General features: G+C 40.8%; 1 protein-coding gene and 1 long non-coding RNA gene across 2 annotated transcripts; one reads left to right on the forward strand and one right to left on the reverse strand.

The window, feature by feature from the left end:
- Positions 1–25,380: 25,380 nt before the first annotated feature.
- SPOCK1 (SPARC (osteonectin), cwcv and kazal like domains proteoglycan 1) lies at positions 25,381–350,112 on the reverse strand. Its single transcript, XM_026101957.2, has 11 exons — positions 349,934–350,112; positions 349,434–349,601; positions 240,728–240,773; positions 162,122–162,236; positions 131,801–131,933; positions 93,400–93,514; positions 43,375–43,491; positions 35,704–35,925; positions 34,795–34,857; positions 30,630–30,767; positions 25,381–29,574 (listed from the first exon to the last, which is right to left on the reverse strand). Exons 2-11 carry the CDS (start codon positions 349,599–349,601, stop codon positions 29,384–29,386), a joined length of 1,308 nt encoding a protein of 435 aa, XP_025957742.1. The 5' UTR covers positions 349,934–350,112; the 3' UTR covers positions 25,381–29,383.
- A 151,970-nt stretch (positions 350,113–502,082) lies between these two features.
- Positions 502,083–514,466, forward strand: LOC135329983 (uncharacterized). Its single transcript, XR_010391696.1, has 2 exons — positions 502,083–502,277; positions 512,231–514,466. It is a non-coding gene; the product is annotated as an uncharacterized LOC135329983 (long non-coding RNA).
- Positions 514,467–547,835: the final 33,369 nt, after the last annotated feature.

Below are 547,835 nucleotides of genomic sequence, written 5' to 3' on the forward strand. Positions count from 1 at the left end.
GTTCTCTAAAAAACTGTAATTAGGCAATAACAGTAGAAATGGAGAGGCGATTCTAGTAATCAGCAAGAGGGAATGAATTCTTAGGAAACCGTCAAGAGTCCTGGTCATGCAACAGCTTTATGCCTGTTAATAAAAACCAGGGAAGAAAAGCAAACTAGTCAGTAAGCACAGTATTCAAGGTTGTTTTCTAACCCTTATTCTGGGTTGTGCATTTTTATTCTTTTCTAAATAGTTTCATATTCACAGTTACTTGTTTCACATTTTTGGCAAGCTCCTTGCAGCTACGGTCCCTCTCCTAAAAGGCAATTACCTTATGAGATCTGAATAAAAATAATTCACGCGGGTGTTAATTGCATTCTGTGATTTGTCAGCCAATATTTTTCTCCTCAAATTTTCATGAAATACTCAGTTTTTAATTCTCAGTTTAATTCTTCAAAACCAAGCGCAGCTTGTAATTTAAAAATGCAGTTTATTAGCTTTATAATCCCTATTTTTGACCTTACTCTTTCTGCCATGGTCGACCCAGTGGTTGCAATTTCAGGCTCCTGCGCATGCGAAGTGGTGACCCGGTGGTGTGGTTCCCAGCGAAGCACGAGTGTCCTCTCCCAGGGTTTTCCCTCCAACACATGTGCTGCGAGGGCCAAGGCCAGGCTCTAAAAGAGTTCTTGCAAATGTCATGTAAGATGCCACTGTACCATTTACAAATTCAAAGGTTATAGATAGAAAAGAGCTGTCCAAGGAAAAACTACATCATATTTGAAATCTAGACTAAGTGGCTTAAGAGGGCGGAATTTAATTAAATGCCTGGAGTCAGCCTCAACTGTCAGGAATAAATCTAAATTAAATATGATTACAAAGTGATCTAATAGAATGAGATAGGTTATACATAAATTAGACATAGCTTGTGCGACAGAAACAAATCAACAGAGAGTCCTTGGATATATATCAGTCCCAGTACATTTTTATGACACAGATCAAAATAGGAGGAGAATTCCTGATGGTGCGGCAGAAAGGAGCCTATAAACATGATTGACAAATCTGCCAACAAAAGTTGAGTCTGTGCAGAGCGGAGATGGATCACGCAGTGGTTTCTGTATAACATGCTCTTAGCTCCTGAGAGGTTATAAATTATTATGAAAAGGCTGTATTGCTGCTCTGGTTCTTTTGATAGCAGAAAAGGTGATATATTTAAATGGAGAACATTTGATACAGAAATTAGATTTCAGTCCCAAACAGCGCGGAATGGTTATACCTTCCTTTCTGCCAGGAAATATGGCTCACAACCACAGAGACAAAAAGCTGGCCAGGTTGTCTATTAAGTTGCAATACTCCTCATGCTTAAGCCAGGTCACAATTAAACAAAGCAGTCCAAGGATTTGATCGCCGATTAAAAAAAATTTCTTTGCAGCATTTTTTTGTGTTACAGAAAGCAAACTGTAATTATTTCATAACCATTGCTTGAGTAGAGCCAATAAATGAATTAAGATGAAATTGGCCACTAAGCAAATTGTATCACCATAAAGACAAGCCTGATCCAAAGACACTTCTTTGATGACAACCATCAGTCCTGGTACAGCTGGCAATGGCCGGCTCATCTCCAATTAAAACGCCTTCAGAGAAGATCCCAAGACTTCTCCGAGAAGACCAGTACTCTTAGAAAAAAGAAACAGGTACAAATACGATTCTTTTTGTTCGGCCTGTGAAGACTTGTGAGCTAATTAGTACTTCTCTTAGCGCAGTGACATATGCTAGGCTTGGGGGAGAAAAGCATGTAAAGAACAGTTTCAGAGAAAAACACTCAGTGAAATGAAACCAGTTCTATGAAATTTCTCTATATCCCTACTTTTGTAAAAGGAAAACAGATGAACAGAGCAAATCGCAGGAGCATCAGGGAGAGCGTAAACATGCCGGCCGTGCCCGTACCTCGCATGTAGCTGCATCGGGGTGGTTTGCTCCGAGTGAGCTACCTGGGTCAGATATTCAGCAGCTCACTGCGATGGGCTGCAGTGGGGATGGGGATGACGAGAGCCCACATTTAGCTCTAACCCTCAGCACGACGGAGGTCAGGTTTCCCGCGAAAGCATGGCTCCTGCAACGTTCATCTCATCAGTTGGCCACACAAGCTATTACGGAGAGCGGCGATCAGCGGAGACAGACTATCGAACCTTTCCCGTGCCGTCCCTTCCGGGGAAAAGTGCAATGCCGCCTTGTATTTTCTAGTCCTTATCTTGCTTTTTTTAGCAGAGTGTGAAGCGGGGCTGGCGTGGAAATGCATGACAGCTCACTGAATCAGCAGTTCCCGGCTGCAGGATGAGTAGGTCTTCCGCGGGAAATTTATGAGGCTGAGGAGGAGAATTACAATGCTGGGGCATAAAATACAGAGGTACCTAACCTTGCACAGGCAATATGAAGCAGTCTTCTTCCCAGGCCCCTGACTAGCTTTTAAAGTTGACTCTGCAATTTCGAACAATTATTTCTTAGCTGTCTCCATAATTACTATTACTCTTATGGAAGACCTTTCTCTCTTTTGCTCTCTCCCATCCTCAGCAGCTCGGTGTGCTCGTGGCAATGTCACGGGAGTAATATCTGTAGCACCTTTGGGGGCAGAGGCAAGTGAGAGCCGAGTGTTTTTCATCACGGGTTGTAACACGGGGTCCTCCGCAGGACGAGCAGAGGAGACGGGGCGGTTGGCAAATGGCCATTGCGTTTTGATGCTCTTGGCTTTTGCACAAAATACTGAACTAGCCAATTCTGAGCAAAAAAAAAGTCATTTGTGCAATGGCTTCAAGGCAGCACTCACTGACGTTTTGGATGCACGGGCGTCAAACACATCTTCAGAAATAATCCTCTTCCTTCACACCTGCAAAGCACCGAGCAGAGATGAGCAAATGCTTTCTAATAGCTCATTTGTTTGATAAGTGCAGCCTGTTTGTCTATCTGCATGTCCCTAATTCAGCTGCAGTTTGTGTTTTCTCTGTGGTTGGCCATATCGTAGGTAAAATTGGAAACTGGCCCTGTGATTTTATGACTGCTCGCAGAAGCACCGCTCCTGCCCCTTGGCCAGCTCAGCACCTTCCCTGCTACGAGGCTGCGGTTTGGAGTCTGCTCTAGGGACCGGGTGAGTGCCTCTGCAGGAGTATTTCATTAAACCTCCGTTACACGAACATCAGAGGAGAGAAAGTACAAAATTGGTACAAATGCCGCCAATATGAGCTCATTCGAACAAACATTCACCAAGCCACCACAGGGACATTTTTTTATTGCTTTTGTATTGGAATCCCTTTACTTTTTGTGTTGAAGATATTTGCACGTAAAACACACAGCACAAATACTATGGGTCAGATTTCCACCTGGCTTTGCTGGCTTGCTTCACCCGAGGATTTGTCCTTCGATATTTAGGTAGAGGAGGAGCTGTTCCTGCTCAAAATGCAGCAAAATACATTCATAATTATATGTAAAATGAATTTGTTTATAGGCCATGAGTCATTTTCACCACTTCTAATAACTATTGTCACCAGCAAAGTTAACTATCCTTAATTCAAATCCAGAGAAAAGCCAGGATAAGTAGTTGTTTCTTGTTGGCATCTTAATTTTGCAGCTTGGCTCAATCTATCTAGTTGCCTGTCTCACGGATCTACTAATTACTTTATTTGATATCTCTACGTTAGTCTGCAACTGTTCTGCAGATTCATTAAGGAGAACAGGATATCAAGGTAAATCAATTAGCCTCCTCTCTCAATCGCGGGCTGAGGTTGTCCTGCTGCAGAGGAAGGAGCTCTGTGTTGCTCTGGCCTCCACCACTGCTGGTTTTGGTACGTTTTGGGTTGCTGCTCCACCAAAAAGCTTGTGAACTGTCACCTCCTGGCCTCTAGGTGCCCAGGTGCAGAAAAAGCTGGATCCAAAGGAAAAGAGAGGGGAGGCAAGAAACTGTGCTCGGCTCCCCTGGTCCTTCCCAAGCGTGGTGGGAGAGGCCAAGCTGGCCGCAGCCGCCCTGTGGGGCTCAATTTCCATTTTTATTGCTGCTGCGCTTGGAAAAAAAAAAAGAAAAAAGAAAAATTAGTTATCTCTGTGTTCACACTCTCATCTCCATTGTTAGCCATAACCTAACATGCCGTATTTTGCTGTTGCAGCACCCGGGTGAAATTGCATTTCTTAATAAGGAGCTCTGCGACATGGAGTTTGGAAGGTACCGTACAAAAATGTAATAACTATTTGCTCGCCTGTCAAAGTGGAAAGGAAGTTTGGTTGTAGCTTTGAGCAGAATTTTTTGCTGCTTCCGTGCCAGGTTAGACTCAGATTTAATATTAAATAAATCAGAATTCATGAAAAAGGCTGAGCTTTTTATAGCATTAAATGGATTTTGAATACTGCACTGAACTGACAAAACTGGCACTCAGGGCAATGATTGCACAGACTACAGACCTTTAGACTGCATTTGAAAAGGATTTAAATACATTCGAAAGTTGGATTTCAAATATTTGTATATTTTCTTTCCCCCTTCTTCGCTTACTCTTCTCTTCCCACCAAAAATCATGAATACAATTTCAAATACTTTGGAAGTCTTAGCATAAATATATGTAAATTTTCATGTTCTTTAAAGGGATATTGTCAAATATTTTCCTTTAAATAGCCCATAACATCTCAAATATTTTTCTTTAAATAGCCAGTGACATCTTTGTTTACCTCCCCTGTTTGCACAGTTCTTCTAGAAGTGCAAAAATATAATCCTCCCTGACCCATTAAAGCCTTTTTCCATTTATCAAACATTGATTTTTATGTGTTTCTAGTAGAGCTTGGAATTAGCAGGACTGTGCTGATCATTAAAATACAAGCAATCACAGCAATAGCCTTTTAATATGTAGGTCGCTTCATATAAGCACCTAGATAGCTATCTGCAGCCGTTATGTGTCGTTCTTCCTAGTTGCATGGCCAAAATGGAAGGAAACTTCCATTATTTAATTAATTCCATTAGTTTTTTTTTAATTGGATGAGGAAAAAGGCCACTATATAAAATGTATTCGTCAGAGGACTGAAACACTGGGGGCCTTCTTGCCATCGCCGTTGGCCTGCGCCTGGCAGGTTTTCCCTCCCTGGCATGGGCTGCCGCCGGCTCTCGCGCCCGGCCGAGGCCAGGAAACCTCTCGTGCACACGGTGCCAGAAATCAGAGGAACTGCACATTTTTTGAGAAAAGGCCCAGTGGAAGAATTGGGAATTCGGGGGCAATACAGGGGTGTGCAAGTTTGCAACCGTCTTATAAAGACTGCTCCGGGGCAAAGGTATATGTAAGTGTATAGATACTAGGAGTTATCAATACAAAAGGAAAACAATGTTCTTGTTCGATGCTTGGTTAACGGTCACTGTGTTTAAAGGAAATCCTTGTCAGGCTTGTGGAGAGGCGGGTTGTCCCTGGCCATGGCTTCCTGAGCTCTTGGCTTGTTGGCAAGAATGGGGGCATCGCCCTTAAGAGTAATACTTAAAGAGCAAAGACTCTCGCACTTGGGCAAGCATCAGTTTTGTCCGGGTTTGGGCCAGGGAGGTGTGTTTCCGAAGCTTGTTGAAGGTCGTTTGAAGCTTGTTGAAGGGGTGCATCGCTGGCCGGTCCTTGCGCCTTTATCCCGAGCCGTGGCAGAGGCAGGAGCCGGGGAAAGGTGCGGATGGCATTGCCGTGCCGCAGCCCTGCCGGCTGCACGCGGGTCAGCCTGCGAGCCGCATCCGCTCCGCTTTGGTGGTGGTGAGAAGCACTTAGGTTTTGTATGTACAAGCTTAAATCACTCAATGACCCATTAAAAAAAAAAAAAAAAAGAGGCATTTGTTCAGTCTAACAAAACAACCTGTGCTCAGAACAGGTGAGCTAAGGTGACCTTCTGTCCTGCTATTTCTCTTCATTCCTTCAGGAGGGAAGTACATCACTGCTACATGATGGTGGGAGATGACAACGCGTAAATCTTCCCCATGACTCTTTCTGAAACAGGAGGTTTGGGAGGAAACCCGGCGGCATTCCCAGCGCAGCAGCGGTGGGCAGCTGGGTGGGCTCTGCATGCACCCGCTGCCGTGCCCAGCGCGCCGGGGGACGGTCCCCAGCTGCAGCACTGAATTGATTACACTGCCGTACCTTGAATAAAGGTTAAAGAAAAAGTTTTGTACAATATGAAGTGAATATTGATTTCCTGAAGCCAGCCGGGAATTGCGCTAGGGCTGCGTTTCCCTTTCACTGAGACAGTATTACCTTTTTCCCCTCTTTTTTAAAGGGCCATGATGTTCCTTTAAGCACACACTCTGCCACCTGGAGCAGTTAAGCTGTGAGCTTTCTGGTTTGGGGAGTGATTGAAATGAGAGGATTATTTTAATGTTCTCTATTGCACCACCCACAGTTCTGTGTCTGTAAGATTTCATTAACTTTAATGATACAATAAAAAATACTAAGTGTAATAATCCAATAACAATAGAAAGGGAGTAACTCACGGTATTCCTGTTGTTAATGCACTCCATATGAAATCATGTCTTTAAGTAATTCAGGAAGCAAAATTACAAGATACAGGGTTTGATTCATTTTGACACATCAAAGACCTCTATTATAGGACTGTGCGTGCAAACCTCTCTGCATGTGGATAATTTTGGCATTTATTTGCTACACTTGTCTAAAGTGGCATGGTAGATAAGGATGTCAATAAGCTGGCAGATATCTGGCTGAGGAGATCAAATGACTGTGATTGTGCACTTGCAGAAAATGCCAGGGTAAATAACATGCCTACATATCTCAAAAAAGACATGGAAGGCACTGGAAATGTTCCAAATTGTATAGGGTAAGAGCTATAGAGCCACGAAACCCTGAAATCTGAAACTTTTAACAAGTAGTGATGCTTCTGATTCAACTGCTTGCAGCTTCCCAGGGCACAAATTCTGCCGTACGCGTTTTGACTGTGCAGCCTGTTCAGCAGTCCTGAGCAACCGCGAAGCTGCTGCACGCTCTTGACTGCTTCTTGCAGACGAAGATGTGTCATTATTCAGCTTTAACGCTTAATAAAGCCTTGGCCTGAAATTGCCTGCCCTATCACAAGATCATCACAGCTGCCCCTTTACAGTGATCATTCCTGTAAAAACAACAAGATTTTTAATGTAATTTTGCATCATAATTACTCAGTAGTGTGAGTGGGGAATAGAACTTTCAAGGCCGATTTAACTTGTTTTCTTGTTTCAAAGACAGAAATAATCCCCTATTTACAAAGCAATTACCGGGTCCTTCGTGTGTAATACTTAGGCTGTTTGTGGAAGGTACTCATTATAAAATTAAATGAATGGTTATCCTTTGCAACTTCTTATAACAGGTAAAGACTACTCCAGACTAAATACACTACTACTCCTAAATACACTACTAAATACAGCTTTACCCAAATTGCAAATGCTGGTCAAAGTGACCTGCAGTTTTGCTACATTATGATTATGTGTTCTTTCCATCTGCTTTTCTCTGAAATAAGTTCAGGCGCATGAGTATTTAACTAGACTTCGGTTTTTCCTCATTAACTGGTGTGCTGAGGATGGGTTATATCTGAAGCCGAGGACTGCAAAACAATAATATTGCAGCCTGCGAAAGTGTCCGCGTTACTCATATCTGCCGTGCAACACCCAAAGCCTTTGCCAACTGTTTGGAGCATTCAGAACAGCGATAACAATTTTTCACTCATTTAGGAAGAGAGAAGGAGAAAATGGAGGAGAGAAACTGAAGTGACCTTTCATGGCAAGCAGAAATGTGCCAATATTGAAACGCAATTATCTGGGGCGCTGGCGGGTCCTAGCTTCCTGGCGATAACCCGCGGTGCTAATTACCTGCACGAATTCAGGGCAGATGCTTGCGACTCGAATTAATTGGCACTCGGGAAAGAGAGCACTTGCTGAGGCCATCCGGAGACAGGAATGCAGAATAACAGGGTGGGAAAGCCTCGGAGCCGCTTGGGACGGCAACGGGCGCTTTGGGCTCTGCTTTCCACCGTCCTTGACCGCAGACGCTGCCGTGTTGCAACCTGAATGCCTCATCCGTGCTGTAAGATACCGTGTTTTATCGCAGTCCTTTACCCTGCCCAGTGATTAGAAATGGGATTGGATAGCTTTTCCACCTCTGTGTCTGTTTATAGCCTTGGAGACCTGTGGGGCAGAAGCGAGGTGGCCAGTTAATCAAAATACAATGTACTGAAAAGGTCAAAATAGTAGAGCAGACTCGATATATTTTTCTTGAATGGGATGCATTAATATTCTGTGTCTTCATAGACCAAACCGTAATGTCAAGGACTGTAACATCTGAATGGAAAACAGAAAAAAGGCAATAGATTCCCTTGACAAAGAAAGATTTTAATTAGAATGAATAATGGTACAAAACTAACTAGTTTTTCTTTTTTTTTTTGCTGGTCTCATTTTGGAAGATACATGGAGTTCTGATAAGTTGTTCAGAGGATACTTTGTTTTGCAAAAAAACAAATGTTTTTTGGGGAAAAAATGCCAAAATGCCTGTTGATTTTAGTAGAAATCAGATAGCATCACTTTTCTTGGACAAGAAGCCCGTGACAATTCTGCTCCTAAGCCTTCCTTGCCAGGCTGCTATAGCTGAGCCAATTTGCACGTATCCTGGTCAAGAAGTGAACTGGCATTGCATTTTAAAAGAGATTAGGTGGGATCAGATTTTTCCAAGAGTTTGGTGCCTACCAGGCTGTTAGAAAGTCAGCAGACTTTGTATCCTACAGCCTCTCAAAGTCTGGCCATGGAGAGCCCCAGAGGAGACTGTATAATCCAGCAAAGTTTTGCAAAGCTCATCTTTACTGCCATGCCTAAATGGCAGCATGATTGTGTCCACGTAGCGGTTGAGCCACTAAAGTGCTTTAAGCTGCAGAAGTGCTCGCTACCCACAGTTCGGCCCCGGCGAGAATAGGTAATATCCATGCAGAATGACAGCAAAATGAGGCCACCTAATTAGGAACCTCCATCTGCTTCGTTAATGCATCCTGAGCAGGCCCTGAGTGATATCCCCAAGGTCACACCGCTAGCCGGTCGGGACTGGCCTGAAGGTTTTCTGACTCAGTCTCTCTCATGCATAACTCCTCCAAAATGATATTTTTTGGCTCCCACTTGCTGTAGGTGAAATCCCCTTCCCCTCTCAGGGGAGCAGCCGGTGCAAGGCGCTCAGACGTGCAGACTGACCTTTTATTCCACCCTGTTGACAGATGTTCCTTGCGGCTGCGTCAAAATGTGTCCTTTTTACTCCTGCTCTCCTTTTCAGGGTGTCTCTTTATTGATTAGTCGAGGCAGGTAAATCTGAGGCTAAAGTAATTACTGTGCCTTTGTTTCATAAGGTCCCTGGGCCCAATATATTTTAATGACTTTCCTCCCCTTTAATGGATATCAAATGACTCCTCATGACGTCCATCATTTCTCCTAGGTGACACTGGTGGCTGGTTACAGCTGGTTCAGACAATTCTGGGCAAACAGGCCTTTTAAAGATAATTAACATTCAGAAAGGTCAGTTATCCTTGCAGGTCTGCATGCTGATGCTCAGCTCCAAGGAAGAGAATTGAACTACCCTCTGTTATAAACACAGCATTGGAAACCCTAAGCACAACCAAACGCATTTGTAATAATCCCACACGGGTACGGCTTTCGCTGTCTGGCATATGAATATTGAGTGCCTAAATTATTCCATTTCTCCTGCCAGCAAACTGCCGAATTATTTCAACTCCCATAAAATGTTTATAAATATCAGCTTTTGTTGCAGCCTCCTGTCTGCATATCCAAGCACTGATCTTGTGCGCGTTTGTGTAACGTTTCCGTTTATTTGCCCCCTGGCAACAGCAATGAGCATTTAATCAGGGTTTTGGAGGCCTAACGTTAATCTACTCCCTTGTCACCTTGGCCTACCTCCAGGGTCCTTTCCTGAAGAAGAGAGCCCACTCCGGTTATCAGCCCTGGCTCGGCTGTTCCAGTAGTGATTTATAGGAAATGTCTTTGTGGGTCAGACGAGAAGACCTTTTCCAGCTTGTCAATGTAAGATGTAGTTAATGCAATTCTTCCAGATGCTGCTTTTCTTGCATATAGGCACGAGACCAAACGTTAGTCAAGAAAACACTTTGTGGCATTTGTATGTACTTCCCTGAACTGGAGCTGGAGTTGCTCCTCTGGCAAGGAGAGTTGTGTGTCTTTTTGTGAAACAGTTTCTTTACTAGGATATATTTAAGGAATTGCAAAGCCTGAAGATGGTGATTAGATGGCAGAGTAGTTTTGCAGATAGAGTCTTTCTATTTTGGCAGAAGAAAATGGCTTGGTCTTTTTTATCACATTTTTAAATGAGATTGAGACAGATAGTGATTTAACCCAAACTGCTCAAGTGAAACAGTCCCAGGACTGACTGCATGGACAAGGCGGCTCTCCCCAGGGAACGGCTGCTGATAGAGTTATGCAGCTGACCCGAATAAGAGCACCCATTGTCAGACCCTGCAAAGGGAGGCAGCTTCTGAACCGAGCCTCGGCTGGGATTTTGTGGGTCTTGAGAAAGCTGTACTGAAAACAAAAGCTTCTTTTCTCTTGCTGCAAGGGTAGTTCATTAACGCTGCTCTTCTGTGTGCTTCGTTATTCCAGAGTTGCATGTTTATGAGCTGGATGTTTGTCTGTGCAAGCTTCTCGGAAAAGCATAAAACCCCTACGTGGTTTTTGTGGATTAAATGCCAGTTTGATGGTTTGTTGGCTAGAGCAAGGAAAACATGGGGAAAACGTAACTGTTCACAAGGTTCACTGATTCTGACTAGCAGTGAGGTATCTCCACGTCCACATCTTTCCTTTTCCTGATTTTCAGTCTGCACTCGTAGGCCTCTTCTCCACTTGCACAAGAATTTTGAAGTCTTGTGCGTATGCAGCCCATCCGTGACATGGCAAACGTGCAACTGCAGCGGCTTCAGCAGAGGCAGCTCAGGAACAAGCAGCCCTTGCAGAGGCAATGGGTGTGTAAGGCATAAGCAATTTGGTACTAGCCAGATGGTTGTTTTCAGGCTGGTTCATGTCTAAGCTCCTGAGTTTGACAGTCCATGTGAGAACTTGCTGATATATAAATGATAAAATGAGAGACAAAAAGAAAAAATGTCCAGAAATCCCTGGAGCGCAAGCCAAACTCTGCTGTGATGGGCAGAAATGGGCCAGAGCCTCTATGGAGCTCTGCTGCTGCTGCTGCTGCTGATTTTCTTTGGCAGATGAAGCCCAGGTCCCGGCCCTTCCTGGGCCCTCACAGAGCTTAACCCATCCTCTCCCGATGCTGGCAGCCTGGAGGTGGACACCCAGCCAAGTTGTCTACTTCTTCTAGTGGGACTGTGAAGGAATGAGGCCTTGGCAGGAGCTATGCACCCCGCCAGATCAGTTGTTGAGAGCCTGTTGAAAGAGCTCAAGAGGTTTTAATTTTTGGGTGCCTAGCTTGTCCCACCAGTGGTGAGAGAGCTGCAGGGGTGGATGGCTGTTTCAAAGACAAACAATATTAATTTTCCTTGTGCAAGACTGACCAAAGCCATGAAAATATAGACTCTCAGACCATTTATACATGCAGTCTTTATTTAAGCTACCACTAGAGGCAATCCTTCAAAGCTGCTCAACACACCCTGGTGACTTCAGGGAAGTCACGGATGGGCCAGCCTGGGCATTGCTGGACAACATGTCCTAGCAGGAATTGGGGCTGCGTCTCCAGCTTTGTTGCTGCTGATGGATATTACTGTCTCCTGAACAGTCCCCCTCCCCACGATGGCTGATCGATGGTCTTGGCCTCACTCCTAAAGGAGTTGTTGGCCAGTGGTGAAGCGGCAACGATTAGCAAGTTTACCTTTTGCTCCAAATATTGCGGCATATTTCCCCACCTCCTCCCCAAATAGTCTGCTTATTGAATTGTTACTTTTTTGACACTAACAGATGGTTCCTGGTGGCTGGCATCTGCAAAATTTGGGAACAGATTGATGAAATTGATAATGACCAGTTTCTGCAACAGATGGCTTATAGACAGATTTCTGTGTAAACTGACAATGTTGCGCTTAAAGAGAAGTTTCCAATGAACCCACACATTACAGCTATGATTACAACATTATTTAGACCCTGAAAAATGGATCTAAGCTTAGCATAAGCATTATGTAGTGTCGAAGACAAAGGTTAAGAAAGATTGATTAGGTAATTAGCATCACTTTATTAGCTTTCCACCACATCTGCACAACTTTCTTACATAAACATTCCCTGCCTAAAATTGCAATGATGATATTTTAATATTTATTATGGAGATAGGAGAGAGCTCCATTTATTTTATAAAATATAGTTCCTTCAGATTTAGAAATCCCACCTAATGGAAAATTATACACAGTAGAATCACGAAATAGTAGGATTGAGCCCCAAGCCACGCTGGGAAAGGAATTGTGCTGGCTCCAGCCATGGTTTTTCAAGCCTGCTCTGACTAACGTGAGCGGAGCAATATTTCATGTCCTGCTGCGGAAATGCCGTTTTTGTGCTCACCCAGGTTCACCACAGTGCCGCTGCATAGCTAAAATGTCTCTCTCCTATTTAGACAGCAAATTAAATAACGCCCTGCACAACGTGGTGTTGGTGAGTCCCTTTGACAGGGGCCTTGGGGGCTTCCCTGGCACGAGCCACCGGCCCGTGGATGGGTGCTGGCGCTGTCCTTGCCATCACCGTGCACGTGGCACTAGCTCCCACCGAGGTCCAACGGCACCGGTGCAAGTCCAGTGTCTTCTGCTCTGCTCCCCTGCCGCGGGGCTTGATGTGCCTCAGCCGTGTCCCTGGAGACGCTCGCTGGCTATGGACCGTCGTGTCACCGGTGATGGAAAACAGTTTTGGGCAATCTGTTGGCTGAACTTGCCTAAAGCTGATGGTTTGGTATCAACCCGAAATTGCAACAGTAAACTCAGAATTGAATCTGGCTGCCAACGGTGCAGCACAGATGAAATTCGGATGGCTTTTTCCCTTCAACCGTGCTGCTTTATCCCCACAGGCTGCCCAGGCTTTGGCTCTCCACTGCGGGACCAGCCGGCAGCCCCAAGCCGACGGCTGCCAGGACCACCGGAGCCACCCGCCGTGCATGCCACCTCCGCGAGGCCTTTTCCCACGCCGCTTCTGGACCCTTTGGGCCAGACCTTACGCCATGAGATGGCTAAAAAAAAATTTTCAGAGTAGCTGTTTGTTTCCTGCAGTGGTATTTTTAAATTTGATTGCTCATCCCGTAGGCAAAATTAAAATCGTTTAAGGAAAATGGATATAAAAAAACAATTAAAATTGGACCAAAATCCCTTTGGGGGTAGCAATTTAAGTTAATTCAGTTCCTCTGATTAAATTGGCCAAACAGGTTACCTAGACATTAAAAGTGACCTGCATTAATTAAACTAGACTTTCTGGAAAATACGTGGTTTGTCGATATCTTACAATGTAGAAATGCAGCTAATCAAAACCATTTGAGCACCTTGCCCCATGCAGAGGGCTGCACATCTATACTGATCCTCTGAAGCGGTGTTTCGTTTTGTTCCTTATTCTGTTTCCTTTTCCAAAGAAACATTTTTTTTGTTAACAGCCGCAGTGGTGCTGGAGGGGTGGGGGGGTGAGGATCTCACAGGAGTAAAAGCTTCAAAACTATCTTTTTCTGAGTGGCAATTTTTAAGAGCTTTCTCTATAATATTCTCAGCTCTTGTTCTGATAGAGACATTGTGATTGACGTGCAATTTTCATGGGATTTGAGTAAATCTGATGACTTGATATCAACCTGAAATTGCAATGGTAAACACAGAATTGAATCTGGCTGCAACTATTTGTGTCTAGTATCAGATTGTGGAAAAGAATTGTCCACCAAAGAAAATGGAATATTTGAATTCTTGATGCCCTTTAATCCTTATTGATTCTCTTTTGCTTATATGAGGTTCCCTCAGCGTACAGAAACAAACTTCTTGCGCATTAAAAATGTATAAAAATGCTAAGAGTAGTTTATTTACATAAGTGTTTCCTTCCCTGTCTACTCTAGATTATTTTTCAGTGCAAATCACTGTTGCTTGAATGTGTAGTGTTTATAATGATTCACTAGCTATTACTGCTTCTGCTCCAAGGGATGATCTACTTCTGTAGCAATGCCCAGAGAAACAGGCTGCTTCCTAATCGTTGCTCAAAGGCAGCTAATTTGCTCTTTTTTCTTGTGTCAAGAAAAATGAGGGATGCTTGCTCTTTTTTTTCTTTTTATTTATTGGGATTTTTTGGGGATGGACAGCCGGAACAGGGCACTGAATGGGGCTGCTGGTATGAATGGAAGGAAAAGCAGGTCCTTCTTGGTCGCCAGCGTCTTCCCTGCTGTCTCCCCAGCTTGGGGGCGTTTTGGATCTCTCTTCCAGGGAAAGAAACGGGCTGGGGGCATCTGGTATAACCCATGCTGCACTGGCCATGTTGCGTTCCCAGCACGAAAGACGAAATCTCTTCTCTATCCAGTCTATTATCTTTTTGATAAGGTGTTAAGGAAGCCTGGTTTTATCTCAGGTACTACAAATTGTCGCATCTCCCGGTCACTGATCAAACGAGTTGGCACTAGTGAGGGATCTGCACATGATCACCATGTAACGAGGAGATGTTTGTGCCGGCACGCACTTAATTCTCCAGCCGGAGAGAGGTAAAATAATTCCATATGAGGTAACTACTGAGCTGCTGAGATTTCTCTTTCCCTTTTTAAAATTGGGAAAGGATATATTGGATTTTGCATCGTTTATGAGCCAATGATCTGATGTCTTCTCTGCAATACACTGGCCTAAGTGTTTAATCTTCTTTTCTTATTCTAAGTGCCTTATTCTTTCTGTCCTCATCAGAGGACATTTTCAGGCCCTTGGGTTGGCAAACCCATGCCAGGGAGCAATGGGAAACTTGGGCTGATTTTCAGGGAGTGCAAAGAAAGAGGAAAAGCCTCCCAGTAATGACACTGTGCTGCAGAAATAGAGCAAAGAAAGGCTTTCCTGGGACATCAGTGATGGTTGCAGTGGTTTTGCACGCTGAGGTGTTTGAAAGGAAAATATCCAGAGCATAAAAAGGGATGGGTAGAACCATTTCAGGGAATTTTTACAAACAACATGCTTGCTTGAGCATTGTGGCTTATGCACAGCATTTTTGGATACTTCTTGTGTTGTCTGGTGACGGAATAGGTACAGGTACACAGCTATCACACGCTGGTACATCTCACACGCACACAGTCACTAGCATGCACAGGAGGCTTGTACTATAGTTAACTATCAACAAGAAAGCACATAAACTATCATATAAGAAATTTGGGTTGCAATGAAAAATTCAGGCAGACTGATGCAACGAATATTGAATTCTATTCTGGGCTCTTAATAGCTACCTTAAAGGGGGGCATATTAAAAGGGCAGCCAGTTCCTATGACTTTTAGCAGACTTCAAGGACTACTTTCCGGCTATTGCAATGAGTAACAAAAAGAAAATATTCATTCTATTTTCCTGTTTGCTTTTTCCAACCTGCTGAGTCCCTCGAGCACTATGGAACTGAAGTGCATCTCTGACTGACAGCAGCAAGGAGGCAGCTAAAAGTCCTTTTTAAGCTGCTGTAATTGGAAGCTTTACAATTTAAAAAAAGATCATAAGGAACATCATTGTTCCTTGTTAGTGAAGGAATTTATGGTTTTAACAAATAAATGTTAAGTAGCAGCCTGGCAAAACAGAATAGGTCTTAACAGGAGTGTTGCGCAGGTTGGGCTGCAGGCTGGAGTCCCAGGCAGGTCTTGCTCTTTATTTTCTCTCCAATGCTCAGTGACACAACATTTTGGGGACAAACCTCATTTTGGCAAACACCGACACTGTGTAGTAAATGTCAGTGGAACAGCAGTTCTGGCGACGGTTCAAGAGATGCTAAATGTGAGCTGGGTTTTCTGTGTCCGCTGCGGTGCAGATGCTAAAACCGCCTCTGCTCTGAGCCTTGGCAGTTTTGCAGGTTTTTTTCTTGTCTCTGTAATGGGCTGGGTATGTCCCAGGGTCAGAGGAATTTCAATAATAACAAATGAGTCTGGTAATCCTAATTCCTCCTCCGATACCGCTGGCATGCGACTTCTCAAACAGGCGCCTTCCACGGTCAGATGCTTGCGATACGCGTGATCAATAAATACGATTGGCTGCACTTTCAGAGCCCTGAAAAAGGGTTTAATTTAGATTTATTAGAGCAGGTGGTACTTAATTAGCAATTAAGTATTAAGGGAGTTTACTGATAAGTAACAGCTATTTTTAATATATAGAGATACAAACTCATATATCTAGAACATATATATAACAGCTTACAGCTATAACAGTTAGTCATATATATAACAGCTATTTTATATATATATTTATTTTATATATAATATATATATTTTTATATATAATATATATATTTACGTGTGTGTGTGTAATTCACAAGCCCTAAAAAGTTTTTTTAAAGCCCTTGCTGGAATATAACGTGTTTTGCCTCAAGCAGCCTTTGCACCTTTTGGGGTTGTGCCACAGTGGGGCCAGCTATGCACTTTACACGCGGAGCTTTGGCCGAGTTACTGGTATATAAAGTAAACTGTATATATATATGTAGTATATATGTATATAAAGTAGCTGGTATATTAAAAAAAAAAGAATGTCTTTGTCTTTGGCATCCACGGCCTCGCGCTGGGACTGTGCCCTCGCAGCGGAGACCTGCTCCTGCTGCAGCACCGGTCCATTTGTGTGTGTGTGTGTACATATATATATATATATATATACACACACACACACATATGCAAAACTGGACGTATATATACATGCATATACACACACACTTATATGTGTATGTGTGCATGTGCATGGCTTCTCTTCTGAGGGAGAAAAAAGGTTTTTTTGTTTTTTTTTTAACTTGCTATTTCTAGCTGATGGGGTGCAGGGTCAAAACCAAGCTTGACTTTATGATCCCATGACCTGAAGCGACCTGATAACGGTTGAGGGCGAAAATGACCTATTAGTCTTAAAAATGGGCGCAGATGTCATGGGGAGTAAACTGGGTGCAGAAATCGATTTCGTGGTATTTGCCTCCGACGTCGAGGCAGCGGGCTGAGGAGCTTGTTTAGCTCAGCAGCAGTTTGGGGCACCTCTTTCTCGCCCTGGACAGCCTGCAAAGCACCGAGAACATTTTCTATGCGACACGAAGAGCCTGACACATGCAGACGCTGGTACCTAATGCATCCCTGCTAGCAACAGCCGGAAGGATTATTAAACCAGCACAAAAATACGCACTTATCATTCACACCGATGAGGCACACCAAGGTGCCCGTTTCCAAAGAAACCAAAGAGCCACAGAAAAAATAAAAATTAAAAAAAATTCAGGTGTAAGCAGCAATTTTTACGTTGCAGCTTGATGGCTTGGCCGCGGCATCTCACGGCTAGCAAGGGGCCGTCGCGCCGGCAGCGCCGCCGTAATCCTCGTTACCCTTCTTGGCCGTGCGTCCAACGGTGGCATGCAGAAAATGGGAATGCTTAAGGGACATTTGAGCTTTGGGACCGGCGGGATGGCGATCCAGCTGTGCGGAGCAGGAGCGCCGGCTCCCACCGCTTTGCCAGCCAGACTCTGCCGGGTGCTATCAGTTGTTAAACAGCGGTTCCTGGTTTTGGTCATTTAAGGGGATTTTTCACCATACAAATGGGATCCTAAAAAAAAAAGAACAACAACAACAAAAAGAAACAAACAAAAAAACCCCATCTCCCACTATGTGTTTGTCATCGCAACCGTAATAAAGTCTTCATTTTTGGTCAGTTTAACATAGCAGGCTTAAGCAGCTATTTAGTGTGACAGTGCTACAGCTTTGTTCGCTTTACCCAAAATAGGTCAAACGTATTAAAAAAAAAAAAAAAAAAAAAGCCCTAATGTCACTTAACCATCAGATGGTGACGTTGTCGTGTTAAACACTGCAGGCGTCTCTGGGAAAACGGCCTTGGCGGCGATGCAGTGCCGGGGGAGCGGGGTTGCTGCCTCGCCACGGCTGCAGTGGCTTTGCGTCCCGCTTATTCGGTGCTGCTGCCGGGGACATGCAGCTCGCCCTTGGGTTGGTGGGACTTGGCCCTTTGGGATGCTCTGATGAAGGCTGGAGATGAGTGAGGCACTGCAGCAATTTGGTGTTTTTTTTGTTTTTTTAGGGTTTTTTTTGAATAGCTGCAATTTAAACTTGAGTTTTGTGGGTGCCGTGATGCTCCTGTTGACAACGCAGCCTTGCCATGGGGACCTGACGGTTATCGCGGCTCTAAGTACCGGCAGCTCCCTGGTTTCTGGGGGAAGCCGGGATGCCCCAACCCGCTGGGGGATGTGGGCTCAAAGGGCTCCAGGGGATGCATCAGGGATGGGTCTCTGCAGTCAAAAACCGCAAAGAAAGCCCTTTTCCACCCGTAATAACGTCATTCTTTGTCCAAGGCAGGACGGTGCTGCTTTGGACCGCTGGGTCTGCAGGATCTGCGTGGGCCTGGGCGGGAGCAGCAATGCACTGAGCTAAATAAACTTGAATTTGGCAATTAAATTTGCAGCACGCTTCGCAGTCATGAGCATGCACCAATGGAGCTCATGAAGGTTTTCTTTGCCTGCTATGGGAAGCATGAAACAAATCATTTTATGTCCAAAGTTTGTAGTAGAGCCTTAAGGGACTTCTAATTAGAGAGCTAATGTGCACTTTCCCAGTGATTAGGTAAACACATTTTTTTTTTTGTTATTTATAATAGCTTCTATCACATGGATGCAACTAATTACAAAAATGTCCCTTGCAGAAACCATTTACAATTTTAATTCCAATTATTTTTTGATAATTCAGAAACAGTTTTTCCTACTATTCTTCAGAAAGCAGAAAGTTAATCCATTCATTAGCACATTGAATGGCTGATTTGAAATCAGCCATGGATTACAAAGTTGGGCTGAAGGTGAAAAATAGGACTATGCTGTGCAGAAAGTTGGGGAGGAAATAGCTGTGGAAAAACCCCCCAATAACCCATTGCTAAAAAGGAAATACATCATCTGCAAAGCTGAGGAAGAAGTGCAGTGCTATGTTTGCAGCAGGAACACTTCCATAGGGAATGAAGCCTTTTGAAATGACATTGGCAGCAAAACAGGGACAAGCATTTGCCCAAAATATCCTCCCGGAAATTTCTGTTGCTCCAGGACCTCTTTTTTAGTGGGTGTGAATCGACTCCTATTAATGTCAGCTGAAAGATTCCCACTGACTTATGTGGGAGCTTGATGACTTTCAGGATGAATAAAAGCTGCAGTTTGCAAGTGAAAACACTCAGTGCAATGAACTATAAGATTTTGCCTCCCGGTTTGCACTTTCCCTGCTCTCCCATGGTGGATGCCAGGGTTTCGAGCTGGCTGGAGCACGCCCTGGTGATGCCCCAGGATGGGGCTCACTGCCGCTGTGTCCCAAAAACATCCCCAAACCCAACAGCCACTCCGGCAGGAAGGGTCAGCATCCCCTACATGATATGGTTACTGTTCAGAAATACTGGTTTTAATATAAAAGGGCTAAAGGTTAAAAGGGATAAAAGCTACTGGAAGACAGTGAAGCTCCTGTGATTCCTTCTGATGCAAAAATTACCAGTCAGGTCCTCCATGGTGTGCATTGCCTTTAGTTATGTGCTTCTAGTGGAGCTGCACTGATTTACAGCCCTGGCCAAGGAGTCAACACATTGTTTTATTTTAAACCTGAACGACCTTTTTTAATGGGCTCAAAGAAAATAAACTTCATAGCTGATTTCCCATTTATAATATGGTAATTTTTTATATATATTATATTCAGTTTTGTTATAGGAAGCCTCATCTCTAAGACATACACAGCTATTGCTCTGAAAAGCGATTATGATGTTTGTTATACAGATGCATATAAAATCATACCAAATTTGCTTCCAGCTCCCAATTTCATATACCAGACTCCAAATTTAGAGCCCTATCAAAGTCGTTTGTAGAGTTCAGTGTCAGAAAAGTTCTGATTTCTGTACCTAAATACTTTAAGAAATGCATTCTTATTATCTCTTAGCTTCCTCCAAATATTTATTTATTTATAGTTTTCCAAAGACATTTTTAACTCCTAGAAATGAACTGCCATGAGGTTCTTCAAGCCACAAATGCAGCATTTAGGAAAAAACACAGTTTTAGCACCTTCTCTGAGGGCACCAAGCTCATTTGGTGGCCTTGAACTTTCCTGGACATAACAACCGGTTCAATGAAGATTTATTGCCTCACCCACCTGGACGTGACCCCTTCCCTGAGCTTCTAACCAGCAATTTTTAAGGTTGCTCCGGAGCTAAGTGCCCCATCTCCTGTTACGACCAGGGCACGGCCCAGGTAACGGGGGCTTTTGCTTGCAGCCGTGCGCAGAGACAGAGTTGCATAGCCCTGGTTAAGGAAAACCCTCCTTTGCAGCCTCGCTGGGTGGAATAGCTCTGAGCATCAGGTGGGTTCGAGGCCGTGCGGGTTCAGTGGCAGGAACGACGTAGGAAGCGGCAGCAGCAGGGAGACCAGTGTTGAATCCCTGGTGGGTATCCGGCTTTGGGATGTGAGGCGAGATGCTTTTCTTTGGCCCAGAGGTCCTCCTGAGCCAGCACAACGCTGCAGGTGTCCCAGCAGCCCACGTTCTCCCTTGCTCATGTGCCGCACTTCTTGGAAGGTGAGTGTCTGACCCAAAACGGGCTTGGGAAAAATGTGTCCTGTTTCTTCTGTCCTTGCTTTGGTGGTGGGATGTGACTCAAACTGAGAAGTTGGAGAGCTCAGCCACAGCTTGGGGCTGCATCTGGCACCCGTAGGGTTGCATGTGGGGTGGGAGTCCTAGGGGGATGCTGGAGCCCAAGAGACCGTGATAGATGAACAAAGAGCAGCCTGGCCGGTCCCGCTCCCCACAGCTCCTGAGCATGATGAAGAGGCAACAACGATTGATGTGCACACTCATCCCGCCCTCCTCCCACATTCTGCTGTTTTGCAGACATTCATGAAGTGGTGGATGGGCTAAAGCCATGCAATGACTTTCATGGGCACCAGCAAGGGAAGAAATGCAGGTCCCAGAGTCCCGCAGCAAAGGTGGCTTTGCAGGTGGCTTTGCAGGAGGGCTGCGTCTCCCCACCCCGGGCTGGCGACACGGATATGGGGTGTGGGACGTGCAGCCGCAGCACAAGCCTCCAGAGCAAAAAGCTTCACAACTTTTCATGCTTTGCCCTAGCACTGCTGTCAACGTGGAAACAAATCATGCTGTCAAAAAAATCATGTATTAGAGACAAATCATGTGCTCTAAATGTGTCCTGGCAATATAATTGATAAACTATGACTGTGTGAAATAATTGAAAAAGCTGGGGGAGGGGGGGGAACCTGCGGGATAAATGACGAAAATAGGAAAATAATGAACACGTGTCAATAAGAACCACAAACAATAAATATGAATTTCTGTTTGACAAACTGTAAATAATCAGACCATTTCAGGCCTGAAATGTGATCTCTCTTCAGGGAGGACTTGTGTTGGCAAAGCTGGAAAAGGCTTAGGGAGGAAAGCGAGACGAGAGGAGGCTCTTTGAAATGGCAGGTACGATGGATTAGCCCTTAAATTCATTACTCAAAACCTTCATTTACACTGTAAAACGTGTTACCAACCCACTCCCTACCTTCGCCCCAGCATACCAATGATGCTCGCAGGAGAAATGCCAACAGCATTTCACATCCTGCTGTAGATAAAAGCAAGGATGGTGCTTATCTTCCCTAATTTAGCCGTTCAGCAGGGGCTTTTGGTGTCTCACTCCAGTCTCCTGGGTTGCTCTGCTCTCCCTTTCCTCCTGGATGCCTCAGGACACCATGAGATATTCAGGAATAAATGGTCACTGTCCCCAGCTGCTCCTGCAAAAACACGTATCAGGACAGCTATTTGTCCACTGCCTGGGATTTTAATCCATCCCTTCGTTTCCAGTGTCTAAATCCAAAATGAGTGGAATAAATTCTGCAGCGTTTTGTGGACTCGCGGTGGGTTGGCACTGGGGGTACATTCCCTTAGCAGGGGGATTAGATGGGAAATGCCGCGTGTTTTGCTGCCTGCCCCTTGGGAAGGTGCTGCCTGGTTTTGGCCAAGGCTGGTCCAGCGAGCACCCTCGAGAGCCGAGGTGGGAATCCCTCGCACCCCATGTGCCCGAGGCTGCAAACACCATGAGGACTTGGCTGTTGGGGAGAGGGGGGGAAACTTCTTGAAATTTAGGGGCTGCGGGTGAAAACAAGGTTCACCCTCTGAATCGTGCCCCGGGATGATAACAGTGTGTCCAGGACCCAGCAAAACGGCTTGATTTTAACATAACCCCACAAGGACTGGGTTGGGACATAGCCTTGCTCCAGTTTTAACAGAGGATTTCATCATACTCAATTAGCAAGGTTATTAATTAATCAATTATGTAAAATAGATGAGCAATCAGATATCCTGTTCAGAAGTGATACAACTCGTTGTTAAAACTTAATTAACTCCCAGGCTTGGGGACAAAAGAAAGAGAAGGGCAGAGGAGGGGGGAAGCAGTGAAGAACTGGGAGAGAAGGATTTCAAGTCAGGACGAAAACTTGCCTTGAGATCGGAAGGGACCCTCAGCCTTACTCTGAGAGGCCATAGATGTTCTTTTGGGTGGATTAACCAAATATCCTGACGTTACTCTCTAACGCTACAGCCAGCTGGCCCAACTGCTGCGCTTCTGCTTGCTCCCGGACTATTGATCTGCTCTAACAGCCCCCAGTAACTCCGTGTGTTTCAATAGCCTGCATTCATCTGCGAAACCCTACATCTTGTTACAGACTCGGTTATTTAGTTTTACTTTAGGCTAGTACTTATTTAGGTCAATTCCTTGCCAGTTCTGATGATCATATGTCATCTGTGACGGAGTGAATCTGTAGCTGTATGTTCCTGTCACTCGACTGTATTTGTGGCAGCTGAATTTGTGATATTTGGTATAGAAAGATCAGTATCAAAACCTGCAGGGCTCTGTGGAACAGGACGCACAATTTCAGCTTAGGTAATATGTTTCCAAAGCATAAAACCCACCTGCTTCTGGACCTTTCTTCTAACATTAGGCTCTGGGTTCACTTTCCCAATGTTTGGGGCCAGATTGCAAATGTATTGGCGGGGAATGGAAGTAGAGCCATGATCCAGCAATGATTTTTTTTTTGAGTAACTATAGGTGAGAAAAGGCAGTTATTACCTGGCACGGAAACCACATTTTAAGTTTTCTTTACATACTTTGTCTGCCCAACTCTTTAACAGGGAATTACAGGAATTTGTAGCGATTGCCTAAAGAAGTTGATGCTTGAACCCAGGAGCTGCCAAGCACCGTATTTCTTCCTAAATCCAGTGTCAGGAGGGGTTTTTTTTTGCACAGCCACATCTGGGAGGGTGGTTTCCCAGCCCTTTAATGCACACATTAGAGCGTTTCAGCGCTGGGGAAGTCTGGTGGCACGGCCGACTTGCTCTAGCCTCCCTCGCCTCACCCTTTAATTCCAGAAGTGCCAAAACTGCCAAAACCAGGAGCATCTAAAGCCACTTATTTTTCTGTACAGCAGCTCCTTCAAGCACAGAGAGGGTTTAAGGGCTTCATTCCCAAAGCGTATTGTGGACCGAGCACTCCCGGCTCCTCCAAAATACCGGGTTACATTTTGGCCTTGACCGACACTTCTCAGGGCAGATGACCTTAACAGTAAAAATATGTATAAATATATATATATAAATATGTACATAAAAATACATAAAAACATGTATGTGTGTGTGTGTGGCTATGTATGAATGAAGCATGTGTGACACAAAACCAAGCTTGCAAGCTGCCTGCAATTTTGACTCTAGAAGGGATTAAAAAAAAAAAAAAGCCAATCCTTAACCCTTCCCCACAAATAAAATCTCATTAGCAGCTCATGCACTCTTAATGCCAGGATTTTGTTTGGTGGTTTGCTCGCCTTGCAGCCTGCCGTGACACAGCGGCTGACATCTGGTGCAGCCGAGGCAGTTAAATATGAAAGCTCAGATGCTTCAAACCGTTTTGAAGGGTTCAGCAAAGGGAAAGGTCATTTGTCCTTGATGTCAGGTAAGGCGCCATGCTGCAAGGAATGATGTGTGTTGCCAATAATTGAAACAGACTAATGAATGTGATAAATTTAACATAAGTTTACGGCAGGTTCTGGACAGCTTTCGACCCTAGACAAGACATTTTTCCATGTGTCTTGGCAGCTCAGCCTCATGCTCGCTGCGTGGTGGCTTCTTGTCCCGGATCAAGCTGGTGGCGGTAAGCACTCAGCTTCTGCCCAAAATAATGCCTGCACAGTGGATGGTTGACCTGATAATAATAATAATAATAATAATAATAATAATAATAATAATGCACAAATTATAATGATGATAATAATGTCACAAGCCTCCGTGACCGCTCTAAGCCTGGAGCTATAAAGTGGTCTCAGCGGCCTTGCCTCTTCATGAGAGCATGGATTTGCCCTTTCTATTCCACCATCATATCCAACCTGGCAATGAAAACGTCTTCTTGGATTTTTTGGGTCTGGAAAAAAAACCTGTGGTGGACAAGGAGACTGATCCCTGGGTGGCTTCATCTGGTCCCGCTCAGCCAGCGGCATAAAGACAGACAAGTTATAAGCCTCTTACCTCAACAGATGATAATTGTACAGATCTTTGAAAATAAGTTGAACACTTTCATGTGGTACTTTAATATTGCCCAAAATATTTGGATGTATGGAGGAAAGGTGAACGAAGGATGCTTTTAACTCAGCAACTAGCACTGGAATAAAGTTGGTTGTTTAAAGTCCATTAATAATATTGAAGATGATTGATAGGCTACAATTTAATCACTCAGGCAGAGACACAAAACTAGATATTTATAAGGGACAATGGCTTTCCCCCTCACTTGTATTTAATTTAATTTTGTCTCTATTTATAGTGTAGATAATGTTAATGAGAGTGTATTTATAGAATTGCCCTGGATAACTTCAGGAGAGGCAGTACTAAGGAAAACCATCACGATTTGCAAACTGGGGAGGAAGTAAGACTGAAAGCTTCCTCCCCCTGCTTCAGCTAGTTTCCTTATAAAATTGTTCTTTTTTTTGTGATTTGAAAAGTTCTGATTTTTTCAGTCATTGCTTTTAGTTAGGTTTCATTTCTGCTTTTAAAGCACGATTTTCTACTGCCCGTCCATCAACTTCACAGCTGAGAGCTGACACTGAACAGAGCTAGAGGTATAACCCTGCCCTGGAAAAGGCCATCCAGTTCCGTGCGGGGCTGAAGTGCTGATTCAAGGTCCTGCAGTATTTTTGATCCCCAAAGTTTAATAAATTTCAAGACAGGCAGGCGGGAGTCGCAGACAAATTAAAATTTATTGAGACAGACAAAAATGCAACTATTTCAGACTACAATTAAGCCTTTACAGTTAACCGAAGATAGCAAAATGTTCACATTCCAGTTAACTCCTTATGGAAAAAGCATTCAGAATTTACTATGCAGGTCTACTCACTATGATAGTCTACATCCAGCTACAGTAGGGACATCAAACTGAAACACGGAATATCTGGATCTCTCCGTACAGCTCTACACATTTAACAGGACTGAACATCAACAGCATTGAGAAAAGTATAAAAAGACCAAAACCCACCTACTGTAGAAAGGACTTTTTTGGATGTATAGTAACTGTACAAAGCGGTCTGTGTCTTCAAGGAACTCGGGTGGCGTACAGAAGGGACTGCAATAAAAGCCAACAAACGTGGGGAGCGAAGCTTGCGTGATCCGGTGGTCCGTATCAAGTGGTGACCTTAGAGCTATGTCATTGGCTGCTGGAGGGGAAAAATGCTACAAAACCTCTAATATCAAAATATTCCCATGCCAGAAATGTACACTGAGACTACAGACTAGGCTGGCGAGGCAGAGAGAAGCATTCACTAACAAACAGTGTAGTTTTAAATATAAACTTTACATTTTCAATATAAACTGTAGAATAAATATTAAATAAACACTTCAAATGGCTTAAAATAATGGTCCAGAATAGCTTAAAAAAAGGCAAAGAAAAGAAGTATTCTTTGTATTCACAGCGAAGGCCATTAATGACCCCAAAAACCCAACTGTGCTGAAATCTGAACTCAAGGAGATTTTGATTTAACCACAGCAGTTAAAAGGACACCTTGAAACATAAAGCAATGCCTAACAGTATTTCATAGTCTCTCATATGAAAAGAAAATGCCATTAAAAATTGGTTTGTGTCTCTAAAAGAATGGGACAGCTCTGTTTCCATTTTTACACAATGAGAAAATGTTTGGCAGGTCAGTGATTTGATGTGGGTGGGAAGTCCTGTTTTTGCAAAAAAAAAGAAAAAAGGCATTAAATTAAGCAGAAAGCAAATTAAATGCTTTACAAAGCTCCCAGCAGAAGCGTGAGCAATGGAGGGGGATTGAGCTGGAGGAGCTCTGCATCCAGGCAGACCGACTCGTTTCTTGTCTCTTTAACCACTGATGGAGTTGAACCTAGCTGAGCTTGTCAAGCTGTGGTTTTGGGTGTGCGTGCATGTGTGTGTGTGTGCGCACACGCAGGGCTGTATCCTGCCCTGGACCACAGTGATAGACCTAGAGACTGAGGTTTTAATTAATAAAATGCCAGAATGAAACTAGCCACGACAGCGAGAAGCAAGCCACTGGTGCTGCTCGACATGTTCCCCCCCAGAAATGTCGTGTTTCGGGAAACTGAAATGCTGGTTGTGCCTGTTCCTTTTGCAAGTCAGCATAATTTTCTATGAAAAGCAAGCAGGAAGAGGGTGTGTGCGCCGCGTAGCTCACAGTGATTTTTAAAAAGCTTTTCAGAAGCTGGAGGGAAACCAAAGGGATTTGATCTGAAGCAGGGCGGATGGCCAGCCTTTCACAAGTGGCTGTGAGGGCAGCTTTTTGGGTGTGCACAGGGTGCAAAGCAGCACACAAAACAAATTCCTCACCATTTTACACGTCCTGCTGCGTTAACAATTACGCAGGCTTGGTTGTTGTTTTCAGGTTATTAATCCAGACAAATAGGAAATGAAAGAGGAGAAAGCAACTGAGCCCCTGCAACTTGTAGCACCCGAACCAACATCTCCCTTTCTGCATTGCTTTTCTGGTCGTGCCTGGAGGCCCAGGTCCGGCACGGCGGGCGAGACGGGCTGCAGAGCTCGGAGCGGCTCAGCCCTGACTGCGGACAGGGCAAGGACCATCCCCTGCGCCGGGGTCCCCGGAAAGTGGCTCCTCCAAGCGACATGGGATTTGCCTGCTCCCCCTTGCCGTGGACCAGGGGAGCCACCTGCTTCTTGCTCCGTGCCGCCTCCACCTCCGTAGCCAACACTGTAACCCAGAGGCAGAGCTTTTCCCCGCGGATGAGTTTGCTGTGTAATAAGCACTTTTTTCATTCTGCAAAAATAAAGCGCAGGCAAATCACAGGCACTGCTACGACACTCACATCTGCCTCCCAGGGCAATGGTGGAGTTCAGGTACCAGAAAAATCTCCAAAGCTACAGGAGCTCCTTTTGCTGCACTGGCAAGAGGGGTCCCACCTGCTTTCTGCTCCCGAAACCTTCACATTACAGCCTGGGAGCTCTTCCTCATGCAAGTGCCTGTACTGAAAAGTTTATGCATTTGGGCCTTTAGTCAAACGAGAGCGGTCAGCGTGGCCTCTCCTGCCACACCTAACATCAAGTCAAATGGGTGAATCTAGCTGCTCGGGGCTGCTGGGTGTGCTCGGCCACATCTACCCAACCCGACTGCTCAAGGCGAAGGATTAAATGCCAACCCGTAATCAGGAGACAGCCAGAGCTGCAGGGAGCAGAGCTGCCCACCTGCGCTGAACGTGCAAGTTCAGCAACCCCCAAAATTACCTATTAACCACCTATCACAGAAAGGCTTTTTTCCCTTTACAAAAGCAGATCAATCAAACACGTTTGTGGTGTAAGTCATGGACATCAATGGAAGTAATCTTTCTAGCTTGAGGGTAAATTTGTTCCTAAAAGTTTTTCTGTAGTAAAAACGAACAAACAACCCCTCTCTCCCCCAAAACATGCCTGTGTACATCCATTGGCCTTTCCTTGGCTCTTCCCACTTCTTCGTGTTACTGAAAACAGCAAAAATAACAAAAGGTCACCATGGTACATTCCTGCATCAGAGAACAGCAAGGGGAAAAGACATTACAAATAATTTAGTGTCAATGTGCTGTGATAGAGTTAGGAATACGTTAGAGTTAGGAGATGCTGAGGGAATCACAAATTGCATTTTAATATTATTCTCCTCTTTTACAGGTACGTATTAGAAGTGTGGCACTTGTCGTACTGAGCAGGGGGATTATTCTTTTGAAACATGACCACCTCGACTTGCTTTTTTAAACAGGCCAAATAAGTATTAGCTGTTTAAAATAAAGAAGCGACATCTTCATGGCTTTTGAAGGAAGGATGAGGGCCGGGCGGGTGCACCGGGGTGGGGGTCGGGAAGCAGGGGCAGCTCTGCACCACGTCAGTGCAACTCGCAGTGCAAATGAGTTGAGACCCAAGCTGAGGAACAGCTAGTTTAGAGGTGACCATGCTGTCAGAGGTTTGCAAATCGCTCTTTCCGCAAACACATTGGAAGGCAGATGAACTTTGTTCCCTGGCTGTGGGGCTGGAGCCACGGCAGCTGCAGGCTCTCAGCAGCTCTCCAGATCAAGCCTGCTATCGCCTAACAAACCGAGGCAGTGCCAGCGGCGTGCCCTGAACTCCGGCACCTAGCAGGAGTCTTGCCACCGCCTGCCAGGACGGCTGGACTAAGCCTGTTGGACTCATTTTCAGGGAATGCAAGGAAAAAAGCCCGTAAATGGGCTCCCTTCTGGTTTAAACTTCTGACTTTTTACTAATAGGTACAGATACAGACTATGAAATGAGGCACCTGCTTTTCCTTCTTCATGAAAGAAAAATAACTGCTTCTGATATGATCCAGGTAACCAATTATGATACAAGTTCTCTAAGGCTGATAACATGGGACGGGCTCCTAAGCCTCCCACCAGTTTGCTGAGCCCCTTCTGTGATTCTTCCTTTGCAGGGTATGAGCTGTGCAGGAGAGGATTAAGACATGAAATGTTTTTGAAACAAAACTCATTGCCCCTGTGGATAAAGCAAAAATCCCCCAAACCAACTGAACAAAACTGTATTCCAAACAGTCCTGGTTGGAAAGAAAAAAAAAAAAAGCTGTCTTCAAAATTAAATACACTATACAAAACCAAACTGAATAGAGAGGGAATATTTGTGCCAGGTACTCTCAGATACAATTGCAGAGATATGATGTGACTTGCAATATTGTGCAAAACGTGAGTCCTCAGAATGATGGGCACTACCATATATAACCAATTTCATCATCCTTATCATCATCTTCATCTTCATCATCTTCATTCGCTGCTCTTACATGAATCTTCAGTTTCCCTTCTTTGTCCTTTTTTGCTGCTTCAGGTTCCTCTTCCAAATCATCCAACAATACAACAGATCCACCACTGCCAAAATCCCCTGAGGTTTCTTGCTCTTCTTCTGAAACAGGTAAGAGGGAATGGTCATTCTCCCATGTGACACCAAACCCCTCTGGTCAACGTTCATCACTACCCTGGTAGTTTAAGCTACTGCCATTTGCACTTTTTGAATTCATTGGTCCAGCTGCTCATGAAACAACTTGCAAATTTCAATTTTCATCCTGAACTGGGATAAATATATATTGTTTCACGATAAGAAAATGAATTGCCTAAGAAACTATGCATCCCCTGCCTCCTAGAGACTCAACTGATTTTTTTTAGGAGAGTACCAACTCTGTTCACATGCATGCAGCCCACAAAATAATTGCCCATTCGCAAATACTTTCAGCCTATCATGACTAAGTAGACCAGGCTAAAAATATTCCACAGATTGATTTTATTTGAGTGCTTAAAGCACACTCCTGCAAATGCACCTATTGAGCCTAACACCTTTGATGCAATTCTGGGCACCTCTGACCTTCTAGACCTCGGCTTCTCCTACTCTTTCTGGAATAAGAAGAGCTGCATCCACAACCACCACTAAAACACGCTGGAGGAATACCATTCCACTTGAATCTCGTTTGTTTAGGTATAAGCACTAGGTGGTGATTGTACATATGAACATAATATCATATTGTCAGCATTTTCATCAGGCTTCGTTGTTAGTTTATAAAATTTTACACAGTTAAGCCTTCCTTGTCGGGAGAGACAATATTTATGAAGGCCCTGTAAATGCGTACTCCAGAATATACAGAATATATTTAATAACTCTGCATAACAATCCCATATCCTTTATTTTAATAGCAACTGCTAAATTTTCCAAGCCAGTAGCAAAACCATCTTCTTATCAGTGGTTATTGCCAATTTAATTCTGCCGCACAGCCACAGTCCAAAGGAACAGTGTGTATCAAGACCCCATTTGTATTATGAATAGGAAAATGCAGGAGCACTTTGAACACTGGTAATTATGTTTTCCCCGTTGTCACTTTTCGTTATCGTGCTTGATCTTACAGCAATGGCAGGGCTAACAACAGTGTTAATTCCTTTGCTATCTGAGGAAAGCACATCATTACTCACCGCAACTAACCGTCCCTTGTTTTCTGGAGCCGGCTATCTCATTCCCGTACTTATCAACGCACCAGCACTGCCCTGTGCTGCCATGGCACTGAGTTGCTTTGTAATAACCTTCTTCGTTGCAGCGTGGGATGAAAGCACCTGAATAAAACACAAGGTGTGATCAGGAACCCATGCCTCCGCAGCAGCATGCAGGTACACGGGGCAGTAAATTACTTACATAACAGACATAAAAATGGAAGTCAGTCAATCATTTATGTATCTCTCTAGCTATATCTCTCCCTACATTTCTCTCTCTATATATCAATGTATAAAAAATATATCCTTGAGTTTCCAACCTCATCCCGCTGCAGATCTCGTCCAATGCTAAAATGCCACTAATGTAGGTCTGGAAGATCAGAACAGAAATCTGTGTATATCTATCTGCAGAAAGCTTTGTGTAAATGATCAGCTTTACAGACCACTTTACATTTGTGGCTGCTAAAGACTCATTTTCACTATTTACCAAAAATAGTTCTAATAACAATGTGGAGGTACTCAGCTTTGCAGTTTTTGCAGGTTGATGCTCACCGTCCAGCTGCTGTCACTCAGCACAGCTGTGCCCGAGTCACCAGCAACCCAGGAGCTCCCAGGAGCAGCCAAGGAGTGAACCCAAGTGGTGTCACAGGGCAGGCAGAGAGCAGTTGCTCTATTTTAAACCATCTCATCCTTTCTCTTTCCCTTGAGCAATGCAATCTTTCCCTTTTTTGTAACAGGCCTTTTCGCATCACTTCACTGTGGTTCATGCAGGGTATTAAAACGCTCCACACTGGCTGTAAAAGCCATAGATTTAAAAAAAATATATGGGACAAGCTCGCTGCCAACAAAACCACGTGCGGCTCCGCTGGTTTGAAAGGATTCACGCTTTGGTGTGAGTAAAAGGTCCGTTCCTTCTGCAGGGGGGGGGTTTGTGCCAGCTCGCACATGCACACGCAGCACCGGAGCTTTAAATATTTAGCTGTGCACACTAATGTCACGATATGCACCAGCCAGCGCAGCGTGGAGAGCACAGCGTGTCCTCGCCGCGGTATCAGGTGCCGGTGGCAATCTGGGGAGGCTGGAGTATCTCTAGGAGCCAGCGCTGGACAGAGCGATGACTCACGCTGCGAGTCCCAGACAAATCGGTCCCTGCGTGCATGAGAAACAAGCGCTGGCTACAAGCTCTGGCATCTGGAGGGGGGCAATCAAACACCCCGCGGAGTGGGAATATTTCATGCCACAGTTTGGTTTGGCACCAGAGAACATCTGCAGAGCTTGGAAGAAAAAAGGGGTTTGTGCTTCCTTTCCAACGCTTATTGCATAGCTGGTGCTTTCCGTCGCTTTTCCACTAAGCTTTTCCACTAAGCGCTATGAGCTGGTCATCATTCCCCACTGGAACGCCACAGGCTGGTGCATCAGGCTTCCCCAGCTCCCTCTGTCCCAGGCAGTGTTTAATTATTCCACATAAGCTGGAACAGCACTGCTACACCTATACTTTCTTTAAAGATCCAGGTCCATATCTCTTTTCTGCATCATTTCCTTACATATATAACACCACCCTTCGTGAGAAACCATAGGGAGAATAATTATACGCTAAGGATTGCGAAGCACACAGGTAAAACCCGGATAGGATTAAGTGCTAGCCAGCCTGCAGCGTCCCGTATTAGCTATTATACCAGTTGAATTCACAGGGCTGATATAGAAGAAAATAGTGATGGGAGGGGAAATTTATTATCTTAGTGATGTGGGAGAAGCATTATCAGGCTGCACAGTTGTATGTCCTAAAAGTACGCTCACTGCAGTTAATTGTACTCTAGATAAATCTGGTAGGAAAAGATGAATAGTGCTGTTTACTTTTTAATTCAGTCCCCTGGGATGCTAGACTCTGTTTGAAAGTCTCCAAATTCAACATATCTAATGGCAACGGCTTTGAAGTACTTTGTTGCAACTGTCATGAGTTTTGAAAAATATATAGAAAAGAAAATATCAAAAGTCCTCATTTTTTATCAATGGATACGAGTTCACAGAAATCTTCTCCATGTGTACTGTCCGGAATGTAAATTCTGTGCTCTATATGTCAGGGACAGAGAAGGAAAGAGAATAATTAAGGACTAGTTTCTCAGAAAATATTCATCTATCTTCAATCTTTCTTGTTGCTACAAGCAGTGCTTTTGTCATGTGTGCGTTCTGTTTTCCATCTGCATGATTTTGCAACCCAGTGACCAGAAAAGACATTGTTTTCCTCTGTATAACTAGCAATGAAATCAGATTAAAATCTCACAGACAGGTGTCATTATGCAGGCAGACTTTCAAGTGAGTGAGTAAACCAAAATGTTCCTCTCTGTGTTATTTTCTAGCTTGTGGAACAACCTATGCCAGACACTGATTTGTTGAGCTTAGCCTGTTTTATGCTTTTTTTTTTTTTTAACAGTTGACTAGAAGTTATTTGTGGTAAGGGACTATTCTTGCTGCTTTTATGTTGTCATTTTAGTCCTGCTATTGCGATCAGATCCCAGTGCCATGTGGCAGAAGTGCTTGCATGTTGTACTACCTGCAATAGAGTCATTATTTTTCCCACGCACTAGAAAAAAGCACTTATGCTTCAACCTAGATGACATTTATGGCACACAGCACATAACAGCAGAGCGGATAATAAACATGGGATAGCCAGAGCTAGCTATGACGAGCTGGGCTTCTCCATCTTTGGGCTTTGAAAATCATATGAAACCCATGAGATAGAGAAAACAGTGACTTCCTCTGTAACAACACACATTTGAGCATAAATATGACTTGCTTACGAACGTGGCACACACACACAGCCGAGTGATCAGCCCTCCCTTCACTTCTGCAGCTATGAGCAGCAGGAGCAGCAGCTCTGAAACATCTTAGCCTTTATGCAAACATCCTAAGAATGGTGACAGAACTAAACCCTACCCGCTGTGACCTCTGGGCATGCTTATTCTGATTTTAAACAAAGTAATCCAGGCTGGAATGGTTTCTAAGGTAGCCTGAACCTGGAGGCCAAACAGCACTGGCTCCTGGGAATGTCAGGGTTTGGCAAAGACGAGCTTTGCAGAAGCTGTTTGCAGGGTCTGCTAATGGGTATCCAGAATATACAGATTAAATCTGAGAGCAACCTGAGAAGCAGACAAAACTCGGAGATGCATTTCGCCAGAGACTGTGGCATGCACGCTCTGCGCGGCAGCTAACGACGCTGTAAGAAGTGAAGATGAGCTGCTGCTGATGGGCCTGACAGCCTACTTCTGCGGTACACCGGGCTCCCCAAGGGCTAGATCCAGCGCCTTCTATAAACAAATAGACTTTACTGTGTGCTGATCTGCCTCGCATGATTTGGGGCTATGTACACGAACACACCGGGACAGAAACTTCACTAAGATAACACCACAGAAACTCTAGGTACATCATACCATGCGATTTTAGGGTGTAGAATAAGTTTCATTAAAATAACCCAGTTTAACAACCTGATTTTTCAGCAATTAAATGGAACAATGCCGTATGGGGGATTATTCCACCTAATTTTAGATATCCCGTGCATTATGAGATGAATCAGGTCAGGCTCCCAGCAGCGAAGGGAGAGAGGGGCAGGCACTATCACAGCTCCAGCGCACAAGACCATCCTGCAGAGATGCTAAAAATGAGGAGATGCAAATCCCTGTTTCCATGGCCTGGATCTGAGTGTCATACACCCGCAGTAGTACACCGAAAAATTTCTTCAGGGTGATTATACAAACCTGAACCGTGAGGAATGCGTGTATTGCACTGCAACTGGAAGATGACATGAACTCATCACCCATGCACTGTGCCGCCAAAAATAGGAGGTTTGAGCATCAAGCAGACTTTGTACTCAGTATTGACCTTCCAGGTGATGAAGGCAGCTTTAAGCTTGGTGCACACTAGGGTTTACATTTTTGGAGAGCTGTAAATCTGTCCCTAATCCGCTGCCACCTGCGCTGTACATCGCTCTCCCATCTTCCATTTCACTGCCCAGCGCCAGGCTGACGCTCTGCGGTGCACACTCCCGACTCAAAACATTAGTCCCTAATTGAAACACGGTTGCTGCACAGAAAGTTACAATAATCACAGAAGCTTTAATTAGTTGAGTAAATGAACAGCAAGTAATCGAACTTACCCAACAGACTCTTCCCTCTACTTAGCTTTTGAATTCTATTCATTTCATTCTGGCAAGGAAGACCTGAAATACAGAGTATGAGAATCAGCTTCCAGATGGTGCAGGACAGACTCTCTAATGACTGGTTTCACTATTGACATGAAATGTAGATGCCTGTACCCCTGGGAATGAAACAGGCCCATATGCTGATACTGTACTGCAAAACAAATTTGTGTCATTAGCTCTACTAATTAAAAAAAAATTTGCAACACACTGCAGTTGAAAATACTGTTTGGGGGCCGCTTTCATTGTTTCTCCTCTTTTCTGGCTCTGGAAAATATAGCCATGTGAAAATGCCAAACTGAAATACTTGAACTATTAAAATTTTGAAACATTAATGTTAAACCAGCAATAATTTTGAAGATGTGATGCATGAGAGACCAGTACTTCTGATTGGAGCAAAGCTCCAAGCTTATTACCAGTGTTACCAGTTTGGGCAAACATTGGAATTAGTTTTGCGGGCAAACAAGCTGAGTGATGTGTACATGTCTATATTGCTTTCACACAGGTAGAGGAGCTGAAGGTCCCTACTGCTTGCAGGGGGTCCTCAGCACTTTGACCAGCCCAGGCCCATCTCCTTTAGGGGTCTATACATTGCAGTTTGGCTGCTTCAAGTCTTCTCCTTGTTCAGTTGAGTGTCTCCTTAATTATATTTAAAAGGATTATTGTCATCCTTCCAGTGAGGATTGGCATGTCTGCCTGGCCTAAACACTGGTAACAAACAACAGCAATAATATAAAACCACTTAGCCTAAAACGCTGATTTTGCTTACACATTATTAAACGTGAATATTATAGAATTACAGCAACCTCAGCAATTCTCACCAACGCGGCATGAATCAGTTTGACTCTGTGAAGCAGAACAACTCACCGCCCGGCTTCTGAAAGCAGTAGCACCACTCGTTGTTGGAAAGCTTTCCATCTTTGAAGGAGTCGCAAGAGTTGAAGAGAGGCTTAACGCATGGCTCATACTTATCAAGATAAATGGCACTGATCTCCGAGGGATCCAGCAGCAGGTCGTAGTTCATGTCAAGCTTGTTGAACATCCAGCCTAAGGAATCCTTACAGATCGGTAGTATGCTGGTGTCAAATCCTGGAAGAAGATGGGCAAATATCCCCGTGTGAATCACTGCATGCACTGCACAGGCATCATCGCCAAGCTACAGCCTTCCTGACTTTTTTCAGCTGGACTCTGAACATTGACCTGATCTGCCCAATACAGAACAAATTCTAAGACAACTGCATGAATAAAGCTTAAAACCTGAACATGACTACAGACTACAACACTATTCACACTCTTTATAAACTGGCGGGCAGGGAGGGTTGAGGTTCGGAGCTGATTACTGTAATTCAAACTTATTTGTACTCAAAAGCAAACTCAATCGCATATATTTTCTTTTTTTTTCCATTCTCAGTCCCAAGTGGGTTGGCCTTATTCCAAGAAACTGAAACGTGATGAGAAAAGGCTGCATCCACTGTGTTTTCAAACTAGGCTGAGGCAAAATGCAGTTTAAATGCTGTTTCCCAGACCTCTTTCTAGTTCCCTGACCAAATTCTTTCCTAGCGTGCTCTCACCTCCCACCTCTCATCCAGGCTTCTCCCTCCTCCAGGCCATGCCTCCTGCGGTGAGCAACCAGTGCTGAGGTCTGGCCTGCAAACTCACTGGGGGAGTGAGGGGGGGACGCGAGGGAGCGTCCCTTTTGCTTGCACCGCTCCGAGGAGTCACAGTGCTCAGCTGGGAGATCCAGACCAGTGCAAATGCACAGGAGAGGCAGCTCCTGCTCTCGTACGCCACACCAGCACTGTTCCTTCTTGCCTGCTCCAGGATTCTGTGACAAAATGGGAATGTGTTCTTCTAGCACTTTGGAAACCATCACCATCACTCATTATAATGGCTCGAATCCTTAAAAGACTGCAGCAGCGGTGGTACCACGGCAAGACTAAGTCGTGCATATACCCACACGTATATGAGAAATGTGCAGAGACTCACATCGTATATGAGAAATGCACACTCCCCTATTCTGCCTCCTCTACAAAGAGAGTCACAGAATCACACAGAATCACAGAATGGTTGAGGTTGGAATGGACCTCTGGAGATCATCTAGTCCAACCCCCCTGCTCAAGCTGGGTCACCTAGAGCTCGTTGCACAGGATCGCGTCCAGGCAGATTTTGAATATCTCCAGAGAAGGAGACTCTACAACCTCTCTGGGCAACCTGTTGCAGTGCTCTGTCACTCTCACAGTAAAGAAGTTTTTCCTCATATTCAGATGGAACTTCCTGTGTTTCAGTTTGTGCCTGTTGCCTCTTGTCCTGTCACTGGGCACCACTGAAAAGCAGCGGGCCCACATTTTCCCTAGTCTTCCTTTTGCTATTGATACATTTGAAGAAGCCCTTCTTGTTGCCCTTGCCAGATTTAATTCCAAATGGGCCTTAGCCTTCCTCGTCGCATCCCTGCATACTCTGACAACATTCCTATATTCCTCCCAAGAGGCCTGTCCCTTTTTTCTACACGCTGTATACTTCCTTCTTCTGCTTGAGTTTTGCCAGGAGCTCCTTGCTCATCCATGCAGGTCTCCTGCCCCCTTTGCTTGACTTCTTACTCATAGTACTCATAGGGATGCACCGATCTTGAACTTGGAGGAAGTGATGCTTGAATATTAACCAGCTCTCTTGGACCCCCCTTCCTTCTAGGGCCCTAACCCATGGGATTCCTCCAAGCAGGTCCCTGAAGAGGCCAAAGTTTGCTCTCATGACGTCCAGGGTTGCGATCCTACTTATTGCCCTGCTTTCTCCTTGCAGGATCCTGAACTCTACCATCCCAAGGTCACTGCAGCCAAGGCTGCCCTCAGCCTTCCCATCTCCAACCAGTCCTTCTCTGTTAGTACAAGGTCCAGCAGCACGCCTCTCCTCGCTAGCTCCTCCACCAGCTGTGTCAAAAAGTTATCATCAGTGCTCTGCAGGAACCTCCCGGACTGTGTGTGCCTAGCTGTGCTGTCTTTCCAGCCGATATCAGGGTGGTTGAAGTCCTCCATGAGAACCAGGGCCTGTGATCATGAGGCTACTGGCAGCTGTCTGCAGAAGCCCTCATTGACTTCCTCTTCCTGATCAGGTGGCCTGTCGTGAACACCCACAACAGTGTCAGCCGTGACACCCATGGCTCCCATTGCCTTTTCTCACAAACAAGACAGGGCATTATAAGTCCGCACACTGACTGTATTTTGAAAGCCTGGTTCAAACATGGACTAATTTCCAAATTATCTACGATGCAAGAAAGTATATTTGTGGTCTAGAGCTAACAAATCTGAGAATAAGCATACTGGTTCCCATGAGGACTCAGAAACACGAATACCCTGGTTAGGGATTTACATGCCTGGAGGGCACCTGAACCCCGCGCCCTGGGCATGCTGCGTCGTGCTGCTTCGGCTGCGTGCAGCAAACCTGCCCATGCACTACTCAGCCTGCTTTGGGTGACCTGCAGAAGACTGACGGGCTTTTTCTCTTTGCTGCTTTCACGGAAAGAGGTCAAGCTTAGCCTCACTTGCTGTTAACTGTCAAGTCCCATTTCCAGATGCCACTTCGTTAAAGCCAAACCGAAGATGTTGCCAGAGTCCCACTGACAGTTTTCCCAAGCTCTGCAGCCTACCTGCTATTTTAAGTATTAATCCAAGGGAGGGCAGCGCTCTACGCTGGAAGCTGTGCTTTTTATTTGTCACTGCAGCTGAGGGTTGTCGGTGAGCACGGAGGCATGATCAGAAGGGTTAACTAACGGGAAGGCTTATGTCAGTCCTAGCACACGTTTCTCTAAGAAAGGAAGAGGGTGACGCCGTTTCCTCAGGGCTAGCGGCAGCTCAGGCAGGGAAGAGAGAGATCACGCTGAACTTTTTATCACATTTTTGTGCTGTTATCTCCTCTAACGTTATCTAATCAAATTTGAGCACAGTGAAAAAGGCCGTATGAATAGATGTAGGGAGTAATCCTGCTCACCTTGCTGAAGCAATTAGGACTATCGACTGCAATTATTTCATTCATATGAAGAAGGCAAGCAGGGTTTGGTCACTGTGCAATCTCTTGTCAAGTGAAAGATTTCAGAGCCCTTGACTTTGCCTTTCCACAGCGCAGAGGAGCAGGGCTGGTATGGTGGGTCCTGCTTTGTACGTGTGTCCACTGTGCCTGAGTCCCCTCCGTGGGGCAGATGTCCTCTCTGGGGATGGTCCTCATGCCACACTGTGGGATGTCCTGCTGCAAGGTCTCTCATGCAACCGGTTCTGCAGAGCACGTGTTGCTCAGCCCCTCGGCCATCCACCGGTCACCTCCCAGCCGGTGAGGGTCGATGCAGAGATCTGGCGGAGAACTTCCCCCGACAGTGTGTGTGGATTATTTCTGACTCTTGCTTTCCTCCCTGCTGGGCGCTCTTGCATGGACGACGGCACCCTGGGACACGACAGCAGCCTGGCTCCAGTGCCAGGCCATCTGCACAGGTCACCAGAGAGCCACCAACGCGCCTAAGAGGCTGCTCTGTGGTGTGCCATCCGTGCTTGTATGAAAGACACAGGCGCGCAAGGTCACTTATGAAGACACTTAATTACATCAGCTGAAGAGTTTTTGACAGCAATTTCTTATAAACAAGGGAGCTTTTTAGGAGGCTGTGCTATTAAGCAGTTCTGCGTATCAGACTGCATAGTCTGCAAGCCTTTAAACATTACAGAGCGAGGTGCTACAGAAAGCTCTTAGCTAGCTGGTTACTACCAGCGAAAAGGCTAACACTTTAATTGTCCTTCAGCACGTGGGTGAAGGTGCACAGCAGCATCTATCTCCACATCATCCTACCACCTGTAAATTGCCTTTGCTCTGCTGTGTCTGCAGCAGAGACCAAGGGTGCTGGCAGCTCTCTGCCACCCCAGCGCAGCGAGTGCCCTGAGCACGAGGCGGGCGCTGCTCCCGTGCGTGAGCGGGCGGCCGGCGGAAAACGCTCCGCAGCTACTTCATCTGGGAAGTCACCGTGCCAGGCGCTGACGCTTGGTGTGACAGAGTCAGGTTTGCCTCACACACGGCAGATGAGGGGAGGCCAAGCAGCGCTGAATGAATTAATGGCTCCTTCCTGCAGTCTTCTGATAAATTTTCTTACCCATATGGTGCAATATGCTGGATGAAATAAAGCGCATTCTGCAGTTCTGTGATGAACAATGTTCTTAGGTTAGTAAGCTGGATTTTGAGCCCAGAGGACCTGGTGCAACAGCAGCCTCAGTGAGATCTTTTCTGTGTCTTTCTCTGCCTCAACGCAGCCCTGCAGCAACTATGGTTAGAGGTCGGAGAGGAGAGCAGCCTTCATAACCCGGCTGCTCATGGGTCTCCGCAGAGACCGCCAATGAGGATGTCAATTAGTGTCAACGTGGTAGTGGCTGCTCCATGTCACACACCTGCTCGCAAGGACCTGGACTGAGACCATCATGTTTCTCCTTCCATCTGACAGCTGCTCAGTGGCCTAACAACTCTCATTCGCTGCAGATCGGGAAGGAATTCAAGCCAGCAACCTACGTGTGAAAGTCTTGATATCCCATTAATACCTAAAATGCTCCATCTCCACTGAATTAAAAGAAAATTAAATAAAAAAAATCTTTGAGTGAAATTCCTAATTAAAAATAAACAGACCTTCTCGCACATAGAATTATTTCTCTCCCTTCAAGAGTTGACTTACATGAGTCAGATTTATTTTATTAAAGTATACTACAATTTAATTAACAGGGGAATAATTAACCTAATTTCCTCCATCACTTAAAATAAAAGACGGAGGAGAAGAAATGTTCCGCAGAAAGGATCCTTTGTATTGTACAGATCTCTAATAAGAGAAAAACAACTCCCACTCCAACCAAAGAGACTATCTAGATACAACGAGGGAATGTTGTGAATTATCGACAGGCTCTGGAGCAATTTGAATTGGATCTTAGTACCTAATTAGTGTTATTATTTTCTTATTTCAAACATGTCCCTGAGTTGGTCATGTTTATATTATTTATTGAGGTAGCTTCAATTGTACAAAGACTGTGGAAGACAGAGTTCCTGGTCAATGGTGCTTCGTTAGGGTCTGGCAGATAGCAATATTGAGCGCAGGTCTGAGATCTGAAACACCAACGACTCGCCCTCATCCCTTTCCTTTCAAAAGAGTTTAAAAAAAAGAAAAAGTGAACTTTTTTCTTCAGCTGAGGGTGAACTTAATACATTCAAAAAGCTTATTTACACTCACAGTAGCATCTTGAAAATTTAATGTAGCATGGAGAAATCTCTGCTGGAACACCTTCTCCAGACAGCTGATGTGTCCGAGGCATCGTAGTCATCACTTCCCACCATCTGTTCCCTTTTACTGCCACGGGGGCATACCCAAAATGGATTACTTTGAGGATGCATATGCCTTTTAAGACACTACAGGCATAACCAAACCAGTTCAGTTTAATGAAGCCATCAGCCTGATAAGGAGGGGAATGCACGCAGAGCGATAAAAAAAGAGCGATGGGTACGTCAGAGCATACTTCTAGAGCTGCGTGTGTCCTGTTTGCCAGGATTCACACAAATATTTTTTTCAGTTTGGGTCTGTGAACTTTGTTTTGAATTTTGAGCCTCATTTAAGATGTCTTTTATTCTTACGAACGTTTGAAGTTAGAGGAAGCGAAATCCTGCTGTCCTTACTCAATGCGCATTTCCAGTACTACCGGAGAGAACTGAGGCTGTAGAATTTGGCACACGCAGATTAATTCATGAATAGTGATGCAATCTTCTTAAAAAGAAAAACAAGCCCAAGTTTTGTGGCGTTCAGTAAAGATTTAAGCATGTTTATTCATAAAGTTTCTTTTTTTTTTCCCACTGACACATAAGAAAACAAGAATATGTGCCAAACTAAGTCAACAGCCTAAAAATGAACATTGTTGAGATCAAGTGTTTAAGATCATCAAGGCAGCCTTTCATATAAAAGCTGCCAGGAATCAAACTAAACTAAAAAGAGATAACGGCTCCTCTGTGAATCAGAGCAAACACTGCAGAATTACCAGAATTGTTTTTCTCACTGAAATTGCTCCAACAAAAAAATCCTCGAGGAATCAATTTGGTCTTTGGCCTTTGGCTAAGCTTTTCATGAGAAGCCCCTGGGTCTTCTGCATAGGGAACATCATCTTTACACGTGGTTGTGGGCCCAAAGGACTTCAGACAAAGTTTCCTCTCTGTGGAGTTTTCTATGACGGGGCCTGAAATGAATTCACATCTTGAAGCCCTGATTAGCTGTATGCCCAACTGCCTTTTTGCACTACTGTTGAGCTTCTTTTGCATGGTAAGAATATTCTTTTCAGAGGACTGTTAAAAAGAAAAATAGGACATACTGCTTCAAAGATAGAGACTTTGTTGAAAATAAATGACTACTGAAAGTGACTAAATGACTAAAGAAACTAGCCACTGACATCAAAAGAGCAGGAAAAGAGAGCAGCTGTTTGAAGCCTTTAATGTATGGTTGTGTGGACCCAGGCTTGAATTAGGGCAGTGAAGTGAAGATGAGTCAGATACCTAGATAAAACTTGTGCATCTTACTTTGCAAGGCAGAGGCCCATGTATTTTGGGACACACTGTTTGAGAGAATTAATAAGTCCTTATAGAAAATAAGTTTGTATCTGCTTTCTGATGAGCATAACCTCCTTTGACGCCGTTATCTGAGTCCTTCCCCTTCTTGGTGGGTAAATGACATCAAAATCAGTCATAGTGGTTCAACCCACAGAGAGTAAATGTCCTCTAAACTATCTGTTTTCTTCTTTTTTTTCTTAAAGCATCAACAGAAGCTTAGAAGGTATTATTAAATACCTGGGACACAACAGATAAGCCCACCTTTTCTCTGTGCATGCAATTCCAGCTTTCCGCACCGTTTAACTATGCCAGCTCTGTGGCTGTGGCATGGATATTTTCATTATTCTTTTTCTTATATAACTTGTTAGCTGGAAATTGCAAAATAAAGTCTAAGTGAGTCTTTTTCAACAGTGGCATAGTTTCCTCTGTGCCTGTAAACCCCGGTCTTGGCTCGTGCCACTTACCCTGGGGCAGGCAGTGGGCACAGACTGGGGGTGAGCCCGGGCCATGGTCCATCCCCGATAGAGGACTGGGATGCAGCCACCCTGGTTTGGACCCTGGCCACGGAGTTTAGCTGTACGGACATGAACTGTGTCACACCACTTAACCTCAGGGCTTGAGAAAAGTCCCTGGGAAGTTTTATTTACAAGTCTAGATGTGGCCTCCGTGGCCTCCAGACTGAGCTATTTGCCTGCCTAACTTGTAAAGGTCTCACTGCTTCGCACTGCTGGTTTTAAAGCAGCTTGAGGCAGAGAGAGCACAGTGACTGCAGCTCCTTTAGAAACCGGTGGAGCTATTTGCAGGATCAGGTCCCCTGTGCAACCGCATACTTGCAGACACCTGCAACCTGGCAGCGTGAAGAGCTGAGCTCAGCCGCTTGCTCTGACGGTCCACGGAGCCGCCTGCAATGCCCGACACGCAACCCGGAGGGCATCTGCTTACTGCCTTGTGCTGTCTCCGAGCTGGTTGGCTTGATGACGCGATTTGCATCCTCGTGCAGAGCACCGAACCAGTCTTTTAGTCGCGAGGCGAGACTCCTCAATTCCTTGTCTGTGCAAGCTGGAGAGAGAACACAGAAACCCACTCAATCAAGAGCATCAGCAAAACACTTTCTCCAAATATTCTGTTAGAAAAATATTATTTATTCAGAGTTGCAAAGTCCTTGCTATAAGAGCTTCAAAGTAAAAGAGAAGGTTAGGGAAAAGTGTGCAAGTTAAAAAGAAAATGTAAGGAAGTCATAATGAATTTAAGTTGATGGAAGAAATGACTCCAATGATTGTTTGCAAGTTCTCAGGTGGGGCTATGTGACTGCTCAACTTAACTGCTCTCATCTCTTAGGATTTCAGATAAATATCCCAGTCAAATAGATGGGAGTGGGGAGGGAAGAGTTCTCTAGACATACTACTTGAACATGATACTATGAGTAATTTATAACCCACATTTCATTTATTGTTACAGTAATAGGAAATATATAAATAGCTATATGTATATATCTATCTATATTTCTTTATATACATATAAAAGAAAACTGTCATGTTGCTCTAGTTCTGCTGCAAATGAGACTTGCCACCTCTGAAGGTTGTCAGCTCTTGCTTGTTTGCTAGGTGAAGCATTCCCTGCTTCCATTCTTTATGAAATTTTACTGCCAAATATCTATTTTTTCCAGAAATCTCTGCCAAGAGGTTAATGTCCAGCTAAAACAAATATTTTTAAGTAAAAAAGCTACATTAGTCACCAGTTTCTGTAAGAAAAAAGTCTTCTTGTTTCTATATTGGTTACTGCTTGAAATTACCATGCTCAGGCCATTTTATTATTCCTGCTGTGTACTCGCTCTACATTTTAAATGCCGTTTCTGGGAACACAAAGCCAGATTTTATGCAATAGAGGCAGACATCCTTCACAGGGTAAAGCACAATAAGTCTTCTCCAATTCACTGCACATTATAATATTCCTCCCACCAACTTATTGAAGATCAAGTCCCACCGCTCGTCTTCCCAGGTTAAACTCACTTCGATGACTGCAATGAACTCATTGCTACTTAATAGCTGTGGCGAGTACAGCTTGGTTTCTAGTTTTTTCGGTCAGAAGTAATGCTGAAGTTAAAAATAAGATGCTACAGGGTTTTCTAAGTGGAAAGTCTTTTAGCATATTTGGGGTTGGGGGAGAAAAAGATAGGGAGAGATTTTCCCATTCTGCTGTAACGCTAAAAGAGCTTGATAGATTTTCTTATTAAAAATAAACATATAAGAATCACTGTCCCACTAAGGCTGTCCATGTAAGGAAAAACCAGGTCTTAAAGATTGGAGTTTTGGAAAAAAAACCAATCAAGGTAAAAAAAACCCGAAGACAATGCAATATTAACTCTAATGTGGCTTATATTACTGAAGAGGCTTATATTTTATCACTTTTTAAAATTCATACTTCCATTTTATGTAATAAGATATAATAAATATATTTATAAATAACATATATTATTTATAAACATATTTATAAATTAATATTGTTTTAAATATTATATATTTATAATATACTTATATTTTGCTCACTGTATACTATTTTATCTTTACAGCTTATAACACAAGTCATAGAAGGATAAGACTCTTGAGGCCCCCACGCCATCCTTCCCATAAGGAACTTGTCACGCCGTATCACCCCCATCCCATCCCTCCCAGCTGAGGTCCTCCGCCAGGGAGGAATCGCAACACCGGGACGGGCCCCACCATCCCAGCGCTAACGACCCCTAAGCAGGAGATGCTGCCTGCAGGGGTGAGAAGGTAGGAAGACAACTAATTTTACAGGTAATAAGCATTCAGGCACCAGCTAGCTTGAGGCAGGCATGAATGATATGATATTTTGTGAATTTAGGGCAGATTTGGAAAGATAATGAGGTTTCTATCCCGCATGACTTTCAACAGGAGTTGGGTAGCTAAATATAGGCTACAAGTGAGGGAGACGCTGCTTCTGCATGGGTTGGGAGATTTAACACCCCCCCCCCCCTTAAATTGCCATCAGACACTAATTTTGTCTAAATATTATCAGGCTTTGACAGGAACATGAGCGACCGCAACAGTCTCCTTTTTAATCCCCTGTCTTCACTAATATTTTCTGGGGAAGAATTTACCCTCGACTATATCATCTTTCAAAATTAGAAGTAGACAGCATCTTTTCTTTCCTTCTGACAAGTACCTGTCTTGCCCTTTGAAAGTCGCTTTTGGGAAGGAAGAAGGAGAAGCAGAGTGCATGCCAAGCAAGTGGTGCTTAGCCAGTTCCTCATACATGACAGGTTATCCATATGCTCGGAGTATTTCACAAACGCATCTCCAGGCAAAAATGCACTTATAAACACTGCTTTGACTACTGATTACATCAGCCGGGAGAAAACAAGCAGGTTCAGCAGGCTAAGGAAGGAGTCACGTGCAGAACTGAAGTTTATGAAATAGTTGTGCTGGCACACGACACCTTTGGGAAGCCAAGGCTGAAAATCCGTACCACGACCACCCGTTCCTGACGTCCTCACTGCCTTAACTACAGCTATGCTGAGCCTCGCACACGTTAATTCAGTAACTTCAGTGATTCGGGATGTTAATCCATTACAAAAAAAATCAAAGAAAATACCCCGTGGGGTTTTTCCTTATTCAGATGCACGTGCTTTCATGTACGGAGACAACCTTATGTGCCGCTGCAAGCTACGGTAAGTTGAAGAGGCCGCGGGATGCTGTTTGAGCTGTCAAACACGCACGAATCCCATCGCCTCTTGTCATTCGGAAACGGTATTTCCCTAGATTTGGACAGGGCGAGGACGGGCCACCAGTCTCGCCCACGCTGTGGCCTCCATGAAGGTCCCCTCCTTCATCACTCTGCGGGCGGTCCTGAACACCGGCGCACGGGCCGTGCTTGGTTTTCACCAACAAGTCTGCAAGACGCACCAGAGCTTGCAGATTCCTCCTGGAGCTCGGCGTTAGCGTGACTCGACAGGAAGCCCCAGCACAGGCGTTTTTTGCACACTGGAAGTTTTTTTGCAAATAACAGATATTTCTGGAGCGCGTTGCTTACGGGCGACCCAGCGGCAGATACTCCGTCAGGGTTCTCACTTAGGGCTGTGATCTTTCTTCAGACGAGTTACTGCTGTTTTACAAGTAAAACAAGAACGTACTGTTCTTTTAATATGTGGTGAATAATGAATTTCTTCACAAGACTACAAAAATTTAACACCTGGCTCTGATTAAATTTCAATTCAAGTAATTTAATCCCCTCAATCTTGCTTTCCCCTCAACATTAAAGTGGAGGAAATATTACTTTCCATTTCTTATATTAAATTCTATTTTAATACTACTGTGCAGGATTAAAAAGAGTCTGCCTTCCTACCTAATGGAGCTGCATTTTATTTGTTGATATAGGAGCCTATATCAACACTTTCAAACGTCTCTAATCACTCTCAGGTGGTTTATTTAGGGACACATTATTTGAGGCACTTCAAAGTGGCTTGATATTGAGGGCGTGTGTTTAACACACACAGAGTCAGGTCCAGCCTCCGGCTGGGTATCTGGGAATCACAGCACTTAATGATTTATTTCTGGTGGTACAGCCCACTAGTTACATATCAAACAATTAGGAAGGATAGCTCTGAGGAGTCTTACATCTAAGATCCTCATATATAAATTTGCATCAATTTAACTTGTACGGCATTTTAAGAACCTTCTGCATGAAAAATGCAGTGCAAATGTACCTTTTTAGCATTAATACAGGTTTCAAGTAACAGCTATCAGATGAGAAGAATAGGGTTGTAGGAGGAATAGATGGGATAATGGGTCTCTGTTGCTATTTGAAGATCTATAAGGAGAGAATACGTAGGTGGCAAACCATAGGGGTATTGACATGACTTGATGCACTGATTAAGAAAACCTGGGATGAAGAGAAACCCCAAGGGAGGGATCTTGCCATCGCCCTGCTCTAGCAGTCTCTCCAGTCAACTGTCACCACCCACTCTAGGAGCTCCTGCCGGGAGAAGGACGCTCATGCAAACATACGCAAGTATGCATTTTTCACTGAGGTGTATATTTTCTTCAAGATGAAAGGATTTGCCTTCAATTTGTTTCCTACACATTTTAAAAAGGGAAAAATAGAGGAGGAGGATATATCAAGGAGGAGGATATGTTTGCTCCCAAATCCAACTGCCATCCCCAGATCAGAAGCTGCAGAGGCTATGGCTGTCCTGCAGAGATGATTTAACAGCAAGCACTGAAAGTGCCAATTTATTCCCAAGGGTAAAGCAATTGGTCCAGCAGTTATTTATTCCTAACAAACTGAAAGCAATGTTGCTAAATACCTATTTCACCCAACAAAAAACATTAATCTGACCTAATGGAAAGCCATTAGCATGCTGCAAAGGTTCAAGTTTTTATAGGCCATGCTTCTGTTAAGGAGTTTTTCAACTCTGCAGATACTAATCTATATACATTGCTGAAAATTTACAGTATAATGTTTAATTTCATTCTTTAAGAGAGAGGCTTTCAAAGATGCCCAGTGCCAGAAATCAACATTGAAACTGAACTCAGTTGTAGAAGAATAAATCAATATTGAATGCTTTCTCACATCCCAGTTTTACTCCAGCCTAGCAAAACAATATTGCAAAATCTACCACTAACAAAACAAGGCTTATAATTCATACTGCAGTTAACTCTAAACAAACCAAACAAAACTAAACAAAGTACTAAGGAAGTACATCACTGTTTTAATGTCTAGCTTGCTGACGTAATGTTGTGGTACTACATGAGGAGCAAGTGGTCTGTACTGTCCAGGAAAGGGTTGCAGGGACACATTCAGTGCTGTATTTCCCAGAAAGCAAATTGTGTAGTAAGATGCAGAGAATGTGGGTGCAACCTGCTTTTTATTGTTTGACTTCTTTATTATCACTCATCTATCCAGCATGTATTTGTTGCATTATCATTACTATTGTTATTAGCATCATTCTTGAAGCAAATGTATTTTTTACCAAGTACATCTGGAAAGATAGGTCATCTGGATTCATATTATTGTTTTACAACACTAAATGAGCCTCACAGGTAAAGACTGAGGAGCAAATTTGCTGCTCCCCGACTGCCAAAGTTCAGCATGGGAACAGTCCCCGAGAGGCAGGCTGGCTTCAGCTGTCTCTGCACTGTAGAGGAAAGGGAACAGCAAATGCAGAGAAATGCAAAATAAAATAGCAAAGCTTTAAAAAATGTATATTCAGCTATTGCGAGGTTAGTGCTCATTCCATGCAAAGGAAGCCTGTCCTGATACAATTCAGCTGGAAACTCCTTAGGGATACACGTGTGCACAGGCACACACAGAGGATACTTCAGAGTAAAAACAATTATGGAAAGTACACAACAGAAACCAAGGTAATCTTTACAGTGCAATTAACTTTTCTGTATTCTGTGCATATGATCTAAACACCAGCTTTTACTTTTTCTGTCCCACAATGAAGTATTTTCAGCATCAATTATACCCCATTGCAGTAAAATCTAAACCTAAAAAGGTCTAGATGAAGGGAAAGCAATGGTCGTCTTTTGGCAGAGGGCTAGGCAAGGGGAGTCCGAAGGCCTTGCACCTGAAGTGAGATCTCTCTGCGGTTTCAAACTCATAAAAATGTATATCCCTGAAAACTCCCACCTGCCACATAGGACACAGTGCAATGGATGAACTGCATCAGTCAAACATTAGGCTGGGCAGATCAGGTGTTGAAGACACAGTGATGCAGGCTATAACCAGCGGCAGTGCGAATGCAGCCTAGTTCTGAAAGTGATTACTTCTCCCAAAACAGGTCACGAATTTTGAGTGTCCTGCTGAAAAAGATGCAAACACCCTGCCAAGAAGCAGCACCAATGTCTTCTGATCTAGGTGAGCAGCCAAGTACTATGGATAGGAAATGGAAAATATTGCAAGAGAAGCGCTCTGAACCCCTAGTCGGAAATTTCAGCCTTGGCGTTCCCACGCGGCCAGAGGGAGCGGGAGCATGGACGGAGATGAGCCTGGATTCCTGCTGGGCTCACAAGCAGCAAAAAAGGTGCTGCGTTTGCAAGACACATCAGTCACAACAAGCAGTTCAGTCATTTGCCCTGTAAGCCTGGAGGACAAGTCCATTTAGTTGTAGTTAAAATGTGACACAGCAGCAACCTACAGGACACTGGCCAATATTGATATTATATTCCTCCAGTTAGAAATCAGACATACATTGTTTCAACAATTCAAAAGAAAAAAAAAGTCTCTTTTTTGTATGCTTGAAGAATGACTAAAATGACAATCGGGGCAAAGTAACGCATGCAAATTGGTAAAATGCAAATATTTAAAAACATTGTAATAATACATTGTTTAAAAAAATTAATATGAACTTATCATAGTGTGCAAATTGACAAAAGATAATGCTTATCTTTTGTACTAAATAGGAATTTTTATATTCTTCTCCTAAGAAGAAAATGTGCCATTGTAATCATGCTTTCTCTGACAAACGTCACTACAATTTCTCTCTTCTAGGGAAGGTATAATTGCACCTGTATGTGTGTGCATTATCACAACAGGCTTTAAAACTAAAGTAAAAAAAATCAGCTTTCATGCTTTAGAGAGCAGGTCTGCTCTCAGAAATGCAAAATACAGAGCATATTCTAGAGACTGCCGCTGCAGGAGCTGATTTGAAAGTAAGCCTGAAGAGAAATTCAGCACTGTGCCAGCCCTTCACCTCCTGCAAGCACACGTGCATATGAGCCACTTGTAGACAATTCCAAGTGGTTTAGCTGCGATATTTTGGTGCGCCAACACTTGCCTTCACAAGTACTTCACCATTTTGGGTTGGAAGGGGTAACGTTAATTTGCTCATTTCTTTGAGGCCTCAGGCAACTTCTTATAACTAAAAAATGAAGTAAGAGGACAAGAATTTTTATGAAGAAGAAGTGAATGGATTGTCTAGGCAGCTATTTGCTGTGCCCCCTTCCTGGCATCCAGTGGCTGATCCTCCACCGGGATGGCACCTATGCCAATAGCCACCTTAGATCCTCCTGCCATGATTTTGCCCAGTCTCATAAGAAAAGTGGCAGATGCCAAGAGCCTGCAGTTCAGACTCTGAGATGATCACAGGAACAGCTGGGTTATGGTGAGGAAGAAACAGGCTTTGATCCGAAGCTCCCCTTAAAATGGTACATTTAAGGCACAAAATGCAGGGAGAACTGTATATACACAGATTGAGAGCTACATTTTTAAAGCTGTAGGCAAAGCATTCATCTGCTTTTATAGTACCCAATGCTAGATCCTTTTGTGCTCTTGTTAATTGTGAAAACCCTGGGAAGTCCATCTTTGCTAGGCACATAACGAATCCGGACGTTTATTTGAAATGCATCCCAGCTATGAAGATGCTGGAGGTCTTTGAGAACTGGGCAGGAAGACTTGGGGGAGCACCCTCCCTCATCAGATTTTGTCTATGATGTGTGGTACTAATCATGAAGATGCCACCTCCTGCATGGTTCCTATCCTCCCAAAATTCACTCACTGCCTCACCCTGATGTTTTCATTCAGATTCTACCATGCCACTTGAAACGAGCAATAGACACTATCATATCATTTAAAAAACGAAACAACAAACAAACAAGCCAAACTGAACGGACTATGCCCGAGAAAAAAAAGTCTCTGGATGAAACCAGATCTTTGCAGAGACCTCACCTCCCTTCCTTCCTCCCCCTTCTTAGTGGGGCTGTTCTCATCACACATCATTGCCATGAGGAGACACACACTTGCGCCCGATATTGGTGGTGTTGAGCCCTAGCGAAGCCACCCCACTACCTGTACGCCTGGCCTGGGAAATTCAGCACGGGATGGTCTTTGCAAGGGACAAAAATGGATGGTTGGTTTGATTTTAAAGCAGTGTTGCTCACCCCCAGCTAACAGTTGGCAGAAGGTTTTCACAGATACTTGACAGTACTGGTAAGTTCTTAGCAGATACCATGCTCTCAGGTGTTTCAGATAGTAAATAAGCAAAACCAGATTAATAATTACAGGTGGAAATGTAGTTGATGGGGGTTAAAATGAGATAATTGAGGGCTGGGTCTTTTATACAAACAGTATCTGCTGTCACACTGCCTACATTTGAATTTTCTGTGGAAGTGTTTCCAAAAGCACAGCCGAAAGAGTGACGCCAACCTGCTGAAGCTGTCTACATCCAGGAGGTTGTTTTGCTCCACTTTCCTGAGCTGAATAGGGAGAAATTTTAGATTCTGATCTTCCATAAAAATGTTCTGAATTACAATGGCTGGAAATAGCTTGAGCTGTTGATGATAAGGGCAGCTGCTCATTTCTGTGATGAAAATGGCCCTGAGCTTGAGAAAGCAGAACTCAGGTAGTGAAATTAGTGATTTGACAGTATTTGAGGAGAAATGGCCACATCTATTTATGTGCAGTTTGAGCAGGAAGGTAACAGCCAAGAACATAAATTAAAAGATTATATAGAGAGAAAGAAGTAAAAACAGAACGCCCATGTTAGAGCCTAAGCACATGCAACACTTCTGTAAAAAATGAAAAAAAAAAAGTGTCGGCAGTTCATTTTTGTCAAGTATCATGGTAAACAGTGATATTCATTATTATTTGATACTATTCCTTTAAAATGCATGAATTCTTGAGTGGTTCATAGGATAAAATTGCTTCTCCTACACACTTCTGTTCTTCTGACACTACTCCATCTTTGTAAGTTTGTTCAAATCCAAAATTAATGAGTTCCCAGATGGTTATTGTTTTTTTTTGTTTCACAAAAAGTGAATGTTTTCATAATTTGCTTCTTTTATTTTCTGCCCATGGGAAACTTGGGAAATAAAATGAAAACTATGATTTTCATGGATTTCCTTAGTGAATACCTAACTAAATACTAAAATATTAACTTTTCTGTTAAAGAACAGAAATTGTGCATTTTAGTGGAAGCTATTTGTTTTATGCAATGTATATAATTAGATTTATTTCACTTATAGTGTTTTTCCAGTGGATTACTCGCCTCATTTTGAAACCATTCAAACAACTCAGCACAACTTCCAGTTCTAGAAGCATGACTCAGTCCTTGAAGGTTTCAAAGAGGTAAAGAGAGGTGTGGCAGGAATCAGCTGGACAACAGCTACAGCTGAGACCGATTGAAATGTGACAACTAAGGAAGAGAAGAAATTAAAAGTGAAATAGAAAACATGAGTTTCTGAAAAAGAACAACTTCAAAAAACACCAGCATTAAATTTTGAAGCAATCTTTGGTTTTGTTTGCAATTATTTGGCTTCTTAGCTTATGTTGCAACTCAGTAACCCTCATCTCCACCCATCTCCAGCATGCATACTATTTTCCTAAGACATGTTTTAAGTGGGGCAATCATAAAGCAGAGAGCAATGCTCTTGTCTCTTAGTAGTCCTTAAAAGCAGAGGAAAAAATATTCACGGTACACTTTCTTTTTGCAATAGGAGCTGGACTGCAGGATTCATCTCCTCATGGCCTGTCCCTATCCACTCCGCCTTCCAGTCCAATTAGCTCCAAGCGAGTTTCCATTAGGGAATGCGTACTGATGGCAGGAAAGAACATACGACTATCTGAATTAGGATTATCACTGGATATATGTTAATAATTACTATTTTTGTTTGCTTTAGTAAGACAAGGTATTCTTTTTGTGGCTAGCAAGATCTGAATGCCAGCTTGTGCTGGACTGGAAGATGCCTGTTCTGGAGGTAAAGGTTTGGGCTATCCATCCTTATGGTAATGATCACTTCTGCTATATGAAGAAATTATGCTCAGAATACCGTTTCTATGACCAAAGCACAGAAATGCCAAAGAAACTCTCTTTTGTAGCCTATGTGTATCCTGCTACACGGCATTTCTGGGGAGCCAATAAACGCACTGACTACTACTTGAATGATCTGCTTTGCCATAGGAAAAGCTACCCTGTATCCTTCTCAGAGCCCCTGTCATCACTTAGGATATTGCCTGAAAGCTGCAATTTAGACCCAAGAATTTATCAGAAGGGCGCATTTTTGCCGGGTGGACCTAGCTAGTGCTCCATCATACACAGCAGCATGAGAAGCAATTGAGGAGATTCACTTCAGTTTTACTGGAGTCCACCATCTCTATCTGCTTCCTCAGGGACCCTTGCAAAGTGATAGATAAATCCAGTTTGTCCATGCTTGAGCAGGATGGAGCAAGAGATACTCATGAGTCAGCATATGCTAGCAGAAACTATTTTTCCCCCTCATTAACTTATTTTGCACATCAACTGATTTTTGTTTTATACTGTGTGTATCCCTGTATTTATTGTCTTATGTTCCCTACTGAACGTTATCACATTTGATACCACCAGGGCTTCATTAATGCAAAATGTTGTCATGTGGTGAATTATTCTAAATGAGAAAACACACACAACCCCAGTAGAGAAAATGAGGAGTTGTCGGACAGCATGGGGCTAGGAGCATTTGAAGATGTCTCACAGGAATTCTTCCAGCAAATTGTTGGGAAAATTAATTGAAATCCAATAAGAAAGTGCAAATGAGAGAACATAGCTCCCCAGTGGATTGCAAAGATCCCCTGGAAGGAAAGCAGACTCTCTCTGCAGAAATGCACCTTGCAAAACCAAGAAATACATAAATCCAGCCAGGAACTACATAGCAGAAACCCAATGTTCAAGGCAACGCGTTCCAATCAAGTGAAGGGTAATTTTAGCAAGAAAATACAAAATATTTTGAGAATCAAAATGGAATGAGTTTAAGATCTGAGTAGCATTTAATAACTACCAGTTTCACACCAATGAAGTACTATTAACTTCACAAGAGTGAACCTCAATCGATATAAGAGCAAATACACTTGTGTGGGTTGGTTCATACATGCTCAAAGGCATTAGATTAAGCAGGGCACTTAAAACCATAGCTCTCACTATGGAGTGACAAGTAGGCAAGCGTGGCAAGTAGGGGTTTGGGGTCCTGGTCAGACAACTTCCCAAGGAGGAAGGGTTTAAAAAGAGGAAAGCTAAGCTGAGCTTAGTGTCAGAGAAGGCTGTAGATAAAACAGGCTCAAAAAAGCTACTGTCCCTGATTTACCTACTGTGCCACGTACCTCCTGTAGCCACGTAACTTCATTCAAGAGTATAAAGAGAAGGGTGAGATGAGGCTACTAATGAGCACCTGGCCACCGAGATGCTGTGGGAATCAATAACTTCAAAAAAGTAAGGAACGGAGCTGCAAAAATCTCCTGTTAATGCTTATTTTGAAGAATCACTTAAAAAAGTCAATTCTTTTCTCAGCCCTTCGTATGCATTTGTGTATTTCTAAAGTCTTTTAGTGGGAGGATTGAGTTTTGTGTACTCAGGGCTACAACTTATTGAAAATGTCCTGATTTTCTTTTTTTTCTTTTCTTTTTTTTAATATTTGCACTGTTAAAATATTTAACAACCAAACAAAAGCAGTGAGTAAGATCAAAACCATCCTGTGGCATTACGAAAGCCATGAGCTGAGCAATTCCGAAAAGGATAAAAATGGCCTGTGTGAGCAGAATTTATTAAAAAAAAAAAAGACAGATTTGGAACTGTGGTTGAGGAAGCTTTGAAAGCAGCCAGGCTGACAGAGGGTATTGTAGGGTCATTGTAAGCCTTTGTAGAAGCAATTATTATCATCTCCCCAAAGCACAGACAAGACTGAGCGAAAAGAAAAGCAAAGCAAAGGGGAAAAGGCTGGCTGTGAAGTAGACCTCCTTTCTCAGGCCAAGATGCTTAATGCTGAGGGCTTAAACGAAAGTGAAAACAACCTGGATCTTTGAACTTGAGTCATTTGGAGGAGAATTAAATGGCAGGAACGGTAGGGGCTAAACGGAGGAGCAGGGGCGAGCTCTGCTCCAGGAGCGGACCAGCAGCCCGCGTGTCGACGGAGGGCCAGCACGGCTCCTGGGAACCCACCGCCACCGCCGCACGCAATAACGATTCAATCAGAGCGGCCACGGATCAACGCTCCCAAAGTGTTTGCTATTAATAAATGCTGTAAGAGGTCCAGCCCGGCACGCTCTATACGTGAGGATTCACAGCTCCTGACAAAGCCTATCCACTTCATACCCTACATTTTGGCACATTTTGACTGCATTATGCAAATCAGATGATGGGCCTTATTCTGCTTTTCCAACATTCTGGATTTACCGGGGTGTAACTGAGTCAGATTAGTACAGGCGCAGCAGACTGAAAGGCTATTTACATTTGTTATTCAGTCTGCTCCAAAAGCACTGCTTTGTAGATTTTAGCTTTCGATATTCCTGTGATGCTCCTCAAAGATCCTTTCCACATTCTGGCCCTTTTAGTGGTTTTCTCCTCCACTAAAGAGCAGGAACATGCTTTTCCAATACTGCCCCAGGTTCTTGGACATTAAAAGGAGGACATTAAAATACCTGTAAGTTTACAGACGTTTAGTATAGTATTTGCTATCCCTGTCGTTTTCAGCAAAAGCAGCCATCAGGTGAAAAGAGCAGAGTCCTATTATTTTATTGTAAGCTAATAACTAACCAGACTATGTTTGGTATGTGTTTCATTTCAAAAACTTAAAACACTCAAAGGATTACAAATAATTTCCTGATTACAAATAACAACACATGTTGTGGCTAATCATGCTTGGTATCCATAAAGCTATATGCTTATTCAATATAATTCTGTTTTTCTGACGTAAAGCGTCAGACAACACAGGCACAATTACCCTCTTGGATGACAATGTGCCAGATGTCAGTCCTCTGCTAGCCAACGTGGTCACAGGGGTAGCTGACAGCAGAGCTGAGCTGCTTGGGTTTTACGCGGCTAACAGTGAAGATTGCAGTCTGGATGATAAATCTGGTCCCCTAAGGATTCAGTAAGTTTGATAATCAAATCTTGTTTAAAATGTAGTCTCTGGAATGGCTTAAAATATTGATGTTAAACTTGGCTAGAGATGAGTAAAACTAATAAATGTTACATCCTACACGTGAAGATGGATAAATTTACCTATTAAGCCAATTAGAAATGTTCAGACTAACTTGAGCAGAAGCTTGAATGCTTCCCCTGATTCCAGTGATAGTCTTTCATCCAGAAAAGAAACACGTTAGTAGCTATACAATGCTTACAACGTGCATTAACCGAACAGGGTGGGTAGCAGGGTGACCTATGGGTGCTGGGGCCACTGGCTGGAATAAGCGTTTTAACGGTGGTGCCAAATTATCTGTCGCGTTTCTGAAAACTGCCCAGGTAGAACACAACAGTCATGTCTTGTACTGAGTAGCAAAGATTGCTTCATTCTTCGCTTATCATTTCCTTGCGTCTAATGCAAGCGGCGCTGCGCTGCTATCAAGCCTTGCTTTTAGCATGTACTTGCAAATGGCTTGGGATTGCAGATCTAGAACCAAGAAGTGCTTTTTATCTAGGAAGCTAAAGGTAATTTTACTCCTGGCTTCTAGTCAAGAGATGAAGACCAATAATGAGCATGAGAAAGATTCGTGCTAATATGTTAAGGAATGTTAAAATAAGTGTTTCTAATAATGGAGTTTGATGAGGTATTCTCTGTTCTTCTCCAATGCTTTTTTTTTGTGTTTTTAGTCTAGAAAAGCAGCTGAATTGAGAGCCTAATGGGCTAAATTTAAAAATTTCCCCAATTTACCCCAAGGGGGGTAAAAGGTCCTGAAGGAGCGTGGGGGCAGGATGGTGACTCATCGGTGACGAGGGAGGCTGGTTCCCTTCTGGGAAGGGAAAAAGTGGAAAAGGGGGGAATAGGTTGTAGACTGACTGTTATTATGGACATTGCGTCAAATGGGTAAGATTAAGCATTTCATGATTTCATTAAAAAACCCCACACTGCTGGCATGAAATTTCTAAGTTCTGCAGAACTTCCAGTACGCTGAAATGCTCCCCAGGCTTCCCAGCGCAACGGAGTTTATTCGCTCGTACGAAGAGAATTTAGGGACCTCATCCGTGACTGCTAGTGAGGATTTTTATAAAAGGATTCTGAGATAAACCGAAGCGTACTGAAAGCAGAATTTACTGCCCTGGATCCATGAGAAATGACACACTGTAGTAAGGTGGAGACAGCTGAAATTTGAAACTAAACACATACGTAACTGTCTTCAATGGGAAATTTTGGCTTTAGCTCATTCTGAGAAAAGAAATGGCCTGCCTTTAATATTCCTGGAAATAGCTTAAAAACACGTTTCTGTTTTCCTGAAAACTTTAAGCTGCATTGGAACTGGATTGTTGCCATTTTCAAAAGTAAATTTTCTCTTGCTCTTTGCCTTTGTCCTTATAGTCTCATGAAAATTTTCTATATTTCTAGTGTAGAAATGTGAATGCAGTGAAATATATATCTGTAAGCAGTCATATGGCAGGGCGGGTAGCTAAAATCATATTTTGACATTAACTTAATTTAGCACAAATACATGTATTTGCTTTCCCTCCCATTTCCAGCCACCTTTTTTTCCCGATCTTTTCCCCGTGTTTTCCTTTTTGGCAGCTCCCCTTTTTTTGAGAACAAACCAGGCAAGGGAACCTGCTGAAACACAATCCAGTTTTGGGGTCTGACTTACATCTGGTTGGGACTGGCCCCAGCTGAGCTCCCTGTGTGCTGCACAAGCGTAGTGAAGGTGGTGGTGCAAAGTGGAGAACAAACTGCGGAAAAATGGGCACAGGATCGCTGTTTCTTTTTTCCCTCCGAAGCAGAGTCAGGCTTTGTGCATCGGACTATGCCTTGATTTGTCTTTTAACCAGTCCCTTCCCTGGTTAACACTTTTATTCCAGGAGAATTATGTACCTCAAGTCATGGGGCAGAGGATTCATCACATACATTTTCAATAACATTTGCATGATCCCTTACAAACCTTTCACGTCCTTATCTACAGAATTTGTCCTTCTCCATGTGGAGCTTTTTCCTATTAACCCATTCTAATCTGTCACCTAAAATAAATTGTGAATAGAAGACATAATAAAAAGCTGGATACTTAGGGACATCCTTTCCATCGGGCTCTGTGGAAGTTGAATGAATAGAGTCTACCAAAGCAGGTAAAGTTAATTTTGCCTTCCAAGCTTATTCCAGTTCACAGGCCACAGTAAGGGGCTTATTTATGGGTAGTGTATTTAAATGGATCAGCCCGTTAGGCCAATAATTGCCTATTGTCACCCAGAACTGGTATTCTAGGTATTCTCCTTTAGCCAAACGCTGCTGGGCAGAGCGAACACAACAGAAGTCAATGGAGCATCTGAGAAAAACTCTGCTAATATACTTACAAATACTTCCAATAATACTGCTTAAGTATCAACATTATTTGTAAGCGAAAGTAATTGCCTTACCCTTGGCTAAAATATGGGGAAGAGAGTAGACATGATTAATCTGCTGATGCTGCCTATAGGCTGATAGTTTGATTAATGCTCTTATCGGAACTGCTCTGGAAAACACAACATTTCTTTTGTTCCTCAGGGAAACATAGAGAAAGAAGGAAAATGTCTAATATTATATCTGTAAGCATACATTATATATAGTTCAAAAGGACTAGCCGAGGTTTATACTCATGTAAATTGGAAAAGGGTCTAGATTTCAGCTTGTTGTTCAGTATTTTCTTTGTCTAACTGATCGTAACATAGTTTTGGAAGTCAACCCAACGTTTTCACACCAAGCTGCTGCAGTCTAGGCAATGGGAGCAAGCTCTATAACAGACATTTCCACATCCTTCCTCATCAGAACAGTACCAAAGCCTTTCCTTGGGAGAAATGCAAATGTACATGTTTTCAAGTGTAAAATATAGAATTAAACACATGAGAAATGCATTTATAATAAGTTAAGAAAATCACACAGGAGTCAGTGGGAAATTTTTTCTCTTCTTTCCCTTCCTGAAACCCTTCCTGACAACACCAGGATTCACAGATCAGGATCCGTCAGACTGTGCGAATTTGATCAAGACACAAACGTGAAGGAAAGGGAAATTCAGACTGGATGTAAGTACCTATTTAACAACAGGTGAGGGATCCACGCATTCACTCTCTTTTACATATTAGGCAGAATTACAGAGCTACTCCCATATAAGTAATAACATGAGAGAAGCCTCTTTCGATCACCTTAAAGGGAAGCAGTAAGAAGAAAAAAAAATCACCCTTGGATTCATATCCACCTGTCTGTTAAAAGCACTGCTGAAAGCCCAATTGTTTTGATGGATACAGAAGAGAGACAGAAAAAAATAGGGACTTATGTAAATTACCGTGAAAGAACTCAAAGTATTTCTAAAAATGTCTTAGGAATTTATGGTAAATAATACTTTCAAAGGAAATGGTAATCATTCTGCATTGAAAGCTTCTGATCTTAGCATCTTTACTTCAGATCGTATTAGTACAGCGCATCATTACAAGAATGTGTTCTTTGAAGCATGTGTACTCTATCTTCCCTCTATTCATCATAAATACCCTCTCTACGAAAGTACACTTTGCCACTGTACACACATTTTTCTTTCGAAGATTTAATTCATTTCCTAAAGAAATGTCACACAGAAATCAATCATGCCGGTACAAGTTTGCAAGGCCTGATTCGTTTAACAAATGATTTATTGACAACTCTGTGATAGAAAATAATGGAACGTTATTATTAAGACCAACAGTACACATTTCCAAAAGTGTATATAGAGGGGATATTAATATGCTTTCGTGAACAAGTGACACATTACAAGAGGAACGAGGAGTGCTGGCCATGGTTAATGGCAGGCTTCCATCTCCTCCTCCAGCTCCCTCTCCAGCTCCCTCCCGGCTAACGTCGTTGTTACAGAAATCCTGGCCTTTGCTGCTGGTGGTTTTGCTGAAAATCAATAGCTTGTAGAACAACAGATAAGGAAACAAGTGTCCCATTACAGCAAATCTAATTTTGATTGGTACCCAAACCATGAATTCTTTAGAGAAAACATGAAAGTTCAAACCAAAAGCAGACCACAACGGAGCTTTGTAGTTAATGGTTTGATAGTTAATCAGAGAAGTTTTTATCTAAGCAATGTCACACATGCAGATTAGATGCCTTCTCCTTTCTCTCTCTCTCTCTCTCTCTCTCCTTCTCGTCCCTTTTTCACCCAGTGCCGAAGACAGCAGCATCTGCGAGCTCTCCAGGCTAAATAACCCTTGCATTTCTTAATATTCTGCAGGTACAGATCCTTTTTCATTTCCTTCTAAAAAAGATGCATAGGTAAGTGCTGATTTCCTGCACTATACACTTCTCTATAAATTCCATAGGCTTTAAAAATATCGGAAGGTAAGCTGATATCTTGGAATATTAAAAGTATTACTTGTTATTAACACTCTCATTTTCCACTGGTATGAATGACAAGATAACATACTTGAAAACCTAAGTATCACTGAAGACTGCCCCTTTTGATAGGAGCAATGGTGTTTGCATCCACAGTTCCCTTTTTACCCAAAGCAAAAAGTTTTAGCTTGATGTCTTTATCTTTCAGTATGTAAATAAAGGTGTAACATTCACTCAATTAGAAGAAAAGTACCTAATCCAGCCAGGCAATTCAACCACTGTAAATGGAGGTGGGAAAACATATTTAGCACGTGAGTAGTGCCATAGAGAAACTGTAAATTCATTTACATTATAATTGATTAAATAGAGGAGGCTGATTCTTGTACTGTAATTATGCTCAATCATGGTCTGTCAATACAATTTTCTACCCGTTGTCATTTTGTATCAAGGAAATAGATTATACCATGTATGTGCTGTAAATGGACCGTCATTTGAGGTAGTATATGTAAAGCAATGGGGGAAAAAAGCTGCAAGACAGTGAAGATGGAGTAAGTCTGTGGAGAGAGCAGCCTTAGGGTGACAGCAGATCGCCTTGTTGGATGGATTTAGAGAAAAGGTACTGATGATTTAAGCTGTGCGCTTGTGATGAGCCCCATCTGGAAACCACTCTAGCCTATGAAGAAACAGGATGGAAAAATTCAAACTCAATACAAGTACAGTGGGATCCGTGGGTATCTCATAAAAACAGGAAAGATGTCCCCAGAGCTGTGTTCTGCTCTCATTTATATCATGACTGGAGTGATCGAATAGGACCTTCAGCGTGATAACTCCTTCGGTGTCCACAAGCCAGGCGTTAAACCATCCAAATTTGATTTGATGACTCCTGGAGCGGAGTCCAAACCCAAAGGCTCCCGCTCCCTGCGCAGGGGCCCGCTCCGGGCAGAGAGCTGCCTCCTGCCATTCGGAGCCGACCTGAAGCGCAGAAACCTGGTGTCCCCGTCGGCCAGGAGTGCCGGCTGCTGGAGCAGACAGCTCGGCACCTCCAGCTAACCCGACGGGGCCCCAGCACCCTAAATGATCTGCAAACATATAAGAAGAACAGCCCAGGCATCACACTCCGATCTTTCCAAAAAGTAAACCAAACCCACACTCCTCCTTTGCATTCCCGAAGAAACGATTTGACAAACAGCAGGAAAAGAGATTCTGCCTGCTGATTTATAAAGGGCAAAAAGTGAGGAATATCTGACATGCTTCATAAAACACAAATGAAAATATGTGCTGTTTTGAAAACATACAACCGAATAGGATACAATATTTCCACAGGACTACATACCCCCCCCCCCCCCAAAAAAAAAAAAAAAAAGATCAAAACCTGTTCTCAGCAAGATAATTTAAACCTAGAGTAATATATTCTCTTCCTAGGAATTAGTCTGCAAATAAGATGATTTAACTGAGACCCTCCGAACCTTTGTAACAGAAAAGCAGAAAAATTTGATGAATTCAACTGCACTATATTGCACTGTCAAAATAATAAAGTGAAAACGTTCCTTCAACCTACAAGGCCTTTTTACTGTTTAACAGCATCTCAGAGGTAATTTTTAAAAAAATCTCAGGTGCCCTTATTTCACCAAAACAAGTCTATATATTTTACCACTCCAGAGAAAACCCAGGAGATACGAACTTAGGCACCGCTGTATTTACCGCGACCAGTCACAAGGTAGCAGCATAAAGCATTAGTCTAATGAATTTCTTAAAGATACTACCGAGGTGCGGGTTATATGTCATCAGTCACTGGGAGAGACAGCTCTAAGTGTGGAGGCAGCATCACTGACTGCAATTAAGTATTTGATGGGAAGTAAGGTCACTTCTAGGGAAGGCTGTGTTAACCTTTGCAAGCCAGCAAGCAAAATTCCAATAAAAAGAAAGGTCTTTTTTTGGATTTACCGCAGCCAAGAGAGACATGTTATATGAGCTTCAGTACATGATGAGAACAGGGAACAGCGAAAGTCTGGCAGGGTCGTGTAGGGGAACCTTAAGTTGGTTATTCAGTTACGGACCCAACTGGCTCCCAGACATGAAATGGTTGTTTCCCTGCTTTAAGTACACTCTATATGCACTGTTTAAAAGAAACAAAAAGGAAAAGGCATCAACTCTCCACATATTACATCGTACGTACAGTGTGATGGAGCATGCACACATGTACAGTAATTTGGAACTCCTGAAAGTAGTTAAAAATCCCTATTCCAGAAAATAAATGTGTAGGTCATGAGGTCAAGAAAGGTGATAAAGATGATAAAGCCACTCTTGTGCTATTATGAGGGGAAAAAGAACTCAAAGGGATGAATTTTAAAAAGTTCTGTAGTATAGCTGTGGGTGAACATTCACAGATTTTCAAGAACTGAATTTATTCAGCAAACTATCTGTAATTGCTTTTTCTGTAAAAGGAAATTCAGTTAACCAGGTTCCAAGAAGCTTGCGTTTCACCTAGCTGCTTTTGTAGGAGCTGCATTTGCTGTATGTCCTCAAATTTTATGACACCTCAAAATAAGATATTCAAGTGCTGCTGCATTGAATTCAAAAGATCATTATTCTACTTGTTCAGAAAATAAAAATGACACCCACTTTTCTCTCCCTTTGCTCTCACCATCAGTTTACTTTCAAAGTTTGGCATATTTTACTGAATTAAAAAAACACGTATCTTCCGTTAGCTGGCACTGCTTGTGCAAATGCCAGATGTTCCCAATTATGTCCCTGTCCCTGTCATCAGAATAAATTTGTAAAAATGCAGTTGAATAAAGGCTCTTTACTACAGGAATTACTATGACTTTTCTCTTTCAAAATGTGAAACCATTTCTCATTACTTACGTGCTCTACCACAAACCCCAGCTACCGCCCACCGTGCGGAGCTCCCCGCGCTCCCTGCTCGCTGCCTGGGGCCCCCCTGCAGCAGTCTCCAGCTCAGCACATCCCTAAAGCCAACCTCGTTCGTGCCCAGCAGCCTGCTTCTGGCTGCGGTTGATGACTACCACTCCCTTTAGTTCCTCTGCTCTACGCTACCTCCAGGGTGGTTTTCTTGGACCTCTTGTTCTCCCATGGCTCTGCCTCCTCCGTGTTTTACTGCTCTCTGTTTTCTGCATGGCCCATCCATGCTCCTGCAGCCTCACGGGAGAGGTCCTCTGTGCTCTCCCATCTTCTGTCCTCCACAAACACAACGCGGTTTGCCTTCCAGCATGCACATGTGAAACATTGGTGATTCCACTTGGGATTCACTTCTTCCCTCCAAATTGAAATTTTTGCCTGTGTTTCATATGTCTCCTCATAAATGTCAACCTGTCAGCTTAACATCTCCACAGGCACGACAGATCTCCCTGTCTTTCCTTTCTAACCTTCAGACCCCTTCTTAGTGGTGGTTTGGGTACCATCCCTTTTCCAATCTCCTTCAGACAGGGCTGCAGTCTTTCCTGGGACACCCTCACACTTCAGCTCTGCTTAAATTTTCTGAAAAGCCTCAATAAAACACAGCTGAAAATATGACCTTTCCAACCAATTCATACATGTGAAAGGGTTTCATCAGCTTTCCTCCTAACTACTTTCGTGTCCTCTTCCCTGGCCTTGTTGAATCCCACCACGTCCTCTTCACATCCTCTCAAAAAGCTGCTCCAAAGCCGATTCTGCAGAAGCTAACGTGGTGCAGCTCCTCACACTGACCATGTTGTCACCCTGGGCTGCCTGCATCTTCTCCCAGCCTCCCAGCATCCCTTGCATCAAACACAAGCTGTGAGTCTCCGCTTCAGGGCCTTTTATGGTTTATCTCTACTTTACTTCTAATCATACCTCTCCTAAGCCATCACTGACTTTTGTCTGCTAATGATTATAGCCTTTATAGCTCAGTCATTAAACTCTGAAACTAGCATCTTCAGCTTTCCTTCTTGTGCCCGTTGAGTATTTCCCGTAAAGATCTGCAAAGTCATGTCACAGTCCTGTCTAAAACGCAGCTTTACCATGATGCCCACCCAAAACCAGACAAATGCATGACAGTGATTAGGCACTGATGTATTGACTATACGACTGCCCATACTGCTGACTAGTATTGTCTCCTTTTCATTTAGTTTTGTCAGTGTTGTTCCTTCTTTATATACCGAGGCTGTAGACTTTTTCCCAGAAACCATCTTTTTATTCTGCTTACATGAAATGGGCATAGCAAATATTTGCTTGATTTACCATCCTAAGCAAAAAAATTGTTAAAAGAAAACTATATCTTAAAATAGAGAGCTATGCAACCTCTTCCAGATGGCTAAAATATATTTTATAAGGGTAAGAAAACGAGTATAGCAAATTGGCAGAGTGACAGAAAGAAAACCCACTAATTGGGATGGATGATGAGGGGTTTAACGGGAAAATCCAAAATTCATGGCATTATTTACTTCACTATAAATCTGGAACAAATCTAATGGTATCAGTGAAATTATTCCATATTTGTCTAACTGAGAGACTGTACAGGACGCAATGCAGCCATCTGTGCTTGGCCCATCTGTACTTAGAAAAGCTCCCATACTGCTTCTGCTGTCAAACCTTGGTGCTGTTGCACGACGTGCCAAAGAGCGCGGACTGGTAGATGACAGCGCACCGAGATTGCTGTCTCGGACTGTCTTCTCTCCAGTCGCTTAGAGACGCACTTCGGATCAAAATCAAGATCAAAATCACCAGCTAGACCTTTCTAAGAAGCACCGCATATGACCTGCCCATTCCTGTTTCGCACATGTATTCCCACTCTTCTAGGGGAATGACAAATTACTACTATCAGTTACATATAACAATAATAAAATAAGCGGTGCTCTAAGCCATGGTACTAACAAAGCCGGCTTTGCTTAAGTTGACCCTGCAGCTTACGCCCATGTAACCCTCCACTGCAGTACATGCCAAAGCCATCCCCAAATTCCCCCCGAGATAGTTCCTTTCCCACCAAACTCCTACACCTCCAAGGAGCAGCTGTGGTGACTTCACTGTCATGTGTGCGACCAGCCAGCGGCCGGACAACTGCTGGGCCACAGCCTTTCCGCCGCGGGGCACCAAGTTGCGTCTCTCTTTCCAACCAGTCTGCCAATTTTGTCACCAAGCACACAGGAATGACAAGCCTCTAAGGCCTCTCCTCCTCTGACCAAGTTTGCTTTTTGCTCAACAGGTCTGCGAGGGAGGTTTTATCGCCTTTGGTGAAAATGCCTCCACTGTTTCTGGGCACAATGAAGAAAAACAGTTCTCGATACAGATAATGCCTCTCTGTGGGTCTGCTCATTTTGCAAGTGGGCAGCTATGTTTTGAAGCCCTGGAGCACAGGGACGTGGGAGCCCTTTTCCCCTCTGCGATTGCTGCACAGCACCAGCACTCCAGTATTTAACACAGCACGTGCAGCAGTGCGGTCAGGGCTTCGCCATCGGACGTGACCTCCTTCCATTTGTTTCCTTTGACACTTAGATGCATAAATAAAGGCAGCTGCAATGAATTCCTGGCTGCATATGCAGAAACCTCTGCAGCTAAGTAAGAGTGCTCTAATACAAAGCAGTATTACCAGAGAACAGTATCTGCACTGCAAAGGAAGTAGTAAAACCCACTTAGCCATGGACTGATACATAATGAACAATTGACAATAATTATTTCAACACAATGCTCCTGACCTGCTTCGACACTTCCTTTTTCTCTAATCACCCTTTTTAGAAAGTTTTGCAGTTGATTTCTTAACCATACTGGCACTTAGTAGATTGTATTTTCCATTAATTCTGTATATAATAATAAGCATCACTTCTCTCTGAAACAGAAGTGTAAATGATGGGCTCTCTTTTTTTTTTTTTTTAAATGGTGAGAATATAAACTTTGTGACTTTGGGCTCAGCAGAGCTCGACACATCTTGTGGACCTTGATTCTGATAAGGCTTTGCTACAGAATGAGAGAAGGCAGTGAAGTGTGGCAGGTGTAATTAAAATTGTGTTATGCTGCTGATCCACAGGCAGATAAATTCCATAAGCATTAAATTGCATCAGTTTGTTTTAAAAAAATTGGCTGTTCATTTCCTTGTAAAAACTACATCAATTTAAAGATGGTGAAACTATAAATCTGAAAAGAATTACAGTAGTTCACAAGTTCCTCAGAATAAACAGAGGTCTGTGTGCTTCCCTACCAAGAGACCTAGCGCTCTGTGCAGAGTGCAGTGAACCAGTTTAATAACAATTACAAGCAGAAGGGATCTACATGCACAGATTGCTGACTGGTGGCACATTAATCTATTTTCTTCCATCCAGAGTATAAACTTCTTAATGGAAAAATGCAGAGATTTTCTAGGAAGGAAGGTTACAGGTTCAAATCAAAATGTTATGTATGTCATTTTTTCATTTGCCATTCATTGAAATAAATTAGATTAGGTGAAAATAAGTCTTGCATCAAATGTCATGATGTGGGCAGGTCTTCTGTTTGCTCTGATTTTAAATAAAATTTCTGGCTATCTTCCTTGTGTATTAATGACAATATTTCATCATCATTAGGAGTCTAATCACAATATGTTCCACATGGAATATTCTAAATTAAGAACCCTGTTTACTTGTCAAATGGGCTTGCAGGTTCAAATAGACTGGCTTTTTTGGAAAAGTTACCCTTTTATCACATTTATCAGTCTGTGAAATTCAGAGTAAAAAGTCATCTGTTACAATCTTGTCTGACGAAATATTAACACAAACTCTTTCAGAGACAGCACAAATTACTCACAGGGCTGTACAGATAATGAGGAAAAACTCATTGAAACCACTTTACACATGCAAGCAAATTCTTGAATTAAAATCAGTAAAAGCCAGCTAAAATGGCACCAGGTTTTAAGCTGAAGCCATGCAAAGAGATTTTACTTCATTTGGGAAAAGAACATTAGCTCATACTGCTGAGCATCCTCCGCTCATGTGTGTGTGACTGCTTATAATAAAGTAAATGTTATTTATTATATGATCTAGTCCTTAAGTTAACATACTGTTAAGATGCAGAATAATATAGAACAAAGATTGTATAGATAGGATTAAAGATCAGGAAACTTTGTGTTTAGAACAATGGAAGTTTGGAAAACATTTGAAACGAGCCATAGAAACAGGGGCACAGATACTGCCAGGGACAGGGGAGGGGACCTGCGCTCCCTGCAGAAGCCCCCCCAGCTCTGCCAGCCCTGGGCAAGATCTGCTCCCTGCACCCTGAAGGAGACAAACAAAACTTGGGTGAAGAGAGGCAAAAAGAAGAGGCGGAGAGAGTGCTGACAGTTGGAGGGGCTCACAGATTGAGGAGGAGCAGACGGAGGTTTTCTAGAGAGAACCTGTGGATGAAGGCCTGTGCACGGGAGAAGAGAGCTGGGGTCAAACTGGATCCGAACGATGGGCAAATGGATCTGGGGAGAGGAAAGAGCCTCTCTACGTGTGCTCAGGTGGTTGGTCGGTTATGAATGGAGGCTGCAGTGGTGTATGACAGAGCCTGAGTGCGGGAAGGATGTCAAAAGAGCCTGAGCCTTGCTCAGAGCCTGGGTGGCTACGCAGTGATGTCGGGGAGAGAGGACGGAGCGGAGGCTGATGCGCAGAGTGCGTGCAAGTCAGAGTACCAAGGGCGGGTGGAGAAGCACCACAGCAAGGAGACTGAAGGACCAGAGCGCAGCTAAGGCACAGACTACGATGAGAAGGATGAGGAAATACACACTTTTCTTTCATTTTATTGCCATGCCATATATTGCCTCAAATCCGCTCATTTTTTCATTGACCTTCCAACTAAGATAGTCAGCTACGTCATGATGTATAATATCAACAGGTCCTGAGAAAGAAGATGAAAGTCCTCAATTTCCTCTTTTATTTAGACTTCCAAAGCTGCAGTAGTTAATACTAAGGCAAAAAAATGGAAAGGTGGAACTTTCTGTTTTGTTAATTTGCATGTAATTGCAACATTTTCCACTTCCAAAGTTATAACCCTGTTGACTTTTAATTTCCTTCATGAAAGTTAGATCAAAACCAGCTACTTAATGCTGGAGCCTGAATGCCCACTTTGCCCTTATTTGTATTGTGGTTTTTTTCACATAAGCAGCAAATCTCGGAAAAAGCTTCCTTTCACTGTTACCTTTTCACTCCCATTTATTTGTCTCCTGGCAGATATCTGTCATATCCTTAAGTATGTCATTTATTGTTGAGCTTTTAAAAACCATCTTTTCTTCAAATCTATGCTATTATTTTACTGCCTCTTTACAGAATCCTTGTAGAGTATCAGTAAGAGCTTGTCTACATATGAAGTTATTTATGGACAGGAGCAGACACATCTGCTTCCTTCAGGAATGATTCCGTGCACGGATAAACCCAAGGGTATGCTATATTCTCGCGCCATTCACAGCAAGTTAGCAGAATAAGTAGTTAGAAAGCGCTTTGGGAAAAATATCTTGATCTCTTGTTTAGAATTAGACTACACTGATATTCATCTTTCCCTTCTTATCTACATACCTATGAGACATCCAAAACACTAGCGTGCCATTCCTGGAAAACATGTTTCAATATCCTTCCGACAAGAGTATAAAAGGGCAAAATCCAGAGCACTAGCATTTTTAAGAGAGCCTTGAATTCCACTGTATTTTACCAACTTGCTTTCAAAATTGTTGACCATTAGGCATTACACGTATATCTTAAGGTCACTCATGCAAGTGAGGTAACCTACATTACCTACACTACTAGGTGCATTTTTATCCCCAGAATAATGTAAGAAGGGTGCCAACATTCAACACCTACTTCTCACAGAAGTTAACAAGGTCCAGAATAAAGAGTGCAGGCAACTTAATAACACTGTGCAGGCTTACTTTCTGCTCCAAAGCATGGCCTAAGCTCGACTCAGTTTTTGTGTTTTCTCCAACTAGAAGACTAGAGGAGGAGATGGAAATGAAAACAAAAGTGTTCTGGGAAGCACAAAATGGAGGGAAATTTGGTTTTGCTTCACTTGTTCTTCACATCAGAAGGAGATGTGCTGGTGGCAATGATCAGGCTCCGAGTGATGAAGCCATTGGTTTGGCTTCCTGAAATTTATGGGTTGGAGCTCTTTGTTCCTCCCAGCGGCTGTGAATGTGTCCAGGCCCCTGGTAAGAGGAGGGCCCGTTCCTACGGTGGGGTGTGCTCAGTCTTCAGCCTGCACGTAGGCCATGCCGTGAATGCTGAGAACGAAGCAGCGCAACGCGGAGAATGTCGCAACGGTCGGCTTCGCATACGAAGTAATATTTGAATCATTCCCTGTTCTTGCTACAATCATTAACATAAAATCAATTTATGTTGTGACATTTTCAGTTCTCATTATGATCTCTGTCACAAGAAGGAGGTTTTTAATCCCCCATAAACTCTGTAAGAGACAGCAGCATAATATGCACTAAATACGTTATACATTCTCTAATATGACCTTTTCATGGTTCTTCAGTCTGACTGTCTGGTCACTCCTGTTCTTTGGTTGCCTTGAAAATGGGAGAGGAACAGGTGGAATGGTAAATAATCAGAATACTGAATCTTTAAAAGGTTAACTTCATACTGCAAGTGACTCTCTTATGGGTTGTAGAAACCGTATGTTCATATTCTGCACTCTGAAAAAAAGCTAGGAAGAAAAGTAAATGGCACATTATGACTATGTTCTCATGACTGTGATAAAAATTACTGTAGAAAAGAGTAAGAAGGCTGTGTGATAGGCACTAATTTTATCCTGCCACTCGTTCATGTGTATCTATTGTGTGAAACAGTCTGCTCCCTACGGCGGTGTGGGGAGCTCTAGTCACCCTTCCCCCTTACAAGGTCTGAGAGCTTCAGATGTAGAATGATTTTGAAGTGCAAAGTGTATTATGACCCAATGCTAAACCCCTTCCTGCTGTTGTGGTATTTTTTTGTATGAAACTGAAAATTTAATCAAAAGTGAACCTAGTCCTGAGTACTTTTGTAAAGCAAATAGCAGGTAATCCTTTTCTCTTGTTATTGTTTTCAGCTGTTACATTAACTGCAAAGTGACCCAAGGTCCTGAGAAAAAGGAGGGGATTGCAAGTGCTGAGCGAAAATAGGGAGAAGCCAATACAGCCCCACAAGGAGAATACAGAGGATGTGACCAGTCATCTGAGTGGACTGCATTAAAAGGAGAGAATCTCCTTCTGTCTCTCTGATAGTGCCCTGACATTACTTTCTTGGTAACCGAGCAGTACAATTCTCCCAGGAAATGGATTCGGGGAGACAGGCTGAGAAATGAGGTCAGTTCCCCAAAGGATTTCTGTATCAGTATCAGAAAAAAACTTCTAAGGCTGCTTGGACAAGGAGGAAAAAAAATCACCAGGAGTGATTATGTACCCCCACAATGTACTTATAGGTATATAGAAATAGGGGACTCTCAGTATAGGTGTCAAACCAATTAATTCCGGATATGAGGGACTCTACATCACAAAGATGTGGAAGTTGACTATAGTGTGCCCCTCTTACAGGAAAATCCTTAGAAATGAACAAAGAAAAGGATAAAACTGTATAATGGGAATCTAGAAAGAATCCTATTAAACAGGAGGAGAACTGCAGCTGTGGATGGAAGGGTGTCTCTGAACACCGGAGAAAGCATCCTCTGTCCTAGTCCTGAGTTTGAAGGCGTTCAGACACCTCCATGGGTATCTGCCAACCATTCAGTGGAGACAGGCTGGCTCCCTTTTTCACTCATTTCCTCTCCTACTTCCAACACAAAAGTCTTAAGAGCTTAATTATATGTGGTCTAAGTGGAAGTATTTTGGGTGGGGGGGACAACAGTTCAAACATGATGATTGTCTCTCCTTTGTGCAGGCAGGGAAGAAGTCTTCTAACGAGGCACTGCAAAGTTTGCTGGAGAGCCTGGCTAGGAAGCTTCTACAAAGCCCTAGTATTACTTCCTAGTTATTCATCCTAAGGACGAGAGATAGGGTTTTAGGGTTAGTTGAAGCTCATAACCAAGTTAACTTTCTGCTCGTGTGCCTAGGAAAGCTTTCAGAAAGGGGAAAAAACCCATGACCAACATACAAAGAAGCTACTTTCTTGTTCCCTAAAATGGCAATAATCTTTATTGCTTTGTAGCCCAGGAAGCAATAAAGAGCTGCTAAGATTAATTAAACTCTAAAATGAGGCCGAAGTATTTAATCAATCACCAGTGTTGTTTGTTGCCACTATACCATGCATAGAGATTACTATACGGCAATCAGAGTTACAAAGCAAGGCATTTGTAATACAAGAAGGGCATTGCTTGCCTAGTTTTGGATGTCTAGTTTCAGGTGTTGAGGACCTACTTTTTCACAGTATTTGATAACTATTAACAGGCTCACTTCACACTGACCATTCCCTTTAGTTGTGGGTGCTCAGCACTTCTGCAAATGAGGCCTCAGTTTCAAATCAGGTAGTTGGAAAATTAAAAGATGCAGCTAGTGACCCTTTGTGAAAAATCTGGTTAAGCAAGATGAGCAGCATTTCAAAGGAACGCAGTGCCAGGAGCTGGGGGAGAATTCATTTCTCCAGGGCAGCACATATCAGCTGCTCTGCCTGTATGACTTTTTTTTTTTTCCTTAATTTTTCTCCCTGCTTCCTCCCCTTCCCCACAACTTGCTGCCTCATGTGCTTTGCAGCTTTGGGGAAACATGAGGCAACTGTTGCCTCCTCTACTATACAGCCTGACATATGGTCAGAACAGCTTTTGTACTGAATGAGCAAAGGATGCTTTGGACTGAATACTAAACCAGCATGTAATTAAAGACTATATCATAATGCATACCAAAAAGGGGCTGAATTCATCCTACCTGAAAGACTGACTCAGCAACCTCTCTCACTTTCAGTGTACTTTGAAAACCAAACAATGATCTGAGAATGAATTCAATTATCAAGAATTTTAAGAATGCGTTCAGGAAGCTCGATAAACTTCTGCGCCGAAAGGTTCTTTTCTTGAAAAATGTGAAAAATGTGGTCTTGCATAATCCCCAGGCTGGTGACATTCAGGTGATAAAAAGATAAAAAGAAAGACACGGCAATGAGGTCACGCACAAATCCTGAATTTGTTAATAGCCTGTTTACTTTTACCTTCCATAATCCACTTTGACAGTGCTTAACATGTACCTTTAGGTGAGCTAGGGGAATAAACCACACACGTTACAAGTCATTCTCATTTTCTAAGATAGCCATTTACAGAATCCTAAATCTATATTATAGCAATGGGAAGGGTCACTCACCCTGTGAATTGCTGTGAACTGAACTGCTTTAACCCCTTGTTCTTTCAGAGTTGACCTTATTTCTATTGAAAGGAGCAGGGCATCAGACTGTGAACACTCCAAGACAGGTCCTCAGCTGGTATAAATCAGTGCTGACTTTAATGGAGCGATGTGGATTTACAGCAGCTGGAAACCTGGCTTGCTGACCATTCACAGAGCACTAAAGCAACCAACTCTGTCGTTTGGGGAATTCCCCTGAAAATAGGGATTCCCTCCATCTTCCATCACGGTTTTGGCACTCGCCAGACCTATATGCATGGTACAAACCACTGCTAATGAAAAGCAATTAGAACGGTTTGGTGCTTTGTCAGTTAAACAGCCATGGTTGAGTTTGGAAGGATCACTGTACAGGTTGTTGAACTGTTTCTATAATCTGAGTGTAACTGAAAATATAATAAAGAAACGATTAAAATGGATCCACAGAGTTTTTAAAAGAGAATAGCCTGAAGTGACAGTGCATGAACAAGACTGCAAACAATCATGGTGTAAAACAACCCCAAACCCCACGTTATTAGATTTCTATGTGGTAGAACAGGAGGAGGAAATTTTACTTTTACAGACAGTACAAATACATCTGAAAACAGGTATTTTACTGCTTATAATCATCTCTGTTCAGCTGGCCAGTGAAAATAACACAATATTTTGGGACAAATTTCCCTGTTTTTTTGCCAGTACTGTGACTTACTTGACTTGCTCTGGACTGGTTTGAGGATTGAGTTCCCTGTGCATGAAGTATTCCTATTCACGGATTACCTAAGACTGTGTTTGACACAGTGAACAGCACTCTCAGATGGACAGACTGCCCACCAGCAAAGGCTGAAGACAGCCTAATCCTGAAGTGTCACGAAAGCCCAGTAACTGCCCGTCTTGATGAAAAATAAACCAGGCAACACGAAAAAGCACATCTGCGGGCACCGTTATAATGCACCAAAGACTCTGATAGGGGGTTTTTAATGGGAGATTTGAAGTCTATTCAAAGTAAAACAATCATGAAAAGACAGAAAAAATAGATGCTTTCTATGATGCTAATACCACTCATTGTATATTGTATGTTAAGTATTCAAAGCCCTATAGCAAAAACATCAACTTGCTTTCATACTAGGGCCAAAGTGTGATATCTAGGGCAGAGAAGTGAGAATCCTCACTGCAGCTTTTTGGAACTGATTGCCACGTACTTCAACAGCGAGGAGAAAATGCTCTTTCAGGAGTGATTTGAATCACTGCCGCGGTTGATGCAGGAGCTAGATACCTCTCTGTGACCCTGAAGGCTAATCCATCCCAACACTGACAACGCTCAGAGCATCTCTGAGCTCCCCTTAGACTAGTCCAGTGCAGAATAAGAGAAAAGGAGGTTTTCTTCCCTGCCCTCTCCCTGGAGCTGCCTCCTGATGCCTGTTTTGGCCAATGACACCAGCATCTGAGTGGCATAAGGGCAGGTTCACCCCCCAAAAAACAGAGAGGAATAATGGGCACCTTCCGCTACCTGGGGAGACAAACCGCTGCTGGGGGAAAGGATGCCAAAGAATAAGAGCATATGAGATGACCCTGTCGTATGCATTTAGTGCTTATTTGATGTGCTGTCTCTGCTGAGGGCTAATAACAGATGCCCAGCGCCGTTCAGGAGAACACGCAGTCGTACTTCTCCAGAGCATTTCTCCAGCTTCCCAGGATTTGTTGCTATTTAGGGCAGGTCAGATTAAAAATGTGAATAGGAGGCTAAAATACAGATGCAATGACCATTTCTGAAATATCGCAGGTACCAAGAAGCCTTCATGAGCAAGCGGAGTTACATATAAGCAAAATGATTACTAACAGAAAATTCCTAGTATCATGGGAAGTCATAGCCCTCCTGGGAAGAAGAGGATGACTACTATTATCATTGCTATTATTATTATTTGGCATACAGTTTGTGTATTGGAAAATGGAGTTTTGAGAAGATCAAAATCATTTACAAATTGTGAGCGACAAGCTGAAGCACCGAAATGTTGAAATTAAGCGTGCTCATTTCCAAGTGATGTCTCCGCTTCACAAAAGCTGTCAGCTTTAATTTTTGAAGAGCTGTTTTAAAAAGGTTTTTTGCTTTACCAAGAAGTATTATCCCCTCAGATCCTGAGTTTTCAGTCCAGTTGGTAAACTGAAAAATCAGTTATTCTCATAGTGCTGGTTTTGGGGGAAAAGGCCAAACGAGAAGCCAAGCACATATGAAAACAAGTGGGGAATTAAATGGAGAGTGGGACAGAATGAACAAGGCATTTATCCTTACAAAAGAGCTGATTGCTACTCGTGATTCATATTTAGCGGTGCAGAGGTGCCGAGTGCCCATGGGCTGCTGCACGGGGCGATGCTCCTCTCGGCACAAGACAGTTAAAATGCCCATGACGGGCATCTTGGTTAGTACTTGCAGGCAGCAAGGAGAGCTGGAAACATAAGCATTATACAAAACCCCTAGACTATGCTTGGTTATCCCAGGGTTATACAGGTTATCTGAGGAAAGAGTTACGCGAGGGAACAAGTGCCGCACGATAAATGGTATTTGTGAAGGACCTTCTGCAGCTAGGCCACACGGCATCTCTCCAACCAAATTTCTTTATGCAAAGTGAATCATTTTGTGCAGATTTGCACATTACTAATGTGAGAAGAGACTTATTAACAACACAGAGTACATCTCACTTAGATTTCATTTACTATCCTGAATTAGCTGGCGAGTGAGTATCCTTGTGCCTTATCGCTCTGCGTAAGCTCTAACAGAGCACTTTTACCATGGTGCTACAGACGCCACTCTCGGCATCCTGGCTATAACGCCTGGCATACGTATTCCAAATAGTCATCTCTGAAAGCAAGCAACTGAGTTTAACTTCAAATCTGGATGTTTTGAAGGAGAAAGAGAAGTCATTTGCAGAGCCCCAGGGTATTATGTCTTATTAAAATAAAATTTCCTAAAAGCATCAAATATTTTAACTGTTTTGCCCTGTGGCATTAAGACTAGTATTTTCAACAGAACGTGTACACCCAGCTCCTTTGTAAATGCCAGTCTAACTTCAAGCATGGCTCTTTATAGCCTGTCTAACAACCTAATCATAAAACCAGCTGGCTGCCTGGATCTCTTCTGGCTACTTTCTTCCCCTCTTATTCGTTGTGACCTACAGCTAAGGACATTTTTCATACTGCAGCCCCATGGAAGAGACTCTCACAATCTTTTTAAAGGCTGGTGTAATTGACTTGCAATCCAGAACCCTGCATTTGTCTCCTCAGGGAAATAAACACTTCTGAAGAGCCTTTGGACTTCTAAAACAACTTAAACAAATACACCGGCCTTGCTAGGAATAAGTGAATCCGTTCTCTACTTCTCCCAGAAATGTCTACAGTGAGGAGTTCGGATTTTATGTGCTCTTATACTAACTCATCTATAGCTTTATTGTTTTATTGCTCACGTGTTCTCAAGGGAAGCCAATTTCTCTTTCAAGCAGCAATGACTTTAGTAAGTTGAAGCATCCAATTGCTAGAGGAGGGTTTATTTTGCCTCTCATCACAGAAATCCTGCTGTGGAATACAATCTAGTTTCAGAAGAGCAGAGAGGTGAAGGACAAAACAAATGGCAATTACTCTAAGACTGTGAAGATCTTGGAGACTGGTATTTTATATAATCTGCATTACGGTAAGAAAATACACCGGGCAAAATACTGCCAAGGAAAACGCTCCATCATTAAGCATGCTGCAATTTGTCTTGACGTCATCTAATATATGAGGCTATAATAGAATAATGTATAATACTTATATTTATGCCTGTTGTTTAAGAAAGATTGCACCACTTTGTTAACTCTCCATTAGGACAGACACTGGGCAATGATGTGAGAATATATTTGCAATTTGCCCCAATAACAAGAACTCCATTTTTTCACAGCTAGAAATTTTGACAGTACTCTGGATCCTTTGCGTTCCTAGGAAATAAACTTCTGAACTCCCCCCTTGGCTACCTACTTGAAAAATAAGAGATAGTTCCATCTAACTGCTTTTTGATCTAAATTCATGCAATACCTTTGTTAGGGATTCCAACAGTCTGAAATATAACCCATTTTACACATATTTATTCCTTTGAAGGACCAGCAGAAATAAAACACAGTATTTTTCACTGCTGACATTGCTGTATTTAGCATTAGCAAAAGTATTTCTATATACATAACAGCTCTAAAACAGAAGAAATGGTCCCTTTTCCAGCCACATTTCAGGTTTTCCAGTGGGCATGCTGTAATACTTTCTCAGGTTACTAAACAAGCAGGTAAGGCTTGAAGATAAGACTTGAGAACATGTGCAGCAGACTACTGTGCAGACTATAGAGGGAAGAAAAAGCAAACCAACCCTCAGTCACTTCCAATCACCTCGGAAATATATATTACACCGAGCAACCTCAAACTCTTCACACATTTTTACAAAAATTTACAAAAGATTCCACATGAGGTCTTCAAATTTTTTGAAAAAACTACAATTACAGAAGGATTATTTACAATCTTAAGATGTAAGTGTTTAGAAATATAATGATTGCCCATGACATTGGTTGATAAAAAACACCCCAGCCAACCAATCAACCAACCAAATACAAATAACTTTGAAACCTGGAGCTGTCTGCCGTGAAAGAAAAAAATAATCTCTCTTAACAGTAAATTAAATGCAGGAGCCACTCTGGCCTTCACTAGCTCTTAGAGAATGACACGCAAATCCAGGCTGGCTTAAAACATAAGGGGTTTTAACGCAATTCAGGCTGCCAAGGTTGGAAGGAGGAGTCTATTGCTGAACCCTTGTTCTTAATAGCTGTGCCCTGTGACATGAAATAGTGCCGCCACATATCACCAGGGTCTGAGCTTCTTTTGAAATGCAAAGACCTCTTCTGCCAATGAATCTCCTCTCAGATGCTTAATATATTGCTTTCGCTTGCATCTTCTTTATTGTCACTCTTTTATACCTATACTTCAATGGCACCCAGCGTCTTTCCTTTATCGAGCACTGCAGTTTATCAGCTGGTTCCCTGAAGTACCGCATAAATTGCACTTTATGAATTCTGCATCACGAGACTGTAGCCAAGGGTCTTGTGCCCCAAGACTCGGCAGTACCACATCACCGCTGCACAGCCGTGCCAAACCGTCACGGAAATTACGGCAGCCCAAGAACGGGAACTCCTCAATCACCTTTACTATGGTAGTGTTGGCAATGAAAAAAATATGAAATAGTGCTGTTTTACAGACAGAGCTTAAAAAGGAGAGCTAAGCAGAGAAAGAGAGAAACAAGATCTGCCTGGGTACATGAGTGAACGGCATTTGCAAGAGAAGAACCCCAACAGTGGGAAATGCTGTCATGAGCTCCCATTTTCTAAATCTCTTAAAAGCAGCAGATGTCTTTCCCTTCCTCAGACTCCTCATTCATTTTACACCCTAAACTATATGACTTAAAAGCATCTACAAAATTATGTGCAAAACCATACTCTTTTTGATTTAGTGCATACTAAAAGAAATGCCTTAAAACTATTTTTATACAATCATTTAAATACCTAAGCCAGGCTAATATCTTCTCTAAAGCAGCCATAACACAGCTTTTTAAAAGTGCCTTTTGGCACTATAAAGCTTTTGGGAAATGGGACTTTTTACTTTGTCTCTGTACCAAGCACAGAGAAATCTGTGACAGGAGCTGCTTAGCTTTAGATGGAGGTAAAGAAAGAAAATTGGAAAAAAAAAAATCCTAAAATACAAAGTGTCAGGTGTTCCCAGACTGTCAAAAATATACATTTGATTTGTCAAATACTTTTGCCTGGAAAAAAGTTTGTAAGGATTAGATTTTAAAACCTGCTGGAGGATATGCAATCTCCACCCATGGCCATTAGCCCAGGGCTGCGGTTGGTACGCACGGGTCTGCACAGCAACATTAAATAGCCTGAACGGCAGCGCGTTATGTCCTCTCTCTGGCTTTCTCCTAGTTCAGCACGAAATCATCTCTGATGCACTTTGCTGATCCGAATTTACAAAAGACTCCAGATGAGGCCTTAGCAGTGCCCTGTAAAATATTACAAATATTTCTGGCAATTCCTCTCCCGACATATCTGAGGATTATATGAGCCTTTATCACAGCTATATCTTATTGCTCATAGCTTTTCTGTGATCAGCTAGTACACTGAGGTCATTTCCCCCCTTAGACATTTCTAACCAATGAGCTCTTAGATAACAGCAGATGTTCATATTATCAAACCCCAAGCGTATAATTATGCACTCTGTGCTAATGAACTTCTTCCCATTGCTGCTGCTCCAGTTCTCAAGGACATCCAACTGAAAATGCAAAAAGGAACTTTTTGAAGAAGTGTGAAACACTGTCCAGCATTTTTGCAGCCAACTTGACTCCTTTTCACAAAAACACAATCTGCACAGATACCACTTCCTCCCACTCGCCTCTTTATTGAAAAATCTATTTTAATTATTCTTTGCCTTCTGGTTAACAGTATTCTCAAATGCAGCTACTGTATACGCTATATAGCAGCCACCATATGTCTTTCCTCCTCATACATTCCAAAAAATCAAAACACTTAAAAATTATATTCTCTAATAAAAACAAACTGTGCTTTAAAAATTCGGATCTGTTTTTGGGGTGAGAATTTCTTTCTTGTTTATGTAATTTTACTAAGTCAGGGAAAGTAGCTGATATCTAAGCTTCATTTAACAGTCTCAAATATACAAGGTGAGGACAGGTATGAAAGATTAATTTTAAATGTCCAGAATGATGCTATTAATATGCAAAATGACAGGGAAGCTCCATGCATATTGCATAACACGGTACAGTTTTGTGCCTTGGTTTCTTTCCAGCCAAGCATTTCTTACTGAAGAAGGTATTTAAGCCTTTGGGGAAATCACATAACAGAATGAGGAACCTACCATATATAACTATTTTCCTAATCTCACCCCAGTATCATGCCATAACGCTAATGACGTGTGTGCTACGCCTGGGAAACACGGTGCATCCCTTTCTCGCCGTGAGGGTAATCAGCAGCCAGGCACCGCAATTGCTTAACAAATCTCATTCAGAGAGACACGCATGTTTTTTCTCACTTTGAAGCCTATTTTTGGTTGCCTCAACTCAAATGCTCAGCGGACGGTGTATTTTAAAAGACCATCTCCCTCCTACTTTTCCATATCGTGGATTCTCCAAGAATACCTTCAAGCCTTGCAGGAGCGGGAAGCCTGAGCTCGAGTTTCAGTTGCGAGGGATCAACAAGGCACCGCAACGTGCAATTCCCTACCTCAAACCACTGTGACACGACTTTGCTTTACCCAGTTTTCATTTTTCCTGTTGACAGGGATTGTCTGATAAGTGAATACTTGCTGTTATAGACCATCCTTACAATTTAGACAACAAGAGAATCTGCCTGTCGCCCGTGGCTGATAACACCGAGGCCCCTGCTACCATTGTAAACAAATTGAGAAAACAGTACGAGACAATACGAAAAATTACCTTCCGACAAGCAAGATGGAGCCAAGGCCGTAATTTATTAAATCCAAGAGTGTAGTGATTTTACTGTAAAGTGTAATTTTATAAACAAAACCAAACAGTTTTTCTATAAACACACTCTTCTACATGATTGGCCACTAAATTTTCTCCACTTAGTGGAACAGAATATTAGAAAATCATAATTAAACCTAAGTGGGAAAATTGCCATAAGGTTTGAAGAGGTGGCTCAGACATAAGCGTAGCCAATTTCTATGCTTATTAGAAATTTATTTAGAAACTATTTATTAGAAACCTTACAAAGGCGAGTTTGAACGTTTGCAGAGGATCTGACCGTCCACTCTAGTCCCACGGACTGACCTCCAGAGAGGCTGGACCCCTGCAGGCTCCAGGCAATGACCATTTTGAGAGATTAACTCCAGCCTTTGGAGCTTGAGCCCTTGTCTCAAACAGGGACCGAAGAGATACAAGTATGTTTTAACACATAAGACAGAAACAACCCCTGTTGGTGGCCTGGAAGCTTCTCTAATGTTAGCATTCATTCCTCGTGTTGCGGGATATTTTAATAAGTGTTTTCTCGGCGGATGATGGACTCCTGTCTAACAGAGATGGACTTGAGCCAAATCATTCAGATTTTAATAGCTCACAAATACAGATCTCGCTTCTCATTCTAGCCCAGCTCTAAAGAGAGGTGTCTGCATTAGCAGAAAACAGAAGACACTTGATCTTTTTGATTTACACACAGTCCATTAAACTGAATGACAAAACCCTGCAATTCTGAGGAGGAAAATGAAGGTACAGACCTCCCTACTGGGACACTGAAAGCTGTCAATATGGAAGCAAATACATTTGGAACGAGGTGACAGTATCTCACATACCATCTCCCTTCTTCTGCACTAACAAACAGGGAATCAGAAACAGAAGAACCCAGGACTAATTTGACCCAATGCTGAGAAGTAACAAAACTATCTGGAATGACCGCACAGGCTCTATCCTATATTAATTTATACCACCGTAGACTTGGAATATCTCTACCACAGGCAACTGGCTCAGTAGCGTTGATGGTACTTTTTCAGATTTATATCGGAGTAACCAAAGACAGAATTTAGGCCTTAAGATACTGAAAGAAAAAAATACTAAACCCAGAAAAACATGTATTTGAAATTTTAGAAGTCTTACTTTCTGCTGTATCCTACTGAAAAGGTTTGCTTTTCTTCTCGCACTAGGGAAGTTTCAGATTAACGCGGCAGTGATAAGCACTGTAATTTATTTCACTGTCAGGTTTCTGGAGATTTAGCAAAATTTTTCCTATATTAAATATTAGTGAAATACCCCCCAAACTGCAGAAATCAATATCTATGAGAAAAAAAGCTATACGAAACCAGTCTTATTTATTTATTTGTGTTTATGATGAGAGAGATTTTAGTGCTCTAATTATCATTATCAGCGCAAAAACACCTGCTGGTTCTAGCCGGTGTTTCTATTAACACAGTGTGCCACTTCAATAGCTTTCTGTTGGCAACCCAAAATCATATTACTTCTTGTCTGAAAATTATTGTTACTTGCTGCTGCTAAGTGTTTACTATGCCTGTCATTTTCTACCCTTTTCTTTATGGTTAAAAAAAATCAAGAGCCATTCTAATGTTTTGCTTAATAAGTGTTTATGAAACTCTGATTACTGTCGAGCTAAGTATGCTCTTATGGTGGTGAGTCTGTGTTTACAACACACGGTGGCTGCTGGTGACACCCGTGAGCCCTGCTAAGCCAAGTTGCTCACATCCATCCCATTTGAGGTGGTGATGGTGCCTGGGTCATCCATGCCCACGGCTTCCCTGGTGCTCCGGAGCATGCACCGAGGGGGAAAGTGCTCAACCAAGGGGATGGCGACAAGGTGTCCCCTGGAGATGCGGCCCTGCTCCCTCCTTCAGGGTTTTTGGAATTGCTTTTTCCTCTGTGCCCCAAAGGATCTTCTCCCAGAGCGTTGCTCTGCTCCAGCAGCGCAGCTATAAGTATTTCTAGTTATTAAGGACTTGTCTCAGTCACAGAGAGCTGCTAAAGATGTAGCACGGCCTTAAAAATTTTCTTTTAACAGACGTCAGGAGGCTTTTTAAACCCTACTGTTTGAAATATAATTACGCCGTGGCACGGTTATTTTTATGCTGTTCCTGTCTCCCGCTGCGGGCTGGGATTAGTCTTTATTTAGCGATGATGAAGAGCGTCGCGTCTCCTGTCCTGGTTCAACCTCAGAAGCCCGTGACGGGCGTCGCGGCTCACCGCTGCTCCGTCCGCATGTTACCTTGTTCTAGGGACGCGCTTTCTGCAAAACCCGTTGCCCGTGATGCTGCTACTGCGGTACCCGGTGTCTCACTGAGTCACTGAGAGCAGCAAAATAAACTCCATGCTGCTCTTAGCGCTCTCCTCTTCCCTCCTCGCTCGCTCCTCACTGCTCGGCCGACACTTTTGCTGATAACGTAGATCCAATCCAAGCAAGATTTTGCAAAGATCACGCCGCCGAAGTGACAGCTAGCCAATGAATGGTAATGTCCCTAACTTGTTATCGGTCTGGGCTCTGGTATGATCAACACTTCGGTGCTGAGCTTCCAAACCATGCAGCTGGACCAAAATGCAAAGCGACTCTTAGAGAAGACACTTCTGCCTCCATTTCAAGTTCATGGCAAAGCAGGCCTCATACATATACCCAAGAGCCTTCTAGAAGTAATGGTTAAAATCAAACAAAATATTTTAATTTGGTGACATTAAAATGGTAAAATTAATTAAAAACTTAATGTAGTACACTATTCATCACTTGGTGGGAAAAACCATTCAGGTGTCATAGGTTCACTTCTGAATTTATTCTTCAAGCCTAACAAAGCTTTTTGGGCTGGCAATTCTCCTGTACAATACAGCTCTGATGGAAAATGCAGCAGTCTGAAGAAAATGTGTTTGATTTCTGCTGTATTCTATAAATAGCTACTGGCCTTGTCTTACAAGCATTGATACCCTTAAAATTAGTCAGATGACCACATTCATCAAAGCCAACGGACCTCTTCACTCAAGCAGTAACTCTGAGTACAAGTTTTTGCAGGGATACGATTCAATTCATGGCACACGTTGGCTTTTGAATCGATAATTAAATCATTTGCTTTTTTCAAATTTCGGTTACTGAAAAGAGCAAAGAAAGGTACATATTCAGCTATCACTTCAGGGAGAAGTGCAACTTCTCAAAAAAATTATAGAGAATTATTTGCTAAGACCTAACAAAATGCATAGGTTCAAAATAATAGTTTTATTTCAACTTTAAATCTAACCACATCTAGTACATTTTTACCATTTTTCTTTTCCTGGCATGACTAATGCTCTTTGTTCATTGATGGCTATATTCTGCATTCTTTACCTTCTTTTTCCTTCAAAGGAGTTTATCTGCCTTTAGATTATAGATATCCAATTCTAATTTTTCTTCAAAAGAAGGAGTATCAAGAACTGCATGAACAGAGAGGGAAGACAATTAGATGAGGTCTTGGCAGTCGGTCCTATGCAAGACCTATGAGAGCTGGTGAACCTCTGTACCTCAAATTAAGTATATCAGATAACAGCAGGACAGAATGGACAATACTGCGTCTTTCCATTCTACATTCTTCTTGCTTTCCTGCAAATATTACAAGAAGCTTTATAAAGTAATCTGGCTTCTGAGTTTTTTTGACATTTTTAAGGTGCTAAAGCTATTTAAGATAAGGCCTCACAAGGTCTGTCCTAACTTGCTAATTTTAACTTAGAAGATTTGGCAAGTGTTTCTCTTTGCAAAGGGTTTTGACCACCTGCGACAGCTCTGCACGATGACTTGTTTGTACATCATGGAAATTCTTTCCATCTCACTTTTGAAGTACAGCAAAGTCATTAACAATATTTTGGATGTTCTCGGGGTTAAATTACACTGATTAAAGGTGTTTCACTGAGTTCGAAGGGGAACAGTAACTACTATTGATCACCTCATTACATGTAACTAGCCTAGAAATCAATGCAAAGATGCATGATTTGATGGGAATGTAAGTGATGTAATTTCAAAGTCACCTAAATAGCAGCAATTTTAAAGTTTCCCATTCATCAATATCTATTGCTTGGTTAAAAGTGCTTTTGGATGATCGCATTTTCAAAACGGACCAGAGAGACTCTCGCATGTACTTGGCAGGGGGCTTCCTTCCCAGCTGGTGAGCTACAAACCACGAACCCTTGCTAAGCAACTCTCCGTAGGCTGTGCACACCGTAGGAGTCGAACACAGAATCACACCAACGCTTCCTTCAGCAAAGAGCTGGGCCCAGTGGCCCCTCAGCCAAACCTTTGCGACACTTGAGGGCATCTTTCTGAGCTACTATAAGGGGTCTTGCATTTAATGGGTCCATCCAGAGCTATTCCAAGGTCAGATCTGCAGGTGCTTTCATGGCAACAGCAGCTTCAATATAATAGTGCCGTTGTGATCCTTTTGATAGAACATGTGCTCCTTAACATAGGGAGGAGCTGATATCAGAGCAAGGTGGTGCAGGAATATGAAAAACATATCAGGAAAAATTAGCATTCATATATCAGTCAATGAAAATGTTCTCATTCGCATTTTTAGCTGCTACACTGTTTTGCTCTACTTCTCCTTTTCAGTATAGCAACATCTTATTCATTTTGCTTTCAGGTTGTGCATTCTACCTAATATAACATTCCTAGAAAATATAAGTTTTCCTATGAAATATGCATATGCAGAATGTGCAGCCTTTCCCTCACAAGCTCTTGCTTTTCTCTGGTGCACATGAGGAAGTGTATGTCAGGTCAAGCAGCCAAACGAAATGTCCCAAGCCACCATTGCTTTGCACTTTCCTCTGACCCTAGCAAAAACTGGATTTTGCTGTCTCGATTTGAAGCTACCTGCTTTTGCTTCTGATAGGAGTGGGGGGATGGTCATACCCATCCATGAAGAGCAAAGGTATCAATTCTTGCCTGTTTCTCACTTTCTCTTAATCAAATATTAATTGGGTGCAGCCATTTCACTACTCTCAGACAACACTTAGCAGAAAAGAAAAAAGTTAATCTTCCATGCTTTCAGGAAGGGAATAATAAAGACTGATTTCCTTGTGTGAATTCTTGTAGGCAAAATAATAGTAATAATAATTTACAGATGCTACACAACTCAAATTTGCTTAGCTAAGGCCATTCCGTCATGTAACAAATTAAAGGAATGAATTGCAGTATTCATAGAGTGGACTTTCCTTCCCCCTGCTTTTCTTCAACTTGCTGACTTGGGCAAACCGCAATTAGGAAGGGTGAGGAGCTCTAAACACACAGACCACCTGCAAGACCTGATCAGAAGCACTGCAAAAATCTTTTCATTACTGCTGCTAGTTGGTGCAGCGAGCCCACAGAGCGCTTCTCAAATGAGTAGCTCGAGGCACGTTACAGGGTTACATAAGACTCGCAGGATCACATTTGTGACTTGCATAATGCTCATATCCAGAGATGTTAAGGCAAATGCTTACATGGGAGTAACTACATTTGAAGCAAAGTAAGTATTTGTTTGGGTCCTCACCAAGCTGTCTGTGCATTTAAGTTCCGTGATTTTGGTCTGGCTGATTTGACAAAAAGTGACAAAGCCCTTCAGAAACGATGGCCACGAATCCTGAGCATCCGAGGTCTCTTTTTCACTCTCAAGAAACGTAAGCTCTTTTGTTGTTGTAGCGTCCTTATGATTACCAGCAGTCTAAAGAGCTATTTCAGGATAGACATGCTACTAAAAATTATCAACAAAACTTTAAAATGCTTTGTTCTTGCAAACATGTCCTATAGTAAAGCATTTTCTGGCTGCTCATGCCTTCGAGTGATTTATGTGGGACTGCCAGCCCACCTTCTTGCTGCTCTGGGTTGTCCAAAGCTCAGTATGAGGGAAACAAAAATGAGTTCAAAGGATGTGTGCGTAAGTCAAAGATTTTGTATTTCAGTGCTGTTACAACTCCGGCGGCCTGCTGCTAGTTGTGTCCTCACTGGACGATACAATAGGTCAAAGACTCAATAAAATTTTCCTTGAAATTTGTAAGTTTTGATTTTTACAAATTGGAGTCTCTTTTCTTTTCCTCAAAGAAATATTTCCAATACACATCCGTTATAATATATAACATGAGAGTCAACAAAAGCATTCAGCTAGCTGAGATGGTGAAAATTTTGGAGTGAAAAATCAGACTGAGCAAAGTTCAGACTCAATAATCCTACTCTTTCCTGAAGGCCAGGGAAGGAGCACATCGGTGCTGGAGCACCCATCGCTGCCCGCTTGTGCTCTCAAATCCCTGGCTCTGCTCCGCACCGTGCATTACTCTTTGGGTTCAACAAAAAGAAATTCTCCTCTGCCAAACAGAGAAAACTACCTCCCAGGGTTAAGGGGATATTTTAAGGTTTTGAAATTCCCTGTAAACTAAAATTTAAAATCTTTTCGATTTACCATTCCCTGAGTTTGAGACTCAGATAGTTTATTTAAAAATCTACCCCAAAATTCACTGTTGGAAAAAGTCTTTTCTCAAAGCTAAAGCCACAAAGGGAAAAATTTCCTGGCGTTACTAAATCAAACTCAGGAACTAATTTCAATTCAGCCACGTTCATGACTCATACTTCATCTTCATAAACTTTAAAGTGATGTACTCCGCAGTCATGAAAACTTGTGGATAGCAATTTTAAGCTGAAATATTTGCTGAAAGTAGATTTCAAAGGAAAGAGTTCGTTCTAAGACCTGAAATTCTTTTAGTTGTCAGTCACTCAGCCACAAGAAGTATTTCAACTCATTTGGGAAAGACGACTATGATTTTCCTGAATAAACTTCCCACACTGAGTGCTCCTTTTAGAGGGGAATGGAACATTAGACCTTCTCTTCCATCACCCCCACGCCGTGGTAGGTCAGCGCTACAATTCAGATCCTAAACTACACCCTAAACGAGGTAGGTTCTTGATGAAGCTTGCCCAAAGCTATTCCTCTAACTTAAAAATGTTCTCTCTGTTCCCTTTAGAGATTTAAACAACAGTCAGTATAATTGAATATATTTTCTCCTGCCTTCTATCAACCTTACACTTGCCTTATCGAGATAATAGCATTCCCTTATAAGTTGCCTGGGGCATTTCTGCAAGGTCAAAAAGACACAACGCACAGCTAGGGACGAACCTAGTTTGAATCACTGCATCCGTTCATGCTTCGGTGAATCTGCAACGCTGAGGGAGACAAATCAAAACGGGTGTGTTGGGAATATTGCACTCAACTTCTTAGAAAACATGGGGAGCAGCATGGTCAGAAAGAGAAGCTGCGACGCCAATAAACACTGACCGTCCTGCTGGGGCGACGACACTGCTAACGCGTATAACAAACAGGGCTTAGCGTGCAGGTAGGACGCAGACAGAACCACACTGCTGCAACTAAGAATTCACATTTGCCAAGAGATGCCACAATTACTGCACGATGTTGACTTTTTAAAGGGACGCGCTGCACCCCCACCTGCAAATCTCTTCCCTTGCCAGGAGGTTCTCAGGAACTTGGACTTACAGAGGGGTCTGCTGACTTCAACTGGTGCCAACTGAAGTAACACTCGAGAAGGAATTTAAGATAATACTGCAGAATTTTGGGGAAGAAGTACATGAAAACCACCAACGGACAGCATTTTGCATCTTAGATAACTGCTGTCCACTTAGGTGCCACTGAAAAAGTTACCAGTCCTTTTCTTTTGCTGAAATTATATCTTTATTCACTTTATAGTATTGGTTAACAGGGTCCATGTGCTCTAGAAGGGCAGCTAACCTCAGTGCAGATTACAGCTCAGGCCTCATCTCTGGGTGGCTGAGCCAGAAATCAGCGGCTCTCGTGGAAGCATATTGTAAGGCTGTGATACTGCTGTGAATAATGAAGCGGATCTAGTGTTTTGATAAACCAAAGGAATCTAAATGGGCCTCAAAAAGAAAAGAGAGACAGTATTAGTGCTTGTCTTCCATTAGTACCGCTGCAGAATCCTGTTTTCTACTTCTCACACAACTGACTTAAATTCTATTTAAAAAAGTGAAGAATACAATCTTGCCATCTCTTCAAAGATTTACCTTTACAGTGCAAAGCTATGTCGCTGCCATTTGCCATTAAAGATAATCATTCTGGTGTGGTTTTCCCTCGCTAGCATTTGTATTATTTTACTAGCTCTTCCATAACACCAGTTACCACTATAAAAGGAATTCCAAATCTTAACATAGTTACTAGTCTTGATTTTCAGCCTCTCAGCAGAGTTGTTTTTGACGGAGCACAGGGGAGCAGGAAGGAATGCGACTCAGACACTGCAGTCGGTTGTTACCTCCGAGCACACACACATTGCTTTGATGCTGCTGCCAATTCCATTCACAAGTGCATAAAAAAAGGTCATGACATTTAGAATAACGGCACTCTGGAAATTAAATGTTCCTTTACATTTTTAATTTCTGAAAGTAATTTATTATGGAATAATATTTGAATATGATTGAATGAATGTGTAAAGATTAATGCAAACTGCTTTCAAATTGGAAGTTCACAGGCACATATATTTAACCTTGTTGTAAAATAGGCATAAAAAAGTTTATGCAGTAGCTCAAGGAGCTGCATTTCCATTTTGCTGGAAGCGTTTGCACCGTAATTCTCCTTAGTATTTTTCCACTGACATGTCTATATGAGGCACGAGGCTTAGCTCTCTATCATTTTCTACTTAAGATTTTGCTGTACTTGAATGGATTTCACAAACTTGGCATCTAAACAAGGAGTAGAAACAGTCTCTCTGCTGTCTACATTGTTCTATTATACCAATTTTTTGTATGAGAAATCAATCTACTGATTTTTATACCCATTCAGCAATATTAATGATACTACAGTACTATATGAGGAAAATAAAAGAATTTTAGGTGAAGACTAGAGAAAATACTAGGACACCAAGCAATCAAAATGCTAGTCAGAAGCTCCAGACTGAGAGGTCCAGAGCTTTGAAGAAGGGGGACCACCCTAGTGATGCTGTGACCAGGCAGGCTTCATGGTCGTGAAATGTTCTGCCATGCGATTGCCTTGTGCACCCTACACAGGTCAGCTTAGACAGTATCCAGGGCTTATTTCTCCAAAACCAGGTGACACTATTTGTTGAGCAAAAAGGGGAATCTTCACGAAAGGTGGTACTATTGAGAGTTTTTCTATGGTCAGCAACTAGAATTCACAATTCTCACAGAAACCTGGCTAGCATCCAGACCGCAAAGGGCAGACACACACGATACAAAATTCCTCTTCAGATAGTGCTAAAATTGCACCTGGTTATAATTTAGCTGGGTATATAGAATTTACTCGTGAGCTCTCAGGAAAACTTCTGGGAGCTCCTTGCTAAAAGATTGACAGCACAGAAATATTTGGTTTGAGACTCCCTTATGCTCCGCAGGCCAGCTGAAGAGGCAAAGTCTGAAGAGAGGAGTCAGAGTAAGTGAGTGAGTTAAAGGAAGTCTTAATTGGTGTTACTGGCATGTTCAAAGATCCAGAGGAAAATTTAAGAGAAATTGAGTTAGAATGCCCCTTCCTTATTGATTGTTTGAGTCTCAACACCAAATTCTTTCGTGGGCATTTCTCTAATGAAGTCCATGGAGGTTTGCCCACTAACACAGTGGTTTAAGTTGCTCCCTGGATTTTTATGGCCAGACCATGCTGCTGTTTTGCTTGCTAAATGCACAGTGAAGATCTATGAACTGCTTGGCTTCAGGTTAATGAAGCAAGTGTCTAAAGAGGAAACAGGGCTGGCAGCTGACATGGACCCTGAGCCACCTTCGGTGGACTCCCTTCTGGCTTATTTTTTGAGGTTATGAAAATTTTGGATGGAGCTTCTCTTTAACCTGTCACCCCAAAAATGCAGTGATATGGAAGCAGCTGTTAAAAAGCACAGTATAAGGTTTAATTCAAATGATGCTACCATTTACGAATCCCATGGATATGCTCATCTGTACCTATCTGATCGGGGAGCAGATCCTTTTTGTCTCCCAAGGATCTGGCTACTCCACAGAGAGGTATGGGACAAGCCTACAACAGCAGGAGCTGCTGCTCTGTGCTTCAGGAAACTGCGTCACACCATCGAGGAGATTTCAGCACCTATCCCAGAAAGCAACAGCCAATGATACAGCAGAAGATTATACTGCTATGCATCTTTTGTGCTTTGCGTTGTTACATGTGTACCAGTATGTTGCTTATAACGCTATAATCAGGCTCATGGGAAGTTTTTTTGCACACACTTGATGCAGAGATGCCTAGTGTAGTATTTTGAACATTTCTATACACACCTGATGAAAATTTTCCTTATTTCCTAGGTGCTTCTCCAAGAAGGCAGGAGGAAACCTGGAGAGCATCCTCTTCGTGCCACCCCGAAGATGGCAGAATTGAGGCTATCATTTAATAGCCTTGTTCTTGCTGCTGTCTCCAGGGCAGAGGCATGAGTACTGCTAACTCAAGCTTGGCCTCAGGAGAAAGCATTCAGGAAAGCTGCTCCACAGATCACCCCATCCATTAAATTAATGCTTTGTTGGCTAGAGTTTTGAGTCAAGCAAAATAAGAGCCTGGGCTGCAGAATACATATACCCTGTCAAATTGCATTTATCAAGATAAGAGTTATTAGAATCTTTTTTCTCTTGTGTGAATGAAATTGTAAGCTTAAAATGTCACTGAAGATTTATTAATCTGATACTCCTTCTGATAAGGGCAACAAAGAGGGCATATAGGGAGCAGCTTATAAGAAGAAAAGTATATGTTTGTGCCTGACTGCAAGAGAGAGAAAATATGAATAAGGCAATTTATCAGCAAGTATTCTGTAACCAAAAGATTCAAACCACATAAAGCAATATTAAAGTTATATATTGATTTCAGAACCTTGCCAACTAAAATGTTTCATCTAAGTTTGATAGCTACGCAGAAAAATGCCTGTGATTTGCAAAGGATGGAATAAACCTGCATTTTCGATATCTAGGCTGTAGAATCACTCTTTGTTCCAGAAAGTAGATGAATCATTATAGCTAATGCATGATACTAAGTTTATCGTAGTGTACTGTAGAAGTTTTGGTACATAACCCCCCCCAGCAATAATGTGAGTGTTGTTAAAGAATGAAGCTCCAGCTAAGTTCCTCTGGTTTTACGTGGCCAACCTCCCAGCCTCTAAAGGAGCAAAAACTTGATGACTTCAACTGGAGTTTTGTAGGTGCGTACATAACAAAGAAAGGCAGAAAGAAAGGCAGGCAGGCAGGCAGGAAAAGCACGGCAGAATTTGATCTCCTCGTAACATTGTTAAGGAAAGTCCAGCACCGTTTACTTATTTGCATGCAATTTATAGTCAACGATCTTCAGACTCTAATCATACAAGGGTTTAGGTATGCACTTAACCTCAGGAAGACCGATCGATCGTTTACTTAAAGTCAAGCACATACGAAGACCAATCGTTTGCTTAAAGTCAAGCACATACGTAAGGGTTTTGTAGGACCAAAGTGAAATTTGCCCTGAGCGCAAGGCTGCCTGTGAAGGCACTGCCCCGGGGAAGCTCCGACGGTAACCTCTGCCAGGCCATCCGTGCTGCCCCTCTGCCTGCTCTCCTGAAGCCTTCATCTGAAAGCTGGTGACACTGTGCTAGAGGCTAATGTGTGGGCATCACCACCAGCAGCTTCATCACCGTTGTTTAACTTTTTTTTTTTTTTTTTTTTTTTTGCTGTTTCTGTCTTTACTACTGTTAGGATGTGTCTGACGGGGAGGAGTAACATCAAAGAGAGGTTCTCAAATATTTTTGGGTCAAGCAGACCGCTGTCAAAGCTTCCTTCATTTTGCATTCCACACGTAAGTGCACAGGGCAAACAAACACATTTCACTGCTTAACAGGACACAGCAAACCCTGTGTAAATCACCGCTTTGGCCTTGTGAGCTATTAGTAGAGACAGGAGGCCAGCAGCTGACAGTGATTTAACTCTATTAGCACTGCTCCTGAGGGGGAGAAGACAACCCTGTATTTAGAAGGCTAATATTCGCGTTGCCACAGCTGCTCCCACCAGCACATCCGCACTATTTTTAAGAAACCACAGTCACAAGCAACATTTCTTCTCACTTCCAAAGGGCTTTGCCCATAGCAGGGCTGAAGTTCCTTACAAAACCTGGCTGTGGCACCTGTCCTGCTTTTGCTGGTGTTTTGCTCTTAGACAATCTATTTTGCCAGAACTAATTGACTCTGGATGCTGTCACTCCTAGACAGTTTGTGATTACTTCCTTGGGAAAGAGCTGAGGGAGTGAATCAGCTCCCTAGGTTTACAGACCTAAATACAGCAGCGCTAAAGAGCTGTAAGACAAAACAGTCATTGGTGATGATAATCTTCAGTTTTATATAGCATCATTTATGATGAGTTTGTTGTCACATGGTAATTCTTGCACCATCAACCAAACAATGTTATATATAGACAGAGATACATATATACAGTCAATGTTTACTCAATTTCTAGTATTAGTAATAGTAACAAGAATGATAGCACAGCTCCTAAGTAACGTGTTTGTGAATGTGTGCCCATGCAAATTTAAACATCTTTTTGGATGATATACAGAAAAACCCATTTGGCTACTGATATACGTTTTTTTCATTGAGAGGGATTGTCTTTACAGAGTAATGAAGTCTCAAGTAGTTTTTTTCTTTTCTATTTTCTTTTATAATGCTTCAATATTTTTATTCAAAATATTTGCACTCAAAAGAGATAAAATCATAAGCCAGAACTCAGTTTTCCTATGAGACCATCGAGTGGGTGCTAGTTTTGCTGCAGGAACAATGTCTGAAAGTACCATGTTTTGTCTCAAAAAGTGTTACAAAATCACCTAGAAAGGAAGCATCTTTCTTAAGGCTCTCTGAGAACAAAGCGGGAACCACTCAATCAGTTACAATTTCATTAACAGGTCAACTCACCAGCCTTCTCCGTCTTGTGTTTTGGATTTTCAGGTCCCGGAAGGCAGGGGCAGGGCCCTTCACATCGGGCTGTGATGGCTTTGCCAGAAGTACACGCATGAAACTCCAACTTGCACTGGAATCATAAAAAGGCAAGAATGTGTTTTGAATTAGGACAAGATAAAAAAGCCGCAGCTGTGGTTTAAATGAGAAATTGCATTTAGCAACAATGGCATTGGACAGATTGCAAAACCTCAGTCTCTATTGAAAATGCCATTGTTTTTATTATTACAGATAACAATAACAGCTACTTCCTCGGCAGCGTTTGGCACCGGCACTTTTAAATGTGCCTCATAAAGTGTTATTATTCCCTGCTTACAGATATGGAATTTGCAGCATAGAAAGTTGAACCAATTTCTTCCAGGTCACCTACGCAACCAGCGGCAAAGCTGGGAAGCCAGCACAGCCCTCCGCACGCCAGCACAGCGCGCTCCTCCCCGTGCTGCGGCACCGTGTTTCACCTGTGAACGCTGAAGAACCGTGCCATTTACGACCGGCTTCTTGGTTGATATCACTACGGGTTTATTCGCCTGGTTTTTGAGGAGCTGGGAGCTCTCAGCTTCCACTGAAAGCAATGGGCCTGGTCTGGCTCCTTTTGGAGGACACCAGCGACCAGACATCCATCATTGCAGCAGTGGGAAGTGAGGGAAATCAGCTCTTCTGCAGAGGAAATGCTCAGCGAAGAGACCCGGTCTCTGGCTGATGGGACTGGTTCTCGTCAATATGTTGACTTCTCTGGACAAGGAGGAAACTATAAATCATTCCTACAAATGACCATAAATTGCCTTAATAGTTAACAGTCCAATCCTAAAAGTTACCAACCAGCATGCAATCAAATCCAAAAATACAACAAGATAGTAAGGCAACTGAAGATTGAAGATTAAGCTACGAGCAGTACACTACACTCCTCTCTATCTATTTATTGTTTGTCCTTTTCTCTCCCTAAAACCTCAGCAGATGGGATTTACAGCACCTCCTGACAGTCACCGCATCCGAACCATGCAGGCCAGCAGGACATGTGCAGGATTGGACAAATGAGGCAATTCAGCAGAATTAATATTGCAAAAGTTTGCTAGTTAAAAAGCCCTGATTTATACCATACTGACTATTCATAGCCTTTGCTGTTTGCATTACGCGTATTTTATTGCTGACTTTCCTCTAAGAGCTCTGTGTCTGTGTAGTTGTTTTCTCCCTGCAGTCACTGCCTCAAAGATACTTTCCGCAGACCGCACGCAGCAGTACGATGGCTGCAGACTGGACCAATGTACTCAAAATATGGAGTAAAAGAAAATACCTCACAGGAGCAAAAATATGCAGGACATTCTCTTTGTTGACACCTAATGAAGTGCATTCAATCCCATTTTTTCTTTCTTTGAGCTGATTGAACTGATTTTACCAGAACAGGGTCTGAGGCTTTTAATACAAGGGCGAGTTTTGCCCGTAGCACGGAGGCTGGTGCTCTTCCCTGCAGAGGCTGCCTCCTGCCAGGCAAACCTGGAAACGCGGGGCTAAAAAATCCCTTTGATAGGGCTGGGTTTTATTATAGATTTTTTTTTTTCACTTAAAAGTAGGTCAGCGTGCATACACAGTGCGACACAGCGTGCTTTGAACTGTGCAGGCATCTTTAAAGGCCGAAGGACATGCAGCGTAAGACCAGAAGGTTACCCAATGCGGATGCAGTGGGCAGCCGTAGCTGGTATAGCAACCGCTGCTGAACAAAATCACAGCAGCATCTTCTGTTATTTTGGTACAGTGGAAGCCAAGAGAACAGAGCAGGATGTTGTTACAAGATAAATGCCTCCTGCTTTGAAAATACTGCAAATATCGTGGCTTTGCCTCTGTTTATTTTTGTTCAAAGGGTTCATCTTTGCCCAGGCTTTAATCTAGCAGCAGGAGACCATTATGCTGTGCCTACATCCTATTCCGTCAACGTTATCTCCCAGGCCATTTTGAACTTCAATGCACCCTGATGCCTGCATGCTCTGTGTGATGTCCTGCCTTTCTGATTTAGAAAATGCACGGACACACGCAAGCATGTGGTTTTGCTTAGCTTGTGCTTTGCTTATTTCTTGCAAGACTGTAGGGAATGTAAGTACTTATTTTTCATCTGTCTGCTCCACAAACACACTTGCTTAATCGGTGCTGTTTGCACAGAACACAAACACAACAGAAAACACATCAGAAGGAAAGGAGAAGGCTCTGAGTGCACTGTCCGGAAAAAGGAAACTCTTCTTCTGCAGCCTATTCGGATAGTCAAGATGCTGTTGAGAGCTCACTCATAAATCTTTTTCCTGCAGCTGGAGTTGACGATTTAATTCCTTACACAACATCAATTAGTTACATACTTTATTATGCATAATAAATGTAAATTATGGATCTAAGCGTTAGCAATTATACTTTCAAACCACCTTTAAGATGGTAAGGCCCATTTCAAGCCCATTATCGCGTGTAGCCAAGAAAGAAATTTTCTTTCTTGGGAAAAGCAAGTACATGGGAAGAGCAAGGCAAGTTTTTCCTCAGCTTTTTTAATGATTGATAAAAATGACTCCTAAAAAGCTAAAATAAACCAAAAAAGAAAATGATTTAAAAGGGCAATTTCTATGATCTGAACATGCAGGGTGAGAATGAGCGCTGCTTCTTTGCCACCTCCCCGGTGTTTGAATTATCTTTGTTTACCATGAACCCCAAGGACCACATAAACATCTTTAAACCATTTCACTGCAAATGGAAAATCAGCTCTGTTATTTGTTGCTAAATGTATACGGACATCAATAAAATATATGAGGGGAGAAATGGTTGAACATATTCATGGAAAATTCATAAATTAATTTATTCAACTAAGATGTGGGAAATTATTGCAGAGAGTGTTTTGGCTAAAGTGTTCCCCAGAGAATCCACTACTTGGATAATGATGCTCTCTTTATTGTCAGTGAATCTACAGCAATGTGTTTTGCATAAGTATTCACATTTGAGAGAGAAAGAAAATAGCTACATAAAATTTATTCCCAGCTATTTTATTCCTATCAGTCTCCAGCCTGTGGTCGCTGCTAGAGGAGAATCTAGATATTTCTTAATGATGGAATAAAACAGCATATCTTTCTGCCCCTCTTTACACCGGCTTTCCACTTTCAGCAGCCAGGTCTTGCTCTAACCTGCATGTTAGCAATACTGCTGAATTCACAAGTCACTGCGGTCTTTATGCAGGGGTGTGTTTGACTAAGGAAAGTCTGCGTGGACAGCTTAGTACGGCCTCAAGCCCATGGAGAGCCTTACAAAGAGCTCTGCATCCTGACACGAGAAACTTGAGTGTTTGCTTAAAACAATATCTGAGTAACGCAGCCACGGGGTGAAGTGGGCACCCTCGTCGCATCGACATAGACAGATGGAGGTAGACAGCTGGGATGAAGAACGACAGCTCACTCAGTGATGACCTAGGTGTGCATTTCTTCATCGTGATGCTTATTATGATACAGGTAGGATAAACAGAGAGAACCTAGCCCTGATGGCATGCTCCACCTCCAGCGCAGAAGGAGCTGAGCACTTCAGGGACGGTTCCTCTGCGGCTGGTGTTCTAGGTGGCCTGGGCTGTATCCTCACATGACTCTTGTGCTACTGTTCATGGGGCCGCGGAGAGGACAGACAACTGGAGCACTCCATGTCCCTGTGATCACACAACCAAGCTATTAGGCAGGGGCACGAGGAAAGGGCATGCCTGACCCAGGGCTCGGCACGGTGACGGCTCTCTGAGACTCATCTCAACTTGTAAAAGTTATAATACAAAACCTATCTTCTAAAATCTTTTGCAGCCATGATGCTAAAGGAGAAGATGATAACTTCCAGACTTTTACTTGCTCCTCTCGTTAATTGAAATGGGAGTTAGCAAGGAGGGAAGAGGTCTAAGCCTGGCTTTTTGGTGGAAGTGTAAAGGAATTACCAGACAATACATATGATGGAAGATAAACTACCATGAAATCTCTTTCTCAAAAGACTGGCTCAAGGTTACAATTGGAGGTTAAATTTTACAGTATACTGATTAAAATGTAGTTTAAAATACTGAAATATTACATCTTACTAATAGCAGTGGCCTTAAAACTCTAGTGCTCCACAGTGCTTTTGCCTGGAACAACTCTGGGCCTTCTTCAGCGCCCTGCTAAAGCTTCTTGCGTTGCCACAGGGAGTTATTTCAGTGCTGTTTGTTTTATGGTGCATCTTTTGTTCATTCACAATATGTCTCTTCTAAACTTCAGATACAAATAACAAAAGCTCATTATTTTCTGCCTTATCTTTTACTTACTACCTGCCACAGGCAGAAGCTAAAACTTCCTGAAATTACAGCATATATATTTTTAATCCAGAGCTTCTTTATATCAGTCTTTTTTCTTACCTATCTGTCTTAGTAGATAATTAGACTCCACTGGAGTTCAGACACCCATTTGAGAGGGAGTGTTTACATGCTTTAACGCAGTGTTTGCCATTACTTCCTTAGCTAGGACTCTTATCAGTATTTTCTTTATAAGCCTCTGCTTCCAGTTTTCATCAGATGGAAAAAATAAAAATTACTAGGTTTAGAAACACAGTGACTCAGCCCAAGAGACTTTTTTTTTCTTTTTTATAACTTGGTACAATAAAAACTGGTTCAGTGTCTTTTCTTTAACTCACAAGAAGAGAAATTTCATACTGAAAACTGCTGAACTGCCTGTTGAACAGGGGCCTGGAGAACAATGTGTTTCAATGGGAATTCTGCAAACTTTTCAGGCTCTGTAAAACCTGGCAACCTGCAAACACAGTCCAGCTGGGGCAGTTTGGAGACAGCAAAGTCAACCACATGCATTCAGAAGAGCAAGACCCTAATGCCTACCTGAAATCCTGATACGAGCCTTGAATTTTGGGCTGTGTGACAGGGCGGTGTTGTCCCCTAGCTCTCCTTCCCCACTGCCATGCACTTCTGCAGCCCTTTTTCCGCTCTGCAAGCTGGGGACTTGCGCCAGCCCCACTGCTGCGGGCTCCAGGGAACGAGAGTGCTGCAGACCTGGCACGCAGAAGACAGATCAAACTCTGGTGGCTTGGGTGGCCCTAATCCACCCTAAAGTGGTTACTCTACAGCCTGCCTGCCTTTTGGCTGACTAATATGTCATTTCTCTGGGCACACACTTGCTGTATTTCTTCTATTTGAATGGTTATCTCCTTACAGCAGGACTGTCTTTGTGCCCCCCGTTTGTCCAGGGCTTAGCGTGGCTCAGCTCTGCTCCAGGACGCGACTGACGGGTGTTATTGCAAAAAAAATAGCAGATGGGCTGAAAAAAGAGCCTTGTGTTTTCTATTAGAAGAGTTACCAAGCTAACACACAGCAATTTACCTTTGCAACAACAGCTGTACAAAGATGTCTTAAAAAGACTCTTAAAGTCTCTGGAGTTCTAATGAAGAGCTCTGTTCTCCTTACGAAAATATGTAGCTGCCACTAATATTAACAGGAGTTAAACACGCACGCCAAGGGTGGAATAAACTCTAATTAACACAAACAATCTATTGTGTAAATACATACAGAGCCAATTTTGAAGCATGTACTAGCCACAGCTTTGAAGATCTAACAGATAATTGGCTTGGAAATTCTCATTTTTGCTAGAAATGACACGAAGGACCTTATTATTTCAGGTATACAAAACACATTTGAGAAAGTCTCTCATTGCACGCTTTGACAACAGGCTCATGGTTCTTAATGTGGGAGATGAGAACAGTCTCCTGGTGTCAAGAAGAAAGAGACCTAGGTACCAAGACGCTGATATTAAGTAGGCTGAAGAGATTTATGCAGCTGGATGAAATAATGCCGAAAGGTCTCAGGCAGCAACGCTCTGAGCACCGCAGCTCTGCCTCTGCAGTCCTGCAGCTCTAATGAGGCAGAGCGGCAGGACTTCGCCCGCAGGGTAAAATTAACCACGGAGCAGTGGGAAAGCATGGGACACCGGCAGTCTTTAAATGTCACTCCTTAAGTCAGGAGGTCACGTCATTAATGCTGCCAACCACAAGTGCTCTGAGCACATGACTCAGGTCCCTAAAATCATGGTCAGCTGAGAAGACTTTAAAATGTAAGAATCCATGGAGGTTCACTTATTCAGCAGCTTTTTTTTTTTTAATTAGTCATATACTCAGTCATATGCAACCAGTAAGAGTTACACATTTTTCTCTCCTATAGCATAAGTATCAACAACTGACTACCAACTCCTTAAGCACTTGGAGAGAGAAAACGTTCATCTTCCAGGAAGAGACAGCTCATTGCAGGCCTGGGATCCAGAGAAGAGAGCGCTGAGCCATCAAAAGCAGCTATCATGCAATCCAAAATTTTTCTTCTCGTGTCATCTTGAGAGGTGAAGAGTGAAACCCTGAGGCCGACAGTCACTTGCTCAGAGCTGGACGTTGTCCTTACGGTGCACGCTGCTTGCATGGGAACAGCAACGTTTCACTGAAGAGTCTCACGCTACTTCTTTCTAAAGCGGCCACTGCGTGAAGCGCCCTATTCCACAGTAAGGTCAAGAAAACCTTATCTGTGCTTCGGAAGTTACAAATCTGTGGTGATGTCATGCTGAGAGCTGTTACAGCATTTAGTGTTGCGATAAAACTTTCTTCAGCTTAACTGCTCATGTCGTGGTCTCCCACTGCAACGAGAACGGCACACCTCTCCCCAAGAACGGCTTTCAACTTGCGTAGGCAGGGCAAGAGCAGAAGCCGTTCTTCGCCGTCTTCAGTTAATGTCGAGGTTGTTTGAGGAAACCAAGAGCCTGATTGTCTACAGGAGGAGAGCCAGGAGGGTCAGCCCTGCTCCTGGGGAGAGCTCTGGCTGTCCGCCGCCCCCAGCTTCTCCCGAATCCATGCCCGGGAGAGCCTTAAAAGTGGCTCTGTGGCTGCGGGCCCGGGCCCCGGGCTCCCCAAGGACACCATGTCTCAGCATGGGCACCCAGGAGGGGCCTGGCCAAAGTGGTGACCTGGTGCCAGGCGCCTGAGCGCGCTGCCTCAGCCCATGGCTTGGGAGGCGAACGCAGCTCTGTTCCTGCGCTTTCAGCCATTGATTCGTTTCCTAAAGATAACTTGGTTTATCTTTCATACTTGTAGCTGGATTGACAGCAGGCAAAAGCTTTGCAGTTAAATGATACCCTGGTGGTTAAAACTAACCAACAAAGAAGAAAATAGAGACTTAAAAGCATGCCGTTCCCCAAGCTGAACAATTTTGGGAGATTCAGTAGGGCTGGTGCTCGCAGGCATGGCGATCTGCTTCTGCGTTTGAGTGCCAGGGCTGCAAACCAAGGAGATAACCAGGTACTCCTGCAGACTGCCCTCACTAACAGAGTGAAATCAGCTGATTTGAGGTCTTCTGGACAGACCACTCGTGGACAAAATTCTGTTTAATACAAAATAAATTGCCCTGAGAAATAGCTGTCACTCAGCTCACTCAATGCGAAGCAGGGATTTTTAAAAATGCAGTTAATTGCATCAGCTAGACGACAGGGCATCTAAGGTCACAGCATCAAATACAAGGCTGAAGACGTGGCAATAAAAACACATTTGTTCACAAAATGACAGCAGCAAAATAGTTTCAAGCACCAAAATACAACATGCGGTACAGAAATGATGTCTGCTTTGTTTTCAGGCAACTCAAAAGTCCAATTCGGGGAACACCTAGGCCAAGTAGCTCGTGATTGTAACAGAAATTCAGGTGCTTGTTTGAGCACCTGGGGCCAAACAGGGCTGCAACCTGACCCAGGAGAAGAGTCGATTTGTAGATGGGAACATTCGGGAAATACTGATTCAGACTTTTCTTCCATTGCTGGGAGAGGCTAACACAAATTAAAATCCAAATGAAGACAAAGCAGTTCTGTAATCGTGAATGCCCAAGTCGAAATAAAGACATCCATCCCTCCTCCTCCTCCCTCCCTGAGACACACAGTGCCAGCCTCTGTTAAACCTGCAAACGACCCTCTTCTCATGTGTTTCTGCCTCCTGGCAGTTAACATGCAACAGCCTCTGCACAGTAAGAGCACACCAGCCTCCCCCGCCAGCAAAGTCTGGACGGAAAGCTGGGCTTCAGCCTGTGGCTGGATTTTGGTGGCGCTAGATATCATTTTTGAGTACCAGAGTCATGCTTACACTCTAGGCAACCTAAGCTGGTTCCTTGCACGTGAACTTGAGGACCGAAGTGCTGTGCTGATGCACAGACGCACGCTATGGGATGAGCTTGGGCCCAGCACAGGCCGGCGGCTGGGTACCGGGACTGGTCTGGGCATGCGGGCGCTCATTGCCATAGGCTGGCACCAGCTCGGCGATCCCTGCCGGATGCTTCATTGCACGGCGTAATCATGCGCTACGCATGGTAATCACTGCATGAACTGTCTTTGGAGATGCTAATCCTCCAGTCAGAAATATTTGCAAGATCAAAATCCAAATGCAACTGTAGCCAGCATTTGTTTTCAAAACAAGCGTATCTTATAGCTTGTATTTTATATCCACCTACGGAAAGAACACCTAAATGCATTTCCTGTTAGTAAATGTCTACTTTTCCTCCCGCTGGATTTGCGTGATAGCTAGCTGCACATGGGAGTTTTTGCCTTCCAACACACTAACCCACCATGTCCTCAAATGCGGACCTTAAATTCACCCTCCCACTGCATTTGTTTTTTTTCATTTCTGTATTTTTTATGTCGCTTTTGTGTCTATGCAATTATTCTTTATTCTAACTCTTCACAATCACAAGTTGGGAGTTCATGGCTAATATTGTTATTCAAAGTGGAAAGAAGCCACTTAAAACGTTTTAATAGAGCAAAGCCATCTTAGTGCAAATGTAAAGAAAACCACAGGAAAACAATTGGAGATTTGGAACGATCGATGCTGCTTGAAACGTACTGCCATGTAATTGAGATGCATTCGCATTCTGTAGCCATTTACTGATCACAAGAGAACGATGATTTGTCATTTTTACTTGCTTCAAATTACTGAAGGCAATTTAATTTCTCTCATGGAGACAACGCATCAGACAACGTGAACATAACCAAGAGGTAACGATCTGTGGCTCTATGCACATACAGATACTCCAGTTACCAGCTAAACAACACCCTACATATGGCAGAGGGGAGGCATTGCAAGACATTCAGATCCCCAAGCACGGGGTCTCTACCCCGGCAATGACACTTTAAACAGAGCAACGTAGCTGAGAGAGCAACTCTATCAATCTAGATGATCAGATGAGGCAATGCTCCATCTACTCAGTCAGTCTCAGATCCATCTGTCCATACCTGGGAAAAAAAGCAGCTTCTCCTGACTGATCTAAAGGGCAGGCATGTTCTCTTCAGGCTTTTATGCCATTAGTATGACAGTAATATTTTGGCATCTCAAAAATTTCACAGCCAACTCTGCCCATCAATCAGTAATTCCAATGTCGTATGTCATCGGCAGAGTTCCCCTGTGAGAACTGTAGCACAAGAGCTTGAAGCAAGGAATTAAGCACTGGCATTAGATGAGGGTCCTACACTTTTGTACTGTATTTGCAACTGTTTTAAGGTGTCTGATGCATCGCAGTGTGTCATTAAGGCTGAGATTCTGATATGTGCAGGTTGATAATAGTCCAGAAGCACATTTTAACCATCACTCTGAAATATATATTTTTACAAATCTAAGTTGAAGGAAAGTTGCTACTACGCCTGCATTGCTTCTCGAAACACTGATGAATGAGTCTACAGGGAGCTTTCTCCATTATCTATTCCTTCTCTAGCAACCTTGCCACAAATAACAGAGTAACAGTTAAAGAAGCAGGTAATATTCATATTTTCATGCTTCCTGGGCTTGTGTCCTAAAATCCTTGGGTAGACTGGAGAAGTACCTGGAATTGTCTCAGAGCCCACATGGACAAGGATCAGCAGAGATAATAGGAGAGACCAAGCAAAGAGTCGTGGGTCAGGCTAGGTGCTGCTCTTTCTGCTTCTGAGCTTGCACATCCTTCACTAGCAATGATAATTACAAAGACCCTCCTGTCCTTAACTCAGTGTATTTTTGCTTCTAGAATGAGTAAAAATGTTGATGATAAAGGATATAAATGCATGGGAAAGACCTTCCTGGCTTGTTTCACATCCTAAGTGGCTGTACTGTGAGCAGCTGAAGTGCATACATCTTTATTGCAAACCTCAGTAAATTACCTGTGCTACCACACAATGCTCATCATGGGACTTCATGTCCAGAAGTGCCTCTGTAAAAGTGGAAATGTGAGCTTTTACAGCCTGCGTGCTTGGTTTCCAAATGGCATGTCGTCCGCGCTTAACCAAACTTTCTATCTTTCCCTATGAGAGCTGAAGGTCAGTCTGAGTTTCTCTGTTTCCACATACTAAATTCCACTAGGCCAATCCTCCTCTCCACAATACTTGAGTTATCCTCTTGCTTTCCAGTAAAATCTGTTAGGTTAATTACTCCGCAAGAGGTTTGCTCTGGTTTCAATGATCGTGACGTGTCCCTAGCAGAGTCCATTCCTTGCTATTGACCTACGAAGAGTATGGTATCAAGTCAACTTTCAGATCTCACAGAGAGTTTTCAGGGCTGGACACATTTGCCTGTTGTTTATAAATGGAGCAAATCTGAGGTTTAAGTAGTAATATAAAATAAACAGCATTCCATGGTACCATTTCTCTGTCTGCTTTCAGAGCAGCAGCAAAATTTAAGTGCTAAAAATGCTGATCTATTTTTTAATTGATTCCTCGGAATTTGTATTTTGTAAAGAATAAAGAAAAACAAAAGCCAAACCAAAAGCCCCAATGGTAAAAAGCACAGAAATAAAAGCTTTGGCAAAGAAGCTTAGGGAAAGTATTTTGGAGCATAGCAACCAATGAAGAGTAAGCTGGCTTGAGCTTTGAAGTTAAAGCTTGCAGCAATGCTTCTGATTTCTAAAGGAGACAATAAAAACCACAAAAAAATTAAAAAAAAAAAATCAACAAACCCCAGGCCTAGTTCAATGCTTAGTGAAAGGACTCACTGTGAAAGACGCCCATACAAAGAAAGAAGAATTAGTCTGTTTGCTCAAAAATCAAGTAACCACAGCTAATCCTTTTGCAGTATTATCCTGTTTCGGCCTTTAATAAATCTGCTTCAAATTAAAGATGTGCCCAAGCCAAGAAACACCTCTTTTGATGTTTTAAATGGCTCATATAAGCTGTCTGCTGGTAAAAGCTCAAACTGTGAACTTTGAGACTAGAAAAATAGTCATTTTTCTGTGCGAGGAGGCTAGCAACTCTCAGAAAGTTCTGAGCATTTATGATCACAACTTTCAAGCATCTGAAGCATTAGTGCATCCTCCTCCCATGTGTGAGGGAAAAGATCCTGAATACAAGTGTCTTACAAGGCAGTTACGGAAAAGCAGCTAATTCCCTTGTCCAACAGTACCTGTATCACATCATCTGGAAAAAATTAAAAAAAAAAAAAAAATCAACAAACCCCAGGCCTAGTTCAATGCTTAGTGAAAGGACTCACTGTGAAAGACGCCCATACAAAGAAAGAAGAATTAGTCTGTTTGCTCAAAAATCAAGTAACCACAGCTAATCCTTTTGCAGTATTATCCTGTTTCGGCCTTTAATAAATCTGCTTCAAATTAAAGATGTGCCCAAGCCAAGAAACACCTCTTTTGATGTTTTAAATGGCTCATATAAGCTGTCTGCTGGTAAAAGCTCAAACTGTGAACTTTGAGACTAGAAAAATAGTCATTTTTCTGTGCGAGGAGGCTAGCAACTCTCAGAAAGTTCTGAGCATTTATGATCACAACTTTCAAGCATCTGAAGCATTAGTGCATCCTCCTCCCATGTGTGAGGGAAAAGATCCTGAATACAAGTGTCTTACAAGGCAGTTACGGAAAAGCAGCTAATTCCCTTGTCCAACAGTACCTGTATCACATCATCTGGAAAATGGAACAAGGAATAACAGCAGTTTTCCCTATTATGACTTTGCTTGCAGAAAGGACGTTTTTAAAAAACAGTAATGGCTTCACTTGTAAAACACATAACCTGCAAACTGAAAAAACAGCAAAAGTAATCAGGTCATCCCCAGAGCAAAGGCAGCTGATGCTGTCAAAGATAATATTTTAAGGAAATTACAGTCACTGTAGACAGAACAGCATATCTAATTGATGGGTTTTTTAAGCTCCATCACATTCCAATTTGCTTGATTTGGCAGTCACAACTGTGATTCTAATAAAGTTAGAAAAGGGACCCTATGATTACCAGCATCAAGATTGTTAGGCTGTCCAAAATGAACAAATGCTGTCCTTGCAATCCTTCCTTGTTGTAAAATGTGTTTTCTTACTTAATGCAAAAGTGCCCACTGCACAGTGCAAATCATCAACCAACCACAAAATTCTTAAAAGCAGAAAACTACTCAAGCTTCGTTGCTTTGTACTTTGATCTTCCCCTTCAATGGAAATTGCTGCAGTTCTAGGGGGAGGGCTGGGAACTTATTTCCTTGAAATTTTCCTGAAATTAGATTAATATGCAGACGTCATGATGAAGTGCAAGGAAGCCACATGCCTTTCTCTAGCGTGGGTTCTCTCTCCATCCTTTGGCCTCTTCTCAGTCCTCTTCCTGAGTCATTTTAACTACTCAACCATGATAATGATGGGAGCAAGCCATAAAGCCATAAAAGGTGGCACGTACTCTCAACAGGACATGACCATGACATGTTTGCTTTCATTTCTACTTTTTCTCTGCCTTCCTCAGCCACAAGACTTTGCTCCTAGAGTCTGAACAGAACCATGAATCTTCCTCACTTCAAAGTACGTGGGGCAGAAGACCCCTGTCTCAAACACATTTTTTGCAAAATAATTTAGCACAATGAGGACCTGCCTTCTGGGTCCTACTGCAGTTCAGTCGACAGACAGCAGTGAATAATGCTGAGAGGTGGCATTGTTTAGAACAGGTTCTCTTTTTAATTATGTTCACTGTGGAACAAATACATACCTACATTTAAGACAAGCTGAATTATGACTATTCTGGTTCCATGTAGTTTTCACCTGGAGCAGTACATACTATTTCCCTCCTTGCATTCTCCTGAATTCTCATTAACCTTTCTGTCAAGGTTGCGTTAAACATGCCTTGTTAATTCACCATGTTCTTTGAGAAATCTGACATGGAAATGACAAATGCTTATCTAAAAATCCCCTCTGGTTTAATGAAGTGCAGAACAAGAAACACAGAATTCTAGTTTACAACACAGGTTTCATTTGAGCTTCACTACTTCAATGAGTTCACTAGCCAGCCTATCTGAACTGCTCGAGCATACGTCCTTAGGGGAGCAGAAGAAAAGGTCATGGTTCCTGGAGGAATCTAAAGGCTTAAAGAACATCCCCCAAATGGGAGTGTTTTTACTATTCTAATATGGCATTCTACAGCATGCGTGCCTCCTAAATAAAAACCTTTTACAATTAATTTACACTGCTCTTACTCTCACAGTTACCATAGGTGAAGGCACTAAATTTCTCAAGAGAGTTTACAACTTTGAGGGCATTTCTAATGAGAAGTTCTTGCAATCTTGGTGCAACACAAGGTAATACTATATATGAATATTTATATTCAAGTTGGTTTTGTATGACACACGCTGTATGTTCAATAAACAACAGGCAGTTAACAGAGCATTTGTTAATCCTCAAAAGGATCCCAAACCAATTTGATTGACTGGTATTGATGTACTACATCTATCCTATTAAACCTATTTCGAAAATATTCAGCAAGACAATTGCACAATGAAATTTCCATTTACATGGCTCCTTTCATCTGCAAAGGAGTCAAAGTCTTCTTATGAATATACACTACCACTGAAGTGCAGCCAACTCTGCAGCAGGAAATATCAAACGCGCTGCACCAGTACACGACATTCTGGGTTATGCTAGGGGAGTGCTGATATTTAAAATGCCGAGAGATGACAAGACCCAATTATCCTGATTAGAATACTGAAATATATTCCAATACTGTGGTTTTCAGACTTTTTTTTTTTTTTTTAAATCTACTGGCTTCTAAAAATTCTGTCCACTACATCATGACTTTAAGCATACTGATAACCGCTTTGCTTTTTGTACACATCTTTCTTGGCCAAGCAAAGCAGTTTGTGGATCCCATGCCAGATGCCCACAGACCACCTGTCAGAATCCACTGCTCATTTAAAACCGTAAATCAACCAACGTGGTGATCCTCCTAGATAAAATCACTGGCTCAGATGACAAAACCGGGTCCTTAGTAGGTCTCCTGCATGTAGCTAGAGATTCAGACTTCTTTTGCCGACTTAGCTAGGTGCTGAAACAAAGTAACACTAGATCTAATCTAGAAGAGTAAAACAGTTGTCTCTTAGTAGAAAGAATGATGACTGGAGATAAAATGATTTCAAATCAGAAAAGTCCTACAAGCAACAAACTTTTTTTAAACTATAGCAAGATTTTTTGCAGAAAAGGAGAACAATTTTTCACTTATTTCTGCCCATAGTCGCACATAATAAGGTACACCAACCATCAAAACTCCTCAGTTTTTCTCTAGTTAACAGGAACACTTAAAATCCAACCAGTTTAAATAACAAAAATCATGAGTAAAACTGCAGAACCTCCTGTATAGTCTGGACACTAACACAGCAGTAGAATTACTAAATCTTGGGACTAATATATTCCCAGTCTCTAGAGGGCCACTGCGCATATGAGGTTTCTGGCATCTATCCTATTACTAAGATAAATCCATCCAGAATTAGTGAAAGTTATTAGTAAAACTTAGATGTTATCTCCCAGAGAACTCCAAGACTCTAAAGGTTAGAAGTATTTTCCTGCAATGAGATGTACAATGACCTCATAAATATTAATAGACCCTTTGAACCGGAAAATGCCAGCTATTCTAGCTTCAGTGTAATATTACAGTACTGAACAAAATGACATACAAGAACATTTTTACAGAAGTTTACCTCCACAGAAGCCTAAATAAAACAGCAGTTTGCAAGTCACATTGGCATGCTTCAAAAGTCCATGAAAAATGCTTGGAGAATGCATTTACACATTGAAGGCTGATTCAGCCCATTAGGCTGAGATTAATTTTTCCCTAAAAATTTATAAATAGCAACTTAATAGTCAAAAGATTTACCTAGATAATAAATCAGTATTTTCAAATAGTTATATACCAGTGATAGCCAAACCGTTTTAATCAGTAAGAGATTTATTTTGGTTTTTTTTTTTTTGCAGCTCCTTTCAAAAAAGCTACTTCAAAGAACCACAACACAGCAAAGCTCTCATGTTTAATACTGTACCTTTAGTTGACCGGTTAATTTTCCACTTACTGGTTTGTCTGCTTATTCCCCATTTACCGTTTATGTGACTGCTGCATTCGTTCCAAGCGGCTGAGCTCAAAGCCAGTCGCAGCCATTAGCTCAGCTACAATGCTCCAGACACACGACTCCCTTTCCCCACGCAGAGGTCTCAGGCACACCTGTACATCCTCCAAATATCCTCCTAAATACCCTCCTAAGTGCCAGCACATCACCCTTCACCCATCACCTATAACAACACTGTAAATTACTGCTGAAGCTTCACCAAATTAAAGCTCAAAGATAATGGCTTTTTTGGGAAGACTTTATAGACTAGCAATAGCAAGCCTTGAAAACATTTCTTTCAGCTGAATAAGGGCTGCATGTGGTTTCTGCCACAGTACCCAGATTGTCCAGACGATGTCACCTGTGAAATGCATGGAATTGAGGCACCTTCCCCGAGTCCTACTCTTCCAAATGAAACTCCAGGCACAGAGTCAACCACTGCTTGGGGGCCGGGGGGGGGGGGGGGCAGGAAAATTGGGTCCTCTGGGTATTATTGGCTGAATACAGCAACATGCCTCAGACAGACACTTCAACAGTGCCTTCTCGCATCTAAATCTGGAAAGTGTCTAATTCCCTGCAGAATCAATGAGAGTGATGACTACTTCAGTGAATTTGCCACATGATTAACGCACACAGTGACTGAAAAAAGAGGTCTCCATAGAGCTGACTCGCAGGTGGGATTTGATGTGCCCAACTTGTGGACATCTGATGCCTCAGACAGCTGCTAAGCTTCCCAGCCTGGCTAACTGCATGTTTGCCATACACGTTATGGACTAGCCCTCACCATCCTGCAAGCTCAACCTGCTCTCCTCTGAGCTGGTGCTGGGGGGATCTTCTCCAGTGTCTGGAGGTCCAAATCTCTCATTTAAGCAGTGTGATTTTTCTCTCTCATCTCTAAAGCTCTAAAGATGCTTTGAGATGGAGATGACAAACCTGGTCAGAGCTCACTGTTCACGCTCTAGGACCACCTGCAAGACAGCAAGTGGTACAAAAGAGATTCCTAGGGAACCAGCTGGAGGATTTATGGTGAGATCACCTGCTTCCTACTCCTTTTCCTCCACCCCACCTCCAACCTGCTCACCTACCCTTCCTTAGGAAGAGAAGAAGATAACATGGTAAGCACATCTGAGTCCTCACTTCTGTGGGGAAGCATTTAAAAAGTCAGTGAATCCTCAGCTTTGTCCCTCGATAACGATGTTAACTCCTCCTCGTTCTGCCCCAAAGCTGACTGGGCAGCCAGGTAACACCTAGCTGACTTTTTGCCTTCTCCGGAGTTCTCGTTTGTCTCATCTCGGCAGGGAGGGTCTCCTTGAGCAAGGTGCTTAGGAGGGGACATGATCTGGCTCATTCTGATTAAGAATGAAATGCAAATGGGTGAACTTTGCTGTCAGAGTGACGCTGACGGACAACGACGCTGGCCCCAAGAGCAGCACGCAGAGCTCAGCTGCAGTCCTGCGCTGGAGACCGCCGGGGAAAGCTATCGCCGAGCAGTGGATGGGCTGATGGGTGGAAACTGAGGGAACATGACAGATCTGCACAACTCCCTGGGAAGAGCAGCATTAATTTAAGGAAGATTAGATTGTCACAATTGCACCGACAAGAGTGCCTGTCTAGCAAGGCCTTGAGCCCGTATTTTGGGCCACCACTGTGCCCTAGCCAAGATCTTAAAAATATCCTCAATACAGGCTGTCACCAGTGCTATATTTCCTTGTCACTCTCTAAGTGTGACTGATTTGCCCAGATCAAGACTAAATTCGTGATCAGCAGCAAGGGCACCTAATATGAATTATACAACTGCCGTTCCTTCCTAGCCTCCTGGATACAGGGAAGAAAACGCTTTCCCTGCATACACTGTTGCTTTTTATATCCACACCATATTCGCTGTGTGACCATGCATGACTGCTCAGCTCATCCCACTGTCTCTTCCCTGCTCCCAAAACAAAGATGACGCTCAGTAACCGAGAGGCATTTGGCTATTAAATATCAAAGCCTGTGTTATAAAATGCACGGATATCATGAGAGTGTTTTGCCTCCGCAGATAAAAGGAAAAGGGAGGGGTAGAAGTGGTGGTGATTTTCTGAGGGGAATTTTGTGCAGAGGAAAGGGACTTTTTGCAGCTCTGGAGAGGCAGTGCCTGCACAGAGAGCTCCGGCTCAGGAGACAGAAGAGCTCTCCATCAACGATGAGGCGGGAAGAAAAGCACAAGAACAAGGCGATCAGATGATTAGAGGAAAGAAGGAATAGGAAAGGACCTTTCCCTCCTCCCCCAAAAGCATGGGTACAAAGATGAAACTAAGGGTAATAGACAGAAAGCCTTAAAGAAGTCCAGGAAGACCCCGTGAACTTGACGATTTGACTTTTTAAAATTCTGGCAGTGGTACCCCAGGTCTGGGCAGAAACACTGAAATGACTGTCAATACGGAGCAAGCACCAGGCCCAGAGAACACCGGATTCTGGGAGGCTGCACGTGAATGAAGTCCCCTCCTCCCAAACCCAGGACACAGCACGAAGCCCAGGGTTCAGAACGAGAGACCCAGAGATGAGTGATGAGCAGAGAAACCCAGACAGCACCCTCAGCTCTCACAGGAGTGAGAGATGATGTCTTGAGCATACCAAGAAAGCAATAAATCCCACAGAGTAATCTTCCATCCTGAAAGCATGGTGTATACTTAGTCTTGAGAGTTTTTGCCCAAGGGAAGAAGATACTGGAGTTTCAGTGTCAGCTCACATCTCAGATTCTCTTCTAAAAGTATCTTTAAATTGGTCACTCAATTCACTGGTAAGCTGAAAGACTTAATACTGGAGGGAAGCAACCCACATTTTCTCTGAACAAGAACTAAATGATAAAATTTTAGACACTGATGGACTGGGCTTGATTCAACATGTCAATGTAGATATAATCAGTCATAATGAAGAAAACTTTTTTCTGAAGCATTTCTGCAGAAGTTTATAAGCTTCGCTGCGGACAGTTATTTTGTTCATTCGAAGATTTGCAAATATATTCTGTGCCATGTGGGGTCTCATTCTTTCACTGATGGCACATAAATTTTATGATAGTGCATCAAAAGAAAAGCATATTAATTAAAAAGGGTTCCAATTGCTGAAAACCGAAATAATGACAAAACCTGGATTTTAAATCAATCTTTAGGATAAATATAAGGAGGAGAAAAAAATACCTATCCAATAACTGTCTACTTATGGAAAAGAACTGCTATACGTTATATTAATAGAAGACTAGAAAGAACGAGAAGATTTAAGTCTGAAATACCAGAAAAATATCTCTGGCTATCATCCAAATATTCAGTTGCATCTACCTGTGAGATTGCCACAGGGAGAAAAGTAAATAATTCTTCTCATTTGATTCATCCAACAAACATAATCACTGTTCTTTAGTCACAGATTAGCCAAGGTGTTGCTCAAAATGACCTCCCATTACTTTCCAGCTACGATTTAGGTCTGAAGACAGTTTTAATAAAAATAACGGAATCAACAAACAGAAAATAAGTGAGCTGTAATTTAGATAACAATAATGTCAAATTTATCATCGCAGTAGAAATATGATTCACTTTCACCTATGAATTTACAGAAGTGTTTTGTCCATTCATTCCTGAATTACAAATATCGCATCTCCGAAAAACATGTATTATTCATCCTCTTCTATTATTGCAGTAATCTGAGACAGTTGAGTTAAAAAAAAAAAACAACTAACAAACTTGTTAGCAGGCATTAGGCTATAATTCAACATCAGAGTGCAAATCTATGGAAAATACTCTTGGGACCATGGCATTACCCTCATATTGGTGTATTAAGCACATTTGGATCCTCAGTTTTTGAGGTCCGGCCAACGGTCTTTGTGCCCCCCCAAATCCTGACCATCTTTCCCGAGAGCTGCACAGAGAGTTGCTAGTAAAATGACGGTGAGGAAGATCTCTCGTTATTTTATTTTTTGACGCTATGAGCCTTTACATAGACAGAAGCTCTTTGTTTCAGGTCAAATCCTAACCTATAGTCACAACCGTAAGTTTATATATTAATGTTTATTAAATTAATATTTACCTAATATTTCACTGTATTTGACAGCAAAAGGTAGCCATGTGGCTATGTATGGCTATGTAAGCTCATAACACTTGCTTCATGAGGGCCTTATGAATTAATCTTCACACACACTATTTCCAACCTGCATTTCCCAAGATACAGCTCGTTTTTCTGTTTATTGATTCTGCTTATATATTTTGTATGGTCCTAAGAAAAATGTAAGTGAATACAGTAAGGTACATCAGCCTGTTTCTGGCAGTGTCAGCAGGAATACTTAGAGCTGCAATACTGCCTAGTAACTTCTATAAGCAAAACTACTGTTGAAAAGAAAGTAGACAACATATCTTCGAAAACTGAAGCATCCCCATCTAATCCTTGTGTTAAGCACCAGCATCTACAGGATAGCTTTATCAAAAGCACGGACCTCCTATCAAACCTGAACCATATTTGTGTATTACAATCCAACGGGTTGATTGCACCTTCCCCATGGAAGTGTGCAACAAGGAAAAGAGCACAGGGACTCACGCTGGTACACACGCGCTTACAGCAGATAAAACTGACTTTCCTTCGGTTGTACGCTGCCTGTAGATGTTAGTATTGGTGTATCCCTTTACCAGCACATACAACGTGGCAGTGCAAGCCTTCACCCTATTCTTTAATTAGCCCATATTCAGCTTTGGACTGACCACGTTTGTTGCCTCTTGATGTCTTCTTCTGGGCAAGCTGCCTTAAGGCAGGCAAAATGTATGTCAGAGAGCCTGCAGGTGATGTGACTCACATGGTTTGGAAATAAAGGATCAGGCATATCAGATAAGTGTTCAAACTAAATACAACAAGATTTAGAACGTGCTTTTAAATTTAAGGAAAAGTGTAATCTTTAAATTACAGCTCTGAAATTTACTGGCTTAAAATGAAAGACCTTATGGCAACCCATCAAAGAGTTATATAACTCAAAAGGGTTTTCTTTGCTCAGTGTTGTCTGTGCAAGATATATTTAAGTAATAAAACACACTTCCGATATTAACTCTGCTATACAGACTCTATGATGATAGATTTCAGGTTTGAAAATATAGAGAAGTCTTTGCACAGGCTAGCATTTCTCTTCCATTTTCATTACAAAGGCTTTTGTTGGTTGCTTTCTACATTCTTTTGTTCATTTGAACTGAAACGGGTTTTGAAACCAACTTCTGCAGAACTCGGGCATGATGTGCACGCTACCGTCACCAGGTCCGGTGTCCAGCACGAGCGGGCTGTATTCCAGCCTTGGGCAACGCATCAGCTGAAACGGCTTTTCATTTCAGTCTCCCTGCAATTTAAATTGGCTACATATGACCTGTAAATGTCTTCAAGCTTCACACTATCTTACAGCGTTTAGCCCCCTGGGAAGCAGGTGACTCTCTGACATAACTCTCTCTGGAGAATGTTAAACACAGAGACTTTAAAATTGGTATTTCTAGCAAGTAGTTTTCATTTGTGTGGAAGGCAAGACATTCCTGAAATAACTTGAAAATCTGAAGTTAAGAGGGAAAAGTCCATTTACAGGTTGAAGCCTTGATCTACAGGAGGTTTTTAGCACTCTATCTAATCTGATTTCTATTTCATAAGACAGGTTTTTTTCAAACGGTACATCCACAATCCCCGGTAAGAACCCCTGTGAATGAAATTAATTATTTTGTACTTTCTGCAGAGTGTAGCTTTATATCTTTCGGCATTCTGCTTGAAATTTTTATAAATAGCCCTAGCATTGCTCTTGCCTTGTAATGATGTCATTTCTACACATAATTAATCCTATCGATTAATTCTATTTGCTACTCTTAGAGGACATTATTTGTGAGGCAGCTGGAAGAAGTAATAGCAATAATCTATGCCATTTTTATTTGCAGTCTTCCGTTTACAACTGTGTTGCCCACAAAAACAAGGACACGCAGTTGGTTATTATCTGGGTCAAGAAGTCTTCCAGGGGGCCGAAGGAGAAGAACGGGGGCAGGCACTCGCAAAACACCCTGCGAGAAGCCACACAGCAGTGAGCCACAGCTCACCGGTCCTTGGTTCAACCACAGTTTGAAGAGACAGGCACGCGGCTCTACCTACGGCCAGTGCTGTGGTGCTGTCACCTGAGCTATGGTGCTTTTGAGGAGGTTTGCTGAACATCAGCATAGTCCAATGATACAGCAAAAAACCCCCAAAAAACAAAACAAAACTTCAATGAAACTGTATTTTTTCCATAGAAACTGGCTGCTAACAACATGGAAAGCACCAAGTGTGCCAAATTATGTTATATGACAAAGCTTATGGAACAGCCGGGACAAAGTCCCACCTTCTAGGGGGGGTTTGTGCTTTGAAATGGCCACTGCTTCAAAAAGATCATAATATACCTGACAACAGGGGAGTTCAACTTTTAGCTTAATTTTCAGCTTAAAAATGTAAATAATTCACTCTTTATCCAATTCATAACAATAACAGTCAGTGGATCTGGTAACTCCTGAGAAGTAATGACCGGACAGTTTAAGACCCTCTCGTTTGAGCCAAGATAGCCAGCTTCTCATCTGCCAGTCACTGCAAGGAAACGATTCATCGTTGTTCTCCAAGTTAGTGATGTGAACAAATCTCTTTTGGAACTAAACTGAGACCACCAGGCTCATTTCACCGCAGAACAAAAAGAAATAACAGTCCAAGTGACAGCCACAATTACTGCATTTCTTTTGAAAAAAGGCTGCATTTTCCCTAAGGTTTCATCCTCTCCAGTAAAGGTACAGGTATTATTTAAGTTTACTATGATAAACGCTGGCAATCTCTTTTGCTGCAGGATACAGCTGTTTGCATATACACTAGTGCTTGCTCTGCCTGTGTGCCAACTGTCTGAGGGCAAGCTCAGATGTAAAGGTCCTCTGCTCCTAAAAGCACATACGCATTGCTAAGAGCACAGCACTGGGCAACACGGATCTTAGCTCTCTGATCACTCAGCTGGCCGGAGAAACAAGGGCACTTCTCTTTGCAACATGCCCTGCAGATGTAGAAAGAGGCAAGAACTCTACTCCTGGGAACCCATAGGAGAAGCAACCCAAACCTGGCCTTCTTTTAAGTAAATGTGCAATACGTTGCACAGGTCTTGAGCTCACTCAGCAAGCAGTGTTTCACAGCAGCGTACTCAGTATCCACTTGAGTGTAGGGATCCGAGCGTTCCCCCTAACCTCCGGGGCACTGTCTTGCAGAGGGAGAGCATTTAGCACTCCGACAGCCAGCTGCTCTGATGATCTTGCATTTGGAGTTGCAATTGGTAACGCAATCAGGGAGTTAAACTGTTCTCTACTCTAAGCATGATGGAGGAAGAAGCTGCTTCAGCATTTATGACCATAACAGAAACGGGTTTTTACAAACATCATCCTGTGGCAGCCCGAGCCAGAAAAGTGTGAGGAAGCTGCGGAAATGATGAACTTTATCGCATATGAGAGGAGGACACAGCTACTGAGCAGTTCAAAATTCACAGGTTCCACCTCTCCAGGTAGCTGGGCCAGTCTAGCATGCCAGTTAGCCCCTAACTGGTACCAGCAATGACCCAAGCAAAATACAGAAAAAAAATCCCCAGAAAGATTCAACTAAAGGCAAAGCAGTACAAGGTTGCAGACAAAATGTATTGCATGATGTCATTACAGGTCTGTAAGAAATTCTATGTCTCAGTATAAAATATTAAGACCGCAGGACGACATTCAACAACCATGTGGTTGATGGCCACAGACAGACATGCAAGAAGAGGATAAAATACTCTCGTGCCGACCGAGTTCTGTCGGCATTTCCAGTCCAGCAGCCCGGCGCTTGCTCGGGGGCAGACGTGAGCTGCAGAAGATGTGCTGGCAGATGGGGCAACCTGCCTGATGCTGCCACGTATTGCCCCAGGACATGAGTTGTGTTTGCAGAGGTCCTGCGGGGTGAATGCTGGGAGCCTGGGCAGAACCCACATTAGGAGCACATCCTGCAAGGGTTTCCTGTCTTTTCCAGCATACACAGAAATTGGAAGAGACAGCTTGAATAACAGTGCCATCTCTCCCCTTGAAAGCTTCTGCTTTTCTATTAATAATTCCTTGCTTCTTAGAACTTCCCATCAATTAAATGCAAATGCACATAATGCGATGTCTAGGCCACTGACTGAAGAACACCATCCCCATTTAACTGCTGAAGTTTTTACAGGCTCTTTACACTGTCCATGCTACCCGAGGAAACTTTTCCTTTAAACACATTTCAGCACTTTCTCCCCCTCAAATCATTCATCTTTTAAAAATCTTTTTGACCTGACAATGCAGGTTACTAAAAGTCTTTTGAGATGTCTGCTCTGTCAATCTGCAGGAATTCATACTGAGATCTCACAACCAGCAGTACTGAAATCTAAACTAAGAAACTTCCCTCTCTCCTTTATTTCCCTGCCTTTTCATCAGCATCTCTTATAAGAAAAAGTGAGTACAGCTAGCAAGGCCTAAAATGACCCTCTTCACATTCTTTTCTCAATTTGCACAGGTAACAACAATAGGAGACAAAAACTTGCATTAAGAGGAAAATACCCTCCAATATCTCACATTTGGAACAAAATATATTATTGATTTTCTTTTAGGAAAAAAGATATGAAGGATGCATGTGGCAAAAACTACTTGGGATTACAGTACAGCAAACCGTATTGTGATTCTTTCTCCCCACATATTTATTTGTACATATAACACATTAAAACGGGTAAAAATGGGTAAAAAAAAGAAAAAGGAAGATACCATTGGTGAACTATCTGAATTATATGGAAACAAAAGATTAATAGGTATCGCTATAAGGAGTTTAAACTATCTTATCTGCTTTCCCCTATTAATTTTCTCACTCATGAACATATCACAAATGGGGAAATGCAACCGGCTGAGCTCTCTATTTCCGTTTTGTGTAGCATTACTTTTGGGAAAAAAATTGCCAGTGAATTTAAGTCCTTTTGTATAATCTCATTGTTAGTGACCTGGCACTGGCCCAGTATGTATACCGCAAACAGTGGAACTACAGAAGCCCAATTTTTTGACAGATTTATGTCCCCTCTATGACATCTTCCCATCTGCACTTTAATATCCTCCCTTTTTTTCTTCTCATGGCACTTTATGCCACGACCACCAGTTCCCCATCCAGCCCCCGTACCCTCTGTGGGATCACCGCAATGCTCCCAGGGCCTCTCCAAAGCCCCAAGCTCCCCCCACCATTTCCACTGGCTGGATGGAGTGAAGACCTCAGTGCAGAGTACCTGGATGTATACGGAGGGAGAAATGGAGAAGAGGATAGGAATAGCCCTTGAAAGGATGAGATGAAGGCATCCAATAGCGGCCTGATCCTTACACTGCCATCAGAGGGGATTAATCGGGATGCTTCCATGCTTTGGAGATTTGGAGGACTCTGTCTCACCTCCACCGCTTCCCCTACCTTGGGAGTGTCACTTCAATCCAGATCCAAGAAGGGACTTAGCTCCCTATGAAAGCACCCGAAGCGGGATTTAAGCACTCAGATCCCTTTGTGGACCTTGGCCTTGCCACAGCTCTCCAGCAGTACAGAGAGGACAAAAACAGCCCTTCACTTCACAGCCATGCCGGACCTGAGCGACCCTGCAAGGCACCGTCATGCAAGGGACCAAATCAGAGCCTGAGCTTCAGCTCTGGGCATCGCATCTTCCTCCCACGTCACTGCCTTCCTGCCCGCACCGGAGCAGGGCTTCTGGGCGGCTGGACATGTTTGGATATTTTACGTTTCATTTCTGCTCAGAGATATCAACCTGCAAGGTATCATCACACAGATTCTGGCATTTCTAATGAGGCTACGGATGTTTTGGGGGCCCAGCTAGGTTCCCCTCCAAATTTTGCCTTGGATTCTGTGAAAGTTCATCAAAGTACAAATTTTGAAGAAAGCATTTTGGGCTCAGACTGGCATTTTTCTATAAAACTCTCTCACTGAAAAATGTTCATATCATTCTACCTGTGACAACTGTTCCAGTTTCTCCTCATGAATTATGTAGATAATGTGAGTGAGATTTTTTTTTAACACCAGCTAAATACATTTAATTTGATGCAACTACTTTGTGCATTACTACTTCAAACCAAATTTATTTGTGCATCTATATGCACAGATTTTTCAAAGATGAGAAATGCATTCACTTGTGCACTTTGTGCCACATTTTGAAACTCATTGAGTAATGTCAACCTCGAGATGTGTTTTCTAGTCCGATTATACTATAGGGGCACATTTCAGCATGATGTATTATATAAAGAAAATACACACATAAATCCCATTACTGGTAATGGAAACTACGTGTGTTGCACCTCCCACACACTGTTTAAAAACTATGCCCCACAGAATCATTTTAAATAACCCATATATTCTACACGGTATGAACCTGTTATCTAAAACTATTCCTTTGCCTAGCTCCATTATAAAGGGACAAGAAACAGTGTGCAAAGAACAAGCCTTATGGCTTCAGCCCCTTTGAGTTTCAAGCCTTTTCTTTTGCAAACAAAAAATGTAAAGCAGCCTGTATCATTCTAATAATCTAATTTTCCAATCCACCTTCATTAACATTGCTAGCTGAAGCCAATTACAAATGCCTTAAGGCTCGTAGCCTCATAAGCATAGTGTGACAGGTCAAATTTTATTGTTTGCTCCATCCATCATTACTGACACACTAATTCAAAGTACACAAGGCACAGTCTACTCACTGCTGCTTCTCTCTCCCTGTGCACCTGCTGCAATTTTAATGCAGAGGTTTATTAAGAAGTACCTCGTCTTCTGTCGTTCAGGGCTTGCTTCTTCCACACATTTAAAGAAAAAGCCCCAAGTTATACTTTTCCTCTAACAGCAACAGTTTTCTCCCTTGGGATGAATATGCTTGGGTAAGTCACCCCAATGATGTGTTTGAGCAACAGAAACTTCTTCTGATAATCTACTGTGCTGTGGTAGTGAGATTTCCAAAAATTCATCCACTGAACAACGAGCACTGGGAAAAACTTTTCAGAATGACCTAGAGAGCTAACCAGCACATTCATTTATGTTGCAAAACATCAGTGATATCCCAGCATCTCCCAGCCTAAAGATGGGCACCTAACTTCATTTTTCAAGACGTTAGTGAGACTCTTAATGTCAGGCACAAAATAAAGGATTTTGCTGAACCACAGCCTGTGGAACCACTGTCAAACCGAGGCTCTAATCCACCCCTGCAGAAGAAGAGCATTTAATCAAGGAAATGCGCAGTCTTTTTTAATTCAGTAGGACTCCAGCACATACCACTTCAGCACAAAACCACTTCCTAAAAAAAGTTGTTTTTCTGAGTTTTTGGAAATACTGAGCATCCAATAGTGGGAATGATAGATATTCAGAACTCCAGTTTTTGGCAGTAGTTATCACAGTGCCTAAATATGAAACTTCCTCCAATGTTGCAGGAACTGGGAATTAGTGAGGACAAACTCAGTAACATCATAAACACTAAGATGTTTTTAAAAAAGCACCTGTGGGCAAATCAGAAAAGCATAGGGAGCAAAGATTTCCAGTAATGATTTGGCCTTTTTCAGCATTGTTTTTGCTATATAAAGATGTAAAGGAATTAGCTGAAAATAAATACTTAATTTTTGACAGAAAGAAAGCAGCAAGAATCTAGGTTAAAAACTATTTTAACATACTATGAATTCCTCCAATAAAATCCCAAAAGGCTCTTTAAAAATACACTTTCATAGCTTTTATTTTCTATTATCTGATAACAAGTGAAATGTAAATGTGGGAAGCTGCATTATCATATGGCAGGTCTAATTAGTAAAAGGTCTAGGAATAAAACTGAGAATTTGTAGGTAAGCATAAAATTAACACATCCAGTTTAAAGAAGCTCTATCTAAATGAATCCTATCAATTGAATTCTAATCAATTTAAACAAGTACAATAAAAAGAGGACCACGAATAGTGTGTACATGTTTGCTTGCAATATTTATCTAGAGATCATTATCCTGCAGGAGCACACATGAAACACAAGACAATAATAACAAAAACGTGTATTTTTTCAGCACCTAAACGATAAATTCTTTAAATTGGTTTACAGAGCTGTATGAGTACTATTAGAGCCATTTGGGGAAACTCGATTGTGAAGAATTTAAGTGAGTTGGAGAGAGGGGGAAAATGGACATTATGCTACCTAAATCTTCCTCTCTTCCCATCAGTCAGTGATGATGCTTGTTTACCAGAAACCTGAAGGTTATTCTGTTCTGCAGTTCCCACCACGGTCTTTATACATCGCTCCTGCAATTATATATTGGGGAGTTTTTAGGGAGTTTAGAGCACCATTTTTCATAAACTCCAGTTACTAAAATAACATGCAGAATGATTTACCATCTGCAGCAACAAGCATCATATTGAGAATTTTTATCACCATGTCCTCCACATTCTGCGGTCTTAACTTGATAATTAAAACACTCAACTCTGATGAGCCTTAGCTATGGTAAAATAACAGGTTCAGGAATAAAAAAAAAAAATTACAGACTCAGAAACTGACAAAACATGTTAATCACAAAGGACCCAGGCTGTGCAAAGCCAAATTGCTTTGGACTGAGCAGTGTTAGATTATGGAAAAACAAACTAAAAATACACTTTCCCTGCTAGACAAGGTTACAGGAAGGAGATAGACATTGCCATAGCCCAATTAGATTGACTGGCTTTAACAAACAGTTGATAAAACTTGGAGGTAAAACTTTGGGCACATGTTTTGCCATTTGTCAAAGCCATTGGCTTTTTGGTGCCAACCAAATCAAAGCAGCAGGGATTTTACTTTGACCAATGTCTCTTAAAAGAAATCATGCCAAGCGAGGACAAAACGAGGTGCGATCCACCCAGCTTGGGCCCCCGAATGCCACCAGCGTTTCTCTGTCCTGCCTTTTTGCCGAGTACGAGATCATCGACACTGACACCAACCCAAAGCAACCACCGTTGCCTTTCCAGCACCGAGCGGTGGCTTTATCACTCGAGCAGCCGCCTTCCCACAACAGCGGTTGGTACACTCGGCGTAGCAGAGAATTCTCCATGGGATTCAAAAGCTTTCTTACTTTTTTTGAGTTCGAAAGCATGCCACTTCTGCCAATCTGCATTTGCAGCAGTGTTGCGAAGACTCAGAGGCTCTTTCTCCAAAGGCTGGAAGGAGAGCAGCCAGCGCACCTTCTGCACGCGCACCAGCTCCCGCACCACGTTCAACCTTGTGAATTCACAGCACCTTGAAGCTTGTCCAAGGACAGAATAGGCCTTACACTGTAAAAACTGCCCAGAGCACGCAGTTTTTATTTGTTGATTCATTCCAGAAACCTCCTGGAAAAGGTAAGCAGATGTTTTGACTCTAAAACAGACAGCTTCTTTTTTTTCCCTTTCCAAAACCAGTCTAACATTGTGGTGTTTTGAGGCTACAGAGATGTCAGATGATACGGGAAATGAACACTCAAAAAGGACAACGGCTCTCTGGTGGAAATAACACTAACGGTCTTCTCAGCACTAGCAATCGGTGTGCTTTTCTCTTCTAGCTGCTCTCACAGTTCATATTCTGCTAGCTGAAAAATCTGGTGAACGTGTGTATTTTCGGGGTCAGGCTGGGAAGCTGCCGCAGAAGTTGCCACAATGCACAGATCACCGGTGGTGCAGGCCTAGTTTCTCACAGTTACAACATAAAATTGAGAGAGGATGCTTTGGGATTCTGAATTTATTTTTGGACACCACCAAATGCAAAGCAGGAGCTTCTCCACCTTAATATAAAAAAGTAACGGGATTTAAAAGGGAGCTCTGGAATTTGCTGGATTACATGAGTATTCAGAGAGTTCAAAAGTTATACTTCCCAGCTCCATTGGAGTTTCAGGGAGGTTATTCCTGCCCAGGAGAAAGCCCAGATTTGATAGTTTTAGATTGCTTGCTTGTAGCCAAAACACTCCTGAGAAGCTGCGCTGGAAAGAACACAGGAGACGGAAAGCCATTTTTTGAGTACATTAACTGACAAAAGATAAATGTACTGCTTTGAGTGTGCATGAAAACACCTTGTACATATCAACTGTCTTAAGATACTGACGTGGATTCCAAGGAAAACAACTTTTCCTTGATAAACAATAAAATATCTTCCAACCATCAGCTCATAACTTGTGATATTTGGCCCCAAGTATGAACGGCTAATCGTCAAAACTTGAAGAAAACTTGAAGATTTGGCCTGGAATACCTCTGCTACTTTATTTTCAGTCTCTAATTTTAATGAACAATTTCTAACCATTCACTGGATTTTTTCCTTATCTTAGTAGATGCAGTTAAAACTTCTTTCAGTCCCACTGATGTATGTTGCAGGAGCTCTAATAATGCGAAAGGGTTCCTTAATTCCCTACTAATGTCAGAAAGAGGAGAATCTGGCCCCTTAAACTCAGATAAACCCGACGTGCTCACAGATAGATGAGGCCAAAACAGGGAGAGAGCTGAGAGGAGACCCCGTGTGATCTGCAGGATTTATTTACTGGTGTAAGTGAAGCTATAGCGAAATACAGGGGTGGTGACAGCTGTTTATGGTGCAAGATGGAACAATGCATATTTTATTACCAAGTCAACAGTTTTCTAAAGCCTGTTTTTTGCTTTGCTTACACAGAAACGTCTTTGATCATAAACTGATGGCCAGCAGCGCTGCTGAAGGGATGCAGAGATCTGGTGCACAGAAATACATCAAACCCATCCAGGAACAAACAGATAAGACCGGAGGAAGGTAAGGTAACTTAAATTTCAGATAAGACATGAGGAAGGCTGCTTGGCTTACTTCTCAGAGCAGGGTTTTGGTTGCTTTATTTGTTTCAACAGATTTGAGCCTATGAGTCTCTAATCCTGGGCAGTTACAAGAATAATGATGGTGATTATACTGGTAACAGAAGTAACAATTAAATCAATTTGATCTCAACTGTATGTATTATCCAAAGTCCTTTCTAAAGCCCAGACATACATAACTACAATTTTTCCTGCAAAAATGTTAAGTCATCCAACACTGAACAGGTACAGAAATAAAGCCACTGAACTCATCATGACTGAAAAAGATCTTATTATCACAAACTATGGAAAATTAAGCATAAAATTCTCTTGTATTTCTAAAACTTGCTTAACCACAGGAACTGAACTGCACAGAAGTGATTTACATCCCCCTCTCACAAGTGCTTCGTGCTTGGAGACATGGATTTCCATGTCTGCTTCAGCAGCAGGGGAATTCAGACCAAGAGGTTAAGGGATAAGTTTTCAAAGTCACAGATGGTACTTAAATGCCATCTGGGCCTTTCAAAACCCACTCCTGAGTAGGCTGATGGAAGCTATCCCATCCTTTGCCAAGGAAAGAATTCAGCTCTACCTTATTCCCAATTCTCTGCTCATTCCTTGAGACCATGCTGAGAAAAAACATAGAAACAGAAGGGTGTTACGGGGATAAATAGCACTTCATCAAAGCTCAAAGACATAACATTGCTCTCATGCTCCAAGCCAAATAAAAACTATGCAGCTGCAGTAGGCATGGTACAGAGCCCTGTGTGCTTTGCCTTTTGAGGGACAAGTTTTATTATTTAGGACTTGACTATGCAATAACGGCATCACATTGCTTTTGGATTACAGGACTCAAGTCTCACTGGCCCAGACTAGAGGCAGAGTGCAGGTACGCCTGCTGGGAATACAGCGGCCAGATGTGCCCTAGACAAGTGTGTGATGTATAAATGCACTCAGCTTTAGACAAATTCTACTTCTTGCATGGTACCCTGGAGTTTCCCTGTTGTTTTCTGTGAGAATAAAGCCAGAGAGACCAAAAGCCTCACGCCAGATGTATTGCCACAGTTAGGAACTGCCCTGCAACATCTTAGCACAATGAATCAAATAAATGAAATGGAAATGAATGTTAAAAACCTACTGCTAAAATAAGGAGGTTGCAATGACTTGGTAAAATATTTTTCTTGTAGAAAATTCCAACAAAACAGTCACATTGCATGAAAGCTATTAATTTCCACCAGAATGCTTTTTTCCCCAGTATTTCAATAGTCCAATAAAAATCTTGACCAGTCAGATCAGAAGACTCCTAGAAACCTACAATTAGAGCTGTCATGTTTAACAGTGAGACATTTGATGTAAAAAAAGGGAAAAAATAGAACTCATTCAAAATTTTTCATGATGATTTCAAACCAACTCTCCCGGTATTTTGAGAGTCACATTCTTTCTGAATTATGAAAGCTGCAAACGACATGAACTGCCCAACATCACCAAAGGTGACAGCAGCAGAGTTGGGTAAGATACCAGATCTACCATGTCCCAGTCCACCCCACAACTGCCAAAGTCAGCCCAACTGACTGGCCTCCAAAGCCTCAACTCTCAACTCAGAACAAAGAATTGAATCCATAAATTAAAAGAAAGAAGAAGACAAAGAAAAAGAGGAAGAGAAGAGGAAGGGATCCTTCATTCTTACACCTCCTACCAACAGTATATCCCCTCTCAAAACATACAGGAAGCAAAAGCATAAGACTACCTTTATTTTCTTCTCCATGGATTTCTTCAACTGTTTCCTACCTTTTCTTAATCATCCTGTTTTTTCATGTTTCATGTTTTCATGTTGTCTTTCCATAATTTTCCTTACAAAACCCAACCAATCCAAAAAGTTAGCAAAAAATTTCATGCAATTCTTCATCTAACTGAGGACTTCTGGTCTTAACACTTGCTAGGGCTCTGCTGAGTATCTCGTTTTCCACCAGGAATGGTACCAGCTGTGTCTTCAGAAAGGCTGAGTCACCAGTTACCACAAACCACAGCTGCATAAGAGCACTGCACCTCTAGAGGACAGGTAACACAGCTAGATTATGAAAAACCCTAAACATGTTGCACAAAATACACAACACTTGGAGACTTTACAAACATTTAATTGTGTATGTGAATACCGAGTCTTCCTAATTAAATGCATCATCCCTCATGACACACACATTTAACTAATAGGGTCTGGTTATTTTAGTCATTATTTTTTCTCTAGTTTCAAGATTCTTGGAACATAATTTCTTTTGTACATCCCTTAATATCAATCTTTTTACCAAATGTTATGACAACAGGAGGTGATTTTTCCATTTTCAAACAAAAAGAGACATGATCATGGGCTTAATTAGTTTGCAATGATTTAATTAAAATTTGCAGAACAACAATGTACCTAATTACAAGCATAATAATTATACCAATGTACTTTTCAATCTTTGAAGGGACTATTAGTCATTTAGGTGGTATGTTTTGTAATTTAAGATCATCTTTATTTTCATTTTTTGATTAGTTAAGTGCAGTCATAGTCATGTTCAGGTAATTGCTTTATTAACTAGCTTAATTAAACTTCCTGTAAAACTGACAGCTACACAGCTATTCTTAATGTGTTGCTGCCAAAAACATTAACTAATTACATAGTGCTCTTTGCAGGGCTTACTTATATCACAAGCTTAATTCATGAGTACTTTAAAGAGCTTTGAAAACTCTGACTGCAATATACTATGGAAATGTTTTGCATTGTTAGAGTATTAAATGAAGCTGTTTATATCCAGGAAACAGCAATCTCTCTTCACAAGCTTTAGAGTAGGAGAGGGAGAAAGTGCATATTTGAGGACTCCTGCAACAACCAGATTCAGTGAAAATTGTCTCTCTGGGCTTTGGGCTTGTCAAACAAGGTATTAGGAGAGGGCAATAGAGAGTTTCTAAAGTTTCCAGAAGCATAAAATTATGCAAGTCCAAAAAACACTGGGAACCATTGCTGAACATAGCATGTGGGGACTTAGTAGCTATTGGGCACATTTTCCATCTGTGCTTGAATTTTATCATGTCCAAGCACAGAATTATCTGGCACAACTGAAGAATCCAACTGTCCAGGAGACGCAGCTCTTTCACGTTCCTTATCTGAAAAGGAAACTGAATGTCTTTACCGCCTTCAACTTCGGCACGCATATGAAGTGGCCACAATAACCCTGATCACCAGTGGGGACAAATTTGAGAACACCCCAGAAAAAAAACAGGAAAGGTTTAATGCCTGAAGGATTTGCAAACCAGTACAAACCCCACATAGCAAGCTAAGTCAACTCAGGAGACACAGAAGTGCTTAGCACCCTCTGCCTCCTGCTTTGATAGTTTGGGTGAGGTTTCTAAATGCCCTCGAGCATGAGATCTGTGTGTGGACTTCTTCACAGTTTTTAACATTTTCCTCTTCTCCCTTGTGTTGGAAACCAACACCTTTAAACATTTTCCACTAAGAGATGGAAGAGGGAGAGAGAAAAAAAAATTCCTTTGACTAGCCCTCAAAAAATTAGTCAAGAGGCTGAAGGCTTCTACATACATGGAAGAAGTCAGAGACCAAATTCAAAATCCTGCTGTATCTAAATCAAGCAGTGAGCTGAATGGGATACTTTATATCTATCTTACATGAGTTTTATGAGCCTTGTATTGAGTGCTTTGGGGTGGACCACTCCAATTTTTGCAAGAAATTCTGGTCTCTAGGTTTGCAATGTAATTTTTAATGATGAAATTTTCATGGAAAAAATGTTGGTTTTAACAAAAAGCCATTCACTAAGAAAATCCGAAGAAAACCTGCTATGCTGGTTCCTGAGGATGTCTGGACCTAACATTAACATGAGCTAGGATCCACGACTCTGTTTCAGTCTTTTTACCCACAGTATCAGGTGTCTCTAGAGACGTTTGGTCATAATATAGCAAATTCCAGTAGACTGCACACAAGAACATGCCCCATGGCCACACAGCTTTTTGTAGGACCAGTGACATTTCTTCTGCTGCTCTGCAAATGGTTTCCTTTTGAGAATCCTAATCCCTCATAATCAATGTGGATAGGCACAGTCAGTTCCCAGTGCTATAATTAACATAAGCAAAGTGTTTTCTTTGAAAATGCGCTCTCCACAGAAAGCAGTAGAATGACGAAGAATGTGAAATTCTGAGGATTATCAAGCAATGCAACACAGTAAGATGATAATGCTTTTGCTATCTTGCCATACAGCCTGCGTGAATGGAATATTTTATTATCCATTCAAGAATGACTAACACATCATTTAAAAGAACAACAATTAAAAACACATTTTAAGTTACTTTCTCGGAATTGAATCAGTAATGATTTCTTGAATTTTTCATGAAAAGACAACAAATCTAACAAAAAGCCCTCCACCTTCCATAAGCCATATCAAACATTATCCAAGGCTGTGAGGCTTCAGATCAAGTTCTGCAGCATTAATTTTGCTTTTAGGGCTGAAATCAAACTCTCAAAGAGTAGCAACTAAAAATGCCAAGCAGTGGTGTAAGGCATATTCAAGACCTGTATAAAAGGAAATTTCAACCTGAGCCAAAGTTGAAGTGGAAAATGAACATACTCCTTTCTTAAATAGCAGTACTTTAATGAAGATGAGTATGTTAGCCTCATTATCACCTTGTGTTACCTAAACAGACGGATGCAGACACTTTTACCTAAGAATCCCAGAACCCACCAGTTCAGCCTCGTATCCTGCCAAGCTGTGGCTGCTTAAGAGAGTGTAAAAAAAAAAAAAAAAAAACCACCTATAAAGGAGTAAAAGAAACAGAGTATATCAGAAACAGAACACATCAGTCCTCCCCAAACATATCAGTCATCCTGGCTTCTGGCATTTAGTGGCTTAGGGATTCACTGAGCTAGAGGTTTACCTGCCTGCAGCAGATCCATTCTCCACGGATTTATCTAATCCCATCTATATCTTTGGCCTCCACAATACTTTGCTGGGGTGAATTTCACAATTTTATTCTGAGCCAAAAGAAAAAATGCTTCCTTTATAGCTACTAACTCATAATTTCATTAGATCTTGTGTCATGGAGCACAACATTCCTTTTCTATATTAGTTGTGATTTAATATAAAATCATGCTGAAGAGTGGCTCTTGTTTTTTGTGTTTCCTTGCAGGTTCCCAACCCTGGATCATCACCGCTGCCCTTCTCTACTTGCTTGCTAATTCTACCACGTCATCTTTGAGATGCAGCAGTGGCAACTGAAGGCAATGAAAGGTCTGGGCATTTACAAAACAACATAATAATGCTTTGTGCTTGTTCTCAATTCCTTCCCTATTTCTGTATTTGCATTTTTGCCTGGTGGTGATCATTACACTGATATCTTCAGGGAAAGAGCCAGAATGATTCTAAGATTAAGGGGCTAAGCAAAAGCCTGTGATGCTATGTGTACATTTACAGTTATTTTATCCTCATGTGAATTATTTTGCATTTTTGACACCTGAATTTCATCTGCATTTTATCACTCAGTCACATACTTCTGCAGTATCATTTCCTTTTCATTCATTTTTACCTCAGCTAGCAGTTCAAAGGGAGGAAACAGCAATCCCCAGCACAGACTCCCCTGGTAGCGTCGAACGCTGGCCCCCAGTCAGCAGGGAAATGCTTTGATGTTGCTTCGACAGGCCACGAGATATGTGGCCAAAACCTGTTTCCTGCCTAAGCCCCCTGCTATATCGACAGGAAAAGGCAAGAATCTAACTGAGCCGGGATTGATCAAAACACTGGTGTATAGATAGAGCATAAATACAAATATTTAACTTGCATGAACTGCATCTTCTGTCTGCCTGTAGGAGTGTATGGCCAATATATAATTACTTTTTAAAGACTTTTTCCCTGAGATAGAGCAGCTCTGCTCGGTCTTTTGTTCACTTGCTTAAAAACAATCCTTTCCTTTGCCCAGCGTATCATTACATGTGTACAAAACTGCTGATAAATGCCAGCACAAACACATACATGTGAATCCCAAGCAGTGCATGGACACCCAGACATCCACCTTCTTGCATTTGCACAGTCCATGCTAGCATCGGTCAGCCCCGCAGTGCCCGAAACACAACTTGCCCCTGCACTGCATCTGAAGGGAAATTACCAAAGAAAAACTGTGATTTTAGTGACCCCAGGATCAAATGGATTTGGGGAAGAGAGGGACAGCATTCTCTGGTGAAAACTAGTGGAGAACTTGAGGAAAGCAGCTGTGATCTGTTCATAAAAGACATTAGAAAACCATGATCATTATTGGCAATAAAAATGTTATTTTTTAGGACATTAAAATACACAGTTTAGTTTTAATGCTCCGCCTAAATGTTTGTACTTCATTTACCAAAACTTGTCCTTGAAAGAAAGATCAGTGAAGCAAAGCTTTTAGGTGAAACTGTAGAGGGGCCATGATATTCTACTGATTACTGTAATACTATATTCCTAGATTCACAGTGTAGTGTACAGTATATGGGGTATACAGTATATTGCAAAGAACAACAGTGCTGCAATAGAGGATTTCTGTTATTTAGTAGCACAGGGGAAGCATACATGTTCTTAGGCCTGGATGCTTATAAATGAAGATGAGACAAATAATAAATCTTAAGTTTTCTGCAAGTCTCCTTGAAAAAACAAACCAAAAACACACAAAAACACATACCCCCTAAACAGAAAGGCCTTCTGGGAGGGATATCTTTGATAGTCAAGAATGTCAGCACTGGGAGTTGTTTGATGTGTTCATTATATCTCTTAGGCTTACATCTTAGTCTCAGTAGTTTGGTGAATTTATGACATTGGCAGAATTTGGAATGGAAAAATATTTGGATCTAATGGTAAAAAAAAATAGAAAGACGAAAAGGTTCAGAGCTCACACTGAATGACGCAGGTAAGATGCACAAAAATGAGTAACAGTGTGACTGAATACGCAATGAAAGCTATTTACTACGGACTAAAATTTACACTCTCCAGGGTTCAGAGGAAAAAACTTGTTTTCAAAATGAGCCCAATTTTAATCCTAAATAGCAGTGCTGCATTACTGTATTAAATATTCCTACTGAGTATTAGTAAGTGCAACCTGTTTAGCAGACAGCTCGGAGCCCTCTTTCTTTCCATAGTCCGTGCATGCAAGGAAGAGAGTGTTCCTGCTATTTGCTCCTTTGGCCACGCAAATCTTTCAGCCAGAACAGAAGAGCAGCTTAAATGAATTAGCCCTGGCAGCACTCTAATACCTGTATCTGTTAATGGATGAAGGATTTGAGCTGACCAGCCGAGAAGAGAAAGTAGCTGCAGCATCACCAGCGGTGTTATGCTATGTTACAGCGAGAGCTTTTTTTTTTTCTCCCCCCTCATGATCATTTTTTCCTTCGACTTTTTGGGGGCTATTTTGGATTTTTAAGGGTAGTTTTACTGGCTTGCAAGCCTTATTCTCGATGTAAGAAGAGAAGGAAATATTAGGGGCATTGCCCAACCGTGATTTCCAGTGCCTGGAGCCCCGTTTGTGGAACACATGTATTTGAGTCATGGAAGGCTTTATTTGATAACACGAGATCTGGGCTGCTGAATTAAACATGGCTGTGAAGCCAGTTTCTCTTATTGAATCAAGCCCTAAGGTAATCATATTTTCAGCATAACAATGAGCCAATTTAAGCCCACTGGGAATTTTTCATGGTATCATATGTGCTGCATCTGGCACGAGAAAGTATTAAAACTGCAATTTAAATGAATTGTAATATGTTACCCATGCAGCCTGAAAATCAATCACAGAATGATGCTACTGCCAAATTATCTTACCATTTGGAGACTAAATATAAAAACCAGAACTAGCCCAAACCCCTCTGGTCCAAACAAGCCAATTTGATAAAATGAATTCCTGTTGCATCATCAATATTGAAAGTGTTCTAGTTCATTAGCGAGAAAGAGCTATTTAGAGAAACATTTATCATGAAAGTCATAAAATGGCCATTTGCCATTCTGATTTGCTGTTTTTGTCAACTATGTAAAATGTAAATTAATCAGCACTTTTTAAAAACAGAAATATATGAAGAATTAAACAGTAGTGTCTAATTTAACACCATCCATTTGCTAAAGTTATTTCCTCTCCACATGACAGCCTGGATAACCACCGCTGGCAGTTTTGGGCAGAAAGCAGCAGTTACCTTGGCGGTGTACGTGTGTCCATCTGAACCGCAGACAGGGCTGGCGTGCGTCCCGGGGCACGGCTTGCACTTTACTATGTTAGCTGGTCCAGTCCAGTGCTTCTGAGCCACATTGCCTTTCTTTTGTCGAAGGCTGTAAGGTAAAGGACACCAGTTTTTTGGAACATGCTCGCATAAAACAGCGGAAAGAGAATTTCTGCAAAGAAAAGCTTGATTTTTAACGAAGTATTAATTTAAAGCAAGTACATTAAATATAGCTCCTAACGATGCTTCTATAACGTGGCACATTACAGCAGACAATCTAAAAGTTATAGATGGATATGCAGAACTAAATTAACAATACTTGGCAGCTTCATTTTGATTTATGAACTTATGAATTTATGAACTGCAAATGATTTCAGTTATAAATACAACCATTTATTCAACTGCACAGCAGTCCTGGTGAAGCAGGCAAACAATGTTAAATCCAGCTTGTATTTAAAGAGATTTTCATCCGGCCTTCTCCAAGTTACAATGTTCATGCCAGCAGAGCAACTACTTTGCAACTTATGCTCAGGTATCTCCACAGATGACTGTTCATACGTACCAGGCAAACAGACATTTGAAGTGAGCCATCTGCTGAAACCTTGTTTTCACAAAACATAGAGTGAATTTGCAGATTTACCTCAGACATGTTAAACTCCTTACACAAGACTATTAAACCAGTCAGCAGATGTAGTGACCTAGGCACTCCTGGCTTCCAGAAAACAGTAAGTCATTTCAAACATAAAAAATAAAAAAAAAATTACTCTTAAAATGCAGTTTGGGTTAAGAGTAGGTAGCAATAATTTTAAAGCTAAATCCTTTAAAAATACTGCAACTTATATTAAACTAAAAAAAAAAAAAAAACAACAGATAAAATCTCCAAACTTTGTCTTCATATGCACAGTAACTTTCTCGATATGTCAGCTCCAGAAGAGCCTCGATTCGTAGATCAGTCACATTCCCACCAGGAATGCCATAAACTGACAGCGAGCATCTCCAAGCCCACAGATGCATTTGCACCACAAGAGTGACTGTAGTTTTCCTTAAGCCATGGACCACTCACTTATTGCATCAAAAATGCCTGCAAAAGGACATCTGTTCCAAACACATACTGCCGAATATGTGCAATTGATCCTGATTAATAGCACATTTTCCCATCATAACGAATTCCTTGCCTGGTACAACATGAAGTAGCTATCAGTAGCCTGCTGTTGAAAGCTGATTAAAAGTTTGCTTTCTAAACCACAAGTCAGTGTTACAGTGCAGATTCATTTTGGCCATGTCTACTTGTCTTTCAGCATTTCCAAGGGAAGGGAAGGCATCAGCTTTGCTGCAGACTCTTAAGAAAAATAACTGCCAGCTGTCTTATAGCATAGTAAAAAAAAGATATCATATAACAGTTTGGCTAGAAATGCATTTCAATGCACTGCTGACTGACTTTATCACAGTTTTGGAAAAATATATACAGATATATTTTAAAACAATTTCACTGCAGCTTGCAATTTGCTACATAATACTGACTCCAATGTAATGACACATTCAGCTGCTAAAATAATAAAAATTCTCTTCTTTCATCTCAGTTCAAGTTTTCTTCGAGTTGAACCTTTGTCACAGTGATGAACAGTACTACTAAGAAGCTGGTGCCCGCAAAGGGAATCCAATCGCAGCATCATGAACTATGAAAAGAGAAGCCTAATATCAAAGACTAAATCCCCTTGTTATTCTGAAGTAGTTCTCTTAATGCTTGGAGCAGCTTCCCCCCTTTCGGATGCCTTCTGCCTTACGGAGCCGTCATTAGCACAGATGCCGAGTGCCACGGACACGGGGCTGCTCCGGTCTGGCCTGCGACACGAGGCCATGCCAATGGGCTGCCCGGCGCATTTGCACTGATGCACGTTTGCATCGGTTTTCCAGCAGTAACTTTGACTTTTCTATAAGCTCTTCTCCAAAAATGCCTCCTCAATAACACTTGCTGCAAAGCGTTGGAGGGGGATACGAGTGACTGAACCGACCAGCAACTCAAACCCAAATATGGACTCAAGCTCTTTGATAGACCGAGGCCTAACGAACCGCACGAGCCCGAAGCTTTGACTGGTAGGTGTTACATACATCGCTTTGGTCCCCAGAGAGCGTACCTTCAGGCACCTCACCCCAGCACCGCTGGAGAAAACGAAGCCACCGGAGCGGCTGCTTGCCCCATCCACGTACCTTGCGAGCCCGTCACCGTCGCCTCGCTCCCGCCTCGGCCCCCGCGAGGCTCCTGCCGCAAAGCCGCTACTGCAAGAGCCACCTGGAGCTAACGATATTTCCCTCACTCAGAAAAGGTTATTTAACGTGTCCATTTCAAGCCGTTTCGGCAGCTCATCGAGCGTGGAGGCCCTCTCCACCACCTTGCTGAGACTGAAAGGACCACGCGCAGCCGCGGGGCTGAGCTCGGCTCCCGCCACAGCTGCCCCAAAGCCCACGGCACGTCGCAGCCCCTGCCAGCGACTGAGAGGGCTTCACCTGAACTGGATTCGAAATATTTCACTCCTGTGTGCCGAAGGGAGCAGCGGCCTGTCCTCTCCTCCTCGGCCATGTCAGCTGCAGGACCTTCTTTTGGAGTTAGCAGGACATTTATTCTCTCAAGCAGAGCAATAGTTAATAATGCAGAAAATTTGCAGTGGAGTAAATCTTGGAGCGTTTTATTATTTCAAACAGAAAATGCAGGTTAGTAGTTTTAATAGTGCTTCCTACAACGCGCCTAACGAGGCAGGGGATTGCCGCAAGGAGCCTGCAGTGACTCTGGTTCCTGCACGTGTGGCTTAACCGGCGGTGTGTTACACCTGCCATCTTGGTTGTAAGAAAAAATTTGGGTTTGAGAAAGTGGAAATACTCTTTTCAAACTACAGTTGTGCCAGAAACAGAGCAAAATGGCACCGTACTTGGAGCAAGTGAAATGCACTTTTGTCAGCTTGGCCGAGTGAGCGGTAGCTGAAAAATTTAACTGGATATCCAGATTCCCCCTGCCCTGATACCAAAAATATTGGTAAGCGCCCACGTCCTAGAGATAACGTCCGTTTTCCAAAAGTAAACATGTATTGTCCTAGAGTGATATGTTGAGAGGGGGAAGCTTTTCAATCCTATAACCCCTAACAACACATCAAACATCCAAACAAACAAATTCAAACCTAGAAAGTATTTTGGCTGCAATGAGCAGCCAGCCTGCAAATCCCCCGCTCCGAGGGCAGGGCGCGTTCGCCGGCCCCGGGAACATGTTTTGCTAGGCTAATCACCCTGTTTTAGAAGAAATGTGGCAGGAGCAAGGCAGGCCAAAGCAAATTAGCCCTCTTTTTTTTTTCCTGACAACTTAACCAACTTTAATGCTGCTTTAAGATTCAGAGTTGAAAAGCTTTCCTACAAATCGTTAGAAAATAACAACTGCGCAGAGGGAACAAACCAGAAACTGCCCACGGGAGCAGAAGTCTGCCACGTCCCGGAGGACAGGAGGCCCAAGTACCCGCAGTATTCCAGGAGCAAATCGACATAAATTGTCTTACTCAAATATATGGACTCAGAGACGAATCCTGCCTGCCTTCAATTTCTTCAGACTGGTGAAAGGATGCACTGAAGGATGGGAGATTTAAGGAGCAGTTAAGTTTTACAGAATTTAGCCTCTTAACGTTTTAATGCGTAAAGAATTTTTAGTGGTTGACGATGTTCATGTTTCAACGTGGCGCGAACACACCTGACTCAGCTCTATTCCTCAGACACGGACACAGCACTGATGACATGCTCTGAAAACACAGGGAAACACCGTGGGTTGGTTTGTCCAGCCACGGAGAGACTTCGGCAGGGTTGCCAGTGGTCTCCGACCAGGCGCTGGGACTCCGCATGGCCCCACCACGCAGCCCGCCCTGAAGCCACCAACACTTGCAACCTACCCCAGGTCTCCCAAGCGCATGTTTTGGCTCTGGAAATGGCAGTGCTGAAGCTGTGGGAGACCTGGCTCCACCCAGGATTTCCAAGGCTCCCAGGTCCCCGGTGGAGAGCCAGAAGCTCAGCCCCGATCAGGGCTGATCTGTGCCACCCCAGAGCCATCACGGCTGGCAGCCCCGGGGACGCGGACCCTTGAGCGCCTGCCCTCCTTTCCTCCTTGCTGGCAGCACTGGCTCTTGGCACCGGGACAGCCTGCCAGAAGGGTCCAAACTCCATCTCTGATAAAGCAGAAGTTTATCAAACCCAATGCCTCAAGCAAAACATTTCACACTGAGTCATAGTTTTCCAAAAAAGCCTTAATTTCTGACCCACTGGATGATTTGGACCATACTGTTTAGTAATCTCTGCATCCTTGCCTATAACAATTCTCTCCAGGCTGGCACATATTTGACAATAACCTGTGGCCAGGGACCAAAATAAACTCCTTTGCAGAAAAATGATGTTTTGTATAGAACAGCTTTCCAAGACACAGTGTTTCAGGCAGGAAATATGTTTCCTGGCTCAGATTTGAGCTGCAGTACAGTGAAGGCCAGAAAAGAATTATTTTATCTGATCCACGTAACACAAGAAGTGCACCCGCTGAAACCCAGCAACTAGGAATAATTTCTTTTTCTTTTTTTTTTTTTTTGCCATGAAATATCCTTGGAAAAACTGTAAATTTTTAGATATTTTAAAGCAGAATTTTTAATAGGGAATATATTTTTTTAGGGTCATACACAGACTGGTCTTCATGGACATGTCTTGGAAGGAATCACCAAAGAGCATCACGGCCAGGATACCAGAGGTGAGAGTAAAGAACACAAAATGGATAAGCTGCATTTCAGCCGATACTTATTTGTAAAATGCTGCGCATAGTTCATTTTCTCACTGATTACTGAACTAATTGGTAGACTTTGATTCATTTATTTATTGAGACGACAGTGAACTTTCAGACCCTGCTTGTAATTTCTTCTTCCTGTCACTAGGTGAAGCTGCGGTGAATATTATATGACGTATGATTGGGTGGTCTATAAAGATATGTGAATACAAATGGGACCTTGTAAATTTGATATAGAACGTGTAAATACAGAATATCAATGTTTAATTTTGAGACAGCTTATCAGAAAGCATGGGTGTACTATGCCTTAAGTAGCTGTATAATTTTGCTACATAATACAATGACTCTAATTCAGAAGAACAATTGAGAAATTATAATATCATTTAAAATGGCAAATTCTATCAATGTTTTTTGTTGGAATTAATATTCATCGTATAATCACTGCCAGCAAAAACCAGTCAAAATATCAACAGCTTATATAAGCAACACCAAGCTTGGGCTTTTATACAATTACATTTGATTTTGCAAAAGCAAATTCAATTTCAGCTGTAAATGAACTTCAATATTCATAAGGAAATAAAATGCACTGAAATTCAGACTTTGCATCCAGAAGGCCTAACACCATTGCAGTAGTTATCCTTTGATATTTTTAAAACACATTTAAAGTTTAGAATGGAAACTTCTTACAAAAATTACAACATGGGGAGTGTGCCACTCAGGACGGGGTTATTCCCAAATGCACAGCCAGTGACCAGCAGATCAAGCCCCAATGGCTCTAGCGTAGTCAGAAGTAAGGCTTCTTCGAATATACGTTGGCAAACTATTATTTTGGTACTGCTGCCAAAGTTTTGAGAGGAAGGAGACAGAAAGTAAAAGTTCCTCCTTAGGGGTTTATAACATAGGTAGTAAATTTATTGGGCCAAAAAAAGCCACTTCTCTACTCAAAACAGTTTTTTTGCTAGATGGATTCTCAAAGGTCTGCTGCAAATAACAGCAGAAAGTTTCTCAAGAAAAAATAAACAACTTACATGGTTTCTTCTAACAGAAAGTGTCAGGTAAACAAAACAGAGAGATTGGTACTGTCTCTTCTTGTTGGGAAAGTCACTGTTTCAGAAATGTTTCACAAGCACAGAATTTGGCTCAATACACGCTGCAAATTACTTGCAACAACAACCTCTCCGTTTCTGCCGCTGAAGATAACACGGCTGCTCACTGAAGTTCCTGTCTAGCTGTGACACCAACACTACGGAGCTGGCCAGGCATTTTTTGATAAAAAAGCCTGAACTAGAAAACATCAACATGACAAAACCGAATTATTTCATGGGGATAAATGACTGCCACTTAACTTCGACTGCCATTGCCACTGGAGGGCTACACAGTGTGGTGCCGGCTTATCCCGGGCAGCATGGGAGCGTGAGAGCCCAAGGTGGGGGCTTTGCACCAGCCTGGACACATGGAGCATGCTGGGGCCGAGACTCGCGACCCCACTTCTGCTGCTACGAGGCCAGAAGAGCAAAAGCCTCCGCGCCCTGCGCCTGGCTGCGCCGGCCCCGTGGAAGAGCATCTCTTGCCAACGGGCTCTGCCCAGGACCCTTTCCTCCTCGCCAAGGCGATCTCACTGTCCCAGCTTTGCCGCTGCCCTCGAGCTGGTGGGAGGACACCGATGAGAAGAAGTTTCTTTGGAAAATGTAGTACTGCTAAAATAGAAGCACTTTGGGGAAATGTTTCATTTAGACATTTTCAGAACGGAGCATTTGAATTTTTCCTTCTGAAATGACTTTCTCAGCTTTTTCTTATTTTGTGTGAATTACATAATGTATATTATTAAAATATATACTCTCATTAACGTAATATAACACCACAGAACAGTTAAATCTGAACTGGCCTCGTGTTTTTGAAAATCCCCCTAGGAACAAATTATTTGAATAACCTTGTCTTCAGGTGACTGGGAGCTATGCCTATTGATTTTTCGACTGCAGCTCCCACGAAGACATTCTTCAAGATTACGATTAATTTCATCCATCTCTCTGCCTTCCCAGACTTCATCTCAGACCAAAATGCCGTATGTCCCGTGCAGCAGCACTTATCATTGAAATAAAAAGTTCAGTGCACCAAAACGGGTACCAAATATTTGGGCTCCCTGAAAAGCTGGAAAGACCTCTGGCAGTCAGAACAAATTTGAAGAGGTTTCCTGAAGCTGGAGTGATCCCCGCTAGAAGGGTTTGAAATGTGCTGCCCGTGCCTTGCGCCTGCCTCGCGCACAGCGAGCTCCCGTCTCCCCGAGGGGAGCTTATCGCGCTGCAGAGAAACCCAGCCGTGCGCTGCCGTTTCTAGCTTTCCTCTGCATAAGTTGTTTCTCTCGCTCTTGAGGAGGGGGATGACAGAGTCAAAATCTGCCAGGATAAATGCCAGTGCTCTCTTCTCCTTTTGTATCATTTTTGTGCTTTGTTTATTGGAGCTATGGTCTTGTTTCTACAACCTCTTGTACTTTTTACGAGAGCCATATATACCTTTAGCCACTATCGGAGTCATTTCCTCCTATTCCAGCTACGTGAAGAAAACAGTCTACGCATATTACAATGGAAACAAAAGGATACTATGCTTTGGAATTAGGTGCAATCTCTATTTTATACAAACACTGTAAAATGAGAACAGACATGAGCAGAGTTATTTTTCTACCCAGAATTGACACCTTCCTCTGCAAAGAATAACAACATGCAGAGCTGGCTTGGTATTTCAGCACCATCCCATACTACCACTTCCTTCAATTTCATTATTCACGGAAATAATTTCAATTATCTGATTGTGCTAAGGCTGCTGATTACATTCTCTGGCTGCCTTCAGATCTGTTCCCAGACAGGTCTGGTTAACAGAGCCACAAGAAACAAAACACCTCTGCTCCCTGTGCCTCCTGCATAAGCATTCGCTTGGCAGATGTGCGACGGTGCCTATGGTGCAGGGTGATGCCTGGAGACCTTCCTGGCAGGAGGAGGCAAGTTCACGTCTTCCTCCTGCAGTGAGCAGGAATGGAAAGAAAAACGGCTGTCTCGCTTGCTCCCCATCCTTTCAAACAACGGCATCGCTGGGGTTAAATCTGTCCATCGCTGGAGAGCTCCAGCAACCACAGGCCTACTTCCAGAGAGTGGGATGTACTTACAGCTGGAGATGAAAAATTTCAGGAAGAACAAAGAGAAAAATACTGAGTGGTGAGGTGAAAAGTGTATCTGTAGGCATCATTCCAATGCAACAAAAAACCAGGCATTTCCAAGGGAAGACAGAGAGTCAGACACTATTTCTTCTCAAGCATAAGAAGGAAGTATAACAATGAGCATAGGGGAAACAACATCCTGGGAGAAACATGGCAGCTAGAAGACTGAAAGTTTGGGTACAACAATGTATTTTGCAAGAAAAACAAGCCATATGTTGCAGGGAAAAAGCCCTATAGATCCTTGCATGGATCCTACTAAGTCCAGCTAGCAACAAGGTCTTGAAAGACAATAAAGGGTCTTGGGCCAAGGGTGCTCAGGGTTACTGGTTCTGCAGGATGAAGGAATCTTTTTCTTTTTTTATGGACATTAAAGGATCAGAGAATTGGGAAAGGCTGATGCAGTCTCAGGGGACCTGGAAGGCCGACTGCTTTGATATACCTTAAAGGAGGGCAGGATCAAGGCATATGGGGGATGTCCAAGCTCTCATACTTGAAAGTAATGAAGATTTACTGCTGCGTGTAATTTCTGAGATCCAGCAGCACTGTTCCTGCCTCAGAAAGTATCCCACTGAATTCATCTGCCTGAGCAAGGTCCCTCTCTCAACCCCAAGCTCTGTCTCTAAACATCTATAATACGGCATTAAATATGGATACTATTAAAATGCCAAGACAACTAGGTACACACAATATACAATATTGGATCTCTCAGTATAATTGAGCTCTTCCAAGATGTTTGTACCTGGCCTTACTTCTTTCTGGACTAAAACTGATGAGATTAAGAGCTGATTAAGATCATTAGGACGGTATGCGGATTTCTGCCTTTGGATACTTTGAAACATAAAAACGCTGTATAAAAGGCCCCATTACACTCTTAGCTAACAGATTATTGTGCTTACAGGCAATTTATTTTTCAATCTAAATTCTTAATGATTTGCAGAGTTCAGACCTGGTGCATATGCTCCACAGCTGCACAGATAGAAAAGCTGGCAAGGTACACAAAGGAGAGGAACCGAAACACAAACCCCACGCAAACAAACACTCCCGGTGTTTTTAAAAGTCGTTACGCTCTCCTGAATAAATAGCACAGCTTCTAAACTCTGCCGGTTCTCATGAATTTTCATAAGAGCCTTATTCTCCTTTTCGTTGTTATTTTTTTGCACTAACAGAAAAAGGAATCTCAGGCACCAAACTAGGTAGAAATAAAACGGAGGGACTGCAATTTTGCAGGAGGAGGTGAGCTAGCAGCAAGCGCATAATTAAAGCTGAAATCGGCTTGGTCACTTTGCCATTTGCAGTGTTCTTGAGCAGCCACCTCTGAACCCCGGCTCCCGCACGCTGGGCCGGACACTGCACTTGGCACAGCGTGCAGCCCAGTCAATACTTGCGTTGGCATCGGCTTTCTTTCCTCCTTTCTTATAGAAAATTGCAGCCCACGGGGTTTTTCCCTGCTACCAAAAAGCAAGCATTTTAAGAGGATGAAGGTAACTTTGCTGGGCCCAGGATCTGATGATCTTGACATTAAAATATTGCATCGGTCAGGTCTGCCTCCTGCAGCTGGCGGAGCTTGCCACGCTCTCCGAGGGACCCGGCCGCTGACGGCATGTGAGATTAATCTGGGCTGTCAGGTTTGGTTGGGAAGAAAAGCTGATCCTTACTCACTATGTACTGTTTCATGCGATTAGATAGCTTCAAAATTGTTTCCATTAAACCGGGAAGAACAGCCACTTTCCACCGTTTCCCTGCTACAGCTTATACTCGCAGTTACAAGTTGTTCTCCTCTGCCTATAATGGGGTAAATTTGGGCAGTTAATGTGTATTTCCAGTTCAGAAAAGCAGGGAAATTTGTGTGCCATCATTGTCCAGATTGTTGTTAAAGAGCGAATATCAGTGGAAGGAGAAGCGGAAAGGTCTCCCGAGCACGGCAGGAGTGAAAGTCCTTAGGGGTGCTCCCATGGGTGCCCGAGGCACCCCAGCCCTGTCCATACGGGTGCAAACAGAGCCGCGAGCCACCCTGGCACGCTACGTCACGGCAGCCATCTCGGCAGCCTTTGGGAACACCGGCATATGCCTGCCAAATCTTATCGTCACTTTGCAGCCACAGAGGAAAAACCAATGGCCTCCCCCCGAAAACCAAGCAGCCTCAGCTGCGTTCTGCTTCGTGATGGTGATTTTGCTCTTCCTAAGGCGAACCACATGCAATCCGCACACAAACCAATGTATTGCTGGCAGCGATGAGAAAGTAAATGCATTTTAAAAAATACAGTAATAATTCTTTGCCCTCAAGGCACTAAACCAAATGTTTCTTTCGAGAAATGACTGCAGAGTGCTTCTGGTGTGCGAATGCATGCTACTGCGGTACAAACAATCAGTTACAAGCTGTGCTAGCCAAATATTTGCCCCTTCTGACACATTTTATTAGGAGAGAGGCTTATTAAATTCTCAAGAAGGCTACACCGGATTAAACTGTTGAGGATTTTTACAATTAGCATTCATTATCTAAGAATTCATATATGATTTCTGAATAGAAGTGAGTGTTAGACTGGCTTGTCAAACAATAGATAATTAAAAATACCTACCCCAAAGCTACCTCCAGAGTGTATTTGAAAGGCAGTATTAAAGGTGGGTTTGGAAAAATAATCAGAATGTCATTTCTTGAGTCAGAATAACAGGCGAGTTTGTGAAATACATGCTAAACAAGCCCATTATAAATATTATAAGGAATGGGGTAAGTTTAAAATCACATCCTTTTTAGCATCTAAATAGGCTAATGCTCCTGTTGCTTATTCAGCAGCGCTGATTTACAGAGCTTGATACCATGAATGTCTATACATTCTGCTGAATTTCTCTACACATCCAGCACTGTCTGTCTGCTTATTTGATGCTAGAGTTTGAGATCATAATATCTTTACCATTCCCAACTTCTCAAATGAGGCCATCAAGAGCATTAACCATCTTATGTCAGGCTATGTCTTAATAAAAGGTGACTAGAGCCTCAGGAAAGTCCCAAACCAATAGGCAGAATTTACATAATCGCATTAATTTACGATACTAAGCACATACACACGATCTAGTCTAGAGATAGCACATGGTGAAACACACCTTTAGGTAAAATTTGAAGATGAATGCTATTGACACACTTGCAGAAACTGCAAGATATACATTTCATGAGTTACTTGCATTGAGCTATTAAAACTTCACTTTTCTATGACCTTGAATCATGGAGCCTAGCAACCATGCATTACACATCAACCTTCCCATATTCTTCAATATGTAGTTCCATATGTCCCTCTACTCACGGAGGCTCGGGCTGCCATTAAAATGCAATGTAGCCATATATTTATGCTTTTGAAAGTGTCAGCATTTTATAGCTGCTTCTTCAAAAGCATATTTTTATCATGTGAAAAAGTGAGACTCGACTGGTGATATATGTAGACATATAGCATTGTATTACCTGGGACTATTACAGATTTTGTATAAAAATAGATTTAAATACTTTGCTGTTAAATTATTAAACTGGAATCAGTTTAATGCGGAGGACATTACTGGCTGAATACATGGCACTCCACTTTCAAATGCTCATTCCCACCTGAATTTCACTGCAGCACATATTCCCCTTTGCTTCTTTATCTTACTGTGATCAGCTACAGCTCTATGTCGTCACCACTACAGTTTTGTCCCCATTTGTCCTTGACAAGTTAGCTTATGAGAGATGAAAGGACTGAATGAAGGTTGACACTTTTTCATGTTTGTCATCTCATTTGGTCTAATCCTGAATCGACTGTCTCTCACTCATGCAAAATTGCCACTTTTTGACCACACTGTTCTTGTGTCGTGCTCTGTTCCTGTGAGCTGCCAGTCCAGAATTTCTGCTTTCCGAACAGTATCTCCTCCAATCCCAGTCCTCATACCCTATTCTTATTATTCTTATTCTTTCTTCCTACGATTTTCTCTGCTGCCCTGGTGGACGTCTAGGGACTGCAAACATTTTTTTGCACTACAAATTCACTCTGTTGCTTTTCTCACCTGTGCTGTTGCATTTCTTCGTAAGACCCATCTTCCCTCACCAAATCTGCTCTCCATGGTCTACCATCTGCCTGGCATCTCTCATTCTCTCCTCCAGCCCTCCCTTCTCAAGATCTGGTTGACTTGTTTGAGGAGAATTTTGTAAAATTGTGAGCAACCTCAGTGCTCTTTCCTACTCACTCTTGCATTTAACCGTTTTGCTTTTAGTCCTTCAATCTGACCGTTCTGCTCTGATGTCCTTCCAGCTAATCTGCTTTTCTTTTCACTTCCCCCGTCCTACTTCTTAGGCTTTCTTCTGTCTCATTCAACCTCAAAAAATAAAGTCCCTTGTAGAAGCAGTTATTTCTCCACCTACTCTTAACTACTCTTTCCCTCTTTGCTAGGAGGTATCATAGTAAGTATTATACCATTTCTACATGGTCTCTCAGTATCATTTTGCTGCTTTACCTATCATGGTCTAGTCTTATCTTTCTACACTTGCATCCTGGGAAGTCTGAGAAGCTTTATATTTAGGTGTCCTCTCTGGTTTATCCTTCTATCTCTTTTTACTATTATGATTTCTTGTCAGGAACGTCTTGTCAACTCTAGAAATTCAGAATGGTCAAAACCAAGCATACACTATTTCCTCTCACACTGGCTTCTCTGTTTTTTGCCATCCACCCCCTACCATCACCCTCATCATCTGGACTTACTCTTTGAAGCTCTCATATCTTTCTTTTCCCACCTGCAAGCCATAGTATGTCATCCTGCTGCTTTCTGCTATGTCCAGGAGGAAAATACTGTGTCAAGGATTTAGTTATGTCCTACTTTTTCTTCTAAGGCCCTTTCAAATATCCTGAATAATCATTCTCACATTTTTCCTGTTTATAATCTATTCTTCTCTTATTTTAAGTCTATATTTTGGGGGATAAAAAATGTACTTTTACCATTAGACTTACCAGAGCTTTTGGTCTTTAGTAAGCAATACTATTGGTGGGGGAAGGAGGTATTTATAAAGGTAAAATACAGAATATTTCTTTCTTTCTTTCTGCAACCAGAAAGTCACGTACATGCTCTAAGCTACTTTCTGCAGAAGCCCATTTCTTTGCATGCAGAGGAAGCCAAAAGCTGCTAAATTTCCCTGTCTAAATTAGTCTTTGTGAAACCTCCTCCTAAGTCTGCTCTTGAGGTTGCAGTATAGTAGCTGTAAGGCTGCTCCATATATTTTTGTATTTTGGATTCACTCTCCAACGATCTTCATTTCTCTGCCACCTTACAGAATTTAGCAGAGAGCAGTACAAACAGACCAATTGGAGCAATCAGAGCACTGAATATCAGGAACATCAAAACTTCAACTTGTGTTTTCTGACATGCAGTCTACAGACAATTTACCTTGTCTTGATCGTGATGTGTAGGTGTCAGTGACAGAGCTCTTACCTACTAAACTAGGAGGAAGGCAGGATTTACATTTCAACACTCAACATACCGATGGCGTGCTCTCAAGGGCTGGGCAAAAGTCATTAGGAAATGAACAGCTCACACCGTGTTTCACCAAAACCTGGAATATGAGTTTCTGAAAGGACTATGAAATTCAGTTATTCTGGCAGCTGATTCAAAACGAAGCAAAAATTTGTGACCTAACAAAGGGTCTAATTAAAAAAACCCCTCAGACTTCTGAGCTGTTCCTTTAGTATGCTAAAATATTGTTTCAAATGAAAAATTTACACAAAGATAAAACACAGGAGCTCAAGAAATTAACTATGGATGAGTTGCTAAGTAGGAATGACCGCAGTGTAATTCAATTTAGCACTCTTGGGTTTCAGGTAAACTAGATTAGCTAAGACTAGAAAAAAATCTCTCAAAGGACTTGAAAGAGATTTAAAGCCAGATGACTGACCAGAATAATGGCAGACAACATTACGATGTATGGTCATGAAGAATGGATAGACTAATTTATACACCGAAACTGCAAAATGTCCTTTTTGTTCAACATGGATCATAAATTTAAATACCAATAAGTTATAAAGACAGAATTTCTAAAGAAGAGGAAAGAAAAAGCAGAGAACAGAGAAGCTTCCTGTATTCTCTCTGATGAGTTGTCTTCTGAGCAAGTCAAGAGACCGGATATTAGACTAGAGCAGTTTTGATTCTTTATTAGCATTTTCAGGTCTTTTTAACTAAGCCTACTCTCTTGACTTCTTAACTCATTAAACGAAGAAACTGACTTACATTGTGCATTACTACTAATTAGTCCTCCACAGTTGATGCTCATAGATGATAACAACCAACTAATTAGAATGCTTTGTTTTGTTTCATAAAAGAAGATGGGTTGAGCGGTGATCAAAGCTAGAGGTTAGGTAAATCAGGAAAGCAGACTTTCCAATTGTCAATCCCCACAGACATTAATTAACTTTATTTTTCTGGATACCATCATAAGAAAGCTGTGACAGAGCTAGAGGAGCAAAGCTGGCCAAGCAGAACTTACTGGTTCTTCTTAAACTTTATATAGTATGATTGTGGATGATAGAAAGTCAGTTCTCTTTAGTATCTGCATGAATACAGAGCAGCGTAGACATAAGTCGTAACAAAGTGAGCATTAACAGGATATTAGTGCACAGCATAGGGAGTCTGTGAGACATAAGGCATGTAGCCTTCCAAGAGGTCCGTGCTTTCTAGTGCATATTATAGCTAGCTAGGTATGATACTGCCAAATAATCACGTGTTGAAAAAGCTTTTCCTCTCCTTTTTTAGCAAATTCCAGACTTCAGCAATGTCGTTTTATAGAACAATTGGAAGGAAACAAAAAAACATCTCTCCTTCAACTATTTTGACTCTGTTTACTAGAATAATCATTTCCAACCTACTTATTTATTTCCTGTGTGTCAGTATGAGCAGTTAGTATGAGTAGTTGGTGGTTCAGTGGCTTCTGCTCTTAGTTTCTCTTGAAACTGGGAATATGGACAGTTAACCTCAATATTTCTCAAAGAAGCAAAATGTAGACAAAACAAAATCCTCCCTGGAAAAGTGAATTTCCATACCTGTAAAAATGCTGAAAGAGAAAAGTGCTGATCTTGTCAAAATGTTTTGCTTATCCAAACTCAGAATTATAGGCTAGTTTAGATTAGAAGCCTTTTCTTGTTAAGATGTAACTTACACTGGCAGATCTTAAAAATGGAAGGTTGAAATCAAACTAAAATGTTTCAAGATTATTTGAACAAATGCTTTGATTAATTTGACCCAATCTTTCATTTGTCAGAACATGAGTTTTTTTTCAAGATTTTGGGTTTTTGTCACAGTTAAGATGGGGAAAAGCTAAAAACGCTGAATTTGTGAAGAGACAGAAAAACAGTTCCCCACCAAGTTCAAGAAAGAATATTAATAAACTGATTTAAGGAGAGAGAGATTAGGTTACATTTCCCCCTTGTGTTTTATTGAGACTCATGCGGTTAATGCAGTTTGAGACTAAAATTGTGGCCGGGGAAAGAGGAGAAAGAAAAAAGGTGAACAGAAGAAGAACTAACACAATTGTCAGGTAATCTCAAGGCTGTGTTCTCTTTCAGTGGCAATTTAAATGTTACTTCAGAACAAAACTAGGAGACTCTAGTTTCATATCTTTAAGATATGAAGTTGCAAAGAACATGTTAACCTTGAACTTAGATAAAGGATAAGTTTGCAAAGACTTTTTTATCAAAGTGAAATAGCTTACATTTTTCAAATATCTTCTCAAAAACTTTTACAAAATCTATTCCTTTTTAGGAGAAAGCACTACACAAAAAATTTACAGATGATTGATTGATTCAGTGTGGGTCAAAACTGGGACTGCAATAAAAAGCTACTCTAAGCCATTTATAACTGGGAGGACATTACTGTCCCTCCAAAGTCCAGCGCTGAAAGAAAGAAGAGAGAAATCTAAAGAAAAGAATATAGTTTGGGCCAGAGGAGGAATAAAAATACATAAACAGGAGATAAAATATTTTACATGAGTGAAAATAATTGGGATTCCAATGAACTGCGCAGTAATGCTTTAGCCCTTGGATGTATTTTCCTTTCTGAAAAGTAACATGATGTTCAAATTGCACAAGGCTGTAATGGCCTTAAGGTACCACAATTGTTCTATATTTTAAAATTATGTTACATTGCATAGGAGTATGTTGATCTGGATGTGTGAGACAACACAAACCCTTATTATGAGACACAATCATTTCTTTTCAAAGTCTGCATCTTCTAGGCAGGAGACAAATACAGAGACTGTCAGAGAAGATTTATTTTAGGACAAGATTTTGCCGCTAGAGTTAAAATGTAATATAAGCAAACTACTGCAGCACTCAGAACGATCACATCACTAAGCGTTCACAAGCATTTGCGAGACTTTTGTCCGAATGCTGCAGGTCTAGTAGATACTTCTTTGAACACTGAAGCATTTGCTTTTTGTGGAAAAATATGAAGAGATGTAATGAAAGAAGTTACCTATTCTTCAGTATGCAAAGAGAGTTCTCAGAAAAAGGGCAAGTTGAGGGCTATTAGGAAGGCCTACTTTGCAATACCAGCTTATTTTAGAAACTATCCTGGAAAATGGAAGAGAAAGGTGACTGGGAATTCTTGTGCCTAGTTTGCATTAGACAGAAATCAAGTCAGACCCAAGCAGAGGACTTTGTTTTTCAGAACTCGTAATCCAGCGTGTTTCATCTCTAACACTGTAGAAATGAACTGCGAAAGCAGCAATGCCAGACTACTTCCAAATAATTAAAACGAGAGAGAGAATATCTCCGGACACTTCTCCAAGACCAAAGTCATAGCCTGCCTCTTTAGATAATCCTGAAAGAATAAAATGTCTCATTTTCTCTATTTACAAATGGTAACTAAACTGACCAAATCCCTTTTCCAATTAGTATGTCTTTCTGCAAAAGGGAAACACACTGAAAGAAAAGAATAAACCCCAAACTTTGAGGGAAAGCCGCAAAGCAAAAGCCAATAACCACTTGCCAGAAGACACAGGACACTCTTCTCCCTGAGTCAGAAGGCTTGAACCTCTATTTCTTACATCCTACTTTTGAGGTCTCTTCACCCATCTACTAGTATTCCCAAGGTGAGAGACTTGCTTGTCAAGAACTGTTCTGCACATTCTTGGAAAAAGTTTTGCTGAATTGATAGAAAAACCATTTTTCCAGAAAACTCCAGAACCTGGCTACTCGATACCTCAAGCTGAAAGGCTGTTTTCATTTTAAGCCCATTTCTGTTTCCCTTTTCTCAAAACACGCCAATGTAAAAAATCTCAGCAGGGAGCTCAGCTGAGTCTGCAACAAGACTGTCCAGATATTTCCACTACACTAAGCCACGAGCCGGGGGAGTCTATCCACCTCGTGACGCACCATGTTTATGAAAATCTGTTTTAAGCACTGCACCTAATTGCAATAGTGGATTTTATAAAGCTGGCAGTTGCACCCTGAGTGCAGTATAAATTAGCATTTTCCCCCCCTTATATAGTAATTGCAATATGAAATAACTCTGTGGAATCTGCCAGAAATTTTGAGTTTTTAAATCGCAACCGCTGAACATTCTCGTGTGTTTCCTTGCAATGAGTCTTTTAGGATTTCATTGTTAAAGTAGAGAATGTAAATCCAATAACTGATAGTGAAACGAAAACTTCATAATTCTCACTTAACTAATTCGCAAATTTGTTAATCTTCCTGCCCCTGCTATTCCGCAAGGACTTAATAGCATGGATCTGTAGAAATGTCCCTGGTGATTATGCTTCATTAATGTATCAGAATCTATCATGATATATTTGCTATTTATTTATTGATTAATTTATTTTAGACAGCTCTACACTGTAGCCAGTTAAGTGGCTTTCAATGAACATACAGTCCGTAATAAAAGACATACCACTGAATTTATATATGGAAAAGGAGAAAAGATTTCCTCCAAACATAAAATGAACCCATAGATTTCCAACTGCATAAGCCTGTGAGTATGAGAGTCTAATTTTAATTTTAATTTTGCAAGTATTAGGCTTTAATAGACCTAATCGTGCTTTGCTGGCCCAGTGAGCAAAGGGAATGCTGGAGTTCAGGGCCGTCCCGCAGCCTCTGCTCAGAGTCTCCTGGCCATCCCCAGGCCAAACCTGGGAGCTGTGGGGTCCTGCAGCAACCCCACCGCTTTGGGGAGCAACGGAGAGGCTTGGTACATGAGCAAACTTGGTCTTCTGACTACCAGCACTGAGAATTTAGCACTGACTTTCACAGAAAGAATGAGAAGAAGAGCTCAAACCACAGACGAGAACTTCTTTTTCACTCATTAGCTTTCAAAGTTTAAACATCTGATCGTCTGTTGTTGAAGAGATTACACAGGAATTGTGCATTGGTGATATGGACTGTAACCACAAGGCATATTGGCATAGTCTCTCCTTTCCTGAGCCTCTTAAAAAAAAAAAAAAAAAAAAGAAAAAGTTGTCTGAACATTAAGTAGAGTAAAATACTACATGAAAATGGCAAGATTTATTCCCTCTCCTCTCTTTTTAAGATACAGAAAGATATTGACAAGAATGAAATTACCATATATTATAAAACTGTTTTAAATCTAGAAATATAGACAAGATGTCTTTCAGAAGTGTGTTGACATATTACACTTTTTGCCTAAAAATTTAACAGCACGGCATTGCCTTTTTATAGTTAATTTGCAAGTGAAACAGTGACACCTGAGCAGACTTATTTAAAAAAGCAAAACATTTTGGGCTGATTTCCAACCAGTGTTAGTACTCCATATGTACAGAGCTTTAAAGAGACTGTAATTTGGTGGCTCATGTCCATAAATAATGTCATTCGTGGCTCATTGGTTGAATTAATCTGATATAAAATGACTAAATTGAAAATCTGTACGTTGAGCTCTTGATGATCTCTGGCAAAGCACTAAGCAGGGAATCACAAGCTTATTAATAAAAAAAGAGAATAATAAAAATTGAAATATTAAAGAAGTAGGAAGCAATAGGTTAAAAGTTAATTTTGATAGCATAACTTGCATCAAATAAGAAAATAACTGATACAGAAGCCCCTTTTTGTTGTATGTTCATAGCATATTGCAATTTTTTTCAAGAGTGCCATTGGATGGAACTGCATGATTCTGAATGGGATAAAACACTGAAGATTACCTACTCCAGCTTCTTATATGAGCTGTCACTCATGCCTTCATGGCTATAGGTTTGCCATTTCCACATACCTAGCTGGAAAAGGTCTGAACAGCTAAGTTTTCTGCAAACTCTTACTCAAAAATGGGAGCCCAGATACTTGCTGATGAATTCCCAGGGGTGGTCCTGGTCATCATTTTTCCTAGTGACTTTTTGTGACTGAAGTTACCAAGGACGTTGAACAAGATATGAAATCCTGCAGAATTCTGCAAAAAGCCGCTTCCACCTTTACAGGCGATATGCACAAGGTACGAAGCCAGGAACAGTGCACTGCAAGAGGTACAGAAGAAGACTTTTGCCCAGCTGACTAGAGATTTAGCCTATTGCTATCAACACCTTTCACTGCTATTGAAAGGCTTTAGGAGTAATAACAGAAAAATTTTGGAAATGTAAAGATAAAACATAGAACAGTGTTATGAACCATAAAGATCAGCCTTTGTGTGATAGGTTTGAAAGTAATACACATTGAGTCTGCATGATATTGAAGACACACAATTGTAAAAAACAGCAAACTGACCAGCATCAAATGAAATGCATTATTTTGGAAGGCCTAATTTGCAAATTTCATACAAAATATATTATTTGTAATATGCACTGCAACTGGAATGTATAATACCATTTATCAAAAGGCAGATTTTACAATGGTGCACATTTAATACTTTTCCCAATATAATGGGATGTTGGAAATTGAAGAAAGGCTTTAATAAAACTCCTTCCCTGTAAACATCAGTCCCAATCTTACAGAAACATGCCTTTTATTAGCACTAAAAAGACTTTTCCACTGAACACATTCATATCCTGGGGCTTCTAAAGCAAAAACCCAGCAATAAATTTAGAATCCCCAGTAAACAGATTATTGTATAAACAGAGAATAATTTACAGAGCATCAGCGGTCATTTGTAAACATTAAATAATAATTTCTGACTGACTGGATTCTGACTCAACAGATTTAAGATGGGGATAAACCGCAAAAATACAGACACGCATTAAATATTATTACAAAGTCGCTTCCAGCAACTTTATGGTTAAGATTTTAGTATATAGCAAACACAGAGAGCTTGAGTCCGCAAATCAATCCTTAACCTACTAGGCTATGGTAAGCCTAGAAAGACTGCAGATTCTTAGTCCTGTGAGGATTAACTTAGCCACAGAAGAAATGGGCCAGCAGCTCAAGGAGGTAACACATGCTCATCTACAAGGTCAACGGTCAAACGTGGTGCCACCGAGAGGGATGTGGAGAGCCTGTGCAGCTGTTCTTGCTGGTCCCCTCATGTGCAATTCTAACAATGTAGAAGCCCCACAGCTGAATATATTTACCTGTTTATATTTTAATAATTGTGATAATGATGCTGTGTCAAGGTTGTTTGATGAAGCATGGAAAATTCAAGAATTACTAAAGCTGCTCCATATACAAGCCTAACTCCTCAGACCACCAGGATACATGGGTAGTGAGTCCCCTCAAATGTTTTTCATTTGTTCCTGGGTTCTGTAAGTTCTTTTTTAATTTTTCTTAACTGGTTGCCAGATCTTCTCCTGACATTTGCCAAGCAGATGACATTTATACCAATTATTGTTTTCATTTTTTATTCACTTTAGATTGCACAAGGAGCTTTGCAAACAATAAAAAAGCCAACATCCTGTATGCTGTAAACAGCTCACAGTCCAAGTCTGGAACACACAAATGGCATGATATAGGTGAGTAACCTATAATTCAGCTTCCTTACAGGTATCTACAGACAGCTCAGATTCAACTTTCAAAAAAAAACTTCGTTGAAATCCTAAGATTTTCAGAAGCCTTCAAGGGAAATGGGAGGTGTTGGATGCTAACTTAACGCTCTTGACGAAGTGATGAGAGCTCTACCAAGACAATTATGTATGACCAATTCTGCTGATAACATATATGATGATGTAAATTATAGTTTATAACCATGTATAAATTATGGTAATCAGGTCTTTAGCCAACAAAAGAACCCAGTAAGATAGCAAAACTGTTGTAGAACAAATATTGATTTGCCAATATTTTGTCTTTCATATATTTAAGTTTTCCTACTGGCTTGTGTTCTCTCTGTATATCTTTTGCAAATACATACTCATGTGTTCACTTTCAGACATGCATTTTCCACCAACACACTTAAGTTTCACGGGTTAGATAGAGCTCTAAACATTGCATTTTGTATGTAATTCCTAAAGGTGTCTTAGAAAATGTTATTCAAGTACACTGTCCCATGAATAAGGCTACTCAGATGAGGAATTCTGCCAACTCTGACTTTATGCAGATTTCCATACAATGATGAAATCAAAGGGAAATCAGAGAATAAGGAAAAAAGGAGAGGAGAAAGCACTAAAAAGACTTTTGAACTGTTCAGAGAGTTGTCTTATCTCACCAAATCTCTTGAACAACGGAAAGATGTGGACTACAATCTTCATTCTCCAGCTCAGTCACACTCAGCCTCTATATACAGACTACCCACAAAAAGGCTGCAATTATACTGAGAGAGGCAATGTTGGCACCACTAGACTCTATATTCAGCTGAGGGACAGAAAAGACCTAGCCTTAATCTTGCAATATAAACAAAAGCTTTTCTCACCACAGTGGTGGAAATCTGGTAATGTAAAACTGAAATGATTATAATTACATTTTCCACAACGCTCTGCGAGGCTTGGCTTATTTCAGCCCTCCCCCCCGTTTTATTATCATAAAACATAAATAAGCTTGCTGTGGAGGAAAGTAATTTTGGCTACTGGATGTAGGAAAATCACCTTAACAAGAACATTTTTTTCAGACCTTGCAAGAAGTGATATCAAGAGCAATATATACCAAACAAGAAACCTTGAAACAGCAACCTGCACATGTATTTACACAATTCTGACCTATCCGGAGATACCCAGAATATCAACACCATGCCACACAACAGCAAAGCCCAAACTCTGCTCTAGAAAGCTCGGCGGAAAGCCCACCTGCACAACTGCAGGTTTGCTAATGGGGCTCAGGGAAGGACAGGTTTAAAGCAGGGGTGGATGAACAGGCACTTAAAGAGGGGATTAATTTAAGAAATAAAGATTAAAATATTAATGAGCAATGACTCAGAGGGACTATAATACCTGAAGATGTGCAAAGAGTTAAAATATCAAAAAGACAAAATGATAATTTGGGGTTTCTTTTCGAGCAGCCAAGCCCAGCAAGCTCTGCTACAAAGGAGAACGAGGACAGTCAGAGGAATGACTTTTTATGAGAGGCTTTTTATGAGAAAAGAATAAGAGCATTTGCCTAGTCTAGCAAAACAAGAGAAGGTCATTATTTCTAAATAAATATTGAGGAACCGTTTAGGAAAGCTTCAGGAATTTTAACTGGCTTTGAATAAATTTAGGTTGGAAATTAGCAGGTTTCTAACCAGAAAAGTAGAGATGTTAAGGATTTTTCCAGTCGGAGGAGTGGGGGCAATAAACCTTATTACCTTTAAGACGGGACTTGGTAGGTTAATGAACAAGTTTATATCATACTGTTGCAGGGGGATAGGACTTAATGATCCAGGAAGCCACTTTTGGTCCATTTTTATACACTGCTAAAAGGGTACAACTAGAAATAATAAGAGGAGGACTATACAAGGCAGCAATCAACCAATCCAAAAATATTGTCTTTAAACGCACAAACTAAAATATTTATAAATGTTAATTACAGTGCCAAAGATAATGAGCTATTTTCTTATCCTATTCAATATAATAACTTTCTGGTGTTAGCAGAGTAATCCAGAGGCGTTGATGTGGTTTTTAATGAGCCCTCTGATATTGGTCTAAGAGGAACTCTGCAGCGGGAGAACATCTCAATAACCATTGTGTGTCCCTTTGTGCCTGCAGCAGGCTCACGGTAAAGCAGAGCACAGTAAGATCGGAGCTGCAGAATCAAAGAGAACGACCTTAGCGGAAAGACATTCACCTTAGCAGCCAGGTGCTTGGTGACTGTTAATAAAACATAGTAAATCCCCTGTCGATAGCAGGAACAAGTTCATCTCCTGCTATTGCCAAAGCAGACAAAGCTGAAGACTACGCATTCTAAAATCCACTATAAAAAAAGCTGTGCGCTATCATATATTTCAACAATTTCCCATGTCCAATAGGAGACAGTCACCTTGTAATACTCTAATGAGCTCTAAGGCTGATGAAGCATGACTAGTGATGAGTTACCCGTTCTGGGGAGCGGAGTCTGTGGAGTGGCTAATTGGCCTGGGGATGCAGTGCGTTTCATACCCAGGCTCTTGGGGACAATCCCCTGTCAGATGCTGAGCAATTTCCCCAGCATGTATCTGTGCTCTGCTTGAACATCCTTCAGCACAGCTACATTAGGTAGCTGTTGTGTGTGTGTGTGTGTGTGTGTTAGAAAATGTGCCAAAATTCCTGGTGCAAAACATGGGCAATGCTTTGCCCCTTCAGCACTTTTGGCTTTTAGAGTCTGGAGCTATGAAGACAGGCCTTCTGAAGGACAACACGAATCTTATCAAACGCATAATGAAGTTTCACAGAATAAAAAAAGGCAATGATATAACCGGTTTATCCTCACAAACTAGCTATTTTAGAGATATGAATAGCTAGGGGACATGTGTTCAGCAACGGATCTTTCTATTGCTGGGGATTGTTTCTTCTCTGTGTTAAGTGCCATGCCTTGGACAAGGGACATGCCTTGGCTATACACACAGTGCATTTGAATTCAGTTTTAAAGATGATTTCCAGTACTTAAAGTCAAGGAAAATGGAGTTCTCTAGATGTAGCTGTTCCCTGCACATGTTGGCTAATATTCAGGGGTCTTATTTTTTACCTCTGACTTTTGAGATGCACCAAAGTTGACAGAGTATCTGGAGCCTGGGAAAAGCCAGAAGGTACATGAAATCTTATCTACTGAGAGGAGAGACTATAACCAGCTCCCTCCAGAAAATAATAACTTGGAGTTTTTTACAGAAACTCCTGGCAGCAAATAAGTCACTCTCATGGGTCAGACCAGAACTATCTCACACCCGCTAGACAGAGGAAAGCTTGTCTCTCCAGCAACTCTCCCTATGGCCTCTTCAGTTAACAGCAACTTACCTTAGACAGAGCTGAACCTGAGGAATGGACCAACTGGGGAATGAGACCTATAGTTTACACATCATCTGGTTCAGTAGAGTAATATCTGCTTTTAAAATCAGAGAGAGCTGCTCCAATATTTAAGCATCCCTGGACTTAATCCCAGACTGTTAAAGATGGAAACTGTTTTGGAGAAAAAGCTATTGGCCTTTGGGAGTTCACGCTTACATCGTAATTTTCATAATCAAAATTAAAAAAAATAGATGCAGCTGGGAAGAATGGATAGTGCCAGACTTGCAGGCAGGTCTTTCTGTTATTCAGTGCTCCCCTTGAACGCTTGTAGATTGATGGCACACCATACCATGCGCTCTCTGTCTTATTAGAAGGCAACTTAAGCCCATGCAAGAAAAACAAACCTTCCTGATTTCCATTTATTTGTCTGCTGCAGACTCCAAAGCTTCCACACTGTAGCAGAGGCGTGCCTTTGCTGTCAGGTAGTCTGGAGCTGAAATACTTTGAAAAGCTTTCAAGTTTCCTCTGAGACTTGCATGCCACACCACTTGCACACCACCTGCACATCACATTAGGTGATGTCCTTTTGCTCTGACCTCAAAGGCGCCTCTCACTGATCTGCCTGGATTCTTTTCCTGGACAAACATCATGAGCCACAGTTACACCCATCTACCATGAGTGATTAGATATTAGAAAGAACACTGGTCTTAACAGAGCAATGCACTATAGTTTATAAAATACACAAATACTGTTTACTCCATTCTGTTCGTGTCTAGAACTTCTATTCATAGCAGATTAAAACAATTCTCCAAGTTCCTGTAAGAGGGGCCCTTGCATATAATAAGCCTAAGTTTTGGCATTTCCCCCCAATACAGTATATTTGTTTAAAAAAAAATCCTACTGCAATCTGTCGGGTTTTCATGAGTGTATATTTAACCAAATAGTTCAACCCTCTTTCTTCTGAAGCAAAAATTTATGCCAGCAGATAAGGGAAATAAATCCTCACCATTAAGGGCGGATAAAATGTTTTGCATGAAACCATTTCTTTTAGGGAAAGAATGCAGCTGTAATGACTGCACAACAGTTCTAATAGAAAAATAAATGTTGTTGTATTGTTAATTGGAACCCCCCCCCCCCAACAAATTTGGAATGGAAAGTTGATTTTTTTCTAAAACAATGGTCAAAGGCTTTTATTTTCACTCTGAACTGGGCAGTTTTCTTCCCATAAGTCTGAAAATGTTAATCAACAAAAGAATCCATTTGGTGCTCATAAACAATGCTGCAGTAAAAATCAACGCTCAACTGTGACTTCCTCCCGGACCTTATAAACAGCTCTGCAGATATGAAAAATAACTTTGGATATTTATGTTTTCTATGTCCAGTGCAGACATTAACAATTTAACCTTCATAATGACCATAGAGAGGTTTTATCCTGAATTATTGTGCAGAGTCCTGGATTTCATAACTAAAGTTACGGAACAGCCACCAGGGAGTCCCGTTATCCTAGGAAAGACACAGTGTCCCAGGCCGCATCTTTTGGCATACCGCCCACAAAAGATGGATGAACGAGCTGTGGCCAACTGAAGCTCCAGCTGACACCGACTGCATTATTCATCAGCTAAGATTAAATAATAACTAAAAGAACAGGATTCTTATGGCAGATTTTCCAAATTTTCTGCCTACTTTTGCCTATATTTCTTATATGTGTAGCTTACAAGAAAGCTCTAGGACTTCCACAAAATGAGGGCAAATTCTCCCTGGTAGGGAGTCACCTCCCTTATGTGCCATTTTTAGCATAAACAGGAAGAAAAATGTGATTTTGTGGAGAAGTTAGAAACAATCCCACATTGCTTTGGAAACATTCTGGAGTAAATAAAGTGCTGGCTAGGTAGACAGTTTCCACAGAAAGGCAAAAAAGTCAAAAGAGAAAGTCAAAAAATGAATAAATTAGAGAATGGTCTTGCCCTATCACAGTCTGGTTTCTCTGATCGTGCCACTTGTGGTACCCCTGTCGAAAAGGCCCAGTGAAACACATACAACTAACACTGATAAACAGACCAACGGGAAGCTGCATAATGTTATTTTTTAGTGTTCCCTTTGGGATACACTTTTTTTTCTGAACTGTACTTAAAACACAAATGAACAACTATTTTCTGAATGGGACCGAAGACCAAAAAAAGAGAAAAGAAGCAAGCTACCAAGCCAGCAAGGCTAACTGGGGAACAAACTGCTGTTCTTACCAACTCCACAGCTTATGATCATCTCCCAGGTTTGATCCAGTTACGAGACATCAAAATACAGATTGCTCACGCATTCAGGTGTGGATAAACATTATCACATAATTCATTCCAAATTAAACACCAAAAGCTTGGGAACAAACACTCCCTTGCACTGGGCGGCTGCTAAAACAGGGGAGTCCGGGATTTGGCACGGGATCATATCACCCCTGAAGGAAGGCTGGGAGCAGCTCCAGCTTCCCATTAGCATTTAGCACGACTGCACGAAAGCAAGAGAAAACTGGCAGGCAAGAAGCGGGGAGGAGATCAAAACAACGGGTCAGGGTTTACGGACCCTGTATTTAATGCATTTTAAAAGGTAACTGTTGACCTAATACAGAGACATTGAGGAACAGCACTGCTTAAAATCCCTGCCTGTGTGTGTAACCCTTCCAATAAATCCCTAAAAAGCACATTTGCGGCGGTAAGAGATTTTTCTGGAATACGCCCAAGCAGTTCTTCAAAGCAGGTGGGTCACTGACATTTGTGCAATTATTTATTTCTCTCATTCCTCAACTCCCTTTTGGATTCAGCTTAAGCCACCCAATTAGCATGAACAACAGCAGTTGTACAGAAAACGCTCAGTTTCATACATCTGCTGGGGAGGTTTTACTGGGTTTGCTCTCCACGGAGTCCAAACTACCCAGAAATGGAGTATCAGCTCCAGATGTTCTATGGAAAGAGAGGGAGATTTGTCCACTTATTGCGGATAAGTGGAGTTGTCAACACCGCCTCCTTGGTCAGACCAGCCCTTTGATGTATAATTTAGAAGAGCAGATGTTTTATCTGGGAACTGGTCCAGATCTTAAAAAAAAAAAAAAAAAAAAAAAAAAAAAAAAAAAGAGAGAGAGAGAGAGAGAGAGAGAGAAAGAGAGAGAGAAACTCAGTAGTGGCTTCTATTGGCACCAGTAGCCCCAGAAGCACTGAGAAATGAGTAAAAGAGCTGGATTCCTCAATCACAGCAGAGAAACAGATGTTGCACGGGATCACCTTCGTGATGACATACACTGAGGTGATGAATCAGCTGGTGACACCAGTTAAATGGACTGAACAAAGCAGTAAATCCCAGACATGTTAATATGGCCATTACATTTTCAACAATCCTCTTTTCTCATTCTGTTCTTTTCAAAAAAGCTCCAGGAGTGACATCGTTCCCTTCCTTGAGCTGCACTAGCAATACCAGCAGGGACAAATGGCACCAAGTTTTAAAGGACTGCGAAGGTGTGAGAAATCTTTGTGAGATATTAACCACTGTGTCTCATGCAAGGTGAACTAATGAAGGCTCTTCCTCATAGATCATGTCCAAATTTAAGCAGGTTTTAATCCACGCAAAAGATGTCATAAGGTTCTATTATTAGTCCGAGGTCTATTAAACATATAAGAGATCTCTTCTGAATTTATCTTTTACCTGCTCTTCAATCAGTGCTCAGTCTTGCCTTTTCTCTTAATGCCCTGCCAAATTTGTACTGTAAACGCTTTAGAGGATGTGCTGGCAAAATGCTATGATCTGTGGCATTGGTGGTTTCAAAGTTAGCTACATTATGCCCGTAATAAATACACTTTCCTTGTGCTGCAGCCATTCAGCAGGCCAGATAATCAGGGGGTGCAAACTGGCGTAGCTCTGTCTGGAAGCCCCAGCACTAACATAAGATGTTGCTCTCCCGATTACTTTCTGCTGAGCCTACATGCTTTGCAAAGCCACTACAGCAAGCTGATAATGATGCATGAAATGGAAAATCCTTCTGAGCGCACCCAAAAGCACAGAGGATGCACAAAACAAGCATTATGGTGCTGTGGTATTTGATGCTTCTTCCTCCACATGCGCATGCACTAATGTATTCAGGCTTTCATTCATTTTAAATAGGTCCAACTCCACCTCCTGTAATGCATTTGCTCCTAATTCATGCAGTCTTAAATGAGACTGGAGTCACACATACAACAGTATTTGGGTCAGGCACAGAAAAGATAACACCACGTTTTGAGACTAAAGATGAAATTCTTTAGCAGTGTCACTTCACTGATTCAAATGAGCAAAAGATTTGTCCTGCTTACTCTCCTCACTGACGTGTTTACCCTCTGAGGCAATTAGGTAGCTGTGTATTTTGAGAATAAAAACACTTTGGGGACATATGTGGCACCATCCCACATCAACAGTAATTCTTGCAGCACTGCAAAACCTGATGGAAAATGTTTGGAGAATTTTCAAAGTAAGGGTTCAGTACTTTTCTATTCATCCCCACAGCCACAGTGCTACTCAAAGGTTATCCGAAATAGCTGCAGGCAGTGGAGGAATCACAGAGAGATCACACAGAACATAGCTTGGTTTCTGGAAAAAAAGCAATATCCAGCTCCCCCTCTCTGTCATTACTCTGTACCATTTTGACCACTTCTGGGACATCAAATACTGGAAATAGCTCAGAAAGCATTTGGCTCAACATTTATGTCTATATATCATAAGGACTATTATGTAATGCAAATGCTTTAAATCCATCCTAACTGGAAAATGTAGCTACAGAATGCCAAAAATGTCATTATATAGTAAGTACCGCATATAGCCATACTCCTAAAATCCTTGCAGGGTTCATTCCATGCTGAAAAATGAAGATTGAACATAGTGCTTCACCCACATCACAGCATTAACTTTGGATTATGAATCAAAGACCAGCAGGTTTTTACTGGGTTAGCTTCTGCAGCCAGGTCTCCGTGAGGTAAAACAAGACTTAGTACTGGCACAAGGGAATCTGATCATGCTTGATTTAGTCTGGCTTAAACTGTTGTGGAACTCCAGCCTCAGCTGGCAATGGCATTCAGGGACCAGAGTTGCTACAAGAAATTTTTTTGCCTCCCTACTAAATGGGGAAAGAAGGTGGAGATCAGTGCCCAAATTTATTATACGAATGTATTGAAAGCAACACAACACATTTTTCTTAAATTGCAGACACACTGATCAGTAAACTCAGTTTTCTACAAACGCCTTTGAGTAAACTTCAAAAGAAAGATGTAACATATAATGCTTTAAGTATTATTAAATGTCGTGCTAAAGCATTTAAAGTGAATGTTTAGCACTCAACCATTCAACAGTCCCTGACCGCAGCATATTTCAACCTATGCTGTGTGAGGAATGAGGTTTTAAGCTGAGAGTGCTCAGGAAGCTTTTCTTTGTTTTTTCACAGTTTCTCTCAGAGACGTTCTCTGGTCTAATTTGAACATCCTGGGCAAACTTCTTAACATTCTAGTTATTTAATTTTTTCCTAATTCGGTCACTCTGCAATCAAATCTGGAGCTTTCTGTAATTGCGTGACTCCCTAGGGAGATATTCTACCAAGTTCCACCAACTTTTTTCTCTTCTTTACCAAATTTAAGCAGAGGCTTGACATATATAAAAAGATCTGTTTTGATCTCTTTTTAATTGCTTCAAAATAAGTTATAGGAACTGTGGATGTGTCCAACACAATGTTTTCATGTACCAGGTTTTCAGACTTATAAATATGCCCAGTTTCTGCTCTCTGAGAGGAGAAAACCTCTCCCAGGGTTGGGAGGGTCTTCTGCTTTCCAGACTGGAGGGTGCATCATGTTCCTGTTCATTTTTCTGGAAGGGCCTGTTATAAATAATAAGACTTCTGTTTGGTTTCTGAAAAAATGCAAATTACACCTTAAAAGAATGCCTTAAAATTACTTTTTAATGTTCACCTTGGAGTTTTCTCATTCTGGTTGTTCTGACCTTACTGGAGTCCACGAAAAAGCCTCAAACAACCTAAAGTTCCCTTACCTGTGTACCAGCTGCTTGCGGCTTATACAAATCGCCGTTTCATAGTCATGAGTGACGCACACCTTATGTGGGCTGCACTTCACCTTCAGGCATGGATCTTTGGATGGATCAAGGGCTATAAAAAAACATACAAAAAAAGAAAGTTAGAAATGTATATGAAGTTCTCTCTTGGCTGCTTAATCCAGACAACTGGATGGGAATAACAACTGGTTGGAATGACTGCTTGGACACCTGATGGGACAAATACCCACCCACCGTGCAGCATGTGAGTTGTTCTCATGGACCAAAGTGGAAAGATAGACGCAGGGCTTAGAGCCTCTGATTACTGAGCGGTGCTCAGAGTCTAACTTGTTATTCAAATGAATATTAGACACGATACTTTATGAGGAAGTTCTGGTATAATAATCTATTTTATATTGCTTATCTCATACAAAAGTTACGGTGGAATAAAATACACTCGTAAGTAACAATAAGTAGTATTTTAGAAGCCATTTAATGATGGACATACTGCACAGGGCTACTACATTTCATTGCACAGATACACTATATTGTGTATATTACTTGTAGATATTATTTTAAATTTTTATGGATAAACTTCCCTTGTACTTAAAATGCTCGAGTAGAAGGGCAGTAATAACAACAAAATAATCCTGGGCTTTTATACAACAACTTTCATTTCTAACAGTGCCGTTGGAAGTGGGACTAGAGAGCACGGTGAAGTGCTAGCTCAGAGCAAATACACACAAGCTGTTGTCTCTGCTGATGCTCCGCAGGGAACATTTTTCCAGAGAGTCACCGCATACGCCCCTTCTTCTCCTTTCCACACTCTCCCCTGCTCCACCTTTTGGTGGTGGCACCCTGCTTTGGGTTGACACTCAGGTTCCCCAACGCACCATCACTGCTGTTTTGCCTTTTTCCCCCATGGCCTAAGGCAGCCTAACAGGGCTCGGGCCAGACTGCCCCCGAATGACCCTTTGGTACTTTTTGGTACAGGGCGAATAATGCAGTGGACAATCTTTATCTCAGCACTTCGTAAGGTGCTGGAGAAAAGGATAGGGTGGTGATTTGGACAGCGAAGGGAGCTTCTTACATCCAAGATGTGAGTGATGTGAGGGACTGCAGCTAGTCATGGGTCTGGAAAATGCGCAGAAGTGAGGCGCAGTTCTGCACGGGAAAGCGCAGAGTACTAGGGCTTACCCTCAGGTACCCTCTTTCCAGTGTTGATTAGGAAAGATCCTATGAACCTGCCACCTGAACATCTCCATTACCAATCAAACGTCGTCACCTCTGGTTAAAATTTGCCACTATTTAACAGCATTCTGCAAGGCAGCACCATAGGGGACTTGAAGGAGTGAATAATGTTGTACCCTAATGAAAATGCAAAGGGATTTTAGGGACTGTAGATAGCAAGTAATTACCAAAGTTTGCATTTGGCCAGGACAGAAGGATTAATGCCCCCCACTTATCTGGAAAAGGTATTTGGAGACCAAAAGGCAGAGATACACTGCCAATGTTCTAATGAGAGGCTCTATGAAAATCTCCATTTAGTTAGTGATGAACCTTTTTCCCAGGTGCAATGAACACACTCAGAAAAGGGCAGAGAGAGTCTGAGGAACCCCTTCATTTGTTTCTGTCTGCACAAAAACCTCTCCTAATGCTAACTGAAGAAAGTAACGGGAAGCATATTATACTGAGTTTTGCTAGAATGGCTCATATCTTCCCCCTGCCCAATAAACAAAGATACTAAGCAGGTACCAGAAGACCTAACGTGGTAAAAGCCTGTGGGCAGGTTTGTGTGACTGAGAGAAGAACATGCAACATATACATGGAGCCAGGAGCTGCTCCTTCAAAGAGAGGCAAGAAAATATTGACCCACTAGGCACCAGAGCAGGACTGCTCCACGGCCTGCGAGATGCTCAAGAGGAGCAGCCGGTGTTTGAGTCCTGCCTGCGTGCAAGCTAGCCTGCTCCTGCCGAGTTTCTACAGGCTGCTTCCTTAAATGAGGGGCGATTTGGTAGTCTTTGAAATAAAAAAAGAGGAGTAATACAGTGTGGTGCTGCATACCACTCCAATTAGAGCACTGAGCCCACGAGGGAAAACCTCTTACAAATACTTTTCTGCAATCAAGTCCCATTCCAAAGGCTATCTATCTAAATTTATTCTCTTACAAAAGGATGCTTCTAAAGATCAGGAATAAGACATATCTGCCAAGATAAATTACTTATATTCAAAAGATGGTTATGTGAATACTTCAGAAGAAGGGAAGTCACAAATTCACTTTCGTTTAAGAAGTGATTTTTAAATAAGTTTTTTTGGACATTAATTTTACCATGGATTTGACTTTTTGTTCCTCTTGAATGCGTCCTACAGTCTCCTGTTTTACCTCTCCCCTTCCTTCCCACATTTATGGGGCCACTCTTGGAATTCGGTCACTCAGTTTCATTTTTGGGACTGCATAAAGACCCTATGGCCAATTATGATAACTGAATTTTCCATTCGTACTGGATGATCAGAGAAAAGTTTAAAGGATACTATTTAATGAACAAGGAGTTTCAGCTTGCTATGCACCAAATTTCTTTATATAACAAATGTACTCCCAGCAAGCAGAGGATTCTTCTGTTTTCCTGCAGCGTTGCAGCTGTTCTGTGTTGGTTTAAATAGTCATAGCTACAAGCTCGTACCACATTAACACCCACTGCAGAGTTGTGATGGGCAATTCAGCACCACTAGTGCATTTGTATTTAGTGGAATGCCTTTGGTGCAAGACATGGGAAGGCTTATAAACAAAACAAAAGTGATAAAAGCTTTTTCTTTTAAAGCCATTAAACTGATAGAAAAGGTGAAGTGAGCAAGGAAGAGGAAGAGACCATATGTTTCCTGAACTGGAAACAGCAAGGCATCAACTTTCCAATGCGCTGCCATTAGGAAAACAAATAGATAGTGTTTGAAGGCTCAAGATAGGTCAAAATGAAACAATCAAGGGCTGAAAACAGCAGCTCCAGGTCCCTCGGGACAGCCAACAGAACCGAGATGGCTCTGGTGGCTCTTGGGCAGCTTCCTGCCCTCCTGGCCAGCACGCTCTTTCGGAGCCTTCTGCTCTTCCCTTCTTGTATCTTTGTAAGTCAGACTAACCCACACAGGAGAAGTGGCCATGATGCTGGTCCTTGCTCACCAGATGCTCTAGCAGATGCATCGCTTGTGCTTTACACAGCGAACACCGCAAGTGAGGCATACCGCCTTAATCCTCTTATTTCAGCTCTCACTGGAGACCCAGCTAAAGACTGAGGCAGATATTTGACAAGGATTGAAACGGCAGGCCACAGTTTCCTTACCTATCTGTCTGACTAGATATTCTTAAACTGCAAAGCAGAGTGACAGACCCTCCTTCTGCAAAGCCTTTAATCGGTGAGCTTTACTCGGAGCATGTAGGGTCAGCAGATGCTAGGTTCAGCGTGTTGATTATTCAGGGGTCATATCCACACGAGAAAATTTAATGATCAGAACTTTTGCTGGCTTCCAGCCGGTGCTGCTCTTTTACTGGAGCACATGCATGTCTTTCTGCTTTTCCTGGTGGCACATCCTTGATGCAAAACGCTGCATCAACAGAAACTCAGAAACTGTTGTGCAAGCTGGCGAGGAGCCCAGGGCTAATAGCTGCCAGCAGCACCGTGCTGCTGGAGAACATCCTCCCTGGCCTTGTGCTGGGAGCGGTGTGTCGGCCAGAGCCTCTGTTAGTGGAGTAGGTGGGTTTAGTCCCATGCCGGAAAGGCCAGGCTTTGCCAGCTCAACCAAGTTTGTGCCTGGACATTTGCACAGCAGTGGCAACTAAGGGCAACTTCTGCCAACAGAACTTTGCCAAGATCATCTCTGAACCTCCTCCAGGCAAGGACCATGGTGTAAGAACTGTGATAGGCTAGGTAGGGTTATGTTCATCTTCCCCTTGAAAACCAATACTACTTTGGTACAAATAAGAGAAGCATGACTTAGGCCAATACAGACTATGTGACACCACCCACGCAGTTTCAATGCTTAGCATCTTTTCATACTAATTTTACCCTCTAACTAAAGAATTATAGCCATTATATCCACTTAGCGAACTCCTTATGACTTCTAAGACAATAAGAACGCATGCAGTTCTGAAGTATATATTTTCTGAATTAGCATCACACAATCTATTATTAATAAAATAAACACAGCTCTGAAATATTTTTCAACAAGAAGACCATCAATTGCACATTGAAAAGGCAAGTACTGTTGAATGGTTATTAGTTTGAAGCACAGGAATGGGAAAAGATACAGTCAGAAATTTCTTTTTTAATCAGGCCTCACAACTGCTCTCTACCTCAGTGTCTTGTTTCTAAAATCTGCAAAGAATAATAATACTGACAATAATAATAAAAAAAGCTTTTCCTCACCTGTGTGTTGGAAGAATTAATTCATTAATGGTAGAAAAGCTCATGGAGATTCTTAGATGGAGCGCATTATATAAGTGTAATGTATTATCCATTACAAACATCCCTTTCATACAATTCAACAAAGTAGAAAGAGGTTTATTAAATTTAAGCAAAAATGTGGTCTTTGTGAGAAGACAGCAAAAAGAAAAAAAAACCCCTCCAATCTAGAGTATTATTTCTTTAGAATTTCATCACTTATGCAGAATGTGTGATCCAGACGAACATAAAAGGTCAAAAAAGGGCTTTATTTGTCTGTAGAGTTCCTCGACATGTTTAAGAAGTTTGGAAGGTTGTTCTACTGCTAAGCAGTACAAGCCCTAAGGAGAGAACTCATAATAAGAAACAATTTCTGAAATATGCTAATCAAAGATCATGCTTTGTTAATCAGATTTCTACATGACTAGGAGCAGATGCTCATCATCTACAGAAGAAAAGACCCTTGGGAATAAGATGAAACATAACAACCATGTTTGTCATCACAGTTCTTTGTGTCCTAAAGCAATGAGTATAAAGTCTTTGAAAATGAAGAGTCAAAGTACAAATAAATAAATGAAAGTGGGAAAAGGAGTGCGGAGGGGGAAAAAGGAGGTTTTTATTATTAAGATATTATTTTTTCAGCTCTAAAGGGAAACTACAGCCATCCCTTTTCTACCTTAAGGAGTACTGCACAGTTACTCAGGTCTGACTGCACAATACTATCACAAAGATCTGAAGCTGGCTGTACTTTACAGGAAAATATGCAAACATTTTTCCAGTTTTTCTTTAGACTGGGACTGACAGTGAAGCGAATTGGTATGGTTAACTGATCTAAGAGTGGCTAAGGTTTGGTCAAAATTTTTAGATGGGACATGTGTTTGATCACAATTGGAATTAAAGGCTGAACGTGAATCTCTCGATGGAAACCCAGCTCAGCCACCCTGCCTATCTTTTTGTGCGTCCAGGCTCCACGGTTCCCTGTCCTGAGCTTTCTTGTGTTGTTCAAATCCCTGCACAGTTGGTCTCTGGGGGAATGCATCCATCCCAGGAGACAGCTGGCTGAAATACAGTACGACATGTCTCTCGGCATCAACATTTTCAGAAGTTTTTCATCCTGTGTAAATTTAGAACTTCTACATTTTTGTCTTGGCTCCAAAGTTCTGCTTTTCCTCACTTCTAACACTGAGATGTTTCCATCACTGACATTCATTTTCTGTCCATCTGTCCCAGCAATCTGAACTCTGCAGTCTCTTCCAGGCAGAGCACAAATGAAGAAACCTTTAGACTGGCTACAGTTTCTGTTTCACGGGCTACCACATTTTTGTAGGAAAATTGTCCTCTCCTGGTCCACTAGCTCTACAGGTCAGCTGATTGCAGTGCAAAAGGGAAAGGCTACCATCCAAACATGGTGACCCAAAACCAGGCCCTTTCATGTAAGATGAGGGTGCAGAATCTGAATTCCTGTCACCGAGGGACCAGACTCACATTCCTTCTGGCAGTCAAACTTTTATGATTCACAGCAACCTAAGATCCCTACTAAATCTACAAATCCTCTGTGGTTCCCTCTTAGAGTTATCAGAATAATTGGGAAATAATAAACACTAGGGATTGCATCAGACCATTAACAACCTCCTAACGGTATGCTGACATCTTTTTTCAATACTAAAAGGATTACGAACAGCGATTGCATCCCAAATCCCTTCCCTTGACAGTGCCACAAAGCACGCTGGAGAACATTTGCTTATGAACTGTAGACGGTTAGTCTCCCCTGCCTGCTACCCATCACCAGAGGCTGCGAGCTAGCAATATAAATCATTGCTGGACAAAAACCCAACAACGGTGTTTGAGATACTTTTCTATTACATTTCATGTTTTTATATATTACCACTATAAGGGAAGACTTATGTCTTGGAGGAAACTCCGGAGCTCAGACAAAGCAGTACAGGGAGAAGTTGCTGTGTAACACGACGCTGTAGCTGTGGGTCATGTGCTAATCTCAACGGAGCAAATTTATTTTTTACACATTTGATTTTAAAAGGGTGATAACAAATAAATACTCTCAATGTCTCGCAGCAATGGATGTGCAATCCTGCAGAAACCGTACAACTAGTTCACAGCAAGATTTATGAGCTTGATTTTGTTTTTATGACCATTCGTTTGGGGGAAGAGAGTAATTTCAAACTCATAGCTGTTTAGCGGAGCTGAAACAAACTACACAATCCAAAAGAAAATGGCATTATGTAAATATTGTTTTTTTGTTTTCAAAATTGCCTGACAATAAGTACTATGATCACTCAATGACAAAAATAATTCGGCATAATGAAATGTCAAGAGCAGTTGCTTTTACGCAATCCCCTTGAAACTGCTCTGACTATAAAAGGAAAGAAGAACACCTGTTGAGAAAGGTATGATGAACTGGAAAATGTGACCTGCTGTCTACAACACAGAGATCCTAGTGCACTTTTTAAGACAAAAGAGAGAGACCATAAAACGAAGCCTCTCGATTAAATGATGCATTAAATTATAGGTGTGCATTTCAATATTTATTTGATTCCAGCAATAGTCCCCAGCCAGCCCCAGAAGCTCCTGGCTGTGCAAGCCGGCAGGTTGGGTCAGGGAGGGATGAACCCAAGAATGAGGCTGCTCTGGGCCTTCTTCGGGCCAAAAGCCTCCACTCAGCTTTGAAATAGGTTGTAAATTTGCGCTTTTTTTCCTGAGTGTGAACAAGGCCATGGGTATTGCCCTAGAGAGCACTCAGGTGAACGCTGCTCTGCTGCTCTGTGCAACGTCATGGCTTTCAGTGCCCGAGCTGGCCTTGGGCTGGCTGCGGGGCCGAAGGCAAGAGCGAGGGGTGACCCCAGCACCCCGCCGGGAGCAAGGCACCCAGGCAAGCTTGTGACGGACGTCCAGACTCTCACAGCCATTCAGAAGGTTTTTTCTTTATGCGTTTTTCCTATTTTTTCTTATTTTACAGCTTAGCAAGTGGCCACATTGACTGGCTAAGAATATGTTGTTTATTGGAGCTGAGTGTAGCATCTCTTCCCACAGCTGGTATTGTTAATAATTCTGCTCTTAAAAAATGTCCTTTAATAATAGATTAGACTGTCCCCCCCACAACCCGTATCAATTGCAAGTAATTACCAATGGTTTTTATTCTGCTTCTGCAAATCTTGGCATAAATCATTCTGCTTCATTAGAGAGAAAATTGGCGCTAGCCCTCCCCCAAGTCTAGGGGAGAACGTCTTCGATTAACAGGCTCAGATATTTAAGTCTCTCTCTCTCACATGCTCTCTCTTCACATAATTACTCAGAGCAATTTGCATACAGAAATCAATTCAGCTGAAAATTAATTACCACAGGCCTGAATGCTTCAAACATGTATGTGCATTATTTTCATTAAATGGAATTTCTCAAGGCGGTTAAACAGTAACATCTCAAACTGTCAGCATTTATTCCCTCACTGCACTGTATTTTTGTGTAGTTTTGTTTTAGAGTACCCAAACATTTGAGTGGCTGAAGATATTAGTATAGTGGAAAGACACATCTATTTTCATTTTTACAGGCACTTTCAAAAATCCTTTCTCATAACTGACATACGATTTCTTCTGACATTGCTGAGGGCCATCCAGGGCAAAAGATACTTTAAAGGACTCTACTGATTTGCTTTCTGAAGCAAAGATAAGACCCTGAGTAACAGGAATGTGCTTGACAAACATACAGAGATCTAAGGCAGTAAAAATAAGTGAAGTAAAAAAAAAAAAAGGCTAGGACCGTAAGTTAGGAAATGGGCTTCCAGTGGTGGGCCTGATGGTGAGCCACAACCACCAACAGAGGTATTTGGCTAGTGAGGAGCAAAGAGACACATACTAGACCAAAGCTGAGTCATAAAAGAGAGGTCCTGGCTTGACTTCTGACAGTGAACGGTCGTGATTTATATCTCCACATACTGTGGATGTAGCTGAAATACTTCCCCTTACACTGGGGCAAGTTTTTAGTTTTTCATACACTTGACTATGTTCTGCTAATACATTTATCTTTTTAGCACTTTCTTTTGCACTTGAAATAACAAACATCCCCAGGAAGGAAAAACCTGCCAAAGCCAGCGAGGGCTCTGCTTTGTTTTCCAGCTAGCACCAGGTGCGCCGCTCACAAACAACTCCCGCCCGCAAGGCAAAGCATCGCCCAACATGCGAGTACCAAGCGTGCGCATCAGTGCAGCGAAGCACGATGCGGCGTCGGTGCCGTCGTGTGCCCCTAAACTCGAAGCACTTGCGCTGCATGATACTTTGTGCTTGGACGTGTCAACACCTGAGGCTGTGTTTCTGCATATTCTGGTAGGATCACGGCAAGCCAGAGTTAGCACAGGGCATTGGTCAGATGGTCCCTTCGATTATTAATTCTGGAAGTAGGGAGAGTACAAAAATCCCCATTCTCAGGGACTGCCAGGGTTTTGGCGCATGTTTAACGACAGCAGCTTTACGGTTCTGGTCTTAGAGCCCCTAACCCCCTGCGATGATCCAGCTTCCTGGGGTGTAGGCAGCGAGATGCAAAAGACTGCTCTGATCTTGAGTTGGTACAACATGAGAAAACCCCGATTCCTCCATGTCCACCTTGCAAGAAGGGAGCCATCTGCGTTATTTGGATTAACGGATCTGCAGGATAGGAGCAGAGCTAAAAAGATGCCTGTTTCTTTTGGTCAGCCTCAGCTTTGTGCTTGCTTTGCAAAGGTGCCCTACAGGGAGGCAATCAAGGATCTCTAACCCCAGGCATCGGCTCCTCAGTCCGAATGATCTCCACCCCACCAGCTCCTCGCTGCTCTGCCAAAACTGCCACTGCTCTTTCCGTGGGAGAGCTGCTAACGATTGCACCCCTCCCGGCTGCCTCCAAGCCTGGCTGTACCCGTGCTGGACTTTAATATGCTCCCTCATACTTTCAAGCTCAGTTTTCTACATCTGGTGCACACAGATAGTGTGAGAAAGAGAGAAAGTGTTTGGATAGCTGCACCGCTAGAACTGGCCAGCTGATAACACCTTGTGAAAACGGTTAAAAGTCAGATTTTATTGGGGCTGCTTTACCCATTGCTGAGATTGCGCTCGGGGCCGGTGACACCAGGTATGATTTACACGTCACCCTGGGGCTCCTGGAAGGCATCGGGGAGCACACGCAAAGGGCCCCTGTGAATGACTCGGAACGGGACGATTTCAAAACAGCTAAAATCTGCAGAACTAAGAGCCGTTTCATGTTCATTTACGACAGAGTCTGATTGTCTCCATGGAAACATGGGCAAGCACTTTATTTTCTACATCAACAGCGGAAGATTTGTTTCCATATTACATTAGTTTTAGTGTGCACTGAGCAAAACAAACATAAAAATAAGAGACTTCTCAAAGACTGATTTCATTATTTATGGAAAGAGAGCAGTTTCAGTCCTCCTCAGCAATCCCTAGTGCAAAACCTAGCAAGACGGGCAGCATTCTGCACAACACCTCTGGACTGGGGATGAACATAGAAAACATAGGCTATTAAGTTTATGGGCAAGGAATTTATTGTGAGAAGAAATCACTAGAATTATAAAGTTATAGCAATTTTAACCATGGGACATGACAGCAAAAGAAAAGCACGAGTGCTGCTGCTACTGCATGCACTTGTACATAATTTAGAAATCTGTACAACACAAAATACATCAAAACTGTGAATGAGCTGGGGGTTGGCTAGTGTAATAGATTGTTGCCTAATGTAATTTTTGTTGCTTTTGAAAGGAATTACCTAAGTGGGAAAAGATAAAGCTCCTCTATGGATAAGCAACTAGTCATATAATTGATATCCCAGAGCGGTTAGCCTGGGAAATAAATGAAAGGAGAAACACCTATCCTGGATGGTTTTAAAATTTAGTAAATATAAATACAGCAAAGAAAATTCCTTCTTTAGGATAAGTTTTGCAGAAACGAGTGCTGTGGGAATCAGTGACTACCTAATATCACTCCTCACTCCACCTTCTGAGAGAGAATCTCTAATGTGAAACAAATGAAGATGAAAATGGATAATCTACACAACTAGTTTGTAAAAATTAACTTTGGAATTGTGCCAAAGGCAGAAACTTTGGGACCAGGAGTTTCTTAATAGTAGGAGACTGGTGACTTTAGCGTGCAGAGTGAATGGGTAAAATAAGCAGATAACCTCAGAAGGTTACAGCGGTCACAAGTAGCACTGCAGACTACAAGCGTCTAGTGGCAGGACAGGAATGAAAAGTATGAAGTTATAGGACTTGTACAGCCCTGCAGATATAAAGGGTGAAAAAAAGCATTGTGCTCTTTCTGCAGGGTTTTCCCAGCTGGAGTTATGCTTTAGTTGCTACACAAGTGGGAAAACTGATGGCCAGCTTCTATCTCACAGCCTGCAGTTCCTCTCTTGGCTTTGAGACCTCGACATTCATTTTCAAGATCCAAAGATCACCTCTACAGAGCTGACGCTAAACCTACACGCTTTGCAGCTGTCTTTTTATTGTTCCCTGGCAAATTGCATCGCAGGCTAAAATTCTAGTCTCATTAATGCAGCCCAGGGCATCTCGATATGTCTCTTGATAAGCAATTGATATCATTTTTTTTTAACAGGCACAAACATTTAGAAGGCTTTAGACTCAAAACATTCATAGTTTAAAATGTTTGTTTCTTAAGAATAGATACATTGATGAAGATATAAAGGAGAAATGTTATTTCTCTTGCTAAAAATACTTAGCTAAAAGAATTTTGAAGAAAGATTCTTTAGGAAAGAATTAAAGTTTGAACAGTTGCCTATGGACACGTCAGTAACTGTCTGGAATAACTAAAACATTATTCTGTCCTTTTCCCACAGAGAACGCGCCCACGATGCCTCAGGCAATACAACAGCAAATCCTGTAACTTTGCACTCAGCATGGTACCTAAAACACACTTCTACAACAGAAGAACAACTGTTCATAGCAGAATTGCTTGATTTCTGGTGCGCCTAGGCAAGAAATGTCATCAAAAAGAGTAAGCTTTCTGAGCAGCAAAGGAATGCTGAATTATTGAGGGTTTCTGATGTACATGTTCCTTTTTATTAGAACAAGGATAAAACATAGAGTTCTAATAAAAAGGAACCATATATATCAGGAACCCTGAATAATTCAAACATAAAGTAAATAACAATGGAAGTGGAAACTGGGTTTTACTTCCTCTCAGTGAATATATATTATGCTTCCAGAGTCAACTGGCCTGACCTATCTCAGACATATCTCCTCTGGAGGCATTGCCCCAAATTTGAGACAAGAACAATGTGAAGAGCCAGTAACAGTGTTGCACTGTTTGGGAAAAGAGACAGCAAAGAGTGAAGATGCTAGGAGGAACGATCGTTATAATTTGGAACAAATGAACTTTGTTCAGTTCTGATCCGAACAGATGCAAACGTTGTAGGCAACTGTTATCCCCTACTAGACTTCACTGTTCCCAGCGAATATGAAAAGCCTGAGAGGATAAGCAGTGGAGCTCAGATTGGAACAAAAACCAAATAAAACCAGATGCCTTTCCAAATTCAAGCAATATCCTTGCAGAAAAATGACAGTCAGAAGATAGCAAAAAAAACCCCATGACCTTCACATTCACGACAAAAACCAGATCCTTTCATATAAATATGCTGTGATGTTACAGGAACAGAAATTGTATTTCAGCCCAATTTATACATCCTACAGCTTCTTCTGCAGAATACATTCCTATTTTAATCAGTAAAGCGAGATTTTAATAAGGGTGCATCACTACAAAGAGGTCTTCTGCACTGCAAGAATAGGGCTGAAAAAGCTGCACAATTAGGTAGAAGAGCAGTGATGAGTACCTGCTCCTTGCTGACCCCTCTACCTCCCCTGGGAGGTCTTCAGTGCCCACTCTGTTACCTGGGCTGGTACTGGACTGAGAAATGACGTTAACTTGATTTCACAAGGGTCAAACACTAAAACCTCTACAGAGAAAAGGCTGGAAATGTGCGCATGTCTGACACGATGACTGAATTTGTGTTTATAATTTGGGCAAGAATATTTCTCCAGCTGATTTCATAGCATTTTCCAGGAGACAGTCGCTGCCAGAAAGCCTAACTCAAGTTTTCGATCCGCTCCAGCTCACACCACAGTGCAGAGCGTGGACATTCTGAACATGCTGGGTCTGCAGGAGGCAAAGACTAATGAAGACCTTCAGGTCCTGTGATCTGACCCTCCCTGAACATCTAGGGTATTACAGTAACTTTCTTTGCTGAGGAATGAAGGAGAGGGAAGCCTAAGTGGTAGTTAAGTTATAATCCAAATGACCGCATCACAAACCCTGGCAAGAAATGCTGCCACATTAGCTTCTACTATTGCCACAGAGGTCATTTTAGTGTTTAATACCATAAATTAGTCACCAACACAGCAAAAAAAGTAAATCTCCCATTAACGCTTGAGAGCCATCATGCTGCGGTTCACAGTTTGGAAGCAGGGAGCCGACACTCCAGTTCAGGCTATTTAATTCAGCTACTCAGCTGTCCTCCCTTGCTCTTTCACACACTCTATATATGTACACTGAAAATGTGAAGACGTTCAAAAAACACAGTTAAAAGAAATATCAATTTCTTTATGTATTAGTCCATGTACATGTGTTGTATGAATGTGCTACGAGGATATATCACAAGAACTCAGATTTGACCACAGCACTAGTCTTGGTAGTTACGCGCAAGACCTAAGGAGGGAATTCCTTTCTTTCGTCCTCATACAGTATTAATTTCATGCCCTGTAAGTTTTTAAATGGCCCACAAATCTTTTGGATTTGTTTTTTCTCTGAAGGAAGATTACAATATCTGGTGCTTTTAATTTGAGGCGAATAGTCAACAACTGTCAAGATACTTTTTAGGCAAAATAGGCCCCTTAAACATAGAAGACTCTATATCTGGGACATGATATGCTTAGTCTTAATATGCTAAGTCTATACTATGGGCACTCAGTACTTGCTGAATGAAGACAGTGGTGCACTGATTTTAATGCATAGATACGATTTTTTTTTAAGTTTGCCAAACGCATCAAAACAGTGGGGCATCAAAGTGTCAATGTCATTGTTTCAGGAGAAAGACCCTTATTTCTCCTTTTAGTGGATTGTCTCATTGGCTCCTCTTTGAAGTTTTGTATCGAGCTAATTAATTTAGCAGTCTCCCAGGTTGCAGGATGATTTGAAACTCAGCATGTTCTGCTACTGGTAATTTGTTAGCATGTCTAAATTTTACATCACTTAACTACTTTTTCAGGTGGATTTCCAGATCATTTGGTATTACAACGAAACAGGACAAAGCTGAAAGGCTGGGGCTAGAAGGGCTTTACTGTTCCTTGCTATCTACATGCAGCCTGAGAAAGCAAACAAATGAAGAAGAAGCTCTGCAGGCCCGTGGCTAGGAATACAGAAGACTGATGTGCATTTTTACTGGCTGTGGACTGTCAATCTTTTTGCATTGAAATAAAATAATCATGTAATTGCTTTCTTTTTTTGTGAGTAACCTCAAATAAGTTTTCATCATGTTTAAATTTCCAGAGAGTTACAGCCATAGTGCTGATCCTGTAAAATGCTGACTACCCACAACTCCCTCTGATGGCATTAACTGTCAGCCTTAAAAAATGCAATAGAAATGTTAACATCAATGAACAGCCATTATCTGCATGGGAAGTATTAAGTCCCTGTACCAGAGAACTCGCAGATTTTAAAATGGCCATATTCTTACAGACCCTTCTCTTTTAATAATGAGACACTGTATTGCTACAGACCAGTGGAAGCTTTGGTCTCCTTGGGATCACACCATTCCACTTTTAAATGGACTCTGTTAAATGATTCATGAGACAGGACCAGTTGGAAGGTAGAGAAACTCAAGGCTTACCTAAACTGCAGCGTTGGTCACTTGGAGGATTAAAATACTTCTACTCTACTGCTGATATATTTGGGAAAAACGGCACAACTAAAATGAAACAAATGGAAATACTGCAACAGTGACCAACAGTAGGCATAAGCATTCCTGCCACCATGGCAAAGCTGACAGCTCGGCAATGTACGTGGCAGCTCACACTATGTGCTAGAAGAGAATAGAGAAGCCAAACATTAGGAATGGTTTGGGCCAATGACCCTATCTCTGCCTGCTGCAAGTTTCCTGTATCTTCTTCACTCACACTTAATGGTGCTCACTATCAGCAAGAGGACACCTGACTAGCTGGACCTTGCCTTCTTATCCATTACAGCAGTTCTCATGGAATGAATAATTCATATCTACATTATTTTCTTTAACTGCTGAATGCTTGGACTCACAACCAGATAATCAATTAATACAGAAGAGCAAATTTGTTGCCTACGTTGCCTATCAGTTTCTGCAAATTGATGTAAAGATGACAGTGTGCAATACCGCACAGAATATACAGAACATATATACAAGCAACTTAGGAAGAAGAAAACTTAAAAGCATCACATAACTGCTAACATCTAGATAATGCACATGGCTTCGAAATGTTTCCCAAACTACATACAGATTTACCATGTAACAGGTACCATCATACTGTCTGAAAGTACACTATTGCTGCATATCACACGTCTGACACTTGTTATATACTGCACACGTCTGACACTTGTTATATACTGTTCATTTAGAAGAACAACCTTTGCAACCGGTAGTATCTCACATCTTTCTGCAGCTGTGATCAGAGAGGCATAAACCCACAAGTGATCATGCTGCTTTTCAGAATGGACGCTTTTGCCCTTCCCCTAGAAAAACACAAGTTTGAAACTAGCTGGAAGCCATTTCATTAGATTAGATTACACATTTAATTAGAGTTAGATTGTGCCTCAACACATAAAAGCTTCTAGGCTCCTTTTACTACTGCTTTGAGATTAAATGTGCCTATTTTCAAGCTGTCTTAGGTCAAAGGCATTATTCCTCATACCTTAAGAATGTGCAGGTGCAGAATAGAGCCCAGATTTAGTGGGAACAGAGAGCAAGTCCTAAGGGGACTATTACTGCTCATCGGCAATGTCTTATGTTGTGCCCTTGCTCATGTCTAGTTGCTTCCTCGCCAGCACCACAAATTTCCCAAATCCAGTGTAAAAAACCCCAAACCAACACCTTTTATTTGGGATTATTTTAGAAAGAGTGGAGTCAATATTTTGGTAACATTTGAAAGAAATGTTTAAGACATAATCTGTACATCAAGGGAATAGGACATGAGGCCATCTGTCTACTGACTGAAACAGATACAGGCTTTAATGGAGATACACCAGGGATCTGGCTGAAGCAGGTTGGCAAGAAAAGGAAGCAAATGTGGAAGAGTTAACGAAGCAGAATGTGAGTGAGCATCAACCGGTTGATAGCATGTGATGACTCTAAAATAAAGATATGCACTCCTCCTGGAGGAATAACACAGACTCCTGAGAGACATCTTCAGCAGATAGCACCTACTTGAAGAGCCTCCAAAGAACGCGTAGTGTTACATGAAGAACAGACAGCCCCACGCATTGGTTACTGTGGATCTCTCAGGAAAACAACCTTTACAGAAATACCAGTCCGCTACTGTCCTTGGAAACGCAGAGGGGTCAGCACACAGAGGCACTAGAGAGTCTCCCAAGTCCTCTGTCCTCGGAGGACCTGCTGACCCCATTGGCACCTCTAGCACATGCATTGCTTGAAAGCTTGCAAATGCAAGTGAAGTACTACAGAAATGCCATATTTCAGCTCGCCAGCACGTCTTGGTGCTTTAATCACAGGTTGTTTACTTGCTGACTCAAAATAATCCTGATCTTCCCCACTAAAGTTTTGTCCTGCTCTCATCTGCAAAATCAACTTGTAGTCAGCGTTTAACTCATCTCCAGGTTCTACCTGCGTCTTTGGGGAAAGGCTTACTGGTTTCTGGCCAGATGGAATGACCATGTGTTAAATTTGCTTACTGACATGATCTTCCTTTGTCATAACTTGACACTGTATTTCATCAGTACTGCCTTGAAGTACTGGCCTGGGAAATGATGCTAACAGTTAACTTGAGAAGGAGGGGCGATTTCATTAATTATCCACCTACTGGATACCCTGCCAAGAGGAAACAAGCATAACTGATATTTTATTTCCTTGATGAGTCTGCAAATAGCACAAAGGCAAGAACAAGCACCTATAACTCAACATGATCTTAACTCTGAGACTGCAGGATAACAATTTAAATTCTGGTATTACTAAATACTTCACTCTGGTAAAATCTATAATCCACAGTACTTCTCACAAATCACTTATAAATCAAAAGCCTCATCTGTCCACTACTCGGAAGAAAAAACTTATAAATTTTCCCTGGCAACTCTGCAATGGTAATTCTTTAACAGTACAAATATGTATTGTAATAAAAATTAATCTCTAGCAAAATGGCAGAATGAATTTAATTTCAAAACAAATAACAGAAGGAATGGTTCACTGATTACACTGGTTAATTCCCACAGTCCATTCAACCAGCCTTCCTTTTTATTTAAAATTTTGCCTGATTTCAGCAGAGAGTTTTCTTTAGGCCTTAGCAGATAAATCTCTCAGGGCCCTGAGCGTGCTCCCCTGGCCACCGTGTTTGCTGCCCGGACTTGGGGCCAGCTTTGATGGTACGCTTGTCCGGCACTGGAAAGAGCTGGGGTCACCATCACCGGAGCAGCTCTGCTCGCATTACTGGGGTCCTGTGGGACCTCGTCGGTGAGGCCCTACCTCTGTCTGCCTTGCCGTCAGCTCCCGGCTCAACTTCCCACCGGAGCAGCCTGTCCTTGCTGCGCCCTCACAGCGCAACGAGTCCATTTGATTTGCCCTTGTATTAGACCATAAGCAGCACGCTATCCTTTACCATGCCTCAGGTGAGGGCTGGTAAGTGTTAGCAGCAAATAGGAGCTTGACAGGGATTAACTAGGTATCTTAACGTCATGTGAACACATCCAGAGATTTCAATTTAGGTGAGAGGATCTTGAATTCACAGAAGATTCAGGGTTCTCTTTTGGTACCACATGTATAAAAATAGCCCTGATAAACCTGCCTTTGTTCTTAGCCTTGAATTCATTGTTCTGAAAGCTGATCTAATGTATGGAAAATAGTTGGTCAAGTGAATGAACCACAGAAAATGCATGTGACTCAGATCAATGGTTTGCCAAGAAAATTATGAGGAAAGGAAAGGACTAAGCTGTGTTTACTGGTGGGATGTCCATTACAGGACAATGTCCCCACAAAAGGGACATTGAAAAAGCAGCAGGGAGAAATGGTGGTGTCAAGCAGAAGACAGAACTTGGATGAAAGGATATGGTAACACCAGCGTCAGGGAGGGAACTTGGGTTTGGTGAGGCAGCAGAAAGTCGGATTTGCAAAGCAAGATCAAATCCAGAAGGCATGATCTTGTGGCACAGAAGTGCTCTACTTCAGCTGTGGCAGGTAGAGACTGCCATTTTGAGAGCCCTTAAATTCCTATGTTCCTACCTTTAGTCCAGTCAAGAAATATATGGCTTATTATCTTGATGTATTGCACAAAGAATTATTTCCCTCATTAATACAAATTGAACTTTCAGTTCCAAGCAACTCAAATTATAAGAGGTTATAAAAATCTGTAGGTAGTCCTGCCCAACTAACTGAGCTGCTATGCTCAGCACCTTTCAGGATCTGGCCCTAATTAACATTCTTGTGATCAGTTGCTTTATGCTACGTTTCAGAATTTTGCATTTCAAATGCAACGTGACTAGGTTTACAACATTCAGGGCAACTTAGCCTGAAATATAATTGCCCAGGTTGAGTTAAATAAAAAGCAAGCAAGCAAGCAAACAAACAAACCATGGGATTTATGAAGAATTAACTTGCACTTAAAATCCTATACAGGGTAAGAAATATACTTATCCGTGTCATAATTTTTTACTATTAGATTACCTTACATTAATGAGATTCATAGATTGCTCACATTTGCCATATGAAAATTTAATTAGACTGTAGAAGTTACTTTTGTGAAATATTGTGGACTCGATGGAATACGTTGCAATATTTTAATGGAGGTGGATTGCTATCTTCAATGAGAGACACAGACACCAGAGAACAGATACCAGTTCCAGATCATTTATACATCTTTTATATTACATGCCATGCTATCCTTAAAGCAGATGTTAGGGCTCCTGAATAAGACACTAGCATCTCTCTTTTCAGTTACTATACTAAGTGTTATCTTATTAGAAGAAAAGCCCCCCTCTCTCGATCTCTCTCCATTTTGTGTGACTGCGCACATATATACTTTAAATATTTTGACACTGACTAGCTAAAAAACTGGAAAAATAACATTAATCAGATGCTCTTATTTTAAGCATTAGCTTGTAAACAATAAGCTCTTATCGTGAGGTCCTGGTGAAATCCACAAACTACTTTAACTACTGTATATTCCTCTGTATAACTGAAGCATATATGTGTGTGTGTGTGTATACATATATATACACACATATATTTATAAAGGAAGCTTGGATTCTATAGCATTGCACCTGCCATAGGTCACCATGTCACCATGTGATGGTGACAGAAAAGGTCAGCAGTCTCCCTCACCTTTAGTTTCCCATTTTTGGTCCTCCATCACCTACTCCATAGCATGTAAGGTCTGTACATGAAAATATGGTACTGGGCAGAAATTGTAAGAATGCTAAGATTTGGTATTCAAGGCTTTAGACTGTTACAGTGATGATACACTTGATTAAAAGGTATCAAACACCGAGGACTGTATTCTGAGTGATGATGAACACATGCTGAATTTATCTCAAAACTGGGACCAGTTAACTAAATGTCCAATTCAAACTCTCCTTCAAGGTGGCTGGCTGAACACCCACTTCGGGAATCAGTATGTGATTAGATATTACATAGAGTTTTTCCGTGCAGGGGCTGCTAATGGTGACGAGAACTGTCATTTCAATAACACACTTTCAAACCGAAGCATCTTTGGTAATAGCTAAGACAATAAGTGCTTGGCATTTATTTCGCTTAGGGGAGTGCAATCCCCTTACCCACTCTGATCCACATTTTCTTCATGCTATGTAGTTCAAATGGATAAAAAAAATACAGAAGCACAAGATTCTCCATTTGAGAGAGACTACAACAAGAAATGGAAACATGTACAACACTTAAAATTGACTCACTCAGATTTCCATTTAAATTAAAAAAAATCTAAAATTTGCAAGTGTTTGACACCTACCTGTTGGGAAACGATATTGTTAAAGAAATGTCAAGACATAAATATACCAGGTGGGATTCATCTCGCTTAACATTAGGTAGCCACACCGCGGCTATCTAAAACCCAGCTAGTCTTCTGCCTTGCTCTTTGACGGCTAACTTAAGATGAGATGAACTGCACCCCGGAGGACCTATTTGCCTGTACCAGTGAGAACCAGAATCCAGACAATTAGATCCACAGTAACAGACACCTAAATGTAGATAGATGAATCCCCTCTGCTGTGACGATGTACCCTACTGATCAAGTAATAATCCATAGGGGAAAAAAATGAGACCACTTTCACTGGCTCCTATAGTACTGAGGCAACGTTATTAACAATATTTCATTGCTAACTATGCTGCTGTGAAAATCATCCAGCTAGAAGGCAGCTCACACAATTTACTTTTAAAGATTTCTGTCCTTCAGCCATTTAATTTGGGCCATTTTTAAAGTGCTTTCCTTAGATGAGGAGACGGAATTGTACATTAACTTCAAGTATTCATCAAAAAAGTTTCAAAGGCACTTATATTTTGAATTTAGTCAGCAAATACACAAGCAGGTACCATTATTGCTCAGCAAAGAAGCAGTATGCTCAGCCCTGTAGCTTAAACCTAAGGACCTGTCCCTGCATATCTTCTGAGTATGAAGGAAATCACAGAATCAGACTTAAAAGCCTGGTAAGCAGTATTACAGATTCCTGGTTTAGACTATATAAATTACAGTGACTTTCTTAACCTCAGCTTTTATACTTCACTTATCTATCAGAGCCGGTAGCTTGTTCTGATAGATACAGCCTAACATTATTAGCACCTTAGGAAGATTTTAAATTTCTTTAGTAATCCTTCAAGAACCTTATGAAATTGCAGTAGCTGCACTTTAGCTTGTGGAAAAATGAAAGCAAGAGGTTTTTATCAGGCTTAGGCAAGGAAATATGGAGAATAAAAGGCCAAGCTAGTCAGAGAATTCCAGTATCGCTGAATGACAGTTCTTTGCTAGTTCACTGAAACGTGCTTCTCTGTCATTATCAAGTAGCAAAATTGTATCCTGCACTCTATATTTGCAAAAGTTGGAAGCTTCTGGATGCAACTGCCTATGAGAAAGACCTCTGTCACTAGTAGAGTGGCCTCTACTGGCTTTTTGAAGGACTGGTCTTGACAGGATTAAAGAGAGGATTATTCTATTTGTGCTGTACACAAGAAAAATCCCTGTATATTCACAGAAATGCAAATAGAGCCCTGGAAGTGACATAGTAAATCTTAGAGGAGATGTGGGCTCTGCTCCTCACCCCAGAGCTCCCTGCTGACCTTTTGCAGAGATGGACTGTGAAGCAATTTCAGAGCATCCTATGTCTTGCGCTGCCAGCCAAGCGACGAGTGGTACGGTGCCTGCCAGAGAGCACTGGGGCTTGGGAGAAAAAAAGTCAGGGCATAAACGTTTCCTGCAACTGCAAAGTTTGGAGGATTTGGGGAGAATGTTGGTTGTAGGTAACAGTCCCTTCAAAATGTGCTAGACAGAGATATATGCATTGCAACAACCATTCTTGAAGTCAGAATTGAATTAGAAGATTTTAAGGCTGTTGCTGGCAGAAGAATCCCCACATCCCAATGCTCAATGACAGGCTTTATCCATAAGATCACTTTCTCAATACAGTAGCTCATTATTTGTTGGAAATTTTAATTTTACACAGAAAAAAATCCATAAGAAAGATTCCATGATACCCTGAATGCTGACAGGATAAATATGAACTCATTCTTTTTTCTATTTTCCTTTTATTTATGCATTTGATTTACAGACAAAGAGCTTTTAATCATATAAGCCCCCTTTGGGAAAACAAATGGTCTAAGCAAAATGCAGAATGATTTTCAGTTTGTTATACTGATAGCAACAAAAAATACGGTCACTGCTGAAGGAGATTTGTGTCCTCCCAAATCCTTGTGGTATTTAAGCAAATACTCTTGAGGGTTGTGTTTTCCCCTCCGTGGGGGAAATCTTTTGTACTGGCATGTAAAAACAGAATCTGCAAGTCCACTGAGCAGGTCAGAGAGCTTGTCAAGCACAGTGTGAAAGTGGCGGCATCTCAAAGAACTGGGTGTATCAAAAAGGCAGATGGAAGCAATCTGAAGGCCACTAGAAGCATCCCAAAGCAGCAAGTAGCACATATGTGTCCATTTCCCTAGACATAGGTTGGAATAGAACTATACCAGGGCTACCAATATGCCCATGGGGAATATCAGCACGAGGAGTATCAGGATTTTGCTAGGCAGAGATGTGGGGCCAGCCAGCGCGACATGGATTTGGGGAGATGCGCAGTATTTTTGGATCTCGTGCTGCCGCAACTCTTTTGCCAAATCTTCATGCGTGGAAGAAAGCACTGTAGCTTGCCATGAAGCAGTTTCACACTCACTGCGTGAAGTTCCCAGCTGCTGTGTGTGGCTTATCAAGCCCTGCTCTCCTGCCTCCCCTCCCGCCGCGGCTCCCGTATCGTTTGTCACTCCTCTGGGGTAATCTATAACAATTGGGTCTGAAGTGAGGCTATTAGGGAAAGCCAAAAGCATCTTGCTTCATAACTCTCCATAAATGAAAAACATATTCCTAATTTCAAATTGGTATTTCATTTATTTTAGGTTTAGGAAAGGCTCTTATTCTCTAATCATATAAATGGGTCATACGTTTCCATTTCCATTACACTTCTGATATCAACTTTTTCTTCGGTATCGGGATGGAATTTCTTGTTATTTTCTCATATGTTCCACTGAGGATATTTTGTCTTTATTTGTAAATAAATGCAACAATAAGTGAGGAAATAATAATAGCCTGTACAGTGAAAAAGTCTGACTGCAGGGCTGTCTCTCTAAGTATCCTGGATTGCACCAAAGTAAACCTTGCAAGGTTATAATTGAAAGCCACTACACCCCTGACAGGCTTTGCACTGATAAAAAGGGCTCGATAATTAATCACTTGCCTTATTAGAAAGATATGATTCTTCACAATGATTAAAAATGACTACAAGAGCTGATAACCTGCTACCGGCTTAGGAAGACAGCTTTGTGAATGCAAAAGACAATAACCACAAGTCATGCCAGCCACAGAATACAGATGAACTGCTGGGGAAATTGTAAGACCAGTGGTAGCATCAGGGTGAAGATTATTCAAATAAAACATACTTTAAAAATGCCTTCTGCAGAATTAAAGGAACACTTTAATAATGTATGCGATCAGCTGGAAAGAATGCCTTAACAAAACTCTAAGGCCAAACTCTCTTCTACTTCTGTCTTTCCAATATCACTTCATTTTTCTTTCCTTAAAGAATGCCCAGGGCTTTCTTCTGGGCTATTATCTGGTTCAATAATGTTGTCTATGGTTTCAATATAGAGCACAGTTTCCTCCTCATCAACTTGTACCATATCACTATGGATCAGGTTACGCAAAGGACCCAAGTGAAACAGTGACCTCCAAAAACTCCCAGCTGCCTTGAAACTCTATATAGAGCATTAACATCTTCAGCAGCAACTCCCCTGAAAGACTAGAAACTATTTCACTGCTTAAAACAAAAATAGCAGAGTTGTGCCATGCCCTGATGACACCCGTTCCGGTAGGTTATGACTGGTAAGGAAATGTGGAGTTGTTAAATAACTATTTTCAGGTGAGCCTTCCCTTCCCTTAAGAAAGCAGGAGATAAGGGGAAAAAGGCCGAAGAGACTAGGGTATTGAGTGAGTTCATTCGAGGGGCACAGGGACAGCACATATGTTTACATTTAAGGTGAAGCTTAATCCCATTCACAGCACAATCCCAAAGGCTGTGGGGCACCAGAAATCTGAGAAGACGCCCAAGTTGGTACCAACCCGAAGCGCAGGACCTTAACAAGGATAATTGCACCCTTGAACACCAACCCTTTTTGAAGGAGAAATGCAACCTTTGCTTCTCTTGGAATCAGCCTGATCTGCACAACCGCAGATTTTCAGACATCGAGGCACTGTGATTAAACCCTGACGCTGTGAACAGCTCGTCGGGTTGTGTCTGCGCTGTTTGACAGAGCACATAGGCAGTCCGCAATCAACTGCTGGCTCTGGGAACGTCCCCTCTCCCTGTCGTTCTCTCACACTTGGGAAAGAAAATGCAGTGGGAATATGCTTGTGATATTAGTGACAACAAAATACTTTTGTTCATGCTTTCATTTCTGCTGACTTGGCTGCCCCCTCCATGCTGCATCTCCTCAATTTCTGACTATGTATCTCCTGCATCAAAGCTTTTGGGTGGCTGCAAAATCATCTAATGCAGCATCATACTTCAAATTACATTTCGTATAACAGCAGGTTCACTGACGGATAAAAACATGGCAGGCAGAAGACTGCTTGTTCAACCACCAGAGCGGCTTGCGAGGCTCCAGACACCAGCAGCAATGACTCTGAAATAGGGAAGCACCCAACTGCCTGCATTTCCTACACACTGCTTGTGTGGAGGGTGGTGGATGGTACTTACTACAAATCAGAGGCCTGAGCTGTTATTCAGCAGAGTACGCAAACCAATAACACAGTTGAAAAGCTGTCCCTTAAATCCTCTTTGATTCCGTACCAAAAAGCTCTGGCATCTTTGTCAAAACAGTCTCACAACAAATGTGCTGAAATCATGAAAGTGATGGTTCACCAGAGCTGCTTATTCTCTGTAGCCTTTACTATCAGGCGTAGTAACCTCAACGGATCTGAAATAGGTGGGCATGTTGCTGCCTCTCCTGCTATTGAAGTTATTCCAGCATCAGTCGCACACCACCTGTCCGGACACGGGATCCCTGCTGCCTGACAACATGGCCGGGCTGGAGAGCCGGTTGGGCACAGGAAAAGACAGGGATGACATTAAACAGTGTCCCTGTTGTCTCTGAAAAACCTGGCCCCATTTGCTGCTTCCTCTATGAATAAATGAAGCTGGTAAACAAATGCTGCAGAGAGTTCTCTCAGCATGACGGGGTACTGCCACCACACCAGATTTGTGCCTTACCCTCTACAGTGGCTTTCAGGAGAAAAGTTTAGGATTAAGGCTGGTGTTGACATTTCTTGTTCTTAAGGCACGTGGAGCATGGGCAAGTCTTAGCAGCACAGAAAGTGGATTTTTCTTCTGGAAGCTCTCCAGGAATGAAGAAATATCAGACCGCTTCTTGCTCCAGGTGTGCAAGGCACTCTTCCCCAGCCATGACATTTGTGCACAGAAACACAAGCCCCCAAAGCAGAAAAACAGTAATTCTTCACTTGGTTTCTCAGTGTTCAAAACGTTGAACGCTCTACGGAAATCAACAGGGGAAAAGTATGAACATTTGTTTTCATGCTGACCCATGCTGAGCAGAACGGCAGAGACCACCGCCACAGGAAACCAACGGAGCTAACGACTTAACGAGCTCCCCAAAGGATCAGACATTTATGCAGACAGCAAAAATATCTCGAGCTATCATAATTAATTACATGAAGGATATTAAAGCTCAAATATTTCAAGGCTTAAATCTCTATCTGCTGAAGAACAGGAGACCTAATGGGAAGCTCTATGCAGCCGCGATGGGCAACGGGGAAAGCAGCCGGCGCACGGCAGCACTAGCCCTCTGCAGACACGGAGCCTAGCGGCTCCCCAAACCGCTTCATGGCACATTAAACGTCAGTGTGATGAGCTTTGGCTACAGAAGGTCCTGTTCTCGCTAGAGCATTCCTGCTGGCCCTGCCATTTGCAGATGTAGAGAATTTGTCTGGTTTTGAAGGTGGCTTTGAGGTGGCCTTCAAAGGACAATATTGTGTCTGTAGCAAATTCCTGCCTGTTTGCTTATTGAAGGGCTTTTACACAGTTTTCTGATGCATCTGGCTCAAGCCTCCGAGAGACAAGGGAGACTGGATTAGTTGGTGTCATTTAGAAAAGAAATCCCTATTTTCCTATGTTGTTTTTTCCTGCCAGATTTGATAGACCTCTGCCGGCTTAAAAACCCAATAATGTGCTGCGCCAGGTGGCTGATGTATTGAAAGGGTGAAAATGAACCTTGCAGAGACAGTAAAATAATAAAAGCTAACAAGTGTCACTAGGCCTATAATTACTTATAGGAACAGTTAGAGACCCCGATAAGAGATTATCACTCCTCTCAGACACCAAACATAGACAAAATGGGAAAAGGACCCGTACCTCTTGCAATGTTCAGCTAAGGCCAACAACTACTGCCTCCCATCTGTGCCTAAAACTGAATTATTACTACAGGTGCACTAGTGCACCAGCATCTCTTTATGTTTCTATGTTACGACTGTGAGCTGTTCCATTCCCACAAGCCAGTCATCCAGCAAGGAAAAATCCCAGCCATGTGCACTGGATATGTACAGCCATATGTGTGCTGCAGTCAATCCATCTGGAGCCTGCACCGTGCGCCAGTTATTTTCGAGACAGCGGACTGGAAGAGGGGCCCATTAGATATCCACAGTTAATTAATAACATTCTCTTTGCCTTTTATCTTCGCTGCCTTTCATCTGTGGATGTTATGCTGCGACAGATGCTGATCTACCTTTAGACACAAGCAGTGTTACAGCAGCTTAAATATAATCCCCAAATAGTTTTTTTTTTAAAATACTGACTTGTGGGGGGTTTTCGTGTATTGAGTGAAATTAATTTTGGTAGACAGAATATTTAAACAAAATAGTGTCTTTTGATGTGCAGATTGGCAGATCAAGGAAACGTAATCACTGAACTAAATCTCTCTGAGAAGTACTGCAGCATACATATGCTCATTAGAGTACGATATTGCTACTTATTTAGCCTCTGAGTAAAATTTGTAAAAGGAATAAATACAGTTAATGTGAACGGTTCAATGGCTTGACTGCTCGGGCAATGCATTTGATACATTTTGTCATGAACAAGATATGGCATAACTTAAATTTATCCCAAGATCTAAACTTAACTGAAACGTGAAAACCTCAGCAAACTACTACAGATTATGGTCAAAAACAGACTACTGCATTACTTGCTTGCATTTAGTGGTTTACAAGATATATCCAATATTTCCCAAGTTAAAAATTTTAATAGAATCTCAATGTGAAGACAGCCATGCTAAAAATACGCAGTTATGAGAAAGGTGTTTTAGTTAGTGTAGTGCTTGAGATAAACTAGAGCCCAATAACATGAATAAGCATGGAGTTTTCTGATTAGTAAGCCATGCCAAAAAAATCCAAAACAAGAAATAAAACTCTTCTGTAGGTTGCTATGATGTTTAATATAGGATACTGCTTTAACACTATCAGGCTGACAGCATTTTTTGTTTTAAATTGCTGTTTCTAGGTTATCTTGTTGGTGACATGATATGATGGTGACATGTCATGTTGGTGACATCTTTCAGTTCCATAAACTGTGCATACATTTGCCCATCTTATTTCCAAATCCTTACCGAATATCTGATTAAAAAAAATCAAGATAGTTAAAAATAGCAAAGAGAAAATGATTATAATCCCTGATAGAAGGGGAGCAGACAAACACTTAAAATATTATTCTAACCCTTCTCTTGAATAACTTTTCCTAAACGAAGTCACCGTGTCCTTAATAGAAAATGAAAAACTCAGGAGCATTCAACAGACCCCGCTACAAACCCAAGATTAAAAACTCGGCAGAACCCTAGTGCAAATGCAGAGCGTATGTGGGCTCTTGGCAACTGAACAAGTTCTCACAGCTCTAGATAATGTATGATAATATAAATCTATTATGGTTGGGTGGCTTCCTGGTTTGCTCCATGGAGTCTTATCGTGCCATTGTCCGTGAGCCTCCTCACCTCTCAACTCCCATTCTGCCTTAGGGTCGAGCGTAGACACATCCAGATACAGTGAAGAAGAGAGCTCAGAAGTTTTTGCAGCTGATGAGTCTAGCTGCAAGGTCATTTCTCCCATCTTTAAACATTGCAATAGAAGAGCAAATGGGATCTGTTGCACACATTTCTGAGCCACTCTGAAGAATTTGAAATGAGTCTATGCGTCAGCATTCATTTCAATACAAATACGATGAGTGTTGTCTAACCAGAATATCAAATGCTGTCTCTCACAAGCTGCTTGCAGACTTGTGCACCGATTCTACCACAATTTTAAAATTAAGGGCTTTGTTTTCTTAAATCTGCAATACACCTGGAAGACTGGTACCTGATGTATGTTCGGTATAAAGGAGAAAAAGAAGCTACTATTTAAATCTCAGGATTAAGCAAGAATCTCATGGCCCTAAACTATATCATGTCTGTTCTCACCACCTGACCTCTCCCCCCTATACTGTAGGTGTACACTGATGACTCTTCATCCAATACCAGCTATGGCAAGTCCCGTCAATTTATTGGATGCATGATTAACTCCCTTCCCAAATTGCTTTCTTGGTATAAGAAGCAATGACAGTAATTCTGCAGTGTTTTTAAAGCATTATGAAAGCCCAAAGCTGACAATTGGCATGTAGATAGGAAGCAGGGTTAAATTTCTTGACACGCAGAACAGCTTCATCAAGTACTGGTGAGAAATTCAGAGATAATTGGTGCCCAAAGATGACATCTTTTTGCCCACTTATGAAACTTCAAAAGCATAAAGATTAAAAGTACAAAGAAATTTTAAATGAAAAATGAATGTTAATACATATTTTTATACATTCACACACATGTATGGCACATGATAACCTTTTCTTCTTTGGCTGACTTACGGTTATCATCTTTTGCTTCCCATATCTTTCTGATTTAGAAAGAATTACAAACTTTGTTTCACTTCAGTCATTTTAAATGCTCTTGCTCTACATTGTTGGGCAATGCTCTCAAGGAAACCTTACGTGGTGAGACAAGCCAGCTCCAGAAGGATATAATGCTAGACAGTACCATACTCCCCAAGCACCTACAGCAAAGGACACAGTCTTCGTCCTACTGAAAGGTGATGAAAGGATGGTCTCAATTATTTTAATCAGTTAAGTCTTCATGTTTGATTCATGAAATTGGAGTAGGTTGATTAATGTCTTTCTGGAACAATGACCATTTCTTTGATGACAGTCTCCCTGTATAACTAACACCGCCATTCACCTCTGCAATATTGTTATGAGAAAATACCACATAGGTATGATGCAAAATGAAAATGAATACAGAAATGTTTGACACTCTTTTTACTTGTGTGATGGCCACATTTGCTCTTCAAAGTTCTCATGGTGAGAACAGAAGTTTGAGCGAGTCTCAGGAATGCAAAGGCTGAGGCTCAACCCTAGTTGTGCAACCTAGGGTGCAGCACCAAAACACTAGATTTCTTGGGGCAGTACACTGAGACAGGAGATAAAGCATGTCCACAACTCACCCTCTAGTGCAGATCTTGTTTATCAGGTGGGACCAGGAACATTACTGAAGTGAAGAACAAGTAATTCAGAATACTAATACCAAAAAAGCGTGTAAATTACGTCCCATGTGGAGCAAATAAAATGGAAATAAACAATATTCTGAGAACCATAATCTATACTTCTGCATCTACATAGGGTTAATACATACACAGGAAAAAAAAAACATTTTTTCAAGAGTGATATCTAGATAAACAAGCAGTCCTGAAAGCCAGAACCCAAATCTTTACCATAGGGAAACTCAGAAATAAACATACTTCAAGGTATGTTTAAGGTATCTACAAGCCAGGACTCCTACAGCATTTGGCACTTGCAAAAGCAGAGGCAGTGCTTGCAAACCTACTCTGTAATGCCAGCAGACACCTGGGGTTGATCATGTCGGTGAATATAAAAAGGCTCAGCTATATGCTTTGACAGATAGACCAGCAACAAAAGAGCTCTAAGGGCTCTCATGAAGGGAGAAGAGGAGGGTGAAACACTCTCAGTCCTTATCAGCTTCACTAGGAGTTACGGACACTTTGCATCCCAGAGGAGGTACACGCTGCTTTGCAGAATCAAAGCCTGCAAAAATGTATCAATTATTATAATCTACAATATTGGCTTAGCTTCTACTGCTGCAGCTGTAACCCTACTCTCTCTGCCCACTCCTGGAAATGACAATGTCTAAGAGTCTGCGAATGACCTGCGTATCCTGGACTGCTCCCAGAGGGGCTCGAGGACCTGCCCCAGCCCACCAGCCCCAGGATCTCCTGTCTCCATATCTACTGGGACTTGTTATATTCGCATGACTGTCCTAGGAAACTCACCCATCCACATTTCACAAATATCCAATGGCTGTGGCTTGTTTGCTGTCGTTTTTAAAAAGCTCACTGAATTCCCTTCGTTGTCTTTAGGAGGAGCTACTTCTGAGCGTAGCTGAGAAAAGAGATGTCTGGAGACTGGGGAGTTACAACCCCTGAATGAAATGACAAATCACTCTTTTTTACCGAGATTTCTGGGGATATAGAAAAGGTGACTCGGTGCCAGGACGGCGCGGAAGGCTGCCCAGGCGGGACGGAAAGAGGACACAGCAAATCTCTCGCTGCCTGGCCCGAGTGAATCACCCCTGCCCCTTCCCTCCACCGGAGAGGGGACCCGTGGCGGGAGAGCGGGTGCTGTTCCTCTGCCATGGCAGGAGGGGAAGATGGGAATGGGCTGCTCCGAGCGATGCTCTCTGCAAGGTCTTCAGCTCAGGGTCTTGCAGTGAGAGCAGGAGCAAGTGATGGCCTGGGAGCTGCACCCTTCCCTGCACCCGCCAAGCCTGCCTCCGAGCACGGAGGAGCTGGTGAAGAGGAGGATCCTCAGATTAGTAGTTATCAAGAGAAGTTATCATAATCACCAAGACGGTAAAGAATATAATTGCTTTCTGGCTTATGCGATCACATTCCCTGACAAATATTTATGTAATGCCATGTGGCTAGAAGGATTTCCTCCAGAGATCACCCAGATACATAACAGTTATTTGCAGTACGCACCTAATTAACGTGACATGCTTTAGACTGATTTTGTTCCACTTCAAACGCAGGCTTCAATCCTGCCACGAGGTTCTCTGTGTGCTTAACTCAACACGTGTACGCAGCCCCAACTGCAACAATGACCAATTATACCGGCATTTAAATTGGAGCAGAGTTTTTTGAAGATATAGTTGAAAATGTGCCTGGCCCTGCACTTTTTATTCATGCACTGCTTCCACTGAACTCAAAATGTCACACTGAGGCCTACTGTAAACTATCTGCTCACACCAGGGATGCACGCGGTAGGGAGAATTATGCTCATGAAAGGACTGCAAAATTGGCCCCAAAAGGATCTTGCCAACACAGCTGTTTAAGCAAGGAATGTAAATTCTGCTCATATTCAGCAGATAATGAAGGAAAATACAAATGGTAACTAGGAAACAATGACATTTGAGTAGGAGGTTCAATATGCAGAATCACAATGTCCTTCACCCATCTCCCCAATATATATATATATTTGCTTGCTTTGTTTATTGACAGTGCACATAGTATAGAATAGCAATATAACTCAAGTGGCGCTAAGAGGATGAAACAGCAATGAAGGGTAGCACAGAAATCTTTATGACCTGAAAAAACATTCAGCAAAAATACAAATTCACTTCCTTTTCTACAGTTTTATGGCTTTTGTTGTTGCTTAAAAACAGCAATAAACTGTTGTGGAAAAGCTGGCAAGGGAAAGCAGGATGACCTTGTATTTGAGGCACTGGACTGCGTGCCCTGAAATTTGGGTTCCAGCCAGAGGAAGCTTCAGATCTGTAGATAGGGGAAGTGCACCTCACTCCTACACGGGTACCATTAGCATGCTGGCCTACTTCACAAAATCCTGCACAGAAAAGGGTGATAAAGCTTGTGAGGCAGTCAGGTATCACAGTGCTGGACCCCACAACACCACCGCTTTCTAATGAGCTCCAAGAGTTAATAGCCAAAATTTGAGTTATTGCAGGCTTCTCTCTGTTAGGAGGCACAGTCAGACAGGACTTTGATGGAAACCTATTTATTTACAAAAAATGCAAATATAGTCTTATTTCCTTGAAAAACATCATGAATCAAACGTCGAGAGACAGCTTCCTTGCATACAGCTCTAAATCTTCTCCCGCAGCCAGCACTCTATTCCGAAAACTCCCAGCTACTTCTACTGGCCCTAGCATCAGCGTTTCCCGGCTGTTGATTGCCGTTGGCTGTATTCCCTGCTGCAGTTACAGTGTCCCAAATGTTCTTGCCCACACACGCACGTGTCCTTCCATCAAAGTCAGCACCAAGTCCCCACGCTTGCAGCCACCCTCAGTTGAGCAGGTAAGTTTGAGAGCGGGCTGCTCATAGTCTGTGTTTTACACAACGGTTTCCATCTTACTCCCAAAGTGCATTTCTTGTTTTAGGCACAAACGATAAATCTACTAGTTTCTGTTATATTTTAACCTCTTTTTTCCATTATAAATTGATTACTTGGTGATGGCATCTAGCTATTCCAATCACAGACTGGAACACAATTTCTCTGAGCTCTATAAAAAAACTACAAGGAGAAGGTTTTGCAATTAAAGCTAATTAAAAATTATTAAGAGAACTTTCAGCAGGGAATTTCGTTTCTTTGAAACAGGAACGTTCTGTGGAAACAAGGTTTCAAAAATTTTCAACAGGAATTAGTTTCAACATATAATAAAATTAAATTATTTGAAATAATTTTATTTAATTACAAATAAGAATGATTATATTTAATGTGGTTCTTATTTTACATTGTTTCATAATTTACTGTTTGCATTGTTATAGAATCAAATTAAAGGCTATCAAAACAATTACTTTTTTCCAAATAACTATCTTTGGGGAATTTCCATTATATAGGAGCATTGGCTTTTTTTCCCTCTTGGTTTGCATTGTTTTGTTTTAGAAATACCAAAAATTCCCACAGAATTCTATCTCCTGACTAATTTTACCTAAGACTCGCAGTTCTGATTACATAGGAGAAATAGCAAAAAAAGTTTGTAGAAAACACTCAATGACTTCTGCTTGCTGGGACAAATCTACCTCTGTTCTACGGGAACGAGATGGCCATGACATAAGTCTGGTGAGCGTTCAAATTCCCTGAAGATAACTTCATTTTATTACTAACACACTAGAAGGCCACAATTGCAAAGCGGCTCTCAGATGTATGTTTTCTCTCAACTCTTTCCAATGTTAATTTTTTATGCTAATTCAGCGCAAGGTGAACCATGAAGTTGACAACCTGATATGTCTGACAGCGGCCCATGGGCTGGGCTAAAATCCCATGGAAATTCATCTCCATCCATCTGCCAGCAAGGGCACTCGGCTGCCCAGATGCTGACCGAAGCAAATGAATTCTCCTATAGAAACGGATGGGTAGTTCTGCACCCAACAGAATAGCATGGAATACATTTAAAATAGAAAACTGATCTGTATGAGCTGCTTGAGAAGTTATATTGTTACCCAGTCAAGCCTGGACAATAGCGAATGGATAGATAAATATTTAAACTGGAACTTTACAGGGTCATCACAAAACACACATTTTTAAATGCTTAACCATTTGCCTCAGCACCTCAGTATCATTTTAGACAGACACAAAGCATTAGCTGGATGTGAGATCTTGCATTGCAATCCCTGCCTACTACGCAGCAAGATAAGCAATCTGGAGAAACCTCCTCTCTTTTCTACATATTACATGAACTTGGCATTCTTCCAACCTCAAAACAAAAAACAAATATGGAAAAGAACTGAATCTACTATAAAGTAGGAAAAATAACTGAGGAGCTCTTATGTCTGCCTTCCTCAGTGCAAGGATGTGTCCCAGGCTGGCTCATGCGCCGGAGACCTCCCGTGCGTCGGGGCGCCTGGAGAGAGCCACCACGGAGACTCTCCAAAGTGCTCTGCAAGCCATGAGCCTCCAAAGCCAATGTTTTGAAGAGTGATGACAAATACCATTTACTCATCACATGGATTAAAACCTATAAACATTCTACCAGCAAATGCCAAGATGTACATGACTATGTGGAGGAGTTATCTTCATGAATTTTCCTGGTTACAACTTGTTCATACTTAACCAATTCCATAAACTCAAAATTCTCAGTCAAAGCTGCTACTGCAATGAGTCACGCAGACTGCAACCTAGTGCTTTTCCAAAAGGAGCTGATTACAACTCCCCAATCCACCCTTGTGAGTAGTTACCACTAATTTAATTCTTTCAGAATAAAAAATGAGTGAATATTAAAATACACAACAAACCCAGACATTTTGTTTCCCCCCAAACAATATTCTGCTTCCAGGTTGCTGTTTTCATTGGTAGTTTTTATTAATTAATTGTTTATATATATGTATGTATAATATATAATTTTACTTGTTATCTTTATTTATGATATAAAAAGTTTGGTCCATAGCGGGAACAAAATGGTTCAAGTAAGCACATGAAACACTTCATTTAAAAAATGCCAAAACAAAGCATTCTGGCTTTTTAATGCTTCCCCTATATATAAGGTGGCAAGAACAACAACTTCAAAACATCGCTGTCAATCTTTGCCTGCCACCTTCTCAATGAAATTTTTTTTCCCTCCCTGGCAAATCTCACTGAGAAATGAGACTCTTGTCAAACTCGCCTCTCTGGCAAATCTCAAAGTCTTTGGAGCCTCATTGGACTTGTATCTATCACAATTGCTAACATCGGGATTGCTTTATAGCTTCTTCCTCTGGGGTTTTCTCACATTGCACTCAGGTTTTAAATCATAATGCAATGCCACTGTCAGCTAGTCACTTGGGTGTACAAGGCACCGATCTGCTTGACAAGTGTGTTATAGGTGTTCAAATATTTAATGAACAAGACAGCAAAATAGGAACAAATACAATACTGGTAATTCCAGGGAAGCTAATAATGTTAATGAACGTTTGCAGGCAAAAAACAGAAGCATCACTAACATTCTCATAAATGCACCCAAAAGAAAAGACATTTGCAGTTAAGTCAGACATACTTATCTGCATTATATAACATTAGTGAGGTCCCCTGTTGTTTCTGAATTAACTCCAAGTACTCTTGCTGTAAGGTTTGTTTATCAAATATGTAATGTTATTGTATTTCAATTTGTTTTTATGGGAATTTTAATATTCCCATTGCTAGCACACACGGCTTTATTGAAAAAAGTCCCAGACAGCTGTATCAGGATCATATCCAAAATCTGCTGCCAAATTCAAATTATATCATTTGAAATGACTCTGTGTTAAAATCTGAGTTGATTTTGTAATGTTATATATACTGTCCCCCCCAAAAAAGTAAGATTGATTGTGGTCGTATAAAGTCCCAGCTAGACTGGATAACTGAAAGGGGTAACAGCAAGGTTAATTCATTGAGAAGCAGTTAGAGTCCGTGAGACGGAAGCCCGGGTTTACCACGACACAGGAATAGAGCTTGCACACACAGAATAGCTCACGTTTTGGAAGTGCGGCAGACCACATTAAAACCTAACACTGTTGCACACTAGACACAATCAACCCCGTTTTACAGATGAAGAAATTGCACCACAAGGAAGTTGCTTGGTAAGTACCAGACAGCTCTTCCACTCAACACTACACAAGCAATCACTAAGGTCAACTCTTTCCAAAGGCTGGGCCGGCCCGACTAGGCTGCTTAGGGCTTGCACTGCACTGCAGCGTGTTTGCTGGTGCCGGGAGGTTTCAGAAGAGTTAAGGTGCTTTTGTGGAGTGCAAACACTCTGGGTGAGAGGGAGCTTTTCCAAAATCTGAGCTCCTGTTTAGGCATAGCTCCATTAAAAATCGGACTGTAAAAACCTCACAGATTGAAATGGTTTTATTTGGAACAATTTGGAGACAAAAAAGGTCAAAAAATCACAAACTATTTATTCTTACAAACTGATTACCTGGTCACCAACAACCACCTTGCAGTTGGGCACCAAGGAGCAGAAGCAGAGATTTTGCTTATAAATGCCTCAAAGAATGAATAATCATGAACCGTAAACCTTTCGAACCTCCTGAACAAGTAATTTCATGAAAAAAATCATCTGCTGAGCTGGGGATGTTGTTTTAGGAGTCTCCTACATATGCAGTACCTGGCTGTTCCTTAATCAACTAATCAAAGCACTCAACTAATTGAATGTTGATTGCTTTCTGCAGTAGGGTGAAAGTCAGCTCTCCCAGACGTGGTTGGTGTTGCTACTCCACGAACTGATGATAGCTAGTTTTATAGCCATCTCATTCTTAATAACTGCATTATCTCTAATGAAATTTCCTTCCACTCTACTTATTATCTAAGTTTGACAAGTAGCTGACTGTTACTATCAGATTTCTTTCCAGTTGTCTTAGCAATGCTGGATAAACTTCACGCACATCTATGTACGTTTAACAGCCACCAGACAGACTACTGCTCGGGCTCCAGCTGGAACACACTGCTGAAACCTTGATGGATGACCAACTGAAATAAAAGCTCTGGGACCTGATAATACAATCCATTTTCAGACAAAAGTGCTACTGATGTCAGGCCAAGCTTTCAGTTTAAGTAGTGTTTGAGATGAAGAGAAAAAAGGTCCTACTCTGTCTTTTACTCTTGCAACAAAAAAAGTTTTTCCTAACTCTAGAATTTGTCTTGGTTGTTTGTTTTTCCAAACTTCTTTTGCATTTCATTTTTTTTCCTATTATAGCAGAAATAGTTTTGAAACAGTGCTTAAAAAGTAAATGGCAAAACAGTTTTTTCATTTTAACGCACAAAACCTTTCTATCTGAAAGCATTTGAATTAACATTATTATTTTTGACCAACCTTTTATGCCAACAGATTCAGTGGAAAACTCCAACTTTGGCACAGGGAAGGCTGTTACCTGTTGCCTTTAAATGCTGTTCTTGGTGCATTGCTGTCAGATTTTGGAAGGGAATTAAAGGCTACTGTCACTTGGCAACAAATGAACTTCCTCTTGGAACTTGCTTTTATTGTTCTGGCTAAATTTAAGACCTATAAAGATGATGAACTGGTCTGACAGGCATGGAAATGGAAGTATTTTGTGGATCCACACAACTGAATTTATACTTCTAAAGCAAAGATGCTTCATGTTTCCTGACATTACTGTAAGTCAATCTCTGTAAGCTAAAGGGCGATATAGTACCCATATCCATTAGATACGGATTCCAGAGACCTCCAGAAGTGAAAAGCAAGGAAGGAAATTCCTGTAATAGGGATATTCATACGCTGAAAGCAGCGTATTTATACTCCTTAATATACAGCTTAAGTTTTAAAAGGGGCATATGGGAAGAAAAGCAAGATTTGGTTTAGCTGTTGAACCACAAGGTTTTTACTTGTTCAAATTGAACACCAAAACCTTCTGTCATATTTGTACTTCCTCAACTGTGTACACCAAGATTTTGGGAAGAGGCTGTTCTCACAGATCTAAACCATCATTACAGCATGAGTGCTACCTTTCCCAGTGTCAGAATTAAAAAAAACAAAAACAAAAAAGCTTACACCTGATAAAAGCAGTGCATTTACATTTCCTATCTTCTCATGCAGAACTAGCATATCATGCAGTCATTTTGGTACAGTAATAATTGTACTAGACAGAGAACTTCCGAGTTCACAAGAAATCAGTATGATTTCTTAATTGGAATAAAAAAGAGAAATTTTAATTCTTTCAACAAGATAAAGAAAGCCTTGTAAATCTGGAGAACACTTTCTTTTAAGAAAGACCTTTGCACTGCAAGGATATGGTTACATACCCCTATCTCTAGCTAAAACTGCAAAGCTGGAAACATAATTTGCAGCTACCCTGGGATTGTGGTTTTACTGTCATATAAAAATTCCAAGGACAGCTTTTTTATTTTTCCTTTACATTTACTCTAAGAGCCAGAACTCCTTCTCATTCTCAGTTATTCCAGTGTAAATCGAAAGCAAAGCCTTGAAAGTCTGTAGCATTACTGTGGATTTACAGTTTTATAACTGAGAGCAGAAAAGTGGCCCTAAATATTCTAGGCTATTGTGGAACAGTTTTGTAGGAGGGAAAGATATTACTTTAAGGATAGAATAGGGAAATTAATCAAAAAGGATTAAAGTCAGAAAAATCTGACACTTCCAATCACTTAAACAGAACAAGCAGGAAATCAAATTGTCTTACCGTAGCTACATACACTAATCCATTTTTTTCCAGAAAGAAGAGATGTAAAGTAATTGCAGAACTGGCTAGATCCCAAGAGTATATTGCTGTATGAGAAAAATAATCCGCTGAGAATTTTCCAAAGATTTTTAGAACAAACCTTAATGCTACACTAAAATTACTCTTTCACAACAAACCTTGCTGTGCTTTTTGTACGGAACATGCAGTTAGTGAAGTATAAAGATATTCTGGTGAGGACACGATTGTTCCTCAAACTCTGCAATGATGGCCAAGAAGAATGACGATCACTCCGAGTGAGGATGGGAACAAGCAGTATGAAGGACATCACAGAGACCTCCAGGCATGTACCGTAAAGCGAAGGAGCGTAGCCAGCATTGGACATGAGGGTTAAGTAACTATCAGAATTGTTGCTGGTGGGAGAAGGAAGTGGAAAGTCACAAAGTCTCCCAAACTTCCTTCTCTCTTCTGCTCCCAGGAAACCCTCAGTTGACTAACCAAACACAGAGCAAAGCAAGGCCACTACACGGCTGAAGACCAACATGGAGATTAAGACAGACTTCCCAAAATTTTCCAATCCATGATTAGCAAAAAACAACATGCTCTGCCAGCGATAAGTCACATATTTCACAGTGATTTATGTAACATTCACACTAACTGGCAGTTAAACCACTGACCTCAGTATTTATAGGTTTTAGGTCTGAAAGAAAAAAAAAGTTGAAAGAACCTAGTTTTAGAAAAGAGCAAGAACACAGCATTTGGTATTTCTAAATCTCTTTCTACATGTTGTTAGTTAAATGGATTTATCGCTGATAGACGTGGCAGTACTCAAACTGCTTTATAATCTATTTACGGTATGTTTCATCCTTTTAAATCAACATTACCAAAAAAGTCAAAGTTTCTGGGAAAAAAAAATTAAGTAGTATTATGAAACTTGAGATCAAGTACCACAGATACGATACTTTGAAGTATAAGAATACGCCTTCTCTTTTTGGTTTACTCAAACTGATAGGGGCATTCTAAATTTACTTAACAGAAGTAGGAAATGAAGAATGTAACCACAGGCAGGGAAAACAAAACTATTTTCATAACAATTTGTTCAGCTAAGTATCAAGAGACTCTTTGTTCCTACCCCGTGAAACAGATTATAAAATGCTCAGTTTGACTGAACCTGGCTAAATGTATATTAGCTTATACAACATATAACGTGCCTTTAGAGGACTCGAGGCTGAAATCAGTCAAAACAGATGCAAAAACATCAATATTTTGAGAGATCAGCATAACCACAGAAGTGACAAAGAACAAACGGGACTTCAATTTCCATTAATCAGTGTATTTGTCACTTTGTCTTTGCTGCTAGAGAACAGGAAAACCATAACATCATCTTTTTGCAACTGTCTTTGATTTTCAGACCAATAAGTATTTTCCGGTTGGGGAGCAGAGCAAATTTAAGCCTGCTGGCAGCAGGTTTCCTTTTCCTGATTACCTTTTCAGGCTCTTTTAAAATAGTCCAAAGGATTTTGAGGGACACTGTGGACCACCTAGCCTAAACCCACTGCATTAGAGAAACACATCCTGCAAGTAGATAAGGACAGAATAAAACATTCTAAAAGAACTAAAAATACAGAAACACTAATTGCAGAAAAGCAAACCGAAATGCTATATCCTTGATTTAGTGCTAACTTATTACAGTTTCTGATTTCCTGTTACTGAGATGTTTGACTTTCATCTGCTCCTCCCTGCAATTTGCCAGCAAAACTTCCATGTGAAAATTGATTTGATTCTTATTTTTCATTTTAGAACTCATACTTGTGGTATCATCAGACTAAACGTATTATTACCTACAGCGACACAATTCTGATGGTTCATTTTCCCCCTTCAATATGTATTTAGGGTAAAACTGGTGTATACAGATATGTGGCAGGGCAAGGAGAAAGGTTTCATTTTCCTTTTTCCCTATAGTGGGAAGTTGAGGTACAAACTAATCAACCATCAACTATTTTACAAGCTGGTTTTTACTAGTAGATCCTTCAATGTTGATAATGAGTAACTCCAAGCACCTCTCAGAATTCTTTGAAGCTAGGTATTTTCCTGGTAGTCATGTATAAAAGACACATCATAACCAGCTTACTTAATTATATTCCCTTAAAATTTTACTGCCACAAATAGATGAAAATAATCTGATTATGATAAAGGTCCTCTTACGATTAAGTTCCTCATTCTTATTTCAGACTAAGGTCTTTTTCTTCTGGGTTTGTCTGGGTCCTACTTTCAGGCCTTCACGTTACAGAAAGCCTGTAGGCAATTTTATGTGATAATCTGGGCAAATCTTTCCTGTGATGACAAGAAAATGTGCTACAGTTGGCACTGGGGTGAGCCTGGTACCTTCGGCTTAGCTTCCTTTTGTGTCCTGCTAATTAAATCTCACTAGAGTGCCATTTTCAGCAGACAACTTTGGCTTCTGTTTGTAGTCACTGAATGTATTCGTGCTTTTATGAAAAATGTACCCTCTGGTTGCCACGTTCCTCTTCAACTACTGTTGCTTGCAGTGATGCCGAAGGTAGAGGTTTCCCCACTACCTTGACAAGACATGCTGTCACTGCATCGCAACTGAGGCTTTCGGTGCAGTTTTCACCCATTCAGTAATTGCATGCCTGGAAATTTCTTTGCTTCTTATAGTTTGTTTTAATCAGGTCTTGACAATTAAGTTCTGACTTGGCCTCCCCATTTGCCTGGCTGTGACATGCTCAAACTCACTGCAAGGAAACTTGGACCCCACTGTCCTTCCACATCTCTGCAAGACTATGTCATGAACTCCACACAGATCCTTGCACCCTATTAGCATATTTTGCTTACAGCATTGACATTTGTCCCCTGTCAGATTGATCCCAAGTGACATTCTCTAGGAGCTGTATCTGTTTGCTCATGTCCAGGATGTGGTAAAGTAACTTGCTACTGTGCATTTACCCTTCGCTTTTCCTGCCTTTAATTTCTCTTGTTACCATCACAACAACAGAGTCCCTCTGCAGGCTATCTTCCATTATCATAGTATTTTCCACACTACTCACAGGTATTCTATTGTCTTTTATTTCTAACTGTATTTTTCATTGTTTACATTAGTTTTGTTTCAGTTTTTCTGTTTTCATGAATTCCCCATCTAACTTCATTCGCTCTGTCTGCTCCTCTTATACTCTGCCTTTAGCTGTGAACCTGCTCACCAGCTCTGTAAACGCCTAGTGCTCTTGGTAGACTTAGTACAGCCTCTCCGAACACTCGTTTGATCTCCCTCATCTTTGGTTCTTATTACTAATCTCTCAGGAATTATCTCAACTTTTAAGATTTGATAATTGCATGAGCCAATTATTTGGCACAGCTTAACCGCAGAGTCCTTTATTGTTTATGCAGAGCTTTGATTGCACATGTTGAGTATTTTTCCTGTGACATTTCTGTGATTTGCAAATATTCCTGCAGTGCTCCTAGCGCTTTGTGTGCATCCCTTTGTTTGCTGCTAACTAATTGCTGGTGGACTGTGTAATAGTATATCTGGTCACATCTTGTTTGCCTTTTCATACAGCCCCCAGTGTGAGCAGAAGACTATTCAATGGTAAACACATCCCGTTTTATGTCCATGTGCTCAAACACTGCAGCTTGGTATTTTTCCATGAATACTATTTGATTTTTATGTTTTCTTTGCTTTACACTGTTGTTCCTTCTTTTTATATATATATATATACACACCTGTAGGAGTAGACTCACTTCTAACATCACGTTCTCTCCTCAAGCATGAGATGAGATAAGGATCAAAACAGGGTGACATTTAAGCTTTATTCTTTTCTCCCCATATAGGTGCTCTCAACATTAGCAGGCATGTTATCATACTCGCTATTGATTACTGCCTAAGTATCACCATTCTCTCTGTTAAAAGAAATAAATTGTTGCTAGAGGAAACCTTTTTCCAACATCCTACAAGTACTCTAGGGCCAGAACCCAGATATTATGCTGTGTTTTTAACCACCATCTGCTGGGTCTTTATCTGGTAATTAACTATTTACCTCCTTGCAGCTCTCATTTAACACTTTCAATGCACGTTTCTCTAACTGTGGGGTTTACACATACTGACAGAACATATACTATATCCAAAACAAATCCACAGCCTTCATCTGTCATTGTTAAGAAAGCAGCCAATTACAAATGATCTGGCAAAACTAGTTCAATCTAACCCTTTTTTTATTTTGCTTGTCATTAATTTGTTAAACCAAAACCATACGGTTACCAAAAAGAGTTAGTTCACTTCCAAAGTAAAATGAGAAAAAAGAGGTAGCTAACAAAACCTTCCAAAAATCTGCAACAGCTACTAATGCATATTTATACCGCCATCTCTGAAGATGCTACAGCTTAACATGAGCCTGTCTGTCAGCTTTCACTGGACTTGCTGATTGCTCATCTCGCTCTGTATAACAAAGGAAAATCTTCACTTCAGGACATAAAGGCTGTCAAGTAAGTTGATTGCATTAACTGGAAATCAATGCTAGAAATAGGGAAATGATTACAAAGGCATATGGCACCTTCCAAGGAGAATCAAAGCAACCTATTCCCACTTCAAAATTCAAAAATATTCTAAATGGGCTGAAAGACGGCTTGCAGATTCTTGGATTCAGTACAATCGGGAACAAGCACTCCCAGGAGTTACTGATAAGTGTGTGTATAATCTAAACAGATCATTAGAAGTGCAGACAATGTTTCAGATCTTTCCAAAATAGAGGTTCAGTGCTGTATCAAAGGCAGAACAAGCCCGTTAAAAGAGGAATTGCAGCAAAACCTGAAGTTAAAATTTTAGCTGGTCTACATTAACAACTTTCAGAAAGATTTCCTTCTTCCCCTTTGCTCCTCAGGCTCTTCCACCCACCGGCTCCAGGCCAGGCAGGGTTCTCAAGCCCGCACGCCCAGGCACTGCCAGGGTCTCACCTGCTGGCAGAGGACTTCATATCTCCCTTCGCCCACTTGAGTTTTGACCTGCAGTTTGCCCCCAAAGTCCTATTTCCATAAGCAGCTCCATCTCAGGGCTGACTGTTATCAGTGTGGCTGGAAATGTCTCATGCTAACTGTTCACAGTCTTTTTCCTTTTCCCCTTGAAATTCTGTCAAATTCTTGTCACATGGATCCATTAACAGAAAACTGAATTTGGTAGTGGCACCGATTTAGCCCTCACAAAATGAAAGAGTCAAACTCAGCTAATCATCGTAATTCTTCTAATAACTCTGAACTATGAGGAACTTTTTCAAATGTGTGTTTACTCATTTCCAAAATTCATCTCAAGGTCCCCTGGAAGTCAGGAGGCAGCACTTTAAAAATATTTCAGTATCAAGATCCAGCGTGAGATGGATCTTTAGATGCTTGTGTCTACAAGAATCTTACTAAAAGTCTATTTTAACTTGTATTTAAATCACTCAAAACCGTTTGCCTGAGCTCTTCTAGAGATGATATCAGTCTGCCTGTCTTTCTTTAGGAGCATAAGTTAGTTTCTAAACTTTCAAGTTGCTAGATCACTTTTGGTTACTGGACACAGTGTCCCAAGTCACTCCTTTCACAGAGTTTTTTGTAGCATTGGCTGGAGTGTAATGCCCACAACCTCTTCTCTGTTCCTGGGGCAGTCATTAGACATAAACTCAGAGAGTTAAGCCTGTTTGATGCAAAGCTTTCTGCTGCTTTACATTACCAAATCCTTAAAAATTTAAGATAAGCAACAACATGCCTACAGGAAAGAATTCCATCATCCAAACAATTTGTCCAACAATCTGCTTACATAAAACATGTTTTTTTAATAGGAATAGGCTAGTAATGTTGAGGTTGGAAAATCGTTCATTCCAAATGATGTGCACAGTGGTAGGTATCAAGATTTTTTGCAATACAAAGCTGCAAAGCATGTTTCACGCACATTAATGAGAAGCTGCAAGAGCAGATTTGATGATGTATGATCTTGGAAGGAAAGATGTCTCCAAAATTTCCTCACTGATAGGTGTGAGAAGGGGCTAGAGCTGATACCACTGGCCCAGAAGGCTAATGGATTTACAGTTAATAGGAAAGCTGCATTTTAAAAGACGTTTCCTTTTCAGTGGAAGTTCTTGCTGTTAAGGATAGCTTTATTTGATCGTGTTAGTTAAATGACTGTAGTCACCTGACAGCCCAACAAATGCTGCCTTTAGCAAAGAACAACCATAAGCAAAATTTGTGTATTATGGAAACCAGGTATGAACAGGAGAGTGTCTTTCTCTAAAAACATGCAAAGGTATTTGCACTTACGCAATACAGTCAGAGCAAAATAAGTAAAACCCTGTTGCTATCAAAGCAGAATATCTGACACCCTTTTTGCACAAATGCAGGGAACAGCATCACGTGCCAAGGAAATGGAAATAAGGCCCGTGGTTTGTTGTTTTATCTCCACCTCAAAGACAGAAAAAGGTACCCAGAAACAGTAAAATCACTGTCACCCTATGTCTAGGGCCTGACACATGAGAGCACTAAGCAACTCTTATAGAATATTGCATCTATCCCTATCGATATTCCTGTTGATTTCAATGAGAGCGAGCAGCATGCAAATCCACCGACCACAGCGTTCATCAGAACCAAGCACTTGTCTAATCATCTCCCCCCATGAAGAGGTTCATGCTCTCAGGGCTCTAGTGATGAGGCAGAAAGAGTAAAAGCCCTGTCCTTTTTAGCTTGGCTAATCTAGTTGTATACACACATGCTGAAACCTTTTATTACATACCAAAGACATTTACTACTTTGTATAAGACTTGAAAGAACAGTATGAGGTTATAGCTTTTAAAGAAGGGTTTATATGAAAACCAGCAGGAATTATGGGTTTTCAGAACTGTTCAGCATATAAGCCTGCAGATGTTCATGGAAGGACACATCAGCACTTCCTGAGAACAGGCACACAGTTGAAGCATCGTTTTCCATGAAAAATGTTATTTAAGAGATAGGAAGAGGAAAATATTGTTGCCTTGTAAACAATCCAGTTCTAATATAACTCATCCTTAATTTGGGAGAACTCCTGGGAAAAAAATCCAATGTCTACAAAAAATGAGTAGGATCATATATGTGCCTAAACTTCACTAATGAGCATGATAAAGGAAAATCTGAACAGCGTTTGCAACAGCTTGCCTTTCACCTGTCCAGACACCTGACCTTAGGATCCTAAAAGCATTGCTGGGCAAACTTTTGCTGCTAAGGAGGTGTACACGCTTGGTTCTAGACCTGTAAGCACAGATGCAATTTTTGGCTTGAGGAGCTCAAACGCTATAGTAGGTTGATCTCTATGGCAGGTACAGTATTTGGTCCTTCTCTGATTTAGCAAAGTTAAAATGCCCAAGTATGCTGAGGGATATCAAAACAACCCCCCTATCTGCTCCCTCAGGTACTGGCAATTTATGGCAGTGGTCCTAAACTGTCCTGTGATACTTGTTTACCCTGTAGACTTTACTGGCTGGTAGAAAGGTCACATTAGTTAAGTAAAATAAATTAATTTCTCTGTTCATAATTCAAGTATCTCCAAGCTGTTTCAAAATCACTAATGGCAGCTGAAGAAAATTGAGTAAATCAATTTTGAGGTTTGTACTACTCTGTTGCAAAAAAAATTGTACCTGTTCCTGCAGTGACATTTTGTACCTGTGTCCATTCCTGATTTTACAATCCGTTAACAACTAGTTTAATGATCCTCAAGCTTCCATAGCATTTTATCTCTGCCAAAACCCAATCATTAGAGAACAGTTTTGCTCCATGGAACAGTTTTAGATTGAGAGCAGTCAAAAAGCAAATGACGTAAAACTGATGTAGCCCTGTTTTTCAAAGTTACTGCTGGGGTTCCATAATTATACTACCTCCCTGCTGAAATATTTGGTGTGCACTTTTTAATCCTTCATGCACCTGAGCAAAGAGTTCCAGCAAGAGAGCAGAATCATAAAATTCTGAACAGAGTAAAATGGGTTATATTATATCTCCATTCTGAAGATAACTGTTCATGCTATCATCTTAAATCATTGACTATGTATTTACAAACAACTTAAAGGTATCCATAATGCTTCTTCACCTTCTCGAAATTCATTTCATTTATGTTCTATATATTTTTCATTTATTTAATCAAACCTGGTGAGACCCAAATGAACAGGAACTTGATGCATCTTGTCACTTAAGCAACGTTTTTATGGCAGGTTTGGAGCTGATCTTCCACAAACTCAGTGCCACTATGTAAAATGTATTAGGAGCATTACAGTTTTCGTTCAGTAAAAGCCTGCTGCCAGAACTCAAATTCAAATAAAACGTTTTAAAATCACGGGCCTCATTATATCACTCATTTTGCTGGCTGCTCTCCAGGCCAACAGACGTTATTTGAGAATAATATAAACTTTTTTCACTATATCATACAGTCTTAATAGAGTTGTTAACATCTATGGAATAAGCAACAGACACAAAGAAAGCCAAACCACTTCATTTCAATTGCAAGCTTCAGACTTTTGAAGAAATGTAAAATAATGATGTGCCTGTCTTGCAACAAAAGTCAGTAAAACGTGAACAGCTCTTTTCTGTGGGGAACCCCAGAATAAATTCCGGACTAAATCAGCAGCAACAGATCATTTTCCTGCTATGAGAATATAATCCGTCTATAATTGCCAAAGTTAATTGGGAATAGTTTTCTTTCCAGCCCTCAACACTATGCTTAACAGATCCTTAAAAGACAAATGAATGCCTCCCTATTTGGCAAATCAGGGAAACATTTCTGAAACAGTCAAAAGCAGGTAAATTTGAAGGAAGAGTGAATGTGAAGGAAGAGTGACTGAATACAATAATAAAGCCATTGTTCTCCAACTTGCTGATACCATTCAACCATTTAAATGGACTGCCACTGAATCTGAAGTGTTCATCACTTCAGCTACCCACCTGCAATTTCTGTCCTAGCTCAGCCTCTGTCTGAAGGCAAATTCCAAGACCTGAGTTTCAACAGAAACAAGTATTTGATGTTCTCATGTATTCAGTTCAAGTCCTGCAGGTACATCAGTTCTGGAGATTCCAGCAAAGGGAAGCACCAATTCACACTGAAAAAGTACTTTGTTTTTCTCTGTTCCTTCCATCTCCTCCTATCTCTCCGGGAAGTTCAGGAACGCAACATACATCCTCACAAAATGTTTATAAGTGAAAAAGCTCAAAAAGCCAGTGGTTTGTGCTGTTTGTGGATAAAAGCATATAAGAGGAATAGGTATCATGCATAGTTTTATATTCTTTTCTGTGATATTTGCCAGTAAATTCAGCACAAGGTATGAAGGCAAAGCAAAAACAGGTTTTACAGGCTTAACATAGATGCCCAGACCCTACATACTATTGCACCTCTATGCTTTTTGGTTTTGTTTTCTGTTTTCTGACAGCTTGCCTAAGAAGTTTTAATTCTTCCAGTTTTGCCTTGAGTGCTAGTACACAGAAAAGTGTTTAAATTTGAAAATTGGGTCCCTAGATAGAAAAGATGCAATTACAAAGAGGAATCCCTATTTCCTTGAGTGTATTTTTTTTTAATTTTGTCTGAAATTTTAACAACAATGAAAAATTGCAAGCTTTGATTTTTTCCCCACATTCTGGCTATCCTTGCTATACAGCAAAAAAATGATGTGACATTGAAGAATTAAAGGCTTATCTCCCCATAGCCCATTTCTAAAGTTCTAGTTGCTGCAGTACACCGGGAAATACCCTTGGAGATGTGAATCTTCGTTGCACGGACTTATGCAGCAGAATATATTATTTACATATCTGTCACTCAGTGATTTTCAACTTGACACTGTATCCGTTGCCATAACTAAAAGAGCCTGCCCGACCACAACTGTATCGCTAGCAAAAATCCCTAGTTCCCAGGTTTCTATTATGAAAAAATTCACAGCTCTGATTGTAAACCCCAGAAATGCAGAATACGTTGTTTTAGCAGAGCAGTACCACTTGGGGTGTGTATGAATTATCTGGCATCTGAGCGGACAGAAACCTCTAAAGTTATATTTGAGGTGATTAAAAGGTATCTGAGTTCACAATCATGCTTTTTATATAATTTTAACCTGTAGTTAACCTCCAGAGTGATTTAGTTCCAAAAAAAAAAAAAAAACAACAAAAACAAAACAAACAAACAAAAAAACCCACAGTATTTCTAGATTATAGAAAAACTATTGTTTATTGAAGTTAAGAGAACAGCTTTTAACTCAAGAAATGCCAAAAAGACAACTTATATAGAAGAATTTGGGGAATCTGCATGGAAAACTAGAGCAGAATGGCTAAGAACTGCTCCTCCTGATGTCGTGCCCATTATAAATGAGTCAAATCTCTTGTTCAGTTACCTTGTAGTACCTTCACACATCACTCACTACATAGCCCCTAATGTTAAAGTGCATGTGAAGCTCCTCAAAAAAATATTCAGCAGCTGTTCCTACAAAATCTAGTCTCCAACCCTGGGCAAAAATGTATCTATGTCAATACTGCCTATCTCCATCAATGTTTCCACAAAATCACTCCACTTCTAACAAAATCTTTCCATCTTCCTCTCCATCTCTCCCTTTACCATTTCCTGCTGTTCGGTGGATCCAATTTTGAGGTTGTGTGCAAGATTATTTGAACAGAGATCACAGTTTTCTACTTCCACTCAACACACACAGTATTAGCTTGCGAGAGCAACCTCCCTGGGTTTCCGAATGGAAAACATAACCAGACAGAGGTTGTAGATTCACTGGAAAATTAAGAAAAAAAAAAAAGAAAAAAGAAATTAAGAAATGCTGGAGATGATCCAAGGGTGGGATTACATAAACCAGTAATTAGATAGGGTTAAACTGCTGTACATCCAAATTCTGAGCTACACACTCAGTTCTGGACAACCTAACTTAAAGCAAACTAAGTGAAGACACGGGTGAGCTGCAATGAACCAACAAGATCTTCTCCTACCTAGCTTCGAATGAGTATTATCATGAACTCTTTAAGAAACCCAGTTCAATACCAACATGAAAATTCTACCTCTATGCAATTAGATTAATCAATGTCAGAAGATGTATTTTTAAACATAAAAAGAAATCTGAAATTACTTTTTAATCTATAGAGAAGTCGAATGAACTCATTTTCCAAAAGATAGCTCTTCACTTTTATCATGCCCAGAACAAAACAATAACGGCTTAAGAAAGCAATAATGAGGATTTGGAAGGAACAACACTGAGACACACAAACAACACTGACGAAGGCAGAAGCATTTAGCAGGCTTAAAAATATTGGTGTACTGAGACCAAACAAAGCAGAAACAGGCTCTACCTTTAATAAGAATGTACAACTTGATTCTGTCTCTTAAATAAAATTAATAAAAGAGAAAGATGTCTCTTTGATAATCTGGGGAATTCTCCTACGGGGATCTGAGATTTCAGATGTCTAGATGGTTACTTGCACATATCATCAGACCTGAAACATTTCAGAAAAGCAATTAGCAATCTTTTTACCATATTCTCTGTTGGGGTAACCCGCAGGAGTGAGGTGGTAACACCACTGCTTCCTCCAGGTCCCTGAGCCCAATAACTATGAATCCTTCTTAGTGCCTTAATAAAGCCAAGGGAGTGAACTGATGCAACAGATAATTTTCAAAAGTATTAATATCATATGTATCTGGCCTCTGGGGGTTCTTCATCAAAGGGCTGCAAGCAAAAAACATTGTGGATTTAATAATCAGCAGTTTCAATGCTGCATTGCTAATGATCTGAATGCAAAAATTTAATTCATTTTTGTTCATGTCTCCCCTTTTGTATCTCAGCTGCTTATACAGAAATCAATTGCAAGTTACTATAACATAGTACAAGGATATGGATAAACTCTGAATTGTAAGCATCCTTGGAACACTTCTCAACCAAAAATAGGTTTCCTCTGCATAGGACTTGGTTATACTAAATCATGCCCAGATGGTAGGCAGCAATGAATAAAAGTTAACACAACTCCTTCATTCTGTATTTAAAGATGCTGCCTCAGTATTTTTGAGACACAAGGGGAAGACTTCCAGAGCCCAAGGACAGTTATTTTATTGGAATGTATGCAGGACTGGATAGGCTTTTATTTAAACTAGGAGTGTTCATCTTGCTAAAAATTGTATCATGAAATCCTTGATCCACAACAATCAATAAAAAACCCATGATGATTTTAGCAAGTTGTGGATTTCAGCTAAAGGCCTATAGGTCTCTAGATCTTGAGAGAAGCTGGAATGAGGTAAAAACTGAATGACTACCCAAGTTTCTCAACATATGGTAATCTCATCAGCTTAGCTACAGATACACAATTAGTACAAAATTTTTGAGTCAAAAAATTTTGAGTCAAAAATCCTATAGGAAAGCTTGTAAAGTAACATGTTAGAAGCAACAGAAATACTTTATTCAATCTTATTTCATAGGAGTTGCAACTAATGACTGCAAAGTCACCAAGCTTGTGTAATAAACTCTCAGCAAAGAAGTCTCAGCAGATCATTTCTCATTTACTCCCCTTTTCAAGGCTGACCCTACTGTCTCTCCACGCATGAAACTCTACTGAAGTCAGCAAGAGCTTTGCATGCAAAGGAAGAGTGATGCTGAAACCTGAGGCGTTACTGAATCTAAACTAATGAGAAAACGTACAGCTTTAAAAGCTAAGCAACCGAGGGAGGATATGTGAATTTCCTTAAAACTTGAATGGGTCACAATGGGACATAATCATACACACACAGGATCTGAACCCACGACCGCGGAAATCAATAGAAGTCTTTTTTTCTTTCCATGCTTTTCTGATTAGACTCACAGCAGTTCATTTAATGCAAGATATGAAACCATTTACAAGGTTAATTTATGTTCATCTTTTCCAAAGTTTCTATGCTGTGCAGTATATAATACTATAAAATAGGATGTGTTCATAACAACCAGACCAATTTATAACAGATTCTCAGAAACCCTTTGTAGAGGTAATATCAATTCCAGTGATGCTCCTCATGCTTAAAATGTTGGCTATTTCAGCTACTAGTAATACTGCTAAAATTGGAATGAACTTTCTAAGCGTATCTACTGTGACATTTATCTTCCACTATCAATATAGAATGCTATGAACTATTTTGCCAGATAGGGCTAATAACAGGCAGCTGAAGTAGAAGTGACTTTGCAGCGTACAGGTGATAGGATGTACCTTCCTATGTGCATTTTATCTGATTTCAGATCAGTCAGTCACTTGCGATGGGTGAAAACATGGGTTATTCTGCCAAGCTTCTCAAAATATTTAGTATTGTCCACAGTCTGAGGAGTGATAACAGAAAAATGCACGCTAGAATTAAAGTTCTGCTCAAAAAGAGCTAAAACGAGAAATGCTGAGGATTTCTCAAGACAAACCTATCAGTTGCTGCACACATTTCTGTTCAATTATGCTGCCTTTACGTCAGAGTTAATAAAATTCTACTACATAATGCTTCTTTATGGAGATTGATCGACATGTTTCATGCTAATTCCTTCCTGAGTTAGTAAGCCTTTATTTGCCATGTCAAGGCAAAAATGATGGCAGGCAGCCTAGCAGAAATGCCAGCGCATACTTTAAAATGTCATTAAGTTGCAGACCAAATTAAGCTATTGACCAAATTAAACTGTTTACCACGCATACCACCTAGAGCTTGCTATCCTTTAGGGCTACAGTGACATCACATGGGTATCAATGCTAATTTTATATAAATGACACTCAGACTTCACAGCAAAGACCCCATGATAGCAATAAGCACTAAATAATGTGCATGAATGAGCGGCATTTCAGTCTTTTTCGCATGCACTGAACTGGCAAAAAGATAATAACTCGGAAATACAAAGAAAAGCATCTAATACTACTGTAAAGCTGATTCACTTCAGGATGTTTACATTTGATTTTATTTACCATACTGGCCTGACATGGAGAAGCTGTAGAGGGGGAAGGCTGAGCCATCAAGAATATCAGGTCCTGCTGATACAGAAGCTGCACCTCCACCAGACCCAGCAGCAAAGCACCTTGGCTCGTGGCACCTTACCCAGGTGGAAGGAGTAGTCAGTGGATCCAAGGGCTATGGGGACAACTGAACGCATCTAGAGAAGCTCTAAAGATTTTGGTGGGTTCTAGACCAGGTTTGATCATCATTTGAATCCAAAAATCTGCTCCATTTTGCTTAGTGGAACTGCACCAATGTCATGGCAAGGGGAATCTCGGGCCAACCTTTCATCCTGTTTTACCTCTAGAGGCAAAATGGTCTTATAGGCTGTTGCTTTCATCAGCTCCTACTCCTTGTTCCCACTCCCATATCACTGCACCAACAAAACTGTTTGCCCTCCTACATTGCATATGGGCTCAGAGAACTGATGTGTAACCCAGATCGGGCCCCCAGTCCAGGCCAAATTATAGCTCTGCAAAGAGTAATTCTGGCACAACTGCGAGCGCAGAAGCCCACAGAGATGTGGCGGTGGGGAGCAGCACCCAGCAGTGCAACCGTTTACTGCAGCAAAACCAGCTCCTGGCAATGACTCCAAAGAGCACTCACCGTGTGCCCAGAGCTCCAGCCACAGCAGCTCTCCAGCACTCAGCACAGACACGGGGGCTTTGCTCGTTGCACAAAGGACACACTACCAAATTGCTTTCATGTACTGAGATACGTGACTTGCATTTCTTGTTCTATGCCTGTTGCAGTTATCAGCCTCGGACAGCTGATTTCTCTTATACAAAATATCTTTCTTCTCATTAGGAAGTTTTCAGCAGCTCAGTTTCTGATTAGGGGGGAAAAAAAAAGAAAAAGAAAACCTTGATTTCTTGTTGCCATGTGCTAACACTTTGCTCCTCGTGGCTTTGATTCAGGTTCTGGCACTATCAGCAGGAAAGAGCTCAGTTCCCAACAGTGAGAACCAGGCTCCTGGGTTTTGACCAGTCTGATAGTCACCCTGGCAAAACAGAACAAGTATTACCCTGGATCAGCATCCTGTCCCCCAGGATCCGTGGAGCTGGTACATCTGTTCATTTCCTACGGACTGCTGGGCAGCCTTAGAGACTCCGGAGGTTCGATCCTCGGAGAATCAATAGAGATAATGCCAGGATAACGCAAAGTAACTGCTAAACAAACAAACAAAAAACCCCAAACCACCCACAACCAAAAACCACCTACCCAGGACAAAATGTCCTGAAATCAGCAGAGAGATCTGAGGAGCTTTATTACAGTTTTTACTTCAGTCCATTTTCACATCAGGGACTTTTTCCTAATTGGCATGATTCAGTTAAATGAGGACATATTTTGAGATTAAAAAGGATAGATTAACTGTTTGGATAACGGCATAGGAAGCAAGTTTAAAAACCCCAGAAACGAGGACAGGAGCTGTAATACTCTGGAGCGTTACAGTGAAGAATGATCTCGGCAAATGGAAGGAAAGACTAAGGCAACAGTCAGTACATGTAAATACAAAGCAGCATCATTACAAAGCAAAAATCAAAGAAATAAACATAAAATGAGGATTGACTAGGCAGAAATAATACCAAACAAGATCCCAGAGTGGCTGCGGACTGCAGGCTGAATAGGAATCAAAACTGTCCAGCTGTTGCAAAAGAGGAAAATCTTTCTACTAGAGTGTATGAACAGGAAAGTCTTAACTAAAACACAGAAGATAATTACTCTGCTCTATTAAGCATTGTTGATGCCCTGAGCTGGAATATGCTCCTGTCTGGGGATAAATATAAACAAGATATACAGGATAAGAGGACAAGATGAGGCTGAGAGTTCAGGGGGGAACAGTAAAATTGATAAGATTTGGAATATGACTTGTAAGGAAATGAAGAAAGGAAATAGGCTGAATCAGTCCAGAAAGGGAAGACTCAGCAGGGAGCCATGACACGGCTTCAAATGTGCAAATGCCTGTCATAAAGAAAGCAGTTATCCTTGACTATTGCTCTCCACGTCTACGAGGACAGAACAAGGAGTAGCAAACTTAAATGACAGCACGGAGGTTTTGGTGAAGTATTGGGGGAAACTAAGAAAAATCAGACTACTTTCTTCAGAAGTTTATGGTTAGCCTGAGCAAACAATCATTAGCTATAACCTAATCCATATGAACTCCTGAGACTATGTAACCTTGAGATCTCATAGAGTTATGTGCTTCTATTGCAGTTTGGCACAATGGACGGTAGAGGGAGAAGTCATTCCTTGTCCCCTTCCTGGTTCTAAACGATCACAGACTTTACCACTAAACTTTGGGTCTCGAGAGGGCAATGGGAAGGACTGTCCCCCACCAAAACACCAAAAGGGTGTTTTGCCAAGGCTCTGTTTCCAGTGTGCTGCTTTCATATGCTGCAAGTTCCCACTGTAGCAGGAAAGAAACAATGAATTACGGCGACCTTGAAATGTTAAAAGACAACTGGGTTACAAATTCCCAAAACACAAGCACAAGGAATACTTGGGCAATCAGGTTCTATCCAGTTCATGTGTGAGCATGACTCATTTGCATCTATTTCCCAGGCATCTTTAGACTTTTTTAATACTAAATGTGAGACATAGAGGCATCTGGGGAATGCATGAGGGATATTTTGGGATATTTACATGTAATTAGTGTATGATAGTCACATTAGGGATCAGTTTTCTTTGATGGACTCCAGCAGCAGTACTCAAGCCTTTTTAGCAATATCTTACTTCCCCAATTATCTGGTTTTGTTGAAACCAGCTATAATCCCATTGCAGGGGGTACATTAAAGTAAAAACATTAACACATCCTAATACGAGGAATTAATGAGAATGTGGCCAGTATCGCCATATTCATTTACAGAAAAAGGTACACTGTCACATCTAATGAAAACTAAAAGAAAAGTACATATATTTCATTCTATACAGTGTTTGGAGAGATGATAATAGTGTAGAAAAAGAAAGAAAACTTTGGAGAGAAACTGTAGATACTAGATTTTGCTACTGAAGGAACATATTAAAGTAACATATTCTTTTGCCACAGCTCTATTTCTGTTTGAGCAAATAAGGCAGATTGGAAAAAAAGATCATTCCCATCAGGAGGTTCTGAAAAGACATAAAATAGATTAAACTACTCTTGTCTTTGTGTTTGAATACAGAAGCAACAAAAAGTAATTTCAGTTCAGAAAAGCTGAAGGTAAACAACAGTAATCTTGAGTTTTATTTTCATTCTGGCAGGTCTCCTCACTGATGGTTTGCCCTTAATTGCTTTTCTAGTTACCTAGTTGAGCATAACTGTGTGTGATCATATTTAAACAAGTTCACTTTGTTTTCTTAACTCCTGCAGGACCAAACTTATTTTTGGCACTGGAATGTACTTTCCAGACTTCCTGGAGGAGAAGTAAAAGAGTTTAGCTCTTTTTCTGCTATCATATTAAAAGCATGCTTACTGTTGCATACACATTTTTTTAAACTTTACATTCTCGGTATTACTAATTACTGACTGCACGTAGACATGCAGGGTTCGACTGCTAAGTGTTTCATTCATGCTCCCCCGCTGCCCTACAGTCATGGAAGCATCTTACTGATCCACAGTCTTATTGCTCTGATGCCTTTAACTGCTAGTGGGAACATCATCCGTCATTCCTACAACGCGGGGGCTAAACTGATCTGCCTGATCACATACCTGCTCCTACCGAAAGATAGGGCAGCACATGCAAAACAAAACACGGGTTAATGGGAGCCTCAGCCCTTGCTGAGGTAGAACATATCAGCACTTGAACATGAGCGAGAGGGATACAGATTGAAGCAAAAAGAAAAGTAGTAGTAATAATTGGGATGGACAGAGCAAAAAAGTAGAATGAGAGGAAAGGCATAAAAGGCAGAGAGAACAGCAAAGTTCACAGCAGACAGAAGAGAAGGCATCAGAACAGGCAAGAGAAATCCTGAAAATAATGAAGTCAAAACCAAGACCCACTTCAAAAAGCAATGTGCTTAAAGAAGTATTATTCTGAGATGCAACAGGAGCTTTTGGTCTATAAAGTTGTTCAGACAAACTAGCCATTCTTCGCCATAACATTGAACAACAGCTGAACTTCAGGAATTTCCAGCGATATGAAAAATGTAGAGAAGAAACCCAAAAGACACCTCAAAAGACAGTATCTCCCTTCTTCTCCCCAAAATGTTTTGAGGAAAACTTTATAATCAGTCTAGTTATAGTTAGTTTTAACTAATGTATCCATCCTGGTACCATACTTGGGGGGGGGGGGGGGCAGGTGAAAGGGTATCAGCAGCCTTGTTTCAATTCATCATAAATAGACTCAAAGAGCAAGCAAGCATCTGGGTTGAAATTCTGCCTCCACAAAGACAAACAGCCAAATTCCCGTTGCCTACAATGGGGCTGATGTTCCACCCTTGGAGCACACTGGGCCTGTGAGCTTTAAATCCTGCAGGCTTACATAAAACAAACACCATCAAACAAATTTCATCACTTTTTTCTTATCAATTTAAAGAAATTAGTAGCTGAAGGGTATACAGAAATGTAATAGATCTTCATTTGAGTGAAACATTGGATACAATTTGCATGATCAGACTTGAAAGCTTTATAAAAGTTAGCTTGGCTGTAAGGGATGGTCAAATGGCATGAAGCTGAACTAGCCGAAGGCTTGCTCATGCAATTAATAATGAAGACACTAGATGTATGTGGGGCAAAGGGAGGGTTTTCATCCTCACTAGTAGCTTGTGGGTGCTGATCAGTAAAGGGCAGGGTGGGGAAAAAAGGGAAAAAAGTAGTTAGGCTGTTAAAAGGTAACTGGCTTCTTGCCCACTGGTCAGTCTGCTCTCTCATTATTCTCTCTGTGTTAGTTCATGATCAACCCAATGCTCAATGCCTGAACACTGAGCACTGAGTCCCTTGAACCCTGATTTAGACAGTCAAGGTGGCAGCACCTTGGAAAGATGATGGACCAGGGGAGGAAAGGAAGGACAAGAGTAATTTTTGTAACTATTTTTTCCTCTCAAAAGTGGTTCTGCCCAGATTAAAAGAACAGCCCTAGTAAAGAATTTGAGCACACATTTCATGGCGGTCACACACAGAGGGAGCTTAGAAATGAAACAGGGGAGTAGGGGAAAAATAAAATTTTATTATTCCAGTTACATGAACAAAGAACTTCAAACTCAGCTTATATGATCTGAACCCAGGTGTTCAGGAAGCCGATAGCAGAGCAGGAAAAAGAAACCTTATCTCATGAGGCTCAGCCTACCATTTCATGGAGTTACCTTATAGATACATTCCTGGATCTGAAGGCTGGAATTAACTACTAGATCTTCTGATGTCATGGTGTATGTACTGATACGAGGAAGTTTCACCCCACTACATTGCACCGATTCCAGGAATCTGGATTTTAATCAGTCATCTCTTATAGCTTCCCTTGGCCATTTGCGGTAACAGCAAAGGCAAGCAATTAAGTTGCTCTCTGTAAAAATGTATGCGTAATTTCCAGTTTGAATTAATCTGGGCTTACTTCTAGCAGTTGTTTTTACATATTTCCTCTGTGAGATTAAAGATCCCTTTAGCAATCAAAGTTTTCTTACCATGAAGGAACATACACTACCTCTTCCATCACCGCCCAATTTTTTTTTTTTTTTTTTTTTTAATAAACTAAACCTATCAAGCTGTTTAAATAAAATGGGGCTGGGATGGTACTTTTCCTAACAAGAGCACTACAAGGGAATCTGGCAGAAAGATGATGATCCCAAGGGACAGACTCCGACCATACATACGTTTTAGCGATGAAGCATGCTTGCTTCACTGTAACAGGCAGGGATCCCCAGCTCCCCACTTTGCTAACTGCTCAGTACTCCCACAGTGAGGCAAAAATGTTTCATATACAAGAGAACAAAAAAAGGAATAGACAGGCAAATCAGCTAGAAAACAAAATTCAGACACTTTATATTATATTTCCATGAATTGCATGCATGTGAAACATCACTTGCTATACAAGCAAAGAGATTACAATCAACAAACAAGAGTCATTAATGTTAGAAGACATACAGAAGTAGCAATAGAAAATTAATTAAACAGGAGCTTGTAATGGAGTAGGGATATGTGCTGTGCATTGGCAACACTGCTCCACAAAACCAGCAGTTTTGGGGCACCTGGGGGCACAGATTCACTCCTGCTAGATCCAGTGTACTGCTCTCTTTTGCCAACACCCTGTCTGTAAAACTTCTCTCGCAGGTTGCTGTTATTGGAGCCAGGACCTTCCCAGGCAGCCTGCACTTGTATCCGCTTCTGAGGCATCTCCATGAGCACAGGTGATGGAGAAGGAACAATATTTCTATCCACTTCCCAATATATCTACCCACTTCCTTGCCCCTTGCACATGGAAGGCTGCCCTTAGGAATAAAATTGGTGACAAAACTTGACTGGTTTTCCCATCAAGCATTGATGCCTTTAAGCCGAGAACAGGGAAACATTGTGCTCACTGTATGACATCTAGTTTCACAGACAGCTGGTGGTGCCAGGAGTGCCTAACTGGTGTGCAATTGTACCTTTGTGCAAATTATGAGGAGTGAATTGTATGGAAGAGAGTGGAAATACAGCACAGCCTGGCATTACCTGCACAGCCTGTCTTCTGCTGGAGCGTACTAACTCCATCAGTCACCAGCAGAATTGGGCTCTTCAGCCAAGAGTGGCTTGGCACAGAAATTGCAGCCATGGTATTACTGCTCAGAGTTAGCTTTAAGCAATGGAGTTATTCTTTTCCTATTGATGATTCATTTGGTTGCAATACAAAGAAAGTCACCCCTTCATACAGCAAAGAATTTTTGCATCCCTTTCTTTTATTTAATTTGAAGCAGGAGACTGTACTATCTCAAACTGCACAAATCAAAGCACGTACGCTAAATCATCACTAGCATCTAGAGATTCAGGGAGAGAGGTGTGCACAATGAACACAAGTAAATCATAGAGGAGTGATATCCTGGAGGCAAAAGGAATTATTTTGGGCATGCACAATACTTTAAAGTTCAAAATGTAATTTAAAGATGCTAAAGCCTTCCTGGTAATCCTCATGCCATTTTTTTCCTATCTATATCTACTGTTAGGTTCTAAAGGAATTCTTCTCTAATAAAATGCCATAATTTAATGCACTGATGGTAATACTGATTCAATTTTCTGCTTGCATAAATGTCTTCTAAATTCATATTAAAAAAAAAAAAAAAACAAACCACTGGCCCTAGGTATAAAAATCTGTACTTCTAATCATTGATGTAGCCAGAATTAATGGTCCAGTAAAAACTGTCATTTGATAAACTGCTCAGTCATAACTTACCTGCTCTACCATAAACATTGTATAGGCATCCACTAGTAAAAGCGTTAAAAAAGAAAAGATCTGTTGGTTCTGAGCATGGGGTAAAGGATTATTTAACCAGATGAAAGCAATGAAGGTGAAGTCATTTCAAACAATGTGGAAGTACTGCTTGCTTTAAACTGAAGGTAGAGATTGTGGTGAACAGCATGAGGAATGCAAACACTGGATTGTGTTATTTATAGAAGATACAATCCTAACAAAAATCCTAAGGGCAGGAAAGAAATGCCCATTTTTGTCTAATTTTGTATGCAGAACGTATGTATTGAAGGAAGACAAAACATGTTGTTCAAATTCATACTTTGAGACACGCACACAAATGCAGATGTCTAAAAGCAGTCAGATAAAATTTGCACAGTTGCACACAATGATAGGAAAGTACCACTGGCTGCTTCATTCCATTCTTAGTCTGATATTCTGTGTATTTGACTGATTACTAGACCAGGCCACTTTAGACCACTCTTCCCAGGGCTCAAGCCACGAGCTTTACAGCAGGCTGCACTCATGAAATGATGTCTCAGTCTTCTAGAAATCATATAAAACATTCAAACCACACAAAAGAAGGCAGAAATATTAAAGAGGAATGAAAAGTGGAAAGTATAGTCCCATGTGTGCAGTCTGAAGAGCCAGATTTGACATTTTAGACCTTTGGAGAGATGCTTAACGAGAATCTCAGGTGCACGACCCACCCATGGTTCTAACAAGACTGCTATCTCCATAATGCCAGCAGGCAGCAAGTGCAAGAGGATGGCATCGATCACAGCCCTCTTCAGACCCATGACACATTGAGTAATGCATGAGGTGGAAGAACTGGGAAGGAGAAATGTTATAGATATAGTTTATCAGTCCCCAACAATATTCTAAATTTGTTATTGTCCCATGGTTGCACGGGGATGTTTTATCACTGGACTGCACACTTAAGATCTTAACAGCACATATGTTCCTATGCCCAGACACACTGGTTGTAAGGATTTGGGAGCCATAAAGGACACGGTGTGATCCCTGAACAACATTTCTACACCACTTCATGATAGAAAACACGCTACCACTTCTATACCTTGGAGCATGGGACAGAAATCTCTTTCAAATTATCTAGCTTAACTGGAAAGCACAGGATGTAAAAGTGCTGTTTTAAATCCTACTGCGTGTCATTCTTGCTCCTCTCCTCCTGCTCTTTTTGACAAGAACAGCACCAAGTTGATTCCCCTCAAAGCCCCCCCTCCACACACACAGATGGTCCCAGGCACACGCAAACACAGAGGCATGCACACCGGAGTGCCAGATGGATATGCTTTGTATAAGGTGTGAATAAACTTCTGCACTTTACTGAGGGACCACCTCCCTCCACTGTGGACTGAGCCATAAAACTGGACCTTCTAATTCCTAAAATGTCAATGGTGACAAGACAAAAGCTTTCAAATTCAAGGATTTGAATTGCGAAAAGGGTAGGTTAAAAATTTCAGGTTAAAAGTTTCTCATGCTAAAGATAGGAGAGTGTCAGAATAAATTGCTGGGGAGATTGTGGAGTGTCTGGCATTAGAGGTCTTTAAGAAGGTGGTGGATAAATGTCCGCCAGGAACAACGCAGGTACGGCGGGGCTGCCTGGGGCATGGGGGATTAGCTACCTCCTTGAGAGTCTCTTGAGATGATGTCATCCAATCCCACTCCCAAAGCATCGCAAGTTTAGTGAATTGAGGAAGTAATGAACTAATTATCTATGTGAGCAAATTCTGACAGGATGATATACCTACTAAACTATGATTTTGCTGGATTTATCGTTTGTTCCCTGCCATTTCCATCTCTAGTAGATGAGGTGTGAAATTGCTTCACTAGAAGGACTCAGCACATAACAGCATTAGACAGCATTTAGAAAAATGGAAGTAGGGCTGTCAGCCTTTGGGATCATACTGAGCTCATCACTACTTCTGGATCTGTAGATTCTTTCTCTACAGCACATTGGTTAGAACGTGCGGCAGTCCTTTCAACCAGACATCAGGTCACACACTCGTTGCTTCATGGTTGGACCACTGATATTTTTCAGTCTCAGGTATGAAGCACTAAACAGCAAAATTACAAAATAGGATGTAAACACATCATTCTGCTTTGCGTGCTTTATTCACTTCAAAACTTCCTTCAGAGCCTTGGCTTCATAATTCATAAATATTTTAAGAGTGAGACCAGACACCTCAGACACCGTCTTATCCCCAGCTTCCCCCAGCTCTGCTAAAACAAACATACCCAAACACGTGTATGTGAGACAACAAGGCCACCAGAACACTGGTCGCTACCCAGAAGGACACCGCGAGCAGAATCAAGGAAGAGACCTAAGGCACTGTTGTGACTGTCGTGTTAAGGGAGGGCAAGAGATGAGAAGTTGGCTTCCTGATCCCTCAAAAGTTTTAGGTAATTCTACCAACACAGCCAATACTACTACGCTTCTACTTATCACTTCTCTTCACCTGCCAGAGGAGAAAGAGGCCAAAAGCACAAGCTAAGATGAGCAATTCACCCAAGCTTAAAAATGAAGAAGCTAGTTTGGCACAAAATTGTTCAGCTGTATTCTCAAAACATATGATGTATATAAGCGTATGAAAAAGTATGTGACAAATGCAGTTATTGGGAAATTGTATCAGAACAACTGAAAAAGGGAAATATACAGTGAGCATAAACTGACATTTTTCACCTAAGTAATGCAAGTCTAAGCTCAGTTTAATTCACTGTAACTTCACAAAGGAGCCCGTGTGTAAGTGAGGACAGAATTTGACCCCAAAGTAATTCTACCTTTGTGTTCTACCTCTTGGTAATCCGTTTTAAATCTATTCGTCATGCACTTCTTCTAGCTTTATAAGCTTAAAGGAATTGTTAGTACTTCCTTCTCTCTCCCCATCAAAATAGGATGCAAAGGAATTAAGGAATTAAGATTTAATGCCTAACTTTAATTGCAAGGACAGGGCAATTATATTATAATTCATTAAAATAAAATCCATTCACCACATACATCCACACCCTAGACTTTTTATATGGTTCAGACACATCACGTAAATTCACTCCACTCAATGGGAAATAAATGCCACTATTAATTTTTATTAAAATACTGGTTAATTCACATCTACCACAACTGATATACAAGACAAAATATTGTTATTAGCTCCCTACTATGTATCATACAAAGATTTTAATGAACTTTTTATTTAGTCAGCATGCTGAAAATTAATTTCTCAGAATAACTATTCTTATTGTTGAGGAAATTGCCTACATATAAATACATCCTCTTACAGCTATTCAATACCTTATAAAAGCATGCTTGTGAATATCTCAGCCTTTAATTTTTAGGAATTTTCTTTTAAAATATCTTATTGCACCAATATGCTGGACAAACACATGGAAGGAGAGACCAAAACAAAATCTAATATACACATGCCAAAAGCCCATCAGAAAGTTCTCAGAAGAAAAACCTTCCCTCCAGAGACATCTTTCCTTCTTGGCCTTTCCACCCAACACAAAGCAATGTCTCCATCAGGTACCGCCTTGCTCCAACAGCCTACGGAAGCCCCATACTTCTTTCACTGAATGATAACTACAAGTGAGCTAAAAACTTTACATCTTGAGGTCTGGACAGCTGGGATTCAGCATTTTAATCCAAAACAATAATTTTTTAACTTAAAAGCTGCATAGAAATCCTGTTTTTTTTCCCCTCTCTCTCAGAAAAATAAGCAAAAAGTAAGCAAAAGACTCTTTCCTCCCTGCTAGAATGACAAAACAGACAGCATAAAAACAGACAAGGAAAAATCAGCTATGCCAGAGGATTGTCACACAGAAAATCAATTACCTTCTCTGACTCTCTCCCAAAGTGTCCTTTTAGTTAAACATCATCTATTGAATACTTCATTTTCATGTCTCTCTGCTCCCTCTTCCCCATCTCTCCCCAGCTCAAAGGAAAGCAGGAAAAGTGATACTACCCTAAATTTCCTGCTCCTGCAGCCTTCCCCCCCAACACACGTATAAACACTTTTTTTTCACTGAATATCTGATGCCTTGCTAGGTTTTTAGCTAGGAAACCTTTAAATACTCCAGTGTCCGCTAAGATGATACAAATGCTTATAGGGGTAAACATGTTCAGGGAGACTCTTGCTTGTAAGCAACACCCGACATGGTTACTTAGTGACACACATTTCCCGTGAGCTATTTGGAATGAACCTTGAATAGTTTTCACATGATCAGGGAAACTGATAGCCAAACTATGCAAACAATCCGTTGATCATCAAGAAGCGTCCTGAAGAAGCAGACTGTGGGCACCGACAACAGCGACAGAAAACAACAACGCAATCTGAACGGAGCAGTCACCAAGGAGGTAATCTCTACCCAATCCTATAACTAAGGAAATGAAAGGATTTTTGGGAAATGCTAGGGGAAGAGACTCTGGAGAGAACCCCAAAAAAGGGAAGCCCAGGGAACCAGAAAGCCATCAGACCCCATGACCCTGCACCAGGACTACACATGGCACAGCTGGAACTGCTCCACCAACCTGGCCAGCTTCTCTCCTGGACTGCGCTACCTCTCCCACAGAACAGGGAAGCCATATAATCCATAAAATTGCATATAACTGTGATTAAAGGGTTTTGGCATGCATATTCATTTAGTCTCCACACTACCTTTTGGTCTTAAACTGCAACAGTGAGCAACACTATTAATAATACATTGCTCCGGACAGGCTCTCTTTATCCTTTTCCCTCTCTGAAAGCAGAACATGTACAATTTCTGGACAGTGTTTACCTCAAACTTCTCAGTGTCTGCCCTCAGCCTTCTCCTTTGACATCTACCCATGCCTAGAAACTGCAGTGACAGCAAATCATGCTCAGGAGGAGGACTGGGATGGAGGTACAGCTGTTATCTTTCATTTTCAAAGCATCTGTTGCTGAATTGGCTAGAATATTTCTGCTCTTACAGACACCAGAATCCCTCACAATCATCCAGATGACATTAACAGGACTTCAGCTCAGCAAAGTAAGACCTCTCCTCATGAAGGTGACTTTATGGGGAAGCAAGCATAGAGCCAGGCTGCATTACTTCTCCTGTGAGAGTTCTGCAGGACCAAACAGAGACAACGTGTTCCTTTTTTTTCCCATCCATTCTAATTCAGGCCCACTGAGTTTCAGCTTCAAAAACCCATAGGGGATCCTCACCAGTTTAAAGACATTGTGCTTTGGGTCTCGTCTTCTTCTGTGGCAAAGAGGAGATCACAGTATGCGGAAGAGCTCCCCACATGTTTCTTGATTTCCTGGGCAGGATCTATACAACGACTGATTCCATCTAACTTTAGCCTTATAAAAGTTAGTTAGTCTTAGCTAGTCCTCAAAAAAGTTCCCAGTATATTACCCAATCTGAGGCACTTAAATCAGTGTCTACTATAAAGAATAACTGGACATCTACTTCAGACTACTCAACTGGCTTTCAGATAGCTAGGTAGATTAGATGAAGTCCAGCAACCATGTTCTGTTTAAAAGAGTGGCCTGTTAAAATGAATATATTTGTTGTACCATAATAAAAGCAACGGATATAGCTCGCTAGTGCATTCCTCCTTTTGGCCTCTGGCTCTCTACTTCCACTAGATACACGGCCTCTCTTTCCTCTTTCATGTCAAACATTTATTTTTTTCTGTTTTGAAAGCTGGAGTTACCGCCTGACTGATACAAACAGGCCTATTTCCAAATCATGTCAACAGCTGCATCTGTCAAAACGTCCATCTTCAGTGCAATTTCGAAAGCTAAGCTATGCGCACTAGGTGTTTGCAACAGCTCCATACATCAAGCACGCGGCACACAAACGCACCACATGGTACTAACAGGGAATGCAGCTTCCTATACAAATTCAAGGGAGAGCACAGTAACAGAAACTGAAAGAAGTTGAAGTATTTTGCAGGTAGTGGGAACACCAACTGATAGCAATTTCTCTTTCAAGCAACAGTATACTTAATTTATTTATAGGCATTGGAAAAAATGTTATTGGCACAGTCCTGCGCATGAAAATACACGAAAAGTGCCACTTAAGGAAAAAGCAGCTGAGAAGGAGAAACAAAGAAAATGAGCAATGTTTGCCCAAACAACAGGCTGCTTTTCTTGCAATAAAATAATGATGAAGGCAGAAGAAAAGTTAGGTAATTAAGAGCTAGAACAACTAGGTGCAGCCCATACTCAGTACATCAGTAAGGGCATATTTAGGATTTATATCAAGGCAGGGTCTAAAAATGCAAGGGAATAACTCCTGATCAAAATGATCTAAACAATCATGACCATGATCTTTATGTTTCTGATTCCTGGAGGTATTGTTGTCCTTAATGGATGCTGGTGTTTTCCAGATAAACTGCTTTTCATGGCTTTACTTGAAACATGGCTTTTCATGGTTTTACTTAGTTCAAATTACTTCAGTGTGACCTGTGTAAAAGCTGTCAGCCCAAGCAGACATTCAGATAGGTAGGATGTTTTCTTACCAAGCTAGTAAGAAAACAGAAAAAAAGAGATGTGATTGCTGAAAAGTTTTCAGGTTCTATCATGAAAAAAAGATTTTAGCCAGCTCTCATGCAGATGTGCAATCAAATGGGTTAGAACAAGCAGTCTCCCCTTTGCTGCATAACGTATGCAGAGAGACAGAGAGTCTCCGTATCACTACTGATGTGCACCTTCTTTTAACTTTGCATTTTTTCTGTTAGCAACCTAAGAATTTCCAATGATTAAAAAAAAACCCCTTACATAATCAGGCACAGTGTTACACTTGAAACCATTGAAGTAACTTATTGAAGTAAGCATTTGTGGAAGATGGACACTTAACAAAGACTACCTGGAGGATGAATAAAAGCATTCAGCTTGTGCTTGTATGAATGGCTGTCAGCTGGATATTCAAACCAGAGAGCAGGCGCTGAGAAGGTTGAATTTAGAGAGAGCACTGTTACTTGGAATAGTAGGTAAAAAAAAGAATATCCTTCTATAGGCATACTGCAGACAGTCATCATGTGCTCTCTCCTACTACTTGTACTACCAGGCAAATTGGAGAAAAAACAGCAGAGAGAGGGAGAGACACATGCATTGGCACCCACAGGAGAATGGACACCTTACAGTGCTGCCATTAACATAACAGATGCAAAGTGGTGATGACTGATAACACCTAAGTTGGAAATGCTGCTTACAGAAGGCGTACACAATTATTGCACCATGAACTCCTATGAGATAGGTAACTATGATCCAGACTTTGAGGATAAATAGGTCCAGTGTGAATCTACCATAACTGTAAAAGCAATTAGTACTAATGTTCAGAATAGAACAAACAAATCATGGCAAGACTTTTTTTTTTTTTTTTTTTTTTTTTTTTTTTTAAAAAAAAAAGCTAACACTGCTTCCCTAGGTAGTTTTGTGGTCTACTGAAAGAGGAGCATATACATTTTTTCTGTGATCACTGTGGAAATCGGAGGTTTTCCCCTTTCTCATTTTTTAATATTTCTACAGCCCATCTCAACAACTCCCTACTGCTTGGTTTTAAATATCTACAGTCATTCCAAAGGCCTCCAATGAACAGAGAAACAGGCTTAGGGGCCAGAGTGCTCACCGCAAAGATACATTTGCTCGTATCAACTACTACAGACATTTACTGATTATCTTAACAAGCAGTTAAAGGGAAGGAGAAACTCCATGACACACTGCACTATCACATTAGAATAATTGCAATAGTGCTTACTTACATGCATTAAAGATTGTTCTAATACACAACGATCCCTAGGATTGCTTATTTAAACATCCATTTATCATGGAGTTCTGATTATCTGACATTAAGGATAAGATGGGAGGTGAGGGACTAAGTGAATTAACTCTTCAGCTCATAAACTAAAGCTGTCCCAGGAACATATTACAGATCTGATTCTACTGCCTCGCCTTGTGCTGAAAGTGGACATGAGAGTTCCTCATCTGGAGGCACCACTTCATGAAGTACTCATACAGCTACAGAGGCACTGCAAGAATGCACGGCCATGCTATGTAAGATAATAGCGCTATTTATTCATCTCCCTTAGATAAAATAGATTAAAACCTTGAACAGAGGACAGCTGAAGAGGAACCATCATCTTCATATGCAGTTTTCCAGCACCTACACTTTAAAGGCAATGTATGAAAAATGAAGACACTGAATGGAACGAGAGCTTTAAAGAAAGCTGTTAGACAATAACCGACAACATGAAGAGACGTATTAATGTCAAGATCCACAGATATATTACAACCAGAGGACACAAAAAGAAGAATCATGATTAAGCAACTGAAAATTGCCTACCAAACTGATATTTATTTTCGATGCACTGTATTTGGGAAGCTTTTGTGGAGAACAGCAGCAGAATGTATATGAAAACACTTTTTTTTTTTTTTTTTTAATCTTGCTGTGTACAATTGAGGCAACACTTTGTAGGTTAAAGTAACTTCTCAAATGACCAAAGACTGCAAAGCTGGTATGAAAGTATTCAGATTAGATGAGACAATGTATTTTATGCAAATATGTTTAATCTGAAGCAGGAATAACAGGAAGAAAAATAGCTGCGACTCAGTCGGTGTTTTGGTAACCTGGGCACTTAGGTTTACAGAAGGAGATATAATTGCTAAATACATGTGCATTGTCATATTTTATGTACTGAATTGAAAGGGAATAGGCAACTGATTTTCACCCAAATCTTTAATGTTAGGATAGAATAATACCTTTAATCCCACATGGCCAGACAAATAAAACATTCAAGTACAGAACCATCTACAGGATGTCCTACTGACACTAGATTACAAAGCAAGTGAGATAGGGAGAGGCAGTCAGAGAAAACAGGCTGCATTTTGCCAGTCCCTATTCACATTGATGAAGGTTTGCAAGCCCATGACAACCCTGGTTAGTAACAATCCCGAAGCTTATGCTCATTACTCCCATCAGATGAGAACCTGTATTTTTTCAGGCTGTGCCAAAATGTTTGTAAGGGACACTGATTCATCTTTTCTCCCTTCTGTGCTTTGACTGCAAATCTATTTGTACAAACTACCTCCTTCAGCATTTCTTCTGGGCTCTTTCAGTGGAATTAACTGGTTTCCATTAAGCAGAATACAATCCCAGTATAACAGTTCTGGAAGGGCTCTGGAAAGGTTGCTGGTTCCACTCCCCTGTGGCCAAGTTAGATCACTAGGTATAAGACATCTCTCTAAGATGTTTCTAAACACCTCCAAAGACTTAGCTTCCACAGCCTCTTTAAAATAGCTGTCCCAACACGTAACTAACCTTATCATTATGAAGGCTAAAATCAATCATCTTTGATCATCATATTGCTCCTTTTTTAGCCACAATAGACAAAGAACAATTCCTTTTTGCAGTTTATTTTATGCATTTGTAAATAAGGTTTGTTTGTTTTTTTCCACAGAAGCGCTTCCTTTCCTTCAATCTTTCTTTCCAGGACGTATTTTCTGAAACTCTGATCGTATCTGTTACTTTTGTCTGGGTTCTTTCCAATTGGCTCATACCCTCCTGGAAGCATGCTACTCAAATCTGGACAGTGTACGCCAGCCAAGGTCTTACTGGCACTGAGCAGAGCCAAAGGATTACTCATAGTTACATGTGCCAGTGCAACATTTGCCTTTTTTGCAGCAGAATGACATTGTTGACTCATGTTCAGTTTGTAATCCACTGTAATCCTCAACCATTTTTTCCTCAGAATTTATGACTCCCCAACTGTCCTTCATCCTGTTTTGTGCAGATGACCACTCTTACCTAAGTATACAACTTCGCGTTTGTCCTGACTGAAATTTATCCTACATTTTCAGACTGATTTTTAATTTCTTAAGGCTATTCTGAATTTTATTTCCATTCTTCTAACATGTGTACAGCTCCTTCCAGCTTGGCAACATCTCTGAATTTAATAAGCATACTAACTCCAACATCTACTCTGTAATGAAAATAGGGAATAATACTGGACCCAAAATAGATCACAGAGGAACCCTACTCAATTTATCCTTCCAGCCTGACATTGAAAGACTGACAGCTACTACCTGAATGTATTCTTCCAACTGATTGTGTATCCACCTCACAGTAGTTTCCTTTGGACAATATTTCTCTAACTTGCTTATAAGAAAGTAATGTGAGCCAATGTCAAAAGCCTTATTAAAGTCAAGATACGTGAGACTGCAAGCTCATCCCTGAGTCTCAAGGCCTGTAAATGTCACAGAAGAAAATTAGTTTAGTCTGGCATCCATACTGGCTTTTTTCCATCTCACCCATACTGGCTTTTTTTTCATCTCCTTATCTACTTGCTGTTAACAAATATTTGCTTCAATATTTATTCCGGTATATTTTTTTCAGGATTTCAGGTTCAATTCACTAGATACAATTTCCTTCCTCTCTTCCATTTTAAAAAGTAAGCACTATGCTTGCCCTTTTCCAGCCTTCTGCAATTCCATGACTTTTCAAAGATAACTTTTATTCATTCTGAAATGATTTCAGACAATCCACTTAACCCTTGGATCAATTCCACTGGGCCCAGCTGACTTGCAAACATCTAATTTACTCCAGCCTGTTCTTCCCCCAATCCAGAATCTCACACTTTAGCTGAGGACATTAATTGTGATAACTACCTGATCATAGCTGACCCTTCAAGTGAAAAGCAAAGCAAAGAGAGGTAATGCTGCTTTGGCCTTCTCAGCATTGCCTTTATATAAGCTTCTCTCTCCACCAAGCAGTAAGCCATCATTTATTTTGTTTTTTTTCCTCTTCCTTCTAATACACTTGTAGGAAACGGTTATTCTTAAATCTGTTGCCAGACATCCCATTTTGCACCTCACTGAGTCTGGTGCTACAGTTTGTGCTCCCTTAGTAGTTCAACCTAGTTTTCACTTTCTCTATGCAATTTTTTGCAACTGAGGTCACTTAGAACCTTGTGGATAACCAAGCTGGTCGCTTTTCAGCGGTTCTTGGCTATTGCATAAATTGTGTTTGCGCCCACTACATTATTTCACTAAGGAAATGCCAGTTGTCTTAATTTTTTTCCCTTGTATTTTTTTTGCCCCTACCAATACTCACTTTACTGAAATCTGATTTTGAAGTCATCTGTCTTCATTTTGAGATTCTTCTCTTCCTCAAAATTCAGAGCAGTACCTTTCCATGGCCACTGTCACTCTGCCTTCTATCCCACAGGAGCTCCTCTTTTCTAGTTAGAATCCAATGAAGCTACTAATCAGCTGCTAACTCACAGCTCTATAAACATGTTTAAATACTGTGCAAATTACTCTTCTGATTGGTAATGATTTAAAACTCATTCTGACTTGCAGTTTAAATCTCCTGCTCTGCCATCCAATATTTAAGCCAAATCATATTTTAAAGCCTGAGACTTTGCCTTTGTTTGGTTTGGCCTTGTTAAATCAGAATATAAACGGAAGCAGCTGGTTTAAATAACACATTGATGTTTCTCTTAGAGCTTAGGGAAGGAAGCTTTGCAGGTATGTATTTGCCAAATGCAGTTCATTTTTAAAGGTTTAAGTGTGTTTCAAAAAACAAGCTCCTGTACACCAAACTGAAGCAGAGGGAGGAGAGTCCCTTGCTCACTAAACGATGCCAACGAGAGCAGGGCTGGATCCTGTGGCATTCCCAAAGTTGTGTTCACTCCAATGGGAGCCAGCTGAGCTCTACAAGGGGAGCATGAATTTTCCATTAAAAATTCTTGAGTGTCTGCTTTGCAGTCAAAGAAGTAAGAGATACTAACAGAAAGGCAGTACCATTATTGACAAAACTAACAAGAGCTCCCTGAGTGCTAATAAAATCCCAGGCAAACAGCCTATCGATCACTGTCTCACTTCAAAGCACGTTAGCCGTAATATCATCACAGATAGTCAACCCATCTCCGTCACTTCTGATGCCATATTTAATGACAAAAATGGTTGCTCACAAACTTATAAGGAACGCAATGTTTTGTTTTTAAGATGTGAAGATGACTACACGCATCTGCCTGGAGGATACAAGCAGCCAAACATGCTCAAAAGGCATTTGATGGTGGATAGTTTCTTTTAGGTGCAGCATCTTGGCTATTGTTTTCTGTTGATTCAGTTAGCGTGTTTTAAAATTGCACTGATTTACTGAAGATTTCCAAACACAATTCATGTGCGGTTGTCCTATGAATAAGCCTCTAAAACTGATTCAACTACAGTCAAAAAATAAATTGCAAAATAAGTTATTCAATTGAAATCTGCCATCTGAGGCACAGTAATAGAAAATATTTATTATAAAACTAACATATATATGTGGCTAGAAATGTGTAAAGTACAAAACAATTTTCTGAAAGAAATTTATTCAGGCTTTTCTGAAAGAACGTCTTAACTTGGCTAACAGAAAATTACATGTTCAAAAATAATTGTAGGTTCCATGATTTTCCTCCTGCAGCACAGGCTTCCCATTATCGTCTTTTTGGTTTTGGAACAATTATAAATTTTAGGCTAACTTTATTCTGCACAGCTGCACGATGCCATTTCTGGAGCCTATATTTGCCAGTTAGACACTGGAAAGACTGAGATACAACTCTGTGCAGAAGGAAAGGAAGCATGAATACCAATACATCCATCTCTTTATGCAAAAAGCCCTAAATTTGCACAAATTCACTTCCCTGGGGCTGCCGAACTGCAAAACTCGGGTTATGCCACACTGGAGGCTGCAATCCACTCAAAAGCAGAGTTTCCTCCTCAAACGTGAGGGTGTTTTGCCAGTGCAGACTTAGTGCTCAAGGGGAACTCTTTGAAATGATAGCGTGCGTGTCTGAAATTAATAATTATAGTCAAGTCCACACTAGCTTGTCTGACATTAGTGTCAGCCACAGCCAGGTCCTGTTCAGGCAGATGAGGATTTCTGTACAGTTCAATGGAAGAGGCATTTGGGGCTGGAGGAGGTTTTGTCTAAAATAGGACACAGCTCAGAGACAGAGGCAATATCCCTGTCTAGGTTTCTCAGTTACTGGGGAAAAGCACTAGTGACAAAGACAAAATAAAGAGAAAGGATGGGAGACAGGGGAAAAAGTCCAGGCTATTTCGGAGTAGGTGCTTCTAAGCAGACCGGCAGCATGGGCTGCTTTCTGTCACCAGTGATGGGTAAAACTGTGTCCTCAGGTTTCCAGACAGTCCCCTTGCCTCCGAGCAGGTGGCAGGGTAGGAAGCTGAGGCCAGCTCAGCCCAATAAAATCATCTGCCAGCGGCGCAGTGACCCCGGACAGGGTGAGCCTTGCCTCTAATCGATCTGACATATTTGACAATTCTGGTGGATGGGTTTAGAGGCAGATTCAAGAAAAAGTTCAGCAGTTCAACAGAATCAAGCTTTTCTCCCTTGTACTGTGTCCTTGTATAGCCTTGTTATTAATAACAGTAATGGCAACTCAATGGTCTAAACATTTTGGATTAAGAGCGTATGTATCGGCAGCACAAAGTGCATCCCATTACTTCCACAGTTTCTATCTTCTGGGTAATGATGCTCTAAAAAAGCCATATGACGAGCAAATTGGACGCCATTCCAAATTGTTTTCAGCAACCTTAAACTTAACAAAATGCACTCTTCATTTGTGCATCTACCAAGAAAAATTAACAACATCTATTTATCCATAAAAGAATTTACAACAGCTATTGAGGAGTGGCTCTTAGCCGAAAGTATCAATAACTCAAGTTTATTTTCTTATTTAACAGCTTTCACTCATAATAATACATAAAGCCTTAACAGGCGAATTTTCTGGCAAGTCTGAATAGGTGAAGAATATTAGACATTTAATGACTATATCAAAAACTGACTTGAGAGCGTTATGCTAAATTTTTTCCCAATTCCCTCTTTTCTTTCGCCAGTGTAGATGGGGAAGACTAGAAAGTATGTCAAGTCAGCTGTCAAGCTGCTTAAAAACTCTCAAATGACCTTGTCAAAAAAAAAACTATACACACACACAAAACCCTTTGATTTATATTTTAAAAATCCTGACTACTCTGCCCCTTTCACTCTTTTGCGTTCAGACTTCTGTCTCTGACAGGATTGGGTTCAATATTAATGACTAGCAATCACTGTCAGGCTCTCCGCTCTCCTGCCTTCTGCTCTTCGAATGCCTCGTTAGGTTGGCCCTGTTGGTGGGATGCTCACCTTCGTAGTGGTTTCGCCTGGATTCAAGATGAATAAAAAGCTGGGCTAGCAGCAAGGCTAAAAATAAATTCTGATTACTCAAGGACCCCCTTAGATGCAGCTAAGTCCTTCAGAATGACTTTCCTTGAAAAGGCAGGTTATGCAAAGATACCTTGTGCCAGACTCTAGGGGCTGTTTCAGTGAAAGTCTTACACGCTGGGTCACTATCCTACAAAACATGGTATGTTTTTTCTTGAGAAATACATGCAGTTATTTTTCTGTGCATTACAGGCAGAAAGCAGACACCTAGTTTACACTGCTATATATATTTTTTAATGCTTAATTAAATAATTCAATCTGCTGAATAAAGCTACTCTTTTAGGAAAAAATATAGGGCTGGGCCCAGCAGAGCCTTCTTTAAAAAATGCAAACCAACTATGAGCCTAGAAGCTGAACTCTGCCGATTTTCAAAGCCTCTGATTCCCCTCAGTTTGCACAGCTGTGAAGCGCAGACGGATGCCGGCACGTGCCTTTGCTTCGTGGGATCCCTGCTGACCAGCACTACCCTCCGACCACTACTCCTGCCCTGCCTGCTCATCCACACCCACTCCATGGGCTCGCTTGTGCTGGCTTCGCAATTAGAATATTTAGCTAATGATTTTAAACATGAGAAAACTGTAGAGCTGTCCCGAAGAGAGGGTATTGCCACTGCCCAGATTTGGCCTAGTGAGGCTCGCAGATCTCCAGTGCAGCCTACAGAGAGAGGCAAGCGTCTGCTTGCATTCACCTGCTGGAGAAGTTTTTCTCTCCAACGACTGCAGGAAAAACCTGGAGAGACTGCTGTTGCGAGGCTGAAATTTGCCTTTGCCAGCACCTCCCAAAGCAGCAAGTGTCCAGCGAGAAGGTGCAGCTGTGCCGAGCTCCCGGGAGCAGCCTCGGGCTCCTCCCGCGGGACCCGCGCTGGCCCTCCGACGCAAGAGCCCCTAAGGATGCACAGTAAAAGCTTCTCTACCTCCAAAATTGCACAAGAGCATAGGGGGCATTTAAACAGTCAAGTGCCAAAATGAACTACTTGACATTTTATACATATGTACATACATATATATACACACACAGAGCCAATGTCTTAGAGCTTAGTCTTGTCAGCATGTGATTTGTATGTCCCAAAGCAACAGCCTAAGGTTATCTCCCCTTTTCTTTTTGTTTTCAGGTGACAACTACACATGGAAAGCCCTCCATGAATTTAGGGGTCAGTGGCTATAGACTCCCATACTACATGGAGTAGCACCATATATACGTAATGGAACTAACCACCGCTTTTCTAAGGTAACTTTGTTGTGCGAGAGATCTCCGTAGAAAGGTTTGAATGCTTATTTTCACATCTATGCCAGGGTGAGTTTTACTAGGACCAAGAGGAGTTGTGGCCTGTTGGTCAACGAGAAAGATCCGTTGGCCAAATAAAGTCCATTCACAAGAGTTAAATGAGATGAAAGCAGTGCAGGGATCCCTAGGGGCGCAGGGCAGAGCTCTGCACCCGCACTGTGTTTCCCAGCCTGCATTCCACCCTTCAAAGACAGACTATCCGCATGCTAGCAGAGATTTTATGCTGGAAGAGAAATGATCCCTTTCTTTCTAAAGAGACAAGAATCTGTAACAGATGTACAATTGTCTGTATCGCTTCAAGGTATCAACGTGTAATTTTAGATTTTCTAAAATGATTTGTATTTTTGCCCCGAGTCAGAAATCTCGGTAACACAATGAACAAGACAGTTTTAGAGCCTGTCAGTTCAAAATCTTTTTGCGATATTTTGCCAGGATTTACCTTTTTTTTCCCCCCCTCTTGGGAAGACGGAGGGTTACAAGGTGGCAGAAAGAGTTAGGAGCACAAGTTCCATTTGAAGTCAATGGGATTTGTAACCCTAAATCCCTCAAATGCTTTTGAAAATCTCTCCCAGAGACTCTGAAAGGCTTTTGCTGCAGATACATTGCTTGACTAGAGTATCCTCTTCCCTTTTCCTTTCACACTGAAGTTTCATCTCCAGAAAGACAGAGAATCTACTCTTTTCTGCTCTAATATGCATAAGCCACCAATAATATTCCTGGGAGCTACACACACAATTCAAGAGCAATGAAATATAGAAATAGATGTAAAGTGAAATTTTAAAAGCACATATGTGTCTTCTGAGATTTCTAATGGGTCCTTCCTTAAGTCACTTCAGCAATTCTAAGATTCAAATCACAGACTGGCAAAACTACTCCCTTTTATGCCTCCCTTCTGTGAAACAAATGACAAAGCGAATAAGCAAAGCTTTGGGGCTTTCAGCTCCTGGTCTGGCCCTGACCCCTCCTTCACGGCCTTACCCCTTCATTCATTTATCCATGCCTTGCCTTCTTCTTAACTGATTCACTCCTTCTCATTTGTGCTATGATTCACATATATAACTTCATACTTCTTAATTTCCAAAGGTGCCAAAGTGCTTTTCTGTAACATGACTTGTTGGCTCTGTTTTGCCATCTTATTTGCAACTTCTCCCCTTTCCAGGTGTGACTTAAGGTGCTGGTTTTAGCAGTTACTAAGAAAACCTAAAGTGAGATTGGGCACTTTTTTTAACCCAATGCTTCTCTCTCACCTCCTGCAATTAGGCAGCACTGATGCCGTCTGCTGTTCTTTAACCATTATCCAGTGGTTAAACCACAGTGACACTGGAGATAAGTCATTATTGGAGAAGGCCATGTAATTCTCAACTTCTTGTTTCCCACAATTTATCAGACTCCTAACTGTTTGAATGAGACTTCCCTCTTTTTTTTTCTTCTTTTTTTAAGCCATGAAGTAGCTATTGAGGGTAAAGGGAGAAGCGTATGACAGAGGCACTGCAGAGTTAGAGGTTTTTATGTATTCATCAATGGAAAGGACGGATTTTAATCTTAGAGCATTTTAGCCTAAGAATTCAGAGCGCCAGATGGAAACTTTTTTAGAAGTATGTGAAACGTGAAAGAGCTGCAACACTTCATCCGTGTCTCCCTGCAGAATGCCAATTGTAAAAACACTCATAATACGGAGCTGACACTCGTATCGGGTCTGGCCTTGGCCACGCTTACTCTCAAAGATAACAACTTACAACCACCACGCCAGGCGTTCTCACATTAATAAGGCTCATCCTTGCTCAGTCCATGGAAAAACAGATTACTTCTCTTAGCTGTCTGGCAGCTCCTTCCTTTCCTATAACTGTCCAATTTATGAGGTACTCTCACTGACGTGCTCAATCAATAATTTTAAATATGTATGCTTATGGTACTGCCAAACACAGTTCTTTCGCTTTGGAAAAGTGAAAGAGAAATGAAGAGAAACTTGAGAAATCCTGCAAATGCAACACGGCCATCAAAGAAGCAGGAGGATGAGCAGTTTTAAAGTGAAGCAATTGCAAACATGAAGCAGTAAAATGGACATAACTCAAGTTCTAAAAACACGAAGGTGCTCGCACCTCAGGAGATACAAGATGCTGAAAAGCCACATGCAAAACACTAATGCTAAATAGGAAAAGAAGGATGTGCAATATTTATATAAAACCAAGTTAGATGCAAGTTCAGACTTTCGAAAGCAAAAAGCTACCTGCCTGCTCAATAATGTGCCTGAGTAATTTGCTTCCATGAATACCTTTTCTGAACATAAAATCACGATTGCATATCCAAATGGCTGCTTCACCACACCTAGCTTGTTATCTATACTCATTAAGGATAAAATTCATCCCTGTTCTGAAGGGTAGTGGAAGTCTTACGCTCCACTTAATGCTGCTTTGAGCACAAGGTTTAAGAGAGACTAATATTGTGCAGTGAATTCATACAATTGGACTTCATCTATCTTGTAGTTACTGCGTATAAAATCCTTCCTTTCAAAATGACTCCTGTCATAGGGTAACTGCTGCTGAAAAAACACACAATAGACAAACTAAAAGAATACCATTTTGAAGAAAATTCTATGACTGGAGTTCTATAATTTAACAGATATAATGTTCAATAATGAACCAAAACTAGTCAAAAAAAAATACAGGATTTCTAAAAAAAAATGCCTGAGGCGATGGAAAAATTCTACCGTGTACCTGAGCTCTTACAGCTGCAATTCCCTGGCCTCACCTGTGCTCCCAGTTACTCAGGCACAAAACCTATACGAAGTTCCCTGAACACCGCAAACAGGAAAAAAGAGCAACTGCTGAACAGCAGCCAGAGAAGCCAACTGATCTGCACTGCATATTGTGTGTTGTTACCCTCCACAAATCCAACAGCTCATAACTGGTTCTACCAAATCAAAAGAGGCTGTGTAAGATGTAATTGGTAACATTTTTCCTGAAAAAAATACATTTGAGAAAGCTTTAAGAAGAGTGTAACGAAACTTGAGACCCAGGTGGTTTCATGCTACACTTTTTTGAGGGTGCTCTAGTACGCAGCTGTAAATAGTTTTACAAGATATTGGCACCAGAGTAGCATATATAAGAAATAGTGACATTAAAATACAATATTCTGATTTTAAGGACAAACTTGTGGCATGTTAATCAGAATACACGGCTTTTGTACCTGGCTTTCAGAGGACAGACTGCTGAGATTTCTTTGTTTCCAGTGTTTTTTTCCTGACCTGACATCAACTGTCAAACACAATCCACCGTGCCTAGCTACATCAGGGCTCCTCGTGTTTCCAATGATGTCTGGCTACGATCTTTAGAGGCAACGTCTCTTACGACCCCAGCTGAAAAGCCTGTTGCTACCTCTGAACACCAAGCAGAGCAGGCTTGATGTGGAGTTGCTATCTGACATATCTTTTAAACTATACATTTAAGATTCTTTTTTTCCTGACATGCCCGTCGTTCCCAGTGCTGTTCTGGACACGGCAACTGGAACAGCCTTTGTTTCCTTTCTCCTATCCTGTGTTGGCTGGCCTGGAAATTGGTGGAAGAAGCACTGCCATCACTTCACAACTCACTAAGAGAAAGAAAGTGCAAAGCATTCATCGACAGAAGCAGTATGTGAATTAGCAGCACATATACAAGATCGTTCTGTTTTGAAAACCAGCCCTGAAATTCATACATCACAACCAGTTTCAAAGAATTGTCCTCTTGACTGTTGGGTAGTAAAACTAATTACATTTATGACATTCATTTAACAAAGTTTTTAGAATGACGGTAAATGTATGTGAAGATACCCATTTTAAACTGCACATTAGACTGGGATTCATAGATACAGAGCACCCTTGCTAAGCACATATATCATCATGGAAAATAAACTGGAATGGACGGGCATGGAAAAACAGCTGAAAAATACAAAGATGAGTCAAACCTTTAGCTATAAACCACCTCAAGCTGTGACTAAATTGGGAATGAGATCTAAATAAGAATATAGGCCTTCCCTAATGCGTGGGAAAAAGGGATGAAGTATGTGTGTGCAGCACAAAACAACACAAGACAACCACAAAATATGTACTAAATTTACCTTGATCAAAAGGCTTGTTTGGATTCCAGTTTCTGAAATAATCATCCTAAATGGGAAGAAAAGAAAAAGGAAGCTCAGGCAGAACATAAGCAATCTTTTCAGTACAGTTTCATATAAATAAACTGCAAATGAATCAACCCCTCTCTTCTTGCTAACATATTTTACCCAAATCAGACAAAACTATTAACAGGTTATGTCCTAAAGAGTAGGAAACACCGATTAGAAAATAAAGATTAAAAATTTCCTCAAATTCAACACCTCACATTTTCATTCCAAATTGTTTTTCCCAAGTATGTCCCCTATTAAATATTTTCTAACAACACTATATTATTTCATATCAGTTTACAACCTGTGATAATAAAGATAAGATTATATTGTTTAGATAACATGACATGACCCACACTGAGATCTCGCAGTAAAAGATCAGCAGAAGAAATCCAAAAATATATATATTCATTTGGACACGTATATCACACCATTGCAAATGTACAGAAATACAGCAATAATGTCATAAGCACTACATTTCAAGTACAGTAATATCCAGGAGCACTTGTAAGAAATAGTTAAGGAAGGAAGTGACAACAACAGAACAATGTATTTGAAGTGAGGAAGCATGGAGGATTTCTACATCACTGTAACAATTTTCTGCATATTCATCTTTAATTCTGTCTTAATACATCCAGCATTCTACATGTATGTCTTGACAAGGGCTGCCACTGAAAAGACATCCTTAGCAAGCTGTCCAGCGTGATGCCTAGACTTCTTTTCCTTGCCAACAGGGTGGCCGAAAACCCATCAGTGGAAATGAGACACCGTAAAGATGCTCTTGGCTGCCCACTCCAGGGCGTCCGGGCAAGGACGGCTAGCTGCTCCCGGGGACAAGGCGGGCTGGGTGCGATTCTGCGTGTGTCTACCAGGAGGAAAGGCCTTTTCCTTCTCCAAGCGTGTGCGTGCTCAACGCCTGCCCCAACTTCATGGCCAGGGATGACGTCCCGCAGTACCAACAAAGATGATTATTCATAATTTATTTCAGATACATCAAAAGTAGCCTACGCTTTCTCTTGAGGAGGACAGGATTTGGCACCAGAAGGAGCGTATTAGACTCGCTTTTGAATTCTCCAGCTTTGTTGGTACAAAAACCTCATTGTGATGCAACGCTTTGTAATCGATGGTGATGTGCTGCTCAACTCACCAAGCATTAATCACTTTTGAGAAATACAGGTTTGTTTTTTAGGCTTTTTGAGCAATTTTTTTTCTAGTAGGAGAATATTCTTTTTTCCCCGTACTTACATTTTTTCCCCTAGGTGTTGCTTTGCTGCTGTTTTTTCAGCATCAGAAACTGCTAAATAATTCAAATCCCAAGAAAGATTTCTTCTGCTATTGGCATATGGAACCAGTTTTGAAATAGGGATTGGAAAGCGGGTTTATCTCAATTTCAGTGTCAAAGGAATATTTTACAGCAAGCGCACCTTGCTCATACAAAAGCACAAAACACCCATCTGTTCTGTAGCCCTATTCCTTTTCCTTTATGCAAACCTGTTTAATCCTGCTTTTTAAAAATTGAAATTATATTTATTTTAGAATTTGCCTGCAAAGACAGTATAAAACAGAAAAATACACAAAGAAAAATATTTAAAAAATTTAAAAAGGAGAATACAGAAAATCTTTGAGGTTTTCCTACTGGGTTTTTAAATATATAAAACTCATTCTTATTTATAGATGTAAATAATGACAATACATACATTCCAGCAATCAGGTCAATAGCACTTCAAAATAACTCTGGCCAGTTGGATAAAAGAAAATGGAGCACTACAGTTTCACTGCAGCATTAAGAGTAGCAAGTGCTGTAGGCGAATGGTTGCGGTACCGTAAAGGTGAAATTCCCCCCGTAGCTAGGGCTGAGCAGAAAATCCATGCCTCACTGAGACCCACCTAAAGCTCTGATTTGAAAAATGAACTGCGCTTTGTGTTAGCACCCTGCAGCATGCTGAAACTTATGTATTAACCTGAAAAGACTTGTGTTTGAAGTAGGCACTCTTCACACCTCCAAACGTAAATGGATGCTACTGTTTCACCGTGACTCCCTCCAAGAGGAAGGCAGGATGCTGATGTAGCAATACACAGTGCCTAAACATGACAGCAACTTGCAGCTGTTTTCTAGCATTCAATATAAAAAAAACCAAAGGAAAAATAAGATAATAATATTAGTTTGATTCAAAAGGTTTAAAATTTGCATTCAATAAAATACTGTAATGACAAAAATGATTGCACAAAAATCTGGGTTGTTCTGAAACTTTCTACCAGGACAGGTACTAATGTGTGCAAAATACCTCATCCCTGGCATAATGTATAAATATGGCATTTTAATAGTAGCATGTCAATAGATCAACATTGCCATATGAATAACCAACGTGTATTAATGTCCCACCCATAACAATATTAATAACTGATAATAAGAATTTAAAATATAACATACATTATATTTCACACTTTTATTCACTCTATGGCTAGTTACAATTTAAAAGTAAAAAAACCTACCTCAACTTCCTGAATACGTAAGCATTACAAATGAGAAAAGAAAAAAAGAATGAAATCAAACAATATAAAGATATGTTAACATTCATCATTTTTTTCCTCAGCGGCTTTTGAAATGTGTAATCACTCATTTCAGAAGACCTTAACCTTTAAATTGTATCATTTTCTCTCCTCCTTTTCTGACTATGATCCTCTCCGCCTTGGCTGTCACGGCCCGATTTTCATCTGCTGCGCTGTTGGCCAAATGCCACGTTGCCAGCACGGTGGTTTCTCCTGGAGCACACCATAAAAGATGCTCTTTCATTTCCTTTTGGCTGACAAAAACACCACAAAGTTTTTCCCACACACCTCATCCGTAACATACCTGATATATAACAGAGAATTAAAAATAGTTTTTCCTTAACTGACTTGAAAGCCTGTTTATTTGCTGGGCTTGGAAGGGAAGGGAAGGCAAAACTGGGCACAGATCCATTTCAGTACAACCGGTGACCGAGCAATATTTCTGATTAACAAATATTTAAAACCATCTCTCTCCTTGCATAAAATTCACACTCCAAGGGTTTTGCTATGGTTCAGTGGCTGGAGGTGACTGAGTCAATCCTTTAATTAACTGAAGGGGCTCTGCATGCCTAAAATCATGTGTAGAAAGGGAAGAATTGGTACCATAGACCAAGTCCATATCTGACTCCTTTAGCTCAACCCAATATTATCAAAATGTGATGTGCTGGCTTGGCCTCTCTACACACCAGTGAATAAAAATGGCCCCAAAACCTTGGAGCTGGGTGTCCCTCGCAGAGGGCACAGCCGTGCCCATGGGAATGGATGGGGGTGATGCTGGTGGCTGCCAGACCCAGGGCCCCGTCTCGCATCATGACACCGATATTCAGCTTCCATGTAAAAGAGAAGAAATCTTTCACCCTTGCACAGGTGCAGTGTGGCCCTGGTAAATCTGAAAGCTTCGAAAACCAAAAGGCAGTGAAAAAGAAACCCTTCCAAAGTCTACTATCTGCCTACGGTAGCATCCACCTAGGGAGCAAGGTGGACCTCAAGACGGCCCCTCACACACCACCTTTTTGCTGCTATATCCATTCCTCACCAAGCATTATGGATTCCTGCTTCAGGATCTGACCCTCAGAAAGCATAACTCAGAACAGGTTATAATCATAACAAATGAAGACTGCATCTTCACAAAAACAAGAATACGCTGCTAGATCTGTGCCTCAGGTCTTCATTAGATTCTTACTGTTTTGATTTGAGTAATCAAGAGATGAGATGAAACATGTTTTGAAGTGATTTAAATCCCTTTCATTGTATTGTGCAAAATAAATTAAGTTTTCCTAACAAGAGCAAAATATTCTTTTATCATTCACTGCACAGGTGTCAAATCCAGGCAACTTAGATAGGCCATCAACAAAGTCGATCTAGGAAATAATCATATGATAAGCTAAGCATGCAAAGGGCATGTTAAAAAATAGTAGTTTAAAAAGCTCACAAAAACTTTCTTACTCACAGGGCCCATTGCTTCATGCACTTGTCCACAGATAATCTCAGAGGTTTCTACCCACTTTTACCAGGATTTAACCCAAGGACACAGAATATGGGGGCAAATTCAGCTTTAAGGTGCCAGTTACGTTTGTACACCGGCTGGATTTAAGACAGCTCCTTACATCTTTCTCCTTCACGTCCAGGGATTTATTTTCAGTCAGACAATACATAATGAAGTCACATCAAGAAAGACCAAATATATGTGGCAAAATCAATTTATTCTGCCTCCCAAAAAGGATGATATGGAAATCATCCGCTATTGATCCCATCATGTATCTAGACAAAATATTAAAATTGACAGAAAAATAGCCATGACACAGGCAGAACTATTAAGAAATCTCATATATTGGGTTCTGATTTGCAAAACCAAACCTTGAACTAGAGCTGGGTCCGATGCAATTTCCCATCAGTCACATCAGAAAGGTCTGCAAGAAGAAATTGGCTGCAAGATCACATTGCTGTGTGACTGCTCTTCTTTCCAATTCCCCTCCATTTCACTACAATAACAAGTTAAAAACCCTCTGAAGTTAACATTAAAAACACATAAAACAGGCTTAGTCCTCCCATTTCTCTCCCTCTCACTAACAGAGTAAACAAACAGCTTTTGGGTCTCCTGAAATTTATGTGTTTTCAGTGTTATTCCCCCCACCACCACCACCACACACTCCTCCATTTCTGCTCTTTGGTTTAGTTATTACCTAATACCTGATATTTCGGAAGAGTAAGTGAAGCACGGTTGATTTAACACAGACGCACTCTCTGTGCACGCTTTCCTCGTCAAAAAGCAGCTCTTGCAAGATGCTCTTTATTTATAAATAGAGGCAAACATTAGCTAAATGGGTGCATAAATATTTATGTTTTGTCACATTAATTGAGCTTATATGTTATTTGTATGAATCAAGCAGAAATGAGAGGCTGCCTGAAATAGCTCTGCAGAAAATCCTCCTTGTTTTGCATTTTTCTGAACAAGCTTGGTTGAGTTGCCTGCCCCAAGGCCAGGGGAGATCATCCCACGCTGAACACGCCAGCGGGCTGATCAGCCATCACGAAACCACCATCACAGATCTTTCCTCCGAAGCCTAACATACAGCAGGCTTAACCCACAGGGCTGCCAGATAACCTTTCGGAGGTAATCTCCACTCCCAGCTCTTCCCCACCAACAAGAGCTGAAGTTTCTAAGTATCTCCAGGAGGGACATTTATTAACACTGGTTTACAAGCTGTTTAGTATTTTCCTCTTCCATCCTCGATGTATGATTAAACCTTTTACCCTCGTAAAGACCAGCTGGGAAAAGTGGTAATTACCAGCTCATTGCTCTTTCGAAATTAGCTCCAGAAAGACGCAGCTGCATTTTCTGCCTCTCTCCACCTTGCAGTACAGAAGATCGTTCCAACCTCGAGCAGCGCGAAAGCACCAGCTGCTGCTTGCTAAAGTCAGTCTAGCCTGTATCATAAACATCTCCCCCAGGCCTATTGCCCGCTTTAAGCAAATAGTTTGTGTCAGCAAATTACGCATTATTTATTTATTTATTAAGGAGAAGAGAAAATATTTTGCCCGTCGAGTCCTTCTGTGAATAGAGATTTCCCAACAGTAGCTAGTGCCCAGAGTCTGCATTAGTGTCAAGAGCCGATTCCAAACTCCAAAGCACGTTAAAACATCTCTAACCACTGCTGAGCTCTTTCTTTCACTCTCTCCTGGGAAACAGCGAATATGCATCCAGCCTGGATGCTTTTGCTTAGTGAATTGGTAGCGGCTTGCGCGGTGGGTATTTCATTTCAACTTTGGCAGGAGAAACCTTTGAAAAGTTTAGCAATAAATTTCCCAGAAAGGCCAGGAGTACAGGGGTTTACTTACAGAGCCAGCAACATTAAGTGGTAAAATTGAGAGAAAGTGCTTCAGACTGAATTAGTACCCCCATGCAATGAAAGCTCTGAGGCTGTCAAGACCTGCCTAGAATATTGTAGCTAACTCATTAATAAAAATGTGAGGAAACAGTTTAGCCTAGAATGAAAACAGGGCCCATCTCAGGGGCTCACATTAGACTCATATACAATGTTAAAAACATTAATACTAATTTATTAATAATAATATAAAATACATAAAATACTTATCCAAATTATAGCACTGATACATATGGGATAGAAAAGCACCCTGACCATGTATTATAATCTCATATGCCCCATGAAAGACTCAAATTCTCAAGGCTCTGAAACTTTTGTAATCGAGTGTATTTTTTGTTCAGCTTTATAGTTAATAAGGCCCAGAATATTGCTTTTTTATGATTTTCGTAAACTAAAAGTTTTGAGTTTTTTTCAGCTAAATCAGGAACTGAGATTCGCCACTCCTGTTTTACTGAAGGACTTTTCCAGAAGTTCTTATAGGCAATACTAAGAAAGTGGTATGCAAAACTTTCAGCATAGTCTTTCTTTATCCACAATCACAATGATTCATTAGGATGGTAAAAATTCCAGAAATGAAATTAAAAAAAGTTGGAAAATCATAGAAAAATAAGTTACCACTGAGCCCACGTCAACCTGAATAAGAATTCTCATTCTTCAGAACTCAACCATGTGGCCTTTTATGCAGAAACCTTCCAGCTGCTCTGTTGGGACTTTGTTTTGTAAATGCCAAAATTTAGAAAGAATTAAAAATAGCTTTTTTAAGAAAATCACTCTTTGTTTATCCATGAGAATGGAGCCAAAGGGTATGTCTACATTGATGAGGGCAAACAGATGCTCATTTACCCTACTTGAGCTTCAAGCAGGATGAATGAAGGCCAGCTGTGAGCCAGAAGCTATATAGCTGCTTGCGTGCAGCACTGTGCCAACATACACAGCTGATATATTTGGGTGGGTGAAGTGATCACACAGCTCTCTGCACTAGCTTGTTCTGCAATACTGAAAACTGAAAAAAACCCTTGGTTTGATATTTTTTTGCTGGCCCTTTTTAATAGAATAACTTTAGAGAGCATTATCGCTTTTGCCTGAACTTTTCTTCTCATTAGCATGTGGTAAAAGGCCTCTTTTTCCTGTCAAGAATTAAATAATTCCTATTAGCATTACTTACATCAAGGTTTTCACACCTTCATTTGTCCTACAGCCATACCAGCTTCTGCTGCAAACTAAAGCTTTCGGAAGCCTGGAAAAGTAAAATTAGGGAGTATCCCAAACTACAGACTCAGTGACCCTTGTGTCAGATGTGCTGCACTGTCAGAGATACTACACTATCTTCAAGACCAGATCAAAACCTGAACATTACTTTGCTCCTTATGTTGCAAATTGAAAACATGTACCCTAACCACAGTGCCCCATCTGTACCGAACTGTCTCAGGGAAACGGCATAGCCGTGTTCAATGCCTTTTCTTCTGGTCACAAGTTCCTTCTCCGTGACCTTCGCTGGGGTCCTCCTGTCTGCCTGTTTGTAGGGGCAGCAAGGGGAGTGAGGAACCAGGGCTGGGGGGACAGCAGGCAGTGGACAACTTTTAACGAGGCTTAAGGATAAGGAGTAGCATAGTGATGATTTACCATCTCAACTGAAACAATTTCCTCAGGCAATCAGATCCTGGAGGAACCTGCAGGGAAGCTTGACAGTTACTGACCCCTAAATAAATTTGTAAGGCCCTGCTCTCTCCAGAATTTGGTCCCAGGCATTTAAAGAGTTTCTGATTTCTTTAGTCACTCTCTGACTATACCCTGATGCCTACAGCACACTTATGCAAATCTCTACTCAGCCAGAACTCCTCATCCATCTCTGACAACAAACATGGTTGATTCAGCTTCTGAACTTCATTCCAGGCTCCCAGTGCTAGACAGTAAATTAAATCTGAAATCACTTACTCAGAAACAGGACTGCATGGGAGGGAAAGAGTAGGTGGTAAATAGGAGAGAGGTAGGAGGATGAGGACAGCCCCAGAGTCCTGGGACAGGGAGGACTGGGGCTCCACGGGGTACCAAGGCAGGGAGAGGTTCCCACTGGAGCAGCAGGATTGCCTCATGGGCTCATTTCTAGACAGTTCCCACCAAAGCAGCCAGGCTTGAGCAGGTTGGTACAGGACAGCAAAGCCGAGTGCCTCATGGGAGGCCAGAGAACACATTTCAGCAAAATTAAGCTTGAGAGGGCTGCTTGACAGACGAGCGTACTGGTGCTGCACTACCTATCTGGAACGCACAGAGCCCACGAGAGATGGCTGCTCAGAAAAAGGAAGTCTCCCTGGGAACGTATCGAAGGCGATGGAGGTACACTGGTGTCAGAGGAGAGTGAGAACGTAGTCAAGACCAATAGGGTTTTGATTTCTTAGCTAGGAAATGCATTCACTACCCTGTGAGCTTTGCCCAGGTCCTCAGACTGACCTGTGAAGAACTACTTAGATTGTGCCGCAGCTTCAGCGCACGGCCCAGACAGAAACCCCCAGGAAGCACCAGCCCTCGGTATCACAGACCAAGTAGCACCTGGTCGGATGAAAAGCAAGAAGCAGAGCCAGAGACTGCAGAAATGTCTTCCCCTTTCCTTCCCCAAGCAACCTCCTTGAGGCAGCCTTACTTCTCATCTCTAAAATAACATTTTGCATGAATTAGCAATTGGGTAGAAAGTCTAAGCCACAGAGTCCAGTGGTCCTTATAAGCTTCCAACTAATTCCCAGAAATAACGTGAACGTCAGCAGCACGAGTTGCAGTCAACAGACCTCCACTGGTTTATACAAGCCGAGAACCTGGGTGAGCAGTGTTTCCCACACGATCATTTGCTTGTTTTCCCTTTATGAAAAGCACTCTGCCTTTATCTAGGGTTAGTGTAGGGAACATCGGTGAAGAATGGCCACCTACGGGTTCTATATAAAGAGAAAGATACTGCTAAGAAATCATTTTCTCAATAGGTGTAATATTTAAAACACACACTAAAAGCAAGGCTATTAAACCCTTTCCACGTCTTAATTTTAATTCAAAGGCTCAAATTACATGCAAAGAATGCAATTGTTTTTAGGCAGCTGGAAAGCCAAACACATTAAGCTTGAAGGTTATAAAGCCATTGGCAATGTTACTTCACCCTCAATATCGTTGCTGCTTTGAGAGTACTTTTGCAGTAGCTGTTTGACAGATTCACTGGCCCTTTGTAGCTGAACATTTGGGGTTTGTATCCAGAGAATTACATCCACCTACAGGAGTCCTCACCACCACCACTGCTTTTGCCTACAAGAACTGCTTTACAGTGAATGGCAGTCTGCATAATGATTAAATGCATAGATTTATTTTTGCTTTACTTTACGAGAAGCCTTCAGAAATCTGTTTTGAAGCATGTGATTTTTTTAAAACTTACTATTATGGGAATAATCTGAGTACAAGACAAAATGATAATTCTCCTGATATCAAAGTTATAAAATTAAAATTATGAATAAAATTGTAATTATATTCCACGTAGATGCACAAACCCCAAAGGTTAAAACATACAAGGGAACAAACAGCAGTTGAACAAAATCAACTGATCTAACTTTGATATTTAGTGATACAATTTTCTGAGCTCTAAAGAGACAGTTAAACTAGCTATTATGTCCTAAGACTTTAAAATTACTTCTTTAAATGCATAACCAATGACTGGCAAGAGACTGAATTATATTGAATTATGAGCAATGAACTGTCCCTGGAAGCAAACATGCATTTGTTTCTGCTTCATTTGGAGCCTCAAGAAAAATCTAGCTCCAAGTGGTGTTGGGAAAAATCTTCACCAAGGCGCAGTCCAACTAGCCATGCTGCTGTTGAAAAGTACAACTTTGTGGCTCTGGTTTTAAGCCAGTCTTTGAAGTTTCTTAGAGCTGGATCAGGAACAAGCACCCATGGTCAACTAGTCTATGAAATAACCAGTTACTGAGTGTGTGAGACATTTGTAGACATTTGCAGATCAGAAACTCTGTGAGCCATTACAAGCGTGTGGTTTCCATTCCAGTTTACGATATCATTTTGTTAATAGCTTCTAGCATTTTATTCATTCTAAAATGGACAAAGCATCAAAAGACGCTATGCAAAACTGACAGCAAGCTTAATGGAAACAAAAGGGCTAAGTACTTGCACAGAGCTCCTAGCAGTTGCCATATTATTTATTGCTGCAAACAGAAACCTTGTCCTCACTCAAGAAAGTGCTCCTCACTTATTCACGTATCACCACCATCTTGAACATATGGTAATTCATTCTAAATATCTTGATCAGCTTATAAAAGTTAACCTATGATGAGGTTTTTCTGTAACAGCTGGGGCTGGTTGATTCATGAAAAGTCCTTCATAACTCTGTTTTGTTACTGATGCACTTATGTTATCTTTACCCATTTCCTGAAAATTCATAGGAAGCGCGTGAGCATAACTTTTTACTGACGTGGGAAAATAAGATGTAGCAAAACATTATTTTACAGTCTCAGGAACCTTCTAACCAAGCAGCCATGCCTCCAGAGAATATATAGCTTCCACATCTCCAAAAGGCATTTTTGCACAGTTCTGCTGTAAACAGAAGTATGTTCCTGATCTCTAGGCATTACAGTTGCTCACTGTTAAAAGGATTAAATCATGAAACGTGTCAAAATAAACTGAAAAAGCATTTTTACAAAGAATAAGACCCGAGAAAACAGCAGAGACAACTGAAGGATACTAAAGGTCATAAAAGACTAAAGCACAAGACAACACTTGAATTCCAATCAGCTGTAATTTTACACCTGAGGTCTAGTAGAACTACTTATTTAATTTCAACACAACTGAGAAAACAGTTCAAAAGTGCAGTATAACTAATCTTCAAACCTTAGAGATGAAAAGTTAGAGGAAATATACATCTCAGACAGCAACTGCAGCTACAGAATATAAAATTATCAAGTAAATGTCCTGAGATCTCCAGACATGTACTCCGATTAAAAAAAACAAAATCACCCACACCCCAATGAACTCACCCCCCCTTGCACTCACTATGAATTTCACAGGTCTATTAAGCCTATGGAGAGCAAACCTCAACATTAATCTCCTTTATTCCTAAAACTCTCTTACTGTTCTTAGGAAACAGAAAACAGAATTTAACATCATATACATGATGTTTTAAACTGCACCCTTCCCTGCTTCCATAGGCTGTAGTACGAGGTTTGAGGCAAATGCTTGACACCTAATCTACCTACTTGTAGCTTTTAAAAGTAAAAAATCTCTTTGCTTCTTTCTGTCCTCAGTGACTTAACTACTGAACATGTGCCTTAAGTGCTCATCCTAAACAATCTTCCATGCTGCTAAGCCAAAGTCTCAATGTTATTCAAGACTCTTGCAAGCAGTAAAATTTGCTGGGAGAATCTCCATCAAAATAAGTTGTTTTACTTGTGAGACACTACTGCAGATTTTGTTAGTAACACCAGTATTTACCCAAGCTAGAAGTGGAGATTGAGAGTCACACTTGTATTTACCTCCACAGATGAGGGTATGTGCTTGGAGCAGAGCTCATCCTGACACATTTTAGCAAAACCAGATGAAAGTCCACGCTCTAAGCAAAGCATCCTGAAACAGTCCAATCTCATCTTTTGTAAAATATCTGTTGCTGAAGACAGACACAGATAAAGGTTTTAGCATTATCCTCACATGGCCAAAGCATCGTCTCTTTCTGGATTTTTAGCTATCGCAGTTATATTTTTCAGTTCCTTTCTACTCCCACCGAAAGCACAATTCCCTGCTGTTGGGCCCTAGGAAACTCGTTCCCTCGACTGCAGGAGGTGTTGGGAAAGCAGGAAGAGGCTTTTTCTCTAAGTTGTTTAAAATCAAGCTAGGAGCGGAATTTAGATGGTGTTGAGAAACATAGCAAATATAGTTTTAAAACATCTGAGCAAGTAAGAGCATCTTTAAAAATATCCACAAAAGCATGAGTTAGGAAACTACAAACATGACAGGATTTAAAATATTAAATTCCCTGGCAATATAGTATCATTATAATACTGCATGAGAGTTAAAACACAGGTTTTAGGAGGGCAGTTAATATTGTTTTTTACATTAAAACCAAACTACCTACTTGTGGATCTTCCAAAACAGCTTTAATGCCTAAGAAAGCTCCAATTAGGAAAGTACATTTCAAGCCCCGTAACACTACAAAGTCTACAAAATAAACTTCATCTCCACGAGCAGTATAAAATTGCTAAGTTGTATATGTTTGAGATCTCTGAAGAGATAAGCAACAGCAGCCTGGAAAGCAGCCCTTACTCATTTGTTAGGGCATCCAGTGGAGTTTGAACTAATTAAAACACAGGATTTCCTGCACTCAAGCTAACACTTAACAGCTGTACACTAAGGTCATTCCCACCCATTGACCCCAGCATAGAAGAAACAATCTGAAGAGGCCTTAAATTTGTTACAAGCTAACCATAAACTGTGAATTGCAATCCTGAGTGAACAGAGGAACACAAAAAAGACACTTTTACAAATACCACGAAAAAAAGCAACGGCCCCAGCAGGGCAGACAGGTCCGGTTCTAATCGAATTCGCGAAAGGCAGCAAGGCGACCGCTCGGCTGCACCACCGTTCGCTTCGATTGTTACCTCACTTGGCATTGCCGTTTCTGAAATTGTATTTTGGCAGATTCCAGCAGTCCTGTCAAGCTGTTTGTCAGCTCAGTCAAAGATAATACGAGCTGGTAGAATATCTGAACAGAGGCGGACTTGTTTTCACCAACGTATTTCGAGAAATGGTTGCGAAGAAAACAGCAACCTGAAGTCATGGGAGACAAATGCAGCCTAAGGAAAAGACCCTGAAGAATTTTAATGCTGGCATGAGGACAGGACCAATCTCCCCTATGGGAAGCTTTGCTAAATGTCCCAGTTTGCCTAGCGTTCAGCAGTTCTGGTGAGCCTCCCTGAGGCACCAAGGCTGCTGCAGATGTACGATGGGTGCTGGAAGGAAACGGAGCCTGACACCCACTTGTATTCATGTCAGACTCCTGCAATCAGTTAATACAACGTAAACAAGGTTTTAAGGCATTGTTTTCCACCAGTGGATTGAGAACTTCCTATAGCTGAAAGGCTCCACAGTATGTGAAAGGGAAGGATTAGACCCTCTCCCAACTGGGACATTTGCTTCCAAAGCATACTTTGATGAGAACTACCGTGCTAACAAAGACATGCCCTATGCTCCCTGTGCAATGACTTTAAAGATCTTGGAAGACCAAAACAGACCCTCATTAAACACTGGATGATTAAAAGATCTCGACTGTTTGAGCTGGACCATGGTCTGAATGGCATTAGTAATTGAAAGAAGGGGGATGGGAAGGCCCGACACGGTGTGAGATATCTCCAGCAAGTGAAGTATACCAAGAGCAAGAAGGCAAGCAGGGACTCCCAAGAGCAGCTGCCAACAGTGCATAGTTTGGATTTTTTAATCACTCTTTTCCTTATAGCAGACCTTCCCCTGAGCTTACATCTACAGTAATCACCTCCAAGAGGGACAGGTAGGTCCTGAGATTTGCTAGAAGGCATCATTATACATCTGTAACTATCCTTTCAGCAATCAAATACCATTAACCATGATAAGAGCCAGGAAGAACTGGAAGAGAGTGGCCACGATGGGTCTTCGCATCTGTTCAGAAGGATGAACGAACACACACATCACGCCAACATCCCTGGAAAACCCCACACAGCTTTATTTAGCTGTGTTACACCGGGCATCATCGCCTCTTCGCTATCTCTACAAAGAGGCTCCAAAACCAGGGCCTTTTATTTTTGAAAAACTCAAACTACGTCAATATACTTTGGCACCTCATATAACCATACTCAATGGTCTAGGCGATTCTTTGCTGTCATAAGGTGCGACTCTGCAGAGAGCTTTCCTGGTCTCCCAAACAATTACATTTCAAACAGTTGCCTTCCCCCCCCCCCATTTAAAGCTGCCTCAACTTACTGGTTTACAGCTTATTATATCTAGTTCTGCATGGTTAATCTAAAATTCCCGCCTTGGAAAATCAAAAATCTCAAAATAAGGTAGAATCCAAAATGTCATTATTCCTAAAACTTCATAATTCTGCATTTTAAGAGCTTCAGCACTTTCTGAGTGCTTCTTTGAATTTATTGTTTTTCTCCTGAAGGTTTGTACTAACATTAAAGAGAACTGCACAATCACCTGTATATTTTTTTTTATCTCTCCCTGCAAGGTTGAGTGATTCTACATTTTACAAACATCATAAAGATTTCTCTACAAATGCTGACAACTCCAGCAGCAGAACCAGTGTTTACTAGAGAGTCTTAGCAGTGGTTTTTGTTCTGTGCCTATTGCTTTAAATTTAGTATGCAGCTGCCTCAAAGATTTCTCATTACCTATATTTCTTCACCTTGGCTCAGTTTTTTTCATTGTTTTCTGTCTATTTAATCAGGCTAACACATTCTCTGCTCTCATTAGCCTATTAAATTTCTCTCCATTTCATACTGATTTTTAACCTCTCACACGAAAATTTGTTAGTAAAAGACAGTTTACAGATCCTCTCTTCTGTCTCCTTCCCCTCTTCATTCAAGTATCTATAGGCTGGTCCTCAATATATGCTCCTGATTTTATTATTTCCTCTTATTATGACCCTAGCCTGGCTTTTTGGCTTTCTGTTACTGGCAGCTCCTACTGGCATTCTCAGGCACTATCTTTCACTCCGGCATTTTTTTCAACGTATTTTAGAAAAACAACTTGTTTTCTGCTGTCTATTTGACTTCTGGCTGTCATCTAGGTACCATGATTTTTCACTGTCTGTTCTGACGTATTTGATGGATTCTCACCAGAGTTTCTGTCTCCTGCATGTCCTTGATATCTTTAATTACCTGCTTCTCTTTGTTTACTTTGCACTTGCTGGGACTATATTCTCAGCTCTAGCAGCATAAATTTGGAGTACCTGAACTGAAATCAGCAGATTTGCGCAGATGTAAAAGTGATAGAAATGAGAGGAGATTATACACTGAAGAATTAACTAAGGATAACTCATTTATCCTATACACACAAGAGGAAAACATGGCTGAGAATTTGCAGTGCTTCCTCCTAAGTGCAAGAGATTCCTTTCTGAATATATTGGTCATCTGCAGCAACAGAGCACTGGAAAAAACACTGGTCCATGACTTGCTAATGCTGCACAGAGAAAAATGTCGAAGAATATTACATATCTGTTACATACCTCTCAATTAAGGAAAAGTTTCAAGGAATTTCCTAGAACTTCAATTTTATTTGTTATTTAGGGGGAGATTCACAGAATCTTGTCTTTTCACCACCATGACATTTCCAAATTCTCTGCATTGGCCTTCTTTGCAAAATTTACCTTTTGATAGTCTGACGAGTGGTGATTATTTATACCTGTAGTAGCCATCAACACGTATGCCAAGGGGCTTTCTCCTATGTTCTGTGGTTTTTTAATAGAAAATCAAATTCTAGAGCAAATCCAGACCAGTCTGCAGTTTATTTCTTTGAAGATTTAATCATCCAGTAGCTCTTTGAAAACTGAGCCAAACAATTTATCTTCAGAAAAATGGACAGTCACTACAATGCAATCCTAGAGACATACCTAAACGACCTACTGCCCGTTAGCTCAGAACATAACAGCATCCTCAGCATATGGCAATGCCACGCTGAGAAGTACCAAAACACTAGAATTCCCATACAGGATATATCAGCATCTACTTTCAGTTCATTCTAGGCAGGCAACAACACTATATTTTCTCAATTAAGTGGATTAAAATTTCCAGTTCACTAGGAAGAAATCCTCCAAGTGCTTCTAACCCGTGATTACTTCCCATATAGAATTTAAACTGTCAGGTCTCTCTTTTTTTATGCTGAAGGTTGCAAAACACTTTCCATCCATTGCTCTTTTCGGTTTTATTTTACCGTTAGCTCCTTCCTGAACATGTGTATCAGTGATGATCAACCCACGACCATCACATCCCCCACGGCCTGAAGAAGCCAGCCCCTGAATGCAGACACATTTCTGCTCCTTGCAGCATGACAAACTGTGTCAGGAGAGAGGCACGCCGAGCAGGGAGCATAGCTGTGCCGACAGCCTGCAGCAACCTCTTCGGCAGCAGCGGATGGCGAAGGACCTCTGATGGGAGGCTGAGCATCCAGCTGTGAGCAAACGGGTGAAGCATGAGGCTGGGAATATGCTGTGAGGCAAGAGCAGATGTGTACAGGAGAGGTTTGGGTGTAAAATGCTGCAGATAAAACCTGTGTGAGAGGGCAAAAGATGTCGAGGGTTAATGGCTATTGAGATGTGAACTCTGTCGGGGTGCATGAAGGCTGAAGGCACAGAGCACGTGAAGATACAGGCAGGCACCTGCTCAGGGTCTGACCCCAGGCCAGGTCTCCTGGCAGGCTGGACTGGGCTCTGAGAGCAAGTGAGGGGGAGCGCTGATGAAAGCAATGAAGGAAAACAGTCACTGATCCCTTATCCAGAATTTTTAGCCATTCAGTTTTATACACAGAACACACAGCTGGGATCTTGAAACTTATTTTTGCATAGGTGGCTTGGTAAACTTTGATGGTAATTTTGTCAAAGTAAAAACCGATCATTCTCCCCAGCAGCTGGCCTTGTTCATTCTCTCAGCTATATGTCCTTTCTCTCCTTCTCTGCCTGCCAGAATAGCTCTACTGCTCTCCACAGGTGACTGACCAGACCACTCTCCTCTTTGCTGCATGAACAAAGTTTTCTTGCTTCAGACCATCACTTTTTTCCCCTCCTGTTATTTAAAAATGTCTCCTCCCTTTCCCAGTGCTTGCCCTTGGGAAACACTCATTCAGGAGCAGTGTTAGCAGCCTGCCCCCAAACAAGTGCCCTGCTCAGCTTTCGGCTGCTGCAATGATCACTGTGAGATGCTGGTAAATCGTGAGGCCACAGAACACATGCAGATCCCGGAGAGGACCCTTCTTTCTCAGCTCATGTCTTGTAAAGTCAAAGCTTGCTTGTCTTTGGAGTACAGAGCTGCTACCTCTGAGCGCTGAGCTAGTACAGGTATCTCTCCAGCTCAGAAGATTGATAGCTAAAACATTGTTTTTATTAAGACCATATATATTCACCTGGCCGTCATCGAGTATGCTTAGCGTTTCTGGAATGCTTAGCAAAAACCCCAGGACAGAAGAGGAAAATAACAGGGTTGGAAGTACATGCGACACAAATGCACCTTGAAAGCAACCATCACGCTACATTGCCTGCCCCATACATCAGCATCATTCATCTCAGCTCATCGGTGAAAATAAGACAATTTCAGACAGAATCGGGGGAATGGTCTGCAACCTTCTCTTCTCCTAGAACAAACTTACATAAATCCACCAAATACTCAATTTACCTAGAATAATTTTTGCCTTTTCAAGATGATGTCCTACACTTTGGTATGCTAAGAAAGCTCTTAACCTTGTTTATGTATTACAGTATTCTCTTAAGTAGTTGGAGCAACACACCCAACTGCAGTAGTGTGTCATAATTCATTCTGCTCTTAAAACTGACTTGGAGATGAAAAAACATAGACAAGCATTGCTACATATTCAGCTGCTGTGAAGTACAAAAAGTTTAATTATGTTAGGTACAGTCTGAAAGTTTTTTTAATAGGTACTTAATTTCTGCCATAAGTAATTTTGGCCCTTAAAATACCCAAGAATAACTAAAAAGTAGCAAAATATTTTTATTTTCATTATTAAGACCTCCAAAGGTCATCACATATTTTAAACTGTGCAGACACAGATATAAGCATGCACATTTACATGGGGAAGGTTACTCATATAATATGCTTTGTGGCCACACAAGTTCAGACCAGCCTTCCTTTTCCAGTGCATTTCCAAGCCCGCACGAAGATGCAGCCCAGCCCTCCCCTCCCCAGTGCAGCTCTCCGCTGGGACGCTTTGGATTAGCTGTTCCCCGCTGCTGCAGTAAAATGCTGCAGAGCGGCTGATGGATGTATACAGGGCGCAAATGAAGACAGCTTCTGCAGCCATCCATAAACCCAACTCATTTAAATTGCTAGCTGTCTGCTACCTGAGAGGAGCGCTGGAAAAAAAAAATCTTTTTTTAAAAAAAGCTTCTTCATTTTTTTTTTCTTCCAAGTTTGGCTGTATCATCTGGCATGTCCAAGTGAACGACTGCATCCTAAGACAACCCTGGATATCATATCTGATAACTATCAAGGCATGCTCTAGCTCATTTCCCAGCAAATGAAAATAATATAATAGCATCAGGTCTCCTCTCCTCTGGAGCATAAACTCTTGATCTCCAAGTATGAAAGATAATTTTCTGATGACAGCTAGCCTATCATAAGCACGAAAAGAGAAACTCTTAGAAAAGAATTTGTTTAAAACTAAATTAGAACAGAGAAAACAGCGAATATAACCTTTCTCGCCCAAATGTTACACCCAGCTCTTTCTTTGAATTGCACATCAAATACAGAGCTAGTTTATTAGTAAGCTTGCTATTCTCCTTCACAGAGATACATGTGCTCCAACGAAACGCAGCTGCGTTTAAGTGGGTGCTACTTTCTTGTACTCTGATCACGAGAAGGTATTTTACTCTCAATGTCAATGAACAGATTGCGCTACTGCCCCATCTCCTACGTATACACACAGTTAAGAAACAAACCTCTGACATACAGGTTAGTCACAAATTAAGACAAAAAACAAGTCACAATCCTCATTAAAATACCAGAAGCACAAAGGTGAAATATGCCACAACATGCCACAGTCTAGAAACAGGTAACCGAGATGGAACACGGGAAAACACGGACACGTCCATAGCCCTGCGCATTTCTTTGGAAGACTGAAAAGCCAGCTGCACTACAGAAAAATGGTTAACCTTTTAGGTTCTGTGAGGTCCAAAGCAATGGACAAAATAAAGAAATAATTGTTACCCTGAAAGGAAAAAAAATCCCAGCAAAAGCACATGGCACTAGCACTGTCTTTCCTAGATCCTTGGAAAGAGAAGCAAGGCAGATAGCCATCGGGAACCCTTTCCAGATAAATTTGGTGGCAGTATTCAGCCATGGTGGTGATTGGAAGCAGCACAAAAAATGACAAGCTAGGGGAACATAGAGTCACTTCAATCAAATTTGGGCTATTTTACATTAAAACAATGTGGACAATTTTATATAAGCCAGCTCAAACTCAAAACCAGGCACATCCTGAAGCTCAATGAAGTGTCTTAAAAACTAGAGTATGATCTAGGAAAGCAGAAAAGATACAAGCAGCCATGTGAGCCACAATATGGAACCACGGGCATGAAGCTGAAAAACTTACTGCTTGTTCTATGTAAAGAAACAATTATCATACTAGAAACAGAGAATCAGCCAACATATTGGGCCTTCTGGCTTTTTGGAGAAGTGTCTCTTTTTCACCTAGCATAGAGAAACCTCATTCCTGACTAAGGTCTCCAATAAAACTGCAATACTAACAAACAAATACATAATAATATCTAAAAAGATGCTGAAGAATTCAGCCCCTCCTGTCAAAGTATAATGCAGGAAATCAGACTCAGGTATTAAAACAGACCATCGTGACTGTGAAGCCTATGAATCTGAGTACTGGAGCTGACTGGAAAAGCTGACACATTTTTCATGCACAGAAAAGATTGACCTTTTAAAATTATTTTCTAAATGATTGCCTGCCTCATTATGCAGAAACACTAAGGTCTGGGACTCTAAATTAAGTTTACCTTACTGTAGAGATACTGTTACATCACTTATGTCTTGCATATTTAAAAAAAGGTAGCAGCTGCCCTGCTAGCAAAACATCTGTTGCTCATAAAAACTTGACTGAAAATGATCATCTGTAATGTTAAATTTCAGTATTTTCTGTGTCAAATTCAGAATCTGTACTTGTGCTATGGTCTAAACTTTTAGAAAGATATCGAGTTCCAGTTTAAGGCTTTCCAGTGATAAAGAAGCAACTGGGAACCTACTGCATGGTTAATCCCCACTGATTAAGAAGTGAATTATTGCTAGTCTAAATGTGTCTAGTTTTGATTTCTAAGCATTGACAGTAACATTCTGGCATTTTCTCACTATGAAAATAAATTAATTTCTTTCCCTACAAATTTGAAAATAAGAAATGCTGCCAAAATTTTCATCTGTTAGGATCTCAAGGAAATGGAGGGACCCGAGGCTAAACGTGCAGACCCATCAACTTTTCCACATGTGAACTTGGCTGCCTGGTATAATCAAATCTATAAATATATATATATATATATATACACATATATAAATGCTAACTAAAAAAATCCTCAAATCTTGTCCTTTATGAAGACATAGCTAAGCTTTGATGCACTGCATATTACTGCCTTTTGTTTAAATTGTGCAGGAGCAGATTTTCAGCAATACATTAACAAAACGCCAGTAGGCTAAGTACATTGCCCAAGGATCTACCTTTGATATCTCTTATGTTTGTTTTAACTTTGTTAATTGAATCACTGTACTTAATTGTTTGAATAAAACTAGGTATCAATAAGGGAGTACCAAAAATGTGAACTCCCCCCCCCCAAAAAAAAACCATACACAAGAGCATATTTTGATCAGATTAAAATTTTCAGATATTCATCCAAAGTATGAACAATCCCCGAGAATCCAACTCCTTCCCGTTGCCCCCTAAAATATATTGGTGAGATTCAAGAAAAGGCTGAGCAGGGACAAGCAGGAAAACATTTCACTTCTGTAAAAAAAATACGTGCCAGAAACTAACAATCCTTCCTCACAATCTTGCCACTGAGCTCTGTCCCTTGCCCTGTATTCAGTACTAGCAGACTTGACTGGCACGAAACTGTGACATATACAGTGTATTTTGGAGTGGGACGGCACAATCAATATTGATGTTGGCAGCTTCTCTCGAGTCCCAGCATGAATACACAGCACAGCAGCTTTGGATATTCACTGGTTTGCACATAGCACGGCTGCTGGCTGGGCCTGAATGAGCGAAAAAGTGAACTGTTTGCAAATAACTTATTTCCGCCTTATTTTACTTTGAGACTTTTGCTCATCCCTGATCAAGCCTTCTGGGAGGAGAGGGGGAGGAAATACTGTTTACAGAGACAAAAAAAGATCAAGAGACAGTGAATTATGTATACTTGAAGCCCTTCCAACAAACCTACACAGCTAATGACCATTTAGAATAGTCAAGTGCGTCTTGGCTCGATCAACAAGGCTTGAGTATTTTGAGAAAAGATCTATTATTGTTTCTTCTAATATTCCCAAAAGCACATTTTGATTCTGGCTGTCAAGTGAATTTAAGTCCTGTCTCCATACAATACAACTAATTTCTTAAGAAACACCCTGCAGTTGTTCTTATCGGAGCAACCTCCCTTGCACGTCTGTGAGCCCAAAGACCGTTCCCATATGAGGCTGTCGTTCTTTCCCACCCGACCTTATAATGCAATCACTGCCCCATAGACCACCAGTCTGGAGAAGAGAAAGACATCGGACCCTGGAGTCTCTCTGCTGCAGAAGGGCTGCCCTGCAGTGACAAGGACAATTCCAATCCCCCAGAACAGAATATGACCCAGACAAGTCCTAAAGCATGTTAGCTTAGGAACAAAAAGCTAGTTCTATTTTAAAATCTAGATCATCTGAGCAATATATTATGGAAAATGCTGAAGGAATACACCCAAGGAGCAGAAGAGAGACACAAATTGGAGTGTGGAGAAAACAGTGTCTTCATCCCAATTACAACCCCTTTAATTCTCCTAATTTTCTTTTAATCAATAACATTGTGTTCTACACACCAAATGAAACAGATATTGAGGTAAGTTCTTCTGTTACACTCATGCTGTCTAACTGACATTAGTAAGGACAACACCAAATGCAGAATCTGGTCTATTTTTCTTAGATAGTAGTTGTTTTTAGATCAAATTGCAGAGTTTTAGCCTTTCCATTATGTAATTTAATTGTCAACCTCGCCATCCTCTCCTTCTTTTACACAAAACAAAGATAAATGCCTTTCTGCTTTTTTGTTTTGTGTCCTTTGGATAGACAAAGTATGGATGAACATATCAAACACTGGAGCTGTTGTCCTGGTGAGAGTGAGTGGATCCTTTTCTTTGCTTCTTCTGGCCTGTTGTAGAAATCTATAGCACATTAATCATTTCTGAGCTCAATCCCAGCGTGAGGTGGGAGAATAGAGTAATTTACTGTGCCTGCATTAGATTTTTCTTTCATCAGACTTTTATACAGCTCACTGAAAGAAACTAATACCTATAAACTTAGCAGGAATGTGTTTCTGTTGAGGTTATGTTACTCTTACCCAAATGTAAAAGTGAATAATTAAGTCCCTCTTAAATAGGCATTCATCATTTAATAAAACCTAAATTCATTCATGCCATAAATTGAACTAATTAAATTGGAGATGTTTTTTCCCTAATACATAGTAGATAGGTAAGCATTGAGACAGCATAGCTATGAGAAGAACACAAACGCCTGCACAGATTAGCTGCAACAGGCACACAGATTCAAGGATAGCATCAGTGGGGAAATGGATTAACCATGTGCTGTAGCCTTTAGAGTAAATCCTCCACCTTCTTATTCCTGATGCTCAAAGCTGTAGATGGGATAGCCATGCTTCTGTGTCACAGTGACAGCACTTGCATCCTTCAGGGTTGGTGGCACTCTCTGAAATACACTGAAGGGGTTTTAAAACACTGCAAGAACTTCTGCAAAATACAACCCACCAAAAGGCTATGCTGTAGCTTCCTCCTCCTCCTCTGGCTTCAACCAAGAGGGATGAGGAACACAGTGAGGAAGGAAGGATGTCAATCCCACCTGCGAATGCAGGAGTTACTACTTGCATGAACATTTTGATCTCTAAAACAATCACTTATGCTGACAGAACTAGCAGAATCAGTCTTTGGGGAGGGAATGGTAACCTTAAGTGTTTCCTTACTAGCAAGACCAGGACACATTTTCACAGCTGTTTGAAGCTGGCACAGGCTGAAAAAGTCAGTGCCACCCTCTTCTTTTGCCATGATTTTTTCCTGTACCACCCTTCCTCTTTCTTAGCACAAGCATCCATGCAGCTATGTGGTAACCTGGATCAGGAGCTGCACTGGTTGAAGTTTTGGGTGGGATCTCTCTCTCCCCTCTCTGCCTCCTCTTTGCTATTCATCTTTCCTTCCCCAACTCTTCTGGACCTCCACTGGGAATGCTGAGAATAACTCAAACCCTGACGGCACTCGGCAAAGCAGGACATAGCTAATCTATAAAACCTTTCAGGGCATAAAGGTGTTTCTGGGTTTTGCTACTGGTACAGATCCAATAGGTGATCTTGGAGCCCTCTACAAAACCACTGAGGAAGGGAAGAGAGGACAGCTAACGCTTCAGCTCCTGCTCCAACTAATAGGATTCAAATCACAGCTCCTACTTCTCAGGAAAGTGGCATATTTCCTTGGCTTATTTTGAGAAGGAAGAGGGGCAGGAGGAGGCCTCCAGCACTCGAGTTTAGTAATGGAAGATTCGTTGGCTCAAAATGGGCATTCATGACTCTAATGGATAACGAGGCAGAGGTAGAAAGCTTTTTCTTTGCTTAAAACTATATCTTGCCTCAAAATGAGTAATATTTCTCTATCACATAAATAAATAATGTAATGCCCAGCATAATATTTATATGTACCTAAAGGTCCAGACTCACCAGCACAATCCAGCTGGTCAAGTCTCGTGAAGCCCTGTAAACAAAGCTTCAGCAGCCAGTTAAGCTGCTTTTTTTTTTTTTTTTTTTTTTAAAAAAGAACTGGCTCAAATAAGCAGAGGACAACAGGGAAACTCATCCTCCATATTTCCATACATCTCTGCAGTTCTCTTTAATGCATTATGAAGTCACATTCTGCAAAGAAGATATACATGTATTATTACTACCCTCTGCACATTTGATACTGCTCATGTCTTGGTGCTGAGGAGAACATACTCAAGTGGATATCCAGACTGGAAGGTGCTGCTGAACAGGGACCCTTGCTCTGCATGTCGCTGCATTTTGTGGGTAGGAAACCCACAAAAGGAACCCTGTTTGCATAGGCCAGTTGTGGGTAAAACATAAGGAAGACAACTTTGCAAAGCAATCTTACTTTTAAGATATCTCAGTCTGATTTCAGGCCATTTCTGGCTCTGACAGGCTGTTTTTCATGGAAATGTCAAGGCTGTTTACTTCACATTATGCAAAAGGAATAAACAATGACAAACCCTTCATTTAATGCATCAGGCTCAATAATTTCTCACGGATTTGGAACCTGAAGTTCTTCCTGAGGCTGGGAGAAATGAAGAGAAACAAACTTAGAGAAAAGGGAGGTCAAGTACAGGCAACTTTCTCACTCTGCAAATAATACACTAGAAGATTTGTAACCTTGTGTGTTGAGGCATACATTAGCCCATACTTCTCTCCAAAAGCAGTGGAAATGATGTGCTTGAAAATAGCCTATAGCACTGCATTACCCAAGAAACAAGCCTGGGTTAAGCATATACCTGGGTCTGAAGGCTATGGGAAAGATTCATCAGAACGGTAATAGAAGGGGAACTAACACATATTAGAGGAAAAGATCTTGCAAAGAAGAATCTTGCATCACTCAACCTGGTAAACAAAACTAACTACAAAAGTAAATACGTTATGGGTTTGAAGAGAATATACCAAAGATAGCTAGATTTCAGCTGAGACCTTCTGAAGGAAGGACTTAAGTTTCACATACACAAAAAAATGTTAGAATCATGAGAACCAGATCTTTGCCTCTTATTTGAACCACATCTTTGTTTCCTTGTGATGTATTTAGCACATGGATGTTGCAGAGTTTGTGATATCTACAGGCTTAAGGGAGTGGAACTCACTTGTCATTCTTGCAGTGTGTATTGGACCACAGTTTATATTGCTTTACCAACTGTGGAATTACCCCATCACCTTTCTCATCTTTATGCTGACTTTTCTACCAACAGGTAGCAATAAGTTTTCACTTGGTTTGGGTATAGACAGGTGCCTAGTGGCTTATACTGGCATGTCCTTATATTCACAACAGGAAGAGACAGAAATTTATTTTGCATTAACTGACCCCATAGGCTATGTGGGGCACACAATTTGCAGAGATGTGGAATCTCTGGCTCTTTCCTTGTCAACAATTTTCATTTTGTCTGGTGTTTAGGCATAGTTGGTTCACTGCTTGCTGTGAGAGAGCATGTAATAATGCTGCAGAAAGGTCAAGTCTTCATTAGACTCGTCTAAAATTATTGAAGATTCCAACCAGACACACTCAAGAGGGATGTCACAAGTACTTATTACTACCTTCTCTTCCCACAAGCCATATGGACAATTTTTTTTTTATGCCAAGTTTCAAACTTCAGCAATGTTCCTGTAGTACTGTTAAAAAAAAAAAAAACAAAAACTTAGAGTATTTCCACAAGAGGAACTCTGCATATTTTAGCTTCTCCCACAAATCAGAAACAGTCAAAGAAATGTCACTCAAAGAGGGAAAAAGAAAAGAAAAGTTGGGCAGAGCCCAACCATAAAAATACCACAGCATGATTTAAATATCTTAGAAAGCCACAGAGGTAGAGGGCTGGGCTGAACTGGAAACGGGTTAGAATTTCAGCTCCAGGAACTCACTTTGATACACATAATCCACTTCTTTCTCACAATTCAGGTTTTTCATGAAAAGGCAGGACACCAGTTTATGTATGCTTACGAATGTTGTCTCACTCATTCATACCCTTCTGAACCAGTAGGCAACAACCAATATTAGCATTAACACAACACCAATGCTTTAATGCTGGCCAAGGTGCAAATGCAGAAAAGTGCCACTATTCAACTTCCAAAATACAACAATAACAGTAGAACCGGGCTGTGTTGTGGTATTGATACTTACTGTATATACCTTGTAACAGTGAGTCACACATGATGTAAACACTTGCTCTAAACACATCTTTTTACTGTTGCATCCCTAGCTGTTTTTTAATTTTCTCTCACTTACAATGCTGAATGCAATTAAAACAAATGCATGCATGACAGAAAACAAAGCCACTTGCAGACATCAGCACACACTGGCAAATACATAAATATAATAATGGGCATATTATATATTCCTAATGTTTCTTATTAATCAAATCTTGTTTGTAATAGGAGGAGGAAATCACTGTATCCAAATTAACTTGCCAATATCATAGCTATTAATAATAATCTCAAATGAAGACTCATGGAATGCAATTATGTTACCAAAGTAATAGTGATACAAATATAAAATAGAATAAAACATGGTATAATTGATACAAGGAATATCAATTATATGCATGCAATGATACAATATGCATTCTCAGTTGCATAAGGAAGGGTATTTTTGCAGGTGCTGATGCATCTGATAACAACTCCTTAGAAATGAAGGTATCTATAGTCCACTCGACAGCTCAGATGGAGGATCAGATGCTCAACTGTGTCACAATGATACAACTGAGAGCTAAGTACTGCAGTTTATGTTGTTGTGGCAGGAAATTCAGCGCTTACGCACATTTGGTCTGGATGTGCAGGAGGTACACCGACAAGCCTATCTTTAAGGCCTAGGGTTGTGGATGAGAGTACTGGTTGATGATGTGTGAAATGGATCTCTCTAAACGAGCGCAGGAAAACTATAGATCTCGTCCTTCCCTTCAAGCAGACAGCATCAGCAGGGAAATAGCAGAGAGAGTGGCTGCTTCCAGAGGTTTTTCTGCAGGATGCTTAAAAGAGAGCTGCTGCCTGGGTAAGAAAGGCTCTGGGTAGCCGAGGGAGGCTGATTTGTAGGCAGGTTTCCCTATATACCAGAGGAGTCATTAGGAAGCACCTGATAAACTTTGTTTTATTTAGACAGATGGGCAGAGTTTGTTGCACCTCTCCAGGCAGGCTGTCATGGCTCAGCATACCGTTGTCTGGCTTCCAGAGACAGCTCTCAGCCATTACTGGGAGCACGCATCTCCCATTCCCAGGCATTTCCCCATAAAACATGCTGAGACAATTTTCATGGTGAATCCAATCCCTCCTAAGGTAACCACAGGGTACACAATGGCAGATAAACCAACCATTTACTTTGCATAAGCAGGTTAAGAGGCAGAAATAGACTTCATCGGGTATAAGAGAAAGAACCATTTTTCATAGCTACACTAAATTATTAGTCTAGTTTCCTAAGGATAGATGGTTTATACATTCTTTTGCATTGGGTTTTTGTGCAAATGTATAAATCCCCTCCACCACCAATTTCTGAATACGCTGACTGATTTTTAAATCAGTGTGATAGAAGGGTAGGGGGTCTCCAAGATAACTCCATCCCAAATGTGAGATGGGAGAGAAGAGAGAGCTCTCCTAACTGCCATTAAGAGAATGCTAAGGGAAAGGCTGTGCTACAAACACATATATTATTCATGCACCTGAGGCTCCATGCGAGTGAAAACTGGAAGAGTTTTCACATGGCAGGAGCCTGTAGGAAATCTGGCTTCATTAGTTTGCTGCTCAGAGAATATTTGTTCATTTCAACCTAATTATCAATGGAGATGGTGCAGGCTTATCTATATTTTCCAATTCCACATATGTGATTCTACAATCCAGGCATTTGGTTTACAGCTGACAGGGGATGCGAAGGACATGGAAAAGTCTGCCCCATTTCTAGGACTATTCCCCACTCTGTGGTCAGTTATTCCACTTGCTAAAAAGAAAAGAGACTTTAAAGTGGCAAGTTTCTAGCAAGTTTATTTAAAAACAAATACTTAAAAATTACATAGCATTTTAGAACTTAACTTCTCACACAGCCCTCATCGGGGGCAATGCAGTGTTTTCAGGCCACTTAGAAATACTTGGAAAAGTTGATTTATTATGTCTGCTTTTCCTTAGCTTGGATACTTCTGTAGCTCTTCTCTGAAGAAAACATGAGTCTCCTGTGCTACCTTGAATCTTTCTAAGCCATGTCTTCCAGCCTTGTGAAGGAGTCTACCAGAGTTCAAGACCCAAAACACTTAGTGAAGAATCTTGACCAAGCGAAGTCAGGATTTCACAGGAGACATGTGTATCACTAGCTAGGCTTGTAATTGCTCATCTATTTTCATCCATACTGCTGTAGTAGCGAGCGAGGAATGATTGCAACGGCATGGAAACACCGCATCAGTTCCAGACGCTACCCACTGAACTACTGCAGGTAGCTGACAGCCTCAGAGACAAGCAGGGCGAAAACAGGTCCACGCATTTCTTTCCCTCATAGGAAATGGAAGATGTGATTTAAAAATCATCTCACTTTGGGTATGCAAGCTGAATTCTTGTTGTCCATCTGCCAAGAAGCTATGTTATTTAGGAAATATCTGAGGGCAGAAGAAACCATAAACATGTTTATTCTTTTAAACAATTTAAAATTTTGAAAGTTGACATCATTTCAAGGAAGCCACTGAAGGATGGGTTTTGCCACACTCCAGGTCTACTCAGAAAGGCAAGCTATTCACAGTGAGTAAAGGCAACAGCCAGGCAAAGAAACAGAACAGCAGAGCAAAATCCAGTGAAAAAAATATTACAATATTTATGCTGACAACTAAGACTGCAGGAGTAGGAGATTTTGGCTTTTCTGTTTGGTGTGTTGATTCAGCAGCTGAACTGAAGACATGAATAGTCAGGGCCAGCACACTGTAGTAGGTTTGTTCGCACTTGTGGTTTAGGCAGTCTCTGACAGGTTGGAGACTCTAGTTCAAACTTCTGCTTTGCCTCAGAATTAAAAATTTATTTTCCTGTTGAAAATCTTCTAATTTGCATAAAACGCTTAAATATTTGATGGATCCAAAAAGCCAGACAGACAATTTTTATATTGCCAGCTGGATAGGGAACTTGGAAGGCAGCCCGACAGACCCCAACACATGCTCTCATCAATATTTCAGCATTTTTATACAAAGTATAACAATATTGACCAAGGAGTCAGAGAACACACCTTGCAACAGAGGTAGCAAGACAGTTGGGCGCTGTCTGGGGAAACGAAGGTTAAATCTCTCTAACCAGAACAAAGATTTTACCTGGGCATGCCACATCTTCCGTTTGGGTAACAGTTAGAGAGTTGTAAATTAGGAGAGTGCTATATTCTCTGTTTTGAAAGCTCAGCCCAGAAAATATATTATTACTACTGAAAGAGTCCAGTAAGATGAGAGAAGTGAAAACACATACTTGCTGAACAAAACACTTGCCCAAAACACAACACAAAAACATGCAGTTCTTCTGCATTACCACAGCTGAGAAATTTCACAGTTTGGTATTGATCTGGGTAGGTAACAGAGAATAAGAGTGAAAATGCAATACAACATGTGAGACCAGGTTATGCCACGGCTCCACCAGCAGCACTGGAGACATGCTCACACATCCACTAAATCTCCAATACAGGGTATATCCGAAGTATACAGGTCACCAGTATCTCCATTGCTGTTAAATGGAAGATATTTTCAAATTTGGCACAGACAACTCAGTTCAACTTGATGCTTGGGAACAGCCTATGCCCAAGTCCTGGGCTACACGTGACAGAAGCCTGTTGGGATCTTCATGAGAACAATATTCAATGCACAGTGTCAAACAACAGCCAAGCAGTCTGTCTCTAAGCAGATAGTATTTCTGTCTTTGAAAGTGATTTCCTTCACATCTGCAAGCACAGATGCCTATGGACTACATCTAACCAAAATTAATAGCATCACCTAGAGTTTTAAGCAATATATTTTTTTAATGAGGAACTGCTGCAAATTATTGTTATCCTGGTTAATGTATTAGCTAAAGTTAATATTTTATTGTGTTAGATCATTAGCATTTATAAAATGGCCTTCATTTAGCAGTATATGAGCAGAATCTACACTGTTATAGCTCATAAGCACAATGCATAATGGAAATTACTGTGTCACTCTTCCACAACTTTGAAGGTAGTAGCTGAAATGTTAAATCAAAGGGTCAAACATTGTTGAAATCCCCAGGAAAAGTAATGACAATAATTCTCCAAAAAGACTGTTACAAAGCTTTAGTTGTACATTTTAAAGTTTAACTGAAGAACTTTTCAGGCAAGTTTCATTTTTCTTGGTTATTAGACTGTTATTTTCTATTTATAAGAAGTTACTGGTTTGTTTGCTCTCAAGAGAACACATCTATCTTGCTCAACTCTTGTTGTCCTTGGAGGAGAATGTGACAACAGAACAAGAAAAAGAAAGTTTCCCCTACATTTTTATTCAAATACATAAATAAAATCATGGATAACTGCTTAAAAATCTCAACTTGATATCATAGTTGAAACATTGGATATTCATGTTTACATAGAGCCTATCTTATCTTTAGTGAAAACAGCACAACTGAGATCATTTCGAGTGGCACATCTCACTATTCTGTTGTGGAGAGGATCTTCTAGTCAAAAAAGGCAGTCCACAGCCTTGAATAAGGCACTCTATTTCCACAGTCTCATGTTTATGGACATTAGTTTGTCCCACTGATTGACTGGGCTTATTGATCATATCATTAATATCTCTGACATTAACTGTGCCCCAATCCCCTTTCCAAGCCAATGTCTGATGGCATATTGGCTCACTGGGGAGACAGGATAACATGCCAGCAAGAAGTAAGGTAAAATACATAGTTAACACAACACAAGGACATAGTTAACACAAGGAGCACGGAGGCAAAAAGTTTTAGGCGGCCATAGCTGATGCACACAATTTTTTTTAAACACTGGCTTCCAGTGATGCAAACGATGCTAAGACTCTGCTTGCTGGAGTCTTACTTATATAACCATTGCAATAGTATTCTACTGCAACTCCTGAGGAGAAGACAGGGATACAAGAGAAAAGGAAGCAAAAAGGTTCTAAAAATGTTAACAATAATAACTAAAGGCACTGAAAAACTTTCACATGGAGAGATTCAAAAGCTTAGGAGAAGATAGCTTAGAGATGAGATGAACAAGAAGTGACATGGTAGAGGCAGAAAAAAAGAGAATAAACTTTAAAAGAAAGATCAATCTTACCTCTTCTCAGAATACAAGAGTTAATCGCCAAGGTTAAAAGACAACAAACTTAAAACCAACAAAGGGAAATACTCCAGAGAAAAGTATTGGACCAGAAGTATTACTAGTCTGACCTAGTCTAGTAGTCTTAAATTCAAAACTTTACATGAGCATGAACAAAATGTAGCTTTTGCACTCCCTACATTAATTTAATTTTGACACAGTGTATAATTCTTTAAGAATGCTACTTTAACAGTATCCTGCTCATGATACCATGATAGTAAAAATCATACATTTCTGTTGTTCAAGCAGCAAATATTCAAAGAAGCAGATTTTGGAAAGGCAAGCAGAGGACAGCACACAAATCAAATGGGATGGGGCTTGCATCAGCCCCACACTGACCCAGCCACCACTGGTGCCTGTGAGAAATCCCATCTGTGTAAAGCTCCTTGCATATTTATGCGCTCTCAAAATCAGAATTTCAGGCCTCGGTGGCACTTAAAATGCCTCCTGGATATGTATCAGTGTGTGGCTGCACTGGAAAAGCAGTTGAAAGCAGGGAAGTTGCAATCAGTGTCCTTGTCCTCCTGCTCCTCTCATAAAAAGCAACACACCTAATCTATTCCCACTGCAACTGAGACTCTTGAGATCTGTTTGACGAGGTCTCTTGCGGGAAGAGCCACTGTCTCCTGCAAGCAGTGCACCAAACCATACTGCAGAACGAGGCCTCTCTCTCCCTGCATATGGGATGTGGATCACCACAGCAAGGGACTAGAAGTATATGCTACAAGCCAGGCCATCATCCGCCTGTCAGCCCATAATATTTTTCATTTGGAAAAGTCATAATTCAGCCTTTCCTCTGCATTTGTTCATTAATTAAAAAAGTAGCTACACCTGGCCTTCCCAAAATAACAACAGAGCCAGGAAAACAATACGGGGACCACAAAACTAGTGAATGCTTAGTAAGAAAGCTCAGACTATTGTTTCGATCTCATTGACTTCTTGGAGAAACAGATCTGTCCCGAGGTCACTTACTCCCTTGACTGGAAACCCTTCACGCAGTCTAAGACCTGCTTCCCGAGACTGCAGATTCCCTTTCACAACATCAGTCCTTTAAGATGAGATCCTTTCGCCCTGTAACCCAAGGGGCAAAGATGGTCCACCATTATTTCCCTCTTCATTCCATCAATATTTTTAATCGAAATATGCTTTATTCCCAGAGGTCCTCTCTCTACCCTGGACAGCCCTTCATCTTTCATCTGAATTTGTTCGTTTGTGTTATATGCAAGTTGTATCTTTAAAAAGCTCCCCAAAACACTACGCCAAGGTCAGCAAGCCACAAGTTTGACCCACCCTGCTTGCTGTAATTTTGATTTCATACTTGGTACAGTCACAGTTTCAGCCTCTTCTGAAACTTCATTTTCTTTTTTCATTCTAGATATGAAACATTTAACAAAGACTGATATGAAACCTTTAATACTAATGTTGTCCGAAACACTCAAAATGAAGGCTTATGGTAAATTGTTTTTTGCTGCTATGCATTCATATAAAATAAGTAAAAACTGCTCTGAGTCAAGTAAGAGCTCTCACTTGTGCCACTGTACTAGAGTGGCCAGATGTTCCTGTTTGGCTATGAATACAGGTCCACAAAGGCCTTCTTCAAACTCTTCTTCGTTTCAGGATGTGGGATTTTTCTCAAAGCTGTCACTGAGCATGGAGACAGGAGCTCACACATTAGGTTATGTAACGATCTGACACAAATGGCATGTTCCCCATCATATATTCTTCGCTGAGATACGTGGGAAGGAGTACTCCTGCACTGACAATCAGGGCACGCTCCCTACATTTTCTTGTTCTTTCTTAAAAATATGGTCATATTCTCCTACAGAGGCTAGAGATTTATGGCCCTTCCTGTCCACTATTTTTGCCTCAATCAGTTTTGAATTATACAGCAACAAAGCTCCAATGTGAGAACAGCTTACAACCAGGAAGGTCAGGTGGAAACTGCAGTCAAGGGTTTGAGCCCCTTCTTTGGCTGAGCACAGAAGTGAATATTTCTCCTTCTTCCTGGATAATGCCTCTAGCATTCAACCAATGAGATAGAGCACCTTATCCTGCTTTGCTGCCAAAGGTCCATTTGAAGGGCTTTAAAATAAATTTAAATTCTTTAAAATAATGACTTAACCTTTTGAAACTGTAGAACAGGCATCCCTCCACCAGAGCTTTATTACAGCAGTGGACCTCAAGCCCTCCCTGCTGCTCTAACTGGAGCAAGATTTGCCTCAGGTCCTTCCTGAGCACTTGTCTGTTGGATGTCTCTTGGTCACTGTAGTCTGAGGCCATCTACTCAGCATGCTTGTTGCCTGCTTTGGATCTCCTTCTGGACCAAATTTGAAGATCAGGTCCAAGGCAGCACTATGTCTGGAGGCCAGGCTGTTACATCCCTGTGTTATATGGTCTGATCTTTCATCTGCTGTGCTACAAGACCAAACTCTACCCTATTTTATTTATATGATAATAAAAAAGTGCATGTTTCTAATAGGGAAAACACAAAATAAAAGGTCTCACAACCTTGAACTGCTTTCTGAGAGTACAGTTATTATATTTTTGTTATATTCCCTGGGGGAATATCCACCCTGCAGAGACCCTGCTTTATCAGTACCACCTAGATTTAGAGATGCTTTAAAGAATTTCATCCTATATTTTTTCCTCCTTAACATTTTACTGTACCAATCCTTCTAGTTGCAAGTCCACTTTTAGCGATAAACCTTATTTCTACCCCCCCAAAAAACCAAAACAAACAATAAACCCCAAACCCTCAATCCTATACGTGACTTAGTTTAAATGAACTGAGATTTCACCTGAATGATTTATCATCCTTGAACAGAAGGCAACACCAATCTTATCAGGATAGCTTGGGTGCCCAGAGTTCAATTACAATAGTTTGTAGTTGGCTCTCTCATTGAAGCTAGGTGACCCAAGGTCACTATTGATTGTATATTTATTGATGTGGATCTTCCCTCGACAGTTGTTTAGAGCAACACAAGAATAAACTGATAAAATTACATATACAAAACACATCTGCAAAAAGACGACACATAACAGTGCTGCCAAATGAGCAATTATTTACTGTAGTTCATCATCTCTCACGAATTAACTTGTTATCGGGAACTAGAATCTCTCCCACAAATTGTTGATGCCGTTGATAATTAAATTTTACATTTCTCCTAGATTAGGTTTAAGGCAGGTACTTCCTTTGTTATCTTAAACCTTCAAAGGCATAAAAAGCTCCAGTCCTCATCCAGCTGATTCCAGTGCTGGAAGGCTTGCTTTAATGTTGCATTGCTTTAACAGCCCGACAAAATTAATCTTAAGGAAGTTAATTTAATAGTTTTCTTGATTCTGTCTGATGTGTTTCACACAAATACAGGATGAAAATACGCTTATGGCTCTTGTGATATTAAAGATTGGTGATGTATTCAGAAGTCTCTGTGACAAATAACACTTACAGCTTACAAATGCCCTGTGCTTCTACACCAATTATACATTCAAGGAAAAAGTGAACAATCTCATTTAGAAGAAAAGACTATTTCATAGCCTAAGAAATTATTTTACAGAACAAAATATTTTTGGCCAGACATTTCTTGAAATACAGGGAAGTAAAGCTACAGATTTATGTTACAACATCCATTTCAGAATTTCATTTTTGCATTTGACTTCAAGCAAGTCAAAATTTCAGTACAAATAGTTATGCAAAAAACCTTACAATATATTAAAAATCTATAATCGGTAATCCATGGAAAATAAAATGGGCTTGGAATATTTTTTCTTGAAATTAACGTTTTCTATGAAATCAGATGCCATTCTCAGTATTTTTTCCTGATCCCCGTTTTTCCTCAACACTCTTTCACTTAGTCAGGTCCACTATTTTTAAAAGACTAAAATCAAAGTTCAAAGTCCTGCCTGAATCAACACCGCTTGGAGAGAACTAGTATTGTTCTGTTCTTTTTATTGAGCATTGAAGTAAACTAGAGTAAATATGTACACCTGGATAGCAATTCACCCAAGAAAAATACAGACATTCTGACTTGAAAAATCCTTAGATTTGTCACTTATAAACATTTTGGGATTTATTCTACTGTAAGCATAGCCGTAGGGAGATATGAAATAATCAGGTAGGGATATAATGAGAGATTTTCTTCATTTATGGAAATGGAATAATACTCCCAGTAACTGTTTAATTAGATACATCCTACTTCAGATTGTCTACATATAGTCAAAGAGGAGCACACTCCACAGAAAAGTGCTTAGTCTTGAATGAAACCACATTCATAACCCTTAACCCCAGTATCTGAGATTTTATGGTGGATTTTTTTTTTTTTTTTTATAGATACTTGGCAACTATAACATATTTAGTTTTAAACAATTTAGGTGGACAATTAATTGCCCATTGCTCCCACAATGTGAGGATGCATCGGCATATAATGTCAATGTTTTCTGAAGGGCAATAGAGCAGGATCCTGTTTAATTTTTGCTTAAAGCACATAACTGCATTCTTTCCATTCAATTATATTGAAATCACTGCTCTTAACAATTAGCCAAGTCAGAGTTAAGCATTTAAGATTTCAGTAACCTTCCTAAAAATCAATGTTTCTTTTAAACTAGCCCTCTGGCCTGAGATTTTGCAAGCCAGAAGATAGCTTAAAAAACAGCAACAACAAAACAAACAAAACACTCCCATCACTCTGCCTAGTGCTGCGTATTTGTCCCCTTCAGACAGGAACCTTATGAAATGGGATGGGAGAAGTTGAGGGAGGAACTGATAAAAAAAAATAATATGTATATCTTTGGAAAATTCTCTAATCAAAGTCAAAATCAGTGTTTTGCAGAGGAATTGAATGCATGATACGATTACTGTTTGCATGCATACGTTTGGCTGTCAAAGAATGACCGATTGTCTGACGTCCGCTGGTAAAGATCAATAGTTTCTTTAAAGGGAGACAGATTCATGGAAGGTATTGGATCCAAATAGTTTATTGGTTTGTGTTCGTCCTTTTGTTTAATGGCAGCTCTCAGAGTCACCCAGGCAATGATTCTTTAAGTTGACTTTCAAGTAACTCCTTTTCACGTCACACGGGCTTTCTGAAACACTGTTAGAAAGTGCTATCTTCCTCTCCCAAAGTGTTTAAAATATGGGTCATGTGACGTACCTCAGCACTGGAAGCTGGCACTTAATAGGAGGCATGCTATAAGGTCACATTACAATTTACTTTCAGCCTCTGGATCAATCCTTAATCTCTGGACTTATCTACTTATTGGAAATGAGTTAAGATTTGTGTTGCTGACTTTTGAATGTCAAAAGAGTTAGTGACCTCTTACAGTTCAGATAAACATCCAGATGTCTATAGGCTCCTCTCAAGGTACTCGAGCTATCCAAACCTCCTGCTTTTACACTACAGTGGTCTGGAAATCCATATTCTTCTATTTTTATTTGATCACAATCAAAATACTCATCATTTGCAGCAAGCAGCTTTCATCGCTCCACAGTTTGTATAATATTGAAATACGGATCTGCCTATTTCAGACTTGCTTCATAGCTATATTTTCTAGCTTCTGGCCAACTCAGTTTAGACCCCCCTCATCATCTCCCCCACTGCAGCACAACCGTGGGGCTGAACCGACGGCAGCACAGCTTGCTCTTTACTGTAAATTTATTTCTTTCCGTACCTGTTGCCAAAGCCTGTAAAGCCTTGAAGTCTGAGCTCTTGGCAAGTTTACCTCACATTTCTAACCATGTCTCAGAAATATAAAATATACAGTAATGATTAAAACAAAGCCAGGATTAAATATAGCATCAGAGACTTGTCAGGGATTTTCAGCTGCCAGGATTCAGCTATCATGACTTGAAACCATGGTGACTGCATGACAGACAAGCTTGTATTTTAACTGGGATTTTCGCTCGGTCGGAGATAAGAGGTAGATACAAGACATGCAGCACCTTATTTTAGTCTACCTTTATTCATTAGTTATAGAAGGAGTAGAAGAAAAAGCAGAGAATATCTTGCAACTCAACAAATCCTGAAAAAACAGCAGCAGTTCCCTGACAAGCTCCCTCTCCTTGTCAGCTTGGGAACCACGCACACATCCTGGTGACACCATGTTACATTCTCTGCATCAATGTGCTAAAACTGCTACTTTCTCTACCCAGTTATTTGCCACACATTCCCCAAGAACTGCATCTAAGATGAAGCTGTACCAGCAGGTCAGAGAGGTGAAATGCTCACTTTTGTGATCGCTGATCTGCAAATCAAGCAGCAGAGGAGCAGCAAAATACGGTTACGGAAGCAGCAGTGAGCAGACAAGCTAACACGAACTGCTCCGAGCAGGAAAGATACTTAGCAGATCAAATCTGATACCAGATATTCAGACACTCTACTCGCAACTTCCCCAAATTGTCTGCAGAGAAATACAAAGCATGCTAACCTCGTACGATATTGGGGAGTATCAAACCCCCAACCTTCAGCAAAAATCCCCTCCTGCCCTATGTATCCCACCGGGCTGAAGTATTCCAGCACTGCTCTCCTCCACGCTCATCCACCCCTCACCCGGCTGCTTCTCCTCAACCCCACCGAAACTGTGGGTCTCCACCTCTCTGCAAGGGGCTTAGCTCTGCAGATGGGAGATAAAGCACCGGGTCTCTTTGGAATCGCTTCTTTCGGAGATTTAGGATCCGATTCTAGAGTAAATCCCAAGTAAAGCTGTCAAGTTTAATGGAAGGTGTTACATTATTGCACAGGTATAACAGGGATCAGCAGGCTGGCTTTATCCTATTTACGTCATCAGGGTATCAACTAGTTCCTTATACCAAGCAAATATGACAGATTAGGCTAAATTCTGTGCTCGAGCTGTGTTTACTTAGTCATTTTAATTTGACATAACTGCGTGTTGCCACAGAAGGAGAACTACTGCGACTTTTATGGCTTTATCAGACTGAAAACTTATTGCTTTTTCTTCCCAGGCAGCCTGGTGCTCAGACAGAGCAGTTCTCTGATCCAGCTTCCTACATGGCTGCACAAACGCGGGGATGAACCTTTCCAGCACCAGGAGGAGAAGATTTCAGAATAAAGCAACCGGGAAGCCAGGGCCTCAGTTCCACCAGCGTGAAGCACCAATCTGCACCACCAAAGCAGAAATACTATTTCTGCCACGGGCAATCACGAGCAAAAGAGTTCGCACTTCTTAAGGTAGTTACCACCTCCAGGTGAGGAACCGTATCTGGACTACATGCATATTCCCACTCTAGACACAAAAGCAATGCAAGATTCATCCATCTGGCTTCCAGAGCAGATCCGGCAACACGTGTAACTAGGGCGCACTATGTGCATAGAAACTAAACAGACATTATTGCCATAATTTGTGTTTATATAACCTGAGCACATTATTAGCACTAGTGGCAGCAATCAAACAAATTATCATTCATGCAAATACTTTGCATAGCAACAGCATTTTCCTTGTGTGGATTTCAAAGGGTTTTATGGATATGAGTTTATGTGTTTTAATTACAGCTCCTAGTAGGTGTAATACACAAAATAAAGGAGATGCCATTTCCAGAGGCCAACTTTAAAGACAAAATCTTGATTTCAGGTTTATTCATCATCTTTTATTAATATTCCACTTGGCAAGAAAGCCATACCAATTTTGATTATTCTCTCCTTTATCACAGAATTTTTCAAAATCCTATGGGAAATTTAACTAAAATGTTAGCATATTAATTTCTTCACTTTTTATTGCATTGGTATTTTGTTTAGACTTCATCAATGTCAATAAGCAGCCAGTCCTTGGAGAAATAAATGCTTTGGCTTCTTCAAAGTGAGTCAGGCTAGCTTGGTAGTCCATCACTATATAACTCTAAGTGGCATATTGGCATCACCGTCAGGTGCCCTTCTAGCGTCTGGAACAAATATATCTCCCATCAGATAAAAGCAGTCCACTTCAACATAGGGGAAATATGCAATGTTTATTAAAATGGTGTCAAGTACGCTTGATCAACTGCCAGTGAACAGCTTTATCATCTGAGTGACAAAGATTGTTAACAGCTGCAAGGGAAAAATATTCAGATATTCCCTCAGGAATGCATCTTCTATCAGTCTGTCCACTCTTGTTATACTAACTGTTCCAGATATTTATATCCAAGACATTGACTTCTTCCCCCCAAAAAAAGGCAGGGAAAAGAGAAGGCAAATAATGGGAAGGAAGACACAAGGGTTTCTAGAATCTCTGCGCTTTACCTGTATTTTTTCAGTAAAATTGCTAGAAGTGATCTTCGAAGAAAATATGCTAAGTATATATTCTTGCATCCTTTGTTTTTGTTCCTCAGAGTTTTTGGCCCGAGTGCTTTGTCATCTGTTCCACCTCTCCTCAACTTCTCCCCTTGTATTTCCTCCTCACTTTGCCTCCCCCAAAACAGCAAGTGCAGGTGAGAGAAATGAAAGCTATCTTTTCTTCTAGTTTTATTTATTCTGGAGTAAGATTGTGTGATAATGAGACAGTGAATTTCAACATTAGAAGAACCAAGAACAGTGTACAAGATCAAAGACAGTTGCTGTGGATATATCAAAGTAGCACGTTTCCTGAACATACAACTTAGTCCCTCTCAGCTAGGCTCCAGATGCAAAGACATTCATAGCTAGAACAAGAATCAACCCCAGTCTTGAGGGTGGAGACAGAATTTGGCTCTGCCAGGGAAACTGCACATGAGAAGAAAACAGTCAGATTAATAAATTATGTTAACTCCTATTCCACACCCCTTTACATTTAAGGAGCAAATCATAAAACCCATAGTAGCTGTCAGACCTCAGCAGAACATCTGGCCTGGGAAGAATTCTCCTCTCTTGAGGCACAAAAGTAACTAGGAAGATGCTTCACGTGTGCATAAACTGGTCTAAGTTTGCTGCTACAGAAGCATCCAGCTGCATCTCTGCAGCTAGATTTAACAGCTCTTCTTTGCTCTTTATCCAGCCATCCAGGCCGGGGTCTGTGATAGCGCTGCATTCATTTGTTCATTTGGCCTTAAGCCAAGAAAAGTAGAAATCTCTCATAGTTGCATGGAAGAGGAGATTTTTGCAGAAAGGACCAAAGGGGAGACTGGCTTTCAATAAGAATGAAACTTAAAAATCTTCCCCCAGGTAATTAAGAATGACGAATTCTAAAACAGATAAAGAGCTAAGAAGTCCGGTATCATAATATCAGTCCCATCTCCCTTCATGTGTGTCTCAGCTCAATACAGTGATGGGCAACACAGCTGAAATCAGTGCAGACAATCAATACTCATTTCATCTCTGGGCAACATCCTATAGCAGCAGAACATCTACCTACTTTATATTTAAGTAAATAATGCTGACTGTGAGGCAGTGGAATGATTATTTTGCTTGTGGTATGTTTGTTTTCAAACTCTTAAAACACTTGGGTATATGGAAGTACTGCATCAGAAAACTTTTTTCACTGGGCCAGATTTTTAACAGGAGTTTTAGGTGCTCAGAGATGTATACATTTAACTCAGTACAATTCAAAAAGAGAGCATTAACTTGCTTTAATAAATGGAATTACAAGCAAAGGGGACTGGAGGGAGAAGAGAGCGCTCTTGGGATAATTTTGAAGCATAAGATGATTTTTGAAATCCTAGCAGGTGTCTGTCTATACATTTTGGCACCTGAATGTCAAATCGAAACCTCTGCTAAGAAATAAGCAGCAACCGTTCTCTAGATAATTTGCAAACTGGGACACATCTACCATCTTTTGCCTAAAAAAATGAGGTGTCTGATTGCTAAGTACCTTTCCCTTGCTGACAAATAGCGGGCATAGACAACACTAACAGAAGAGCATTTCAGGAACGCTGCAACACTCATCCGACTGTAGCTGCAGCAGTGCTATGTATTGCAATGGATATATGAACAGGAGAGCAGATCAAATGGTTATAGCTAGACCAATGAGGAAACTGAGGTACAGAGTGAAGAGTGCATTTCACAAGGTCACTCAGCAGGCCAACTACAAAGCTGGGAAAACAACCCACATATCCTAGTCCTGTCTACCCAGGATATGCAATCTCACATGAAAACCTTCTCTCACACACTGCCTCCTATAATTTTGCTTAACAGCCTGCAAAAATTACAGCATATGTAATCCTGTCTAGTATTTACAGCCTTTGGTTAAAATAATTGCAACCTATTAAAGTGTGTTATAACCTCACAAAAAATAACCTTGCACAAAAATCCTCCACAGCTTAGTATCCCTAAATCTTAACATGGAAAGGTAATTGTCAGCGGTAGCTCTCCATCTTCTCAAAGCATAAAGGAGCCAAACGTCAGACAACAATTTGTCAGCATTTTGACACAACAGGGTAGAGCATTCAAAGATTTCTGACCTCTTCCAGCCTATGACCAGGACTCCTGCACACCGCTGTAGTACAAATTAGCCGAGGGCCAGGGACCAGACATGCATACAGAGTTAAAACACACAAGAGCAGAGAAAGGCCACAGAATGCATAAGACATATTGAGATGCATCAGCTTAGCCAACAATTATTTTACACAGTGAGAAGTTACTATGCAACACCCGACACTGAACATGCTTTCTCTTCAAAAGCCTGAGAAAAGGAGCTAAGCTATGATGGACCTTAAGTTAACAAATCCAGCCTCTTGCAGACAGGTAACAACTGCAGAAATCAGGTGGAAAAATGTAAGAGTACCCCCCCTTTTTTTAAGCAAACAGGCTGTTTATACCAGCTTCTTCTTCAACTTTACAGCTGAAAACCAAAGTACACCTGTACGCGGGTGACAGCCCATGCAGAGCGCATGGAGCAGCTACCCTCAGCAACACCATCTGCAGCACAGCACAGGGCAACACCAAGCCAAGGGGATCACAGGAGTTCAGCAATGGCCAAACATCTTGCCTCGAGGAAGAGCTAACAGCTGCAGTTTCCTGGGAATATGATGTACACAAAAGAAAGGCCAAGAACTACGTGTTAGTTGTGAGAACATAGAATTTCTCATCTCACAATGTCCTTTGATTAATATCAAGGCAGTAAACGCTTTTTTTATTCCTTCAAAAACTTGTCACTGTTATATTCCAGTCATAAGGATTTGATGCTGATTTCTTCCAAATCCTGAAGGAAAACACACTCTGTGGTTCAGTGCATGCAGTTCCAAGGAGGACCATTTAATATGCCATGAAGTGTGAAAATGTTTAAGCAGCAGAACTTAATTCATTATATCGGATGGGTAGACCAGAAACAATATTAGTCAGAGCAGCCCCATTTACACTGCAGTTATACAACTACGTCATTATTTTGCTACATGTTTCAGATTCCCCAAGTTTCTGGACAAAATTGCATTACTTTTAATAATGTTCCTATAATGAATTCATGGCATTGACTGCTGACTCTCAACTAAGATTTCTTTCTTAGGTTAACCTACAGAAAAAAAAAAGAGAAAAAGAAAAGATGTTTTGAAAAGCATTTTGGATTGGTAGAAGTGGAATAACATCTTGTTTAGCTAAAAAGAAATCAAACTTTGTTTTTCCAGACAAAATATAACAGATCTATACCTGAGCTACAGTCAACAGTCATGTCCCATGGAAGGAAGGAGATTTGTTCTGCACCTACATTGCATATCTAAAGGCATCAGAAGAAGTCTGGCATGAAACAAAAACCTAGAGACTTGCACATAACACAAATTTAGTGTACAGAACCCTGAGAAGAAGAATAAAAATCAACTGTCTGCCATTGCTTACATTTTCATCACCGCTTAGGCAAGAGTCAAGTGTTTCAACTATCCCAGCTCTTAACTTGCCCTTCCCCAGTATATCAACTGAAAGGAAAAGCATGGAGAAAAGCTATTTCATACAGTCACAGAATTGCTACAAGGAACCTGGAAAGAAAAGAGGAGAAGAAATATTACAACATTCCTGGAAGACGATACCACAGTAAACCTGTGAAATCAATGATTGGATCACGAGAGGACAGTAAACAGGGCATCAAGTGTATTTTTCCTAAACAGAGCCACAACAAGCCTAGAAGAACTTAAGAGAAAGAAAAGAAACGAGAGCACAGAAAACACGTATTAATAGATGAGTGAATATAACAGCCACAAAAGTTGACCTGCATGCCCAAGTTCAGAAATCCCTTGAGATTTCAGCAAGTTTTGTTGAAAATGCAGCTTTATATTTGTCAGCATGGGGCTAAATTCAGCTCTACTCTTTACTCATGTGTTTCAAGTTTTATCAAGGCTTAAATGGCTCAAGTTAAACAGCATTTTGACTAAAAAAAAGAAAAAAGAATGGAGAAATCTATAGAAAAGATGACTAAATTCACACTAAAACTCACATTGATAGAAAAAGACTATTTTGACATTGAAAAAAAATCAGCTCTGATAACCAGCTTCCCTTGCGAAGCTCTAAAACAAAAGAGACCAAGATTATGGAGCTATTTGGCACCACATAGGACAGCCACGGTGGGTTCAATGCTTTACAAGAAGAAATAAGTTTGGCACTTAAGGCCAAATTCTCAAATATTTCCTTCTAAGGCAATGCTCGCTTAAGCAGCCGGTTCCCCTGGCCCTGCCTATTTGCTCTTGCCCTCAAAACCAAACCAATGGTGCACGTGGCTCTGCAGGCACCGGATAAAGGACATGACCAAGGGTGAATACAACCACCTTGCCTAGCCCATCACACTGGAGCATTGCAGAGAGGCAGGTCAGCGCGTGGAAGAGATGTAGCCTGCTCACTGCTGAGCAGACTACACCACCGAGCAAGGTCCTTGTGAGATTGCCTCCTCCACCCTCACCAGTCAGAGGCTGGACCTCAGGTGCCACATGCAGGTTGATGCTTCAGCCACTGGGCTGCTCTTCTCCACCTGCCTCAATACGGTCTGGATATGAAATCTCCGCCTTTCCTGATAACAGTTCTGTGGAAAGAGATACCTTTCCACAAAAAAAAAAAAAAAAAAAAAAAAAAAAAAAAAAAAAAAAAAAAAAAAAAAAAACACCACACCACACACTAACTTGAATGAACATGTGGTTTTCAGTGAAGGAAGATGTAAAAATTTACTTCAATATAGGTTAAAAAGGAAGGTACTCATAAAACACCTTAATTCTTTTCTCTCTCATTTTCTGAAGCCCTTAACTTACTATATTCTTAGACAAAAGCAACACAATTTGTCATTTAATGATCACTTGGATGCTTTATTCCATGTAACCTTTTCCTATTTATATAGGCAGCAAACTTTTGATTGTAAAAATTTTACAGTAGATACTTGGACTGTTAGCAAAATCAGAAACAATTTTGTATGCTGACCCCAGATGAAAAATAACCCTTTATTTTTCAAATACCCAGCAGTTAAAATCCCTAATAAAATAAGTTTCATTTTATACACTGGTACATGCCATGTAGATAAAGGAAATGAAACTCAATATGTAACCTAATGGGTGAAATTCTCCCCAAACTGTCTTTTCCCTGAGCAGACTGTGTTCTTTAGATTAGAATGACTCTTTTCCTAATAGTCTTTCACATGCATTCTCTTTTTGCTCCCACAATGTATTTTTATGTTGCAGCTAAATTTAGCCATAAATGATAAAAAGGGTTCCTTTCTACTTGCTTTCTGTATATGCCTACCAATCAGAGTGTGATATGTTTTTGCAGATCTTTTCATGACACTTTGCTAGCGTAGATTAAACACTTTAAACAGAGTTTTCCTATGTCTCCTGCCTCAAACCTGGCTACCCTGAGCTCCAATTTAATAGGCACTTGGTGATACCACAGAAAAAACTAACAGATCTCAAAGCCCGCAGTACAAGAAAATACAAGACGGCTTTTTAAGGTATCATTTCTGGAACTGATGGTTTAAAAAAACAAACAAACAAACAAACAACAACAAAAAACCACACCTCTCTCACAAGCCAGTCTGTCTCAAAGGAAGGCTACTGAAACTTAACTCACTAGGGAGCCTTCAGTCTAAGTTACATATGAGAAATACTTGTTGGGGAAGTTGATGTGTACAAAATGAACATTTTCTATTAGCGAGACATATAACTCTGTAGGCAAATGGTACATTAGGTCCATTTTTAGGAAGATACACTTCCCATAGCTCTCTCTTTTGTTCAGCCTCATCAGGGCTTGAGCTGCAAGGAAGTGTAGATGAGGCCACACATCCTGTGTCTCTTCAAAAATGATGGGGGAGTAGGAGAAAAACAAGAAAAATTAAACAGACCAAATCAAGTGCATGTAGGTAGATTATATTAACACTTTCTGGCATATCAACAGCTTGTATTTTTTAATAACAGTGGGATATTTTTTATCCTACAAAAGCATTGAGTAGCGTGACCATCTTGTAAGTCTATAAGTCTAAAACTGTTGGAACGGGAACTGAAAGGTAAGCAAATAGGGGGTTGTGAAAAAAAGACAAAAAAAATCTATTTCACTGAAAGTCCTGGGTAAGTAGTTTTCAATCTGGGCACATATTTCCACAAAAATAGATTTCCTCAAGAGCAACACCACACCCCAATTAGGACTGAAATTTTAATGGTGGGGGGGGAGGGAATAACTGCTTACTCTCAGTATGTGTAAGCTATCTGTAATAGGGTTTTAGCAATATGACGTTTCTTTAATTATTATTCCAGGTATTATTTCAGTAAATAAGCTAATATTAATTGCAGAAAAAATGCACCAATAAATCCTTACCATCAAAGGAATTCTCAATGATACTTTAAAAATCCAGATTAGGGACTAGTTTCTTTGAAAATACTCAGAATAGCTAGCAGCTAACATCCATGTCAAATGAAGACTCCCCACTAGGACAGAGATGTGCGTGATCTGACCCACGGACAGGCTGAGGAAGGCCGGGAAGCATTACTACACTAATTCTTCCTAGAGCTGCTGCAAAATAGTTCCCCCAAATCACCATTTTTAGGGCCTGCGTGAACAGAGAAATACAAAAGCCAAATACAGCTGTGCCCACAGGTTTTCAAAGCATTATGCATGCAGAAATAAAGTATTATACTTAGGAGCCCACGTTCTCTTCATTTCATGTTCATGAAGTTCTCCATGTTAATGGGAATTCTGCATCACGTCACCAAGGGCAGGAGAGGGCCTGGGCATCAAGCCTCAGTCTAAGCAGAAACCCACCGCACGGGATAGCTCAGGATGCACCCAGTCTTTATAAATCCCTCATTAGCTGTCTAAAATTCTTTACAATGCTTCTTTGTTACTTTGAAAATGCAACTTCTTCCCTCTTGCCCTCAAAAAAACAAAAAGAAAATAGCATCTGCTATTTTGTCATTGATTCTCTTTAAGAAACTTTGCACTTTATTCATCTCTGTCAAGCCCTTGGAAGCAGACGCTCGTACGTCCCCGCAATCCAATCCAAGTCAGCCGGCAGCGCCAATTCCTCTCCCGCGCCGGGGTGACACGCTACACTGCTCATAGGTCATCTAATCAGTGCCGAAATAAAGAACTGCCAGACCCAATAAAATTTAAGCTATCCACCTGAATGAGGTATGCTGCCCACACCGCCGGGAACCGGTGTACTAAACATGCACCACCGCGTTTAGAAGCCCGACTTTAAACTTATTCCAACGTAAAGGTTTCCATTTTAATGAACTTGCTTCTGTTTACTTCCAACAGTTTTGCTTTGCAATCATACCCTGGCTCAGGAAAATAGAGCCGTCTGGGCAAACAAAGATTTGTAGTCACGCAATTTAATGCGAGCGTAGAGAAAATATTTATACAGGGTTGTGTTTTGCCCTTAGATGTGTGTGCACAACTCCCAGTGGGTTTTTTGAAGTCAATGGATATTCTGAATCCTCAGCAAAGGGCAGAACATGGGTCAAAGTCATAATTGGATAAATGTAAACAGCCAGGAATTAACTCTGAACTCCTCACCTGCTAGAGAGCATGCAGGGGAGCTGCCGTGCTGCTAGCACGGGGCAGAAGAGGCATTTAGGAAGAGGACTCAGCATCTGGAGAACTGCTGACACCATCTGAAACGCATGGTGATTGTAAGGGGCCCCTGAGAGCCATCTGAGTGGCTCCGCAAAACCTGTTGGCAGCTGCGGCCTGCAGCGAGGAAGGAAGCCAAGCCTGAAAACCAAGGCAAACTAATTTCCAATACGCATTTTTCTTGGCAGCCCTCCTGCCTCAGCACAGCCAAAGGTCAATCCCGTCAGCAGGCAATACTGAAAAGCAGCAGCTTTTGTCTTTTCAATAGCCTCAGTGAATGATCTTGCTTGAGAGCAATCTATGATGTAAGGAAATGGTGTAACCGCAGCTGTGTTAGCAGCTACAGACACTCCATTTAACCCGATTCCTTTTTTTTATTAGTTCTTCTTTATCTGCTTATTGGCCCAGGGTGTACAAGGTTGGAATTGAAAGAGAAACCCAGGGGAGTTTCTGTCTCAGTCAATGCAATTTCCCTCTCTTTAGAGGCTACAAAGACAATTGCTCTCCAGAGGTCCTTACGCTGTCATCCACCTCTGAAACCGCGTTCCTCATCCTCACATCCTTCTCACCTAACATGCTGAACCTGCAAGTCTGAAGACCTCCAAGTTACCTTTTTTTTTGTTGTTGGCCCTGGCTGCTTGAATTTTTTTTTTTTTTTTTTTTTTAAGGCTCCTACAAAGTCTACTTCTGGTATGCAGATCCACTACTTTTTGAGCCATAAATTCAGTAAAGCCATTGGATTTTTGTTAGAACCAATGTTTCTTTTCTAGCACATGACATTTCTGCACGCATCTCTCCTAGGCACTCCAATTTCAACTGTCCATTTCTTTCTGCTTTCTCCTGACATTTAGCAGACCTGAGCCCCTGAATTAAAGCATTCCCCAGGTGCTGTAGTTCTCTTACCTTGCTTCCCTGCCTCTGTAAGGAGCAGGGAGTGAGGGACAAGGACACTGCTCACTGACAGCTGGCTGCCAGAGAGGCCACATGGCTTTAATTCAGTATGCTGAATTTAAGCATTCCCTAGGCTTTAGGCACACAAACCCCAAGTTTCACCCATCCCAGTGTCACATCCTCAGCTTGAGTTAGTTTCCATGAAATCCAGTTTAGCTGATCTAAGCTAAAGCTCCAGCATAATCAGTGGAGACACTCTGGACAAGCCCCAGGCCTTTGCAAGGACAGCTGAGCACACTGCTTTAGCTACTCCAAACAAGCATGAACCCACTAATATCACTGATCTACTAACATTCAAAAGCCATCTGGATAGGGTCCCGGGCAAGCTGCCATAGGTCATCCTGCTTGAGCAGGGGGTTGGACTAGATGATCTCCAGAGGTCCCTTCCAACCTCAACCGTTCTGTGATTCTGCGATCACTGATATTTGGGCCATACTGCAGACAGCATCATTTGCTGTTCTTCCAAACTGTAGTTTTTAATCAGCCAGTTTCTCCCCACCAGATTTTGACTGAATGCACCATTCTGTATGTAGCTTTACATCACTCTCCTCAGACTGGCACAAGCTCCCTGAGCCTGCTCCTGCACTGGGATACTCCGACTGCCTGGCATGCGTATGTTACTGCAAGCTACGTAGGATCTGGGTTCAGGACATTTGTAACTGCCTTTTCTTCAGTGACTGAATATTCTCTCCTCACTCTCTTTAAACGCCTACTTAATCAGCATGCTCATTCAAAAGCATATGAGATTTTAAGTTTATTAATGTAAAAATGTCTCTTGAGCTCAACTTAATTTATATCACATTATAATTTATTCCATTTTAAGCTTGTGCAAAAACTATTATTCATGCAATCAGAAATGTTTTCCTGATTCTGTTTAGGCAGTTTTCAAACATGTATTATAGCTGACCTTATTAAATATGCTGAAGCACCACTTGCACAAAGTCATACAAAAGCACAGTTCCTCGACTGAACCTTCAAGTAGTACTTAAGAGCATGAATCAGTGCTAATTGCTTCATATTTATCATCTCTGAAATCACAGCATGGGCAGAGTTCTCAAACAAACAGCTGCATAGGTCACAGCTGGCAAAGGCTCAGCCACCGAAACAACTGGAAAAAAGGTCTGAACAACTAAAAATTGCTAACAACTTGCTAAGCAAATTATTTGCCCCTTTTACCCATCTTCTGCACACATATCTTTGCCTGTCTGAATAATCTGAGGTTGCAAAGAACACTGTGTTCCCTCTCATTTTCTGCATGCCTACTCTAAATTAATAAATACATCATGAAAATACAACACAATAAAATCAGCTCTTTATTTTCTAGAGCCCTGAATTTCATGGTCTAAACAGTGCCATGTATTTCATACACAAAAATTGCCAGACTGTGGGTACTCTTGGTAAATTTTTATATGCCAAGTATTTTGAGGGTGTGTTTTTATGTGTATTTTTTCCAGAAAGATGATTCTTTTTTAAGTTTTTATGTTACATAAAAAAGGATGCAAACACAACAAATTCCTTAAAAATATGTGTCCTTTCTTCTGTAGACAGAAAGAAACTATAGAACTTGATAGCCCACAACTTTCATCCTTGTGCAGTCAATGACCCTTTCAAGAGAGTGGCCACAAACATCTTGTGAATTCACTTGGAGAGCATTTTAAAACTGCTTTTACAGAAGTGTAAAGTGGTTCCATGTAATTGCGTCTCCCAACCTTTAGCTATTAAGGTCACTCGATGTTGACTCCCAGCAGAAGCACTCTGAACTATATGCTTTTCTAGTGATATCAATTTTCATCAGGAAAGGATCTGGCCCACAATTTTATTTATATCAGCATTCATACAGCAGTTGAATATCAATTGTGATGTGAACATTCGATAGCGGCATCTGGGGACATTTACTTGAACACATCAACAAGAGTTGGGCTTTGGGGACCAAGATTTGCAGAAACAGTACCAAATTACTGGCTGGAAGAAAACAGAGAAATAAGTAATAACCACCCCAAAAAATAACCTTTCACAGGAAATAAGACAGAAGAGGCATGCTCATTTTGCCTACAGCTTGTTCCCAAGTCTGATGAACCCCATATGAGGATGCCAGACAGCATGACTTGCTAGGGCCTTGATCTCGGCAAGATGGAGCACCTGCCTCTCCAATTTTCATTAAATGGCACAAGGGAGCCTTCCTAAGCACTTCTACTAATCATGTCCTAACAGCTTAACTACCTGCTTGACTGTTCTTATCCACAAAGATAATTTTGAAGATAATTAATTAGTTTTGGACAAAGACAAAGGACTTCTAAGGAGAAGTGTTTGGACAATACAGAGACAGTATGCCCTCCTTTTGATGTGGGGCACTGTTATCTTCAGTGCTCTACCTCCAGCCTTTTTGAAACTATGCCCTGGCAGAGCTAAGCAGATGCTAGCACAACAGAAATGCAGCTTAGGGGACTGCCAGGACAAATGCACTGCAGTAAAATTTGAAGGACAGATTTAGCCTTTCAGCCTTTTTTGTTAATTCTCTGTTCATGTACTTGTCACTCTCCTTTTGCCTTTCCTTCCTCTCTTTCTCAGCATGCCTCCTTCCTGTTGGTCTGCTTATTTGCATATTCAGTCTTTTGCCTTCATCTCTTTTAATTCATTTTCTTTGTTTCTCTTTACAGACTTTGTAGGTATACGAATCATGGCCAATCATTTAAAAAAACCCCAAACATTATTTTATCATATGAGTTAAAACTCATGGTATTTCGCCTAAATAGTGTAGGTTTAATAACCAGAGGTGCACTTGTGAAGGTTAACCCCACAATTTCTATTGCAGGCCCATAACACTGCCTTTATACTAGTGAACACTCTCTCCCACACATAAATTTGAGGCTAACACCACTGTTTTCATGATAAAATGCCATCACAAAACAGCTGTAAGTTGTGAAGCATCACAGCAACACAAAAGAAAACTGGCTGTTCCATACAGCAGAGTCTCGTGGTTGGCTCATGCCAACTGAAGGCTTGACTGCTGCCAAAACTGTGACCCCCAGTTCCCCGCTGTCGGTCCTATGTTCCTGGCACTTCTCCTGTGTTGGATCTAATGATAATGCAGACATGAGGTCTGTTGGATCAATTTGCTGATCTGATTAAGAGCTAACCTGGGGGGAGGAAGGGGGACTGGGATATCAAACAGCACTCGCTTCTCATGGAAGCCTTTCCCAGTTTTACAGTGTGCCATGAATGGAATATTTATGGCCAGAAAGAAAAACCACAGGCATGTTTATGCAAGGTAGCTCATCTAATCTTGTTCTTTGTACTAATCGCATACGCTCAACCCAGACTGGGCACCAAAATCACTCTAGATATATGAAGATAGTACTAGAGTCTATTCCAGTCTAGGATAGTATAAAACAGCTGTTAGTGCCTGTAAGAATCCTTCCCAAACTCTGTTGCTTCTAAAAGAAATGTGATTTACTGTGATCTGAGAAAAGCCTCTCTCTTTTGTTTGCTCCCAAACTCGCTAGGGCTGGGACTTGTTACACTTGTCATCAGCATCGATGCAGACTCATGTCAAGGCCTTAACATCTTCTTTGCTTCCACAGAGGTTTATTCATCTTCTTACAGACACCAGCTTGCGTAGAGACTTGCACCATTCAGGAGAAAACCCAAAAAGGCTACTGAAAATATCACAGGGTGAAATTGCTCTCAAACTAGAATGACCCCCCCCCCCTTTTTTTCTTTTTTTTTTTTTAAATGGGCCCTCAAACAGATTTGTTATAGCAATGAAGAGAGCACTGTTAATTGCAACTTTCCCTTCTGTGCTATCAGAAAGGAAAGAGCCAGGTGACCATCTTTGTGGTATAAGTTCAAGACAAGATGAGTGAGGGTCAAATAAAGATACTTTTAAATAAAAAGCTATAATCACAAGAGAAACAGAATGGGGGGAAAAGAATGAATGGAACTCAAGACTAATTGCAGCTTTGCTTCCTCCTTTGCCTCAGTTTTTCCTTATTTATAAGATGGGAATAATACAGCAAAAGACACTTTGAAATGGACTGATGAACAGTATTTTAAAACTGGGGATTATTATTCTGCCTGAAGATTAAAATGTGGCTTAAAATGAAGACATTACATTGATTGACAGAGTTAGTAATGTTCTCACATTACTATAACTTACATAACATGATATGCAACCCTCCTTGCAAGCTAGAAGGAAAATGATACACATTCTGATTTATCATCATAAATCATTTTATTTTTCGCCATAACAGCAAAGCAAACTGCCTAAGAGTAATAAAAACAGGACTGAAGGGTACTGAATACCAAGAGAGTTTGACAATCAGAAGCAAGTCTTAAATCTTTCCCAGAGTTGTTCAAATGTTAATGAACATCACTTAACAAATGCTAACAAGGCTGTAAAAGGAATAGGAAGGCAAAAGGTGAGAAATAAGAACAGCAAATTTCAAGTCAGAGAGTTGAAGATGAATAAACCAAATAATGAGATAACGTTAAAAAAAACTAAAACAAAAGAATTCCACTCTGAAATGTCGCCTCTGCTCAATGGCACTTACTCAATAAAGAATATGCCAGTATAATATGTTGCAGTAATAAAGATATCAGGGTTCATAACATGCATCTTTTTTGGCATTTAGCTGAAATGGTAAAGTTACCAGTGCATTAAGAGAGGCTTCAAATGAGAGATACCACCTTTCTCTATCATATATAAAGCCATTATATTCTTTTCTGCAATAATGAAATTCCTCTCATTATGATTTTTCCCTCACTTTTGAGAACACTTCTATCTATGAAATGTTTCCCTGAAGAAACATAGCTAAAGAAGACTTTTGCACTGACAAAGGTAACGAAGGCATTTACCTTGGTCATATTTTCTAGGAAAGTTCATTTTAGATTAAGCTGATAATCATAAACAGTTGTTAACTGTATTCAATCCTCAAGAAATATGAAGAGAATGTAACAAGCTGCTTCAAAGTCTGGGTTTTCCCCCCAACCCCTCAGTTTCAAACTGTAGGCAGTGATATGCTTCAGGTGTCACACAGTTAAAGAGACTGGCTAAAATTCTTCTGTAAAAAACACATCTTGGTTGAAAATAACATTTTTGATACAAATGTCATTTCTTAAAGATATCTGCTTTCCTTAAAAAGGGCGAATGTTTTGGTTTGCCAGAGCACTTGGATGAAATCCTTCTATTCACAGCTGCAGAAAACTTCATTAAGGTTTCATCTTTTCCATGATGAAAATGAAAAATATTTTGCACTTGATTCTAAAAAGAAATTCAAAAAAGATTTAAAATGGCTGGAAGGATGAGAAGAAGGAAATTCTACTGAAGTTTACTGAAACCTGAGGGCCTTAGCACATACAGATGTTTCTAATATAAAAAAAATCATTTTGATTTAGGTGATAAGAGATTCATTTTTAACATTTGAATAGTGTAGGAGCAAAAAATAAAACAGACAACAACAGTAATGTGGAAAGAAGGATGTCATAGCCAAGAAGTTACCTGAAAATACTGAGAATGTGTCTGCCAGGTAGGTGACTCATAGAAGCTGAGACATAACAGCAGAAAACAGGAGGAATTACTACTGTAATTAGCCCAAAATGCCTTTAGGTGCCAGATAAGTTTGAGAAATATGAGTAAGAGATATAGCCCATAAGACTTTCAAAAATGCTTAGAATTGGCCTGATAAACTTCTGTTGATTTCAACCAAATCAGCTAAGACAACAGCAAAAGCTTCTCAAAACAGAACCTGATACAGAGCCATGGTTTCTTTTAAAGGAGATTCCCAGCTGGTGTAAAAAAAAAAAAACCTGATCAAAGTATTTCTGGAGTCACTGAGGGTTTCTGCTTAAAAATTAATATACAAACACAAGTGCAAGTAGGATAATGTTGGAAAGCAAGCTCCCCTCTATACTGTGTCGGGCCTCATGCTGGGTTCTGCAGCATCAGGACAGATGCTCTCATCCTTTCGTCTGAGGTGCTTGAGGATTTTTCATCAGTCAGTCACAAAAAGTACCAGAATACCTTAAATATTTTAAATTGTTTAAAATGAAGGGAAAGAACTGATTTGGATGCATGATATTGCATCATGAGCCTGTTGCAAGGCACTGAAAATGGGCACAAAACAGCTCCCCATTTACTTTGACAGGCTTTTCTCCTTTCATCAAAAGAGAAGTCAGCTTGCTGATTATGACAGACTCGGGACTCGGCATATACATGAATGTTTTTGATGGAAAAGATGAAGTAATCATGAATGAAGCCAAATATAATACTGATCACAGGGCATCTCAAAATGTAGCCTGACAAGCCTGGCACAACAAGGTCATGGTCTGTGCTGTTTTCCCCTAAGTATCAGAGCTAAGAATTTAAAAAAGGCAGAAATTCTACTTCCTTCTCCTGCATTGATGCTTTTAAAGCTCTGTAATAACCTATAAGCAAACCTTTTGCCCACACAAGGGTGAAATATGTTTTATCAGAAATTAATAGATTCGCTACTCAATTAATTGGTACCTGGAGGGGTCAATAGTCAAGGGTATTCCACAAATCTGCCTCTTGCAGACCTCCATGAAATCTTACTGGTAGAGTTCTCTAGGGAGAAGAGATGCTCTGGAAGGTAAGCGCTAGTTGTGGGAAGTCTACGGTCCCTGCTGCGTTAATAACTTAATATTAACTACAATTTATAAATAAAATATTATCATTTATATGCACAATTATAACAACCAACCAATATACTGGCTGTATATTAACACTGTAATATATTTATGAATAAGTTTATAAAACAATTTTATTTATTTTAATTAAAGCCCTTTGCCCTTTCCACAAAAGTCTGATAACTTTGAAGATTTCAAGGTATTCAGTAAAGAATGAGCACAGTGAGGTGTAGAGAAGAGTTGTTAGTTGACCTAAAATCCCAACCAATAATCAAATGAGAAGAGGAGGAGAGGTAGGAAAAAACTTCAAGGATTGATTTGCTGGTTCAGTGCAACACACACAGCTGATTCTGGTTTTTGATCTACTGAAAGTCATGACAGTCCCCAAAATGCACCTTGTTCTTCCTATACCTCTCTCACCTCTGGCCAGCTCAGACTGCTGAGGCACAGCCGGCCCCCAGCACGTTGCAACGTGCGGCGAGAGGAGGCCGGCATCGTATCGGAGACGGTCCAGAGAAGCGTGCCGGGATGAAGGGCGCACAGCCTGCGAGAACCCCCACAATGATTTCCGATGTGCCTTCTAAGGGAGCTTTCCAAGACCTCTAGGACAACCATCCCTGGCACTTTCAGAGGAACTCAGTAACTAAGCTATTCTTAATGCCTTTTTTTTGGTGGGGTGGCGGGTGTGAAAGTAGTAACTGGAGAAACATTTAATGGGTCTAGCAGGAAAGGCCCGTGCATCTGTGCTGCCACCATTAATGATTTTCCTCTCTCTATAACAACATCTACCTAAGAACTCTCATGCAGGAGTGAAACTCCCATGCTCCCCACGCAGGGTTTCCTTGCTAGACATTGGCACAATAAAAGAAGTTCACATTCATGAGTCTTCTTCCACCTCCCAGAAATCTAATGATTCTGACACATACATACACGCCACAGAAAAGGAATTTTTTTAAACAATGTAAAAAGACAATTCCTTCATATTCTGTTTCCTCCAGCCTGAATACATGAGGACCCTGGGCTGTCAGCTTCTGAGGCTGAACTTCAGAACTGCAACATGTCTGTAATTTAAGTTATACTCAGAGATCTGAGCACAAAACTCCCTAGATAACTACGCAGGAAAAAAACCCTCTGCCAGTACTTTATTACAGGCTGGAAAGCAACAATTTTTGCTCAGAGAGGAAAAAAAAAGATACATGACCTTGCCCTTATAGCTTTACAATTTGTTTCTCACAGACTTCTAACCAGGTACCACAAATGGAGTTTAGATGCTGAAGAGACTACAAAAAAATGAGAATGAGAAACCTGAAGAACTAACACATCTGCTTGTAAGAGCTGGGGTCAGATCCACAGTTCCTTGAACTCAGATCTCTTACCATGGCTCAGTCACCAGCTCCCTGAGCTGAAACAGGAAGGTTGGGCTTGGGCAGGAGAGCATAGCAGGCAGCAAAAGACCAGTTCTCCCTCGTCCAGCTTTGCAACAAGCCCTCCCACCAGTGAGGAAGAAAGCTGCTCGGGAGGAAGAGCTGCATGTCTTGCTTTCCCTTTCCCCACCGGGACAGGTTAGCCATCGAGAGAAGGCTGCCTTTCCCAGGCAGCAGAACATTTTAAAGGAAAAATCCCAGGGTGCTATGTTATCTCTGATGTGCAGTGTAAAAACACAGAAATACTTGGTCGCTGGCAGTCTCGGAACTGCCGACTGGGACACTAATATTACCAGTTCCTGAGGTCACCTTTCAAAGAAATAATGAAACCCTGGGACTTGAAACTTGCAGGTACCCATCCCACATGCAGATTATCACATATTCATATTTTTAAGTCCCTGTATAGCAAGTAGAACTACTCAGGAACTACTCCTGTGTAAAGAAAGGTTACTGTGGATTCCTAAATGCTGTAACCCGACACAGCAAGGAAGAAACTTCCCAATGCACGATATTAGTCCAGAAGCACATCTTTGAGCTCTATCAAATTTGAGTGCTGTGGTTTTGCAGACTTCATCAGCCTTTCATCACAACAAAGATGCACCAAGCATTTGAAGAGGTTTTTCATTATTCTGAATATATATTAATCTCCTTAAACATAAAATAGATCAAACAAACAGAAGATTCCCAAACTATAAGACAATGTGTTTCTGAGGCTTTAACATAGAGAAGGGAGACAATGTTCAAAAGAAGTTGCTAAAGTAGCAATATCTTTTTATGCTAACTCTCTGTGAAGCTATTTGCAAGGCAAAAAGCTTATTTTGCAGTCGTTTCTAACTGCTGTAGAATCCCTCACAATTTTTCAAACCTGTAATAACACAAGACCAAAAAGTTATTTTGGGATTTTTCTTCAGTTCCTCATTTTCCTTATTCTATTAATCAACTCTTATGTATGATACTACCACAGAGCTCCCATTCAGGAAGCCAAATAATTCTGGCAGACAGACCTCTCTCTCACTGGTGCCTGACACCCATTTCAAGTGGTATGGTTCCTTTCAAGTTTTGTACCCTCAATGGGATTCAGCAAGTATGTTTTCAAAACTATTCAGACCTTATTAAGAGTCCTTTAATAAGCACAAATCATAATGGCACTAAAAAGGACCATTCCTTTTTGTAAAATGAACCAAAACAAATACTGTCCCCTTACCACTTAGTGTTATGTATAACTTTAGTTCGCTCTTTCATTAGTTGTATACATCTTTGATACTGATACCAGATTTCAAGTCATGACATCAGTTTAAACAGCTACTAATTCTTACTGCTAGAAAAGCATACCATCCACTATATTTGTGCCTTCAAAGCTCCTACACCAATCCAGGAGGACTTGGTACCGCCCAAAGCCTAGCACCTAGGCACATGCAGAATTGCTTTTGTTTCTTCCTAAGGGAAAGAGGGTTCTACTGCTGCCCCTGGGGAAGGAGGCAGTGCCCAGCTTCTCCAGGAGAAGCACGCATGAGATCAGGGCCCAGAGAAACAGAGTCTCTGCTGTCCATGTGAACACGGAAAGCCAAACGCCATGCCTTCTTCAGCTGGAAGAATGCACTATGGCAGACTGTGAGATAGACCAAAGGTTTGTCTGTGCAGAACGTAGACAGCAAAGTCACAGACAGGAGACAATTAACTTCAGTGAGAGCTGAAGTTGCAAGTTTAACGCCAAAGTAATGTGAATTTGCATAGGGAAGACACTGAGCCTGCTTTCCTTCATTGGTCGATTTGATTACAAGCACACAAAAGAGAAATCAATTTTATTGGCCATGTGGGAGTTTTCTGACTGAAACGGCACATGGCAAAGAAAATCTTTGACTACTGCTGGAGAGAGGGGAATTTCAAAGACCCTTGGGAGTACTACAGTAGGAGCACTACAAAGAATTCGATAGCTATACAGAGGAAATCAAAGATTAAACAATTGCAGCATACATTCAAGATTGTACACCTGTATATGTATAGTCTGTTATCAATTGTTTACATAGATTTTACTTACAGTATTGCTGACATTTTAAAAATTACAGCCTGTCAAAAGTGTTTATGAAGGAAATTCTGAGAAAATTCAAAGTTCTTAAAACACTTTCTCAATTATATAGAGCAAACAAAACCATTAGAAGAGTCAAAAGATTTTTTGTACCGTCACTACTGTAAACAGCATTCATGATAGTGTTGCAAGTTCATTTTGTTCTGCAGATTTTTTGTTTGCTTCTACCCAATCTTTGCTTGCCTTCTATTTTAGGAAGCAAAAAAATCAGAGGACCTGAAGAAAAAGACAACTCCAAGGATATGTATGTGCGAATCAGAGAAAACAACTGAGAAGATATACGAAACAGAAGTTACCAAATAATATTAAGATGCACTGGCACCAGTGCAGGCACGTGAGGGTTATTCGTTCTATACCAGGTCACAACTCACACCACAGTCTCCACCACTAGCTCCTCTGCTTTGGGATCCAAATCACCACCACAGGCCTGTTTAAGAGCACAGCTGCAGCAGCACCAGCTATTTGTCTTTCAGAGACAAATGCCAACATTAACATTCAGTCCTCTCCTTTTACAGCTGCTGTGTTAACCTCTCATGTGATACAAATGCGACAGAAAACCATGGTTTGAATTTGCAGTAAAATTTAGCCCTAGATTCTTAAAGCTGTGTCTTTTGATATTACCTTCTTCATAGTGCAATGAAAAGCTCTTCTCCACCTTCAGCCCACCACTCTTGGCCATTGCAATACATTAACTTCTGGGAGTAACTTCACATGCCTTGAAATTTAGGCACTCCCCCCACCCCACCTTTCTAGTAAGGTATTTCCCATTTCAGGTCACAGTCAATACCATACCTTGGTGGAGAATTTGAGAAGTTATGTGGATACACTCCTACCTGCCCTGCTGCTAACCCATGCCAAGTGTGGGCTCTTCCACCTTGCCAGATTCAGACTAACCCTATTTGGACAATTACACTTAAATTACAAAAGGGAGAGCTTTACCACCAGGCAGCCTGCAAATGCCACTGTGGGAGTTTTAGTGGGAAGTAAATAAAACTGCAGAGTGGTATTTAAACTACTTTCTAAATAGTGCTACAGTGGATAGACTTTGGACTTCTCTCATCCCTCCTTTATATACCAGCTTAATGTGCTATCTCACCTGCAGGCTCAAGGATTTACAGCTTTATTTCTCTGCAGTTTCATAACCGCTAGTCACTGGGTGCACTTGGTGCTTTTACATTCCACTTGCAAGCAGCTTCTGAATTATTCTTCCCCGTCCAAATTCAAAGTGTCCTCCTCGCCTTCCACCCAAATCGAGATGTTACACAGCAGGGATTAACATGCAAAACAAGCACAGCCATTGTAAGCATGTTACAGTGACAACAGCTTCAGAAAAGCAGTAAAAAGGCATCTTGGCTTAGCCTCAGTAATGCACAGAGCATTACAGTTATACTATATTTCCAGTTGAGTTTTATGAGAGTAACTTCTCAAATCAAGCAACAGAGAAACTTTAAAATGGACATATTTTGAGAGGCAAGGCTTGTATAGGGGGGAGGAAAAAAACCACACCAACTTTTCTTCAGATCATTTTAGGTATTTTAATGCTTTAGCATTATAATAACAACTACAGAATTCTATTAATTTTTTGCAGAGTGCTTTATCCTAACCTATAAACCTCAAAAAAGACCAAGGCAAGTATTGTGCACTATTTTGGCAGGCATGCTGTAATCCAGAGTATTTTTACCTTTTATTCTGGCATGAGCAAGATGACAATAGAGGCAGGGATCGAGCTATTCTCATATGCAGCAACTCTGCATGTTATTGTAGTTTGTTGATTGAGTAGTTTGTAGTCCATTGCCTCTTTGAAGAGACCCATCCACAGCCCTGGGGTAACAGCTCTTCCTTCTTGACCAAGAGTAACTTTTTTAATTGTAAGGCAATTCATGGCGGGGGGGGGGGGGGGCAAACTGTTCCAAGGCAAACTGTACTAGAAAAGCACGCAAATTATTTTAGCTTTCTTGCTGGGCCCTAGCAAGAGTCTACTTTTCTACTTTTTTAAAAAAGTTTCTTTTTTTTATATATTGTTATTTTTACAAGGACTTATTATTCATTCAGCTGTGCCTTCCATTCTCACTTTCATCAAATGAAGATTTAAAAGCAACTGTAATGATAATCCATAGGAATGAGGCTGAGCTAGTAAGTCGCTTTTAAAGAGCTCCCACTGAAGACAGAGATTTGTTCTCAGCTAATTTCCAGAATTGCCTTTGAACCCATAGAAATATGCACAGGAAGACTGAACAGCTTGTCCATTTTACCGCATCAGCTAAATTCTGTGCTCAACATATACATTGCAGAAAAATCCAAAACAGATTTGATTTATAAATGGCTACAGACCACTTACAAACCTAGCAAAGACACAGTTAATTATATTCCTCTATAATTGTATGTTAATATTCTCATCTGCTGTCACTGATGTTTATTTGGATCTAAATTACCTAACTTTGTATTTCCAGGAACTGGGAATTCAGCTTCACCATTTTAACACAAATTGCCTCTGCACAGATTCAGTCATCTCTTGTCAGTAGCCAGGTAATCACGAACTCATATGTTTTTATAATTATCTCAACATATAGGGATCACAGATAGCTAAAGAGAATGAAAAATTCAATCCTGTAAAGTCTCGTTCTCAGAAAAGATAAGGCAGATTCAACCTTTGTTTGTCATTACATATTTAGAATTTGATGGGGAAAGGCCATGATCAAAATAACTGAAAGGAATAATCAACATCATGGAGGTTGAATGCTCTGCATTTCTTCAGAGAAGTCTGTGGTGATTTTCTGCAATAAGCCATGTCAAATCTTGTCTCTATTTCTGCCTTCTTTCATCTTTTGAGCAAATCATATATTAGTGCTGTACAGTCTATCCATCACTTCTTCAGTCTTGTCTTCCATGAAATTTGCACGAGTGAACCCTCCTCTTACAGGAAATCCACTTTTATCCATCCCTTCAATTTACCAAGCAGTCTATTATGGAAACCAAGCAATTGTTTTGGGGAAGTTTCTGTGTTCTTAATGCTAAGATCAACAGCGGAGAGAATATTCCAGCTGAAAATCAACTGTAGAAGCACCAGTGATGCAAGTTATACTGTGGAGTCTTAGTCCAAAGAATGACCCAAATACATGAATCATTTGATATGAGAAATGAGTAATCAAAATCAGTAATTATAATTGTCACTGCAGCATATTAAACGAAGCTTTAAAAAAAGCAGTAGGTTGGCAATTTGTGCTATGTATCACGCAGCAGTCAATTTAGCTATTCTTCCCCCATGGAGATTCATTTTACCACCTATCCTTGCCAAGTAGAGAGCATTCCCACTTCTATGAATTTCATACACTGGATTCGCTATATATCTCACATGTTGTCCTAAGACTGTTTTTGTAAGTTACTTTAAAAGACACTTCACCCCACACAGTTTTAACATCACTGAAGCCAGTCCTATTTCATTCTATTTTAACCAAACTACAAATTCACAAAAGCTAATCCAAGCCTTATGTTCCTAGGTAATAGTCCAGGTGTTTCAGGGCAGAATTTCTGTTTAGATAAAATTATAGACCTTACGATGCTCACCATGCCAACTGGTTACCCCTCTAATAAGATTCAGCCACCAGAAAACATAAATGTTCCATTTTGAGGGTCATCAGTGTGTTTTGATGTTCCTCTCGTGCTCATCTGAAACTATGCAAGATCAAAGCCCTCACAGTCAGTGCATTTGTGGAACACACGGGAAAATTTATATTCCTGGCACATGATTCTCTATTTCCTTCTGACATGCTGTCAACATCAGCAGAGCACAGCTCAGAACACAGACATAAAAATGTTGTGTTCATCAGCTGGATGGTGATGAATGCTGGCCACACAGAGCAATGCCAACTTATGCTCTTGAAGCAACCACTAAAATCTTCACAAAGTTTCCACTTCTTCCAGTGATGAGAATGTCTAAATAAAAGGCTAAACAGAAAAAACACAGATGCAAAACATCTCACTACAGAATGAACGAAATATTGTGCTTTCTCTGTAACAGCATATATACACTTTTTAAGGAGAGGGGAAAAAACAACAAACCTCTTAGCCCAGTTTTGGTTTCTCTGAATTCTTTGAACTTTTCTATTCAGCCACTGAACAGAACAGTTGACTACACCACTCACCTCCGCTGCTTAAGCTGACCGTGAGAAGTACTGAACTTCCTTGATTATGAAATTTAGCAAGATTTATGATGTCTTTGCTTTTCTAGATTAAATTCACTTAATCCTAGTGCAACAGGAGCAAATGATCCATGAAGAAGCCATTATGGAAAATGGAAGGACATTAAACTGACCATGAAGTAACTGGACCCAGTTACTGGTTCAGCCTGTTCTTCTGAACAACACTTGAATAAATCTTACAGGGTATCTAGTGCCTACACCTCCAATTGTGAACCAGGGCAATGGTTCTGTAACTCAAAGGTATTGCAGTGCTGAAATGAGTTACTTACAGCGGTTCAGACAATACAGTAAAAAAGAACATATAAAAGGGAAGCCTTCTAACATCTTTGAACCTCTGCTATCAATTGCCACACAAGCGATCATTCTCCTCTTGTTCCGATTCCACCCAAACCAGAGGACATTAACATGGCTTACCCATTCATTTTCATCAGCTCCACAGAAAATTTGGGATTGAACACAGAAAGAATCCGGTCCCAGCTCTAACATCCCTCACCACCATAAGGTTCCAAAAGCTTGTTCCAAGATTGCAATTTTGAAGATGTTGATCTTATTCTGCTTTACCACTGTGCTACCTAAATATAGTGGTTAGCAGTAACACTGCTAAGAGCCAGCTAAGCACATAGTGCAGTGCTCTCAACTTCTCTGACCTGTTACAAAGCCCCTTTTTGATCTCCACATTGCCTTTGAGTAAAGTATTTGAACTATTGATTCCATTTCCCACAACCCAATTTTATTTTAAAAGAGCTATTTGCCTCTCAAATTCTCTATTTACCATACAAAGGTTTACAGTCACAATGCTGAAAAAAAAGGCTGGGGTGCTGCTGGGCAACTCTCATTCACTGTTGATAATTTACTTGTCATTATACATAGCACTTTTTAAAAATACAAATTGATATAATTAGGGTAGGCAAGAAAACAGGACAATGGCACACAGCTTTTAGAGATATCCAAAGCCTATTCAAGGTTTTGAAGAGCTGCATAGAAGCACTTTGAATGATTTGTACAAGTACTCTCTTTCTTTTCTTTCTACCTATTACATTCAGCAGCACATAAGCAACACCCAGCTCCTGTGAGACTGTTTAGAAGGGCAGGGATGCTACTTCTACTACTTAAAGAGACAGCCGAGGCACTTCTTTTGAATGGAGAGAGAAGAAAGTAATCCAAAGGAATATTTAGGGGTTTTGAGGCAGAAAAAGAAAATCCCAGCTGCAGAATAAAGGTTTTGATTAATGTTTTCTAATACACTTTAAAGACCATGCTTTAAAAAAAAATCTATTTCTATCCAAAAATCAAAATTCTGAGAGCAAGCTTCACGTACTGTAAACCAAGCAGAAAACCGGTAACTATTGCATGTGCCAGGATCTTGGGACACATACAGAGCAGTTGTTCCAGCTAATGACAACTCAAAGAACGGCACAGGGAGCTTCTAACTGTGAACCAGATGGCTTCCTAAGGAGGGAAGCCTCCCCCTCAGATTTTCCTCCAAGTTGTTCTGTCCACTGAGAGTGAGGTTTCCCTGTCAAAGTAACAGACTTTGAAAACACGTGTCATGTTATCAATACAAAACTCCTAGGGATCCAACAAAATGTCCTTTGTCTCTAGGGAATTCCTGTCCTTCTGCACTGTCTTGCTGCTGGTGTAGCAGCCTTGGTGCTTTAAGAGCCTTACTCAAACGTTTCTTTCAGCTTATGTGACTCTCAGCTCTTCCTCAAAGGTTGCGTTTTGGGTGCTGGGTGATTACACATTTGGTAGAGACTGTTGTACGAAATTACTTTTCGCCAAGATTCGTTTTATTTTTGGTGATTAGCAAAGGAGAAACTCAACTCAAACTGGTCTTCCTCCAGACAGGCTCTGATCATCGTTGCGAGGACCATCCACTAAGACTTTTGCAAATTTTTTTTGGAGTATACCAGAACAAGGATATCAGATAAAAAAAAATTCTAAGCTGGTACCATCAAAATCTGTTGGTCTTTTCAGAGGGAATTTGAAAGAATAAGGTAATTTGTTAAAGACACATAATGTCCTAAGATGAAGTAAACTATGTTTTCAATGTCAGTACTATACAACATTAAAAAAAAAAATCTCTGAAATTCTCACCAGCAATTCTGTGTATACTGGATTATAGAACTCTACTTATTAGATAAATAGGAGATTCAAACTGTCAAAACTTACTTTCAAGTTCATTATGTCAGAAAATTGCTCTAAAGCATTTAGAACAAACTCCTGATGCATTGCTGAAAATAAAAAAGATTTTTTTGCTTTGAACTTCTTATTCTGCAGATGGTGTATCAGTATGGGACATAAACCTAAAACTAAAAGTTTACAAAGCAGAGATTATAACATTAATGAATTCTACTTTTCCCCATCCTGATTTTTAAAGGTAAAGTATGTTTTTCCAATGCAGCTCCTCATTTCTGATGCATTAATTCTTCAAAAAAAAAAAAAAAATCCATAAAAATGTCAGATAAAGATTTTTTTTTCTTTTTTCAAATGACATTACCATATAAATGAGGAAAAGCCAGCAGGTTTAATCTTTGGGTTTAGAGCTACTCTGCTTTTAGAATAAAATAAAGCATTATCTGAACAAAGTTTTTACTTAATGTGCCCTGTGAGTAGCTTCATCACAGACAGTACCTTCAAATTAACAATGGCTCGAATAACAAAGTAGCAAAGGATGAAAACTGGCAGTGCTAAAAAGGTTTAGTTCAGATGTTTCATACTCAATCCCAACTGAATTATCTTCATCCTCCAGGCTACGGCTGTGTCTTGCCCTCTGGATCACTGCCTTCTCCTTACAGCTGTGCTGTCCCCTTCCCTGCAATCTCAAGCCCATACTTCCATATGCAGAGTTTTACTTAGCAACTTTTTTGCTTCTGGCTACTCCCCACATGCAGTGTTTTTATGTCAGCATTTTTAGGCACATTCAGGTACTTGTGTTTTGCTCCAGGCCAACCACAGCAGTAGTGAAGCCTTAATCTCTGAGCTACTGATCAGGTTACCAGACAGCAATATGCACTTAAATTCATTAATATCTAAACACTATACCTGTTATAATGCCATTGCCTTCTCTGCTACAGAGGGGAAGATAAAGTAAATTTTTATCTGTCAAGTTCTTGCACAGCTTTCTTAGCAAAAAAACCCGGGGTTACCAGGGCATTTCAGGGAAGAGCATGCTTATTCCAATACATTTCCTGATAAATACATACCTGATCTCAATCTATTTCCCTTGGCCATCCAGCCCTGCTTCTGCAGCCTGCTGGTAAAGGATCTCACCACTGGGGAGAGAAGGCTGAACCCACACACTTTTGCACTTCCCACTTGAGCTCTATTTCTTCGCCCACTTTTGCAAAATAACTAGATTTACCTTTCAAACTGGAGATCTGCATCAAGATTTATTACAATCTTAACTGGCAGTGGTATCTTTCAGGCTGCTGATTGCCTCTTGAGTACACCAGCTGCGCGCATTTATATATCATAATACCTACACTTTTTTAGGCACTGGTTAGTGGTAATTATGTCAGACAATCCCATGAAGCTGATAATTACATCAGATGGTCTCATGAAGCTTCATTTTCATTTGTCCACAAATATTGCTTAGGAAAAGTCCCCAAACAAGATGAATTGATAGGACCATATCTTTTCAGGATTCCCAAAATCAAAGTGAATAGCTCCTGATCTGAGACCTTTCCTACGAGCTGGACATGTAGCTACCCTTCATGTCTTGGACTGCCCCTGCTCCTCTTAGGCTTTTCACCAACGTGATTAACTGAGTTGCTGAAACAGTCATCAAGCAGGATGGAAAAATCTTGAGAAAAGCCTGGCCATTCAAACCAATTATTTGCCCTTACTAACTCTGGTCCACAGAGGGGTTATAGAGAGAATCTTCCCCTAGAGAGATCTCTACAAATTGAGCTAGGCATTGGCTCTGTCCCATTAAGAAAGATTTCTGACTTTCAAGAGGAGAGAGAGAGGAGAAGGGGGGGGAAAAAAAAAAAAAAAAAAGATTTAAGACTACTTTTTTTTTCAGCATACAATAAAAAGATTTAGGTAGTTTATAATGAGCTTCAGAGAGGTTCCCTGGTGAGTAAGAAAATGGTTGGCTGCGAGTTTGCAACAGTATTTTTAATAATCCATTTTAAGAATATTCCTTTAATGTGAAGATTAATTGCAAAAGGAATCTCACCAAGACAAAAGAAGAGTAAAGCTTAGTCCACTTGCTCCTCTACAAGGAGCCTCAGAGCTGTGCCTCCAGATAAGGGCTCGTACAAAGTCACATACATGTACGAATTTACAAGCAATAATGATGAGTCACATGCTGTCACTTAAGGGTTATTTGGTTGTCTCATGCAGGCCAGATATTGCCAATAAATCACGGATGCTACCATGATGCTGGTCAATGAGAATAACTTCTATGCACAGCTATTAATATTGCTGTAAGTGCTCTCATGAAGCCTCTCTTTATTAACAGAATCTTGCATGTAGGCAAATGCTCTCTTTCAAAGAAAATCTTTATCTTCAATATATTTTCACGTGCAAAGGACTGTGACAACCATAGAACATAGAAAGAGAGAAACAGTAAGGCTCTTTGCTGTATGTGAACAGAGCTGCTGGAAGCTCTTGCAAATTGCAGGTGCAAGCTGTAAGGAAAAGGACACCTGGAGATGCTGTCCAGATGTGCAAAGCCTACCATTTCCACCCAAGCCTCTCAAGTGCTACTTGAAGGGCATCAGCAGCATACCATCTTGTTTTTTCTCTCAATCTCCAACATGCTTACCAAAACATAAGATTACTGGAAAGTCTCCACCACGTGTGAGCCATCGAACAACTAGCTAGACTCAGCAGTTAAACTACCCCTTCCTCATTGGCGAAATACTTTCAAAACCCATCTCCCTTAGGGCTTATGGCCAACTGTGAGAAAATGAGCTTCCTCAGCAACGTTAAATGCTTTCTTCAACATAATGACAGTGTCCTGACCTCATAAGCGTTTTCATGCACAAAACTGGCATTTATAGCACAGATCATAAATAGATTCCCCTTCAAAGCTTTGTCAGAGCTATCTGTACACCTTATTATACTCAAATCTTCATCCAGCAGCATTCTGCATTACAATTACATCCTTAATGGTGACAACAGACTTTATGCTATTACAGATATTTTAGGCCTTCTTTAAATAAATAAAAGCAGAAAAAGTTTGGTAAAATGAACTTGATTACAAAAATGAACCCGAAACAAGTCAATACTTGTTACTCTGTCAAATTTCATCCAAAGAAAGACAGACATTGAAAAAGGTTTCTTTTTGATAATAGCTAATAATAATAATCTTTTGGTAAATTGTGCAACATCTGCCTGAGATTGTCAAGGAGTGGATTTTGTGATGTGAAAAAAAGATGCATTTATCAAATACATAAAATATACATTCAGAAACTTAAGAGATCTATATTTTTCAGTTTCAATTTCCAGGTGCTTCCCAGAGCTTAAATTAAAAATGACAAGTTATGAATTATTCACAAAACATACCAAAAAGAAGAGTTTTGCCATTTCACACAAGTCACAAGGTTCAGACCTCATTTCTGAAGGTATAAATCAGGAGCAATCCTAATCAAGTCAGCAGAGCTGTATGATGATAGGGGGAAAATGGTAATCATCTCCCACCACCCAACCACAAGTAGAAGCTACAACTGTTCATAACAAAGCAGGTATCTTCTCAATTGCATACAAGACAATCAGAGGTTTAAGAACACGTAGAAACTATTCACAGTTAAGTTTGAGCTGGGTTTGCACATCTTGAATATCTGTATTTAGCTATATAATAAAAAAGATACAATATATCCAACTGTAAATTTTAAGTGTTACTTCTTAGTAACAACCATCTGGACAAGTGGGAGGTTAATTTTGTAGTATTCTTTGGAGTCCACTATTGTTATCCATTGCCATAAGTTTTGCTGTAATTACCATAAAACGATCCTCTAATCTTTGCCCATTGAATGGAAATGAAGAACCAGGAGTGTTACAGTAGAAATTCTGAGGGCTACTGAAGTGCTTTTAGAACAGGATATTCATTATCATTGCTGCAATGAAACACTGCAACACATTCCACAGAAATGAGAAGCACCAAAAAAAAAAAAAAAAAAAAAAAAAAATCTAGGACAGCTCTAAACCCTGCAATTTATTTATTTTTATCAGTCTACTGATGTATTTTTCTGTCTCATACTAAAGAAAAATACTGAAACTACCAACAAATACATAGGCATTAAAATGGGTTTCTGTGGAATAGGACAGAATTCTCAGAGAGGGAAGTTTGTAAGAGCCTCTTCTCAATGGGTCACATTTCATCTTGATATTCATCTATTCTAGAACATTACCATTTTAATATTGCAATTTCAAGCTATCTGTAGACTACAGTCTAAAACTTACAATATTGAAGTATTTAAAGAATTGCATTGCAGTCTGTCATAGCTAGAAGTTACAAGTCACTAGTTACAACACAAGGACACTGACTTCCTTGGATTTGGTGCCATTTTAACAAGAAAACTCATCTCATATAAGGCTATGTTGCTTGAGGGGGCAAAAGCAAGTGTAACATAGAGAGTGGTAACATATCAGAAGACACCTGAATATTGACATGAAGGACGAGATTCATCTACATTAGCTGTCTAGGTTTCCTTCAGTCAATAGAGAGAGGCTGGCGCCATTCGTCCAATTCTAGCACAGCTATCCAAATTGGGTCAGACAAATCGCATCCTAAATTCGTCGTCTATCTCACACCAGTGGCTACAAGATAAGTCTACCTAGTTGGCTCAAACACAACTATAAGGTAGTTATCTAAAGTCTGCTGAGATGAATCACATGTAAAGGGTATTTTCTGCTCTCTTCAAGCCTGAAAGATCATGGGCCTGGCAAATTTGTATAAGGAAAACTTAAGCCTTCAGTAAATAAATAACACGGTTTACCTAGTGATATCTAGTGAACTCACTCCTAGAAGAGGATTTCCACTACCCTTTCCCTATGAGTTGCTCCCAGAAAGCAAGATTTGTCCTCTCCTTCAATAGGATGAAAATAGTTTATAGGTGACTTTGCCCTGCTGAGCCAACATATGGTACTTCAATTTAATCCCGGCAGGTGTTCCTGCTGGAACCCTGATTATTTCAGCTCACTATGGAATGATAAAGAAGGACCAAAACAATAGCGAGGAGGCAAACATGGAAAGGAAAGGTCAGGGAGAAGTCCTAGCACTCTTAGCACCCGAGATCCTAACTTACAGGAAAAGTGAATCCTCCAGAGTCGGCCAGAATCCTTCATGGCATGAAGAAACCATTTCATGCAGTCATTTGAAGAATTCATGGTGCCACAGTAGAGTGACATTTGGAAGCCCCACAACTGCTAGTACATTATCTGCACAGACCCTACAGAAAGGGCAAGTAATATTGTTTCCACTTCAAAAGGGTTTGGATGGCAAAGCACAGTAACCAAGTGGCACAGGTCACAGAGGAAGCCTGAAGGGCAGGAAATTAAAGCCAGTTTTGCAGACCCCAGACTTGCAGCTCCTTGTTGTAATCACGCTACTTCTGTGGTACGGTCTCAGCCAGTGTCACAACTGAAATTCCTGTCCGCGCGTTGGTCTTCTTCATGAAAAGCTCCCCATAATAGCTTCAAAAAGGCCAGGACAGTGGGAGAGGCACTTATATCTATGCAGATGTGATGGATGGCTTTAACAAACAGTACAAGTGACACTTAAACCTGCAGCTGCTGCTCCTCTAGCCCTGGGAACCATGCAGCTCTCATGAAATCCTTCAGTCTAGTCACGGGTAAGGATGGTAAATTTTAGTTACAGTCTGGTTTCAATTTTTGTATACAGTCTGATTAATCAGGCTATATGTGGGACAAATTGATTTCACTTAGATGGAAAACTTGGTAACACAGTAGCAGCTGTGTTGTACATAAAACAGCATGACTAGTCATGCATCTGTGGGTACATAAGTGCCAAATAACACCCTTTAGATTGCATGATATAAGCCAACCAAATCACCAGACTATGTGACTAATGTTATAACAAGGTATTTATTGGCTATTTAAAGTGTTATAATAAGGTATTCTGAAATAAAAGCAGTGCAATGCCTTATGGGAGACAGAACAGACAACCAAAAATCCAGAATTTAAGCCCCCCCCCCCCCCCCATTTAAACTAAAAACTGCATTGTTAATTATTAGGGCAGAGCAGCCTGAAGGGGCCTTGAAGCAAATGAGGATCAGGCCCTGCATTTTTTCTATTTCCCTGTTTTACTTCACTGCTCTCTGAGTTCACATTCTACAAGCCTTATTACCTACTCAAGTCTTCAGCTTTTTATCCCCTTATTACCATGCTCTTGATATCCTGTTTTCACAGACAATCAGAACAATCTTCTGTTTTAGTGTAAACTATACATCAGCTGCTCTATGCTTTCCAGATCACACAGTGCAACCACAGTTTCCTCTGATATCTTCAGAGCTCCTTTATACGCATCCTTTGTTTAACTTTCTTTCTGATAACGTCATTTAAAAGGATAAACCTTGAGATGCTGGAGCAAATTTTCAAAGGATTTCAAGCATCAGCTATCCTTGAAACCAGATCTTTTTCTAGCAGTTCTGAGCAACAAGGGGAAAAGGAGGGCAATGGGAAAAATATGGTAAATAAAAAAAGAAAAATACAGACTATTACTAATTATCAAGTTCCAAAACCAGTATCCGAGACCTACAAGTGCTAAAATTAAAAACTGTGGAATACATACAAAAGAAAAAAAACAAACACACAAAAAGACCAAAAAACCCTACTGATCCAGCATAACACAACCAGACTATAAAATTCCACAAAAATAAAGGCCAGTAGCATATTTTGTAAGTGTACAGGATGACAATGTGCAAACTCACTGTACCACACTGAACACTCAACTTAAAATCTATTTCCAGCTAACAAAAGATCTGCTACTCACCAGGGCCAGATTCTGACCTTCATTCTGGTGATGCAGACCAGAATAAAGCAACCTCAATGAAGAGGCAACTCCCTGTAAAGATGTAGAAGCCATTCCATTTGTAAAGGCATACAAAAATAAGTAATAAATAAATAAATGCCCAAACTTACTTATCATATGTGATGGATCCAAAGTAGAGAGATTCAGTGCAGTTCACAGACCCAGAACTGTTCAGTCTCAGCCATCACAGTGCAACATCCAGACACACCTGCAAGACTGGCTTTTAAGCAAGGTGATCCACTGCAGCTGAGCCACCTCATCAAGGAAGGATCCAGAGTTCTTCCCAAGCAGCTCACAACGAGCTGCAGCTGAAGGTCATCAAACCCTTGGCAATCTGTTGACCCATCAGGTGTCCACAAGCACTTTTCTCTGTTATTGCAGGGACACCACAATAACACTGCTCCCTGGCCTCGTGTGCGTAACCAGACCCACCTCGGGACAGCACTGCGATACCCTCCTGAGGAAATCTCCACATCCAGTACCTAATTACAACTGCAGCCCACCCCTGCTCTGGTTGTCATCCTGACACCTAGCACTTCCACCCAGCATCCCAGTCATTTTGGTATCCACACCCACTCTCTTCTACTGAGCATATTAGGCTTGTAACTGTAAGCAGTGCAGCCAGGGAGAAGCCAAAAAAATATAGAGAAATTTATACATCAGGTGAAACGTACCAGTAAGCATGGTATGTTTATTTTTCCTCATCTCTAGTATAGCTATTAAAAATCAGGAGAATTAGCAGAAGATAAGAACAACTAATTAAATGGCATTAACTGAAGGCATTAATGATAGCTCCTCCAAAACTGCTTTTTTCTATTTGTATATTTACACTGACTGCTGTTTGGGAGCATGGAATGAGTGCATGGATAGGATTTTTTTGTTGTTGTTTTTTTTTAAAGGCTACTTAGAATCCACATGAATATTTCTCTGCCTGTAGGGAAACTGGAAATAAAACCTCAAGGCTTAAGCATAAAGCCAAACCTTTTATTCTGTTCTTCCTTAGCTGAATCCCAGTTTGAAATGGTTATGTGGAGATGATGCCCCATAAACGTGAAAAATTGCACTACTATTGCTTTAAAGGTTAAAAAAAAAAAAAAACCCTAACCCTTAAGAGGCATCTTTTACATAAGAATCAAGCTCAGAAAATGACAGCCACATCCACTGAAAAAGAACACCAGGTCCCAACTCCCACAGAGCACAGCTCTGCAGGAGTCACATGTATCACAGCTGTTCATGCAACCACTCAGTAAGGACAGCAATTTCTGCAATAATGGACTATCAATAGTTTATGAAGCCTCCTCCTCCTCCTTTCTCCCTCCGCCCCCATCACACCAGAAAGGGGAAGAAACATTGCCCACAGGTCCTCTAGCCCTCCGTGCCTTCCAGAGCCTTCTGGTGCACAAAAAGCATAGGTTTTCATTGGGGATGATTTTCCACACTAAAAACATTGTCAACAGTACCTGATGGACATTTCAATTTGGCAGTTATAGAAAACAATCACATGAGAAAAAACAAACTACACCCCAGATCCTTTGGGTTAAACAAATGTATCTACATCTGGATACGAATCACAGAATCAGCAAACCATTCGAGTGGGAAGGGACCTCAGGAGGTCTCTAGTCCAGCCTCCTGCTACAAGCACAAATGCACAGCTGACTTCCTATGCGCAGTACTGAATAGCTAACATGCACAGAAAATGATTTTTTTAAAAAGGCATCTGTGATGTGCACCCAGTTTCCAGGACTGCTCTTATGGTGCATTACATTCAGAACGTGCCTCCCAGCTGTTTGTTCAAAACCTCATTCTGGACATCTAGGCTCAGTCGTCTCAGCATCTGTCCCTTACAGGAGTCAGGAAGCGCCACTTCTCTGAAGACAGACTCTCCTCAATTCTAACGAGCAGGATCTTTTCAGACTTCCCAATTGCAAACATATTATTTCTGAATTACATACAAAGTATGTTCTGAGCTACATATTACCATGACAGTGAACAGCCAGGAGACAGTGGTATTTTTAGACGGTGCTTTAGGGAATTTCCACAGCACAAGCCTCTCTTCTAGCACAAGCCAGTCCACAGAATTGACTTTTACCTATTTAATAAAGGCAGTAACAGAATTTTCTAATATTAAAAGGCAGAATATCTGTGAGAACTTCTATATCAATTGCCCATCATGCTTTCTTGCAAACAGTATTCTAAACCAATGCTTTGTTTAGGTGCAACACAATGTATTACGCCACCCAAGAGAGTGACATTTATTTCTAATGCTTTTATTGATCTTGATTTTTGTTGTTTTCCTGAATCCTGCTAAAACCATGGTATAAGTGAAACAGCCTAATATTTAGAACACGCCAAAAAATTCTAACATAAGCATTAATAAACTGTATTACATCAACTACGCTGATCAATACTTTCCCAGTGTCAATTGCTCCTTTTAGCCATTTGCTGGAAAAACATGCAGTTATCTTTCCGAAACTTCTGTAAATACTCATTAGTATTAAGAGACATAGCCTAGCCTATTACCAAGTTTCTTTTCATGTCAGTGCATATCAGCTTCTTCTACTCTTTCAAAGGCTTTCCTATTATTTCTTGAGTGATACTACTTGCCAGATAACTATATATATGAATTTTAATGATGGTCTTTTTCTATGCTAACAGGGAATCCATATTACTCATGAAGAATTTATATAATTCCAGAAAAATCACAAATATGCAAAAATAATATAGCAAGTTATTATTTCAGAAAAACACAGTCTCTAGCTTTTCAGGTCCCTGAAAATTTCAAGCTCATATATTACTGCTGATGCAGAAGTATTGGAGTTATAGCGGCAGAAATTTTGGCTACCAGCATTTGGTGTGAGTGTGTGTGTGTGTGTACATGCCTATATACATATATATATGTGTGTGTATATATATTCAGAAACTATCTTTAATGTTATAAAACCTTATTCATCATAGCAGCATTACAGTCTTAGGCTTTGTGATTCTATTAATTTCACTATTTCAGTAAAGTTACACTAGCTTAGAAACAGAGATAATGAATTAGGTCAAGTACTTTACAGTAAAGGATACACACAGACACACACACAGATATATGCACAGATAGATATCTCACATTTATATCATATAATATATATATACACTATACATATACTATATTTACTACATGTATCTTTTTTTATGGTGGCATTCGGAAATAACCTTAGCTTGCAGTCCCAGGAGGTTAAATTCTGAATCATCCACTCTCACTGAACAAGTTACTCATTAGGAATGAGTAACTATAGCACTATTTAACCATATGTTAATGATTTTTGTTTTGCCTAAGATTTTTGCTTATTTGTCTGATAATGATGTTGACCTGGCAATACAAAGTTATTAGTGAGATTAACACCATATTAGATCTTGCGGAGAGTGTTTTTACCTGATATTAGCTAGACATTCAGAAAAAGCTTTTACATTAGGTAGAATGGTAAGGTTGAGTGAAGTCAAACTGCCTGAACATTAATGGCATAAAAAGATGACACTAGGGCAGCTACAAGAACAGAAGCATGTTTTTGGTCATTGTACTTGCTGAACGCACTTCTGGTTTTAGCAGCTAATACTACCTGGAACAGATTTCCACAAGCTCCAATTTGTGGAGCTGTGTGTTACAGATCATGCTAATTTCTGATGTTCTTTTATACTCAGGCCTGTTAAAAAGAGTAGCAGGAGATAGGTCCTGATTATGATCACAGAAATTAGTGTGACACCTTCCTTAGACATATACAAACTGTAGATCAACACCTTTGCTTTGCAAAGGATCAACATCCATAGAAGATTCCCACTGGCTTTCACAGGCATTATCTAGAGTGTAAAACTAGCCATGAACTTGCATTTTTATGGGACCAATACTAAAATTACTCAGTCTCAACATAAATGATGAAGCATACATGGGCCATACTTGCATGACAAAAGCCATCAGCACTCATGGCTTTGAACTGTGTGGGATGGAAAAAGAGAAGGCTAGGATTTAAGTTATTTATACAAAAAATAAAACAGAACACTAAACAAAATTCTGTAAAACATTAAGTAAAAAAACAAGAGAAGGAAAGTTACATTTTTCAAGAACCACCCCAAAACATCATTAATTTCCAATGCAAAATACTACCCAACAGATATCCAAACTCGCTTAGTGTATTCCCTATTCTTCAGTCTTTGCAAGCCCCATCTGCAGAATCAAACACAAGCAAAGTATTTAAAATAACCAAACACAGAATTAAATGAACCTCAAAGACACATAATCACTACCACAGAAATGGTTTGGAAACTGCTAACTTGTACAAATGGAAAATGATGAATCCTACCTGATTCCACTCAATTCCCAGTGGTAATATTAGGTTCATGTTTATAATGCATTAATCACTGAAAAAGACACCAGTGTTTCTAAAGGAACCTGTTGGAGCTGCTGCATTAATGTTCACCATGGTGTGATTAATATGGGGCCTACACAATGACAAGCATCTAACCGGAGATGTTGCCATTTTAAAACTGAACCTTCTTTCTGTATTGACCTTTTTATTGCCCCAGAAATCAAAGCTGTAGAGGACACACTGTTGTCCCTGGTCCCACATCATCTTTAGTTTGCTCACAAGCCAGGGAACTACATTACCACAATGTTAAGTTTCCACATTTTACGTAGTAACTTTTAAAGTACCAGTGTAATATTAGCCTTGATCAGTCAAGCGCTCAGTCTTCCCCAACCAATACTGAAACTGAGTCCTGAGTGTTTTAGTGGCAATTCTTGAAAGCTGGCGAGCATCAGTGTCCCCGCGTTCATGGCATTTCTGAACTTGTTCTGATTCTTTTTTAATACCTATTATTCAGCATGCTCCACAAGCGACTTAATTTTTCATTACAACGAGGGATTTGTCAATAAACACTTGATAAATACAACATTTCCTACAGGCATCGCTGCAAATCTTCCATCACTTGACAGAATTGCCACATAAATGGCAAGATGCAAGTGCAGTGACTTTAAATCACTGAAAGGAAAAGCATTAATTGCGGCTGCATGAAGAACACATGAAGTTAAAGTAAAATTTGACTGTCCCCAAATTAGCTCGCAATAGGGTCAGGAAAGCCTCCATTAGCAGCAGGTTCAAAGAACCAGGCAGCACAGCCAGAGCATGACCATGGTGCAGAGACCGGAAACCTCTCCTCGGCTCTGCCCTTTACCCAGGAAAGGGTCCAAAACAAAGTTAGATCATCTCTCTGCTTCAGATTCCTAAAGTGGGACTGTGCTTTGTGACTGCTGAGAAAGCGTGAGGTGTAGGAGCTTCTGGCTTCCCATTGCTCCAATCTCACTAAGAGCATTTAGTATATTTTTCACTGCCATGGACAGGTTAGGACACCTTTATATTGCAAGAACAGTGAGAAAGCTTTGGTGTCACATCCAAGAATAGGATCAAAGTGCCTGATTTCCTAACAATCCATTTGAATAAGGTGAGAAAAAAATAAAAAATAAAAAATAAAAAAAAAAAGACCTGGAGCTAGGTGTCAGTGTAAATTAAAAATCTGAACTTAGTCTTTAAATTTCATGTAGTGGCTTCACTGAAAAGATCTCTCTTGTAGTAAAATAATCCTTAGCTTCAAATGTCAGTGTTTGCCCAATTTAATTGCATCTTCAACAGATATCTTCCACAGGTCTTGCGGATTTTCCAAAGACTTCTGTTTTCATTTCACTATCTCCAATGATACAAATTTAAACATCATAAGCCAGGAAATCATAGAAATCTGGATATCACATTAATAGCCAAGGGATTTCAAAAAGATAAATAGATTTTATGTGGAAGGGGCTTGTTTGCCTTCCAGTTTTTGAACATTTATAGTACATCCTACTCATACTTTCAACTGTCCCCCAAAATTTTGAAAGTAGAAGCAAAAGCTAACTCCAGAGGAGCTGATCTGCTCCCAAGAGCTGGTTTATAACAAACACCAAATATCGTCAGACATTTGCTAGAACAAACAAGAACGAGTCTGCAGCAAGTACATCACTTCTCAGATGTCATGGACTGCATTTAGACTGAATTTCTCCCTCATGTTGTTCAGCTGCCAGCAAGTCTGATTAAGATCTGCTTCATCCAATATCCAAACTCGATCACAACAGGCAGCCTAACAGGAGTTTCTGATCAACACCCCAGCCACAGGAGTCCTGCAAGGAACCTTGTCTGTAGGAGGCTCTCGTCTTCCTTTCTGCATAACATAACGATAACGATTAACCTTTTCATCACACAGAACTTTGAAAACATAATAAACAGCCTACTAATTAGCAATGCTAAATTGGTCTCTGAGGCCTCCTGGCCTATGCTGTAGGCTGCGACAGGGTCCCCTGAGATAGCGATGCCAGCGCTGCGGGCCATGGTTGGATGCGAAGGCAGAGGGCTGCAGGCAGACGCGAGCTCCCTGCCTGGGCCGGAGCCAGCAGGAGGGCAGGCAGGGTGTCCGTGCACAGGTAAGGGCACGCTAAGGATCCAGCCTTGCCACTCAGGCTCATCTCCACCTCAGGCCTTTGGTTTGATCTCCCATGCAACCAGAAGCGCTTTGTATCTGCCCAGAATATGGCAGGAAACCTTCCCCTTGCCAGGCGCTAAGGCTCCGATGTCTTTGCTGGGCAGCAACTGCCATACAGTGAAACTCCCAGCAGGGCACATTCGAATCTCTGCTCAAAGAGCTTTTTATTTAACCACTGAAAGATCTTGAAAAATATATCCCCTGAAGCAGGGATTGAAATGCAGAATCACAGATCTGAGTGAGGTTGGAAGGGACCTCTGGAGATCATCCAGTCCAACCTCCTGCCCAGGTAACGCTTAGGTTGTAGTTTAGATCTTGTCTCCCCCTCCCCGCCCCCTTCTTTTTAATGAAACTGAAATTCTGGTAAAATTACATGAGTTTAGAAGCTCGAGTCTTGGCACAAGCATGTCGTGCTTTGGGATGAATCCAGCTCTGCTTACATCTGGGTCACATTGGCTCTGTTTCTCCCTTTCTTCCTCTCCTCATACCACAGTTAGGTCAGCTGCTTTGATAGGAAGAATAATAGGAGTTTTTAGGCAAAACATACATAATTTAACTAAAGAGAAAAAAAAAATAAGACACATCAGAAAAAGATATCAGAAATGTGAACCTACATTAAAAGAATAATTCATTTGGAACTTAACTATATAAAATTATTTTGAAAGTTTTAATAGCTATAAATGAGGAAACAATTCATGACAAATTCCAATTATGAAAAGAAATGATCTGTTCTGCAACAACAACTTTTGTGACATTTATAATACACAAGAAATCATGAAGCTTAATTATTTAAATTTACTAATGCTACTGATGCTGTGCTGAAATCTAATTAAATAGATGCAGTAAGACTTACAGATGGTAGTCTACAAATACAAATTTGCTGATCCGTGCATTGTTTTAAAAGCAATTCATAATGACCTCCCTCTAAAAGTTGATTCCCGTTTTATTTATTTTAACATGACATATTGAGAAAATATATTGCAAATGAAGATAATACTTTCACCTTGATGTAAAGTCCTTAAATCTATCTGGATGAAAAAATGTTTCCCTTGGCCTCAGAATTATCTCAATAGGAATATTATCATTTCTGTGTTGCAACTTAACTACAAAGGCATAGGTATGTTTCTTGCACTGTGAGATATTTTCAGAACTAAAAAAAGGCAGGTTCTCTTTATGGCGGTAGACAGTTTTTTTTCTCCATGTTCTTAAGTCTGAATTAAATGAGCAAATACAACTAGAGCCAAAGGTTTTAAGAACTCCATAGTTTCCTCTGCCTGTGTCTCTGCTTTTTGGACCTTCCAAGTACATATTTTTTCCTTACTACTGTAATGAATTAACAGAATTTCATAGTGACTTTGCAAAACCACCATTCTGTGATGAAAATGGATTTTTACACAAAGGTGAAAGGGTTCAGTTGCTGCATTCTTGGTAGATTTCCAAAACTGGCATGGTTTCCCTGAAAAGCATGACAGAGTAAGAAAAGTTACTAGATTTCAGAGAATCACTTTCTCTAGATTCTCCAGTCCATCAACATTTTCGGAAGGGCTCTTATATATCTGGATAGAACTGGGCACAAGTAATACTCTGTTTTAACTCTTCAAACCAGAGTTTCTGCAGTCCTCCAGATGCTTGCACTCGGCGTGCTTTCCAGTAGGTGACAAAGAATTTTCCATCTTCTGTTAGGTACATCCATTGTTAGCAAATGTCACTTACTAAAAGTATTTATAGCTCCATACAATGTTCTTTGTCACTCCCTCAGCCCAATTCTGCTTCAAAACAGAGGCCTTGACAACAACAACAAAAAGTTGGTGGTGACAGCTTGCAGGTTTTAGCCCCTGAATGACCGGAGCCTTTGCCTAAGCAATTCCAAATGCCATCGGAGCACTGAGGATTGTATGCAAACTGATGACAAATGGAGCATTCATTGTCTCACTCCTGAATGCATGTTTAAAACTGCCACTTACCCAAAACCCTTTCAAAATGAAAGCAACTTTGAGGATCCTTGTAGTTTCATTTATTGATCCCTTCAGCTCACAGTTGTGCTTTGTCAATCTGTATCTGTTTAAAAAATTATCACAGTTTTACTGCCCAAGTTCCATAAACTTGCAAAACTCTTGCTGCGGTAGCAATCTGAGTTACGTTTCTGTTCAAGTATAGGCCATTGCAGCTTATCTGGTGTGCTACGAATTTGCATTTTCTGATGCATCTGAATTTCTGCCATAAAACCTTGTGCCACAAATAAATGTTTTGGTAGCAATCTCGATCTTTCTAGTGATTCCTAGATAGTAATTTATTTATATTAACTGATTATAATTAAGTTAGATTCATATTAACTAATTTCTTCATTTGGTGCCTCTGATAGGAATGTACCATAAGCCTTGGGAATGGCAAGATTTTTATCTAGGTTCCAAGCTCACTATTCAGGCCCAAGTGTCCTGAATAAACTCTTTTTCCATCCCATCCCAGATGCTTCAGCAGGAGACATATCTGAAAGAAAGGATACAATAATGCTCTCTTTATATATCACACATCTCTACATTGACTCTGCATCACTGGAACTGGCCACATAGGGCAGGGAAACCTTCACGACCCTGCTGCCCTTGCAGAGTTATCTTGGATCAAGGGACTGCATAGGACATTTTCAAGCCTTTATCCTGTAACATGCACTAAGCAGTACTTGGCTCTTGTTTCTACTGCATCTATTGCTGCTCCTTTCATTATCTTCATTAAAAGCTGGCTAAAATTAAGTGGTTAGTATATCTTTCTGGTTGCATGGCAATAAAGGCAAATTACAATCCTAGATCAATTATCTGTGACCTGCTACTCTGTACTGCAAAACTAGGAAATACACAGCACATTCAACAGCATCCATGTTAACATCTGTGAGCATGAGAAAACATCAGGCAGATAAGCCTATTATTTGACACTTAGTATCTTCAGTGGTTACTCTTGAATCAAAGTTAAAATTCACTAGCTTCTCGACAAGGAGAGCTGAGTTTTCTTGCGTATGCCCCATTTCCTGATGCAGGATGCTCGGTGACTATCACACGAACAGACGCGAAAGGGCATCTATTCTGAGTGCCAAGAAGCCTCGACAATGACACAACCAAAGACCAACGCAGCAACATCCACACATCATCTGACAATCATATCAGGCCTCAACAGAGAAGCAAAATGAGGGAAAAAAATCCCCCGAGGAAGAGTTCTTCACTAAGCATCTCTATAAAAGGGGAAACTTTGTTATTTCCTCTGAAGGTCAGCAAGTGCTTAGTATTTTAGACTGAAAAGGACAAACTTTCCAAAAACCCCTTACTAAAAGCATTCTGCCAGACATCCCATCTCCTTTTTTACTGAGAAGCCTTTTTGTGCAGCAGCATTTAGTCTCTCAGGTGCACAGTCCTGCAGTCACAGAAGTATGAGTCAGATAGCAACTTTCACCTTGGTTTCCTACCAGGGAAACAAAATCTTACCTCCAACAGCAGTGATAACTGCAAGACGACAACTTGCTGGGAGATCTCTTGTACTCTGAAAATACTCAGCCAACACTGATGACTTTTGACAGACAGGTCAATTCCTCCCATCTTGGTGCACAGATAACTTCTCCAGGCTGTAAAATATGACCTGAACCTTGGCTCTTGAGAGGAACTTCATACTGCCAAAAACCTGATTTTATTTTGCCATAATTAGGCATTTCCATTCCTTGCTCTGTTTCTACGGCAGCACTTAGTCCAGACTCCCGCCTGGATCCGTTTCACACATCACTGGCAGAGGTTACAAACACGTCAACTGCCCCAAAGAAGGGCTCTCTGCTACACTGATACAGAGAAATGTGCTAAGGGCAAGACAATTCCTGAATGTCTTTGTATTGCCTAGCAAAACAAAGTTACGCCTTCATATATCTACACTGAATTCTGCAAGAGATTTGCCAGAATTCGTCCTGTACTTTTTAGAACACCCTGAGCCCTTTCAACGCTTTTAATAGGAACAGGAAGAACTATGCTAAACTTGAGCTCTTTTGGGGAGGTGTGAATTACACCTCCTACATCCAGCTCATTGCCCCCTCCCCATGGCCTTTGGGAGAACTTGCATCACCAGGTCAAGTGACACCACTTTCTGTTAGTGTTTTCACCTGGAGAGGTCTGTGTTCATTAGTGACCAAGGACATTTGGATTTCTCAAATTTAAGGAAATTTAATTTAGCAATTAAAAAGAGAGAGTGAGAAAGAGAGAGAATTAATATGAATTAGAGAGCGAGAGAGAGAGAAAAAATATGAATGTGCACCTAGGAAAAGACTAACAAAAGACTTAAACTAGGCTACTCAGTTTTTACAAGACCTGCTGTTTAATTTTATTAAGGCCTGCTAATTTTTACAAGCATCCATTCAGCAGGAGACAGTGCTTGAGCTGTTCAGTACCCAAGAGGTGTGCATGTTTCTAGATACGGCCAGCGAATGCCCCAGCCAGCTCACTCCAGCTGCTGAGTTTGGCCACCGAGTTCTGCACTGACCTGGTTATTGGCTCTCGAGGCCCTTTGCATGCATGATAACCACAATGGCTCTCTCAGCAGGCCATCATTCATGCTGCATCACACCCCAGAGCCACCACTAGCTATCAGGCAGCACAAGCAAGTAACGGGTACCAAGTGCAACAAGAACGGTAGGCGACAATAGCTCTGATTTTCTTACCATCTTCTCCAAATGCAGAGAACTTCTTCACCATTGCTTACAGGTACCACATATAAACCAAAAAAGAGTTAGAGTCCTTTGTAAAAAGCTACCTGTTTTTAACCTTCTGCTCAAACCGCATACCATTAAGTAGGTATGTTTGCTAGAAAAGGGATTGTTGGCGCATTATTAATCTTATCTGACAGAAAGTTATTTCCACTATCATCCAGGGTAATACATCTACAAATACCACAAAGTAGTCTCCATGACAAAAGAAAATCCATAAGAGGATCCTTTCAAATGGAGGAAATGTTTCCTGGTGACTGACAACATGGGACTGTATAATGAAAAGTGTCACTCATGCTCCCTCATGTGATGTTTAACAGCTATCTATTTACACCAAGAAACCACACAGCAAAGTGACCAAGGACAAGCATATAACAAATCAATAGCAAGCCTAAATCGAAGAGTAATTACACACATATATATATAAAAAGAGGTGTTTCAGAACATCATAGCATCATTCATTCACATCAGCCAACATGTTAGACTTAACCAGAAAAAAAAAAATCTCTCTCCCTTTCATAAATTACTAAGTAACAGTGCCACTGTGAAATAGGAATTCAAATGAGAACGTGCATAACATAACCTATGGAGGCAGATCTAGGTAGGAAATGATAAATGAAGATCTGCCACTTCTGCGCATATTCTTTTAATGTGATCCTTCTCCTTCCCTAGGGCTGCCAGTCTCTCAATAAAATCCATGTGTTGCTGCTTTGGAGACACCTACCGTGTTGTGTTACACAGCCTGAAATTTGGAATCCATTAAATCAACAGCTATTAGCGACACACCGCTTTGGGATAAAATACAATCTATTTTTCTTTTATCACCCCCCTTGCTGCTCATGCCATATGAAGCAGAAACGAGTGAGTTAGTGCACTCTGATCATAAACTGCTTATTCCCCTGTTATTTTGCTGAGATGTTGAAATCGAATACATCACCTTCAGTCAAATGTAGCCATTGCAGCCATGATGCCAAGTTCCTATCCCAGCCAATATCTCACTACTCTGGAGAGGGCAGGTAGAGTTTACAGGAAGAAAAGCAGAGGAAGGGGCTTTTAAGCCTTCGCACAGACAAACTAAACACACTACAGGATTTTCAAGAAGATACTAGGAAGATGAAAATTAGTTTGTTGCTAAGCTTTTAAATCATATACTCAAGATAGAAACATAACTGAGAATATTTACACATTTCACAAGAGAATTATGAGAATTAATTTATGAGAATTATAACTTATATTAATTGTTGCCATTAAAAAACTATTTTTCAGCAATCTACCCTGCACATCTGAACGTATATAGTTGTACTTTAGAAAGATATCTATCAGGATACACTTCTACTCTATATAGGTGAAATTAGCACAACTTAAGGAAACCTGGAAGCAAAGTTTCAAACTTGTCATGCCAACCTCTTCCAAAAAAACTTAGGAGAGCACTGTGATGTACAGATAATGTTTTGAGCCATCAATTAGGATACATTTCGACATAATCACTAGCATCAGTTGTTTCAAGAAGAGCATCTAACAGAAGAATACCAATAGATCAGTCAAACTTTGGCTTCAATATTCTCATCCAGGCAGTATGAGAACTGAAGCAGCACGAAGTACTATATCTGGGGCACTTTAGATGGGCTATCAGATGAAACACTGACAGTAAAAATTGCCATATCAAATGCAGTATCACAGAGAATAATATCAATTAGAGAAGACTGCCTTTACCTGAAATTACACTGAACTACAGTATCAGAAAACACACATATAGATTAACTGAGCATAAATACCATAGCCCTCTTAGACTAGAGCTACAAACTTAAACAGATTAAAACTGTTAAATCATTATCAAGGTAATGTCCCTCACCCTTATAAAATGACAGTCAAGAGAATAAAGTTACTGCATAACAACAAATCTAACGCATCATATTGCAAAATAACTCACAGCCAGCGTGCATTATAAATAAAAAAAGACCTCAAGGCAACTTGGAGTCTGTCCCCCCCTTGTAGAAGCTGTTACTATTTCCATGAGTTTTTGGTTAATACTCTGAGAGTATTGGACATATATGTGAGTACAAGCTTTGGGACTCTTCTTGAATTCTTCCTTGCTCTTTAACAGAAGTAAGTAGCATCCAGGATACCTTCTCCCAAGTACAGATAGCTCATACAAATGCCTAGCCACAGTGCTTTGGGCATCCTTGATGATACTGCTACAAAACATTACGAGGCAAAGGCAGAACAGTGCTAGGACTAACAAGCTTTGGCTGATGAGCAGCTTCTCCCCACCTGGCAGGATTCCTGTGCCAGCACAATTGGTGTGCCGTGGTGTCAGCGCGCCTAGTGCAGGTGGGAAATAAAACTCTGAAAGAGGATTATAAAGTCCTGGTAGGGATGGACACTACTGACCCCAGTCTAAGAGCTGCCTCTAAGAGAGGATGTGAAAGAAACAGTTACATCCTGTTTCTTACAGTCTTTACCTTGGCACTTGCTACTGGACACTGTCACCGTCAGCATATTAAGCTAGGTAGATGTTTGGTCTTAGCGAATGTAACTGCTGTTATGAGCTCAAGATGACTAGGAAAGAAAATGGAAAAAAAAAAACCCTCAAAAATAAAATGATGCTGGAGGTTGAGAGGAAAATGCTCATGTTAACAGCCTAGATGCAGCATGGTGAACATCAATAAACAGAGTGGACAGAATCAGATAGCCAAGTATGGGGTCCTTTTCATGAAGGTTAACGTCATCTGCAAAGACAGCAGATACTGTTTCCTGGAAGTGATTCATTCCTGTATTTTCACTTGTTCGTTGGTGAAGGACAACAAAATTAGCTTGATGCTACTAATTTCATCACACATTGCACTAAGCCAACCAACAGCTCTTGCACTGAGGCATTCTGACAAGCACAACAGTAAGTCAGAGCTTATAGTCTGGAAACACATATACTCTGTGCTCATCTTTTGTGCATCATCTGTACTCTAATGGAGAGATTTCATATGTATCATACCCAAGAATTTGGATAGTCCCAAACCCTCTGAATGAAAAGTAACAATAAAGATGGGGTGTTAAAAAATAAACATCAGCTCTTCGAATGGTGGAAACCAGCCTAGCTTCAATGACTTCTTGGAGGCTGACCACAGTTTAATCACCAAGAAAATAATTTAAATTTTAGTTGGTGTTTCATTCTGACCTGCTATAACTTCTCCATAAATGTTCTGGACTGTTATATGTTGAAAGTGCTCCAGGAAGGCACTTTCAATTAAATTATGTGAAAATTAGCTGTAGGACATAGCAATGCTTAGAATAATTCTAGCTGGTATGGGAGCTCATGAAGGAGATTAAAGAATAGAGAATAAAACAGGAAACAAAAGGAGAAAGGCAGGCACTGGAAGCAAAGTACAGACCAAAGGGAAATGGGGAGATACACGGAAATGATTAAAAGAAAGGATGAAATAAGGTCAGTAGAGAAACAAATTTAAAGAAGAAATGAATTATATACAGAGAAGGGTAAGACAAAACGAACCATATAATGCAGGTGAAGAAAAAACTGGAAGATGTAAAGCAGACAGACTGTGAAAGAAAGCAAACAAGTGAAACCATGATACAAGGACAGAGAAATCAAAACTTGCTATTATGTGAAGACCTTGATTTACTATCATCAAATAAAATATGTTGTCTTTTTGGCCAGGTTTCCTACTGCAGAAACAAATGTAAAGGAAATAAAAAATTAGATAGAAAAAGGACAGGTGAGAGTCCAAACAAACCACAATTCTTATGAAAGCAAGCTACAAAATAAACATCCAGACATCCCAGGTGTAGGTGAAATTTTACATGTTAAAACAACAATTTGACAAGCTGCCCTTTTCTCAGAGCCGCAGCTCCGTTCCATCGAGGCATGAGAACGGACCCAACCGGGACTCTGCGCTTTCAATTCTCACCATGGCAAATAGAGATCTTGTGGCAGTAACAGCACATCTAATGGAAACAAATAGCGATGGTTGAACATACCCTGCATGTGATTTCATGACCAACGCTCATGTTGTCATGTCCCTGTCTCCAGGTCTGGCTGGTATTTAAGAGAACACTGTGCTTTTTGTTCTGGGGGGATGCTTGAACATTACCGTGATGACTGTCAAAAGCAAAGCAGAAACAGCGACTCTGGGCGCGAAAGAAAACAGCCAGTCTGACATGGTGGATTTGCAGGGGAATGAGAATATTGATCCTCATATCTATTTAGAGACATGACATTAAAAACAATAAAAAAAAACAAAAATAAAGCAGCTTACTCTATCAACTCACAGCTACAAATTGACCTTTTGCTAAAAAACAGACTTTAAAACTTTTGTTCCAAAAGAGGAAGAAAAAGATCTTCAATCACCAACTTCTGTGACTGAGAAACATCTGCCATTCGATAATGATTTGACCACGGGAGAAGACTGGAAACTACCAGCAACAGCTGAGTAGTCACAGCAGCAAGGCACATGCTAAATATCAGTTCTGCCACTGAACAATTTCTAAAGGCCACTTTGGATTATTTTCCTGTGTTCTGACTTGAAATGATCTTTTGGGGCCTATATCTATGATTTTTGACATAAGCGAAGCTACTGCATATATACAAAAAGACAAATATGTTGAAGAACATTAGGTTTATTTTGATAGGATTATCTTCTTACTTTTGGAAGGGAAGAGACTTTAAACTAATGCATGAGGTTTAACATTTAGATGGAGAAAACGTGGCTCCACTAAAGGTAAAGCTGACTGGCTTCAGTGGGACCACAATTTCAACCTCAAACACCAGGATCTTGAATATAACATGAATAATTAATACCTATAACTGGGCTAAAAACTAGAAGACATTAGGACAGGTTCAAGTTCAGGTATAGACATTTTATTTGATTTTGATCAACAACAGAGGGAAGAGAGTTGGACACCGGATGCAGATGTATTCAACCATGAAACAAGAGCTAAGAGAACTATTAAGGAAGGTTTAGTTTTGTTTAAAGTGAAAGCTTTGAAGCACTAAAATGTCACAAGATTTGTTGAAAATAATGCTAAACATATCCAGGTTACTAACATTTCAGCCCTGCCAGCACTCAGAATTCAACAATACTGAAATGGGAAATGAAAGTATGGTCACCTTGCCATTCGGAAATGGATCTGTAATCAAAAACATTGAAATATCTCCTTCAAGAGTGCATGAACCCCACTAAAACAGAAAGCAAGCTCAACATCAAGCAACATCAGCTCCCAGTCAAAACCTGATCTCTCAAAATAAAATACAAATGGCACTGTCCAGTATCTCCTACAACACTTCAGTCACTCAGAGCTGTCAGCAGTTTAAATTGTTTATTTTCAGGTCTGTTTGCAGCCATACAACCCTACATCATGATTTCATCATATAACCCAACCTGCCTCTGTAAGGTTTGCTAACTCTGAGTGTAAGACTAGCTGCTCTGTTTTACCCCACAGGTAGCTGCATTTCAAAGGCAGGTAAAATGTTTCACAACTTTATGAACTCTTAGGCTGCAGTCAATCAATAGAAGATTTTCTCAAGTCCTGTTAGCAGAATTCAAACACCTCTTCTATTCTTTTGGTAACTTATTTGTGACTTTATGGTATCAACATATGATCATCACATCGGACAAGAACCATAAGAAAAACTATCAGAAGGCAACTGAGTAGAAAGATAACTTGTAGTCAGTAGGCTGATAAAACTTGGCAAAAAGAAACAGAAAAACCGTATATATTTCCTTTAATGTACAGTGTGAAGAGTGCAATTGCTTTAACAACTTGCTGAACTGGGACCTATAAAAAAATCTCCTAGTTGCAGTGGGACTAAGTACAAACATAAAAATAAGCATGCATTAAAATTATTGGAGGATCAGGACTCCCTTAGGGACCATGGAAATATCACAGACTTCAGTCCCTTCGGTTACAGGATGGGCTAATTATCGCTCTCAAATGGAAGGATACCAGCCAACAACCTCAGCAGATTTTCTTTCAGAAGAGAAATGGAGTGGAACTTCAGGAGAAAAAGGAAGTGATATGCCTCACACTTTAATTTTCCCAAGCTCTCAGGGAAGCTGTTTTGACAGGTAAGTGACCAGGTAAATAGAAACTATGGTCTTCCACGAACAAGATAAGGGAACCTAAGGGGGATTATTATGAATTTCTGAAATATGCTGCAACAGTATCTTAAATCTGAACATGATAAAGCTTTATCAGGGTGAGCACTTCACAACTTCATTATAAATAGCAATTTTGTTCAAGCTTCAGGCATGGTATTGAAAACATAACATTCCAATGCTGCTAACTTAATACTGGTGGCTAGAGAAGTTAATTAATATAATATTGACTTAATCAAAAAAAATGCATTTTAATCCCATGATACTTCACGTAACAATGATATGAAATTACCATTTTCTTGAAATAGTGTATGACATTCATAAATGAAATTAATTTTTGTAGCAGCTATAAAATACTACATACTCTACAAAGCTTTAACCTTGGATTTCAAATGGCTTTTCTACATAATACAACTTGCTTTATACAATACCTTTATTTCCTGCATTAAATGAGCATAACTGCTTTATTTTAGTATATATTCTTTGTGCAGCAGTCCAACAGGCTCTGTTCAATCTATTTTCAGAGCAGACAAAATTACACTTGTTAATGAGCTCCTGTCTAACAGGAAAATTAATGTCTTCAGGTAGGATTTAAACTTACTGGAAAGATCTGGTGTCTATATACCACCTACTCATGAATCCAAGTTCTTATGGACCAATGCTACACTCAAACATTTAACACCATATATTCATAGATGTACTCGCATTTCACCCAGTCCTAATATAATCAAGAGATTTCACCCATAAAAAGGATACAACGTGAAGAGCTAATAATTGCAGCACAGAGAAGGGGGAAAGAAAAAAAAAACAAACACCAAGAAACAAACACCAGAATGAGTGTAGGGTTAGCAACTACATTCAGGGGAAAGAGAGGCAGGAACAAAGGAGTGAAAGCAGAGATTCAGATGACTAACCAAAAGTGGCACCACTTCTGAGTGGAACAGTAGAGATCATACCATGCTAGCCCACGCTCAACTCTGCCAGGTTATGCAGCCTGCTTTCCAGGGTGCAGGAAACACCTGAGGTCACTCTCAGACCACTAGGAACTGTCAGAAGGACTCAATGTCACACTCAGCCATTGCCTTTATTACTCAATGCGTTGTCTATGGGAGATTAGGGGTAAAAAAAAGATATACGAACCCATTCCAAAACAGAGCAAGTGTTCAAGCATGCCAGACCTCAGAGGATGACACACTTCAGAAGAGATTCTTGCCCTGTTGCTTAGGGATAAATGAGAAGGACATGACAGTGCTCCTAGAAGCTACTGCGCCTTAGTCTTAGAGCTCTTTACTTGACATCAGTTCCATGTTCGGCAGTACAAATAAATGCTCCTATTGGGTTCAAGGAGCGGCAATATCACCATTCCAATGTCCCGATATTTCTGAGATCAATTATAATAGTTTTTTTAAAAACTACACTTCAAGACAGCAAGATACTTTGCTTCAGTGGGGGTCCCAGAAGAAACTCAAAGGAGTTGAAAAACTGGATAGATAAGCCTTCCAGTTCATGCTAGAATATCCTTATTATTAGATTTCTCAGGTCAGAAAAGTGTTAAAAAACATGACTGACTTCAGTGATGTAATCATAACAGCCATTGAAGTCAGCTATGTCAAACTTTATGGCAAACATAGCCTAAAAACTAGATATATCTTCATCTCCCTTCCACTCTCTTGAAGTGGAAAGCCATACTGTATTTCAAAACCCACATTTTCTTCTTTTGGGAACCTGTGATTAGAGAGCTTAAACAAATGGTCACAATTAGAAGTCGGACAGAGCACTGGAGAAATTAGGACCCTGCAGCAGTCTCTGCATTTCTGTCTTTTGGCAAAGTTCTCTCTTCTTACAGTGATGGCTTACCGTCTTCAGATGCTGCTACTCCATGGGGTGGGCCGGAATACGTGTCATAGTTTTCAGGGAGCCAGACTAGAGACCAATACCAGACTGGCCACTTCATCAGTTTGGATGAAATAGCTCCATAATGCTCTGATTTACTGGCTAGCAATATCTGATGGCCTACTTTCATTCAGGTTTCCCTTTCTGTGAGCTAGAGCAGTCATGCTTTGAAACTTTGCCAGGGTCTTGTACTCCTCTATGAACTGACAGTTGTAAGCCATTCCTGCTCAACCACTCATTATGGACACTGAGAAACAGAGGCATTATCTGAAATAGTCTAGCATTTGACCTGTCCTAGGTCGTAATCCACATGCAACAAGGTCATACTGAATCTGCTGCCCAAAATTTTTGTCAGTCTGTAAAACCAAACTGATCTGTTTATTTCTTTTTCAGCAGAAGCCAATATGAGACAGTTCCAAAAGTACATACACATATGCAATCAACTCAGCCAGATGGGAGAATACTAGGAACTTGTCTATCACATCTTCAAAAGAAATTAGTGCCAACCAGAAGATCAAGTTAGAAGAGAGAGGCTACCAAACAGGACTTGGCTGATGAAAGAAGATATAAAAAATAACTATGAAAGGGGACATGAGAAAGAAACACAGAGAAAATAGAGCAAAAAAAAAAAAATAGGATGGACATCATGACAGAGTGAAGAATGAGTAAAGAGTGAAGAATGCAAAGGAAAGAAGATGCTAGAGTGAACTATAGGAGTTGCAGAGAAAAGAATGAGATGGAGAAGGGCAAGGAAAAAAAATCACCTATCTCTGATGGTCAAATGTTAGCCATCAAGGTGAGAATCTTGTGTTTAGACTGTAAATACAGACCAGAGTCTGTACAGACCATACCTACCAGACTTCAGGCCAGCAGATAGTTAGGGAGGAGAAAGTATTTGCACAGACCCAGGCATTTTGATGGAAGTATCACATGGATGTCTGGACAGAGCCTCACAGAGTTTGTGCCAAGTGCAAGAAACAGATTTTCAGGATGACACATGCTCTGAGGTGGAAGATTACCATCAACATTTTTCAGTACAGTAGGGTTTATAGCCATTACCACAACACATGGCTCCACTGTCATTTTCCATGTGAAAGGAGGCAAAAAGAAAAACCTCCCCCTCAATGGACAAGTGAGTCAAATATAAAAATACTCCCAAGCAAATGACAGCTTTTTAGTTCATCTTTACATCTAACAATGACAGCTGTTGGCATGAGTCAGATGGATGATTCAACTGATGATGTCCTCTCAACTCACTCTAGAAAGGAAGATGGAGGGAGGGAAGGAGAGATACAGTTTATTTTTAAATATTCCTTGCTATAGATATTTTGATGAGAACTCCTTTTAAATATTTCTTTCCTTGAGAGCTAAAGTCTTTGTTATTTAAAGTCAACTCCAGAGATAAAGAAGAGTAGATGGCTTCCAGGGAATCTGGAGATGAACCAGGAAGTCTTAAAAAACAGAGAGGACACACTTAGAAAATACACCGTGTGATACTGTTGGTGCCTAGTCCAGCCCTATATAAAGGAGAGGACTCAAGTACCTTTTTGAAAAGGGCCGCAGAGCCCCATAGTTCTGATACTCCTGAAACAACGTTATCTAGTGGTTTATTAATTACTTGAGAAGCCAGACTCAGACTCTTTTATGCTCCTCCCCACTAGCCATTATAGTTAATGAGACCAGTCTTAAAGGCTGTTCAAATCACCCAAGAGACTAGCTGGACAAGCCAAGGAGACACTTTCTTACATCAAGAACTTTCAGCCATTTTTGTCTATAATACTCCTGTCATCCAAAATGCATCCAAAGTTAGACTTCATAATCTGATTTGCTTCGATTCTACTGACATCTCCTTACCAAAATATATTATGATCTAAATCTCTTTCAGGAAGCATACCATCTACCCCTACACAGTCAATGAATATCTCAAATAAAGAATTTTAAATTATGGCAGTTGAGAGTTTCCACAGGGAGCGAACATTGCCCAAAAGATATGCAATACTAGTAACAGCTCATTCAGAAATACTAGGTTAACCTCGTGTGGAGCAGGAAGATATTCTATCTGTTTTTCAGACACTTGCACCTTTAGTATAAAGTGGTCACTGAATCGGTGAAAGTCAGAGAGCAGGACATCAGGAGGAAAATAAAGGGCAGTTAATAGCTTTCACTTTCTTGACCACACTTAAAAAATGGATGTCAGAAACATTCATTTTCCATTTTCAAGGATTCTTTTCAGCTGTACTAAATTCCACATCTCCAGAAATCATGAAAGTTTGACCTCAGTTATTACAATCTGTTACCTTCATAGGAAAGTCCAACTTGTTATAAGGAGTAACTTCACAGTCTTGATCACTCTAAAGTATGGCAAAGGAACAGAAGGAATAACAGTTATTTCTGAGAGAAAATTAAGACAATTTATTTATTTTAGTTGAGAGCAAGGACAGTGGTAACACAAGAAGCTTGTCTTGCTCCTGAATCTACCTTGACAACTAAGAACCTCTTAGAGAACAAGGTAAATTCATTCTATAAATGATATATTTATAAAAGGTGCCTGCAGTCTCCTGAAACATTTCTGAAGAATTCAGCAAGAAATAAAATTTACCGAAGCAGGCTTATATATTTACACTTAGAATTTTGTATCTTAGACAATGGTTTGAACTAATTACCTCTAAACATGAATAATTTTCATGCAAACACTCTGCCATAGACAGTTTTTAAAAATGCTTTTTTTTTTTATCCTCAGTTCTCCAACTCATTTTATTCTGACTTACAGAACACATGATTTTACCTTCTAAAGTCGAATATTACCTATATTTTTCCTAGTTCTCTACCACATTTCATTCTGCCCTCTAGAATAAACTAACCCACCTTCTATGCAAGAAGATTTTGTTCCTGTAGCAAGGAAATTTGCAATTGCTGAAGTGTTTTTTGATCACAGTCTACTATAATGTAAAATTACAGTACTGCACATCATTTTACTGGATGTAAAATAGCAAATATTTCAAAGAGCAAACAAACATCTATTAAAGCAGCAGTAAATACAGAAGCCTGCAGCTTAGCCTCCACAGAAGAATTTCTACCACCACACATGAAGTTACAGAAGGCAAAATCACAATACGTTTATTCATTTTATTTATATTTATTATATTTATATATATTTATTGTATTTATTTAAAATCCCAAATTGCTACTTTGAAGAAAACTGGATTAATTTTCTTGAATTACTTCTGATACACAGTGCTGAGGCCAGTCCTATAAACTGTACAGCTCAGCTAGAAAAATGTAAAAGAATGATTTCTGAAGCATGATCTAAGGTTTGTCTATGGAAATCAGCCTTCTTATACTTAATACGGTACATACCAGACTTCAGACATTAAAAATCCTTGTTATTTTGCTTTGCTTTTCAGAATCTGTAGGTTGAAAACAAAAATAAAACCATTTATATAACTCAAATGATGAGGCTGAAATGAAGGGAGAGCTATTCTTTTAAAGTAGCTCTCTAGCTCTTCCTATTTGTGTATTGTGTGCATATGAAAGCAGCAAGAGATAATAAAAGAGCACTTAACTAAGAACAGAACTGAAATCAGTGTCAGGTTTATAAGGAGTGATGAACCAGAAAACATGGATGAAAGGCTAGGTAGTTGCTGTGTTCTATGCAGGAACATAAAGGAAGCTGCTACCCATCTCCGACCTCATGGTCTCCATGCACAGGCCCAGTAAAAAGGATTTGTAGCACTCAAACAGTAAGCGTGCAAGGGGCTAGCACTTGCTGCTGACATATATAAAAAAGGCAGGAGGAGAAAGTTGTATGGGCACAGCAGGGTGTAAAAGCTGCACAGTTAACAGCGCTTTTGTCTTGCCAAAAAGCTCAGGAAGGTAGCCATTCCTCCAAGTTGGGAATTTGCTCCCTACAAACAGCCTTTTGGAACAGAAGCGAGCAACAATTCTCCTTCTCCCTTCCCCCAGAAAATAAACTCCCTTCCCAGGAAATGGAATTCTGCCTTATAAAATTCCTTTTATTTTCCTTTCTGTCATTCACCCAAGTTGTTACCAATGAGGTGTTTATTCCTCGACACTGGATTTCATGTGGTTTTGCACAGCATTATGCTAGGTATATTTTTCATGTTTATGGCTGAGGAGAGTAATTTAACAATCCTTTTAAAAAGAAGAAATCAGCTCTCCAGCCCCTGTATCTGCTTGCAGTATGCTGCCCATGCTATCCCCAAGATCTGCAGCCAGTAAGTAAACTGTCCAAAGGATTACTCTGGAGGGAGACTGGGTTAGGAGGTCTTCATTTCTCCCTCAGTTTTTTGCACAGTCACGTCAGTGCAAGTTATAGTCTAACCTGAAATGAACAATTTTGCAGCTCAGCAGGTAATGGTAAACCCTATTATTATAGAGAATACCATGCAATTCTCCAGCTTTTCAAGCCAGTTGAGGTTGCAGGTGGCTGCAGGCAGTAACTTCAGACTCTGGGAGGCAAGTCATTTTGCCTTAGTATTCTGTACTTTCAGCTATTAAGAAACATCTACTTCTGTAGCCAAGAACACGCACCACAAAGTCAGTGACGAGGTGCTCAGGAATCACCATGGGTTCTTACACTGGGAAGAGGGCCTCTAGATTGTGGACACTGGCTTAGCAGGCATCAGCAGAACACGGTTTTCTGCCAACTCTTCTCAGAAACACTGTCTCTTCAAGAAGGCCATATCCCTCTGCTACCACAGGGGTGACACCGAATGCCCGAAGGACAGTCACACATGAACGGAGGGGGGAAGGGAACTGAGGAAAGAGGAGAAGCAGTCATTACAGTTGAGCAAGGACTTCAGGGAAAAAGGATTTACTAGCAGAGGCTCAAGGCTCATTGAACAGTTGTAATAATCCATCCAGTCTCTTTGGGATAGAGAAACACCACATTTTTACTTCAGTGATGAAAGGCATGTTTAGAGTAGTTTTCTCTCTTTAGCAACCTTCTATCCTCCTCCTCATTCCTGCCCCCTCTCCTTAAAGTCAAAAATCTTTAAGTTTTTAGTTTGGAGAAGGGAATTAGCCAACTAACCAGTCAGCTTCTTTGTCCAAGATCATCATTCTGAATATTACTTCATACAGACCTCAGTGACTGGGTCCTGCAGGGCTACCACTGCTTTCTAAAGCAATTACATGGACCAAACGAAACCATTTTATTTTGCCCTCTGGCTTTCTATGTGAAACAAGTGTCATGGTGAAATGCTGACAAATTCCTCTCTTTGTGTGCTCTAGTTTTGAGGAATTGTAGAGCAAGGCTAACATTGGAAGGAAGTGCACAGATAAAAATATATAAAGGGTTTTTTTTGTTTGTTTTTAAATAAGCCACAGTGCACTATTTACCAAAGTTTGAGCAGACAATAGAATCGTGCCCTTCTGCACAGAAAACAGGACAGGGAAAAAGAACTTCTAAGGACATTTAATTACATTGACCGTATATACATAACAGGTTTCAGCTATGCAGGACAATATTGGTTGAAATTAATCTCTGGGCAACCCAAGACTCTAGCATCCTGGAGCTGTTTTGAAAGCTCAGATGTATCCTGTGCTTTGCATAGATCCTACACACTGAATTTTAGCAACTGTTACAAACTCTTTTCCTACTTTACTCCTGCACCAGCGTATTAGAGCACACTCAAGGGAACAGAGCAAACTGCTTCCCAAATGAGCTTGCAGCAGCACATGATCAGTCAGTGGATGCTCTGCTTAAAACCAAGCTTTTGCCATCTGTTCCTCTGCTAATTATGAATGCTACAGATATGCACAACTACACTGCAAAAAAACCTGATTAAAACACACACATTCTTTCTACAATGCATCTTTGTTGTTTATTTCAAATTAAGACCAATATCACCCACCACGCAATGCACAAGTCACACAGCAGGAGGACCACATAGGGGCAGATGTTTATAGCTTCTCACCAGCAGTGAGCCACTGGTGGTTGCTTGGAGTCCAGAATGCATTACGTATGCTCTGCCAGACAAGCTTGCTTCATGGCTGTGCCCAGGATTGCACACACTTCTGAAGTGGGGAATACCAGAAGCTTTGACAACGAGAACACTTGCTGCTCAGGTCAGGGTCTAGCAGGATACTGATAAGTGGCTAAGCAGCTTTCAGCTGTATACTCTCTAGATCACTTCCGGCTCTCCTCTCGCTCCAACCTTGAATCATCAGCAATCTACATTTTGGAATCCTCTATGATGAGGCCGAATGTGCTTTTCTTTATCTATGTTTTTCCCCTTGCTGTTTCTGCAACTTCCACTACTTGTATACACAGAGACACATTTCACGTTCTTCATCTTTTTTTTCTGCTAGGCATTTTCTATGAGGACAGATCTCCGAGCTTCAGAAAAGATTGTCTGAATTATTTCTCATCTAATGGAGCATGCCTCCATCTCAGCCATGCCTTCTCTGTCTGCACCTGCTAAGTTATCCAGCATTCACTTGCACGTAACATGCATTGTAGGTTTTGGTATTTCTTCACTTGCTTGCACATGTAGTTTCTCTTAGTAAGAAATGACTGACAAAACACAAGCTTATTGCATGATTTCAGTTTCAGTACCTCCCTCCTAATTTCAGGAAGCTACAGCTGTAAAAACAGCCATGCCCTAGGGCTTCAAATTTGCATCTTTTATTTATATAGATATATCCCCTTATTGAGTTAGAATTTTCTTGGCAATGCTTATGTCATTCTGGGTGGAACACATCAACTGCACAACCCCTGATATATCAATAATGGTTTTGCAATGACATAGGCAGATTTCAAAAAGATGTCCTCCTTGCAGCTTCTTCCACTGCTAATGAAAGCTACAGCCATGCTGAGCACACACCACAGTTATATTTGTACTATGCCCTTCTGCAATAGAATACTGCTCATTCTTGATTATATAGGGCCATATTCTGCCACGGAACCAAGGGTGGAGTTTTCTCAACAGAAACCAATGTAAAGGCTCTCTGATTACTAAAACAAACATACTGATAGCAGAATATGGCCTATAAAAACAAACGGACAATTTCTTAATATAGAGATGTGATTCTTCATTATGGCAGATATTGCTTCAATACTGGAAGTTTCAATATATTTTAAAATGGTTCTAAGAATTTTGTGTATTATACGGGTGCTCAAAATTGTCCATTTATACCCATCAAAGTTTCCTACACTTATGTTCAGTCTTCTTCTCTTTTTACAAGGCATTATACGTGGACAAGAAATACTTCGTCACTATCTCTAATAGCACTATCATTGGGGGGAAAAGGCTGTATTTCCTTTCATCTCAGTTTATAAGAAATTCATTACAAGACACACAATCTGTTATACTAATCATTTTAACATTTATTAAGGCATGACGTGCATAAGACAAAACACTTCTTCATGAGAAGAGCCAAAGGTTCTTCAAATCCACATGCAAGGCTTTATACAATGGAAATGAGACTAGATATAAAAGTATAATTTTGTGTAACAAAGGGATCATCATTTCGATCCATATTCCGATGGAAACAAACCAATAATGAAGCAGGTCTTGTTATAGCTGACTTACTGTTACATAAACATCTTTATAAATGAGGAGACTAATAATATTGTGGCCACATATGAATTACCACATACCTCCGAATGAGCAAATATATCTGGTGTATCAGATTCCTTCATCCTGCAGTACTGCAGTTATATGCATAACTAACAGTTTTACGATATTTTTCCAGTTCGTATTTATTCTAACTAAAAGTGACATGATTTTTCTTTGGATGCTGTTGCCCTCAGTGAACCATAACGTTGTTTCCACAGTTGTGTTCGAGGAATATATTGGTTAATTCTTTAGTTAAATCACTAATTATCATGTGCTTATGGTATCCTCACCGAAGGCAGCATTCTCCTCTTCATTTATGTGAAACAATTTCCTCTTTAGCCATACAAAGCAAGTTTTAAAAAGATCACTAGATTTGAACTTACAAGAGCCATGAGTTTCACGAGGTATAGTTTAACATTCAGATCAAATAAGATACAGAAAATCTGCTCTGGATAATCTCTCTGCTTTAACAGTACATCACCTCAGGAAATACCCACTTCCTCTTCAGTATTATGTCAAACTAGAGGTGTACCTACCTAGTATTAAAAAAAAAAAAAAAAAAAAAAAAATAGACAAAAACGCACACCACCCAACAACTAGTTAATGTCAAAAAGATCAGTTATCCTGGCTTCATGTAGAAAAAACTGACAAAGCTTATCCCTGATGTAACTTGAGTGAGGTTTATGTTGCCAGACAAAGAATGAATTTGACCCAATAAACAGTGCTGTCAGTTACATACACAAATATCCATGGAATGATTACAGACCGGTTAGTTGAACCTTTGTCTTTCTGTGTTCCAGCATGGCACGTAGCTCAGTAGAGGAGCACTGTCCTGGGACTAAGACAACAGATTTTGTTATTAGATTTGGCATTGGCTCGATGGAAACTCTGAACTACCTTTAACCTCTGCTTCCACATCTGTTTCGTCTAGGTAGATAACTCTGTATGCCTAACCACCTTGGAAAAGTGCCGGGGAACGTGGCGAAGGAGGCTAGAGAACGCCTGGGCCCGCGCAGACCCTGCGAGAGGAGGAGTCCCGCAGGCTGGGGCCGCGCGCAGGTTCAGCACTGGACAGCTCCGAGCAGGGCGGCTCTGCCCCGCCCGCCGCCGCCGCCGCGCTCCGCCTGTGCTCAGCGAGGGTTTTCCACTACCCCGTGAAGCCTCATGTCTTCTCAGTCATGCAATGACCGTTTGCAGCCTCTTCCCCACTCCAATCGCCTAAGTTTAAAGCTTTCCTTCCCCTCCAATTCCAGTGACTGCAGCTGCCTCTTCTGTTCAGGTTCTGACCAGTGTCCCGCTGATACAGCTAGAGAAGAAAGGCAGAGAGGACAACATGCAAGTGCTAGAAAACAATACTGAAATAAACTTTTGAATAGCCAAGGAAACTCCACGGAAGGAAACGTGAACAATAGGGCAAAGACAGCTCTCCAAGCTAAAAATTATTCAGGGAATAAGCTATGAAATTACAAGTGAAATTGTACATACACCACTGAATATCCTGATTAGGAAGTTTCATAATAACCTGCACAGACAGACAAGTATCAGTACCTCTGTCAATCTCAGTGCTAGCCACAGTTCGATTGCAAGCCAGGATACACTGAAACTGCTTTCATGAAAATAAGTTTGAATACAGTTACTTTAACAGAAGTTTTTAATAAAGTATTTTTCTATCGGCCCAGGACAAGTGACATGGATATATGACATTAAGTTCATTAAGAGGATGGCTAAGATCACAGAATTAATTGAAGCCTCCTTGTACCTATTTAATGAGAATGATTTTCTGTTACTCTGGATTACAACCAAGCTATAGAAGTGACAGATGAAGACCGATCTACTTCCTGCCAAAACCTCTATTCGGTAACTTAGCAATTATTTTATCCATAGCTGAATTCTGAACCATATCTTACTCTTGAAAGTCATTAGACATCAGATGTTCAGTCCAATTGAGTAATTCAATTTTAGCTGCCAACCTGTGACAGCAAATCCACCAATGATAACTGCTGGTGTTACCTACCTACAGACAGACTGTTTATATGGAGTTAAGGCTTGATAACTTAGCAGCAATAATGCCCGGAATAAAACTGAAAACAGAGTTAAATCTTGGAATTACAGAAGTTGAAGATAGCAATTTTTAACCCTGCTATGTGTCAACTCCACTTCTGGGTTTTGGTCAGAATCTATAAAATGTTTTCTATTCAGACTGCAGATGTCTAATTTTCAACTAGCATGATTCTTCCAGGGAGCTTCTTCTATTTATACTGGCCAAAAATCTCATCTTTCAGCCTTTTCGAACTAAACAGTGTCCTCCAAAAGCCAACAAGAACTGGTTAGACTAACTGGTCTTTCATGTTTTTATGGGTTTTTTTTGTTTGTTTTTTTTGTCTCCGCAGGAATGAAAATCAAACTCTGGCCTCACTAAAGTCACTGAGAACTCAGTCATCAACTTGAATATAAATAAGATTTCATTATACATCTTTTGGATCTATCTCACTTTTGTTTCCTCAGAGAGAGAAATTAGCAAACAATCCTTAAATAAAAAGACATTATCAAAATGAGAAGAGTTTTCATACCATAGATGTAACATGTCTCCCATTTCCCTCATGAAATCCTGCCTCTTGTAAAAACAGCTCCACAGAACCACCTCAAATTCAAACTGTTTTTATTCTGTCCACAGCAAATATAGGAACATCCTTGAGGAGAGACTGAATCAACACTGAAAAACCCTCAATTTTGGCACTGTAGTTGAGGATCACTCATTACATATTTCTAGCCTCCTGGTTAACACTATAAATATAGAGTATACACATCAAAAATATCTGAGAGAAAACGTAGCAATAATCTCCTTGCTGTTCAAAACACAGTAACATACCCAAGCTTTTATTTTTGGCATTAGTGAACAAAGAGCTTGGTTCTGTCAACATTAATCCTGGACAGATTACCTGGAATAAACCTAGCATTAGGCTCAAGTATCAGTGAGTAAATAATCACTGCTATTATACTACCACATATCAGAATCCAGTCTCCTATCCTTATTTTTAATACGTCTCATTTTATATTACATTAATGTGGCTTGACACAATACCTGGCTTATTCTTTTTTTCCTTTTTAAAGACTGAGTTTTGACTGATACATACACAAAATCTACCCCCAAATACATACTGGGCTTTGATTTACTGATCTTTTCCCCACAAATGAAGGTGCTGACATTGTTTGCAACACATGGAAACTGGCTCTTCCACTTTTTAATTTATTTTTAACCTAATGTTCATCGAGAAACAAGAGATTTCTCTCTTGTCCTTCCAAAGACACAGCATGCTCTTCACATCATTTTATTTCCTATAGCTCCCACTGCAACCCTTAAACTGTACAATCTACATCCAGAAACATAACAGAAGACTAACCTCCCAGGAATCTCACAAAGCTAGTGTTTAAATTTGTAATAAAGCCAGCCCCTATGGAAAAGAAATCCTACAAAATTTAAGAGGGAGAGAGAAAGCAGTAGAATCCAAGAAAGGTTACTCTAAAAACCTGTAAGACGTATTAGTGAAAACTTCGCATGCACAGAATTCCATAGCAAGGATGTGATTTGTGATTGAATTCTATCAATCATTTCCATAAGAGAGGAAACCATCCAAGCTATACCATGAAATCACAGTAGTATTTCCACATTAGAAAATAATACTCTAGCTTTCCACTGACCTATTTAGCTTTGAAGTCTTAGGTAATTCATAAGCAAGCTGGATAAATGTCAGATAATTACACGAAGTGGACTCTCTGTATCTGCCAAGTTAATTATTCCAATACAAATGCCATTATTTTTCTCCTTGTCCACTGCAAAAGGAAAGTGTCAAATTTGAGAAGGGCATTTTTAGTAAGCACATCTTTTCTGTTTTTAAGAGGCTGATTATGAATTACATTCAGCCAGGTTTGGTTTCACCCTTTGCTACTCTTAAATTTCATGCATCTTTGGCAGGTGCATCTCAATTGTACTTTGCAATCACATTTATATTCCAGTCACATCCGGCTGGTGAGTAAGGACTGCCATAAGAGACGAACTGTGCTAGAGTGTCTGGGTAGATTTACATATCACAGTTCAACTCTGTGTACACACAATCTTTATCCTCAATTAAACCTCAAGGTGGGCTTGGAATTATAATCTCCAGGGAAGCAAGCCTGAGGTACCCGTGTCCCAGCACACAGCCCAGCCATTTTACTGACTGGATACATCCATTTCCTAGCCAGTATGTATTCTACAAGTCTACTAGAGCCCTCCATATGACTATCTCAACTCTCACATAACTAACAGGGCCTGCGTGGCTTCTCCAGAAATAGATGCATTGACCTCTGAATCACAGGAAAACCTATCCTTACATTTGAGGTGAAAAAAACTGAAAATGCAATGGCCAGGTAATAATTTGTTGGCAGAATATTTCAGTCCCCCTCTAGACCTAATGACAATATAGAAAAACAAAATTCAGTCCCAAACTGAGTACCTTCACCTTGGCATCTAGTGTATCAGATGGTATCTTGAAATTGGTTGAGAGTCCTTGGTAGGGAGATGCACATGGAAGGCATGTACCCACCAGGGAACAGACAGCAGAAGAAATCCAGCCTACACAAATGGACTGTCTGTTAGCTCAAAAATCCCAGGGGATCATTCTCTACTTGTGTATCTGAGACTAGGTTCCAACACACTAAAAGCTGTATGAGCAGAAAGCAAGACAAACATCTGCAAGGTGCTTTAATCTTAATAGACACATATGAGGTAAAACTCCAAGGTCTCTAGAATCTTGAAATCCAGGTCAGTTAATCATACCAGAATCTTTTGTTAACATATAAGCATCATTTTGAGACTGAACTGCTCATTAAGCTAACTTTTTAAAACTTAATTGTAGGTGGAGCAATATCCTTATTCCACAAATTATTTTGTGACCCGTATTTACTTATTGCTTTATCTCAACTTCATGCCAAGCAGCTTTTGCTGTCCCTCTCAGTAAGCTTTCTGAAGCAAATCTGCTCTTACATAATTAGCTTTGTGTGAGTAAACTTATCTAGCCTAATATCTTAAAAGCTGCTCTTTTTCCCTATTACACTGGAAGCCCTTTGGTGCACCAAATCTATGAAGTTCGTCTTTCTCGAACTTGGTTGATCAGAAGCACTCACAATATTCCTATTGTGTATTCTCCCCCATGCACTGGACAATTTTATTTCTTTGGCAGAACCAGAAATATTTCATCTCATGCATTCCTACAATATATTTGCTCTCTTCAGACTGGCATTACTTTCATAACTTAGAATAACTCTGCAAATCAATAAAAGTACACAGGTTTTCCCTCTCATCTATTTCAAGTTAAGCTGCCAGGACCCAGAATAAATTCATGTTAGCTCTCAATTCCATGACCTACTTTGTACTTCTAAATTTTATTTTCTTTCTCTTACTTGAGTTCTCCAGGTCCTCCAATTTTGCCTGCTTGGTATTCCAATCCTCCTCAGTATGGGTCAGGTTTTCCAATTCTCTGCTATCAAATTTCACCACCACACTTCTAATTTTGGGCTAAACAAATCAGAGAAAGATATGTGCAACAAGGGAAAAAGCAGGTGCAGAAACATGAAGAGTCCAGCCCAAGTCCAACAACCCAACAGTGGCAAAACTGGGAACAGTACAAGTCCCCCAGCTCCTAGCCAGGTACTTGCTTTACTACCTTTGTCTCTTGGTGAATCACACCAGGAAATGGTAGTTTCATTATGACCAACTCAGGAAAGCTAAATATATATAACTATTCATGCTACTCAGTTACATGCAACTATTTATCCATAATAACTCTGAGAAGTTGTATACATGCAGATGACAACATTTCGTGCCTTGTTTTTTAGGCATGCACAGTTTCAAAGCATCTCCAGGCATAGGATGCATGCGGATATTAACATGACTGCCTGAGCTGAAACTCCATAAGCAATAAAATTTAGAGAAACAGCTTAGTTAATGCTCAGAATGTGGTCTGGCAACCTGCCATGCATAAACATGAACTGAAACCAGAGTTCATGCCAAGATTCTTAGTTTTCAATTCCATAGAAATTCCTTGTATGGTTTATACTAGATTCTTTAAGCTCATTTAACTTTTCTTCCCCTCTTTTTGCAATTTAATCCATAGCTAGTTGAACCTATTACCTTTTTATATATAAGCATTAATAATGTAATAGACGTAACTCCAAGTAGAAGTAATAGAATTAGTCTGTTCATATAATTTTGATTAAAGACAGAAGACAGGCCTAACGCTAAGAAGAGACTTATTCTTGGCCTTACGTGCCAAGCCTCTGCGAACACAATGAGATGCTGCAGTATGACCTATTACAATAACATGTGTGGCTATTCACATAATAAATGCTTTCCAAGACTTATAAGAATTCATTTCACATTCAGGCATCAAAATTGTGCTCAAGCTCCTATTAAGCCAAAGGATATCTCTTGACAGATTTGATTGAAAGTCAGGCCTTAACATTTGTTTCCATAATATCGAAAGGTCTAATATGGCTTTCATATCCCTGATGTCTGCTTTTCCAAATCTAAAATCTGTACAACAGCTGTTGTTCCTTCCCTTAGACTCCAGTCTATTTTTTTCTTTTTCTAGTAAAAATTACATTGACAGTTTTTATTTTTTAGATGCTTAAACAACAGACTAGCTCCAGTTTAGTAGGTATTTGAGCATTCAAGCCACATTCATTACTCAGATTAGGAAAATAATAGATTCTGTATTACCACAGATCCTGAGCTCTGTCCTTTCTTTTATACAGCTTCAATGCATGGTTGTGAAGGATAGAAGTACTATAATCCCTGACTATAAAATGGGATGCAAGACACAAACCTTACTTTTTTGTCGTTGGTCACATATAAAACCCATGGCAGACCAGGACAAAGGTGTGGAAGACAAACAGGAATATCAAATTCAGAATATTTAGAGCATATATTAATACATCTGACATTACAGCAATGTTGATGGTGGACAATATACAAGACTGCTGACAGCATGTGCTTCACAACAAATCCATCACATTGGTTACACTATTCACTTACAAGCTTTGCTTGGTTTTCAAAATTAAGTACTTAAATATTGTACAAATTGTGTTCAAACCATGTGAAAAGACTGTATTACTAAATGTCATTTTAACTAGATTCCTTGAGGCCTTTTGAAAATGTTGAAAGGTCATCATTTCACACTACTAAATTCAGACAGCCTTAAAAATTAGTCTGATTATGTGGATATAATGCAGACTTCAGATAAGGTGTATTTCTGTGTTCTCTTTTCACAGAAGAGTAATGACTGCTGGGTCATTACGTGCAACTACCACCCTGTCTTTGCCCAAAAGAAATATGGATCAAACCAAAAACAAACAAACAAAAAAGACAAAAGCAATCAATAGCTGTCTTCTCAAGTCAGGCCATAGTAGACAATAGCTCACTAAGGCTGACTGACTAATTTTGAGAAGAATAACTGACACAGATGAGGGAAACCCAATTTCAAATTTTATATTTAATCATCTATCACACACATGCACAAAAAAGCCCTTTTGGGAATGCAACACTATGACAGATTTATACATGCACATACACACAACAAATAGTTTAACATGACCTCTCCCACAGCAATCAAATCTCGGCTCCAAACATGCAGTGTTGCTCCTACGGTACCTACAGACACAGCTACCTAAATACTTATGCAACTTAATTTACATAACATAAAATTCAGAAGACTACTAAAGGTAATTATGACTATTACTCCAACCTCGCTTCTGCTGATTGACAGTGTGCAAGCTAGACCTTCCACTCTGTGGTAGCTGTAGTGCCAGGCCCAAGAAGGCATTGGCCACAACACCTAACTTAAATGCTCTGGCCTCCTGTGCAAAGCCTAAACTGAGGATTTCAGCCGGTAGTGGCATATACAGTCACAGTTCGGGAATGGAGGAAAGGGCAGATGGGAAGATAGTTTCCCTACAATTCAACTCTGATGAATGAAACGCTGGTCTATCCTATGTAGAGCAGTTAATACTATAAAGTTATGCTGCACCTCACTAGGGAGTTTTTATCCCCAGCCAACACAGCCACAAAGCAAGGACCAGATTTCTCCCAGTGACGTCTCTCTATGCAAGAAGCATGCTCTCTGCCAGGCCCAACAGTTTCTCCCACGGTCCCTGGAAGATCTGATTCTTAAGACATATCTGACACTGCACAAGGATGGTGGTAGAAACCATTAACTCTGAATGTCTTCACCTGTGTGCACAGGACCTCTCACAGAAAATTACAATGCACTAACACCACTTTGAGTGAAAATAAGTTATTAAAAGTTTAGTTACATGTCCAAGCTGTTTATATTTTCTCTTTTGAGAAAGCTTAGTAGGCTTACGCTATTAATTTGCCACATAAAATAGCATAAGTAAGCTTATGCTATTAATTTGCCACATAAAAGGGTTGATGGATAGGTTGATGTAGCATGTTGATTTTGAAGTAATTAAATAGAATCATTAAGATGGCTAGATAGGTAAAGAGATACCTGACCTCTGCACAAACTTTATACTATTTGCTTCTGCTTGACAGAGAACTTGCTAAGAATTGTCGCCACAAAAGGTTCTTCCCATAGATAGAGTTTTGAGGCTTTAAAATTTTTGTTAGCATTGCTGGAAATTCTAAAAAAGTCTTTTAAAGTTTCACAACTGAAAACTGCAACTCTGCAAGTTGTAATCCTTAAAAACAAAGTTTTGGTGGCCAACACCGAAAAACCAAAAAGAATGTGATGAATGAGAAAGAGGTAATCTTCATGGACATCTTCCACAGGGGCAGGGACAGCGTCTCTGCCTCCGTACTTGTGAAACTGGGGGGAGGGGAACGGGAAGAGAAACTGCAAGGACTCCAGGCTTCAAAAAAAATGCATAAAATGAAATGATAACTTCAAGCTCAAGGAGTTCAAATTAATACAAGGTCTCAATTGGGAAGGAGACTGTTGACAGATGTAGAGAGCCCCTTGCCACAATTCTGTCTCTAATTAAAAAAATTGGATTTATCTGTCAATCCTTAATTTAATGTAACATTTTTAAATGCTACCGAATTATCATATCAAGTTGGATTTAGAAATTACCAAGTGAAATCTTTAGCCTGCATTCCTCAGGGGACTAAAGCAGATAATCACAAAGGTTCCTTTGGAGCCTAGTAAAATCTGCAAATCCTTATTAACTGTAGCATTCTCTTAATAAAATACTGCTACTATATAGGCATTTCGAGGAGCCTATTATATGAGATCTTCAGCAGTCCCATTAGGTGGACCTCATCATCGTGACTGCTCACAAACGTACGTTCTGACATATCTGCCAATACCATCATTAAGGCAATAGTTCGTTATATTGAGATTCTGAGTGCAGCATGATTTCTCAGACACTGAGATGACCAAATACATTAAAATATCTAAAGTTTTATCTAAAAGACAGAGAGCAGTATTTCTTTAAGAAAATAAAATTGACATCCTACATGGACCAAAAAAAAGTAAGTTACAGAGAATTCACAAGGTTTAGTCTATAAAAGCTTGGCAGAGCCAGGTCACATTGAACTATAACACCTTGACCCTCTTTTCAAAGTTAGATACAATGTTAAGACTGCAGAGACAAATGCACAATATCGAATTTTAACTTTTCAGTGTATTACAAGAGACCAGTTACCAAAAGATACATAGAGTTTTGTAAAGCAACTGCCAGTCAGCTATGCTCTTCCTCTCCCAGCTCAGAATCGCACTGCAGCCACAGTGCCCAAACCCCATGCTTTAAAGGATACTTAACAACGCGGTGACGGTGACCACTGGCAGTCACGTCCCCCGACCCAGCCGCAGGCAGCCTGCGCCAGGCCTGGCGGCAGGTGCTCGAAGATGACTTTACCAGTGTACACGCAACACAAGCAAAAGCAGCTCCGCAAACGTTACATTTACCATTAATGCTGCATTTCCTCTCCCCGGTCATTGACGTTCTATGCCCAATGCCATGCAAACTAGGGGGATTCAAAGCTTAACCCCTTATACGATATGCATCTTTATAACAAAAAAAAGAAAGTGGTTTGTTTGGTGCAGATATAAGCTACAACAGGTCTCAAAGTTACTCCTGTTTTCAACACTGGAAAAGAACCTGACTGAAAGCATAGCTTCTTGCAATCCTACACCAGCGTCAAAAACCTCCGTGAGCGGAACTGACAATAAAATCACAGTTTCCCACCAAATCGGCAGGCAGCAAAAGCTTCAGCGTTTACCACCTTGCGGCTCGAGCTGGTAAGCGTCCCCGTCTCACACGCTCGCTAGGCTTCACCGTTGCACAGCTAACCAGTCTCAGGCAGCAGGCACCGAAACTTTTCGCGAAGTTGCTGCCCGGAGGAGCCGGGCCGCGACGCCCCGGCCACCGCCGGCCTCCGCGCAGCCCCCGGCGCCCCCGGGCGAGCGGCAACCGGTGGCGCCGGCCGCAGCCGCCGGCTGCCCGCGCTGCCAGCAGGCAGCAGCCGCCCGCGGTGGCGGTGCCGCGGCCCGGGCGGGTGGAAGCGGTACTCACATCCCGGAATTTGTTCCAGTACTTGTCCTTCTCGTACTGCGAGACGGTGCTCAGCCATTTGTCGTTGTCCAGGAAATCGCCGCGGTTGCCGGTGCCCGTGACGGTCTCCGGGTGCCGGCTCTCCGCTTGCAGGAAGCACCAGGCGGCGATTACCAGCACCGCCGACATCTGCAAGGAGCGGAGCGGCGCTGAGAGGGGCCCGTCACCCCCCTCCCCGCCCCCCGCCGGCCACCCGCCGCCGCGGAGGCAACTTCGGGCTCCCCCCGCCGCCCCTCACCAACTTCTGCCCGCAGCGAGCGGCCGCTGCCCCCTCCACCCGCCCGGCTTGGGGGAGAACAGCGGGAATTACACCGAAAATGAAGCCGGTCGCCCCGGGCGGGCGGTGACAGGAGCCGGGGGAAATTAAATCCCCAACATCCCCCCGCTACAGCCCCCGGCGGCGCCCGCCCGCGCTGCCGCCGCCGCGAAGTTTGGCCGCCGGGCGGGGAACAGGGCCCTACCTCGGGGCCGGGGCTGCGAGCGCCGCCGCCTCGCCTGCGCCGTGCCGCTGCCGCTGCCGCTGCTCGGGCGGCGGGTGCGAGAGCCGCGAGTCCCGGCAGGCTGCGCCGGGCGGGTGTCCGCGCCCGTGTGCGCGCCGCCCGCCTCACGCCTCCTCCGCGCCGCCCGCCGGCGTCTGGCGCCCTCTGCCGCCCCGCGGCGGCGCTGCCGTGGGGGCGGGGCGCGCCCGAGGCGCGGGGCGGGGCGCCCGTAGCGGTCGCCGTAACGGTCGCTGTAACGGTCGCTGTAACGGTCCCTCAACGGTCTCCCGCTGAAGCCGCCCGCCCCGGGGGGGGGGGAGGGGAGCAGAACCGGGTTTTACCCGGCGGCTGCCACCTCGTCCCCCCGCGCTCCCGCTGGTGGCAAAATCCGTGGCACCAGCGTGGCCGCAGGGCCTCTCCCTCTGAGGAAAGGGGGACCGTTAGATAGGTTATGGCCGCTCTGGTCCTGAAAAAGTCAGGGGCAGCGTGGCCGCGGCATAGGGAGCTCCTCGGGATGGCAGCAGGGCCGGGGGCAGCTGGGGAACGCTGTCGCTGAGGAAGGCTGGGGGTATCCCTGTCAGTGAACTCCGAACTACTGCTACAATCTGAACCATTCCACAGCCATAAAGATGGCCTTAGGAAAACAAACAAACAAGCAAACAAACCCCCAACAAACCCCAGTTTTTGTGAGCACTGGGCAGAGTATGGCCATCTTCAGTCAGTGGTTTTGCAGTGTCTAAAAATAATGAGGTTTCAGCGTTATGGAAGTCGTCCCAAATTTCTTTTTAACTTGTTTGGACGAAGAGCTCCTTTTGCTTGGTCAACACATCCCACACCATGAAGAGATTTCTGCAGGAGTCCCGCACCAAATAACGCAGCAGAGGCTCTTTCACTGCCCAAGCTTTCAGAAGAGTGTAGGGGGAAGGCCATCTGCTTTTAAAAATAGGAAAGAGAAACACAGATGCAGGGAGCTACATATTTTTCTAGGAATTAAGAGGAAAGGAGGAGGCCTTTAATAAGAGGAGAAAGATCTCCATAATCAAATGAGGAGATGGAGATGAGGGCTGGGCGATTTCCCACTGCTGGGTCTTCATGGTTTTTGCTGTATCCATCCACAGAGACTCATCACTCCTCCACTTCGTTCCGAGCATTTTAAGTAATAGGAGGTAGGGAAGTTTCATGTCCTAATTCAGTCTTAAAATAGGGAGTGGGAGCTCTCATCCTTTGCATCTGGATGAGAGAACTCGTCACCTAGTAATTAATATGATGCCCGAGAATGAGGGCGTATACTTTTGCTGAACATCCATCTTTAATATAGCTGCATGTTGTTCCCTATGATATTTTTCAAATATTTCTTTCACCTGTCTTGTAAATGCTGCCTTTTCTCAGGAAGCTAAAAAAAGGGTAAATTCACACTTTTTCACTCAGACACATTAGGGGTTTCCTCAGTAGCACAGGAGAGGGTCAAGCTTATTGGGTTTTTTATTGCTATGTCTGTACATTGAACTCAGTAGAGCTCTGTTCCTAGCTCTGTTGTTTGAATACAATTCCTAAGTGCCATGTAACCTGAATAAAAGCCTTTGAGACTGAAAAAACAATGAGGGTTTATTAATTTTAACAGCAGAGAACAAGCATATGCCCACATAAGTACCATGTATTACGTTCTCCCCTTGATGCACATAATCTAATAGTAGTTACATGCCTGCAGGAGGGCAAAATATAGCCCAATAAAAGCAACAAATAGAAGAAAGAAAAGCAACAAACAGAAGAAAGGCAAATAAAGCCATGCATATTTGGATGTATATCCAGATTCAAGCACCTTACTCCACCTTCACTTCTGTTCCAGACTATACTATTCTTCTGATGTTGGTCCAGGATAAGTATTCCTCTCCAACATCTCTCTCATGCAACGGCATTCCTATAAAACTGTTAGTTTTGGTGACAGATGAGGTTCATACATCTTCCTCTTGGCAGGGTGAACACAAGCTTTTTCTTTCCTTTCTTGGATTAAGAGAGTACTGTACAGTTTATTCTGTATGGGCCTTTTCCATAAGGCTTTTAACAACAGAGAGTTTGTCTTCTCTGCATAGCCATTAAAGATCTTGCACCATCTTAAATCTCATGCTTAAGAGATTTCCCCAGTGAGTGTACACATGACTCATTGCCATTCAACTATATACAGTTCCACTTGACTCATACCTTCCACCCCAGACACTGCTGCATTTCAGCACTGTCACACACAACCCACATTATCTGCTAAATAATCTGCTGAGTCTTTCTAAGATCAAGGGACTACATGATTGTTTACTAGCTTTGTGTAGATGCACTAGTTATTACTTTCTTGACCCCAGTGGAGGTCAGACTGATTTAATCTCTAGTTAGCCATTTCTTCAACTCATGAATTGCCAGGCCAAACTAGTAAAAAGCAGCAGCGCATTGCTTCCACCAAAACTTGTGGAAGTTCTACCTACTATATGACAATAGTTAGTTCATCCACGTAAAACACACTTGTTAGCACAGCTTGGCAAATTCAGTCCTTCAGTGGCTTTAGTACAGTCAGCTTCACTTAGTATGGAACAGGCTGATACGCATGCCAGTCAAACACTTGAATGATATTGTGTCAGAAAAGTGTCTTCATTTATTTAATTACTTCATAATCCCATATTCAAAACATGGCTAATCTTTCTTGAGCCAGTCAAATACAGGCTTCCTGCTTAATCCTGACAGCAATCTCTATCATTCAGCAGCTGTAGTGTTTCACCTCCATGCTGTTTATCGTTCATGACTAGAATTGAAACACCCTTGTCAGTTGTTTTTTGTCACTGGACAGTGCTATAATTGTTTCTAGCTTCCGATCCAAGAATATAATATGAAGGATCTCTCTATAGGAGATGACTCAACTATTCAGCATTTTAAATGTAAAAAGCTCTTTTGTTACAAGTTAGAAGAACTAATGAAAAGTTAAAATCTATTTTTATCAAGTTTGCAGCTGTAAAAAGTGCCACAATGTTGTTTTCTCATATCGGTGGTGTTATTTGCTAACTCACCTGAGCTGTGTAAATCGTTTGATCAGAAGCTGTAATTCTAGCCATGCCCCGCCAGCAGCTCTTCCTTGTGCTGATCTGTTCAAGTTCCATTCTGCAAGCAGAATCTTCTGGTGCAGAAAGCATTTTACACACAGAAGAATCAAGGGCCCACTCTCAACCCCAGCTTAGTTCCCCCTGCAGAGGAATGTTATAGTTGCCTTAACAGAGCACTTAGGGACTTTCAGCTAGTAGAGAAGGCCTTCAGTAACAATCTTACAGACAGCATAGCTGAAGGATATTAACTTTCTCTAAGACTAAAACAAGGATGACTTGAGAACAGTCAGCCACTCCAGTTTTCCTTAAAGCTACATTGAACTTGTCCCATGATCACAGATAGGAGGAAACATGTCTGAGGCTGCAGTCCTTACGGGTATCTGTGTGCCCAATGGCCATGATGTGACATATGGGACATAAAAAAGACAGTATGGTTATGTTTTTCCAAGTGACACCAATGGGAAAAAAGATAAAGTTCCAATACCATGAGGTAGGCTGGTAAAGCCAGTAGCAATAGCCCATAAGTATTGTAATGGTAAGGATTCAGCGTCCCCCAATCACACTTGAATGGCGGCAAGACTAACTGTTTCACCTTCTTGATTGCCTCCCGTGGTACTTGAGGTAGTGGCTGCAGGCTTTATTCTAGAGTCTTGAAAATCTCCTGACTTTTATTGATGGTTTTTCCTCTCCTCTTCTGAGGCACAATTACACTCTCTCTATTTTTTTAACACTCACTCAAGAAAGAAAATCTTTATAATAACAAATGTTTAAAGTACATTTCCATACTATATAGAGTCTTCACTACTGGATTAGGAAAATTCTTTTCTTGCGGTTGAACTAGACTTAAAAATATATCACTAAAAAGGTACATGCAGTGATGCAGACCTTTATTTAACATCCCTTTCTCTCTTTTATACACTCTTGTATCTTTTTAATAGACAAGAGTTTTACTTCCTCCTGTGACTCTCATGACTACAGATTCAGCTTTGTTAGCTCTGCTGGGCCATTGTGCAGAAAAACTAGTTTAACCTTTGCAAAAAGTAATTGTTGGCTTATACAAAGTTCCTAACTTATTTGTCCATTTTACAATAGGCTTTAGTTGCTCTTCTCTAAAAATACTACAGTTACCGGTTCTGATTTCACCTCTTCATTCACTACATCTGCTCCTGGCCTCTTCTTTATACAATGCAGCCATATTTTATTGCAACAGTGCCTGAATTTTTGCAAGAATTTGCTAAAGAATTACAACCAGAAGTACTACAAGTATGTTATATGGCAGGAAAATCATCGAGTTCTAGCAGGCAAAGTGACACCAGCTACTCTGCAGATATTGCAGCTGGTATAATCTGTGTTCTCTTCCTTCCAAAGCACTTAATCTAACCTCGGTGATTTCAGTGTAAGAGAAACATCCACTGGCATGAAAAGATCCTACAACATGTTTTGCAGTCCATTCAGTAGCACGTATTAGTTATAATATCTTAATTAAAGTGAATTAAAATATTGGCAAGTCTTGGGTAAAGTGAAAGATGAACACAACTTATAGTGGAGATGTATGTAGAGACAAAATAACCCAAGCAAAAGAAAAATAAATAAATAAAGTGACTCATCAGCTACAGAACTTGGACATAGATTTCAGGACCACGTTTTTTCTTCCTTGAAAAACTGGCTTGCCTACAGTTCTCTAGAAAAAGAAAGAAAAAAATGCTTTTAAAATGAAAAGACTTCTGTTCATAGAAAGGTATAATCAAAGACAAGGTTACATCCAGACAGGTATTCACAAAGTTTAATTTTTGCCTTGTGAGGCTATCCTTCTCAATTTCTTCTTTCATCAGTAGAAAGAAAAAGATTCTTCTGAATGGTAAGTCAGCAGAAGCCTGACCTAGTCACTATGAATTGTTTTCTGAAGGATGTCATGGACCTCACAAGGGCCTACAAAAAGAGGCACACTGGGTGAAAGTTAGGCTCTGTGATTATTGCCTTCAGGACCTGCAGACTAACATCAAAAAATAGCTTTACCCACATGACTCAGTCCATTCAAGTCATATCAGAACATTCACCAATTTGAAGACTGCTTTTAGCAATACAGGTAAAATGGGGAGAGGTGCAAATAATCCCTGCATATTTGACAAATGGTTTCATTTTCTTATCTTTCTAGTGGTCATATTCATCATGGTTAAAACCATTTTACAGTGTTTTACAAAGTATCTTGTAAAATGGCAACCTTATTTTACAGTGGCTTTTATTACTATTGGAACTTTTATCTAGGAATTACATCACAAAAATTGGTTAACATAAATATTGTAGTAAAGAGCACTCAACATTTAATGCCAGAATTAACTCTGCCTGTGCAGCCTTCATTTGCAGATGGAAAAGGTCACTGGAATTTAACTTGTCCTTTGACTTCATTCTGAATAGGACATGAAACACTGGGATGAAATTTTGTAGAGCTGCAGCCTGGAAAATATCATCCCAACAAGACAACATGATGTCTTTTTGAATAGGTAGAAGTAAAGGTTTGCCACTATCAAGCAACCTTAATAGGGAGTGCCTCAAACCCTTCTCATGCTGTATGGACAATCAAAGAGATTTGGAGATTAACATATGGAATATCACATGGGTTTGTTCAATGTTTAGCACAGAAAGACCCTGTTTTGAATATCTGTGAGATGCCACAGTACAAAACAATAATGAATGATGCCTACCATGTATGTTCACTAACATTAATAATCAAATTGCAGAGATTAAATTTGCACAGAAGATGGAGTATCAGTAATAGTCAATTAAGAAATTGAATTTGCATTCAGATAAAAATAAAAGTCTCAAGTCTACTTGTTCTTTCCCCAAGTTATCCTTTTCTTCTTTTTTTACTTTATCCCATTTTTGCTGTTCTTTTTTTCTTTTCTCTCCTCCATGATCGCATGTAGTCTTACCATTTTGAGCTTTGTGATTCTTTGTGATCATTCCTTCCTTGCATCCCTTCCCGATGGACAAAGAGTCCCAAAGTGTCTTTCTACTTCAGAGGCCAAGCCTGGCATCTGCCCAATTAGATATGGTTAACATCAGATTGAAATTTGCTGAGTAGTGTGAAAACAACAAGAACTGGGGATTTAATTGTATCAAACAATCTTCTGGCTCCACACTAAACCCTCTTTTCATTAAAGAAAGTAAAACAAAAAGAGTATTGATGTATAAAGATGAAAACAATAAAGATGAGCCACAGAGGAGCAGTAATGGTTTGCATACTCATAAACCATTCTCAGTCCTTGTGGCTTAGATGTTTTCTAATGGGGGATAACATTAAAAAATGTGTTAGAATGCAATACTCTAAGATAATGTAGAGAAACCATTTTCTTTCTCCCTGCCAATAGATTTTAGGCCTGAAGCTGAAGTTCTCTAGGGAAGCTGAGGATTCTCTTCTCCAATAACTTAAACCTGTATGGAAAGCCAAATGCCACTTTACAGTCACCACTGAGAGGCATTAGATGTGGCAATAATTGAAGGGGAAGTAACAGGTGCAGGATGGGATCAGGTGCAGGATAGGACAGCTATAAGAAGTTTGAGAGGTGGGGATAATATGCCTCAGGTCTGGCAGTAGGGTTCTGGATACCTGATTCTCAGAGCCGGCTTTTGCCCTTGGGATACTGAAGATGGCTGATAGAGATTTGCCATTGGCTGAGGTCCCCTATAGGCTCTGTATCTACTCCAGCACAGTGACTGCCTAAGTGTTGCAGAGGCAGAGCCTGATCCAGCTAAACAGTCTTGCTGCTATAAACCATCAGTTCAGTCATGTGGACAACTGTCCTTTAAATAGGTCCTTGCACATGGATTGTGTTGCATGAGGGACCATGTCATGCAGTGCTGGTCAGAAAGTGGACAAAAAATGAGAAAGAACTCCTGATAGCTTCCTTGCCTTTCGGCAATTACTGAATTCTCTGTGATAACAGGATTACAGAAACAAAGAAAAATAAACCCCAAATCCTACGAATACTCTTAGGGGCAGGACTTATAAAGCACCAAAACACCTTACCCACAGTGACACTCTCCTGAAATGTGAAGGGTGCAAAACTTCACCTTGTATCAGCAAGTATGGAGACTGGTAAAAAGAAAGGCAGGCAGACAGCAGCCGTATTTCTCACAGTTACCAATTTTGAAGGGCTTGATGCGTTTTCAGTTAACTCTGGCCAAGTTTGAAACTGTATGAAAGAAATCTGAGGAGTACTTCACTGTGCATAGAAATGAAAGACAAGTGTTTTTCAACATGGAGTACAAAAAGAGTAGAAGAAATTGTCCACCTTCTAATGCAGCCCAAAGTCTTGCAGTTCCAAAGTGTGTGGAGAGGACTGAATCAACCAAAGGAGAAGGAGATCAACTCACAACAGAGAACAAAGCCCTGGCAGAGAAACTGCAGAAGACCCAAAATTCATCTCAGACAAAGTAATTAGAATCTGCCAAGCAAAATTCACACTGCAGTGAAATTTATGGAAGATGGGCTGTGCTTTGATTCCACATGGAGTAGAAATGATCTGCTAATATTTCAAGAAAGGAGGCATAAGGCAAGAATATATACAGATCTCAATGTCAATGCCCATGCAGAAAGTAACACAAGGAGGGGCAAATAATGCCATAGACTTGAGCCAAAATTCTGCTGATGCCTGGAAAGAAATGCAATAATGACAAGAGATTATATAATTCCAAATGCCGGAGCAGAGCATGAGCTGCAACAAAACCCATGACAGCATCATTAGCGGCTCAGAAAAATTCTTCATAGGAGCAGTGAACAATACTGCAGCAGAAGATGAATGGACTATCCGCTTGAGAGGAACTGAGACATATTAATTTTAAGTTGGATTCTGGTGCACAAGCCAATGGGATGCCCAAAACAGTACTGTTAGCAAAGAAAGAAAAAAGATACAAAAACACAAGCAGGAGAAGCTAAGTGACTGTGGTTCGGAGCATTTTAGTGATGAGCTCACACATTCTCTTAAAAAGGTTAATCAAATATACAGGGACATGAACTGGAGAATAGCTACACATTGCATTTGTTTCAAGGAAAAAAAAATGCCTATTGTTCCATTCCTGCTCTTGATGATGCCCCTGGAAAAAAAAGTAAGGAATCCAGAACAAGTAAGGAGGATATGTGAATATCTTTCAGGGATAGGGGAAGTTTTCAGAACACAGGGGAAAAAAAAAAAGATAATTCAAACCTTAGGAAGGTCCTTTCTCTTGGACAGAGAAATTAAAAAAAAGAACTAGATGCTTTGCTCATTGCTCTATTGCAACACGGCTATTCCCCAAAGATGGGAAAAATGGAACCTTTTCCTTATGAATAGACCCAAAGGAAGTAAACACATAAACTGAAAATGTTTTTCACAAAGGGACAAAAATGCCTGAAACACAATACATCTTCCTTCTTTGTGCAACATCAGGCTCTGACACAGGTCTGCAGGGAGGGAAACAAAACATAACATAGGCAAGATGACTTCTGAAATTCTTTCTAAAGTGGTTAGATGGCTTCTTGAAGTCTTCCTGGCCCTATGACTGTGATTCCTCATTTGGGTACATTCAACATCCCTCCCGAGTAAGGCATGTCTTCTTCCATCCTTCCACAGACTTTTTGATGGAAAACATAACAATTGCTTGATGACACAGCAAATATCAAGATTTTCATGGTGGCCAAGGGAAAAACATAATAATAAAAAAATCTCCAAGAAGTTTTGGAAGCGATGAAAAATAACACGAAAAGACCCCACAAATAAAATTAAGTAGATTCAGTGCAGCATAAATAATACATCTGTGAGAGAAGCTAATAGAGCCAGAAAGATTCTCCAGTGACATGATAAATCTAGCACACAAAAAGAAGATATGAGAAATTCTTGAATTAATTAATTACAAAAGGGTGATTATGTTTAGTATGACTTCTGAAACCTAAAGGTTATCTGATGGAGATGGAATTTGACTTGCTAGGTGTCAGAATTTGAAGTGTACAGTTCTGATTTTAGGAAAGAGAGCTATATTACAGATCTAAATACGGGCTAGCCCAGTTAGAAACCAGATGGTCCGTCTCACAGAATACAAACTCCCCACGCCCACATCTATGGGGCTGGAGGAAATGGGAACAGTGCTATTCTATCTGGACCGAATTCTGATCTGGCAAATGTACCCTAAACTGCCAGTCATATCAAACTGTAACCAATTTAGAAGTCTGGGACACCATGATAGCGCAAATAAAGTTATTTACACATTTTCACCAACAGACTAGTCAGTTCTCTTTCTCTGGACACCACTATATCAGCAAAAATCTGGTAACAATATGCTCATATAGAGAAGGAATTTTTCATCTCAGTCAAAGGTTTAATATATATCATAAGGACTTTGGGATCCTAAAGTTAGCAGAAACTTGAGTATAAACAACTTACTGCCATTGCCAGAGGGCCTGGTAAATAACCTGTTGAGAAGATTATTTTATCCCTATCTACAAGTATAGGATTCTTGGTTGCATGCACACACTCTGGAGCATTTGACAGGCGTGCAACAGAGCAAAGTGCAGAGCTTGATTATACCCATGTTTTTCTAAATCCATTTTACAAAAATCCGGTCTGTCTGACCTCAGATGAACTATAAAATGCAAGTTGCAAAGCTACACCCGAGATCTGCCTGAAGAAAGTGGCCCTGAAAGGAAATTAATACTATTAACACAAGTCAAGTCTGCATGTTCCTAGCCCATATGCTCATTTTAAGAAGATTATTAAATTGGTAAAGGGGCCAAGATAGTGATCCCCCAAGGCTTCACAGAAAAATATGCTAAGATACATAAAAGTGACTTTAAGAATTGAAAAGTCTAAGAGAAGAGCTAATGTCTGGCCTCAGATGCAGCATGAGCTTGTAAATATTGTCACCTATGCCAGCAATAGAGACCACATTGAGTGAAAGAGCACATTAGGAGACAATTGCCATTGTACTGATGCCATATAAAAGGAATTGCCAGTCCTCTGCTGCCTTCTCTGATAGAAGGATTTAACAACAATGGCTAGAAATAACTATATAATAGTTATATTACTCTTTGTTCCCTTCAGCAGCCTTCTTGCAAGATGCTACAATTAAATAGACAATCGTATGTCTCAGTTTATTTTTCTAGATATGCAAATGCTGACAAGCTCGGTAGGTTGTTTCGTAGGCGTGATTTTAAGCCTTCAATCTGAATGGGACTTCAGACTCCTGACCAATATTTCCCATTATCTCTGGTCCAATATGTGTCAAGAGAACAAAGAACCTGCTGAGACAGACTAGAGTTTTTTCCACACTTCACACTGTGAAAGTAAAGAACAGTACTAGCAAAACAGGTGTCATCACTTGCTGGCATTTTATTCAACAGAAAACTGAAAAAGAGTTTGCCTGATGGTCAAAAACTAAAGCTTCAGAGACACATAGATAAAAAGTCACATGAACAAGGTGAAAAACCAACAGTATGGCTTGCGTCCCAGATTTATCCCACAACTCTCACTCAAGACAAGGAAGAGAGACAGTGTCTAAATCCCAGAAGGAAGGATATAAGGGCACCAAAACCTGACCCTTTTTGGCTTAGAGGGTACCTCTGTTTTACTGTATTAGGAATAAATGCAAATTGTTATGTTCTTTCCAAAATACAAGAAGTGTATAATTAAGACCACATCTTTATATTCTGGTTTATGCCTAGCAAATATACAGAGACAGGGAAAGCATATGAAACACAATTAAGCAAGAGCAAAATGTTATTTAAGGTCACATGGGAGACCACTGAGCAATGTGTTTTTCTTAACACTGGATAAAAAAGGTGCAAGCGCAACCTCTAAAAAAAAAAAAAAATACAAACCACCTTTTCAAGTGGTGGGATTTCTGCAGTTGAGATACACTGCAGTTACAGCATTAGGCTATGCATTGTCATAGAAAAAACATAACTTACAGCCTTCATAAATAAAGAAATAAAGAAAATGGGATAAAATAAGCAAAATTTCTGGAGAGACAGAGGTGCTAAGACTCAGATACTATTCAAAAATCAAGTTCAGTCTTATAGTGGGCCTAAATGTTTCCCCATTGAACATTTAAAGTTTATGCTCATAGCTTTTATTTCAATATAGATTTTATTAAATAAAGATTACTCACTTCATTTTTCTCAAACAAGTCATAGAAGGGTTTCAGAGGAGTTGGTGATGATATACTGGAAAAGGTTTTGGAAATTTATACTGAGTTAAAGAGTAGGAGTATTTTGCAGTTTTGCATTCATTGGTCTGAATACATATGTTTTTGCATGTACCTCTTCAAAGAAGAATTCTTTCAGTTATTTACATGATTCCTCAAAAACACTGAGAATTTTATTTTTAGAGGGGATGTCTAGAAGTGCCATTCTGGGCACTTGGACCAAGGCCAGTTGAAACCATGGTTTATCCTGTAAATGGCCTCCAGTTTTGCCTGGCTGGGAAGGATCTTAATAAATCCCAGCCAAACAAAAATACAAGGTATTTGTCAAAGGGGTAATGAATCCACTTAGCAGTGTAGAAGGCCACATCTTTGCCTGTGAAGGGTTGTTTCCTTTCTGTGAAGGAAACATCTTTGAGGGAGCAGCGGTTCAGTGTACGCTTTAACCTGCGATTGGATATTCTTCCTGCTCTGTTTGTGGTAGAACAGATAAGCAGGTTATATCTGTAGCAGAGTTACAAGTCTTGCCAGGTGGAAATGAATCGTTGAAGAAAGAGCAGTAAATAGTTTAGTCAAGCAGTAGAAATACTCTCTTGTGAGAAATGAATACTAAATACAGATTAGGATTGTTTTATTTAACACTTTCATCCATTACCTGGTGAAAGGAGTGTACAAACCAGTACTGACATTTGTAGAAGATACTAAACTGAGAGGAGTCAGGATAATGAAATACAAAGAGGTCACAACATAACGTTTTATACTGATGAATACAAGTAGAAACAACAAAATTTCCTCAAGACAAGAATATATAGTATCTTTGTTAATATTACAAAAGAATCTCCTGGGAAAATAATACAATGATTATAGTCTCTACTCATTGAAAACCCATACACTTCCTAAATGCAAAGTTCTTGGAAGAGTCTAAGTTCCTTACATTTGTCATAGACGTTTTATAACACAGCAATATATTCTTTGATGAAGACAAATACAGCAAAGAGGAAATAATTCACAGGAGATGTCAGCAAATTAGCATCTTATTTGAAACCTATCAAGGAATATGAATTAAAATTATATTTCATATTTAGTTTAAAAAACTGGCTTATGAAATGAAACACAAGGTAATTAAAATGAATAAATTTATATTCTCTAGGACCTGATTTTCAGAGGTTTGAGACATCTAATCCTTCCATAGAAGTCAAGAGAGGCTTGGAGGCAGTGACATACATAGTTATCACAACACCTAAGCCTTCAGGAGTTAGAGGACAATGACTTTCTGCATTCACTCTTGCAATGGTGCAACAGGGGCTGGGGAAGGAGAGAGACAGGAAGGACTCTGGCTTAATAAATATAGGATGAACATAAATAAGTATTGTCTAGCACTAAGATCTAATAGCCTGTGCAATGAACTCCCAAAGCAAATATTGGAAGCCCCGTTGCTTGAGACTCTTAAGAACAAAATGATTAAGGCATTGGTGAATATACTCAAGGGAGCTATCCTGCAGTGGCAGAGGAATGGACTAGAAGACAAAACAAGCCATTTCTAGCCACTTCCAGGCAAGGAATCCCATCCCCAGCCACCATTCAAAAAACTCCAGAGAGGCAAGGTTATTTCCTATGAACATAAAATTCATGTATGGGAATCAGAAACTCCTGTATTCAGCATAAAAATGCACACAGTTGTGTGATCTTAATACAGAATATAAATAAATAGTGACAGAGATGCTAAAGATATACACACAGTAGCTGACAAGGTATTGCCTTCAATGTATCTGAATACAAAATGGAATATGGCTGCTTTGTCTTGCATTCCTTTTGGTTTTTAAGCTTTTCCACACTCTTGAAGGATTGAATAATTTTTGAAATTTACTTACTTTCAGCATTAAACAATATCAGCAATGAATTTACATCCAATCCTCACTCCAAAAGGACTTTTTTAACAATTAAAATTTGTTTTTAAAATAAAAAGTTCCAATACTGTCACACTCAAAAGACAACAAAAGGTTTGCGCTGATTATAAGTAGAAAGAGGAAATAATGTATTATTCAAGCTCCCAAGCTTGCTTAATGCAAGATCAATTTTGTTAAGTGTTGCTTAGCAATGGATTAGGAGTGCAGACCCTGAATATTAATGCAGGGTGGGTATGGCAGGAATTCCTGTGAAAGTACACTTTAAAGAGGAAAAGATTTTCCTGGTGAACCACAGTTCCATAAACAGAGAGAGCTCACCTCTTCTTCACCTCTTGCATCATTTATTGACTGCCGAGCCACATAGACAGGAACTTTTAGATCACCTTTGTTGTTTTTGAAGTATGTACCCAAGATGCTCAGTCTGCTGATCCCTGAGGCAAGCAGCAAAACTTTACAGTAGCATAGGATCAAATCAAGCCAATGGGATCAAGTTTTGGTAACAGTTCTTCAGTTTTGAGAGGGTGTGAGGTTTTCTCATACTATTTTGTATCTGAAATCCAATATATCAGGATGTTTATATTCAACATATATCCAAGAATTTTATCTCTTCATGGAAAGTGGTGGTGGACTTCTCCCTTATAATTAGAGCAAAGACATTACAGCCTGTCATTTGGGGTTTTGTTGTTCGTATAAACTAAAGTACTCATCACCTGTTGCAGAAAAATCCTGTATCTCATTTTATCCCTCTCAGTCTGTGTTTCATTTGTATGTATTCTGTAGAAAAGATGACAAATGGCAGAGGTCAGGCTCCGAGAAGGTTGAGCGAGAGAGAGAAACAGAGGTGCAGCAGCCACAGACCAATGGAAGATTTGCCCCTGAAATGGAAGTTCTGGGATGAAACATTCCTTGAGATTGTTTAATTGAGATTCCCTTCACAAACTGGGTCTGCCGTCACGCATTTGAAAATGGTCTACTCTGATAACAATTTAACAAAGCACTAACAATGCTGCTTTGTTCTAAACATAGAGCCCTCGATATTTAAGGTTGCAGTACAATTTGTAATTTAAACTGCAACTTTAACTATAGCTTTGACAAAGCCCAAAGATGGCAAAATATCATTTTGACCTTTTTACATGAAATACATTCTCTGATGTTTTTATAATACTTAAATTTCCTGACTTTTCCAAATGAAATAGAAATAACTTAAAAATTTTTGTATTATAGAATTGTTAATAACACCTGCCTATTTGTTCTAAGCCTGACTCTATTAACCAACATTTTTCTGGCATCTCAGGGGCTTGATCATATAGTATAGAGCACATGAAGACTGTAGTTCTGGAAGCTATCAAATTTATTGTAATTTTCCTAGCATCTGTCTACATGATTCTTTTGGGACTCTGATGTTATTTTTCTAAGTACAGCTTTGCTAATCATATAAATTTATAAGAAAGTATTTATTTGACTGTCTTTGATTATTGTCCGTTTTGTGTGAACAGGATTCTGCCTTATAAGATAATAGCTTTTCAAGTATATTTCTTCCTGTTCCTCTAATTTCCATGCACCCTGGGACATCCTACTCCCTTGTTTTTCTCCCCTCAGATTCAGCTTTGTTTTACTTCATCTCATTTGCTTAGAAAATGATTTTAAATGAAGTACAGGTTCATTTTCATGTATCTCTTTGGGGACCTCTGAAGAAAAACACATATGTGTAGATGTGCAATTGCTGATCCTCGTACTACATTCAACTAACAATTAGACTGTAAACTTTTCAGGACAGGGCCAACTTCATAGTTTACATCAGCTGGGGCAATGGGTTGCAGTAGCTGACTGCTGTCTTCGACCATAACATTAAATATAATTACTAGTGTTTATAATATAACATCAACCAGGGATTTTACAGTTCATACATAAAATATGAGACAGCCCTTGCCAGATCCTTAATAGCAGGAGTTAGTTCAGCAAAGTGCTTAGACATACATATGACCTTGTGTGAGTAAACCTTTGGGCAATGTAAAAAGTTCTCTAATGTTTCTTTAAGGTTCTCGATCCCCTACTTAGCAGGGTGGTTTTAAAAGAGAAATGGACTTGTAAAAGAAATCTAGGAGACATGGCCCTGCCTTTGTAGCAGGGTTACTCCTTGGCAGGGGGGAACAATTTTGCCTTTAGATTTTGGACCTTTTTACTAAGGTTGAGTATCAGAAAAGCGTGATATATATTTTAACCCAATCATTAGTGATTTGTTTCTTCCAAATTCTGCTGCTGCTGAGCCGAAGGGTCAAAATCCTAAGTTATTCACACTCAGAAATTCAGTAAAGACCTAGCCACACAGATTCAGAGAAACCTTATTGCTCAAGATGAGAGTAGTCTGACTGCTCAGGTCTGCAGTGTAAAACCTGCAGAGCTGTTTTTCAAGCACTTGTCTTGATTGGTAAACCCTTGATAGCACTTATTTTCCCTTCCACTCTCATGCACTTACATATGGGGTTTTCTTTTTTTTCCAGAAAGGTGCTTTCATTTACTTCAGTCATTTGTCTTCCATTAGAGTTCTTGCTTAGGCTATGTCTTCCTTATGTCTTGTACCACAGAAAGGAAGTGTTTTGGAACACTATGTCAGCCTGTAACATGAGGTTAATAATTTTGCTAAGAACTGGCTGCTGTGAGTATGTTCAAACAGTTCTCTTTCATGAAAGTTTTTTCTGGCTCAGGAAACATGGTCCACAAAACCATTGCTGTCTGCAGTAACAAACAGGAGCCCGAGTTTCATACTTTTGAGTTCTCACTACCACACGTAAGGAAGCGCAGGAGTTCCTCGTACACAAAGTATTCTGACTCTCTTCAATGTGTCCCTGCCCTCCTTACCCACTCACTGCACGCAGCTGTGTATTCATCCAGCGCTCCACAGGCAGCTTTCGTATCTGTCCAGCTACCCATGCACTTCCCATATATGTACTCGCTCGCTGAAAGATGAAGCTTTCCCATGCACTTCCCACATACGCACTACCTTGCTGAATGAAGCTTTTCTGTGAAATGCCTGTCTACCTAGCAAACAATTTCTGTCTTCAGAATTCAACTCTGCCATTCAGTTTAGCATTCACCATCTCCTTTCTTCATCCCCAGCAACTCTTGCTATGGTGTTGCTTTGTACAATAAATGCAATACATCTGAGACAAAGCAAATGCTGCACACGATTATGGGCAGGCCTGTGCATTTGCAGAAAAAGCCAGAGTCAGGCCTAATTCTGGAATTTGATATATACAGTGTGTAAAACATTCATGAAAACAGTCTCCCCCTGAAGTCACTATCTGTACTCTTGTTAGTGAATATTGCTCAATATGAAAACCAGTTTTTAAAATTGTATAATTATTCTCCCAGATGCATTTTATCCTTAAAGTGTGTCTAAGTAGCTGAGACAGGAAAAAATCAGTCACTGAAGCTAGGAAAGGCTGCTCTGACCTTTAATTATATGTGTCATATTAAAACTGTGTCACACTGCACTTGCACATAATCAGACTAGACTGCAGAATCTAGTCCAATATTCAGTTTACAGCTTATAACAGTTGCATTTAGAACTTGATCCCAGTATATGGGATGCATATATTTCATGGCACCCATTAACCAGAGAGAACAGGTACACAGCATTCACTTCATTATACACAGATGCAGATCTAAGTACTCCATTATCGTATCCCGTGCTTTGATCACTTTTCAGTCATCACTGCAACCAAGTGTAGATAAACAACTTCAAGAACTGGCTTAAGACATTGCCAATTCAGCTGCTCTTTGTTTGTGGGGGAGGCAAACCAAATTGTCTTCCATTTTATGCATTCTTTCTATGAGCTATGTTTGAAGAAAAAAAGCTTTATTTACATTTGCATGTATGTATTTTTTGTCAGGGCTGTAAGTTGTTTATAAATGTCATCTCTAACCCTGCAGACAATGTTCCATTTTAGCTGATAAATTTTGATGTCATATATGCTGTTGTCTCAAATGGCCTTCGTTACCATGTAAGGGCTGTGCTTAACATTTCTCTGTCGTATTTCTCCCTTTTGTCTTCTCAGATGGAGAATTTTTTGGGTTTTTTTTTTTTTTTTAACTTCCCTGTAATTTGTGTGCTTTTAAGTGTCAGCTTCTATGTGTATATATTGGATTTGGTAACTGAAGCAGGTATATTTTGCACTTAGCACATAAATTGAGGAAGCTTTTGATCCTTCTCTTTTCCAGGGAAGTTAGTTCCAGTCTCAGGCTGACTACCGAGAAAACGTGCCTAATTAGTACATAAATCACATAAAAGACACTGGTGCCCTTGTCTTATGTCAGAGCAGGCATTCAGAACCAATCTGTTTATTCAATCATGTTCAAGTTTACAGTGCTTTTTTAACATTGAAGAAAAGGTATTAAGAAATCAGTTGTCATGTCTTCATCAAGGCTTGAAGAGAAGGGCCCAATCCAAACCCCAGCAACACTGGTTAGTGGAAAGGCTTCTACTAAATCAGATCTATAGCTGTGTGAATACAGATTTCGTAGCTTACAGCTATGTTAGATAAGAATGCTTGCACTAATGAAAGCTAATTCAGAAGGAAAGTCTCCTGTACAGCAAGCACTCTTTTTGTATTAGAGTGTCAGCTTTTGAAGAGTCTCATTACCCTTGTGCAACATTGCAGCTGGAGGAATAGGTGCACGCAACAAAGCTGGATGCTTCCATCGAGAAAAAAAATGCCTTGCTTCTTGAAATGCACAAGCCATCTATTATACTATTATTCCAGGCTGGATCGTCAGCTAGTATAATACAACACTGCATAATTAAAATCAATAGTTGGGAGGCTGATTTACATCTGCTAGGGATCTAGTTCTCTGCTTCAAGCATCCAAACCCCAGGTGGAGCTAGGAAGTAATATAGATAAGAAGCACCACCTTCACTATGAGCTGGCAGACCTGATTTCTGAGGAAAGATATGCAGAGCTTTCCTAGAGGAGGGCACACAGCATTTCAAGGTGTGGGGTGATAGGAAGACTCTATTGCTTATATGGATTTATTTCCTTAGAAAGGAAGTGAATCAGGAGGGGAAAAAAAGGGATAAAATGTAGTGATAGGCAAAATTCAGAAGAGAAAAATTAAAGGAGTAAGAGTAAATATTTTCTAATGGCTATGGTAATGGAACATGGAATAGTTTTGATAAAGATATGCAGCTAGGGCACCATGAAACTAGATGCAGATGAGTCACTGAAAAATATTCCATGTACAATAAACTTTAATAGGATTTTTCTACCTTCCTTTTCCCATACGGGAATTTTATATGATACTGTATTTTACTTGCATTGTATTCTTATTCTAACTAGTATGAGTAAATAATCTTTCAAATAATTTACTTAAAAAGGCATTTATCTGTTTTTGTTTGGAAGCAAGCCTGATGCTATGTGGCCCCAGAGAGGAAACAGAAGCAAATATTGCCTTATGCCCATTAATCTCTCTGGGTGTGAGCTGGTTCATGGCCATTATTAAAAAAAGACAGAAATTCTTGCAAGGTGAGCAGAGCACACTGTACTGTATAAAATGAAAGAATCAAAAGCCCATGGACAGGATTCTTTCAGCAGACATCCATAATGCTGTATTGTGTTTGCTAGAGAACTTGAGGAAAAAACCAATAGTTTATTTTCTGCAGCATGGTGCAGGTGTTGAGGAAAAGTCCAAACATTTGTTTGTGCTCCTACAACAGCATCCTTCCTTTCAGAGCCAAAAGAGAGAGAGTGAAAGTATGAAACCTTACTGCAAGTCCTTGGTTCCCTGCTGCTACTTCTCCTCAGAATGAAGCCTGGATGAAAGTGATAAAGAAGAGGATATAAAATCAGAGAAGCATTGTAATTAAACAATCAAAATGACAAAATCTGCAAAGGTTTGGCAATTGGATTTTCAAGACAGCAAGCACAGAGTTAAATAGAAAAGACCAATTATACAGAGAGATGGGCAAAAGTCAGAAGGCAAAAATTTTAAACCTATAAATTGAGGTTGTACTAGAAATCGTGAGATAAAAGCGAGAGGAGCACCTGTCTATATAAATGCAGTAGTTACTTGAAACAGAATGCCTAAGAGTGTTCTATTAAAATTGGGCTTTTAATATAAAAGCAGAGGCTTATTAAATAAGTATTCCTCCTAAAGACTTAGTGTCCTCTGTCTATGTAAGCTGCATTCCAAGGTTATCGGAAGAACTGTTGCTGTGAGCTGAACTCAATTTATAGCATATGCTTTTTGTGTGGCGAGTGGATGTGGAAAGCATTCAGCAACACAAATCTGTCTGTGTTCTGAATGTGAAATGAACTTTTGTTAAAGATCTTGCAAACCTTGACTACAGCTGCACAATACTGATACAGGCAGGAAAGAGAAGATGACCTATTTGTGTCTATCTGAACTGAGTATTCATCCTTTGATCACAAGCAATGAAACCTGCAGCAATACACCAACCAGCAACATGTGAGGAACGGCACCCCTGCGTGTTTAATTATCTTTATGTGCTGTATGACTTAAGCTTTTACCATAAGACTTTTTCTGGTATAAAATCTTCCAACATAAGAAAACACTGTATGTCCAGGAGATTTTGAATGATTGTGATCAATGAAGTTTCAAACACTGAAGGCAGAAGGTTAAAAAGGTCATATATTATAATGCAAATTACATTGTTAGGATCCACAAAAATATTCACCACTCCTGTGAAGAGGAAAAAAAATCAGATGCCATCATTATCTGGATGCATGAGATGGCAGCGATGTAGCTAGGCATGAATAAGACAATTTGCGAAAAGGTCCATCATCTGCCTGCCCCAAGTATTTGTGGCCTCTGCATTTGTGTGTGTTTGTCTGACAGAAAATAAAACCATTCTCATGGCCCGTGCAGACTGTTCAAGAAGCTGACATCTAAAGTAAATAATTACTGAAATGTTAGAATGTGGTTGCCATAATATAGCAGCATCTAATGCTAATCCTTGCTCCAGTTCAAATCTCTCCCCCACAGAGAAGTTCTGAGACCCATCACAAATGGCACCATTTCAACTAAGGATATAATCATTATGGGAGAAAGAGCAGGATCCTTTATATGAGCCCAATACACGAAAGCCGCCCTACCAAGCACTCCAGACTTTAAAACATGCTCTTCTCTTTATGCATCCTTTCTTCAGATGTCATCAGCAGAGCAAAGACCAGCATTGATACTGCCTAGAAGCTGCTATTAAAAGAATAAAAGTAGAAATTGAGTTGTTTAAGCATTCTTGTTGATCACTCAGATTTGAAGTATATCCTTCTAGGCATCTTCATGGCTATTTGCCCCTCTCCCACATACAGGAACTGCCACAATATATATCATGTTTTCCCTTTGGAGGCGAGAAAGAGGAGAAAGATAGACATAATTCACCTAATAAGGCAGCCAAAGACAGAGCATTTGAGGGCTTTAGCTCATCTAACAGTTGTGGTTATTATTTACTTAGTTCACTAGGTCTGGAGCTTATTGACATTACAGTCTCCTGTTCACCTCAGGCACACATTCTAATCAACTCGTGTTATGGTCAAATAAGTGGCTGGAGGCAGTTCGCCTGAAAATTCATTGCTTTTTAGATCAGTTTCTATGTAATCAGAGCTTCTGTGTCAGCACTCGCAGGAAGATTGTTTCAGTAGCACGGTTGTTACAGGGCTGGTGTACTGCTTCTTGATCAAGTCTCACAAATTCAGAAGCACCTCAGTGTGCAAAAGCATCCAGGCAGGAAGCCAGGAGGAGTACAGCAGAGCTTCCTTGGCTTGCTTCTTCGACCCCCAGTACCTGCTCTTCTCTTGAATTTCACTATCTACCGACTCTATCAGGACATTTTCTCCAGCTTTTGCCTTGAACAAATTTTCTTATCCAAGTACATACAAGATTTATGAAATGTCCTATGTGGAACAAGCCCCAAAAATACAACATAACACACTATCCAGAGTCAAAAAGCACCAACTTTACAATATACAAGCTACACTGCAAGATCCAGCTCTTTTCCATTCTGCCAAGAGCAGCTGAGCAATTCTTTCCCCTGTTGGCTTTCTAGCTTGATCTTTTAGAAGCTTTCCTGCACCAAGTCCTATAAAACACAATCTAGATTCACTGCAGAGTGTGAGGCAGATTATGTGCATAAGTCACCCATCAGCTCATAAGTAACTTTGCTAGCTATGTAGAGAATACCATGTAATTACAAGGTAATCGCATTTATGATCATTAAAATAGAGTTCTATGTAATAGACACATTAAATTGTGGTAATCTGTTATACAGAGCAGACACCCATCTCCGAGTTAACATGCCTGAAGATATTTTCTGTAGAAATAACTGAGACAAGTTAATCTCAGTATTTAGATCAATAAAAAGACTCTGAAGCTCTTATATTCGGTACTTGTGTCTTTTTATGCATGAAATTGTACTGAGTTTCTCTCTCTTATATACATAAAATAAAAAGAGAGGATACATTCTCTAGAATTTTAAGTACTGCATTCACTAAAGTTAACTTATGGAAATCAAAACTATATAGCACTGGAGGAAAAAATCAAATTCTGAGAATTTCAAATCAAAACAAGATCCCTATATTAGGATTCTGCTAGAAGAATTCAATGTGTCAGAGCAGAACAAAGAAGCTCCTGCCTGAGAAAACATGTGACAAAAGAATAGAAGTATTTCACAGGATAATTCTGTCACTTGGGAGCTGACTACTACCAGAATCAAAAGGGTTCACTGCATATATTAAGGCACAGTCTAGATGCCAACACACAAATGTCCACTTAAAACATTAAGCAGAAAATAAATGGCAAGAGATAATGAAGTGAAGGTGGGCAGGTGAATCCCTAAGAAGCAGGGAGGACAGAGCATTCATTATCAGCAAAAATAGGTGCAACAGCAGAGTGAGAGAGGAGTAGGGAAGACTCTTTTGTACCCTGAATCCCAACAGGAGGGAGAACAGAAATGAGAGGGAATGAACCTTCCAGGTGCCATGCAGGACAGTCTTTGATTCAAAGCATCATTTGTTTTTCCCATCACTCCAGTGCACAAGTGAGCAAGACGGTTTAAATGAAAAGGTAGTGTGGCTGGTAAGAATGAGCATCAGGGAAGAAGCTGATGGTTTCTGTATTAGCTTTGTACTTATTTTCCATAGTGTCTGTATTTGTGACCTGGGCCCGAGCCCATGGTCTTGCCTTCATGGCTCTCCTTACCCACCTCTCCTGAGTCTAACAATTCAGAAACAGATAGGCATGCCAGCCAGAGGCTTTGGACTTCCCTCCCAGCTAAGGTTCATGTCACACTGTAGGATTGTTCTTCCTCTTCTCTTTGAGCTCAGAGTCAAGCCAAGCAGCTTAAACCATCCATCATTTAAGCAACCTCTCTGACTTCAGGCTACAGGGAGCCACTTATACAGTCTTGGGTGGGATGCAGCAGAGACGGACAGCTTGCGGGACCTGCTCATGCTATAGAGACACAACCTGAAAATCACCCCAAGGCTCTGGTCCACTTCTGCTCTAGAAGCCACAAATTGATATGATATGATGATATAATAACCACTGGGTGGAAGGCAACAAGGCAAGAGGATAAATGACGATGCAAACCTGAACTAAGACGTAAAGATGCACCTTTTAATCATTCAGTTGTGTTTCACCTGTGTTTAGTATGGAAATAATCACGTAAACAGCAGGAAAAGCTACTGGGAGGATGCACGTTCTGTTTCATGGCAGCTTTCAAAACCAGACAGTTTTGTTTCACAGTGAACAGGAACAGGACCCAGCCCTGTGAAAGCTGTCATGAGAAGAGCTGTGTCAAGGCATTCAGTTGCTGATCAAAACCTGAATATTTCAGCTCTGGATGGTGTATAAATGCAGCCTTCCAATAACAGCTTTTCTTTCCTGTAGGAGACTGAGTATTAAATTCCTGGTCTTTCACAGTAGGGCCTTTTTTTGGTCCTAGAGTGCACCATGACCCGGCAGAAGAGGAACCTAAATCTTTTTGCCTGACATCTCAGGGTGACCTAATAAGCTCTTCTTCGAGCTATGTTTTCCTGTCCTATATCACAGATCTCCCTCCATTCTGTATTATACACGGTTGCTGTAATGTTTAGATATTATTTGTTAGAGTCTGATGAAAACTAATGGAATGGCACACTTGGACAGGTTGCTCCCAGCACCCATGTGCACAGCTCTAAGCCTCGGTGAATGTACTTATCTATTCTGCGTATGCCTCTGTAGTGTGGCACAGTCTGGCATATAGGCAGTATATTCCCATCTGTGTGGTAGCAAAGGTGCTTTGAAATAGGGGCTGCACTCACAGGGTTGCCTTGTGAATGACCCTTTGTCTGCTGGAAAACTGGAAGCCCTTTTTGTCTCCACTTTGGAGCAAAGGAAGGAATAACAAAGTCGCAGTAGTGCAAGCAACCCAGCTGTTTTCTCAGAAATGTGCAAATCTCAATTAAGAAAGTAAAAGTTCAAACAATGCATCCAGTTAATAGGCTCAAGCTATTTGGCAAGTTATAAATATTCTTGGAGAGTCGTCAGCATCTTTCAGAAGCACAAGAAATTTTGCTTTGTTAGGATTGCTTTTGCCGCACATATTGCAAGGCATCAAAAAGAAAGAGGCCTGGCATGATTTCTTAGAGCTGAATTATTTACATGAAAGGCTTATGAAATTAGATCCTTACTCCATAATCAAAAGACTCTTTACAATGATATGAAACAAAAAGCTTTCAGAGTGTAGAAGTCATTCCTGTATTTTATCTTTATATCCTTTCTCCTTTAATCTCATAGCATGATGTGGACATCAGTTGAATCTACGAGTCTTTGAGCTCTGCAAAGATACTGCCTGGAAAAAAAAAGTCTGTGGTGAGGGGCATATTAGAGGAAGAAGAGATATCCTGATGTAGAATTCTTACTTCCTTGGACAATTTTCCTTGTTTCAAGACCATTTCCGCTCTGCTTCTAAACAGTGGTATAACATAGTACAGAAATATAACATGAACCTTTGTTGGCTGAACTAGGTTAGTTCATTATCTAACATTCCTTAGTCTGCTTCCCCAAAGTATAGCATAGATACATGGCGAACTCGAAGCTGCTGATCAACATTTGATCAGCATAATTTTGATCACCATTTGACATCTGTCCACATCTCTTACAGAAATGTGGCAACTGGGTACAAAATACCAACCTAGAGTATTTGATTTTGAGCTACCTAACATAGGATCAGGACTTGGAGAAAGGTCCTAATGGGCAAAATTAGATAGAGGCCTTAATTTGTACTTAAGATGCAACTTTGACCCCTATTTAGAGGGCTTTGGATCATCATCTTTGTTTGCCTTTTATAGTATTCTGCTCCCCCTCACACACCTTTGTAAGTTTTCCCCTTATTCCGCAATATTCACAGTACTACACGGTTCTCAAGCAAACTGAATGTGAGCAAATTCAAACCGTAAACTAGAAGAAGGATTCTGACCATTGAAACACTTGACCTTCTGAGACAAAACCTCTTCAGCTGGAGTACTGGGAGCCTGGAACATACCAATTTTCAAAGCACAGCTTACAATGCCTTTACATTGAGACTACGTGGCGAAGTAGAGCTTTAGTCTTCAAGAAGGAACATTTCTGTGTTCTTAGGTGACACGATATGCGTTTTAGAGAGCCTACCTGTGTTGTGCAAGTCAAAAAGCTTATTGTATGGGTGCTCAGAACTAGGGGCAGAATTATTTTCCTGTTTAATGTAGATTTAATAGTAGATTTCAAATCTTGTGGTTTTTTGAATCTTGAAAGCTGTCAAAAAAGTCCCTCGCTTTTGGTCAAACAAAACATTTTAGACAGAATAACCAAGATGTATGGTTTGATTATTCAGAAGTTTTGCTTTTATTTTAGGCTTTAGTCACAAGATCTGAAGTTCAACTATAGAACATTTACTTGAGGATTAAACACGCACACATGTTGTGACATACAGTGTTTGAAAGCTTTTGCTAAATTGGGACTTCCCTATGTTGAAGTGTTTGGTTGAGGAGTTTTTTAAAGCATTTTCTGAACTTTCTAAATAGCATTAAAGTCTGCTTTCTTCCTTTTCTGCAGATCCACCAGAGCTGCATATCTAGTTTGTACATTTTTCTTCTTACATATGACAGCTTTAAACATTTTTCTCACATCTAATGAATCATATAGTGAGTGATAGCTTTGGTGAATTATCAAGTCATGCTTCAGAATATATAAAGGAACAGAATGGAATATTTTCTGTTTTGTGTTTGTTTCCAAGGACAATTGCTCATTAGCTGTTTTCAGGTTTTGTCTGTAGGTATTTGCACTTTGAGAAAGTGAGCGATCTTTTCAACGGGCCACCATCACTCATCATGTCAGCTGTAGCAAGCAATATTTTCATGCATTGTTTTGTGGTGATAACTAAAGGGAACGTTTGTGATTTATCTAAATTTTTATTTTTCGTGGGAGAATGATGACAACTGGCTTCAATGCAGCATGTTTAAGTTTATGGTGCTCAGAATTTTGTAAGCATTTCCTTCATGTTGCAATAATGGTGAGTTGTTACTAGAACAGGAGAAGAGGACTATATACCCTACCCGCAGAGGTGAAGGCTACAAGAAAATTATTTCCCTGGTGAAAAAGACAGGTAGGAGTGCTCAGCCTAAGACAATTAAAATCCTTTCCTCAAAAGTAGCACTTCTGATTCTGAGAAATTTCTGCCCAGCCATTTTACAGAAAGTACATTTCAAATCCTAGCCCTTTGACAGGTATAGGAAGCAGTTTCTTAAATTTTATATTCATCTTAAAAATTGTTTTTCTTCTGCCAGAGACAGAAGCTCAACGCAGTTTGAAATTTTAACATTTAATTCAACCTGTTTTGAAAACCTCACATCACTGATTTAACAGGTATTCCTATAGAAGCTCTTTCTAAAGAGCAGAAAGAGAGACTATTTATACTCAGCGTAAAGATTGTTTTTGCTCCCACAGTATTAAGATTCACTTCAGCCTCATGTTTGTGATTTCCTGATACAACATTTCATATAGTGGCTTATCTTCTAGGAGTAAAAGCTACTTAATTGTTATTAAGCTGCCCTTCAAGAATAATAAAAGATTTAATTGGACTGAGCTACAATGTAAAGACATATGAGTTTAAAGAGTCCAACTTAGTCATACAAGTCTACAGACTCCAGTACAATGAAGCTGAGAAGAAATTAATAAATCCCCAATTAGAGGTGAACATTTACAATGGGCTTTGCTCTACATTTTCCATACAAATGAAAACTGTCACTTTATCAGATATGGAAAATCAGTTCTTATTCTACTCAAAGTCATAAGATTTCACAAAGCTTCATGAAATTATCTTGCCACTCTCAGTGTTTTGCAGGGTTACTGCAGAAAGAGATATATGGTTGCTCAGACAGTGACAGTTCTGTCAGTCTGCATGGAGAGGGCCTTAGGACCAGGGTCAATATCAATGGGCTTTAGGTCAGTACCTAAGGCTTGAGATTTAAATACCTGCAGTGAGTATTCCAAGTTGCACTAACTCCTGTTTGAATGCAACAAAAAAAACTAGGCTGAAAAGCTGCAAACAGTTAAGCAGCAGAAGCAACATCTGCTGTAGATTATCTGTAGTATCAGTGGGGGGATCACAGCTAATGTGAGTCTGAAGAGAAAGAACACAGCTTATTTTTCAGCAACCCCAATGTACACAGAGAGAGAAAGAGTTAAAACAACCAAGAACTTACTGTTGCTAAAACTAAGGTTCTTTCAACATTTTCAGTAAAACAACCTGTTCCTTGGAATGAGGGCAATCTCTGTCATGTCACATCTGAACCCCCAGACAGCATCTCTCAGGTTTACAGTAGGAGATCTACTTTGTGGGCTTGTGGTGGGCTTCTTGCAGTAGAGAGTCAATGGGAATCAGGCAACTGGAGCTCCTCAGTTGCCTACTTGGGGAGCAGTCACTTTTATTGGTTTGAATTAAGTTTTTGCATTCCTCACTATGTATAATGTGACAATAGTAATGGAAACAGAGGTCCATAGTTCTAACTTTATATAAATCCTGCTTCATAGTCTTCATAAACCTGAAGTCTGCAAACAGAGTAATTCTGAATATGCCAGTATGGATAGCACTGTCACATCACCTCAAAATCTGCTACACATGATGTCAGGGACTGAGTCAAGCACATTCTTGATGGAAAAATCGACTCTACTTTATCTCCTCTATTGCAATAAAATATAATAGCTGCACTGCGGGATACATATCCACAGAATAAACTCAACTTCTGATGTTCATTTGAGACATCTCACTGGATTTTCTCACTTTATTAGTCAGCTTTGCTTAGTACCAAACATCTACGTTGATACTGTTCTTTCATGGAATGAAAACTTTTTTTTAGTTATTTGACTTCAAAGAATGACATTATGACTCCTCAGAGATGTCTTATGAGAGGAACTGTGGAAGAGCTTAGTCTTGACAAGACGATTTATGCTGGACTATCTACTGCTGTTAATTTTGGCATCAGTAAAGTAAAGCAAAGCAGAGTTTGGTCTTGGAACAGATTGGAAAGTAAAGAAATAAATCTGCTTTTGGACTTGTAGCATTTGTTCGCTTTATATAGGCAAAAACGTTGGACCTAGCTTAGTGAAAATCAGAAGTTATTGCTGAATGCTTTTGTTCTCAGCAACAAATGCTAAGTCGTGAAATATGGCTCTCCCTCCCTGCTCTAGCTCTTTCTTACAAAACCACCAAAAAGGAGTAATTAATCAGGTGTCAACATTTTTACACAGAATCCATTACCATCTTTAGGAATAATTGCTCCCCTAAAAGTGATTTTGTAAATAGGAATACATGTTGCTTGGCAAAGAGAGACAGTCTCTCAGCGAAATTGTTTCAAGCAACAGCAACTAAAGAAAAAACTGTAGCTATCAATGAGTCAGCCCGGAAGAACAAGTGAAAAATACATAAATCACAAATGTTACTTATAGCAAGTTTTAATACTCCATCACTTTGAAAAGCCTGCTAAGTTTCACTTGGAATATTCAAATTTCAAAACACAGTAGGAAGCCTGTGTTAGGTACTGGAGGAGTCTACTCCAGTAAGAATCAAACAAGGATGGCTGCTTTCCTTTAAAGGAAACAGTGTCAGATAAAGTAAATGCTCAAGTCTGCATGCTTTGAACTAGCTTTCAAGAAAGCATCTTTTGGCCCAAGCTCAGGAAGATAATTAGCTTTACCTCTTAAATACAAAAGTCTGCAGGTTGTTACAATATTTCAGTCCCTCCACAAATGGAAATAGAACCCCTGCTGCTTATAGCAAAACTCTCACCGTTCTCAAATAAACCATTGATTGCAACATCAGTGGTTCTTCTATTTTGCTTTTCCCCAGAAGAGTAGGTGTCGGGTGCACCTCAATCCAAATCAGAAAGCAGTTCCAGCTTGCTTGGGTCTGACTCCACCAAACCGGAAAGGGCAGAATCCTGATTAGGTGTGGAATTTGATGGTATCTTCCCCTTTGAGAAAAAAACATTGGCTTTGTATCTGAATCTTTTGTTTTCCCCTGTTCTTTCAGTCTTTCCAAGGTAGGCGTAACTACTGTGGTTTTGTGTTTCTTTGTTGCAGATTTAGGTTTTTACATTTCATTCCTTTTCACACAGATGCAAAGACTTCACCTAATTATTTTTGAAAGAAGCTTTTCTGCTTCACCTCTTTTGGATGGATTTTTTAGCAGAAAAAGTAATGTAAAAATGAAGAGAGCAAATACAGGGGATCCAATCTGGCTCCTATTTGCCAGCAATCTGTCTTGTTTGTATAAGAGGACAAGGAAGGCAATAATACTCAAGTCTGTATCCTCCCTCCTCCTGAAAACCATCTTAAAGGAGAGAAAAAGAAAAGGGGGGGGGGGAATGATCTGTGGAAAATCCATTAATTTATTTTCAAGAGAGGAAGCGACAGGGTAACACTGAAGAGTCAACAAAACAAAAGCTGAATTGAAACAATTCTCTTGAGGTTCTGTTGGGAAGTTTGCTCCAGATAATCCTCCTCAAAGCCTCATTTTACTTAAAGTACAGGAACATTTCATCCCTTCCTATATTGGTGGAACACATCTATAGCTGTCACAGCCTGCAATGGCACTTACTTGGACATGCACTGGGTTTACTCCAGCTAGCCCAGGTGCTGGTAGCAACCCAGCTGAGAGGTAGGGTTATACACTTTACTCTTTAAGCTGATTTTATAGCTGATACAGACTCCCACAATACTGCAGCAAGCCCACTTCTGGTATTACAGCTACACAGTTAACATTAATTTGACTATACTGCAGCACAGACATTGCAGAGTTGGCAGGAGCTGTGTGGGAGAAGGGACACATCCAGGTAAATCTTGCTCTGGTATGTGGGGATACCATGTTCCCGTGACTTGCAGAGATTTGTGGGTCTCTGCTGGTCTCCTTTGATGCTATTCTTATTGAACATTGCTGACTGCAATAGAGAAAAAATAAAGATTATTTTTAAAGGGATAAAATGTTTAAGAAATGGTTTAACTGTGTGCCCTGTTCACAGCACAGAGACATCAGCAGAGATATCTCTGTTACCTTTAGATGGGGTTGTTTATGTAGGTGAAGTTGATGGGATGTCAAAGCAAGCTGGACAGCTCTTCATGGGGAAAAGCACCTCTCCCCACAGAGGGAAAGACCTAGGAAAATCCAAGCTTGGCTGCAGATTTACTAATGGCTTGCTAACAATAGCATCTGCTGGAGAGAGAGCCAGGAGAAGGAAGAAGAGGATGTCTGAATAGTTTTGTACCATCCAGGAGAGGAAGTATTAAAGCTTTGTGTTATACACAATATCACATTTTAAATGGTCTATACTGAAGTAACAACAACAAGGTCATTTCAACAAACTAGGAGAGTCATTAACATCTTAGTACCATCATATTTGCCTAGCAAGTCAGGAGGCAAGTTTAAAGTACTGATTATTTGGACCTAGTTGAGCTGAAATAGTGTCTTTTTTACTACCTCCATGACAGGACTTCCTGTTCTGCACAGACGGCTTTGTCAATCCCACTCTAACAGCTTTTCTTCCAGCTCTGTAGCAATCCATCTGCCAGGGTTATTATTCTTTTATCACAAAGGAAATAACAGTTCTTTCTGAGGCACAGCAAAGGATAACTATTTTTTAAAGCTAGCTCCTCGTTTTTAATTACAATGTATTTCCTAAACTAACACTAGAAAAGCTGCAAGAGTATTGAAAGGTAATGCAGTTCTATATACAGTCTGTGTATATACGCATTATTCATTTAGTCTTAAGTAAACAGAAGTCCAAAATGTTACCTTGACAAACAAACAATTGTCTCTTTTTAAGAGCATATCTTCTTCAGCAAAGAATATTACATTTATTAGAAATCATAGTCCTCATGTAAAAAGGACATCTCCAGCAATTCTTTAATTCTTTTCATTCCACAATGTGCTCCTGTTATAACCTCATAAGAAGATATTTGAATAATTACATGTTTTTTCCCCCCATTGTGTACTTAGTTTACAAAATACATAAAATAGACTCTAACAGTAAAGTCAAAATAACATCTACACCACCATCTGGAACATCAAATTACAGTATTTGAAAGCTATGGCTAAAACTACTTGCTCCCTGCTGTAATCTGCAAGAAATGCTGCAAAAATGATCTAGTCACAGGAGAGCTATCACACAGACCTTATTCCAGGAAGGGCCCCACTGCAATTTCAAAATACACATCTCTGCTCCGACTCAGATAGGTACTCCTATCTGAGGAGTTGGGGAGCTAGAGAAAAGGGGAATAAAAGCAACTATTTAGTTAAATAAGCTCCAATAGACAAGCTATTAGCTTTTCTACTGACCCACAGCTCTGCATGGTGTAGGAGGGGAAAAGGGAAATGGGTTCAGATTCCTGATTTTAAGCATCCCTCCAGTCAGGACCACGTAAAGCACGTATTTGCTCCACCATTTGCTCCATGTGTACTCTGCAATGGAAACCTCATCAGGGCTTTTCCCACCCTGGCTACTTGCCTTCCCGTAGGCAGCCAGCCCTGCGAGGATGCTGCGGGGGTACAGAGCCTTCTTCTGCCAAGAGACAACATTAAACTGGCTGTAGCAATGCCCTCATGGCAAAGCAAACTTTTAGTCGTTCACAAATACTTCTTTTGCACAGTTAAGGCTTCATCCCGCTTAGAGTAGCAGTATGCACTGAAGTTCATGTAGTTGGATGCTCCCAGACCTGTTCTTCTCTGGTCCTTGGTGCCTTTACTTCAGGGTGCTGGCTTCCCTTTTCTCCAGCAAGAGGAAAAAGTGCCTCTTTCCAGAGGGATCCAGCCCAAGGATGCAAAAGGCACCCTTCATTGCTTTCCCACACCTACATCTTTAAATTCTCTCGATACTCCTGTAGCCTTACTGCCAGCTTTCTTATTTCTGTCTGGATAGCTGTTTTAGTCACTGTTCCTAGCTGTCTGCTTGGACATAACTGAAAGGTGTAATCAGACCTTTGTCCCTGTGCTGTAGATTTGTGGGCTGCGTGTATTCTAGCATATATCCTGGCAGAAACGGGCTCCCCTGGACATACTGGAGGCCATCTTTGCCGGAATCCATACTTCTGCTTCATCTCCTCCTACCACAGTGATCAAGAACAGCACAGGTGATTCACGTTCAGTTGTCTCAGTTCTTGCAAACTGTCTTCCTGGAAACGGCTGTATGTGTTTACATCTCACTGCATGTTTGAGCAAGGACCAAGTCCCACATGCTTTAGTTTTTTTATAAGATGACAAAGCTATTAGTGCTTTTTGCAACATTTTGATATCTACTGTATGTGAAAACTTTATGGCTTCATATACTGCTGTTGCATATTATATTGAAATTCAAAACAGTATTTGAGACAGAGCTTAATCAGACTATATTTGCACCTGTCTCTGCAGCCTCCTTATGAACTCCTTTGCAATCCCTATTTTATTACATTAGCTGAGCTCCCTATTTTTTAATATGCTTGAGGTATTCCCTACTAGGATTTCCCTACTTTAAACACAAACTAAGAAAGAGGGAGAGACAGACAGACAGACACTAGGAATCAGATTTTTCAAGTGTTTACATGTGCAAAGAAAGCCTAGTAGGATTTTCATGAGTACCTGAGAAACTTTTTAAATTCCCAGGGGGCTTAAATGCATTTCTCTGGGGGCATCTCTCCAAGGATGGATGTGAGCTCTTTCTTCCGTCAGACTAGCAAGACATGAGGCTGCCGGAGGTCAGCAGCTAGACAGCTATGCTCAGCACAGCGCTCGGCCCCTGCTGAGAGCCAGGACTTATTTACTCACTCCCAGCCCCATATCTAGCCCTGCCAAACAAAGCTTTCTGTCAGGCTGGACTAAAACATGCATTTCAGCCTGTCTGTACCATTTCAGTAGATGCTCCCTAAATCGCTGAGCCACCCTCCTGTACAGAAGTCAGCAGGTGAATGTGAACCAATTCCTGCCACTGCAGAAAACCCCGAGAGAAATCTCTATAGACTGTAACATGTGGGGAATAATAGGACCCTTTGGCCTTCCTCCTGTGACTTTTTGTAAGACCTGAATATACTGCATTGTGTTAATGCAAAGTTTTAGCACTCTGTTAGAAAAAAGGAGGTACATTTTGCAAAATTCAAATCCATATTCAGACACAGTTCTTGGATACACTGCCTCCTCACTTAGGTGACAGCTCTCTTGGTGATCAAGTCATTGATACAGCACAGCTGAGTACAGGAAATGAACAGAGCCTAATTTGTATTTATTTAACTGTAAGCAGTTTAGAGCAAGACCTATTTTTTTTCACCTGCACAATTTTTGCTGCTGAGGTTTCCCCATGGACAATGTGATATGTTCTTCGACATTATGATACAACCTCTTGAACTTGCCTTCTCAGCCCTTTCAGTTTTTGCCGCTTTGGGAATTTCTACAGATAAACAGACCAAGAAGTGTCTCCCTTACGAGCAGGGTTACCCTTCAATTGTTTGGTGGCACTGAAGGTTGCAAATGCAGAGAGCTGTGTTCCTCTGGGAATTTATTATGTGAAGGAAAGGTTATGCATGGTAAATGCAACCAACAGAAAAAGAGCCCATGACAAAAAAGAAAAAAAAAGTCTCCGAGAATGTATAGCTCCATTAAAAAAAAAGAAAAAAAGAAAAAAGCTTTTAGAGATATTAAGCGAGTACTCTGTGTGTAGAGATAAAGGTATTAACTTTCTAGAGCATTTTTGGGAAAGACAGTTTTGCTATTGTCTTTGCAGACACACTGTATTCCTCAGAGACTCTCATGCACAAAATGAGCGTGACAAGCAGTGAAATTTTCTTCTTTTTTTTTTGCGTTGATGAAGTCTTCGGGGATTCAAAATACAGAATCAAATGAAAAGTGCTGAGAGCTTCCTGTGAGATGGGCAGACACAGAAACCAGTGAGTCTTCTCAACACTTTGTTACTTCCCATGAGTTTCTCTCACCACTTCGCTATACTATTTTCCTAAAAGCCCACGCTATTAAGTTGCAGGATTACACACATACACCGCTTCCCCTCCTGCACTGGGTGGGAAGACTGAGCAATTTCCTTGAATTTGCAAGAACAGCACAAATCCAGTCTGCAACTGTGCTCTATCAGTCTTAGTTTCCTTATCCCCTAAAGAATAACGTGGGCTCTCAGCCTTCCAAGCTCCCCATTTTTCAAGAGGAGACAAATTCAATGCCAGCGTTAACAGCCCTTGGCACAGCTGTGTATGAGTTTGAACTTTGATGCCTCATCAAAACCTTTGATGCCATCTGCCACTGATGGATGTGAAACATCATAAACTTTTCTGTATTTACTATTTACCTACATAGTGACTCAAAGCTGTATTTTGGTATTGAATTTATCTGGACCTGTTAAAGGCTGCCTGATATTCATCTCTCCTTCCTCTTTCTCTGCACATATGAATTGTTACAACACTTCTTTAGGTTTCCTTGTTTACTTTTTCCACAGATGAAATCCAACTCACATTTCAGTACTCAGAGAAAGAGTATAAGAAATTATTTTGGCTCAGAGTGCAACAGCTCTAGCTGTCTATTCAGCACAGATGTTTTCAGTTCTTTAGTGTTGTTGAAAAGAAGAGACCATATCCAAATGATCAGAGGTTGGTCCCTTTTCAAGAAATTTCATATTTTCATGTCTTGAAAATAGGTTGCAGTTGATATGCTGAGCATCCATAGGCACATACATGCCCATGAAAGGGATATCACCAAGAGAGGTGAGTCAACAGGACTCACTGCTGACCTGCAGCTGATTTCTACAAGAATGATGCTGTTCTGTAACTTTTGCTTAAAAACTTCAGAGTTCTATAAAAGCCATCTAGAGGTGGGGGAAAAAAAGCAGAATAAAAGCCCAGCAGTCTTTTCAGAGGGGAGATTGCTTTGGGAACACAAGAACCTTTACTGGAAGTTATCAGTGTGAGCAGCTGCTGGCTGCTAAGGCTGCAGCTTGGCCTTCAGCTCAGTTAACATCTACCTGCTGCTGAAAGGGGTGGCCACGAGCTGCATGACTCACTCTGCAGCCTCCCAGAAGCATCTGCATATGACAAACACTGAGGAGGTGGAAGAGGACATCACATTTGGTAGTGGCTAGCTCTTTAGGGTGACGTAGGTGTTAAAGTACATTTTTGGTATCTTGAGAGTAAAAGCACAAGGAAGATGAGGACTGTCTCTCAGAAAAGAATAGTATAGTTTTTTGAGCTGTCAGTTCCTGCAATATTTCTCAAGTTTCAAAATATTTCATACTTCCCTTTTAAGCCTGTGTTCCTTAACCCCCCAGAGAATCTTAGCTGTCATTATTTTTAAAAGCAAAATTTCATATATTTTTATTGCTTAGACTTTTCTTCCCCGATACCGGTTATTCTTAATAGCTGAGAAAACTGAAAGGCAACCCAGTGGAATCTTTTTTAAAATGATTTTTAAAATCTCAAACAATCTTGTGGCTCTGGGGAGCTTGATTCTCAAATTATTTTAGAATTTTTTTTTAATGGCTTAAACTATCACAAGGACAAAGAGAGAGATTTGGAATAAGGGAGGCAGACTGAACCAAAAGGAGGCAAGTATCATCCCTGTGTCAGGTATTCTGGATGGAGGACCAGAGTCACTGAATTGAAATGACCTTTCAATTACACAAGAGACCAACATGAGCCTCGTTAACAGAATTCCTAATTCTGGTGCCCTTTCTGCTTGACCATGCCACTTCCCCTGGAGTACAGAGCTCTGAAAAAATATCCCAATAGGACTCCAGTTTTAACAGTGAGAGGATGAAAATCTGTTTTCTCTTGAATCCTGTTACTCAATATCAATCTTCAGTGAAAAACAAATGTATTGGCTGATTAGAAGAGCTTCATGATAACTCAGTCATTACAAATTAAAGGTCAGTGGTAGAGAGATAACGCACATTTATTTTCTTCTCATACCAATTTCACACTGATGCAACTATATTAACTTCAATGGAGCTGCTCCTGGTATGCTCTAGTGCAGCTGAGCAAAAACTAGCTCTTTTTCTCTCAGACATATAATATCTTTTAGGATCTCGTCTACACAATTTCTGTTGAAAGAGCCTTTGGTCATTGTAACAGCATAAGATTAAAACTGAGACAGCCTTACAAAAATTGTTCTACTGAAGGCAGCTAAGGAGCCTGCATTGTCAAAAAACCCCAAACAAGCCCTTAAAAAATAACTAGCAGGAAAGGAGATAGATATGTTTTGATTTTAAGTGTGCCAGCAACTTTCTATGAAACTTGAATTTTGAGACAAATGGAGTTGAAATTGCTATGTTCTAAGAAAGACCTGGCTGTGGAACAGCTTTCTGTGTGTGGGATCTATGCCAACAGAACTTGTTTTGAATAAGAATTTGGGGACAGGAGTTTTGGAACCCCCAAGCTTTCTTCTACCTTTGAAATAAGTGAGCAGTTTGCCTACTAACATGCTGGATCAAGAGTCCACAGACTAGACAAAAACTTGAATTATCAAGCTGGGACCACGGCAACCTGTTTCAGTTTTGCTGTCTTTATCACAGTTCTCTGACTGAAGCAGAACTAGCATGGACAGATTGGATCTTTAAGCCATGTCAAAAAGCCTGAAATTTATGCTCTACAAAAGCAGCTGGCAAAGGCCCTTCACTGAAAAAGTCATTGAATTAAGATCCTGAAAAGAAGTAGCATACACTAGGTTAATACATTCCAAAAATTACTGGCTGACTGTGCATTTAACACAGATCAGGAAGCTATTTGCAAAAGCCTAGCTTCAGTTCAAGCCACTACAGGCCTGCTGCAGTTACAGAACTTTAACATGTCTAAAGGCAAGATTTAGCTTTGGAGAAACATATCCAGAACTGTTGTGTATATTGCTGCATGTCTAATTTAAATGATAGGACATCTTAACAGTCTTACTGGCACATTGCCATTATTTTAGATACAAATAGGAATTAGCTATAATTATGCATCAGCATAAGCAGTCAGAAACAGAACTTGTGAGTGAAATATTTTATTTCTTTTCCCATCACACAAAGTCATAAAAAAGTTGGTGTTTCAGTGGCTAGATTTAGATTCTTTGGAAAATGTCATGATATAAAATCCTACTTGATGGAGGGCTTGTGTTGGCAGAATGTCCTACTGCTTTTAAAGTCTTTTTGACTTGGTCTAAAATCTAATGCATCACTCTTAAAGACCTTTGAGAAGCTTGCGTTTAGAAAAGACAGCACATAACTGCAGTGGATCAGCACATGCTAGTTGACTAATTTTTGTCATCAATGACTTCTGCTAAAGAAACAGTTCATTTTCAAACTAGGAGAGTGTAATCGGGTAAGACATTACAAGTCTGTACAATAACAGCAGCAACCTTTAAATCACCAAATATTTGCAGAACTTCTAGCAAATATGCTCTTCTGGCTACAAAGATTGTCTGCCTCCTGAAATGTTTGCATACTCGCCTGTTTTTAGTATCACCATTTGTCTGCTCAGTGTAATGCAATGTTAAATCTTTTTTCAGTGTAATCTTGTAAAGGACAATTGTCTGCTGTTTGAGCTACAGCAACTAAAACTGAGCTTGATTAAGGAGAGGAAAGAATGGAAGGGCAAGCCAGGACCGACCCAGAAATAGCTCCATGGAGATGTTTGCCACTCTAGATGACTGTCACATGGCTTATTAAGAGTGGCTGCAAGGTTATCTTCAAAGTTAGATCCTCAAAGCTGCCCATAGAGGAAGCATGCAAGGTGAGCCCTGCCCTGGCTACAGCTGGATTGTGTGTGGTGCATTATCAAGTTGTCAGGAATGATAACATGTAAAATGGCATATATAAATGGAAAGCAAGAATATTTGCACTTGCAGCTTCACTGGAGGGCTTCTTTCCAGAGCTCTGTGCCTTGCTACAGTCAATTTTGTTTGTATTTCCTAGATCTAGTTTCCACTTAATGCATGTTCTCCTCCCTGTGAATCACAGCATGTAGTAGAACAGCTAGCATCCTTCAGCAACTTATAGAGCTACTGCAAAAAAGGAGAGGAACTCTGTGGTGCTTTTTTCAATGTGTTTTCTGCTGTATCAGCTGTATGTATCTTTTGAAGTGTGAATTAAATGACAGAGTCCCACTTCTCAAACCCTCTCTAGTTGACAAGAATTGATTCAAAAATTTAATGGGGATTTTGCCTCTGGATACAGCTCTGCTCACCCCTTTTGGGTTTGAAATTGGTGGACAGTAACATTCTGGTGACAAAACAATGGTTTTTGACATGCTTTAAGCATAATTTACTGTGCAGATTACTGCACTACAACATTTTACGCTTGATGAAATAAATAGACCATACTTTTCATTCTTTTGAACCTTGTAGTCATTTACACTTATGCAAAGCAAGTATTAAAGGCTACTGTTTTGTTTCAGCACCCAAATTACTTCATAAAGTTAAAGCACATAGATTTCTGCCTCTGATATTGGTGCATGAGGAATTTCCATGCACATTTATTCCACTAGACATTTTTGCATGCTTTTTGTATGAGCAAGATGCTTTCACTCTGCAGTCTACCCCTCTCACTACCATTGCTAGCTCACTTTTATTTAGCTTGTCAGATGCTGTTTCTGAACACAGGGATCTTTGTCTGTTATACTCTTCAGATGGGGAATCAGAGATTCATTGCAACATGCCAGTTGGGGCTTTTTGGTCTCATAATTCAGCAGAGCTTTTGGCTCATGACCACCACATGCATGCTCTAAAATACTATGCATTTATAAAACACTTAGGGTTAATTTTAACATAGAGGGCTAGAGCCATGGAACAAAGGTAGACTGAATTCCTATCAAGTGATCTCATTTCATTTTAAAAGTGACACAGTTTTAAATACGTTTAGAAATGTATCTTCATCCAAAACCTGCACAGAATGAGTTTCAGTGCTCTTAGTTGTAGAGGAGCTGTCCCTGATACTGCTTTTCAGGCCACGATTTATAGCAACCTATGTCACAGATGTCTTATGCAGCAGGCAAACCTGCTGGAATATCAGTATCAAACAAGTTTTGAAGCAGTGATGAGATATACCCTCTGATGGTGCATAACCAACATCAACATAAAAATGTATAGAGTAACACTATAACCCCAAACTCCATCTTTCTGAAGAAATTAAGTAGCTGGCTTAGTAGAAAGGCAGTAAAAGGACATGAATACAGCATGAAACAGATGCTGGTCAGTAAGAATAAGTATAGGATACAGTAAACAGAAGTTATAGACTTCATTCTTTACTGTCTGTCAACAAGAGCTGTAATTGTTCCTGATCTGTTACTGCCTGCACTGCCAAAATTGTGTATTCCAAAAACAGCTTTTGAGAGAAACCATGGTTTCAGTCAATATCAGACACCAATATAGTATTAGCTCCTCAGGAGCATCCTTTAGGGTCTTCTGACATCATATAGGCATCAGAAAGGCCCTGATCCTACAGGGAGCTCCTTTGGAGACCATACATTCTCCCACAAGGATCTGACAAAGCTGATACGGTTCTTTTTGCTATAAGGAACAGAAAGCCAGCAAGTTTTCCAAAAGGGACATTTTGGCTGAAGCACCACAACCAAATAGCAGAGAGATCCTGAGCTGTCTTCTCCCTTTTCACTGTTGTTTCCCCAGTATCACATAGTGTGGTGTCTTTCTGCACAGTGAAACATCTGCCACATAAGCAAATCTTAGAAGAGCAACACTACCTTTCCAAAGTGCCTTCAAACATGTATGCTGAGCATGTGATTGTTCGCAGATAGTTTGGCAAAGGCACTGATAATACACTCAGTACTCTCACATTACTCCTGTTCTGAGAATACCTCAAACCCAAGCTTGTTCTGAGCATTAAATTGGCCTTAAGATGAAACAGCTGGCTGAGTTTCCTTGGAGGGAGGCCAGCTGAGCATTAAGGAAGACATTGGATAGCCCAATTTTCCCAATCTTGTCCTTTCATCTAGAGTCCAATGACAAAGAATAGAAGCTATATTGCAGTTTGTGAATATATTAGATATGCTAGTTAAAACATTCATCTCTTCTCTGTAACCCAATAGTCTCCTTTCCCATTTTCAAAGCACTTTACAAAGCTGCTCAATAACATCAGTCTCAAGTAAAAGCTTTAGCCCAGGACTATGCAAGTCATCAGAATACCCCAAAGACCTAAAATCACCATAATACACAAAATAGGCAAAAAGCCTCAGGTAATTAACAGCCAGGCATACATCTTATTGTGGTAGCTCTCACGCCCTACATATCACATTTCCCTTCAGCACTCCAGCCTGACATTTGAACAAACTTAGCAAACTGGCTCAGGAACATTTCCCTCCAGTGTGGTATCATCCTGGGAGGGACGTAGGGGCAGCCAGAGCTTTGCCTGTTCTTCCCTGCACCATTGGTGCTGGCTGGCAAAGAGATGTGCGTTCCCATGGCATGCGGTGCCAGATGTGGACACCAGCTCCCCACCCATTTCACTCTACCTCTCCCTGCAATTGGGTCATTTTGTGTGGATTTATTACAAAACAATTCCAAGAAGTACAAAATAAAGTAAAACACTTCATTTTTTGTTGGAGAAAAATATACAAATGAATGAGTTTTCCTTAACTTTTGACCTTTTCTGCCTTTGTTCAGATTCAGAATAAAATCCCATTTCAAATAATTGGAGTCTCTAATGAGACAGAACAACTGTCCTCTTCACAGCTCCTTGCAGCTGATTCAACAGGTCATTATCTGTGATGGCAACATTTTTGAAGGAAGGTAGAAACAATGTGATACTTCTTACCATGTTAAAAAATGTTTTTAACCATCTATAGTTTCAACAAGCTCAGTATTTTAATGCTTATTAAAATCAAGAGATCAATAGGTTTTGTTACGATGTAATCCCTCTGAGGACCATAAACAATCATAAAATAGAAACATTCCTATACACCATGTGCTTGATACTTGGATGAAAATTTTAACCTTTCAAGGAAAAAAAAAAGTCATTTGTCCCACCCCCAGCTTCCCTCAAGAATCCACTAAATCATATTTTGAAATCTAATAGGTTTTAGGAGTGATAATAGTAGTCTAGGATACAGCAATAGAAAGGAATGGATTGTTCTAACCTTTACAAGAGTGAGTATGAAGGACGATTAATTTGCAAGGCTTTCTAAGGTTAAAGATGAAATCTTAGCTCCCTTAAAATCTATAGCTTCAGCTTCTATTAACATCTGTGCAGCCAGGATATCATCCCAGTTTCTCTTTTATTTCCTACATTAAGCATCCTGAAGTTATAGCATCACCAAATAATCTGTCCCCATGCACACAAAAAAAGTTGATATATGATAGAACTCAAATGGAAGGTAAGAGCCTGATGCACAGAGTAAGGCTTTCCTTTCTGCATTTCACAGATCACAGTAGATTATCACCATGGTCCTTCTGGTTTCCCATGCAATCTATGGACAGAGGCACCTACCCATAAAGGAGTCCTGGAGAGACTAGAGTACAAGCATCACTGAGCTCCCAAAACAGCAGAACAAATAATTTGCAAATCACCGCTTTCCTTCCCCCTAAAGCATACTGCACAGCAGGAGGGGTTGATTGAGCTGACTTTGGTGAAAACTTTTTTCTTAGTAAATTGTTCTGCTGTTGGGGTAAGCTGAAACTGCCTGTGTGCACTTGGTTGTAAAGCTGACATAACTTCAGTGTATGTATTACAGAATATTCTCTGCAGTTTGAGGTGGGGAGACAGACAGGAGGAAAAAGCCTGGGGAGACTCCGGGTGAGGGGCTGTGGGCCGGTTTGCCAGTAAGGGTGTTTATTCCCCATTCTGTCACAACAGCTGAGGTTTGGGTCTCAGGGACAGGGGAAGGTACGGAGTTACAGAAAACTCCATTCTCTCCCTCCTTTATTTATGCCTATTTAGTCCACCTGTTATATTAAACATCATACATTTTCACTAATTAAAATAGAAGTGCCATTTTTAGAGCTATGAGCTGTTTTCTAGCATGCTGTTGAATACAGCTGAGAACAGACATGTCTTCTATATTGTGAAGTGCTTTATTTCTTCTTTATTATGGGGCATCATTATGCAATAAGGTGCTGCTCTTTTTCCTATTCAAGTCACTGGAAATTTATCACTGACTTAAAAAGTAACAGAAGAACACCCTTGATTATAGATTTACTTATACAAAAAAGTCACCTATTGTACAGATTTTCTAATTAGGTCCTCAAAGATTTTGAGATAACTGCTTAAACAAATGTATTTTTCTCTTTGTTTTGGATTTATCTTTAGCCTTCACATCTCCTTTTGATCCTCCTTTAATGTCTGGAGGAGAGAACTACTGCAGCTACTTTACATCCTGGGATGCTACTTTACTATGAGATAAAATTATAATAAGCCCAGGATGTAAAGTTATAATTTAAATTATAATTATAATAAATGCTTAAGACAGGAAACAGATGCAGCATAATAATTTTAAAAGCTTAGAAACTTGTTCTTTAAAATTCTACTGCAAAAGGAAGCTAGCAACAAGCAAAAAACATTTTGATGCATATAGGAAGAGAACTAGTGAGGGACAATATTGGATCAGCATAGATGTGTCTTCCCATCAAAACATACACACAGCAGTGCAATCAGTTCGTACACATTTTACTACCAACCGAGACATCACAACAATCTTTATATCAGTTATACCCATGTAAACAAACCTACAGTCATTGCTATTGAAGAGACATTTTCAAGCTTTTTTTTTTTTTTTTTTTTTTAAACTTTCTACAAAGTTGACTACATTTAAGAGTTCAGGATTATTATATGCCACACTACTTTCGGGGGGGTAAACATTTTATAATTTTTTTTGGCTGATATAAAAACCATCTAATCTTAGACAACCCTGCTGATGAGCACAGCTGCAACTCCCTTTTTATTTCAGCAGCTCTGTAGTTTCTAGACCAGCTACCCCATGGACTATAAGGTGTTGCAGCAGATTAGAGTAGCTTCAGGCCTTTTAGTTTCCACTGCAAGCAGCAACAGCAAAGAATCACAGGATGGGAGGACAGAAACATGTCAGATAGCCATCTTGCTTGATACTGTTGGTTTCTCTAGATTTTTGCCTGGGCTGGCTCAGATCTAATCTGGGAATCCTCAGACTTCAGGACCTGGAAATTTGACTTTCATAGTTTGACTTCAGAAATCTGTGGAATGACTTAGCATGTTGCTCATGAAGTGCTCTCTTATGGGTTTTATACAGATTGGTAAAATGCTTCTGCCTCAGTGGGAGAGGAGGTGCAATGAGGAGGCAAGCATGGGAGTCAACGCACACTGGCGCAATTCCTGCAGATGGAGAAGAGCACTGTTGGCTCATTAATTCTTAGCTGTGTTGTTAATCTTGGATGCTCAGTTGTTTTGGGATCCTGCTAGATTTCCATTTTATACTGCTGTCTTTAATATTCCTTGTTCCAGCTTGTATTCACCAGAACACTGCTGCTCTCTAGCTTTCAAAAGCTTCTCATATCACCCACCTTTCTCTTGCAAGTGCTTTCTTCATGCACTTCACTGATTTCCTGTCAAAATTAAGCTGGAAACATATTATCCAGTTCCAAGCCAAATACGCCACGCTTCTTTTACATGCTTTTTAAATAGGGTAGCTGAAGTTACCCAACTCTGAAAGGAAGATAATTAAAAGCAGTCCATCTTCCAGAAGCAAAGCTACAGCTGAGGCACAGATAGTTACAGCATATGGGAAACATGCAGCTGTTGTGGACAAAGCCCTCAATACTGAAGTCAAAACTGAAAAACATATGCAGGCAATAGTTGTATTCACTGTTTTTCTGCTCAGTGAAACAGTAAGTAGTCCATCATGATTATCAGCAGTGCTGAAAGTCATCTATCAACACATCAGTTACTCATTTGCCCACATCAGCAGTAGGAAACATGGTTGCAAATTGTGTCATGAGCATTGAGAAAGGCCCCAGACTTCAGGTATTTTTGAAAGTATGCCCTCCCTCTAGCTAGACACTATATGATTCCTGGTAGTTGCATGATAAGTTTATGCTGTAAAGCTTCTAATGCCACTGAATAAATGGGATCTTAAGTGGTGCTTCCCCCCTCCATGACTTTAACATTTCAGAAGATGCAAAGTTCCTTTGTTGTCCAGAGATGTGTACAGCACCATGAATGAGCAAGAGAAGGGCTGAGGCGGCTGTTGTGAACAGAGACTTGTTTTTACAGTGCATCTAGCTTGCTCTTTTGTAGAGAGAGGAGAGGAAAAAAGCAAAAGAAAAAAAGCAAGAGCCTGCTTATGAAGATGCTGCCATATAGAGGGGCAATTGCTCTGCCACATCCAGAAGGTGCAATGCCATTGGGAATGGATCTGTGCCTGCACATGCAAGGCACGAGGCACTGGAGAAGAGTGCTGCAGAGGCCACCAAGGAGCCCAGAGACTCAAGAAACTGCCCAGCAGTTTACACCCAGGCATTACCTGAACTGTTGAAAATGCCTGCATCATTCACACCAACAGCGATGACAAGGTGAAAGAAACACCAAAAGCACCAGTGATTTCAGAACAAGGGAGATTTGTGGGGGAAAAATGACATAGCTAAATACTGTTCAATCTCCTGCAAAGGCGTCAGAGCATTTATACCAAGATAAAGGTATAGCCTCTAGTAAACCACCCTTTAATGTAACATTTGCACAAGAAGGATCTGAGGCTGGGCCAGCTTACAAAAGTAATATATCAAAGTCAAATGCAGGGCCTTGGTTAAGAGACTTATTACCCTACTGGGCCAGATGCAATTCTAGTCCCCCTGCAAACCTAGTGAAATGCACCCCTTGGCATCTCTACACTCAAAAACATCATGACAACTTGGAAATGACACTTAGATCTGAAGGGATTTGATCAATGAAATGTCTTTAGATCTGTGAAATGAAAGTCAACTTCAGAGGCCTGAACTTTGGAGAGAGGGGTTACCTTTTACACATCTAGACTTGTCACCAAGAGAGCTCATTGATCTGGAACATTTAGCAAAGACTTCTGACCATTCCTCCTCCACACAAGCATCTCTTGGGACATGAGTCCAGTGGAGGCTTTGAATTCTGTTCATATTCTCCAGTGTTTCTTGTGGGTTCCTCCAGCCTTGATGTACATCCTCAATTTGAATGATTAATCCAAGCGCAAAATTTGATTTTGCTCACACCTTTCTGGTTCAGTTTTGTATTCAATGCATCAACATGGTTCCTCTAGACCCAGGGAAATTGGTGAGTAGGGTTATCAAGTGTGGAAACAGCACTATGTGGCTCCCTATTTATCAGGGTCTGATAGCATCTGCAGTGTGTGCAAAGAGTTAACAGCACCAGCTCAGGAGCTGGGACCAGTACCACACAACATCTAACCTGGCTGTTTGCCTGCACAGGGAGAGCTGCAGATACACCTCCTCCTTAATAAAGGAGAGCAATCCTAGGTGAAACCCGCACTTGCTAAACAAGAGACCAGCACTATCCATCCCTGGTTGACTTCTGTTGCACCCTGGAAACCTCAGGAAAAGGCATATGAAACTGGGACCCAGTCGTGACACAGATGGGGAACACCTAGTTTATTCATTCAAAACAGCCAGAGTGGCAGCTGGATTTCTACTTGCTTAGTGCTATCTGTGGAGCTCAGCACTCCACATACACCTAGCAGCAGATATTTATTTCCCACATAAGAATCATAATGGAGGGGGAAGGCTGTAGGCCTGAGCAGAATGATTCACAGTTGAGGATGCAGATGTATTTATCATTGACTAGAACCAACTTAGCCAAGGGTAACACTTGCTTTAGTCATTACAATAACTCATAAATGCTATGAGCCATCAGGGAAAGGCTCCCAGTACTCTCACTAGTTACCTGGCCAAATACAATGAAAGTCTCCTTGCAGGTGGCAGACTCGGGCACAGACACGACTAGCAAAACCTCTGTTTGCAAGTTCAAGCTTTAAGGCAGCCAACAGTGCCCTCCTCTGGTTTCTTGCTTCATTTTTTTCCCGTAAAACAGGCATTTAAGATCCAGTGACTGTAAACATTACATGTGTTTTGTGGTCACTTCATCACTGTTCATATGTTTAAGAATCACGTATGCAACACTAAGCAATAGTTTTGAAACATTTTACAATTGTTTATCAAAATTTTTACTTCCAATATCAGGAACTGAATATCAATTAGACTAGTAAGAGCCATATTAAAAGCTCCAAGTTAACTAGGGGTTTATTCCAAAAATTCCAGGATCTACTTTGCTAGATTCTCTCACAGTTATGCAACACCATTGCAAGTGCCTAGAAAAAAAAGCTTTCCTATACAGCCACAAAGACAGTTAAGCCTTGTCTTCATTTAAGTTTACAATCAAGAGAAAGAATTTGTCAAGATCACATTAAAAAAGGAAATATCTCTGTATAGTCTGCAAACTTCATGAAACCACATTTCATATCCTTTGCTTTGCCATGAGAGCTTATTAAATAAAATGCTTAAGAGGACTGAGTGTTTCTACTCCAATATATATTATTTTGAAAGTCTCTAGACATGAGTGCAGAGCTCAAGGCATCCCAAAGCCTAGGATCTATAGGTCATGATCCAATGTGATAATACATATTTATACTGTATGTTAACACATATGGAAATTCCTACTAATACAAGTAGTGCACTGAACTCACTAGGTGCTGGTCTGGATGCTAAAATATTCAGGACTTGTGTCTAGGTTCACTAACATAGACCAGATATTCTTCCAACAGTTAGACATCCAAAAACTTTGCTCTGCTCCCCCAACTTTTTTTTTTTTTTTTTTTTTTTTTAAACAAGCTCAGAACCATCAACAATACAGGAATCCTGTGTGAAAAAAATTGTCAGCTAGTCCTTCAGCCTCACCCTGTAACCCTCCAGAAGACTCAGAGAAGGTCCTACACCATCACTAGAGAGTGCACTTAGAAAAGTGCTTGGGACCTTCCCTAAATTTACATCACTTGAAATATTTTTGACTGTCCTAGTCTGGATCCCTGCCACTTGCAGCTCTCCTGCCCATATTCCCCTCTGCAGCAGAAACCTGCTCTGGGTTGCATCTTTCTGAACAACTCTAAGATTTATTTGAGGTTCACCTTCAGGTTTAAACCCCAGCCATGTTAGTCCACAATAAATGGTCTCAAGCTAATGCATCAGACCTTTTATTTCCCTCCCATTTTCCTTGTGTCACTCTATGGCTGAGGGATGAAAGTTTTAAAGCCTGAAAGTCTACCACATCCATAGGTCAGTCTCCCTAGCAAGACATGAAGCTGCACCAACAGCAGCTCACTCACTCTCTCTGGTTGTGCCAGACCATCAAGGAAAGAGGATCACTTCAAGTTGCCCATCACATTCCTGATGCAAATGCTGATGCTTTCTCAGGAACGGGAAGAGTGGCTCTAAGCCTGGTTATTTCCTTGAGTCACAAATGACTGGTTGTGACAGACTTTTCAGCCCTCCTGCAGTCCTCACTGTCTGCCCATGTTCAGTTCTCTGATGTAGGCGTGCAGGACTTCAGCTCCTTAAAAGTAAAGTTCAAGGATTTCAATGTAAATGCAGTAACAAGATCGTAAATGCTAGCATAAGCTTCTATTAGATTCGGAGAACCCAGGAGCAAGTTCAGAAGATGGTAGTTTGTATAGGCTGTCATTTATTTTTAAATTAGAGAGCAATGGGCTGAAAGCAGCTGAACTTGTTTTTCTTTGGAACATTTCAGAAAAAATGTTCTTGTAGATCTAGTGAGAGTGAAACAGGCTTGTAACTCAGGCCTTCGCTCTTAAAGATTTTAAAGCTTAATCACAACAGAAACAGATAGTCCTATCAAATTGTCAAGCCACTGCAATTTTACACATGCTCAACACAACTGAAAGACTAGCAAAATAACTCATGGATGGTGACAGAACAGTTGTTAATGATGAGTAATAATCAGGGGAAAACAGATAATGCCTAACTATGAAAGAGGAAAAGGTTCAGTGGTGCAGAACTGAAATTTAGTGAGAAATAACCACAAATTGACATCTGTTTTCAAATACAGAACATTTGTAACAGTAATAAAAGTGCTGTTTTGCCCAACTGCATGAGAATCAATCTGAGGAAGGGCAGAAGGCTAATGAGAAAAGGAAAGAAAAAACATCCATCTCAGCAGGTAAGATTGTTTGAATAATAAGAATTGAGTTTTTTTCCTTCATCAGGTTTTGCAGGTCAAGCTGAAATGGAAACTGAGGACTTTTGTCTCCTGGGAAAAAACAAAAGAACTACAGCAGCAAGAATTACTGATTGATGTGAAGTAAAACATTTTAGTGATGGCTACTTAGGTATTTAAAATACAGACATTATGAAACACAGCTAGAATATTTCATCTGTGAAGTATCAGAAAGAAGGTATTTTTATTGCAAAGGCTCTGATGCTGTAGTTCAAACAGCCTGGGGATGATAGCACTCGTGCAGTTGGCTTTAGCAGCTCCCATGCTGGTGCACACAAAGTCACCTTCTACATGCTGAACACACTGTACAAAATAAAGACCTTCTTGACACTTACCATTCTCTCTGCATCAAGGCAGCAACTGTTTGGTTATGTTCTGACTTCTTTTCTACAGTATTACACAGATCGCTCTGAATGCCTGACTTCAGATGGAGCTAGTGGCCTCCTCTTTCTGTGCAGCAGTGTGGTTAGTGCCTGGGTGCCGGGGGCTAGGTGCTTCCCCTCCCCAGGACACTGGCAAGCTATTAGCAAAAGGTTTATGTGTTGACAGAGAGGCAGTAATTTATGCTGGTAATCTGTTCTTATTTCCTGAAGTTCTGTGAAAAAGCAAAAGTTACTGTTCTTAAATAGTTTTTATTTGCCCTTGACAACAAGCATACATCTTTGGCACAAAGGTGATCTGTTTGAGCACTCACAATAAAAGCAAGTGGTATAGTTAGATCATGTTACGGATCGGAGATTTCTTGCAGTTGACTTTGCTTTTAGGACAAAACCAATCCTTCTGCAAAGGCTGAGAGATCAGCTAGTCCCAGGATGAGCTTTCAACTTCCCTGACTCCCAGCCTTTGCCTTGGAGAACACACAAAATCTAGACAGTTTAGAGAACATTAAATTTAGAATGCAAAAGCTTTACAGCCACAAGCACTTTGGGATTTTCAGTTTTGTTTACATCCTTATGAGCCTCATCTCAGAAATCCATCCATGTACAAGTGCATCCATGGTATTCGAGCACGGAGTGGATAGAAGGAAAAAATAGTTTAGCCTAGCCCTGATGGAACCATTTCCTCAGTTACTAGCAAGTTAATATAATTGCACTGCACATCTTTTTCCACTGTTTCAAATACAAATATCATCCCCAAAGAAGAATTAGGCTACATATAAATACTTTTTTTCCCTCCAGTGCAAGCTACAGATTTCCCAGCAACTGCTTCTGAATCATCTGAGTTTTAGTAAGAAATTAAACAAGAGACAGTATTAACCACATAAATCCTAAGCAGATAGGAAACTTGGGTTTGTCAGGGCCATAGGGGAACAGAGCTAGCAGGGAGGTTAGTGTCCAAAAAACTAACTCCTAGAAAAGTACAAGAAAACTGTGAAGCACTCAAGGACACAAATAGATCTATCACTGCTTCAAGAAAAAACCCAAACCTCCCCAAAAATATATCATAGAAATGACATGGCCTGTATATCTCAGGCTGACTCTGCAGAGCTCAAAAGGCCTAATTATTTCTTACTGTATAGGTTACATTCGTTCTCTATAGAAGTGACTTTTTAAAGAGAATAGAAGTCTTTAAACAATACATATAGATAGATTTCTCATTTGGGGAAAAAAATACAAGGGAAAAGGTTTTTTCTTTTTTCAGGCAGTTGCCAAAACCTTACAAAATTCCTGTGATCCTATTCAGCCATTTTAGTTGCTCTGTTATAATTTTTATTCTGGTCTTGTCCTACAGGATCTGAAAAGGGTTGACGTTTGAGGATTTTTGTTTAACTACTTTCATCCCCCTCCTGTAAATTGAAGGTAAGTAACACTGACATTAAAGTAGTTTGTGTGGATATATAGATACACACATATATACACATGCACATGTGCATGTTTTCATGTATTTTGTTTTGAATTCTCAAAGAAACTATAAGAATCCATCAGTGAAGTCAGATAGCACTGCTTTTAACCGCATCCTGCATATGCTGGTCAACCTGTACAGTTGCCTGCTCATCATTTGGGAGCCGCTTGTGGGATGTGATGCTGGTGACAGACAACACATGATGCTACATCTAGTGAGCATAAAAACACGCTGATGCTTTTGCACTAAGCAGCTTTCACATTGCCAGGAGGAGGGGGGTTATTTTTAGCTCCAGGTATTAGACAGACATTAAATGATGATGTTAGCAGGGACAGCACACGATTTAGCTAAAAGCCAGACACGGGTGTTCCTGTAATGACAGCTATCATACTGAGTGTCACTTGCAAATGGAAACGTGGCTAAAAATACATGGCAATGAGACAAAAATACATTGTGCAAGAATTACAGAGCTAATGGAAAGGTTCAAAAAAATACGGTAAGACATGGTAATGTTTCTGCTGGGGCACTGAGCTACTACCTTCTTCAGCTAAGAGAAAATCCTGCTCTTTAACAGAACTCAGTTGGCTTAAAAACCTCTCCAAAACAGACCCTCCATGGGGTGTGGTAGGGCTGCAGGGTAACGTGACAGCTCTAGGACATTTCTGTGGGAACCAGCTGGTTTTAACTGACTACATCCTACAGGTTTTTCTTCATGTAGAAAGCTGCACTGTTGCAATGAGTATAACCTGGGCAAGGCTTAACAGCACAGCACCAAGACCAAGAGAAAGAGTTTGCAATCACTGATCCCATGAACAAGAGCAGCTACTGAGGCAGCAGACACTTTTATACACTGGTTTTAAATTCATTAGTGACCATGGGAGCCCAAGCCACGCATCTTCATATATCAGACAGTGTGGGCAGGGACATTTAATCTATTGGCATAATAGATTTATATATTTTTTTCCAATCAGAGAATAAAAATCACTTAGCAAGATTTACTAGCTCAGAGTTTTGCTAAAGGTGTCTTAACCCCTGGGGAAATATTCTTTGCAGATATTGTGTGTACTAGGCCCATGGGCTTTAGGAAGGGTGAGCTCCTTCCAAGCAAGTCTCCCTCAATTCAGACTTGGCAGTGGTGGGCAGAGCACTAGAGGGCACCAACAACCTGCACAGAAAACACCAGGCAGGCCTTCAGCTTAGACACACAGAACACATTAGCAACAAAAATCCCTCCTAATACATTTTTCAGTAGACAAAGAGGGAGAGAAAAAAAAAAAGAATTAAAGAGGGAACAGTAATATAAAAAATTCAAACTCCAGTTTGTCATGAAAGCCTCTCGATTTACACATGCTCAACCAACACCCTGTGGCTGGGGATGTATGCTGTATCAGAATGAGGGGAGATAGAAAATTCATGAGCCCTTAAAGAAAATAATAGGATGCTTAAGTGGTGCTGTCCACTGATTCTCCCAGGCCGCCTGTTTCAGCTTTTTGAGCATGACAATAGTTCCTTAGGCTTTCATAATAAATGTGTAATAGAAAAGAACAATTACAGCATGAGTGAGTACAGGGTCAGTAATGTATATTTAATCATGAAGTTAGTCTTTTAGCACTGAAGCATGAAGCCATAGGGAGTTTGTCACTAGTTGCTTCTGTTGTGCACTTAACATAACAAGCACTGGGAAGTGCTGTGCTACTCTTCCAATGCGATATTCACTCAAACTCCTGCTTTTACCCCATCCCAAATCTGCACTTGAGAAAATCATCCATCAGGTCTGACCACTCCCTGTGTCAGGGATCAACTGTAAAAGCACTGCCACGCTGCTCGCTGGCCTTTCCTGCCTCCTTGCCCTCCTCTCCAAGCAGAAAACCCCTGGGGAAGTGACTGTCCCCTTGTCCTGTGCTCATGGAGCACCTAGGAAGGTTTTTGATGTGCTCTGGTATCAGAGGCCAAGCAAGAGCAGAAGTCACTCTCTTAACACTGACCTGGGCAGGAGAAAACCTGACAAGGCCAGTAAAAGCTAAGTCACACTGGCTATCAGCAGAGACGTGGCCTGCAGTGGGCAACAGTGGCCTTCCAGGGGCCACCTGCATCACCTTGCAGTGGCCAACAATCAGACATAAATCCTGGAGCACAAGAGGACATTGCAGAGCAGGAAACCACAGTAGTCCGCCTGCTACCCTCCAAATACCCACTCTGCTCAGCAAACTTGTCTGTTCTGAGGTGCTGTAACTGTCTCAGGTGAGGGCATTGCACAGTTAATCAGCTAAGCCATGCACCTTTTGCATCCTGTCTTGCTAGGGCAAGAGTGTCTAAAACCCTCCTTTTCTGCCAAGGAGGCCAAAAATATATTCATCATAACCACAAGTTATTTTATGGGGGGGGGGGGGGGGGAAGTGCATTAAATCAATGAGATCTGAAAAGATACAGGCAAACAGGCCATACGTTGATTTCAGTTATTTAGTTAGAAATCAAATGGATTAATAAATTCCCATTAATGTAAAGAATATTTTAGTGTTTCAGTCAATCACTTGTGGGCAATTCACAGAGAAACTGATGAAATCAGATGCTGCCGCTGTCTGGAAAAATGGGCAGAGGGAGGGACTTTTACCTAATTATTTGAATTACTTTGAAATATGTGAAAGCAAATGGTAAGAAATTCCATTATAACCAAAAATATTCTGCTTCCCTCTGTTCATTCAATATTCAACTTCAGCACCAAACACTATTAATATTCTCCTTCTGAACTAGAGTATTTTTAATAATGCATTAAATTATTCCTTGGGGTCCATTGAAAACTCAGCTTCTATAAGGGGTTTCTTCAATGCTCATTTACACAAAGCAGCACCCTGATTGCCCAGCAAGTGTCTGATAGACACCCCTTACATGTTTAAAAGTAAAAATCTTACACTTAACTGCCCAAGGGAAAAAAAACCATACTGTGATCTTAATTACCCTGGTCAGTGCATATCAGTCCAGAAACTCTTCTTCACTGAATGAAGCCAAGATTGCCTTAAGTGCTGAATATATATTTAGCAAAATAATATCTTGTTGCAAATAATATATCCAACTAAAATATTCCTCCTTTTCCTTCATGATGGAACTAGGCATATCCATAATTTTAATGGCATTAAAATTTGCAAACCCTGATCAGTCAAATACAACAATAAGCAATAATAAGTTTGGGAGTTAGCAGGTGCAGTTGTAGATACACCCCAGCTGGGCTGGGCTGCAGTGTTTACCTATCAGCTGACCTCAGCTTCCTACCTGGGAACTCTTTTCATGTTGTACAGAAATTATTAACAACAAAAAACCTTCAAATGCCTGTGACAGCACTTCAGTTAAGAACAAACCTGTAAAGTATTCACAATTCTGCTGTCTGCAATTATACTTAAGACTAAAGTTTCAGCTGGTTACAAACCCTGGGTGAGTGCATTCCTGGCAAAGTATCCTCAAATCATTTTTACTGCATGTCACTCAGTGTTTTTGATGCACACTGGTACTGCTAAGTGGATCTCTCACTCTTCAGGATTGTCATTCCTGCCTCAGGCCTGGACACAGCAGTGAGAAAGCGGTGCAAGATGTTTTGGCCAATTATCTCGTTGTGCCAATGAATGTGGAAATGTTGGTCCCACCATCACCATTAAGGAAGATCATCTAGGCAAGACAACACCCATCTGTTTTGCTTTCTCCCTTATCCTGTGTTCAGACAGAAGGCTCTAACTTCTTTCAGATAGACCTGACTATAGTATTTATCAGCTCTAGGTTACATAGTAATAATATATCCTCTGTCATTTTCCCTACATGACCTTCCATTCAGGAAATAAAGCCATGGCAGTTTTGGATCTAGAGCAGATAAATAGCACTCACTCCTGAATTCTCCTGTGAAGCCCTCAGCAGGGCTTGGGACCTTTCTTTTCAGCTCAGCAACTGCCTCGTCACAGTACCACAATGACAGTCAGCAGCCAGCCCCAGCTAGAAGTCTCCTAGGTTAAAGGGGAACAATTTGGAGACAGTGATTTCTTCAGCACAGACCCTGGAGCTCCTTTGTGGCAGTCCCTGAGACAGGGGCACAGAGCCACCATGAAGGTTCATCACCTGCAGGTGCTGTCTGGGACCTTCTGGGAAGGAGCCAATTCAGAGGTGGGGAGTTGCCCAATACAGGAACTTCCTATTTAGTGCATTTACCAAGGAGCAACAGTACCTTGAGAGATGCAGGACTGGCTTCCAGAAAAACAGGCCAAGTCTCTGGGACTATTGCCCTTAGGTGTATATATAGCTCTACTCCCAAGTTGGCACACATATTAGGTCCTTATACAAGCTAACTTTGTTTCTGTAATATTTTAGCTGAAAGGTTTATGTAGAAATATTGCCTCTAGGAATTTGCATCTGCACTAGAGGTTGCACTAAGGTAAAGTTACAGCTGAGTCTTCCCTTGGATTTCTCGAAATGCACACAGCAAAGCTTTTGCAATCCCAGATCTATCTTTACACCTTTCCAAAATCTTTTTGAATTTCATTCCAGCTTTGAGCTACCCTTTAATTTCTTTTCCTTTTTTTCCTCATTTGATTTCTCACATTGGCTGGATTGTCATAGATATTTGCTTTTACTCAATTGTAATCATTTCCTCTCCTACATTTTTTAGGACAGGCAGCTTTCTCTGCTGTGTCAGTCATACTAAAATGGAACAACTACATTGTTTAAGACACCCTTTCAGGATGTGATATTAAGGTGAATTTTAGGTCTATCAGCAGCATCAAAGCATTATCTTTATAACTTAATATTACCTATATCACCTTGAACTGAAGATCTGGGAAAGATAAGCAATTTTTAATTGCATGGGGACAAAGTTGTTAAAGAAAAATATAGGGAAACTTGCATAGGAGAGGCTGAGGATATAAAATCTATAATGCCTCAACCAGACTGGACTTTGCTTGGGTTTCAGTAAGTTACATGCAACCTTCCAGACAGACATTAACACACTGGCAAAGTCATCACTGTTTTATGATATGAATATTATATCAAAAACCTTCCCAGAAACATCATATGACATTTCACCTTTCTTTGCAAGTTATGAAGACAAGAGTGGCTGTATATTGCAAAGTAGCAAGGGTGAAACTGCACAGCCTTGGAGGAACAGGGTGCATAAGGGAAAGGAGGACCAAGAAAAATGGAAAATTGAGTTATTTTTCTTATTCTCCTCTCAGGACAATGAGACCTAGAGAGTACAATTAATCTTTGAGTCCATCTTGATTTCATTGCCTATCTTTTACTGAGAAGAGAACCTAGGCTTCTATTAATAAAAGTGAAGAACTATATTCTTAGAAAACTATAATCTCTTTCACTATATTTGGACCAATTTTTGTTTCTGCCAGTGTTAATTAGGCAGCAGTATGTATGAACACTTCCAAAAAATATTGCCTTATCTGAAAATGAAATAATTTCCACATGCCTTTTTATTATGCCTTGTAATTGTTACAGTTTGCTTTCTTGTCCCTCAGATGAATCATGTTTGACAAAGATGTTGCTATCTCGGAGATAACAAGTTTCTGCAAGTTTTGTGAAAATGGACAGCCAAGAAGAGATGAGACTTGTTAGTGCCTCCGCTAGAGAAAGAACACAGCAGAAACTCTACTTTTACATATCAGAACACACAAACAAGACATTTCAAACACCAAAATGCTGAGACTAATAACAGCTCCAGCAGTGATTGATAGAGAATCCATATCTCCAGCAAGGGTGATTTTCATTTTTGCTCAGTAGTGTCTAATGACTGAAATAGCATTGAAAATTTAGTTGAGATGTGCTAGAAAGAAAAGTTAAGACAAATCCTTTGAGATCTAGGTTTTTTACTCCTCCTGTGCATAGGTGTACCCAGATGTACCCCAAGAGACTGTCATGCTCAGCATCACTCTGCCTGGGTCAGGCTGTCGCAGCGCTGGAGCTTGCCCTGCACAGCACTCAATTGCTTTCTTCATGGGAAGTTCCTCAGCACTGAGCTTGCCTGTACTGCCATTACCCAGGGCTGTCACGTTGTCACAACTACAGCATCCATCATCGTTAGCAAAAGGAAGCGTGCCCTCCCAAACATCAGAAAAGAAGTTACAGGTTTTGAAAAACAGCAGCCAGGCCAAGGCTCCCCTTTCCTGCTGCCTGGGAAGTCTGCTCGTAACACTTGACATATGCAAAGAGCCAGGCTGATTTTTTTTTGAACATACATAGGCAGGCAGCATTGAGATAAGACTGAAAATGTTCCCCTTTATGTGTGGTTCACCAACAGTCATAGGAAGTTATTCCACATACCTAAGACACAATAAGTGCTGTCTTCTCAGAACAGTGCTCCCACAAATTATTTCCCTACTGTCCTGTGATAAATCTCAGACAATATGAGAGATGCATGTGCTTGCAAAAGTGAAGGACTGAGCCTGGAAGAGCTCAGCTTTTAATTGATATACAATATCATATGATGGCCTGTGAGGCCTTTTCTCATCTGTGGCTGGTGATACTCCTTTGGAAAGGAGAGATTGCAGGGCTGTAAATTTCTGTGTTTCACTCCCTGCAAGGCACTTATTAAAACTGCCCTGTCCTGGATGGAAGTATGGAGTGGCATGTTTCTACTTTTCCAGACCCTTCAGTTACTCCCTTAAGCCATGTCTAGCAGAAAAGACCACTCAGGAGAGTTTTCAAAAGGAGAGGAGCAGTGAAAGAATTTGCGCTAGGAAGAGCACATACACTGATTTATTCATTTCCATCTTATATCAGTCTTAATGGAAAGGGAGCTTACAAACCAGTTTTGCCTTTAATTAGATTTGACAGTATTAAGCAGTCAAATTTCAGCTGATTTCAGATTCCTGTTCTTGAGAACAGAAAGCATGTCCCCTGCTCCTCATGTAATGGGCAATATCTCACATAGCTCAATTTTCCCCCATACCAGAAAGTGACAACTATAACTAGGCTTTTTCTCCTATGGCAGGCTCACAGGCATCTGAAGAGGTGCTTAGGGCTCTTTGTTCATTAGATACTCTTACACTTAGGAGCTTTGAATAGCATCTGCTTTTTCTGACAGTATGCCATCTGCTCATTGCCCAAAAGAGGGTCAACAGCACATTGCTCGTGTGAAGGTTAAGTAAGCAGAGAACAAGGGAGTGGAGATGAGAAACCTTGAAGATGCTTGTAACACATCCCTGCTCTTTGATCAAATTTCTAGTCTGGAGAGCTGCCAGAGTGTCAAAAGAACACAGAGGCATATGAAAGGTGGGGGGAAAAAAGGAAGTTAACACAAAACTAATTGTATTGAATTTCCACGAGAAGAATCACCATCTGCCTCAGCGTACTCACTGACAGTGTATGTGCCAAGAGAAATAGCAGAGATGACCTCACATTTTACCTCCACCCGAGGATATGGATGGGACTGTCTCCTGCAGAAAGGAGGAAATTCTTTTCCTCTAGATAGCCAAGTTCCTCATGAAATCACAGAAAATAAGGGACAGAAGGAACCTCAGAGACATCTTGCTCAAATGCCTGCCTCGAGGCAGGGTCAGCTAGCCTGGCACTGCTCCTGGCAGATGTTTGGTGACACCTCAGCAGTGGAGGGTCTCCCAGGCAGGGGAACCCAGTGCTCAGCTCTGCTCAGCCACAGAATGCTTTCCATAATGTTTAACCACAACTGTACTTGCCATAGGCCAAGCTCCTCATTTCAAAACCTGGGAATTTTGTGCCTCAGCATATGTTGCTATAGGCAGGAATTGATTTGTGGATATATCTGCTTAAGTCAGACAGCTGCTGAAGTCTTACACTGAATCTGGGTTCAGATTAATTCCTGTGTCTCCATTCCTTAGTCTCTACTCCCTTCTCTCACCCCATCACACACTGTTCTTGAAAAGGCGATAGTGACCTCTAAGTACATGTTGTAGTATATGACATTTTGTTAGAAGATAAAGCCTACTGGTCAAGTAGTACAAATTAATTTCATTCATGGATTTTAATTTACTTCCTACAGAGTGATTTTTTTTTTTTTTTTTGCATCCCAGCAAGTTAAAGTCAATAACAAATGCCATCATCATTTCAACCTTTCAGTTCAATTTCCTGAATTACATCTGTAAATCAAATCAGCTATTGCCATAAAATGTTGGTGCTGGTCATCTGATTAGCTCCCTATAAAACCACCATTATGCCCTATCACAAACATAATTGCAACTATTTAACTTGTCAAACCAAACCCTGACTTTATGAGCCTCTGCGCTAGAGACAGCACAGCCTTGCTGCCTCCTAAGCTGCTGCTCTGGGCTCAGCTCCAATCTGTAGGTGAGACCTCAGAGGGGCAGGTCAGGGTGTCATTACAGTGCTCTTGACCCAATTTATAGGTAGTAATTGCATCATGTACTTACGGTCTTCACTATTTAGGACTACTACTAGCTGTTTTACAAGCTACTGTAATCAGTAAAAAACATCCTAGCCCCCCCTTAGGCATTCCTGCTCCTCTCCTGGAGACAGATTTCCTATTCTGACACCAATTACCAGTTCTGTACCTTGAAGTACTGCTGCTTTCTCCACGTTAGCAAAGGATGGAGAGTGAACAAGCACTTGGCAGAGCCGGCTCCAGCCCCTGGCTTTGCCCCCAGTCTGCTAGATGATTCTGATCAAGTTATTTCTTGGTGCAAAGTTATTTCCTGATCTATGAAATGGAAAAAATGACACTGAACATGAGATACCTGTCAATGATCTTCTAACAAACAATGACCATTGCCTTGGAGCTCTGCAAGCCCCCACAAGAAAGCAGGTCTTCAGTCAACAGGTTAGACCTAGATGTGCCCCTTGGAGAAAGCCAGGGCCAGGCAGCAAACCAGGCTGCTCTCCTGGTGCTGCCACAGCCAGGCACAGCTGCAGGGGCATCCTTGCCCCAAATGCAGACTTACCCCCACAGCCAGGCCTGCGTGGAGCCTTACCGACATATGTGATGGTCTGGAAAGAATGAAAGGTTTTCAGAGAAGCTGTGGTCTTCAGCTGAAAAGTGCATTTAATATAAAGATTCCACTGGTGATTTTCCTGCATGTGATGTGTACAGCTGTCAGTGACCTCTTTCTAAAACCTATTTCTTTTTGTAACATTCAACATAGATTTTCCCAGTTGAAAAATTTTGGCTGATGAAGCACAGGAGGAAACCTTCATTTTGAATCGTCCCAATTGTAACTTCAGCCTTCTGACATCTCTAGGTCTACTAGCAGATATAATAGGTTATATTCTAGGTCTGTACACATTGTTCTCTGGTACAAAGACATTTAATGGCAGGGAAACCTTTTTCCCTCTTCCTCTGCATCCTTCACAAGGCAGCACAGCACAGCAGTACTGTACATCAGTTCTCAAAATCTTTCAGCACTTAAAATTGATTTCTGTTAAAATTTTCTTAAAAGCAGGGAAAGTACAGTGCCCAGATTGTAACAGGCACATTTCCGATTCCCAGCTCTGGATGCTGGTTGGGTTTACAAGCCTTTAGTGGAGTTTGAGTAGAACAGCAGCAAAGGAAATGCTCCTTAGCACCAAACCAGGAAAATGTGCATGAGAAAGTGCATCTATTAAAGGTTAATCAGGGATTTAGTATGTAATTTGCTAATGTTTCTTGCTCTGTCTATAAAATATAAACTGCATTTTCTAAAGGAGAAGCCTTCTATTAATGCAATAAACAATCCATTTTTTTCCTCAACTGTCATAAAGTACAACAAACAGTCAGGAAACATTGGAACATATTTAGATTGTAGGGCAAAATTCTAGCCCCCTGAAACATTTTTTTTTTTTTTTTTTTTTTTTTTTACCTTTTAACATCAGAATACCTAGTATTATACTCTTGAATTACAAATAGATAAGTTCATTAGGTTAGGGGCTGTATCTTTTCTGCTTTCTGGTATAATACAAAGTACACAGTGCATTTAAAAGCTCTGCAAATGTGATTAAAATGATAAATGTCCCTTTCATGGAAATTCTGTAATTTTTTCCCCCCTTTAAGGAATGCCTGCAAATTGCAATCCTTAGAATGCTTTTTAGCATACATTCACCATGTTGAACCTTATAGCTACATCTTAAAAATGACAAACAGAACATCATAGTTTTTCCAGTGTCCTTTGACAGTGACCAGACATGATCATGCTTGTATTTTGGCAGAACAAGTAACATCAGATGGTACTATAGCTACAGGCTTTGAGAGATTAGTAGTAAGGACAGAGAGCAAGATATAATTGTGCCCAGCCTCCATCTGTTTAACAGGGCATTCAGGGAAGCATTGATTTCCACAATATAGTCAGACTTCTGTTTTTGGCAAGTACAACACTCTCCCTTAAGAAGATTCTGAAACAGCTTTGTCATGTTGCTCATTTTTAGGGCTAGATGCATAGAAATACAAATCACAAAACTCAACTGCGTTTATCCAGAATATTTTCTAAGGCTCTGCAGTTTTTCAAGTAATTGTGGGCAGATTTACAGTTTCCTGTAAAACTCCAGCAGCATTTCAAGGTTACATGTGGATGTGTCACCAGTGAAATGATCCCATTTCCACTGCTGTTTGCTTCTTGTCACCTTTGAACCTCAACTATAAAAATATCCATTTGCATTACCGAGTCCTATGTGATGAGAATCAAAGCAAACATTCACCCAAATCCCTCTGCAGCTTTGCATCTCTTTTTCAGATACCTTTTAACACCCCTTAATTATTGCACTCATATCACAGTACATTGAGGGGCAGAAGAAAAAAAAATCAAGACACAAGACTGCCCTGCCACCCTATTAGTTAAAAGGCTGAGCTTCTTGCTCTTTCCCCAGTGGCCCAGATTTCTTTAGCAGTTATGCCAACCCAGTTAACACTGACTCCACTGGAATTGCTTCCAGCTGACACTGGTGTTGCCAAAATCAGAAACAATATCTATTTGTAGATTTATGGGCTAACAAATAAAACAACACTTCACAGAACTGCTGATGAGAATTACATACAAAGTATGATTAATAATTCATTGGTATCTCCCCATTTACTTCTCCCAAATACTCGCTAGACTTTATACCCCCAGCACAACATATTTAACATCCTTCAGAACTGATGTGGGAGGCTCATCTCCCTTTGCTTTGGTCCTTTGAGAGATGCTTCTGCAGTGAGACAGACTGGCATTGAACCACATTTATACATGCAGCCAGCATAGACTGCGTGCACACCTTCACACACCTATCTGCCTGCAAAGGTTTCTGTGTGCATGGGTGAGAAATGTATTCATTTGGGCAGAAATAAATAGGAGCCTACAAACATACATAGGAGCACACACATTAGGCTATCATGATAGGTCTATTGTGATATAACAAATCTGGATCTAAACCGTGATCTTGAGAAAGAGATTTAATCACTGTATAGGAAGCATTTCTTGGCAATAAACACCAACTGCATGCTACAACCTGCCAGCAGCAGCACTAGGACACACCTAGCAGGGAACATAGACTAGGGGGAGATAAACCCTCCCCATGCATTTAAATTCTGAGTATTAGGCACTCTGAATTTTCTTTTGAATATTTTAAAGTTGAAATGATGCAAAAAAGGTCTCAAAATATTTTTCTATGGGAATTTTCAATTACATCAGTACAGTTTTATGATTTTTTTTATCAAAGTCATTTTTTCAGTGAAACATCTCTAACGAGCTCTAATTATGAGCTTTTCTACTTTGTAAGCTATGTTCCCTGCATCTAAATTCTGATATGAAATAGCTCTAGGTACAGTATTAAACTGAAAGAGTAAATCATACTAATAATGCCCCTGGTTCTAATGCTTTTTTTCCCCAAGCCTTGAAGCCTCCTGACACAGTGCTCTGTAGTAAAACTGTCTGTCATGAAAGAAACCAAAATGCATTATATAGGATGAGGCAGACTGATTTCTGTATATTGTTTTCTTAATATAGAAGAGAATTATGGGTGTGTGAAATAAGCCAAAGGTTAAGGAACATAAACTGCGCAAAGCAATGCTTATGATAGAACGCAGATATGGCAGGCTGCAGGCTATTCCATTTCTTCATTTGACCATCCCAATAACTTTCAGTAATTAATTGTATTAAAAAATTGCCTTTTTTATTTCCATTGATGACCGTAGGCTGAATAAACTTAATTATTTTACTTAACTAATTCAATTAACAGAGTATAACTGGGTACTTATGTGCATTTAGAAAGACATTTTAGCAAGTGAAGTCTGAAGATAAGTGCACTAAACAATTTATCCTTAGTCTTAAATATCCCCTCATACTCCATCAAAAGTAGTTTCTCAGGATGGTGCCTTGAGAACTTTGGGTATTTTTCCCTCGTGATGCTCCCTAAAGAGAGGCACATGCAAGCCTGGCTACTCCTCTGAGCAGGCTGACAGCTAATATGGTTAGATGCTGCTTCTGATCCATTTGTGTTGCTCACAGCCATTCAGTATCTTCACTCAAGCATGTTTATACCATAAACCAGTATATTTCAAACTGATTGACTAATCAGTAACCTGAATTATCACTAAAGCACAGATTTCAGAAAGATTTTCAGGCTTGATGTCAAGACACTCAGAATTTATTACTACCCTCTCACATTGTTCCAGTAACTAATCACACACCAGTAAAAACACCTGTATTCCTACAGTGAATTTGTTTGGTCTCAGATTCCATTCACTGGTTCTTCCCATCACTTTCTCCTAGATTAAAGGAGACCTATGGAGAAATAACTTTGGTCATCATATCCTCTATCATCTTGCTATATTAAATGAAATGAGCCTTTGTAAGGGTTTTTTCTCCAGCATCAGACTCATCTTCCAGCTCTTTCCTGTGCTCACTTCAGCTTTTGAGCATCCTCTTTACAATAGGGACAGTGCAGTAGCCTAAATCTGGTTTTATCAATATAGCTGTCACAGTACAAGTCTTAATTTTCACTTGCATCTGAATATTTTATCTCAATAAAATGCATCTATGATTTCTCAGTGCCTTAGAAATTTATTTGTGAACTCTTGAGAGTACACGTAACTATTAGGCTTCTTGATTATAAGCATGAGTCTGATGGCAGGTTCTATTCCAGTGGGCAGTTCATCTTTGCCTCTAATAAGGAGGAGATCTAGAACAAATTCTTTCTGCTGGTTCTTTAATTTCCACATTAGAAAGTGTTCTTTAGCATTTAAAATAATAATATCATAAACCATATTAATAAATGCAGATGACGTTCAGTATATCATACCAGAACTAAAATCCCCTATAGGAAGTGCTTCTTTCCACTCTAGAAATACAAAATCTAGAATATTTTTCCTTGGCTGGCACACTGGGTTTGTGCAGGAACTACTGCAGTGTGGTTGGATGTGCAGAACCACTGTTAACTTCCAGTCGTTTTAGGAACGTTTTAGGAACTATAAATTAAGGAAAAGCAAGAGCAGATCCTATAGAAAATTTACAATGAATATTAACATGAAGACTGTTAATAGCATGCATGAGTTAATTAGTGAAGAGTCTGACAGACACAGATGTCCTCCTTCACCTCTCAGCAGTTTCTCCTCAATAGAGGTTACCTGCTGTATTAAACTTGCAATAACAAGCTTTCCCAATTAAACTTGCAATAACAAGCTTTCCCTCAGCATTCTCCAAAAATCACTGCCTACAAACGCTACACCCTTTCAGTACCAAAACAGAGAGGAAAAGTGTGAGAGGGCATGCAAGTAGTCCTTGGAATCAGCCTGGCTCAATGCTGGAGTTGCCCAACACTTGCAGTAGCACAAACACAGCTGTGACCTTCATTATCTGCACATGCAGTAGTCCAAATTCTGCTCAAGGTCTGAAAGACCCTGCAATTATCCTCTAGAGCATAATTAAAATTTCTCTGGCTTTTACCCCAATATGTCTAATGATTAGACCCTGAACTTCAAAACAACTCTGAATAAAGATGACATTATTAAGTAATAGCTAGAGGGTAAGTTTTGATGCAAGAGAGGAAGAAGTTGTGAGTGATTTTTTGGTGGGATCTATTACATCCTTCATTATTCTCAAAAAGTCCTTCTAGAGAGGCAGAAAACTGAGTCTTGACAATAACTGGAAGCTGTCTTGGCATGATACAAGAACTGCACAAATAGCTGCTCTGTAATTTTTTTAACATATGCATAAGAACAACAAGCAAGACTGCCAAACATGTCAACAATAATGAGCACCAAAGTACACAATATGGAAAGATTAGTGACCTGGGACACACCAGATATCTTCCTGGGGGAGTGAAGTGCTGAAGTATGAATGCAAGAGAATCACATCATTTTCATAAACTCTAATCAGGCTCTAAATCATCCTGGGCCAAGATTTCAGTAGTTTAAGCACCTAAAGACCCAGATCCTCTATTCCTTCTTTCAATTCTGCAAGGTCAGACCCCACTGAACCCTTCATTTAATGTTTGCTGTGCCATTTTTAAAATTATTCCAAAAAATACAAGTAAGTTCAAAAGAAAATGCCTATCCAAAAGAAATTGTTTAAACTTCTGTATAAAATGTCATTCTAATCTCTGTAGTAAGTCTTACAATTCACATTGTTCTGGCTAAGAACACATGTATACTGAGTTTAGCTATGAACAGTTTTTAATAAAGTTATTGTATCATTTATGCTAGGAGACAGCATCTCACCAACCACCTGCAAATGGCTGTAGGTGACTGCAGATCCAGCTGTTTGTGAATGACACTGCACTTAACATCCAGGCAGCACTTCTTGTGTCATACTTTACTGCTAAAGCCAGCTGGTTTGTTGTAAAGCTCAGAAAACGAAATGATGCAGCCAAAACCAAAGAGATGGGAATTTCAAGTCTCAACTGGTTGCCCTGCAGCATATGAGATACATGGTTCAAATAATGCATGGGAGCCACCTGTTGCAAATTATTCAGGGCATGCAAAAATTTGGTGTTGCTTATAACACATGGATTATTACCTCTATAATGCCAATTACGGTGGTCACAGCTTCTTGCTTTCAGGCAATAACAAACAACATTAGGGAGGACCTACAGCCAACGATGTATGCATACCAAAATTCATGCTGCTGCCACTAATGTAATTCAAAGTGTTAATATTCTGTTCTTTTTTTGCTAATACACATCTATACCATGAAACAGTGAGAAGCAGTGGTGCATATGAGTAAACACAGCATATCACTATGCCTTTGCTGGTGGAAGAGAACCAGAAAGAACAATTTTTTTCTCTCTCTAGCATTACTCTGAAAGGTCAGGATGAATGAGGAGTTTATGTGCTTTATTCCTGGGGCTATTTCTGTTTGCCATCTTCAGCTGAAATCACTCTGTGCCTAACTCCTAGGCCTTTCAGCTTCTCATGGAGAGGCTTAGGCCTATAAATAGTTATAGCTAGGTTGATATCAAGCTTCTCGCAGTGGTAGGATCCCTTTGAAGGGCTGATCTGCAATCTGCCCTGCTTTAGATATTATTTCAGTGAATCCACACAGCTAAGGATGGGCAATATTAAAGCACTGATTCCTCTGTAGAGGTTTCAGTGAGGAGAAAAACTGATTTTAACTCTCCCTTGCTAGGTCACCACTGAATGTTAAGCCAGTCAGATTTGCCCAGTTATGTCAGAGTGCAATAGGGAGGGTTATATGTCATCATTTTATTGATGCAGTTTTCAAGCAGAGAGCAGACAACCCACACATGGAGGTCCCAGCCATGCTGGCATATTCTACCCTTGCGTCCCAGTGCCCCAGCCAGCTTGCAGGAACCTCTGCAGGCCTCGATGCACCAGACATGCCCAGAGCAGCCTATGCCAGGGTACTTGGGGGAGGAAAAGGGAGGTTGAACAGGTATGCTGCATTTTAAACACAGCAAGGGGAATTCTCTCCACATGCACATTGCAATCACTTGCAATGACTATGGTAGAGAGAAAGGGAATAAAAATCACCTGTAAAGATCAGGATCCCACTGTCTTATTCAGCACCCCTCCCAGGGGGTTTACAATTAATGTTAAGACTGTGACAAACTTCCCCTTTACTTTGTAATATTCTCATGCCATTCCTGCCAGCTGGTTTCTTTGGATTGCAATCTCTTCCTTCTGTCACTGCTAGTGGAAACTGATGCAGAAAAACCCTCAAATCCAAATGTTTCTCCAAAATATTAAGAAAATTCAAATCTGGATTGAAACTTTCCATCTCAGGCCATTATTAAATGCAAATGATTCTCATTAAAAGTAGTATTCTGAAGACTCATCCCCAGACATACTACTGACTTGATCAAGCCTCCTGCTGAACAAAACCTATAAATATTACTATAAATATTCATGAGGGTCATGTAAATAACATCCCCAACAGTGCTGCTGCTATACAGGTAGCGCTCATGAGATTCCCCCCTCCGCCTTCTAGGGGCTGGTCCACTTCTCCATTACAGGAAGAAAGAAAAAGAGGGATGAAGAAATGCAAGGAATAGCTTTGCTATTGCCCTAGCTCAGTCTAGAAGGGGATAAGAGTTTCTGCCTCTCTGCCAATAAAAAACCCCATTAAAAACAGAAGTCTTTGGCACAATCAGACAAGGTCCAGTCAATGGCCAGGGGTTCCTCATCCTCCCTGAGCCACCAGTCCCTCCAGCCTGGTGTCACCCTGTGAGGATGCCAAGGTCAGAGGGTGGCACATTTCTGCCCCAAGGTCAGTTACTGCAGTTGATCCATGTCAGGCTGGCAGAGTCTCAGGGTTATGTCACAAAAATCATAACAGGGTTGTGGATCAAGGAAATCAAATAATTCAGTGACAAGATACTTAATGCGGAGTGAAGAGTGCCCAGAGGTTTTCCAGAACACTGAATTCAGATGATTAAGACCTTTGAAAGGGAATATCCAAGGCCAGACAGATCTTACTCTGTCTCATCCTGAAGCAGACAGCCACTGCCGGGAAGTATTTCATATCATCCTCTCAATCTGCTCCATGCCCAGGGAACACCTCCCACATGCCTCCAAGCCCAGGCACTGCTTGAAGAGGTCCCTGAAGTCACACTGCACCTGCCAGAACTGAGCCAAGAGCTTTGCCACATGGTTGAGGCAATTCTTGAGTCATCAATACTGCGATTTTGATCTTTTATTTGTAGTTATACTTTTTCCTGTTTTAGAAGATTCAAGATGAGAGAATAAGCTCTCTCCAGGAAAGGAGAAAGAGGGAAGCTGAAGAGAAAGCCTCATTAAAGCTGAGCCCCCCTCCTCAAGGGAGACAAATGGCTACATAGCCTTCACTCAGTTTTATTTTTCTATCAGCAAAGTCTGAAACTAAAATAAGCCTCAGAGGTAAAGGTCTTTTTTTTTAAAGATTGAGAATTTTTGATTCATTTGGAAATAGAGCAGGTAGATAAAGTCATCTCATTTATATGGCAGTCTGTCTGCAGGACAGCAAGTCCTTAAATCCACAGCTCTTCTGATCCTCCCCAAACAGGATGATTTTCCTTAGCCATTAAACAGGATATGTATCCATGAGTCACTTTCAGATATTAACTAGCTAAAGATTTAAAGCTTGTGTATTAATTTTGTCATTTTAAAATCACCTTCTAAATATGCAGAAGCCTGCCATAGAATAGGATTTACTTACATGTCTCACATTTACACCAATGGGGTACCTTATTTTGGACTTTGGTAACAAGTATATACAGAAAAAATGAGTAATTAGCATGATCACCAAGAAATCAGAAACTAGACTCATGAATGATATCTGAAATAATCACAGTATCAGCATAAAGCATAAGAGCACAAGTAGCAACAACAGTTCATTCGTATGAGCTGTGTTGCTTGAAAGTCTTTGATAGCCTCGGGATCAGAACATGCTCATTGGAAGACATTAAAAACACAGAACACAAATTCTGCCCATTTTGCTCCCACGAGGAGAAAAATGTTTGACCTGGGATTCAGTCGATATTCCTCCCTACACTCTGGGGCTGCAGGTTGGAGGGAGAGCACTGTGGTGGTGCCTCCATTTCTCATGAGCTTTGTCAACAGTTGACTATCACCTGCAGGCAAACTCTGCAGCTTCCTCCAAGAGGTCTCTGAGACCTCCACACCTCTCTCCTCAACTGTGGCAGTCCTCAGTGAAAGCAGAAACCAGTGACCTACAAGGACCATGCAGTGGACAGCACAGATCAGTTTGTACTTGGGGGGGGGGGGGGGGCATCTCCTCAGGGAAAGGGGCATCTTTCCCAGCCTGCAGAGAAAAGTTTTGCTTCCTCTCCTCCCACCCTTTATCACAGGCATTTCAAAGGGACCATTTAATTTGTTGCCCTGCTCTTCCCAGCAGTCATCTAAATGAGCCAGGAAAGATGGTTTCTCCCATTGCCCACCCCATGGTAGTGTCATAACACTGACTGTGCTCTAGCCATAGATGAATTCAAACTCTGCTAATATATCTCCTGGAATTTGGACAGAGGGAGTAGAGGTGACAGACAGCACCAATTTTTGAAAAGGAACTATTCTTTTCTTCCTCTTAATCAGAGAAGTAAATGTGGCTGCACTTGATTGACTCCTACTCCACCCACTCAGATATGAAGGTGCCTAAGTTGTAGATAAAGTCGGGTGAACCTGACTTCTCCCCTCCCCTCTTCTGTTCAACTCCATCTCCCAACAAGCTTGTCAGATGAGCCTGTCTTCCCACTTCGACGATAACATAGGGGCACTTAGCTAGATGCTCTTGAGACCTTTTGCCAAAAACTGCCAAACCCATTTTCACCAAGCATTTTTCCTCTCCCAGATGCATTCTTTGAATAAAAAGCAGCATCTCTCTCAGGGAGAGAGGCTCTGCATTGCATAAAAGAGCGAGACTGCACCGGTCTAGATTTAGGTGAAAAGTGCTTCAGAAGAGGGGAGATGAAAGAAATAAAAAGATTTGCAACAGCTAGAGCAAATCCTACTATTAAATCGTAAGTGAAATACAGTTATTTATTAAAGAGTGGCCTTAATTTGGAAAACAAACCCAAAGAAAAATAAGGTGTATAGAAAGAGCACTAATAAATCAACTATTGGAGGAGAACTACCTGAGAGTAGCGATCATTTTCATCTCAAATGATAGCAATTATGGGCAGGAAGAAAAAGAAATCAGACTTATTCCAGATCAGTGCATTTTATAATATTGAAAGGAAAGTGTCAGCACAGAAATACAGCAGTCGCAAGAAACCGCATGGTGTTGTCAGTTTTCCCCAGCCCCTTCTCCACAGCTCTGCAGGTAGTAATTTGCTTTAGTATTTCCTCTACAAGACAGAATATGTAAAAGCTAGTAATACTGGTTATAGACTATAACAAATGACAAAACTGCATGAAACAGATTGCAACTAACCCTGCGGGTTTAGACAGCAATCCCTCACTTTGCTCAACACGTGTTGCAGTAACAGCATGACATATCACATCTGCTGGCTCCCTACCCACACTCATGCCCTCAGCTGCAGATTCAAACTGGAAAATATTTTTGTCCAGGTTTCCCTCTCACACTGCTTTCCTAGCATGTGACATTTTGCATTTTAGCACTTACCTTTGCAAAAGAATTTGGTGAATTCAACCTGTTTATGACTGACCTATGAAGAGCCTCACTCAAAAATGGATCTGACATGAATCACAAAAACATAAGAGACAGGGCTGGAAACATTCTCAAATGGCTTTATCCAGTCCATTCCTCTGCCACAAGGCAATCAACTCTACCTATGGCATTCCTTGAAAGTCTTCGCTTTGAGTTTTAGATTAAGTGATAGACCATGAGAAGAACCATGAGTGAATGATAGACCATTGAGTGAAGAACCATGAGAAAACTATCTAGGGGAAAGCTAGAGAAAAGACTATAATGAAGATCACACAGAGAGGAAGGAAAAGGGGAGACTTACAGGCAAGTGATAGTCTGGGGCCAAGTTTCACCAGCAGTAAGTCAGCCTCAAGCACATGGTCTCTACAACCCTGTGGCATAGAAGCCATGCAATCTTCCTCAGGCATGATTCTACTGTTGTCACCATAAATCACTTTGCCCACTGAAGTTAAGCTGCTTTTACCAGGATAGTTGTGGTAGAGCTGGAATACCAGCCATAAAAGTGCCAATCAGTAGCACCACATTAAGAGATGCCAAGTTTTGGAGGCATAGCAAGTTTTTTGTTTTTTTTTAATTGTAAGTTGCAACTCAAACTTCAGTCTGAGATTTGCAAATTTGCTTGCAGGGAGAAATCCCTGGTGGCACAGAGACAATGGAAAGGCAACTGTGTGTGTGGGGAAAGTAGAAATTCAATAGGCAGCCTTGTGTTGCTTTATTGGTATTTAGCCTATTGTGTATACCCTGCTGATTTCATCTGGTCCAAAGTGCTAAAGTTAAACCTCAGTGCAGCTCAGCACTTAAGTATGCAATTAACTTTAAGCGTGTAAGACTGCAAATGCATTCAAGAAATCACACAGTTCCTGAACAAATCGATCAAATGTATTATTCCCTTCAAATTTTCTATGCAGGAAGAAATTGTAGCCATTTGCCCAGAGGGAATAATCCCAGTAAATCCATTAATCTGAATAGGAGGAAGGATAAAATACCTTATCTGAAAGGCACATCAGCAATATCACTCCTGAATTAGACTGAAGCGCTTTCCTACTAGTGTCAGAGTGAATGCTTCACAAGATGCTCAGTCACACCTGACATCCTTTTCAAGCATTACTCATTAGAAAAGTTAAGAACCACAAAATAGCCAGGGATAATGATACCACCTTAACATGACAAAAAAGGTATCCAAGGCCTTCCCTTCTGAATAGCTGGTATCCTTAAGGATATACTAGGGCATCAAGAAGAAACTCAGCAATGAATTACATTTTGTTTCAGATAAAGAACAGACATATGGGCCCCCCAGGAGAACAGGCTAACACAGGAAGCAGAGTGATTAAATTGGCTAGTGGTCTGTTCAATTGGTTCTCCCTTTGTTGCTGAGCAGTATGGGGTGGGTTTAAAACTGAGTTCTTGTTAGCTTAAGTAACTGCTCAAGACCACATGCACTTCTCTTCCTGTACCCAGGCAGAAATTGTTCTCCCTAGCTCTATTTCACTATTTTCTAAAAGGGAGTTCCTTCCAACATTAAGCATTGGGCTCATTACCTCCTGATGCAGGGAAATTTGCATTGGGTGATGTGTTCTCACATAGGCAAATCCTCCTAGCTATACTACTTGTTCATTACCAGGTTTTATAGGCCAACGGAAGACCAGAAGGACTCGGATAGCAGGCAGTGCTCTCCCATGCATGATCCTCATGTGCACACCCTGCTTGCATGGGAGTTGGGACCCCCAGCTTGCAGGTGGGGAGGTCACTGCAGCACCCCTGTGTCTGGATGATCTGTGCAGTTTACCTCCAGGTATGCTCGTCTCAAGGCTGGTACCCAGCTGAGAGGCAGGACCTCTCAGGACAGACAACCATTGTAAAATGAGGAGGGATTCTTCTTTCACAATGATCAGCATTAACGATGCACACGATTTCCCAGAAATCAGTAAGTACTCACCAACATACCAATCTAGAGCACACACCCTGCAAACGAGCCTTTAGGTGTCTTGCTTTTTCCTCATTCCACCAAGAAAAGCCAGTCTAATTTATTCTTACCACCAGCAAGGGACTACAAATTTGCGGTTTGTGGTGCTTTGTAGGCTCACTGCTCAAAAATCTCCCACTAGAGGGAAGAAAATACAAATAAGTTTTCCAAGTGGTTTACTCTTTAATCTGCTTCAGACAAGTTTATCTTTTATGACTGCAGACATTGTCAACATGAGGAAAACCAAGCTCACATGAAGCTTACAAACCAATGATTCAATAAGCTCACAAAAGGCAGAGGAAGATGTACCAATATGAAATAATGGGAGATACTCCTCCCTCACCCCCCACCACACTGTGAAAGAGGTGCAAATGCAAAGCCGTCTGCTTTATAACACACCCTTCTCCAGGGTGATGAAGGTCTTGTTTAGAGACAGCTCCCCGCACAGAAGAGCAGCTGCTGAGGCTCTTAATGTCCTATTGACTTTGCAGGGGCTCCTCACCAAGAAGAAAGCTCACTTCGTCCCTTCAGACTCTACTTTCCTGCAAATAGGGTATGGGAAGTCCAGCTCTCAAGTCTGTTTTCAGTCCTCCCTCCTGCAAGTTTGGAGGACTTTTAGCTTTCACAAGTCTTGGAAGAGAATGGAGGTGTTTAGCATATCACAGCACACACCCACAACCTTGCCTTTAGGATTGGGATTATGTTATAACACATTCAATCCTATTAAAAGTAATTAGATCCACCTGATGATAGTCATGCTGTTATTCTTCTAGCAAGTATGAAAATATTCTAGCATATCATGGGACAGATTGTATACCCCACTAAAGAATAAGGACAGTATAAAAGCAAATGAGACTTCTACCAAGGAAGTGTAGGTGCCATTACCAGGCTCTACATGATCATTTTATTGAAATTACACAAAGTATTTCAAGGCACAAATTCTAGTTCCAGCTCAGTGCCTAAGCTTTGTGCCCCACTTTCCCCATATGGGTATAAAAATGTCTTTTATTAACTGTTCCAGGAGAAATAGATGAAATCATATTATATAGTACAAATGATTTCTACATATAAAACATCCACAATGGAACTTCCCTGCTCTGTATTTTCCTGACAATTTCTATTACCTTATCCAGTTCCTCTCTGTGGAAAATCCACTGTTTAGTCTTTAATTCTAGATTATGTTGTTTCAGTGACTCATGTTAACACAATTTTATATGCCAGTGAAATAAAGTTGACTGTTACAAGACTAACTGAACAGAAAAGCAGCATTTATCTTTCACTAATTGCACATTTTAGTTCAAAACAGTAAGTCCATATTCCAGTTTATTTAGCTGAAGGCTGTCATATCATTTATTTTTCCTCATCTTTTCTGCTTTCTCAGTAGAGATCACTAGCAGTAATTACTTGTTAGCATGTTAGTCAAAATTAGAACTTGATCACCTGGACAAGGTTTCCTTTCTACAAAAAGGCACAGAGCTCAGCCTCTTGCAAGGCCAGAAAGAACATTTATTAAAACACTGCATAGAGAAGTGGCAGATGTATTAGTCTGATTTTGAGATGGCTATTTTTGAAACTGTTCTGATTTCCATACATAAAATACACATGACAAAGAAATCCATCTTCTTGGGGCAAAATTCTTCTTAGGTGACAGATGGATTAGCTGTCTGCACCATTAGTAATCCGATAGCACTTAGGACCAAAAAGGATATTGTTCTTTTTGGAGCAAAATGGACACCAAAAATGAAAGCTAACCCTGCTACAGCACCCAGGAATTGGGGGTGGCCAGTTAAGGATATGAGAATAATCTTTCTCTAGGGACATCAGAAGAAGCATGTCACCTCTTCAGAATGGGTTCTTGGGACTCAGCTCTGCAGGTCTTCTCATCACCCATTTTGGTTAAATTATAAGGTGCTGCTCCTTTCCTAGGCCATCCATGCTCATTTTCCTGCCTGTCAAGCTGTAGGACAAGATCTGTCCCAGTTTTCAGGTATTCTGTGTTTCAAGCTTTCCCCAGACCCTTAGGGTTTAATGGCAATTTCCACTATCTGACTTCATGACAGAAGGGTTTTCTGTTACCACCGATCACCAGGAGACTTCTTCCCTTCAGACCATTGCATTACCAGTCCCAGCCCTACATTTGCAGTGAAAATACATCATGTTATCCTTTGTGTACCCTGGAGCAATATACTGGGGAACAGAGCACTTCTGAGCATGACCCAGTACCCCAGTTATACGAACCGCCACCTCTCAGGAGATGGAATATCTTTACCTTAGCCAGTTTCTTTAACCTCCCCTCCATGCCAAATTGAAAGAAATTCAGGTATTTATATACAACACCTAAAATAGATGATTCATCTCCAAAGGCTTACAGACACACAGAAGACAAATAAAAGAAAATCACATTAGGCTCCTATCTAAATTTAATTCCCACTGTATAACCAGTTAACAAGCTTTCCTAACATACATCTTTCTGTGGTTCAGTTCTGATATACATTTGTTTACTCTGACTGCAGTCAGCAGGGAACACCATGCCACAGGGAAGACACTGTTTTCATACTCTATTTGGGGGGGGGGGGGGGGGATTTACAGAAGTTCATACCCCCCTTCCATACCTATCCCATTTGTCCAGCCAAGCAGGAAGGGGAGGCTTTTCCTTCCTCTCCTCCTTCTGCCTCAAAGATATTTGCATCCCTCAAGCTCAGTTCAAACAGCCTGTTCGGGCAGATGCCATTGCAATGGCAATTATAATGCTTACTTGCAGCCCAAGGAAATGGTTAAGTCATTGTGAAGCCCAACCACCTGAGCTGACATGATCCCCAAGAGGTTTTTGGGTGACAAACATGCCCCAAACAGTTTGTGCAACCATACAGATGCATCTGCTGATGCAGCACCAAGGGAAGGTGGAGGTGAGTAGTGACTGCTGAAGCCAGTGTAAACAGCAGAGTCACCAGCTGTGAAACCACCACACTGTAGCAAAGACTCCTTGCATATCAACCCTGACGTATTGCTTGTACACAAGGTTACCAAATGCATTTTACATAGATATATGGATCTAATTAATGTATGCAGCTCACTGCAGACCTTTGATTAAGATCAAACATAACAGCAACCCATTACTTTGGGATCAGATGAGTGAACTAGCCTTCCAATCTTGCTTTGATGGGATACCTTGACACCAAGCTAATGGGACATTAATCTATTTCTTGTAGCCCTTATAGAGCAAAATCCCCATTGATGTCAATGGGAGCTGACTGCCAGTGCAACATTTTATTCTGAAATGAACTGCAAAGTCCACAAGGGAAACTGCACAGTACAGACTCATAAGTCCAGCTGATTAACTTCTCAATTTATTCTAAATAAATTTCTTATCAGCAACATGCAAGATAGTCTGCAAGGTGCTGAGAGGGCACCTCTAAATTTTAAACTTGAATTTACTAGTGTGAAAGGAGATCATCTCATTTGATACCTACAAGTATGTTAAAAAACAAACCTTCACAGTGCTGAAAATCAGACTATTAGAGAATTCTACAGACATTTCAGCTCAGCACACCTTTTTCTTCAAACTCAGGCCTGAGTCTCTCTCTCTACAGAGGAGTTAGCCTGCTTTGATCCACAACATACTGCTCTGGAGGGGGTCTAGAAAACAGGGGCTGTTGCCTGGTGTCTAGCAGCAGAGTCAAGTCACAGAGTCTGTCCGCATGAACTCCCAAGAGCCAAAACAGCAGCTGGCAACAGTAAGTTTACAAGACTGTTTCCATCCATGGGAAAGATTCTAAGAACTATTATTCCTCTAATGCTATTATTAGTATTTATGTTTTACTAGAAAGTAAGACCTTGGAGACTGCATTATGCTAGGGAATATACAATGCCACGGTGAGAAAAATCACTGCCCCAAAGATTTCCTGGTCTAAAGGAAGAGGAAGATAAAGAAACAAACTCTCCAAATAGGACAGGGGGACTACAGGTAGCAGCAAGAGGTAGTTTCAGCACACCTACTGCAATATGCTTTATATATTTAAATATATACAAATATATATAAATATGTAAGTATATATATTTACAATTGATGCATTCCATTTGAACAGGAAAATACGAAAAAGGAAGTGAGGTTGATTTCAAGATATTCTGTATGTATGGTGTCTGTCTGCAGGAGGAACAATGGGAGAATACAAAGATACTTGATTAAAGCAGCAGAAAAACAAGGTGGGCACATCAAAGCAACTCCTTCTAGGAGGCAATCACCTTCTGACCAGCCTTTTTCCCAAGCAAGTCAACTGCAATCTATTAAAATTCAGTTCTGAGCTCTCCGGGTGAATTGAATCCAAACACCTCTGCAGAGTTTTGCTTTGTTTCAGTTTATCACTTAGCTTATCATTTCCAGATGGAAGGTACTGGTAACTCAAAATAAACTCTTGGTGTTCTTCCTTCCCATAGGAGTTACAGTAATAAAAATAAACATTACTAACCCTTCCTACATTTTTCTGCAACAGCTTTCAGCAGACTGACTTGTTTCTTCAGAGGAAAACCCCTCTTGCCTAGGTTTATCACATGAGACAGAAGTTCGCCTTCTTGTTGTAATAAGCCTTGACATGGTCCAAGTCACCAAGAATGTATTTTTACCCCCAAAAAATCTTTTGCAACTGTCAAAGCTTGTGTCAATAAGACATACTCACAAGGAGCTCAAGCATTCAGCATGTGAAGCAAGCCTGAGCTAATACAGTGTGTTGGTTTATGAGGGCAAGAGAAAAGCAAACCACATGACAATTTACTTCACAATTGAGAAAATTAAATTTGTTTTGCTCGCATGGAGTAACTGTTGCAGCAGTGGCTGTATTTTAACTAGTGAAATAACCTAGTCTGAGGACAGAGCTGTCCTGCTTCAGGGTCAGGGATTGCAATTCTGTTCCAGCCTTTGCCTCAAACACACCGTCACCTGGGCTGCAATGAGACACCCCAAGGGAGTCCCAACCCTGACAGGCAATCACCACACACATCATCTTACCTAGTGCTCCATAAAGAGGCACATTTGAGTCTTTAAAGCTTTGATTCCACCCTACACATGGGCCCAGGGAATACAACTCTATTTTCAAGGAAAGGAATCAGCTACCCAGGGCAAAGCACAGCCAAAGTGCTGCTGGGGCATCCACTAACAGAGGAAAAAATAACTAAATTGCACAATGTTATGGACATGCAAGCAATGACTTATAGGCATAGTTTTGTTATTAGCAAGTAATCATGAGGGTGTTTCAAGTCCAAAAGTTATGACACTTTGAACACATTTTTAAAAGCACTCTCCCTTTCCAGCATCTTAACTTGCCCTTTCCTTAACCACCCAGGACACCATTGCAGATATTCTGCTCTGCTACAGTGGTTAGCATTGAATAATTTATTTTGATTCACTAATAATGTGCTAAGCAAGCAATCATTTAAATTGGCAGTCTAAAGTTAAAGGAAAATTTGGTCCTACTGGATCATTGTTCTAGTGAGTAAAGTGTATAAAATTGAAACTCATACATGTAATTGGTATCATTATCTTTACCAGGTGGATGCAAATTTTAATAATGTAGCTATAATAGCTCCCAGCTTTCACTTATCACTGCAGACAATTAAACACAAATATTCTATTATATTAAGGGAAAAATGCCAGAAAGACATTCTGACAAAAAGTTTGTCTCTGTGATATCTGGTATTGTGTTCTTAGATTATTATTCACATCATTTTTTTACATGTACATTTTTACAACTTTTCATTAGCTGCTTGATAAATCATAGTTATGTGGAATGGCTTTACATAGGAATAATAGAACAAATCCAATGAAAATATTCTGAAGCATTATTTTAAATAGAAATGCCTTTCTTCAAATTACAAATTGCACCCTGCTTTTTTTTTCCTTCCAGCTTTAAGATGTAGAAGGAGACAATAAGAACAGCAGGGGCAGGAGGAAGCGACAGGCCTGACCACTAGCAGGAGGGGACCTAGAAGTGAAGGTCTTAGCCCCACTGCTGGTGACCAACCTCAGCACCCATCAGGGAGGACCCAGCCAGGGCATTTTTATATCCCAAGGACCTAAGGACATTTGACCCACATCTCTGGGTTGCAGGCAGCTAACATGGAGATCCTTCAAGGCAAGGAGCCACCAAACACAGAGGCACCAGGATAGGATGACAAAAATTTCTTGGAGTCATCTTTACTAACCCCTCTTGAGCTGCTCCAAGCACTTTAAGTGCCTCTTCTACAGGAAGATGTATGTAGGGCTAACAACTATAAAGGAAGACCTTCCAGTTTCTCATTCTTAAAGCCATGAATACTAACTCTAAAATTACTTCTACCATGATGATGAGATAGGAGAGGAAGGACTATTATAAAAATATAAGAGACTGTGGCTATTAGAGGCAAGTTAATAATGTATACAGTGCTTGCAACATTCATTTATCTGTAGATTTATAATTCTGCTTGAAAATGAGGAGGAAGGAAAACATTAATTTTTATTACCAAGTAGAGAGAAAGAAATTACTTAGAGGATTTTTCTTAATATTCTTTTGTCTTGTTGAAATCTGAATGATACCAAAAGTGCAAATTCTAAATCAAAATGCTCCTTGGGAGAGAGGCATTCCAAAGCACTGGATCATTTCAAGCCAGACAGCAAGAATTTGTGCATAGGCTGTACATCTTTTCTGATTTTTCCTCTGAGTTTTGTTATCCGTTATTTGTAAAGACTAGAAACTGTTACAGATGACCCCTGTGTTAGTAACAGCGCATATTTCCACAGGAGTAGGCAGTAGCTGAAATAAGCTTGTTTCCTCTAAAGACATACATGCACTTTCCATGAGTGAAAATGGGAACCAAGATGCCATGGGACTTCAGTTCTATACTTCCCCCCCTCCAAGTTTGTCCTGGTACTTCCAAATTTCCCTTTTGACCACCGTTTTTTTTTGTTTTTTTTTTTTTTTTTTTTTTTTTTTTTTTTTTTTTTTTTTTTTAAGAAGATGTAAATGAAGGCAGAAAGCCTTATAAATTGTCCAGTTTTTCTTCAGCTAACTGCAGTATTAAATGGCAGCTCAGGATCTGCAGAGCTTCTCTCCTGTGAGTGCAGAGAGTTCTGCCAAATTCATTAATTGTTATTGGACTGAAAAATGTTTCAGTAGTGGTCCCTAATGATGTACAGGAAAGAAAGGGGATGCAAGCAGGAAAGGAATGAGGGTGATCACAGAAGGGGGGAAGGGGGAAAAGTCTGTATATAGGGGAAAAGTATTTGCTGAGGTCAAAAACTAAGTTTTCAAAAATATCCACTGATATTCAGCCACCTGCTCTAATAACCGGACCACTCTTGCTCCCCTCTTTAAAATCATGGAAACATGACCATCTGCCCATCCTTCCTCCACCCCCTTTCTCTTTCATCCATCTCTTCCTTCCTTCCCCACTCACTCACTCCCCTGCCTCCTGCTTTATCACCAGAGATGCTCCAGCTCAGTGTCTTGAACGAGCAGGGTTAGAAGTCCGATGAACAGCAGTAGCAGGTCACCTCCCTGCCTCCAAGCCCATCTGCCTCCAGCAGCCCTGGCTACACTGAAGCATTGCTGATGCCAATGCACGGTGAACACACAACACCGGCAGGGACAATTCCAGGCCAGGGAGCTAGGTTTTAATCATGCACCTCCCACTAATGTCAGAAGAAATTACATGGCTAAATCCCTGCAAGCTGTTTTGAATATCTTCTTGAAAGTTAATTTTACAGCTATCACTGAGGCAGAGAAACAAGACTGCCCACTGGCACATGTAGTGACTAACACAGACTGGCAGGACAGAGGAATATTAGTGGCTGCAATCACATCCCACTGTTACTGTCCCCAGGATAACCATGCTCTTGGCATGCAGTACATTAGTGTCACCCCCAGCATTGAAGAGCCAGCATATTTCACACACAGCCTGTTCTCTGGCAGGGAGGACGTGGAGGCAAGACCACTGCAGGATTTCTGCACGTGAGTACTCCCTCCAGTGCCTCCGGAGCAATTGTACAGTTTGCGGACAGGTTGAGCAACTATTCTTTGATGGCGGCTTCCAACTTACCAAGCCAATTGCTGGTGACAGAAGCATTACCATCTTTTAGCATTCCCTAGCATAGCTGTGTCCCCACTCCCTCCACCACCCTATCCCCCCTTCAAAGACAAAATAGCTCTGCTGGCTGATGTGAACTTATAACAAGCCTCATCCAGGGCACTGCCAGATAGTAGTTCTAGCTTTTTGAACTAGTCTTTGAAGAACCATGCTCTCACCTCTAAAGCTTCCCAAAAATCACTGCTGTGCCCCTGCAGCCTCTGCAGGGAGCCGTGGTGCTATCTAGGCATCGCTGGCAAAGGAGACCAGCAGCAGGCAGGCAGGCAAAGAACAACTTGCTCTATGAAGTTGGCTTTCAAAGGCTTTGCACTTCAAAATGACCAAATGCCACCACACAAAGTAAAGATTTGTCTGCTGGAGTATGATACATTAACTAAGTACTGCAAAGTCCTGCATAATTTGAGAGCACCGAGCACCCTGCCCTTTCACTGCACTCTGCCTCCCACACACCTCGCTCATCAGCTGCAGACTGAGCATTGCCAGGGCTGAGGGAAGCACTTGGTGTGGTCAGGGGAAACCAGGTCACTCAGCACCTCCCAGAGCATATTTTTGGTCATTCAGGACAACAGGGTCCACAAGATAATACTTCTCCTCCTTATAAAAAGGATTATCTGCATACCATTTGTCCCTCCTGATCGTCTAATCCATACAGTTTTCTTACTAGTGTTTCTTGAGGAAGGGGATGTGGTCATGGACAGTCAGCCCTGGATGAACCACAATGAAAGAATGACTATTCCTAAGCTTGCACAAGCGCTTCTGCTAGAAAACAGTGCACAGTAATAAATAGTCCATTTTCTCAAGACCAGGTTGAAGTTATTCAGTGCAGGCTCTTAACTTTGGCTCAGCAAGGTTGATTTACACCAGTACCACTTTATGCCAGATTAGCATGAATAAAAGTGATTCAGTGAGCTGGATACTGGACATAGGTATCAGCTCAGACTCATCTAAACCATAAACTAGTTGTAGCAGTACAACTGCTGCCAGGAGTACAATTCAGCTTGGGAATAGATTATACAAGTCTCTACATTTTATAAACCAAGCCCCCCACACACAGTCCTGAAAACAAAACTATTCTATAATAATCTACCAGAAATTTGATTCTAAACATCAACATCTTTTGTGCCTTCGCCAAAAGAACAGTTACGTTATCAATTGAGAGAGTGGCCAAGACCGCCAGTCAGACTACATCAGGCAAAGCTAGACACTAAGATATTTTGAAGACTAAGATTGTTGTGGGATGAGTTCATAGTGTCAAAAACAACTCTCTCCATTAGCTCAGGTCAGACTGGCAAGCAGGAAGTTATAGAATTGGCAAGTATTAAAGGAGAAAGTCTAGATTAGATTCAAGATACATAACATATCTAACATTTTAGCTGGTATGTTAGTAAAAAACAGTTGAGTTTTTTGAAAACATACTAATTTAGGAGCCTCAGTGACATGAAAGCAAGATGAACAACCTCTTCCACTTTTCCTGGAATTTACTGCACTTACAAAAATCCTCGACAATTCCATTCCCCACAGCATTTTAGCCCTGAGCACAGCAGCAGCAGAATCACTGCTTCAGATTCAGATCTCAACACATTATTTCTGACCACAATATGTGCTAGACCTTTCCAATATAGCACTGGACCTTTTCCTAGGTAAAGAAAATTTTAGTAGCTGGTATAAAACAAAAATTTTCCCTGGAAATATTACCACCATAATGTGGGTTATATTGGCACAAAATTGGGTAACATGGACACATCATTGTTTTCAGGGGGGAGGTTCATAAATCATTCCAATCTTTCATGGGCTTCATTAGTACAAAAATTACACTGAACTTCTGCCTCTATTTTTTTCCAGAGCTTGCTTGCAAATAAAGACCCTTGTTTGATATTGACTGTTACTCAAAATTAGAACAGGCTGCCCTAGGGGGGGAACCAAATTCCTTTCCATCTCAAAACAAAAACCACAAACCCACCCTTAGTTCAGAATTCATTTAAAGATGAAAATGCATTGCTTTAAGGAAGTTCAGACAAAGATGGCAATATTTGAAGGGAGGGAGGAGAAAGAGCTTTGATAACCCAAGGATTAATGGGAAAGAAAATTAAATACAATTACTAGAGCTGCTTTCTACAAACTTTTATTTGCAAATGACTTAATCAGCTAGAGACGAGGATGCTGAAGAAACCCTGTGCTCTCTGCTACACTGCTGCCACTAGAAAGCAGTTGCATCTTCTCTGAAAAGTAAGTAGTTTCCCCAGCATCTAGCAGTTTGTCACTTTAAGACATATTAGAGACCTCAAACTGTTAATATCCTCCGAGTTGGCAAGGAAGTTTAAAGCTTCCAGGCTTTAGTTTCCACTCATTTGTCTTCTTTATAGGCAACATAAGAATGTGTAATAGTACAGAAGAATGCAAAGGTTGCAATCTCTCTCACTGTTTTGGTAGTACAGTAAACAAGGGTGTTGCTGTGCAAGCTTCTCAGTATCCCAAACTGTGTGTATGCAGAGGGGAATTCAAATCCTCATGAGGGTTTTTGAAAGGTTAAAATAGGGCGATTTCACATCATGACTGTCAGTAATAACTGATTAAAAACTGATTGCCTAGACCTCTATAACTGGCCCTGTTAATGCACATCTTTCCAAAATCCCTCTTCCAGTATCAAATTTATTTAAGCCTAGGGGTTTTCTGTGGATTACCTTACTTTGCAAAATGTTTTTTGCAGCAAAGTGGTTTAACATTTTTTCCTGTTATAGTTCCAGCCCTGCAGTGCTTCAGCAATGGAACATACCTTTATGCTATGCAAGTAGTTCCATATATAATTAGTATTACAAACACCTTTACAGAACCAAATCACAAAGGAAAACTAAAACTCAGGGTTTTTTTTTTTTTTTTTTCCTCCAAACACACAACAAATTCACTAAGATCAAAAACTTACTAGTTCCTTCCTATCAACACTAGAGATGACATGAGCAGTTCTGCACATATGACAAGTAAATTCAGCTCTAGATATGAATTTTAGCATTTTAAAGGAATATTGGTAATGGAGGAAACTGGAACACAGAGCTTTTCACACATTTTTAAATCAAGACAGAGGTGGTGAAGTGAACAATATTTACTCTGCTGTTATTTGGGCAGATTAAACCAGAAAAAACAACATAGAACAAAGGCAAATCCCTCCAAGACGAGATTTTTCAACACTCCTGAAACCATTTAATTAGTCTCTTGGGGTCAATATCAAATTATATTAATAAGCATTTGAGTTCATCCAGAACCGATAGCTGAATCTGTTTATTTGATCTAACATTATCTTGTAAATGTGGCTTCTACCATAAACTCTATAAGCAGCTCACTAATTTCATTCTTTCTAAGCTTATAGAAGATTGCACCCATGCCAATTGAAAACTGCCCTTGTTTTAGAGTGATGGACTTTATTGAAAGAGATAAGGAAAAGAGCATCTGAAGAGAATCAACTTTTTTTCCTGCCTGAACAAGGATAATCTTTAAAACTGTCTTTTTTTACAAGGAGGTATTCTGAAAAGGTTTTTCTCCACCCTTTTACAGGTATGAATGCCTTCAAGAGGAGGAAAGCTTGCATACAGGATTTCTAGGCAGGAGTCACAGAAATGATTTTTCTTTATCACAACATATCAACTCACAGAATCCAAAATGTTTTGATTAAAACATCCTGTGTCCTGTAAAAATTCTGCTGAATGTGCTCCAGATCAGCAGAGGTGGGCATTAGTTTACTTGTAAATGCCATCTGGGATAAGTTCCTGCTTCAGTGATTGCTAGAGTCCAGAAATTAGGATGATAATCACCTACTTCATATGAGCTAGGAACAAAAATAAGCTTAAGCAATAAGTCCCCCTTAATGTTTCTTGCCCTGCAATCAGGAATGCAAGCATCTCACTGCAGGTGAATACACTGTTTTGTTCCTCTTTGCTCTTCTGTTCCAAGCACCAAGTCTTGGAAGTCCTCCACACAGCCAAGTCTCACATAGCATCCCTTGGAAGGCTGGCAGGATCTGGAGCAAAAGGTAAAGTAGTTTAAACAGAAAATGAAGTCAGGGGAAGCTAGGTAAGACATAAGGAAGCAAAGCAGTTTTGGAAAGGAGCTGAAATTCCTGAGGTGCTGCTCCTTTATCTACAATTAACACTACTGTCAAAGCTGGCTTCTTTATGAGTTACTTTAAGAAAACTAAGGTGGTTGATGATGCATCATTAGGCCTAGAATTAAGACAACTAAAATCTTTGGCATTTGAGACATCAAGTTCAGGAACAAGACCTCTTTTCTTCTGACATTAGTCTTCCCCCCCACACACACACTCCCCAAGCAGCCAGTCCTGTATATGATAAACCTACCTCAAAGAGAAGATATTTTCTGGTGAGGGAATATGCAGGCAGCATGATGAATTAACACAACGAGCTGGACTTTAAAATTTATTCATGGGAGGGGTAATTTCTTATCCTTATTCACAGGAATTGGGCTGCACAGTGGTAACTGGGCAGAATTCAGGGTACAAAAATTAGCCTCCAGTCACAACCAGTTTGGTTTTTAGGTGTTCCCTAGCAAATAGTATTAACTAGTCAGGGCTCAGCCAGCATGCAGAGGCACAAAGCCTGGAGTTAGTCAGGCACAAGGACGGTTTTTAATGCTAGAAGAGTAAAGACCATGACATTTCTCTTCAATAACACAAGATAGTCCCCATACCTAATCTGCCCTCTAATGTCATCAGGTAGTTTTGCCTGTGTCCCCACTGCAGTGGGACTGGGTAGATAATGTTGGTCCTTAAGTGGGGAAAAAGATGGGTGAAAGCACTTGATAACATGAAGATATCCAGGGAAGCAGAAGGTTATAGGTAGATGTAGACATACAGGGAGGAAGCAACAAAAGGTGTCTACTCCAAGGACTCCCTCCAGCATGTAAGGGCAATCACTCACTACAGACCATAGTGGCATCAGTACCCAGAGGAGGTTACTACGTTGTTCTCAGGCAGGAACTTGCTCAATCTTTCTATGGGTCACAAAGCTCTGCAACCCAGGCAGCACATGAAGGCATCACTGCTTCTGTCTTAAAAGCAGGATGTTGGTTTAGTGAAGAAAAAAGGAAAAAGTGTCAGGCCTGACAGCCATGTATGCTCTTAGGACAGCAGCCTTGAGCAGAAGCTGTTTGTCAATCCTAAAAATTTAGAGTCCCATGATATCACTTACTGAGCTCAACATTGACTTCCAGCCAGGAACTGCCAGAAAGGGGTGAATTATGGCATGGAAGAAAGGGGCCAAAGTCAAGGGTAATACAGCATCCAAGCCTGTAGTTTTCTGGATGTTGAGGGGTGTTTCCTTCTGTTACAGCAGGGATTACCTTCTATAGGGGAAGGCTGTAGTCATACAGCTACAACTGCATGGGACAACACAGGGAGGCTCTGCCACCACTGCTAGTGCTGTGACAGAAGCCAAAGTCCCATTTAACCCACATATACACACCAGCATACAGCAACCTTCTGCTAGTGCAGTGATACGAGACTCATCTTTGCTTAGAGGGCACATCCCTAAGAACAGATCAGTCATCCTGTACTTTGATATTGAATCCATCACTATCTACAAAATAAAATACAACATGCTGATCACACATGCACAATGTTGCCTTGAGTGCCTACTAGGCCACTGAAAATTGGTGTGCTCCAACCTTCAACATGAAGCCTCCTCAGCGTAGGAAGAGATATTTAGCTTCAGGCCCTAAGGTTCCAGGTTTAATCTATTGATTGAAGCGGCTACTCTTTCCTGCCTATGGAAAATAAGCCAGGTATGATTTTTACTTGAGAACTACAGCCACAAGTGAAAAATGAGTATTTTCAGTTAAGTGAACTGCTCACAAGATAATGCTTTCCTGTTATTTGTGGCCTATTACAATTTCAGTACAAAATATTGCTTTTTTGAGTTAAAAAAACCACTTGCCTTATCAAATGGGTTGAGTCCTCCTGAGAAAGATATATGCCTTAAGTTCTGCAGTCATTCCCACTACACTGGGTGCTGCTAACTAGCCTGGCAACATATTGTACAGCTGGCAACAACCCAGAAAGAGCCATGCTTTTTAAATATTCTGCTACTCTTGCAGAGTGAGTGAAGATCTTTTTAATGAGAGATGTCAGGTGCCAAAATCAGGTGATTACTGGTTATAAAACCATTAGCCTGGAAAAACATCCAGCCATTGTGGCACTTGTTAAATGACCCACTTTGAGTACATCATTCATCATCATACAGAATGAGTCTTTGTTACTCAAAACAAAGCTTTAAACTTAATATTCATCAAAGATGAAGCCATCCTGTAAGAGTAAGAGCATTTCAATTTGAGATACTTGATTATGTGGCTTTTGCTTTTCAAGTACACCACACAATGCAATGGAAAAATCCTGTATCCAGGGGTGCTTTTCTATTAACTTACAATAACCCCTTTTAATGAGGAAGATAAAGATGTTAATTATCAAATGAGAGATCTAGAGCAGCAGTAAGTCATTTTGGTAGTGAGAGCAGAATTAACCTCAATGCTGCCCCAATAACCTCCTCTCCCAGGTTTCCTGGGAATTTGCCCCAGCAGGTATCTCCGGGGCACATGCTGCCAATTAAGTTGCTGGCTGAAGCAACATCAGCCCTTCTCCATGGGGAAAAGGGTTATCAGCCATGTGCATGATCCCTCCTACCCACTAAGGAAAGTGGACTGAGGGCAGGAGCATGGAAACCCTGCTCCAAGTGGAGCAGGGAACACAGCCTCTGCTGCCTCTTGGACAAGATCTGCAGGAACCAAGTGGTATATTCCTGCCCAAACACTGCTTTTTTGCCTTAAGATCTTTCCTTCTTGGTGCATATGAATTCATGTCATCCACCACTAAAACGCAGTCTGTTAGTATGCAGTATCAAACCACTAATGTTTTCTATTCTTGTACATGGTTAGAGCTTAGAGCACGCAATGAATAATACTGTTTTGAATGCTACTGGCATTACTTGAGAGTTGAAAAACAAATAGGGAGTATTTTACTTTTCATCAGTCCTCCAAAATTTGCTTTTCTTACTAGAAATAAGGATCAACTCCTGTAAACTTAAAATTACAAATTTAGGCTTACTGCATGAAAAATATAGGACCAGAAAGACAAAGATACCTTCCACCAATACCATGAATTATTTAGCTGCTGGAATGTAGTACACATTTATTATGTTGCAATTCATTTGCTTTCTGCCAAAGGAAGTTGTTTATCATTACAACCTCTGCATTAGCACAAAGTTCATAGCACTGAAATGCTTTTATGAAAACTATGCCTGTTTCAGTCTGCTTTTTGGCTTTGATCTAATGAGTCTTGAAACATTAGGAACTGAAATAGTCCCATCAACTTCCAGTAATTACTATTTCTGCAGGTACATGGAATTCTATTAACTACAACATTTTCAAGGTGACAATAGAATAACTGTGCAGTCCAAGATGTATTGATTTATTTACAAACCAGGTTACAAAAGAAGTCCAGCTACTTAGTCAGGGTTGAAATAGCATAGTAAATTTATACTATCTGACAGGAAAAATAACCTACATCCAGGAAGTCCACTGAGTAAGGTGGTTTATCCTTAGGAATCATCTTAACTGGGTAGCTTATAAAGCAAGCAGGAAAACTGCCATTTTTTCCTCATTTTTACAAGGAAGTACACAATCCTGTATTGAATACATGCAGTAATTCTGAGAATGAAAATAGGTATGAAAGCTATGCAGATCCCTCAATTTCCTTTTATTCTCCCACTTCCATTCTAAATTGTAAAATGACCAGACAATCCAGCCAATTATGGGAAGCTGCTTGTGCGTATTCCAGAATGTTCATTTTTTCCACATTTAGTATACTGAAGTATATGCACAATCATGCTGAGCAGAGTAATTGAAAATTAAACAGACAGAATTACTCACAACAGCAATATTTTAAATTCAAATAAGTTCCATAACATATGGCATTTATGGCTCAGTCTAACAAAGCACTTAGATTGGAGCAGGTGCCACATTCTTTCTATACTGCTGGATCTGCACCTGTATTGTACAAAGCACAGTTCAAGCCTGCTGCTACCTCAGGAACAGACCTGACCAAACTGACTTTTCATATCAAAATGCTTCCTCAACATCCTCATTCTCCTGAGGAGCTCTCTAAAGCATCTTGGGTAATGAAAGATTTTAAGCTACCCTTTCTAAAGGAAAACTGACACCTTCAAAGCAAATTGTTCTCTGGCATTATAATACAATAGCAGAGATAGGAAACAGAAAGGTTCCTTTCATATGATATATAGAAGCATATATGCCTATATGCACATCTATTTGTGCATCTGCAGGAAGCAGCTGTGAAGGACACCATCAGACCAAATGTCCTTTCTTGCAGGATGCAATTCTGAGTGCAAGAACTACTGGTATAAACTTGTGTCACATACAGACATCTGGGAGAGTGTTTGCACGGTGTCAGGCACCTAACATACATGCATAAGTTGGGAGCAGTGGGTCTTCCTACAGCCAGTAGAGTATCTGAGGGGAGATTGAGATCATTCCCTTCCAGCTGTTGACACAGGGATTCTGCCCTACTAATGCAACCCTCCCCCTCCTCCTCCTCAGTTGGGCCCACTAATAGCAGGATGCAAGGACATCTCATCTGTCTCCAGCAACTACAAAGCTGATTTCTCAGATTTGGGACAGGATGGAAGTTTCCCTACTGAGTAACCCAGAATGCCACATTGCTTTCTGCATGGAGAATAAGCTCCCAAAAATGGGAAGCCAGAATAAAGCAGCAAATCTTGGAGAACTGTTTTGTGCCTTTTCAGCAATATAGAGCAAGGGAACATCAAATGACCAGCCTGTCAAAGACGATGCTTGGAGAAGGGATGGGCTTATTTATAAATAGTGAGATGAAAACATGAGGGGAGTTTAGACAGCTGAAGAGTATAAGCCTTCCCAAACATGCTAAGCATCTGAAAACAACTTCAGTGTAAACTGAAGGAAAACTGTAGTTAAGGCCATTGTATTTTGTAATGATTTACTTTCTCCTTATTTATACCCTTAGGGACAAGTCTCCTACTTTTTCATCCTAGAGATTTGGACAAGGTGCTTATAATTAAGGTGCCAAGCACAAGTATGCATATAGCTGATAAGTTTTAAAAGACAGTGGTGGAAGAGAAGCATCTGCTTTCACATATATGTCCACAGATCAATTACAAAAGTCTTGGGCTAGAGCTGACTGCACTATTTTCAAGTGCCATTAAAGGCTTTGGAGGTATCTGAGGTTGTACCAAGTTATCAAATTATTTACTGAATTGTCCAGTGCTTGGTTATGCTATTTCACTCTGGATACACGATACAATCAGTATTGCCGAGGGAAGAACCATGGTTCTCCATTTCTGGATTTCATGGGTATATGAGAGCCAAACTGAAGAGTATTAATTACATCCACCTTTAAAGACAGGTAGCATTCCTGTCATTTGTTACTCTTTTTCAAATGTCATTGGATTTTTTTGCAGAAATGCTCCTTGGCTGGAAAACAATGAGATTTAGAGTAGAAAACTGATGCTCTTCATTACTGTAATTTTCAACCTGTCTGACAGCAATAGGAATTCAATTACAGTCCTCCAGTGGCAATAAGCATGTGCACTAGATCTTAATTTTTCAACCATTAGTTTGCAATTTGCATTTATACTGTAGTGACAGCTGACTGTTTCTATCAGTATCAGACACTTATATCCTCTAAAAACAAATATATCAGTAGGTATAGTTCTGCAAGGAGACTTTCTATAATGATGCAAAAAATGAAGAGCTTATTCAGTCAAATTATTGCAATAATTTACAGCTTTGGAGTCTGATGTATAGCTTTTCTGTGCTATTACACACAAGGGAGGGAAAGCCCAGCATTGAGAAGTAGTTACACTTAGGGTTCAAATTGTTTACATTTTCATTCCTCTCCCCCCTTAACTACAACAAACCCAGCTAAAAAGCCACATTGCAGCTTGTGGGAATTTTCTTGACCTGTGGATGAGCTATAAGCTCACTGCTTCCTCCAGCTCCCCTTGAAGCTTGCAGAGATGCCAGTTTTGGGGAGGAGCCACAGGGGCACCAGGTGCTCCTGGGTCCATGGCAGACATGGCAAGGGACTGAGTCCTCACAGGCAGGGAACCTTGTGGCTTCCTCAGCTCCCCATGGCCTGGTCAAGGGACAGAGCTGAGCAGTAGTCTATGACCACAGCCAGAAACTCATTCCTCAAGGGACATTCAACAAATCCATGGCAATGAGGTATTAACCCAATGGATTGTGGCCTTCCCAACCCCAAGTATTTATTCACACCAGTTTGCAACCCCTGCCAAAAAAGGCAGTGAGAAGAAAGCAGGATTCTTACTAGGGCATGCAAAGCAGACATCAGTAAAGCAGGTAGGAGTGTGCTGTGTCAAGGAACTACATGACTGCAATAAGAGAGTTTCAAGACAAGGAGAGCAAAAGGTCAGGGCTGAAATTCAATAGCTGCACATCACAGAGGAGCTGAGCAAAATTCATGCAAGATGTCATGTTACCTTGATTTGGCAACTCGCATCAATGTTTACCTCAAAAAAGTTAAGAGCTGGGGAAAACCATGCCAATCTGGTGCTGTGCTTTGTAGGCAGCTGCATCACCCTGATGAACTGCTGCCTCTCCCTCAACAAATCACTTGCAGAGGCATGGAGAACAGGACCTTCTTTGTAGGAGAAAATATCAGTTTCCTGGCTGGTGCTAAATTTTTACTTTATAAAAAGTTACATGACCTGACACTGGCAGTCTTGGGATGTTACCTGGCACAAGCCTTTCACAGCCTGGAAATACAATATGCTTTAGCAGCCTAAGAAATTCTGGGGATACCTATATTGACCCATTCAGGAACAGACCTGTTGATAGCAGACCTTTGGAAGAAAGTTTCCTTTAGTTTTTCCTGTTGTAGACACTTTAAATTCTCAGTATTACTTGTATCTGATATATTGTCATCCTTGATCTGAAAACAAACTGTCAGAAGCAAGTTCCTATTGTGGAAAGCACTATATTTGCAGAAAAAATAGGAAAAAGCACTGGAAAAGTTATCCTTTGACTTCTTCCTTTCAGGAAACCACAGAAAAACATGTTTTCATTCAGGGCACCCTAAAGCAACCCATTTCAGTCGGCTAAGTGGAATCATACTGACTGAGCATCGATCAGCATAACTCTGGAGTTGCAGCAGTACCTCAGAGGCATTAGAGCACAGATGTTTCATGCATCTATTTTCCTTTATAGCCTAGACTGCCTGTGGCTCCAGGGAGCCACTTTTTTCCAAAGCTGAAATCCCAATTTGCATTAGGAAATTACCCCAAGAGAGAGTTTGTGCCATGTGACAAACACCAGCTTGTCAAGGTGACTTTGCTGAGAAGCCAGGGTAGATGCCACCAGTTGGGCAACAGCCTGCTGTTGCTGGTGTCTGTTGTACCAAGCTCAGCAAGAGCTCAGGTGTCCTGCAGAGGCCCTGCATTTGTGTGCCACTTTGACTGTCACCTTGCTAAATGCTACTTTGCCTTCTTTTTTTTAAAAAAAAAAAAAAAAAAAGATAGCAAGAAGTCTGACAGTTAAATCAGCAGACTGAAGGAGTGAAATGAGGTAGTAGCTGTATTAGCAAGGAAGCTTCTGGTTTAAAAAAACACACTACACAGTACAGAAAACGTCAGTCAATAGTATGCTGCCCAGGATGAAAAAAGTGTGTATCTGGGCACAGGATAAATAATCATTCAGATAACAATTTTAGGCTGCAGATGATACTAGCAAAATATTCTTTACAGTACTAATTATACTACTTGCTGCCTGCAAAAAAGCCTCCCCATAGTTCTTTTCACAAAGGCAACACTGCTGTTTATCTTTACAACTGGAACAGGCAATCTTTCAGATGAGCAGTAAGATACTGTATAAACACTATATGAGCATACTGCATGAGAATTCAAAATGGTAAAAGTGCTGTTTTGATCTACATAATCACTTTGAAAAGGGTAAATCTCTATCAACAGAGAGGCATGCAACTCATCCAGAACATGTCAGATGTTATTGTCAGCTCTCAGACTGCCTGCTCCAAGCCTGATAATAGCAAGGAGTTATAATGAGAGTGCTGGCAGAAATATTACAGGCAATAACCTCAAAAAAAAATCAATGGAGCATGTACCCTTCAAGCCAGTCTGGTGAAGTAACAGTGTTATTTCAGATGTTGTTACAGCTTTGTATGCAACATTTATACTGATTTTGTAAGACAAGCCACTTGAGCACCCCCCATAGACAATTAAGTTATTATTCAACATAAACAGAGCCTGTTTGGATTCCCTCTGTTTAAGAAGCCACACACCTCATCTCCCTTTTTCTAAGGCAAAACAAAAACATGCCCCCAAACTCATAATTACCATTTAGGAATGCACAGAACTGGTATTTTCTCCCTTGCATAAACCTTGCTCTGCTCAATTGTGCATCAAGTATTTATTCCAATGAGCTTTGACTGCAGGAAACACCACCATGATTCATCAGGCATGTATGTTTACTTTTTTACAAATATTTGGAAAAAAGCCATAAATGCTGCTTTTTAAAATCAGTTTCATCTAGCCAAAAATATCTCTAGACAAGTAGTAGTGCTGGAAATTCATCTGAAAGTTAGACATGTGCTTTCCCCTTCGATAGCAAAACTGATAGGATAGTCTTTCAAGTGATATGAGGAGAAAGACTTGAAAAACCAAACTACAGGAGAACCAGATTTCAGTGCCTTATCCTGAGCTGAGCCTTGCTGTGCAGAACAGCACTCAGACATGTGGTCTGCTTTCCCAGAAAACCAGGAACCAGAAAGACTGGTTAGCCCTAGTCTTGATTGAATTATAATTCAACACTAAAGTATTTTTTAAATATATAGTTCCATTTCAACTGCTACATTAAAATGCACAAGTGAGGCCCTGTTTGCCCCAGCAGCTCAGGTCTCCCTGCAGGCTCATCCCCTGCCCAGCATGGAGGCAGATGAAGGAGCACCAGGCACCTGCTTGCTTCTTGGGGCACCTTGCCAACACATCAGGGCTCTGCTAACCTTTGTTAGCAGACAGCACCAGCATGCAAGATGCTTGTTTGATTTTTTTCCCTTTATAAATATACATATGGACAATTCCCCAAACCTTCCTTCCAAACCCCAAGCTCAGCACAAGCATGTCAGGACATTTTGACACCTGGATAGTTTTGGTCTTCCTTTGCTTTTCAAAGTGAGAGCAGGATCCACATCTGGATCAAAGCACAGTGCTGTCAAGCCCCCCACCAGCATCTTGCTGGCAGGCTGCTGCAAGACAGGAAGAAGAAAGCAGCAGCTGATGGATTCCGCTGCAATTCATACACACAGCATGTGCTGTGACAGCAAACTCCATGGCTGCAAGCCAAACACATGCCCCAAGACTGAGCTGTCAGAGCACAATAGAAACTGCTCAGCTAAATGCCACTGAACAATAACAGGTTAAGGCTTATGGCGCCTTTAAATGCAAACATGTCCTACACTTCACAACTCCCTCATCTGCTTGAAGGACCAAATCCAAATGGCTTCTTCAAGAGTTTCCTCCAAAGACAAGTTGACTAAATCCCCATGGTTTGGCTGCACCTGCTTTGCTGAAGTCCTCTGCTCTCTTCTGCTTCAGTCTTGAAGGGAAGCTAGGACATTTTCACCAGATCCCTCCAGTGGAGAAAGGGAGGGAGCATTGTCTCCACTGAGGGGGGGGAATTTCTTCTGTAACTCAAATTATCTACAAGCCAACTGGATCTGGGTAAAAGCCTCTATCATGGCTTTAGGGACTGGAAACTATGTTTGTGCTTCTTGCCTGCCTGCCCTAGAGCACCTTTCATGTGAAGATTGCATGGCAAAAATGGACTTTGATAGGCATTGACATTTAAGCACATTTGGGCAACAGAGGGAAGCAGGGAAGAGAAGAGTTTCACTAGTGTTAGAAACATGACCTTTAGAAGATAGAGAATATCCTAATACATCACAGCCATGAATTCTCACATTACAAATTCTGCTTTGTAGCAAGGAGATTATACCCACTGACTGTTTAACCTGGCACCTCATATCAAGCATGCATCCTGGTCCCATATATGTTGGGTCAGTCAAACTTGTCAGGATAAGGCACAATAGTTACATTGCTCTCCTGAATTAGATGCTAGCTTGTAATAAAGTAAGGAATTCCTAAACTGATTAAAAATTTGTGTTAAATTAAGTATTGTGAGACTGGTTTTAAAGGCCTGTAAAATTTAGAATATTACATGTATCTTTGCTTGCTGGGCTTAAATGTCTTAAGAATGTTTTTATTGTTTCAAGATTATTTCTGCAGCAAAGCTGGACATTTCCTTCAAAAACAAAAACCAGCTATCACACAATCCTTTGATCAAGATAATTTTCATATATAGTCAAAGTGTCAGAGCTCCATGCTACAAATAAGTACCTCATTAACCAGGCTCCAAATGACCTTTCCATATCAGAGTTCATTAAAGAGACCAGTAATGGACTTGCATTAATATTCCACAAAAAGCCAATGAAATATAGCTTGTAACAATTTACTTCTAAAGGTTTAAAAAACCAAAGACACCTCTTTCCTAAATCTCAGATGCTTGTTGTCAGAGCAAATGTTCACATCATACTGAGCAGCTCTCAGAAATCCCTGGCTGAACTGGGAGAGATGCTAAAATAAGCAGACATCCAAGGCAGGCTTGGGATCATTTGGAAGAGCAAAAGGAAGCATGGATTGCCTTTGACTGTGGTTTACTTACAAAAATGTTAACCAAGAGCCTCAAAAGCACAAAGTTTCATCTTTCTTCATACCTCTTTTCAATAGCACATTTCAGAGTAGCACGAAACATGCATCTGAATGCACACACATGCACTGGTACAGAAAATACCAATAGCATACCTAGCCTTCAGCAACCAGTAGCTAATATGTAAAGAACAAAGAAAAAACAAAATCAATAGATGTTTAATGGACATGAGACTCCTGAGGAAACAGGGAAATGGGGAAAGCTGAATAACATGAAGTTAGTCTTTCATGAAGATATATGGGTTAAAACCAATTACTGCTGTTTGGTTATGATGACAGAGCTAACAGACAATTCCCAGTTACAGATGGTTCCTTTAAACTCAGCAGTCTCAAGCAGTTTTATCATACATTATTCTTCCACAGTTTATCAGTTTTTAACATCATAGATGATTACCACCTGCAGTATTTCCTTCCTATTCCAGTGAAAAATCACTTGCGCCTTGAAAAAAATGCTACAGAGAATACAGCAGAGATAAATACATACAGCAGAAAGGAGATTTTAATGAAGCACTAGCTATTACTAGTAAGTAGTCCACACGCCCCCAGACATCAGACCAGGAAGAAAATAGCTTTAAGTAATATAATTAAATTTTGCTGGCAGCAAACAGAAAAATGCCTCTCTTCTTTCCTTCACTAAGTTTCCACAGGCAAACTGTCTCAGAGAAGTACAGTATCTCTGCAAGTACAGGGACTAGCAAAGCACAGGGACTGTTATAGCCTGGCTTCCACTCGTGGCTTCCCATTAGATTATCAAGTTAAATTCAATATCTCAGTCCTTGTCTTGCAGGTGTTTTAGTGCCTGGACCTGGAGTATACAAGAAAAAGATTGCCTAACACTCCAAGATAAGGACCTCAGTCATAACACAGCTTCAGCCACAGAAGCTAATCTCACCCTCAGGGAGCAAAGTTTTCTCAGGACTAGTGCCCAAGCACAGAGTAAGGTCCCACAGGAGCAAAGGGCTAGCTGACACCCCCACCCTCTCCTGCTTGGATGCAACAGGGCCAACATACCTGAAGAGCAGACTATTTGTTTTAAAAATGTATAGCATTCCACCACACACCTGTTTCCACAAGGAGAAATTTGGTTATTGAAAAGACAGAATGACCTGTACCTGGCACAATAGAACTGGATGCTAACACAATGGCATATCATGATTGTGAAGAACATGTAAAGAAAGGTAAAGAAAAATTACTTTCCCAACTTCTCCCTTTAAATCCTTCATTCTTCTTAATCCCACTTCTCCAATTGCCACCACAAAGCTGGGTAAGGACTCATTTGGGCCTACTGAGCCCCAGTCCATGCCACCTGCAGCTTTTCATATTAAAGGTGTCTGGACTGAGCAATAATAAAGCTTCTCCCAAGAGCTCATGTACCAATTTGCTGCTGTCTGTCATCAATTATTCAGTTACTAGCACCAGTGAGGAGAAATATTAGAAAGTAGGGTAAGTGCTGAAATGAAGAGAATAAAGAAACAATGTGCATTTAAGATGGAAAAGGAAAGCTGCTTGATCTAGCACTGCAACAAGAAAACCCAAGAGGCAGCAGGTTATCCTTGTCGGAGCTGGTTTCCCCATCAGGAGTGGAAGGGGATGGGCTCCTGCAGAGCAGTAAAGCCCAGAAAACTGTCTTGAATCAGAGAGAGATCTCTGCTCACCAGCTGCAGAGGGAACCTGGCCATTAACCTCACTAGGATATAAGGGCAATTAGCACACATCACCATGCAGCAGCAAGGCTGGACCTCAGGCTAAGTGTGAGCCTAAGGATGGGAGAGGCCCAAAGAGGTCATTCCTCCGGAAAGCTGGATAGATAGGAACTCTCAATTTGAGGCCTGCTATTTCTACACTGCTTAATGACCTGCACAGTGTTTGTACAGTGATGCCTCAGGTGCTGTGTTCAGACAACAGCAGAAAGTGACCCTAGTCCAGCTGAGCCCCTTTGGGGTGGGGGGGAGGATGGAGAGAAGCTACCATCAGTTGTGTTAATTTTTTGTTGTTGTTTTAAGGGAGTCAGAAGTACAGTGAGAAAACCAGCAGCTGAGAGAACAGGAAAATTCAGTACAACATGGGGGTTGTTGCCCAGTTCAGCCTAGAAAGAGGACCAGCAAGTCCAGTCAGCCATGAAGTCAGTTCTATCTCAGACTTACTGCAATATATCCCTTTTGCTGACTCTGAACTCCTCCACTCATACTCTTCCCAGTCCTCTTCTTGTCAGTGCAGTACCCAAAGATCATGTCACTGGTCAGGGAGGAATTAATCTCTTTCCAGAGAGCTCTGCTGGCAGCTCAACTCATTAGCAAGAGGATGGACAAATTGGCCATAGTTGAGAGAAGAGCAACAAAAATTGTGAGGCAAATGGAGGGCCCTGACTTATTAGAGAAGATTAAAAGAGATAAATCTTTGTAACTTGGGTCTGTGACAGTGTCAAGGGAGCACAGACATTAACTATAAAGATTTTTATGGCATAAAAATGAAAAATGGGCTTTAGATTGCAAGAAGAATGTGTGGAACTAGAAGAGAAAGGGAAACAAAGACTATCAAGAAATCAGTCCATTACTTAGTTCAGGGTTAGCTTGCATAAAACTTAAGGTTTACATCTACCACAGATGTATTTAACAATTATAGCACCATACACCAGTGACAAATTTACCCTACAATAATAAATAATTTTAAAGCTGCATGAAAAGCAGCATTTCATCTTATATTACTTGGTAAGATGGTATCTGAATATTCAATTTTTGCCAGGTAAAGAGAGTACAGTATATATGTCAGACATTCTACATTAAAATATTTTCTGGTTCCCTGGTAGACCTAATGTATCTACGACTAGTCTCTAAGATTTCTAGTGCCTTTCTGTCCAACCTCACCATTTTCAGTGGTGGAGCTGTCAATAAAAATCATAACTAGCTCCATTCAAAATATTTCTTGTTCAATTTACAAAGGTTTGGGTCAAAGCCCTTTTAAGCAAAAGAACAACCTTCTATCATTTAGTGAGTTTGAGCTGGGCTATAAGGCTGCTTCTAATGAGCTAATCTAACAATTTTGTGGTGACTGCTGGAGTAATTTACCTTTTTCTCCCCCCCACTCCTGGAAGGTCAAGGCACTGTGGCAAAGTAAGAACCTCAGTCTCTGCCAGCCACATTTTTAACTTCAAAATCTCAGACAACTAATTCTGAAATGATTAAAGGAAGTCGGCTTTTGGAAAAAAAATCTCAAATTCACAGCAAGTCTGCATTGTCAAGTATACATTTTTAGTGCATCTGTTACATTTAACATCACCTTCATTAATTTATTGTTTTTTCCAGCCCACAGAAAGGTTGCCTGCTTTACTTTTCCATTTATAAATTGAGAGCTTTTATTGAGCTTTTAGCAGACTTCTGACACAAAAATGCAGAAGCATATAGCATTATCAAAATGCATGATCAAAGGAGACTAGCTCCAACTAAAGTTTCTTTTCTTCTAATCTTCCCTCCTCAGGCAAAAACCTGCATGAATAGATAAGTTAGTCTCATGAGATGGATGAAACTTTGATAACAGAGCTAATGCTACTTACACTGATACTCATTCAGGTTTTCTACAATCCATTTATTCAATGTGAAAAGAAAAATAAGACTTTCCAACAGTCAAACATTTTGTGCACAAAAGGACAAGATTATATCCTATGTGTTTTAAAATGTAGGAAAAAATCAGCACTAACAATATTACAAAAAATCCTAGGAAATCAGACAAACTCAATTTTCACAGATAAAAATCTTGTTTCTGAATATATACAAAATAAGCTAATAAAATTAAACAATGCATTCCAGGATAGTCATTTTAATGCATTTTAATATCCAGAGATGATATATACCAAATAGAGATAATACCAAATTAAGAGATGAAAAGGTGCTCAGAGAAAGTCTGATGTGCTTGAATGACAACTCTACTAAGATGGTCTTGATGCAGTTTGCTGAGGAACATAATCATTTTTAAAAAAAGGAGCAGGGAGATGTATAGAGACCTAAAAAAACTAACCCACAAATTGTAGTGACTTACCTGAGAAACAGCTAGAAGTTTTAATGCTATTTGAAAGATGGAAGCATTGGGGACAAAGCCATTCTACTTCTCAAAAATTCCTGCCAGCAGTTTTAATGAATACATGCCTTTTTGCTGTTACCATACCAACCTGAGCCAGGGGTGGTATTTTTTTTACATGCAGACACACAGGAAAAAACTATTTACAAATTATTAAATTAGCTTTCTAACTAGGGGAAAATACCCACATTAATCTTGAGTTGTACAAAGTTTTGCTTGTGAAGGAAACCCAAGTAAGGGGGTTTTGTATATATAAAGTATAGTTTCCTAACCTTCTCCATCTGGTTTCTTTGAAAGATTTTCATCAACATTTGCTAGGACACTGGAGCATTTGGGAGGCCAGAGATGAGCCATCCTCAGGCAATATCCTGAGCAGCAGCTCCCCATTTAGCTCCTGCTGCAGCCTTCAGACCACAACCACCACCCACAGCACCCCAGCGCTTGCAGTGAAGGGGCAGCTCCTCTTGCTAGTTCAGCTAGTTCACAGAGCAGCTAAATCCAAGACACTACACAGTTCAGATGGTAACAGATCTATTCCTAATTTCAAAATCAGATGAGCAGAACATGTTAAAAAAATTGCATAAATAGACCCAAATAACCAAATCTTCTTGCTTACTACTGTTTCCATCCCAAAACATTGCTAGTTCATATTTAGCAAACAGCCAAGATTAGCCAACTGCATTGCACAGGCAGGCAGCAATTCACAGGGCTGGGACAGTTACAGCTGTTCACTTAAACTAGGAGATACTCAAGGAATATATTTCACTGCAATTAAAAACAAACCCAAGAACTATGTGACTAAAGCTGCTCTTTGAGAAGAGCAGCCTCCCTGTTTCTCTGGGAGGCTGGAGCTGTTGAGTGTATTTGAGGTTTCAGATAGCTTTCTGTCTCAGCATGTTTATTAAAATAGGGTGGACAGGACTTCAAAAAATATCCTTTCCATCACTTTGACAGTCAGATGGCAAAGACTTTTGTCAGAATGAAAAATGGGGCCTTAAGCACAGATCTTGTAGATTCATGCTTTTTACAGTGACAGACCTGACTTATGATACCAGCCACAAAAAGGCCAGTTATAGGCAAGGATTTCAAGCCTTGCTCAGGTGATGAACTAATAGTTCCCATGAAGGATGAGTGCAGTTCCTGGGGATGCACCCTTGGAGCTGTTAGTCAACTGCTGAGTGCTGTCACTTCAGCTGAAGTTGTATCCAGTATTTTCTTCATCTTGAGGGCAGCATTTCAGGAGAACAAAAAGCAAATTGCTTCTTCAAGGCTCAGATTATCCAGCTGAGGAGAGCTGCCATGAGAGGATTTGCACTAATTATATAAGCTATCATAGAAAGGCACTTTTTCTGCCATCTCAATCTCTCAAAACCCCACAAGACCCTCTGCTGCTGGCATCATAGCTGCTGCTCATCAGATCACCCCTCCACAGCCTGTGTCCTACCCCACAAGGTCTTCATGCTTCTTGGCTTTGGCTCCTGGCAGCCAGGGGAGAGGGAAAGGCAGAGCAGCCTCCCTCCTTCCCAAGTATACGGAAATGTGGAGGAGCCTACACTACCACTCAATAGCCTTAGGGTCACAACCAATTTAAGAAAAAAATTAGCTTTCTTCAACTGCATAAGAATTCCAAAGTGGATATTTTTTTAGAATGCCTTTATCATAACTAAGGGCTGTTCAGAAAGCATTTTTTTTTAAACCAAGAGGTTAACATGTACACTGATTCTGAACACCTTGCTGTCTTCAATTCCCACAAAAAATTCAGCAAGGATGCCTAATACAGATGGAACACATGATTACTTTATGGAAATGATTGCTTGGCGATTAACTGCTTGAGAGAGTTCCCTTTCACACTAGTTTGAATGACTAGAAGTAAATTGCAAAATCAATAACCAAGAAACCTGCTCTTGTTTCTATGATTAAGCAAACAGACAGAATCCATCCATAATTTGTTCCTAGCAATCATGGGGGTGATTACAGTCTGCCTTCTTTTTTTTGGTACTGCCAGCTCATTTCTATGCCACAGGTGTAAAGGAATATTTCCTAAGTGAATTTGCTTTAAGCCCCTGTAGTAGGTACTCCGCAATCACCTTACACTTATATACAGTTTTCAGACCCATGTATATTTTCAGCTCACTGAGCACATTAACTGCTGAAATTGGAAATGTGCTTGTTTTAAGCAGGGAGTATGATTTAGTAGAAATTTGATCCGGCCAGATTCACACGAGTGACCCACAGTGGAAACCAGGCAGCACTCACATTCCTCTGGTGGCAGAATTTGGCCATTCGCAATGTTATAGCTCTGTGCAACAGAGACATCTATGAGAGGAAAATGTGGCCCTGAGGGAACATGCAGGGTCAAGAAGGGATGTGATAAAAGCCTGCTCCTTTCACAGCACACTGAGAAAAGCCATTTTAGCCACAGTGTCAAAGGAAAAAATACTTTTTTTTTTCCCCAGCAGGGGCTCAGGATGCAAGTAGAGAGACAAGTTTGACTGCATCCATTCCACCAGCCTCCCCCTACACCAGAAGGGAAAGGGGTAGAAATTTGAAGTGTTAAAATAACTCAACTTTACAGATTTGGTCAGCTTGTGCTTTGAAAAGCAGCTTAGAAAAGGCCTGTTTTGATAAAGCTAAATTTAAAGAGTGCAATAACATTGAAACATTCCTGTGAAACCACCTGACTTCAGCCAGTCTCTACTTCTGAGAAAAGATTACCATAGGGAAAGTTTTCAACTGGTTTGGCAAGTATCACCCATAGCATATATACATACATACACGCACAGACTATTTTTTTTATGACCATCTGCATCCTGTGCCCCTTCCTCCCAGTCTCTGGATAAGCAGGAGCAATTGTTGAAATACTGATCCCACCGCAAACAATGAGAGTTTTGCTATTCAATTCCACCACAGTCAAATTTTTTCCAGCTTCAAAATTCAAAGCACACTACACTTGCATAGTGCTGATTTTCCTAGGGGGTCCTTCCCACAGGCAAAGCTTGGGGAGTGATGCCCATATTGTCATAGTGATCCAGTCCCATAACCAGCTTTGGGGAAACAAGGCAACTCGGACTTGTACACTGTTCTACTGAGAGAGATGAAAAATGTGTTTGGGGTGGGGAAATATTATGGATATTTTTCCCACCTCCTCCTTGTTTTACTTATGACTTGGAGACAAGGCACATAATTACATAACACCTCACAGGAATAAAAAGCTCCTTGGAGAGCATTTTCTAATGATGGGGGAAACGATTACAGAAATTGCTCAGCTGCCTTCCCCATATGGCAGTCACTGCAGGTTTACTACTCAAAGTATTAAAGAAACAAACCACATTGCATTATAACAAAAAAGAACTGCATCCCACTTCGGTGCTGCATTGAGTCACGTTACTCCGAGGCCACATAATCTCAGCCTAAGGGGATCTCGTATTGCCAGATCATGTTTACATGAGGAATTCTCATTCACAAACCAGATCTAAAACCCAGGCAAGCACATAAATCAATACAGAGTCACTGTCCTTGAAATAGTCCTTGTGGAACAGTTAGAAAACAAATATTTTTAAGACAGCCCTACACATACTGTCATTTTAATCTTGCATTGAAAAACGTTCCATGTCATGCAATTTAAACAAAGCCAGAAGGACATAATGAATCACACCTTAAAACTAATGCTAACTATAAAACTAATTATAAAGACAAAGTGGTGGCAATCTAACAGGATGTTTTATGAAGTAGACTAGTCCTCCATTTACAGCTATAATCCACCAGATGGCTCAATAAAGAGAATCTGTTTAGGAAAATGCTGCATTTCAGGCTTGCAGGGCAAAGTACCTCTTCCACAGGAGGTTAGATGAAAGCCACTTGAAAAATGTAGCCTTGCTTCAAAGCCAAAACATACCTGCTCACCACTAGTACTCAGAGGGGGATATAATGCAATGTAGCCTTGGAAAACTGTCCCTCATATCATGAATTCCCATTTTAAAGCTATTTACACAGTAATCCTTGACTAAACAACTTCTCAGAATGATTCTTTCCCCCCCCCCCCCCACCATATTCTGTTTCCTGGTAGGAGTTTTCCTGACTAAGCAAGACACAGAAGTGATTCCATGAGATTTGCTCTTGTAGTTCCATAAGGATTTGGGTTTAGATTGGCAAAAAGGCTTACATAATTTATACATCAGAATTTTCCCCTCAAGAGCAGGAACGTTTCATGTCGCCTTTAAATGCGCAGTCTCCCGTCTGTCTGAGACAGCACGGAGGCACCTCCTACCTCCGGGCCAATGAGCACTGACACCAATATGAGGATGCTACAAATGGCGTTTATTGGACGTATGCATTCGCTTATATACCTACAAGCATACTGCTATCTCTGCATCATATCCTTCCTTTTTCCGTGCCATCGCGAGATCTTCCGATCGCCGTTCCCTACATCTCCCCCTCCCCATGCTTTGGCTATGCTATTTGCTTTAAATTGCCGTGTCGCAGGTTAAGCATTCATAATGTGGGTGTGGGCGGGACCACCCCTTTTCTAGCAGTTGTCTTACCAAGCATCTAAACACTAGTTTACATGCTAATATGCCTAGCACGAGCATCAGCAGCAGGCGCAACCCTTCTATTAGTAACTGCCTGGCCCATGGTCCTAGCCCAAGCCAATTACCAAACCAACTATCTAGCAGGTTAGTCATTACGGCAATTTTTTGCGTGTGCTCCTTTAGCCATTCTAACTCACTGTGTATTGACCGGCTGTGCTCCGTCAGATTAAAGCAGCACATGCCTTCCACATCTTTACACCCATGACCCTGGGCTAACAGCAGAAAGTCTATGGCTGCTCTATTCTGCAGGATAGCATGTCGTAAGCTATCCATATCTTGTGCCATTTCATACAGTACTTTGGTTGTTACGTTGCTCTGCTTCACCGCCCAACAAGCTAGCTTTCCCAAGGATGCCAAGGCGTGCGCTGTACCAATCTGCGGGATGATTGATGCTCCGATTCGAGACGCCGCTCCCCAGATCTCAACCTTATCATCACACTCAGGACCCAAGCTCAGACTGCGGCGCCTTCGACTCGTTTGATTTGCCATGGTTATCACAGCCGTTAGATTGGGCGCAAAGATAGTTAAGCTGCCTAAGTAACAAGGCCCCCCTACAGCACATCTTGGGATCCCGGGCCATGCCCGGTCCCCACATATCAGGAACATTCCATCAGGGAGGGCCCTAGCCATCTCATTTACCCAATGGGTCGGCCCTCCTCCTTTTGTTTCCGCCCCCAAAGAGCCATTACAGTACGATTTTGCAGTATAATCAAACCCCGGTGTGCTTGAGGACACATTGGTCCACCCAGTCCAGTTAAGGTTTCTATAGACATTTATCCCTTGTTGATTATTCCCAAAGTGCACACATGCCGCACCGGTGTAGTTAATTGGTGCTACCAAACCCAGAAGGTCAAGCTCTTGCAGGTCCCAGGGCAATGATGCATTCAGCGTGTTCAAGCAGTTAGTAATATTGCTTGTGTTTGTGCAATGCTCTCTCAGCTTTGGTAGGTCTACGGTCAAATTCAATGGGACCCCTATTAAGCATGTCTTAAAAGGCTGCCCCGCACCCGCCAGCGTCAGGCAAAATTGCTTATTTCCTGTCCGGTTTGCCCAGGTGAGCCATAGATTGTTACTACCCCATTTCGCTAACGTTGGTTCGCCTTTCACCCCTTGGAGTCCCAGTCCCAGCATCGCTACGAGGAGAGCTACTTGGGTTGCTCCCCCTGCCATCTTCTCGGGTTTTCTGGTTACGCGTTCTTCTTGTGGTTTCACACGCCTTTTCTCATCTGTTGTTCTTCTCCTGTCTGCTGTCTTTGCTGCTAGGAGGGATCATCGGCCATTCAGGGTGGTCCTCCCCTGCAATAAAGCTCAGACATTCATTAATTCATCTGACTCTCTGCTTCCTGTCTTGTCCTTGCCCTGAGGTCTGGGCGCACCCACTTTGCAGGGACCCATCTTACCACTTCTCCCTGCCTGACCGCTGCATACCCTCGTCCTTGGGTTACCAGCTGCCACCCCTCTTCCCATTCCCCTTTTTCCGGGATTCGGACCTTTACGTCTGGTCCCTCGTGCATTGCTTGGACCACCCAATGCTTTTCCGCTGGCGTCTTGTTCTCCTCCCCCCTGGTGAACTGGTTCAGACCGAATAAGGCCCGCATAATTATTTCTGATTGTGCGCAGGGGTCCTTTGTGTATATCCTTCCCCCTCCCCAAGAATCTCAATCCTTTGCTTTAAAGTGCGGTTTGCTCGCTCGACAATGGCCTGACCTGTGCTATTATAGTCAATACCATGCACTAGCTTAATTCCCCAGCGTACGGCCCATTCTTTCGTGCTTTGCGCTGTGAAACACGTGCCGTTGTCTGTTTTAATAGTTTCTGGGGCACCCAGCCAGGCCATTGCCATGTGCCAATGCAACTGTGCCGCCCACGCTGTGACTCGTTTATGTTGGGTCACCACAATGATACCGCTGTGTGTGTCCACTGTGACAGCCAGCCAGGGCCGTGGTCGAAGTCGCTGGCACATTGTGAAGTCCGTTTGCCATATTTGGTTTCCTTTCAGCCCCCTGGGGTTGATGCCGGCGCCCCACAGGGGTTTTTTTTGGCAATACGGGCAAGCCGCAACCACTTCACAAGCCGTGGTGAGGGGGATGTTGCAGCTTTTTGCCAGTGCTTTTGCACCAACATAGAGAAGGTCATGCACCTGCCTTGCTTCTGCGACTGTCCACACACCTTTGGCCGCTTGATCGGCTTTATTGTTGCCCTCTTGGTACACTCCTTGGATTGCCTCATGACTCCGAACATGAATAACGGAGGCAGTGGCCCGCCGCTGTTGTAGGGCTTCTTCTAGCATTAGCGCAATGGGCAACCCAGCCCATCCGGGATACGACATGTTGTGTAACAATTTAAAGACGAACATGGAGTCTGTCACTACATTCAAATGCTTTTCTGGCCACATTTGCAATGCCTGCGCCACAGCTCGGGCCTCTAGATGCTGTACGCTACTGTCCGGCTCGCTGATCTTCACTTGGTGCCATTGGGCCTTTTGATCTTGCCACACAACGACCGCTGCCCTGGTCACCGATGATGCGTCGGTGAACACTGTGCGCCCTGGTGCAGGTCACTGTAGCACTCAGGCTTTCAGATGGGGCCGAAGGACGGAGAGGTGTGTATACATCTCCAGCACAGGCGATAATCCGATTGTTCCTGGGAATCCTTCTAAAGCTATTGCTATGCTATCTTGTTTCTGGACCACGCTGTCCCATTGACTCCTTTTTACCGGTAGGTAAATGGACTCAGGCTCCTTCGCGAAGTGCCGAACGGCAGCAGTTCGTCCCTTCTGTATCATCTGTGCCAACGCTGTTACGATTGTGACGTATGCCGTACTTATTTGGTTCGACACTATCCACCATATGACTTCCGGACGCTCCGGCGCCCCTTGTCCTAGAACGCCTATGGCTCCTGTTCTTGTAACTGCCACGTACAGATTGATTGGTCTGGCCAGGTCGTATCTTGCTACTCTGCCCTTTGCCATGAGATCTTCTATTTTTCGGGGGGCTTCCAACGCGTTCAGCGTCATCTGCCTCGGTTCCCATGGTTTGCAGCCTTTGAGCAACTCGAACAGTGGCTCCATCCACTCCTTGGGAATACCTATCAGTCCTCACAGCCATTGGAGAGCTCCAACCAATTGCTGTACATCATGCAACGTCCGTATCTCTCTATTGAGCTTTATCAGCTGTGGGACCACAGCTCTGGGGAGGATGGTAGTTCCCAGATAGTCAACAGATTCTCCCCTTTGCGTCTTCGCTTTCTGGACATACAACCCCGCTTCATTTAGGCAGTTAATTACTGCCTGTTCTGCCTGATCGGTTTCTTGCTGGGTCTCTGCGGCTATTAGGAGGTCGTCCATGTAATGGATAAGCGCGCACGGGAGCTGCGCCCTTACCGGCTGCAATACCTTAGCCACTGCCGCCTGACAAATCGTAGGTGAATTCTTCATGCCCTGCGGGAGGACTGTCCATTGATATCGCGCCGCTGGCTCCTGCAGATTCTCTGAGGGCAGTGTGAAGGCAAATCGAGCTTTGTCCTGAGGGGCTAATGGTATAGGGAAAAAGCAATCTTGGATATCCATCACCACCACTGGCCAATTCTTTGGTATTGCTGATGGTAGTGGCAACCCCGGCTGGAGGGCACCCATCGCTTCCATCTGCTGATTTACCGCTCGTAGGTCATGCAGTAATCGAAATTTAGACTTGTCCTTTTTGTGTATCACAAATATAGGAGTGTTCCAGGGACTGTGGCTTTCCTCCAGGTGTCCCTGCTCTAGTTCTCTACTTACTATTTGTCAGGCAGCCGCCAATTTGTCCCCTGTCAATGGCCACTGCTCTACCCACACAGGTTCATTGGAGCACCATGTCAGCAGGACAGCGAAGGAGGTAGGCAGTGGCCCTTACCCTAAATTTGTCAGGTGAAAGCCACTTTGCGATAAGGCATCTCGCCCTAACAATGGTTCCCCTATGGCAGTTATGTACGGCTGCACACGGATGATCTGAGCAGGCCTATCCGGGTCCTCCAATACAATTGTGATATCGGTTTCAGAAATCATAGCCTCCGCCCTGCCACCCACTCCATCTAACAAGCTTGCCACTTTTGCTGGCCAACTCGATGGCCACAACCACGAGGGCACACATGTAACATCTGCCCCCATATCTAGCATCATTATTAAGGGGATGCTAGGAGGACCCGCCCCTGGTGGGCCTATCAGATGCGCTCTCACTCGGGGTCTCTTCTCACACCCTAAGACCAGGGCCACGCGGGGTTTCCCTTCGGAGTTTGGTCGCTGGAGCTGTCCATCAGCGGTGTGTTGTTGTTGACGGGGTCTACTTGAGGCCGGCTCACCGGGGAGGGGTGGCCCCTTACTTGCCCTCCCCGCTTCTCGTTTCCCAGCCGCCGACAATCTCGTGCTCTGTGTCCTGGTTTTCCACAGGCCCAGCATGTGAGGCTCCCCATACCCCCCGTTGGGCACGCGTAACTTCCCTTATTCATGCACTGTGCTCTCAAATGGCCCATTCGCCCGCAGCCGAAGCATGGGCCTCCTTTTGGACCTCCTCTAGCTCTAACCTCCGGCATTGCCATAACTGCTGCAGCAATCTGTAGGGCTGTGGTCTTGTCCCGGTGTTCTAATACGTACTTGATCGTCTGCCCTAGACTTACTCCCTTAGGCGCTGTTCTTAGAATTTCTTTTGTCAACTCGTTGCCCTGCTGTTTGATACATTCCAACATCACCGCTCCTTTTGCAGCGTCTGGTAAAGATGCAAGTTCTACTGCTGCCTGTAGTCTGTCACAAAACTTGTCAAACGGCTCTCCCACTCCCTGCTTCACAGTCGTCCATGGGTCTGCCTGTTGCACCAGTGGCCCAATGTCATCAAAGGCCTTTCGAGATGCTTCTGTTGCCGCCAGTATCTCCCAAGGTCTCAGGCCCACTGCCTGCTGCTGGGGCGTAGCCATGGCCGCATCATTTCCTCTTAACCGTGGTAGGGTGGATTGGCCCAGTGGGTTCTGCGGGTCTGCCTGCGCGGCCATCAATGCCTGCTGCAGGCGCGAGGTCCACGCCTCTTTCCACATAAGGACCATCGTGGGCGATAAGACCAGTCGCGCGAGAGCGCGACAATCCCACGGTATTAGGCCTCCCGCGTGCGCCGCGTCCAGCAACGTCTGTGTCACCGGGTGTCGCAGGCCCTGTTCTTGCACTGCTTTCAATAGCTGTTGTACCGTCTTTGGGTCGAGGGGCACCCATTCCACTGCCCCCCCCCCCGGGGCAACTCGTACTGGGAAGGCCCCTATTGGCACACGAAACTTGAGGCCACTCAGGGCACATTCCGTCGCTATCAGTTTCCAGTCTGTTAGGGGAATTTCTTTTCCCCCTCCCGCTTGGGCAGAACCTGCTGCCTCTAATAGCCCTCTTTGTTTAGCTGCTGCCTCTAATAGCCCTCTTTGTTTAGCTACTTCCTCTTCCAGAGCTGTAAGCAGCATAAACATCTTCTCCATATCTCTTGTGACTTTCTTCCCCTTTTTTCCTTCCGCATCTGACTGCGGCAGGGAACTCCGCCCTAGTTGCTGCATCTTCGTCGTTATTCCTTCTAAGGAGTCAGAGTCTGTGCCTGAGTCTTCAGTCCCCTCCTCCCGCAATGCTGGCGGACGCCCACTCCTCTCTCGGCCAGCGCCATCTTTCCCCGGGCGCGGCACCCTCGGTCTTTCCCCTGCTTCCTCTCTTCTTTCGTCTTCCCACTGCACCCGAATCATGGTCCCCGGCAGCCAGTCTCGGGGATCATCCACTATAAGCAGTCTTTCCTTTTCTTCTGCCTCTTTCACATTCACCTTGCTTTCTTTTCCTCTACCCGCCACTGGCTTTCTCATATCTCGGTCTCCACAAAGGTCTCCTGGTTCTCCCCCTTCCATCGCCGTCATCTCTTTCCACGGGTACCACGGCAGTGGCTGAGAAGAGGGCATTATTGGGTAAGCCTCTGGAGTTTCTGCCTCCCCCTCTCCCCGCTCTGGTTCTTGATAAACCGCCTCCTCCTTTATGTCTGTTTCCACACTCTCCATTCTCACTTCATCCCCTACTATCGTCTCTCCCTCTATCACCTCCGTTCACTCCTCTGCGTTCGCTGCTGTTTGTGTCGCCATTTCCGCAGACATGTGCAGCGCTGCGCGAGCAGCCTGCCAGGTCTCACGCTCCTCCCTAGTCCTTTGTAAAATGGTCATTACGTCTCCCCATGTCTTGAGCTCTGCGGCCTTTTTCGTGGCCATGGCTCTCTGAGCAAGCGCTCGAGTGCATTTCTCCCAGTTAGAAGGGGAAAGAATGTCCCCTGGTCTAACTATCACTCCTTCTTTCAGGAGCCGCCCGACGCAGCTCGCAACTGCATCCGCTCTCATAGAGAGCCCCCATTCCCGGGCACCCACGTGTACAACCTTAACTACCACGTCCATGATCCGGATCCTCTCGACCGCCTGCGGTCTGCCGTCTCAGCTATCACGTCGGGGTCACCACTTGTCGCCTTTAAATGCGCAATCTCCCGTCTGTCTGAGACAGCACAGAGGCTCCTCCTACCTCTGGGCCAATGAGCACTGACACCAATATGAGGATGCTACAAATGGCGTTTATTGGACGTATGCATTCGCTTATATACCTACAAGCATACTGCTATCTCTACGTCATATCCTTCCTCTTTCCGTGCCATCGCAAGATCTTCCGATCGCTGTTCCCTACAGTTTCATGTAGATAGCAGCGCATCCCACAAGCAAGAAACAGAAAGCAGCTTCCTTATAGGTATTTGAGAATATTCTTCTCTAGTGGCTATCAGCAGCTTTAAACAGCAAAGCCTTGAATCCCAGCAGCAGAAACAAAGGCAACCACATGCAAGGAAAAACAGAATCCACCTAACTGCAAAGGAAAACACATGGGAAAGAATCAGGGATAGATACAAAGAAGGGATTAGTTTGATAGCTTTCTGATAACAAGACTTTTATCTCATTTGGCTGCAAGGAGTGACAGGATATCAATACTAAGTGAGCAGAAGGTTGCAAGACAGCATTTAAGAGATGCAATACAGCCTGGAGGGACTCACATCCTCTGGACTTGATGGACACTTACAGCATCCCAGTGTTCATTTCCAAGACAGCTGTGGGGAAACCTCTATTATTTGCATGGAGAAAGACTGCATAGGGGGTATCCTAACAGCAGTACTGAAAGTGGAATCAGAAAAATATGCAAAAGATTAGAAAGTCATCCTGGCTGTGTGCACTTAGTGCTAGCCTGACTGGTAAACAGGTTACAGCTGTGGCTCTTAAGGCTACTTTATATAAGACAAAACAAAGCATAAAGACACCCTGCACTAGCAGCAGAATGGAGAGTTTCCTCTAATCAACACCTCCCATAAGCCTTCCCAGGTAACCTTTTCATCTTGGCCACAAAATCTTTACAATGTGTTTCTGGAAAACATGCACAGGTTGCATCAAGACCATATACTGAAGCAGAAGATTCCTGTTAGCAACACAAAAGCAAGTTACACTAATTTTCTTTTACAGCCACAGACAAGCCCTTGTCTTTAGGATGAGTGTTTTTGTTCAGTGTGCTTGATTAGCCTCTAAGAGCATCATCTGAAGATCATCTACTTATTTTCAGTTTTAAGTTATCTTAACACCCTCCCCTGGATGTGAGATCTTCCTCATGCATCTCATTTCTGTCAGGAGAACTTCCAATTAATTGGCAAGAGAAACTGGGAAGCAGTGACTTTGTAGAAGAAAATGACATTGGCATGGATTTATGAATTGCAGTAGAGATGTATAAAATAGCAAACAGCAGGGCAGAAGTAAATTGGTGCTCCTTGCATCAGGCTATTGGAACATGAACACAGACAAAAAAATACAAGACACTGGAAGAAAACATTAAAAAATAGTATGCTACACAATGTGAAATTAGACAAGACTTGTACACATATGATAAGAGAACAGAGACATGACAGAGAACATCACCTCCGTGAGCAGGGAATGAACTGGGACCTGTCCCCTGCCTTCCCATTTGCAGCCAACAGTTCCAATGAAACCCATGGCAGGAAGGACCCAAACTCCAGCAGAGCATGGTAAAAAAGTTAGGTGTGCAGTGATAGTAGCTTATAATGATAGACAATAAAATGACAGACCTCAGATTTGGTCTCTTCTCCTGCCATGTACTAAAACACATGAACAGGAATTTCCTTCTATTTGTAATGCCTGACAATGTGTTTAATTCATGCTGTGAGAAAACATCCTCAAAATACATATTGCTTTTGCACTTATATATCATTAGCAGAATGGAAAATTAATATTAAACCTTCTTGTTTTCATTCTGCATTTCAACAGCTTGCACTGCACACTGATTTTCAGTCTGACTCAGGCTCCCAAGCCTAATTCGTGTTTGAAAGTAACACTCAGACTCCTGGTAATACATCAAAAATGCCAAAAGAGATACTCCACCTTCCCACAGTGCTCCACCACTCTGCTCAGATAAGGGGTACAGCATAACTCAGCACAGCTTTACAGACAAGGCAACATCCTACTTTTAATACTACTTTTCATCTTACAACATGACCACAACTTACCACTACTCATGAATATTTAATATCAAGGAATCAATAAATTCAATACTTGGCTGGTCTCAAAATCAGGTACAATCGTTGTTACACTTCTAACATCAAACATGAATACTTAAATTTGACTAAAACTTTTGAGTGCAAGAAAAAACTGGCTTAGGACAACACTGATTTCTATTTAAGCGCCTGAAGATCGACTAAAGATCATGAGCTATGAGAGATAAGAGCAGCTTTCTAAGTCTTTAAGATAAGATCTGTTTTGATTTCCAAACTTATGCCTTACCATGACATTTTTTTAAAAAGAAAGGATAATTACACTTAAAAATATGCTTTTCAGAGGTAAGCTATGAGAAAACATTAACACTATTTTATATATGAAGAACATTTTCTTCTTAATATTGCTGTCATTAATTATCATGTTCCTACTCTTAACAAGAAATAATCTACTGTTGACCAGGAAAGTAGCTGGAAAGGAGAGAGCAGTCAGTTTGTCTGCAGAGTTATTACTGTAAACTATTTATTGCAAGACATGATAAAAACCATAAAAGCAAAAGCAAGGAACAGAAAGCAAAAATCAAACAGCAGATACAGACTATTCAGGGGAATTTAAGCCAGGAAATTCCTTCCTATATGCATCTGTACATTTCAAAAAGACAGACATGGGATTTTTTTCAGTAATCAAGGCTGCACTATTGGTCAAGAAATTTTTTGGCATACAAATAGCCTGTATTTGCATGACAGGGATCTAGGATGTCACAGCTAGAAGGCCTAAATCATGGCAGCATATAAAGGTGGCCTTCAAAACACTTGATGGATGAAAACACATAAAGCAGTTGACAGCTGGATAACAATCTTTTCTTAGTGTTGTATCATTGTATCATCACCAGCTGCTTTGTGAAGCACATTGTAGAACTGGCTATGCATTGTGAATGTTTAACACTTCTCAACCTGTTAACCCCTGATTTACTCACTCATCTGAGCATCAATGAACACCGATACACATTGCTTTAAGCATTAAGTTAATCTACAATTCAAACTCAAGGATCCAAATTCATAATTCCCCCACTGAATCCAGGAAATTAGTAGAAATTTAAGCAAAACATGTCTCTTAAGGACTCCTGTAAAAGAAGCCTGACCCTATGTGGACATAGGAACATTATTCTAATTAGCTTCATCACTATTTTACACTGGCTCCAGCAGCACTGATTAGCTCTGTGCCCAGGAACCCGAAATCACAGGACTGGGAAGAACCTCCCAGGCCCTTGAGTCAGACCCCCACTGCAGCAGGCAACTCCTATAATGACTTCCTTAACTCCCATTCATGGGACAGTAACATTTCAAACCTCCCATTTTAAAGCCTTATTCCGGAGCCTCATTCCTCAAAACCTTTCTCCTTTCAAACTCAGAATTACATTTAACTGATCAAAGAAGATTTGGGGCTACAGTAGCTCTGTGGAGATTGTCATGATAACCCAGAAGGCACAGGGCAGTACGCTCACCACCTGCCCACCCTGAACCACCGGGATGAAGCCAGCAGCCAGGATCTGTCCACCTTCTTCAGTTCACCCTGGGCACAGCTATGCCCCCAAAAAGATGCTTCCCTCTGCTTAGCTTATGCCCTTCCAGAAGGCAATATAACCACATGGACTACACTGTGTGTCTATTAGGGAAGCATTGGAGAGACCATTTTTAATCATAGACAAGCTAACAATTAAGTTTCACATGAACCAAACCCAAATTTCAGGTTGGGCAATTATCCCAAATGAAGACTGCATCATGGACACACAACTCTTCCTCACCTTGCAGCAGACACCACACTGATTCAACACACCCACCCAAGCTGAGACCCCTTAGCTAAGGTGAGCTACGCAGAAATGCAGCAGCTTCACTGAATAGCCATCTCTTTCCAAAGGAGTACACATTGACATGCTGATAACATTTAGTAATCTTTCTGCAACACTACACTTGTGCCCACAGCATGCAAGCCATGAAATAATTTGAAGTTCCAGGAAATAAAGTTCCGGAAGAAAGTAAATTCACTGGTCCATGGCTGAAAACACCTTAAATGACAAGTCACAGTCAAGCAAAGCATTTTACAGCCTAGAAAATGGATTTCACACTAGCATGTTCCTTAAAAAAGGCACTGTAGAAAGTCTGATACAAGTCATGGATGAAAATATTCCCTTTGACTGTTTAACACTTATTCTAGTTATAAGCAAGGTGTGTGTATATCCACATATACAGAGACATATAAAACAAAATATTTCTTTTAATGCTTTACCTTATTTAGTTAGTATATGTAAACAACAAAGCTATTCTTGCTTCCCCCCATCTTTCCCCTACACCTAACATACTTTTCCTTCCTTTTTGCTCAAAAAAAGACTATACACTTGATATAGTGTGACTCTCTACTCTATATTATTTACAAAGTCCTATCTCTCAAGTTCATTTTCACAAATGTCTGCACCTTGAAACCAGCCAAAAAAACAACTTCTTATACATTAAGAGAAACAAAACAGAACTTGCTTTTCATATTAACATGAGTACTTCTCATTTCCTTAATTTATCTACTTCAGCTCACCATACCCTACAGCCTTCTCCTAAGCCCAAGGACAACAGCACCCAGGCACCTCCAAGGTGGGAGGTCTCAGAGATGCACAGGCTCCCTTCGGGCTTCAAGCTGAATCAGGCCCTTTACAAAGGGACATCTTGGTATAAATGAATCAGAAGGGGGGAAGAAAAGGCAGAGGAGAAGTTTCTTCCTCTTGGATATTGCAGATGCACAGAATTTAGCTTCTACCAGAACTAGAAAAGTTGCAGCTTCTACCACTGGATTCACATTTGTTGATATTGAACTCTGATTTCAGGTAAACAGCATGTCACTTTCCTGTGCTACTAACAAACATATCAGGTATAAATGACAGCTTTTTTTGAAAAGCATACACTTGAGCAAGTCAAAGAGAGAGCATTTGCAGAAGCACAGAGCACTGCAACCAGCAGATTTATATTTGAGCCATCTAACCCTCTCCTGTTCACCAGCAGCTTCCAACTGCTTAAATAGAGAAGTAGCAAGTTTACAGATGTTTTTACTCTTTTCTTCTTTAATAAGACTTCCCATGTTCAATATTACATTTTTAATGACAACAACACAATCAAAAGCCTGAAATTAAGCCAAGTACTTTTTTTCTTCATTCACTCCCATGGTGGGGCAGAGGAAGGGGGAAATAACAAGAATTCACACAGACTGATTCCAGACTAAGCCCAATAGATGTGCTTCTTTGTCACTAACCCACATTTCTTGTTACCAGCAAACATGACCCACCTCCAAAATGCACAAGAAATTTGCAAGTTTTAAGCAACACTAACTTTTCCCAGCACTGAGCAAGAAAGTAAAGCAATGAAAGCAGTCTTTTTCATAAAACAAATTTGTGCATTCCCTCAAGGACTGGCAATAATTCAAGAATACTTAAGGTTTATGACCTACAGTACATTAGCACCCAACTGAAGCAACAGAGCTAAGAAGACTGAATCCACTTTGTTGAAAGCTTGGGGAATTACAGTATAACATTTATACTGTCCTCCCACATTTTAAATTAATGTTTGGTAAGGATTTTGTTTAGAAATCACTCCTTTAGCCATTGCTCCCCAAGGCAAGCAGACCCCAGGCCAACACTCTGGAACAGGCAAGCCTTTCTTTACAGCTCCCTACAAAGAGCAAAATGCCTTTATTCCAGACCCAGGCTTTATTAGGCTATAAATAAGGATAATTCACTTCTGGGTCAGAACAGAAAGAAAAATCATTCCCAGCCAACATTAGCCTGCCCACCACATCCACACATATAAAACAGCATTTCCAGGCTCAGCAGCACAGCAACCATCCAAGCAAACACCATCTTCCAGGACCTACCAACATCAAGAGTCTCCAGCACCAGCTCCACTCCCTCCTGCTTCCACCAAAAGCAGAGCTGCTACCAACGAGCCCTTTTAAGAAGCATTACACAGCTGCCACCAGTCAGGAAAAAATACCCACAAGCATCACCCAGGACAGCTGTGTTGCCAAAATTAATTGGAGGTAACTGCTCCTCAGATGAAGAACATTTTATGTTTTTTCCTCCTTTGAAATCTGTAATTCAGAATACCAAACACACTATTTCAACATTTTGCACTCTGAAAAATATACACTTTATATATATATAAAATATGTATTTTTTCCCCTGTGGATGAGTTGGGTTTTGTAGATTGTTTCTTGCTAAATAAGGCTAATAGAAATCCTTAACAGCTGTGAGTTCCTTCTAAGGGTAATGTGCTCAAAGAAATGTTGAAAACAGTCCTAGGAAATGGTACTGAAACAATGTCTTGGCAGTACTTGTGCAGTGTGTAAAGTATACACCTGTGCTTCCTTCTCAGTCTGCTCAAGCTGAGACTTCATAGGCTTGTCAAGCAGAAGGAAAGTGCTATGTAATTATTTTGAAAAAGAAATCTGCACTTTCAAGGAGAAAAAAACCAAACCAAACCTTTGAGCATCAGATAGTTTAGTTTTCCCATTCCTGAAGGCCAAAGCTGTAATGTATTTAAGGAACACGAGACCATCTGTGGTGTGACTTTGAGGGCTCAGCTCAGAAACCCGCTAATCCGTTGTCTGTGGAAGTATGGGTTACTTTGAAGGAAACTTTATGATGAAAGTTAAGGCACATAATTTTATAATGAAAACTGCATGACAACGTTCAATATAGCAGCATGCTAAAATATTGCAACACGGCTACTCGGGAAGTTTAACACTGTGTTATTCTTAGTGTGTCTGAAAGCTGGTATAACACCTAATGGTAAATCCTTGTGATTCTGTATTTATTAGAGGCAAGAGGGCCCCAGGGGCAGCAAAAGCTGTTTGGAGGCTGGCACACGAGAAGAAAGCATTTTTGAGCTGCAGCAGCCTGTGTAGTAGCTGCAGCTGGCAGGTAGTCAAGCCCTGACATGCCTTAAGGAACTGAGGCAGCAGCTCACTTGGGGACTGCGTGCATAGCTCTAGAAAAGGCAACTGTAGCTGAAAATTAGACTAGAATGTGATATTCTTCTCTATAGCCTAGTTCAACAAAGCGTTTAAAGATATATTTAAATCCCAGGACTCAATCTTTCAATTAAGCATATGCTGAAGTGTTTTGTTGAACTGGTTGTCTAATTTGGGCCACCTGACTTTAGCCCTTATGATTCAGAATCTCCCCTACGAGGGAATGCGATGTGTTGTGAAGCACTTTGTTACCGGGTCGATCTAGGGGATTTGGAGTTAGAGAGAATAGGAGGAGATGGATAAGCTGTAATAAAACCATATAAATGTATAATTGAATTAAGCCTTTCAGTTCCTCAGGGGAAATCATCAGAAAGGTTTTCCCACTGAGCTTACTGCTTGCTTAGAGACTGTAATGCCGCCGTCCGTTTCCATAGCTATTGAAGCAAACCAGGGTTTTTAAGTCTAGGCTTTTTCATGTTATGCGCTTCCAGGACTGATAATAGCGTCAAGGCACTCGCGGCTCAACGGCACGTCGGGCCACTCGGTGCCTGGCTGACGGGCAGGCACAGGGAACCTGGAGGGTCTGCACTTTCCTCCTGCACGATTAGAGCCAGCGGGCTGGAAACAGATGGTTATGCCACGGTAAAATTGCTAGAATAAGATGCAAACAATTTCCATCCAAGATATATTTTGCTTCTGTGCGCAAAGAAAAAAGGAAAAAAAGGAAGGCAACCTGAGCTGGGCTCATTTACAGCATTTTCAAGGGTTCTTTCTGTTGTGATTGCATCTAGTGTGTCCTCCTGTGCAAAGCTCGGAGGGGAAAAAAAGGGCAGTATTTACCCAGAAGTGAGTACGAGCAATAAAACCAAGCATGCTTCTGGGCAGAGTAGTAAATCCTGTTCCTAAATGAGGAACCCTTTGAAGCTCTCTGTGCTTTTCTTGCACTGCCTATACAATGAACTCAAACAGATTTATCGTTTTAGTAACAACACTGACAAATTATTACTGAGAAAGGTAGAAGGCAGTGGAATGTGATCCTAACAATGTAGTCTTTGGACCCAAATTCACCATCACAAGACATTTACCTAACTTGTAATGGAGTCTAAAGTAAATTGCAATAACATATGAGGTTAAATACTGTTCTTTGACTGATTAAACAGCAGCTACAGGAAGAGAGAAAATATATGAAATACCTCAGCATACAGAAATATCTTCTATCACAAACATGACTGTTTGCATTGTGAAAAGCTTTCAACTTGGTCAACTTTTGATTGCTGCTTCTTTAATTGCCTTAATTGGGCCCTTTCCCCTGGTGTATATTGGTTTCTTTCTTAGCTGCCAAAGAAAGTAAAGCTTGTCATCTTCCTGTGAATAAATGTGTATCTTCTGCTGCCCCCAAGCATATCATTTTTGTCTAGTTTTCATTCTCCAGTTTTTTTCCTGATGATTAGACTCCATGTGGTTGATTATTTTCTGCTTTCCCTTTCTACAAGAAGTACAGCGGATGGTAAAGTGTCTGTATTTTAGATGTTGGTAATTCAGGTATGAAAGGAAACCCAATGTAATTTAAGCAAAAGGTGCAACATGCCCTTCGGACAAACACTTCTATATTTCCTAAAAGCAGCTCTTGAATAAAAGAGGGAACTAACACTGTGGATGGTACAGCAAAGAAATTTTCAACTTGAATAAAAAATATTAGTTCTTTTATATGTAACCAGTGGGGTTTTAGCTATAGAAAAGTGCATCATTTCCAGCATAAAGAGGACATTAATGTCTTCAAAATCTCCTCTCTAAGAGAATGGCCACCCAACTCTTTAAAAGGAATTCTCACAGAAATTACAGGAGCCATTTCATGGTTTCACAGTGGGATGGATAGCTAGATAAATAAAAAACTAACTGCCCTTTTCAGCACTGGCCTATTATATTTTGCTATAGCCTGCCAGAGGCTTCCGATCCCTAGAAACTCTTTTCTGGGACATCTCCAAATCTATAAGCATGTGAAAATGCTAATTAAAAGTAAAAGCTTTACTTGCAAAAGCAAGGATACTAAAAATCTGTAACAATATTCTTTTTTTAGGTTCTTCAACATTAGTCAGCCATAGAGTCTCTATTTTATTATACACAGAGACATTTGGTTTCATCTCAAGCAGTAAAAGCAAAGCTAAAAGACAGTTTTCAATTAAATAACATTATTTTAAGTAGGGTATATTTCCTGCCTGTAATTTGTGAAGATTTTACAATAATATCGAATCTTTTGCATATGTAAGCAAGTTATTTAAAATTCCTCATGTTAAAAACTTTGGCTCTAATTACCATTATGAATAAATCTTCAGAAAAGCTCATACAAAATCTTATCTCCACATTAAAAATGAACCTGTAGGACTGGAAAGATCTCAGCAAGCTGAAGTTTAACACCTGACTTAATTCTTTTTTGCCTCATCATGAGGCCTAAGAAGGTGGCAACAGACAGTAAGTATCTCAAGATTGCCCAGATTTATTGCCACTGGCCATCACCGATCTAAAATTAGTCATGTGTTTTTCTCCTCTCCGTATTTTGCTACCTTTTTGTATTATATAACACATTTTCTTTTGGATAAAAATCTTCCTCATCTAGTCTGCGCAAATTCAAAGCAAGGCTTGTGCTTTGCACTGGGAGCTGTTGATCCTCACGAGACAGAATATATTGCTGAGCAGTAAATGGTACTGTGCTGGGAGTTAAAAAGGGTGCTGTCTCCTTGGGAGAAAAGAGCCTGAATAAAAGGAAAAAAACCTGCGATTTCAAGCAGCCAGGAGGATGTCTCGCTGCTGCAGCATGCCCCATATCCCCAAGCAGGTCTGGAGCCCGCCAGCCCACCCGCTGCACCTCCCCGCTCCCTCTCCACCAACCCTTGGGCACTGAAGGATCCCCCGACCCAGGTCTATCTGAAACGGGCTTTTCTTTTTCTTCCCTCCCAAATATACAGCTTCCTCCTCCATAGACAAACTGGTTTTTTTTTTTCTGAGTGACTTTGAGACTAATCTCTACAGTTGCCCTCCAATTTATCAGTCAGCTTACTGCATTGGCTTTCAAACAGTCAGTTCTTACCAAAAATTGAGTTTTTCTCATCTTTCAGAGGCTATTAGAATGTTATTTTTATGTAAATATTTAGGAGGTTTAGTGATGGTCTAAAAGAGCAAAGGATGCTTGCAGACTCTTTCTCCAATTTTGTCCTTCCTACTTTTTTCTGGAATTCAGGCAGTCAGCCCTCCCACAAAGCAGTGCCCTGGGAACGTGTCCTGTGATGGACTGTCCTGTCACACAACGCCCTACAGCCCTTCTGCACCATTACAGCAACGACTCGGGCTGATGATCTGGATTTTCTGATATACGGTTCTGTGCTTCTGCTGAAAACAGGTGAAGTCAATAAAGTTACCCTAGACCCAGAGTATAAGCAAAGGTGACTGCGCTTGAGTTTAAAACAAGATGCTTGACAGTATGCTCTTCCAGAATTTTGGGATAGCAACATTTTTTTCTTCTATTCTGCTCATTCTGCAGAAGGAAAAATAGGAGTATAAAGAACACAGCTGAATTAGTAATCATGGTAATACCAAATATCTGTATTGTCTATTACAGACATTACATTTTACTGCAGAAATTGCTCACGCTTGTGGCTCTGTAGTACAAATTTGGAGCCCTTCTGATTTCTGTCTTGAAACCTGTGTTGATTTGCATGAAACCAGACCACCTCGACTGCCTGCTTTCACTGTAGCAGTGCTTGTACCCACTTTGCTGTCTGAGTTTTATTTTTGTTGTGCCTCAGATTGTACAGGGATAGAAAACTGTCTGTTTGAGTTCAATGATACTGGCAGTGAGACAGATAGAATTACTGCCAAGAAAAAAGATACTTCTGAATCAAGGGGAGCTTAAAATAATTTTTTTAAATAAAACAGAGATTGTTGAAGCCCACATAAAAATAATCATTGACCAGCAGAAGTAGGCCAGACAGGGTATTGTGCAGAATTGGAGAGGGTAAGACTTCAGAAAAATAACTCTTGAGTTGATTTATAACTTCAAGTCTCTTCCCTTAAAATAACCCAGGTAGCATTTAAAAAGAGAAATATGCATTTGACCCAAAGTGATTTCTTTTTTCTTCTACCTCTAGTTCCCATATCTTCAAAGAAGAGCGTGTGTCTGTTTGAACACTGTGTACCTGCTTGACAGCAGAAGTGGCAGGAGATTCTGGCTCTTTGCTTCTGGTAATAGATTTAAAGATATGCTGTGAAGAGTATTCAGTACTGAGCTGGAAGTGGTTATAGGAAATAAAATATTACAATTATTCTAACTTAATTTTCTCAGGTTTCCTAGATGATAATTTAAAATGACAGGTTTACACCTGTGAAAGTATACAGAGCTAGTGAGGACACAGGCACTTTTATGCTACCAAAAAGGTCATAAGCTATTTGCAAGGAGACAGCAAGGCTTCCTCCTGGGGCCTGGTGAGGAGGGGGAGAGATGCTTGTCTGCACCACTCGGAGCGGAGAAAAATTGGTGGCACCAAACAGAGTGGTCGGTAAAGCCCATCAGGTTGAGGTGGATGCTGCTCCTCAAATGCAGATGACTTTGCTGGATACTCAGTGCTGTTGCCTTCCTCTCATGCTGAACAAGGCCATGTTGCAGGGAAATATTGCTTCTATTCTTTTATGTTTGCATTACGTTAAATAAAATTAAACCTGCCAAGTAGCTGGGGCTTATTCTGTATTCACACTAAAATGCACCTCTGAACTGGTCAGATTTATGATTTCTTTTATGATACATCGCCTTCAAATGTGGTCATACAAAATACATCACTGCTGGAATTGCTGAGAGGATTGTTCTCAAGAGTTAAAGATGGGCAGGTGAAGGAACAAGCTGTTAAAAGATAAGTCCTGAAGAGGAATGTACTAATTAAAAATCTGAGGCATTACTTCAGCTGAAGTGGTTTCTTCTCAGAGAAGCAAGTATTCTCTTAAGAAAACTCATGATGAGCTGTTGTAAAGAAATACAGCTCATCATGTTTTGTGGTATTTTTATTTCTGATACAGATCCCTTCCAAGCAATTTTCAGAAGCTTTTACATTTTATGGAACAAAGACATAATTTTGAAATAGACAGAAGTACAAAAAAAAAAAAACGGTAAAAAGGCTAGAATGAAGTTATTTCTGACTTTGATGTATACGTGAACCACAAAGAACAAATCCCCGCATAGGTGTGCGAATGTACTGAAGAGGCTGTGCTCTTCAAGAGGGCATGCCACGCTCTTAATCCATACACGCAGCTCTCCTAGACAGGAATGTGCGCCGACAGTATGTGACTACCAAACAAATGACACCAAATAGATAGTGTTTTCAGCTTCTTGTTATTTAAGCTACTAAATGGCATTAAGTCTCACTCGAAATGTATGGGGAAACTAATGGCAGAGGAGTCCAGAGATAGAAAGGAGTGGTTCAAAGTGCAGAGGAATCACCATTCCTCACTGATGCTGTTTCTCCCCTCACCAGCTCCCGTTTATTGTGGTCCCCCATAAATAGGACATGGGCACTCCTTAGGCTATCCTAAAGCGACCAACCTTTCTGTGCAGCTGGAGCACATCTCACACAACAGACTTGACTCCTAAACACCTGTAACACAGCATCTTTCAGAGGTCATACTAATGACACTGAATTAAAAGAGATAAGGGTCTTATCTAGGCCAGGAAAAAACCTCGCAGGAGATGGTGCTGGATATGAGCTGTATCTCCTGGAAGCCCAACTTGAGCTGCACAAAAGGCCAAACAGCAACAAAAGAGAATGAGTGAAAATATTCTTTTTTTTTTCCTCATGATATTTCACCTGCTTGTAGGGGATGGTCTCTGCATATGGCCTCTTTGATCACCTACCTTGGTGGTTTCAAACTGGTTAGGTCAAAAAAAATCTGATGCAGAAAGACCCAATGCTGAAAAATTAATTGAGGCTTTGTGTTATCTGCAGCTGTGAATCATAGCGATGTTTCACAGACTTTTTCATTATCTGACACAACTGTAGATGAAGTAATATGTTTTCTCCTTTCACACTGATTATGGATAATAGCAAGAAAAACACAGCTCCTGACACACTTCTGTGGGAGCCTCAGCCCAGCTGATTGGCAGGACTAGTCACTGGACACAGAAATTATATACTGCAAATGAGGTTTGTGTCTGGCATTACATATCACTAGGGCAGTTATTCACTAAATAATAATAAAAAAAAGGTATTGTATGTGTACAGAGGCAAAGGAGAAACTGAAAATAAAGGCCTTTGAAAAGCATAAGCAAAAAGAGAAACAGCTTTGAAAACAGATTGGTAAAGTCCATTACACTTTTTTTTTTCCTAGTTGAGCCCTGTATATCTTCCTTAAAGAAATATTTGATGTACAAGCCAACAGAACAACAAAAAAAAAGTAGGAAAGTTAATAATACTTCTCTATTGTACCTTAAACCAGGAAGTGTGTTTTTTTATGAAAAACAGTATTGGAATTACACTCCTTTTTTATGACAACTGTTGTAGTAGGCAACAATTACCATTGTTTTCCTAGTAAAAGATAAGGATATAGAAGAGACTAAAATATTAAGCCTATTGGATGAGCATGTAATCAGGGAAAACAATTCCAGGTGTTTTACGAGTTCTGACTTGCTATTTGACACAGGGGATTATGCTGTTTTACAGCAAATTTATGCTATCCAGGAGGAAATCATTGAAAACAATGTACTGCATAGCACTGTATCAGATTAAATTCTATTCTCTTTAAAAGATGAAAACATTACTTTGTAAGAAAGGTCAGTGATGAGCAATATGCAGTGTTTCAGTTGGCTGTGGATGTGCACATACAAAATAACTTTCCATTTTTCAAAGAAAAAGAAAATGCTAACAAGTTTCTTTCTACCACTTCTGAAAAAGACTAGTGGGGGAAATAAATATTGTAGGGTTTTTTTATTTCTTTTTTATTTATTAAGACTTTTTGTTGTTGAAGTGTCTCAAGAAAAAGATGTTTCAGTGTTCTAAAAAACCCCTAGTAGTTTAGTTCTCCACAAATCATGATCTGAGAAAGGGGAAATGCTGCAAAAAGGTAATTCCTTAGCCAGCTCTTTGGGTATTAATAGTCCCCGAGCTGCTCAGACTGGTGCATGTGTGGGAAAGTGCTGGAGCAAAAATCGAAATGGCAGCTAGATGGGTTTTTTAAATTATGGTTCATCTTCCTTCGACCCAGGCACCTCTGGCATCGTGTAAGTACTTTACTAGGCTGAATCCAATCTCAATTGCATCAATGTACACAGGTTCTCTAATTTGACATGCTTACTATTACTGTGGTCTAAAAGCATTCTTACTTAATTAAAAGGAAAAGAAAAAGGGGTACTAAGTCCTGACATGCATTCAGAAGTAGGACTGTCTTCCAGCTTGCAGTCTTGTAAATTCTGTATCTGTGTGTCCGCGATTAAGAAGAAATATTGAAGTAAACAAATTTTCTCTGGCTCTCTGATGTGCTTGGATTTCCTTGTCATTTCTTGGGTGACTAAGCTATGCCGAGATCTGTACTTTATTTAGATTAAAAGAAACAGCTCATGTGAAAAAAAAAACAGGCCTGAAATGAAGCAAAAGGGACAAAATTGTGTATTGTGCTTTACTTTTCTACTTCGTCACAGCTTGCGTTTTGTGCCACTCCTGCACATTGTGATGGGTTTTCTCAGGATTTCTCAGCAGAGCTAACTCTAACCAGCCTCCAGCATCGTTCCAAAGCAAAGTGTGAGCAGAGCTACATCCTGGTGGTCTGTATACAAAGTGCTCTAAGGCAGAGTAAATGTCCGTGCCCACTATAACAGCGAGCCATTTACCCAGAGAAATGCTCTGTCTGTGATCACAAACTTCATCCGTGTTCCAGTGTTGAAAAATGAATGTGTTTCTTTTGCCTGCACAGTTGATAGAAATACTACAGTAGACATAAAACATTTGGATATGATCTTCAGCTTGCCCTGAGCAGTAAAATTCCAATGATTTTGCTGACCTGGATACTGCCTCTGTGAGAATGGAGCCAGCTTCTGGATTTAGGAATCTTTTCTGGTCACTCGTCTTATTATTTAAGTTCCTTTTGATCTTCCTTTTTTTTTTTTTTAAAGGAAAAATCATTCTTAGCTGAAAAATGGAGAATTAAGAATGGTCTGGCTGGAAGTGTGGATGTTGGACCCTGGTGGTGAATGGCTTTATGTGGCTTGCAGCCTTATCCTCCAAAATCTGGGCTGCTGTTGCCAGCTGCTGCCAACAAGGGAGGCAGCAGGCTCGTACATATGGCTGTTGCTGATTAGGGGTGCACCTACCACCATGGGGATCTGATAATACTTGATAACATCAGGTACTTTTTTTCTTAAGAGAGCTGGCCAGGAAGCTTATAAAAAAGGTCTCCTAAGAAAATAACTTTTTGTCAGATCTTAGGCATGATGTAAAAGCTGGACTGTAAACAACTTCAACTGTGGCATTTTTGAATTTTTAAGTCCTTGACCTTAAAACCTTAAATATGAAGTTAGTTGCCCCGTGTATGGATGGATATATACACTTTATTTCTTTTCCTGCTCTCTGTGTTAGAATTACTCTCAAATTGTGCTTTCAGCTTTAATATATGCATGGGCAAATTGTTTTTTGTTTCTCTGTTTGTTTCTTTGTTGTTGTTGGTTTGCTGAGAATTTTAGAAGCTATTAGTGAATGGCCAAAACATGCCCATGACAAGTGTTTGTCACTAGGGGTCACCTCCTGTGTGCTCTGGTTCTTAAGCAGGAAAAAATGTGTGGGCTGATGCAGACCTGTCTGTTATTTTGAATCTTGCAAACTTACATTTAATCATCAGGAATGGTTAAGTTAACAGAAAAGATAGCAGCTGTGCTCTCTGGCTATAGATAGTGTTGGAGTTCCCGTACGGTCTGCCTGAGACTTAGGACGACTCAGTCCAGGACTTTTCGGAAGGCATCGTTAGAAGCTGATACTAATAGTGGCGTAAATCCCAGCAGGGGCTTACTTTGGCAGATCTTTAATCTGAGAACTAAGATTTAGTGTTTGAAAGGCAGGTTCGTGTGACTAAATGAAACTCTGAGACTACGACTCTGCAGATATGAATAACCTGTGTTCACCAGTTCGGCTCAGAGTACAGATTGCCCCTTCAAATATATACTACTATTTTCCTGTGAGGGACTGCCCTATCATCGTTGATCTTTATCTGCATTAGAGAGTTTATTAGAGATCCTTCACATTCATGAGTTAAGTTTGTGTGAGTCTCTTCTCCATTTTTCACTGCCTATTGTTAATATTGCAATTTGTCTTCCTGTTTTATACTGTTCTGCTTGGCCACCTACTTCCCATGGTCTCTGGAGCTTCTGTACAGTCTCCCCTTCATCTCCCCCCCCCCCCCCCCGCCTTTTTTTCCCCCCACAGTCCTTCATCAAGCAGTGTTGACTGTACTTCAATAATAAATGTTCCACACAATATCTTCCTTTCCAGCCTATTCCCACAGTATAAACTTATTATTAATCAGTCTCTCTTCGATACTCATTATTCACAGACAGATGCATGCCACAGCACTGAAAACAGACTATCTGTCTTACTTAAGACGATCCTAGACCTTGAATAAAAGAGAGAGAACAATGCAACACTCCCAGAGCATTGACAAACAGGGGAAAGAGAGGAAAAATGTATCATCCTATGCATTAGGGTTTTTCCATTCAAAAGCCTCATCCCAAAGTTGGCAGTCAAGATTAGACAATGATCAAGAAGAGGAGAAAAAAATCCTATTTCCTTCTTCTGAAATGTTCTGATGTTATAATATTCAGCCACATTCAGTTTTGGCCTTTACTTTTCGCGCCTTCAACTGTCTTGAAGTACAGTTAAGATAAAAACCCTCACATTGATGTCCAGAACATGAAAGGGTGAGAATGGAAAACAGCAGAAATATAGATGTGACTATTGTATCCACTGAAAATGAAGTGAAGGCTACTGAGAGGCTTTGTGCCAGTGGTTTATTCTCTCCACCTTGCCTTTGTTTTCTCAATCTTGTTTTGCCACTTCTCTACTCATATAAATAAATACATAAATTACAAAGACATACTTTGTATATAAGATTATATAAAAGATACGCTCCAGAACTGATAATACTTGGGCTCTCTAGAAGTGAGAGAGTTATTTACTCAGAAATGAAATTTCACAATCAGGAAGAGGTTGTTTTTTATGGCTAACTTCAAGGTAAAGGCTTTCAGAATCAGCTTTTGAAAAACAAATTTGATTAATTTCCTTCCAACAGTGGGGATCCCCTCATGAATTTGACACTGTATCTCTTCAAGTTCTTAGCAAAACACTTCTAGCTTTTGGCACAGGTTCTTATATTTTCAGGTTTCAGGTAAGCACGTGTTTGAATCAGAAAAACCTATTCTTGGTCAACTATCTCAAAATGCAAATCTTAATCACCTGCATTGGTGAGGTGTGTAATGATTGGTAGGCTTGATGAAGCAAGCTTTGACGAGCTTTGATCTTCTAGGATCTCCAGCTGGTGGGGGTGGAGTCAGAGTCCTATTTATTCCCTGTTCCTCACCACTGCCTTTCCTTTAGAGCTGCTAAGTGTGAGGGGAGTGTTTGCTCCTTTGTACTCAAGGTAATACATGTGGCTCTAAAGAGAGGTTTTGCTTTCTCAGGTAGTGATGTGACCTGACCTTAAATTCTTTGTCTTTTTGAGTTACAGAATGATTTAGCCTGTGTCTGAAGGGTAGCCAATGTATCTGCTCTTGTAGTGAGATTTGTAGGGTTTTCAGAGTGGTCTTGTTTGGTCTAACCTTATTTACTGTTAAATATGAGTGAGGACTGAGTTCAAGTAACTGAATTAGCTTGTTTAAACTGTATTTATTTTACTTAAGAGGTGGGATACATAAGGCTTCTTATTTACTGAAGTGATGAAGGGGAAGAGGAAAGCCTTATAGTAAAGTGAATTAGCCTAAAATTCTGATCTTTGCATATGTGCAGACATTAATTTGATAACCATAGCAAAATAATGCTTTAAACAGTGAGTTGCGTGATGTGTTCTATGGTGGAAAAGAAAACATGCTAATGATAATGCTGAATAATCAATACTGAAAGGTTTTAAAAAAAAAACCTTATGACCAAATTAACCTACCTAATTACCTATCTGGCTGTAATTAGCTATTTTAAAACAGTTCATTCAAGTCATGCTTAATTAAACTAATAATAAGTAAATACCACTTTTAGCAAGGATACTGCTGGAAGCCCCCATGGACTTAAATTAATTCTGTTAATTCCTAGGCAAGCCCACATATAAAGATAGGATTTTCTTGTTTTGGCTGGGGTTAATATTTATGCATTAGGGACTTTCTAGTAAAAAATAATAAACAAACAAAAAATAGCCTATCCCAGCACTTGACTAATCTATGGGTGTGTTTTCTCAGTGCTTACCTACAGTCCCTCCAGGTATGGAAGGATGGTTCCACTCCACCAAAATGTGGAAGGGTTCTATTGATTTGAAATTCAACTATTTTAAATGCATCTTTCTGCAGCTAAGAGCAGGACCTAACTAGTGGTTTTGCAGCCTTGGTGCCCCGTTAACATTAAAAAGCATGTGGCTACACAAACATTTGGTTCTAGAAACAGACATATAAAAAAAAAAGCTGTGCTAGTTTGATAGATGGAGATTGCCTATGGCAATTTTTGCTCACTAGAGTCACTGAAATGATTTCTCCTAGGTTATATGTGGCATAGTCTACCATTCATTATTACTAGAAGTGGAGAAGAAGGGTGGTTTTAATGGAGTATGTGACTGGAAGAGTCCTTTAGGCATTAGAGGAGTGTCTTTGCTTTTGTATGTATGTGGTTTTGGTGTTTTTTGAGATGATAAACATCTAACTTCCCTTGCTGTGAGTTCTTAGGTTGCTACAGGAAGACTGAAAACTAAATTGAAGTGTGAAGGTTAAATCAAGTAAGTTGCAGGTGCAAAGGCTGCTTTACACTCTTTTGTTATAAGCTATGATTTCACATGAGACGTTATAGTTCATATTGAAAAGCTCTGATTTTTGCTGTGTCCTTACCACTTCTCTGTTAACAATGAGTATTGGCCTTCATTCATAACTTATGAACTCTGCTTGTCATGTCCATGTTGGACAGCTTGATGATTAGATTAATTTTGGATGGTTCTTCATTATTATACCTCACAAATTAACATCTTCAAATAAGGACATCTTCATTGCTGTCTTTGGAGCAATTTGTTCTGAAACTCAATGAGTTTTCAGAAACATTTGTGGTGAGATATTTCTTACAAAATGATCAGATGTGTTGACCTCCATTTCTTTGTTCTTGATCAATTTTTGTTTGGATTTTCTTCTAAATCCATCCTGTCATTGTTAGCTTGCCCTCTTGCAGAAAAACTTCTCTGCCTATAATAATATCGCAGCATTTGATATAACCTTCATCCTTGTGGCAATACTATTTTAAAGAAGCTTCAACAAATGAATGAAAGCTACTTGTTTTTTTCCCCTTGAAAGTATGGTATTTGCTTTGAGATATTTGGCTCAATTGCTCTTCATGTGAAGAAATACATAACACAATGATCCTAGTCATGTCCTTGAGGCTATAGTTAAGGATCCTGATGGCTCTTTACTCTGCTTCACACATTTTCTACTTTTTGTTGAAATAAGCTATAGCAGCATTTCTGTCACTTCCAACAATCTCTCCCCTCTTGAAAAGAAATTTTTTAGGATATAGCTTACTGTTTAGATATTGATCTCCTTCTAGCCTGATTTCTATCACAATGAGATTGTATATACCTGTGAAACAAAAGAATTTCTTTTGTATCTAAAAACAGGAAAAGAAACTGAAGTTTTGAACACTAGATTTAATCAGTGTTACTAGTCTCATTTTTTAATAATTTTCTTATTTTTAAGACTTTACTTAATGGATCTATAGGTAAACCTAGAACTTCTATACCTGCCTAATTTGTGTTCATTTCTTACTCTCCTTCAGCCAGGGTGCAATTTTCAAAGTCATAAATCCTACCTGACCTTTTCAAGGTATACTAAAATGCCTCTGACCTGCAGGGACAATAAGAGAACTTGGATGGATGTTAAAGGACTTTTAGGGGACTTTTTTTTATCCAGGAGATGATAGTAGCCAGAACCTATGGTTTGACATAGCATTACTGATATATTTAAGCATGATTAAAAAATGATCTGGTCAGTTCATCCAGTTCAGGACTTAATAACAGGAGAATAAAAAGAATGAATAGGAATGTTCCTCGGTATTTGAAATAGAACAGAAAAACTAGCTAGGTTTCATGCTGAAAACACATTTTCTTATACAGACTACTAAACACTGTGCAAAGTATTTTTCCCTCTTGAAGGAAAGCAAGTAGGCTTAGTCAAAATGTTGAACTGTTTTCTGGATGCAAAATATCTTCAGTGTTGTCTTTGGTTCTGTATTGATCTTAATGCTTTCCATGGGGTGTAGTGCTAGGAAACTGAGAACCAGAACAATCCAAATGAGCTGGGGGTCCTCAGGTAGCAAACACCCTGTTTATGTAATCCCAGTGCTAGCACTGAGACTGAAAGAGAAGTGAACAGAGAAGTTGATTGAAATGTCAAGGTACTCGGTGCCCTGTGGAGCACCTGCAGAAGAGACTTTTGCAGCAGGGAGTTGTTTTCACAAAGGAGTCCTGCTGTGGGAAATTTGCAGCTATACCTTGTGAAGAGTAACTGCATGTTAGATTCAGCATGATTTATCTTGCTACTAAGATCATTAGACATTCACAAGTAACATTGCTGTAAAGTCAAGGCATTCTTCCTAACTACAAGTATGCTCTTAATCAATATAATTATTTATATAAGGAGTGGCCTGTTTAATGAGACTTGCTGTCCATGCAGGACAAGGGGGCAATGTTTCTGAATACTAAATAGGAAATTCAAATGCAGGATGGAGTAGCATATACATCAGAAGCTGGGGGCATTATCTGCAGCAGAAAAGAAAGCAAACTGAGCTCAGGTCTCTTTCGTATCCATAGCACAGCTAAGACTAAAGATCCAGTAATATATTGTCTTTGATACCTGAATAAGTAACTAAAATGGTTGACACCCTGTCTTTGCTGCAGTGACCCTGAACAATGTACTCATTGGAGAGTGTAATCTTGCTAAATCTACTCTATAGAGAATTTAAAGGTGTTTTCTTAATTTCCTTTAAGATAAATGAAAACAATCTTGACTTCTTCAAATAAGAGATACAAACATGCATTTTCTTTCCTGCTTGGACAGTAGTTGATTGAGACTTGGAACCAGGAATTGGTTTGTTACATCTGCTTTGAGAAGCTGGAATAATACTTGGCATTCATTTTCTAAGAGAGAATCCTTGTTGATTTAGAGAAAATGATGAACTTAGTACTTCATGGAGAGAAGAGTGAATAAATGCATTCAGTTTGTCTGGGGCTTTTTCTTTCCTTTTCATTGCAGCACTAGCTATTGCAGAGAGTGGATTAGTACTGTTTCCATCAAGAACATGTGGAAAAAAAAAAATCTGTATTTGAAGTCTTTGGCTCTCTCTTCAGAAGGGTGGTGTCTTCCCTGAGGACAGGTGCTGGTCTTGAGGGCCAGGACAGTAGGGTGCATTATATTGAAATATTGGGGATTTCAGGGATCTAGGAAGGAGCTGCAGACTGTCTTGTCCTGGTCTTCTGTACCTCCCTGGCCGAAGCAGCAAGGCAAGCACGTATGAAGGTCCTTTGCAGCAGTGGCCTTCTGACCTTTCTGGTGGACATTAGGATATCAGGTGCTATTGAAAAGTGGGCAGCATATGTGTATATGCACTGAAGTATACAATGTCCCTTCCAGGCAGGTGCATACAGGTCTCTAATGTCTCATGGTTCTTGTTTGGCTGAGCCCTGTTTGGTGGTTGGGCTGCAGCCCCTGCAGTAGGGCAGTGTCACTCTGCCCATCCTCCTCCAGCAGACACAACGTGCTGGTAGGTCTTGGAGATCTGCACTGAGAGACAGGCACTACCCACAGCCTTGCTGCTGTCTCCTCTTTGCAGTCTCTTGGCTACATCAAGCAGCTGTGTGCTGGAGAAGACATCCAAGAGGATGTTGTGTTCCCCCTGCATCTGCTCTTGGCCTATGGATAGATGTTGGTACCTTCTAGAAGCAGGGAAAACACCTAATGAGGTGCTTAGCCCATCCAGATGGGCTCCTTGTCATGCAGCAGAACTAAATTTGAAGCTCCAGCCTGTTGCAGAAAAGTCTGTTGTGCCATAGTAGGTGCTGCGCACACAGCCTTGGAGTTATCCCACTCATCAAAAGAGCAGCTGCAGCTAAGAAGCTCGATCGGAGCCTGAGTAGTTCCTCTAGCTAGTGCACAGTTGTGACACCAGGCAGGGACCTGGTCAAATGGAAGTGATATGTGCATACACTTCTCTGAATGTATTACTGCTATTTAGGAATATTTCTGGCAAGCATTAGCACTGGTTTGGAATGAGCCTTTTAAATGATTAAATACATGAGGAGGTGGTAAGGAAAGCTTGGTCAGAAAGTAGAAGTTAAGCTGCATGTCTGTGCAGCAGGAGAGTGTATGAAATGAGCACGTTTCCAAAGATGCCTCTGGCCTACAAAGAGCTGGGGCTCTAAATTGCTGCAAGCAAAATGTGTGCATGGCTTCACAATAACCAAACTTAGGACAAACTTTGAGATTTCTATAAACTCATCTCTATCAGGTCATATGGGTTTCTCTGACACTATTCCAGCTCCAGGAAAAGTCATTACTTACCTGACTGATGAAGCTGCAAGCCATCACCATAACAAATTTCTCTTTATTTGGCACCTCAGCTGTGGGTGAAGGAAAGAAATATTACTTCTTTGTGGTTTCAATTTGGCATTCAAGGAAGACTTGATCTCAAGCTAATTTCTAACTTGTAGAAGGAAAGGGCCTGACACAGGAATGAAAACATGAATTACAAATGCAAAGACTGACTGTAAATTTTCAGCTTTGCTCTTGCAAGTATATGGATGGAAAAGCCTATGCCACTGCAAATTATATTAGCATCTGTCTTGCTGAGAACACAGAGCTTGCACTCTGGGTAAAATGGAGAAAACTTCACTTGCTTTTCTCTTGCATGCAGACGTTTTTAATCTGTCCAGAGTACAGATCCCAGCACATAATTCCCCACCTTCATATGCTGCCAGAATTCACTTCACCCAAATGAATGATGTTGTATTACAGGAAAGCTGAATGTTAAAGTGAGAAATTCACAAATATATGATCACCCCATTGTTTTCTGACTCAATATCTTTTTCTTTTTATTGACCCTGCTCCATCTGCCTTTAAATGCTTCTAATAACAATATTTTCCTAGCATAATTTACCCACTCCTGCCTCTCCAGAATCATATTCCCATTCTAGGATTTGGACTCAGTTTGGCTATGGGAAATGCCCCAGTTTGGATGCTTTTCTGAAGTTGTCAGAGCATCTCAGATTAGCCAAAACTTGCTTGAGAATTCTTGAAAGCAGGCAGTCTCCTGAGCTTTCTAGTGTTTCTGGCTTCCAGTCAGAGTGGAAATGCCATGGAAACAATAGTTGTATCCCAGCTCCTGGTTGCTGCCAAAACTCTGCATTTGAGAGGTAAGTAAAAAGGACAAGTTAATTGAAAACAAATGGTTAAAAGCTCAACAAAGGTTTCAGTGTGGTTTTAGGTAAGTTTTAGTGAGTCTACATTTAGTCAGAACCAGTTTGCCTGTGTCTTTGCTTTAAGAAGTAATGCCCATGTGGAAGTATGCCCATTCAGTTTTGTTTTTAGAAGTGGTCAGTGCTGGCCTAAATCTGCTTTATTTAAAGCTGGTGGGAAGAGTCTGGATTTCAGTGGGAGCTGATTATTTTGAAAAACATACTCTGACAATGTTTTTGACCAAAGTCACTTCCATCTAGAGTTTCTGATGCAATGTGTACAGATGATCAAGCTTCACTGCACTGCCTGTGAGATGGGCATGGTGGTGGGGTTTGCTCTTAAGAAGTCTTCAAGCTGTTATGGCTACTTAAACCTGCCAAGCATCTTGCCTGCTGTCAGTGTCAAAGAAATAGAAATAAAGGCATGGAGAAGTCATATGCTTGCCTGCAGGTTCTGGGAGCTTTGATTAGAGCTGAAAATCAAGCTGTAGGTGCTTAGAATTTGAGAAATCAGGCCATAAAAGGAGCTGAGTTTTCAAGAATTATTTGAATTTTCCTGATCTAGAGAGAGCAAAGTGAGGATCTGAGTAATCATTTGAAAACTATTATGAAATTCTTTAACTCAAGATGAAATTTGCTTAGTTCTCCACTAGAACTTACTCCTTCCCACACATCTTGTACTGCTGCTTGTAGCATGAAACCGGCATAATTGAGAGACATTTTTCATCCAGCCCAGAAATCTTTAAACTGTTCTGGCATCAGGAAGGCAGGATTTAAATAAGAATACTATCCTTTCAAAAAACAGCAGTGAATACATCAGCCCAAGGATTTAATCAGAAGTAGAGCAGTGTAGGTCCCACACCAGCATTTTGGTACTAGGTTAGATGATGAGGTGGCATGAGATGGTGTAGCTTGCCTGATTTTAGAATTGCTCTAATTTGCAACAGCTGAGAATGTTAGATATCTGTCTGCCACTGAGAATGAAAATACTATGCTTTTACATCCAGTGACCTAGCAGAAAGTGCTTTATGACTGGAGGATATTTTAGACTTATTTGGTATAATGCTTGCTATTCAAATCTGAACAGCCAACTCTTTGCTGCTTCAGGATGTTGTATTAAAAGAAAAGGTTTATAAAAATGAAGAAGCTTTTACAACTGACTGAGATTTAAATAGTTTGAATGTAACATAAATATGGTTTGAAAAGAAACCCAAGGAATTGAGGCAAAAAATGTTGCATAATATCTAGCAGTATCTGACTTAAAGCATTTAAGTTTTCTGAATAATAGATAAAGCAGTGGCTGAACACCCTTTGCCTGGCTTCCTTTCTGTCACTTCTCTCTGAGGGTAGATTTGTGTAATGTTTGCTTGCTCATAGGGTGTGCAGATCTGCTTCATTCAAATTTCAGGGCACTTTAATGGAGACCCTTCAGCTTGCACTGGTTTAACATCTTTCTTGTTTAATTTTGCCTTTTACACAAGATACCTGACCTGATTTTCAGCTAGGTGAAACTAGATATACACATGCATATATACATTTTTAAACAGTTTTTGGAGAGAGGTTTTTAGTTTTTTGTTTTTCAAGCAATTTTGAATGAGGCAAAGGTGTTTTCCAGGAACACGGCTAGAAAGTGGTGATTTCCCCCTGCCCTGCGACCCACCAGATAACATTTGCTTTCAGCAGCCCTGGCCTCCCCAGATGAGGTGGGGGCTTGCCTGGCCTGTAGGCTCAAGGTATCTTTTAGTGCCTGTCTCTTGGCCAGTGCCTGAGCCTTGGGAAAAATACTGGCATGCCTAGAATGATTTGACCTTGTGGTCTCAAGAAATATTCTAGCTTTGCAGAGCACTGACATATATTTTGAAGTGAGTGCTGGATGTGTACTTTCTCAAAGAGCAACGATGTGCCCTCTGTTTTGGCATGTTCCACCTCTGCAAAATAGAGCTGATCCTGATTCCGCTCCTCTTTGTGGAATACAGAAGGCAAATTAGTGGATATGATGTGCTTAGGCAGTATAGTGATATATTTGTAGAAGACCTACTGAAACAACCTGGAACAGGATTTGGCCATGATGCAGCAATTATTTAAAGTCCATGATATCATTATGCAAAGAAATGTGGTATGAATTTATAATGAACCTAACAAAAGCTAGACAAATCCAAGTATACATTATATACAGCTGTACATAACATTTGAATACTGCATTCCAAATCTAATTTTGATTAAATAATTTTAACAATGGTTTTACCTTTCTTTGGGGTCACCTTTTACAGAAAGGTTATATTTATCTTCAGAAATGCTAATTCATTTTCTCAATTGCATAAAAAGACTTGGAAACATTTATATGTAAATTTCAGTGGGAAAGGTCATGATGGTTTGTCAAAATATGCAGTGCTCTACTCACAGCTTGCATTTATTCTTTTTTCATTTTTCCATTTAAGCAGATAAATATCATGTGCTGGGAGAAAGAAATGAAGCATTCATGGTATGATATTGCAGATCATTAATTTGCTCTTGTGATGTGATATTCTACATTTTGGAACTGGGTCTGTTCTTCTCTTACAGCAGTACATTTCAATCTTCAAAAATAAAATGTGCTGTACCAGGCAAAACTCTGCCTGGCAATGTCTCAAGCATAATTTGTCTTGTGCACTTGTGCCCATATGCTGTTGGAGAACTAACAATTCTTTGGATAAAACAGTTGTCGATAATTCAGGAATTGTAATAAACATAAACATTAATTTTAATTGAAGCAGTTCTGAAGTGTCCAAGACACACAATGATGCATTCTGCATGACAAAGATTCGGGTGACTTGCTGTCCGAAGTGTGAGAGCTGCTAAAAACATAGGATCTTGATAGATATCTTTCTGCTGTGCCAGCACTGCTACTTTTTAAAAATTTGTTCTACACTAAAACTTTTATCGCCATGCTTGTGTCTTTTCTACAATAATTTAAGCAGAGACTGCTGAATCATGTAATACTCTTGTAATCTGATTGCGGTCTGACCAGATGCCTGAGCTCGTTCATAAAGCTAGGGGACAAGTGTGATGGACTCTGCTGTGACTGCTTACCTGCTGAGCTCCGAGTGTGTGAGATGCTAAGTTATGGCCTGGACACTTAGCATCTTGAAAGATTGAGTCCTTTAGCCCAGGGCCATCTACAGCTCAAAACTCCAAGCATGCTACCAACTGCTTTTCACTTAAAAGTAACCTTAAATCTTCTCAAAATGTCTATTTTTGAAGTTCTCAATACTTTCAGGCTCTTTGCAGTGTTGCAGGAAGGTCATTAGTTATAGCAGCTAGAAAGGGCATGGAGATTTATTCAGGCATAGATTCAAGAAGTGCAAATATCAAAAAAAAAAAAGTTGAGGAAAGTAAATGGAAGAAAAATCCAGAAAAGAGCAGCCATGGTAACAAGTTTACAGTAAAATTTATTCTGCAAACACTACCCTCTGTGGTGATGCTTCTTGGAATTTGATATGGATCTGTAAACTGTTTCTCTCAAGCTGTGTTGAAGACCTAGAATGCAGAATCTATTTAGGGAAATGTCTTGGCCCAATGTATGTGATGGCTGATGACTGAGATGGAATCTAATTTGATTCAGTTCTTAAAGTTATATATTTGAGATTTGTACAAAAGTGAATGCACAGAATCAAAATTCAGCAGGTCCATTATATTCAAAAGCTTCTATGTTTCAGGTTACTCTGAGAAAAAACAGTATTGTTCAAAATTCTTCCTCAGCACTTCTGAAAGGAATGATGCTTGCTGAGGTATTGAAGAATGACTATTAGAGCAAGTTCTTTGCTCTAAATTTCTAACCATGTTTTCCATTTAATTTGCAATTTATAATCTCTGGGCAAATGCTTTTGACCCTCAGAAGGCATAGGTCATGCTATTGCCTTCAAAATTTTACAGGACGTGGCGGAGAAATCATGCTGTCTAGTCTAATTTTTTCATTAGAGCAGAAATCCTTTTTCTTTAAAGCATTTCAGTATTTTTCAGGCAGGTTGACTGGTTAATTGTTGGCAATCTTGGTGAGAGTGTGTGTGTGGGTGTTTCCAAAAACAAAGGTCTTGCTTTAAACAGTAAATGCAAAGCATTTTGCACAGGAGGCAGACAAACATACTGTAAGGATACTAACTCATTGTCCCAGTAAAATCCCAAGCTGAATTAGTCACTGAGGAAAAGATGGAAACTGAACTGCTAGCCAATATCTCCCTTGTGGACAAAGGTCTCCTCAGGAAATGCTGAGTGGTGTGGTGTGTTTAGTGCATGAAAGATGTCCTTGATGGTCTCAGCCTGGGAACCAGGCTGAGTGGTGTGCTCTTTTGGTGTGAGCTAGTTGTGCATCCCTACTGGACAGAAACTCTGCCTCCCTGGCAGCCCTGCACATGGGCTAGCTGGTGCCTCAGGGTCAGGCTGCCCATCTCAAACCACAGCTACTGTTTAATAATCTGGGCATCATCTTAGACTCTGATCTCTGTGCAGGCCTTGCTTCCAGCAGAGGCCAATCTTAGTAAACACTTTCTGCAAAGCATCTCCAAGAACTGGCCTTCCTGCCTTGGAGACCCTTTTCTTGCTCCTGTGACTTTACTGTTCTTTACCCCAACATCCTTTCTGTCTGGCTTTGAATAGTGAAGTATTTCCCTATTTACAGCTACCCAAAGCACTGCTGCAAATCATTTTGCTCCTTTTTGACCATGTGGCTCTTCTCTTTCTACCCTCATGCTAGCTCCCCCTTTTCTTTCATATTAGATGTAATTTTTTAAATTTCAAAGTCTTTCTAAAATATTTCTGTGTTAGATTACACAATCCCAAGTTTTGCATAGCTCTGTACTGCAAAGAGAAATGGTTGTACATCCTTTGAAGCAAGAACAGGGTCTTTTTTTATTTTTATTTTTATTTTTTTTTTGCTCTGTGCTCATGCAGAGTCTCTCACCCCTGCAGCCCCAGGCTAAGCAGGGCTCCTAGGCACTGCATGAGGCAGGCACTAAGGGAGGGATGAGGTTTTGAGGGCTGCTGTCAATTTTAAGCAGCAACTACAAATCAGACTTCAGACAAACTGAACTTCCTGCAGGCTTCTGCTAAAGCTATGTAAGACTTTTCTGGGCAGGTTGCTCATGCACTGATGGTGCACTGTTCAAACCTGGGCGAGCTGGTAGGCTGGACTATGGCATGTTGCTCAGTACTTGGTGAAAAGGCAAATTAAACTGCTGGAGAAGCATCCTGGGTGGCATCAGTAGGAGGAATGACAAGAGCTGAGTGGGGATGGAAGGTATTTATTTTAAGTTAGAACTTGACCTTTTACCAGCCCAGCTCCTTTCCGAGGACCTGCTCACAAACCTGAACCATGGACCTGCTCACAGTGAGAAACTTACCCCAACACTTTCTGCTATGTTTGCATGTGCTCAACCATATTGTTTGAGCTCTAATTCTGCAAAGAAGGGGAGAGGAGGGAGAAAAATAGCATGAATATTGGAGCCTGTAAGTCTGAGAGCCTGCAGGGCACAGCCAGCCTGGTTTTGGAGTGGATGGGAATAACTTGCTGGGAAACAGGGAACTGGGCAAAATTTACAGCAGCTCTCAAAATCATTGAACTCCAGCCTGGAGTTGAGACCTTGCCCACAGGGACCCTGTGGAAGTGGGTTATAAACATGTCTTATTTTTGTACTGTCTTTCCTAGTTGCTCAGTTTTCTGTATATAAGCAGTTAAAAATTCCAGCTGATATTCTAATTTTGCCTAGTTTTTAGAATTGAAAAGCCTTTCAGTCTGCTTTTGGAGGAGCTCACGCACAAATTCTATCCAGATTTGTTCCAAAGTTCAGGTTCCTGTCACAGTCCCGTATCTCAATAATTAACTCTTCATGAACTTTCAAAAATGTAGATGTCAATGAGGCTGTTTTAGTCTTTATGCAAAAGCTAAATTTTGGAGGAAATGAATCCTTACCACTCCCCTCTAGCACTAAATGAGAATTGTCAGTATAATGAAAGCTGCATTGTGAGTTTCTTTAGCCATCATATATAAAGCAAGCAAATATTGAAATATTTACTCTTTGAAACCCATATATAACAACTAAGGGAGACATTGCTGTTTTTCTTTCATATCTACCTTTTCAAAATTGACCCAGTCTATCAAGCTGGCAATCAGCATCCTGAGTTAAGGCTTTTGACAAAAGATAATCTATAGGTGGCAGACAGAGTTGGAAGCTGTGCTGTACTATCACTCAGCTGCTCTATTGCTGAGGAAGAAGTCTATTCAGATTGCAGAGATGACAGCGATGGACAAATGAGCCTGCCATTCAAATGCAGGGCGTTCAGTGATTTATCTGCATCCACTGAGATGGGTGCAAGTGGAGACGAATAATACAGCATTTGCGTAAGGTTCATTTGTAGCAGGTATGCTATAATTAGTTTTAGCTATGGCCATAGTACTCCTATCTGTACAGTACTTCTGGTTTTTATCAGATTAAAACTTCACTAATCCCAGACACATGAAAATTGCAGATCAAGTAGGGAGCAGGAGGTGAAAGAAAGTTATTGAACTGGACACTTTGATGTTAGGCTTCACTCTTGATGGGAACTCACTTTTCTAATGCAAAATTGATCCTTAAGAAAAAAATCTAGTTATGCCTCTTACCTGTTAGCCCAGGACTATTCATTATTGTATTGATTTGCCATCTAAATTGTTGTGCTAGTGGTAGATATTTTTCCAAAGTCAATTCAACAAGGAGGTTCAGAGAGTATGTCCATTACTTCTATTTACCAGTTGTTCTGCTGCATGGATGCTGAAATCTCTGCTGGCTTCAGCTGGTCATTTGTTATTCTGGCAGGTCCTTCATATGCAATTTATTCCGCATTTCACCATTTGGGCTTCCAAAATGACTTGTCCAGGGTGTGCAGCTGTGAAGACTTGCGAGTCTCTGAGGCCTTATTTGTGTATTTCTTTTGAGATGCCTGAGGCATTAGTGGATGTAGACTTTCTAATTATTTTCTCAATCTTTGTCAAATGGGACCGACATGCTTTTACTTTGTTTGCTAGTCTCTAGCATGTGAAGCATCACCTAAGTAGGAACTGGGAGCACCAAAATAGAATCAGTCTTTCTTAGACTAATTCAAATGTTCTTGAGTGCTGTGGACCTCTAATCTCAAGACAGGTGCACTGATCAGAGATTTTAACCTAACATTAGAAGTCAAGTTTTAGCTGTGGTGTCGTTGCATATATAGTTTGCTGGCTGGCTGTTTGGACCTAAATGGATACAGCATTTAGCACTGAAACAACTGAGCAATCAAGGAAAAAGGAATGACTTTAAAGAATGGGAGATACGGCTGCAGGGATCACATGAGTACTCTGGAATAACTGGGAATGTCCCCAAAATGCAGAAGTCAGAGACACATAGCCAAAAAAACACCACCATAAACTCCTGACAAGAAAATCCTTCTGTTTCCATTAGTCATGTTTAATTGTATTTCATTAAATAAAACCACACCGATAATTAGACAATAAACTCCTAGTGCTTCATTGTAAACATCTTATTTCTACTTAAAAAGATTTATGCAGCAAGCACAGCTGAAGCAACTGAAGCATGGAAATGTATGGGAATTTTTATTTTTATTTATGGGATGCTTATACATAACCTGACTGTTTTCTTGTAGACTAAATGATATTTCTATTTTTTCCCCGCTGTTAATATTAAGCAGTTCTGACAATCAATCCCACAGGAGAATATTGGAGTCCTTGATAAGGAATTTCAATATGTAAAAGTTAGCAGGGTTAGGAAGAAGATTGCCTCTGGGTTCATGATTGTTTCATTGTTGTAATGACCATTTCCAGCATATTTGCAGCTGTGAAATCCATTCTGTTTGAGAGGTACTAGACTCTGATTTATTAAAAAGTTTGTATTGTACATAAGGCTGTGGAGGGCACTAAAATTCAATTTTCTGAAGTCTTGTATGGGATTCAACTCTGAAAGCCAAGATTTAGGCTGTACTGAACCATGTCTTCATGCAGACTAGCAATTAAGTGTCTCATTTTCCCCTCTGCTTGCACAGCAAATGAATAGCTCATTGAGGAAAGGCAAACGGAGAATGTTGTTTGTGTCGTACTGCCTTTGTGTTCCTCAACCTTTCAAGAGCCTGCTCTTTGAATTAAGACTTTCTGGCTCTGGTTGGGAGAGTGTCAGGGAGAGTCCTAACAAAATCCTGGTATGACTGGGAGTCAGTGTCATGGGAGAGGACTTGCTGCCTCTAATGCCCCAGGGAAAGATCATGAAAGGCTCCCATTTTTGTGCCATTAAATTTCCATGGTAATTCTTCAGGCAAGTCTTCAGGGCAATGGTGGAAGAAACTCCACTTGAGAGCCTTTTCTATTGAAGCTGCTTTTCAAATTCCCCATGTTTTTCCAAGATGTAGAGGAAGAGATCACTGGACTGCCCTAAATGTCAGTTTTGGAGAATTGCTACTCCTTTCTAATTAAGAACATCTTACTGGGAATTTCCTAACTGGCTATGCTGATCCCTGCTGAAGGTGAGATAATGTGATATGACATGTTAGTCTGCCCAGGATTATGATATGCTGTTGTTTAATACTCAATAACAACAATAACCAAAATCTTAAGTTTGGTTGAAAATAGCATTTCAGCTTGAAAAACAATGTATTTGAAATTATTTCCTGACGGTTGTCATTTTCGTTGTTGCCTTTTTAAATGGACAAAGTGTCCCTGGTGCCTTTATATAGCTGTTGACAAAGTGCAAGCTAAGCTCAGGTGACAAGATGCCTTTTAAACTTCCTAACAATGTGCTTATTGCAGTAATGCAGTTGGAGAGGGGCTGATCACACCAATCTCTCTGCACTCCCAGGAAACGTGGTTGTCTCCAAGACTCTTCTTTCTTTTAGTGTTCAGGATAGCAATAAAAGAGTAAATTACCAGCTTCTAATTCTTGTGACAAAGTTTGTACCTAAAAACAATTTAATTCTCATGTAACCTTTCATAAGGTGTTGCATCACCCTTTTGTTGTGCTAATGAAGTGGTGCTGAGCAGTGAATGTAAACACAGTTCTTGTCTTCATGCCAGCACGCTCTATTAAATGCCTCATTGAATCCTTGGCATTTTTTATGTAGGTACAATATAACAGGATGGATATTTGTGTCCACAAATCTACATAGGAAGGGTAATTAGACAAAGGTAGAAAAGAGGGAGGTGAAAATGCCAGCAAGTTTGAAAGGGAGCTACAAATAATCATTCCTCTCAATTTTTAGTCCTGTGGTTACTGAAGAGTCAATGCCTGTCTCCTAGCAGGTGGGTGTGTTTTTCTGGAAGAAATTACTACATGGAATTGGTAACTGTACTTGATTTTTTTTCTTCAGAGATATATCCAATACTTCTATTGGAGTGACCTAATGGGTCACGCTATTGAATCTGACCAAAGATGCCACTGCTGAAAATCCACCAGCAGCTCTGAAATGGGGCAGACAAAACATTAGCAGACTAGTAGAGTAACTATTCTTTCGTGAGATTAAAAGCAAAGAGCAAGAGGCAAGGCCAGAGGGATGCTCAGACTGGCTAATGGAATTTATAACTTGCTCACTCTGCTTTGCTGTGTTGCTAATTTGTTTTAAGATGTTTTTCTGAACCTGTCATCCAGATTTAGCATGCAATTCACCTTTCAGACAAAAAGGAATTTTCCACTGCTGCCAGAGCGGTGGGAGAGCAGATGGCTGAAAGCTGGGGAAGGCTGCAGCTCTGGAGTGCAGCAGCGAGTAGCATGTGACAGAGTCCCCAGAGCCAGATACCTTCTGGGAGGGAAAGGCATGCTTGGTTCCTAGTTCACCAGTGCTTAAGTAATAGTTTGAATTGCCTTGGAGAGGCAGCAGTAATGACATTAAGATGATGGTAAACATAGATGCTTAGTGTTAATCTCAATCTCTCATACTGGGAAAAAACCATCATTAGTGGCTCTGAGAGAAGAATGTTAGCTGGAACTCAATACACAAGCTCAAAAATGAAACGCACTTCTGAAAGTACCTCCATGTCTTCAGTGTGGATGGAAAGGTCTTTGTTAAGTTTTCTTCCAAATGATGCTTAAACTGAGCTATACAGAGATATCTTACTGTTACTCTGATTTAACACTCTCATTCCCTTGAACGCCCTGAGTATTGCAATATAGTGTGGCAATGACAGCGACTAATGTTTTAGGAAGGGCTTTAGAGCTGACAGGCAGGAATTTCTTGACAGATAGTTTTTATACCACCTCAGCATCATTTTTCTCTTTCCTGCAGCAAGCGACAGGATACCTCGGCTGTGCTGTGTCCTTCTGCTCCTTGTCCATCCCCAGTTCATACTCCCTCCCCTCCAGGGCTAAGCTGCAGATGTGTCAGTTCAGATGCCAAATGGAAAAAAGTGGGTTCAGGAAGAAAGCGAAAGTGGCAAACATATTTGGTTTGGCTAGAAGAAAAACTTCTGGAGGTTTTTTCCTTGCATTTAGCTAAAATGCTTCTTCCTTTCCCCAAAATTGAATTTGGAGAGAAGCTGAATCATTTGTCCTATTTTACTTTGGGGTTATTGAGGTATTTTGACCTTTCTTTTTTCGTCCTTCAGACTGACTCAAAAAGCTTAAAAATGCTTTCAGTCTGAGGACTGTGAAATACAGTATTTCTAACAGCGGACATGAGCAGAACCTCCCTTTTGGAAGCAGATGTGATGTCTTTCAACACTTCTTTTCATTTGTCTCTCTCGTTGTTAGCTGAAGCTATTCTCCCAGCTTTAACCTGAATTCACAAATAACTACTCTATTCTGCCCAAGTTCTGACTTTAATATGTTTGTTTCAAGCCAGAAACTGTGCTACGTGGTTTATGCAGCTTTAAAGCACACACGTAAAGTGGGAAGAAAACTGTCCTTAGAAGGCTAAAACTGTGCTGTAACACTGAAGGTAACTGATTTCACAGGTAACTGCTTAAGATAAATGCGTATCCAAGAAGCAAGCTGGCCAAAGCCTGCTCTGGATCTAAATTTATGCTACTGAATAACTAGAAAAAAAAGATGGCTCAAATTGTTGCATATAGACTACAAATGTGATGAAGGGAAATTTGAATAATGCAACTGCTTGTGGTGAACTTTGGCCTATAAATTCAGCTCTGAATACATATGTTGCAATTCAAAAGATATCTCTGAATGTTTATTGTGGCAGTACCTAAGCAAGGGGTTTTCATGCTGTCTCCAGGTAGCTGCTGGAGAAGGCTTATTTGACCCTGTATCTGGCTATGACTCTGCATGATGAATAATTGGATCTCATTAGTCTCAGGTAGATGGATGCGTACGGGAGACTTAACAGGAAAATATAACTTTTCCTGTGAGGCTGCTGCTCTCTCTGCAGGAGAAAGCTTATAAATAGGTAAGTAAAATTAAACAAAATAATACTGATACTTTTTCCTCAGTAACTTACTTTTAAGTGATTGGATTGAGAGCATGGGTTGGGTAGGTGACCACACACTTGGACCATTATGAGAAACGTTTCAAATATAGGTTAATGTAGTTGTCTCCTGTGCTCTTCCCCAGCTTACTTGGCATGGATGTATTCTGTTAAAGTGGCTGTTAGTTTAATGTTGTATCAACTTTCTCCTTCCTCCATGAGACATTTCAGTTTAAGCACTGCAGAAATATTAACTGTGATAAGAGATTCATAGTCTTAGTTTCTTCCTCCATGGTAGGCTGCTGTCACTAATAAGCACTATAGGCAGTTCAGGCAGTGCTAGCTGTAGCTGTCAACACTTTCCATGAAAAAATCTGGTGTCAGATGCTTTCCAAAGTTGCTAACCTTCAAGTGTTTAGGAGGAAATTAATCACACAACTAGAAACAGTTGCAATTTTTATTGCCCAAACTGAAATATGGTGGAATTATAACAGTTTTGAAGACTTAATTGGGGATTAAAATTGGATGTTTCTCAGTTCAGACAGTTTGTCAAAACTAGAGATGGAAGATTAAGAGCTTTCATGTTCTACATTGTCATCTTGATCTGCTTTTCTACCTCATCACAAATGCCTTGATATCCATCCTTAATGCATATTTTGGCATGAATTTGGTACGTGTACATTTTCAGTGTCTGAGTCTCTTGTTTTTGTTCCACCGAGGACTGGGAACGTTTTTCATGTGTGCATGTCTGCTGCCATAAGCAGCAAGATCCCCATTGATAGCTGTGAAAGCTCTACTTCACTTCTGCCCATTGAAATCAATGGCTCATAGTTGTTTTCCAAAGTCAGTGTCAAAAGCACTGCACAGAATATGAATTTAGACACGATCCCACCTTCCTGAACGCATGTGGAAGGCTGCCGGAGCTGGGTTCATCTCAGGCCACCCTTATCCCCCAGTCTGCGGAGCACTGGGGCTGTACTAAGAGGTTTCAATGTTTTACAGGGCTCTTGGCTTCCTAGTAATCCCTTTTCCTCTTTCCTAATGCTACTGCAGTGTTTCCTCTATTTTTTTTCGTATTCAGCAGCTATGTGGTGGAGCTGCAAAGATCTGGCCTTTAGGGTGCTGCTGAAGGCTCTAGCTATGTAGTTCAGTAATAATGCTTTATGCTGTATAACGAGCTGCACTCTTGAGAGAAACACTTCAGGTATAATAACTCAGGGGAAAATGTTTTTGTTTCTTTTATTATAAATTGTTCCCTTTGTGTTCACTGTTTTGGTCTTAAAGCAGGAATAACTTGAACAGTAACAAAGCATGGTGCTTTACTCCATGCTAAGGGAAATATAAAGTTGTAAGCATTAAATGAAAGCTGTTTTGGACAGTCTCTCTGCCAGAATAAGTTCCAGAGCGGAAAGAAAATGAGAGTAAATTACAACTTATATTAAAATTTCCTCACAGGCTTTATTCACATGATTAAAAACAAAAAATCTTCTCAAAGGATGTTTTTTTCAATAAAAGGCAATGATTCATGTTGTCAAGTAATATTACTGTATGGATTAGAAATTAGTTTGGCTTAGACATCGCTGCTTTATTCTAAGTTTATAGTTGTTTTCATTACTTTGAATATTGTTAAATAGTTAGTTAAATATCTGTTAAATTTACCTGATGTACTCAATTCAGCTGAGAAGTTCTAAAAAACTTCAGTTATGCAGAAGTGCATTAAAAAAACTGTCTCAGGAAGCTTTCTATATCCCTCCTCTGGGATTTAGCCACGTACTTGCCCAATACCATTGTTTGCCTGTATGTAAAGGATTAAACTTACCTTATATAGTTGGAGGAAACATGGTCAGGTTCATTTTATAATTGATTTTTCTTAAATGCGTTTTATTTTCATTACTCCCATAAAAATTAATGGGAGTTAACGTGTAATAAACCAGACATCAACAACCTAATACTTTGTAATAGTTACTTTGGACCTGCACTGAGAGCAAAATAGCTATTTTTTCTGCAATGTCCAGGGAAGCAGAAATATGGTATCACTATTTGCTATTCAGATGCCATAAAAGAAGTGAGATAAAAGCCAGGTCTCTCTGGAAAGTATTCTGTGAAGGAACATGCTAGTTTAACAGTATTAGTCATGCAACATTTACATTTATATTCATGTTTGTGAAAGGCTTTCCCCAGTCTTTGAAAATAGGTATAAACAAAATAGTCATATAGGAAGACAGCATATTTAGGTGTAGCAAAGGATAAAGCAATATAGCTGATTTACATGATAATCAGATGGTGATCAGCCTGCTATGTCTTCAAGCAGGAGCCCATGTGGAATTAGAGAAACCACCTGCATCCAAACCATTTTATACATCTCTGCACTTTATATTTATTCTAAGTTCCTCTTTGATCCTGTCGGTGGTATTACTGATCAATGAACTCAGCTCAAGAAATACTTGAATATCTTACTTTCTTCAAAATCAGTCTGGAAACCTTCCCAGGAATGCATCTGTTCCTTTAACTTGCTGCAGAGAAAGAATTTGTGAAGAAAATCAAAACTGGAATAAACTCTAAGCATCCTAAATCTTGCTGGCAGAGTAGAAAACATGCATGTAAAACAACTGGAAAAATTTCCAATGTTCACTTTGCTCTTAACCTAAAGCTGCAACAGATGACAGTATGGAGGGTACCAGTCTGTGTTACATAGAGATGGTCTCTTGTTTCACACCATATGTTCTTCTAAGCAAAAGTTAATCATCGCATCTCCTCCTGAGCTTATGCAGCACAGAGCAAGAGCTACCTCATTAGCTCCAGGGTGGATATTGGGACCAACTAAACCTTCTTGCTATGGTCTTCCAGGCATGTTACCCTGTTTTTTTCACTCTCTCTGGCTACTCTGCTTTTAGTATTGATTCAGAACTTGCTTATGTGTTTCTGCGCTATTGCTGTCCATCTTATGTTTCAGAAGCACCTAATGGTATGGGCAGCCTGGGTGACTTGGTGCTGGTGAATAAATCTGTGACTGATGCAATAAGTAAACCAGCTAACCTGAGCGTTAAGATGAGGGCAGCTGTGGTATTGACTGCAAAATTTCCCTAAGAAGCAGGGGAAATAATCCAGTGAGAGACTGTACCTAATTTTATAGACCCCTTGCCAAGCTGTCATTTGAGTTTGCACTAGTTACCAGGCTGGTAGGGATTAACGTTGGGATCATGACTAGAAAAGTGTGTGCCCTGGGATCTTATCATTTTGCTCTAGCATGGTCTTTCCTTAGTAGCTTGTGTTAGAGCACTCTTGCTGAAATTCTGTCTATTCCCTCTTCTCACTCTTTCTCTCTGAATCCTCGATGCATTTCTTGTCTCCATTCCCTGTAACAAGTTTGATGCCATTCACTTGTAAATCAGCCAGCCTCCAACACTGGTTTTCTCTGGCTCTCTTTGCAGCCTAACTTATCAGGTGCAGCTTGGAGTTAACAGCAATGTACTTTCTTTGAGTGGGAAATATATTAAATATATACTGTAGATAACTTTGGGGGTTAGTAGCATAAAACCAGGATTATTGCAGATAAATCCTGGAACCTGACTGCTTATTACTTTCCTGAGTGTGCTGGGTACTGAGGGAATGAAATTCTTTGTTTCACTTGTTTCTGTAACATTAAACATAGGATATTCCAAAGAAGATATTGGTAAAGCTTAAGATGCTTTAATATATTTAAATGAGCCAAAAAGGTTTCTGTACCTGTTCTTGCTGTTTTCCTTCCATCCAAGGAAGAAGAGTCCCTTAAAATCAATTGAGGCTCAAGATAATGCTGCTGCATTTTAATGGTGGCTTTACATATGATAAACTTAGCTAAGTTTCCATGTACCGAAGGTTCATTTCTGTTTGTCCTTATGTCTAGGCAATCTATTAAAAGACCTAGTCCATGTCTCAGGACTACTGGGAGGAACAAGTGGGAACACTAACAAAAAGGGGAGGTCTGGTTCAATTGTCATTGCTCTCATATCTAGTCATTGGCTGGTGGATAAGTTGCTTGTTGAAGAATGCTGCAGATAGCAGAGATCCAAGACCGTTACTGTTTTTGTCACGATTTGTTTCATTGATACTGAACTGGTGATGTAGTCTGGACCTAATGCACCTCCATATTTCTTTGCACTCTTCATGCTACTCTTCTCTTCTGTTACCCAGTATTACTTGTAAGCAGTTCCTGCTGCTGAATTTAAGTAAGCTTGCTGGCAAATTAGTGTAAGCATACCCTCATTTTTTTTCCTGCAAACCAGGTTCTCATAATATAATGTAGCTTTTTGAAATAGAATAATTTAATTCCTGTTTCATTACATAAATTGTGCAAGTGGTGGAAGTGAATTGCATTGAAAGTCCAGTGCCATGACTAGTTACAAACCTACAATCTAGTTCCTGAATGTTAAAGTAGATCTCTAATGTTTTCCACTTGGGTGACCTCAACCTAGCTAGTGCTGTTTGGCAGAAGAGATCGATTACAGCTTAGCTCCTCTGTGGAGATTTTAGAGCTACAGTCAGGCGAGTCAGGAAAAAACCTGTATCTCTGTGTCAGACCTTCAAAGTGGACTGAGCATTTTTTAACAGCAGGCTATAGCTGTGACAATATTGCTGTGCATATGTCCAAGCCTAGTTCTGTATTTTCAGCAATAGCATTACAACTCACTGGAAGAGTTTTTTGTGAGAAAAGTGATATAACCATGACTATTCTCTCTAACTTTGCCCAGACTTTCCTCAGAAATAAATCGCGCAATATGAAATTTTTTGAGTGGACAATGTGCGAAGAGCTGTTAAGAGCCCAGCATTGCCCTGTTACTTAGTAACTAAGCCTATGAAATTGTATTTTCCTCTGACATATTTTGATGCAGATTTTAGTCTGCTTTATTTTGTTTCAGTTTTATTTTGTGATTTATTCCCAAATGGCACCTCCTCTGCTCTTGGTTCTTCCTGTGCACGTACTTCCTTTGGGAGCAGTTCTTGCAGCTGCGACCACAGCTGTAGCTGTGAATGAAGAGCAGACTGAATGTGCCTGCTTTCTTCTTTCTGAAACAAAGAGTAAGGCTGGATAGAGATGTTATTTAAATTGCCGTGTTCAGAGCACTTTTTTGTTTTCCTGACTTGAAGTGCTACTTCCATTTTCACTTTTCTGCTTGAGTGAGAAGGTGAGAAATGGTGGAACAAGGGCTGATATCTTTGAAAAGTAGATATTTCTTTGGCCAAGTTACTGAAGAGAACTTTCAAACACAGTGTTATTGTGGAAGAACAAAAATTGAGCACTAGGAAATGTTTCTCAGTCACCAAAATCACGGATCTTGCTGATTTGATGCAGTTCTGCTACTGAGTAGGTCCTTTATTTAATAGGCATTTTCTCACCAAGATGTACTTTTGTTACATTTAAACCCTGTCTGTGGTAGGGGGGATGTCACAAAACAAATCAGAGTAGAGCAGAATAGAGGCTGGCTCTAAACACAACTTTCTTGCTGTTCATCTTAGGGTCAGAGGTCACTGGTCCATGAAGAAAATGAGAATAATTTCTCGAACAAAAGACCATATCTGAAAAATGTTGGGAAAAAAAATCACAAACTTGCTATTTATAACAGCTCTAAATCTGAAAACTCCATACAAAGCTCCATGCATTTATTCTGGTTTTACGCCAGGATGAGGAACATCATGTTCTGGGCTTGAAACATGAAATGTAAAGGTTAATGCTTTTTTTCTGGGAATAACATAGCTTACAGCTAGCCAGGGAAGACAGTATTGCTGATTTTACAGACAACAGGCCTAGCTTTACTAGTCAGGCCTCTCTGGTATCCAGTACTGTACATTTTTCTTTTGGCACAATCCTGTTCTGTATCTGTAACTATTTTTCTCTTTGCTCCAGCTTTTGAGATGTAGTTTTTCTGCTTTACATTTAGTGTTGTGTGATATCCAGAAGATGTAAAAGTGCTGCAGACTGTGTCTTGCCCTTTTAAAGTGTCTGTTTAAATTTCATGTTATCCCTGTAAACTGTTAGGTAATGCATAACCACTGGAGGATCCCTAGAAATAACATTAATCTTACCTGCTGTCTTCTACTTCAAGAACTTCACTCTTCAAAACATCCTTTACTCTTTCATTCCTTGTCTTTCCTGCTCTGTCTCTTAGCTATTTAAATCCAGCTGTCCAGCTTCCATGGGTTCATAAACTTCCCTTTCTTTGGCAAGTGAATGTTGCCATCATCTCTGGGAGTGGATAAAGCAGAAGGGTAATGAATCACTGCCACAGAAACGAATGTCGTAAGTAAGAGCCAGCTTGGATGTCTGCTTGTTTTCTAGAGCCTACGGGAGGACCTAAGAATAGAGGAAATAAACACTTTTGATTCAGCCCAAGTACTCTTCTATAAGCCTGCAAAAGCATTCCTGGGCTTTTGTGCTTGCCTGGCATCCTGCGTGGAAGCGAGACTTTCTCCGGTGTGCACAGAGGCCAGCTGGAGCTGCAGTCTCATATGTCTGTGCCACTGCATGGGTGAGGTCCAGGTGCGGATTACCTGGGCTCGAGGGCTTTCAGCTCCCCATGACCGCAGTGCCTGGACCCTACACTATTTGCTGTGTGTTGATGGAAAGGTTTTGCCTCCTGAAATCCTTTCTTCCGCTGCTGTGCCATCCTCATTTCACCTACATCCCTTTCTGATGAGGCCCGCAGGAAGATAGGCAGAAGGCTGCAAATGCCTCCTAATCTCACTGCCTTTAGGAGCCGTGTCTGGGGAACATACAGAATTTTCACTGGTGCTGCCTGGTTAGTCCATGGCTGGATTATGATCTTGATACCTTCTGGAAGAAATAATGCCTTGGGTATGCCCAATCTCTTCTCATTTCAGTCCAAAATGTGTCAGGATGTGGTAAGAAAAGACACTTTTTAGTTTCACTAGACCACCGTACCCAGTCCACCTTCAGTCTTAGCGGGTCTGCTCTGGAAGATAGTTCACATCTATGCTCTTTCTAGTTTAAAAATATTACACAATGTAGGACAGCTTTAATTACACAATTAATGCTGTTTGTCTAGTCAGTGTGATTAACTTTTGTCCCAGTAACCCCCTGAAATGATAGTACCAACAAATATTGCAAGGCATTTTAAAATCAAAAGAAATGTTTCTTTGATTACATTAAAGATAATGCATTTTAAAACTACTCCTTCAGGAGCTGCTTCTCACCAGTGACAGCACTGATCAGTTTGCCTTGTCTTTGCCTCCGGAAGTAATCTGAGTCTCCTTGAGTCATCATTTCATCAAAGTGAATTGGCAACTGGGTGATTTCAGCAGTCTGAGTTGTCATCTTAATCTAAAGGTCCTAAGGGAAAGAAAGACGAGAGAGAGTGCTTATGCGTTGGGTAATAAATTATCTGAGTATGTGGATAATTACATACAGGTAGGAAAAAGCAAAAGGTGTGGGGGAAAACTGCATTTTTTAAAAAGACTTGATAAAGAGCTGTTTGAGGTGCTTTTTTTTCCCCCCTCTTCTGAGAGAACCAAATCATGACTTAGTGCTACCTACAGATGTTTGTCACAGAAAAAAAAACAGCTCCTGGATATGAAGGACAGGGCACAGAAGTCCTGTGCTCCCATTCCTTTGGCAACTTATGGTTTCTTTGTTAAATTTCCTCCAAGGGAGGAGCCTATGGGAAGGACTGTCTTTGCTGATCCACCTAGGCATGAAGGCACATGACTGGTTCATCGTTCAGTACAGACCCTCATCTCTCTGGTAGAAGCTCTGCGTTCCCTCAAGAGGACATCACCAGAGATGCAACAGCACTGCTGTCCTCATCCGCGGGGAAGGTACTACTTTGTTTCTTCCAGTCATTTGTGGTGGGTGGTATTTTTTTAATGAACAAAATCCTGGATAGGCAGGAATATTGCTTTTGCTTCTAGCCCACATAACTAGGAATGAGTTTGCATTTACACTGGTGTAACTGAAGGTGAGCCTATATGCTTCTCAAATCCCATACTGGTGAGAGGATCAGGGCACACTGTATATGCTCTTATAGGGGAAACAATGGCTACAGGAAAAAGTAATCTTATGGACAAAAGATATGGCAATAAAAAAAATTATAGATATATATTTTGCTAGTACCTTTTACTTAGAAGGATTTTTGGCCTTTCTAAAACAAATCATGGAAAGCCTGTTTCTGAGTTACTTATAAAACTTGAAATCTTGAAATTCTGACTTACCTTTTCCCTTTCCCCCTGCCCCTGATGCTAGAGGCACACAGTTATTTTTAAAGAATTTTAAAGTTTAAGTTCTGAGGAAAAATCATGTTTTTTTCAAGCCTGAGGCCAGAGCTGTGGGAAGAGGGTATAGGGAATTTCTCTTATCCTGTACTTTGAGTCCATCTCCAGTCTTCCAAGAGATCAGTAGACTTGTCTTTCTCTGGGTATTTCCCAAGGGTGTTTGCTAAAAAGAGATTTGGCAGAAAGGATGAGGGTGGAAGTGTCATTTCCCTCGTGCACAGGCCACTAGAGTTTATGAGAAGGTGAGTGTAGGGTTATCGGAGGCGATTGCTGCTGTGGAGTGGTGGGTTTCTGGTGTAGGTCACCCTGGAGAAGTTGGGACGAGGCTCTGCCGTGCAGCCCCTGCCTGGCCTCCCTGGCACCAGCGCACAGCTCGCTCCCCGGCAGAAACCATCGCCCACGGGACGGTGCCTGACTCTGCCTCTTAATTCAGAGGACAGCAGAAGAATATTGACAACATCCACAAGGCAGGATGGGATTTCCCACAGCTGCAAATCTTGATGAAAGTCCAAAGGGAGGGCAAAAAAGCAACTGAATTAGCTCCCCCTTCTCTCTATACATGGTTCTTAGGTCATATTTTCACTGGGAAAGAATACATATTTTGGAGATGTTTTGGGAACAGGTCAACATCAGAAGTATTTTCTACAGCATAATTGCATTTGAGAGATCTCTGAGCGTTATGACAATAAAGGTCTGGTGTGAGTCTGCATTTCACCCCTTAACATCAGGCACGCAAGGTAACTAGCTTAAAAACCTTTACCTGAGGCTCACCTCTACTGTGCTTCAAGTTGAAGTGGCCTCAGATCTGCTGCTCTTAGCTGACTTTGAGCAGCTCTTCATGCCAGCTCTTAGTCACTATTCTAGAGTGAAGGAAGATGGCAGGGCCAGGACCCCTCTAGTGTCTTGTATTTTTTCATAAATTTTATTTTTCTGATGTTGTTTCTTCAATTTTCCACTCCCCCTTTCCTTTACTATTCCCCTTTCTTTTAGATTTAGTGCTGGAGTCAAACTATGGCAAATATTTCTAGGTTAGTCAGGATTTAAAATTTGTATATGAAGTCAAGTGTATGATAAGGTTCCAGTACATTCACCATGATCAAAACTGCTAAAATGCTATAAGCCTCAGCTGGAGAATTTTAGCTTTGGGGCTACCAGTTTCCTTCATGATGGAGGTTGGATGGAGCCAATATTCTCCCTCCCTTTCCCACTTTCTTAAATGGATTTGCAACTTCGAAAGCTGTTAGAAATTAGTAGTTCCAGATGGCCCGTCAGCTTCTTGTAATTCAAATATGCAGTTTGAGTGACTGAGTCTTACATTTCAAAATATGCTTTAGTATGTATGGAAGGAAAGGCAGAAAAACTTCATTTATAATTACAGTTTATGCTGTAAAGGGTCATTTAAGAATTAAATAACACAAGATATTTCATCTGGACTGAAGTTTAATGCATGTGAACACTGTAAACCACAAGCTAGTTCTGCCTTGGGTAATGGTCATTGCTCTTGTATTTTGAAGCCAGTTGCCAAAGCTAATTTAGTAAACCCTACAAATTCCTGCCCTCAAGTAATTTTCAGAAATTTACAGCACCTACAACACTGACTTTTTCTTCCTGATATAAAATACTACAGTTACGATGAAATATTGACCAGTCATGACACTGTGGAGCCATTACAGAGAGAAATAGCGGGTCAGGTTGTCAGACTGCCTTTGAAAGCTCTCATGAAACAGTGCTGCTAGACACAGTTTAGAAACAGTGCTGTTTAACATAAAAGGCAATTTTTACCATAGATGCCTGCAGGTTTGTCAGGAACAAAATTTCAGAATTTTTCTGCTTACATCTTTGAACTAAGGTCTGAGAAAAATCAGCGAAAATGTACAAAAGATTCACTTCTAATAATATTGTGAAAGGCTGGACAACAAAAATGAGCCACTATGCTTCCTATAAAGGCAAAGATTGCCCTGCAAAAGGTTGCCTGATGCTGCTGCTATTTAATATTTTCTATCTTTTGGAGCCAGCTTTACTGTTTTGAACATGATTTGTTCTTTGAAGTGTTCCAGTGAGGATGTGGGACTTCCCACATTTTGATGTTAGGAAGTGCGGTTTGCTTATGAATTTGAGCTTTTAATACAAGAATTCGGCCCATAAGTCTCTACTCCCCCTTGATCAAAAGACAGATTCATTCAGTAGCAAGCTTCAGGGCAGGGAGTGGGATTTTTCCTCATCTTGAGAGTAAGAGCTATAGTCCAGAAGAGAATTGTAGCAGTTTTAGCTTTTGGGTGAAAGGGTTAGCTTTTTTTTTTTTTTTGCAAGCAGAGAATAAAAGTCTTGGTCCACAATTTGTCTAAAATATTAAAATAACTGCAAGTTTAACATTTTATCTAATATACCCCTTTTAGTTCCACAAGAAATGTGTGACTAGAAAAATAGTTATTAAGCATCTTTGAGAGCTGGAAAAGAATTTATAAATTAACAGTATCTAATAGCTTTCACGGAGTTTGTATGATTTAGATAACGGCAGTAAATTCTACAAGAGAAGCATATTTTGCTTTTGTTTTCTCTAATGCCTTCTCTTCAGCAACTTTGAATTCTAAATGCAGCTCTGACTTAAAGTATTGTAAAATTGACATTGCTTAGCAGCATCTTAGGTTAAGTTTGTGCTGAAGTTCAGGTTAGAAATCTCACTATCTGAGCATAGAACATCTGTTTGTTCTGTGAGAGGATGCTGAACCCTAACAGTATTACAAAGGTTGCTTGAGACATGTTACAGAAGCCTCTTTATGAATCAAGAATTTCTGTTGACTTTAACCTCAAAAGGAATTTAGGTGATTTGGGGGCTGGGGGCAGGGAGTGCAGTGCTAGACAATCTTACTACACTGTACTTAAGCAGTCTACTGAAGCTGCAAACTTCTCACTGAAAGAACTTAAAACATTTTCTGGTATGCCAGGTATGATCCTATTTTGCCATGATAGACATGGTGCAACCTCAGAAAACATGCCAGGAAAATTTAATTGAACTTTGGCATGATAAGTGGTAGAGTACTGCTATGCCAATAGCCTGAATTGTGTTCGTTCTTTGACATGCTGTTCTTCCAGGATTCTGTGATTTCCTAGCATGTGCCATCTTCCAAATTTTGTAAAGAAGAAAAAAAAAAAGAAAAGAAACTTTTCCTTTTGAAGAGTGAAGCTCTTAAAGAGCTTGAATCATTTCTAGATGGGTCTAATTTATGGAACTAAAGAATTTCTAAAAGAGCTTACTAAAATTTAGTCAGAAGCCTAAGTTGTTGCTTTGTTCTTTAATGCTGGATGCTGAATTTTTGCTATGTTTATGTGAAAGTCTAGGAATTTTTCTACTATCTTTTCCTCTTAATGAAACTATGTGTATTAAAAGATATTTCCTTTGTTTAATAGGAGGTGCATTCTGAAGAGGCACAGCCAACAGTCCTTACTGCATTTCTTTTTTTCCTTTGAATTCCATATTCCCTGAATAAAATTTTATCAACTTAGAGACATGATTTTTTTATTGAAAACATTGAAATGAAACATATTTCAGGTTTTACTGTAAAATTTAGAAAGAATATTGCTTTTGTGCAAAACCAACTAAAACCTTAAAATGCAGGAATTTCTGCCAAAACTGTCCAGAGAAGCTTTAGAGACCTTCCAGTTTTCTTTTAAGTCAGCTACTTTCAGCCACAGCCTCCTGGGCTTTCTCAGAAATTAGGTTATCTGAAACTGTTAGAGCAATGACTTATCTCAGGAATGTCGTCTTTTTCTTTTTAATAAGTAAACAATGGTACCTTTTGCCAGTAAAAAAGTAATGATTTAAAACCTGTATGTCAAAGAGCAATTTCCTGAATAATGGGATGTCCAGAAAAGTGTGCTTTGGTGGTTTCAAATACTGAATCCATGTGGAGTCGAGTTTAGTTTCAGCAGCTCTCCTGCAATTTCTTACTTAAACATTTGCTTTTCCCTAAATTCAATTATATATTTGCATACAGCCAAAGCAGAAGATTTGACCAAATAAGAGTAAATGTGTTTTTTTCACTATTTTCCACCTTTCCATGGCCTTTATTGATTTGCATGTTATTTTATGGTTATGTGCCTGGCTGTAGGCTGTTACCTTTATTAGCTTTCTTCACAGAGAATATTTTTACAGCTTAAGCCCAAACCTTTCTGAAGAAACTGCAGGTACAGTTTTCATCATATCAGTATGAATGTGCCCTGCTCATCTGAATAATGTATAGTGAAAAGAACTGTAGCTTGCTCTGTGGAGTCACAGTCTGAAATAGATTGTAATGGTTTTTCCTTTTTTTATATGGCAGATATTTCACAAATTATATTATCTAAAAGATCATTTTAATAGCTTTTGGCTCATTTTGTATCTAAGTAAAAAATAAGATGGCCAGGCAGACATGAATGACCCTTTTTTGTTATATGTCTTAGATATTGTATGGTCAAGCTTCTGCAGAAAAATAACATTTTTAAAAGTGAATTGCAATATGCTCATATGTTTGGTCTTAGATGATCTTGGTGACCTTCACAATATCTAATTTATCTATGTGCTTCTTCACAAAATGAGCCTTACATGATCATCTCTATCAAAATGTGATTTAGTGGGTCATTATGGAATTCATTTTTTTCTGTTAAACTTAAGAAATCAGGAAAAATTATCTCAAAGCCAAGTATTGAATGGCTGATGACACAAAACCATATCCATATCTGTATGTATCAGTAGTCTGGGCATTTGTGATCTGTTCTCGGATCACGAATGTAACATACCTGTAACTAAGCCTCTGTCGATTAAGGAACATCACGGGAAGAAAAATGCTTAATTACTTTAGGAAACAAAGATATGATTCAATTCAGGAAAGGCAGTATGATGATTGCTTTTCTAATGTGTAGAGGACTTTCCAGTAGGGGAACATATTGGGTGTCTGCAGTGTCTCAAGTCATTTTATAATGCAGGAACCACCCCAAAACTAGCAGTGATTCTCCTGGTTCATATGCAAGATGCTCACTGTAACAATTTTTATATACATATTTACACACATACACATACTGGTGTTCTTACAGGAGGCTAATATATACATTTTGCATACATAATTAGTGTTAGTTGCAAGTATGAACAGTTTTTCTTTTTCCCCTACTAGCAATTCCCAAAAGATTTGTAAATAATAAAGTAAGTGCATATTCTTGCTGATTAGAAAATTTTTGGAATACTGAGGCTGTTCCAGAGTCCTCAGGAAAATCTTCAGGACAAGAATTTGCTGTCTTCTTTCAAGCTATGTCCGCTTCAGTCCCCTGGCATGTGAGAATGGCCATGTAACCCCCAAAAAGGGAATGCCTCCCCTATTAAGTGAATTAATAAAGGAATCAAAATCTCTCAACAGCATTTTTTACAGAAAAAATAATCTAGTCATCCCAAATACTGATGTTAAATAATATAGTGAGATGTCATCAGCATACTGCTGGAAAAAAAAATGTATTAGGGGAAAGTAAGGCAAGTTGGCCTGATATTAGCTGAAAATTACTTCAAAGCACAAAGGACTCTCTCTGGCAATAAGGCATGTTGAACAGAACATAAGAATAAAATTTCAGAGGCAAAATAAAGCCTTTAACAACTCTTTATAGCTTCATTTTGAATTTACAGACACATTTTGAGATGAGAAGTTAAGTAATATTAAGACTGTAGCTTGACAGATACCAGGGATTTGAAATCTAAAGCTTGACGTTCTTATAAATCTTTCTATTAAGCTCTTTGACAAGTTCCAGAAATTCAGGCAATTGGATTTGCAGTTATTTATGTGCTACCTGACAGTAGCTAATAAGTGTCCTACTTCCTCAGACATATATAAAAATGTAAATTGTTTTGAGGCATCTCTATTTGACACATTAGATTTACTGATGTGTATTTCACTCTTGTACATTTTTGCCAAATTAGCATTTTATGGCCTGGAGGTATTGTACATTGTTTGGTACATCCAGATACGCTTTCTGGATGCAACTCTACCTAATTATTCATGCTTTCTAACATTGGTCAGAATAATACCAAAGAGCCAAAGGACAAGGGAAAATTGCACCTTGTGGACATGTGAGTAGTTCATGCATTAACTTGAGGTTCCTCATGCTATGAGATATTTAAACAAATGGCAAGCTTCAAGCGCCTGAGTAATCCTGTTTAAATCATGATGCCTTGATAAATACTTAATAAAAGCTTTTCACTGAAGTAGAGAGAACCTGAGGTTTTTAAAGTGAAGTACACATTTTTCTTTATGCGTATACTGTAGTCCCTTAATTTCTCTTCTACTTGCGGAGTACAGCACAGATGACATTTTTGATTATGAGCCACTGTCTTGTGACAAGGCATGGTAGGCTCTCCCCTGAACACATCATCCTGCAGGGCAGGGAGGCCCAAAGAGCAAAGATGGGAGAGGAATTCAAGTAATCGCTCAATGAACTTGAATATTGCAGGGTGGCACTGGAACCATGGTAGCAAAGGGATATATTGTATATTAAATATTCCTTTGGAAATGAGCTTTAAAAAGGGCTTAGCCTTTATAACTTACAGCATCTCATTTCTTTTGCCTCTTGTGCATAGGGCAGAGTTTCACCCTGGCACTTGGGAATAAGGACTGCAGAGACTCTGAAAATGAGCCTTTTCCAGGACTGAGTGACTGACTTTCAATTTTTATATTGAAATTTTCCAATTTACTCCTGGGATTTTCTCAATAGGATTTAGTCATGTAGTTCCTAATATATTACAAAGTTAGCCTCCAAAGTCCTTGGCTGACTTTCGAAACAAGGTTTTTGAATCAGTAATGACTTCAGTCAGTCAGATACCCCAGTTCCATGTGCATCAAGTATTTTTCTTACCTGGAAAAAACAGGTCAGCTGCTTGTTTTTGCCCTTGGGGATGTATTCTCTACTCCTAAAAGTCATCTGCATGCCAAAATCAGACAGTAACTGTATCCCATTAAGATGAAAGAGTTTTTCCACAACTGCCTGTTGTTTGTAGTGTTTTATTCCCCCCCGTTTTCTAGACATGGTGGTTGGAAATGGTCAGTTATGCCTTCATGCTGTGTACAGAAACCTTCTGCAAGCAGAGTTCATTAAGGGAAGGAAGCCCTTAACTGCAGCCAGTGTGAGAAGCAAGCAAAACCTGGTTTCAGCAGCTGAATCCAGTAACTCCAGTAGGTTCCCCTTAGTGCTACAATAGTTCATGGTGAGTTTAATGCAATTTACAGAAACTGTGAATGCTTTATTATATCCTTTCTTTAGGGAGAGATGTATTTTGTTTAAAATCAGGCATAATTATAGTGCAGACTAATGCCTGTTTCCAACATTGTAGCATAATTTCCTTGGATGAACTAGAATTATTTTTCAGGAAAAACAGCCCCCCACAGTATTCACTGGTTAAAAACGAACATGCTCCGTTGAAATACATTCTTATACAACATTAATTCATATTTTTTCCTGGTGAGTGAAGTGAGGCAAATACAGAATAAATGTAAATAAATTAGTGTTTACCTCCCAGTATAGGTGGGGATATTTTCAGTGCCCATGATCTACTTCAATGAAAGTTGAAATTCAGATGAATATTCAAGGTGTATTCACATATTCTTGGAGATCAGGACTGTTTGGAGTAGCTGCCATTTCAGGGCTATTTGTTATTCATGTTAAGGCATATCCCTTGTTGGTGTTATCCTACTATTTCTTTTACTTACATGAGTAGTCCCTATTGGTCTTGACTGGACTGCTTACAAGTGGGATGTGGACAAAAACCCAAGTAAATCTGCGTTGCAGGACCTGCCCTGTCTCGGTGATGCTCAACAAGATTTTGATCTCTGGCACATACGCAGGTGACACTCAAAGCAGGATAACTCATATGGTACTTACGTTGGCCAATTAACTTTGATAAAATTAAAGCAGAATTAAAATTTGAAGAGGAATTTCCATGAGCTAAATGCATTGAAATGGCGCACAAGGAGCGGGGAGACAAGTGAAAGTAGAAAAGGTAGAACAGGGTAAAGAGGAGAATGAAGAAAATACTGAAAATTCAGTGTTGTTATGATGTTAAAGGGAACCAATTAGTACACAAAATTATATGAAGAAACAATTTTTTTAGCATTAAGAATGTCTGGGTGGGGGAAAATAATACAAAAGGTAAAAATATAAAGCATTTTTATCATCTACAATTTTGCAACAAACTGAATACCCACTCTCAGACCATGAAATTACAATGCTGAGTAAGAGGGGTTAAAGTAAGGAGGCCTCTAATGAATTCCCGGGTGTCACCTCTGGGCGTTGTGCATGAGCATGGTTTTGCCACATCGCCTTCTGGTTCCCACATTTCTTTGACCACTTAGGGACAGCCTGATGAGGCAAAGTTCTCCATGAAAAAACCCTCTCATGTAAATTGTACAACGGACATGAGAAGAACAAAGACAGGAAAATAAGAAGCTTTCATCGCTTCAAGACTTATGGTTAAGCTTATCTACTGACTTTAAATGTACATTTTCATTAAGTATAATCTTCAGTGGATTTCCAATTAATTTTTTTTTTTGAGTTATAACATTCTTGTATCATTAAAGAGGATAGAAAATCTTTTTTACAAGGTCTGGGTTTTAAATCTGCCATAATGATTTCTTTTTGCCTATGAATGAACAAATTCAATTTATGATGATTTTTCTATAGTTTCACTAGTTGTTAGAGTGCAGATTCTAAATTTTTCTTTTTCATTATAACCACAGTGCAGTGGGCAGCAATGGCAAATAGGTTGGTTGGTTATCACCTTTTTTGGTGGGGAAGGGAAAGAAAGGAGGAGAAAGTCAGAATAGAAAATAGGATTCAAAATTTTGGAGCAGGGCTCATGGGAAAGTTACAGTTGGCACAATTATTGAGTTAATCTGAAGAAAAAATCTTACAGATTATGGACAATGTTATTGTGTTTATGCAGTGTTAATTTGTTATGACTTGAATGTCTAAATTTAATTATGATGCAGAACAATTTGTTTGGCTTTATTAATAGCAGTAATTTGTATAAGAAGTGCCTAAACTTGCTCTTATTGAAACTTGAGGCAAAATTCTCCTTGGCTTCAATGCAGGAAGGGAAAAGCCATTGTAATGCTATGCATCTGGGCAGCTCAGACTTTTTCTGGGAATTCTTTTATTTCTCTATACAAAGGGATAAAATGTGGGCCAGAGAGGCTAGGTTGATTATTTAGGCTTAAATGAAAAACCAGTGGAGAAATACCAATTCAGTTGTTTAACTTAGTGGTAATGTTACTTCAAACAATTCAAAGGCAGAATAAATTGAATAAAACCAGAATAAATGAAGTTCCTATAGAAATGATTTGTATGATTGTATAATACAGTATTGCGAGCAGCCGTACAGCATTGAAGTTGCTTTGCAAAGAAGCTCTGCGGGGAAATAAATGTGTATTAAAATAAGACAATGAGAAGTTGACTGAAAACAAAGTGCTGTTTATCTTATGCCATTACAGGCTAAAGACGGGAACAGTGTCCCAAAGCCTCTTCCCTGTCCTCGCTTCCATACGTGCACTGCATCTCGAGTGTGTTAAACCTGAGGTGTCAGCTCACCTGGAGTGGAACCGGACAAGCCCTGCCTGGGGAAAACCTCTGTCACAGTGTTTCCTGCCAGGAAACGTGGAGCTTAGGAGCGACTCTTCTGTGATTTATCAGTGACTCACGTGTTTGAGTAAAGCAAAACACACAAAGCCAAGCCCAGCTCAGCGGAAGGAAACATGGGATGAGCAAGCCTTGCGTGATAGCCCAGGATGTGCCCATTGCGCTGAGCACGGGATAAGGTCTCTACTCGGCCCCCTGTAACTGGTGTTATAAGAACTGATCTGGAAACTGCTGACTCTCTCTGTGTTTGTTCACTTGTTAAACTTCAATAAATGTATTAATCTTAGCTCTTTTGTATACTTCCAGAGGAAATACTTGTTTTAACGTTAAACCTTTCCATATAGCTGTCTATCGGGGTGAGCCTGTATAGACTGTGAAAATACCTTGTCTGCTTCAGGAGCTCAGGAGATCCATTTCAGACTTTAAGGGCTTTGCCATAGCAGAACAGAAGGTTTAGGGAATAAACAATATAGTGGCAAACCTTGATCAAACAACTGAAGGTCTTTCCTTCAATCAACACGATTTCCCCAATAACAGACCAAAACCAGCTTCACTATGTTATTTGTCTGTTGCTTGAATTGAGATGGGAGAAAAAAGTTGCTTTACAGCATTGTGGAATTACAATAACGAAGTATTCCCTCACCAGAATGTTATATATTCTCTGGTCTTGCAATTAATCTTGTAACAGAGCAAACAATGATGTAGAATTAATCAACCACTGTAACAAAAAAAAATTGTGATGGAAAGATGAACCCATATGAAAATTAATTTTTTGAGCCACAACTTGAAGCTTAAACAAGTGGAAAACATGGTGCAAATTGTATCTAGCTTCAAGAAAGGGATTTTAATGAGAAATGCAATAGCACAGCAATACTAATTGGTTATAGAAACATAATCCCCCTCAGCCCAGTGAGGGAATGTCCTCCCCATTCCTGCATTTCCCCTTCCCTTGTGCAGCACACTAGAGAGAAACAACACACCGGGTGGCCAAAGGGCACAAGTTGTATTGCATCGATCACTCGAAGTCAGCCCCAGAGCTGAAGTACCAGTGCATTTGAGGGAGTTATCGAGTGGATTTCTGCTCTTGTGCGAATGACTCAGACAGACGCTTTTGTCAAGGGCCGCATAATTATTGAAAATAGAAAGTGATTGAACTTCCCATGCATGTTCTGTTCCTTACTAGATGTAAGATAAATAGAAAGCACCCTGTGAGCTACCTTCATGTCTGTCACCCACTGTGACATCTGTCAAGTGAGCAGATAAAACTTTGTCTCCTCATTCAGGCTTTGGTCTGCAGCTGTGGACAGGACAACTGCTGTGAACAGACATGTCACCTCGTGTCCAGACCCTTAAGCCTCAGTTGCTGGCTGTGACACACTCCATGTGTTTGGGGGTGGTCGGCTGTAAAGATCTGGAGGTGGGAGGGAGGCTTGCACAGCTGAGAAGTTTTCTGTGCTCTTCATTTCCTTGAACCTTCAGAGAACTCTGGATAACCTTTCCTGAAAATGAGACTGCATACTCAGCTATGTTGCCAGGATTGCTGGCACAACCCTAGAATGGGGGAGCAGCTGAATTACTCCTTCCACACTTCATGGGTGAAGGGAAATGAAGCCTCCCCTGATGCAGCTGAATTTCATCTTGAATGACAGGAGGTGTGGACTGATCCAGGCTATTTCTCATATCCTGCTCAACCAGCGCTTAACTATCCTTACTTCTCTTAGTACTCCCCAGAGTAACTGAAACTGTGCTGAATTTATAGCAGTGAAATGTTGTCCCTACTTTTCTTTGCAAGACTTGTGGGAATACCATTTTTTTATTTTTCAAGGTTTAAGAGCTTGGTTGACTTCTACAATTATGCAATATTGTTTAAGGTAAATTCCTACCTTTTCCATTTGTGAGGCTGAAATGAGTAATTGGGTTAGAGTTCTCTTGTTGCTTGAGTTTTTTACAAGTTAAATAGTAAAGGTGGTAAATACTTATATGTTTGTGCTGATTAGTAGTATGACTTCTCTTGTTTTCAAGCTTATTTCAGGATTTGCAAAATCTTGTTTTTAAAGGCTGAAAACAAATCACAAACCTCTTAACATAAAACTGTCTCTTTTTTCTAAGTTTTATATATGTTATATTTTTTGCTTGAATGAATGTTGAGAATGGTACTATGAAACAGAATGGTTTTAAAACTCTACAGAAAGAATGAATTACTTTATCATGATAAAATATAATTGACTGGCTTAAATACAGCTTGCTGTAGGCCTTACTTCCTCAGATAGGATGTGAGTGATTAATGACCTTGTATTTTCTTATGATTCCACTGATATGGCAAAGAAAAGGACTGAAAATGGACCATTGCACAGAGGTGAAGATAAAAGGCTCAGATGTGCATGAGAGACATAATAGCTGTGAATATACTGAAATTTAACATCCTCATTTGCTTTCATTTTTCAAGTCCTGTAGACTCCAAACAGTAGCAAATCATTTAGTAGACAACAATAACAACAACAAAAACTTGTACCGAGTGATAGAGCAGACTGTCATCCAACACCTTATTTAAGCTAGTGAGATTTTGCTGATCTCAAAGGAGGTCCCTCTTGGGCACTGGGAACAGGGATGTAATCAGCTCCATACATCTGTAACTTACTTCTATTTCTCAATACATACTTGATTTCACTGCATCGTTGCAGCCTTTTTGAGTGATGTTTTATATACACAAGTGAGAAAAATCCGTCATTTACATACCTAAGATGAGGCGAGTCATTACAAATTCATCTCTAAAAGAATGCGTCATCGTCATGCTATATTCAGGTATTGATTTTTAAATCCAGAATTTTGGAAAAAGGAGATATGGTTAGTCAATACTTTCTTCCTCCCAGACATTACTTCTTAGTTTAACAGTTACCTAATTTATCAAATAAAGAAATATATTATGGCTGTGGAGGTCATGTTTTCTACAGCTGCTTGCTTTGATTTAAAAATGTTAAGAAAAATACGAAACAATGTGTTGAAGCCAAACTGAGGCTAGTACTCCAGTTAATGCTGGGTAAAATTGAATGATTACTTCTTGGGTCTTTCAAGCAATATTCCAGTCTATATGTCTTAAATTTATTGTGATTATTTTTCTATGCTAGCATATATATCGTATGAGCCAGATTCTTACCTTACTTAAATCTTCATTACTTCACAAATTTCACAAGGTGGTTCTTCTCAAGTTTCAGTATGTTAAATCCCAGACTAGAAGAGCACTACCTCAACCTAAGATGTGGTAGTCTGCCTATATTCCGCAAGAATTCAAATGTTCTTTTTCTATTTATTTCACTCTCATTTAGCTTTTGTATGTACTTTGTAAAGATTCTTAGTTTGAGTTGTACTGCTTAAATACAACAGCAGCAGCATAAGGAAGGCATTTTATTAAGACACAGGAAACCTCTTCTTTAATTGATTATAATTGCAGAAAAATGCACTCAATTGGATGCAGTTCTTCATAATCAAGCTGCCTCCAGAATCTCTCACCATAAATAACCTGGTCTGCAAGATGCAGTAGCTCATCTTTCTCCCCCACATCTCTCTCAGGTTGAAGAGCCATACAGTGACATCTGCAGCCAATATCATCATGTTGTGCACTAAGGTAAAAAGTCATAAAGTTGAGAGGAAGCTAAAATTTTAAGTCACTGTCATATGCTGTGGATCACATTATTTCAGCAGAGTTGCAGAAAAGAATAATGCTAGTGGTACCAGAATGGGGTGAACTGTCTGAAATGGCCTAACCTGGGTCAGCTGAAGATGGCTATGGTGGTATTTGGAGCTTTTGGGGTTTCAAGGAGCCGATATAGGTCCTTCTAGAGAAATTATAACTTTTCCTTTTGAGAAACAACTGTTGGGAAAGAACCTACCAGGCTCTTTTTTAATGAGCATGCTTGTGTATTCAGGGCAGACAGAGATTCACAAAACCTTCTTCATCTTTATGCTCCATTCTTCAAAAAGAACAGGCTTCTCTGTGTCCATCAGGGAAGGAGTACACTTTATTCATTTTGCAACTGGATCAGCAATTTGGCTAATGCTCCCATGCCTTCCCACTAAATGTGCTGGTTAGCCTGCTTAACCCTTATATGTGTCTCTTCCCATTCTCCTCTATCTGGCCCCTAATGTCAGCTTGTCAGATCAAAAGGGTTTCTTTTCGTTCTTGCTAATTATCACTGACAGGCTTTCAGTCATATGCTACATCATTTTTACTCTGTGGGATGAAAATAAGAAATATCTTGGAAACTAAAACCATAATGAGGATGGGATGTAAAGATCGCTCTGTCTCTCTCTCTCTCTCTTTCTCTCTCTTTTTTAAACCAAGTCCAGCAAAACTAGTTTTAATAACTGATGCAAGATTCTGGAATGAAGAATGAATTTTAGGGTGACTAAAATTTGAGATGAATTTCTACATTCAAGCTTCTCTTCACATTGGCAAATGACTCTACAGCACAAGAAAAGCAACAGATAGGATTATAATCTTTCTGTGACTGTTGTTTCCACCTGCATTGATTTATCTGTCTCCTAGATCTTGCTCCCATGATTTTATTTTTGTAAGTAACAAGATGTTATCAATTAAAAATACTCTCGCTTTGTTGATTATTTCTGAAAACACGTCTCAGAATTATACTTCAGGTTTACTTTGACGCTTCAGTTTTTTCAGACCTCTTCGTTATTCATGATAGACAGACAGAAGTGAGTATGTGGTGTCTGAGCTCACAGCTCAGGACAGCCATTGTGAATGCACTCTGTTCTTCCTAAAATTTGGAGGGGCACCTGCCAGCTCAGGAATGACTACCGTCTTCTATACAATCATCGGTGTCAGCTCTGGTAGCACCCTTGACACCAAACAGCTAGAAGAAAGGATGATCAGAACAAGATGACCAACAAACTTTAGAGAGAGAAGAGGGAAATCAAAGCTATAACTATTAATAATCCACAGCACCTCTGCATGAAAGCAGCTGTGGACTCCCTGCCACCCCATCAGTATTGGTAGTTTGAGAGGAAGGAGAGAGAGCAGTACTGGGACACCCCAGAGAAACATGAGAAACAGCTGCTCTTCTGGTCCCTCGTTGCCCTGGCATATGGACCCTCATGGGTCTGGTCCTTCCTACTCTACTTCTTGGCATATAGTTGAGACCTCCAGGGGCTCCCTTACCCCTGATATGCTGCTGAGTCCCAGCTGTATATGTCTTCCACAGCAGATGTGCTCTCCAGATGTCCCCAGCAGTTAAATAGAAGTATAGGTGGAGCAGCAGCCAGCTACACTCGGCTCCAGGGATGAGAATGCTGATAAAAAGAAAACAGCGCTCCAGAAGCCTGTGCCAATGTTGACTTCAACTCATTGTTCATCTGCTGTCATCAGGACAGATTTGTCATAGATGGACGTTGAAACCGTGCACTAACAAAGGAGAGCTTTTCCTGCAGTGTGCATGAAAGTCTAAACTTTTATGTAAACTATGCTAGTGCAACAGGCTGCTGGAGGTCTTAAAATCGACAGGTTTGGGCTGACAGGGCAATGGTTGAACACCAAATGTGCTGTTCTTCAGGCCTTTCTGATTTCCCAAAAACTCAAGGGGATAGACTATAGATAAAGCTTCAACAAAAATCCAAGCTAATTTTATCTCCTAAAGTGAAGATATTCCTTGGTAAGCTTTCTTGTGAAATGTGTTGTGAGATCAGGCAACGGCATATTTATTAGTAAAAAGCAAATACAGATTGTGTACAGACAGCACAAGGGTCAGCAAAGAAGTCAGGCAGCTCCCCAGGCAGCATGTTGCAGGCCCTTTGTTTTGCGTGTAATTGTAAATGAAGATGCTGCTGCGCTGCACCCAAACTCTTCTTGAAGTGACATTTCCCAAGTCCCTTATCCAGCCTGTTATTACTAATACCTCCTGAACAAGTCTCATTTCTTCGGTTTATTTTTCACTTCTTTCCTGTCTCCTTTACTCAGCACTTCTTCACAACCCCGTAGTCTGGTAGGACACAACAATGGGTTTTGCACTTAGCATATAGCAAACAGGAGCCTTTTCTTTTGTCTGATAGACTCTGCTTCTAGGCTAAGGAGACAATATATATATGAAACCTTTCTCTCCTTATAATAAACTGGTTCTTCAGTGTCACTTTTACTCATCATTAGACTACTGTTACCTTTATTTGTCTTCCCTACCCTGTTCCCCCCATCCCCACCAGGTAGCAGCTGAGCATGGCTGTGCAGTGGGTGCTATTGCTGCTTTTCCTAAGCTTTCAGTTTGCAGCAATAGAAGAATGCATGCAGCCTTGCTGCCCTTTCTTTTCTCTTTATATAGAAAACACTTTATGTGCCTTGCTTCTATGCCTTTTTTTTTTTTTTTTTTTTAATGAAACATCTTTTGGTATGGTAAGAAAGCTGGTGCTGGGTTGTGGAAGGCTGGTTGTGTGCATCCTCTACCCAGTGAAAGAAGCAAAAAACATTTTGAGGACAAGAGCAATTGAGTAGTGGAACCAGAATGATAATTAATGGGGTTCATTCAAATGCCTTACCCCTGTGTAATGAGGAGCTTTATCTGGCTCTTGTTTTTCATATCTATGAATCAACCTTGTTGAGGTTGATGTGACAACTAATGTGAGTAAGGAGTAAAGGTGCATCCCTAATACCTTTTTAGGAGTGCTTTTTAAAATTCTCCTGAACACCTATTGAAGGTCTGTTGTGTTCAGCTATATACCTGCATGTCGCTGACTGCATATTTAATATGTTGTTGTTGGTTTTGGGGGAGGGTTGGGTTACGTTACTGTGTTTTCTTTGGACGATATGTTCATAGTTGGTGAACAGTGCTGCAGAATAATAAAACAATAGCTGACATATGCCCTTTCTCTTAAGGTGAAGAGCTTAGTTGTGCATCATTTTTCTGTGTCTCTGATATGTGATAGTAGGTGCTGACATTTCAAAGTTGTTAGGTATTTTGCTCTGTGTAGAGACTCCAGTAATTAGCTCAGTATGAAGGTATTCCATGGCAAAAGACCCATATGAGACCAAAACATCACATAAATTTCACTAGTGCCTCATTTCTGAGAGCTTGGTCATGCTGGCACACGCAGGTCCTCTCAACAGAGGTGAGCAGAAGACTAAAAAGCAAAAATGTTCTTATGAACCTAGAAACTGTTATTGGTCTCAGAACAAAAAATTGTTGTTTTGAATAAATAAGTCAGGGTTATAGAAATAATAAATGGAAATCCCAATCATATTTTTTGTTATTGTCCCTTTTTTGATCCTGTAACTTCTCCTTTTTTCATAAGAACAAGTAGAATTCATCATATTTAGCAGTATTGGAAGAAAGAGAAGACAAAAAACACCATGCAATCCACACAGCTCACACTCCCACAATCAGGAATGTCAGCACTACAAACAAACAGAGGATGAGTGATAAATATATGTGTGTGTGTGTGTGTAAATATATATATGTGTATGTATATATATTTAGGACATTATTTCACATGGAATGACCTATATTCCTGCTGTATCTAAATGCCTCAGTAGTTTAAATGAACTAGAACCGTATTTTGTTTGTATTTCTAGCTCAGAAATAGTTTAATGGAGTCACTTTGACATATGATTGCTGCTTTACTTTTCATTGTTGCAAGTCCTCACCAACCGTTCTGGCCATTTCTTTTACTGGACCATTTTTTCTGTGTCAATCATGTGCTAAAAGTACCATAATCCCATTTTAAGCAGTGGGTCTTTTGTTATCAGAAATCAACTTTATCTTCAAAACAGTTATCTTTTAAATTACTGTCATGTAAAGGAAGGGGGGACAGGGTTTATTTTCCAAATTTTTCTCCAAGAGCTTGTGTTTTATGCACAAAGCATCTGGAAGGAAAGGCATCATTAACACAACATCAAAAAATCCAAAGAAAAAATAACCTTCATTCAAAGCAGGGGTGGCTATTTAATGAACAATTCACTTAATTTTTAGCCACCTTCTCTTTTCAGACGAAAAGCAATAGAAATACGTGTCAAAGAAACCAATCACAGAAAAATCTCCGTCCAATAGGCAGAGTCTAATAGAAAGAGATTATAGTACAAAGGACTGAAAAAAAGTGGCTCTTCTTTCTTTTTCTCCCTTTTGTTGAGAGCACAAAGATAAGTGCATTGCAATCAGATGGTTTTAATGAACAATCCAGTTGTTTGGTCTGGATAGTGTAATTCCAGATGCAATCTGCAGAAGCGGTCTGAATATGAACTGGTTCCTTTCTAAATTTTTGCTCAGCTGGCAGGAGTGCAGTGCTGGCTGTCAAGGCAGCCCTTTTGCAGTTGAACTGTCTTCTCTGGGGGGTGCAGATAAAGAGGTGTGGGAGAGCAGTTGCAAGAAAAATTGTTTATTAAATTCTCTTCCCCCCACACACATTTCATCAGTGTGCAGTTTCAAAATAATGTGCTGGACCTGTTTGATTTTGAGGCAGAAATTCAGTCTGGAGCGAATATAATTTCTACAATGATTATACACATTAAAAAAAAAAAAAAAAAAAAAAACACCTCTAGTGTGTGCAATCAAGTCCACGCATGGATATAGAGATTTAATGTGATCCTTTTCTAATACCTATCAGCTTGCTTTGGATAAGTCTGTGTGGCAGGCATGATTTAGAAGTGGGAGATGGATAGAAGACCACTGATAATGTTAAAAGGTCATTGAACATCATGGTATAAATAGACTCGGTTGATGAGTACAACGAAAACCTCAAGTATCCAGTGAAAATATCTAATGGTAAGATAGTAGGAGAAGTCATGTGAAAAAACCATATTTTCTAAATGCACTGGAAGGGCTCTTAAACTTCTAGGCAATTTATGAGCAAGCTTTGAGCAAATAAGGATTTGTGGATGGGACTTGCTACAAGCCTCTGCTGTCTTCCCCCCATCTATTCCCATTCCCACTTTCTTTTTATCATGATATGTGAAAAATCCAGCCTCAAGCTGTATTTTTTTCCCAGGAGAGGCTGATTCTCCCTTCTTTTTCTCTCTTCAAAAACTGAACACGCAAAACCTGAGCTCTATGTTAATGTAATCAATTCAATATTTTCTCAAAAGTGAGTACGAAGACCTGCTCTGGGTATGTAGAGAAGTTAAAAGAGGACTTCAGAGTAATTACACTGTTTCAGTTTTTCCCTAATGGTTCTAATACTTGCATTATTTTTTTTTCTTTTTCTGTGAAATGAATTATCTCCCTGGAGCATGCAAAGAGTTTCAGATCTGCTAACCAGATCTGAGCAGTTGAAGCAAAAGCCTTATTTATCACTTAAAACCACTCTCAGTAACTTGTGGAAACAATAATTAATTGGAAAGTGACAGTGATTAAGCACTCTGAGCTTTTTAAGGAGCTGGGATTCTCACTCTTGCAACTGGCCATACTGGGGAGTTGGACTGTAGTAGAGTTGTCCTCTTTCTGTGTTTGTGTAGCACCCACAACTACGGTTCATTGACTTAGCTCTACAGCCTGTGCTCGATGGTGATAGGAGCATCATATGAGTTTGCAGGAATGTGAACTCTGAGGATGAGCAAGAATATTGCTTCTGCATAAAGTTCAACTTCTTTTTATTTTATTTTATTTTTAAGTTCTTATGGGAATACATATTTGCATGTCTTGTTTCATTCAGGGTCCTTGCTTGACTGTCTTTCTTTTTGGTGAATCTTAACCACAGCTCACAGTATAGCAAATGCAGATTTCAGTTCTTTGCTTTTCAAGATACACACTCAGGTTTCCAACTGGTAAACTCTAGGGATTGATGCGTGATATCTTATTGGTACAGCAATCAGAAGTAATTAAAAAATGCAAGTCATGAATAAAAACATAACTTGAGCAAAACTTAGAATTAAAATACATATTTTATGCCTTTTATCTAGCCTTCTTATCAAAATGGTAATGCTTTATCTAGTTTGAAGTGTTAATTGTATACTATGGGAAATGAACCGAGGGAATCTGTATGTGCATAAAAGTACAAGTTTTTAGACGATATACGACCTGCATTTCGCATCTGCATGTATTGTTGGGTTGACAAAGCAGCCCATAGGTTTGGTAGATGAGAGTTGCTTGTACAAGAGCAATTCTTGCCCGTCAGCTCTAGACTAGGACATATTCCCTCAACATCCTTCCTTCTATTTGCAACCTAAGCAAAAGCATTTTGCTTTCCAATGATAACTCTATTTGATAAATGTCTTTTTAAAATAATTTCTTTTGTAATTTTCTTATCCTGATTCTGTAATCCTCAATAAAGAAAATCTTGCCTTAAAGCTTTTCTGTGTCCTCTATAATGAGAGCAACTGAAGTCAGTTTATTTGGCCTACTATGAACTTGCTTGACACTTCTGGGAAGGTGAAGAACTGTTAAAAAACCCAGCTCTATGGGCCTCTTAAACATAAAAAAGACAGCACCTGCTGCCAAAAGGTTACAGTCTAAGGACAGCAGAGCTGGTTAAGGTGGATATTGGCAGACCAATTAGAGAAAATAAAGCAATAAGATACCTGTCAGCATGGTAGGGAGTGATCTTTGCACACCAATAAGCCTACTCTTGTCTAGGCTTCTTGAAAAGCTTATGGCAGGGGAAAAAGGTTTTGGAGAAAAACAATGAGGCAATCTGGCAAATTATTGGGGAATCAGGTGAGGAAGCTATATGGTAAGATGAAGTGTTCTAAATTAGACACTCAGATGATGGAGGGAGGGCTCATGGACTGTTTGGAGCTGTGTTACCTGAATGGGTGAGCTGGACTGGGAAGGACCATGAAAAAGCAGGCGATCAGCATATGCTAGCAGAGCTTGAAGAGACAAAGGTAGTATAAAGTGTGAAAATATAGATGTCACAGCCACCAGGCAGTGCAAGGAAAATCATCTGTGAAGCAGAATTCAGAATAGACAAAGATTTTGGTAATCAAGAGATAAGGACGTGAAAGAGAACTTCAGCCTTGGCAATGGCTAAGAAAAGCTTTACTTTTGGAGATGAGATGCAGAAAAAACTCTGTGACCTAGAAGGAGAATTGGAGGTATTACCTGGGATACTAGGCTGGATGACTATTGTTCATGGTTACAGAAAATTGGAGGCTTTAGGAAGATTATCAAAAGTTCTGTTTTTAGTTAGATTTGAAACAGTGGATTTAAAAAAGAAAAGAAAAAAGCAGGAGAAAAATCTATAAAGGTTTTGGGTGCATGTGAAAAAATCACCTTCCTGGAGTGGAGAGGCAGCTGTATGAGGTGGTGTCTGGATTTGGTAGTGCAGGTGAAGAGAAAAGGGACCAGGACAGAGCTGTGTTTGCTTTCCTAGAAGAAGCTGCAGATAGTTTCCCAGAAGGTACAGCTGCGCATGAGTAAAACATTGTGACACCCCTTCCAAGAGGCGCTGACTTGAAGATTGATACTAACTATTGCCTGAATGAGGTACTTCTGCAGAGTTTGCCTATGCTATGTTAGGAAAGAAAAATAATCATTAGCTGTCCTAATTATCCTATTCTTGGGTATTGGATCAACTTTTTGCCTACTAGCATGTTAGTTCAAAAGTACTGTGTGGTGCCTTACTTGATGATCAGGAATATGCATTTCTAGTAACTGTTTTTGGAGCATAACCTAAAAGTTATTTTAAATTTCTCTTACTTTTACTTTTACAGGAGCTTGCTTCAGCTTGTGAATGTAAAATGCAGACATGTGGCTAATATCTATCTTCTTGTTCTCTCATTCTGTCTTCCTGCTTTCTCCCGTTCTCTTTCTTTGTTTCCTCTCTCTAATTCTCTTGTCCATTCTCTTTTTACTTACGCAGGAGATGTCTGCAAAGCTATTCAAACTATCTAGGGCATATAACACTATCACCTGTAAGTCATTCCAGTGATGTCTCTTTCTCTTAATATAAAACAAACCTCCCAAAAACTTTGCAGCAAGAATCTCATGGTGTGAGAGAAGTGATGAAAACTGAATAGTCACTTTTTCACAGCTAAAATGAATCTTTGCCTCCAGCTTAGGAAGGAGTATGTGTCTACCTTAACAAGCACGAGGACCACAAGTGCAGATCTCTTTGGTGAAGCAGTTGTTCCTGAGGGCTCATACTATCCGTTTCAAAATGCTCAGTAGCTGAAAGCTTTAGTGTCCTCGGAAAGGGCAAGCTCTGTTAGCTGTAATAAACTCTGCTAATGTGAAGGTCATGTGAAGCTTCTGACTTTTATTTCTACCTCTGCCAGACTCAGGTTGCAACTTGCAGAGCTGCTTCTTGTTCTTTAAGTCAAGCATCAAAAATACGTCAAGTGAAATGTAATACTAGTACAGTAATCATTCCTTAAAGATATGTGTGTGACATCTTCAATATTCAGAAACATTTAAGAGAAGGTACTACATAGTGCTGTGGAGATCTCATATTTGTGATGAAGTTGTTCTTCTAACATATAAGTTTATGAAATAGTTTGGCTGAAGTGCTGTTTCACTAAGTTCACATGGACTTAGACTTTTTTTTTGGCTCTGGATGCTGTAATTCAGCAATCTATTTTTCATCGTTATAGTGAGGTTTTCAATTTCTATTTTAAGCCAGTTTTAATTTCCTTCTTGGCTATATTTAAAGGGAATCTATTAATACAATCCATTTCCCAAGTGAAACTTGATGGATATAGCTTTTGTAACATTGCATAAATTAGAAATATTTTCCCTTTATTGCTTTGTGTAGCTGTTTCATTTATTAACTTGTGTTGGGCAGAAAAAAGCTTTGGATCAGATTTTTTCACTTGCAAGTAATTTACTGTGAGATGCTTTGCTTTATTATATTCAGAGTTAGTGCCTGGCTTCCAGTATGAAAAGCAAGAGAATTAACTATTTAGAGGAAAAAGTGTATTTTGACACTGCAGGCATATTTATGTTTTGACTTGACTCCTAATTTCAGCTTGAGCTCTCATTGTTGTTTTTGTGTGACTACTAGAACGGTCTTGTTATAATTTCTTCTGTATTGGGGGTCTTGGAAGGGGTAAATGAATGCTAGTGTATTTCTAAATCTGAAGGGTTTATTGAAAAGGGTCGTCAGACTAGTCTTACCTGATTAAAGCACAAGCAGTGCCCTTGTAGCACAGTGCATATCTCTGAGGTCACTTGAGATATGTCTTTAGGTACCCTTGTCCTTTTGCTGCTTCTGATTCCTGGCACTGTAGCAGGAAGACAGAAAAGAAGGCAGAGGCCCAGTCTTCTGCGTTAGGTCAAGTAACTATGCACAGGGAGCAAGTCCTTCTAAAAGAGTAAAAAGTATGGTATTTACCTCAGTTTAAGGTTTTAAAATGCTTGGATGTTGAAGTGATCTTGTTTTTTCTCTGCATGCCCAGAGCCTCAGCAGTGGGCTGGCAGAAGTAGCAAGCAGCAGCTCTCATCTTTCATCCCTGTTCCAGGGTCTCCATCAGGCCTTGGCTCTTCCACTGACGGCTGCTCCTTCTGAACACCGCACAGGACACTTTATTGAGCCAAGCAGTGAAGACAGATACTTGGAACAGGATTCCTGAATCACTGAGATCTGGAGTCAAGTCTCTACTTTTCCATAGGCTTAACCAAGTACATCGCTCCAGCCAAAGTCCTCTGGCTCCTACTCCCGTGGAGGTGCCACTCCTCCCACTTGTGCATCTCAGGGGGGCATTCATGTGCCTAAACAGGAGCCGGGCTGAAAAGTCCCAGCTCAGCTAGTTACAGGAGAGAAATGGGCACCTCCGACAAGTGGCTGATCTGACCAAATTCAGGCTCTTCTGCACTGAGATGGGAAGTCAGGTACTTTTCATCACCTCTAATTAGGAATTAATTCACCATTTCCAGCATCTACATATGATAGATGAATCTCATCCTAAAAGCCTAAACTCCTTGCTTTTGCAATAAGAGAAGCTGAAGGCCTGACTTTTGCTCTTTTTTTTACCTCACCTCCAAAGTGAGGATTATAACGCTTTCTCGACTCTCAGCAGTCTTGTGAGCTCATTTCCCTAAATATTGTATGCCAGCTGGAAATATCGCTGTCAGAAATGGGTAGCTGGGGGACTGGTCCCTGGGGTGAGAGCGATGCTCTCCAGAAGGATACCCCGACTGGCAGTGCACATTAGGAGGACTCTGGTAGGCATATGGTGCTGCCTCCAAGGGCATGGTCACTGCCCTTGTCCCAGGCAGCGATGTGGCTCCAGAGGCCACCTCTGCTCTCTGGCAAAGGGCTGTAAGAGCCATTGGCCTAGTGCACATTGCTGCTCCTTCTCTGTGGCTAGTGCTCACAGTGGATGCAAATCCCTTTGTGTCCTACCTCTTTAACTCACTTGCCATAATGGACCATGAACTAAAGTCTAAAGTGAAAGCCTGACTTCTTAAAGTTAAGAGTCTGCTGCTGACCTGACTAGAACCTGGATTTCATCTCTTCTTATGGAGTCAAGTAATGCCTGACTGGGCCAAACATGCTAAAAAGTTTGGGGATTTCTTTTGTTTTTGAAAAATTTGTGTGAGAACTGCTAACTCCTGTTTCAAGAGTATTGGGTTGCAAAGTCAAGGAATGAAATTCAGGAAACACTTTAAGGCAATGTCAAAGTGTCTATGCAAGCCTCATAAACTAGTCTTGTATGGGACAGTGATGTATCTTGTCCTAAGGTTACCGTCTCCTTTCAGGATACAGGTTGAATAGCAATTAAGGTAGAAAGTTGTAAAAATCTTCTCTTAGGTTTCAGAGACTGGGACTGGAGCCCCAGGAAGGGGTTTTTGTCACTGGCAGTGCCAGTGTGTCTCTGCGATGCTGGGAGGAACATGGAAATGCTTGTGCCTAGGCAGGCTGAGGTGAGGCTGTAGAACAGCTTCGGTTCTGTCATTAGACTCTCTTGTGCGGCTGTCTTTAAATATAGGTTTCTGTATGCAATTTCCTATATTGGCTTATAATAAGGAACAGTTTTCATGTCTGCTGCATGGCAAACTCCTCCATCTATCAGTGACTCATCTGGCAGTTCAGCACTAAGCAGCAGCCTGATTTAAAAGCCCATTGGTATATACAGCTGACAGAGATTTGTCAGTGTTTAAAAGTTTTTTCCCATCAGGAGAGACTTTCCCCTGCCCCCCCCTTTCCTTTGGAGCTGCCATTAGATTAACATTCCTAATCCTTTAATACTCAGGAAGACTAAAGAAGAAAATTCAAGCTTTTTCTAATGTTAATGAGGCAAAGTTTACTGTTGTCTTTTTTTTGTTTTGTTTTGTTTTTTTCAATTACTTTTGTACTGTTTGTTCGTATATGGGTGCTGGTCTCTGTAAACAATGTGAACTGCACCTACAGTTAGTCTGATTCATTTCCACAGCCTCGTCTATGACTGTTATCTCTCTCACAAGGAAAAGCTTTAGAAGAACAGCCATCAATTTTAACACCGCTTCATTTACTTTTATTGGACTGCAATGGTAGAAATGGATGCTTATGTGTGGATTTCATTATAGAGAAAATTAATCTTTTTTACTCTTTCAATAAATATGAACATTTACCTGATATTTCTCATTTTATTGCTGCCACTTTCAGGCTCAGTCTGTCTCCCTTTGAAATAAGTTGGATTTTGCTGTTCACTTGAAGGTAGCAGGTACATATGAACGCTCTTTGAATTTTGTCCTTTTGCCTAAGGACTACTTACATGAGTAATCAGGCATGTATCTAGCACCAAAGCCATGATCCTCCAGACAATTTCTTTCACAAGTAGAATCCTATTGTGTACATCAGATTAGCATGAAAATCGAAACCCTGCTGTCAGAATCTTTCACAGTTCATTTTTCAACTTAAAATAATGTTCCTAGCCTGACTAACACTTGGGATGTATGAAATCATGCTCCTTAAGTATTATTAAATTGTCTCTTTAAAACTTCTTTTCATTGACAGCTTGGTTAAGATATCAAAATATCACACAAGATCAAAAGATCAGTAAACAATGTTATTAAAGTAGCAAGTGACTGGTTGTTCTGCAAACAAGTATTTTAAACTTCCTACTAACTGACAGCAATTAGTGTGTCTTACAGGATCTTTCCAACTACTGCATCTATAGTATAAAAGGTATTCTGTTGTCAAATGTAGAAATTTCTGTTTGCAAGGGGAAGGCTAGCATTCCACTCTATCCTAATGAAACCATTACTAGCAAATCTAAACTGCAAAGTGCTTAGTATGTTTAGAAGGAAAAATAACATGCCTAGAGGCCATAAATATTGTTTTTCCTTTTCTGCAGTGTAAATTGTTCTCTAAAGGACTGACAAGGTTAGACAAGGACTTTCTAGAAATCTTATTTTAGCACCGGTAGATGTGCTAAATGCGACTGGTTTTTGTATTATGACTCACTTCAGTTACTGTAATCCCGCAAGGATCCTGTATTTCCACTGTATAGCAGTGTACCTCTGTCAGGCATTAAATACAAGTATCTCAGACTCTAAACTATGGGCTGCTTTTTATAATATATTTATCTTCACGACTAGGCTGACGCATGGCAGACACTGGGGTATTTTCCTGCTGCCACCGAAGAGAACAGCAAAATGAATATTCCTCATGTTTTGCAGAAAATGGGTGGGAGGCAAGAATAGCATGAATGACACATAAGGTCTATTAAAGCAGAGGCTGATGTTGGTGGCAAACTTTCTGCCAGGGGAAGCCTCGGAAATTGCTCTTGTATGTTGGTCATCTTTTGCCATTCTGAGGGCTTCTGTGGGTCATGAATTTTGAGCTAGGGTTCTGTGGGGACCCAGCTTTGTGATTTTAATGCTCAGTACCTTTGGAGAGCTGCTCAATATTCAGGAGATCACTGTAATGATTGTGTGGCCTCCCGATAGGAGGATGTCACCTCCCGCCTGCTCCTGGACCCGATCCCTTGGACTTGAGTCTCTCAGTCCCCAGAGGATGGACCTGTGGGGAAGCTGAGGGGAAAGCTCTTGATAAACCCCAAACTTTTAATGGACACACATTAGTTTTGACAACTTTTGTCGGGAAGTTTCTCAAACCTAGGAAACTTGGCCAAAATAAGTGCCCACAATTGCCTAATTGTCTGCTTAGGATGCAAGCGATTCAAAAGCTTTTGGCTGGATTTGTGACCTGAGGGACTGCTGGACAGTAGGACCTCATCCGCTTTCCTCAGCAGCCCACGCACACCGGCACAGGTCTAGCAGGAGGCTCATCTCCCCTTTCCTGCTCCTTGGGGCATCAGCAGGACTGTGATTACAGCTGCTGCACGTATGCAGCATGGAGCCAGGGATGGTCAGGATTCATCCCCCCCTCATTTATGCAAAAGCCAGGGAGGTTCCTGTTCTCCTTCCTACTGTGCTATGTGCTAAAGCTTCCCTTCTGCAAGAAAAGTTTTAATAAGGTAACTTTTTAAACATGGGTGAATAGTTCAATGAAATAAAGCTGGAAAAGATGTAAAGTTCAACCCTTTCTAAGGCTTTAGGTATGCTACTTGGCATTAACTCTGTAAAACATCATTTCACATACACACACACACACACACACACACACACACCCCACCCCACTCTAATTTCAGAAAGGGTTGCTAAGGGTTTTTTCTTCAATAGCACAAAACTGCACTGGAGTGTTCTTTTGAACCTTCCCATTGCCCTGATGGTGCTTAACATGATGGGGAAATTGTCTGAAAGGAAATGAAATGCTAATTATACCTAAAAATGGCAGCATTTGTTCCATCTGCATAACCTAACTTGTATGGCTGTCAATGAAATGTCAAACCTCTAAACAGGCAAGTCTAATATTTATGAAAATAGACTCACCTTGAAATTGTAAATACAGCAAGACTCTCTTTGCTCCAAGCAGCAAGTGTATCTTGAAGGAGCCAGTTCCTTTGCTGAGACCCAGGAGAGCAGTGGGGTGGGTGTTGCTTAAATGAGTTTGGAAAAGAGGAAAAACTTTGATAGTTGCTTCTTATGGTTTCAGTAGCGGGTACTGTACTGTAAAGTATTATGGGTTTGCCTAGCTTCCTCTTACATAACAGGTATTGTCAATTATAGGCAATCCTTTGTAATGCAAAATGTGTGACCTAAAATGAACGTAGTAATGCTTGTCGAAATATCTCTTATTAACTGCATAGTTATTTTGACTCGTCTCTCTTACCTTAATGTATCTTGGTTCATTTTCTTCTTCAACCAAAAAATTCTTTTGCTCTTCATCCAGCCTGGTGCTCTACTATTTATATGAATTTTTGCCCTGAGCTGCCTTGGGTTTTTCATACCTGGAGCCAGCTAGTTTCTGTCCTTGCTGTAGCTCTGTCTGGCTTGTACGCTTCTGACTGCCTCCAGAGCTGACCACAGAGCACGTCCTAGAAAAATCCTTCTGTCACTATAGAGGCAGTTTAAGAGGATGTATGTGTTCGAAGGGTCATTTTGAAGGGGACCTTTTTTTTTTTCTTTTCTTGTTTCGAGCACCATTAAGAAGTCTCCTGCAGAGTTTTGCCTCATCTCCATGAGTAGGTACTGCTGTTGGTTTACAGGAACCCTTGTTCCTTCTGTGATCAAAGTATTTATTTTTTGAATCATGTTAAGGAAACAGCAGGTTTCTCTGTCCCCCTCCCCTTACAGAGTTAAAATTTTCTTTTAAAGAACAGGTCCATAGACTCATGTCTAACATTCTAAATGCCCCTTTTAATAGTGCTGTTTTCTCTTTGATTTGATTTCTTCACTTTCCTCAAGGTACCCATGATTCAAGATGAATAAGTCAAATTCATTTGGAGTATTTTCTTGTTCTTGTATGGAGATTTCTTCCGTAGCTTCTCCTAACCACTTCCCTCTGTTCCAATCATTTAGCGCAGAGAGAAATTCACCAGCAGCACTTACGTTCAAAACAAAATAAGCTCAAGGAGGGAACACTTTTATTTTTCTTAGGCAACACATAATTATCCACTCTTCATTTCATGTGCAATTTATTTTACCCATTAGACTTACAAGGGGCTGCAGCTGTATCCTTCCCTTCAGTCTCCCAAAAACATTCCAGTGCTGGGTTTGCTTTCTGGTCATTTTAGCAAACCAATTTAAAACAAAAATCATCAAGCTGTCATTTCGAGAGACTGAATCCCTCTGTTTGTCTCTCTATGCAGGGTCAGCCCCAGGGAAAAGTAGACCTTAGCTTTGGGATAATCCTGTGGGCAGCATCCTTGTCTTCCTAAGCACATGCACAGGGACACTGGAATGGAAGGACACCTTATCTACAGGGGGAAACTATTCTTACCCACAATGATTGGAGAGTTGGTTCTCTACCCGACAGAGCACGTACTGAAGAACGGAAATTTTGGCCTCCCATTGGCGGGTAGCAACAGGAAGGAGACAGACAAGTTGCTACAGAGGCTGCATGTTTACTCAGGATTTCTGCTTAAAAGATGAGCTTTGCAGCTACCCTTATGCTATCAGACCCAAAAGCATGCAACAAAGATTTTGCCAACTTTATAAAAACATTTCCCTTTAAATCCCATTTATTTTTGGTTTTGACATGTAGAAGCAATCTTGTAGTCTCTGCATTTATAAAAGGAAAAATACTTTTATTTCTTTCTGTGGCCTAACTAAAATAATTTAAAGGACATATTTTGTTGCACATCATCATGAAATCTTCATTGTTTATTTCAGTATCCAGAGTCAGATAGGACAAGAGGTCCTCGCCCTTCTCGTATTTAAAGCAGCAGACTGGAGAAGCAGAAGCGAACACCGCACTCGCTTTCTGAATATTGAAAGGAATGTGAAAGCATAAAGCTGCCAAAGCGACCTCTGACTGAAGAAATTACTCAGATTTGGTTCAGGTAGAAACACTCCCTCTTCCTGGAGGAAAAATCACTTTGAAAAGGTGGTGTATTGTCTTGGTAGAAGCCTGAGCAGGACCCTCAATGTTATCTTGTCTTTTTAAAGTAAATCTAAATGCACAAGCATTTGCAAAGAACTGATGAAGAGGTTAGCTGTGCAGACCGCCCTAGCAAACAGCTTGCTGAAGGCACAAGGGGAGCTTTGTGTGGGATGGGATAAAAGGGGTACGTGTCCTTATTTCACACTTTCCTGGAGAATCAGGATGGAACTGACATCTGGCATGTGCTTCTCCCACATCCCCGCCCGTGCCACCAGTAAGAACCCCGGAGGTGCAGCCCTTCTGCTCCTCGATGTGATGGGGCAGTCTAGGTGGCTTTGTGTGGTCCCTGGGTTCTTCTACACTTAATAAATTATCAGCTGCTCTGTCTGGCGCTCTCCCTCGCGCTCTCTCTGAGTTTGTATATATGGGATACCAACTCTCTGGAAGGCTCTCTGATATTATGAGTATTATTTTATTTTTATTACCTTCTGAAGACTTCCGTGGGAGACTGTTAAGAGAGGAAGCATTAAATCCTTTGACTGTTGTTAGTCCCTTTAAAAATAAGCAAGGAAAACATAAAAAAATTAGCGCTGGTCAGAAATGTGAATCTGGATCTATAAATCTTTCTCCAGTTAACTCCCGAGCATCTTTTTTATGAGAAAAGGATGGACAGAAAAGCTTTAGGAGGAATATCATTCATACTGTCTGAAGGAACTGTGGATAATAGGCTTCAAGGGAAGCCCTGTAAACTCAGTGGTCTTTTTGTCTACCGGGTTTAGGTTTATTTTAGACCTTTGGTCATATCCTGGTGCCACTGAACTAGAGATATCACTAAATGCTCCCCTGGGTTTCCGATGTACGTACTGTATGTACTGCAATCGACAGATAAAACCCACACGTTGTCCCTTGAGTATTCTCTCAAAATTCTGAACTGGCTGAGGAAATGATGTTAGGTTTCCATTATAGCTTTGAAAAAGAAAGATTTTTCTCCTCTCCCCTTATCTCCTTGACAAATCCCTCTAAGATATACCTTTTTGCCCTTCTAAGTTTCTCAGAAGTGCACTGAAAGATGAACTGCTTTCATAAATCATTTCGCCTTGACAGGAGTCTCTACCTGTGTTTTTGGGAAATAAGGTCTTTTTACCTGGCTTTCAAAACTGGTTGTGGACTGAAGCTAGACAATACTCTTTTCCTACTGCTTTAAGATAAAAATATATATAAAAATAAAATTAATCATGGAAAGATGATTTATTTAATGCTATAGTTCATTGGTTTATTTATTTTTTCAGTCACAGACTTTGCCTTAGTACCATAAAGCCTCTCCCAAAGTGTGACGCTGATTTTCCATGCCACTTGCAGCTACATGCTCTGTAAATGAGCAGACTGGGTACAGCTTGCTGTTGAGACTGGAAAATACAATCTGGAATCCAACATTTGCTCCAAACTCATACTTGCAAAACAAATTTTGGTTCATGTGCAAGCAAACCTTAAGATTTTCGAGAACATGTTGTACATAAAATCTGCTTAAATTTGCATGCTGAATTGTATGCATACGCTGCCATTTGTTTAGAAAATGACTATTCCAATCCGGGATGAGTCCCACTTGCCTCATCCAAATTGCACTGCTGATGACATCAGCTTTCTTACACTGATGTTGCTAACATGGTTGGTGCTGCTTTCCGAGTGTTGGTTCAGCCCTGTTGAGTGAGGATGATCCCAAAAGTGAGTCAGACAAGTCCGTTTTGTTTCCTCGGGAAGGCGCTGGCTTCTGTTTGCATGCCGGGCACATTAGTGCCTGCTAAACTGAATGCTGCATTACAGCATCAGGCTGATCTATGCTCAGCTATTATTTCCTGTTTGTGGGAAGATACAAAAAAATTAATCTGGCTTCATTTGAAAGTTTATTGATTCTAGGGGACTTTGTCACAAACCCTCTACTGGTTCCAGTGAAAACACAAACAGGCCTTGTAAAAATGGGGAAAATCTGACCTGACTGTTTGTTTAAATGATCACTGGAAAGAGGATTTTCCACTTAATACTCTTTATTCCAGTCACCACCATGAGAGTGTAATGATAGATAAAACAGCAGCAACCACATATTATGTATTACGCAATGCAAACCTGCTAATTAATAAATGCTTATTGCTAACCACAAGTGCAGAATCTACAATAATTAGATCTAGATAATTTTTTCAGTGAATACTTTTGCACAGCAGAGATTTACCCAGGCAGATGATTTGCAAAATACTGGCTTATCTCAGGTTTGGGTAAGAGGAGAGTTAGAATAACAGGTTCCCTGCTCATACAGTTAGCTAAGTCTCAATGGGTCATTGACTGTTGTGAGTGACCTTATGAATGTGTTAAAAAAGTTTGGAAATTATCTGTTCTAAATACTGGGTATACTGGAGCTACTATATGACAAGTCTACATCTGATGAGTAAATTTATTTCTGACTAATCATATGCAATTGCTAACTATCCAAATTTAGGAATACCTTGCTGGAGGAAGGCAGCCAGGCAAGACAATCATCTTCTTGTGACAAGTGTTCAGGGTGAGCACCATTCTGTGAGGGGTTTAGATCACTTATAAATAGTTGCTTGGGTCTCTTAGGGTGGGATTTGTCCTTCCAGACTCAGGTGTTTGTAGCTACACCTGAACTCATTGTCTGCATTTGCTTTTAGTGAGGGGTAGAGTAGATATGATGACAGTAGATTTGTTATCTAAGCAAAACAGTCTCATCCCAGGAGTGCTTGTTTCTCTCCTTTGACTGCAAGGAGAGATCGGTTGTCTAACTAAGATCATTACATGCTCTGCTCTTTAGACATCTCAAGTTAGATCAGATGAATTCTACCTGTAAAAGACATAGAAAGGAGGTAGATACTTGCTCCAGCAGCTACTTTCTCATGTGAAAAGAAACAGCAGAAAGGCAAAGATGAAGCTTGAGTTGTGAGGGATCAATGGAAGCTCTTTCAACCTGGCGGAAAAGACAGAAGGAGGGATGAGCTGCTCTGGGTGAGTGACTGCTGGGTAATTCCTGAAAGCTCAGTTAGTAGCATTGCAGCTTAATTAAACCTCATCATTCACAACTTGTCTTTCTTGCTTGTCTTGGGCAATAAATAGTGGAAGAAAGAAAAAAGTACAAACTGTAACAGTTTGTTAAAGTACATACTGTAAGTTGCCTGCTCACACTAGCGAGGGTGAACTGTGCAGTAATGCAGTTAGCTGCGGGAACATGCTAGGGAGGAAAGGGGAATTCTTATCATGGTGGTTGTCCCCAAAGAATAGGAAGCGGCTGGTGTAAGAAAGCATTTGCTTGTAAGTACTAGAGAATGGGCATGCTTAAAATGTTATCTGGAGATGTTTGAATAAAATATATAGTATATTGGTCCAGGTTTGGGTAGAGCAGTGGGAGTATGGAGTGTACGCCACCCCATATATCTCACTCTTTGGGCTTGTTGCTTTGATTCTGGGAGCAAATTAAAATCTGGGGTGTAATGAGAAGGCTCATGTATAATCAAAACAAAGCAGGTTAGAGAAGCATAAACCAAACTGGCTAAAAGCAGTGATTACAATTTCTTGAAAATTTGTCGTTTCTGAAGTTTGCACTGGAAAACTGATGCACATATCCTGTCAGACTGCCATCTGCCTGACCATAGGCAGATAATATAGATAAAAGGAGTCGTCTTTCCTCTTCCTCTGCTCTTACCACATATGTATCAGTCTGCTAACCTCCTTGTGCAGTTCTAGCAGTGTTTGAAGAAAAACAGTTTATCAGGTCTCTGAGTCCAAGCCCCATGGCGTAAGAGAGGAAGAAGGATAGGGACAGAGGGAACCTTCTTTTCACTGCTGTTTCAGTGGTCACATTTTTTCTCAAATAAATATCTAGGTAAAAAAAAAGAAAATGTTCTCTCATCTGTGTCCTTCAGCTGATGCCATCCCTTTCTGAAGGGCGAAGAAGAATCTACATAGCAGCAATATTACATAACTGCAGAACTGTCCTGGAATGAATTACCATTCTGAACTCAGTGTGTAATACTTTATATTGCCTTATAATCAGCATGCAGTGCATTTTAGTACTGAAGCTTCTAATTTTCCTTAGCATGATAGTCAACCCTCTTTTGCTCAGAATATTTGTATATTTTCCACCTATCCACAATGAAGACATAAAATTACTCAAAGCGCAGTCATCTCATACAGAATTCTTAAAACTGAAGATATTTTTGCCATTTTCTTTTGATGAGGCAGTACAAATGGTCTGTCTCTACTGTAAATAAATCTTATTTTCTTGCATCTTTCCTTGCTAAGTAGAAGCATACCAAGTGCAACTTAAAGTGAATTACAGCTGCACTTGACAGGGTGAAATGAAAGACCTGTTTCCCCTGACTCCCAAAGGTGACAATATTGACATTTTGTTTTCATCATGGAACAAAACATGCAGTTTCAATGATGCTCAAATGCTGCTGCTTTTAAATGAAGTGCATTGTACATTTCAAATGCTCTGAAAGGGTCATTAAAAAAGCTCATTTTCCAGAATAGTAAGCAGCAAAAAAATGTGTGTTCTAGGCACATGAAAAAAGCAGAAAGCCCATCAGACATAGTAAATGCAATGGATTAGAAACTTATTTGAAGTCAATTGGCATACATATTGATTTACTGCAGTGCATGCCCTGGTCTAGCAATATTAGTTAGATTACATTGGTCCCCTGTTGAACTAAGATTGAAGGAATTCACACAGTATTTAACTGCTTCATCCCCAGGTTGTTAAATAGATGCCAAATAGCTATCTTGTCTGTGATTTGCTCGAGTATCAAGCAGGAACTCCAGTGATACCAGTGTGTGGCTTAGTACAAATGATCATGACATTTTAGAGTTGTTAAGTTTCACATTTAATATTCCTGAGGTGTGCAAAATAATTTCTGAACTGTTATGTTATGATAGAGTCCAGTAACTTCTTGCACTGAATCTGATGCTTCCCATCCCTAAGAGGATTCTGTGGCATATCGGGGTATGTGCCTCCAGTTCATTTTTCATGTTGTCTGTACTGAATCTGTGATGGAATTCTTCATAGTTTCGTGAATGATGAGAGAGAAATACATATGGTAATATTAGTACTGCAGGGCATGGCTTTGCTGCGTGCAGCCCTGGTTTCCTGAGAATACAGGGAAAATGCTCTGATGAAAGTTGCAGCTGCTTAATCCAGATATCAAAACCCATTGTGAGCTTAAAAATCCTATCTGCCAAGTTCAGTTTCATTTCATCAGGGACAGCACTGAGAGCATTCAGTGATAAGAGAGATCTTCTATAATCAGAGCATTGGTGTAGAGGATAAAAGACGAGGAAAGGAAGAGGAAGAGCTGTATTCTTTCTTGAGTTTCTCTTGTCCAGGACTGAGGAAGAAAGGACAATAGCCAGACTAGAAATAGGTGCTAGAGAGAGACAAGTAAGTGGCTGCTGGCCTTCAGAAAGAGATCTGATGTGAATTTGTCATCTGTAATATTTCACTTAGAGCATATAATAGAATTCAGTGTTGGAAGCCAGGTATCATGTATCTGATATTGATAACTATTTAAATTAGTCTTCAGATGGTTATTAATGCTTATGTAATATGTTGCTTGTGGGGGTGTTTCCCAGATGAATATGCAGTTATCTTAGTGGCCAAGTAAGCTTTGGAAGAAAAATAGGTTTTGCTAATTTAGGAAATATGCTCACAAAGATATCAAAGTAAAGTGCTACTCAGACTGATGCTTATCACTGAATGTAAGGACTTTGTTCAGCACATCTGAAACTCACAGCTGGTTATTCTTTAATGAGGTATTTCAGAAAGCCAAGCTGTTGCCTATGTTTTGGAACCAATTTCTGACCACTGACAACGAGGGAAGCCTAAACACGTACCTTTTAGATGATTACAGTTGCATGAAACGAATCCTTAGCCTTTGAGCCATCCTAAATGCATTTCAACGTTTCTGATTCTTTCCCCTCACTACTATACTTTACTTACGTGCTTTGGATGCTCTGAAATTGTTTTTCAACAAAAGAGTGAGGTCCTAACCCCTCTCCCACCAACACTTTGATATACTCATGAGTGAAGGTTTTCAGAAGAAAAACACTCTTTGTTCACTCCACAATCATACAGGTTAATCAGAATCTGCTCAAGTTTGGGGAAATGCTTTATTTGCATAAAGTTTTTCCTGAAGTTTGCCTCAGGTTTTGCCCTTAATACCACACATAGACCATTATTTCTTGTATAGCAGGACTTCCAGCTCCACTAAAGTCTGGGTAAGCTGGTAGCGCTGGTGGCAAAGTGAGCTGCCTTCTTCAAAGTGAGGATGCTTTTGAGGATCTGAGCCTTCCACAGCCCTCATCCAACTCTCCCTTCTTGTATTTATCAGGATCAAGACATCTTCTCACATTTTGCTGGGATGCAGCCACAGACAAGTTCCATTTTGGCACATGTATATGACTATTATGTTCATTTTTGGCTGTTGTCAATTTGGAAGACACTTCAAAATACTATTGACAGCTGGTTTTGGGGGTGTCTAGTAAAGGAATCACATTTCATAGCATGACAATGATGATATTAACACAAACTTTGGTGGTGGGAGCTGAAATCACCAAGAAAGGATTCTTTTTTTTTTTTTTTTTTTTTTGAACTTCTGAAAACTGAGAAGGACACTGGTGAGAAACTTCTGAGAGAGGAAGCTTCCGAGGAAGCTACTGCAGGCTGGTGATGCTCTTGTCTAATGCCGGATGTGGAGCACGATACAATGTTCTATGGAGTAACCCTTCTTTTGTGTATTTTATTTTAAGGAAATCAAAATGATTAGAGATGAAAGTACTTGGGATGAAAGATCAAAGACTAAAGGAACGAATTAAATAAATTCAGTGCCTGCAGCCTGTTGACTTCCCTTAACATATTATGGACAAAGAATGTATTAGTGGTTTTGTGAACTGAGTTAACGTCTCTGCTAATTTTCTCCTTTGTTTGATCAATAAATGAAACACTTCGGAAAATGCATGGGACTTCTCCAGTCTAAGTTTGGAGCGCTGAATAAATCTTCCTTCTGTCATCAGCTTTCAGTGGTAGATCTGCATACCCAGGGTCTGAATCTTTTTGACTCCACCTGTTGACTATAGAAGGAACTGAGGGAGACTTTAAGCTCCAGTATGAAATTGTTAGTCATTTTGGGACTTATTTCCTTCTGATAGATACACTGATGTGCGTATGATCTGATACTTCAACATGGTGACTGCATTAAAGCCAAAAAAGGCCACTGAATGATCTGGCTCTCAAAAACTGTTGAGCACGCTGTGCTATTCCCAAGTGTGACTGATTTGACTGGTTACTGACAGTACTGGAAAACAGTTTCTAACAACTTTCTTGTTTCTGAAATATCTTAAATGCCTCTCTCAGATTTTTTTTTTTCCTGAGATTAAAAGTTTTTTTATGTACTGCTGGAAGGTTCACCTTGAGCTAGCTTGCTTTAACTGATAACTCCGAGAGCGCTGGCACCACATCAGCATCCGTAAGAGGATGTGCTTTAGACAAGCTTGGTCTGGTGATAACGGTGTTTACAATAATGATCCAGAGAGGAAGAAAGGCCAAAAACAGGTTAGGTTTGGTGCAGCTTTTTTCATATGATGTCCTTCAGGCTCAGGGCACATAGTAGGATGCTTTAGGACATATAGCCTGCTAACTGCAAAAGTTCACAGCATTAGTGCTAAAGTGTACCAATTTAGCTTTTACCAATACAGTCTGAACCTTCTGTGTTCACAAGTACTGAAGTTGAAATTTAACAGAAACCCTGACTTCAAGGGCTAAACCTTTCCATTTTGTATCCTGGGTTTACTTAAGGCTCTTCTAGCAGAGTAAAATTGAATGAAGCAGGTCATCATCTGTCCTACATTGTGTATGGTTTCCAACGCACAAAAGTTTAGATGTAAAAACTTCTTTTAGACAAATGAAGTTAATCTTGGTTCTGTTTCTTGGCTTCTTCAGTCTACTTCATTTAATTTACTCTGTGAAAGGCAGAAATTGTGAAGTGTAGCTGGCCCTGGGCTTTCAAGACCCTGATCTCTGCATGAGAGGCCCATCAGGACCACACTGGCAATAAGAAGGACTTATGTACCTCTGCTCTGCAGCCTCTGAGACAGTCTCGTCAGAGTTCAGAGCTACTCTTCATTACCCTATAGCACTAAGCTACTCTAAATTACCCCATATCAAAAGTGGGGGAGTAGAAAAGCAGCTTTTTTATCATCCCTTTTTAGCGTCTGATTGTTTCAGCTACCTGTACAGCAAGCATGAGACTGAGGGTCTGGCCTGTTATTGATCATTTTTGTTTATCTCCTAAGTATCATCAAAAATCCAGTGTTTTAGAAGGGCTAGGATCAGTACGTATTTTGTTTGATAGAAAGGTCAAAGAACGTTTTTGTGCCTGGAATTTGAAGGAGAGTGGAAAGCTTAATGTTGATTAACTACAAGGTAGCAGTAGGCACCAAATACAAGAAAATCACTGGCTTGTGGGTTTGGACTAAATCTTTTATATTTACAGTGCAAAAAAAGACTATTTCTAACCTAATAGTTTGTTTTTAGGGAATGAAGCATTTGTAGGTGACAAATAGCTTTCTATTTACATTTATCAGCAATAGGAGAATATTTAATTGCTGCCTCATAAAAATGGGTATGTTTTCTTCCATGATCAAAACGCTTCACACTTAAAAGATGTGGTAGGATTCATGGGATTGCTCTAATATTTTGCAGTGGGTATTGTAGTGGATGCTATACAGACATAAAGCAGATGAAAAAATTTCCCATAGAACGACCATTTCTTCAAAACATGTTTAACGTTTGTTTTAAAAACACACTAAAAGTTACTTTTTCCTACTTCTAAATGACTTCATATTTGCAGATTACACTCTAAAATCATATAATGAAAGTAGATATAAAGCATTTTACTACATACAAGGAAGAACATCTCTTTTGACCTATAATTAGGTACATATAAAAATCTGTTGAAATTTTGTAATTCTCTATTTCTGTTTTGATTTTCAATGAAACAATTTCTGTAAACAGAATTTGCCATTATGTTCTGATTCTTGCATAGAACATCTTGTTTTATTTTAAGTTTTCCCCCTCCAATATTCAGTATTAAAGATTTTTACTCCAAAGCATGAACAACATTCTTGTTTTTCAGGGCTCTCATTTCTGTTGTTCCTTGTGTATATGAATTCTCATGAAAATGAAGTCTCAAGTCTTAAAATTAGCCTTATATCAATTTTCTCCATTATCTGCAAAGTTTTAGGACAGAATCTTGTCGATAGGCTTGTCCATTTGAATACTTGTAGGGAAATAAAAATAAGGGAAAATCAAATGGTTATTGTGAATGTTCTTTATAATAATCACACAATTGTATGCAATTTTGCAGCTTGTGAAGTTCTTTTCCCGTAGGTAGTTATTTTATTTCACTGAGAGGAATATTTGGCATTAACAAATATAAAAGTTCTTGACTGTGCAATTAGAATAAAATCCTTTTCCTTTAAATTATACCAATTTACAGTAAACGGAGCAGAAGAGCAAAAAAATCAACAAAATGTTATAAAAAATTGAGGATGTCTGAGAGGGAAATAAAATAGTAGAACAGATAATTAATTGTACCTGGACACATGGAAAAAAAGTAATTTTTAAAGAGGTGGTAGAAATTCTCCTATTGATTTTTAGTTTTTATATCTTCCCTACTCACATCAAGAAGAACTTTGCTTGCCTAAATCCTTCCAGATTTGTCCTATTGTGTGACACTTCTGGGAGAGTAATACTTAATTGAGATAGAAGTAATTCAGGAGACATCATTGGAAATGTTAAGATGGGACATCATTGTGAGAATAAAATATATGCTCTGACTTTTAAATGCAACTAGAATAGAATCCAGAAGGATAAGGTGTCATGGGGAAAAATGGCCATGGGGGTTTGCAACCAAGCATATTTTGGAACAATGCAGGAAGTGTTGCATAAAATCTGATTAGAAAATACAGCAGAGGGAAAGGATGCAGAAGGGAAATGGGAAGTGTTCAAAGCTAAATTAATATATGCCCAAGTGTAAGAGTGGCCATCTGGCAATTCATCCCTAATCTGTACCCTGAGGAGAAAGGAAACAATAGTTTATATGAAGAAAAGAAAAGCAGAAATAATTAACCACTTAAAAAATATTAAAATAGGATAAACAAAATTAGAAGGGCTCTGGAAAGCTGTCATTAGCTTGGTAAAGTTTGGAAAGAAACAGTGGAATGAAGTGCAGAAGAACAGGCAGACAGGTGTACAGGGTAAGGGTTAATAAGGCTTTTGCAAGGGCACAGCCTTTCATGCGCTTCTGTCCAGAACACTTAAACAAAGCTGCAGGGCCGTCTCACCAACCGCTGTCGTGTAAAAATAAAATGTAGTAAATGGAGTTGTGCAGCGTTGTTTCCAGACCCCTGATGCGATCCTGACCTACAGAATCACCAGGAATTCAGAGACCAAAGAATCAATGCCAACACAGAGGAAAGCTCTTTATTGGCATTGGAAATCACGCTTGTGATTCAGTCACGTATGCGCGTGTGTGTGGCTTTGAACATCAGCTTAAAGCGGTGCAATGGATGAGCATGGGTTTGAGCATGTGCTTAAGTTAAGCACCTGTTCAACTGTTATGTTGAATGAGAGTCTAAGCAAACATGGAGAAATGTAGACTTTAATTTTTTTCATAAAGTGATGTCTGAGGTATGCAGAGGTTAAAGATTATTGCGTTTAGTCAGAAACACCATCAAAAACTCAAATAAGATGTGCACATACCTTTCTATATGTAGCAAAGAGGATATAAACCAGGTAATGTCTCACTTAGGAAACAAAGAACATTCAGTGCTGTTAAAATGAACATCGAAAGCATATAGGTACAATATCCTCTGCAGCCATAGGTACCAAGGTATGTATAGCAATATCACTGTCTATAATATGACCTTGACATAACCTGGTCATAACTTCTTAAATAAAATGAATCTATAATATAAGAAAAGGCATAGGTTGTATTAATTAAAAGAAAGGAATATAATTTCTTTCTTTCCAGTTTAAATTTTACTAGCTTTTGAAGCTGTAAATAGATAACTGGATTTTTTTCTGTATTTAGGACTTTAACCTATAAAGGGAATGAAGTTCTGTAAGAAGTTCAGCACATTTATTTGTATGTCAGAATTTCTTCTGATTCAAATGTTAGCTCTCCCATTTATTATCAGAAGACTTCTTTTTTTGACATGTCAGTATCATTTACTTTTAATGGGGAAAAATTGCACTGGATCTGATTATCATATAAATTGTTCTTGAAATAAAATAGGTTAAAAGAAATAGCCAGTTGTCAGACCAGTCCTGTTGCTGGTAATATCTTAAATCGACCCATGGCTTTCTTTCCCCTGCTGCTCCTCTTACTGGAGGGCATCACTAACTTATGGCCAAATTTACATTTGTTGGTAGCAGAAAGCTGCTAGTCTTAGTGAAGTTATCCTGGAGTAGCTAAGTCAGTGGGAGAAGCAGTTAGAAGAACAGAAAATACCACTGAAGTGAATAAAACCATCTTGAATATAATGGTTCACAAATAGATAGTAAATGATCAAAATGAATTCCACTTATTATGTTATCTAATATGAGAACACTTTACCATTTATTTTACTTTTTTCATGGAAGAATAGTAGCTGAGATTGTACAGCCAGTGGGGTTACTATTCATAGATACCATGTAAGCAGCCAGCCATCATAAGCAATAGTTCTGTAGAAAGGATAATTCACGTGATGGCAAATGTAGTACAAAGATGTAAAGTATTATTTTCCTCTCACACCTGGGTCAAAGCTGGTTCAGGTGGGCAACATTTCAGAAACAATTAGAAATACATGCTATATATATTGTAATTATTTTCTTGAAATTTTGAAGATTATACAAGACCTACGTGCCAATGTCTAGTTATATGTAATAGGATGGGTAGTACAGCCAGTTCTACGTGGGCTTGGTAGGAGACAACATATACTTTTGGTTATCCATGTTTCTCACAGGCCAAAAGTGCTAGCCCATTTCAGCCCTTCCTCACCTTTCCTTGGCTTCTCTGAAAGCAGAGCAGAACTTCTCTGCTTCTTTTCTCCTGATCCTTTGGTTATCATGACAGGTCAAGTTCAGCCGCTTTCCCTCTTGTCCCATTCCCCTAAATTAACACCAAATTTAAGCTGCCTGCTGCGTTTTCATCCAGATTTTAGGGTTATAATTTCTGTTCAGTTTAATTTATTCTCTTCTCAGATTCAGTCTTCTGGTCATTGTCAGCTGCAATCCATGTTAGAAGAAACAGAAGTAGAGAAACAGTCCTGTAGGTTGGAGACTGGAGCAAAGTGGAGGCTGGAAGTGGGAACTGGAAGAAGGGAGGAAAAAGCTGATCAGATATTATAAACCAGTAAGCTATTGATGATGCTTTTGTCTTGGGAAAAGAAACAGTGCAAAAAAAGGGAGGGGGACAACAAAGGTGGAACTCTAGCGAGCCTTGCACTGTTAACGCTTTTGCTTTATTGTTTATATTTTGGGTGCTTCACTGTGATAGTTTGAAATGTTGGTGCTTAATGAACACATGTATTTGAAGGAAGAGTCAAGCAATAACTAAATTAAACAGTAGTCTCTGGACACAGGGGTTCTGCAGTGTTTATCAGTAGAAGCAAACATTCTTCAGGCAAATCACTGCTTAACTTCCATCTGTGTTCTAGCTGGTATTAGTTGTGACAGTTGAATAGTGGAAATGATTAAGAGAGGGCAGAGAGGATTCTGCTGAATTACTGGAGAATTAACTACTATGAAAATGAATGAGAAGTTCCGTACCATGATTTTTTGAGTCTTCTTGATGTATTTCATTTAAGCTTTTCCCCCAAATAATCTTTCTTCAGTCTCTTTTGGGGGTATATGGATAGCTGTTTGAAACATGAGAGCTGAGCAAACAAAAGTTGAACTTTACATTTGTTTTAAGTCTTTCCCATTCTATTCTTTTTCTGCAATATATCTGGGAAGACAATAACCATTATTTTAGGATAAGGAATACTGAGCTCATATGAATTAAATAGCTTTCAAAAAGCAAACCTTGAGAGGACTCTCTTTGAATTGCTTAATTGTTTCAACACTTATGTTCCTGCAGAGAAAAGCACGTGTATTTGTTTTTGGTGGGAAACTTTGCTATGTGTTTTCTTCAGTGTTATAAGATACAGATGAGAAAAAAAGCCAGTAACTCAGGCATTTCAGGCAAGTCCCTTTACGTTGCCCCCAGTGAGGTAAACACTTTATTAGTACAGTATACAACAATGCAAAATGTTGATCATGTGCAGGATGAAACCATCCTTTGTATGATTGTTTAGTTAGTAAGACCTTAATCAGGAGGGTTCTGTATAATAGCAGAAATAGATTTCTGAGCTAACTCATGTGAATGGAAAGTTTTGGAACAGCAAAATTCAAAGCTAATGAAGAAGAATGACAATCTGTAGAAATTCAGAATCTAGGGTAGGTGGCTTGCCCAGAGAGCCAGGTGTAAGATAGCTTAACTCTTTATCTGTAACTGAGAAATGCCTTACCTGAAACCTACAGCGGTAGTAAGAAATGTTTCTCATTCTATTGAGAATGACAGACTATAAACTTCCTCAATCCCTTCTTTTTCTGTCATGAACAATTTTCCTTTCCACTGCATAGTTTCACATGTGGTGACCTGACAAAATTAGTTGCTGTTGGGAGTATTTTCAGTATTTTACCAGCTGCAGATTTATGGAGAGGGTGAGCTGTTGATTAATTTCTGAAGTCTGTTCTCCAAGAAGGTTCTTCTGGTATGTCTGAGTGCTAGACATTGCTGGTGATTGAATATTTTATCTAGATAAAAGATATATGTGAAGCTATATGTGGTGAATATTTCCCATTTAAGTTAGAAGTAAGGTAGCTTTAGGGTTGAACATGTGATCAGTCTGACGAAACATAGGTAATCATTCTCCCATGTACAGCCTGAAAAAATACAGGTATGGAATCAATGTACTGGGCTGATGCTGATGCCGTCCACACAGCTGCAATTTTCTTTTTCTTTTTTTTAGAATGGCATTCCCCACATGCTTTTCTCCTCTGAGACTGGTAACTCCCATGCCCTTCTTACATGTTTACCCATCTTGGCCTTCCTGATTTTCTCAGTGAACTCTGAAAAGCCATACACAGGGGTCCAGGGCAGTGCAGTTGGTGCACTTCAGAGAGCAGGAGGGGTCAGTATAGGAAAACAGTGTCAGAGTCAGAACAGAGCGCAATGAATCCTGCAGGTATGGGTGCCTCTCTCAATAGTTATGGGTTAATATACTTCCCCTCCTTTACTAAGCCATAAAACTCCATATTAGAAAGAGACCCCCCCTCCTCAGGCTTGTGAGCATAGCTGAGGCTGGTGAAAGTACCTTAGCAGTCTGGGGATGTCAGATGAAAGCCCCGCACTGGCTGTATCTGAGTGACCTCTGGGAAAGCACGGTCTGGAGTGCCCATATATTGTGGCTACAGAAATCACACCGAGCTTGTCTCTGTGGAGTGCCTGCCCCCATCATTTTCTTCAGAAGTTTCCATGAAACAACCTCCTCAGTCCCAAATCTAAGTGAATCAACTTCTTTGAAAGTTGGTGAAAAAATTTCTTAATCAATGCCCTCACTTCACACAGTGCTGTGAGTAGGATGGAAAGGGAGAATTTGGTGGCAAGCCCACATCCTGCCACCCTCTTGTGTGTGCAGCTCAGAGAGCCCTGAGCTGCCTACCCACTGTCCCCTCTCCAAGCAGGGGATTGCTTTCAGGCATAAACTCCAGGAGACGCACCGGGTGAGGCAGATTGAGCTTTTCTGGTAATTGCATCAAGGTGGTGGAGTTTCCTGTGTCCAGGTAAGGAGGAGTGGGTGGGGAGGCAAACTGTGCAGATGGGGAAGGACAGAGAAGGTCACAGGCTTGGAGGGACGTGCATGGCTGGAGCTTTGCAGGATGTAGTGGGAGCATCCTCTTGCGGGGGGGGGGGGGAGGGGAGTGGGGGTCCCAGGAAGGACACTTTTTCTTCCCACTCGGGATGGAGAAGAAAAGGGTGCACCGGGGCACCTGTTCACAAAATGGACTGCTGCTGGCAGCTCTACTCTGCCAAGTGAGAGAGGCAATTGATTGCACTGATGGATTTTTCTCATGTTGGCTTCATTCTCCCCCCGCCCCCCCTGGAAGCACACACCTCCTTGGGCCACCCCAGAAGCGTCAAGCTCTCCCGGGGAAGGCAGAAAACGAGCTCAACGCAGGCACAGCAGGCTGGGAGAAGCAGCACTATCCACTCCCAACGGAGGGGCGGCACAGCTGGCTGAGGCAGACCTGTGGCGTGCAAGGGGCTGAGCCCCCGGCGGAGCTCCTCGCCCCGCTGGACAGCCCTGCCCGCTCCGGGAGGGCTCTCTCTGCCCCCGTCTGCTCGGAGCAGCCCTCGGGAGGGCGCGGGGCACTCGGAGAGCTCCGGACGGGAAGGGGGCGCACCAAGAAGAATCAAGCCCACACCTACAGGAGGAGGACGGCGTGGGGGGAGGGAGGGAGGGAGGGAGGGAGGGAAGACGGGGAGGACAACGCAACCCACATGTCAGCCTCGCAGCAGG

The sequence above is a fragment of the Dromaius novaehollandiae genome, chromosome 15 (assembly GCF_036370855.1).
Source record: "Dromaius novaehollandiae isolate bDroNov1 chromosome 15, bDroNov1.hap1, whole genome shotgun sequence".
Classification (NCBI taxonomy): Eukaryota; Metazoa; Chordata; class Aves; order Casuariiformes; family Dromaiidae; genus Dromaius; species Dromaius novaehollandiae.

Bases quoted from the DNA above. Each gene is read 5' to 3' on its own strand.
- SPOCK1 (XM_026101957.2), bottom strand. From the start codon at position 349,601: ATGTCGGCGGTGCTGGTAATCGCCGCCTGGTGCTTCCTGCAAGCGGAG. The intron at 43,492-93,399 runs GTGAGTTGACCT...TTCTCTCTCCAG, and splicing joins ACACAAGACGGAGAAGGCTG to CTTGCACAGACAAGGAATTG. The intron at 35,926-43,374 runs GTAAGCAGATGC...ATCTTCTTCCAG, and splicing joins CTCGGAGACAGCACAAGGCA to GATTTGACACCAGCATACTA.